Source organism: Rhinatrema bivittatum, chromosome 7 (genome assembly GCF_901001135.1).
Source record: "Rhinatrema bivittatum chromosome 7, aRhiBiv1.1, whole genome shotgun sequence".
NCBI classification, from domain to species: domain Eukaryota; kingdom Metazoa; phylum Chordata; class Amphibia; order Gymnophiona; family Rhinatrematidae; genus Rhinatrema; species Rhinatrema bivittatum.
Window position 1 is genome coordinate 112,710,096 of NC_042621.1, and position 576,716 is coordinate 113,286,811.

General features: G+C 45.0%; 2 protein-coding genes and 2 long non-coding RNA genes across 6 annotated transcripts; 2 read left to right on the top strand and 2 right to left on the bottom strand.

Moving 5' to 3' along the window:
- Positions 1–118,469: 118,469 nt before the first annotated feature.
- On the bottom strand, positions 118,470–174,325 carry SLC29A3 (solute carrier family 29 member 3). Its single transcript, XM_029608945.1, has 6 exons — positions 174,134–174,325; positions 161,043–161,323; positions 143,017–143,099; positions 133,167–133,393; positions 124,092–124,254; positions 118,470–119,815 (listed from the first exon to the last, which is right to left on the bottom strand). Coding segments are annotated over exons 1-6 (1,422 nt in total). The 5' UTR covers positions 174,135–174,325; the 3' UTR covers positions 118,470–119,148.
- A 98-nt stretch (positions 174,326–174,423) lies between these two features.
- On the top strand, positions 174,424–216,707 carry LOC115095388. The gene is made up of 3 exons (XR_003857758.1): positions 174,424–174,533; positions 199,050–199,189; positions 216,575–216,707. It is a non-coding gene; the product is annotated as an uncharacterized LOC115095388 (long non-coding RNA).
- On the bottom strand, positions 216,130–474,346 carry UNC5B (unc-5 netrin receptor B). 3 transcript variants are annotated; one of them, XM_029608947.1, is made up of 17 exons: positions 474,176–474,346; positions 284,315–284,536; positions 275,037–275,180; positions 271,723–271,826; positions 268,895–269,075; positions 259,500–259,667; positions 257,614–257,775; positions 252,263–252,295; positions 249,436–249,630; positions 246,387–246,764; positions 245,705–245,792; positions 243,561–243,729; positions 241,872–242,105; positions 238,927–239,076; positions 238,272–238,436; positions 229,376–229,554; positions 216,130–218,055 (listed from the first exon to the last, which is right to left on the bottom strand). In XM_029608947.1, exons 1-17 carry the CDS (start codon positions 474,276–474,278, stop codon positions 217,890–217,892), a joined length of 2,841 nt encoding a protein of 946 aa, XP_029464807.1. In that variant the 5' UTR covers positions 474,279–474,346; the 3' UTR covers positions 216,130–217,889. The 3 variants fall into 3 exon arrangements, with proteins under 3 accessions (XP_029464807.1, XP_029464806.1, XP_029464808.1); XM_029608946.1 differs by having other exon boundaries at positions 257,614–257,778; XM_029608948.1 differs by lacking the exon at positions 252,263–252,295 and having other exon boundaries at positions 257,614–257,778.
- Positions 317,703–339,873, top strand: LOC115095386. Its single transcript, XR_003857757.1, has 3 exons — positions 317,703–317,926; positions 338,294–338,364; positions 338,862–339,873. It is a non-coding gene; the product is annotated as an uncharacterized LOC115095386 (long non-coding RNA).
- Positions 474,347–576,716: the final 102,370 nt, after the last annotated feature.

The following is a 576,716-nucleotide window of genomic DNA, read 5'->3' on the forward strand; positions in this document are numbered from 1 at the left end:
GACTTCGTTTTGCTGTTCCTGTCTGGGTGATCTCGATACCCGCTCCTCGGGGGCCTTGTCGTACTCGGGGCTATCCGATCCTCGGAGAGCCATATCTCACAACCTCTCTTCTCTTCCAGTGAGTCCTTAAACTGTTCCTTGGACGGCCTTCTCTTCTCCGTTCCGGGTCTTCTCAGTGCCTATGCTTCAACCTGCTACTTCAGTGCCATGTGATACAGAGCCTGCTCTTCACCTTCCTCTACCTTCATTATGTGGATTCTCGGGTTATCCCGCTCTGCGGACCACTAACGGATCTATACCATCTTGTACAACCATTACCACCGGCATCAGGCCTACCCTGTGCTGTGGACCACTACCGGAGATCACCTGCACAAGCTCCATCAAGAGAAGGTATTTCCCAGTTTATCCCGCGCTGCAGACTACTACCGGAAAGACCAGCTTGCAGGCACTATACCTTGGACTGAGTCTATTAACCCGTTCCTCGGGTTATCATTGCAGTATAATAAAGTTATTTCCTCTGTTGTCCATCACTACTGAGACTCATGGTGAGTCCCCACAGGGATCCTCTCTGTGGGTGGAGTCAGCTTTTGCCATGACCCAAGGGCCCACTATCTAGTTCTAGACACACATAACGTAACAAATACAGTGATGAGTGTACTCTGGGCTGGTGTAATAATCCTATCTGAATATATAATTGGACATCATAATTAAAAAAATTAAAATTTGTTTTATATATATATATATATATATATATATAAAATTTAAACTTAAAAATGTATAAACTGCCTTTCCTGATGAGACGAAAATAGTATACCTGGCTATCCTAAATTTAGATGGTTATGTCTAACCGGATAACTTTAGGACAGCCCTATGGGCCAAACAGAGTTAGCCGCATTGGTTAAGCGGCTAACTCTGAATATCAGAATTGATTGCATAACTTATCCAGCTAATTCTGGGCCGCCCCGAAACACCTCCTGCCTGCCCCTGGAACACCCCCTTTGTTGTGGAGTGCTAGGAGAGCGGTCCGCTTACCAGGAGATGTGTGTTCTTGGGCCACGGCTCAACCCAGAGGAACTCCGAAGAGGTGCCGCGGTAGGCGAGGCATACCCAAGCATGGGCTGGACAGGAGCGAGGATGGACTGAAGACAGATGAATGGAGATACTGACCCTCCTCCGGACCTGCACACTTCGGAAGTCAAACAACGCAATGGTGGTCTTATTAACAGTCCTCCGACTGTTCCAAGCCCTTTCGGACCTGCAGCAGAGTACGGCAAGAAGCGGCAGGCCGGATGGAGTCCAGGGCAGCGAAGACCTGAACATGAAGATTCAGACAAAACTCAGGAATGAGGTACTTGTGTTGCACAGACGAGACTCAGGAACAATGTACTTGGACGTAGACTTGGGTATATGGAGATTGGCACAAGGAACTGAAGAATCAGGAACAAGGTACTGTGGACTCAGGGAAGATTCAAGGTATTCAGAAGACACCAGCAAGATTCAAGGTATTCAGAAGACTCAGGCAAGATACAAGGTATTGCACCACAAAGCGCCCTACACAGCCCGCCCATGGGGCTGGTCGCGGACCACGACATGGCACACCAGGAAGAGAGGCACGAAGAACCAGGGGTTCAGGACAACTGGACAGGATCACAGACATCAGGATCAGGAGAAACAACATCTGGACTGGAACACGGATACTGGATCAGGAGACAGACCTTAGACTTGGAACACGAACAACAGGCGGACATCTGGACTGGAACATAGATTACAGGAACAGCAGGCGGGCATCTGGAACATGGACATCAGGACAAGACGAGGAGCTCCAACGAAGAACAGGAAACACAGGATCTTGAAGAAGTGCTGGAACAAGGACGACTCCTGGAGCGAAGGACAGCAGGTTCCCAGGAGTGACCAACTCCTTGCGAAGGCCAAGCTGGAATGGATGCTGAGCCCTTTTGTAAGGTTAAAGAGGACAATGCCCAGGGAGGGGTCAGCAGAGGGCCACACCTGGCTGGCCCTTGAAAAGGAGGAGAGAGGCGCGTGCCCGCGCCTTAGGAAACTGGAGAGGAAGAGAAGCAGGATCCGCAGGTGGCGTCCTCAGCTATGTGGAAGGCCTGAAGAAGCCAGGCAGGCAGCAGAGCAGAAGCGGCTTCCAGCCGCAGGAAGAGAGAACTCCAGGCTGGTTGCAGGCTGTAGGAGCGGCTCCATGCTGCGAAGACCGAAGCAGGAAGAGCAGGGAGCTGCAGGCACCAGCAGAGACGGCCTCCCTGCTGGGCGAGGGCCCGGGCTAAAGCAGGCACCAGCAGGGACGGCCTCCCTGCCGGCTGAAGACCCCGGCAACAACGAGGATGACTCGTCGTGATACCGAGGACCCCAGGAGCGGCTGAAGAGTGTCGGGGAGGACAGGAGCAGCAGTGGTGGACCCGGCCACGAGGGAGAGCTCATGGCGGGTCGGCCCTGCTGCGCATGGCAAGAAGAAACGTGGCCACTGTGCCATGGAGGATGGCGTGGGCGGCGGACTGCCACGCCGAACAGCTGGGGATCCGCGGGGCGAGTCAGCAGCCCGACTGGCCGCGAAGGTAAGGAGCCTGCCCACACTCCTCGCGGGCAGGACCGCAACACCCTTATCTGGCTAAATATAGCTGAGTAAGTCATTTAGATGGCTAAATGTTACGTTATCCATCTAAATGGCTTTTGAATATCGATCTCTTTAAGCTTAATCATAATGAAAGCAGAATCTACTTCAGTTAAAACATTTCACCCAAACAATTCGCAAAAACCATAGATGCTCATCAGAAACAAAGCACATTATTTAAAACTATGAAGATCACTCATTAACTCAGGATTGTCTCCACCGTATAAACCCCCCAGGGCTAAAAACTAAGCATACTGGCTAAATTGCCAGGTTTTAACCTCTTTCTAAAAATGAGATAATTTGCCTCGTGTCTAACTTTTCCTGGAATTTTATATAGGATAGGAACACCTACAGAAAAAGCTCTAGCCCTTGTTTTCACGTGTTTCAGTGTCATATATATTTATTTATTTATTTCCATTTCTTAGGCGCTCATTTCCAAGAGAAGCTATGAGCAACTTTCAGATGGAGTACTTAGTAAAGGTAAAGATTGCAAGCTGTGCAAATCCCACTTAACCAAATATGTGGAGACCTGCCCTATCCCCCATTCCTGATCTAAAACTCTGAATGGAAAATATTTTCACTCATACCATCATTGGAATATCTTCATGAATGTTTTCTCACCTTTGTGGATGTTGGCTTCATTCAGGCCATAGCTACTGGCATGTGTTAATTGAAATAATATCAGTTCTTGTATCACAAGCAACTGCTTTAATTGGAATATGCTTATGTTGCTCTCCCCCAAGCTATGCCAATGTTGTGCTAACCTCTAGCCCCAAGGACTGGTATGCACTGCTGTTGGACAAATTCACAGCAATGTTTCCAAGTAGAGAGAAGAGTAAAAGGTTGACTTTTTCTTTGTTATGGGATTCAAATTTTCAAGTCAGATAAAGGTTGGCATCCTACTCAACATTAGAAAATTAAATACTCAAGAAGTGTTATTCTTGCTTTGACTTGCAATGTGCTATTATCATATATTGCATGAAATACATTATATTATACACATGCAAATACTTTATTTTCATAAGTTGTTCATAAGTCAGGAACAATGTGATAATAGGATATAACTCACTTGCAATCCTGAACAATGTACCTTTCTAACACTTTCGCTGTCCTAATCAAAACTTAAAATTTTTGTTAGGATAATAAGAATTCAGTTAAGAACATAAAAGCATAAGATTTGCCATACTGGGTCAGACCATCAAGCCCAGTATTCTGTTTCCAGCTGTAGCCAATCCAAGTTATAAGTGCCTGGCAGGATCCTAAAAGGTAAATATATTCCATGATACTTATCCCTGTTGTAAGTTTGACATGTTGTGGACCCTTGGTTGCTATATTGATGACTCCTCCCACGGGGAGGGGCCCCATGGGGAATTATAACAATAGGCTGACTTTTCAGTAATGACCACAGAGAGAATAGAAGCTTTATTATACAGCAGTTGCCAAGTCCCGAGGAGCGGGGTGCGTTCCTCAGCTAGTGGAGTAGGTCTCTTATGATGAAGTTCAGTCCAGGCACTGAGCTGTATCAAGTGCAGAGAAGGTCTCACCAGAAGTTGGAAGTGAAGGGTCCGGTAGTGGTCCGCGGAGTGGGGTAGGCCGAGAACCCAGTCACAGATGACGTAGTCAGCGATGGCAGATCCGGTAATGGTCCGCGGAGCGGAGTTCGCCGAGAATCTATTCTGTGGTGAGACAAGGCAGCAAGACTAAAGAGAAAAGGTACTCATGAAGGCTGGTAGCTATAGGAGAGGTGGCCTCTGCAGATCGGAGGTAGAGATGATGCAAGGCCCGGAACGCCGGAGCCCAGAAATCCTCTGTAGATGCAGGTTAACCCAGAAGGAAGGCAGGTGAGTGCAAGGCCCCGGGGAGCGGGTACCTAGAATCCTGATGAGCTGGGAAACCTGGAGAGTAGATAGGAGCGAGGCAAGACCCCTTGAGCATCCTTGCTGGAACAGCATAACCCCAGAGGGTAGGTAGGAGCGAATAAGACCCCCGAGGAGCGGGTACCTAGAACACCCAGGTGTAGCCAATGTAACCCCGGAGGGTTTGTAGGAGCGAGAACTCAGAGTGAGTGTCTCTGAAGGAAGTCGAAATTAGCTGGAGTGGAATCCTTGCTAACTCGTAGCTGGATTGGAGATCGGAGGCTAAGTACCCGGAGGTAGTGATGTCATGTGGTGGGGATGCCCCCAAGGTTCCCGCCATGACGTATTCAAAAGAGAGGGTGGCGCGCGCACGCATGCCCTAAGTGACCTCAGTGTAAGAATGGCGAACGCAATCGCCCATGCCGGTCCGGAGACGCCAGAGAGGTCGGTGGAGAGAAGCGGAGGCAGCCATCTTGCCCAGAGGATAGGAAAGAGAAAGAAAAGAGGTGAGACAGAGAAGGCATAGCCATCTGTGACCGACAGGCACAACAGTACCCCCCTTCATAGGATCCCCTCCAGGCCTCCTTCCAGGGGGTTTGAGTTTCTGAGGATGTGTCTGGTGGAACCGACAAATCATGTCTTTGTCGATGATGTTGGCAAGTGGTTCCCATGAATTCTGCTCAGGACTGTATCACTACCAGGAGATAAGATACTCCCAAGTCTTGCCTCTCTTGTGAACATCTAAGATGTCATCAACCTTGTATTCAATGTCCTCCTCAGCATCCGGAGTCACAGGTTCGGGAGGCTTGTTGGAGAACTCAGAGAGAGCAAGCAGTTTTAGCAGAGCCACATGAAAGGTGTTGTATATCTTCATGGATGGAGGTAGTTTTAGGCTGTACGTCAAATTTCCCAGTCTTCGGAGGATGGCAAAGGGTCCGATGTAGTGTGGTGCAAAGCATGCCGAAGGTAGCTTAAGGCAAATAAATCTTGTACTCAGCCAGACCTTGTCTCCTGGTTAAAACTGAGGTGCCCTTCTATGATGGGCATCGTAAGTTCTCTTGGCTCTTTGGCCTGCCTTGAGTAGCAGTTCCTTAGTTTGTCTCCAGAGCTGTTGTAATTCTGCTGCTGTGGATTGAGCTGCAGGTGAAGCCACAGTCAGTGGTAATGGTAGAGGAGGTAGTGGTTGCTGACCGTATACGACTTGAAAAGGGGAGGACCCTGTAGCAGTGGCCGGGTGTGAGTTTAAGGCAAACTCTGCCCAAGGTAGTAACTCTGCCCAGTCGCTTTGTCTTGTCTTCACATAAGATCGCAAAAAGTGTTTAAGTGTCCTGTTCATCCTTTCAGTCTGCCCATTGGATTGTGGATGGTAGGCAGACGTTAGGTCCAGTAAAATGTCAAACCTTTTGCAAAGCGCTCTCCAGAATTTAGCAGTAAATTGTACACCCCTGTCGGATAAGATGTGCTTGGGCATCCCATGGAGGCGAAAAATGTGTTTGACAAATAGCTTTGCTAGTTCAGCAGCAGATGGTAAACCTGGCAGTGCCACGAAATGTGCTATTTTTGAAAAGCGATCGACAGTCACCCAAATTGTATTGTTTCCTCCGGAGGATGGTAGATCCACTACGAAGTCGGTCGCAATGTGTGTCCAGGGCTCCTCAGGAACCAGCAGAGGTTGTAGGAGACCCCAGGGGCATCCAGCAGGGGGTTTCTGTCTTGCACAGGTCGCACAGGAAGATACATAGGCTTGTACATCTTCCTTCATTGTAGGCCACCAATAGAAGCTTTGGAGCATGGCTAGTGTATGGCTTTGCCCAGGATGGCCGGCCAGACGAGAATCATGTGCCCATTTTAATAACTTTTTCTTCATACTCCTAGCCAAAACTGTTTTACCAGCAGGAACAGTGTGCGTAGTTGCCAAAGCCAGTTTCTCGGGGCTGATAATGTGGTGAGGTTCATCAGGTACGTCCTCTAGAGAAAATGAGCATGAAAGGGCATCTGCATGGACATTTTTTTCTGCTGGACAGTATTTGAGCAGGAAATCAAATCTGTTGAAGAACAGTGACCACTGGACCTGTCAGTTGTTAAGTTGTGCACGTCGAAGATATTCCAAGTTTTTATGATCAGTATATACTAGGATTTGATGTTGAGCGCCCTCTAGCCATGGGTGCCACTCTTCAAAGGCCAATTTAATAGCGAGTAAATCTTTGTCTCTGATTCCATAGTTTTTTTCAGCAGGTGAAAAGTGTCTTGAGAAGAATGAGCAAAGATGGAGAATATTGGAGTCGTTGTATTGGCTTAACACTGCCCCTATGCCTACGTCCGAGGCGTCGACCTCGATGATGAATGGGCGATGGGGGTCTTGATGGTGAAGGCAAGGTTTTTTTTGGAAGGCTTCTTTGAGGGTTTGAAAAGCCGCCACAACCTCAGGAGACCATTTGGAAGGATTAGCCGCCTTTTTAGTGATGGACGTGAGTGGAACCGTCAAAGTGGAGTAATTCTTGATAAATAAACAGTAGTAGTTCGTGAAGCCAAGGAAGTGGCGTAATGCCTTCAACCCTGTGGGTTGAGGCCACTCTTGGATGCTTTTCATCTTTTGGGGATCCATTTGAAAGTCCTTCTTAGAGACGATGTAGCCCAGGAAGGGTACGAATTCTTGATGAAAAGCGCATTTCTCAAGCTTAGTGTACAAATGGTTCTCTCGTAACCTCCACAGTACTTTCTTCACATCCTCCTGGTGTGTATGTAGATCCTGTGAGAAGATCAGGATGTCATCTAAATACACCATTACACACTGGTACAGGAGATTCCGCAGAATGTCATTCATCATATTCTGAAACACTGCTGGTGCATTGCACAAGCCGAAAGGCATGACTAGGTATTCGAAGTGACCGTCACGGGTGTTAAAGGCTATTTTCCACTCGTCCCCATGATGGATTCAGACTAAGTTGTAGGCCCTTTGAGGTCCAATTTGGAGAAGGTTTTAGCCCCCTGAAGTCTGTTGAATAGTTCTAATATTAGAGGCAGAGGATAACGATCCTTGATGGTGATCTTGTTGATGCCTCTGTAATCAATACAAGGGAGCCATCCTTTTTTCCCACGAAGAAAAACCCCATGCCAGCCAGGGATTTAGAGGGTCTGATGAACCCTTTTTCCAGGTTCTCTTGGATGTAGGCTGACATAGCCTTAGTCTCTGCTACTGAGAGGGGGTACACCCTTCCCTTGGGAGGCTCTGTATTGGGCTTCAGATTGATAGCACAATCAAAAATACGATGCGGAGGTAATTCGTCTGCTGCTTGTTTGGAGAAAACATCCTGGAAAAATGAGTATTGTGGTTGTAGACCGGGTAACGATGGTATGGTGGGCATACATGGCACAGGGGTTATTTTAGACAGGCATCGACCATGGCAGTCAGGACCCCATTGTGACAATTCCAAAGTAGCCAGTTAAATTGAGGCATGTGATCCTGTAACCAGGGTAGGACGAGCACCACTGGATGGATGGCTTTCTCAAGAACAAGAAAAGAGATGGTCTCTCAGTGTAAAGCCCCAGTGCGAAAGCAAATGGGCTGAGTGGTGAGATAGACTTCTCCCGGAAGTGGTTCTCCGTGTATAGAAGATAGCAGCAAGGGCATAGCCATGGGTGTCTTAGGAATTCGTAGATGTTCCACCAGTTGCTTTAAAATAAAGTTCCCTCCGGCTCCAGAGTCTATGAGGGCAAGTGTCTGAAACTCCAGGCTTCTGCAGATAAGCGAGACAGGAAGTGATAATGGAAGAGTAGGTGTAGTTAGACTTAGGAAAAGTCATCCAGTGGATCCTAAGTCTGCATGTTTCTTGGATAGATAGGACAAGTCTGGACAGCATGGCCAGAGTGACCGCAGTACATGCATAGACCCATGCGTTTATGGTAACGTCTCTCCTTAGAGGTTAAATGGCTGCGGCCTAACAACATTGGCTCGTCCTCCTCACTAGGAGGCAATTGTGGGGTAGGAGCTGTGTGCAAAGGCTTAGGACAGGTACCTCCCGAGACGTGCTTCTTGGAACTCTTAGCCTCCTGGGTACGATCTTGAATGCGGCGATCAATCCTGGCTAAATCGATGAGAGATTCCAGGGTATCAGGCAGTTTACGAGTCACTAATTCATCCTTTAGTCAAGAGTTGAGACCCTCTAAGAACATAGCATGCAAGTACCCCAGGTCCCAATGGAGTTCGGATGCTAAAGTCTTAAATTCAATTACATAGTCCGGTAGAGACTTGTTCCCTTGCCGAAGATGCAGCAGATTAGATCCTGCAATGGACTGACAAGCGGGATCATCAAATACTGACTTGAAAAGGGTTAGGAAGCTGGTCAAATCATTCAAGATAGGGTCACCACGTTCCCAGAGCGGTGAAGCCCAGGCCAGGGCTCTTCCTTCGAGTAACGAAAGGATGTAGGTGGTCTTGGCGATAGCAGTAGGGAAGTAGTTGGGTTGCAAAGAAAAATGCATACTACATTGGTTAATGAAGCCCCAACACATCCGTGTATCCCCAGAAAACCGTGTAGGAGTTGACAGAGGTATGGTAGTCTTGACAGTAAGTACCTGAGATAAGGAGCCTTCAGCTGGAACCGTCGAGTATTCAGTCGGGCGTTCAACTGGTTGAAGGCAATGGTTAATGATTCCAGAGTCTTTTGTTGCTCGGTGATCCGTTGGGCCAGGCCAGGAATGGCCTGTAAGGCTGAGAGCTGAGCCGGGTCCATGGAGTTAGCAATCTGTTGTAAGTTTGACATGTTGTGGATCCTTGGTTGCTATATTGATGACTCCTCCCACAGGGAGGGGCCCAGTGAGGAAAATATAGCAATAGGCTGACGCTTCAGTAATGACCACAGAGAGAATAGAAGCTTTATTATACAGCAGTTGCCAAGTCCCGAGAAGCAGGGTGCGTTCCTCAGTCAGTGGAGTAGGTCTCTGATGAAGAAGTTCAGTCCAGGCACTGAGTTGTATCAAGTGCAGAGAAGGTCTCACCAGAAGCTGGAAGTAAAGGGTCCGGTAGTGGTCTGCGGAGTGGGGTAGGCCGAGAACCCAGTCACAGATGACTTAGTCAGCGATGGTAGATCTGGTAGTGGTCCACAGAGTGAAGTACACTGAGAATCTATTCTGTGGTGAGACAAGGCAGAGAGACTGAAGAGAGAAGGAACTCACGAAGGCTAGTAGCTGTAAGAGAGGTGGCCTCAGGAGATTGGAGGTAGAGATGATGCAAGGCCCGGAACGCCGGAGCCCAGATATCCTCTGTAGATGCAAGTTAACCCAGGAGGAAGGCAGGCGAGTGCAAGGCCCTGGGGAGCGGGTACATAGGATCCTGATGAGCTGGGAAACCTGGAGAGTAGATAGGAGCGAAGCAAGACCCCCGAGAAGCGGGTGCCTTGAGCGTCCTTGCTGGAACAGCGTAACCCCGGAGGGTAGGTAGGAGCGAATAAGGCCCCAAGGAGCGGATACCTAGAATGCCCGAGTGTAGCCAGCGTAACCCCGGAGAGTTTGTAGGAGCCAGAACTCAGAATGGGTCTCTCTGAATGAAGTCGAAATTAGCTGGAGCGGAATCCTTGCTAACTCGTAGCTGGATTGGAGATTGGAGGCTAAATACCTGGAGGTAGTGACGTCATGTGGTGGGGAAGCCCCCGAGGTTCCCCACCACATGACATATTCAAAAGAGAGGGTGGCACACGCACGCGTGCCCTAAGTGACCTCGGTGTAAGAATGGCGAACGCAATCGCCCATGTCGGTCCGGGGACGCCAGAGAGGTCGGCGGAGAGAGGCGGAGGCAGCCATCTTGCCCAGAGGAGAGGAAAGAGAAAGAAAAGAGGTAAGACAGAGAGGGCGCAGCCGTCTGCGACCGACAGGCGCAACAATCCCAGGGATAAGCAGCGGATTTTCCCACGTACACCTTAATAATGGTTGAGACTTTTCCTCCATGAAATTGTCCATACCTTTTTAGAGACTTTTCCTCCATGAACTTGCCATACCTTTTTAAACCCAGCTTCACTAAAACTTTCACCACATCTTCTGGCAATGAATTCCAGAAGTTAATTATATGTTGAGTAAAAATATATTTTCTCTTATTTGTTTTAAATGCAGTACTTAGTAACTTCATTACATGTCACCTAGTACTTTTTGAAAGAGTAAACAACTGATTTGCATTTACCCATTCCATTCCACTAATTATTTTATAGATCTCTATCATATCTCCCCTCAGCCATCTCTTCTCCAAGCTGAAGAGCCCTATCCTCTTTAGGCTTTCCTCATAGAAGAATTATTCCATTCCTTTTATTATTTTGGTCACCCTTCACTGTACCTTTTCTAATTGTGCTATATGTTTTTTGAAATAAGGTGACCAGAATTGCATTCAATATTCAAGATATGGTCACATCATGGAGTGATACAGAGGCATTATGATATTTACTGTTTCATTCCCCATTCCTTTCCTAATAATTTCTAGCATTCTATTTTGTTTTCTTGGCTGCTGCCAGACACTGAGCAGGGAATTTCCACATATTATCCACGATGATGCCTAGAACCTTGTATAGCTATAATTTAGATTGCCCTTCCCTAAGTTTATCATTTTGGTCTTGTAAATATTAAATGTCATCTGCCATTTGCATGCCTAGTCTCCCAGGCTTGCAAGGTTCTCTTGCAATTTCTCACAATCCTCTTCTAATTTAACAGCTAATAATTTTGTGTCATCAGGGCCAGATTTAAGATTTTGTCACCCATAGGCAGGGTGCCATGACAAAGCTCCTTTGAAACTGCACTGGCACATGACCCTAAATCAAGCAGAGACAGATTCATCTATGGTCCTAATATTTGGCTCCTTCAAAATTTGGCGCCGTAGGCAGTTTCATGTGTTAAATCCAGGTATCTGCAAATTTGATTACCTCACTCATTGTTCCCAATTCTAGATCATTTATAAATATGTTAAAAAGCAATAGAGATGTGCAGTCATTTGCAACAAAATAGGAAATAAAGACGAAATTGGCTGACTCCTGTCACATGGTAGAAGCATTCAAAATGGCGCCGGCGGCCTTTTGCCCTTACCATGTGACAGGGGCTACTGGTGCTATTGGTTGACCCCTGTCACATGGTAAGGGCAAAAGGCCGCCGGCGCCATTTTGAATACTGGCAGGTGAGACTCCCGGGAGCTGGAGATCGCTCTGAGCTCCCGGGCCCCTGCTGGACCACCAGGGACATTGAGTGAGTCTTGGGGGGGAATCGGGAGGTTGGGGGCTTTACATTTAATTACATTTGAAGGATTGGGGCTTTCCTTTTTTTGTTGTTTATTTTAAACGAAATTGGCAATGAAAAAGAAATTTCTGATTTAGGGGTGGACCAAAATGGCCCACTCCCAAACCGAAAAATGAACCAGCACTAAATTATTTTTATGCACATCACTAAAAAGCAGTGGTCCCAGAACAGACCCCTGAGGTACTCCACTATTCACTTTTCTCCATTGAGAAAAATTGACCATTTAGCCCTATTCTATGTTTTATATCTCTTAACTAATTCACAATAGGGCATTGCCTCTTATCCCATGACTTTTTAGTTTCCTAAGAAGCTTCTCATGAGTGACTTTGTCAAACACTTTCTGGAAATCCAGATACACACTGGGCCAGATTTTATAACATGCGCGCGGGCGAATATTTGTTCACGCAACCCGCCGTGAACAAATGTATGCCCGATTTTATAACATGTGCGTGCAAGGGGGTGCACAATTGTGCAACTTGCACGCGCCGAGCCGAGCCGAGCAGCCTTCCTCCGTTCCCTCCGAGGCCACTCCGAAATCGGAGGGAACTTTCCTTCCACCCTCCCCCCCGCACCTTCCCCTCCCTTCCCCTATCTAACCCACCCCCCAGCCCTAACTAACCCCCCCTGACCTTCGTTGGAGAAGATACGCCTGCCTCTGGGCAGGCGTAACTAGCGCACACTGGCTCTCCATTCCCCGGCCCGGTGGCTGTTCCGGAGGCCTCGGTCCCGTCCCCGGAACGCCCAGTTTTTCAAGCCCCGGGACTTGTGCGTGCCGCCGAGCCTATGCAAGATAGGCTCGGCGCATGCAAGGGGAGGCAGGGGTAGGTTTTCCGGGGTTGTGCGCGTTTCTTACACGCTGAACCTTTTGAAAATCTACCCCACTATGAACTGGTTCACCTTTATCCACATGTTTGTTTATACCTTCAAAAACATGTAGCAGATGGTGGGCAAGACTTCCCTTGGCTATATCCCCACCTTTATCCCATTTAGTTATGACTATCTATATGTTCAGTAATTTTGTTCTTTATGATAGTTACTACCAGTCCACTCCAAAACTGGAGCGGACTGGAAGGGAACTGAGGAAGGCCACAGGCGTCGGCACGCGCAGAATGCATAAGTGTGCACCCCCTTGCACGCACCGATCCCTGATTTTATAACATGTACATGCTTCTTTGAAAATCTACCCCTTAACCTTCTTTCCATCTTTTGAAATGCATGGAATACATCTGGTCTGGGCTTCCAAAATAGTATTTTTAAATAAAGACCATGCCTGCTGTAATCTTTTATCTTGGCAGCTGCTTTTAGTTTTTTTCCTATTTTCCTCATTTTATCATAGTCTTCCTTTTGGAAGTTAAATGCTATCACAGTAGATTTCTTTAGTGTCCTCCCTTTAGGTATTAAGCAAAATTTGATTAGTTATGATCACTTGCCAAGTGACCCCAAAACTGTTACCTTTCACATCAAATCCTGTGTTCCATTAAGTATTAGGTTTAACATATCTCCTTCCTTGTTGGTTTTTGTACCAGCTGCTCCATGAAGCATTCATTTATTTCATCTAGCAACTTCATTTCCTTAATCCTTAGCATATTCTAACTAGACATTTTCTCAGTCTATGCTGGGATAATTGAAGATACCCATTATCACTGTGTTGCTAATTTTGTAAACTTGCCTAATTTTTCTTAGCATTTCATTGTCTGTTCATTCTGGCCATATGGATGGTAGTACATCCCCAATGCTATTTTATACCCCCTTTTCATATGGAATTTCTATCCATAAGGATACTGCAGTACATTTTGTTACATTTTAAGGTTTAGAAGTAAACAAAAAATTCCACCTGTACAAGTCTGGAGGTCTTCTCATTGTTTTAAAGACTAAAATAAGAACTCCTTCTCGCCACTATTTTAAAGATGAAAGAAGCATTTTTTTCTGCAGGCCATTATACATTTCCTGGAAGTGAAATATTACCATACTGAGGTTAACAGAAGTCTTGTATGATGAGCTGGCATTTTGGTAAGGGAAATTCACATAAGGCTAAGAAGCAATAATTACCTCCATACAGGGCATTTACTGTCAATTAATGCCCTGTCTGGAGGAGCTGAAGACACAAGACTTCACCTTGGTTCTTTAACACACAGGAGGCATTGATAGTAAATGCCCTTTCACAAGATTAATATCCTGTGTCCCAGCCAATCAAATTACTTGTAATCTTCCTGTAAATCCCAATCCTGAATTGAAACTCTTACTTGCACAATAGTAGACGATCAATTTAAGACTCAGGATTTCCAGTATATAAAACTGGTATAAGAGTTTTCACTAGTTATTGAGCCAGAGGGGAAATTTACAATTGACTGCAATTGACTGTCTTTCCTACTAGTATCTAATGATGGGGCACTATTTTGCCCTTACTAGTTTAGTGTCCTGCAGATTAGGAGGGAAAACAAAGATGAAGGTCTTTGGGTTATGAAGAATAAACAAAAGATTTTAAAAGAAAATTTTGTTTTCTAAAAATGTATTTGTACACTAAACACTAATAAACATATAACCAAATGGCAAATGTTATAACCCCCCACCCCCTTTTTTTTAGCAACTTAATAAGAACGCAAGACTTGCCATTCTGGGTAAGACCAGAGATCCATCAAGCCCAGTATCCTGTTTCTAACCGTGGTCAATCTAGGGCACAAGTACCTGCAGGATCCCAGGAGGTAGACAGATTCCAAGCTGCATAAACAGTAGATTTCTGAAACTCCACCTTAATAATGGTTTATGGACTTTTCCTCCAGGAACTTGTCCAAACATTTTTTAAATGCAGCTACACTAATAGCTTTCACCAAATCCTTTGGCAACAATTTGCAGAGCGTAATTTTGCATTGAGCAAAAAAATATTTTCTCAGTTTTAAATGTATCATCTAGTAACTTCATTGTGAGTCCCCTAGTCTTTGTACCTTTTCAAGAATAAACAACCAATTAATGTTTACTCATTCCACTCTGCTTATTATTTTATAATCATATCTCCCCTCAGCCGTCTCTTCTCCAAGCTGAAAAGACCTTACATTTTTAGTCTTTCCGCATACGGGAATCGTTCCATCCCCTTTATCATTTTGGTTGCCCTTCTCTGTACCTTTTCTGATTCTGCTGTATCTTTTTTGAGATGTGGTGAACAGAACTGCATACAATACTCAAAATAAGGTCGCACCATGGAGCAATACAGAGGCATTATGTTATTCTCTGTTTTATTCTCCATTCCTTTCCTAATAATTCCTAGCATTCTATTTGATTTCTTGGCTGCTGCTGCACACTGAGCAGAAGATGTCAACATATCTATGATCATGCCTAGATCCTTCTCCTGAATGGAGACTCCTAATATGAAACCCTGCATTATGTAATTTTTGATGGTCAAGCAGGGCATGGTTCACAATGTTGACGAAGGCTGCTGTTAAATCAATTAGTACCAGTATATAAGATTCACCATTGTCAAACCCTTATAGTACAGGGTCCATTAAAGAAATGAGTAAGGTTTATGTTGATCAATTTTTTTCTGAACCCGAATTGGTTTGGATATAGAATATTATTGTCTTCTAGGTGTTTTTCCAATTGAGATAACACTGCTTTTTCTAGGACCTTTGTGACAAAAGGCAAGTTGTATATGGGTCAATAGTTGTCCCAATCGTCAATTCTGCCAGATTTATTTTTTAGGATTGGTTTGATCACTGCTTATTTTATCCTAGCAGGGATCATTCCTTCCGATTATTGGGGTAATTACGTTGTGTACTATTTTCAGGGAACTTGCAGGGATTGGGTCCAGCGGGTGTACAGCCAGCTTAATTCTTGTAATGATTTGGTTAATTTTGAGTTTAGTAACTATGTTGAATGTGTTCCATTTTGCATGCTCATGTTTTTCTTCAGCTTCTTTTGTTGGTAAGTGGAGAATTGTATTTTTAACTTATTGATTTTATCTAACAAAGATGTGGCATATTTGTTGCAGGAATTCTTTGAAAATAAGTAGTTTCCCCTATGAGGAAAGGCTGAAGAGGTTAAGGCTGCTCAGCTTGGAGAAGAGACGGCTGAGGGGGGACATGATAGAGGTCTTTAAAATCATGAGAGGTCTTTAATGAGTAAATGTGAATCGGTTATTTACATTTTTGGATAATAGAAGGACTAGGGGGTATTCCATGAAGTTAGCATGTAGCACATTTAAAACCAATCGGAGAAAATTGTTTTTCACTCAATGCACAATTAAGCTCTGGAATTTGTTGCTAGAGGATGTGGTTAGTACAGATAATGTAGTTGGGTTTAAAAAAGGTTTGGGTAAGTTCTTGGAGAAGTCCATTCACTGCTATTAATCAAGTTGACTTAGGGAGTGGCCTTCGCTATTACTGGTATGAGTAGCATGGGATATTCTTGGTGTTTGGGTACTTGCCAGGTTCTTGTGGCCTGGTTTGGCATCTGTTCGAAACAGAATTCTGGGCTTGATGGACCTTTGGTCTGACCCAGCACGGTAATTTCTTATGTTCTTATGGAAGAAGATGAGTCCTTAATTAAATTTTTGACTGTTTTCCATTTCACTGGCCTGAACTTTAAAACCTGGACAATGTTTGCTAATCAGAAGCACTGTTTAACTCTTGGTTGTATTTCTAATTAAAATCAGGGTATTAAAAAACCCCTGCAGAGTAGCAATAACTCTCCAAGCTGCTTCTCACTCTCTCAATTCTTAACCGTCATTCCACTGTTACCTTCTACATTCTCACAATAAACTACGACACCTGATGACATCACTACACCTGTCCCTCTAACACTATAACTGTACCATGCAACCAAACCTGTGCCCAGCATGAGACTCCCTCTAGGCACTTGGTTTCCATGGCAACCTTCCAACCAAGCAGCTGCTGGAGGTAAAACCTAGAATGGAATCCTTGCATTCCATTGAGCCCTTTTAACTGTGTATTTTTTCTCCCTGGTCTGAAATACTGCGTCCTTTGTGGGGGTTTTTGGGTTTTTTTCAGGAATAATGGGGTGTGTCCAAGGCACCCCAACACTTATTTTACTCCTCTTTTTATTTTTTGTTTTATCTTTGTCTAAGCCACAGTGTAAGCAGCACGTGGTTCACCTACAGGTTCTCCTAGGGTCATTAAAAGTGCAGCAGAAGCTTTCCCAAGGCTTCTGGCCAGTTATCATGATCCCAAAATACTTTCTTTTATTTTTTCCATTTAATTTTGCTTCCCGGGAGCAATGATGCCATGACACGGTCTACCACTTGTGAAGGCCATTCCAGATACCAGAACCCATTAGCGGGTGTATCTGGACATCATCTGGGGTATCAGAACTTTAAAGGGCAAGGTCAGATAAGACCATACTTTTCTATATTAGTTACTCCTTTAAATTATAATGCATCATAAAGGGTAACTTGATAAGTCTATGATGAGATCAGACAGCTGATAAGCATCTAGGCCACAGACTGACTTGGCAAGCACTGCAGGATACTTATTCAGCCTTTATATGCTGCTATTCTTTTCAATTCTAGGAAAGAGGTTTTAAAAATGCTATTTACAATTTTAAAATGTTTTCATAGGTGCTCAAATAGCAGTATGACAGAACAGGGGAAAAGTCTGTCCGATCAGAAGTCCAGGTTTAGAGTAGATGCAATTGTAAGCCAGGAATTTCTATTGAATCAGTTCTAGTATGCTAATAAAATGAGACTGCATTTATGCAGATGCTTGGCTGCTAATGGGCTGGTCAGGTTGCACTACAAAATAATAATTACTTGTTGTTTTATATGACAGCCTAACTTGCTGCCTCATTTCACATAGCTCTAGAGCACATAGAAATTTGTAACTGCAAATTATTAATATAAAATTAAGGTGCAGGAAATGTTTCCCATCGGGTCTTTAATCATTCAGCCCTCCTTGAAATCATCTCTGCTCTTGCTTTACCTTTGACCTCTCCATCTCCCTACAGGATTTAGTCAGACAGCTTTATCAACTCAGCTTAGAAAGAACTGCCTACTGCAAATGAAAATGGCAATTCAAGCCTTTTCAGGAAGAATGTTCGTATATCAGCATCAAAGGCATTTGACTTAGCCCTTCTGTTAGGGTGCTTATCCTATAACATTATAATATTCACCCAGTTGGTTCTAAACACAAATTGTTCATGTATAAAGTACAATGGGGCTTTTATTGTGTCCTTCACGGTCCCCATCGCTGCCTCACCTTCTCCTCTCTGAGCCTCTCTAAAGCACCAGCCGGAGCTCTGGGAAGACTAGAATGGACACCTGCGAGAACCAGGAAGACATGTTCTCTCTCTATATCTCTCTTGTGGTATATGCGCTACTGCTGTTACCGGAACTTGAGCCAGGAGACCTGGGTAATGTAGGAGATGGAGCAGAAATTCCCTGGAGTCTTCCCTAAGATCTGGAGCCACTGTTATTGACCCTGTTTGTGAGGTGTGCTAGCTTTGTAGAAGGAACTTCAAGGAGGTGTTTATTAGCTGAGTGGAAAGCTCTTGAAACTCTGTATATCAGCAAAATGCTATTGATCCAAGTCAGAACATCACTGTTTAAAAGTTTGTGTATAAGGGAAGGAGTCTTATATTGAATACACCATTGTATTGGCAACCAGTGCAGAGAAGATAACATGAGAGTTATGTGATTGTGCATTTTATGTTCACTCATACTTTGCACATAGTTCCTTTATGTGTTGATTAATATTGTTTGTTTTGTGTATATATCAGATTATCATACTCACTTATTTTCTGTACTTTGTTGATTTATTTACATAGTACAATGTCTGACTAATGCTTACCCTCTAAAAAAGCCATTTTGATTGTACAGTTCTGTTGTGTAATGTAAATACTTTTTAAGCTCCTTAGTACAACCCAAGATATAGTTTATTTGTGACATACCATTATTTTGATTGTATCACTGTTATTGTAAGAAAAAAAACTTGCAAGAAACAAATATATTGCTATTATAAAAATCTTTTTCTAAGAGAGAGAAGAGGTGGCATCAGCTATCTTTCTGTGAAGAAATATTAGAATAAGTCCATGGTATTGCTGTTTATGATGAGTATATGCATCTGTATATAACTTATCTGTGCAAGAAAAGTAATTTGCAATGACTTAGGACTGAGCTTGATTCCCATTTGCTGTGCTTCCTAGCACTCCAGCAACAGGGCATTCAGGATCTGGATTCAGAACCTGGAGTGCATTAGCTGGAATAAATATAGTTAACAGCTATATAATGTAAAACACAGCATGTTAGCATAATCTCTACAGTTTTCTCAGGTGAGTACTGTAGCACACTCCCAGATTTATCCAGATACCTGAATGACCTGTTAAGATTTGCGGCTCGCAGCACTCACCCCCGATGCCAATCAGTCTCAGAGCAGCTGGAAGTCGTTGGATTTAACCTCTCACTCTGCCTTGTCTCTCCTGTCAGCCCCAACAAGGCCTGGCCTCAGCGCAGCAGGAATGCTGCTGGACCCAGCATCCCACACCACCCTGTCCCCCTGACCCATCCTTCACACAGGCGCATATGTGTGCATATGCACACAGTTGCAGGAACCCCTGAGCGATACCTCCAGATGATGTCAGCTGATTATTTTAAACCAAGGCCCCGCAGCAGTTCCTTGCCTCAGCAACAGGTCTCATGAGTTGCAGTGTGTGTTGCCAGCGTTCTCGAGTTCCTGCATTTTCAGCTTGCCTTGCCTTGATTTGTCTCCTCCTTCTTCCTTCATCCAGCCCATATGATCCAGCTTTTGTCTCGTTCATCTCGTCCAGTGTCTTCAGTGTATCTTCATCCTCCCTTGGCTTGACTTTCCAGATCTTGCCCTTATGCCTGGACCTGACCTTCTACCTGGATCTGACCATGTCTGTTTACAGCCTGCCCCTTGGCCTATCTCCTATTCCTCACCTTGGTGTGCTATTGGACTCTTGCTCTTGTCTCTGCCCTAGGAACCCACCTAACATCTGCTGGCCACCAGATCCCAAGGGCTGAACCTGTGGGGGAGGCGGCTGGTATAGATGAAGCTCCAGTCTGTCCTGCTCCAGAGCTCATTGCCAACTAACATATTCAGAATTTTCATATAAACAATTCAAACAACTTGCACCTTTAGGGACACCATTTCCTTTTCATAAGGTGGCATAAATGGAAGATGTAGGCAATCAATACATCATATTAGGCAGCCTAGCTATGTTATAAAATTAAACTATGTCCTGTCTTGCTGTTTTCTCACTAGGATGAAAGCTATAATTCCTAGTAAGCCTAATTAGGGCATGTAATCCTTGACTGAAGCATCTGGAAAAGAGGGTGACTGCTTTCCACCTATTACAGCCACAGCAAACTGAAAAAAAGCCCAGAGGCTAGAAAATGTAGCAAGCTGCAAAGTTGCATGAGACCTCTATGTTGGAAGGTCCAAGTATTACCCGATTTCCTCATGTGAATGCTGTAGGGCATGTTACTGATATTCAGAGAAAATTTTTCAAACCAAATTTTGAAACCTCCTCCCTAACCGGGTTCAAAGATATTGCTGGGGTAGATGGACAAAGTTTGATCTATCATACTAAAAACACTAGAGTTGACGGAGTGTTCGGTTGAATTCTTACCAGACCAGCTTTTCTCAATAAGTGGGGTAAGGCGGTGAGAGTTGAAACTTGGCAAAATGAATCGGATTAGTGTGTCTTATTTTGTAGATAAAAGTAACTTTCCCCCATTACCAGCTTAAAAAAATAACTTCAGGTGGAAAAATTAGCATGAGAGAGCCCTGCCTTTAATAAAGCTATTCTATGAAATGTTTGTATTACTGTAGCCAGCTTTCTGTCATTCAGAAAATGATCCAAGCTGTGTGGAGCAAGCACACCATCCTGTCCATGTATTGCCTTCTGACTGCAGGTCCCTTTGCTGTGATATAGCAGTTGTCTTGCAGCTGTTTTCACTCTGCAGGCTCCTGGAGGCTGTGCAGTTGAATAAGAAGGGAACTGGATATTTGCCAGAGAAGTCAGTACCAAGAAGCCTTACTCTAGGATTGTTAGATCTCATGGTACTAAATCAAAATATATGTTTCCACTCTCTATATACTAATAAGGAATTCACCCTTTTCTGCAGACTTGGGCCCTTCCCATTACCCTGCTTACATGGTTCACGTCTCTTTTGCAAGATAAAGTGCAGGTTTGCCAGAAAATCAGCATGTGTATAAAAACTTATGTAACCCAGGTTTATTTTAAAGACTAATTTCAGGGACCCCACAGTTCCGAGGATGCTATCAAAGTCCCGGATCTCACTTTCACGTTGCCATTTTAAGCTTCTTGTAGCTTCTGGGATGCCGGGGTTTGCTGGTGGGGAGGAGGATTAGACCTCCAGGCCCCTTGTGTTTGTATTTATTTATAAACCGCTTAAGCCTAGGGCCCTAAGTGGTATATAGGAGTGCATATATAAAATCAAATCCAAATAAACATAACATAAAATCACAAAATAACATTTGACATGCTCTAAACGAAAAACAGCTCTTCATATTGCTGTATCGAAAAGTACAAAGCTCCGTCCCCAGAACAAAAGCTGAAAAAAGAATGGCTTCAACATACTTTAAATGATTTTGAACAGTCAGTCAGCTGCAATTCAGCCAGCAAAGAGTTCAGTAGTGTAGGTGCCATAACCAAGAATGCTCGCTCTCTAGCATCAACCAGATGGGTGTGCCAAACTGAAGGAACATTCAACATACCACATTGTGAAGATTTTAATAATCTTATTGGATTATAGATTCACATTAATACATTAATCCAAGGATGGGTACCTAATGCCAATAATCTGTGAACCAGAAATGCTGTGTTTCATACTTAATCCTCTATTGCACAGGGAGCCAGTGGAGGTCAGTAAGAACAGGGGATATATGATCCCTCATGCTGCGGCCAGAAGTCTATCAAGCTGCAGCATTCTGCAACAATTATAGGGCTCTGATTGTAGATATAGGCAAACCCAAGTAAAGCAGTAAAGTTACAGTAACTCAATACAAGAAATATGATTGCTTGGACCACTGTGCGAAAGTCGGAGGTTTGTAAAATCTGTTTCTGATGCAGGCGAAGTTTTAAAATGACCTGTTTTTACTAAAGGTAACCCTTAGTGATGGGTTTAGTCCCAAGGGCCCACAAACAAATTTATTTCTCTTCCGGGGCTGCTCTGGCTAGCATATTTCATTCCACACTTGACTCTCAATCCCTGGGGGGATTGAGAGTCAGGCTCTTGCTTGTGGCCCAGACAATGTTAAAAGGCCCTCACTGTGTCTATTTGTGCTTCCGAAGAGGTGAGAAGTTACATTAACTCAGTCAGGACCAGGTCTAGATGTTAAATACAAGTTTACTGATTAATACTCATGAATTAAAGTCCATCCATCCATAATATTGAAGTTACATCAGTATGTGTGGTTCTGGGTAGGTAGGTGTCTTTTTTCAGGCATCTGAGTAGCCCCATGGTGCATTTTAAGGTACACAGTGTATCCAGTGGCTGTGGGGAATCCTAGTGGAGGGGGTCCCCAACTTTTGCTGCAAAAATCCTACCTTTGCTCATCTTTTTCTCAGATACCCAGCCTATCCTGGTCCCTTGGTGTATGAAAACCTGATTGGGGTCTCCTGTTCTATGTTCTTCCTTAGTGGTTCTTTCATCCTTAATTCATGGCTATTTCTTGGAGACTTCTCTTGGGGAAAAGTCTATGGGATCAGGCTATATCTCAGCTCTGAAATCACAATGGGGAAGGGGGATCAAAGAAACCTCCCCACTCTTCTTAAATCCAAAAAATACTTTAAATGTTAAACTGGATACATCTTCTGCCCTCACTGTCTCTCGCAGCAGGATCTATCACTGGTGCTTGCCCACCTAGGGTTTAGAGCAGGTTCCCAGATCTTTGGTCCCCTGTAGAGAGCCCTTTTGCTCCAAAAGGGTTTCAGGAGTAAAATTCTACCTCTCTTCAACTTAGTAGGAGAAGGACACCAGTAATGGCGTAAAAGAAGATTTACTTTAACATAAAAACAAAATCCAGGCCAACATTTAAAAAATCATAAATAGCAGAAGAAAAATAATGATTACAAAAGTTATAGTCTCTTTGTCCATAGTGCAAACTCTCCTAGCTCTCTGTTCTCTCCCTGAATCAGTGTTCAGTACGCCTTCCCCTTAGAGAGTAGGAAAAGTTTCTTCTTTCACTATCAAAAGCTAGATGGAAAAAACTTGCAAATTTGGAAAAAAATTCCAGTTGCTTTAAAAACTGTGAGATCCCTTCCCCATGGCCTCATAGTAAACAAGACCTGGTGTGGTTTGGTAGCCCGCAGGACCTCTTTCCCACATATTTTTTATATTCACAAGTAATTTTTACTCAGACTGAGCAGAGGAATGCCTGGGGGCAGAGTTGGGCAGGAGTTTGGACTTATGCGCATACTTTTGGATTTGAAAAAGCATGCATGTAAATTTTCAGAGAACTTTTATGTGCATCAAATGGCAGGTGTAACTTGTGTGGCTGCTTTTGGTGGAATAATTTTCACAGCAAACTTCTGCTCGTTAAGTCCCCACTTTGAAAACTGCTGTAACTTGGGTGTATATTTGCAGCATAAGTTATGTAGGATGTTTGAAAATTACCCTCCCTACAACTGTACTTCATGGATTTAAACAATCAACATGTATAGATCCAACAACCTAGTCAAACCAACATTTCACAACAATATCATAATCCCCATCCTAAAATCTGAGGTACAAAATAATAAAATGAACAGAACTACACATCTTGACGTCCTTTGCAACCTTTTTCCAAAATCTTAAATAGTGAGGTGCTGATCGGATCTGAAAAGGAAGATCATGCTAAGGTGTCAGGCCTGCAACAGAAAAATATCTCTTGCAAGTCTCTGCCAAATGGAAATCTTTAACAGAGAGCTTAGAAAGTAAAGCTTTCAGCTGGGTTCATACTCTGCCAAGTATGGATTTCAAGTATTAGGGAGCATCACTACTTATAATTTTAAAAGTGTGCATAAGGATTTAAAACTTTATTCTCTGTGATATAGGGCAGCGAATGGAGGTCTCTGAGAGCTGGCATTATTCTATCATGGTAACTGCAACCTATAGCAATACACTCTGCTGCATTTTGTATCTGTTGCAGTACACAGGTTAGACCCTTAAGAAGACGTAGATTGACCATATTACATGAGTCAATTACTAAGAGAACTAAAGCCTGCATCACAGCCCTAAGTTCAGAAGTCTGCAAAAGTGTTTTAGGCAGCCCATCAATTTCAGTTTCTAGAATGATCTCTGCACCACCGTCCTAGCATGGGCTTTCATTGTCAGCTTGGAGTCAAAGACGACTCCAAGATTTCAGACCTTCTTAGGACTTACTGAATGATTGTCACAATGAACTCCCAGGCATCAGGGAGGTTCCTTCAGTAGCATCTGATCAGGGTAGGCAAAGTCTACTCTCACTCATTTCTCAGCTCCCACACCATTTAATTTTTATTAATTTCTGCAGGCAAAAGCTGTGTTATGAATTTTTTAAAGCCTTACACTTAAACAACTGTGCTTTCTGGGCATCCAGTGGGATAGCTAGCTTTAATTTTTAACAAATTCCTATCATGCATTGAGTGAGAGAGAGGGGAGAGAGAGAGAGAGAAAGCAAGAGAGAGAGCACCTCTAGGGTGGCACACATATTTGTCATCTATTTATACCACTGTAGGAGGGTCAACTAGTAACTCGAGGTGAGGTTTTGGTGGTGGTCTAGGATTTGGGGGCAGTTTTAGATGCACAGTCAGAGGTACGAACAGCACAGTACACATCAGTGAAGATTTCATGTGATTTGGAATGAGGAAAGGTACACAAAGATGAGATTTGTACAATGTACTCTCACCATAGCTTGATAGGACGAGAGTACAATGATAGTACATTGTACAAATCTGATGATGTCAGAGGTTTTATTGTATCTCTCTGTTCAAGGACTGGAGCCTGCCCACCTCTACCACTAATGGCTGAAGTGAAAGGCTGTAATACCGTTGGAGTGGGAGAAGGCTACCCGGTGCTCACCACTGCCACCAGCACCCAAAAATAGCACGGGCAGCAAGCTGAAGGCGCTTCTCCCCCTCTTGATGGGAAATGAAGACCACCAGGTGGGTGCCGGTGCCAGCCTCTGGTCCCTCCCTCAACCTGTGCACTGTCTGGCGCCAGACCACCTCCACTGCCAATGGCCGAAGTGAGAGGCTGCAATGCCACCGGAGAGGGAGAAGACTGCCTGGCTCTCACCACTGCCACCAGCACACAAAAACAGCATGTGGAGCGAGCTGAAGGTACTCCTCCCCCCTCACTGGGAAATGACCACCAGGTGGGTGCAGGTGCCAGCCCTCCAGTCCCTCCCTTGGCCCACCTACTGTCTGGTGCCGCCCACCTCCACTGCCGATGGCTGAAGTGAGAGGCTGCAATGCCAAAGGCATGTGCACCATTGGCGCAAGCATGAAGTAGTACAAGAAAAGAGCCTGCCCCTTTGTGCGCACCTGAAGTGACGCCCATAGCAAGCAAATCTAAAGTCAATCATAACTAAACACCTCCTAAAATGGATCTGGTCCACTTCATTAAAACATTCACTGGACAAGGAACCATAGAATTTATCAGAAAACTTCAAAAAAACCAGAAAAAAGAAAAACCTGATCTATCCCAAAATGAGTACCAATTCTCATCCTGTGACCTCTTCCAGCCTAATATTCCCTCTCCTTTTACTAAATATACAGTGACTATCTAAAAAAAATCCCACTGATAAATTACACATTAGAAGAACTAAATCCTTCTATATTTTGCATTACAGAAACATGGCTGAAAGACAGTGATAATGTCCTTCTAAACCAAATTGATAACCCAACCTGTGATATCTTTCACTTCCCCAGACAGAAATGGAAAGGTGAGGGCCTCTTAATAATTTGTAAAAAGGAACTTAAACTTAAACCATACAAAGTAGAAATAAACCCACCCTTGCTGATTGCGCTGCACTGGCTTCTTATACAATCCAGAATTCACTATAAAGTTTTAACTCTGATTTTGAATATCATCAACAACATTAGCCCAAGTTTATTAGGAGTGACAATTCAAAACTACACCCCACAGAGAGACCTAGGATCACAAAACAAAGGACTGCTTACGGTACCCTAAACTCGGAAAACATACCTAATGCAAATAAGAGACTGAATGTTTTCCATAGTAGGCTCCAAGTTGTGGAACTCCCATCTAGAGTCAATACATCAAATAACAGATAGAAAGAGTTTGAAGCATAAACTGAAGATATGGCTCTTCAGAAAAGCATATGACTTAATGTAAAAGACCAATAATCTGATAACAACCACATCAGCACCAGAGATAATGTTAATAGAACAGGCATTAAGCAATTAATGATGTGATGAAAATTAATATTAATAGAACAAGAAATAAGTAATGAATGATGAAACGCACATTGATGTTGTTGGCGCTAGCAATAATAATAACTGATGTGATGTACATCATTAGTAGGATTAGTACCTGTATTCCCATTAGGTCAACCATGAAAATGCATGAATATGAACTAGAATATACAGTAGATTGTGTAATTTCCTAAAATACTTATGATTATGAATGAGAACATGTATACAATGCGGTGTCGAACTAGATGGTGAATGCTACCACTCAGTATGAGATCGCTGACCATGAATATGTATGAGGATCTTGTAAACCATTGTGATCTACATTTGGAATGATGGTATAGAAAATGACTAAATAAATAAACAATATGGTTCATTTAACTTATAATATTCTTTACTGATTTTTGGTTTGAACACTATTTTAGATTTTAATAAGAATAAAATATACATAATAGTTGTTGCAAAATTTTCTCCCTGCACTAGATAAAATATAATGAGGAAAAATACTGAAGTCTAAAAAAATATCCTTAGATATGCAGGGTACTACTATGTCAAAGTTGAAGAATTAATTATATTTGGTAGAAAATAGAGAGAATGATGCATGATCCTTTCTTGTGGTAACAAAAATGTGCTGTGCTTGTAGGTAATTGCAGTCAAGACCTGGGCCATGCTGACCTGTTAACTACTCATGATCTAAGACACCTATGATAACTAAAGATTTGCTGTTGAAGCAGAGTATAGAAGGGAAACTGGGTTTGGTCAATTTGCAATAATTTGCTGAACCATGATTTTGTAGAAAAACTGTATATAAACCTGAAGATTTTGGGAACATATGCTGAGAGAAGGAAGCATAAGGTAAAATTCATCGTTTTGTGGCTGACACTAAGTTCTGCAACACAGAGACCGTTATCGCAAAAAGAATAAGGACAGGATGGAAGAGATCCAAAGAAAGGCAACCAAAATGGTATGGGGTCTACAATGTAAGATTTATGAGATGAGACTCAAAGGCCTAAATATGTATATTCTGGAAGAGAGGAGAAACAGGGGAGATATGGTACAGTCTTTTACCATGCTGGGTCAGACCAAGAGTCCATCAAGCCCAGCATCCTGTTTCCAAGAGTGGCCAATCCAGGCCTTAAGAACCTGGCAAGTACCCAAAAACTAAGTCTATTCCATGTTACCATTGCTAGTAATAGCAGTGGCTATTTTCTAAGTCATCTTAATTAATAGCAGGTAATGGACTTCTCCAAGAACTTATCCAAACCTTTTTTGAACCCTGCTACACTAACTGCACTAACCACATCCTCTGGCAACACATTCCAGAGCTTTATTGTGCATTGAGTGAAAAAGAATTTTCTCTGATTAGTCTTAAATGTGCTACTTGCTAACTTCATGGAATGCCCCCTAGTCCTTCTATTACTCGAAAGTGTAAATAACCGAGTCACATCTACTTGATCAAGACCTCTCATGATCTTAAAGACCTCTATCATATCCCCCCTCAGCCGTCTCTTCTCCAAGCTGAACAGCCCTAACCTCTTCAGCCTTTCCTCATAGGGAAGCTGTTCCTAAAATGATGCACAAGAATCAAACCTTTTATGATGGAAAGGAAACTTTAGGACTCAGTAAGAATATCAAGAAATATTTCTACCCAGAAATGATAGTGGATGCATGGAATGCCCTTCCGGAAGAGGTGGTGAAGATAAGAATGGTAATGGAATTCAAAAGGGCATGGAATAAACAAAGAGGCTATATACAGGTTAGAGGAGGGAAATTAAGCAACCTCTGTTAACGTTAGGTATAACATTCATTAAAAGAAGTGCCCCATTTGCTCATAAATTATAGCCCAAAACAGTCAAGGTCTGAAAATTCTACAATGCCACTATACACTTCAAACAATGAATGATATAACTATAAGGGGTTTCAGCAAGCTGGTAACACCATCTGGTTGCTCAAATAGCTGACAACGGTCTTTTATTAATGCCAGGTGACAATCTTTTTTATGTTTTGCTATGCTATTGCACAAAATCCCATTTTTGACTGAGAAACAGTCAACTGTCTTCATAAAACAGTCCCCCCTCAAGTTCAATTCAGTGCTTCCAACAACAAAGTTCTGACACCAACTGCATCAAGGAAAAATGCTCCTGTAACTTAACTGTAGCTTGTAGTCAGCATCAAGTGTCCATTTCTTTTCTTAAGAAACCGTAAGTTTTGCGTCTCCTAATAACACCAAAAAAAAATTCAACATAATGACAACAGTGTCTGCAATCAATGCCTTGACAGAGACAGCTGATGAGTGTTGGAATGTAGGTGATCACAGAGTGTAATGACATCACAGGTGTACCGTGAAAATCACAAAAAACTGCAAATAAAACAAGACAAAATCGATGCATACACTTTATACAACAGTCTATTTTTATTTAAAAAAGGTAGGGGAAGGTGGGGAAGGTGGGGAGAGGCCAAAGGAAAGTTCCCTCCGATTTCGGAGCGGCCTCGGAGGGAACGGGCAACGCGCGCCGACCCCGGATTTTATAAGATACACGCCCTTGGTCTGACCCAGTAGGGCATGTTCTTATGTTAAGGTAAAATCCAGCGTACCTTTGTTTGCGCCCGGTGTGCGAACAAAAGTACGCGCGGGCGTACATTTATAAAATCTACCCCTAAGTCTATTTCATGTTACTGTTGCTAGTAATAGCCGTGGCTATTTTCTAAGTCAACTTAATTAATAGCAGGTAATGGACTTCTCCTCCAAGAACTTATCCAATCCTTTTTTAAACACAGCTATACTAACTGAAATAACCACGTCCTCTGGCAACAAATTCCAGAGTTTAATTGTGCATTGAGTGAAAAAGAACTTTCTTCGATTAGTTTTAAATGTGCCACATGCTAACTTCATGGAGTGCCCCCTAGTCTTTCTATTATCTGAAAGACTAAATAACTGATTCACATTTACCCGTTCTAGACCTCTCATGATTTTAAACACCTCTATCATATCCCCCCTCAGCCATCTCTTCTCCAAGCTGAAAAGTCCTAACCTCTTTAGTCTTTCCTCATAGGTCGCCCTTCTCTGTACCTTCTCCATCGCAATTATATCTTTTTTAAGATGCGGCAATCAGAATTGTACACAGTATTCAAGGTGGGGTCTCACCATGGAGCGATACAGAGGCATTATGACATTTTCTGTTTTATTCACCATTTCCTTCCTAATAATTTCCAACATTCTGCTTGCTTTTTTGACTGCCTCAGCACACTGAACTGATGATTTCAATGTGTTATCCACTATGAGGCCTAGATCTCTTTCTTGGGTAGTAGCACCTAATATGGAACCTAACATTGTGTAACTATAGCATGGGTTATTTTTCCCTATATGCATCACCTTGCACTTATCCACATTAAATTTCATCTGCCATTTCGATGCCCGATTTTCCAGTCTCACAAGGTCTTCCTGCAATTTATCACAATTTGCTTGTGATTTAACTACTCTGAACAATTTTGTATCATCTGCAAATTTGATTACCTCACTTGTTGTATTTCTTTCCAGATCATTTATAAATATATTGAAAAGTAAGGGTCCCAATACAGATCCCTGAGGCACTCCACTGCCCACTCCCTTCCACTGAGAAAATTGTCCATTTAATCCTACTCTCTGTTTCCTGTCTTTTAGCCAGTTTGCAATCCACGAAAGGACATCACCACCTATCCCATGACTTTTTACTTTTCCTAGAAGCCTCTCATGAGGAACTTTATCAAACGCCTTCTGAAAATCCAAGTACACTACATCTATCCACATACACTACATCTATCCACATGTTTATTAACTCCTTCAAAAAAGTGAAGCAGATATGTGAGGCAAGACTTGCCTTGGGTAAAGCCATGCTGACTTTGTTCGATTAAACCATGTCTTTCTATATGTTCTGTGATTTTGATGCTTAGAACACTTTCCACTATTTTTCATGGTACTGAAGTCAGGCTAACCGGTCTGTAGTTTCCCAGATCGCCCCTGGAGCCTTTTTTAAATATTGGGGTTACATTTGCTATCCTCCAGTCTTCAGGTACAATGGATGATTTTAATGATAGGTTACAAATTTTTACTAATAGGTCTGAAATTTCATTTTTGAGTTCCTTCAGAACCCTGCGCTGTATACCATCCGGTCCAGGTGATTTACTACTTTTCAGTTTATCAATCAGGCCTACCACATCTTCTAGGTTCATCGTGATTTGCTTCAGTCCATCTGAATCATTACCCATGAAAACCTTCTCCGGAATGGGTATCTCCCCAACATACTCTTTAGTAAACACCGAAGCAAAGAAAGCATTTAATCTTTCCGCGATGACCTTATCTTCTCTAAGTGCCCCTTTAACCCCTCGATCATCTAACGGTCCACCTGACTCCCTCACAGGCTTTCTGTGGATATATTTAAAAAGCTTTACTGTGAGTTTTTGCCTCTACGGCCAACTTCTTATCAAATTCTCTCTTAGCCTGTCTTATCAATGTCTTACATTTAACTTGCTAACGCTTATGCATTATCCTATTTTCTTCTGTTGGATCCTTCTTCCAATTTTTGAATGAAGATCTTTTGACTAAAATAGCTGCTTTCACCTTCCCTTTTAACCATGCCGGTAATCATTTTGCCTTCTTTCCGCTTTTTTAATGTGTGGAATACATCTGGATTGTGCTTCTAGGATGGTATTTTTTAACAAAGACCACGCCTCTTGCACACTTTTTACCTTTGTAACTGCTCCTTTCAGTTTTTTTCTTACAATTTTTCTCATTTTATCAAAGTTTCCCTTTTGAAAGTTTAGCACAAGAGCCGTGGATTTGCTTACTGTCCCCCTTCAGGTCATTAATTCAAATTTGATCATATTATGATCACAGTTATTTGATCACTGTTACCTCTCTCACCAAATCCTGTCCTCCACTGAGAATTAGTTCTAAAATTGCTCCCTCACTTGTCAGTTCCTGGACCAATTGCTCCATAAAAATATAATTTATTCCATCCAGGGACTTTATATCTCTAGCATGTACCGATGATACATTTACTCAGTCAATATTGGGGTAATTGAAGTCTCCCATTTTTACCGCACTACCAATTTGGTTAGCTTCCCTAATTTTTCTTAGCATTTCACTATCAGTCTCACCATCTTGACCAGATGGACAGTAGTATACTCCTATCACTATAGTCTTCCCCGACACACAAGGGATTTCTACCCATAAAGATTCAATTGTGCATTTAGTCTCATGGTGTTTATCCTGTTGGACTCTATGCCATCCCGACATAAAGCGCCCCACCGCCTCCCGGGTGCTCCCCTCTGTCATTGCGATATAGTTTGTATCCCGGTATAGCACTGTCCCATTGGTTGTCCTCCTTCCACCATGTCTCTGAGATGCCAATTAAGTCTATGTCATCATTCACTGCTATACATTCTAATTCTCCCATCTTACTTCTTAGACTTCTGGCATTAGCATACAAACATTTCAAAGTTTGTTTTTTGTTTGTATTTTCATTCTGCTTTTTAATTGATAGGGATAAGTTATAATTTTTTAGCTCAGCTGAGTTTTTATTTATTTATTTTATTTATTTAAAAGTTTTTCTATACCGTCATTAAGTTATTTACCATCATAATGGTTTACAAAAAGGCACATATAGTAATAAATAGTTTAAACTTTACAAAAGGTGCCATTAATAACTAGTACAAATAATTCATTATAGACTATTTGATTTCTAAATTAAATTGTCCTTTTATACATGTCTCTTGGGTGATTACATGCGGTTCATTCTCAGTATTTAATTGTTATTTACGTATTCATTGGGATAAAGATAATTTCCAGGTAGTCACTTGGAGATTATGTGCTGGGTGCTCTGTGCCGTCTTATCCTTACATACTTTCACCGTTCTCTTTGTAAAAAGCCTGTTTGAAAAGCCAAGTTTTGAGATTTGTTTTAAACATTTTGAAATTTCTCTGTAGTCTTACTTCTGGGGGCATAGTGTTCCATAATATGGGACCAGCCAGTGATAGTGCACGCTCTCTGACCTGGGTTAGTCTAGCTGTTTTTACTGATGGAATGGTTAAGAGAGCTTTGTTTGCTGATCTTAAATTTTTATGTGGTACGTGTACTCGAAGTGCTGTGTTCAGGCACTTGGACTACTTTTCTTATTATTGGAACCTCACTGTCGGGATGCCCTAATTCTAATGCATCATTAGTATCCTTTGAAGATACCTCTCTCCGAACCATGCGCTGCAGGTGTATCTAGGAGTTGGAGGTTGCAGTGCAGGTCAGTCAGCTACAGTATTTACCCCTAGGATCAATCAGACGGGCTTCCCTGGTAGTTTGGGACAAGTATTTGATTGAGTGAGCCTAGGCACATTGTGGAGATCCTCGGGGTTAGAAGTCCCTAGGGAGGAGATCTCTGATTAGCAATAGAAAGGAGATCGTGCAGAGAGTGTGCATGCTTGAAACTAACTGAATGGAGAGTGATTGCAGGCGTGAAGTGCTTGTTGTATATATAACTGTGTTCATTAGCTTTAAATCTTGGGCAATGCCTATATTGTAAACCTGTGAACTCAAGGGAAAAAGAAAAGGCCTAGGTGTAAAATGAAGGGGAAGGGGAAAGGTTTCAAGAAGGGATTCAGGGAACAGTCAGGCAGGCATGAGACTTAGGAAATCTTACTGCAGGGCAACATTTGAATGTGCCTACAAAGAAGATGTACTGAGTGCAGGAAGCTTTAAGAGCTAGACAGTGCAAAAAAAAAAATGGACTTTTTCAGGGTCTGCGATGTCAGAGAGTTTGAATCTCTGCATAAGTGCAAGTTATTTCCTCCTGCTTAATGAGCAAAGCAGTAAGGCTCTGCAGCGACACTAAACTCCTGCACTACTACAGTTAGAAAGCACCACCTACGGGCCAGCACCAGCTAGCACAGCTTTTCTGTTCCCCTCCAGCCCAAGGTGTAATAGCATTTGTCTTGCAGTAAACTTAGCTGGCTCAGGCAGAAACAGATAACAACAACAACAACAACAACAAAAAAATCAGGCAGCACAGGAAACAGAGAAAGTCAAGCAACTTTATTGTTATGATTACACATTTTCATGCAATAGAGCTTCTAGAATCTGAATCTGAAAGAGAGAGCAGAGGTCAGGGGATGCAGACAGCACTGAGAGAGAAAAAGAGAAAACAGAGCTCAGGGATGCAGACAGCAGAGAGTGCAGAGTTCAGGGGATGGAGGCAGCGGGGAGAGAGAGAGAGAGAGAGAGGAATGTAACCCCCTCTTTGCCACACAGAGTTGCCAGGGTAAAACTCACTGTTCCAGACCTCACAATTTCCTCTCCCATTCACGCACTGACAGCCGCTGGGATGCCAGGGTGCCCCCAGCAGTGAGGAGGACAACTCTCCGGGGCCCTAGACTCTTGGGGTTCGGTACCCTGGTAGGGTCTCTTAGAAATAGTCCCTCCCTTTCTCTCTCTCGTAATAGTATTCACTTCTGAAGATCCCATTAGTGATGTCCTCCAGTGGCAGTAAAGAGCAGGCAAGAGACTTGGGGTGGTGTTCAACACAAATTTACTGTAACTTAAAAAATAGAATACAAGACAAAATAGCAAAAATAATGAGGATGCATAACAAAATAAAAACTTTAAGTGCAACAAGACCCTTCTTGTCTTCAACCTCTGAGTCAATGTCCAAGGTCCCTTCCCAGAAAGAACTTCTCCAAAAATCAGTTCTTATTCTTGGGACACTTCTGACTCCACTTTCACTGGGTTTAGGGCAAAGCAGTATCCGGGCACCTGCAGACTCCACCTTAACAGGGCAAAGAGCACACTCCCTTCAGGCAGGGGTTAAAGTCCTCCCACAATGGGAGCAGGAGAAAACAGAACCCACTTTCTTAAAACAAAAAAAAAAAAATCCTCTCTTTTGAGCTCTTCTTCCCAAAGCAGAACCCTCCAGGTCTGTGAAGGCTCTGGCAGGGCTACTGCCCTCGATTTTCCCAATGGTGCAGGCTTGGGGGATCCACCAGGAAAACTCTCCTTTTCCCAAAAAGAAATCTACATCCAACCATGCTGCTCATGCTCAGACAAAGGGATTTTTATAGCCTGAGCATGGCCAATCCTAGCACTCTCGGCAAAAAAAAAAAAAGAAAATCTTAAGGATGGCCTCCAAAGATGGTAAGATCCCCAGTGCTAACCAGAGGAAATTCAGTAAGGGAAAATGAAGTATCCCTGAGAGCCCAGGGGACATTTACCTATGTTAATGGTTGTTTACCTTGGTACAGTGGCGCTTGGAAATTGTCCACCTTATATGCAGGTAAAAGAAAGTGCATTGTACCACAATGAGGATAACTTTCAAACAACTCCACACAGCTGCATATATGCCGCTCAGAGATCTATGATAGTATTTTATAACCCACACATAACAGACACACACATATTATAAAGTATGCATAATGTATCCCTCAACTCGCCTATGTGTGCTTATCCATGAATATATACAATGCAGTGAAAGTGAGTATTTCAATGCATTGTATATTCATACTTTTCCTTCCAATTTTAAAAATATATGCGCTTATACTTTTACGCATAAAAATAAAGTAGTAGGACTTAACTTTTGTAAAACTCAGTTTAGGCAAGTAAGTCGGTATATTTTAAAACATGCGCGAGAAAATGAAATTACCAGTTTTCTAATTCCTCCACCAGTTCACCCAATCCTTCTCTAGGTCGAGACCCTCCTGGTTCTTCAGCCTGAACTGCCTCCACTTCAGCCAGACCTCCCACCCAGACGCCATAAACACGCCTGATATCACCTACATTGGAAAATTAGCAGGTTATGTGAGCAAGTTGCTAAATGTACACACGCAAGTTCCTTTTAAAATAGTAACTTGTGCACGCAACTGTTAGCCCTATTCCAGATCGGTCCTAAACTGTCCCCTTTTTATCACACATATATGTGCATGTAATACCTAAAGTACGCACATACTTTTGAGGTTTATATATAATATGGATTATGTGAGTGCAGCCTACTTATGTGTGTATATGCTAATTTTTAAACATAACTCGTTGAAAAATCAACCATTGTGCGTACTTATACCCACAATGAGCACAGGTATTCCTGAGGGCAGGGTTAGGGCAGGGAATGAAACAATACATCTAGATATGCCTTTTCAAAACTAAGCATGTGGTGTTTGAGAGAAAATATATTTGTAGAAAAAGGAAGTGCAAATCTCTGTCAGTCCTTTTCCCTAGGTCATTTTCAAAAGGAAAGTTCACATGTATATTCCCTTTGAGGATTTCACCAAGACACTTTGAAAATTGCCCCTGTTGACAGCATAGCTCATGGCGAGTAGGAGCAGAGGGAGAGAAAGAAAGAGAAGAGCTCAGGGGGTGCAGGCAGCAGAGAAAGGGAACAGAACTACTATTCTAACCATTTTATTTTATTTTATTTATTTGGATTTGATACCCGCTTTTGTGAATATGAAATTCATCCAAAGCAATTTGTAGGCATTAAAAATAGCAGATATAAGCAAGATCATTTGAAGCTTTATAAATAGAGGGGCTGATGCGGTAAAGTGCACCCAGCCTAGCACACAGGTTTACACATGGTTGGATGCACATTTTAGACGTGCTAGACTAGCACCCGATGAAATAAGGGGATTAGCACATCCAAAACATGCACCCAAACAAATACATATCCCATTGCGCCCATCACATGTAAATTCCATGTAGATAAGGCTATTAGCTATTAGGGATGTGCATTCTTCCTGGTTCGGGGAGTCCGAAACCCGAAGGAATTTTTCCCAAAATTTCGAGAAAAATTCATTTTCGGGTTTAGTGAGCACTAATGGGGTTAGTGCACACTAACTTCCCGTTAGTATGTGCTAACGAAAAAATGTTAGCACGCACTAACAGGAGTTAGTGCGCATTAAATCGAAATTCGGGTCTCCCCGAATTTTAAGGGTCCGAACTGTGGGAAATACAAACATCCCTATTAGCTATTACCTCCAATGCAGGAAAGCGCTGGGCGCCCAACACAAACTTTTAACAGGGCAAATTTAACTCCAGCCCTGGAGGTGGAGTAAAGTCAATTTGCAATTCAAGGACGCGTGAGAAATAAAAAAGATGGTCCTCTGTGTTATGATGAGTGTGTCCTCCTACTTAGTATCATGACACTTTAATTTACTGCTTGCAGTGGAGAAACAATATACATTGGATTGATTTAAAAAAAAAAAATTCTTATGGCCACACAATTTAGACATCCATAGCAAGGAGCGCTTAATATAAGACACTTCAGCAACCTCAGCAAAATAACAAAAAAATTGGCCTGAATAGGTGACATAAAAATAAATGCTTGTATTGAGCATCCATTGCAATTGTGGGCACCCGATGCAATTGAGGTCTAGGGACACACAATTCTCCTCTAGCATGCCCTTTTTTACACAGCCCCTCATTTAAATACAGCATCGGGTGCCCAGGGAATGTGGCGCCCATGTTCAGTGCACATCTTATGCATCGGCACCAGAGAGTGTGTACTAATTTAAGATAACAGCAAAAGTCACATTTCAACTTAGTAAATAAAAGTACACTATATGCAACGTCTCCTTGACCGCTTACCTTCCTGGGTCCAGGACAGATCTGGCGGTCCCCCATGGGGCAGACTCCGTCGGTCCTCATGTTCTTGGCACCTGGTGCCTCTGGCTGGGGAAGAAGGTGTTAATGGGTGGAATTTCTCTCCCTTCACCCCAGGAAAACAAATGGGATTGTGAACAAGGCTGGCATTATGTACAAATATATACAGATTTATTAGACTATATGTTAGATTTCATGGATCCAATGATAGAGTAACAGTCTTACCTCAATGTGACGACTGAGAGGTTGCAGCCGAGAAGCCCAGATAGGAGCACAAGTGGGTCCAAGTCCGAACACGACTCGAAGCAGGAAGCAGACCAAGCAGTATCCCATCCAAGCAGTGTCAAAGGTAGGCTGCAGGCAAGGCAGAGTCCAAATCCAAGCAGGGTCAAAGGCACACAGAGTGAACACAAACGTAGCAGCACCAGCGCAAACAAGCCTGTAGCCAAGGCAAGACTTGTGCTGGAACACTAGATTTAGTCACAATTTCCCGCTCTAGCACGGGGCTCCCAGGAGGCACGTCGGCATGCCACGGGGGGAGGGGCCAAGATGTCACACGTACTGTGCCGCACGATACCACAGAGACACCATCAACGAGGGCCTGTGCTGCCTCGGGGAGTTGTCGGTGGGGAGCAGGTATGGGCCTCCATTGTAACACTATATAGGTATATACATTTCTACATGACTATATACATTGCTAATAGGATGTCAAACTGCATACTTATCTACTGGTGGTTAATAGTCTCAGGCCACACAACTATATTCATTTCTATAAGGTACCAAGAACATTTAACATTTGGCAATTTGAGGTTGTTGGCCTCCACAGTATACCACCGTATAGAAGAGAAGGGACCTCTTGAGTTCCCACTTAATCAAGTGTTATTATTATTCTTCCCCTTGTTATTATTATCCTTCCCCTTTTTGCCTCCAAGTCTCACCCATGTGAAAAGATGCAACTGGGCTGGTGGGCAATGTTGGCCTGGAAGGTCCATTATATCTAAACCACTGCTATCTTCTCGGTGCCACTTATGCTCCACTACAAGTTCCTTGCCAATGCTGGGGTCCATGCCCTCCTGGGGACTTGACTCCACCTCCTGGTCTGTCACTGGGGTCCACATCCTCCCGGGGGATCCAACTGCCTCTGGGAATGCTACTGGGGTCCACACCCTCCAGGGGAACCCAACTGTGCCTCTGGACCTGCCGCTGGGGACCACTTGATCTGTCACTGGGGTCCATACCCTCCTGGGGATCTGCTCGATCTGCCACTGGGGTTCTGTTGCTCAAGGGGACACAGGGTCACCTCCCAATCCTCCACAGGGGTCCCCATCCTCCTGGGGGACTACTCTGTCTGCTGCTGGGGTCACATTCTCCTGGAGGATTGCTCAATCTGCCACTGGGTTCCCCTTGCACAAGGGTACCCAGGATCATCTTCCAATCTGCCACTGGGGTCTCCTTCCTCCTGGGAGACTGCTTGATCTGCCACTGGTTTCCCCTTACTCAAGGGGGACCCAGAATCATATCCCTTGGTAGCAGAGTTTTTTCTTGGCTTAGGTTTACAGCTTCACTAGACTCATGGCTTGGCTAGCATTCAGTGATTCAGGCCTTTCACACTCTCAGCTTTCAGTGATTTTAGCTCTGCTAAGCTCATGAATAGTCATTTGCCATTACCCAGCCTAGATGGGTCACCTTCTCTCAGTCAAAAGGTCAAAACCCAGGCAGGATCATGGAAAAAGAACATGTGCACACCCTTCAATCTTGCCTGGCTTTTTGTTCTCTTCTATTGTCTGAGAACTGGGTACCCAAGGGTCTGATACCCCTTGTTAGTCAGGGTGAGAATATGTTTGTTTCCTAAGAGTGTTTTCCAGTACATTTTTATCATAAATCCCTCTCTCATTCAGAATTCTCCAATGTAGAACTTTTCGAATCATAGTTCTGTAATTTAGGATTTTGCTATCCTTTGATTTAAAGTGATATTTCACTGCAAGTTACCAAAAGTAGTCCAGGGGGCTGTGACATACAAATCCCCTACCTGAGTCTCTGACTCATCTTTTCAATGGTCATTTAAGCACCTTCACAGTAAGGGGTCTGGCAACCTTTTCAATCTCATTATGGGTTTCCTGGGCTGGCGGCTCATGTTACATAGCTGCATTGTCCTCTTTTTTCTTTGCTTTTCACTTAAATGATAGCATGTTCTTTAACCTCTGTCTCCCTTGGGAGATGAGTTTCTTATAGGATTAATACATAATATTAACCAACAATTGATTAGCCTCTACTTCAATAGTATACATACTGGTATTTTATACCAAATAATACTGTAGCATAATGCTTGTTTGTATCAGAACATTTAAGGTGCTTGACATGATGCCAGGTGGTGCCCCATAAGTTTATTCTAGTGTATGGAATTAAAGACCTGACAGAAGAGCAAGGCTTTTATTTGCTTCCTGAAATATGATGTTACGCCCATCGGTCGCAGACAGCTGCAACCGCTGTTGCTCACCTCATGCCTCTCTGCACTAACTTTAATGGTAGTCTCGCAGCCTCCGCCAGCTATCGCTGGCCTGCCTGCCCCTGTTCCCAGGCCTCCCTGCCCCTGTTCCCAGGCCTCCCTGGATGGCGTGGATGCTGCCGACCGCCATCTTGCCCTCAGAGTTCCTTAGGCGCACGTGTGCGCACTCTTGGTTCAGTCTTATACACGTCAAGGTGGGAACCTCGGGGGCAACCCCCCAGATGATGTCATTCATCATGGAGGCTTAAGCCAGCTGGCACTGTCTGCCTACATTCCCTCATTGCTAATCCGCTTTGCTCACTATGGACTTCCCGTTCCAGCTCCTGCTTCCTCAGCGTGAGACGTCCCAGGTACCAGCACCTCGGGGGCCCTTTCCTCTTCTCTGGCTATCTGCTCCTTGGAGGGCCTTGTGCCTAGGACTGCTGCCTGCTCCATCTCTCGGGGCTTCCTCTGGAACTTTCGCTACTTCTACAGTGAGTACTCCACTTCGTGGACCACTTCCGTTACATCTCTACTGAGGAACCCTCATCAGTTTACCCTGCTCTGCGGACCATTGCCGTATCATCTCTACTGTGGAACCCTCATCGGTGTACCCCATTCTGTGGACCTTTGCCGTATCATCTCTACTGAGGAACCCTCGCCAGTGTAACCCACTCTGCGGATCATTGCCGTATCATCTCTACAGAGGACTCCTCTTTGGGCATTCCCCACTTCACAGCCCTTGTGGCACCTCTGTGTCTGTGTAACTTTCATGATATACTCCCTGCTCCGTGGGCAGCATCGCTCTACTGCTCTATAGAGACCCAAGGACTTTTGAACTATATCTGATGTCAGCTCCCAGCGCTGACGCTTCCGTAGCTCTACCCCCTGGGGCCATCCTCTCTAGCTCCTCCTGTCCTTTCAGCTTGCTTTCTCTCTGCTCTCTCTCCAGTACCTGCTGTTCCACGCACCCCGCAGCTGAGACCTCGCCTCCCGATGGTGAGGCTCATGGGGCTCCTCCCCATGGACTGTACCATCTCTCACCTCAACCCAGGGCCCACATACCCACAAACCCACAAACCCTAACCATATGAGTTATCATATATTTCTTGGAGCTCTTCTGGGAGGGAAATTCATAGGGCTAGTGCTGCTTTTCAGAAGGATCTGTTGCATGCATTTGTTCTTTTGATTTTGTTTGTTAATGAAATTGAAATCAAAGATCTGATTGAGTATCTTAGTGGTATAGAGGACATGTATACAGATAGCCTTTGTTCAAGTAGTTAATTTCTTCACCTTTTAAAGCATTGTACATCATTGTGAAAGTTTTACATTTTATTCTGCATGGTACTGGTAACCAGTGTAATGTTTGTGGGATGGTTGTGATGTGGTCATGCTTTTTGTATCCTTCAATCAGTCATATTGTGGAATTTTGAATATTCTGAAGTTTGTGGAGGGCCTTTTCTATTAGACCCCTGTTCAAGGCATTGCAGTAGTCCAGCCATGTGGTTACCTTTGGCATGAACCACTGTGAGTAGGTTTGTCTTTTCAATGAGCTTGTGCTGGCTTTGCAAGTTTCGTATTGAATGTTACTGTTCCAAAGGAGACTCTAGCAGAACTATACATGGATTTCCCTTTAAATGGGCCAGACATAAGATAAAATACTTAGGGGTTTATTTGGGTAAGCAAAGGGAAGACTTATTCAACCTTAATTACCCCTCACTGTTAAACAGTATATTAAGAGACTTGGAGAAATGGAATGGTTATAATTTCTCCTGGTTGGAAATGACAACCACAGTGAAAATGAAGATACTGCCTCGGTTATGCTGTTTGCTCCAAACATTACCAGTTTGGGTCTCAAATAATATGTTGAAACTATGGCAAAGAAGAATTGTTTACTTCATTGGGCACCATAGGCCCCCTAGGGTATCCCGTGGAGTGATGTATCAGCCAAAGATATGAGATGGTCTGGGAGTCCCGAATATTGTATGGTACTATGCAGCTTCCCAACTGTGTGCAATAGTGGACTTCCCAACTGTGTGCAATAGAAGAGGGAGAGGTGAAAGTGGGTGAGTTTAAAACAATCACTATGCTTTTAAATGCAACAGTGTGGCAACCTAAGAACACAGGGAGGTCTATCATGGTTGTCACTCCCACAACTGCTGAGGCTGTGGACTTAGTGGCATAATAAGATAGCGGGACCAAAAAATGTTTTTATAGCTCACTGCTCTTTCATAATATAGAATTTCCAGTGGGCTTAGCTCTGGGGGCCTTTCAGAACTGGAGGAAACAAGGAATGACCAGCATGGAAGATGGGGGGGGGGGGGCAGTTAGTAAATGTAAGCTATCTGTACTGGCCTTTTATTTATATATATATATATATACAAATGTTACATTTCTTGAGACTAATAGCAATAAGGCAAGCCCTCCTGAAAGGCAAAACATACTTTGAAGTATTATGTAACAATGCCGATAAGGCAAAAGAGACCATTTCAAAGTTATATGCTTTATTTAATCAAGGCCTACAAGCTCCCCAACACAGACATGGACATGGGAGAATGACTTGGGAACTCCTTTCTCAGAATCTGAGTGGGACCTCTGTTTTTTACTTACAGGAAAGACTTTTATTTCTGCTATTCTTATAGAGAACGGACATAAAATATTGTTACACTGGTATCTCACTCCTGAGTGACTACATAAAGCCCTTCCGCATTTAGATAATAAGTGTTGGAAAGGTTGTGGAACAGTTGGATATGTTTTCCACATTTGGTGGGGCTGTGACATTATAACTTGTTTCTGGGAGGGGATGATTTTTTTTTTTTCTTTAATTCAAACAACAACGGGTATGACTAATGTTAATTCTCTTAAACATGCTTTACTGGCAGCCCCACAGGCAGATCATCACAGATATTTGTAGCTGCCCGCAGTGAGACAGATCTCTATTGGAAGAAATGTGATGCTCCTCTCTTATCAGATGTTCTCAAACACTTAGACCGAGTTTATCATTTAAGTAAGGTTACCACCGCCTTCAAGAGACATTCTCTTCACAAATTTTATTTGATATGGTCTCCCCGTGTAACCTGGTGCACATCGAGGACTCATGATGTTTCTTAAATGGATTTGATTATTGTTTCCTTCATGCCCAAGCTGCCTAAAAAACTGCTTTTCCCAGCTTTAACGTTAACTCTATGCATAATGATGATCTAATTGTTTACTTATGCTTTAGCTAATATAATTGTGAATTTATTTCTGCTGTTCTTGTGCCCTCTGAGGGGTGGGGAGGAGGATGGCAGAGGGGAGATGATAAAATGTATAAAAATCAGCATTGTGTTTCGGTTGATCCCTGGTTCTTTGATTGCGTATGCCTTGTTGTTAACCCAAACTTTAAATTGCAAAAACAAAACGGTGGGTAATGTGCAAATAAATAACTCAGGGGCTCGGGCAGCAGTGAGGACGGATAGCTCAGGAGGTAATAGTAGTAAGATAGCAGAGTTCAAAGTGCACTGGTAGTAGTTAGAGAGGGGAGCTCGCAGGGTGCAGGAAACTGTAAGAGAGGGACCAGGTTCTTATGGCCTGGATTGGCCACTGTTGGAAACAGGATGCTGGGCTTGATGGACCCTTGGTCTGACCCAGTATGGCATTTTCTTATGTTCTTATGTTTCTTAGGGAAGAATTCAGGGGCACAGCTTAACAGAGAGCAAAACTCAGGCAGCAAAGTGTGGTACACTAGGCAGAATTTTTTTTTTCAGGCTGAAATTGTAAAGTGCTGCTGCTTAGTAGAATCTATGTTGGATGGGTACATTTAATGATTTTTATAGATGCTTCTCTCTATAGTCTGTTTATGGAGGTTGCCCTAATAGTGGGATTGGAAAACTGTAACAATTTTCTCACCTAGATTTTACCTGGGCCAGTTTTTTCATAAGCCCCTGCAGAGCCGTGGAACGGGTGCTCTGGAGCCTGTGACACTATCCAGTCAGGAATTCTAATTGGGGATGGGGGAAAAGCTGCCTGAGAAGTAGTCCAATGGCACACACATCTCCTCCTCTTGTTCCTTATTTTCCCGTTCCTGATGGTATAAGACACAAGTGATTTTATCTGGCAAGGCTGCAGACTGCTGGCTCACTCCCTGCCAGGCGTTTACCATTGCGGCACACCTGCAGTGGCGGCAAGCCCTCTCTTTCCCTGGGATAGGTGCGAGCTGGCAGCAGAAGCAGTGGGATTATCACTGCTGCACTCCGTAATGAGAGGTTCATGCACAGGATGTGTCCACTAGGAGTCGGGCCAAGAGGCTGGTCGCAGGCAGCAGGCTGTGTCATCTGCCACAGCAGCCAACCTCCTCCGGATGCCCCTCTTCTCATCTCCTCCCCAGCTGCCCTTTCCCCACTGCCTGCCATGGATTTCCCCTCTCCCTCGCTTGTTTGTGCCCTGTCATTCCCCGATCTCCACAGTGGTTCTTGTTACTTACAGATTGACTTTGCTTGCTCGCCAAGTCTGTCTAACTTGTGCCTGTTTTGGCTTTGTTGGTTGGTGGAATGGAAGTGAACTATCAGAATATAGCAAATGTTAGGTACCTAAAAACAGACTAGCCTCGTTTTCTGCACTGGTCTTCACCAGCTGTGCCAAATTCCTCCTTCTCATTTGGGGAAATGAGGTGCTAGAGGTTAAAGCAATTTTTATATTTTAGAAATAAAATATGATTTCTCAGCCAGAGGGTGGGGGATACATAAGAAATTATATATACAGTATGTATATATATATATATATATATATATGTATAGGCTGTAAGTCAGACAATTTAGACTTACAATAATGGCAGGGAATCTAGAAATCATTCCCTGGAACTGTTTAAAGTGGTCAGTATTTTGTTGGGAAAGTCCATACCGCCACTGCTGGCTGTAAGGAGGTCCCAGATAGTAAAAACTGAATTTTTACTTTCATGAGCAGGTTAGAAATCAGCAGTTGAAGCAAGAAATCAAATCTGCTGGTGTGGATGGAAAGGTCCTGTTTTCAGTGATTGAAGGCGAGTGGAGGAAGGGGGTGTGAGGCTTGTAAAGAGCCTTCAGTCTTGGTTTTGGATACTTTTAGAACTAGTTCTGTATTGGAGCTGAACGTTGTCTTGAATAAAAGCAGAGCAACCTTTGCTATATTGATCCATGCTCCTCTAAGATTGTTAAATCCTTCCCTGATGATATTGTGTCACCGTAAGGGGAAACTGTTACAGTCTCCCTGGCTGAAGGACAGCTACCAGACTAGCTGTAAAGAAATATCATGACTCCACTTTATAAAAGGCCTCTTTGGATCCCTCTCTCTACAGTGGTTATCACCTGATTTCTAATATCCCTTTCCTTGCAAAGATGATTGAAAAATCTGTTACCCCTCAATTCTTGAAAACTTGCAGGATCTTGATTCCTACCAATTGATGATATCTTGAGTTTTTAACAAATTGTTTATGGACTTTTCCTCAAGGAACTGACCAAGCCTCTTTTAAACTCCACATCCTCCAGCAACAAATTCCACAGCTTGATTGTGTGTTGAGTGAAAAAAATACTTTCTACAAGTTGTTTTTTAATCTGCTTATTGTTAGTTTCATGGTGAGTCACCTTATTTTAGTATTATTTGAAAGAATAAATAACTGTCTGTTATCTACATGTTGCTGGAGTTAGCAATCTGTTATCTTCAGTGTGAACAGACTGCTTGGGAGACAGCAGTCTGTAGGTATTTGTGGGTGGATCCTTGGACCAGTGGCAGATGACCATGCCCTCGAGGGAAGATCCCGACAGGAACCACCAGTCAGGCTTAGAGTATGGATGCAGACACACACTAGTTCTTTTATTAAACAGTATACTGATCCACCAGAGGTGGCAGTAGTGAGCTGGAATGCCCAGCTGGGCTGCAGTCCCTCAGTTACTGGAACAGCGATCCCTGGAGGCTGAGCTGGAGAGAAACTGAAATATAGTGAGTAGGCAGGGTATGTAAGTTCATATACTGAACCAGATGGTAACACTCACACACTGTCTCACAGAAGCCCAGGAGCTGGAAGGTATAGGCCCTCGAGGAGCGAGTACCTGTTCCAGGGAAAACTCTGAGAGAGCGATGGTAACTCCCTGAAGTAGTTTGGCAGTGAAGACTTCCAGGCAGAAGGGAATTCAGCAACAAGTCCGAGAACATAGGCACTCGAAGAGCGAGTACCGGTTCCAGGCTGACCTGAAAAACAAGAAGAGAGAGAGGCCCCCGAGGAGTGGGTACCCCTGGTAAGTCCGAGGAGGCAGAGTAGCTTAGATAGAACGAATCCTTATCCTTGCTAACTCGATGTGTTAGCAAATACTGAGACCTTAAATATCCTGTTGCGATCCCGGGGCGCCCCCGGGACCGACACTCACCCCGCGGCGGTAGCGTCGCTGGCTCCGGCCTCCCAGGCCTGCAGGGACCGCGGGCGCTGCGCCCCCGGCCTGTCCCGACCTCACTCGGGCCTGCAGGGCCCTCTGGCATCGCGTCCCGGCCTCTCCCGAGCCGTCGGCGTTCCTCGGCGGCTGGCCCCGCCCCCTAGACGCACGCGCGCGTCTCTCAGCTGGCCTTAAAGGGCCAGCACAGGAAATTGGCAGGGGAAGCTCCCGGGTGACGTCAGACGCTGCAGGGTATAAAAACCCTGCAGTACAGCCAAGCCATTGCCTTGCAACGAGGTTCCCAGGTTCGTCCTGCTCCCAGTTGCTGTGTTCCTGCTCGTCACCTTGATCCTCTGGTTTTCGACTTCGGATTGGCTTGTGGTTCTTCTTGGCTTCTGACCCTGGTTCGGCTTCGGTGTCTTCTGGCTCTCGACTCGGCTTGGCTTACGATACTTCTCTGGATCTCGACTTGGACTGGCTGACAACGACTTCTCTGGCTCTAGACGCGGACCGGCTGACAGCGATTCTCCGACACCTGACCCGGGCTTGGTGAGCTACTTCTCCATCGATAGGGATCTCCTAAGTCCCAGCGGCCGGGTTCCTACGGGCTCCTCCCGGGGGGACACCGGCTTCCAGGGTGAACCGCCTAAGTCCCAGCGGCCGGACTCCTACGAGCTCCTCTCGGGGAGTACCGGCTTCCAGGGCGAAGCACCTCTCCCCACCGGGTCAGCTTCATCTCCTGGTCCTTGGTCGCATAGGGCCCTTCGTGTCTTTCTCCCGGTTGTCCGCGAGCCTGCTTTCGCCGCCTCCCGTTTGGAACCGGTGCCCCTACCTCTCTAAGGTATTCCTTCTCCTGGTTCCGATCGGCCCAAGGGTCCACGAAGCTAACAGATTGCAAGGCCATGGACCCGGCGGACCTTGCTGGACTCAAAGCCATCCCGGGCATAGCCCAGAAGCTACAGCAGCAACAGAACTGCCTCGAAACCTTGATGTCAACAGTTCAACGCCTGGCGGATCGCGTGGAGGGGGCCTCCGCAGCAGCTCCTGTGGCATCTTCCTCTCAGGCTAGTATGGGTTCCATCACTCCTGTACAGATGCCCGCACCAGCCCGGTACTCAGGGGATCCTAAGACATGCAGAGGATTCCTCAATCAATGTTATATTCGTTTTGACCTGCTGCCCGCACAATTTCCCACGGATCGAGTCAAGACGACGTACATCATTTCCCTCCTGGATGGGAAACCATTGGTCTGGGCTTCTTCCCTTTGGGAACGCCAGGACTTCAGACTGAACAACCTAGTGCAGTTCGTCAAGTCGTTTCGAAGAGTCTTCGATGAACCATCCCGTGCCTCCACAGCCGCCTCCGAATTGCTCCAGCTGAGACAGGGGAATCGGCCTCTGGAAGAATACGCGATGGAATTCCAGACCCTCGCCTCTGAGCTGGCTTGGGGCGAAGACAGCTTGCATGGCATTTTCCTGGAGGGACTTTCACCACGGCTCCAGGACGAACTGGCAGCCCGGGACCTGCCTGACGATCTTCAAGATTTGATTGAGCTGGCCGGGCGAGTGGATCGACGCATCCAGCGCCGCTTCCGGGACCGAAGACCCACGTCGGGACAGACTGGTCGCAGGGTCACTCCGCCTCGTACCCGACCTTCCCAGCCTGCTGCCGCGACCACCTCGGCAGAGGAGCCTATGCAATTGGGGAGAGGGCCCCTATCTTCTGAAGAGCGGAGGCGCCGTCGCGCCCAAAGACTGTGTCTTTACTGTGGGAGCAACGGACATTTCCTAGCCCGCTGTACCGAGCGCCCGGAAAACGCCCGAACCTAGAGTCTAGCGGGGAGTTAACTCTAGGCAATGTTTCACCCAACTCCCCATGTACCGTACCGGTACGCCTTTGTCTGCCTGAGGGTGGATTCGACACCTTAGCCCTGCTAGACTCTGGGTCCGGGGGGAATTTTATCCTCCAAGAACTGGTGCAACAGCTCCAGCTCAAGGTCCTGCCTCAGGAACCAACCGTGCGAGTCTCCTCTATCCAGGGGGTCCCCCTCCCGGGTGTCATCGCTACTCGCACTACCCCGCTGAAGCTTCAAGTCGGAGCCCTGCATAGGGAGGAGATGTCCTTCCTCATTCTTGAAAAATCTATTCACCCCGTGGTCCTGGGCCTGCCCTGGCTCAGGGAACATTCGCCTACGATCGATTGGGCCACGCTTCAGATTACATCTTGGGGTTCAGCGTGTTTCCATCGCTGCCTCCCCGCTCGTCCTTTGCAGACACTACCTCTCCTCACGACCCCCTTGACGGTTCCGCCTCAGTATCACGACTTCCGCGACGTCTTTTCCAAAGAAAAAGCCGAATTACTCCCGGAACACCGACCCTTTGATTGCGCTATCACTCTGCTACCAGGGACTACGCCACCCCGTGGGAGGGTCTATCCACTGTCCCTGCCAGAGACTCAGGCTATGTCGGCCTACATAAAGGAGAACCTAGAACGGGGTTTCATCAGACCATCCAACTCCCCCGCCGGGGCCGGGTTCTTTTTTGTAGGGAAGAAGGACGGGTCCCTTCGCCCCTGTATCGATTACCGGGGACTAAACCTAATCACCCGTCGGGATCGTTATCCATTGCCTTTGATTCCGGAACTCTTAGACCGCCTTCAAGGGGCTCGCTTTTTCACCAAGCTTGACCTCCGAGGGGCGTATAACCTAGTGCGGATCCGCCCGGGGGACGAATGGAAGACCGCCTTTAACACCAGAGACGGTCACTACGAATATCTCGTCATGCCATTCGGTCTCTGCAACGCCCCAGCTGTGTTTCAAAACCTGATGAACGAGGTTCTTCGCGAGCTGCTGCACACCACGGTTATCGTGTATTTGGATGATGTCCTAATTTACTCCCAGGATCTTGCCTCTCATCGCCAACATGTTCGCCAAGTACTCCAGAAACTAAGAGAGAACCGGCTATACGCCAAATTGGAAAAATGCCAATTCGAACAAGACTCGCTGCCTTTCCTGGGATACATTGTTTCTTCAACGGGCTTCCAGATGGACCCGGATAAGGTCGCAGCCATTGAGAAATGGCCTCAGCCCCATGGGGTGAAAGCGCTCCAGCGCTTTTTAGGCTTCGCCAACTTCTATCGCCACTTCATTCCACACTACTCCAGCCTAGTGGCGCCTCTAACGGCCCTCACCCGTAAAGGAGCTGATGCCCACAAATGGACCCCCAACGCAACACAAGCCTTCCAGGAACTTAAAAAGGCCTTTCTACGGGAGACCTGCCTCCGACACCCTGATCCCTTGCGCCAATTTGTGGTAGAAGTGGACGCCTCCGACGTGGCGGTAGGGGCTGTGTTGGCTCAACTCGCCAAGAATGGGAAAACCTGGCCCTGCTCCTATTTCTCTCGTAAGTTCTCTCCCGCCGAAAGAAACTATGGTATCGGCGACAAGGAGCTACTCGCAGTCAAGCTAGCCTTTGAGGAGTGGCGCCAGTGGCTGGAGGGGGCCCAACACCCCATCATAGTCTACACCGACCATAAAAATTTGGAATACCTGTGCCGTGCCCAAAGACTCAACCCTCGGCAGGCACGCTGGTCCCTCTTTTTCAGCCGCTTCAACTTTACTCTCCATTACCGACCGGCGGCCAAGAACGTAAGGGCAGATGCTCTCTCTCGTGCTACTGAGACGGAGGACACCCCAGAACCACTTCGCTACATTCTGGATCCAGCTAAGGTGTGTCTAGCCGCCTCTGACGTCAGACCCGCGGGCAAGACAGTAGTCCCGGCCCGCTCCAGGAGGAGGGTCTTAGCATGGGCACACGATTCCCTCACGGCCGGGCACCCAGGGATTGCCCGAACTTTGGAGCTCTTGACGGAGTTCTATTGGTGGCCACGGATGAAGGAGGATGTCCGGCTTTATGTGCAGTCGTGTCCTACTTGTGCCCAGCAAAAACCATTACCAGGTCGACCATGGGGACTCCTGCAGCCGCTTCCCATTCCTACGGAACCGTGGACGCACATTTCCACGGATTTCATTGTGGAGTTGCCGCCCTCTGAGGGGAAGACCGTCATTTGGGTCACCATTGACCGATTCTCAAAGATGGCCCACTTTGTGCCATTGGCCAAACTGCCTTCGGCTCCTGAACTGGCCACATTGTTTGTCCACCATATCTTTCGGCTACATGGCTTGCCCTTGCACCTTACCTCAGACCGAGGTCCCCAGTTCACAGCAAAGTACTGGAGGGCTCTTTGCAGGAAGTTCGGGGTACAGCTGGACCTAACTACAGCGTTTCATCCGCAGAGTAACGGCCAGGTCGAACGGACAAATCGTACTCTCAAGGCCTTTCTCCGAGCCTTCGTGGGGGACCTCCAAGACAACTGGGTCTCGCTTCTTCCCTGGCCGAGTTTTCTTATAACCGACACAAACACTCGGCCACCTTACAGTCCCCCTTCCAACTGGTTTACGGGAAAGTACCCAGACCTCCTTTGCCCTTACCTGCGACGGTCTCTTCCCCGGCAGCACAGCTGACAGCGGAGCAGATCCATCAGCTCTGGCTCTCCACCCAGGAGAGACTTCATAAGACCACGGCCCGGTTCAAAAAGTATGCAGACCGGTCTCGACGCCCCGCACCTGTCTTCTTACCCGGGACAAAGGTCTGGCTGAGCACCAGACACATTCAGCTGCGGACTCCCTCCATGAGACTGGCGCCTCGCTACATCGGCCCCTTCCCGGTAGCTGAACGCATAGGAGCAGTGTCCTATCGGTTACGCCTCCCATCCACGCTGAAGATTCATGATGTTTTCCACGTCTCTCTCCTCAAACCAGTGGTTCACTCCCACTTGCGACCTCAGCCTCCGGAGCCCACTCCTGTTGCGACTGACCCTGGAGCCACGTACACGGTTAAGGAGGTCCTGGATGTTCGGTTCCGTCGTCGACACTGGGAGTATCTCCTTTCCTGGGAGGGGTACGGTCCTGAAGAGAACTCTTGGGAGCCCTCTTCGCACATTCTCGACAAAGACCTTCTCCTCCAGTTTCATAGGGCGCACCCGGACAAGCCGCATCCTCCTGGGGGGGGCCGTAGGAGGAGGGGTACTGTTGCGATCCCGGGGCGCCCCCGGGACCGACACTCACCCCGCGGCGGTAGCGTCGCTGGCTCCGGCCTCCCAGGCCTGCAGGGACCGCGGGCGCTGCGCCCCCGGCCTGTCCCGACCTCACTCGGGCCTGCAGGGCCCTCTGGCATCGCGTCCCGGCCTCTCCCGAGCCGTCGGCGTTCCTCGGCGGCTGGCCCCGCCCCCTAGACGCACGCGCGCGTCTCTCAGCTGGCCTTAAAGGGCCAGCACAGGAAATTGGCAGGGGAAGCTCCCGGGTGACGTCAGACGCTGCAGGGTATAAAAACCCTGCAGTACAGCCAAGCCATTGCCTTGCAACGAGGTTCCCAGGTTCGTCCTGCTCCCAGTTGCTGTGTTCCTGCTCGTCACCTTGATCCTCTGGTTTTCGACTTCGGATTGGCTTGTGGTTCTTCTTGGCTTCTGACCCTGGTTCGGCTTCGGTGTCTTCTGGCTCTCGACTCGGCTTGGCTTACGATACTTCTCTGGATCTCGACTTGGACTGGCTGACAACGACTTCTCTGGCTCTAGACGCGGACCGGCTGACAGCGATTCTCCGACACCTGACCCGGGCTTGGTGAGCTACTTCTCCATCGATAGGGATCTCCTAAGTCCCAGCGGCCGGGTTCCTACGGGCTCCTCCCGGGGGGACACCGGCTTCCAGGGTGAACCGCCTAAGTCCCAGCGGCCGGACTCCTACGAGCTCCTCTCGGGGGAGTACCGGCTTCCAGGGCGAAGCACCTCTCCCACCGGGTCAGCTTCATCTCCTGGTCCTTGGTCGCATAGGGCCCTTCGTGTCTTTCTCCCGGTTGTCCGCGAGCCTGCTTTCGCCGCCTCCCGTTTGGAACCGGTGCCCCTACCTCTCTAAGGTATTCCTTCTCCTGGTTCCGATCGGCCCAAGGGTCCACGAAGCTAACATATCCGTCGTGGGTGACGTCATCTTCGGGGGACGCCCCCCGAGGTTTGCGCCCTTGCTGGTACTTCTGTCAGGGCCGTGCCATGCGCGCGCCCCTAGGCCTCTCAGGAACATGGCGGTTTGCAGTGTGGAGCCGATCCGGGGATGCCGGAGGACCTTGGCAAGAGGACGCCGCGGCAGTCAATCTTCCCGCGGACAAAGAGGAAGGCGCCAACGAGGTATGGAGGGCGGAGAGAGGGCGTCGGGCACCGATGGACACAACACTGTCTCCTCTTTGTCCATTCCACCACATTTTTTAACATCTTTACAGTATGAGTCCCCTAGAGAGGATTATTTGATTATTAGGACTTTAAGGGCACCTATATCTTGATGATATACAGGTCCATTGGGTAGGGATCCACAAACCGAGTGAGTCACTTAAATAGATACTTGCAAATATTGCAAATCGGCTATAAGCTAATAAACTCACTGACACTGAATAGCCAGAAGACTGAGATTTTGAAAGCAATATTGAAATCATAGCTTCAAGGTTGTCCCCATAAGTGAGGGAGTATCTTTTCTTTCTTTGGTCATATTTAGAAGTGAATGACTTGGGGGTTGGTTTGGATGCCTCTTTTAGCTAAGAGACTCATAGCTCTGCTATCGTGCATAAGACTTATCCAAAGTTTTTACAATTCATATTCAAATGTTTGTGTCCATCATTGGACTCCCAGTCATTAGGACAGTGAATGTGATGTACCTTTTTGTATTATCACAAATTGATTATTTCAGGGCCTCACATGTGAGCCTTCTGACAAATACCATACGCCAGCTCCAGATGAGTCACAATTCTGTGGCTAGAGCTATAGTGGATTCCACAAGAAGAGGTAATGCAACCTCTTTGCTTCATGGTTTACACTGACAGCCTATTTCTGCTAGGGCCAAGTTCAAGCTCATTGTGCTATTTTGTGTTTTAAGAGTAAGGGTCCCAACCCATTTAGCAAGTAGATCTGAATGATATAGGCCCGGTTGTGAGTTGAAGTCAAACCAGAGAGCTTTGTTGAGGGTTTCTACTGTGTGTGAGGTGCACTGAGCCTGATTTAGAGTTAGGACCTTCTCTGTAGCTGCACTCCTGTTAAGTAATAGCCTGCCTTTGGATATCAGGGTGGAGAAAAGCTACCTCATATTTCAGAAGATGAAAATGTGGATCTGTCTACCTGATTAAGTAGGCTGACTTGGGTTTGGCTGAGGCTTTGGAGTCCATAGCCATATTGATGTGGGGGTTTGATAGAGGATATAGTATACGTTCACCTTTCTGATTTTGACAACCCAATGCCTTTTTATTTATTTCCTTTGGGTTTATGAGTTGGGGCAGGTTGCTTGGGTTCTAGTTTATAGATTGGGGCAGGTTGATAGGGTTCTGCTGTGTTAGGTCAGTGTTGGCAATGATGTTCTGAGAGTTTGTTGAAGAAGGGATTTTATCTATGTATTTATTTATTTATTTATTTTTGGGTTTTATATACCGGAAGTTCCTGTATACAATACATATCACTCCGGTTCACATTTAACACATTTATTTACCTGTTGGGTTCAATTTGGTAGAATTTTATTTTATTTGTGTTCCATTTTCATGGGGTTTTTTTCTTTTTCTTTATTTGCAGCTCAGTGCATGTTTGTACACCACTTCAGGGAAGCTTCAGGGAAGCTTCAGGGAAGTGGTGTACAGGGGTTCTTTTCCTGGGTGATAATTCCTAATATGAAACCTAGCCGTGTATAGATATGGTTAGGATTATTTTTTCCTCTGTGCATCATTTTGCATTTGTCCACATTATATTTCATCTTTTCATCTTCAGTTTAGATGCCAAGGTCCTCAGTCTCAAAGATCCAGACCTGGAACTGAATCTGATTGGCAGAGATTTGACCATCCCTATTTTTAATCAAACGAATATGTTGCAATATGTTATGTTAAAATTGTGTCCATTAGCCCACGTTTCTAGTGCAACAGAAATAGCTGTAGTTGCTGGCAACCTCAGGCAAAAACTGCAAAGAAATAGCCTGCCTTGTGCCCCCACCTGCTGAGAGTTATTTGGTCATGGCTAGTTTGATTGCCCAGACCTTTTGAGTGTTTGAATGCAGAGAGTGAGCTGCTGCCATACACAGCAGTAGCAAAAATGTGCAAGTCAAGTAACAGTATTCAAAGCTGATGCATGGACTTAAAAATAGAGAATAAGAAAAAATTAGTGGTTCCCATATTTAGGCCTCTTTCTAACAGGTCTGGATTTCAGGATGGCCACAAGGAATGTGTATAAGGTCTACTTGCACACATTTGCTCTATGAAGCGGGTTAATTTGCACATTTTAGTTATCTTGGTGGGGCTCAGTGCTGAAGACCCAAAATCTATAGGACATTAATCAAAAGTTGTTAAAAGGAAAAGTTGTCTCTCCCCATCTAGTGATATTAACTGCTCAAGGTTTCCTGTCCAGTGGAGTTTGGGGATGAAGGAAACTGAACTCTAAGATGACCCCTCTCCCTGAAGGGAGAAGTGTTGAAAAAATTGTAGAACATTTCCCATCAATTTTTATTTTTAAGATTGCTGAAATTTCTGTGAAAGACACCCTGGAACTGCTGTGGAATATAATAATGATCATTAAACATGAAAAACATTCAGCCAGAAATCTGGAATTTAAAGTAAACACTTATGCTTCTGCTAATCACTCTTTGGAAAGAGAAAGATAGATGCAATATATTACAATTTTTTGGAGAATCTATACTGCATTAGGGCAGTTTTGCTCTCAGAAGAAATTCTAAATTATGGAGGATACTTTAAAATACAAAACCTTGAGAGTAGTTAAATTTCCAAAGGTTTCAATGATATCCTTTATTGAGTTATTTAGTAAATATTTGTTGGAGTATTTGAAGATTCCTAGCAAAAGTCTCCTTCCTCTGATCAGAGCTTATTTTCTTCCATATAAAAAAAGAAGTAGTTGATTCTAGTCCTGTTGCTGAAGTTTCTAATGGAGATATGTTACATAAATTAGAAGGTATAGTACATTATTTTGTGGGACATAAGAATATAAGATTTGCCATACTGAGTCAGACCAAGGGTCCATCAAGTCCAGTATCCTGTCTCCAACAGTGGCCAATCCAAGTCACAAGTACCTGGCAAGTACCCAAATATTAAATAAATAGGTCCCAAGCTACTAATCCTTATTGATTAATAGCAGTTTATGGACTTCTGCTCTAGGAACTTATCCAAACCTTTTTTAAAGCCAGCTATACTAACTGCCATAACCACAACCTCTGGCAATGAATTCCAGAGCTTGGCAATGAACAAAAGTCAACAATGTTGGTTTCCTTTACCATTAAATTCAATGGGATTGGGGTTTTAAAATGTTTGCTTCAGATCAGAAATAGAATGCTCTATGTTAGGAAGCCCAGGTTTGGTTATACCCAGGTGAGTCACATTCTACCCAGGAATGAATAAAGAACATTTTGGTGTACAAACAAAAGACTATGGAGCTCATTTGCTGTTGAAAACATCCTGGTAAGCATCAGATTAAACATAGCAATGAGGTTTATATATTTTGAGACCCGGAACAGATTACTACCTTTATCCAGATGAACACCACATTGAGTGAAATTTTACTTTCAAAAATAAATAAAAATAAAATAGAGATGTATTCCTCTGGTCCTACAGATTGAACTTTTTGTTTCTCTTTTTTCCTTTTTCCTGGGGCCTCTGTAATATACTGATGCTCCTCTCGCTGTAGCTACCCAGTTTCTGCCTGTAATTTTCTTTTCGGTTTCAACATCTGAATGTTGCCATTTCTTTGCTTAAGACTCCAGAACAACTGTATATAGAGCTCATTTTATTCTTTATTAACATCTTTATGTTTTCTACATAATTCTTATTTCTTAGAGATGTGAATCGGAACCGGAATCGGTTCCAATTCCGGTTCTGATTCACATCGTTAATTTTTTTTTGTGCGGCCCGATCGCGGTTTTGTTTATTGGCTGCGCCCGAGCCGATAAACAAAAAAACCCACCCGACCCTTTAAAACTGTTCCCTTAGCTTTCCCCACCCTCCCGAACCCCCCCCCATGTGACAGGGGCCGGCCAATGGCACGGATACGCTGTCACATGGTAAGGGCAAAGGGCCATTGGCGCCATTTTGATTAGTGGCAGCCGACGGCCCGAGAGCGGGAGATGGCTCCCTGGACCCCCACTGGACCACCAGGTACTTGTAAAAAGTTTTGGGGGGGGGTTCGGGAGGGTGGGGGAAGCTAAGGGAACAGTTTTAAAGGGTCAGGGTGGGTTTAGGGATTGTTTTGGTGTGCCGTTTTTCCCACCCTCCCCCAAAACGATAAGAGAACCCTAGGAACAAAATCGTGGGGTTCTCTTATCGGGTGCCCCCGATTTCTGACGATTTTGAAAATATCGTCCAATATTTTCAATCGTCCGAAGCCCGATTCACATTCCTATTATTTCTCATCCCTACATATTTTGGCTGGTAACATGAATAGCTGGTGAAAATGTAATAATCGAAAACATGTGCTGTTTTAGAAAATCTACATTCACTGCTAAAACCCCTATGTCGTTATGGATGGGAAGCTCCATTATTCACATTCTGAAGTAAGTTTCACTTAATAATTACCATTTTATTTTTCAAGCAAAGTATGTACTTGCAGTATATGTCACTAATATGTAAAGCATTTATCTGAAGATAAATGGTTAATTTTAAATATAATTTCAGGTCTCTGAGTGAGTGGTACAAAATAAAAACATTTTCTCCTAGTGCTGTGATACATTTTAATGCCTACTAATAAAGTAATCCCTTCCCATTCCACCCCCTGGTTATAGAGAACTAAGTTCTTTTCAGCATCTGGTTGCCACCTAAATGGCAGATGTGAAAATTATGAATACATTTCATAATTACCTACGTAGAAAAGATAAAAATGATTTAACTGGAAGCATACGCCCGATGCAAAACAGAACATGTGTCTCTAAATCTTTTGCCTAACATTTAAAACACAAATCAGTGTAAAAATGCCCTTTCCTAACTGAATCAGCTAGACAAAGGTGATACACATATACAAGCTAGGTCCACAGATCAAGCACAGTTTTGCTTGAAATGGAGGCTAAGGGGGTAATTTTCTAAAGTTAGCGCACGCTATAAGGGACGTTTCGCATGCGAAAAGTCCCTTTTCGCGTGCGATAGCTAAAAAGGGGCGGAGTCGGGGCATCGTCTGCCCCAGAAGAGGAGGAGTTGGGGCGGACGCCGCGAAGACAGTGTGGACGGCGAAAAGGTAAGGAGCCATTTTGCTTCCAATTTCGCGCCCAATAGCACCACCTTTTACAACGGCGCTATTGGGTGCGAAAGCTGCAGCGATCGCACTGCGGAGGTGCGATCGCTGCTGGCTATCGCAGGCCCTCTCCCCGCTTCACCCCCCCCCCGCCCCCGTACCGCGCGATTCACGCCACCGCAGTACATTAGAAAATCTAGGCCTAAGTTGGTAGATTATTCTGAAAAATGTTGGGTCCAAAAAGTGAAAATGTAAAAGGCGACATTATAATATGCTACCATTTAATTCAATTTGTATAATTGAATTAAATAAATACCATTTAATTCAATTTGTATAATTGGTTTATTCTCCTGACAATGTTATTTAATGTTGTTTAAATGTTAATTGTTTCATGTAATGCCATTTGGTAAGTTATTGTTCTATGTAAACCGGTTTGATTTGCATCTAATGTAGGAAGATCGGTATATAAAAACAAAAAATAAATAAATAAATATGCAAGGGTTCCATATGTTACTGCCCTCCAGAAGTCACATTTTTACCACAGGTAATTATAGTCTTCCCCTGTAAGTTCTATCTGGCTCATTACATTTTGAATGAACTAACCCAGGGGCATTACGGCTCCTCATGTCATTTGTTAACACCAAAATATAAAAGTTTTCCTCATATGTATGACAAATTCCATCTCTATTTATTAAACCCTGAATGACCTGGACAAAAAAAACCCAATTGACTTTAATGTACCCAATTAGCAGTGCATAGATTTTTTTACATTTTTTTTTTTATATTCCGCTTTTCAGCACTTCAAAGTGGATTCCATTTAGGTACTGTGAGTATTTCCCTATCCCCAGAGGGCTTACAATCTATGGGTAGATTTTGAAAGGTGCATGCGCGCATCCATGTGCCTGCCGATTTTATAACATGTGTGCACCGGCGCGTGCAGGGGGGGGGGAGGCAATTTTATAAGACTACACATGGCGACACAATCTGGGCCTCCCTGAGTTTCCTACCCCCTCCCACCCCCCAAACCCTTTCTCCTACCTTTCCTTTTGTTTTGTTGCTTACTACTCCATTGGAGCAGAAGTAACTTGCACGTGCTGGCTCCGCCCCTGGTCCGCCCCCTTTTTCAGGCCCTGGCACTTATTCGCGTACCAGGGTTTACACACGTGGCATGGCCTGGCCTTATGTGCACCGGGTGAATTTTGAAACAGGCCCAGCCATGTGCATAAACCCCAGGAGTTACGCGCGCAGGGGTTTTAAAATCTACCCGTAAGTTTGTACCTGAGGCAACAGAGACTAAAGTGACTTGCCCAAGGTCACAAGGAGCAACAGTGGGACTTGAACTCTGCTTTCCCTGGTTCGTAGCCCACTGCTCTAACCACTAGGCTATTCCTCCACAGAATTACATTTTTAATGAGTAGGAAGATGAGAGAATACATTTATACATTGGTTATTTATATTTTATTGTTTGATATTTAATGATGTATGCATATTATCTTTAAAACCCTTGTTTCTGTAAAGCCTGTTGCTGTCAAATATTTTACTGTTTTTTTTTTGGTTTTTTTTTTAAACTGTTACATGTAAAGCCTGTTGCTAATTTATTGTTTCACTGTAAACCGAGGTGATGTATGTCTATACGTACCGCGGTATAAAAGAATCTATAAATAAATAAATAAATAAAAAAAAAAAGTAGCCTTGGTTAATTAAATGTTTGCAAGTAGGTTGTTCAAAATACCTGATGGAGCTACTCTCATGGTATGAATCCAAAAGATCTTCGAGATTATCTCAGCTAGGCTTATTAATAACTCCTCCACTTCCTTTTGCCGGGCTGAATGCTACCCATCATTCCACATGTAGCTGTATCACACCAATTCCCTGGAACAATTATCTTATGAAATATGGGTGCAGCCTAATTATCTTAGTTTGCAGAAGAGAATGAGGTCATGGTTGTATGAGTTAGCTTTTGGTTCCAGATGAGAAAGTAGAGTTATTGGGGAGGCTTGAATATGGAAAGGCAGGTGATTGGTGACAAGGAACTTAAGGGTTGGCATTGACATTGGCATTCACTTAATAGGACTGGATTTCAGGAAGGATTTGAAATGTAGGTCCAAGTAAGGACTTAAATGATACTGTTTATATTCAATGATAATAACTTTTAAACAGGCACGGAGGTGCACATGTGCACGTGTTCGTCCGCCTGCACCCAGGTTGCGGCAATTTTATAACATACACGCGTATATGCATGCATGTCATAAAATAGCCTGACCGCGCGCACGAGTGTGCAATTTTAAGTGGATGCGCGCCTATGCACGCAAACGCTGCTTCTACCGCGTAAGTGGGAGAATTTTAAAAGACACGTGCGCAGACGCCATTACCAGTTTTACCAGTTCATCCAGGTAAGGAACAGGACTTCCAAACCCCACTAGTTTAATAGCCTTTTCCCCTGTTAGCCTTGACCCTTAAAACCTTATCTTTACCTTAATTTTATAACTTGCACATCATCAATAGTAGAAGTAAAGTTATGAGGCAGGGGACCCCAGTGCGCCTATGCACATATTTACACCTTAATTTCAAGTTAAAAATCCAGGAATGCCCATGCCCCACCCTGACAATGCACACACCCCACCCCTTTTTTAAACTTTTCATTTGTGCACGTAGTGGCAAGTACATGCGTATCCAGATAGCTTTTAAAATCCACTCTGCCCATGCCGACCCAACTTATGGGGCAGATTTTAATACCTACACGCGGGCGTATATTTGTGCGTGCAACACGGCGCGCACAAATCTATGCCTGATTTTATAACAAGCGCGCAGCCGCGCGAGCGATCCCCCAGCCAAGAGGCCCTATGGAGACCTCTGGCCACGCCCCTGCCCCAGACCGCCCACTCCCCGCCCCTTTTTTTAAGCCCTGGGACATACGTGCGTCCCGGGGCTTGCTCGCGTCGCCGGGCCTATGCAAAATAGGCTCGGCGCGTGAAAGGCTTTTAAAATCTGCCCCTATGCGCGTATCTCCTGGGTTAGGCATATAACAGGCTTCTAAAATTCACCTTTACGGTTGTACTTTTATTTAAGTTAGTGTGTTCTGTAACCCGCTTTGAGGCAATAAAGGAATCAAATATAAATAAATAAATAAATAAATAAATAAATAAATTATTATAAGTGAATTTTAAACTTAAGAAAAAAATGTTACGTTGTTGAATATAAGACCCCTCCACCCCCTCTTGTGACTCCACTATGATTAGTTATGCAGCAACCCACTGACTGGGTGCTCCACGTGCATGGAAGCTAGAAAAGAAGTCATGGGCTAAGAGATATCAGAGCTGTTTTACATCAGGAAGCTGTGTCCCAGGCAACAGGCCCAGCAGCATTAGAACCTGTTTTGAATAGAGATCTCAGATTAAAACCTATTAGACATCTTGCTTAAGCCCATCAGAATTTTTTTTTTATACAGTGACAACCTCCTATTACTGACAATCTTAATGCAGTGGAAGCAACAGAATCTGGAAATACAACTTCAACTTTCAGCCATGTCACTTAACCTATAGGACCACCCAGACAACATAATTGTGGCCCCAGAATTTGAGGGAAAAGTTGGTTTCAGAATAGCAGATTCAGGTTGGTTATGTCTGCAATAACCAGTATTTACTTTTAAATATACAATATTATTCTACTTAAGCTTTAAGGACATAAATAGCACTTTTATTAAAAGCAACAATGTTTTATTATTCTCTGCAGGGGCATTATGGGAATCCTTTGTTACACTAAAAGGAGCTATTTAGCATTAAACACTGGTAAATATTTACATTTTTAAAAAGAATGTTCAACTATATTTTTGTTTCTTCTTTGTAATAATTCTTTTTTTTTTTCAGTTTCTTGCTAGAATACTGAAATTCTGGTGAGTATTCACAGATTTAATCAGATATTCCCAACACATAAAGTATTTTTAACACCTAAAATGCTAGTGAATAAATAGCAATCAGATTCCAATTTACCTTAAAATGTTTCAAAATATATTAGAAATTCGACAAAAGTGGAGGTATACCACCATAAAGATTAAAGAAAAGCAGGAAAAGTGATGGAAATAAGGATGCCATAAAGTGAGATGTTAGAAAACTTGTAACAACCATTTAATGATTATATAAAGAAATCCAAAAGCTTATAAAAACTAAGAAAATAAAGCAACTGGTTCAAAGATAGAACTGAAATCCTGACATGGCAAAAATATGCCTGCTTCAGGGGGAAATGTTAAAATGATATGAATACAATGAGCTGTCCTTGATTCCAAAAAATTCTGCATCCTGCTCGATGTGAAAATCTGAATGCTGTCCAGAGATATTAAAAAGAATGTACTTGAATGGTATTGTAATTACTTGTATGGTAGCAGATCAACATAACCTGACACTTAAATATTTAAGAGCCACACAACCTAAAATGCATGTTTCCTACAGAATGCATCATATAATCAATCAATAAATACAAAAACACAAAATGCTTTTCAATGACTAGTAATCATAGTTATAGGACATGAAGGATGCATATTTCAGTAACTGATGCCTGTGCTTACAAATGAAGATAATTTTAATATAATCTGTGACCAAAAAGGGTGTAGTATACCACAAAATTGCATATAGTAAAAAACTGTATACAACATAGTAAAAAATGTGTACAAACATTTCATTCAAACAAATTCCAGCAATAAATAAAAATATAGGAATTGCACATCTGTGTTATAGCACAAATAAAATGGCATTAAAAAAGATACCAAACATAAAGTTATCATACATAGGTGGCTAGAATTATAGAATATTGAACTTCATAAAGATAAGGTGACCAATATTCAAAGATATTTAGCCAGGTAACTTGTGAGTTATCCAGTTAAATGCCAACTTTTCAATATCCCTAACACCTATCTTCCTAAATATGTCATTACCCAGTTATAATTATTCCAAATAAGTTAGGATGCTTTACAGGGTAGAGATGAGTTAGCCTGGAAATTAATCCAGCAACTCTGATATTAGGAGTTAGCCAAATACATTTTTTGACTAATTCTAGCCAGCTTGAAGAAAACGTCTAACATTATCTGGGAACACATTCCTGGATGACTTCAGGCTTAACTGGCTACAATCCAAAGAATACAGCTAGTTAAGTAGTAACAGATAAAAACGCAACAGCCATGGCCACCCCCACCCAGCCCCGAGTGGATTCCAAAATCAGGCTAGCAGGCCTGTGCCCCTCACCGCCAAATTCCCCGAAATGTAGAAAACAGGGTTTGGGCTAAAAGGCCTAAGGACGCAAGCCAGCAATTCCCACAAATCCCTCCCAAGCCAACCTCATTGGTACCTCATTGTCTGACGCCCCAAAATTGCAAAGGCTGCTGGGGTCACGTTACAAGCTATCACTCCTGGAGGCAGAAGTCATTGCTTCAACAACAATGCTGGCTCAATTTTAGGATCCATTCAGGGGGAGGGGACCATAGTTGCTGGGCTGGACTTTTTTTTTAATGTTCCCCTACTTAACTGGCTATATTCTTTTGAATATAGCCAGTTAAGTAGGGGAACTTAAAAGATACACTCGTAGCCGCGCGTATCTATTAAAATCCAGCATACTCTTGTTTGCGCCGGGTGAGCGAACAAAAGTACGCGCTCGCTTATTTTTTTAAAAGCTGCCCCATAGTGGGAATAATTTGCAGGATATAAAAATAAATGTTCTTCGCTGGTAAAGTAACCCTTTTGTTCTGGAGAAGTTAATGTCTGATATACATTGTAATTGAAAAGTTTGATCTGGTTCCAGTTGAAGATATCAGGAAGTGTTGCTAAGTTGTCGATTAATTTCTCCCATGAAAAATGATTTACTCACGATGACTTTGGCTCCTACCTTATCAATTGGTTGTAAAAGATCACATAGCTATATTTTCTTCTTTACTGAGACAGAAAACAACATTGTGCTTTATCTCAAGGATTTCAATCTCTTTTATAGCAACTTGGTGGAATGTATTTATCACTGCTTTTGAAGGTGTAGTGAAGGCCGAGGAGATGTGGACCCTTTGCCTGAGGAGGAGTTGGTACTACCTAGGAAACGAACTCCCACAGGTTCCCCCGTTGGGAGGCGAGGCTGAACTGAGGCAAGGGCCGACTGGATCTTCACCACTGGAAGCCCGCAGTCCCCCCGGGTGGAGCTCGTAGGGACCCGGGTCGCTTGGACTTAGGTGGGCCCTGGAGAAGATGGAAGATTCGTCGAAGTTCGGTCCAGGATCAGAAGCCAGGGGATCACCAACCGCCAGTCCGAGGTCAGAAGCCAGAGAGACGTCAATTGCTGGTCCGGTGTCAGCAGCCAGAGAACAGTCCAGGAGTTGTAGAGGGGACGACGGGACAGGACTGGGAAGGATGGGAACAAGACTCAGAAGGACGGGACTTGGAAGGGCAGGAACAAGACTAAAGGAGCAGGAACAAGAGCACCAGAGGCACAGGCAGGCTTACCAAAGCAAGCAGACTCATTGCCAAGCCGTTGGCCCTTTAAATCCTCCTGAAAAGGCACGTGCCAGCGCCTACAGGAGGGCCCAGAGAGGGGCAGGAACCTGGACAGCGGCTTCCCTGCCGCGTGGAGAGAGAGAGGAGCAGTCAGGCAGCGAGGACGGCCTCCAGGCCGCCAGATGGTGTCTGCCGCTGCAGCGGCTTCCCAGCAGCAGCTAGGCTGCGAAGAATGGTGAAGCCATGGCCTCCGGGCAGCAGGAAGATGGCGACGGCGGCGTGGACCGCGGGCGGCCTAGGCTGTGGGACGGGCTCCTACGGCATCGGGCCAGTCACGGAGGTAAGCAGGGTCCGGCCGTCGGTAGTTGCGGCCAGAGGACACAACAGAAGGTCCAGGAGCTATCTATTGAAATTCCAGGCTATTGAGATTTCTTTAATAATGGAAGTTGTAAGGGACTAGATTTATGTTCTGAAAAAAAGTATATTATTCTAGTGTAGGGCTGCACTGGGGTCCCTAGGAAGGTGTGCCTTTGTAGAAAAGCTATGCATTTAGTGAAGGAGAGAGGAACACATACCATCAATGCCACTGCACCCTAATGTGAGGCTACTACAATGGTTGCTTCCCTAGAGAAGTTCTGGATTTTTTAGTTGAAATTCTAAGGGAGAGAGAAGTGTTTTTTAGTTCCATTTTTACAAAAGATATCCTTGGCCCAATTCAGTGAGACAGGGATTTGTGGAGTTTTCAGAGACTTTCTGTTTGATTTTACCTTTTGGATCTTTAGTTAAAAGGAAATTTTCACCCTTCCTTTCCCCTTTTTCGGGCAGATACAGTAAAAAACGCGGGAGAGGGAGCAAGCGTGTGCACAGGACACTCTCCTGTGCGCGCGATAAAGTAAGTTAATTTATTTAAATTAGGCCCGGCAGTAAAAAGAGGCGCTAGGGACACTAGCGCATCCCTAGCGCCTCTTTTTGGACAGGAGCGGCGGCTGTCAGCGGGTTTGACAGCCGACGCTCAATTTTGCCGGCATCGGTTGTCGAGCCCGCTGACAGCCACGGGTTCGGAAACCGGACGCCGGCAAAATTGAGCATCCGGTTTTCGGCCCGACAGCCACGGGCCGAATTCAAATTTTTATTTTTTATTTTTTATTTTTTTACTTTTTTTACTCTTTGGGACCTCCGACTTAATATCGCTATGATATTAAGTCGGAGGGTGCACAGAAAAGCAGTTTTTACTGCTTTTCTGTGCACTTTCCCGGTGCTGGAAGAAATTAGCGCCGACCTTTGGGTCGGCGCTAATTTCTTTCTGAATCGCATGTGCATACCTAATAGGGCCATCAACATGCATTTGCATGCTGAGGGCGCTATTAGGTGCCGCGGGTTGGACGCGCATTTTCCTCCCCTTACTGTATAAGGGATAAGGGAAAACGCAGGTCCAAGAACAGGCTAACAGTGTGCTCCGTCGGAGTGCACTGTACTGTATCGGCCTGTGTGTTTGGGAATTATTTCCTATCTGGCTCTCTCAGCCCGGGAGAGTCAATGCCTACACAGCAAAAACCCTTGGGGAAGATGAGGACACTCATCCAGTATCCAGAGAAAGTAGAAGAGAAGAGAAGTATCACCTCCAAGGTGCTTATTCACACTATATACCCCCATCCAGTATACACTAGAGAATCAAGGAGGGACCTAATTGGCACAGAAGAGAAAAACAGAGGAGTGGAAATAAAGAAAAGGATCCAATCAGAGCCTTGGCATTACTCAGCCACCTTTATCAAGGAATTTTAAATTGTAGGGAGTGTTCATTGTACAAAATACCTAATAGTTGCTAAATGCTAGCTGGAATAGCTGGTGGAGGCCCTGAATTTTAGAAGGGAATAAAGGGGATCCCATTAAAAGAAAGGAGAGACCACACAGTTGAATATTCAAATCTTTATTTCTGAATTGTGGATTTATCAAAGGAAAAATGTATTTCTGAGTCAGATCCCTATTATTTCACAAGAGCTTTAGTAAAGACTTTATGTTGGAACACCAGTCAAGTGTCCCCCTAGTTCTTACGGGCCAATACAGTAAAAATGCGGGACAGCAGGCAAATGCCCGCTCTCCCGCATTTTTGCCGGCGTCCGGTTTCCGAGCCATGGGCTCGGAAACCGGACGCCGGCAAAATTGAGCATCCGGTTTTTGACCCGACAGCCGCTGGCCTATTTAAAAAAATTTTTTTTATATTTTTTACTTTTTTAAACTTTCGGGACCTCCGACTTAATATCGCCATGCTATTAAGTCAGAGGGTGCACAGAAAAGCAGTTGTTACTGCTTTTCTGTGCACTTTCCTGGTACCCAGAGAAATTAGCGCCTACCTTTGGGTAGGCGCTAATTTCTGAAAGCAAAATGTGCGGCTTGGCTGCACATTTTGCTTTCTGAATTGCGCGGGAATACCTAATAGGGCCCTCAACATGCATTTGCATGTTGAGGGCCCTATTAGTTTCGGGGGGGTTGGACGCGCGTTTTGGACGCGCTATTACCCCTTACTGAATAAGGGGTAAAGCTAGCGCGTCCAAAACACGCGTCCAAATGTGGAGCACACTGTACTGTATCGGCCCATTAGTGATTAACACATTTATTTATTTTATTTATTTATTTATTTAAGAGTTTTTTATACCGAGGTATAGCTAGCAGCTTTCACTCCGGTTTACAGGTACAACAACCTATTACATTTAATAGTAAAAACTGAAAAAACTGAAACCAGAAAACTACTTATTACAAGCAACAGGGTATGTCCGTGATTAAACCATGTATTTTCTAGCTTAAAACGTTCAGTGTCATAGTCTTAGGAGTGAGATTGCATATCCGAAAAAGGTTATACATGAGATGTGTTATATGATATTAACCTATACCATCTTTGAATGTTTGACTGAATATCCATGTTTTGAGCTCTTTGCTTTGTGAGCTCAAGTGTTCTGGTAGTGAGTTCCATAATTTCGGACCAGCGATGGATATAGCTCTGTTCCTTGTGGTGGATAGCTTGGCTAATGGGAGTGATGGTATTTCTAGTTGTAATTTATTTGCTGTTCTGGTCGTACGTTGCGATCTATGTATATGTATGACATTGTCAAGGGCCGTGTTATCTGCTTTGTATATTGCATTGTGTAAGATTGTTAGTATTTAATGCCTTGGTCCTGGGAGGATAGTCCATCCACCGGCCCCTCTCCCTGCACACACCCACGATGAAGAATCCACTGTATGGAATTTGAAGAGAGTAGATTGTGGCTGTGTATGTGGCTTAAATCCAAAGTCTATTGTAAGTGACTCTGTGAATATTATCGTATTCCCCAAATTCGGGGTTTCACTTAAATTCATAATGAATTTGAAAAAATAAATTCTAGATTGAAAGACATCTACTTAACAGATGGTACAAAAGATAAACCTTTTTGAAGCAATCTAATCTGTGCAGATGTTAAAGGAAAAGCAGAGATGTTTATTATCAGGAGACATGCCTGTTCAGCAGTATGTATTTTCTTTTTCTCAAAAAATATAGCAGTAGCATAAAAATTATAGGAGGCATGTTATAGTTCAGTGCTATTCAGTTCTGCTTTCAATAGTATAGATTCAACACTGCAGCAATTCTGTAATTCTGTAAAACTGCCCCAGTGGGAGGACTTGAGCTAATGGAACGTCATTATGGGAGAACTAATCAATCCACGTCGGCATGACTTAGTCAGGTTTGAGTTGGGCAGGATGTGGTCAGGCTCCTTTTGTGGTCAGGCTTGGTCAGGCTCCTGTTGTGGCCTTTTCTCATCTTCCTAGCAGGCAGAAAGCAGAGAAAGATAAGATGCCAAAATTCTTTCGAGTCCATGGGATAACAATATTGGGGAAATTTGGGACTTTATTTATTTATGTATTTATTTATTTATTTATTTATTTATTTATTTATTTAAAAGCATTTATATCTCACCCCTCTAAAGTTCAGGGCAGGTGACAAGGTACATATATAATAAGGTTAGAACTAAAATTACATACTAGAATAAAATAAAATAACATGACAAAATAACATAAAGTAACTTTAACATAACATTGTGAAATTAAATAAAGGTTGGATTAAAATTATAAAGAGGCATAAAATTGTTAGGACATACATAACTCAGGGAAGGCTTGGAGAAATAAATAATGTTTGAGAGCTTTCCTGAATATTTTTATGTCTGCGATTAATCGAAAGTCAGGTGGTATTGTGTTCCAGAGAATGGGTCCTGCTATGGAAAAGGCACGTTCCCTGGTGGAGACTAGTCTTGTTGTTTTTGGAGATGGAACTTGTAAGAGAAGCTTATTTTTAGAATGAAGATTCTTACATGGGGTGTAAATGTGTAGAGAGGCAGAGAGCCAGGATGTGTTATTGCTGTAAATAAGGGTGTGTAAGATGGTTAAAGTTTTGTATTGGACACGCCGCTTGATTGGGAGCCAAAGTAATTTATGGATGACAGGAGTAATATGGTTGTAAATGTTAGTGTTGAGAAGAAGCCGAGCTGCTGAGTTTTGTAACAGGATCCTTGTGGTACTCCTGTATTCAATGCATATTGGGTGGAGTGAGTTTGATTGATAAAAATTTATTGATATCTGTTTGTTAAGTATGAATGAAACCAATTATATACTGTACCAGAGATTCCAGTATGTGAGAGATGGGTTAGTAAGATTTGATGGTTAATGGTATCAAAGGGGCCGATGCAATATTATTCGCGGAAAGCGGCCGCTCACTTTTCAGTGCCCGCTTTCTTAATACATGCATGGCGCCCACAAGGGGGGCACCATGAAATATGCAAATTAGGGGGTTACGCTAGCAAGGAGGCGCTAGGGTCGCTAGCTCGACCTTAGCGCCTCCTTGCTAACTTGACCCCGCAGTTACTGGCAGTCTACCGGTTATGAACACCGATGCCGAGCATATCGGCGTTGGTCTTCAAAGTGGCCAGCAGAGATTTTTTACTTTTTTTTTCTGCTTTTCGGTACGTTTTTCAGTGCGCTCAGCTATTAACGCCTGTTTCAGGCAGGCATTAATAGCTGAGCGATAAATGTGTGTCTGAGACGCACATTTATTTTTTTGCATTTGGAGTGAATGAGTAATAACATGCATTTGCATGTGATGAGCGCTAACTCATTCACTCCGCATCGGACGCACGTTAAATAGGCGCTAATCCCCCTGTTGCATTAGGGGGTGGATTAGCGCCTATTTAACCCGGTTCCAACAGCGGGTTAAACACTGCGCTTGGCTGAGCACACTGTATTGCATCGGCCCCAAAGGCTGCAGATAAATCTAGAAAGACAGCGATGTAAGATGTTCCAGAATCAAAGCCACAGTGAATAATATCAGTGCTGGAGATTGGTAACATTCTGGTACTGAAATTTGGTCTGAATCCAAATTGATATTGATCTAGGATGGAGTGTTCATCGAGAAAAGATGTGAGTTGTTTTAGTATGACTGATTCAATAACTTTGTCGAGAAACGGAAGTGATGAAATGGGACGAAAGTCAGAAATATCTGGATTATTACTGTGTTGTTTTGGGACTGGAGTAACTGCAGCGATTTTTAGATTATCTGGAAGGTAGCCAGCGATGAGTGAGGAGTTGACGATTTTTGCTATAGGAAGCACAATGTTTTCTTTAGTTATTTTGAATAAATTGAAAAGGCAAGGTGGACAGGGATGAGACGAAGATTTCATTTTGGAAATGATTTGTAGAATTTCGGTACTTGCAATATTGTCGAAGGATTCCCAGGACTGGGTTACTGCAGGGGATATAATTATTGGTTGCATAGTTGGAAAGCTGAAAATTATAGTACGATTTTTTTTTTTATCAAAGCAATTGACAAATGAATTACATAATTCTGTTTGGGAGTCAGCATTAGGATAATGAGTGAAGTTGTTGGATTTGGTGACTGATTTTACAATAGTAAATTAAGTTTTAGAGTTATTATTTGATACTTCTATAACATAATATAAAGTACTTTGTTTTGGCATTGTTTACTGCTAATCGGTATAAGACAAGTTCTATATTGCATAAAGAGAGATTGTAAGAACTGTTTTCTTTTTTCCATTTTGTTTCTAGTGAATGTAGTTTGCGTTTGTGAATTAAGAGAGAGTAAGAAAACCAAGGCGCAGATTTGTTCCTTATTGTCTTAATTGTACATAGAGGTGCAATTTTATCTAGAGTATTTTCCAAGGCAGTGTTCCAATTTTTGACCATATCATTTGGGATCATCTGTGGTGTTATCATTGAGCGATAGTATAAAGTTTTCAACAAATAAGTAATATCCTTATTAAAGCGGATGATGTTTTGGTGTGTTTGGTTAATCAATTGAATTTGATGGTTGTGCATATGATATGATGATCAGACCAGGGAATTGGGGTTATCATGGTTGTGTTATTATCATGAGTAAAAATGGTGGGGTTTAGAAATATCAGGTCAAGTGTATGACCTGCTCTATGAGTTGGAACAGATATAATTTGTAGCCAGTCTAAGGCGGTCATGGTATTTAAAAAGTGTTTGGTTGTAGTAGATAGGGGGATAGAGTCAACGTGCAAGTTGAAATCACCTAGGATGATTGTTTTTTCAGGATGTGGCAATAAGGTTGCAAAATATTCTAGTAGAGGACCAGAATTATTTGATAGTGAGCCTGGAGGACAGTATGTCAAACAAAGGTCAAAATCTTGATATTCTAGTAATATGATTTCAATTTGAAATCATGGTTTCAGAAGATCAGGAAGAGATGTAGAGAAAGTAATGGAAGTTGTATGGAATACGACGAGTCCCCCACCACACCTATCATTGCATGGAAAGTGTTGGAAGGTGTTGTTATTAGGACAGCATAAGTTTAGAAGAGATTCATCTCCTGGAGTAGTCCAGGATTCAGTTATGCACATATAGTCAATAGATGAGTCAATTAGAGTATCATGGATAAAGGTGGCTTTTTCCTTTATTGACCTGATGTTTAGCAATGAGATGTTGAGAATGGGAGGAGTGTCAGCTATTTCTTTTTTAGTATTTTGGTTTAGAGGAATATAAATGAGCACGGATTTGGATCTGGGTGTGATGTGTCTGGGGCCCAGTGAGCCATCAATGCACTCATTCGCGCACAAAGGAGTGCACAAAGGAGCCTTTGGTGTCCCAGGCCTGATTTAATAGGGCTGTCGCCCCTCTATGAGGTCAGCAGGGGGTGGGGACTTGACCGCGGAAGTGGCAGCCCGATGGTAAGGGCCTGATGGAGAGGGCAGTTCCCGGCAGGGAGTGACAATTGAGGCTTAGGTGCAGTTCATAGCAGCGGCAGCAGAAGATGCAGGGGCTGGTTTCCCTACCAGCGTCCCTGCTTATTTATAAGCGTTTGTTATCCCCTTTGTCTGTTCTGTCAGACTGTTGCAAAGGCGTCATGGGCCCAAAGGCTTCCTCACCATACACTGTACCTCGAGTGAGAAGAGAAGGACTTCTGCCCTCAGCAGACTCATATCATTCCAAAGCTCTCAAATATAGGTAGTCCTTGCATAATCTGGCTTCCTGCTTTCTCCATGGGTCCTTTATCATAAGGCAAATTAAAAAAAATGAAAAATATTCAGGATTCAGTATCAAAAAAGTATGATGCATGTCTAGCACCACAAGACGGACAACATCAACAGCTTCACAGCTCTGTTATCAATGGGCAGTTCAGAGATGGGCAGTTATCAATGGGCAGTTCAGAGACAAGGAGATTTGGCATCTGACACCAATATCTCATATCATCTTTTGATTATTTTAATTTAAAATTTTTTTTTATTCCATGCACATTCAAATATTTTAAAATTAAATTTTACATATAGTAAGTCTGGTGTGTTATTACAGCCATGGTTCCCAACATTTTTTCTGTCTGGTAGACATAGAAAGGGTAATTTTCAAAGGCATTTCCATTGGTAAAAAAAATGTTTTACCTATAGAAATGTATGCATACCTCCTGTTCATGTGTAAGTTTACCTGGACAGAGAGGTGATTGTTTCTGGAGGTGGAGTTGGGGGCGGGGTTTGGACATGCACCTCCTTTTGGATTTTCAAAAGCATATGCATAAGTTTTCCCAGCAGGTATAATTATGAGTCAGTAAATTTGGTGGGATAATTTTCAAAGCAAATCTGCTTTGAAAATTGGTGTAACTTGAGCACACGTTTGCCACCTAATTTAAGAAAGCTGTTATAAAATTACTCCCACTGGAGGGGCAATAACTAAAAGCACCTACATAAGTGCAAACCCGACAGGTAATCAAATGAAAACTACACCTGCTTTCTCTGCAGGTAATTATTCAGAATAGAAGAGCATGCCTAGTGTTGTATAATCAAAATCTGCGTATGTTGTCCCATGCTCTTCCCTTCCCCTCCCTCCACCGAATCCAGATAAAGTACGCATGCTGTTGCAAAACTTGCTTAATTTTACCCGCATACAGGGTAGGCATCAGCCTGTCCATGCGGCTGAAACACTGTTGAACCTGCTGAAACGTATTGGATTATTGCCTTCCTGGGATATCAAGTCCTGATAAAACCCTGAGAACCACTCAAAAATGTATTTAAAATCAGGGGACTGACCATGAAATCAAATCCTTTCAATCCACAATTTTTTTTTTTTACAGTTCTGTTCTGCGAGCATTGAAAAACTTGGATTTTTCTCTTGGCATTACGGGCACCAGGACTGACAAGGTGCTTTCAGTTGGGAAATTCAACAAACCAAATGGTTCTTGGTTTTTGTTTGCATTTTCCAGCGCATGTTTATGTCCAACTCCAAAGGTAAAAAAAAATCAGTTTTCCATGTTATAATTTTGAGTCATTTATATCGATTTTCCCTCATGTCTATCAAAGGCAGAGTGTGAGAATGACTGAGCAATATCTTATGGGCTGGGGCAGGAACCACACTGACTCCAGCTTGTTCTCACGCAATTTCAACTTTTATTAACATAAACAGAAAATAATAGCAACAATAACTAGCTACCTTTGCAGTAATCTTACCACGCAATTTCTGAGATAGGGTCAGGAGCTCCTACTCCTGGGGACATGGGGCCTCCTAATCCCAGCTGGGGTCACACTCTTATTCCTCCAGGCCAGTGACTATAATCTCATATACTTTTCTTAGCTCCATATGCTGTCACAATAGCACATGCTGAATCTGAATTACAGCCGCCAGCTCCTGCATCAGCTGCTCACTGGCTGCTCGGGCATCCTCCATTTCTACCAGAGAGCTCCGGACTTGGGTGGTCAGCATGGATATCTGGTCCTTGATCTCCGCATGGTCCTCTCTGGTCTGCTGGCAGCTATGTAATTCTAATGCCATCACTTCCAGATCCATCCTGAGGACCTCCTCTTGCTTCTCTGCTTTCAGCTCCATCTGCAAACCCAGCGCTTGAGTTTGTAATTCTTGTACTGAGTGGGTGGCTCGCGGGAATGCCTGCTACTATCTGGAGATAATACCCTTATTCAATAAACATACACATGGTTAATGCGACTCCAACATTGCTCTAAGCTTCAACGGCAAGAGGAAATGTGGAAAAAAGGATTTGCATTCACAAAAAAGTGAGGGAGTAGCTTGCTTATTGCGGCGGTTACTACCCCAAACCAAATAAGCCTGATACTTCACTTTCAATGCATATCCAGCATAGCTCTCTGCTTCAACGGCGGGGGAGAAAGTCTGATACTTCACGTATATCCAGCATAGCTCTCTGCTTCAACGGCAGGGGAGAAAGTCTGATACTTCATGCATATCCAGCATAGCTCTCTGCTTCAACAGCAGGGGGAATGAAGTAAAGTGGATCTATATTTGTTTATTTTTATTTTATTTAAATGTTTTTATATACCAATAGCCATTTGCACATCATATACAGACAACATCATATACAGACAACAACCAACAAGGACTGAATTACATAGTCTGGGTAAACAAATAAGCATGGGTGTAGCTTTCTTATTGCGGCAGTTACTACCCCTAACTAATTAAGCTAGATATTTCACTTAGATGCAGTTCCAACACTGCTCTCTACATTAATGGTGGGGGTGGAAGGGAAATAGAACCAAAAGGTTACTAAGAGCCAAGAGTAACAGATAAGTATGAGAAAAAAGGAAAAAAAAAGTGCAAAACTTGCTGGGCAGACTGGATGGGCCGTTTGGTCTTCTTCTGCCGTCATTTCTATGTTTCTATGTTTCATTTCTATGAGTAACTCTTCTGTAATTCAATGGCTTGGATCCTCTGCAGTACCTCTTGCTGGGGTCTCCATCATGGCATCTCTCTCTGCGCTCTCCCCTTTCTTGGGGGTCTCTGCGGTATCCTTTTCTGGGCTCTCTTGTAAGTCAGTCACATTCTGCAGACTATCATTCTTCTGGCACTCCTTACCAGTATAGGGTCCCATCTCAGCTCTTGGATGAGAAAGACTTGGAGCATTCTGAATGTACTGTTGCTTCTCCTTCAGATCGTATTGCTCTACTGTTGCACCAGAAACCTTCCTCATGTTGTGGTGGCAGGCCAAGGAGCCTCATGGCTGGCCACACTCACCCTCCATGCCAGTCCAGGCCTCCCACACAGCTCCCCCGAGCCGCTGCCTTCACTTCCCTCCAGAGCGGCGGGATCCTGCAGTTGGCCTCTGCTGCTGCTAGGCACACGTGCAGCTCTCAATTAGATTTAAAGGGGCCATGGCGGGAAAACCTCCTGTGGTCCCAGATGTTGTCACCGACCTCGGACCCTATTTAAGGCAGCTCCTGCTGCCCCATCCTTGCCTCAGCAACAGGTCCCTGCTCCATGCGTTCCTGGTCCTGTTCCTGCTCCGTGTGTTCCCATTCCTGCTCTGTGTATTCCTGCTCCTGCTCCATGTGCTCCTGTCCCTGTTCCGGCTCCTTGTCCCCTCTGCTTGCTCTTCTGGTTCTTGACTCGGCTCGGCCCTGGACTCCGCGTTGTCTGCTGCCTGCCCTGATCACTTGCCTGCTCACCATTTCTTCTGCTAGCCGCCTGCCCTGACCTCTGGCTCGTCCCTAGATTCTCCTGCTCACTGCCAGCCCCGACCTCTGGTATGCCCGACCTCGCTTCCGCCTTCTGTCTTCAGGATCGTCTTCATCCAGAGACCCACTCCTAAGTCCTGCTGGCCCCGGCACCCAAGGGGAACAAGGGGAATGTGCGGGGAACAAGGGCTGGTAATGGTCTGGTTGGGTCTCCACCACCTGCGCCTGCCTCTCGATGACGAGGACCTATAGGAGCCCCCCTTCTATAGGTGGCACCAACCTCATCTCGGTCCAGGGGTCCACCTCTCCGCATAAGACCTCATAGCTTTTTCTAACTTTTATGTGCCTTTGTCATCTGCAGCACTTTCCATGTTACTCAAGTCATGCTTCTACTCAGCTGAACTCTGGTGCTTAGTGCAGAGCCAAAGCTTGCTGCCAGGGGCCACACCCTGTATGCACTTACACACTCTGGTAGCTTTAATCTCTATAGGGACCATGCCCTTTTTCTGCACAGCTTCATTGTACCACTATTTTTCTCTCTCTTTTTTCTTCTGTATAATGGAAAAAAGAAAAAACTCCTGCCTTTCTGGCACTGACTTCACTGTGTATAAGCCCTAACTCCAGACGGAGCTTGCCTCCTTTGTCTGCTGAAAATCTAAACCTGACTTCTTTCCAGGCCCCACAGACCACGCTCTGTTTAAAAGGCAGTTTCCCTTTTTTTTCCCTTGTGTGTTCTTCTTTGAGCCAGCAAGCTTTAAAGTTCCAGTGCTCTGCAGCTCTAGCAGAACTTTTCTTCTGCCTGGCCCCCTTCCTTAGGCAGGGTTACTCAAACTTTTATTTCCTCTGCTTTCCTTCTGTGTGTTCCCTGCGCCCCACGATTTTCAACTGCTTACTTTTATGCTCTTGTGCGCAGTTCTAAGAGCACTGCTTTACCTCCAAACTTCTTGGCAGGCCAAACCCAACAAACTTTCTTTTACAGTCTTCCCTGGAGACTTGGTTATTTTCTCTGTACCTTATGTAGAGAAACCCCCCCCCCCCCCCCCTTATCTACACCATATGTGAGGATGACTGAGCAATAACTTGTGGGCTGGAGCAGAAACCACATTGACTCCAGCCTGTTCTCATGCAATTTCAACTTTTATTAACATAAACAGAAAACAATAGCAACAATAACTGCCTACCTTTGCAGTAATCTTACTATACAACTTCTGAGAGAGGGTTCAGAAGCTCCTACTCCTGGAGAGGTGGGGGCTGCTTAATCCCAGCTGGGCTTACACTCTTATTCCCCTCCCAGCAGGGTCTCACCCACAGAGCTCTCTCTCTCTCTCTCTCACTCTCTCTCTCTCTTCTCTCTCTCTGTAGGTTTTAAGGTTGACCAGGCTAAATGTCTGGTTCTGCACAAGCTAAAGAGGGGGAAATAGGGTCACTCCATTACATACAGCCAGGGTGGAATCTGGAATTCTGAGTGATTCATTGGGCCTACTTCCATTAAAGGTTATTCCTCTAGACACAGAATAGGCAAAAGATAGATAAAACGCACTGAGTGCAAGAGCTCTCCCCTTGCTCCCCAAAGGTCTCTCATCTAGAAGCCATCACTATTGTTTTATTCTCACTTAAAGGAAGGACCAATGGAAATATTCACCATGGAAATATGTCAGAATTGTGTCTTTATCTCACTGTCTCACACAGCTCCGGCTTCAATGGCATATTGGGGCCTAATCGTTCATGCTGTGTATTGCTACCATTGTGCATGCCTCCCTAGAGAGAGCAGCCTGCTTCAAAGTGACATTAGTAATGATGATACCATTAACAGAGCCTTGTCAAAGGCCTAGCCACATAATTAGTCTCTTCTGCCCTTCAGGTTCCTCTGGAATCAATATTCAATAACAGCTGTCACATCTGGAATGTCCTCCTTAGAAGGATTTCAGCTAGAACTAAAATCACATTCACAAAATCATGCAGTACCAGTTAGGCACTTGATCACATTCCTATTCATCCAGTCATACTTGAGAAGACATGATTTGTTCATACAAGAAGCCAAACCATAAATCTCAAGAACTTTGCTGCTGTTTGATTTTTCTGTATCAGAAAAGAGTAAAGGGATAAAGAGCAAAGCTCAACATTTAATTATATTGATTATTCACTTTTTAACTTCTAATGTTTCAATGTTTTATAAGCAAACTAGCACATGCTCTGAAAGATGTCTAGCTAGTTAAGAGTTATTTTACACATCAAACTGCTATAAATATAGTGGAAATAGCACCTGCGATAAAAAGAAAGGAGACGTGGTTAGGCTAATTACCCTGCTTCTGCAATTTATTGCTTCTTGCGTTGATTAATACACTATGGGGGGAGGGTAGGGGAGAGGGAGAGAGAGAGAGCACCTCTGTATAGAGTCAGCCTGCATTGTACAAATCAACTCCTCTTGTTATACTTTTCATCCAATATAAAGACTACAAATGTTTAGTGATGTTAATATTACTATGAATACCTCAGAATATTTCTGTTACAACACCCCCCCCCCAAACCCCAACCCACCATCCGATGCTCACCTCGATTTAAAGTGCCCCTCTACAGTGGTACATTTAGAAAGAGCATCAGACTGACTCTATACAGAGGTGCTCTCTCTGAAAAATAGGTGTAGTTATTTCCGGTGCTAAGAATTTGCATTGCATTATTGTGAGGCCCTCTCGTGAAATGATAAATGACCCTGTGTGGTAACAAGCTCTGCTACTTCACAAACATCCCTTCCAAACTTTTTTTTTTTACAGTGCAAGGCATTTATATATTTATTTATTTATTTAGTAGACTTTTGAAATCAAGTGATCTAATTGGTTGCTCATTAGTCCTGACTGTGTAATGGGCTGCTTTGGTATGATATAAAATGCATCTCTTTAACCTTTACTGATTTCCACCTTTGAAATAAAGCATTTAGAAGATGAGGTGTTGGACCACAGATGGTAAATTGGAAAAGAAAACTTGTTCAGGATCCAAAACCATCTGAAAATAGTCGCAAACGTCTTCAGAACATATTTTATGGCAGCGCTTCCCAAGCTGTGTGCCTTCAGATCTGATCAGCTGCGCCACAGATAAGATACCACTGCTCAATGTTCTGAGCTCTGCTTTTAGCACCTCACAGCAACAAGTGACACCAGCGGTTGCTCTTAAACGGGTAGAAGCTCCTTTCTGAGAACATCTGTAATCATGCATGCCTCTTCCCAGCTTCAGCATGAACCCTGGAACCCTGAAGTGTGATAATTAATGGGCAGCATGCAGAGCACAGACAACTGGGCCTGCTTTGTGCAGCACACATACTGTATGTGACATCTCTTTGTTTGAGTCCTACCAGCCTCTGTCTTATCTCGAGGCTGAGTGAGACAGGGAGAGTGTGCATTGAGCAATAGATGTGACTTTGAACACTGAAAGAAGCAACAGTGAAGGAGCTCTGACAGCCAAGGTAACTAACCTGGCCAGCTGCCCACACCATAAAGCAGTGGTTCTCAACCTTTTTTTCTATCAGGACACACCCAAGAGATATGAACTGAACACATGACCATCATGGGAGTAAATATGAGCATATGCTCTGCATCCACAGGAGTCCCCTGCTTCCTAATAATGGGTGCAGAGCAGAACTAAGATATTTCCCTGTACAACTCACCATACAAAAAAGATATTCTGATTCTAGTGTCAGATCAATAACAGCATCACAAACGCCCTCCTTGTAAACTAATACAAACAAACTCCACTCTGTATATGTCTATCAAACCTGCCATAACTCAGCAATAGCCCTACCCAAGAAAAGGCAGCAGGTCTGAGAAAATACAACAAATAAGGTTGATACAAACCTCTAGTAAAGTACCTCATCTCAGTCACATACACACACAACACAGACAGACCTACCTTCACTAAATATAGACTAAAAGACCACAAATAACAAATGTGGAAACAAAACCTAGAATGGAAACCCCAAGACCTCCTTCTGCTTGCAGTGCAAAACTGGAGACTAGAAACAAAAATATTTCGTCCTACACTAAGCAAAGTTCAAAGAGAGAGGAAATGCATATTCTCAAAACTGACATAGTATGGCCCTTGTACCCACTCACTCCCCTCCATGCCCCATCACCCTTCACTTCTCCCAACTACTCAATCAACCTTCACATGCTCATATCCCTGTCCAGCATTCCCAACACCCCCACCCCCATATCCTCTTCCCCATGTTCCTTCTCTCCCCTGTTGAATTCTTTCTGCCCTCCCCTCTCCCCTTCCCTACCCAGAATACCTCTGACCACTTATTTCCTACCCCTTCCTGCTCAGCATCCCCCACTCCCCTCTCCCCCAACCTAGCAGCCCCACACCTCCATCTCTCTTCCCTGCCCAGCAGCTCCCAACCCCTCCCCTCCTCTTCTCCCACCCAGCAACCCCAACCTCCTTTCCCCCATCCCTGACTTCCTATCTCCCCATGTCTTCCTGCCCAGCAGACTCTTGAACTCCTATCTTCCCATGGCTTCCTGCCCAATACATTTCCCCATCCTCCTAGCTCCCAGACAGCAGAAAATACTTCATTGCAATCCAGAGTCTCTCTCCCTGTTTATCAGCAGCAGATGGGGGCAAGAAGCATTGAGGAGAGGAAGATGAGGAGGCAGCAGCAGCGGATCTTCAGAGCATTCACTTCGCTCCCTTATGCTACTGATTTCACATCCAGGCCCCATGGGGTGAAGAGAGCATCAGCAGTCTCATTGCCAGGCAGAGGAAGATAAAGTTGGTGTCCTACCGGGCCCATATTTATTTATTTTATTTATTTATTTATTTATTTATTTAGAGTTTTTATATACCGGCAATCTTGAAAACATATCTTGCTGGTTTACATAGAATGGGGGTGCAATAAAATACATAGAACTTAAGAACATAGAACTAGAACTGTGGTGACAGAAGGTACAGTTACATTTAACAAAGGTGGCCAAACTTGGAGTAGGAAAAATAGAAAAGAGGATAGAAATGGTTAAACAATATACAATTTAAATGTAGTATACAAAATAAATGTTATAAACAAACGGCAAGGTGATTTAGGAGTTATTGGATGAACAGGAGATGGTGATATTGGATGAACAGGAGATGGTGATATTGCACTCTGATCTGAGTGAAGGAGGAAGGAATAACCTCCCACTGGCCAGGAAGAGAAGGAAGCAAGAGCAGCTTCTACTCATCTACATAAATAAAAATGTAAATGTTCGTTTGTTCAAAATCTTAAATCGCCGAAAGTTCTTCACCGATTGCTTTGAAATTTTGACACAATGTTGCTTTCGAATACGCACGTGTTTTTATATACCTATATTATATAGATGTCACACCTATGACAGGTAAAACATGCTTTTTTGGAAAAACAGCACCATCTGTTGGACGTACAAGCAACACACGCTATCTACAATATAAATGGGCTCTGACCCATGGTCCGCAAATGTGCAGTAGAGAGCAGCTCTACCACGCATGTGCGGACTGTTGAGCTCTGCGCTACTTGCTGGGTGTCACAGAGGGGAGGAGGAAAGGGCAGACGAGTCGCCGCTCCAAGAAATGGCTCAGCCCATTCCTCCCCCGCTGGGGAAGGGGGGAGGGAGTAGGGACTGCCGGACAGTTACACACAGGAGGAGGAAAGGGTAGAAGAGTCACCGAGCCAGTCCGTCCACTGCTGGGCAAGGTGGGGAGGGAGTTGGGATGGCCGGAGCAGAGCAAATGCAGTAGAAAGCGGCTGTGAAGAGATCACAAGCAGCTGCAGCCAAAGCAGCCAAAGCAAAGAGCTGATCAGAGAACAGCTCACCCTCCTCCCCCGCCCCCTGACTCCCGCAGATAAGGAGAAGCCAAGTAAATATCCCGCAACTGTGGGGGGGGGGGGGGGGAGGGGGAAGGCTTTCAGCCTGCCCGTGGGTCTCAGCTGCCACAGGAAGAGTTTACATGGGCATTGCTCCACCCCCACTCCCAGCAAAGCACCGTGACGAAAATGAAAGCCAGAGCCCTGCTCCCTCCTCCCTCTCAAGCCCCCGATCGGATTTCTTAAAGGCACAGGTCTGCCAGAAAGCGCAAAGTAAGCTAGGCAACGTGTCCCAAATCTGTTGCAGTGCCTGCCGCTTGCCCTTTGCGAGGGGGGGGATGGAGTGTTTCCTCTCTCTCCCAGACACAACTGGCATGGGAACTTTGCAAGCTCTTGCGAGTGCAGAGCAAAGACTTAGGTGGGGAGGGGACAAAAATCCCGCCCGTTTTAACTTTGTGAGAGAGAAGTGTGGTAATGGGCGCTGAAGGTGAGTGTGAGTGCCAGAGAGAGAGGGAGACTACATGAGGGATTGTGTATGTGTGTGAGAGGGATTGGGCATGTGTGTGTGAGGGACAGAGGGAGAGTAAATGTGCAAGAGAGAGAGAGAGAGAGGAAGCCTATGTAGGGGGCTGTATGAGAGAGAAATTCTCTACCCCCCCCAGCTCTCCACTTATAGGTTACAGTGGAAGGGGTTCAGTGTAGAGGGGAATGGGAGAGCAAAGGAGTTGGGGCCTGTAAGGATAGAGTGAAAGGGGTCTGAGCCTATCCCTCTGCCACCGGGGAAGGGGGGAGGGAGTTGGGATGGCAGGACCATTACGCCTCACGAGATCCCCCTCGGCCACCGCTGCAGCTCCTACCACCGCCACCGCCTCTGGCCCTTCGTGGTGCTGGGGGGGGGGGGGGGAGCGGAGCAGAGCAAAGACGTAGGAGGAGAGGGGCAAAAATCTCGCCCGTTTTAAAGGGGCTTAATGGCTTGGACTAAATATTTTACGATTCCATTTCAATGTTTCTGATTGCATTATTAAATTGAATTTTTATAGATTTCGATTTATTTTCATTTTGATTTAATTATTTCGTGTGACATTGCATTGGAATTGAGCTGTGTTGTTTACCATACCATTCATTTAGTGAGTATAGTTTATGTTTTTTCTTTTTTCATTCTTTTTCATTTCTAGAATTATGCGGTTTACATCTAGACACGGATTGCTTCTCACATGGACAATTATATGTTGCGTGTTCTAGAGTCGGCAAACCAGACAATCTCTATATCTGCACAGACAATGGAACAACAAAAAATATTGTATACCCACAAGCATTGTGAAATTAACCATATTCGAAACGTGCACTTTCTCTTTTCTTTCTTTTCATTTAACCAGACTGAGCCACAGCAACGCGTGGCCGGGTACAGCTAGTACCCAATAAAAGAGAAGTCAGTCAACTCCTGCCCAAGCTGCTGAGGAAAGTTCAGTCTTCTGCTGGCTCTGCAACACACCTCCCAGGACTTCATGACACACTGGTGTGGCCCGACACACCTGTTAAGAACCACTGCCATAAAGACATCATCCTTATCCTGTTCTTGTATATAGATAGAACTGGTCCATCATGATGAGTTCATGTGTGTGCCTCTGCTCGCCTGCCTCCTTTTGTTTTAAAATTTGGAAGAGAGACTGATAGTGCTTCCCTAGCTCTTCTTTTAGCCATATGAGCCTTCTCCATGTCTGCACTGCCTATCCCATGGAGTCTGGCATGTTATACACTACAGCAGTTTTATTAATGTAGGTGTGCCTTGGGCTTGAAAAGGTTGGGAATACTGCTTTATTGTACTGCATTCTCACTTCTCAGGACTTTCAGGCATTCAAGTTTTTGGGCTCACAGTAGCAATAAACTTGACTGCACAGAAAATAAATTACCAATTTGTTAGTGTTTTATCAATTGAGCCTGAAAATAAATATTTAACCCCTGCTCTACTCTCTTCTCAGACACGAGTGCACAGCTGGGAGCTGAGGGGCCATCATACCTCCCAAGGGACTTCCAGGTTCTTTCAACAGGTAGGAAGACTCGCTTCAAGTCCCCTAGATCTCTGGACCTTCCTTTTACCTCCAGTTGAAAAAACATCACAAATACAAGTGTATGGTATATGGAGGTAGTGAACTTAGAACCATCCTTGCTAATCAGGAAATCCAAAAAAGAACTTGGTGCAAAGCCCTGTTGACCAGACTACAGGTAAAAGGACTCGTGCACTTTGCAACTACCCCATAGTTTTGAAAATTGCTCCCACAAAGCAACCATCACATCAGCCTTTTAGAGAGCCACTGTTATTAATCTGAATATAACATAAGAACACAAGAATTGCCATGCTAGGTCAGACCAAGGTCCATCGAGCCCAGCATCCTGTCTCTGACAGTGGGCAATCCAGGTACCCAACAGATCCCATGCAGTAGATCTAATTCCTTCCTGTTACTCATTCCTAGGGCTAGCAAAAGCTTTCTTTAGTCTATCTGCCTATTAACTGAGATGCTATTAATGAGATATTCTTCTCCTGAGAAAGGTGATCTCCTCTACATTCTTGTGATGTGACAGTCATGGCATGAGGCCAATGAATGAACCTGAAAAAAAGGCCGGTGAGGCTAATCATCAAAGGGATTCTCAGGAAAGCATTCCAGTAAAGGAGACTGACCATCTGTACAGACTGAAGAACTGTGGGTTGCAGAAGACAGTTACGACAAATCATTTGTACTTTCTAAAATACTTTCCATTTTCAAGACTCAAGGACTGTAATATACAATTTTGTATAATAGTGAATCATGAATGATGTACTATACTTTGCATCTTAGTTTGGTATGAGTATTTATCCTGCTTTTTTTTTTTTTTTAACTGTTGTGTCTATGAGTCTGTACCGTATTTGCATTTCAAAGCAAAATGAACAAAAAATGAAAGGTAAAATGTTTTGTCTTATTTGTCTTTCTAATCATTTGGCACAACAGAGATGTCAATGCAATGTAAAACCGTGATGGGCTGATGGTCCCCTGGCTTGATAATAAACATCTCCACTTTCCCTTAACATATATTGCCTATAAAAAGCCATTTATTCTAAAATGGAAGATAATTTTCCTGTCACTATCTGCTATTCCATTGGCATTACTTTAATTAGAACCACCTGGTAGTTAAGATCACAAAAGACATAGTCCCACTTACATGCAAATCCGATGTCTTCATGTACAAATGTTAATAGTCCTAAAATTGCATTTCTGGATCCACCAGCATATTGTTATCGTTGATGTATGCACAAAATATGCTAACCTGGGGTCTGCCTCATGTAATAACTTACCTTCCTTTAAAAGCAGGACTAGAACCACCTGCTGTTATACTGTGACAGCACTAAAATGCTAGCTGCAATCAGTTTATTGCTCACAACCAAGGTGCAGATGTGACATTATTTTCCCTTTTAGCACAGGCTATCTCTGTAAATCTTCTCCAGACTTTCATTGCTGTTAGTGGTGTGTTTGAGCTGTTGACAAGACACTTAATATGTCCCAGATCTCATGTGGATAATAGTCTATTTACAAAGCTGCCAGTTGACCCAGTTCAAGACAAGAGACTTTTGGCCAGTCCTGGGTTTCAAACTTACAGCCTAATGAATTATGGTACTTGTAGTCCCTGCTTCTGCCTTGAAATCAGCACTGCACATGCCAGAGTGCAATAGGATGGGATTGTTAAAAATCCAGGATTGGTCTGAAATCTCCTTGAACTGGGTCACTTGGCATTTCCGTAGCAACACTTGATTGATTTTTACAGAAGAGCTATATTTGTTAGCCTAGCATCCTACAAGGAAACTGACCTTATGAAATCATTATGTCTGTAGTCCCCCCCCCAGGTCCCCGATAACGTTTCAATCAATTTATCCAATTTCCTTCAAATTCAGTTCTTTGCAGTTCAACACTAATAATAGTGAATCTTTATCTAAATATCAGTGTCCTCATATGAATTTTTTTTTACTCTAAATTTAGTTCGCTCACCAGCTTCATTGAAGTTTTTATTTGCCATTGAAACGCTCATCTGAAGAAGCTAAGTTGAAATGTTCTCCTGAAGAAGTTCAGTCAGATACCCAAAGTTCACTGTTAATGCTTTATGAAATATTCTCCCTGAGAAAGTCTTTATTCGGCGAAACAATTGAATTTTCTCAGAACAAATATTGGGGCTGTGTTCGTGGAATTACTTTCTCAGCAAGTGATTATGGACATTTTTATTTAATTTTAAAATTCTTTTGGCAAGATTGGCCTTTGGGAGATTTTCATACAGATTATATGTTTGTGCAGAACTGACAGCTTGACTCACCTGCTGTGTGCAGTTACCACTTACGGTATATGAACTTGTCTTTTTCAATCCTCTTCTTTGCACACCTTCTTTAATACTGTCTTTATTTGAATTGATTTCATTTTTTTAGCTTGAATTATTTTGGAGAGGATACTACTAATTTTTATTGTTCTTGTTTTTGTATTACCCCATTTATTTATTTTCTGCTACCTTTATTTCTTTACCAGAAGTGAAAAGAAAGCCAGAAATCTACTGTGGTCTATGGTAGTAGTCCCAAACATATTCTTAGGGACTGTGAGGGAGTATACAGAACACTCCCTCAGACCACCTTAAGGGTCTGGGCACAAGAGTCTCCTTAAGACTGAGACCCATAGGGAAGCCTGGGTGAAGGGAGGAGCTCTGAGCAAGAGAGAGAGTCCCACCATATGAGAAGACTGGCTATGTTTAAGGTTTGAGAGTGACAATTGTTAAGACCTGCTAGCTTTAAGTTTGGAATTTGCCTGAATTGAAGGTAATTGAAATCTCCCATTATTACTGCACTACCAATTTGGTTAGCTTCCCTAATTGCTCTTAGCATTTCACTGTCTGTCTCACCATCTTGGCCAGGTGGACAGTAGTATACTCCTATCACTATACTTTTCCCCAACACACAAGGGATTTCTACCCATAAAGATTCAGTTGTGCATTTAGTCTCATGCAGGATGTTTATCCTGTTGGACTCTATGCCATCCCGGACATAAAGCACCACCCCGCCTCCCAGATGCTCCTCTCTGTCATTGCGATATAATTTGTACCCCGGTATAGCACTGTCCCATTGGTTATCCTCTTTCCACCATGTCTCTGAGATGCCAATTAAGTCTATGTCATCATTCACTGCTATACATTCTAATTCTCCCATCTTACTTCTTAGACTTCTGGCATTAGCATACAAACATTTCAAAGTGTGTTTTTTGTTTGTATTTTCATTCTGCTTTCTAATTGATAGGGATAAACTGTAATCTTTTAGCTCAGCTGAGTTTTTAATTACAGGCACTTGGATTACTTTTCTTATTAATGGAATCACGCTGTTGGGATGCCCTAATTCTAATGCATCATTAGTATCCTTTGAAGATACCGCCCTTCGACCCATGCGCTGCTGAGCGACTGTCGGCTTTCCTCTTTGTTCTAGTTTAAAAACTGTTCTATCTCCTTTTTCAAGGTTAGGTGGAGTCAATCCCTTCGGGAAAAATGCCCCCTTCCCCTAAAGGTTCCCCATTTCCTTACAAAACTGAATCCCTCTTCCTTGCACCATCGTCTCATCCACGCATTGAGACTCCGGAGCTCTGCCTGCCTCTGGGAACCTGCGCGTGGAACAGGGAGCTTTTAAGAGAAAGCTACCCTGGAGGTTCTGGATTTCAGCTTTCTATCTAAGAGCCTAAATTTGGCTTCCAGAACCTCCCTCCCACATTTTCTTATGTCGTTGGTGCCCACATGTACCATGACAGGCGGCTCCTCCCCAGCACGGTCTAAAATCCTATCTAGGAGACGCGTGAGGTCCACCACCTTCGCACCGTGTAGGCATGTTACCAGGCGATCCTCACACTCACCAGCCACCCAGCTGTCTACATTCCTAATAATTGAATCACCAACTATGACGGTTGACCTAACCCTTCCCTCCTGGGCAGTAGCCCTGGGAGACACATCTGCAGTGTGAGAGGACAATGCACCACCTGGAGAGCAGGTCCTTGCTACAGGATCCTTTCCTGCCACACTAGGTTGATGCTCTCCGATCATGAGACCTTCTTCCTCCAAGGCAGCACCAGGGCTGCCAGTCTGAAGTTGGGACTTGGCTAATATGTCCCTGAAGGTCTCATCTATATACCTCTCTGTCTGCCACAGACATATAAATAAGAGGTCAGCTTGGATGAGGCTAAGTAAGAAAGCATGCCTCATTAGCAGCAATCCAATAATTCTGTAAACCTTTCTGAATGGTTTGATCAATTGTAGACTTAAATTTCAAGGTAGGATCCCCTGGTAATTTCCATAGCATGATTCATTAGACTGAGAGCTGCTTTATTAGTCCTGTGCTATAATCATTATAGTTTTGGATAACAACTGATCCACATTTAACTACAGCATTAATTAATAATAATAGACTTATCATCCCTTACGGAAGTAATAGCTATTCTCTCTCCTTCAGTCATACTGTAATATAAATGGGTCTGTCTGTTTTCTGTTGCCAAACACATATCTTACTTAACCATTTAAAAAAAGTGTGGATGGTTGCATTATTTACAGCTAGAATAAAGGTGTTCTGAAGTTTCAGAGTAACTCAATCCTCAGGAAATTCTGTCTTAGAAGTCTCCTAGCAGTTAAAGAAGTGTCTAATTTAAGCATCCTTTTAAACTTAATAAGCTTAACCTCACATTGAAATTTGTAAAAAATGTATACAAGTCTTGTACCACTACCTGGGAGACCAGTTGTTTCATTGGTTGATTTGCTCTCTCAATCCCTTATCATAATTTGTGGATCTTTTTTGTTTATAAACATAAGAACATAAGAAATGCCATGCTGCGTCAGATCAAGGTCCATCGACCCCAGCAGGTTGTTTCTCTGACAGTAGCTAATCCAGGTCACAAGTACATGGCAGATCCCTTAAAGTAGATCTGTTTTCTCTTATTTACTCCCAGGGATAGCATTAGTTTTCCTTAATCTACTTGACTAACAATGTGTTTTGGACTTTTCCTCCAGGAATTTGTCCAAACCTCTTGTCAAGACTGCTATACTAGACACCTTGACCATGTCCTCTGGTAAATGATTCCACAGCTTGATAAGTGTGCTGAGAGAAAAATTACTTTCTACAGGGTGGCCCATGAAAAAGTAGCCCGCCTCCAATACCAGTCCTTTATTTACCCATTCCACCCCACTCATGATTTTATAAACTTTTATCATGTCCCCACTCAGCTATCTCTTTTCCAAACTGAAGAGCCCTACTGTGGACAAGTGCAAGGTGTTGCATATAGGGAAAAATAACCCTTGCTGTCGTTTCACGATATTAGGTTCCATATTAGGAGCTGCCACCCAGGAAAAAGATCTAGGCATCATAGTGGATAATACTTTAAAATCGTCACCTCAGTGTGCTGCAGCAGTCAAAAAAGCAAACAGAATGTTAGGAATTATTGGGAATGTTTAACAAAACGGAAAATGTGTGAAGCTTGCTGGGCAGACTGGATGGGCCGTTTGGTCTTCTTCTGCCGTCATTTCTATGTTTCTATGTTTCTATAATGCCTCTGTATTGCTCCATGGTGAGACTGCAACTTGAATACTGTGTGCAATTCTGGTCACCGCATCTCAAAAAAGATATAGTTGCAATGGAGAAGGTCCAGAGAAGGACGGCCAAAATGATAAAGGGGATGGAACAGCTCCCCTATGAGGAAAGGCCGAAGAGGTTAGGGCTGTTCAGCTTGGAGAAGAGACAGTTGAGGGGGGATATGATAGAGGTCTTTAAGATCATGAGAAGTCTTGAACAAGTAGATGTGAATCGGTTATTTACACTTTCAATAATAGAAGGACTAGGGGGCATTCCATGAAGTTAGCAAGTAGCACATTTAAGAGTAATCGAAGAAAATTATTTTTCACTCAATGCACAATTAAGGTCTGGAATTTGTTGCTAGAGGATGTGGTTAGAGCAGTTAGTGTAGCTGGGTTCAAAAAAGGTTTGGATAAGTTCTTGGAGGAAAAGTCCATTAACTGCTATTAATCAAGTTAACTTAGGGAATAGCCACTGCTATTAATTGCATCAGTAGCATGGGATCTTCTTAGTGTTTGGATACTTGCCAGGTTCTTGTGGCCTGGTTTGGCCTCTGTTGGAAACAGGATGCTGGGCTTGATGGACCCTTGGTCTGACACAGCATGGCAATTTCTTATGTTCTTAACCTGCTCAGCCTCTCACCATAGGAGAGAATAGAGATGCTCCATTCTCTTTATCATTTTTTTTCACTCTCCTCTACACCTTTTCTTGTTCTGCTATGTCTTTCTTGAAAAGGGGTGACCAGACCTGCACTCAGTCCTTAAGGTGCAGTCACACCATGGCTTGATATAGGGGCAATCTGATATTTTTTTCAGATCATTTCTAACCTTCTATTTGCTTTTTGGACTACCACTGCTCACTGAGCTGAGGATTTGAATGTCAGCAAGGATTCCAAGGTCCTTTTCCTGAGTAGTGGCTCCCAAGACAGAGCCCAGCATTGTGTACCTATAGTTGGAATCAGCTTTCCCTATGTGCACCACTTTGCATATTTCCACATTAATTGGAAGTACAGGAATTACCTCACCTCCTTAAGGATATAACAGATTTTCTTAAACAAGTACATAAGGTGAACAGCATTGATGAGGGAGATATGTTGTTTACCCTTGATGCAGGAAGCTTATGTACCAGTATTCCATAAAGTAAAGGCCAAATAGAGCAAAGTCAATGGAAGCATCCACTGGGAGCCCACATCCTTTTTACTCCTTGAGCTGGCCCACAGCAGGAGCTGTTTTAAAGCATGAAGGGGCGCGACCGGGCACAGTCATAAGGCCAAATATAGCTCCTTCCTATGCTGCTGTATTTTAAAAGATATACTTATAAGGAATTATTTCTGCAGAAACCGTTTTTCTGACAGATGGATTTAAAGCTCATGAATGTCTTATTAAGAATGGAGTTTTCCCCAAACAGTCTAACTAGTTCCCTCGGTGTTGAAGGGCTAGTCAAAAGCAGCCGTTTTTTGAATCATATATGTGAAGTCAGTACACAGAGATCCTTTTGTGAAAAATAAATGGGGTGATGAATTTTCAGATACATTTTTTCAAATCTTTATTTCTACACATTGATTATATAGATATTAGCAGCTTTTTTGGGTTTTGATTAACTCTATTTGAATTGTCATGATTTAACAGCATGATTTGCTGGGGCTAGGTGCAAAGGTTTTTCTGATCATTTATGATCACATCATTAGAACACTAAAAAAAACCTTATGTCTAAGTTATTTTGAGAAGTTTCTTGATTTTTACATCTTATTTTTACATTTTGTGGTCATTTCTTATATTTTAGACTCTCATGTATTTTTCATATGCTTCCTTCTATACAAACATTTTCATGTATTTCTATGAGAATGAACATAATGTCAATAACTTGAATTTTAGCAAATATAATCACATATTGGTGGTATTATACTGATGATTTCTGACTTTCAAATTGTGGAGATCAGTTTGTGATTACATTTGTGGGCTATTTGAACCATTTTGCTGCAACTATTTTACCCTCAACTGGGGAAGATAATGGATTAATTTTGGGATGTTCTGATGATTAGGGACAGAAGAGGTAGCTGATCTAAATACTAAAGCCACAAATAAAACCACATTATGACTTGCTTCTTGCATTGCCCTTTTCCATTAAAGAAGGGTCTTTGTTACTCAGAAGTGATAACATAGGGATTCGGATCCAAGATGGCGGAGAGGTAAGACGTGTGTGAGCGTCTCTCTCCAAAATTTCCTTACCGTTGTTTGATGCCGCATTCGGGCCGCAAGAAGAGAGCGAGGGAGCGGCTAGCTCTAGAGCCCCCCTCGACTCATGCGGTCCTAGGACCTATGGACGCCCACATTCGTCGGGGAGTTGAAACCCCCGGCATGAGCTCGTTGGCTGAGTCTCGGAGGGAAGAAGTGTCCGAGGGCAGCCCAGAGCAATTTTATCCATCTTCGCCGGAGGATAGACGCCCACCCGGGAACCCTGCTGAAAGACACGCCGGTCTGCGTCGAGAGGAACCAGAGGTACAGGGTATAGGTGCCTCAGGGGAATCCTCTCTGGAGCCCACGCTGACGGAGGTCAGTCTTTCTACGTTAATACATCCGGGTCCTGGGACGGGAGGAATGCCAGAAGTTGAACCGCAGCAAGCAGAGAGTGGAGAGACGCCAGGGCGACCATCACGAGAATTAAGAGGAGGAATATCAACATTGAACGAAGGGGAAAGTGCTGAAAATGCAGCCCAAGTATGTCAGCTGGTAAGACCACAAAATTTTACGCTACAAACGATATGGGAAGCGATAAAAGACACTAATAATAACATTCAGAGACAGATTCTTTCAACAGTTAAAGCAGTTGAAAATTTAGAAACCAGAATGCTAATTGTTGAAAAAGACCTTGGGGAAAATATGAAAAAGGAGCAATCAATGGAAGTAAGAACGGACAGTTTAAATAATCTTCAAAGTAACTTAATTAAAGAAAATCAGTTTCTACAACAAAAAGTGGAAAACTTGGATAACCAGATACGTGCTAGACATTTGAGATGTATTAATTTTCCTAAATTACCATATATGAATGCTAAAGATCTTTGGAGGAAATATATGTTGGAAAATTTAAAGATTACTGAGGAGACTTTGCCAATAATATCTAAGGCTTTTTATATACCCTCAAAAAGAATTACTGAAAGTAACTTGGACAATTTCCAGATATTAGCCCCAAGGGAAACAACACCAACACCAACTATGAATATTTCAGAGCTGCTGGAGCAGTCGGAAGAAAGCACAGCGATTCCATCTACACTTATAGTGGTCTTCTTATTACAATCAGACAGAGAATGGGTGTTTAAAAAGTACTTTTCTCATCGTCATGAAAATTTTTTGGGCATTAAAGTTCAGATATTCCCTGACCTCGCGAGAACGACGCAGAAGCGTCGTCAACAATTTCTTTTGTTAAAATCACAAGTGTTAGAATTGGGAGGGATGTTTATGCTTAAGTTTCCATGTAAGTGCTTGGTTAAACTCCAAGGGAATTCGTTTCTGTTTTTTCTCCCCTCGCAACTAACATCTTTTATTTCTAGTAGAAGGGACCCCTTGGTGTCCTCCTCCCCTGTGAGTTGATGTATACTTCTAAAGGCAAACTTAAAAGGTCTATAAAATAAAATGTGACTCCCCTATAGTTGATTTTTTGTTTAAATATATTTCCTTAAGGTTGTGAAATCTTGGATCCAATTTTGTGGGCTAAAAGTTTTATACTTCACTGTTTTCAAAATAAATAGGTTACAATGTATATTACTTTATTGTTAAATAGATATATATTCTTTGATTATTGTAATTTACGAATCGATTAACTATGTCTGAACTTTAATGAGTGAAGTATATATATTTCAAACTCAAGTAATGCTTGAATTAAATTTGTAAAACTGAATAAAGAATAGAAATGATAACATAGTACAAAATTTCATCTTTGTGAGACTTTCCTCACTCCTAATGATGTCAAATCTTCACCAAGGTGTACTGTGCTGTTCGTACATCTCACCCTACATGAGAAACTGGCCCCTAAACCGCCTATTAGATGGCCCTCCTATCTCTTTCTCTCTCCCCCTCCTCCTCCCAAGCCCAGAAATGGCTGAAATGCAATTCTAAAAATCTATCGTGAATTGGAGTTATTGCCATATCTCACAGCTTATCTCCAGGAAAAAAGGTGTAGTTATTTCCAATGTTAAAACCATGCAATATTGCCCCTCATTCTCCTCAATCCCGCCCAAACTCTTCCCTGATCCCACCCCTACAAAAATTTGCATTCGCACTGAGCGGTATTGTTATTATTATTGTTTTGTGCCCCCTTCCTCCCCTGGAACAAGGGACATCGAGAGCTGTGTGTTCCAGTGTGGATCCCTTCAATTGTGGGATTCATGAGAGTGAGAGAGATCCAGAGAGACATTGGAGAATGGTGAGTAAGACCACGTTGAGATCTTTTAAACCTCAGTTGGGGTCTTCACCCTTGGGGGGGAGAGAAAATTGGAACTCTTTGTGTACAGACTGTTTTGCCATTTTTACCAGATCTAGAGGGGGTTTTCCTGCCCATACAAAGATAACCTCATTGTATCCATGCCCTGGAGGATGCGTGGTAGCAAGAGACCCTTGCACAAATAGAGGAAAGACACCGAACCACAAAGATACAATCTGTGGTGCTGTGGCCTGTTTTGCACTGTGCCATTACTTCATCTAATCCACCTTTAGCAAAATATTTCATTTGGACACTCAGAGTCTCCGTTGGGTTATTGTCACTGACATCATTCACAGCGGTAAGAGTTATACCTCTCGCAGGGAAGAGAGTCACCAAGGCACCCCCGAAGGACTCAGGCCCTGGGGAAAAAGCACTTGTGTGAGAGCTAGCGTATGGATCCAACCCTAAGAAATACAAATTATGTTATGGCTCCTGCGGTATATGGTTTCCACACTAAGCAGGGGTGGAAGTTCTTTTTAATCAAGCCAGTGTTCCCTAATACAACTGGGACAATTTCTGCATTTTTCTGCCACATTTTCTTGATCTCCACTTGCATTCCTTAGTACTTGATAGTCTTCTTTCATTTGCTAGTGACATTTCTAGTAACATTCCTGTTCCTCTGTTTTTCTCCTGTACCACAATATATGACTGAGAGGCATCTTCATTCTCTGCAATGCTTTCATGTCATGATCCCAGTGTTTTTCAGGTACAGTGATGTTATAGTGTTTACGCAGTTACCTCTGGATGAACCATACTAACTTATAATGCTTTTCTAGATACAGGCCTTTTAATATCAGCATATCACACCTGGACATGAGATGGCAACCCGACTCTGATTGTCTGCATTTCTCTGTTTTTATTGCTTTTTTCTATGCTTGCTGTAAACCATTTAGCACATAGCTCAGTGCCCTGTGCATTTTTGTGGGAGTATACAATACACTTCAAGGCAGTTTGTGATCCATGAATATGGGATGCTACCAAACACTTTCTTTCAGTGAATTCATGCTATATTAAGATTTTGACGTTTCATATCGCTATCCAGGATGGCCTTATCAGCATTACGTGGTCTTTGGTTCCATATGATTACTGCATTTCTGTTCTACTGACAAGATGATGTTTTTCTAATTGAAGTCTGGTATCAATATGATTGCATAGTCAGTTTGAATCTGTTCCAGTGAACAGCCTGGAGGCAGGTTTACAACTGGTTGTTAGTGTTTTGGGGACATTATATGGGTCTCCCTTTGTGAAGAGAAATATTCGTCCTGTTAATTAAGTTGGTGTTAGCACTGGCTTTTGTTTCAGTTGCTATTTCTTTTCCAGAGCTGGGTGGAGAGGAGAAACATCTGAGCCAAAAGCTCGGGTCATCAGGGCCAGGACTTTTCCAAGTTCTAGGGCTCACCTCTGGTTTTGGAATTCACTTGGACTTTATTAAATCTGAACTCTATTTTGAGCTTAAAGATCTGTAAAACTGCAGGAGTGCGTCCATACTTTTTCCCCTCACTTGTTCTGCAACAACTAAACTCAGCTACTGTTCTGAACTGCCCTCTGGTGTCCAGTTTGATATTTTCATGACAGGGACCAGCAGTGTGACTGCACTGTTGTTGAACCTGGAGATATTTGAATTTCATGAAAATTTATCATCTGTGATAAACTCCCAGATTTGATAAGCAATAACAAAGGTGCCCCCAGTAGGTACTTTAATCATCTTAAAGGGGAAGGCTGTAGGTAAAATACCTACTTTTAGGAAATGTGGCAAAAAAAACATTCTGAAATGTAAGTCAAATAGTCAAGGATATAAGGAAATAACTGATATAGATCAGCAAACATTAAAAAAAAAACCCCTTAGATGGGCTCCACATTGTTAGCAAGAATAATACTGCATCTAGTATGATCAGAAAAAATATCAGTAAAAAGTGGTAGATTTTGAGCTCTGACTGTCTACTGAGAAAATGGTACGAAAATCCTCCTCTATTTTCACATATGAGATCAAAAATGTAAAAGATATTTATATTTCTGCTGATCCTGTTCACAAACATGCAAAAGAAAAGGCATTTTTACCTTTGAAACCAGAAAGCTACATACATGGAAACTGTTCAAATTGCAAAAGCATGCTACAATGTGATTTCTTCTGCCACTCAAGGGCTGGTGAGAAGCTCAAAATCAAGCATATTATTCAACACTAAATGCATGATTTATATACTGAAACACCCCACTAGTTTATTCTATGTGAGCAAAACAGTAAAAAAAAATTTAAAAAAAAAAAAATCTGGGAGCACAAGAACCGCATTAGAACCACTAACAGACCCTGCTTGTGGGTTGCTTTTATGAGTACAATACTAGTACATTTTGTCCCATGACTCCCTAGAGGATGTGATCATGAAAAGATCCTACTGCAAAACCACACTTTTCAGATTATTTCTTGGATTGCATGATTCAATGTGGACTGCTTGGATGTGAATTAGTATAAGAGGTAGGGTGCCCTGATGCCTGGATCTGGAAGGATTAGAAGGGCCAACTTTTCCACAGAGTGTAACTGGACACCTCACCAAACATGAGGACTGGGTAGAGATGTGCATCGGGTGCCCGATCCTTTCCGCTTTCGGGTTCACGTGGCCGCGGGAAAAATCTCATATTCCCGCGGATCAGCATTTTTTTTTTTTTTTGTGAAAAATTGTTTTTCAGCTTAGTGCGCGCTAACAAAAACTAACAAAAATGTAACAAAAACTAACGGAAACTAACGGTTTTTTGTTAGTACTCACTAACGGAAGTTAGTGCGCACTGACTCTCGTTAGTGCGCACTAAACTGAAAAACGATTTTTTAATAAAAATTCAGGGACAATGCAATCGTTTTCCCGATCCATGACGATTTAGGAAATATCATATGAATTTCCTAATCATCAAAATACAGTTGCACATCCCTAGGACTGGGGTGCAGGGTTGTGGTTGTTACCTTCTGAAGCTGAGGATTGGGGGAGGTAGTTGTTGATCCACAGACCTCTTGGGCTCCAAGTGGCCCCTGCATTTATTTTGTTTTATGAAATAATCTTATTTCAACCATCTCATAAACATATCGACACAGCTTTCTTCATGCACAGTTTTACTCGCTAATACATATATACAAACCCCCACCAGCACGCGGCCTTCTTCACACCCATATGCATTCCCAAACACTGTCTTTCTACCTTCCAAATCTCCCCTCCACAGAGCTCAAAGTTGGGTTATAGATATCAGGGAGACAGGGTAGAAAGGAGGGGGGGGGGGGGGACACACAACAGGGTTGATAGGGCAGCAAGGGGAAGAAGCAAAAGTTTTATAATGTGTGCAAAACCCCTCACCCAAATGACAAAACATACACTAAACAGGATAGACCACTGCTACAGTCACATGTTGGATATTATAGCTAGAATTAAAAAAAAAAAAAAAAACCCAACATATAATCATTAAAAGCTTTCCAGTCACTCAATCAGATAAATAATTTGAAAATAAAAGACACTTTTACATTTAGATTTTTTCCCTATATCATATTCTCTCCTCTCCCTTCTTTTGGCATCTCTTGATTCTTTCCCCTGTTTCTCTTTTCATTTTTACTTTTCCCTTCTAGGAATCTCCTCTTTTCTCCAGCTTTCCCCCCTACAGACATTGTTTTCCTTCCAAGTCACTTCTCCCCATCTCTCATCTTTCATCACTTTATTCACTCTCCCCATTCTATTATATCTCTCTTTTTTTTAACCTTTCAGTCCTGTATCCCGCAGGGGCTAGATCTCGGTGTCAGGCCCACCTTGGTGTTAGGCCTTATTGCTGGGCCTGGCCCAGGGCTAGGCCTCAGCACCGGATTTCACTGGAAAGACCGACCCAAGTCGAGGCCTCAGCACACAGCCGTGGGCAGTTTTTTGGCCCAGAAAAGAACAACCCAGGCTGCAAAGAGGTATTTTTTTTGGGGGGGGGGGGGGGTGGAGAGGTAATAGGTTTTTTTTTTGTTTGTTTTGAGGGGGGGGTTCTTGTTTAATGATTGTTTTTTTGAGTTTGGTAAAGGAAACAAATTAAAAAAAACATTAAACAGAGCAAATAAAAATGTAAAAATACACCAAACCGAAAATGTTAGGGCTGCACCTCCCTATTGAAAAGCATTTCTAAAGCCATAGAGGTAGATCTTAAATAAGTACGTGTGCGCGTACTTTTGTTTGCGCAACCGGCGCGAACATAAGTACGCCGGATTTTATAAGACACGCGCGTAGCCACGCGTATCTTATAAAATCCGAGGTCGGCGCGTGCAAGCCTGCACAAAATCGGCAGCCTGCGCGCGCTGAGCCGCGCAGGCTGCCTCCGTTCCCTCCGAGGCCGCTCTGAAATTCCCACCTTCCCCTCCCTTTCCCAATCTACCCCAGCCCTACCCAAATCCCCTCCCTACCTTTGTTGTGCAAGTTACGCCTGCTTGAAGCAGGCTTAACTTGCGCGCGCCACCTCAGCATCCCCTGGCACAGGCTGCAGTGCCGGGGGACTCGGGACCGCCCTCCCGGCCCGCCCCGAACCATCGCCACGCCCCTGGGCCCACCCCTGACCGCCCCCTGACCTCAGACACGCCCCTGGACATGCCCCCCGCCCCTTTTACGAAGCCCCGGGACTTACGCGCATCCCAGGGCTTTGCGCGTGCCGGCGGCCTATGCAAAATAGGCGCGCCGGCACGTGAGTGCCCTGCACGCGTAAATCCGGCAGGATTTACGCGCGCAGGGCTTGACTTCAATGACACAAGACTATGGGATGTTTCAGCATTTCTTAGTACCCAATCTCAGCCTTAACATTGGGAGGATCATTTTCAAGCGTCATTTGCCCAGGTAAATATGCAATAAACATTAACCACCTTGCAAGCAGGTGAAAGTGCGTGCGCCATTTGTTAGAGTGGCAATGCAACAATGGGCATAGTTTTACCATTTTGAAAGCTATGCATAGTTTTCATTCGTAAAATATACTTTCAGATGTATGCAGGTGCTCTTTCCTGGAACGGTATTCAACGGGAAAGTGTGCTCGTGCTTTCCCTTTGAAGAACTGCTGTAAAGCCCACGGGTAACACTACACACAATGTTTGCACCAAAAAGCGGTTTGGAAAATCACCTCGATAAGACAAAAAGAAAAAGTTTAGCAGTGTGAAGAGATTCGTGATGAATAAAAGACTGCATTTGTGAAGGGCAGAAGGAAGGCTTTCAAAATTTGCACATTAAATATATCGTAAACGGTGCTGTTTAGAATGGCTCCATAGAAATCAATGGAGGTGGAAAATCGATTCTCTTTAAGCAAAAGTAATTTAAATAATTTGAACAGGTTGATATGGGATTATTACTTTTTAATGAGAAAGTGACAAGAAACAGAAAACTTCATTTGATAACTATTTTGTTGCTGAGTACTTCTCTAAGACAATTCAGTTCTTGAAATTTCCAGCAAAGCCAGCTAATGGGTAACAGTGTGGAAAAAAAATAAAGGGCCATATTTAGATATATTTAGCCAGATAACTCACAAGTTAGCCAGCTAAATGCTGACTTTTGTATACTTCCCTCTTTTACCTGGCGAAATTTTAGCTGGCTATCTCATCATCAGGGTAAAATCTAGCCAGAAAACTTAGGGGCACTCCAGGCTCATTTCTGGGAGGAGTTAGATTAGGCTGGGCTAATTTATCCAGCTAACTCTAGTCATGCTGTAGAGCAAGACAGCCCAGCAGGGGCAAAGGTAAAAAAATAAAATAAAAAGTCACGCAGCGATGCACTGCTCTCCTTCCCAAAGCCCTTCCCTTTCAAAAAACGTCAACCCCTGGGTTCCAACCCCAGAAGACATCCAACTCCCCTCCCCTGCTCCCCCTTTCCAAAGACCCACAGGTGGGGATGTCTGTTGGGGATACTGCGTGCACAAAAAAATGATAAAAAAAAAATAAAACACAATCTCTTCTGGTTTTTTTCTATCATTTAGTTTAAAAAACAAAATGAAACAACATAGACTGTCATTTCACACAAATGCACAGCCCTACAGCTTAATTGTGCTTTGACTGAAAAAACTTTTTAAAATCAATTTTAAATAGTCTAGCAGTTAGTTTCATGAAGTGTCTCCTAGGCCTAAGAGAGGAGCATTAGCCTAGTGGTTAAAGCAACCAACTACAAACCAGGAAGGCAACGTTCATACCCTACTGATGCTCCTTGTGACTTCATGTCCAAAATTAGATTATAAACTCTCTCGGGATAGGAAAATGCCTACAGTACCTAAATGCAATCTGCTTTGAAGTGTTGCCGAAGATGGAATATAAGTAAAAATTAAATTAAACCATTTCCTATTAACTTGTTGAATATGATCTCATATTCTAAACTTAACACAGGGGTAGCCAACTCTGATCCTCAAGAGACAGAAATAGGCCTGGCTTTCAGGATATCCACAATGAATATGCATGAAATAAATTTGCATGCACTGCCTCTGTTTGTGGCTCTTAAGGAGCAGAGTTGGCCATCCCTGCTCTAACATATCGCTTCTCTAAGCTGACAAACCCTAACCTGTTCAACCTTTCTTCATAAAGGGGTAGATTTTAAAAGAAGCGCGATCAGCCTACTTTTGTTTGCGCTCCAGGCGCAAACAAAAGTACGCTGGATTTTAGTAGATACGCGCGTAGTCGCGCGTATCTACTAAAATCCTGGATCGGCGCGCGCAAGGCTATCGATTTTGTATAGCCTGCGCGCGCCGAGCCGCGCAGCCTACCCCCGTTCCCTCCTAGGCCGCTCCGAAATCGGAGCGGCCTAGAAGGGAACTTTCCTTTGCCCTCCCCTCACCTTCCCCTCCCTTCCCCTACCTAACCCACCCGCCCGGCCCTGTCTAAACCCCCATCCTACCTTTGTCGGGGGATTTACGCCTCCCGGAGGGAGGCGTAAATCCCCGCGCGCGAGCGGGACTCCTGCGCGCCGGGCCGCGACCTGGGGGCGGGTACGGAGGGCGCGGCCACGCCCCCGGACCGCCCCGGGCCGTAGCCACGCCCCCGTACCCGCCCCCAAAACGCTGCCGACACGCCCCCGCAACGCCGCGCGCTCCGGCCCCGCCCCCGACACGCCTCCCGACACGCCCACTCCGAAAACCCCGGGACTTACGCGAGTCCCGGGGTTCTGCGCGCGCCGGGAGGCCTATGTAAAATAGGCTTCCCGGCGCGCAGGGCCCTGCTCGCGTAAATCCGCCCGGTTTTGGGCGGATTTACGCGAGCAGGGCTCTGAAAATCTACCCCAAAGGTTCTTTCTACCTTTTCCAGTACTACTATATCTTGAGATGGGGCAACCAGAACAACATACACTAATCAAGATGGAAGTTGCACCATGGATTTATATAAAGGTATTATAAGCCTTCAATTATTCTCTGCTCCTTTCAGAATAATTCCTAACATTCAGTTTCCTTATTTAGCTACTGCTGCACACTGCACTGAAGGTTTGTTCACAATGACTTCATGGTCCTTTTCATGAATGCAACTCCTAAATATAGAACCCAGCATTGTGTACATATAGTTAGCATAATTTTTCCCCATCTGCCTCAGTTTGCACTGCTCTACATTAAAGTTCAGCTGCCATTGAGATGCTCAGTTTCCCAGTCTCACAAAGCCCTCCTGCAATTCCTCGCCGTCTGCTTGTTTGAAATTACTTTGAATAATTTCATGTCATTGGCAAATTTGATCACCTCACGCATTGCTCCCTTTTACAGATCATTAATGAATAAGTTAAACACGGCTCCCAACAGAGATTCCAGGGGCAGTCTGCTATTTACTGCTCATTTGGTTCTACTCTGCTTCCTACCCTTTGGCCAGATACCGTCCACAATCTGACAGTGCCTGCTATCCCATGGCTTTTTCATTTCCTTAGGAGTCGCTCATGTGGGACTGTATTTTCATTGCTATGGTTAGAATTTCTAAATTTAACCAGAAGTGAATATACCATACTTACAGGTGTTTTCAAGCTCAGACTTCACAAACTTTAAAATGGGACAGGGTACAGGTCACAGGGGATTGTGGTTCTATCCAGAAAAGAATTAAGATTTAAATTTGACAGCTCAAGTGTAGCACGATCTGGGGTGATAAAGAGAACAGAGGATTGCCTAGCACTTAGTTCCAACCAGATGAAATGATCAAGTAGTTCCATGGATGTTATTTCAAAGACAGAACAGTTGCTTTTTCTTTCAGGTCAAAAAAGGCATTTTCATTACAATGAAAACAAATGCAAAAAAAAAAAGAAGAAACAAACAGGCCGATACCTGCCCTTGGACGCGCGTTTTCCCTTACCCCTTATTCAGTAAGGGGAGGAAAATGCGTGTCCAACCCGCGGCACCTAATAGCGCCCTCAACATGCAAATGCATGTTAATGGCCCTATTAGTCATTCCCACGCGATACAGAAAGTAAAATGTGCAGCCAAGCCGCACATTTTACTTTAAGAAATTAGCGCCTACCCAAAGGTAGGGGCTAGTTTCTGCCGGCACCAGGAAAGTGCACAGAAAAGCAGTAAAAACTGCTTTTCTGTGCACCCTCCGACTTAATATCATGGCGATATTGTCGGAGGTCCCGAAGGGTAAAAAAAATTGAAAAATAAATTTAAAATGGCTGTCGGGCCGAAAACAGGATGCTCAATTTTGCCGGCGTCCTGTTTCTGAGCCCGTGGCTGTCAACGGGCTTGAGAACCGACGCCGGCAAAATTGAGCGTCGGCTGTCAAACCCGCTGACAGCCGCCGCTCCGGGCTAAAAGGAGGCGCTAGGGATGCGCTAGTGTCCCTAGCGCCTCCTTTTGCCCGTTTCTACCGCACCACCTAATTTGCATACTGAATCACACGCGCCGGGAGAGCGGGGGTTCGTCCGCTCTCCCGCGGACTTTACTGAATCGGCCTGAAAGTAAACAATCATATTCTCATCACCTCATGCTTACACCACCATAATCTGCTTCTAACAACTCTTTTACTCTCTCTCTCCATTGCAGTGTATGTAAACTTCAGCTACACAACTTATCTCATTCCAGCACTATGACAACTGGATCATCTACTTCCACATAAAGTTCAAACTCCTTGTACTCCTGTGGTAGCCCCTATGCTACAGAATGTACAGGAGCTGACATTTACAAAGGATGCATGGCAAAGTGGGGATTTTCCACCTTACGGGAAATCTAAAAATGTCAACAAGCCTAAATCATCTGCAGGATGTGAAGAGTGCAAAAGGTTATCCTGGAGCTGCTAGGTCCATCTTATGGAGAGAGTGTGTTACATGCCCTTCTTGACGGGCAGTGGAGATACATCCCCTATGGGCTCAGCTCTGGAAAGTTAATGAAACCTCTGACTCTACTGGGTCTGGGGACTGCTCCAGATTTGAAGGTAGGAGCTGTGATCTTCTCCCAGGGTTGCAGAAGGGAATAGCAGGAGTGCAGCAGAGATTTTCTCCAAAAACCTCAGGAGACCTGAAGGAAAACATTCAAGAGTTGCAATACAGCTTGGAAGATTTGAGAAAATCTGTGCTTAACTGCTGGCAGGCGTCTGTCTGGACTAGGAGGCGAACTGTGCCAGTAGGGTCCTGTTGCAGGGCTCGGTGGATTCCTGTCTGCTGTACCAGAGGGAATCTCTCCTCAAGCTGAACAGGACTGAATGAGTAACTGTTTTACTTAATGATGGAAAGAAAGTGAGGACCAGGCTAGACTTGGGAAGAGACTGAGTAAAGAAAAGAAACAAAGTAGTGAAAACAATTTATTTCCCAGTTAGAAGTAATGAGGAGCCTTTAGCCAATTCTTCAGGGTGGATTCACTGACTGGGAATGGTGAAATAGGTATTGTATTGCCTAAATGTCAGGAAGAAAATGTCGAGTGCTACTTTGCTTGCTACTTACGTCATTGAGTCTCATAAAAATGCTATGTTGATGTTTTTTAAATTTAAAAGAAGGTTTTCTCTTGGCAACAAGACTGCAGTTTTTCCTAATGTTTCTAAAGCCACACAGACTAGGCGTCAACAGTTTTTGGATAAGAGTCAGCAAGTTATACCATTAGGAGCTAGTTTCCTTCTTGAGTCCCATATAAAAGTAATGTCAGTTTGGGGAATTTTTAATATATTTATGATCCCAAGCAGTTAAAGTTTATCCAGATTTCTAGTTGTTAGGATGATTTAAATATTAGGGCCCGGATTTTCAAAAGCCTACGCACGTAGGTGGGTTAATGCGTGCCGGCCTATTTTAAATAGGCCCGGCCATGCGAGTAAGTCCCAGGGCTTCGCAAAAGGGGTGGGGAGGGGGCGGGGTGGGGCAGTCCAGGGGCAGGGCGGGGTCAGAGGCTCCCGGCACAGTGGCCATTTGCCGCTGTGCCAGGGGATCGCGTGCTGGTAGGCTGCCAATGCGCGCCTGCCCCGAGGCAGGCACAAAAGGTAAGACAAAGGGTCGGGGGGGGGGGGGGGGGAGGGTCTAGGTTAGGGCTAGAGGGTGGGTAGGTTAGGGGAAGGGGAAGGGAGGTTAGTGAAGGGGGTTGGAAAGTTCCCTCCCAGGCTGCTCCAAAATCGTTCCTGGGAGGGAACGGAAGCTCGCAGGCATTGGTGCGCACAAGTTGCACTAATGTGCACCCCCCTTGTGCCCGCCGACCCCCGATTTTATAACATGCGCGCATCTGCGTGTGCATGTTATAAAATCGGGCGTCCATCTGTGCGCGCCGGGTAGCACACGCACATGGATATGAATATGTTAATAGCTAGGTATAATTTATTATTATTGTACTTTGTGCCCCAACGGGTCTATATATGGATGGCTTAGCTTAGTTTTCTTGAATACTTTTTTTTTTTTTATATATTTGTTTTGAATATTTCTCTAACTGAACAATTCTAATATCAAATGTTTGCTTGATTTATTACAAAAAGAAGAGTATGTTCTGGAACGGTGTCACACTCATTGCTGCAATGTGTGTCGGTACCTCTTGCTTCTGGTTGTGTAAAAGAAGCTGAGCTGACCCCGAGGAAAGCTTTCTGAGCCAAAACTTTCCTGCAGTGTACGGACAAGCTTTTGGTATTGCTGGAACATTGGCTAGCAGCACACAGTAATGTATGTGATCTTTTTGGATTTTTCATTAGCTTTCCAAAGATAAGTTAAGTTGCTGCACACAAGTTCGTTACATTCTACAAGTGTGATTTGGGTAGTGACTTTGAATGATGAGCTACTTCACTTCCAGACCTTCCTTTCTGTTTTCTTGGATCACTAAAAAAAAAAAAAAAAGATGAAGAAAAACTGGAGCAATTGTGTATAACATTGTGCATGACAATAATAATCAGGAACTTTTCCTAACACAGCAAATGTTTGGAAGATCTCTCTTGTGCTAATGATCACAAACTGCTCTGGTAAATGATCTTTTTAAAAAAAAGAATATGATCCAAAGTCATCTTACAAATCTTACTATAATGTATGCCTGCTTCAGCACTTTTTGCAATCTTGACTACAAAGACATTATTGAAATATTTGCAAACCAAAAGGCACATACGTATTCTTTTAAAATTTTGGAGAAAAGAAGAGAACCCTAACTCTGAAAGAAAAGAGCTACTATTATTACTACTAAACATTTCTATAGCAAGTTAAGGATATTACAAGCAAATTGCATAAAGCAGAACACATCACAAAATGCAACAATTTGGGCCGGATTTTAAAAGGGTTACGTGCATAAGTTATGCACGTAACCCTCTTAAAAGGCCTCTTTTGCATAGGCTCGGCGGCGCGCGTAAGTCCCGGGGCTTTGCAAGGGGGCGTGACGCCGGCACGGGGTCGTGGTCGAGGCCTCTGGACCAGCCCCCGGGTCGGGTGATGGCACACCAGCAGCCCGCTGCTGCGCGCAGATTTACGCCTGCCTCTGGCAGGCGTAAATCTGCCAACAATGGTGGGGGGGGGGGGGTTTTAGATAGGGCTGGGGAGGTGGGTTAGGTAGGGGAAGGTGAGGGGAGGCGGAGGGAACAGGCAGTGCGCGCCGGGCTCGGCACGCGCAGGTTGCACAAATGTGCACCCCCTTGCATGCGCCGACCCTGGATTTTATAAGATACGCGCGGATCTTATAACATCCAGCGTATTTTTGTTCGCACGTGGTGTGCAAACAAAAGTACGCGCGCATGCTGTTTTTGAAAATGTACCCCTTTATGTATTAATTAATAATCTTTAATCATTCATGATGTAAAGCATTGCTTTAAAATATGCTGGGGAATCTGGGCATTTGGCCATATCAGATTTAAATTATATAATGATGCATGTATTGCTAGATTATTATTGAATAACCAATGACCTATATATATAGGTCAGTGGAATCCACAATTGTTGCCCCACTAGCATTGAGTTCGGCATTGCACGCTAAGGGAAGCAAAGCATCAGCAGCAGTTTGAAAGAGTTGGCTGGTAGCCCCCTTTCCTCAGACTTGGAAACAGATTATGACTGTTCAAAGATTGCCCCACTTTTTCACCCTTTATTTCTTTGCAAGACAATTTGGATTTTGTAATGGGGGATGCCTGGGCTAGATTAGGAATCACTCAGCATAGGCACAGGAGAGGGAGATCTGTCTTATCAGCAATTGCAAGAGCAATATCATTTGAGTAGTATAAGGAAGGACTTCTTTAGTTATTTGCAGCTGAGACATTCATTCATTAGACTTGTCCCATGTTAGTTTAGAAGACTAAGGAATTTTTCTTGGAAGAGATCATGGAGAAAGCTATTAAATCTGAGTTGTATAGAACTCTCCAAAAAGTGTCTTTGCCTGACACCTGTGCTGATTTAATTTCTTGGCATAGGGGTTTGAGAATAGCTCTTACAGCAAATGAACTGCAGGGATTTTTTTTTTTTTTTGGGAGAAGTGAGCAACTGACAGGTAATTTGTGTCTGAGAGATGTATTTTAACTGTCTTCATAGAGTTTACATATCCAAGCAAAATTAACAGACTTATTTGTGTATAAAGTTCTCTCTCATGTTTTTTGGTCTTACTTTTTGATAGCGGATTTTGGCCAAATCACCAGCTTTCTTGGTTGAATTCTGGGACAAATTTTCTCACCTATTATGGAAGTTGTATTATTTGATGTCTGTTCCTTGAAAATAAGGGACAAAGGGAAGAAACAGTTTGTCCAAAAAGCTTTGCTGTTGGGAAAGAAGACTATTCTATCAGCTTGGAAGGAGATTTCCCAGCCATCCTTTTGGCATTGGCATAATTTGCTTTTTAATACTATGCAGATAGAAAACATGGCTAGCAAAATGGTTTTCTATGGAGATCCTTTATGGGTACCTGGAATAGATACATTGGGGTGGGATCAATCTGGAAAATACACAAGCAAGCCCGCACATAAAAGTTTTCCCAGCACCCCCTAAGTAGTTAAAACAGTCATGAGGGAACATAGGTACATGCAAAAAATGGTTTTATGTTTGCCTGTAGAGGGTGGGAATCAAAGAGATGGCTAGGCATTGAGCACAGCTGCAACTGGGCTTCTGTAACAGCAAACAGATGTGTGGCAGGAAGACAAGGAGACTACCACAGACAGCTCCCGACAGCAGGGAAGAAAATTAAACTCTTTCCATGCACAATTTCACTTTTCCCTCAGATGGTCAGCTGCTTCCCTTGTAGAGCCCATGGATGGCAGGGAAAGCCAGCCAGTTAACCTCACCTTTACATTGGAGAAGTGACATTTGCACATCACATGCAGCACCAGTGATCATAGAAGATGCTCTGGCCATGGCACCTGAAGAAGCCCAACCAGCTATTCCAACTGTCCTATCCTTGGAAGATTTTTGGCAATCAACTAGCAATAGAAATTATGTCCAGGCAGGAGCTGCATGACAAGTCTGTGGCTGACCGATGGTGTGGGGTTCAGAGGGAACTGTGAGAGATGTGGCAGGAAACAGTAACAGCTATAGAGAGATTCAGGCAACACCTGTCCTCACTGCTGACCAACCTTATCAGTGCAATAATGGCATTAACAAATGTCATTTAAAGTACCAACCGAGCACAGTATTCAAATTGACTATCCACTCCAGCGCTCTTCTCTCCTGTTTCCTGGTAAGCACTTCCTGATACCTTCTGGAGTATCTTTTCTTCCTACTTCTCTGTCATCACTCATATGTTCTTGTATTCAACAGGTTCTTCACTTCAGCACTGCTTGTCCTCTGCTCCAGCTGGGCTGTCAACACTTTTTTCCAGTAGCAAAGTGGATTGACATTGTTTTGATGTGATAGGAGTGTGCAGGGGAAAAAAAAAAGTTTTCAATTTGATTTGGGGAGATTTTCCCCACAAAGTTTGGGTCATGGAATGTTTGATTTGTTTCATTTGTGTGAAAAAAAATGAATCAAACAAAAAAAAAGACAAAACAAAAATGGAGCTTCCCAAGATCTCCTGACCTATCCAGAAAAATGCCAGGGCCAGAATCCCCTTCAACCATCTACTTGGTCCAGTGGGGATCTGCTGGCGAGGCCTAGCCCAGGCCGAAGCCTCAGCCTTGCCTAGGCAGAAGGTACTGAGACCATGACCTTGGCTTAGGCTGGAGCCCAATGCCATGGCCCAGCCCAGAGGCTGGAGCCTCGTCCCAGACCCAGGCTTGATGCAGAGTCCTGATGCCTGGGCCCGAGCCCAGGATCTATGCTGCAGCCTGGCTTGGAGGCTGGGTCCCGACGCCGGAGCCTCGATTCAAACCCAGGCCCAAGGTTGGCTCTTGATGCCTGGAGCCCGAGCTTGGACTGGAGGCTGGATCCTGCTGTTTGGGCTTCGGCCTGGGGTCAGGCCGCAGCACAGAGCAGCTCCAATATACTCCTTTCTTCTTCAATTGATGCAGTCTGTTGGGGTCACACCAGAGTTAACCAACGCTGATGCATTCACCCTAGCAGATGGCACCATTCTGATGTACAGCACTGCTGTACATCAGAATGGTGCCATCTGCTAGGGTGAATGAGCCAGATTTAACGCCAACGTGACCCCCGCCGAGTTTCAGAGGAAGAAGAAAAGAAAAAGACATCTAAGTTGCTCCGAGTCCTGGGCCTGTTCCACCCTCCTCTTTTGACCATGGCTGAAGATAAAGAGAGGAGGTGGGACACAGTTGTACACATTATAGATACCAGGGCCACCAAGTCTTTGTCGTCACTCTTGTGGAGGACAAAAGAGACATTGAACGGATCATGGAGAAGGAGAAGATGATGTTGGTTAGATAGGTAGGAACAGGATTGGGGTTATGCTGGAGGTACAAGAGGTAGCCCTATAAACCTTTGCATAAGATCAAATAAATCCACTGTTGCTCAATGGAATGAAAAATATGCAAAGCAACTAAATGAAGAACCAGTCTATCGAATGACTTTTTTTTTTTTTTTACTCCTGAAGTTAAATGCAATGAAACAGTATTTACTCTCAGCATGTTGGAAAAATCCCTTTATTCCACCCAGGTCCAACAGGAGGAAAAATGTTAGTGGAATTCAGAACTTACATGAGATACAGTCAGCTATGACCTTCCAACCAATCTTATTGCCCCTTGCAGTACTCTCCACTTCTGCAACTGGAGGCACGAGTGGATGCGGGTCCAGGTCAGGCTCAAACTCCTCTTGAATACTAAACCTCATCGCTATGTTGTGGAGCATACAACATATAATAACGTTGGATGCCACTTTTTCTGGCATGTACTCTCCTGAATTACAATCCTGCAGCTCAATATACCTGCAGGATTGTAGAGAATGGTAAAGCTGGATATCTAACCCGTAATGTGCAATAGTTGTGAGGGTGACAAGTTAGTAGAGCTGAGTATTGTAAGATGGCATTTAAATCTAATAAATCTCTAAAGCTTTATGTCAGATGTATGGAATAATAGACTATGTGGTATGTAAACTAGGAGGAAAATGGCTATTAATGCTGGTTACTGTATAGAGATCTTATGTGTAATATACAGCTAAGCTTTGCAAGAGAGACCAGACCACATACTATAGAAATTTCTAACAATCATTTATTTAAAATCCACAAAAACTATTTACATATTAGGGCCTTCAAAGCCCCCCCCCCCCAAAAAAAAAAAAAAAAAAAAACATATCTGAGCCCCTACCCTGAGAGAATGCTCTTCTCTTTACTGGCATTTGAGTTCTGTGTACAGAGTATGCACACATGATAGAATGCAGAAGCTGCCGACATTACATGGGTTCTAGGCATGGCCGATCATGAAAGATCCTAGGCCAGTGGAAGCACATGGCAAGCAAAGCACAAACAAAAATGGATATCATGAGATATTTGGTCTACCACTGGTTTCCAAATGGTTGCCTAAGAAGGACAATGGAAACCAGTAACCTTTTATTTTGGCTGTTAGACATCATCCTTGGTACATCAAGGCTATTTAGCACCATGGTGCAAATACAAAGCGCAACATTAAACGGCTACCTCTCTAGACAGCTAAAACAGGTGCAGCCTTGGCACACAGCAGGCAAATGCAATGGAATGCAAGACTTACTTTTCAAATACATAAGGAGCACATCTGAAAAGGATTTCAGTAGAAAGCAAAGTAACATAAGTGGGATGGTATATAATTCCTATAGTTTGAGGCCGACTTTTAAAGGGGCTCTCTGGCATTGCCCTATAAAAGGCACACAGTCCTACAGGAGGAACTTATGCAGTGATTATCAAAGACGATCAAGGCTTTACACTTTACAAGTATGATCTTGTAATCTTGCCCTGTATAAACATTCCACATGTAGCATATATAGGAAATACAGAAATGTCTTAATGAGTGGTCTACTCTCCCAAACTTAAAAACAATATTTGACAAGGAAAAGTATAAAATAAAAAAAAAACTTCTGGGTTAGAACCTACTAGTGTTGCTTCCAGCTTTGTTCGTGGAAGCATTATATAGTGCAAGCTTTGTACACACCTCCTCCAGGACCTATCTTGGCATCACTTCCCCTACCAATCCCCTAATTATATGGCATTAAAATCTTAGTAACAATGGAAAAAAAAGGCTGTATGGCATCTTTAGCATATGCTCCCCCCCCCCCCCCCCCCATTATTTCTAGCATAGCAACCTATAGAGTTGGGACCAAGATCAGCAGAGGATGTTTATGATCCAATAGTAAGTCCCCTGGCTATCATAAAGCCATGTAAGCATCCTAATAGAGAATGTATTTATATATAAATTGGCAGAATTAAGCCATTATTATAAAGCTTTCACAATGGCCTGCCTTTTGTCTGTCTGGAAGTTCACAATGTGTCAGGCAGCTATTAAAAGTTAGTTATATAACCATAGGACAGTCACAAGGAAACAAATTCTAGCATGTTTAGCAGAGAATCCTGTAGGTAGAAAGGCTGTCCAAAACAGGCAGGTAGCATGAGCTAAAAAAAAAACCATGAAGCACGCTGCTGTAAGAGACACATAAAGCTCTGAAACTCTTCATATACTGAGAGGAAGAACACAGATAGCTAAGATTTCTGTCTTGCTTGCGACAACGCACCCAGAAAAGTCAAACAGCTAAGCAAACCTCACAATCTGTTGTAACATCAGCTCTCTTTTTTTCAGTTCTTACTTACCACTGTGGATTAAATTGGATATCAGCTGCATGGTTAGACAGGTACATGATGGGAAAGGACTCCAAGCCAAATATTATCCTTCAAAGCCAGATTTCTTGGATCTTATTAGAACTGCAAGTTACCCATTAGCAGAAGGGAAAATAAAGGCAGCAGCAGGAAGGCCTGACAGCCTGTAATGAAAAACTAATGGCTGGGTACCACCTTTGGCATTGTGTGGTGTCATGGAATATCCTTCATGCTGTCTAAACAGCGGCTGAAAGGGGACATGATAATTTATAAAATCATGATTGGGGTGGAACAGGTAAATAAAGGACAGTTATTAACCTTTTCAAATACTAAAACAAAAACGTTCACGCCATGAAACTACCAAGCAGCAGATTTAAAACAAAATCAGAGAAAAGTACTTTTTCAGCTAGCGTTTAAACAGCATCAGGACTCCATGACTAAGTAAAGCCAAGGGCCAAAGCAGTGCTGCGTCAGGTGAAGAGATTTCTTTGATTTTCTTCAGAGTATGATTTTTTCAGCATGTTTAATGCTTACGAGCTAAACGTTTGGCTTTTATTTCTAAGTGGCCATCCCCCGCCTAGAAGCAGCCAGCTTGCCTGCTGAAATAAGAGCTCTGGGGTATTGGCTAAAACAATTAAGATATTTAGTTAAATTTTTACTGGCTGCTCATTGCCTAGGGGAAAATGCTAACTGAATTTGATTTAAATAAAAGTTTCTGTAATTATTTTCATCATGATTTTTGGTGTGTTTTTAAATGGTCCAGTCATGATTACTTTTTGATCCACTTGTTCCTTATGAATGGTTTACAGGAGGAGTGCTTCTATCAACTGGCCATGTTTTACATTACTTTTCATTTTGATTTGTTAGTACAGATCTTTACTGTAATGTTTTAACTTTTTCATAATGAATAGTAAATAACCCTTATTTATTACGCACCTGAAGAAAAGTCGACACATCAGAATTTTGTTAGAAAAATAAAACCTGTTTTATTAAATTTCTTTTAAACCATTTAAAACTGGGGGTGGGTCTGGGAAGAACTAAAGATGGTATAAAACAAACAAACAAAAAGAACCCCAGGAACCTGAGTTAGTGGGCAAGTTGTTGAGGGCTAGCTGCAGGGCTATCATCTCAAGAGCAACTCAGCTACTCCTGGGTTGTTAGCCAGACAACTGACCTCAGCAGCAACTCCTCTGAGGTAAGCCCAGACGCCAACCACATTTCAACACATCCACTACAAGCTGTGCTAAAAGCCCCATGAGAAGTGAGCTCTGATAGAGAAGCTGGGGATAGAGCTGGAGTATGTGTGTGTGTGTGTACTACAATGTGGCACACCATTTCAAGGTTTCCTCCTCACCCAGAGGTCCTCACCAGGACCTCCCTTCTCAGAACAAGGAGATAAAAGGGGGGAGGGGGTGGCACTACCAGGTGTGAGGGAGGTGTGGTGGGTGTATTCCAACTCTGGGAGAGGTGGTGGCAGTGCAGCTGCTGGGCCCAGCCCTGGGACTGAAGGAGCTGCTGTTGTGGGTGGTTCCTTATTCTCCGAGGAGCTGGTGCTATCTGTGAAAAGTAATTAAGACCTTTGGGCGGCGCTAATTTCTTAGAGTAAAATGTGCGGCTTGGCTGCACATTTTACTTACTGGATCGCTCAGGAATACCTAATAGGGCCATCAACATGCATTTGCATGTTGAGGGCGCTATTAGGTGCCGCGGGTGGGCCGCGTGTTTTCCTCCCCTTACTGAATAAGGGGTAAGGGAAAACACGCATCCAGAGCAGGGTGACAGTGCGCTCCGATGGAGCACACTTTACTGGATCGACCTGTGAATCAGATAACTGAACTGTGAAGATGTAATACAGCAAATCGACCAACTAAAGAGGAGCAATCACCAGAAGTAGATTATATACACCCCAGAGTTCTGAAAAGAAAAATGAAATTTTTATAATGCACCATTGGGGCTGACTAGCATACAAGTTGCCCCCCCAGTAACCACCTTTCCACTGCCTACTCAGTTGCTCCCCAGTCTATTTCCTTAAAGGCTCTTACCTCTTGGGCATAGGAGGCTCTGGGATTAAAGTGGCAGATGAGGGCCAGCCAAGTGCACGCCATTCTCCCCTGCCGCCAGAATCTGGGATGAGCTGGCTCTTATTCACCACTATTAAGTCTGCCAGTATCCAGACATCCACAGGTATACTTAGAGATCCGAGGAGTCATTTTGGCAGAAATGATATGTGCAAAACGTATGCACAGACTCTTTATACATGGAATAAGTATGCATGTATTATTACACATACATAAATAAATTAGAGGGTACAGATTACATGTATTTTTCTGAACTGTGCCAGTTTAAAATGTGGGTGTAACTGTGTACTCTCTTATTTTCTCTAAGCATACTAAGGATTTTTTTTTTTTTAATTGTTAAGGGCTCACATGGGGTAAATCATTACAAACACAATACCATTTAGCACAGATGTTGCTATGTACCAGGACGTGCATGATATCCTTATAAAATATTTCAAAGTTAAAAAAAAAAAAAAATTAAAGGAACATTTTCTGAAAAACAATTCTTGTTAAATAAAAAAAGAATGGTAATTTTCCACCCTAGATACATTTTGTACAATGTGTTGTAACTGATGATCATGATAATGTTTCATCTCTTTGTTTCACTACAAGATGTTTTTGAGTAGGGGATGGTCATTTTCTGCTTTTTTTTTTTTTGTGAATACCTGCTCATGACCTTTACTAGGTTCCTTATCCCATGTACTGGCCCATATTTTGCTTCAATATTAATTTAAAAAAACCCAACAACTAACTTCTAACATATCTGCATTTTGACCCCATTTTCTAAAACATTTATAGCCTAAATATGGCACTTAACTCCTGCTCAGACTCTCAATCTCCTACATTTCTTTTTAATTGGCTTAATATTGTTAAACCAACCTGCGGCACTCCCATTCTCACCACAACTGTTCTTTTAACCCCCTTCCCCTTTATGACATACATGAAATCCAGGTAGAGGTTAATCTTGGTGCATAAAATAGTAACAAGTGATTTGAAAGCAGACAGTTTCACATTATTAGTGACTGGCAATTAGATTGCATTTTGGGATGGGATTGTAAACTATGATTTGTCTGGTCTATGATCCACGCTGAAATGCAATCTCCAACCTTATGGAGTAGACCAACCTGCATGGGATCATTTCTGTCCTCAGGTCAGTTATCATCAATTTATTTTTAAACTGCTGTTTTTCCTAACTGCTGCAAACCCCCCCCCAAGTGTTACATTGAGTACAAGGCTGAAAGGGGAAAGGTAAATTAAACATTTCCCAAGAATAGATCTATAAATATAAAATCTTTGCACAAGTTAAGCAAATAACTAGGTTCAAGGTGATACAATACGGGCTGCTGCATTTCTTGCTCTGGTTCAGCTCCTCTTCAATTTCTTGTGACAAGAAAGCCATGTTTCAAGCCTCTGAAGGTTTGGCTGATGAGATTTGGCAAATTGATGGCTCAGTCCAGCACTGGACCAACATAAAAGCATAAGATGGGCCCAATGGTCCATCCAGCCCAGCATCCCCTCTTTAACATCGGCCAATCTGGGTGACTTGGAAGTACTTGGCAGATGTTAATGGGGAGATCCATTTCCTGTTGCTCACCAACATAATTATGCAAAAGATGTTTAAATCGCACCTGACAAAGCAGCTTACAAAGTTTTGACATACATAATCGTCTCTGGATATGTTACTACAATAAAAGATAAACCTGTAAAAAAAAATTTAGTTCTCTCTCAGTCATCAAGAAGGGATCTAGAGCCCTGCCCATCAAGCTTTTAAAATAGCTTCTGCAACCATGTTACGAGTGGGATACAATGCGAGTTGCCGTACTTTCTCACAGCCCATTTTTCCACTTCACTTGGTTTCCACTCATGGCTTCACTAGGCCACTTAACAGATAAATAAAACAAAACTCCCACAATACAGACAATATTTTCACTTTCCATTCCTCCTCAGATTACTTGTTGCAAAAATCATTTCTGCAGCAAGTAGACAGCAATAATGTTTGGTAAATTTTATTTATTTTTTTTTTTTTAAAGTGTGAAACTTCAGATCTGGAAAACAAGTGGAAAGCTTAAAGACCAACTGGAGAGAATATTTAAAAATATATATAAATGACAAATCAGAAGAAAGAGTACTAGTAGCAGCTGACACAGAGGGCCTGATTTTCAAAAGCATTTACGTGTGAAACTGGGGTTTACACGTGTAAATGCTCTTTACTCATGTAAGTGGGATTTTGAAAATTGCTACAACATATGCCATTGAGTTGTCCATAGGATTTAGCCATGTAAGTATACTTTCCTCACATAAATGGCTTTCGAAAATTGCTACAATAGTAGTTACATTTACACGTGTAACTCCTTTGAAAATTACCTCCAGAGTAAGTATGAATGTATTTTGACATACTGAAAGCATAAGTGGGAACCATGACCCTATATGTTACCAAAAACAGCTTTAAATTTTATAATACTGTCCCCTCTGCAAGTTTGGGTATTATAAGCCTGATATTGTCCATCCCTACTTTCATGATGCAATATAAACAGTACAATACACATCGACCATGCATTTGTAAACCAGTTTATAGACATATAGCGAGAGGGCCAGCCCCATGGCTCAGTCGCAGGGCTTGTATTTGCATGTCCTGTCCATTAGGGTTTGGGCTCTGGGAGGAGAAAGTACTGCTAGCAGCTGGGATTCATCTTATATATGATTGGCACTGAAGGGCTCAGTCATCTAAAGACTTCCCTGCCAGCCTGTGGCTATCAAAAGCAAACCCAGATCTCCAGTGAGATGTATGGAAACAGCTGGAGGACCTGCTGCCCAATCAAAGTATTTACTTCCTGGGAGATCTTGATCCCTTTTGCTAGCCACAGCCTGGAAGGGAAATCTTAAGATGACAGAACCCTACAGTGCTGATCCTGTAGAAGGTGACCCTTTGCTGATAATTATCTTCTTGCGCTATTTCATTAATGAATCACCTTTGATGTAGGCTTCCATGGCGAGATTTCACTTTTCCAAACTTCCATTTCTGTGTTTCAAAAATGCACCTCCTTTTAAAATCTTAAATATCAACTGACTCTCTGCCAGCATCATCATCTTATACAATTGCAACAATTACAAGGCAGGTTTGGCCTTTGCATGCTTTCCCTCCCCCCCCCACCCCCCTTTTAGAGAAGATCTTTCCATAGTTCATTTTCTGACAGTATTATGAAAACAAAAAATTCATTGTATTTTATCCTGCATCCTTGTCAGCCCAACTACTGCACATAAATTGTTTACCTTTCTGTCAGAACAGCAAAATAAAAGGGTCCTCACTCGTTTCCTACCTTATGCCTCCCCTGCCACAAAGACAGGATTCTCGTAAAATGCTTTCCAGCGAGACTAAAAGTCAGGCGCTCCATGGACTACAGTGTACACTGATACATTCAGAAGTAAATTTTCAAAATCATTTATGCATATAACAGGTAAGTTTTTGCAGGTAAATAGCTTGTTCTAGAATTGTGCACATAAAAGTATGCGTGTAACCTGATTTCATGATTATCACACAAAAAATAGGTGCTCTGGGGATGGTGCATAATTTAAACACATTCTAGATTTTAAACAGTATGGGTGGTAATTTTCAAAAGGATTTAGGCATGTAAAAGTAGCATATTCCACAGCACATTTTCTAAAGCCTACTTCTGTACGAAAAACCTTTTGGAAATTCAATAGCATATACAGGTATCATAGAAATTTTCAAGCACCTACTTGTGTGTGTGTGTGAAAACCCAATTTTAAGCATGTAAATCCTTTTGAAAGTTACCCTGTGGGGGGTAAATTCACCTGTGCAAGTTATGGCCAGCAAGGAGCAGCTGTAGCTTTGTGAGGGTTTGGGTGTGTTCTTGGGAATAATATGCGCACAAGTTCACTTTGAAAACTGTTGCATGTCGTGTGTATATCTGCCACCTGTGTTACCCGTGATGCCACAAAATTACTCTTGGGGCAGAGCAGTTCCTATGCCCTCCTTAGCACTACTGATTCAGTTCACCACTGTCCTGCAGGGTTCTCAGTAAGTGCTTGGCATACTACAGATTTATCCCCAAGGAGTGTCCAGTTATATCTAGCTTAACTGTTCGAGTTCATTTTACATAAACTGCATTGCCTTGGATATCAGCAGTCATTTCTTATACAGACAAAAAGGTCCTCTGCAGGACAAAATTCTTGGAAGAGAGAAGAATCACATGAATATGTGTGTCAAGTGGTCAAAACCTAGGAGTTTGCTTTGACATAGAAATTAATGAATTTCAAATCTTAACACAGCAGAATGACAGTGCAGACCAGAACTGGCCAACTGTAGTCCACAAGAGCCAAACACAGGTCTAGCTTTCAGGAACATAAGAATTAACATAAGAATTGCCATACTGGGTCAGACCAAGGGTCCATCAAGCCCAGTATCTTGTTTCCAACTGTGGCCAATCCAAGTCCAAGTACCTGGCAAGTACCCAAACATTAAAACAATAGTAGCCTGATATTTATTTAATATATTGTCTTAAATACTTGCAAACTGGCTAAAAGACAGGAAACAGAGAGTAGGATTAAATGGGCAATTTTCTCAGTGGAAGGGAGTGGACAGTGGAGTGCCTCAGGGATCTGTATTGGGACCCTTACTGTTCAATATATTTATAAATGATCTGGAAAGAAATACGAGTGAGATAATCAAATTTGCAGATGACACAAAATTGTTCAGAGTAGTTAAATCACAAGCAGATTGTGATAAATTGCAGGAAGACCTTGTGAGACTGGAAAATTGGGCATCCAAATGGCAGATGAAGTTTAATGTGGATAAGTGCAAGGTGATGCATATAGGGAAAAATAACCCATGCTATAATTACATGATGTTGGGTTCCATATTAGGTGCTACAACCCAAGAAAGAGATCTAGGTGTCATAGTGGATAACACATTGAAATCGTCGGTACAGTGTGCTGCGGCAGTCAAAAAAGCAAACAGAATGTTGGGAATTATTAGAAAAGGAATGATGAATAAAACGGAAAATGTCATAATGCCTCTGTATTGCTCCATGGTGAGACCGCACCTTGAATACTGTGTACAATTCTGGTCGCCGCATCTCAAAAAAGATATAATTGCGATGGAGAAGGTACAGAGAAGGGCTACCAAAATGATAAGGGGAATGGAACAACTCCCCTATGAGGAAAGACTAAAGAGGTTAGGACTTTTCAGCTTGGAGAAGAGACGACTGAGGCGGGATATGATAGAGGTGTTTAAAATCATGAGAGGTCTAGAACGGGTAGATGTGAATCGGTTATTTACTCTTTTGGATAGTAGAAAGACTAGGGGACACTCCATGAAGTTAGCATGGGGCACATTTAAAACTAATCGGAGAAAGTTCTTTTTTACTCAACGCACAATTAAACTCTGGAATTTGTTGCCAGAGAATGTGGTTCGTGCAGTTAGTATAGCTGTGTTTAAAAAAGGATTGGATAAGTTCTTGGAGGAGAAGTCCATTACCTGCTATTAAGTTCACTTAGAGAATAGCCACTGCCATTAGCAATGGTTACATGGAATAGACTTAGTTTTTGGGTACTTGCCAGGTTCTTATGGCCTGGATTGGCCACCGTTGGAAACAGGATGCTGGGCTTGATGGACCCTTGGTCTGACCCAGTATGGCATTTTCTTATGTTCTTATTATTTTATTCATATTTCACTGAAATTTAGCTTAAAATGTTTTGTTTCCACTATGCCAACTTTAAATTGTCTGTATTCTTATGTTTTTAAGCTTAAATATTCTTAGTTTTTTCTTTATTTATTACATTTTAATGAAATTAGTTTGTTTAGCATTTGTTTTACAATTTTATATAACTTTTGTAACTTATTTTGAATTTTGTATTTATTTATTGTACACCATCTAGATTGTTTCCAGATTGACTGGTTATAAAAAATAAAAAAATATTGCTTATTAATTAATAGCAGTTTATGCATTTTTCCTCTAGGAATTTATCCAAACCTGCTTTAAACCCAGTTACACAAACTGCTGTAACCACATCCTCTGGCAATGAGTTCCAGAGCTTAACTATGCACTGAGTGGAAAATAATTTTCTTCAATTTGTTTTAAATTAGCTACTTGCTAACTTCATGGTGCGCCCCCTAGTCCTTCTATTATCTGAGAGATTAAATAACCAATTTACATTAACTTGTTCAAGTCCTTTCATAATTTTGTAGACCTCGATCATATTCCCCCCCCCCCCCCCCTCAAATTTCTCTTCTCCAAACTAAACAGCCCTAACTTCTTTAGCCTTTCCTCATAGGGCAGCCATTCCATGCCCCTTATTCTGCACTTTTTCCAGTGCAGAGATATCATTTTTGAGATGCGGTGGCCAGAATTGCACACAGTATTCAAGGTGCGGTTTCACCATGGAGCGATACAGAGGCATTATGACATTTTCCGTTCTATTCACCATTCCCTTTCTAATAATTCCCAACATTCTGTTTGCTTTTTTGACTGCTGCAGCACACTGAACCGACGATTTCAATGTGTTATCCACTATGATGCCTAGATCTCTTTCTTGGGTGGTAGCTCCTAAAATGGAACCTAACATTGTGTAACTATAGCATGGGTTATTTTTCCTTATATGCATCACCTTACACTTGTCCACGTTAAATTTCATCTGCCATTTGGAAGCCCGATCTTCCAGTCTCACAAGGTCCTCCTGCAATTCATCACAATCCGCTTGAGATTTAACTACTCTGCACAATGAATATGCATGAACTAAATCTGCACATAACAGGGAGAAGGTATGTAAATCTCATGCACATTTGTCATATATATCCTGAAAACCAGGCCTTTTTATGGCTCTTCAGGACAAGAGTTGGCCAATCCTGCTGTAGACCCTAAAAAGAGAATTAAATAAGAAGTTCCATCCAGAACTAAAAGTGCTGCACGTGTCTGGTAGCGCTTTAAAAATTAGTAGCCGCCTACTATCTTGGAGACGGAAGCATGTGCATTTGTGGTCTGTATATGAGTGAATATGGAAAAAAAAACCTCACAGACACCCTGTCAGGATCTTCATATGTCCCCCCTAACAAAATGGTGTGGATAGGACACCAAACAAGTTATTAGGTGACACAGGCAGTGATCTCCTAAGCCTTCTTTTCCTTCGGAAAGTAGGATAAAAATCCTAGCTTGGTCCAGCTGTGCAGAAGGACCCTACCAGAAGTAAAAATTGCATGGTTCTGTGTATGTAAAAGTGTGCCCCTGTGCTCATCCAGGGAAAGAAGAAATCCATCCACCCTTGCTCTGAGGCTGTGGAATGGCCAAGTGATCATTACATGCTGCTCTCCATCCCCGTCGCTTTCTATATCAAATGCACAATAAGTACAGAGAAGGCTGATCCCAGAGCTAAGCCCAAGCTCAGGAAGAAAGACATCATCACCCCTGCTGCCTCTGCCAGCTCCCTAGGCACCACTTTTGGTCCGTACATCATGGATAGGGAACCAAGGTAACCGTTACTTAACCCCAGAAGTGAAATAAAGACTATCGGATAGGCATCGCTCAGGAAAAGCACTTTGTCTGAATGTGTCCGAGGCTGATAATTGCAGAATATAAACAAGGGGATGAAGAGAGTTCTCAGCAGGACCAGAGACGGCAGCATTTTACTGTTCGGGCCAGGAATCTGGATCCAAGCAGTGATCTGCCTGCCACACCAGTCAGCAAAATTATACAGGAGGAAGCTTGTGAGGGGGATGAAATATTTATTGCTCCACACGTCCCCAGAAGCTTTGCTGACAGACTCTATGCTGGAGGAAATGGCAGGGAAGATGATGATCGAGATGAAGAAAATGTAGAAGACGCAGAACCCCAAGACACCGTTCTTCTTCAGGATGGGACGTAGCGGTGGGATGCTGTGGTTGTCTGGGCTGACTTTTAAAGAATTTTGAGACCCAGCCCCTTCTTCTTCCAAAGAATCACTTGGTAAGGAGGTGGGTAGGTGGGCTCTCTCCTCTGCGCTTTGCATGTAGTATCTGAAAGGAGAACGGATGTATTTTGTATTTAGCAATTTTCAGGCAAATGGAATACCATGGTACTTTACACTATTAACATTTCAGCCAACTGCCTGTGGTACAGCTGACTTGGCAGCATATTCTTATTGTATTTCATAAGCCATTTTGGGCAGTCTAATAGAAGAGCAATCTAAAATCTATAAATTAAATTAACAGTTTAATGTACTCAAAGTTGAGCAAATGAAGTGGCTTGCACAAGGTCACAGAGTCAGGGGCAAAGCAGAATTATGAATTTAGCAATTTCTGATTCCTTGTCCTTTCCTCTTAATTACTGGATCCTAATTCCTCCATAGTAAAAAGTTCTGTAATTCTATTCTGCTTAACTAATCTACCCAGTCTGTTTTTCTATGAAGATTAACAAACATAGGTAAACCTGAATCTCAACATAAATGTATTAAAGTTTAATCAGTAGCAATTCCCTTCTGGGAGAATAAGGGAGTGATATGTACAATGAATATGTATACGCACATGAGGAGAGAGAGAGAGAGAAAACAGAAATTTAACGATAAAGACCGGAAAGTTCTCAACTCTGGCCCTTGAGGGCTACAAAAGAGGTCTGTTCAGGGTAACCAAGCTACGCCAAGCAGCCCTTGCCTTAAGTTATCTATATGCAAATATACCTGCTGAATATTCTTTATGGATACCCTGATAACCAGACCTGCCTGTGGCCCTTGCTAGGAACCTAATATAAACAAAATCAATCACATGAGGTGATTTAAAACGCCACTGGTAATTGAAGTCCCATTAGTTGAAAGGCCAGGGCACAGATTCATTAATGGTGCTAAAACATTAAATGAAAATATTTGCAGAAATATTGCAATCATTTTAATTTTTTTTTAAATTTTCTCCAATATATTATCTGATATGGTAAAAAGCAAATGGGGAAAAAAACGTTTTCTGGGAGTTATGAATTATGTTAATCTGCTATTTATTTTTTTAATAATGACTAGGAGGTTGGGGGGAGAAATAAGTTGTTTTACTAGTTCACAGGGCACGTATCATATAAAACAGAGTTGAGAGAGAAAGGAACGGAAACTGTGGCTGTTCTTAAACGCATCTTTAAATCGCTATGCTTGTGTTTCCTAGGGATCGTGTCTCTGCTGATTCAGAGCTAGCCCATTCATTACACACAGCACTTCTACTTTTGTGGTTCTTCTGCTATCAAGCCCTGCTCTCCCCCGAAACCCAGCAGCAGCTGGTGAGATCTGCAGTTTCGTCCTGTGGTTTCCTTCATGTGACAGCTCAGCTAAGGATGAGAGAGAATCCAAAAAGCTCAGCAGGCCACTGTTAGGTTGCAGTAAGGGAGTCCCAGATCATCATCGTGATTTGTGAAGCACATAGCAAATGTATACAGCACCATACAGAGACACATAATAGACAGTCCTGGATCCCTAGAGCTTACAAACTATTCAGGACACAGTGATAAGACATGCAGACTAGAGGCTTTGAGTTAAAACAGTGAATTCATGATGCCATAATGAAAGAATATCTTACCTGACTTGTTCTGCACCACTCTCTCTTTGATAAGTCAAGACCGTAAAATTAATTCTTATTTGTTTTTAACCCAGCAGTTTCTTCCTGCTCCTTTGGACTTGCAACTCCACCTGAACCAGTACTGGGAGATCCTGGCTCAGTGACATTCATTTGTGACTCTACAGGAATTTGTTTGCCATTTTATAATCCAATTTGTTTTAGTTCAGTTATTGCAGCAACAGTCTTTGGCCTGGGATCATGTCCCAGGGGGTCCTTCTGGATCCCTGAAATCATATGCCCTGAATCCAGCCACTAGGGGCCAACCATGAGTGATGAAGACACCCCCCGTTCTCTCCCCCAGCCTAGGGATCAGAACAGGGGCCCTACTGCCACTAACCACTGAACTGGCCCAGTCACTGACAAATACGTTTACTCAAGCATAAAGGCATTAAAGGTTTTGCTTTTTCTTTCTTTTTATTTTTTTTTAGTAGTGCAGAGAAAGCTGAATTCTCTGCAGGCTGAGCTACCTTTTATTGGCTCAACATAAGAATTATTTAATGATAAAGTACATGCGCGAGACATTTGTAATATTTGTCAGTACTGCTTACTTCTCCTAGCTACCTTGGAGGTCAACGCCTGGAGTCACCACAACCCACCCCAGGCCTGAACTACTTCCACCCCGTGCTCCCACAGGAGCCAGCCAGGTACTGGGGAAGTCGCAGCTTATGTGCATAAACTTGCCCAGCTGCCTCAGTTGGTGGACTCGAAGTCATCACAACCGACCTCGGGCCTGTGTTACTCCCACCCCCGTGCTCCTCAAGCAGCCGGCAGGGTACAGGGGAGGTTGCAGTCCTCTCTATATCCTATGGCAGAAGTGGTCAACCTCAAAAGCTACAAACAGGCCTGGTTTTCAGGGTATCCACCATTAACATGCACGAGATTGATGTGTGCGCACCGCCTCCATTGTACACAGATCTCATATCCTAAAAAACAGGCCTGTTTGCGTGTCTCGAGGAACGGAGTTAGCCACCCCGTCCTACGGCTTCACCTCATTTTCTCTTCCTGATGCTAATTCTCAATCTTATTCACTGCTGCCAACCGCTACTAACAGCAAATCCACCTTCCTCATTTCCTATATTCTTTACCTCAGTGCCACTGTTTCAAGCTGCACTATCCACTGCTCTTGAGCTTCAAAGTTTTCTTCCTCTCATCCAGAAGACTTCGGTCTCCACGACAGCATCTCAGCCTTGTCGCTGTTGTCGCACCTCTACCTCTCTTCTACGTATTCTCCTGCTCGGTTTCCTCCTCTCAGCCTGAGATATCAATTCCAATCCCGACCCTCCAAGGCAACTTTCACCACATCTGTGCATATCAAATCATTACCCCTCCAATTTTATTACTATTCCCCCCTTCCAGTTTGCTATTGCATTTGCCAAGCAAGACTGAACCATCCATCTGACAAACTCTTGCATCCAACCCTCACCATCTCTTTGCCACACTCAATTTCCTCTTCAAACTTCCTTTGCCTCCCTCCTCTTCACTCTCTGCCTGATACTTCCATGACAAGATTCACAACGTTAATATTTCATTCTCAGCTAGGCCACCATTACTTTCCTTTACCCTTCTGATTTTCAGTACCAAAGAAGTAAAGATGTTATCAAAATGAATGAACTTGATCCCCATAAAGTTTGCAAGAACATGGTCAAAACAAGACAGACTGAATGAACTCGGACGTAGATCTACTTTTCGAAACATGGAACGGTGTCTAGGTTTCTTCGAAGATTGCTATTCACAGTGGTCAAGAAGATAGTGAGTGCTGATTTTAATTGCAAAATAATTCAATTGATAAATAACTTTCGATATGGATGTTATATCAGCTTGACCTATGATTAAGCATAAAGCAAATGAAGGCTTCAGTGCTGGGAGTGCCTACTATGATGATCATATTCACTATTAAGTTTTGAAAAGTAGATTTTTTGTGAGGGAGATTGGTTCCTCTATTTTTGACACATTTCGCTTTACAGTTTCCTTACTGTGATGATCCATTATTTGTTTTGGCAAACAGTGCTTTTTTTTTTTTTTTTTTTTTTTTTTTTTTTTTTTTAAATACTGGACCATGATGGAGTAAAAAATCTACAAGTTCTGGGAGAATCATGTAAGAACTAATCTTGGGCTACGAGCATTTTCTATTCTCAATAAACAAAAAAATTGTGGGCACAAACTGTCCTTGGTACAACTATCTCCATCAGGTTTGCACCCCTCTGCTTCTTGTTTCCATAGATAATCATGGAACTGACACAGACAGACACACAGACACACACACAGACAGACACACACACAGACAGACCTTGCTTTTGGCTCGGCTTCAAATTTTGTATGAAAGCTGATAAAAGATGATTGGGAGGGCCTCAGAAAAGTGGCCTTCCATGGGATAAGAAACTTCCAGGAATTAGGGATTCAGTGCCCACTGTCAGAAGATCACAGGGGGAATCTCTGTAACTCAAGATACAGACTATAATAATTAGTTTTCACAAATGCCTCAGAACCATTCCTCTGCCTGCCAAACTGTATCATTGACCTCTTATTACATTCCTAATCCTAGGAATTCAACATCTACAATCATAGTTCAGAAAAGGATCTCTAATCTGTCTAAGTGCTCGGATTTATTCAGGGCTTCTTTAAAATTGGAAACATAACCTGTAGCGACTGGCAATCAATCCATGCTAGAAGAAATGCAACCCAACAATTTTCAGGGGATATTTACCTGGCATACTCTAACTTGGGAAGGATCAGGTAAAGGATGATGCAGACCACGGTGAAGAAGTCAGCCGTCAGGAAATAGGCGAGGGCACTATCGGTTACTTCCGCTGCCGCCGACAGATCTATCATCAGTGCCAGTGCACTGATCGTGCCCCCCATGGCCTGACCTGCACAAAGACAAAACCAGGAGATCATTTTTTTTCTTCTTTAACTTTTTATTGATTTTTAAATAACTTCGTACAAACGTTCTGATACATGATAATAATAATTACAGTCAGGTTAAGTAAAGCTTGGATTGAATAACAATTAGTGTAGGGGAGAGGACTACATGCGAGTACATTAAAATATAATAGAATACCATGCACATACAAAAAGAGTAGCCCAATAAAATTTACTTTGTAAAAGTTACTTCTGAATCATTTAAAGCCATTTAAAGTCTTTTTATACTTCTGGAACCCTCCCCTCCCACCCTCCCCTAACTTATGGCAGAAAATATCAACTACAAATGTCAGGACTGCATGCAGAGGATACAATTATAATTAAGTAAATAACTAAAAACAAATAATTGACATAGTAGTATCACATGGTAATTACACACGAGTAACCCACAGGGAACCGTATTGGTAGGCCATGCCAACAGGAATTATTGATTGATTTATTTAGGATTTTTATATACCGACCTTCTTAATACAAGTATCAAATCAGGTCGGTTTCCAAAGAACAAAACTGTCGCGGTTAAGGCGTTACAATAAACAGAGTTTCGGAACATAGGAACATCAATAAATATTACATAGGCAACAGTAACTCGACAAAGTAACGTGGATAAATATGGGTACTAGCTAAATAGGGGTAGTGTAACTTGGGATATACAGTTAATATATATATATAGTTAATTGATTAGTTGATTGTGCTAATAGGTACCTGGGAGGTTTATCTTGCTGTTCTATTTGACTCCACTTTACTTAGCAGCATTTGGTACCCAGGGGCATAGCGTGGAAAGTTGTTGCTGGAATTCGATATTGTTTTTTTTGACATATGGGGACCAGGTTTGCATGATCCTGTCACGTTTACTTGGAGGAAGCCACCTTGGCAGTCAAGTACTCTTGAGTTAGAAAGCTCGTCATTTTGTTAGACCAGTGTTTGAAGGAAGGGGAGTCCTGGGAGAGCCAAACTAGTAATATGGATTGCTTAGCTATTAAGCTAGCTTTATTTAAAAAGGCTTTCTGATATTTGTCCAGGCCGATGTGCCCCGGATGGCGTAACCCAAATAGCCATAGTTTTGAGTCATTTGGGATCTCAGTATTAAATAAAGATGAGCAAAGCTTTTGAATGCGTGTCCAAAATGCTTTAAGCAGGACCAAAAGCCATGCATGAAAATCACTGGTTGCGTTTTTACACTTGAGGCATTGAGGAGAGAGGCTCAGGTTAGCTTGAAAAGCCTCAAGCTTGGAATAATATAATTGCCATATGAATTTGTATTGCACCTCTTGTAGTATAATGTTTTCTGACAAATTTTGGATGTGGTCAAAGCAATATCTTATTTTCTCAGGATAATTAGACCATCGTTTTTTCAGTTCACTGTAATCGATTTCTTTTCCATAAGTGGCCAATAGTTTGGAAAACCTATTACAGGAGAACTTTGCCGAACACCACTCTAGGAAAAGCTCTTCTAAGTTTGCCTTCCCTGTCACTGGTAAGTAATGCCTCAGCGGTAAGTACACATAGAAATCAGAGTGTGGGAATGAATATGTATTTTGTAAATCTTGAAAACTATGTACCATGTTTGAATTATATTCAAATAAATGGCAAACGTGTGTTAAACCTTTCTTCATCCAATCTTTAAAAATCTTAATTTTCCATCCCCGGAAGAAATGGAGGATTTCCACAGATACTGATAAGGGGAGAGCATGACGTTTTTATGTTTAGTACTTTAGGGAGGTGTAGCCAAGCCTGTCTACAAGAAGCAAGTATTGTGAAGTTTTTATATGGGAGAGGAATTTGGTGGAAATCAATTTGTAATAAAGAAGATGGCGAGTAACCAGCCAACCATTGTTCTAGGTGCATTGTTGGCGAGAAGTGGGAGCTCCTCAAAAACCAGTCTCTCATATGCCGCATCATATACACTAAGTTGTATTTCTGTAGGTCAGGGCAAGTCAGTCCACCATTCGGGATTGACTCACAGAAGTATGTTAGGGCTAGTCTTGTTTTTTCCCTTCCATAAAAATTTCCTAATTGCCCTATTTCTAGCACATCTGCGCTTTTCAACCAAAGAGGGAGCATTTGCAAAAGGTAAAGCCAATGGGGAAGTTCCATCATTTTAATGAGATTAATCCTTCCAGTTAACGAGAGAGGTAGATGAGACCATTGTTCTAAGTGGCTTTGCATTTTCTGTAACATCGGATGCACATTCAGGTGGTATAGCTGATCTAACTCGTTGGGGATCTGCACCCCCAAATATTTGAGGTTATTAGGGGCCCGTCTGTTAATCTTAAGTCCAGAGAAAAGTGCCAAAAGAGGTCTTGATAGGCTAGTACTTTAGGCAACGATTTTCTTGGGCTAGTTAAAAATATTAATACATCATCTGCAAATGCTGCTATACGGAATGATGTACCTCCCACTTCGAGTTCTGATATGTCTTTATTCTTTGCAATAATTCTGAGAAAGGGGTCTATTGAGAGTATGTAAAATAAGGGGGAAGTGGGCAGCCTTGGCACACACCTCTTTGTGGTGCAAACACATTAGATTTACCCCCATTGGCTAATATATGAGATGATGGGTTTGTGTATAGCAGAGAGATATAGGTAACAATATCTCCTTTTAGGCCAAACCGTTGCAGTACCGGGAAAAGATATTGCCAAGAAACACGATCAAACGCTTTTTCTGAATCAAAGCTAGCAGTGAGAGATGAAAGAGAATGGTGTTTGCAGTATGACATTGCAGAAATCAATTTAATAATGTGGGTACTCGCCAACAACCCCTTGACAAAACCCAGTTGGTCCATTGATATAGTAATAGGGAACACAGAACTCAGCCTATTTGCCAACACTGTGGCCAGTAATTTAAGGTCACAATTTAATAAGGATATAGGATAGATATGCTGGGTCTTTTCCAGGTTTGGCCAAAAGTTATGTAAGCTTTATTGAAATCCCTTGGGAAAGTACCTTGATTTAGTGCATCTCTATAAAAGGAGCCTAGTGGAGTAGTTATTTGGTCTCGTAAAATTTTATAATAATCGTTAAGAGAACCCAGCAGGTCCAGGGGACTTGCCTGGCTTACTTGATTTAATAGCATTTAGAATCTCTATGGAAGTGATCGGCAAATTTAGATATTCTACTTTGAGGCTGCAAGTTGTGGGATTGGTATATTTTAGAAAAAGGTACTCTCTTCTGCTTGACCTCCCCATCTGTCATCTGTGCACAATTTCTCATAGAAGGAACGTAATTCTTCACAGATGTCAGTCCTGCGAACTACCCATTCATCCCGTGTCATTTTCAGTTATTCAATATAGGTTTTCCCCTAGCGTACTCTGACTGCATTAGCCAAGAATTTACCTGTTTTATTTCCATATTTGAAAAATGAGTGTTCTGCATGTTGTAAAGTCTTTAAAGCACGCTGATGAAGATAAGCATGTAGGGAACTGAGTAATGCATGGTAATCTGAATTGTGTTTTGTTGATGACATGAAATCATAGTAGCCTTAGCTATTTTCAGCTTATCTTCCAGTTCTAAAATCTTCGCATTTAGGCGTTTATTCCTTTTTCTAAGATAGGAGATTATTTCTCCTCTGAGCACAGCTTTGCTAGTTTCACAGCATGCTGGGAATTCCAGCATGCTGCGAATTGGCATTATTGTATTGTGCCCACTTGAACTTTAGAAACTGTTGAAACTCTGTGCCATCCTTAAGGTATGATGGGAATTTCCACCATCTTCGTGGGTTCCTGGTCATTAATACGGAGATCAATCCAAATGAGAATGTGATCTGAGATACTAGCAGTGCCAATGGTAGCTGATTTGGTATGGGGAAAAATAGTTTGTGAACCTAGAATATAGTCAATTCATAAGTGTATTATGGACTTTTGAGACAAAAGTATAGTCTCGCTCCTCAGTATGCAAAGACCTCCATAGGTCAAGAAGCTGTAGAGTTTGACATAAAAAACATATGCCTTTAACTTTGATTAACCGAGCTATGGCTTATGAGCTCTTTCTATTTTGAATACTCCTGTCAGTTCCGACAACTTCAGGGTCTCTGCTAACCATTTCTCTAAGAAGCCTTCCAAATTCTTATCTTCCACAGATTGAGGAATACCAATGATTCGAATACTGCTGCACTTCGATCTGTTTTTTAAGTCGTCAATTTTGTCTTCTTGATCATTTGAGATTGTTTTGAGCCCAGCGAGTTTCCATGTGAGCGTTAGATTTTCATCTTCTAAGCAGGCTATGTGGTCTTCCACATTTTCCATTTGGGGGTGCAGTTCAGTGATGGCATTTTTGAGATCTAGAAATTGTGAGGATAGTTCATTGAATCGAACATCAAGGGCTCTAACCACAGCGTTAGTTATCCGTGTTGTGAGGTCCCCACTCATCTGTGCGTTATGGGGGGGGGGGGGGGGGGGTTTGCGGCTGCCCAGCACTTGTAGCCATCTTGTCTGGATTGTCCTTGATCTTTTCTCTCTCTCTCTTCTTCCCCCTTTCAAGAGCATACTAATAGTCGATTTTTGCATAAATTTGTCTATAGACATATGGTCTACCCGTTGATTCAAAAAAATGTAGAATCTTGAGTCGGGATGCTGGATATTTTCCTTTATTTTGGGAGGCTGGAGCCAGGAGCCTGAGCTAAGACGTCTGCTCGGCTTCACATCACGTGACCCCCATGAGATCATTTTAAAGAGCCTTCTTCCCATCTTCCCTGTGTTCCACTACATTAACAAAAAGGTCAAGTTATGTAGTGGGATTGTTACTCCCATGCAGAGAAGCCATCAGGCGTGAGAAGATGAGAAGAGCCCGCCAATATTCTTGCACTAGAGTCTTGCTACATAAGCATTGTCTGCCCCTTGGACCATCTGTGATAAAAGTTAAGAGCTTGCATTCAGTTTTCCCTCCGACTGCTCAAGTACCTCATAGATTCATGGTTTGGATGGGCTCAACAGTTGGTCTCAATATCACACAATGTAGAAGGAAACATTGCTACCTATTTTTCTCACCACTTGTCTATGATACAATATCTGGATTTGAAAAGAACTTTAATTATAAGCCAAATTCCCCTTCCCTCCTAAAAAAAAAAAAACAAAACCCCTTCAGATCATGGTAATGCCAGTTGTCAGGTTTGTTTTGTTTTTAAGATATTGAGCAACTGGATGCAATCAGCACAGAACAACATTTTTTTTTCCAAGTTATGCACAAAGATGGCAGTTTAGAAGGCCTATTTAGTATGTAGCTACTAAATGACTCTGCACTGTTTCAAGCAGCTGTCAACCACAACCCCACTGGTCCCAGCTCTCAGCATCGCACATTAGCTTCCTCTTTCTCTCTGGCACTGTCCTACCTTCTGCATGGCTGATCTCCGTGCCTATCGCTCTGCCTGGTGCCTCTCTCTTCAGAGTCTCACTCCAGGTACTACCAACTGTCTGTCACCCTTCGAGGGTTACTTCCCGGTCCCTGGGGATATCTCCACTAATGTGCACAGAGCTTCCCGCTGTGCCTGTACCTTGCCTCCTGACAGTGCGGACCTGTGGGGCTCCTCCCCACAGGCTGTTACAACTTGCACGTTGGGCCAAGGGTCCACATACCCACACAAACCATATCAGCAAAGCTATGAATTTACTATGAAGCTCCTCCCATCATGAGGGAACACTGAAAATAAACCTTCCCTCTTAACAGAAAGCAGTTATGCTATTCGTGCCAGATATAAATGAGATTCTCTTCTAAAGAATGTTGCATGAACTCCTAATGTCACATTCCACCGAAAGCCTATTCTGCGATATCTGCCTCCCGAGACTTTACAGATGTGGCTTGTTACATAAATTCACTTCCGTTCACAAGCCAGTCTTATTTATGTATTCCAACTTCTACACCACTACATCAATAATATTCAAAGTGGATCACATATTTTACATATATAATATCATAAACAAGAAATTTAAATACCATTCAATAAAACAAAACTCCTCGTGTGGATCAATGTTGTTCATCAAACTGGAAATGACTGGGTGAATACTACCACTCATTTTTTTCCCCAAACTTTACATATACTGTCACATTTCTCACTGTGGTAGGTAAAGAATTGCATAATTTAGGAGCAGCTACTTAAAAAAAAATAAATTCTTATTTCTTGCAAATAAAATTCAGTAAATGAAGGGATAACTAAACATTTTTGCGATGCCGACTTAAGTCTTAAAATGTATAAACCAACTAAAAACATGTATAGAATGATTCCTAGTTTAATGGTTATTATAAAAAGTAGTAGCTTTTTAGGGCTAGATCTTATAGATAAATCTTCACTTTTATTTAAGTACAGTTTTATCTGTTCTCAACCCAGTCAGAAAGAAATCTCATTTGCAGGACAACCAGTTGCCTTGGGGCACATGGATAATAAGATGGACATAATAAATGCTTTGAGTATATATATATTCTAAATTATGAGATGTGGTCAAACCACCTATCAAGTGAGACCAGTAATTTATAGCACAGTGACAGTATTCACTGCATATTCTGCATAAAATTAATTTAACTATTTCAGATTACCATTCTGTGCCACTCTTATCCTCACAGGAACAGCAAATGAACTTCACTGCACAAAAGGGAATGAAAAGCAGAAACAAAAAACAAAATCTTGCTTGCTCCAGGGACACATTTTTCAAAAACCAACACGCAACGCACTGTCTTACCATGATAAATGTAGTGTGGGGAAGTACATGAAACAAAAGAAAAACAGTGACATATCAAATGCTGCAGGGGACTCATCATTCACTACAGAGTCCTCGCATCTTATTAACTATGCAAATCTGTGATCGGAGGTGGAAGGTCTTTGCTATTTTCTGAGACATCAACAGGAGGAGCTAAGAGTCGCGCGCCTCTTCCGATTCCCAAGATGATCTTTGTGAGGAGTAATGCAAGCTTCACCTTGTACAAAATGTTGCTGTCTGGTTCTGCATACTCCACCTCTACGAAAATAAGCTCCTACCATTATAAGACATTTTGAACCTATTACTTTGTCAGAAAAAGCAGAGCCGAAGCCAGGCAATTTGGCACCTATAGCCAAGTGAAAAAACTGTGCCCTCACCCATTACACAACACATGACACCATGAGTTGGGAGACTCTGTTCAATGTTTGTACAGCAATGACCATGGCCAGTGCAAGGGTATTATATGCTCTAGGAAAACATTGCAGCCTTATACCCTCCACCCCATCACCAACTCCTCACTCACAATTAAAAAATGCATTTATATCAGATTTTATATGAAAAAACTTTCAAAGCACAGTCTTCTGAGGTAAAAATCTCTTACATTATGTATATTATATTTACATGGACTGCTGAGGTGCCAACCAGAAAACCCTACAAAAAAAGCAAGAGACACTTGGAACATTTATGGTATTAGGCCTACTGTAATGCATCTTGGGCACGACCTTCAGAGAGCCACGAGAAAAATGAATTTCTATATTAAAACAGCACTAACTGCCAGCACTCAAACAGCAACAACCCTACCTATGAAACTTAATACTATAAATATTTCACCAGGCCTAAAATAGTAATAAACCCCCTATTAGGAAAACAGAGCAAGCCAAGCTGCTATAGATCCCTACATAGAAACTACACACTAACAGAATAACTCACTTCAGTCACGCATGCAAAACACCGATAGATCCTCAAATACAGAATAAAGAGACGATACAGTATACATAGAAACGTACAGACAAAAACTGAACTGGAAATTGTAACAGCCAAATTCTGTATGCACTGCAACAACGTAAAACACAGAAACATTACCATTCCTCAAAACAAAATTAGTAAAACCATACCAATAAAAAGGATTCAAAACAATTAGGGCCAGATTTTCAAAGCCCTACGCGGGACGAGGTTACGTGCACCGGGCCTATTTTAAAAAGGCCTGGCAATGCGCGTAAAAGCCCCGGGACGCGTCTAAGTCCAGGGGCAGGGCAGAGCTAGGGGTCCCAGGCACAGTGGTCATTTGCTGCTGTGCCGAGGGATCACGTGCCAGCGGGGTGCTGGTGGGCGCAATCTGAGCCTGCCCCAAGGCAGGCGCAAATGGTAAGTTAAAGAAATGGGGGGAGGGGGTAGAAAGGATAGAGTAGGGGGAAGGGAACGGGTGAAGGCTGAGGGCATCGGCGCGCGTAAGATGCACTAGTGTGCACCCCCTTGTGCGCGCCAACCCCCGATTTTATAACATGCGCACCAGGTAGCACGCGCATATGGACGCCCACACATAGCTTTTAAAATTTACCCCTTTAATGAATAGAATAACATTCAATAATTAAAAACGTATATAAAAATCTTCCAAACATCAATAAAATATTTTAACACAGACATCAAATAACACCCAACAATTAAAATAAGATTTTAAAAAATTCCCTGTTATCCAATCCTTGGAAATTTTGATTTCCAGATGCCCTGAAATTGTCATGGATTATCAGTTAGACTCTAGGTAATAGCTTCTGTCATTAGTTAGCTTAAAGTCCAGCCAAACGTATATACAGTTTTTTTGGTTTTGTTTTTTTTTACTCCCCTCACAAGGTTCCAGTACACACTTCCATGTGACTCCCACCAGGCAGCTGATATGCATGAATCTACACCATTTACTATTTTTTTCTTCCACAGTCTTCCCATATATATGGCTAAGTGCATCAAATGCAGTTACTTTGACTGTTATTTGCAATGCTGTTCTACCCATCAACAAATGATTTTGTGCATACAGGATGGGGCACTTTTATAGTATAGATAATCACTGAAACATCAGGTCAACACCAAGCAAAGGTTCTGTTTAGCTGCTCCTCTTCTTCTTCTGACAGCTTACCCTGGGTGAAAAACTAGACAATTTACACATGATCCTAAGTCCTGACTTACCTGATATGAAGGCCTGGGAATGCTTCATGGGGAAGCTACCTGTGAGGCCGAAGACACTGCTAGTGAATATGTTGGATGCTCCACTGACGATAGCCACACTAACCATGGTCACAGCAAAAAACTCATGTGTCCACAAGGAAGTATCCACTTTTGTCAGCACAGTGGTCACCAAGAAGATAGCCAGCATGACAGCCAGTGAAGATAGCACACGCACACTGGAGGATACTCTTGGAGGAAAAAAAGCAGACATTGAAGGTAACAGAAAAATCAAATTTAGGCATCCCACCAACTCCCACCTGCAAGCTGTGCTATAAAAGGCACCTAACCTTCCCACTTCAACTTATCCAGTTATCTCTATCATGTGCCAAGAAAAATACGCACCCAACTACAAGCCCAACCAGCACAGACTGAGGACTTTGCATAGACCTCTCCATCCACCAAGAGAAACCTAAAATTGGGATGGTCGTATTCCTTGGCAAGATGATCCCCCTAGGACAAGAACACTGCTCCCAAACACCCACTCCCATCCATAACCAGATTAACCTTCTACATGACCCAGTCACAGATGATCAAAATGACATCAAGTGCCTCACAGATACTCATTCATAAGACACCGATATTGGAGAAATGCCTTACCTGATAATTTTGTTTTCCTTAGTGTAGACAGATGGACTCAGAACCAATGGGTATAATGTACTCCTGATAGCAGTTGGAGACTGATCAGATTTCAATCTGACATCAGCCCTAGTACATATACCCCTGCAGGAAGTGCAGCTCTTCAGTATTCTCCTTGAAAAGCATTGTGGATATATGTATGACTGAATAATTTGAATAACTTGATTAACTTTATAACTTGGTTAACTTGATTAATTTGAACTGGTTGAATTGGCTATAGCTGGAGACCGCCAGTGCCCTCAACCGAGAAATGTCAACACCCGGTAGGGTGGGTGACCTAGATGAAGGAAAGCATGGCTTACCCGTGAATCCCTCGCTCCCGGGGATGTGCCCCGAGAATTTCATGAGTAACGGGCAGCCGTGGGTGGGATGCTGAGTCCATCTGTCTACACTAAGGAGAACGAAATTATCAGGAAAGTAATTTCTCCATTTCCTAGCATGTAGCAGATGGACTCAGAACCAATGGGATGTATAAAAGCTACTCCCGAATCAGGTGGGAGGCTGCCAGTGACCCACTTAGTACTGCCCTTGCAAATGCTGTGTCCTCCCGAGCCTGAACATCCAGGCGGTAAAACCTGGAGAAGGTGTGGATGGAGGACCATGTCACCGCCCTGCAGATCTCGGCGGGTGACAGCATCTTGGTTTCCACCCAGGACACTGCCTGGGCTCTAGTAGAATGGGCCTTGACTTGCAAAGGTGGTGGCTTGCCTGCTTCTACATAGGCCGCCTTGATGACCTCTTTGATCCAGCGGGCTATGGTTGCTCAGGAGGCCGCTTCCCCTTGCTTCTTCCCACTGTGAAGGACGAACAGATGGTCCGTCTTTCGTACGGATTCCGACCTTTCCAGGTACTAGACTAGGAGTCTGCCGACGTTGAGATGGCATAGACTTCGAGCCTCTTCCGAATTCTTATGCTCATCTGGCGATGGTAGCGAGATGGTTTGGTTGAGATGGAAGTGAGACACCACTTTGAGGAAGAACGACGGAACTGTGCGTAACTGGATGGTTCCCGGGGTGAGTCTGAGGAACGACTCTCAGCAGGACAGTGCTTGTAGCTTGGATATACGACAGGCTGAACAGACTGCCAGCAGGAAGGCTGTCTTCAATGTTAATAGTCGGAGAGACAGGCCACGGAGAGGTCTGAAGGAGGTTCCTGCTAGGAAATCTAGGACCAGGTTGCGGTTCCAAAGAGGCACTGGCCACTTCAGGGTGGTCGGATGTGCTTGACTCCTTTCAGGAAGCGGGAGACATCCGGGTGAGAGGCTATGCTGCCGCTCTTTGTTCCGTAGCATGACAATGCGGCCACCTGTACCTTGATGGAGTTGAGGGACAATCCCTTCTATAGGCCGTTCTGCAGGAATTCCAAAATTGCAGGAACTTTGACTGAGCGTGGTATGATGTCGTGGTCCTCGCACCAGGCTTCAAATATTCTCCAAATCCTTATATATGTTAGGGATGTGGAGAACTTGCGTGCTCGGAGTAGGGTGTCAATTACTGCCCCCGAGTATCCGCTCCTCCTTAGGTGAGTCCTCTCAATGGCCAGACTGTAAGAGAGAATCCAGCAGGATCCTCGTGGAGGATCGGCCCCTGTTGGAGCAGGTCTCTGTGTGGAGGTAGCGGCAGGGGGTTCCCTGTCAGCAGTTTTCGCATGTCTGCATACCACGGTCTTCTTGGCCAGTCCGGGGTCACTAGAAGCACTGGTCCCATGTGGTGTTCTATCTTGTGGATGATTGCGTGGGAAGGCGTATAACAGTCTCCTGTGGCCAGGTCTGTACCAGGGTATCGATTCCCTGGGACTAGGGTTCCCACCTGCGGCTGAAGTAACCGGGTACTTGGGCATTGGACCGGTTTTCCAGAAGGTCCATGGTTGGTGTTCCCCAACGGTTTACTATCAATTGGAATGCTGTGGTCGACAGCTTCCATTCTCCTGGATCTAGATTTTCTCTGCTGAGGTAGTCCGCCTCAACGCGGTCTTTCCCGGCAATGTGGACAGCCGAGACCGCTTGAAGATTCAATTCCGCCCATGACATTAGAAGGTCTATTTCCAGAGACACCTGTTGGCTTCTGGATCCTCCCTGATGGTTGATGTAGGCCACTGTTGTAGCGTTGTCTGACATTACTCTGACCGCTTTGTCTCGGAGTCTGTGACCGAACCGTAGGCAGGCTAGTCTGACTGCCCGGGCTTCTAGGCGATTGATGTTCCATTGCCCTTGGGCGGTTAGCTCCTGGCACTGCGCTCCCCATCCTCGTAGGCTGGCATCCGTGGTGAGTAGGATCCAGGTTGGTGAGGATAGTCTTGCTCCCTGGCTCAGATGGGCTTCTTGTAGCCACCATCGTAGTTGGGCTCGAACTCTATCCGGGAGCTGAAGCCATATGGTGTAGCTCTGGGACAGTGGATTCCATCATGATAGTAGTGAGCGTTGTAGGGGGTCTCATGTGAGCTCGTGCCCATAGGACTACTTCCAGTGTGGATGCCATGAGGCCGAGAACTTGTAGGTAATCCCATGCTGTGGGGCGAAGTTCGCTCAACAGGGTTCGTAACTGGGTCATCAGTTTTGATCTCCTTGTCGGTGTCAGGATGGCCTTGTCTTGTTTGGTGTCGAACCGGACTCCCAAGTATTCTAGAGATTGGGAAGGCTGCAGGCAGCTCTTGTTTGTGTTGACCACCCACCCGAGGCTCTCCACAGTAGAGTTTTGGTTGCTTGGTGGCTTTCTTCTGGGGATTTCGCTCTGATCAGCCAATCGTCTAGATAAGGGTGCACGCGGATTCTTTCCTTCCTCAGTGTTGCTGCCGCCACCACTATGATCTTGGTGAACATCCGGGGTGCAGTGGTTAACCGGAAAGGTAGTGCCCGGAACTGGTAGTGATGGTCCAGGATCGAGAAGCGTTGAAATCGCTGATGCTCTTGATGAATCGGAATGTGTAGGTAGGCTTCGGACAGATCCAGGGAGGAAAGAAACTCTCCCAGTTGTATTGCCCTTATTACCGAGTGTAGGGTTTCCATGCGGAAGCGAGGAATCTTCAGGTGACTGTTGACCGCCTTGAGGTCCAGGATGGGTCTGAACGTTCCTTCTTTCTTGGGGACGATAAAATAGATGGAATAATGGCCAGTATTTATTTGTTGTGGAGGCACCGGTGTTATAGCCTCTAAGGCTCGTAATCTGGTCAGTGTAGCTTCCACTGCCATTCTTTTGGAAGGGTCGTGGCAGGGAGATTCCACAAACTTGTCTTGAGGGAGGTGGTGGAAATCCAGGTAATATCCCTCTCGAATGATGGATAGGACCCACTTGTCCGAAGTTCTCTCGACCCATCTTTGGTAGAATAGGGCAAGTCTGCCACCTATGGCTTCTTCCTTTGGATGGGTCAGCTGATTTTCATTGTGGGGTTCGGCTGGGGCCTGGGCCCGAGCTGGCTCCCCTTTTATTGTGCTTGTTCCGAAAGGATGGGCTCCAGCCTGCGGGGCGGGCTGCTTGATATGAGCTTCTATATGGGTTGAAGCTCTGTGATCCTCTGCCCCTGGAGGTTCGGGGGAAGGATCACTGGTTTCTCTTATTCCTGTCCTCCGGTAGCCACGGCAGTTGGGACTCACCCCATTTGTTGGCTAGTTTCTCTAGTTCGCTTCCAAACAGGAGTGTTCCCTTTAAGGGCATCCTTGTGAGTCTCAGAGGATGCGGCGGCTGACCAGTTTCAGAGCCAGATTTGTCTTCTGACTGCCACGGTGGATGAGATTCCTCTACCTGCTGTGCGTACCAGATCCGAAGCGGCGTCCGCAAGGAATGATACCGCTGGTTCCAGGCCTCCCCAGGAGTGTTGTTCCTGGTCTGTGCTAAGCAGGCGTGTGTCACCATAGCACAGCAGGCCGCGATCTGTAAAGACATAGCGGAGGCGTCAAAGGACTGTTTGATGATAGATTCCAGACGTCTGTCTTGAGCATCCTTGAGTGCTACTCCTCCCTCCATCGGGATAGTAGTGCGCTTTGAGACCGCGCAGACCATGGCATCCACTTTCGGACAAGCCAGGAGATCTTTCGCGGCTGGGTCCAGAGGGTACATGGCTGCCAGAGCCCGGCCCCCTTTGAATGTAGTTTCTGGGGCGTCCCATTCCAGGTCAATTAGTTGCTGGACAGCTTGTAATAGTGGGAAATGGCAGGCGGTCTGACGGAGTCCCTCTAATAGTGGGTTCGTCTTAGGTTCCCCTGAGGCACTTGTGCCTAGGATGGCAAACTCTTTTAAGCTGTGTGTGACCAGGTCTGGAAGCTTGTCCTTGGTGAAGAAGCGTCTCATGGTTTGATGGGGTTCTGTCCCCGGAGGAAGTTCCCCTTCCTCCAGGAGTTCTGACTCATCTGATATGTCCGTGTCCCCGAAGGTGGGGCTTCTGGGCGGTGGGATCACTTCCCTGGGCATAGAGGGTCCCAGCACATTGAGGTCCTCTGGTGGAGCCTGTGACCGCCTTATAGGAGGCCCTGGTTGCATATGGCGAAGGTATGCAGACCTTTGAAGAATTCCACCCAGGAGATAGATGCTGGATCTAGACTAGGGGGCACAGTGTCCCTGGGGAGCCCCATTTGAGGGGGGTCCCGCTGTGTAATGCTAGGTACTGCATACTGCTCGAGAGGCTGGGGTCCGGAACCGGCTGGGGAGGGCCATGAGTTGGGTCCCCTAGGGCCTCTTTGCACTGTATACACAGGGCTGTGGCCTCCTCATGCTGCACAGCTCTAATGTGGCATGCTGGGCAAAGGCCCTGAGCTTTGAGTTTATTTTCGAGTGGTGCCATGACTTGTGCGCGTACAATACAGTTGTGCACTACGCTGTACGTCGAAGTTGCGCACGTGGGTTTGGTGCACGCAGGGAGATGTGCGCGCTGTTGTGCACACAGGTTGAAATTATGCGCCCGGCCCAGTAAGTGCGTGGCTATACGCACTTACTGGGCCGGGCGCACGAGGTATTTGTGCGCACGGTTCAAAGTGGCGGACAGGGCGGCGAACAGAGCCAAAATGGTGACGGCGACTACTGTTGACAATATGGCGACCACCTCGGAGGGTCTCCACGTGGGAGGGCCCTCGGATCTGACTGGGGTCTAGCCCTGCTAGGGCAGATCAACCCGGTGGCACTGGTCCCGGCTGGCGACCTGTGCGACTCCTCGAGCTTCGGAGACCAGAGACTTTTAAATAAATAGATTTCTACCTTACCTTGTCTCGGCGCTTCCCGGTTTCATTCCGGGTGGTCTCTGGCTGCGGGGGGAGAGGAAAAAATACCTTCATTGCTGCACTCGAGGTTGCACCCGCTGCCTCTCAGCCTCACCCGATGTTGGGGGCTAGGTCCCCGCCGAGGGTCGGCCGCCGGACCGAGGCTCACCTCTGAGGGATCACGGAAATCACCTCGGGAATCTCGACTGGGGGAGGGACCCAACGGTGTCACCGCAGGAGAGCGAGGCTCGTCTGTAGAGGTAAGACTTCTTATTTTGGTTTCTTTTTGGTAAAATTACTCTAACGCTGTGCAAGCGTGCATAGAGTCCCTAACTGCTATGGAGACGGAAAATACAGAAGAGCTGCACTTCCTGCAGGGGTATATGTAATAGGGCTGACGTCAGATTGAAATCTGATCCATCTCCAACTGCTATCAGGAGTACACTATACCCATTGGTCCTGAGTCCATCTGCTACACGCTAGGAAATCCCTGATTTAACCAAATCTGTCCTTAAGACTATACATTTGCTCATGTTCCATGCCAAGCCAAAAAAGGCAAAGGATAGTAGCTATTATCTCCAGAAAATCTCTGAACCTAGCACTTCCTCTATGCGAAGACTAGTAGGAATCAAAACCATCCTTCTTCAGGTGGACACCCATGCCAAATGGGGATTCTTCCTTATATACTACTCACCATCAAACAATGACGTCCTATAATCTCCTACAACTAATTTCAGCAGTTATTCCAGAAAAGCCTGGGGGATCTTGGTCCTGGGTAACTTCAATATCCATGCTGATGAGCCACACCTGGACCTCCCAAAGGAATTCCTGACTGACAAAATGCTGACCTAATTTTATTTAAATGGATTTCTACTAGTGTGGGGAATTTCTGGATTTCAGGCTTGAAATCTGTAGTTAGGTTATGCTAACTGCAGTCATAAAGTTTGAGACTGTGCTTTTTAGCCCTGGCTAGTAACAGCTGAAAGGAGAAGTACTGAAAATGATGTAGCTACAGCATGATAGAAATATTTAAATCCTATCATCTTTAGTAGCAAAAGCTTAACCATATATGTAGGCAGTTAACATTTTGGAGTAAACAAATCTAACAGTAATTTCTTAGGAAAAATGTAAGCTTATGCATCAGTATTATTCCTTCCTCTCCCAGTTCTACAACCTTGTTTTATTGTAACTTTTGCTTCCGTTGCACTTGTTAAAAGAACAGTTTTTGCACCCCCTGTTATATGTAAACCGGCATGATATGATCTTATCATGAATGCCGGTATAGAAAAACCTTAAATAAATAAAATAAATAAATAAATAAAAATAGTTACACGGAATTATGTATAAGATTCGTGGGAATTAATGAATTTTGATGGATATTCAGGTAGAGCATGATATACACATCATTAATTTGTTCAGTGCTTGTTCCCACTGTCCTAAGATCAAAAAATTATCAAAAATATTACTGCACATTCAGAGCTCTCATATCTTTTGTTAGCTGCTGGTAGCATACATTGTCTGTACAAAGCATGATCAGACAATAAAATAAGTAAGCTAATTGCCTTCTGTTTTCTTAGAGATAAAAACAAAACAAAACAAAAAAAAACACGATAATGCACTAAAGCATTGATTCTCAACCTTTTCTCGGCCAGGACACACCTGACAGATGGTTCTCACATGCGTCACACACTGAATACGTAACCGTAACGAGGCTATATGTAAACATACATTCTGCATCCATTGGAACCCCCTTGACCCCCAACAATGGATGCAGAGCAGAACTAGGGCATTACCCATAGAACTCACCATGCAAAAAAAATGTTCTGATGACATCTCAGTAAAAGCAAAACAAACTCCCTTCCTTATGAAAAGGCAATAAATTTACCACTAATGCATATCCTATTGAGAAAACACAACAAATAGGATTGATACAAATGCCTACATGCTAGTAAAATACCTCACCTCAGTCACACACCCAGAACTGACCTTCACAATGTACAGAAAAACCACAAATTATAAATATGGAGACAAACTGGAATGGAAAACCAAAAAAAGCCACTCTGCATGCAGTGCAAACCTGGAGAACTGGAAAGAGAAATATAGCACCTAACACAGTCCCAGGATCTGCAATAATGTACACAAACTAATCCACAGAAAGTTACACCTGCATTATGGATCACAAAACAACCCTATCTATGAAAAGGCAACACTACAAATATTAAATCAGGTCCTAAATACTAATACACCTCCTATTAGGAAAACAGAACAAGCCAAGCTGCTATAGATCCCCACACAGAAATAACTGTAAAACTATATTAATAAGATGTTTCAAAACAGCTGAACAGAATTAAAACTCATAAAAATTAAAAATTGTCCAAATATCAATAAAATATTTCAAAACAACAGATCACATAATACTCAATAATTAAAAAGGCAGTCAATCAAGAAAAATAAACTTAAAATGCCACCTTTACTTACCATCTCCAGCAACTCTCCTACTCCTTTCCCTTAAAAGTAAATACCAGGAACAGCAGCAGCTGCTGAAGCTCTGTCCTTACGGTCCTCTTCTTTAGGGCCCACAAGTCACCCACACACACCAATTAAACACTACGACCAGTCTCTGTCTCTCACACACACCCCAGTCACCTCCCTGCCCAGGCTCTGTCTCACACACACACCCCAGTCACCTCCCTGAGCTGTCTCTGTCTCTCACACACACCCCAGTCACCTCCCTGCCCAGTCTCTGTCTCTCACACACACTTTGCTTAGAGCCCCAATGCTGTGTTCCCCTTCAATTTCACAATGGCAGATTTCCCAGTGCTGCCACTGCCTTCTCAGCCACACTGAAGCAGCAAACATTTATTTTAGAAAAATATGCCCCGGCACTCAAGCCTTTCTTCTGACTGTTGGGATATCCCTAGGCTCCCGTGGCCCCCCATCTTCCTGCTTTTACGGCCACTGGGAGCTCCAATTGCCCCATCTATAATCAGCATGGCCGAGTGCCACTTTTACTTCAAACGCGGTTCTGTCGCACTCACTGTTGCATCGGGGGTGGAGTGGGGAGAATCCCCGGAGCGACCGGCCTCTTCTTGCTTGCGACTCACTGCCGCTTTGGGGAATCCCTACTTTATCGCGTTTCCTGGCCTCTTTTCTTTGTGGCTCGCTGCTGTGTTTAATTTCAGCACTTCCAGCCCGTGGCGGCCACAGGGTCAGGCTTCTTCGCCGCCACGGGCCTGGACCCTGTCACTTCTCCCAGCCCCCCTCAAGCCACTCCATCCCCGGACTATGAGATGTCCCCTTCTTCCTGCCTCACCAGCCAATCAGAGGCTTCCTCCTCCCACTGGCAGGAAGGAGGCTTCCGATTGGCCCGCGGGGGCAGGACGAACTTGATACATCTAACGTGGATAAGTTCCCTTGTGGTCAGTGTGCTGCCTGCCCTCTCGCTTGCGTTTAAGTGAACAGAAGGTGACAACCTCTACATGGTACAAAGTTTCGATTCATTGAAACATACAATTTGACCAGGGATGCCTAAACCTTTGCATATAATTGTTTTATTGTGGGAGGCAATGACAGGTCAACTAGTATGGGAAGCTGGATGACCAATCTAAAATAAAAAAAAAATAATAAAAATTTGCCCAGCTCTAGAAAACACACCCAGATCAGGCCCCACAATCCAAATACATTTCCAGTGCTAAGGTTTTTGGTCACAAGAAAACCAATACATTGTGCTACAAACAGGCAGATTAATTCTTCCATAAGGATAAAGTAGTGGTTTGACCAGGCTTAAGGGGGCTCAGATCCAGTTCATTTCTATGAATGTGGCATACTCAGTGTTGGCATCCAATATTTTGTGGTGCTGCACTACATATTTAAAGAATGCCAATTCTTTTATTTCTTAAATTTTGTTTTGCCACAAGCAGGGACAATTATTTTAAAGAAGAGAAGGCAGCCAAGGTACAGTATAAAAAAAAAAAAAGTTATGACACTTACTTGTTGACAAGCAGGAAGTTTGCTAGCAGGCATACTACAGCAGGAACAGTGGAGGCGATGGAAAGGTAACTTTCAAAATAGTTCTGTGGAAAAGCGAGACACACACAAATTAGGGCTGTGACTTTAGAAGAAATCCCCACTAAGAGTAATGAGAAAGCTAGATCAAGAGCAGAGAAACAGGAATGTAACAAATGTATAGTAGCAGAGAGAGCTACTACGCCTTAAGGTTAAATTTGATTTTAGTTAAATGGAAATTATGCATCTTCATTATGCACCTTTGCGCTTCCAGATCAATTAAAACCAACCTCTACTGGGGCTACAGCATCATAAGTCTGGAGGGCAGCCACTCAGGGGGCCACTCCCACCTCCTGTCTAGCCTAACCATTAGATCAACAGGGTTCTCTGCAGAAAAAGGCACAAGTACACCCTAAGCCAGCCAGTAAGTGCTGCTGTTGCACAATGGTTGGGAGCTGAACTATAATTGGAAAGCAATGTATTAGTTTGCTACAAATAAAAAAAAATATCCGTTTTCCCAAAAGAAAGCAAAAACTCAAAAACCAAATCTTAGCTTCAATTTGCATAAAATTAAGGCTACTGGGGCTTTTATTATGCTCTACCCGAAACCTATTCCAGCAAGTTTGCTGAAATGAAGCTCTGCTGCATCTCGAATGATATTTGAGAGCTCCTAACATTGCCCATGGGGCTATAGTGTGCATTGATAGCCATTAGTTTGGCGTTTGTACATACTGTGAATTTAGATAAATATTTGCGATATCTGTTTAGAATGATTAACAAATTTATTTTTGGATTGTGGAAATTAAACCCCAGGTAGGCCCTGCTGCAAAGAAGAGTGTCATTACCAATTTTTTTTTTAAGTGTACAGCAGGTCTTAAGACAATGACTTAAGTATTAATAATCTGGATATGAGCTGTCTCAAGAACTCTTATTTTAAAATCAGGTATGCCCTTCAAGTTTTAATTTTTAAAAATTCAGAGCCTCTGATAAGGGCACAAATTGCTCATGAATCTATAGGCATCTCTCAGACTGAGATATGTCAGCTCTCTGTCTTGGAAGGTTTGTTATTTAGATTTGCTCAGCTACATAAGCTTGCTATTTTATTAGTTTATCGGGCACCTTGTGATAATTGTGAAAGCTCCTGGAGGGACAAACAATTAATTGTGAGTATTTATTTAGAAATGGATCATTTAATTTTATTGGGCAATTTTAATGTTCCATTGGGCTCTGCATTTTGTGGCCCAACTCCTGCTTTTTTCGTCACAGGTTTTTAACTAGGCGATATCTTCACCTACACAAGAAAAGGGCATATTTTAGATTTGTTCTCTCAGACCTGGAGCAACACAATTATCATATTGAATATTTTTATTGTGCCTGCAGCATGGTCTGTCTTATCTAGTCTTGTTTTTCATCTGGGGTTTGTTTGGTGAACTTCTGAGATCTATTTAGAAATTAGGAACAGGAAGGGTTTTGTTTGTTTTTTTTTAAAGAAAAAGAAGTTTTTTAAAGAAGGTTTTCCATAATATTTAGAAACCCCTACTATGGATAAATTAGTGGAAAGCTGGAACTGAATTTAGTGTCATGTTGTGGATCAAGGTAGCTTCATTTCATGACCGATTCACTTTGTTAGGTAAGTCTTCTGTCCTTGATTTACTGTGCAATGACGACTGATGAAAAGGCAGTGGTTCTCAATCAAGGTCCGACAAAAGCAGTGCCATGACAATTTTGGTGCAAAAGCAACGGATCATAATCATCTTCGTTGACTCCCAGTAGAAAGCAGATAAAACGCTTGCTTAAACAGGCACCTGAATACCTCTCTCAGCTTCTCTCCCCTTACACCCTCAAGGGAACTCTGGTCCACCAAAAACGGCTTTTCTTTCCTCTCCTCCCCTGACCGCTGCAAGGTTGTCCTGCAGAAGACGCCATGCTTTCAACTGTACACACCAAAAATGTGGAATACACCCACTAAGCCTGTGCCTGAAGCCATATGCTACCTTAAGTTCAGGGAAAAAGCTAAAGGCATGGTGTTTCAGCCAGGTAATGCTGTGACTGCAGTTTTCTTCAACCTTTGATTCCATCTCCCATTCTCTCCTGGAGCATTTACGGGAAATGGGAGTTTGGGGTAAAGTACACGCATTGTTTAAATCATTCCTTGACCACAGACAACAGGTCCATTTCAATGACTCCTCTGACTGGGTAACCACTGAAGCGGGAGCTCCACGAGGATCAGTTTTATCCACCGCCCTATTTAATTTATTTATTTAGTCCGTTTTTTATACCGATGTTTTGTGTTAACCTTCACAATGGTTTACATCTTCATTACAAAATCCAAAAGACATAATTTAAGTAAAAAGTACAAAAAAAACATTAAAACTATCAATAAACATACTTGATAAAATCAGGTAACAAAATTCTTAAAATTACTTAAGAAATAAAATGAACTAAAATCGAATAAAAGACAAACGAAGTGGTAATTACTGGCTGGTATCTGTTCCATATGCTTGATTAAAAAGCCACATTTTCAGAGCCTTTTTAAACAATTTTAGGTTTTTTGGAGTCTTAACTCGACGGGTAGAGTGTTCCATAGTTTCGGGCCAGCTAATGAGACAGCTCTTTCTCTGACTAATGTAAGTTTAGCACTTGTCACAGAGGGAATAGAGAGTAACCCTTTATTGGCAGAACATAGGTTACGTTGCGGAGTATGAATACGTGACACTATGTATGTAAATGTTTATTTCAGACCACTGTGTACCCTGTTGGAGCAACACATTCCCACTCTCCGTGTTTACGCTGATGATATTCAGCTATACTTCCCAATAAGTGGGATGATTAAACCTGATTTTGGAAGAAATTTCATGCTGTTTGGTAGTAGTTCATCACTGAGCGTGTAATCATTTACGGGTGGATTTTAAATGCCCTGTACGCGTAAATCCGGCTGGATTTACGCGCGCCTATTTTGCATAGGCCGCCGGCGCGCACAGAGCCCCGGGACGCGCGTAAGTCCCGGGGCTTTCTAAAAGGGGCGGGGAGGGGGCGTGTCGGGGCGTTCCTGAAACGATGCGGCATTTCGGGGGCGTGCCGCAGCATTTCGGGGGCGGGCCCGGGGGCGTGGCGCCGGCCCAGGGGCGTGGTCGAGGCCTCCGGACCAGCCCCCGGGTTGGGTGACGGCGCGCCAGCAGCCTGCTGGCGCGCGCAGATTTACATCTGCTTTTAGCAAGCGTAAATCTGCCAACAAAGTTAAGGGGGGGTTTAGATAGGGCCGGGGGGGTGGGCGAGGGAACAGGCAGCGCGCGCAGGTTGCACAAATGTGCACCCCCTTGCGCGCGCCGACCCCGGATTTTATAAGATACGCGCAGCTACGTGCGTATCTTATAAAATCCAGCGTACTTTTTAAAAAATCTACCCCTTATTGTTGAATCTAGTAAAAAGTGAGGCTATTTTTCAACAGCTCAGTGAGGCTATTTTTAATAAGAACATCTGTAATATCTCTTTCCCTGCTGATATCAAATTCACAGATTCAGTAAAGAACCAGGGTTTCCTTCTTTTCAGCCCCAAAAACCAACATATTATATGTTCGGGCTATAAGTTGCATTTACTCTGGCACCTAAAACTTATTCTGAATACTGATTATTTTCGAACAATCGTTCAGGCCTTTGTAGATTATTGTAACTCCCTGCATGTAGGTCTCCCTGGGGCTCATCTTAAAGCACGGCAGGTTTTGCATAAAACTCAGCACAGTGCCTCATTTCGGGGTGTCAGCGATGACACCACGTGACCCTATTTTTGCGTGAGCTTCACTGGCACCCCCCATTCCTCAGAGAGTGCCATTTAAGGTGTTAGTTTCAGTATTCAAGGCAGTAAAGGGGGGATGTCCTTCTGGTATTTCTGAGCTGTTGCATCATTATATACTCGTGATCTCCCTCTCGACCTCTGCATTCTTCAAGTAAAAGGCTCTTAGCTGGTCCCTCTGCCCAGATGATTAAACTGACTGACCAGGCAGTGTGCTTTCTTCATTATTGACCCCACCCTTTGGAATAAACTGCTGAAATCAGAGGTCCTTGACCATTTAAAGAGACTTTTGGTATTTCGGGATACATATACATGTTTCTGGATAAGCTTATTTAAGGGCAGATAATTAGGCATTGTATACAGGGAAATCAGATTAGTCTTAAATGTGCTACTTGCTAACTTCATGGAATGCCCCCTAGTCCTTCTATTATTCAAAAGTGTAAATAACCGAGTCACATCTACTCGTTCAAGACCTCTCATAATCTTAAAGACCTCTATCATATCCCTCCTCAGCCATCTCTTCTCCAAGCTGAACAGCCCTAACCTCTTCAGCCTTTCCTCATAGGGAAGCTGTTCCATCCCCTTTATCATTTTGGTTGCCCTTCTCTGTACCTTCTCCATCGCAACTATATCTTTTTTGAGATGCGGCGACCAGAATTGTACACAGTATTCAAGGTGCGGTCTCACCATGGAGCGATACAGAGGCATTATGACATTTTCCGTTCTATTAACCATTCCCTTCCTAATAATTCCTAACATTCTATTTGCTTTTTTGACTGCTGCAGCACACTGAGCCGACGATTTTAAAGTATTATCCACTATGATGCCTAGATCTTTTTCCTGGGTGGTAGCTCCTAATATGGAACCTAGCATCATGTATAGCAAGGGTTATTTTTCCCTATATGCAACACCTTGCACTTGTCCACATTAAATTTCATCTGCCATTTGGATGCCCAATCTTCCAGTCTTGCAAGGTCCTCCTGTAATGTATCACAGTCTGCTTGTGATTTAACTACTCTGAATAATTTTGTATCATCCGCCAATTTGATAACCTCACCTTCTTAGTGTTTGGGTAATTGCCAGGTTCTTGTGGCCTGGTTTTGGCCTCTGTTGGAAACAGGATGCTGGGCTTGATGGACCCTTGGTCTGACCCAGCATGGCAATTTCTTATGTTCATAAGTGGACCACAGGCAGCCTCCCACCCGGTTCCGGGGTAGCTTTTATACATCCCATTGGTCCTGAGTCCATCTGCTACACGCTAGGAAATGGAGAAATTACTTACCTGATAATTTCATTTTCCTTAGTGTAGACAGATGGACTCAGCATCCCACCCTTGGCTGCCGTTACGCATGGTCTTTCAAATAATTCAAGGGTAAGCCATGTTTTCATTTACCTAGGGCATCCACCCTGCCAGGTGTCGACGCTTTCCGGTTGAGTACACTGGCGGTCTCCAGCTATAGTCAATCATCCAGTTCAAGTTAATCAAGTTTGAATGTTTAACCAAGTTATGAAGTTATTCAAGTTAAACAAATTAAGTTAATCAGTCAGTCATACATATATCCACAATGCTTTTCGAGGAGAATACTGAATAGCTGCACTTCCTGCAGGGGTATATGTACTAGGGGCTGACGTCAGATTGAAATCTGACCCGTCTCCAACTGCTAACAGGAGTACGCTTTACCCATTGGTCCTGAGTCCATCTGTCTACACTAAGGAAAACGAAATTATCAGGTAAGTAATTTCTCAAATACATGGGTCACCGCTTGTCTCCTGCTCAATGCATTTCAATTTGCTGTGCGTTTTTTTTCCCCCCACATATACAAGGTTGCTTTCTTCATGACGTTGACAGCACCACTTAAAAAATGAGAAGAGCCTAGCATATCTAACGTGATTTTGAGCAGGAAAATGCTAAAATTAGATTTGTCATTCAAGTCACTATCAGCTAAATTGCTTGCTGCAAAGATAAAAGTTACTTATTGTTGAGAATAAATGTGAAGATATGCCCAGAGGTGCCTCTTGCTGCTGCCCGTAGTATATACCAGTGGTTCTCAGTTTTTTTTCTGTCGGGACACACCTGACAGATGGTGCTCACATTCGGTGACATACTGACCATCATGGGGCTCAATGTAAACATATACTCTCCATCCATAGGAACTCCCTGCCCCCCAACAGTAGGTGCAGACCAGAACTAGGATATTTCCCCATACAACTTGCCATACAAAAAAGATATACCGATTCTGGTGTCATCTCAGTAATAGCAACACAAACCCCCTCTACTGCCAGGCACCTTGTAAAATACAAAACCATGAGAAAAACCACTCAGCAAATGTGTAGCAAATTTGCCAACCATAGCAGCACTAACTCTGAGAACTCAAACAGCAATAGCCCTACCTATGAAAAGGCAACAGTGCACCATCACTGCATGACCTATTGAGAAAACACAACAAATAAGATTGATAGAAATGCCTACATGCTAGTAAAATACCTCACCTTGGTCACACACAGAGAACAGGCTTTCACCAAGTACAGAATAAAAAAACCCCCAAAATTACAAAGGTGGAGACAACAAATGGAATGGAAACCCCCAAAAGCTAGTCTGTGCATTCAGTACAGAACTAGAAACAGAAATACGTTTCATCCTACACTAATCAAAGTACAAAGAAAGTGTTGGGAATGTACATGTGTCTTCTCACATATGGCTCTTGCACTTTGTCACTCCCCCTCCATACCCCCATCATCCCTAACTTCTCTCAATTACTCTTTCAATCAACACCTCAAATTCACATCCCTGTCCAGCATTTCCAACCCTCCCAACCCCCTGCTTGACTCTCTGCCCTTTTACCCCCAACCCCTTCCTTCCCATCCTTTTTCTGATCAGCAACCCACACACCCCCTCTCTCGTCTACCTCTTCCTGCCCAACATCCACAATCTTCTTCTTTCCCCCGAGAAGCATCAGTAGCATTCACTTCCCAGGGGTGGCAATGTCTAGCTCTGATCTTGGGTGAAGGAGGAAACCGGCTCCCACTGAGCCAGAAAGAGCAGAAGGAAGCGAGAGGAGCCTCCTGTCAGGCCCAATAAAGGAGAGTTCAACCTACTCTCACCTGGGCTGATGAGGAGAGAACAGCCTCCTGCCGGACAAGTGACACACGAGTGTGTCGCCCCCCCCCCGCCCCCCGACCCGCGTGTTGAGAACCACTGGTATATATTGCCCTATGGGACGTGATGGGGAAACATCAGTAAAGCAACAAGGGATGGGTTGTTAAGGTAGGTGACCAGCCAAAATTGTATCAGTCTTGCTCCTCTGAAAACTATAATAAGCTATAGAGCTTCAGCTTTAGTCATGTGGAGGAATGGTCCCATCATCATGCGTTCTCTTGAGTTCTAAGCTTTGTAAATCCCAGAAGCCACCTTGTCGAGGGTTATGTGGAAGCATCTCCATCTCAATCAGAAGAATTTTATAAGCTGAAGCCCAAACTATGTATTCTCAACCTACTCATGATATACTCAAGGATTATAGGAATAAATGCTTTAAAATGCTGTTGAGAAATAAGATATCGCTTTCTTCCCTGGACAGTGTGTCTTACTGACTGCCCTTGGGTGGAGGAGCATACAAAATACTATTGTTCTCAAAAGGTTGACCGGACTGGGAAACAAACTTACTCAAGTTTAAATGTATTCAAGATTGCCTTTAGAAAATACATGGCACATTATATGCAGCCAACCAGCCAGGTCCTTTGGCCTCTCTCACCCTAGGTTCCATTGAAAATGAATAACCTCAAAATTGCATGTCCACTGAAAAAAAACAATCATTACAAGCAATCGCGCCGTATTCCTGCTCAGTCAGGAACAAAGTTACTACTATTCATGATCTAGATGTTGACAGTGCTCTGGATTTATTTATTTTTTAGATGGAGTCTCAGGTGCCAGTGTTGCTGTTTTGTAATAGTGCTATGGACACTGTCTATCTTTTTTTAATTTGAGCTCTGAGTAGAGAAGGGAGGTGGAGTCTTGTTGATTTGGAGAGATTCCAGATTCAGAGAGTGCTTTTGTGCTTTAATTTAGGGAATAGAAATTCATCATCATTTATTTATTTATTTTAGATTTTTATATACCGGTGTTCCTGTATGAAATACAAATCACATCGGTTTACATTGAAACTGAACATAAATTTTGCCAATAGGCATTACATAGAACAAGGTTGTGGAACTTTGAAAAGGGTAAACTAGATCAAAATGAACATTGTAATGTAAACAAATTAGCTAACAAAACTCATAGAGCAGTATAAATAAGAACAAAAAACAAAAAGATAAAAGCAAAACAGTAGATGTCATGTAAGATCTGCAGCAAGAGAATGGATATAGAGTCAGGTAGATCCTGGAGAATGATATGATGAGGAACTCTTGCTGGTTGAAGGGGAAAAAAAAAGTACTTATGGTCCTGTAAAGGCTTGTTTAAAGAGCCAGGTTTTCAGTTTCTTTTTGAATGTGGAGTGGCAAAACTCTAGACGGATATCTGGCGGGAGCGCGTTCCATTGAATGGGGCCAGCAGTAGATATGGTACGTTTCTGGAGCGAGGATTTTGTTGAGGGAACATGTAGAGTGCCTTTGTAAGCTCCTCTGATGGGTCTAGCTGAAGAGTGATGACGTAGTTGGGAGCTTAACTGAAGTGGGGATATATTATGAATTGATTTGTGAATTACTGTGAGCACTTTATAAAGAATCCTTTGCTTAATTGACTATTGATGTCTTGTAGTCTTTTGGGTGTATTTTGGCACCCTCATTTTCAAGCTGAGGGCCTTATTTAATAAGCCTTTTCCCCATAGACGCAAAATGGGAGAAAACCTTTAGTAAATAACTCCTTTAGATTCCAAAATATCCACTTCATCCTACTAACTTGGGTGTAAGTTCTTGATAAAAAGATGAAGGGTAAGTTGTGCAGCCTGGTCCAAAGAGCACTGCTAATCATTTACAGGCAGCCAGCTGCTTCTCCATTTACGTAGACGTCATCCTGTCTTCCATGTGCGAGTGAGCCATCAATGAAGCAAAAAAAATAATAGTGCAATTTTAGCACATCCCTGTGCTCTTCCTGACCCATGGAGTGATTGGACTGTCTTAAGGATCCAAATGAATGAATTTCCACATCCTTCCTTCATCTTCACCCAGCAGCTCCTGCATTATCATCTTCCCTTGGGCCTCAACATGCAACCAGAACTAGCAAAAGAGATAATGGTCCATTCACCCAATTTGAGGCAGTAAAGCTGTGGCAAATAGTTATTTTGGAAGGTCAAGCAAACTAAAAAACATTAAAAAAAAAAAAATCATTAAGTCCTTTTTTTCCCAACATGCAAACTTGCTCTGACATCTGACCCTCCAACAGGGGGGTGGGGGTGGGGGCGAGGGGAAAACGACCTTCATGACCAGGCCTGGATTCACACACAGGCTTTCAAAGCCTAGCCTGTCCGTGGAGTAGCACATGGACTGCCTCCCGCAGTCCTGGCCCTCCATAGAAACATAGAAATGACGGCAGAAGAAGACCAAACGGCCCATCCAGTCTGCCCAGCAAGCTTCACACGTTTTTTTCTCATACTTATCTGTTTCTCTTAGCTCTTCGGTTCTATTTCCCTTTCACCCCCACCATTAATGTAGAGAGCAGTGATGGAGCTGCATCCAAGTGAAATATCAAGCTTGATTAGTTAGGGGTAGTAGGGGAAGTAACCGCCGCAATAAGCAAGCTACACCCATGCTTATTTGTTTTACCCAGACTATGTTATTCAGCTCTTTATTGGTTGTTTTTCTTCTCCCCTGCCGTTGAAGCAGGGAGCTATGCTGGATATGCGTGTAGTATAAGTTTTTCTTCTCCCCTGCCGTTGAAGCAGAGAGCTATGCTGGATATGCGTGAAGTATCAGTTTTTCTTCTCCCCTGCCGTTGAAGCAGAGAGCTATGCTGGATATGCGTGAAGTATCAGTTTTTCTTCTCCCCTGCCGTTGAAGCAGAGAGCTATGCTGGAAATGCATTGAAAGTGAAGTATCAGGCTTATTTGGTTTGGGGTAGTAACCGCCGTAACAAGCCAGCTACTCCCCGCTTTGTGAGTGCGAATCCTTTTTTCCACATTTCCTCTTGCTGTTGTAGCTTAGAGCGATGTTGGAGTCGCAGTAACCATGTGTATGTTTATTGAATAAGGGTATTATCTCCAGGCAGTAGCCGTCATTCTGGCGAGCCACCCACTCTTTATTGACGGCCTCTTGATTTTATGGATCCACAGTGTTTATCCCACGCCCCTTTGAAGTCCTTCACAGTTCTGGTCTTCACTCCAAAGGCACCACTGCCCCCCCCCCCCCCCCCCTTTGACTTCAGCTCCAGTGACCTGATCCTCACAGTGCACTGAGAGCGGAGAGTAAGCCTGTGCTTGAAGGGCTCCTCTTATATCTGGTGGGGCCTAAATCAAGGTTGAGGGAGGGAACTGCATCAGCATCGAATTATTTGGGCAGATGCTGCACCTAAATGATATGTCCCTGGCTGTAACCTCAGCTTGAGGAAAGCCAGAAAATAACTGCCCCTAATTCAGTCTCTGTGCTGCTTCGTTTTCATACTCTTCGCAACACTTTGCTCTGGCTGCATAGTAATCAATGGAGAGAATCCCAGCACCTGCACATACTGAGCTGGTTTTTGTTGAAATGTTTTGTTATTTACCTTCAGTATCCTATGTGTAGTAATGAGTATGTTTTGTGGTGTGTGCGCGCTGGCCATAATATTCCTTTAGATATGATCTGTATCTGATCCCATTCTCTAAACCAGTGGTTCCCAAATCTTTTCTGGGGAGAGAGGGCACTCCTCCAGTTAGTTGGATTTTCAAGATATTTGCAATTAATATGCATGACAAATTTTGCATACAAATCTATTTTGTGCATATTCATTGCAGATATCCTGAAATACAGTCTGGCTTGGTGTATCTCGAGGACTGACTTGTTTATGAATATTTGATATTCACCTTTCCCAAAGCTGCTGTCAAGGTGGATACAATACATTTTAAATGAACAAAGGCAATAGAACAGCTTACAGCCAAATCAGAATTTGCAAATAATGAAACCTTGGGATCCAGTATAGGAAATCCCATTTGTGAAAGTTTCAAAACCAATCAGAAAAAGGTTGAGAACCACTATCAGGACACACCTGATGCTCACATGTGCGACACACTGAGCACATGACCATCATGGGAGGACATATAAGCATATGCTCTGCATCCCCAGAGATCCTTCTCTTCCTAACCATGCAAATGCCGTGTCCTCCCAAGCCTGAACGTCCAGACGATAGAATCTGGAGAAAGTATGGATGGAGGACCATGTAGCCGCCCTGCAGATCTCGGCAGGTGACAGCATTCTAGTTTCTGCCCAGGATACTGCCTGGGCTCTGGTAGAATGGGCCTTGACCTTTAGAGGTGGTGGCTTGCCAGCTTCTACATAGGCCGCCTTGATGACTTCCTTGATCCAGCGGGCGATGGTTGCCCGCGAGGCCACTTCCCCTTGTCTCTTTCCGCTGTGAAGGATGAAAAGGTGGTCCGTTCTTCGTACGGGTTCCGACATTTCCAGGTACCTGGATAGGAGTCTGCCGATGTTGAGGTGACGTAGACTACGGGCTTCTTCCGAATTCTTCAAGCCATCCATCGTTGGTAGCGAGATGGTCTGGTTGAGGTGGAAGTGTGAGACCACTTTGGGGAGGAAGGAGGGAACCGTGCATAGTTGGATGGACCCCAGGGTGAGCCTGAGGAACGGCTCACGGCAGGACAGTGCTTGTAGTTCCGAGATGCGGTGGGCTGAACACACTGCCAGCAAGAACACCGTCTTTAGGGTTAACAGGCGGAGGGACAGGCCTTGGAGGGGTCTGAAGGCGGTTCCCGCTAGGAAGTCCAAAACGAGATTGAGATTCCACAGAGGTACCGGCCACTTTAGTGGTGGGCGAATGTGTTTGACTCCTTTCAGGAAGCGTGACACGTCCGGGTGAGAAGCTATGCTGTCGCCCTCACTCTTGGAGCCGCAGCATGACAATGCGGCCACTTGTACCTTGATGGAGTTGAGGGACAGACCCTTCTATAGTCCATTCTGTAAGATTTCCAGGATCACGGGAACTTTGAATGAGCGTGGCTTGATGTTGTGGCCTTCGCACCAGGCTTCAAATACTCTCCAGATCCTTATGTTCGTTAACGATGTGGAGAACTTGCGTGCTTGGAGGAGGGTGTCGATTACCGCCCCCGAGTATCCATTCTCTCTCAGGCGGGCCCTCTCAATGGCCACACCGTAAGAGAGAATTGAGCTGGGTCCTCGTGGAGGATCTGACCTTGTTGTAGCAGGTCCCTGTATGGGGGCAGGGGTTGAGGGTTCCCTGCCAGCAGTCTTCTCATGCCTGCGTACCAGGGTCTTCTTGGCCAATCCGGAGCCACCAGAAAACTAGTCCCTTGTGTAGTTGTATCTTGTGAATGATCACGCCCAACAGGGGCCACAGCGGGAAGGCGTAAAGTAGAGTCCCCAGTGGCCAGGTCTGTACCAGGGCATCGATCCCTTGGGACTGCAGTTCCTGCCTGCGGCTGAAGTATCTGGATACTTGGACGTTGGATCTGCTTGCCAGAAGGTCCATGTCCGGTGTCCCCCATCGATTCACTATCAATTGGAAGGCTGCAGACGACAGCCTCCATTCTCCTGGGTCTAGGCTTTCCCTGCTGAGGAAGTCTGCCGTTATGTTGTCCTTCCCGGCGATGTGGACGGCGGAGATCTCCTGGAGGTTTGCTTCCGCCCACGCCATCAGGGGGTCTATTTCTAGGGACACCTGTTGGCTCCTGGTTCCCCCCTGCCGGTTGATGTAGGCCACTGTCGTGGCGTTGTCCAACATTACTCTGATCGCTTTGTTTCGGAGTCTGTGAGCGAACCGCAGACAGGCTAGTCTGACTGCCCGCGCTTCTAGGCGGTTGATGTTCCATCCTGCCTCTTCTGCGTTCCACTGCCCTTGGGCGGTTAACTCCTCGCAGTGTGCTCCCCATCCTCGTAGCATCTGTGGTAAGTAGGGTCCAGGTTGGGGAGGATAGCTGTCATGGATCTGGCAATGAACCCTTGGTCCGAGGTAGAGTCAGCGCTACTTAGGAGAGTAAACTCTCTAGGTCCCTACCGTCAGAAGGTGAGGCCTGGTGATGTAGACGTGGAAATGAAGACTTCACCCTGGAAGCTCGTGATTCCCCCAGGAGGAGCCCGTAGGAACCCGGCCGCTGGGACTTAGGAGACTCCCTGGAGACTGAAGAAGATCTGGATGCAGGTGCCTCCTGCAGGTCGTGTAGTCCAGATGGCTGGCGCCTCCAGCAGGTCGAAGTAGATTCAAGTGTAGCTCTTCGGAGAAGGGTCCAAAGCCGGTCCAGGGGTCGGAGCCAGAAGACTGGTCGGAAGCCGGTCCAGGGGTTGGAGCCAGAAGACTGGTCGGAAGCCGGTCCAGGGGTCGGAGCCAGAAGAAATCCGTCCAACGAGGGGAAACCAGGAACAAGGACCAAGACGAACAGGAACCAGACGAGCAGGCTACGGACCGAGAACTCAAGGCACAGGACCAAGAGTCAAGATACCAAGGCAAGGTCTGAGGAGCAGATCTTGCCTTAAATACAGGGCACCAAGAAACAGTCCCGAAGAGGAGCCATGACCATTTCCTGTCATGGCTCCTTTAAATCACATCAGCAGCCCGGCGGGGGCAGAGTCAGCTGAACGGCGGCCATCTTGGATTCGGCATGCCACGAAGAAATCTCAGTGATGGCTGCCGGCTCCTGTAGCCATCCCAGGAAGGGCCTGACGCCGCGGGTGAGTGGCCGGTCCCGGACCGCCGCAGCCGGCGGCTGTAACAATAGCCTTGATCCCCGGCTCATGTGGCTGGCCTGCATCCACCACCGTAGTTGGGTCCGAACTCTGCCCAGGAGTGATATATGTACGGTGTAGTTCTGGGACTGTGGGCTCCACCGTGATAGGAGTGAGCGCTGTAGGGGCCTCATGTGGGCTCGCGCCCATGGCACAACTTCCAGGGTGGATGCCATCAGCCCAAGGAATTGCAGGTAATCCCATACTGTGGGATGAAGATCGTTCAGCAAGGTTTGCAGCCGGTTCCACAATTTTGATCTCCTTGTGGGGGTCAGGCTGGCCTTGTCCTCTTTGGTGTCGAATCGGACTCCTAGGTATTCCAGCGACTGAGAGGGCTGTAGGGAGCTTTTGTTTGTGTTGACCACCCATCCTAGGCTCTCCAGTAGAGTTATGACTCTGCTGGTTGCTTGGCGGCTTTTCTCCGGTGACTTTGCCCTGATCAGCCAATCGTCCAGGTAAGGGAGAACAAGGATTCCTTCCTTCCTCAGTGTTGCCGCCACCACTACTATTACCTTGGTGAACGTCCGGGGTGCTGTGGCTAACCCAAAGGGTAGGTCCCGGAACTGGTAGTGATGGTTCAGGACTTTGAAGCTTAGGTAACGCTGGTGATCCTGATGAATTGGGATGTGTAGGTAGGCCTCCAAAAGATACAGGGATGTGAGAAACTCTCCCGGTTGTATCGCCCTTATTACGGATCGTAGGGTTTCCATGCGGAAGCGGGGAATCCTGAGGTGGCGGTTGACCGACTTTAGGTCCAGGATGGGCCTGAATGTTCCCTCTTTCTTGGGGACGATAAAATAAATGGAATAATGCCCAGTATTTATTTCTTGCGGAGGCACTGGGGTTATGGCCTCGAGGGCCAGTAGCCTGGACAGTGTAGCTTCCACTACCGCCCTCTTGGAGAAGTCATGGCAGGGGGACTCCACGAACTTGTCCGGAGGGATTCGTAGAAAATCCAGGTAGTACCCCTCCCGAATGATGGCTAGGACACACTTGTCCGAAATTCTCTCGACCCATCTGCGGTAGAATAGGGCTAGTCTTCCCCCTGTGGCTTCCTCCCTTGGATGGGTCGGCTGAATCTCATTGTGGGGTGCGGCTGAGGCCTGTACCCGAGCTGGTTCCCCTCTTGTTGTGCTTGGTCCGAAAGGACTGGTTCCTGCCTGTAGGGCGGGGGGAGCTTGATAGTTGCTCCTGTAAGGATTGAAGCGCTGTGAACTTCTGCCCCTGGAGGACCTGGGGAAGGGTCGCTGGTTTCTCTTTGTCTTATCCTCCGGTAGGCACGGCAATGGGGATTCGCCCCATTTGTCGGCCAGTTTCTCTAGTTCGCTGCCGAACAGGAGGGATCCTTTGAAGGGCATCCTCGTAAGGCGCATTTTGGAAGATGAGTTGGCTGACCAGCTTCGGAACCAAAGTTGCCTCCTGGCCGCCACCGCAGAGGACACTCCTCTGGCAGGGTGCACACTAGGTCGGAGGCAGCGTCCGCGAGGAATGATACTGCTGGTTCCATGTCTTCTCCCGGGGTGTTGTTCCTGGTTTGTGATAAGCAGGCACGTGTCACCACGGTGCAGCAGGCCGCAATTTGTAGAGACATAGCAGCTATGTCAAATGACTGTTTGAGGATGGACTCCAGCCGCCGGTCATGTGCATCCTTGAGCGCAGCTCCTCCCTCCACTGGGATGGTAGTGCGCTTGGAGACCGCGCAGACCATGGCATCAACTCTTGGGCATGCAAGAAGATCTTTGGTTGCCGGATCCAGGGGGTATAGGGCTGCCAAAGCTCATCCCCCCTTGAAAGTGGACTCTGGAGCATTCCATTCCAGGTCAATCAGCTGCTGTGCTGCTTGTAACAGAGGGAAATGGCGCGAAATCTGTCGAAGACCCTCCAGCAGGGGGGTTTGGTTAAGGTTCCCCCGAAGTACCTGGGCCCGGGATAGCGAGCTCCATCAGGCATTGGTTGACCAGGTCCGGGAGGTCGTCCTTTGTGAAGAAGCGTCTCATGGTTCGGTGAGGCTCTGTCCCCAGGGGGGAGCTTCCCCTCTTCTAAGGGCTTGGTTTCCTCCTCAGAGATGTCAGAGTCCCCATAGGTGGGGCTTCTGGGTAGTGGAAGCCTGTGCCTAGGTCTTGAAGGGCCTGGGGCATGAGGGTCCTCCTGTGGAGCATGTGGCTAGTCAGCCTGAGGTTCAGTTTGCATTTGAACAAAGGTATGAATCCCCTTGAAGAACTCCACCCATGAGATCGACACTGGGTCAAAGCTGAGGGGCGCTGGTTCCTTGGGGGTCCCAGTCTGTGGGGAGGTCTCCCTGGCTAGGTCCGGGGTACTCCCTGAGGAGCTAGAACTCGGCCCTGGGTGGGACTGGCCCTGGACTGGGTCTCCCAGGGCCTCTTCGCACTGCGTGCACAGGGCTTCGGCCTCCTTGCTTTGTGCGGCTCTGATGTGGGATGCTGGGCAGAGGCCTTGAGCCTTTATCCCTGTTTCTGGAGGTGCCATGGCTGTCGGCGCTTAAACTCTTATGCGCTCCGGTGTGCTTAAGATGAGCATGTAGTTGTGCGCGCAGCTGTGCGTTCAGCCGTAGATATGCGCCCGGCTCCGTGCGCGCAACGTTTTATGTGCGTGTAAGTTTATGCGCACAAGTGCTTTGTGCACCTAGCTCGAATTGTGTGCTCTCGAACGGCATGACAAATCGGGCCAACATGGCGACCTCCTCAGAGGGTCTCCACGTGGGTAGACCCTCGGTAATAGCCGGGGCCTGGCCCTGCTAGGGCGGATCAACCCGGTGGCACTGGTCCCGGCCGGTGACCTGTGCTCCTCCTCGATCCTCGGAGACCGGATTCAAGCAGAAGATTTCTACCTCACCTTGTCTTCGGCGCTTCCCGGTTTTGTCCCGGGCGGTCTCCGGCTGTGGGGGGAGAGGGCAAATACCTTCACCGCCGCGCTCAAGGGTGCACCTGCTGCCTCTCAGCCACGCCCGAGGATCGGGGGCTAGATCCTCGCCGCGATTCGGCCGCCGGACCGAGGCTTACCTCTGAGGGACCACGGAAATCACCTCGGGAATCTCAACTGGGAGAGGGACCCGAGGGTATCGCCGCAGGAGCGCGGGGCTCGTCTTCAGGTAGGTTTCTTCTTTAAACTTGGATTTTCTTCTTTGAATTTGGTTCTAACGCTGTGAGAGCGTGCAGATAGTCCCTAACTGCTATGGAGACGGAAAATACTGAAGAGCTGCACTTCCTGCAGGGGTATATGTACTAGGGGCTGACGTCAGATTGAAATCTGATCAGTCTCCAACTGCTAACAGGAGTACACTATCCCCATTGGTCCTGAGTCCATCTGCTACACGCTAGGAACATATATTTTTTGATAACCTTGAAAGACTAAACATAGTTCTATTTTATTAATGATCAGATTACAGGGGAATCTTCAGACAGCAATAAAGCCTTATCTCATAATACAATCTATTTGATTGATAAAGTACAAGACAATATTAATAGCATGGCTGATAACTGAAGCTGTACTCAGGTGCAATCATACAGAATAGACTCCTTTTTATTTCACATTAATCCATTGGTCTACTAATAGAATTTTGATCAGCCTGCCAGGATTCATGATTCCTGCCAGGCGCCCCAGAGCATGTCATTTTATTAGAAATCGTATTGCATGATGCAGCACAGAAGCAATGGAGCAGCGCTAGTTACGAAACAAAGAAAACAAGGGTGGAAGAGCAAAGAAACAGCAAAAGCATGTGGTGCTCGGAAACATAAAATCTGTAAAATCTTTAAATAGCACGAAACCCTTCCCAGGATCAAATTTGACATCACATGCCACCAGTGGCAGCTTATTCATATTCTTTGAAAATCTTGGAAATTATATTCCGTCAATGAAGTTCAAACCCGCTAACCCAAAATACCCATGTCATAGGAACAAAGGCATTTCCAGAAAAGCCTACATCAGTGTGTAAAAGCCACCGCAGAAACTGTTTGCCCATCAGTAAAGGGCTCACTGGTGGTTCCTTGCTGGAGCCTTCCCTGTACAGATATTCATCCAGCAATTGTACAACACTGCAATGAGTTGACTTAGAAATTCAGGGCTCGATTAAATCTAGCTGTGACTAGTCCCAGTCTCCAGCATTGTACATCCACTCTTCTACGATACTGGTGGAAAAGCATTAAAACGAAGAAGCTGAAATGCAACTCTGCAAAGCCAGGCGGACTGTGGCTTTAATAGTCCCTGTATCTAATGTCCTTAAAACTGTATTTTTAGCTAAAAACCTTACATGTTATTATTTTTAGGGCAGCACCTTGTTATACAATTCACTCTGAAGCAGCTTTAAATGAAGTCTTTGCACTCACACTGAGGTCAGAGGATGCTGGGTCCTGTGGGGGTAACTGTTGACTTGAGCAGTTCCTGAGCTTGTACATCCAGTAATGTTTTGCTGTGGCAAACGTGTTCCAAGGCAGCATGGCGCCGACACCCAAGAGGAAGATGATGAGGTATGTGCTATTAAAACGATCCGCTGGCTTGGGGAGAAAGAAATGGCTTTGTGGGTGCTCCTGTTCGTCTCTCAGAGAGTCACTGGATTTGTAGACAGAGTTTGTGCTGCCCTGAAGGAAGTCTTCTGACTCAACGGCCACTGTAGGGCAAAACAGATGCACAATATAATGTATTTATTTATTTAATTCTTTTTAATATACCGATGCTCAAGACCAAGTCTTATCGAACCGGTTTACAATAAACTAGGGGTGAAACCAGTTAACAGAGAAAGCGAAAGTTACATTAAAACAGGGAATGCAGAACCAGGCCGTTTGAAGAAGGGAAAGATTAAACAATTTCTAACTGGAGAGTAAAGCAGATAAGCCGGGAGCAATTGCTTACAGACAGGTCAATACAGTAAAGTGCGGCCGCAGTTACCCTGCTCCTAACCCGCTTTCTACCCACTTTTCGGCCGCGTTAGCCCTTCCTGCGATACACAATCCCCTTTAACCTACTCTTACCGCATCCTTAAATCACTGGGTAACCCCTTCCGCCCGCGGCATGTATATTACATGTAAACGATCGAATTAGCTATTCCCTCCCATACAGTAACGCGCGCCCCGGCTATCGCTTTTTTACCCTGCCGTTTTGCCGCGCGTTTAACCTGCTAACTTACCGCCTACCCTTACCCCTGCGTTAGAGGCAGGGGTAAGGGTAAGCGGCAAACTTTCCCCCAGCCCCCGCTCACCTGCCCTGGCCGCGTCCATGGGTGCTGGTCTCCGGGGCAGCCCCAGTCCTCTCCCCTCCTCCCGAAGCAACAAAAGCGGAAAAAAGCGAAAAAAAAAAAAAAAAGCGAAAAAAAAAAAGTTGCTCGAGATTGCCAGTCCTCTCTCCCCTCCTCCCGAAGCAAGGCGCGAAAAGCAGCCTTGCTTTGAGAGGAGGGGAGAGAGGACTGGCAGTGAAAAGCAACTTACTTTTTTTGCAGCCCCCCTCCGGAGACGGACATCGACGACGAGGGACCGCAGCTCCCCTGCCTCCAGCTGCCCGCGAAGATAGACGCATCGCACGGGCGAAAGCGGCCCCTGTGCGTGCAATTGGGCCGCTCAAGATGTGACGTCACGACGTTTGGCGTCACGGCATGTGACGTCACGTCTTGAGCGGCCAATTGCACGCACAGGGGCCGCTTTCACCCGTGCGATGCGTCTATCTTCGCGGGCAGCTGGAGGTAGGGGAGGGGAGCCGCAGTCTCTCGTCGCCAATGTCAGTCTCCGGAGGGGGGCTGCAAAAAAAGTAAGTCGCTTTGTTGCTTTCCACTGCCAGTCCCCTCTCCCCTCCTCCCGAAAAGCAAGGCTGCTTTTCGCGCCTTGCTTCGGGAGGAGGGGAGAGAGGACTGGCAATTCCAAGCGTAGGATTGCCCGTCCTCTCTCCCCTCTCTCTTGCTACTTTTTTTTTTTCTTTCGTTTTTTCCACTTTCGTTGCTTGCTTCGGGAGGAGAGAAGAGGACTGGCAATCCCGAGCGTAGGAGAACCGTCCACTTCCTGGTACCTGTCATTTCAAATGTTATTTGAAATGACATTTGAAATAACAGATACCAGCGTGTCCGTGAAGCGTTAGGCCAGCGCACCCAGGATACTGTGTAGGCGCTCTATCCAGTAAAATGGGTTGCGCGGGCCTAACGCTTCACGGATGCTTCTTAGACGCAGCTTGCATTTGCAAGCTATTTACATACAGTATCGAGCGGTAGGTGAGCTGGACTGTGCGTGCAGCAACCGCGGGTGCGCCCGGCACTAACGCAGCTCTCCCTACAGCTCCTTACTGTATCGGCCAGATAGTAAATATATAAAGTTAACATAGCTATTTACACAGTTAGTATTTGGATTTGAAACATTATTTGAGTGAGCAGTTCTAGCATAACAGTTCCATTATAATGAAAGATCTAGAAGAGAGTTAAGGGTGGTTGGAGCTTGATCTTGGTGAATTTGTAAAAACAGCAGCTAACAAGCATAATGAACAGCCAGCAAACAGAAACAGTGCTCTTCCACTCGTGATCCACCAGACAGATCAGAATGACCACCATTTCTAGAAATGAACTGATACCAAGACATGCCTATTCAAGGTAACGATTGCAAGAGACACAATTAGATACAAGGCAAAATGCACCACAATGATCCCTGTGCAGGAACTTCAGCGTAAAACGGTGAGAACACAAACAGAAAAGAGGACATCTACAGCACACATATGCAAGGGCAAAAGAATCTGAGTGAGAAGGCGTCTGTCTCAGCCAGGTGTGATGGGAGAGGGCCCTGGACATCCATTCTGTATGTGAAACAAGAGAAGGTGGATCTTAGTGAGGTCTTTACCTTCATTGTACTATGGCTGCTTGGGCAGATGTAGGTTAAGAAATAGTGTCCATCCCATAAAACAAGCTGCATTTATAAATGGGAATTTAGCATGCAAAGATTTTTTTTTTTCCATCAAATGCCAATCCATTTTAGGCCAAAATATAGCAAAAAATACTAAGCAAACTGCTTCTGGAGCCCAAATATACTCATTAACCCCTGCATTCTCAAACTCAGCCCCTAGTACAGTATGGCCTAAAAGGGACTCCAGAATATATATTGATTGTGTTGGACCTGCTTATCAGTACAGATTGGAGGGAAGGCTTCTACTCTTACCCAAAAAGGTACATATTGCTGCATGTCACTGGTGTACATTAAAAAGAACAAACCTAAATCCCAAAGCTAATTTATTTACGTTATAATTTATATTTTTATATTGCTATATCCAAATAATCTCAAAAGGATTTATATATACAATAAATCTCATGCTACAATCAAATCATTAGCACCAAAACTCCCTCAACCCATTAAAATCCAAACCTTTAACATACAATCATACAACCCCTCATGCTAATCCCTCCACAATAATCAATAAAGCAAAAACAAAAACAAAAACACACAACCCAAAATCCCTAAAAACATAAGAAAAGAGCGTCCATCAAGCCCGGCATTCTGTCTCCCACAGTGGCTAATCCAGGCCAAAAGTAACTGGCAAATCCTGTTACTCACTCCTAGGGATATGAGATGACTCACCAGGAGCCTTAATAGTCCCTGCACTGAAAGGCGGGTCATTAAAACCCCCCATACAGCAACAGTATGGGATGTTTATCAAAATGAAAGAAAGCTGCCACCATGGACATTTCTCAGGTCTCCTACTGACCAGCTTCTGGGAGATTCTAAGCAAGGAAGAGTCAGGACAGGGTGGAACCCAGACTGCAAGCCTGGTTAGGCTACTGACAAACATACAAGGGGAGGGTTTACAATAACTGGGAGATGGATACCAAGGCAGATGTCTCAGTACACCAGCCCACCGGAATGGAGAAGCAAAGTGAAGCACAGATTACCCCAAGGACATTTCTGATCTAGAACTGAGTTACAATTTGAAAGTAATCTGTCCCTCTGCAGGAGGTGGGGCAGTGAGATACAAACAAGCCAGCTGAAGCTTTCCTGCTCCCCGCCATCCTGTAAGGTGGATTGGGAAAACTTTTTAAAAACGTTTTATTGATTTGATTTATATTCTGCTTTTTTTTTTTTTTTGGCACTTCACAGCAGATTGCAGTCAGGTACTGTAGCTATTTCCCTATTACCGGAGGGCATACAATCTGTTTTGTACCTGAGGCAATGGAGGGTAAAGTGATTTGCCCAAGATCACAAGGAGTGGCAATGGGATTTGAATCATGGATTCCGTGGTTGTTAGCCCACGGGTCTAACCACTAGGTCCTAAGAAGCTGTGTTTCTTTTGTATTCAAATACTAGTCTTGAGCAATTGGAAAACTGGACTATGGAAGTTTAAATGACTGCATTGCTACAAGCCCTGCTTTGATTCCTAGCAAACTGAAGCTGTTGCAAGTTAAATTAGAGCTGTGGGTGTTTTCCTCTTTAAGGAAATACAGAACTGTTCTTGAGCAATTAGAAAGCTAGGTTATGGAATTTGAAACGAAGTCCTCCCTGGATGCCTAACAAACTAACTGCCTAATTCACTAAGGCTTTTCTCCCATTCTGTGTCTATGGGAAAATATCTTGATGAATCAGACCCTCAAGTGGTTGCAAGTTAATCAGAGCTGTGCTTTTACTTTAAAGCTACAATTAAAGAGTTGTGCAATTGAATGCTGACTGCATTACGACAAGGCCTCCTTAAACTCCCAATGGACTGAAGCAATCGCAGGCTATTCGGAGCTGAGTGTTTCTGTGGTGAAGATGCCAAGCTGCTACTGAGAAATTGTATTGGGGAAACTGGACCATTAAACCCAAAACGATTACATTATTATATGTTTTCCTTTTTTTGCTTCAAGTATCTGAGGCTATTTTAAGTTAGCTAAGGCACTGTTTTGGAACCTGGGTTACTACTAAGTAGTTGCAAAGTTTGGTTACTGACACCAGTGATGCATGCAGTCTGTTACTAACCCTTCTTAGATGCTGGTAATAGGCAACTCTCACAGGCTAACTGGAAGGAAGGTTATGCTTGGAGATGAGCACAGAGTGAAGTACTGTAATTACACTGCACTACCGGGCAGAGCCATGAGTGGAATTCATCCCGCTTGCAACCAAAGAAGAAACAGGCCCAGAGGGCCGGGAGAGCTATTTGTGTGTGCGTGCCAGAGAGAGAGAGAGAGATTGGGAGCCTGTGTATGTGTGTATGCCTGTGAGAGAGGAGACTGGGAGCCTGCATGAGAGAGAGAGAGAGAGACTGAGACTGCTTGTGCCTGTGAGAGACTGGGAGTCTGCTTGTGTGTATGCCTGTGAGACAACCTGTGAAAGCAGTGTCACATATGGGCTCTCACAGGCACACATACTCATATGACTGTTGGAGAAACAGCCTGTATATGTGAGATAGAGGAAGTGTGTTAGAGCATAGGCATGTATATGAGAGCAGAAGTATGTGAGAGAATGTGCTGTGTGTGAAAGAGAAGATAAAGTATGTACGGCCCTCCCTCCCCTAGTCCATGACAATCTCAGGGTGACTGGAAATCAAACGATCCCAGATATGGAGGACAGGATTTTTTATAATCCTTTTTAATTCTTGGGTGGTGTTTTATGTTTCTGCCTTTTTGAAATACTTTATTGATGTTTAGGAAATTTAAACATTTTTTTTAATTATTGGTGGTCAGCTGTTTTAACATTTATTTTTATTAGTATGATTTTAATATTATGAACGTTTTATATCTTGATTTTATTGCTTGATGTTTTGTAAGGAATGTTTCTGTTTTTCCATTATTGCACTGCATAATACAATTGGACTTATGGTTTCCAATTCAGTTTGTGTTGGCAACATTTCTATTTATACTTTAAGGCCCTTCGATTTTGTTTTGGTGAGGATATGTCTTATGTAACTAATTCTTAATGTGAAAATGATGGTACTTATCACTGGCTTTTACAGCATTGGCTCATCCCTTCTTTATTTCTATTTTAACAAAAGTTTGCCCTTTATTAATTTCACCTGCATGCAGAAAGCAGTTCTGAATGTTATTGCTGAAAATATTTTTCATACACATTTTATTTTCACTGCTGTTTGTAGATATTAGGTGATTATTTTAAGCAAGGGATGGACTTAGCCAATGTTCCCTTTAAGGACTGGGTTGCTGTGAACATAAAATTCATAGGCTTTTTACATCAAAGAAAGTAGTGCTCACAGAATAATGCAACCAAAAACGTTTTACATATAGAAAACCAAACCTTAAAAGGGAACACTGGGCATTGGGGAGAAGGAGATTGGATCTTGAGGGGAGCTGGACTTAGAGAAAGTGTGCTGTTTGGGTTGACCCTTGGGGAAGGAAGGTAGTGCTGCTCGATTCAGTTAAGAGTATATTTACTGGCATTTTCATAATCATGTGACTAGCAGGTATAAATATATGTGGCATTGTAAAATTTGGTTCCGTACGCCACAAGGATCAAACAAACATGAAAGTGTGCCCGGATATAAAAGGATTGAGAAGCTCTGCTCTAGGAGAGAAGGTTGAGGGAGCAAGATTGGTGTAGACCGTGGAGGGACAGTCGGGAGAGGGGAATGAGAGTGAATGTCCTGTCATCGCAGGCCACGGATCACCTTCATCAATTTTTTCGCCCTCCTCTACACCTTTTTTAATTCCATTACATTTTTCACATGGGGTGACCAGAAATGCACACAATACTCAAGGGGCAGTCACACCATGGTTTGATGCAGAAGCAATATATTTTCCACTTTATTCTCCATTCCTTTTCAGATCATTCCTAGCATTCCATTTGTGTGAGGACCCTAGCTGTAGTGCAGCTCTCTTGTCTGCAGGGGCCCTCACTGGGTTATGTTCATGCTGTCTCAGTCCTCCAAGCATCTTTGGCTTGAAGGACCTGCTGGCAGCCATGTTTGCAGTATGATGCAGCAATTCTACTCCCTTATAAGCCGGCCTTCTGGTAAGCTCACTGCAGCAGCTTGGAGGCTCATATTCCTTGTTGTGGCCATTCTGTCTCTTACATCAAACCTTAGCCTTCGCTATTGTTGGTTTCCTGTCCCCTGGGTAGCCCCAGTTTGTGTCTACTTCTGTTTGTTAGTCTTGTCCGTGTGTTCTATTTTATGGTGCACTCTCCTGTCCTGTGTTTGTGAGCACCTTTCTGTTCTCCCCTTGTTTCTGCAGGCCTGTCCTGATCTAGGGGGGGTGCCCTCCTGTTCCCAGGGGTACTGCCATTTGAAGTCCTGCCAGCCACCAGCACCCAACGGCTCAACCTGAAGGGGAGGGTGGATGGTACAAGTAAAGATTCTCTTCCTAGCCAGCCCTGTTCCTACTCCAGAGGTCAACCTATACCCAGCACCCATGCCCTGAATTTGCTTTTTTGACTGCCACCGCACACTGAGCGTAGGATTTCAATGCGTTGTTCACCAGGATTCCAAGGTCATTTTCCTGGTAGTGATTCCCAATACAGATCTAGCATCATGTACTCATAGTCTATAGATTTTATTTTGTTCTTTTCCTCCATTAAATTTCAGCTGCCATTTGGTTGCCCAGTCTCCTAGTCTCACAATGTCCTTCTGCAGTTCTTCGTAATCCACTGCTGTTGTAATATTCTCTTTGCCTTTCTTAGCAAAAAATAATCTATCGTACTAAAACAATTCTTAATTCTTCGACAATAACTTTGGAAGTTTCACAGCACTGAAAACCTTTACTGTTATCCAGTGCAGATGTGGTACACCATGGCTTTGAGTCTGGTACATCATACATGCTAATTCTGTCAGACTTAACTGCCACTTTTGATACACTCAACCACCACATTCTCTTATAAAGATTATAAGTCATTGGCATTTCTGGCTCAGTCCTTCCATGGTTCACATCTTATCATACGCAACAAGTATGCATAGCTTCCTCGATGTCATCTTGGTATCCTGTCTTTACCGGCGTCCCACAAGGATCTGCACTTTCTACAGCAATACTATCTCACTCCTCTCTGTCGCTGGGACTATCCTACATGGTGATGATATGCAACTTCTCACTTTACCTCACTATCAGGCCGATACAGTACAAGACCTGCATTTGGATGCACGTTTTCGACACGCTAGCTTTACCCCTTATTCAGTAAGGGGTAAAGCTAGCGCGTCAAACGCACTTTCAAATGCAGATCTTGTACTGTATCGGCCTGATAGTGAGGTAAAGTGAGAAGTTGCATATCACCATCATATAGGATAGACCCAGCGGCTTGACTGCACATTTTGCTACGCGTTAGCTTTACCCCTTATTCAGTAAGGGGTAACAGCGCATCGAAAACGCGCATCCAACCCCCCCCCCCGAGACTAATCGTGCCCGCAACATGCAAATTCATGTTGATGGCCATATTAGTCATTCCCGCGTGATTCAGAAAGCAAAATGTGCAGCCAAGCCGCACATTTTACTTTCAGAAATTAGTGCCTACCCAAAGGTAGGCGTTAATTTCTGCCGGCACCGGGAAAGTGCACAGAAAAGCAGTAAAAAACTGCTTTTCTGTGCACCCTCCGACTTAATATCATGGCGATATTAAGTCGGAGGTCCCAAAAGTTAAAAAAAAAGTTAAAAAAAAAAATTTAAAAATGGGCCCGCGGCTTGAAAACTGGACAATTTTTCCGGCGTCTGGTTTTCGAACCCGTGGCTGTCAGTGGGCTCGAGAACTGACGCCGGCAAAATTGAGCGGCGGCTATCAAACCCGCTGACAGCCACCACTCCTGTCCAAAAAGCGGCACTAGCCTGCTCTGCTGCAGACTTTACTGTATCGGTCTGTATGTTTATCAACCATTAGAACCTGGCTCTCCTTGAATAAACTATCTAAAAAAAAAAAAAAACGCCAAAATAATTCTAGGCCGATGTCCATCATTCCAAATTCCAGCCACATTCACGTCTGATAAGCATCTATGTCTCAACAAATATGCAACTTAGATATTTTTTATTCCTTCCTGGCTATGCAGCTGCAAATTAAAACCGTTTGTTCTTTTGCCGAACTGAGGCTCCTATGCCATCTTAGGCCTCTCAGACTAACTTTCCAACGGTTTTACAAACAAACACTCATTTTCGCAGGACTAGACAACTACAATTCTTTGGGCCACAGCCATCCCCACAACACAATTAAGCTTCTGTAGTTAGTTCAAAATGCTGCTGCCCATATGCTCACAGGAACTAGGATTTGTGACCATATATTTCACCAGTTTTATTTATTTTATTTATTTATTTATTTATTTAGCATTTGTTTATATACCGAGGTACAGCTGACAATGCCTTCACTCCGGTTTACATTACAACGAACCAGTTACATTTAAATTCATAACAGTTCTACAATCGCTCTATTGACTACCTATCCAGTGGCGAATACAATACATACAAATTGGCTATAAATGCACAGTTATTTCAAAATGTCAGTTCTCCATGGATTAGTCTGACTCTTAAGTTCTCCACCCCTTCATGGACTCGCAGACCACCAAATCAGCATTTACTAAATGTTCTATCCTCTTAACAAGCCAGACTAGTAGCAACAGTGGAAAGAGCATTTTCTATAGCTTGACCAGTACTTTAAGATTCTCTCCTCCTTTCTTTACATTCCTTATGTAACCTATGCATTTAAGAAGGCTTTTCCTACTGCCCCCACAAGCAGCAGCCTCGGAGTAAACTATGCTGTCCCTTAGGTAACTCCTCCAATCTTGGTTCTCACAATCCACTCATTTCAGGTTACTTACCATACTGACACAATACAAGCACATTACAACAATATCCTCTCTGTGATTCCTCTTCAATTCATTCATTAATCCTCACATCAATATCTATATTAGATGTCATACTAATCCTTGCTTGTTGATGTAACCTGCTTTTATTTATAAGTACTTTCTCTGTCACAGTTGTTTTATATCTTGCTTATTTCCAGTTTATATTATTGTTTTATGCAATTAAGTTAAATGTGTTCTCCGCTCCGAACTTTGAAGGGTGGCAGGTAATAAATGCTTTTAAATAAATAAAAACCCCATTTTTTTATCTTCTTGAAGATGAATTAACCAAACTGTAATAGTTTGAACTGGGCCTACTTTAATTGAATAGATAATATTGTGTTATCAACTGAAAATCCTCTAAATAAATATCTGATTCAACAATGCTGTCCACTTACTGGCTAGGTCACGCTGCATCTTAGTTATTTTCCTAGCTAGCTCTCAATTTCCCGACTAATAAACTCACAGGTCATGTCTATGGTATAGTTAGATATTAACGTTTGAATAAAATCTAAGATCTTATGTAGATTTTTTTAAATGATCTAAAGAGAAACTGTGTTCTGGACAAATAGTATCTATTGCCAGTGGAGCACTAGTATATATATACCAAGTGTTTATGTTGTTGAAAATGGCAGTGTCCTGTCTCCATCTGCTGCGCCGAGCCTTTTTTTTTTTTTTTTTTTTTTTTTAAATCGGCTGCACCGACCCTTTAAAATTAGTTTTTTTAGTTATCACCCCCCCCCCCCCCCCCCCCCCCCCCCCCCCCCGGGCACCACGGCCCGAAGAAAAAGAACGCGTTTAAACATGCTGATGCTCCTCCTCCTTCCTGCCTGTGCGACCCCGGAAGTAAATGTTGCCGGAGCCGCGTGGGCAGGAAGGAGAAGCATCAGCGCGTGCAGAAGAGAAGCAGCGCTTGCACTTACGGGCCGCCGTGAATCCCAAGTCGCAGCGGCCCGAGAAGAGGAAGATCAGGGTCGCTGCAGAGCCCATCCTGCAGCGATCCGTGAAGAGGAGGCCCAGAGGTGAGAGAGAGGCTGAGGGTCTGTAAAGGGGGTGTGTGTGTATGAGATGAGTTGAGAAATTGTGTGTGAGAGTGAGGACCTGAATGTTTGCAGACAGCATGTGAGAGCCTCTGTGTGTGTGAGAGAGACAGCATGTGACACTGAGAGCCTGTGCTTGAGCAAGACAGCATGTGGGCGTGAGAGAGAGCCTGTGTGTGTGAGAGTCAGATAGCATGTGACAGTGAGAGCCTGTGCTTATGAATGATTGTATGAGAGAGAGCATGTGACAGTGAGAGCCTGTGCTTGAGCAGAACAGCATGTGGGAGTGAGAGAGCCTGGATGTGTGAGAGTCAGACAGCATGTGCCAGTGAGAGCCTGTGTGTGTGTGTGAGAGAGAGAGAAATGCATGTGAGAATGAGAACCTGACTGTGTGTTTGAGGGAAGAAGATGGAGAGAAAAGAAACAGAAAAAAAGACAATATAAAAGGAAGGTGGAAAAAAAAGCCTGTGACCAACCAAATAGAAAACTAAGATCAGACAGCAAAGGTAAAAAAATAAATAAATTACTTTTTAGTGATTGGCACATGTAATCTTTGGGAATGTGCAAGAATAGCAATTTCTCTATGCGGATCTCACAATGTACGAGATCAGCATGGAGAAAGTGGAAGCCCACGGGGCCTGCACAGAGGAGGCAGCAGAATGGGTTTCAGTGTCAGTAGCAGCAATTGGCACCTCCCCAATAGCCATGTGGCAGCAGTGACAGTGGCAGCAGAGGAATGAGAGAGGTTCCGAGGTTGCTGGCAAAAGAGAGGGGGGTCTGCCTTTAGTGTGTGCATGTGTATGAATGGGACTCTGCCTGGGGGTGTATGTGTGTGAATGCATGGGAGCCTGCCTGGGGGTCTGTGTGTGTGAAAATGAATGGGAGCCTGCCTGGGGTTCAGTGTGTGTGTGTGTGTGTAAGAATGACTGGGAGCCTGCCTGGGTGTGTGTGTTTGTATGTATGTGAGGGAGCCAGTGAGTGTGAGAGCATGAGTGTGTATGAGAAATTCCAGGGAAGTAAGAGTTGGGGGGGGGGGGGGGGGGGAAGAGTGTTTTAATTGAAGATTTAGCCAATGAAATTCAGCAACAAAAAAGTCACTAAGCAGGTAAGGTAAAGAATTATTTGTTTTTGCTTTATTAATAAATACAGTACATATATTAAAATTATAACTTTATTAATTAAAGCTACAAATATCACAAAATTATGGATTTTTCTAGAAGTGACACACCACCTGAGTTATGCTCGTTTTTTTTAATGAATTTTGACACACTGAGCTCAAAAGGTTGGCCATCACTGCTCTATATTGATCCATGGTGTGAATATAGCAGAACTTGAAAAGGTGTAGAGGAGGCCCACAAAATGATAAAGGGGATGGAACATCTCCCTTAAGAATAAAGGCTAAGAGGTTAGGGTTCTTAAGCTTCAAGAGAAGGTAATGGAGGAAATATGAAAGATGTTTACAAAATCATGAGTGGAACTGAAAAAGCAAACAAGGCAGTTTTTTTTACCCTTTCCAATAAACAAAGACTATGATACACTCCATGAAACTGATGGGTAGAATATTAAAAATAGATCAGAAAAAGGTTTGCTTTTTTCACTCAGTACACAATCGAGGAGCAGCAGCTGCAATTCTAAAGGGGACACAATGGGACTGGGGGTGAAATCCATGTGGGAATTTGATCTACTTTGGGAAGATGTGCATAAAATCACTGCTGGGCAGAGTGAATGGGCCTTTTTGATCTTTAGCCATGGTAATCTACATTACTATGTTAACTATAAACTGTAGAAATTGTTGCTGGAGGACATGGTCAAGCAATCTAGCATAGTTTGATGTAAAAGGAGTTTGGACAAGTTCTTGAAGAAAAGTGCCTGAACTATTAGCCAGGGAGATTTAGGAAACCCACTGCTTATCGCTGGAAGTGAGCAACAAGAGATGGATCTGTTCTTTGGGATCTGCTGGGCACTTCTTAGTGACCCTGACTAGCTACTACGGGATGCTGGGCTCGATAGACCTATGGTATTACCCAGCATGGCAAGCCTCGCATGTTTATGAAGCATTATCATATCAGAGTCAGAAATTCCCGAGAACTGTCTAGAAATATGTGGGCTTTTTTTTTTGTGGGGGGGGGGGGGGGGGGGGGAAAGACATGATCCGAACATTGTTTTGCCACCCTGAAGTTGGAATAAATGATTAGAGAGATTAAGGAAGAAGCTTGGTTGTGACAGATAGACACACATACAGTCTCTATATAGCACTGCATACAACCGGTATGCAACTATACTAATGCTTAACCATATACCCATCTCATTTCAGGTCCTGCCTACCATTCCATGTACTCCCAGTCACTCAGCTCATTACATTTACGTGCCTCGCCATTCTCACTAAATGCCCCTCCACCCTGCAGATGTGAGTTTATGCCGTGCTTTAAACTTGCAAACAATAGATATCGCCCCACTCCTTCCCCGTGGCTTCAATGCCCGCAAAATTGGAACCAGGCTGCGTTACTAATGTCTTATCACGGCGTTCTCACGCGAATTAATCCTTTGTTTCCATTAAAATCAACAACGAAAAAGCGATTAACGAGAGGCTCCTCCAGATCAATGAGCAGTTAAGGGTCAAAGCGAGAGAGCTCGTGGGGGAGGGGGGGGGGGGGTAAAAACGGAGCGGACTTTTCAGCACTTACTTTTGCGGGCCGGGCCAGAGAGCGTGGAACGAGAACAGCGATGCTGAACGCAGCAGAGGGGCACGACGCGGAAGGGAGAAGAAGAAGGAAGCCGCCGCCGCCGCAGACCTACCGGCTCTACAGCAGGCCGCGGAGGGGGCGGGCCTGGAGCTAGTGCCGGCCCCCGGAAACGCTGAAACCACTGGGCGGGGGCACGTGCAGGGGAAAGTAGAATTCAGGACTAGAACTAGAGGCTCTAGGTAGGTTACGCGCCCCGGCGAGGCGGGGCTTCCTTCTGCGTAGTTTTATGCAGCTCCTCCCCAGGGGTGGGGCTTACCGATGCACTTCAGAGTTTATTGTAGCCGCTCTCAACGAGGGAGTCTCGTGCTTACTTGTGGCATCGGGCTGGTCGTGTGAAAGTGTAAGCTTTCTCTTGTTTCTTCCCCCCTAGGGCATCAGCTTGAAAATGGTCCTGTGTATGCATGGAGTTGTAATACTGATTTCCCTAAGAAAAGTAGACTGTGTAACTTGTGAGCTATGCTCATCCTGACGAGGTACAGCAGGGATTTTCTCTCTTTTTCGCCATGTAACAGTTTTCTTTTTAATTAATATTCTCTGTCAGGAAGTGAAATAACTTCCAACCTTTGTCTCTTGCTGATTCACCTTGCGTGATAAAAGAAAACAATTTTGTTCTGTTGTTGTTTTACGTTTTGCTAGAAAAATGCCCCTCCGCCGCCTGCTGTAGAGCCTTTTTTAAGCCCAGTTATACTAATAGTTTTCATCACATCCTCTGACAATGAATTCCAGAGTTTAATTATGCTTTGAGTAAAAAAAATATATATTTTTTTTCTACTGGTTGTCTTAAATGTATTACCTAGTAACTTTTGTTGAAGGTCCCCTAGTCTTTGTACTTTTTGAAAGAAAAAGCAGAATACAAAAAAATATAAATAATCAACTGGTTATGCATTTACCTGTTCCACTCCACTCATTATTTTATAGGCCTCTAATCATATCTCCCCCTCAGCCGTCTCTTCTCCAAACTGAAGAGTATAACTTCTTTGGCCTTTCCTCATAGGGGAATCATTCCATCTCCTTTATCATTTTGGTCGTTCTTCTCTGTACTTTTTCTAATTTTGCTCTTATCTTTTTTGACATGCAATGCCGAGAATTATTATTCCTTTCCACCTTGCTATCCCCCCACTTCCTTGCTCCTTCCAATTCTGCTCATCCCTTTCTCTCTTTCTTGCCCCTTCCTGTGCTTTTCATTCTCCTCCTCTCCTTCTCCCATCCTGTTCTCCCCTCTCCTCACTTTTTCTCCAGTCTTACCCCCTCCACTACTATTACTACTGCTATTTACAATTTTTAAAGTGCTATTAGACACACACACATACCTGGGAGGAATGTTTGATTTCCCATCACACTGAGATTGTTGTGGATTAGCAGGGGGGGTGGGGTCTGCACATAGACTTTCTCTTACACATGTAGCCGGTCCCCCATTTCAGTGCTTTATCCTAGACTAGGTGTGCTACGGGTCCATGTTCGGGTCCATGTTCAGGTCCGGCGGGGAAGAAGGACTTCTTTTCAGGGGCCCCTGGCGTTGTCTATCACTTCACACTCTATATCACACAGTTCCAGAGAAAGATAAGAGCAAAGAAGCCAAAATTACCTCCACAGGAAGAAACCAGGAATCACAACAGGGCCTGTCCATTTCCTAGGAAATCCACACTTAGGTAGAACTCAGTGAAAAGAAACACTGGAGTCTGTAGTTGGTGTTCAAAAAAAAGATAGTTTTAAGAGGATTCAGATCAAGATGGCAAAAATAAGAATCAACATACATCCGGTGATCAATAAAAGGCAAGTGATTTCTCTGTCCATCCTTATTCTGTTCACTTCCCTTCTTGTTTTTGCACCTTCATCCTGACTGGAAAATATCCTCACCAGTGAGGGTGGAATAACTAGAGTGTAGTTCCAGCTCAGGCATGAATTGGTCTGGAAAAATATCCCCAAGCAAAATAGCCAAAAGAGGTTCCAACAAGTCAAAATCTTCAACTGTGAGTCAACTATCAAAAACACAAGTCTCTTGATATAGGAGCTCAAATTCTACATCCTTCTCCTCACCCAATCTAACTGGTCAAATGGGTCAAAAGATCTCTGATATATATCTCTCAGGCACTGGTCAGTTAAAATCCCCAAATTCTCTCAAAACTTTTCTTCAAAAGATCTTCATTCAAAAATTGGAAGAAGGATCCAACAGAAGAAAATAGAATAAAGCATAAACATTGGCAAGTTAAATGTAAGACATTGATAAGACAGGCTAAGAGAGAATTTGAAAAGAAGTTGGCTGTAGAGGCAAAAACTCACAGTAAAAACTTTTTAAAATATATCCGAAGCAGAAAGCCTGTGAGGGAGTCAATTGGACCGTTAGATGCTCGAGGGGTTAAAGGGGCACTTAGAGAAGATAAGGCCATTGCGGAAAGATTAAATGATTTCTTTGCTTCGGTGTTTACTGAAGAGGATGTTGGGGAGTTACCCGTAATGGAGAAGGTTTTCATGGGTAATGATTCAGATGGACTGAATCAAATCACGGTGAACCTAGAAGATGTGGTAGGCCTGATTGACAAACTGAAGAGTAGTAAATCACCCGGACCAGATGGTATACACCCCAGAGTTCTGAAGGAACTAAAAAATGAAATTTCAGACCTATTAGTAAAAATTTGTAACTTAGCATTAAAATCATCCAGTGTACCTGAAGACTGGAGGATAGCAAATGTAACCCCAATATTTAAAAAGGGCTCCAGGGGCGATCCAGGAAACTACAGACCGGTTAGCCTGACTTCAGTGCCAGGAAAAATAGTGGAAAGTGTTCTAAACATCAAAATCACAGAACATATAGAAAGACATGGTTTAATGGAACAAAGTTAGCATGGCTTTACCTAGGGCAAGTCTTGCCTCACAAATCTGCTTCACTTTTTTGAAGGAGTTAATAAACATGTGGATAAAGGTGAACCGGTAGATATAGTATACTTAGATTTTCAGAAGGCGTTTGACAAAGTTCCTCATGAGAGGCTTGTAGGAAAAGTAAAAAGTCATGGGATAGGTGGCGATGTCCTTTCGTGGATTGAAAACTGGCTAAAAGACAGGAAATAGAGAGTAGGATTAAATGGACAATTTTCTTAGTGGAAGGGAGTGGACAGTGGAGTGCCTCAGGGATCTGTATTGGGACCCTTACTTTTCAATATATTTATAAATGATCTGGAAAGAAATACGACGAGTGAGATAATCAAATTTGCAGATGACACAAAATTGTTCAGAGTAGTTAAATCACAAGCAGATTGTGATAAATTGCAGGAAGACCTTGTGAGACTGGAAAATTGGGCATCCAAATGGCAGATGAAATTTAATGTGGATAAGTGCAAGGTGATGCATATAGGGAAAAATAACCCATGCTATAATTACACAATGTTGGGTTCCATATTAGGTGCTACAACCCAAGAAAGAGATCTAGGTGTCATAGTGGATAACACATTGAAATCGTCGGTTCAGTGTGCTGCGGCAGTCAAAAAAGCAAACAGAATGTGGGGAATTATTAGAAAGGGAATGGTGAATAAAACGGAAAATGTCATAATGCCTCTGTATCGCTCCATGGTGAGACCGCACCTTGAATACTGTGTACAATTATGGTCGCCGCATCTCAAAAAAGATATAATTGCGATGGAGAAGGTACAGAGAAGGGCTACCAAAATGATAAGGGGAATGGAACAACTCCCCTATGAGGAAAGACTAAAGAGGTTAGGACTTTTCAGCTTGGAGAAGAGACGACTGAGGGGGGATATGATAGAGGTGTTTAAAATCATGAGAGGTCTAGAACGGGCAGATGTGAATTGGTTATTTACTCTTTCAGATAGTAGAAAGACTAGGGGGCACTCCATGAAGTTAGCATGGGGCACATTTAAAACTAATCGGAGAAAGTTCTTTTTTACTCAACGCACAATTAAACTCTGGAATTTGTTGCCAGAGGATGTGGTTAGTGCAGTTAGTATAGCTGTGTTTAAAAAAGGATTGGATAAGTTCTTGGAGGAGAAGTCCATTACCTGCTATTAAGTTCACCTAGGGGTAGATTTTTAAAAACAGAGCGATCGCGTACTTTTGTTTGCGCAGCAGGCGCAAACAAAAGTACACTGGATTTTATAAGATACGCGCATAGCCGCGCGTATCCTCTAAAATCCTGGATCAGCGCGCGCAAGGATGCCGATTTTGGGCAGCCTAAAATCGGCATCCTTGCGCGCGCCGAGCCGCGCAGCCTGCCTCCGTTCCCTCCGAGGCCGCTCCGATTTCGGAGCGGCCTCGGAGGGAACTCTCTTTCGCCCTCCCCTCACCTTTCCTTCCCTTCCTCTACCTAACCCACCCCCCCCCCCCGGCCCTATCTAAACCCCCCCTTACCTTTGTCCGTAGATTTACGCCTGCAAGAAGCAGACGTAAATCTACACGCGCCAGCGGGCTGCTGTCGCGCCGTCCTCCGACCCGGGGGCTGGTCCGAAGGCCTGGACCGCGCCCCGCCCCCGAAACGCCGCGTCATCGGGTCCCGCCCCCCGACACGCCCCCTTCGACAAACCCCGGGACCTACGCGCGTCCCGGGGCTCTGCGCGCGCCGGCGGCCTATGGAAAATAGGCGCGCAAGGCCCTGCTCGCGTAAATCCGGGCAGATTTACTCGAGCAGGGCTTTTAAAATCCGCCCGCTAGAGAATAGCCACTGCCATTAGCAATGGTAACATGGAATAGACTTAGTTTTTGGGTACTTGCCAGGTTCTTGTGGCCTGGATTGGCCACTGTTGGAAGCAGGATGCTGGGCTTGATGGACCCTTGGTCTGACTCAGTATGGCATTTTCTTATGTTCTTACACTCGTTCTTCACAGCACTTTCCCAATGAAATCCTTTACATAATTCCAGAATCCCTGTAACTAAAGGCATTCCATGAACATATGACAAAAGTCCCTCTTCACATGTTGGTTATGTGTGCATATTTTGAGATGCTGTTCTTCATGTTATGTTCCCCATCTTAATAAAAAGAATTAAAAAATATATATATAGATATAGATATATATATATATTTTGATTAATAGCAGTTTATGGACTTCTCTAGAAACGTATGCAAATCTTTGGTAAACCCTCTTACACTAAAGACTTATGCTCTGGGAATGAATTCCAGAGGTTAATTGAGTGAAAAATACATTTCTCTGATTTTGTTTTGCTTACCGGTGCCTGTGCAGCCATGTGGTCAGCATGGCTCACTTGCCTTCCATCGTTGTTTCCATGAACAATCGCCCTCCATTGTCTGGCAGTTCTTAATGGGGCTTGCACACACACGAGAAAAGTCAACAAGACAAAGAAGTGCAAGGTTTCCATGGTGTAAATGGCAGCGAAGCCTTCACGAACCGTCAGCCATCGCTAGCCCTTCTACAATAACGCCAGGGAAAGGGGTGACACAAATATCAAACTCATTATGGACGCACAAGTATTGGACGCACGTTACTGCATGGGGGCGTAATAGCTAATGAAGTCATTTAAATGGTATTTAAATACAATTGGCGCTATTTGGTATGCACTGGTTTGCAGGCGCGTTATGAATGCACTAATACCTTTATTGCATAGGGCGCCCATTTCATGCGTCCAAAATGCACATCCAAGCGCGGGTTAACCGGTGCGCTAGCTTGAGCACATGATATTAATTCGGCCTGAATGTAATTATTACTGATGTATGCAAGAGACTTTATTATGGGATTCACTATTGAACAACGCTTAGGCCTAGGATGTAATCTCCCCCGGATGGTTTAACATACTTCTCTCCCTCATAACTATATTCGCACATACTCTCCCTCATTCACACACACGTTTGATTATTCTTTCCCCATCCATGAATCCGCCAGGAGGGCCATGGGACAATGCAGCAACCAGGGCCGGTGCAAGGGTTTTAGGCGCCCTAGGCGAAACGTCAGCTATGCCGCCCCCCCCCCCGCCTCCACACACAATTAACTTACATTGTGCATTAATGAAAATAACGAAGTCTGTATTTATAACAGAACACTTATTTGACATTTTTATGCCATGTAAACCATTGAGATGATTTGTCTTATCGACGGTATAGAAACTCTTTTATAAATAAATAAATAAAAAATATATAAAATAAACATAAACCAAAGCTATACTTGTTGCTCAAACAAAAAAAGCAGACACATCACATAATATTAAATAATTAAAATGGCAGTCAATCAAGAAAAATGAACTAAAAAGCCATCTTTACTTACCCCCTCCAGCAGCTCTCTTACTCTTCTTCCATGCAGGCTGTAGTACACACCAGAAGCAGCAGTAGTGGCTAAGCTCTATACCAGGGGTCAGGAACCTTTTTGGCTGAGAGAGCCATAAACGCCACATATTTTAAAATGTAATTCCATGAGAGCCATACAATATGTTTAAAACTAAATACAAGTAAATGTGTGCATTTTATGTAAGATCACACTTTTAAAGTACAATAAGTCTCTGAAAATATTACACCAGGCCTTAAGACACCAATACATCTCCTATTAGGAAACGGACCAAGTCAGGCTGCTATAGAGTCCTACACAGAAACAACACGCCAGCAGAAAACCTCACCTGAATCACGTGCTGTCCCTCACCTAACATAGAATAAAGAGACCAAAACGCATAACAAGAAGCATGCAGAAAAAACTGAATTGGAAACTGCAACAAGCCAGAGTCTCTGTATGCAGTGTAACAAAGGAAAAAAGAAACATCACCCATCCTTATAAAACAAATCAAGAAATATAAAATCATCAGCAGTAAAACTGTACTAACAAAAAGAACATATTTCGAAACATCTGATGAGTGGAATATCCAATAATTAAAAACTCATATAAAACATTTCCAGATACCAACAAAATATTTAAAAATAGCAGACACAAAGACCCAGTAATGAAAAATAATAAGGATACAAAACTTTTTTTGCTCTGCATACCTGGGAACATTTGATATCCAGGTGTCCTGAGATTGTTCTGAATTAGCAGGAGGTGGGGTGGTTTGCTTGGAACTTTCTCCTCTCTGTCACATACCAGCGCTCTCTCTCACACTAGCTCTCAATGACACACCTATACACACATGCTCTCAGTCACTCACATATACACATGCTTTTTCTCTCACTTATATAGGCTCTTAATTACACATTTACACACATGCTGTCTATCTTTTCACGCTTACACACACACACAGGCTTTCAATCACATAAATACATGCTGTCTTTTTCTCTCACACACAGACTCTCATTCACATGCTTACAAACATGTCCTCTCTTTCTCTCATTTACACACAGGCTCTCAATCACATACTCACATGCTCCGTCACCTAAATCAGCTCTCAATCAGACACAGACACACATGATCTCTCTCTCTCATTTAAACACAGGCTGTCAATCACATACTCACATGCTCCATCACCTAAACCAGCTGTCAATCAGACACAGACACACATGATCTCTCTCTTACTTATACACACAGGCTCTTAATCATACATACACATGATTTCTCTCACACACAAAGGATCTCAATCATACACACATACTCTTTCACACAAACTTACACATACAGGTTCCCAATGGTAAACTTACATTCATGCTCTCTCTCTCACAGGCAGGCTCTCAATCACAGACATACTCTCTTTCACATACACAGGCTCTCAATCATTCACATACATGCAATCTCTCACTCACACACACAGGATCTCAAACACACATGCTTGCTCGCTCATTCACTATCTCTCTCCCCCACCCCGGGAACTCGCGGCAGCAGCAGCCTCCTCCCAACGCTCACCTCTTCATTTTCAGCCCTCGCGGAGGCGGAGTCCCATCGGCCGCGGTTGAAACTCCATTTTCCTCCGAGCCGCGCTGCAGTCTTCTTCCCGTCGGACATTAGCGTGGCCTCGTCTTCCCGCGCAGGCACCCGATGCTCACCACTTCCTCTTCCGGGCCGCGGGAAGAAGAGAGCACGCCGGTGCCGCTGACTCCAGCTGTCCTGCCGCGTTCCGCCCGGGCTGACAGCAAAGGACTCACATGCTTGAAAGCGCGGCTCTCTCAATTTTACCGGGGCAGTGCCGCCCCCGGGAAGCTGGCGCCCTAGGCGACCGCCTAGTTCGCCTAGTTCGCCTAGGCCCTGGCAGCAACCTCCTCTTTTGGACCTGTGCAGCTGACAGGAGACATCCTCCTGCTTCCAGTCATGCAGGCTGATGCAATCCAGGCTTCTTCTGTGTCAGGATTGACAGGGTTTTGAACCTGGGCCTCTGGGAGTTGCAGGCTGAAAAGTTGCAGAGACCTGCTGCCTTTCCAGAAAGTCACAGAACATTTATCCCATAGACTCCAGAGCTAGGCATGCCTGTGCAAGCTCTGGGTGAGCCCTTAATTGAGACCCACTCAGAAGACACACAAGACTGCTCATCTGGCCTCTGATTCCTGACAGTGTTCCTGTTTTGCGATCCAATTCATGTTCCAGTGTTCTGTGCTACCCCTCTCTCCTGGCTCCTGTCCACTTCTGAATGCCACCATTGTACCTCAGGCCTAGCCTCTCCAGGTACACATCTCCTGTCCAGGATGGCTCCTGATAGCCGAGCCTGATTGCTTGAACCAGCCTAAGCCTGAGGCTAGGCCGAAGCGGGGCCTCTTGGTTTTTTGTTTTTGTTTTTGACAATATGAAACTATATGAAAGCGCATTGAGATTTAAAGACCCAGCATCATACTTTTTGCAAACAGTTGTCTCGTCTAGCCAGTCATTACCGGAACCACATATACTACCTTAAATAAAAAAGACTGATGTTTCAAGGAAGGAATATTGTGAATTCTTTTCTGGTGTCATGGGAAGGTGCAAGAACAAAGTGTGCGTGAAACACAGCAACAGTGTAACTGCCTGATTAGGCCTCCAATTCATGACCAGCTCCTATGAACGAATGAGGAACACATCCATGGTTATGCATGACTTCATGCTTGCAAACGCTGTTACAGAATGGGCTCTTATCCACAGTATTTCTATGCATTCAAGTCTATGACTCTGAATGATACATGGCACAAATAAAGAAAGAAACTACTGAAATCTGTGAAGGGAATTGCCATCTTCCTAGGAGGTATCACAGTTCCTATTTAGTGAAGGAGTTAAGGGTTGCTTCGGTAGCTTATGAGCGTACCATTTGTGTGCATAAACTTCCAAAATGAATGAAATGAAGAAAAATAATGTGCTGAAGAAAAAGGAGGCAACGAATGGACAAACCCAACCAAAAAATATTTTGCACACATCTCTAAAGGGAAGTTGAGAGCTATGTAGCTTTCTCTTGAAATACATTAAGAGCATTTGCTTATTTTAAATGGAGAAAAGTTGAAGTGGTTTTGGAAGACCAATGCTGCCATCTAGTGAAAAAGGTGTGGTATTGTACTGCATGTCTGCAAATGCATTTATTTTGCTGCAATCAGGAAAGTTAAAATATTCTTTTATAGCTAAGATATATCTTTAGTAAAAACTGCTCTAGAACAGGGATGAGTAAACTTCTTTTACTGAAGACTACATTAGGGGCTCTTGCCTAGGCCGGGGAGTAGGGGGGAGGTCCCTTGGAGAAAAGAGGCGCTAATCCCCTTATGCAATAAGGGGATTAGCGCCTCCACAACGCATGTCCAACGCAGAGCGAAACTAATAGCGCTCATCCCATGCAAATCCATGAGAAGGGGCTATTAGCCATTCACCCCTAATGCAAAAAAGAAATGTGCGTCTAAAACGCACATTTTTGCGATCAGAAATGAATGCCTGCCTGGAGCAGGTGTTAATTGCTGAGCGCTCCCAAAAGCAGTTTTTCTGCTTTTCTGTACATCCTTCTACTTAATATTGTTGCATTATTAAGTAGGAGGAACAAATCTTTAAAAAACGAAACAAAAAATGTTTTAAAAAAGTGCCGGCAGTCGGGTGCACTATCCCCACAGGGCTTACAATCTAATTTTGTACCTGAGGCAACCTTAAAATTAGGGGATGCATGAATAGGTCAGGCCGGTGCGTGGCAAGTGGATTTTAAAAGCTGCAGGATATGCACGTACAAGTTACTGCAAGCACAAATGAAAAGTTTCCAAAAAGGGGTAGGGCATGGGTGTTCTTGGATTTTAACATGAAATTAGTAGAGATGTGATTCGGCCGAACCTTTTGGTTCAGCCTTCGTTATCGGCCCGCCGCGGGAAATTTTGTTTTCTGCGGTTTGGACCGATTTTTTTTCGGCTGTCCCGAACCGAAAAAAAAAACAAAACACCCCAACCCTTCAGAATTAATTAATTACAACCCCCCACCCTCCCGACCCCCCCCCCCCCCCCCAAACTTGCCGAAAGTCCCTGGTGGTCCAGCGGGGGTCCCGGGAGCTATCTCCTGCTCTCAGGCCGTCGGCTGCCAGTAATCAAAATGGCGCCGATGGCCCTTTGCCCTTACCATGTGACAGGGGCTATTGGTGCCATTGTTCAGCTCCTGTCGCATGGTAGGAGCAATGGATGGCCCGCCCCATTTTTTAAGATGGCACCAGCCATCCATTGCTCCTACCATGTGACAGAGGCCGGCCAATGGCACCAATAGCCCCTGTCACATGGTAAGGGCAAAGGGCCATCGGCGCCATTTTCATTAGTGGCAGCCGACGGCTCGAGATGGGGAGATCACTCCTGGGACCCCATTGGACCACCAGGACTTTTGGTAAGTTTTATTTTTTTTTGGGGGGGGGGGGGGGGGGGTTGGGCAAGTCTTGGGAGGTCGGGAGTGTGGGAGGTTGCAATTAATTAAATTTGAAGGGTTCGGGTGGGTTTGGGGTTTTTTTGTTTGTTTTTTTTTTAATGTGCCCCCGCCAAAAACGATAAGAAAACCACACAAATTTTGTGGGTTTTCCTATCGTTTCGGCATCCCCCCTGAAACGCGGCAAATAGGAAATATCATCTATATTTCCTATTTCGTGGCAAACGAATGCACATCCCTAGAAATTAGCCTGTACATTCTTAAGCACACTAGCATGCACCAGGGTCCCCTGCCACGTAATTTTACTTTGCTATGGATGACGTGTAAGTAATTAAAAAAATATCTAGACAGATCAGCGGGGTTTTAAAGGTTAGGGCTAATAGGGGGGGAGGAAGGCTATTAAACTGGGGGGGGGGGTGGAAGTCCTATCCCTTAACTGGGAACCAACTGGGAAAACTGGCAATGGCATTGGTGCACATACCTTTTCAAATCCCCCCACTTACACGGTAGAAGCGGCATTTGCGCACACAGAGGTAGATTTTAAAAACATACGCGCGCGCGTACTTTTGTTCGCGCACCTTCCCTTCCCTTCCCCTACCTAACCCACCCCCTCGGCCCTATCTAGACTCCCCCTACCTTTATCGGAGAAGTTTCTACTGCCTCCGGGCAGTAGTAACTTATGCGCACTGGCGCGGCAGGCCCCGACACAGGCCGCTGTGTTGGGGTACTCAGCCACGCCCCTGGACCGCCCCCGGACACGCCCCCAATCCCTAACCGCGCCCCCTGGCCATGCCCCGACCGCCCCTTTTTGCAAGCCCCGGGACTTACGCACGTCCCGGGGCTTGGGCGTGCCGCCGAGCCTATGCAAAGTAGGCTCGGCGCGCGCAGGGTGGGGTTTGGGGGAGGTTTTCGGGGGGCACGCGCGTACCCCTTTGAAAATCTACCCCACAGGCGCGTGCCCACTTAAAATTGCACCCACATGTGTATGCAGTCAGGCCATTTTATGACATGCACACATATACGCATGATTGCTACAAAACAGCTGCATCCCTGTGAGTGGGCCAGCGAGCATGTGCACGTGCGCCCACGCGACACTTTGAAAGTTACCGTCCCTGTTGTCATTATGCGATCCTTGTTTTAAATCTTATTGTGTAGTTTGTTTTAATTGATTGTGTATGTGTATACTTGCTTCTATGCTTGTATCATTGTAACCCCCTCCAAACTTTAGAGGGCACGAGCTAAAAATAATTTTAAATAAATAAAATAAATGTTCTCTACAAAGCAAGCGGATCCATTTCATGGACACAGATAGCAATGAAGCACTAAATAAAGGAAACTGTTTTTGGAGCTCCATAAAAACAAATAAATATGACAGTGACATACAAAGTCATCTGTAAAAACTCCCTAAGAATGTGTCATGAGGCCAGATATTCAGAATTAGCTGTTGGAATCCATTATTTCACCACTGATATGCAAAATAAAAGTCAAAATGCATGAAACTGCTAATATCTACCATGTAATTTTAAGTGATGAATGTAAAGAGCTGTCAAAATACAAACTCATCAGATACCTACCCAAGGGCTTGATAAAGGAAAGGGCGGTTGGATTTGTCACTGCTGACAAGGCTGCAAGCTGAATCTCTGAAGAGATTATAAAAGTATTTGAAGTGCTTGAATTAGATCCTGAATTGTGTGTTGGCTTCCGCTTTGATGGAGCATCCATGATGTCTGCAATCAAAAGGGGCATTCATGCAATTTTTAAAGCATATATTGTGGCCATCTGTTTATATGCACTGTAACTCTCCTCCCATCAGTCTGATTCTCTGCACAGCATCTAAAGCATGTCTCTGCGTTAACACCTTTCGTGAAGTTCTTATGTGGTTTTAGGACAGGAACAAAATACAAGCATGTTTGTCTATTTGGAAATACAGAAATGACATTCTGAGCAACATGCCTCGACCTTGGATGATTGACAACATGGAGCTCAAAATCTGGCTTAAGTGAGAAAAGCTCTGGTACTTTGGGATGTTACAGTTTGAAGAGTTTGCTGAATGTTCAGAATGTGTTGGACAGATCAAACTAGATTCCCAATCTCTTTTACATCCGATGGAGACAAAGACATTCTAATTTTGTTATGTTGGGGAAATTCATTTGAAATTAATTTGCTCCAGAAGGATTACAGAGCACCATTTTGTCTCTTAAAATTACATTAGTCTGATAGAATTTGTTTTTATATGTATTTTATTTGTGTATGCTTGTTGTTTGATTTTGTATTAATGTATTTTATTATGACTATTTCATGTTCTCTGCATTGAGCTATGTTTGCAGTTTGCAGGTTATAAACATTGCCAAATAAACAGAATATTGAAATCAAAGTTTTGGTTCAATTTATGGAGAACTCGGTGAATGACTGGTCAAGTTCTGAGCTCATTTAAAAGTATGGTATTGAAAACGGGGATATATCTTCCTATCAAAAGGGGAAGGTAGCCGAAAGGATTGATGATCTATTGTGCAGCACCCAGAGGAACAGAAAAATCCTTACCACACCCAATGACTGAGGGAAATTTGAAAAGTTTTCCTGAGATGCAGTCTCTCGCTGGCTGCACCAAATATATATATATATATATATATATATATATATATATATATTTTTTTTTTTTTTGGCCCTGAAAACCCACCAGATCTATCCAGAGGTAAGTGTTGTGTTCCGCGGCCGTGGCAGACTACGACCGTGGCCCCCTACCTTGCCCGCAGTGTTCCTCCATCATGGGAGCCCTGGGGGAGGGCTCTGACCTGGGCCGTCGCGTCAGCGAGGCCCTCAGTGCTGCTCGCTGCAGGGGGAGCGGCGTCTCTCCTCTGCGGGGGAAATCAAAGATGGCTGTCGCCAACCTTAGGTGCGAGGCCGTGCCTCCTTTACTAATTTAAAGGGACCTGATCCCTTTAACCAGCTTCACCTGTTCTTGATCAGCCTGAGCAGGGGAAGAATAAAGGGAGGCTTCCTCTGCTCATTCAGTGACTTGGCAACGTCCTCCAGCGCTGTCTAGTCTGCTTGCTTCGGTGAGTTCCTTGAGCTTTGGATCTTGTTCCTGTTTCGTCTTGGTGTTCCCGGTTCCTGACTTTGGATTGGCTTACAGTGATTCTCTGGTGTACGACTTCGGATTGGCAAGCGGTGATTCTCTGGTGTGTGACTTCGGACTGGCAAGTGGTGATTCTCTGGTGTGTGACTTCGGACTGGCAAGTGGTGATCCCTCGGTGTGTGACCTCGGACTGGTGAGTGACGATCCTTTGGCACTCGACCTAGGACTTCTTCCAGACTACCGTCTCCAAGGGCCCGCCTAAGTCCCAGCAGTCCGGATCCCTACGGGCTCCTCCCAGGGGGACCACGGGCTTCCAGGGCGAAGCTCCAGTCAGCCCTTGCACCGATACCTTGACCTCTCACAGGTCCGCCTAAGTCCCAGCGGTCTGGGTCCCTACGGGCTCCTCCTGGGGGATCGCAGACTTCTGGTGGTGAAGACACAGCTCCTCTTCTCGTCTCTTCATCCGCCTCCGCAGTCGCCTCAGTCTCCAGTGCCGAGGGTCAGCTGGTCCCGTCTTCTGCTCCACCTCGCCACCCGACGAGAGAACCTATGGATCTTCCGAAAGGTATACCATCCTCCTGTCGGCCAAGGGTTCACAAGCCTGAGCATAACAGTAAGGAGGGGAAACAAGAGCCGAGTACATTTTGGTTGGAAGAAATGACAATTTGTTATTGCAACACTTCAAATATATGTTTTCATTTTAAAGTGAAACAATGTTAATAAAGCAAACTCTAGCAATTAACAGAAATTATGTCATAACGTTTGATAATACATATGTCAGCATAATAAACAGAATAAACAAAAATCAAACAATGCAAGACTTAGCAGTTATATTGCTGATATTATACCAAACAGTAAACATGTTACACTAAATAAAACCCCTCAGGTACAAACTTGACTCTAACTCCTCTGGAGATAGGGAAATAACTGCACTATCTGAATGTAATCTGCTTTGAGGTGCTGAAAGGCAGAGTATAAATAAAATAAATGAATGTTGCTTTCTTTCTTTAGTTCAAGACTTTCAAAGAGCACTAAATTGCATGTGATAGGAAAAGGGGTGTGTTTTATGGTAATAGCTATTTATCACAATGTGTGTTATCTTAGTGCCAGAGAGAGAGTATGCTACTATAGAAGGCTCATCTAGTAACTCAAGGTGAGGTTTAGGTAGTATAGGGCTTAGGGGCCACTTTTACATGCAGAGTGAGACGTACAAACAGAACAGTGCATTCTTGTGAAGATTTGATGTCTTTCGGAGGTAGGAAACTCACACAACGATGCTATTTGTACAATGTTCTTTCAACCTAGCTTGAAGGACTCTTTACTCTCTACCCCCTCCCCCTCATCTCAGGCCCTTCCCCAGTCTAAAAATGCCCAAAACGGAATTTGTGAAGAAATCGCTAATTGCTTTATGGGCATATCGCATGACATGGCACAGCTTAACGCAATTGAAAAAGGTATAGTTATTTTCGGCGTTAAAACTGTACAATATCCTGTGTTATGGCTTCGTGAAGCCAGCCCACTTTTACAGAATTCCCGCCCCCAACTCCTTCCCAATCCCTCTCCTTTTAAAAATTTGCATCGCACCATGCATTATGATGCTTTTTGCATGCGTTGTGTTTTTGCATGCTTTAAAGCATTTTTCGCATGCGAAAATGCCATAACGCAGTTTGATAAATGACCCTGTCAGTCTTTCTTCACAGAAACATAAAACAGGTAGGTATTTTGTTTCTTTTCTTATTTGGTTGCAAAATTTAAGTTCCTTAGTGACATTCCAGTGTTATGAAGATTGATCCTTTCTGTTTTTTTCCCAGGATGTTTTTCTTGCAAGCTCACTCAGGTAAGTATAAATTTGACAAATATGTCAATTCATCTAGTCTGTGTCACTAGTCGGTATTGACTGTGTTTCTGCAGAACTTAGGGAGTCATTTTCCAAAGGTATCGCATGTGAAAAGTCCCTTTTCGCGTGCAATACCTAGATTGGGGCGGGTTCTGGGCGGCGTCTGCACCAGAAGGGGAGGAGTCGGGGCGGCATCGGGGCAGATGCAGCGAAGACATCGTCGATGGCGAAAAGATAAGGAGCCTTATCGCCATCAGTAATGTGGCCAATAGCAACACCTTTCACGGTGGCGCTATTGATTTGCAAAATCCGGCAGCAATAGCACCGCGGTGGTGCAGTCGCTTTCGCAGGCCCGCTTCGCCCCCCCCACCCCCGCCCCCATCACCGCTAGATTTTCTAAGTTCTACGAACTTAGAAAATCCAGGCCTTAGTCTATAGTATCGGCACAAGTAGTCTGTTTCTCTAGTCTGTCCAGACCAAAAATAAAAACAGGTATGCTCACACTTATCTCTGACCTATTTCTCTCTGCAGTTCCTTTGCCTCCTCTGAATGCAGCAACCTCTGGAAGGCAGACTTTTGTCCCACCAAAATCTTCTGTCATCTTCTCTTTATGGTACCTACTCCCTAACTATAAAGAAACAAAAGAGGGCAAAACCCTGCTATGCTATCTGCTCCACAAGAAAGCTTTGTATGAATGTTGCTAAAATAAATCTGGAATATTGTTGAATTATGAGTTCAACTAGCTAGGTGTAGAATAAACAATAAAAGCAGTTTAATATCATTCTTCTTTTCTCTAGTTTCTTCCCAGTTAAACTGCACAGGCACTTTTGAAGATTTTCTCAAAACAAAAAAGGATATTAGTACAACTTATACAGGTACTCTCTCATTCTATATCCCTCTGCTTCTCCGCAGCATTCTGTAATAAAAGGCCATTTTCTGTTCATTCCAAATGGCATGAACCAAAAATAACCTTGCCTAAAATATCCCCCAAAATTCTTAGGTATTTTCAGTTTCAAAATTCATAAAATAAAAAGTGGCTTCCCCAGGCTTCCACTTCCTCTTTCTGAGGCTCCTATGACCCCCTCGGCTCCCATGAGTAAGCTGAAGCCTAGGCCTACCCAGTTAAGCAGAGCCAAGCCCAGTAGAGGCCTCCCCATGACCCTCTGATTTCCTTCTCCCCTGCAAATGAGCTGTAGACTTTCCTGGTCCCCCATGTACTCCTTCTATGGGGATCTTCCAGGAAGAAAGGGGCAGGAACAATCTCCAGTTGTTTCTAGCCTACTAAAGGCCCTATAAAAATGGTGCTCGCCAGCCTGGAGACTAGTTCCAAGTTGATGTCAACAAAATGATGCTGGTCTCAGGGTCAGCTGATGCTATTTTCTTGTACGACCATACAAGAAAATTATGCTGGCTGGCTAAGACTGGTGCTATTTTGACATTACTTTGGCACCAGTCTCAGGGCCAGCTGAGAGATGCAGCAATTGGGGATCACTCCTGCCCCTTTCTTCTGGTAAGACCCCCATGAATGAGGTAAAGAGGCAGTGGGAAAGTCCCTGGACTTGGCTCATTTTGGGGGGGTAGAAAGTGGTATCAAAGGGGACTCAAGGAGGTCCTAGCTGTGCTTGGCTCAGGCCAACTGGGTAGACCTGGACCCCAGATTGTTAGCAGAGGTTGCGGGTTCGGTATACTCAGATACAGTCTAAGTCATTTATTTATTTATTTACAGATCTCAGACAAATCGTGCTAAGTGGTTTACAACAAAAGTGAAAATACAAGCAAATAATAAAACAATATCATACATTAATCATAATAAACACAGGACTTTAGGTGAAAGTCAGTTGAAAGTAATGGGCTTTCAATTGTTTCTGAAAGCCTTATAGTTTGTGATACTCTTAATCATAACCATAGGTAGGGTGATAACCAGTACAGCTTAGACTTCTAAGCCTAGTGTCTGCCCATGTTAATCTTGGGCCTCCCCCAAAAGATAATCAGTTCTGGTTTTTGCAATTATTGCAAAATTCAGTGGCATGGTTAATTTCAGGGCATGTGTGAGACGCCTACCTGTACAGTAATACATTAAATTTTGATTTGTAGATTTTGATAAACTTCGGTCCCCCTGACGCAGCTGGAGGCGAAACACGGCCATGTCGGGGCTCTGTCGCTCTTACAACACTGTAAATTTTATATCAAATTTCTTGCACATTCCCAGGGTGCAAATAAAAAATAAATAATTGGTTGCTATATTATTGTCCAGTATATTGTATGCCGCACATTTTTTTGTTGTGATTTTGCTGTATGTGTGTGCTGTTAACTCCGCCTCTTCTCTGAGCAATATTTACGACATCTAATGTGGGAAGGTTAAGACTCTATTAACAGCTAAAGAGCAGTAAGTAGGTTTCATATAATGTAGCAATATTTTTCTGCCATAGCAGTTCTGCATTATCTCCCGCATAATGGTTTTTGACAAAGAATAATGTTTGATTCATGCTGGTTGAAGCCTATTTAAAGTGCCGCCTTAATGGTTTATAAAAGATCCCTTAATCTGGATTTCTTTCTAATTGGGAATGGATAGGATTATTGTATCCAGCTGTTGGAGTAAAATCTATTTGACAAAGCATGTCTCAAAGTACTGAGTTTCTTCTTTATCAAAATCTTACTCTGTGTAGTTCTAACTATATTTAGTCTAGTTATAACATTTTAGATCAAGTCATCTGCTTCATGAAAAATGTATCCAATAATGCTGTGGTTTCAAACTTGCTGAAGGATATCCTTTTAAACTAGAGGGATCACTCAAATTAAACTACAGCCCAGAGGCTTACCTGACTTATACATTTGTGATCTGCAATTCTTTCCCCTTATAGCAGAGGTACTTGTAGGGTGTTTTACCTATTTTTCTAAAAATAGAAAAAGCACTGCACCCAATCTGATGTATACCATCAGTAAGAGGAAAAGTGAACCCTTCTTGTTGAAGGATTCATTCATGTGGGGAAGAGGAGCAGTCTGATTAGTGTTGAGGTCTGCTGTTTAAACCAAATTGGGTTTTGAATTCAGATTGGAAACAAATCCAGTTATCTTGCAAGGGGAGAATTAGTTGAGAAGTATGCCTGAACAGAAACCCAACATGGAGAAGGAAATCCCCAGAAGCCTCTGCGTGTCTTTGGCCTGCCTGGGCTGAGTGGACTCTGAGTGACTTACAGAATGTCCCTGGATATCTATAGAAGCAGGCAAGCTGGCACCAGACAGGTGATGTCTATTCACAGAGTCACAAAAGAAGAAACCACAGGGGAGCTTCAGGCACTATTCTCAGGAGTTTGTAATCCACACTGTTACAGACGTGTTGATTGCCTTTACCAGTAAGAGTTTAACAGAACAAAGAAAGTCATGGGAAATGGGCTACACATCCTGGGAAGCCAATCAGGGTAGTTAGCGATGATTTAATCATACAGTTGGCATTACAACTTATGTAAATGATCCTTTGGGCAGTCATGCAAGTCTCTAGAACCTTCTATCCTTTTCCTGTATTCGAATGTTATCTATAAAACAAGGGCCACTTCCTGTATCCAAGGAAATGCTGGTCAGTTTGTAAGTCTAAGGGCACCCAGTACCCAGCATCTCCCGAGAACACTTATATTGATTAATAAAAATACATTATACTTTTACTGAGTCTAAGTGTTCTTGTGTCCCTGGCCATAAGCATAGAGTGAGCTTTACATAGTAGAGCTAAAAACCCAACACAAACTGTTGAGAAGGTTCTGTGTGAAGCTTTGTAATTTGCAATAGATAAGAGAATTTTATTGTTGTCAACTGTTGTAACAATGACTTGGGGTCAGTAAATAGATTCTACCATATTTATAGCACGGGATGGAACCATCTATGCTGCTTAGGGATGAAGGTGATAATCCTTCCAATTTGCAAAGTTGTGCCTGCTATAATCTTTAACTAGGGTTAACTAGTTGAATCAGACAACATTGGAGAGCACTTATTCAGCCAATGGCCAGATATGTGTAAGGAATCTCTTGACCCTGGGAGGACATACAGTAGATAGGAGAATGGAGTAAGTGGGTTGAATGACTTGTTAAGGTCTTTCCCATAGGAGTGGCCTCAATGGTTCAGTGTTCTGTTTTAAGTAGTGGTCCATGAGAAGATTCTGGGGAAGTAGGCAGAGAAGTGATGGAGAGGTAGGAAGTCAGCATCTTGTCTCCCTGATCACAGTGTTTGCATATGGTGCTTCACTGATTGCCCCTACAGTGGTACACTTGGCAGTCGATTATAACAGTTCCTGTTGTAACATCTGGCCTAGAGAGTTTCCTTAAGTCCTGGGTTTGTCTCCAAGAGGACAAAACCTCCGGTCAATGTTCCAGTTTGAATTGAGGCTTCTGGCTATGAAGAAAAAGCAGCTAAATACTGTGCTCTCTGAAGAGGAGGAAGGAAAAAGTGATCCTTGTAGGGCTTTAGCAGAGAAGTCAGAGGAGAGAATGCTGTCCTGGTGCAGCATGGAGAGGAGACCAAGCACTGGATACAAGGCACATGAGAGTGTCTCTAGTAAAGGGAAACCTGAAAATTCATACTAGGGGAACCTAAATTCCAGAAGGGAAGAGAGGATATCCCGGGAAGGCATGCAGAGAAGGATCAGAAGCCCCATTTTCTTCTGTGAATATTTATTATGGATGCAACACCAAACAAATGTACCAGATGCCACATAATTTATGTTGAAGGTTTTCAGTAAAGAAGTTCATTTTGGAAAACCATAACTGTGTTAGGACTCTTTATTGAAGGGAAAGCACAAACTCATGTGCCTAAGGCTCTGAAGCAGAAGTTTCTTCCCTACACCCCCGATTAGAAGAAACTGTGAGGTGTAATGAGTTGTGTGGGACTTCATACACCCCAGAAGTGGACTTCTGTAAGAGGAGTACCCAGAAGGGGGCTACATATTATACAGGATATAATTTTTGTTGTTGAAGTGGAGCTAGACTTTTATTCTATTCCTCATCTTTTTTATTTTGAAACTAAAAATGGCAACCTTGAGCTTTTGTAATTATTCTGCTGCAAAGATTGACCTGTCTTCTATTGCTGTTAACCAAATACCACAAAATAATGCAAGACTCTGGGAAACAGCCATCTCTGTTGTGGAAGGCAAGTTACTAGCTACTGTTAAGCTGCACTATTTCCCCACTGGAGGTCCTAATTTTTATAGATTTTTGGATAGAGCGCAAATTCATGTCAGCATGTCAGGCCTTAAACTAGCTTGGGACAAACATGGCTATATACCTGGTGCCTAATGTAGGCCTCTGGTGGCCGATTTTTCAATTTTTTAAAAGTGTTTTTAGTTACTTTCTCAATATCTTAAAAGTGCCTGACACTGCAAGAAATACAATTGCCCCAGCATTTTGCCATGGTAGGCCAAGAAAGCAGTAAGGAAGACAACTCATCTGAGCATGTTGGGTTGCATCATTATCATCATCGCCATGCAGCCTTTGAATGTGCTGGAAGCCAGAGGTGCACTTGTGCACAGCAGGAAGGGAAGAAATCTGCTAAGCTTTTTGGAAGAGGTGAGAGTGTTGGATCTTTGGAGATGACTCACCACTGGAATGGCAATCTAATTGTTGGAATCAAGGATGGGAAGGCTGTCCTGTGAGTGTTGGTAGTACAGGTTGTGCAGACTAATGATGGCCCTAGAGCTGAGCTGGTATGATTACATCTGTGGCACTATATGATTCTTGCTATATTGTTTGTGAGTTTAGCCTCAATCCCCAAATTAACATCACAGTACTTTTTTTTTTTTTTTTTTTAAATGCACATCTCTCTTAGCCTTCACACTCTCCTCCTCCTAAGACAATCACATCCCCTACGAATCTGTTTTCTTATTGATACTTAAGTTTACTAAGGAATTTCCTTAAAGAGTTTTTGGTCAGAATGCACAGCCCTTTCTTACCCAAGCATGAGATGAATAAATGTAAAATGCATCCATAGGTTAGAGAGAATTTTGTATAATTTTTTTAAAAGATAATTTAATTATGGATATATATTTCCAAAACTGAAACTTCAGTGGGAACTATGTTGATTTTACTTCTAAGAAACAGCAGAACTAGGGGGTCACAAAATGAAACTCCAGGGGAAAGACTCGGATCCAACGTCAGGAAATACTTTTTTGCACAGAGAGGGTGGTAGATGCCTAGAATACCCTTGGGGAGGAGGTGGTGAGAATGAAAACAATAAACAGATTTAAGATGCCATGGGATAAACACTGTGGATTCATGTGGAACCGTAAAGGCTGGAGGTTGGAATTGAAGAAAAAGGTGCATGGGAATAACCTGCATGGAGCAGCAGTTAGTACCTTAGGAAACTTGCTGGGCAGACTGGTCTTTTTCTGCTATTGTTACTATGCTATTATGTTAAGATTAACACCTTTCCTTATCAACATTGATGTCTTGGATCAGATAGATGGTTTTCATTACTCCTACAAAGCGGTCTATAAAATCTTGTATAATTCAACATAAGAGTTGCATACATACAAAGAAAATAGAGGCACCAATTGTGAAACATTGAATGTAGTTTTATCATGATTTAAATTAGTTGTGGATTTTTCTGTGATTCATCTTATCCAAGCACACGAAGGGGGAAATGTGTCCCTAATTTTACAGAGATGTAAGCAATTTTACATCTTCCATTGGCAGACTATACATCTATGGGGGTTTAAGTCAGGTGATTGAATGGGAGGCTTTTGTGTAATGTTTACAAGATGAACAATAAAGTTTAGTGAACAGGAACTGGGTGGGTCGTACTCCTTTAACGTATTCATACAATAGAGGGAATGTGATTCCTATTCCGATGTCATTGAACACCACCGTGACTGATGATAGTGCACGGTGCTGTTGAATTGATTTATCAGGTATGATAGCAGTTGAAGATATCTGGGAATCATACCACAAAAGTTTTATTGTAAAAATGTTTTGTAGATTGTTTGTAAGCCAGTATTGCAATTTATTTTAATATTAAGTGAGAATGTTTGTTTATTTATAGCGGATGTTCAAAGTAAAATGATTTAGGGCCAGATTTTAATACCTACACTTGGGCATAGATTTGTGTGCGCAACCCTACGCACAAATCTACGCCCAATTTTATAACATGTGTGCGCAGCTGTGCACATGTTATAAAATCTGGGATCAGCGCGTGCAAGGGGGTGAACACTTGTGCACCTTGCACGCGCCGAGCCCTAGAGGAGCCCCAATGGCTTTCCCTGTTCCCTCCGAGGCCGCTCCAAAATTGGAGCGGCCTCAGAGGGAACTTTCGTTCCGCCACCCCACCTTCCCCTCCCTTCCCCTCCCTTCCTCTACCTAAACCCTCCCCCCAACCCTACCTAAACCCCCCCCCCCAAACCTTTATTTTGGCAGTTGCGCCTGCCTCTGGGCAGGCGTAGGATGTGCGCACCGGCTGAGTGCTGGTGCACGATCCTCTGGCCTAGTGGCCCTACGGAGGCCTCTGGCCACGCCCCTGCCCCGGACCGCCCCGCCCTTTTTTCCAAGCCCCGGGACAAACATGTGTCCTGGGGCTTGTGCGAGTCACCGGGCCTATGCAAAATAGGCTCGGCAAGCGTAACCCCCCTACACGTGTACATCTAGCTGGGTTTATGCGTGTAGGGCTTTTAAAATCTGCCCCTAAGTGTTCAGTGATATTGATCTGTGAGAGAAATCATTTAAGAAAACCTAATTTGATGTAAACATGTAAGGACAAGCCATCATATGAATATGACCTTTCAGAAAAAGATCCCTTGAAGAAGCCTACGTATAGGTGAAACAAGGGCCTTTGTCAAGTCCATGGGTTTACAATGGCATTGCTTTAAACAGCTACATATCTGGCGTCTGTGGGTTTGCGATGGTGTTGCTTTAAACAGCTACATCTGGACAAGTGTGGAAGAACCATATCGGGATAAGTGGTTATTTTTGAGTAGTGATGGTGTTGTATCAAGCAGTTACATTTGGATAAGTGTTGATGTCTTCTCAAGTATTTTACTCCTATGGAATTTGGAAGGATTTTTAGATGTTGGATAAGACTTTTTGTAAGTTATGATTGTGAATAAACACACATGTGATCATGTTTATTCCTTTATTTAAAAGAAAATAAAAAATGTTTTTGATATTGTATAGGATACTATAAATAAGGCAGTACAAAATCAAATGTTCCAATGAGATTATAGCGAGAGAGAGAGACTATCTATAAGGCCCTTGTATTAGTTAGCTATTTATATCTCTATAGGAGGCCCACCTAGTAACTTGAGGTGAGGTTTAGGTAGTAGTGTAGGGGTTAGGGGCCACTTTGACATGCAGAGTGAGACGAACGAACAGAACAGTACACTCATGTGAAGATTTGATGTCCTTCAGAGTGAGGAAACTCACATAACGAAGAGATTTGTACAATGTTCTCTCAACCTATCTTGATCCTTAATGCATGTGAAAACACCATAAGGCAAGTTGGAAAATAACCCCCTAATTTTGTACCTAGAGGCAACGGAAGGTTATTGGCCTGTCCTTTCCTCGTTTTGAGGCATTGAGCTCTATTGAATATTAATCTGCAGGTGTTTATGATACCAGCATATATAAATATGTACATTTTTCACCTACCTTTTTGGAGTTTATTAATATTCCCGTTCTTTGCCAGTGCAATTCTGGCTGCTTACATGAAGTGTAGAGCCAGTTGTGTTTGTATGCATGTATGTACATGTGTTTCTAAGCCTTGTCTGAGTCCCAGTAGGAATGTTCTTGGATCCAGCATCCATTCATGATTTGTGATTGTACTTATCTAGTCTCTAGTTGATGAACAGAATTGTTAAATAATCATACATTCCCACCACATTTAGATGAAAGTTCCGTTGTGGTTGTGTCTCCAGCATTGTGCCGATTTGGTCTTCACTTTAGTCAGATGTGTTCTGAGGAGAATTTTGTATTGGAATTCTTTACAGTTAACCACAATTAAACATTTATAGCTCTGAACATGTTTGCTATTGCTGTGGGTCCAGTGGCTTTAGTAGCTACTCATTCCATAATTCCATTATTTAGTTTTTCTAACAAGATTTTGTGTAGTCTGTAGATGAATGCATGGAAAAACATTTCATTTTGTTTCATCATTTTATTTTTTTCCATTGTTCATTTTGTTTTACACGTTATGTTTATTTCTTTTCTTCAAAGTCTATGAGGGAAGCCATGCATAATAATTTGGACTCTAACATTGAGGTTTTTCATTCAACAGTGGCATAAACATCCCTCCACAAGGCACCATCAGAGGGGGCAAAGCAGTACAAACTGTGGCATTAACACCCCAAGGCACCCTGAGAGGGACAAAGCAGCACCATCAATGGCAGGAACACCCAAATTTGTTTTCAATTGAATGTACGTCCCTAAACGTTTGAATATTAGGCCCTTTACTGGAGCATTACTGTACAATATGCTTTTTTGAATATGTGTGGTAACCTGAGTTGTTTTATGTAGGTTGTCTTCACTATAAAGTATGGAAGTTGGAAATATTGATAGAATGACATCTTAAGGCATGTTTTACAAAATGTTGCTTTATTATAAATCACTTTGATTATAAGCAAGAAAGGTGATCAATCAAATCCAAATAAACTAAAGTAAATGATCCGTGGACATGAATGGCTTATCCGCATTGAACAGGTGACGCAGGAGTGCGATCTTTACCCCTTCGAGCTTTCTGACCCACTTTACATATTCTGGGGCAATAAATTGATCACAATGAGCAGTTTTGCTGCATGGGGACAGAGTGCCTTCAATATTTCTTTTGCATTGCTTTCCAGGTGAGCATGAGTAGTTTGAATAGCAGGCAGTCACTTTGGTAGCAGAATTTGTGGTAGTTTTGCCTTCTCAAGGTTTACCAGTGTTGGGATCTAGATTTTTTCAAGGGTGTCTCTATTTGCAACCAGTAAGCAAATGGTGGTGTCTTGTAGCAATATATAATGATTTGTTACAGCTGCCATGTGCTGCAGTTCAATACTAGGGCAAGCTAGGCCTTCTTTCTCTAATGTACTTGTAATGTGCTCCATTTTATTTCGGCTTTTTTCCATTCCATACATAGGAGTTGAGTGTCTTGATTAGTTTGGTAAAGAAGAGCTGGATGGTAATTTTATTGGTGAAATGCTGAATATCTGGGTAGGGTATTCAGTTGAATAGTTACTGTGTGTCCCAGCTCGCTTATTGAGATTGGGCCCCATCTCTCAAATTTAGCTTCATTTTCTGCAACATGGTTTTATAATTTAGGTCATACAGTTCTGTTAACGTATAAAAAGCCAGGTATTTAATCTCTTGGGTTACCACTTTGCATGGGCATGTACCCAGTCTGGGTTTCATCCTGTTACCAGTGCTTTTGTCTTTTTTATGCTGATCTTAGAGCCTGATGTTTCTGATAAGCACTTGATTTCATTTAGTACATGGGGCACAGAGCTCTCCAAGTATTGTACATCGAACATTGCGACAGCTATTTTCAAACAAGAGTACCTTTTTACCTGCAGATTGCACTGATTTTTCAAAGGCAAAACTTTGCCTTTAAATATTGCCTAAGAACAAGTCCACGCACCACAAACCTACTGTTTCTGCAGAAGCACTTTTAATTTTTTTTTCTATGTAAATTTACACATGTATGTTGTGGAAATGCAAACGTGCACATAAGTACACCCCCGCCAGGAACACCTCCCCTCCCAGCGAGTAAAGTTACATGCATGGTGGCACTACACACATAACGCTATCCATAGTTAGGGTATTTACTCCTGGAAATAGCTTTTGAAAATGATCCTCAGTATCCTAGGCATGCACAGGGATATTGTGCAAGTCTGCTTCCCCATTATCATCTTACATGCAAAGGATCCAACTGTGAATGCAATGGAGGGCACCCCTGCCGTGTTCCTCTGTGCAGGTTAAAATTATCCATGTGCATCATTAATTTGGACTTGAACTTGAGGGATATAGATTTTAAATAGGTAATCTCTTCCTTTCCAACTCGTATAGCCCAGACATTGCGTCAATAATCATTGGCGAGTCCAAATACAGGATTTCTCTCAGAGCATTGCTATGGAGGCCCCAGATCCAGCCTCTGTGTGTTGCCATTGTGTATTGTACTGTAACAAAGTAACAAAAATAGATGTTGCAACAGCTGATGACTGTGCTTTTTTTTTTTTATAAAGAAATGAATTGTTGCTGAATTCTCTGGGGCAGATTTTCAAAGGGGTACGTGCGTAAGATACGTGTGCACCCCCCGAAAACGTGCCCCAAGCTCCCCCTGTGCATGCTGAGCCTATGTTGCATAGGCTGCCGGCGCATGCAAAGCCCCGGGACGTGCGTAAGTCCCGGGGCTTTCCTGGGGGGGCGAGTCGCGGCGGCGCGTCATCGGGGGAGTTCCGGGGGAGGGGCCGCGGGCATGGTTCCGGCCCAGGGGCATGGCCGTGGCCTCCAGACCAGCCCCCGGACTGGAACATGGCGCGCCGGCAGCCGGCCCGGTGCGCACAAGTTACACCTGCCTCGGGCAGGCGTAACTTTTCCAACAAAGGTAGGGGGGATTGAGATAGGGCTGGGGGTGGGTTAGGGAGGGGAAGGAAGGGGAAAGTGCAGGGGGGTGGAAGGAAAGTTTCCTCCGAGGCCGCTCCGATTTCGGAGCGGCCTCGGAGGGAACAGAGGCAGGCTGCGCGACTTGGCGCGCACAGGCTGCCGATTTTGCTCAGACCTGCGCACACTGACCCCGGATTTTAAAAGATATCTATTACAATCCGGCGTACTTCTGTTTGCGCGGGCGCAGTTTTATAAAATCTACCCCTCTGTGAATAAGAAAAAAAGGGGCTTGTGCTGTGTTGCTAGGCAACAAAAGAGCACACAGGAAGTAAAATAGTTAGTGTGGCAGTTAAGGGTCCAGGCAGAGACAGAGAGAATGTTATTTCTTTGGAAAACATATTTTTATTGCTTAAAGAGTTTTCCCTGAGTTAGCTTAAAATTATACATAAATATATATATGGATAAAGAAATTATTGTGTTCTCAATAATAATAATAATAATAAAAAGTTGGTTCCAGAAAGGTACGGGTATCATAAGATATAGCATTAGATAATTTATTTGGCAGATTCAGGAAGTTAATTTTCTCCCTTTTTCAGATTTTGAGTTAAAGTGACTGAGAGAAACAATGTTAAAGGGAGATTAGTTTCAATAACTTGTAGAACAAACTATGGGGGTTATTTTCTAAAGAGTTATTGCATGCGAAAAGGCCCTTTTCGCATGCAATAGCATGCAAATTCGATTTGGGGCAGAGAGGGGCAGAGTCGGTGGTGTCTTCGCTGCCAGCGATAATGTTACTAACATTATCGTTGGCAGTAGCATGTTGAATAACTATACATATATATATATATATATACCTTTTATGGTCTTGCTATTCGGTGTGAAAGCTGGCAGCCGGTGCACCGCAGTGGTGCGAAGGCTGCGGGCTTTCGCAGGCCTGCCCCTTGCCTGCTGTTTTCGCAGGATTCATCATTCTGCAAAAGAATGGTGAATCCAGGCCTATTTGTGTGTATATATATATACATTTATTTATTTGGAGCTTTTTATATTATACTGACAGAGTTTTGGTTACTTTCCTGTTTAAGTGACCGAGAAATTGGGATCAAGTGTTTAAATCTGACTGAATCAGGCTCAGGTCAGGGAAGATGGAAGGAAGCATCTTCCCTTGAAAAATATAAGTCCTAGGACTGTCAGTGTAGAAGATCCCATTTCTGTAAGCAGGCAGAACTCTCAGTAGCCTTTGGAATTCTCAGAAGCAAGTCTGTCAGTGACAGAAGCAGCAGCAGTGAGAGAACTATATCAGAGAAAGGGAGAAGCAGAGGCATGAGAAATAATAAAGAAGGGGATCTAAAATAAAAAGTGAGAATAGTTTTAAAAAAATTATAATAATTGAAACCCAAGTCTCTAATATAATAAAAGTAAAAGGGGTTGATATTAATTTTTAGACTCAGATAGGGATACTTTAATTTTAATTAACGCCTTGTAAGTTTCACAAAGCAATTTAGGATCCTGAAAATGTTAGCAAGATACTGATTTGACTAGTTTGCAGAAGATGGGCGTGAGATTGTAGTCAGTTTCTTCTTCCTTTATGATATTTAAGTTAGGTTAGTAGGAAAAAAACCAGAATACAGAAGAATACTGGAAAAGGGCATGGAAGACAACTCTGATTGCCACCCAATGCAAGAAAGATTTTTTTTTTCAAGATAAAGATAAGAAGACATGTACTAACTTAATCTCAGGCCTGAGTGAAACTGAACACTAGTGTATAAATCTTAAATACTGTAAGGGGTAATCCAAGGGAAAGATACTTATTTGATGCATATATATATATATATATATATAAATTCTGGTGATTAGAAAATAAAACATTCCTCTTGTTGAAAAAGCTCTGTAAAACTAAAAGGGTAGATTTTAAAAGCTGCGTGTGCACATCCATGGGTGTGCACTTCCTAGCGTGCACACATGGATGTGCTGATTTTATAACATGCACGCACCAGGGAACTAAAAAACGAATGGAATTTTTCCAAAATTTCAGAAAAATTCATTGTTCATATTAGTGCGTGTTTAACCATAGTTAAAAGTTAGTGCGCGCTAACTATGGTTAGCATACACTAATGGGATTTAGTGCATGCTAACTCCCGTTAGTGCTCACTAACACGAAAATCAGGACTCACAAAAAAAATGAACGAAATTTCCCGCAGGGGCCCAAAAACGAAGCCCAAACCAAAAGAACTAAACAATGCACATCTCTACTTGGCAGTGCCCAGTGCTTGCTAGTGAGTCACCAGGTCTGCCCCACTGGACATTTTGCCCTTGAGTAAAAAAAGTCAATACAAGTAAAAACCAAAATTCAAGCTTGCTTTTAATTTTTTTTTATTAGACTAGGAAATATAATTTATTGCATAAAAATTAATTTGTTACAATAGGAATGCTAAACTTTATTTACAAGTTTGTACTTTACAGAATTAATGGGTTCATTTATGGGAATGTAGGGAGTGGGTGGAAAGGGAGTATGTGTCATTTGCTGCCATGGTGACAGTCCCCCCACTGCACATGTGAATAGAAGAGAAAAAGGCGGAGCAACAGAAGATACAGCCTAGCTGGGAAGGAGCAACACTGGGTAAAATGGAGACGGGGGGGGGGTGGAAGGACAAAGTTGGCTCCATGAAATGAGAAATGAGACTTATTCCCTAATCAGAAAAAGATCACAACAATGAATCCAACTTTTTACAAAAGGACTGCATGGCGGTTGCCCTCAAACCTGTTCTTGCTCTTGGTGAGCTCCCTGTCTGTATTATTTAACAGAGTTGAAAAGCCATCTTCACACCACTTTGGCACATCCACATTACACGACGAAAAACTGAAGCTGGTTCAGCAAAGTCCTGTGTTGGGCAGGAAAGGGTTTTCTGCTCTGAAGGAGCTTTGCCCCAACTAACTTTTAAATCTGTTTAGCTTAGATACTTTTGCAATTAATTTCAGTCAGAGATACCACACTGACCATGACACAGAAATGGCTCTTAATCACAGCTCTAATTGCCCAGTATTGTACACACAGAAATTTATCTGAACATTTTCAACTGGTCTAACATCCACACCCTAGTTTTAGTACTGTAACGTGGACCGTGCCTGGGCAGCAAGTATAGATCAGAGAGGCAGGGCAGCTCTTTCCTCAGTCAGTAGTAGCACATGGTCATCTTTGGTGGAAGAGGACCTCCCCTTGTGCACAGGTGGCACTACCAAGAAAGGCTTACGGTTCGACTGCCCATTTTAGAAGTAAATTTGTTGTTTTACTGCCAAACAAAAATACTCTTTGGCCTGGGGTAGGGAGATGCAGCAAGGAGATTGTGTGGGCAGTTTGGCGAATAAGTACTGTGTGCAAGGGCAATCGCATCTCACGGGCTCTTTTCAAGCAAGAGGCGGTAGAAGTGCAAGATGTTCCCCTGGGCTGCACTGTTAGAAACCCCGGAAATATGTCCGGGACTCTTCTTTCCTAATCCCATGTCTGCGTATTTCAGGGGGGTGGATCCCAGGTCCACTTTCTCATTGGCACTGAAATCAGGTATCCCTCTGGTTCTTTTGGTGTACTGGGTTCCCACTATCACTGAGAGAGCTCCACAACAGAATGTAGCTTGTTTTGGGAACAGGCAGACTGGTGAGAAACGGGCAAACTCCTAACACGTCTACAGACAAACCTTGAAAGCAGGCAGAGAAAATGAAACAGGTCCATGAGCCATCACATGCAGCATAAACATGGAAATTGTATCATGAGCAACAGTCAGCAGAAATCGACAGCACAGCAAGAGAAGACTGACTTTAACATGTTCCAAAGCAGATGCAGTTTGGTTATGGACCACCAGGAAAATGATCGTTGAGTTGACATAATCATACATGTTCCACCTACACAGCATTGTCATGGTAATACCACTGGCACATCCCATATCCAAATTCATGACCACAGGACTACAACACTATAATGCAGCACTGCAGTGTTCCCCAATCCCAATAGCATTACCATAGGAATTTTATTTAATTACCAGCATACACATGTGAATTCTATTTTAAAACAGTGATAGAAGTTAATTGGCTGTTCTTCACAAGAGAGGTATTACCAAAACAACCAATGCCATTCCTGTTTTACAGACTTATTTTCTGATAAAGGTTGAGGCCTCCAAAACTACTTATGATTTGCTTTTGTTGCTATAAAAATATCTCTTTGTAAATATGCTGTTATTCTGACCTTGGATCCCTGCAGAACTCTGCCAAAACCTCTTTAGACCCATCAGCTCCTTCCTCATCTGAGCCTCATCCAAATTGCTCCCTGTCCACCAGCAAATCTCAGTTCTGGCACACATCACACCCAACCAGTCCAGCCCTGAGCTTCCACAGCTCCGTCAAGGCATGCCACTTTTCTCTTGCACTACACCTCTGTGCTTACAGTTATGTCACTGCGCTTAAATTCTGACTCACTGCGCTTCCTGCTGCCCTAGTACCGGATCTCTCACACAACTGCCAAAGCATTTCGGTTCTGGCCCACAAAATTCCTCTCTAGTCCTCTCTCGACAATGGGCTTCAAACCAATAGTGCCTCATGGGTGATAATGTTTTTGTGGCTTTTGCCTTTTCCCCCTCCATCTTTGAAACCCCCTCCCTGTAGGGCATGTCTGAATGAGCATCTCTTCTGAGAAGTACCCTCACTGCCACTTTATTGCAGGCAGGGGGGGCTACCATGGGAGTGGTGACTGTCTGCCTATCTCCAAGCCCATCTGACCCTGATGAAAAGGGTCTTGAACCTTCATCAATTCCCTGCCCCCTATGCTACAGCTGAGCCACAGAATCAGGCCTCGTCATTGATAATATTGATCACATTTGACATCTTCTACCCTTTGGCTAAGTAATCTAACATGTCTTTCATGCCCATTTTTTTTCAGATTTAGTACAAAAAATATTTCAAGAATTTCTGTGGATCCAGTTTCAATATGGCTGCCACTGCATGCATCAGATGTGCTCAATTCATTGTCATATATTGCCTTTTACAATATGGACTATATGTTCCTATTGCTTAAGCAGAAAGGATAAGAAGAAAGGTGACCAGATACTGCAGGTGTACTGGGCAGAATTAGAGAAAGATGACGGCAGCGCTAGCTAGGATATGAAAAATTGCTAAAATTAAAATGAAAGAAACACAAAGTTCTTCTTTAGGGACTGAGGCTAGACATTGTAGCAGCTTTTCTGGATATGTCTCTAGGAAGGACTACTGATCTAACTGTATTTATAATACACATGCTATTTTAGCAGTGGGAGTAGTCACACCATGTTTCTCCATTCTGACCTGTAACACTGCTTGCTTTCCCAGCTGTGGACCACACACAGCTCAGCAAGTACACCTCAGTCATGATTTGTAGGCCATCCCACTCTTATATTGGTCTAAATGAGTAAAGACGTTTAACACGTATGACAGGCTCTGGGAGGTTTTTTTTTGGTTTGGCTACATGTCCTCATAGGACTAGGCTGTAATTGTTATACTTAACTTCACTTGTAGCCTTAGACATGGTGGAAACTGAGGCACTCTACAGTCCTACCAACTGCATGCCAAAGGAAGTGAGGGGATGGGCCCAGCCATGGGAGAACATAGACTTCATGGTCTGGAGAGGCACAACAGCTGCTAGAGCATAAAATAATCAGACCCTATGCCCACACCAAATGCCCAGCCTTAATCCTATGATCTGTGGGGATGAAAAGTGTGCTGAACCACTACTGCTCGATCTGAAGCATTGATTTGAAAGAAGGCGAACGATGAGGTCCCACCTCTCAAACCTGGCTTGCTGGAAGCTTGTATGTGGAAGTGCCAGCTCCCAGAGTATTTCTGGATAAGTCCATCAGCAGACTCCTTCCTGAGCTTTAAACCTGAAAGCAGCAGCAGCAGTAACCAGATATTTTTTTTGGTAGCAAAATAAAATCAGTCTCCATTTTTTTGTTCTGATTTTTGTTTTATTTCTGATAACCAAGTGTTTACATTTTAATGTCTGAAAGCTCTTCCTAAATACCTCCCCACTCCCTGAGCCCCCAATCCCAAAACCTCAAAAGTGAAATCAAAGTCCTGCCAAGCTGCTCCTCATCAGAACACCTTTCAGATATCGCATCGATGCACGAGAAGCAGAAACAGCAGGGAGTAGAATTGGGGAAGGGGATTTTTTTTTATAAAATGGGGATGTGAACATTTTATCTAAAAAGGTAAAGAAATAAACAGAGCAGTCTGAAAAGGCAACTGTGAAACAATCAAGAGGAAAGAACAGCCAAATACAGGCAAGTTCACAGTTGAGACAGCGCTGCTTACTAAAGCCAAAACGATAAGACACCTCGAGTCAGACATACAAAACATGATGGGAGAAACAGCATAGCAAATCTAGCTCCACATGCAGAGATAAAACCCCTTCTTAGGAGGTATGGGTACATCCCTGGAAATTACTGGTTTTAAAGGTTAGGAAAGTTGTCCCACTGACAGCGGTGAGGCCTGGAAGATTTCTGTTCTTTCATGGGGCGAGAAATGTTCCAGATGAGGATGGACCCAAAGTCCTATGGCTTTACCATGAGATTATGGATGCTTGCCCCTTTCTTACAGTTTCTGTGGGGTATACGGTTTGGCGATACCCTGCTGCTTGGAAAAGTCCACACCTGTTGACCTAAATATTGTTTGTCATCTTTTGCTGACTTTCATAATGGTACAATAGCCTCAGTTATTTGTAAAGGCATTTAACGTGAGCAAGCATGAAACTTACAAGGATTTTTATTTTACTGTGCACTACATGACATATTTAATGCCTACACTGTGCTTAAAGGAGCAATGCTACTTATATCCTAAGAATATCAATGAGCCTGTTTGGGCTCCGTTCCTGATGGCCTCTTAAGGTTTTCTATGCAAAAATCTTGCATTTTCTATACTTTAGCATCTGAAATAAAAGATAGCTACCCGTCATCAAAAAGGAAAAACCACTTGAGGGTGCACCTCAGCATATCACATATATGAGGGTGGTGTTTGCATAGGTTTATAATGGCAATCATAGGAGCACCTTCAACAACTTAGAACCTGTAGTTGCACATGGCCAAGCCGGTGGAGCTTTCAAAAGGCCTGTATCCAATTTTTTTTCTGCTCAAGAATGAACTAAAAATCAGAAAGAAAAAGGAGAATGAATACTCTTATTGGTTCTAATGGATTCCTGCATTTTCCGGTTCCACAGCTGGTTTAATCCAGGATGTCCTCCCTCACCCACAGTGTTACAAGAAACAAATTACAGCTTTAGTTATAAAGCAGGGGTCTGCTTCCTGTCTATGGCAAACTGGATATCCTGAAATTTGAGTCCTGTTCTAAAATTGTGTCCACCAATTGGTCTATCACCAGAGGCCCTGACGAACTGCAAGAAAATGCTATATAATAAATGCTGGTTATTTGCTTAGGCCCCACTCTTGCTAAATAGATCTGGGATTTACAGCTTTAGGGCTGGAATAGCCACCTTCTCCCTCCTCATGGTTAAGCATCTCAAATCTCCCAAAATATCTATTCCACTTCAGAGATGATAGTCACACCAGAATTTCTCTATTAGAACACATGTACTATCAACCCGTGGCAGAATTTTGATATGGATAATAAAGCTTTCCTAGAAAATAAGTATTTAGCAAGCTGATGAAAAATGGTAAAAGATAACTACATAGAAGTTGCACAGTTACATTATTTGTAATAATACCATGGTTGTAAGTTTTCATATTCCCTTCAAAATCCCCATAGTCGAAATGTATGGACTTCCTTTTCTCTCAGAGCCTGTTTGTAACACTAATTCAATCACAGCTAGATTGTTTTCTAAGGACAGTGTGAGAGTGCACGCTTCACAAAGGGATGTTAACCCAGGTCCATGTCATCATGAGATATTAATTCAACTCTGATTTTCCTAATTCCCATCCCAAATGCAGTCTGTTGTTTGTTGTCTTGCAGAATGCTCTGGAATGGGAGTTAATCCAGATCAGGTTTTTAACATTTAATGTGGGTACAGTGATAGGCTGGCAACAATGAGCCCTTGCTTGTGTATTGTACAAGCAACCTTGCCCAGAAGGCTTAAAAAGACACCCTCTGTTCCACTGTGTGTCTAATGGGGAGGGTACAGAGCAAGTTTAGAAACTGCAATTTTGGATATTGTCCCCACTACATACAGGGAATGCCTCTTTTTAAATTGTTGTCTTCAATTAACCCGTGTACTTGCTTCAAATGCATTGGAAACACAAATCAAATGCAGTTAAATAAGGACTGTACTGTATCAAACTGTTTCCCTAATCAAAAATAATATATCCACTCCAGTACTGATGTAATGGACAGCATTGTCACTGTAAGACTCCTTTTATGCTTAGGTGCCATATATTGTTTCAGAACCACTGTCAGAGCTCAGGATCAGAGTGGGCAAACTAGAGGGCGGGGGCAGATTGTGACTTCAAATAGACAATAGAAATGGACAGACAGGATCTTGAGTTATGTTTTAGGACTTAACAACAGTTTGTTATTCACTGGGCGTCTCAGCTTACACAAAATCCAGAAAGTTTAAGTAAGTAAAGCTGCTCATGTGCCTGCACAACAATGCTCAGCATTTCTAAAGCAAGCAGTAAGGGGCAGGGTATGAAGAATTTTGTTTATAATACTTTCAATAAGAGAGTGCTAATGAGTTCCTTAGAGAAAGGTTACAAATACAATAATATATGCATCGTTCTTGCACTTGGAACATCTCTTAATAAAAACTAACACTGGCTTAAATACGTATTAGATAAAGCTAATTAAACAGCCCCATGCATACACTTTTTTTTTTTTATTTAAAGATTTTGTATTCTTTGCAGGTTGTGATTTTTTTTTTACTGGATCAGCATAACATCTTCCAAAGGATCTAGTTATCTTTAGAATCAGTATAGCTCCTAAAATGCTTTGCCAACAAAAGGCAGCACACAGAGAATGACAGTAACGGCAAGAATCACAGCAATGTAAATTGAATGAATATTTTAAAAAGATGAGAGTTCCTGCTGTTAGAAGGGACATGGTTTGCCCCAATTCAAGTTCTGCACATGTTTTCCTCATGCCTTCCAGAACAGGGACCCTCACCTGGGTATACACATAAGGCATTGTTTTACAGATTTCAGGTTCGGCCGTGTTTCAACACGAGCATTATTTGTATTGCTTATAGTTGTAGAAATCCTTGGGTTTTCAGATGTTAAGGACTGTATTCAGCCTTATTTCTAGGGACTTCTTACTTTCATTTACTTGAACACTGGCATCCCTATCCAGATATAAAATGATTTCCAGTTTATTACAATCATATCATCACCCAATGTCCCACACTCAACACCATGAACAGGAGCAGCTACCTACAACTGCTTTTAAATAAACACTATCTAGAGAATGCTCACCTCAGCTACTGAAGAAAATATTTCCTGTGATGCCACGAAGGCATCCTTCTAAATCCAGCTCATATGGGCTTTGATAATGTCTCTAACACACACATTCATTCTCTCTCACATGCACATGTAGATTCAGGATTTTATATACTTTGAATCGTACTGAAGTCACTAATTTCCTTCACATCAGGAAATAACAGTGAATATCAAACAGCAGCACCAAAGCAATGGTGCTTAATCTTAATGCACCCAAGTAATAAACCAGTTCTGTTACAGATGTTTAAAGAACATCTGGCATTACTGCAAGCATGAAGAAAGGCAAGGAAAGCTCAGCCAAGTATCTTGCCTTAGTGTTTTATGTCCCTCACACTTTGACATGAATGCTTTCTCTTTCCTAGCAAACTGCAGATCTACAATTCAAAATACTTGGGAAGAAAAAATGAAGCAGGCCAACTGCAAGTCAATGAAAATTTTGAAGGAATAAAGTAGACAAACTGCCTTATTTTGTTACAATTGAGAGTATCTCTGCCATCAATCAATTAACTCACATTAAGCCATACCTGTCCTTCCTTACTATTGCTCCTATTTAAGAAACTTCTGTAAAGGAATAGGGAAACCTGGGCCATTTTGCCAATCTCCATCTCAAAATCAAAAGCTTTTCACATAACCTACATGTTTGCTTAACAAGGGCTTTCTAGGTTAGCGACCAGAATACTGACTGTTACTGGTACACAGCACACCAGATAATATTTCACTGTGTAGGGTAGCCTGGGGAGGACTTGGTTGCATGGGGGAGATGAATTGTGCCATCGGGCTTGTTCGCTTCCATGAATCTGAAATCATTTTGCAAACTTTCCACAATAATTCATACCCTCACCCTGTTAACTGACTCGGGTAGGGATCTACAAAAAATCTTAAATATTGAATTTCACTGCTCGCCTGGAATATGTGCCTTACTCATAAAACCAAGAGAAAAAAAAAAAGGTTATGCTTACTAGGCTTTGAAGGATATAGGTTCACAGAGAAATCTTAGCTGGACTGGTGTATCAGTCTGCAAAGCTAGTATTAGCTCCTGAGAATAATTTGACGAGAACCTGGGAGGAATGAACTCAAATGCACGGCCTATGAGGAACATTAGCTCAAGTGCATTGGTGTCCACCATTCCTATAATAAGCCACTTTCATATCAGCTTGTCTACAATGGAAACTTTTCTGATTATTTAAAGAACCTTCAGAATATTTTCCTCTCATTAAAATCCCACAACCCTGAGAAACCATGGTACTTTGTTCATTAATGCACTTTCATTAAAACCACATTCATTCTGACTTTTATTACAAGAGAAAATGGATACCACTACAATGATTAAAGATGGAAAAAAAAAAGAAAAGGTCCATAATACTACCCATTGGCTGGCTCAGTAATTAGTTAGGTTATAAATGATCACCTAACCCTGAAGCTTTTTCCTCCACCTAATACACCAGATGGTAATGAAATTCAGGTACTCACTGTCTCTCTTTGCTTATCTTTTTAGACAGGAATCAAAAATCTCTGGATTCATTTCAACTCTCCCTCCAAACCACGATCCATTCATCACAACATGTAACTCCAGAATCAGTGGGTGAGAACTCCCAAAGCCAATTCACATCCCAGATCTCTATGTGGGATGCTCGAGGGGCATGACCCACATCATGGTTTGTATTCCTCAAATAGCTGAACTGCCACTTGGGAGGAGTCCATGACTGGTATCCACCCCCAGTCCACCATGACCTGCTACTCCGTCAATTACTCCAGCAAAAGTTCCCAAAAAAAAAAAAAAAGATTTGTGAAATCAGGACAGAATTACAAAAACTGAAGTCAATGGCTGATCACTAGTCAGTCAGTTTGAAGACCATAACTGATAGATCAAAATGCGGGTCCCCTTGTATTTTTTCATGTTGCTCCTCTAATGGCCCTGCACTCTGATCTCACTGGAGGCGAGATGGGAATTCAGTCAACATTCTCATTCAGAGTGAAGCACGCCTAGATAGTTTCATCAGTGTTCTCAAGTATTGGTATCACATTTTTGCTTTTGATTGAGAGGGCTGTTTAGTCACCATGGGTATTCAATCTGACTTTCTCAAAGCAAACCACAAATGAACCCCACACCACACATACACTAACATCACCATCTCTATCTTCCAGTGCTCTAATTTTGACCAGAACACACCATTCCCTAAGATGGAAACAGAATTCAGAATCCCAGCATCCTCAGGGTTGTGAATTCCTACTGAGGATTCCATCAGTTTTTAATGTATGTGGTAGGGAGACTGTAACGAAAGAAAGTCCTGATGGGCCAAGGAATTTTAACTAGTAACTGCTGTGAAAGCTGGAAAAAATTTGTTTGCAATGCAGGCACTAATTTGCCACTTAGATCCATTTCCCTTGAGAATTGATAAAATGTTGAGCCAGAGATTACCTTTGTCTCTGGCATATGTGATAAATACTTTTTTTTTTTTATCATGGGTAAGTACAGAAATCAATAAAAACAGCTGTAATAGACAGATATTAAAGAAGGGAGGCTTGGATCTTCCTTTTTTCAGGAAAATATTAGAGAAGGTAATCTAACAAAAGGTTTTTTATTTTTTTAGGAAAAATTGGAGGTCTTTCACGCCCACTGATTGGGGCTTTGTCCTGACTATAACAGCTGTTTTGGTTTTGGTTAATGATGTGAGAATGCAGGCAGAGAGGGACAAGGACTCTCTAAAAGTCCTTTTGGACCTGTCTACTTCATTTTACATCTTGGACCGTGAGCTGCTTCTAAGTCATCTGTAACAATTTGGGATTGGTGGTACATTATTTGACTGTTTGCAGTCATTTTTCATAAACTGATGCCAAAGTGTTGGCTAGGCTGTCTATTATTTGGCTCCCTTTTTATTAGAGATGTGCTTCGGGTAAAAATTTTGTGTCAGGCTTCGTTTTGGGCCCCTCCCCCCATGGGAATTTTGTTTTTCTTGCGGTTCGGGGTTTGTTTTTTTTTCGGGGGCCCCGATTTTCGGGTTAGTGCGCACTATCAGGAGTTAGTGCGCACTAACACACACTAACTCGAAAATGATTTTTTTTCCGAAATTTCGGAAAACATTCAATCGTTTTTCGGTTCTCCTGAACCATTCCAAATTAGGCAATTTCGTTGACATTGCCTAATTCAGGAAAAATGATTGCACATCCCTACTTTTTATTGAGATGTGGAGTAAGGATTGGTCATGTCTCCCTGGTTTTATTCAATATTTATTTAGTTCTTCTAGCCAACATTATTCAGAACTGTGGTCCAGATTGTCAGTTATATGTGGACAATATCCAGATAATTGCTCACATAGATATCTATCAAATTCTTGCAGCTTCAAATATGAATGCCTGCATAGAGGCTGTTTCCATTTGATTAGAACAGAAGCTCAAACTAAATCCAAGCCACTCCTAAATTAGTAGGCACCATAGACCATTGATTACTACCCTCCAACTTCTTTTGGGGAAAAGTGTGAATACTAAAAAATTGGTAGTGAGCGTTGGAGTGAGACTAGATGTTCAACTATCTATGAGAGCACAAATAGCATCTGTGATGCATTGCACTTTTTATGTTCTTGCAACAAATTTGCAAGTTGCAACTTTAACTTAGAAAAAGATTTGTCTATCTTAATGCTTTGATTACTAATTGGCTAGATTATTGTAATGCATTGTACCAGAGGCTTCCTGTAATTAATTTGAAATGCCTACAATGTTTATGAAATAGAGCAGAAAGGCTTCTTGTAGGCAGTAAACAACATATTTCTCCAATCTTATGGAATCTACATTGGCTCGCTTCTAAGAAGAGCTGAAAATTAAAGTGTTATTGCTGGTCCATAGGTGTTTACATCTAGGGATTCCAAAATAGTTATATGATCTCTTGACATGGTATGAAACTATTAGGACACTGCGTTTCTCACAGCAAATTTTGTTAATAGATTTATCTTTGCAAGAAGCTCATTTAACAAGTACTAGTTAAAGGCTTGATTTTTTTTTTACTCAAGAATTTACATAAAGTTTAGTTGCCTTTTAGATTGAGTTGGAAGAATCTTTTAGATTGAGTTGGTGGATTTGTTGAGTTGTAGTGATGGATTCTATATTTTAGTTATTAGGTTGGATAATTGTTGATCTACTTGTGTTGATTTATTTGTACTATTTAATGTTTGTATTTTATGGTATGTGCTTTCTTATGTGATTATTTTTATTGTGGTAAACTGCGGGTAATCAAATGTCACTGATTAAATAAATACATTTTAGCAGGTTCATATAAAAAATTTGCATGAACCTGCTATAGACCTCTGCTGTTTGTGAATGTTAACATGAGCAGTTTTTGGTCACATCCTCCTGTTTCTGTCTCCCACACTATTTATATTCTCCTAATAGATTTATGAATACAAGAATCTGGGAATTCAAACACAGATATTCACAAACAGTACAAATTATGGCACAATCTTTTCTTTCTGAATTAGGTTTTTATCTATGAATTATTCATAGGCATACATTTTCTAAATTCCAGGAAATTCCATCCTATGATATTGATTAAAAAAACCCAAAAAACAACTTATTCACCTGCCCCTACATCCCTACTGTGAGACTGTACTGAATTCATTTCAAGAAAAGAATGATTAATGTGACCATCTCATGTAGAACCTAAATTCTCCATAGCTAGAGACATACATTGCTATCTACAAAAAAACTTTCCCATCAAAACCACTCATAAGTGACTAATGCCAGAAAAAAACTTGCTATGCACATAGAAAAAAATAACTGTAGCGCTCCTTTCCTAAATATTTCCAGAAAGAACAGATACCATGCAATCTAATGCCTATGAAGGCATCCAGATGTTCCCCACCCCTCTGCCCGCCAATGAAGACAGCAGAATTGTCTTATATTGGTTAAGGTTTCTTTTTCTGGGAGGTGTGGAAAAAGCCTTATTGCTGAACTAAATAGCATATTTTGAGCTATTTGAAAACTGATAGCCCACAGTCATAAGTGGCAGAGCTGGAAATCATGTTGGGAAGCCATTAAGAGTTCAGTAACCCATCAGCATGCAACCATTGCCCAGCAAGCTGGTCAGATCCTGGCTGGTATACTATAGTTACTGTTAAAAAAAAAAATACCATCTGCTACTTTTACCTTTCCTTCATTTATTAACAATACACGTTTATGAAACATTGTGGACAAAGTTAAATATTAAATATTTTAGGGTCTTCGTGTTTATTTATTTAAATCTCTTATATACTGCCATCTCCATTTGAAAGTCTGGCATGGTCCAGTGTTCAACCAATTTTATATGTATGGCCTATCCCACATTTGTTATCATGGGACTCACATTATGTGTCCTTTTTTTTTTTTTTTTTTTTTAGTAATTTTCCTTGTTGCATATAAAATAACCATGCAACATGTCCACTCAAAATGAAGATACCATAGTATAAGCTGACAGCACAATTGAGGCTGATCATTATTGGTCAGAAGACTCAAAAAATATTAACTTTGATCACAGTGTTTCATAAAAGTTTATTGTCAATACATGAAGGAAAAGTAAAAGCAGCAGAAGGTATTTTTGTAACAATATTCAAAATACCTTGCACAATGGATCTGTTTTTTTTATTTAGTAGTATCCTATCGCTACATTGCAGCAGGTCACAGCTTTCCTACTGTGGTGTTTTGAGAGGCACACTAAAATTATGTGTTGCTAGATCTGCACAGAGTCTGCAGAGGTTCCCCAAGTAGTGCTTTAAACTATCTTCTCCTTCTTCCTTTACAGTTGCAAGACTTGTGTCAAACAATCTAGTAGCATGCTGATGCTTACCTGAGATGAGCACAGAAGGGGCCAGTCATGGAGTTCATTTACCGAGAGATCCACAATATTCAAGCAACCAGTGAAACTCTTCTGGGCTACCTGGCTTCGAGTGATAACAATGACATTGCCCTTTTGCCCCATTCCCTTTGGAGACTGCCATGAAGTTCAAGTGCCCAAGAAGTGAGATGAGGTTATCCACCCCAGAAGTGGCTGCATCTATACTTCCGATGTGTTAGAAATGTTGAGATTCTTTTTTGGAGTAATAGTTACCCTACAAAGTGAGCTTGTCATTCACCTGTCATGCACATTTTCTCCCCATCCTTGCCCATATAGCCTGCTGATTAAAACCTGACAAAAAAAAACTACTTCCTGCCAAAAAAAACTGGCCCTTCCTACCTGATTACCTCAGCAGCATCCAAGTGAAAGTTTTCCCTGAGTGTGATAGGGGTGCTTTAAAATGAGTCTGTTAAAAATATATATAAAAAAATAGAAAGCAGAGACATTTAGAATGTCCTTTCAGCTAACGACATATGGTGCACACATTTAGCCATCAGAATTAAAACAAGAGGCCCCAGGCTTGTAAACAATTTACATAGATTTTCCTTTAAATTATTATTCTTGAGTATAAAGGAGTTTTGACACAAAGCGCACTTTTCCTGCACACAGGTGTGTACGTACGCAGTTGCATCCACAAACATAAAAAAAAACAAACAAACCCCAAGGACTCATCCAAAGATCTGGATAATAAATTAACTTGCGTTTCCTAAGAAACCATTTTGCCTTAGTAAGCTGCTCCAAAAGCATGGACAGAATAGAAGCTGTCTGTTTGACTTGTTCTTGACCTTTGCAGGTTTGGTGCCGTTAGAGGAGATGAAGGAGGAAAGGAAAGAAAGAGAAAACAAACCTCTACAATGTTCTAATTGCTTAGTGCAGTGGGAAGGAGCAAATCAGATCTGCCAACAGCTGTTGCCATGGCTACCAAAAGAAGCCTTCTCCTTGAGCCCAGCTGGAGGATGCGGAGGGCATCGGGGAATCCATCAGATACTTGGATGGCTTGTAAACTGGGCGTTTCTAAGGCTGGTCGTGGCTATAAAATAGGGGGGCACAAACCCCATCCCTTTTCAGGAACAGTTACAGCTCTATGAGTCATTTGCTGAAGAGAAGAACTCCTCCCTTTCCTGTTCCAATACCCGAGGGTATTACTGGTGCCCTACCCCCCCAACCCTTTCCACTGTCCTCATAGGCATCAACTGAAGTCCATTAGCTTCCTTTCAATCCATCAGCAGTCCCCTTCTGTTGCCATGACAACCATCATCTCACTCTTCCCCATCTCTTCCAAGGCACTAGCCAGTGTGTTGAGGTCACCATCATCTTGATGCAGAGCTTCCCACAAGTCCAAAATCACCCCAGTTGGACTGGCTTTGGTGGCAAAATAATTCAGGTACCTGTGATATATCCAGAGAAAGAAAAAGAGAGACAGACATGCACACATATGATTAATGGTGAATTCCACAATACCTCCCCTTCCAAAATCATTGAGCACTGCAAACAGGATTAAAAGTGATCCCAGCTGTACCTTGGCCTTGCTGGGACTGAAAACAATGTGAAACTGAAGCTCTCAGTATTCAGAGACAGAAAAATAAAGGGAAGAAAGATAAAACAAATTCATGAAAGAGGGCTGGGGGAGCATTTGCCTTATGTTCCTCTTAAAGACTACTCGTGGGCCAGTTAAAGGTACTGAGGGCCGGTTTGGCGGCTCAATGGCAGTGCTTTGCACAGCCACGTGGAGAAATCTGGATTTGATTCCTACCTCAAGTCTTCCATTTCCCAGGTCTGCCTGACCTGGGAAAACTATGACAGTGGCCTTCACAGCCACTGCGGAGGAGGGAGTCATAGTCATTTTGCAACACTGACACCTAATGCCAGGATTTAGGATCCATAATGGCAGTTGTCCAGAAGGCGCACTGGTGCATGGCCCCCTAGCTGAGGACGGTTGCTGCAATGAATGGCCTAGAGTAAGCTGGGAGGGGGAATAAATTAGAGGAAAAAATGTCTAGGTAGTTGGAAATGAAGGCACATACTGACAGTTCACAGTCCTTGTTTAGACTGAGATGGAAATAAAAAGGAGTGGGGAGAAACTGCAGGGGAAAAAAAAAAAGAGGTATTCAAATTCTAGCTAGGAGTTTAATAAAGGGCCATTATTGGCCTAGTTGTAAGCTACCATTAAGCTATTTCTTTCAGATTCCGAGAAGAAATATTGGCAAGAAAGTTACTGGTCATGGATTAGTGATGACATGAGAGTGTCAAGCACCTCCATAAACAAAAGCAAATTTAAAAAACTTAATAAATACACTGACATTTTGCTTCTCCCAAAATGGATAATGTTAGCAAACCCAGACTTCTATAACCAGCATATTTCCTGTGTTGCCCATGGTGCAGGGCCGGTGGAAGCACTAGGCAAGCTAGGCCTGGGCCTGGGGTGCTGACCATTAGGGGGCGCGAGCCATATGGAGCTTCTGCCGCTCATGGCCCAAAAAACCGAGAGGAAGGAGTCAGGGCTGTGACTGGGGGGCAAGGGGTGTGTCGGCACTACCGGGGGGGGGGGGTTGCAGCACAAGGCAGAGGTGCCTAGGGTGCCTAATCCCCTTGCACCGGCCCTGCCAAGGTGATGATGTCATCAACCTGATGACACTTTCAATGTCATGATGCCAGTGCCGCCGAAAGCAGAGCCGTTAGCTGAAGCAATTTGTCTACAAACCTGGTAAAAATAAGGGACTTGGAGAAATGAACATTTTTGACTATTTTTAGGGTCCAAGGCCAGAGAACAGCTCTTGGTGGCCCTAGATGATGCCAGTAACTTGATATCATGCCATTGATCAGTTACAAAAAAAATTTCCAAAAACAGTAGCAGCATAGAGAAAAAAATAATAAAGCTGTTGTCAAATATCAAGAAATCAAAGTTGTAATGGACCTTGGCCCATAAAATACAATAAGGAGAATTCAGTAAAGAGTTTGGCATTAAAGGAGGCAGGGAGAGGGATACAAGCAAAGAGCAAGAGCCAATCCAATGTAGAAAGAAATGAAATAAGGGTTTTGAAATCAGAGTCACAGGGAGGACCATATGTAGAATACAGACTGTTATTAATAGAACAGATGGAAACCCAAGACCTCTGTGTTCTTCCTGTTCTTCTATTATATTGGGTTCATTTAATTTTCTTGGTATGCCTGGCTTTCTTTTCCTACATTACTAAAGGATCTCTGAGGTAGTGGTAAGGATTAGATGGAAAGACTAGATTTCTGTAATGGTGCTTGTGCCATCATTTTTCTATGTAGTAAGTGGATCTCTCTGGATCTCTATCATTAGTCTAAGTCACCCAAGTTTAATTTTCTTTTATTTTTATTACTTATATGCAACAGCTTCTTTCTTTTCTTCCATGTGTTTCTTGGTGGATAGGCTTTATTAGGCGTCCATATAAACCCTGCTCTCTAGAACTGTGGTCCTCAACCTTTTTTCGGTCAGGGCACACCTGACAGAAGGTTCTCACATGCGTAACACACTGCTCATTACAATCTACGGCAGAAATTAAAAAAAAAAAAAAATGGCCCCATATTACTTTTATTGTTAAGAATAACACAAGGGAAAAATAAGAGTGCTCTCTCTGAGCATAAATTATATAAATAGTAAACCTTCCATACCAGAACAGCACCAACTTCCAGTACTCAAACAGTAACCACCTTACCTAAGAAAAGTAGGGAGACCAAAATGGTATGAATTTGTGGAAAAGACCTTGGCCGGTCTTAGCTACTTATCTATTTGATCCTGCTACATTGAGGGTTGTGAAATTGTTTCACCATGAGGTAACATCCTTTTTGGTGAATACTGTTAACCTCTCTCTTATGAAGGGATAACTGCTACTGGTTCTAAAGAAAGCTGTGATAACACCAGTTCTTAAGAGGGGTAGCTTGGACCTCCAGAATACTACTGACCAGTCTCAAACCTGTAAGATTCGTGGACCCTTGTGCTGTAGTAAGGTTGCCTCAACCTACAGGGAAGGTCCCATAGATCGTCACCGACAGCTGACGAAGCTACGGATCAGGAGCTTCACCTACACCAACCCCTTTCCTCCTAGGTTGAGCCCTTGGGTTCCAGGGCCCAGCAGGTCATAGGTGGGAGACTAAGTGGATAGCATGGGTGTAAGTCCAGTATCAGGCTAGGGTCAGAGGCAGGCAGCAAACTAGAAGGGTCAATGTCCAGGCAAGAGTCAGTGGCGGGAGACAGGCAAGAATGGCCAGAGGCAAGCTTCAGGCAAAAATGGTCAAAGTCCGGGCTAGGGTCAGATCCAGAAGTCAGTCCACAAGCCAGCAGAGGAGACAAGGAGCAGGAATGACATGGAAGGGCAGGAAAGAAGGCAAGGCTTGATAAGACAAGGCAGGCTGGACGAGAGAGATGAGGCAGGCACAGGATCAGGAATGCAGGAAGAAGCAGCAACTTACACTACATATAGGGGTAGATTTTATAATGTGCGTGCACACATGGATGTGCCGTATTTATAATCCATGCGCTTATGTGCAGGTGGCGTGTGCAAGGGGGGGACTTTCGCAATTTTCACTCGGTGACAAATTTGGGCCTTTCCCAGTTCTCTCCCAGTCTGCTGCAATTAAGAAGGGAGGGTAAGTAAGTAAGGGTGTACCGAGATCCCTTCCTTCCTCAGTGTTGCCGCCATGACCACCATAATTTTGGAGAATGTTCTGGGGACGGTTGCTAGGCCGAAGGGTAGTGCTTTGAACTGGTAATAGTAACCCAGTATTGCAAAGCATAGGAAAAGCTGGTGATCTTGATAGACTGGAATGTGAAGGTAGGCTTTGGAGAGGCACAGGGAGATTAGGAACTCTCCTGGTTGAACTGACATTATTACGGAGCGAAGAGTCTCCATGCGGAAGTGTAGTATCCGCAGATGATGGTTGACATTCTTGAGATCCAAGATGGGTCGGAATGATCCTTCTTTCTTGGGAATGATAAAATAGATGGAATAACGCCCCGCATTTTGTTGGGGCGCAGGAACTGGGGTTATTGCCTTCAGACTGAATAGTCTTGTTAGAGTGGCTTCCACTGCCAGTGTGGAAGTGGCAGGGTGACATCATAAATTTGTCCTAAAAGATGCTGCGGAACTCTAGAGAGTAACCTTCTCAAATGTTTACTAATGAGGATGTTGAGGAGATACCAGTTCCGGAGATGGTTTTCAAGGGCGATGAGTCAGACGAACTGAACCAAATCACTGTGAACCTGGAAGATGTAGTAGGCCAGATTGACAAACTAAAGAGTAGCAAATCACCTGGACCGGATGGTATGCATCCTAGGGTACTGAAGGAACTAAAAAAATGAAATTTCTGATCTATTAGTTAAAATTTGTAACCTGTCATTAAATCATCTATTGTACCTGAAGACTGTAACCCCAATATTTAAAAAGGGCTCCAGGGGCGATCCTGGAAACTATAGACCAGTGAGCCTGACTTCAGTGCCAGGAAAAATAGTGGAAACTATTCTAAAGATCAAAATCGTAGAGCATATAGAAAGACATGGTTTAATTTAACACAGTCAACATGGATTTACTCATGGGAAATCTTGCCTAACAAATCTGCTTCATTTTTTTGAAGGGGTTAATAAACATGTGGATAAAGGTGAACCAGTAGATGTAGTGTATTTTGATTTTCAGAAAGCGTTTGACAAAGTCCCTCATGAGAGGCTTCTAAGAAAACTAAAAAGTCATGGGATAGGAGGCGATGTCCTTTGGTGGATTACAAACTGGCTAAAAGACAGGAAACAGTGAGTAGGATTAAATGGACAATTTTCTCAGTGGAAGGGAGTGGGCAGTGGAGTGCCTCAGGGATCTGTATTGAGACCCGTACTTTTCAATATATTTATAAATGATCTGGAAAGAAATACGACAAGTGAGGTAATCAGATTTGAAGATGACACAAAATTGTTCAGAGTAGTTAAATCACAAGCAGATTGTGATAAATTGCAGGAAGACCTTGTGAGACTGGAAATTTGGGCATCAAAATGGCAGATGAAATTTAATGTGGATAAGTGCAAGGTGATGCATATAGGGAAAAATAACCCATGCTATGGTTACAAAATGTTAGGTTCCTTATTAGGAGCTACTACCCAAGAAAGAGATCTAGGCATCATAGTGGATAACACATTGAAATCATCGGTGATATGGTTATGAGGTGTTGGAGTTGATTCTTGGGTACTGCAGTGATGGCCACTCCCACAGGGAGAAGCCCCGTGAGGAACCGCAGTACTAGGCTAGACTCTATACACGCAGACACAGAGAAGTTGTATTTATTGTACAGCTCGATGGTACTGCCCGAGGAGCGGCCAGCAGTAAAGATAACCCAGTGAAGTAGTCCAAGGGTCCTCAGCAGAGGAGATCAGTCTCACACTTGAGTAGGTGATAGGCAGCGCGGTGTAGCAGGGATAGGTCCCGGATGTAGACACAGCGCTGGAGCTGAAGGTGAGACAGACTGAGAGGGTTAGTACTCACTGAAGCAGAAAGCTGTATAGTTGAAGGTCCTGGCAGGCAGAAGTTGATCAGTGGCAGGCACCAGATTAGGGAAAGCAGGCCCTCGAGGTGCGAGTACCCCGTATCCCAAGATAGGTACCTGAAATAGAGCAGAAGGGCCCCCTGAGGAGCGGGTATCCAGGTTAGTGAAAAATTACCCTGAAGGGCAGAGAGAGCTTTCTGCGGCAGCTGGGAAGCGGCAGAGCAGCTTAGACCGGAGGGAATCCAATCCTTGCTAACTCAGTTTGTTAGCAAACAAGGGCAGGCTAAATACCAGGATGTGCTGACATCACTCGGAGGGGACGCCCCCGAGGTTCCTGCCATGACGTGGATAAAGACGTGGGTGGCATGCGTGCGCGCACCCTAGGAGGCCCTCAGGAAAATCATGGCGAACACCGTCGCCGTTGCCGATCCGGGGACACCGGAGAGAGCGGCATGAAGACATGGCAGCAGCCATCTTCCCAAGGCTTGAGGAAAGAGAAGGAAGAAAGGTAAGGCACAGAGGTCGAAGCCGTCTGAGACCGATGGATGCAACAATTGGTTCAGTGTGCTGTGGCAATCAAAAAAGCAAACAATATGTTGGGAATTATTAGAAAGGGAATGGTGAATAAAACGGAAAATGTCATAATGTCTCTGTATCACTCCATGGTGAGACCATACCTTGAATACTGTGTACAATTCTGGTCGCAGCATCTCAAAAAAGATATAATTGCGATGGAGAAGGTACAGAGAAGGGCGACCAAAATGATAAAGGGAATGGAACAGCTCCCCTATGAGGAAAGACTAAAGAGGTTAGGACTTTTCAGCTTGGAGAAGAGACAGCTGAGGGGGAATATGATAGAGGTGTTTAAAATCATGAGAGGTCTAGAACGGGTTAATGTGAATCAGTTATTTACTCTTTTGGTCGAGAAGGGAAGATGGCGCCGATGCCCCCGTGTGTAAGATGGCGCCTCCGAGGGTCTCCACATATGTGGACCCCTGCACCAGATCGAGGCCTAGCCCAACCAAGGCTACTCAACCCAATCAGTGCTTCCTTTTTACCTCGCTGGAAGAAAAGGAATCGGTATGGCAATCCGAGCCCTGGAGATCAGAGACCTGAATTTAAAGTTTTCTGCTTACCTGGTCTTGGCGCTTACCGATCGCGTGTCGGGACGGTCTCCAGCCGTGGGGGGAGAGGGCTTTACCTTCACCGTCACGCTCAGTTGTGCACCCGCTGCCTTTCAGCCACTCTGGGGGCTAAGTCCACGCCGGGAACCAGCTACCGGACCAAGGCACACCTCTGAGGGATATCGGAAATCACCTCAGGAATTCTCAACTGGGGGAGGGACCCTTAGGTATCACCGCATGAGAGCGGGGCTTGATCTTCTTTAAGGTAAAAATTGTTCTTCTTTTGCTGTAATTCTTAACACTATTCTAGTGTGTGGTATAGTATCCGCATTTGCTAGGAGACGGAGAGATACTGAAGAGCTGAGGTCACTGCAGGGTTATATCTAGGGTGACGTCAGCTTTGAAATCTGACTCTGTCTACCATCTGCTAGCAGAAGCGCACATAACCAACTGGTCCTGAGTCCATCTGGCTATACTCTAGGAAATGTATGCTTAATTGAGGTTTTTTCAAATTGTTTAATGGTCTTTGATGGTTGTTATGTTACAGTGATCTTACTATTGTATATGGTGGATAATGGATCGGTACGCTCCATCCGGCCTATGTTGCATAGGCAAGAAATCAAATATAAATAAATAAATAAACAGTATAACTAACTTGGGTCCTGATTGCTAAATTTATTTCCCATATATACAGAATGGGGAAAAAAGCCTTAGTAAATCAGTCCCTTCATTACTGTATTAAAGGTTAAGGGACATTCATAATACAGTCAAATATATGACTAAATTCCTAGTTGAAGGATTTAATCACAGATCCCAGTGGTTACTTTTTGCAAGAATTTTTAGAAAATGTAGTTCATAATAGGTGGGCAACTCTTATAAGTGAAACAATAATAATAAAAGTGCATCAAAAGTGCAAAAACATTAAAGTTCCCAGGATAAAGTCACCCACAAACCAAATAATCGCAGACCACTTCAGGAGTCTGTGGAAGACCCGACACAGTCCTTATTTCACGTGCTCATTTGCAAAGCAGCATTCAATTTTTTGATTGCTCAAAGGGCTACTGAAAAACTACCTTTTTTTTTTTACATTAGGCTGAGGACTTGATTTTTTACTTTATCCCCTGATGCAGACGAGCACTTGAAATACCGAGCCCGTGTTGGGCCTTCCACGAACTCCTGAGCCGGTCTGCTATCATTTGAATCAGAGGGCAATTTTTAAAGCTCACGGCCAGCCTGCAGGCCCGCGAGTACTTTGCACCTGTGAGCCTGCAAAAGAATTTTCAAAGGGAAAACCACCCCATGGAGATTTTCCCTTTGAAAATTCTGGGCCGGTGGCACGGTGGGCACATCCCTACCTGCGGGCTCTGTGAGTCGGTGCCTTAAACCATGTGCAAGGATTTCAAACTGAAATGAATGCTGATTGTCTGCCCTGGCCCAGCACGGCACTTTTTCCAGCAGAGGAAGAGGAGGGCAATTTTACCTGCGTAACTGCCCTCTTCCTGGTTTGCACTTTTGATGCACTGTTATTATTGTGTTTCGTATTTCTTTTTTTTTTTTTCAAATTGTATTTATATAAGCATGTGACATACAGCAAACATTATATATATATATATATATATATATATATATATATATCACAATGCATTTTTTTTTCAACGAAATTTCAGGCTGACCACGAGAGAGACTGCTGGGATCTATGATTAAAACCTTTGGCCAGGAATTTATTCATGCCCCCGAGTGTATTATGAGTGCCCCTTAATCTTTAATACAATAATTAATTTAGCTGCACACTAGAGTGTCAGCCATGGGTAAAGTGGTAAGTTGCGACTGTAATCTAGTCAAATTGAGGTACTGGAAGTTGCTCCCAGAGAGGAACTAGATGAATGGCAAGGGAAGAGATCTGTGTCCCACTGTCTCCGCCACTGAGATCATTGGTTTCTCTTCAGCTTTGTAACTTGCTCTCTTCTCTCCCCCATGGATGGGGGAGAGAAGAGAGCAAGTTACAATAGGCATATAATAGAATGTATCAGACACCTGGTTCTGTTACCGTTAAGGCCTGGGTGAACCCTTAGTCAGAGCAGTATAGATTAGTGTATTGGGGAGGTTACCATTCAAAGGCAGCCTCCCCCTTTGAGGGTGATGGAATGGCAGACCCCTGAAAGGTTTGTTTTTAAGCAACTGCAAAATTAACTTCAGTTAGAGAGAGAGCGATATCCCTAGCTGGTTCCAAGCTTTGGAACACGATGCCACAAGAATTAAGATTGGAGACAAACCTTAAAAACTTTAGAAAATCATTGAAAACATGGCTTTTTAATCAAGCTTTTAAAGAGAGCGTAGACCAGTGAATGTGAAAGATACAGATGCCTTCTGATGCTCTAGTACCCGATTTACATTCATAAGTGTGTTGGTGATTGCGATTATTGTTCTGAGTTTTAAATAATTTTTAATTAGTTTTAGATAATTTTAGTTCATTTGTAATTGAAGATAGATAACACTAATATGGATGATGTTTTTATAATGATTACCTTGCACTGTAAAGATTGTTTTAATGCACTTTTATGTATGAATGTTGTAGAAACTGTAAACCGATGTGAAGGTCCTGGTTCCAAACACCAGTATAGAAAAATCTATAAATACATCAATAAAATAAAGCAGCTCTCTCCGGAGAGTCTGTGGAAAATCCCTTATGGTTTACTTGGAGTTAGGAGGTAATGAGTTTTTTCTATGCTGGGTTTTTCAGGCCCAATCAAAGGAGGCTGCCACATCCTGCCTGGGGATCCTGATCGGGGTCGGGAGGGTATTCCTTACAATCCGCTCACTGGCTGGTTGGGATTTCCCTCTGGGTTGTTTTTTAGGTTTTGAGAGACCCTGGGTACCACCTGGGCTCCGGGCATGGTGAACCCTGTGTCTGGGGCTAGAACGGTGCACTCATCCGAGTGCACCGTGTAGCCCACGTTTGACTGCGCTATTATTACCCCTTATACTGTAAGGGGTAATAGTGCGTGGAAAACGCACGGCCAACCCCCCCCCGCCGAAACTAATAGCACTCATCACCTGCAAATGCATGTGATGAGTGCTATTAGTTATCCCTGCGGGATACTGAAAGCAAAATGTGCGGCCAGGTAAATTAAGTGTCGGTTGTCGGACCCGCTGACAGCCGCTGCTTCCACTAATAAGGAGGCGCTAGGGATGTGCTAGTGTCCCTAGCGCCTCCTTATTAGCGCGGGTCTTCATTTAAATAAAGGATCGCGTGCCCAGGAGAGGTGCCTGGACGCGAGTCGGGAGAGCGGGCGCTCGCCTCGGAGCAGCGGCTCTCCGGCGGAGTTTTTTTTTTTTTTGAATGGGCCTGCAGGTTAGGGAAGACCTGCCCTTCCATACACTCAAGAAGGACGGAGGAGGTGGTGACCCTGCTGCAAGGCAGCCCAGGGTTAAGCTTTGTTGAAGGGGAAAGGACTTGAGTTTGAGATCCAGGGGGAAAGATTTCGGTTGCCCCTTCCTTCCTGCACTGGAGCGGGGCAAGCTGCCTGTTTCCAGGGGATCCCTCTCATCTGGGATCCAAGAGAAAGAGAAAAGAAAATCAGATAAGCCAGAGAAATACTAGAATATCGTCTAACTGTGAGTAAGAGCAAAGTAAAGATCACTGAGGACACCCATCCGGCATCTTCACCCCCTGGGGGGAGAGAGAGAGAGAGACATTTTACTCTCTGTGCAAAAGACTGTAATTTCTATTTTTTGCAAGTTTGGAAGGGGCTTTCTGCCCAGCTAAAGGATACCCTGCCCACTTGGGAACTCCACTTCTCCCAATCCTGGAGGGTGGATGTTTCTAGGCACTAGTCTAGAGAGTCACGCCAGGATAGAGGGAAAAGACTGTAAAGAGCAAAGGCAGATATTTGTGGTGCAGAGGATTTTTTTAACATTGTCACTTTACAACTTTATTGCCCATTCAGTAAATACTTTTATTTGGACACTAACCCAGTGATTGCAGCTGTGGTCATTTGGGCTCAGTACTGCACACACATTGGGAAGGAGAGACACCACCCCCAGGGGTAAAGAGAAATGAGCATCCAAGTCACCCTTACTACGCTGGGCCCTGGAAGAGACATCCTTCCCCTCTGTAGAGAAAGGATCCAGGCCCTGAGGGGAAAAGGCCCATGAGAGACCTAGCCTGAGATTCCAGCCCCGAAGAGCAATACATTCTTTTATGGCCCCACCGGGGTGCAGTCTTTTTCAGGCTAATTGCCAAAGGTTAAGTCATTTTGCAGAGACGTTTTACGGATAATGACCGAAACGTAACTTTGGAGTCCTTAGTGGGAATGAATTTCTGTTACAGGTATGGGAGAGACACAGAGAGAACATCACAGGCCTAGCACGTTGGATCTCTGACTTCTTCTGCCTTCACATTCCCTCAGTTTTAGCCACTGAATTTCTGTTTCTGGTGCTTCACTTCAAGGCTGGGTCTATGCCGTGGAGGGCAGAGCCATGAAATGAGGCAGGTGCTGGGGGGCAAGCACCAGGGGGACAGGTGACTGCAAAGTCAAGAGAAAAATGCCCACGAGGCAAGGGAAAGAAAAGGCAACATCTTATAAAAACTGAAGTCTGAAAGATTACAGCATGCACAGTATCCTGCTGTAGGACACTCAGCTTAAGTCACCGATCGCTACCAAACGTGACAAGAAAGAAGGGAGAACAGGAGAAAGGGAATAAAAACGGGTAAAGCAAAAAAAATAAATAAAAAAATCAATGCAATAAAAGGGAGGCACGGCCTAGTGGCTCAAGCACTGAACTGTGAGTCATGAAAAGCCCTGGAAGATGATTTGAGGCTCCCTTCTGTCAATGGGCAGGCCACCTGATCTCCAAGTACCCCCAAACCGGAAACTCCTGCCGTTCACCTTGGTCTGCTTTTCGCATTGAACATGCCTGGTGATGTTTGTTTGTAAATATGCGCTGGTGTATAAATCTATCCAGGAGGAGGAGGAGGGGATTTATACCAGAAAAGAAAACAGATGTAGAGCAGAGGGAGGGCCTGAAAAGGGGAAAGGGGAGACTAGCACAGCCAGGGAGGAGAGGAGCCAGGAGCCAGTGAATCCCTTACCGGTCCACACTGAGTTTCTGGGCGAGCAGCCTCCAGTCGTTCCCTCTGGAGTTGGGGGCGTCGAGGCTGTTGCAGATCTTCTGCCGGATGGAGAAAGGGATCTTGAAGGCATAGGGGCCCAGTTGTGTCGTCACTGCGCCTCCGGGATGTGAACAGAATGGATCAAAAGGTTTGACATTCTGTTACAAACAAAATAAGGAGAATTAAAAAAAAAAATGGTCCAATCAATGCTTCGAGCTAAAGCAACACTGAAACAAAAATCAAAGAGTAAGTTGTAGTAAGTAAATATTTTAACATGGTTAGCCAAATCGCTGCTATGTTGAAATGCATAGCCATGGACGTACAGTGCTATAATAAGGCTGACTAAATTCATTTCCCTTCATATTTAGGTGTCAGGTGCCCAGTGGTGCTCCAGGGTTGCCATAGCCCCCAGATCAACCCGAATAGGTTGATTCAGCCCTGGTTTTCTGCCACCACATGCATGGAATTGTGGTTCTGATTTCCGTAGGACCCGAAGATTATAAATTGCTTTCTGAGGACTTTGCTTCGTTACGAGGACCCTTGTTTGTGTCGGTGCTACTGGTTTGTGTATCAAGACAGGTTTACCTGTGGATTTTTTTTTCTTTCTTAGCCAAGTATCCCTGACCTGGGTCTTGTGTCCATCTTTTGCCAGTAGGGGCCAGCAGGAGCTAGCCTAGTGGCACAGTGCTGTGCACTGCCACGTGGAAAGCCAGGGCTCAGTCCTCAACTGGGCTTGGGTCCCAAGGTGGGTCAAGGTTTGCGAATGATGCTGAGGCAGAATTCACAGTCTCTGGGGGGGAAAGCATTTCAGCTAGTGGCCAGACTTATGACTTGCATTAGCCGAGTTGTGGAGAGAATCGTACGTGGTTCATGACCTCAGGGTCAGGAGTGTTGCTGACCTAGCCGAGTTGGAAAAGGCATATAAAAATGGGAAGAAAATATGCCAGGAAGTTGTAAGTGAAGCCCCAAGTTTCAATTAAGCAGTAAAGCCCAAAGGGGCAGGGAGAAACTGCCAGGTCACAAATAAATCATGGAAGCCTGCTGTAACTCCTCTGAAGAGGCAACTACCTTGGGTTCCTGATAGATGCTCTGAACTAAGCAAGTTTGCTTTCCAGAAATGGTATTCTCTGTGGGTAATTACAAAATAGTAATAGTAGTTACAAAATAGAAATAGTAATTACATGTGGGTTATGTCATCCAGCGGCACTGAACGGGCCTCTCTCTCTCCTATGTAATAGAGCTTTTTTTTCTCTACTGACCATTCCCACTCATCTGCTGCTTCATGAGCCCCATCAGTCAATTTTAGAGTAAATTCTAGCTAGGTAGTCGCCGTGCCAGAGAGGCGGTTGAGTATTTAGGTTGAGTATTTAGTGCAGCTAATTCATCCTATCTACAGAAAACACCATTTAAGATAACCAAATTTTCTTTTTCTGTCGGTAAGCAGGACTGAATTAGCCATTACATGTGGGGAGTCCCAAGCTGAGGGTTGCAGCAGAGCATTTACTGAGTTAAGCAGCCCAGACCCCACCATAGAGAGTAGACTACTGTGAACAAACTAAGCAAAACTGCTTGTCCAAATTTACTGTCACTCTTTGAAAGATTTTCCAGACAGTAATGGGACGCAAAAGTGTGTACTGTTGACCAAATTGCAGATTTGCAGATATCTTCAAGTGGTATGGCTCGCAGATGAGCCACTGATGCAACCATCGCCCTAACACGATAAGCCTTGGTGATGTCTTTAATTTGTAGACCTGCTAATATATAGCGGTGAAAAATGCAGTCTGCCATCCAGGTAAATAATGTACATTTGGCCATTGCTATGCTCAGTTAGGATCGTAAAAGATGAATAGTTATATAGCCTGACGATGGGGCTGAGTTCTTCTTTTGTAATAAGCCAAGGCCCTTTTACAGTCTATGAAGGGCCTTCTCTCCCTCATGTGCATGTGGCCTTGGGAAGATAGGTAACATGATGGCTTGATTAATATGAAAAGCTGATAATACCTTTGGTAGAAACTTTAGGTGGGTGTGAAGTACTACTCAATTGTGGAAGAAGTGTGTATAAGGTGGATAATAAACTAAAGCCTAAGGCTCGCTGACTCCTCCAGCTGATGTTACTGCTACCAGGAATATTACTTTCCATGTTAGACATTTGAGAGAAGCTCACTTCCGTGGTTCAAGTGGTAGCTTAATCAGTTGTGTCAGAACCACATTTAGGTCCCATGGAACAAGTAGTCTCACAACTAGAGGTTTAGTATGCCATAAGCCTTTCGTGAACTTAGAAACTAAGGGATGAGGGGAGATAGGCTGCTATGGAGTAAGCTGCTACAGCATGGAGATATACTCTTAATACCAGTAGCAGATAAAGAAAGCAAATAGCTCAGGTTTTGCACTGGCATAATATGGAGAAACTTTTCCATTTAAAACCATAGGCTCTTCTAGTTGATGGTTTTCTGGCAGACAGTATTATGTCTTCAACCCATTTGGATAAGGATAATGCAGCGATGATTGAGCTCTCAAACTCCAAGCCATCAAGTTGAAAGAGGGAAGGTTCAGATGAAACAGATATCCCTCTTCTTGAGTTAACAAGGGTGGATCTGGTCCAAGAGGGATCAGAGCACTGCTGGACAGCTGTAATAGATATGCAAACCAAACTTGTCTGGGCCATGCTGGCGTTGTGAGAATCAGAGAGGCCAGGTCTTTAAGACTTTTTGCACCATCATAAAAGGACTTGAACAGGTTAATGTAAATCAGTTATTTACTCTCTCAGATAATAGAAGAACTAGGGGGCATTCCATGAAGTTAACAAGTAGCTCATTTAAAACAAATCAGAGAAAATTATTTTTTACTCAATGCATAGTTAAGCTCTGGAATTCATTGCCAGAGGTTGTGGTTAGTGTAACTGGGTTTAAAAAAGGTTTGGATAAGTTCCTAGAAGAGAAGTCCATAAACTGCTATTAATGAAAAAGGAATAGTAGCTTGGGATCTATTTAATATTTGGGTATTTGCCAGGTACTTGTGACTTAGATTGGCCACTGTTGGACACAGGATGCTGGGCTTGATGGACCCTTGATCTGATTCAGTATGGCATATCTTATGTTTTTATGAGGAAAGCTCTCTCTCTCGTAGAGAATATATCTACATTCTAATGAATTTGATTTTCTGGGAGGGAATTAGAGTTAATGTATCAAAATTCACTAGAATCCTAGTGATTGTAGTGTTTGTACTGACCTTTGCAGGGGGTTAGCACACTTTCCTCGGAGATTGCCATCACAAGCTAATTGTCCAGGTAAGGGAAGACTCGAATGTGCTGAAGCTGCAAATACTCTTAGCTACTACAGCCAGACACTTGGTGAAGGCCCTCGGACTGCTGAGAAACCAGTGGGGAGCACTCTGTACCTATAGTGGGAAAACTCCACTGTAAATCGCAGTTAATGCGAGTGAGAGGAATGGATGGGAACATGAGCATAAGCATCCTTTAGATCCAAAGTGCACATCTACTCCCCCTTCTAGAAGAAGGAGAGAACTGTGTGGAGGGAATTCATTTTGAATTTCTCCCAGAGTATATGCTTTTCAGGCTTCTTAAATCCAGGATAGGTTTCAGTCCTCCAGATTTATTGGGGATAAGGAAGTAGCAGTAGTAGAACCCCTGGCCATGGTTATGGGGAGGAACAGGCTCTATCTCCCGCTGTTTGAGGAGTGACCCCGATTCCAACTCTGTTCCAAACAGAGTTGTGTCAAGTGAGATGGATCCAGATTGAACGGTGAGTGATGAGGAAGTGTGGGAATCCAGGAGAAATAAAAGCAGTATGCATACTCCACAGTTTTGAGAACCCAGCAATCTTTGGTGATCTTGCGCCCCTCTTCTAGGTATTGTTGGATTCTTCCCCCTACCAGAGAGGATTGTTGCTGGGTTGGAAAAGTGGTCAAAAACATGGCCCAGGCTCGACTAGTTGCATTATCTTTAGTTAGTGGCACTCATGCTATTGAGAGTGAATCAGAAGTTGTTGTTGATGCGTCATAATTGTTCCATCAGTTTCCTTCTCCTCGGGGGAGGGAGGAAGACTTTGTTCTGTTTGGTGTCGAAACAGGCCCCCAGGTACTCTAGTGATTTAGAGGGCTGCAGACTCTCTTGCCCGTGTTCACGACCCGAGTTTCTGCAGTAGGCTCTTGACTCTTCTGGTCACCTGCTGGCTCTCTTCCGAAGACTTTGCTCTGATTAGCCAATCATCCAGGTAAGGGTGTACCAAGATCCCTTCTTTCCTCAGTGTTGCCGCCACGACCACCATGATTTTGGTGAAGGTTCTGGGGGCGGTTGCTAGGCTGAAGGGTAGTGCTCAGAACTGGTAATGGTGACCCAGTATCGCAAAGTCCAGGAAGCATTGGTGATCCTGATGGACTAGGATGTGAAGATAGGCTTCGGAAAGGTCCAGGGAGGTTAGAAACTCTTCCTTCTTGGGAACGATAAAATAGATGGAATAGTGGCCCGTATTTTGTTGGGGCGTGGGAACCACTTGTTAGAGTGGTTTCTACTGCCAGCCTCTTGGAATGGGAGTGGCAGGGTGACATCATAAATTTGTCTTGAGAGATGCTGCAGAACTCCAGAGAGTAACCTTCTCGAATGATGTTTAGAACCCATTTGTCTGACATTATCTCGACCCATCTTTGGTAGAAGAGGGCCTCTTCCCGTGGATGGGTCGGCCCATTCTTATTGTGGAGCACGGCTGGAGCCTGCCCCCGGGCCTGCTCCCCTCTTGGTCTGTCTATTCCGAAAGGGCTGGGACCTTCTGGAGGGATGAGGTGCCTGGAACTGCGAGGTCCTGTAGTGGCTAAAGTGCCGTGATCCTCTGCCCTTGGTTCTTCTGGGGGAGGGACGCTGATAATCTTTTACTCTTATCTTCCAGTAGCCAAGGCACTGGGGATTCGCCCCATTTGCTGACTAACTTCTCCAATTCGCTTCCGAACAAGAGAGACCCTTTAAAAGGCATTGTTTTGAGATTCGCTTTAGATGCCATGTCCACAGACCAATTCCGTAGCCATAGTTGTCTTCTGGCTGCCACTACCGAAGCAACGCCCCTGGGTGATGTGCGCACCAGGTCTGAGCTTGCGTCTGTGAGGAAGGCTGCTGCAGGTTCTATTGTCTCATTGGTATACGTTCCGGAGTTATTTGCCTCTCTCAAGAAGCCACCAGTGCGCAGCAGCAAGCAATCTGCAGTGTCATTGCTGTTGCGTCGAAGGCCTGCTCAAGGATGGATTCCAGTCGCCTGTCCTGAGTGTCCTTCATTGCAGCCCCTCCCTCAACGGGAATCGTTGTTCACTTTGAGACAGCACAGACCATAGCGTCCACTTTCGGGACATGCAGGCGTTCCTTGGTTGCTGGTTCTAGAGGGTATAGGGCTTCCAAGGCCAGACCCTCTTTGAAGCTGGCCTCCGGGGCATCCCATTCCAGGTCAATCAGTTCCTGGATGGCTTCCATCATTGGAAAGTAGCATGAGACCTTACGAAGGGACACCAAGATGGGGTTTTTCTTTGGTTCCGCCATAGGGTCCGTACCAGGAATACCCAGCGTCTTCAAAGTCTGGGAAACAAGGGCTAGTAATTCGTCTTTGTGGAAGAAGCGAAGCATGGTTCGGTATGGTTCCATTCCCGGAGGGATTTCTCCTTCTTCCAGGAAGTCACTCTCATCATCTGAGGTGTCTGGGTCCCTGTTAGGGAAGTTCTTAGTTACGCGAGGCATGTCTTGAGGCATTCGAGCAGGGCCAGGAGGATCTTGTGCTTCCAGCAGGGGTTGAGCCTGGGGCGCAGCTGGGGCTGATTGCGCCTGAACGAAGGCTTGCAGCCCTTGGAAAAATTCCAACCAGGAGAAGGTCCCTGGGTCCATGTTAATCCCAGGGGGAGTCGGAGTAAAAGGAGTAGTGGCCCCAGAGGTGCCCTCCTGTGGGGAAGCCATATCGGAGATACATAGGTCCGGGGAGCTATTGTTAGTAGTTCCGGAACCATCTCCCGACAGTAAGGGACCAGGCTTTGCTTCCCCCTGGGCTTCTTCACAATGTTGACACAGGCAGGATTCCAATTCAGGCTGTACTGCTCTTATGTGGCAGGCTGTGCAAAGAGAGTGCCTTCTGGCCTTCTTGGGCACCGGTGCCATTGCGCGCGTGCAGTTGTAAACGCGGCTGTGCGTGTAGTTATGTGCACAGGGTGCACTCAGTTGTATGCGCCGGGGGTGTGCTCAGTTGTGCACACGGGGTGCGCTCAGTTGTGCGTGCATCTCAGTTGTGCGCACTGGTATGCCCGCTGCTGGCGCGCAGCTATGTGCGTGTCTGTATTGGACGCGCGCAAGTTAGGCTCATCGACCAACCGGCCTGCCCCACGCATACCACCAGCAAGAAGGGAAGATGGCATCGACGATCCCCGCACGTAAGATGGCGCCCCCCGAGGGTCTCCATGGGTGTGGACCCTTGCACCGGATTGGGGCCTAGCCTTACCAAGACTGCTCAACCTGATCGATGCTCCCTTCTAAGCTCGCCAGGACAGATTCGGTACGGCAATCCGAACTGTGGAGACCAGAGACCTGAATTTAAAGATTTTTTCTTACCTGGTCTCGGCGCTTACCGACCGTGTGCCAGACGGTCTCCAGCTGCGGGGGGGGGGGAGGGAATTACCTTCACCGCCGCGCTCGTTTCTGCACCCGCTGCCTTTCAGCCACACTGTGGGGCTAAGTCCACACCGGGAACCAGCTACCGGACCAAGACAAACCTCTGAGGGATATCAGAGATCAACCTCAGGAATTCTCGACTGGGGGAGGGACCCTTAGGTATCACCGCAGGAGAAGGGGACTCGATCTTCCTTAAGGTAAATTTTGTTTCTTCTTTGCTGTAATTCTTAACACTATTCTAGTGAGTGGGATAGTGTCCACATCTGCTAGGAGATGGAGAGATACTGGGGTTACTGCAGGGGTATATATAGAGTGACGTCAGCTTTGAAATCTGACTTCGTCTCCCATCTGCTAGCAGAAGAGCACAATACTCATTGGTCCTCAATCCATCTGGCTACACGCTAGGAAATGACCAATTCACATTTCTTTATTTATAACTATTTAATTTCTCGCCCAATCACTTAGGCGCCCTGGGCAAAGTACAACACACTATACAATAACCCTTAAACATGAAAGCCAATAAGAAATAAAGTATAACCAATTTGCATTTCCCTTACCGGACTCCCCAATACAAATGTATAACAACATAAAATAACTAATTCAAATTTACAATAATAAAACAAAATACTACATAAAAAACCTTTAATAATTGTTTCAAATATTACTTTTTACTTTAACCTGACTCAAATCTTTTCACTATTATTTTTTGGCTCTTTGTTGGAATTATCTGCACCAAGATCCAAAGCATCTGCCTTCTTACAATAAGGGAAAAGAGGTTTTTCTTTTTCTTTCCCATTTTTTTGATGTTTCATTTTGTTAGATTTTTGGTTTGGGGTGTAACCTGCAGTCCTGCACTCTCTTTCTTAATCGCTTTTTCCTGGTGCATTCGCACATAACTTTTTATTTCCTAGTATTTTCTTTTCTGGCTAAAAAAAAGAAACATAGATGAAGTTGAAACTACAGTGCTGTATTTATTGGTAACACTCGTGAACTGGGAATCCTAATAATCCTGATGTGGAGGGCAGTGAGAGTGTGAGTGTGTGAATGTGTGTGTTTGCAACTGCCATGTCCAGAGTTTGGATTAAGCAGCTTCCTCTCATTCCCCCCTTCATCCCTTTGGACAAACAGTATCAAGTTCTCTCCCTGGCGTTAGTCCTGCTCATGAGGCACATTCTCCAGTGAGTTTAATACATTCACACAGCTTAACTTTCCCAGCTGGCGGCTGTAATGAGCAGAGTATTTTAAACATGAATAAATAATTTACCTCCTTTCTCACCTTTCCAAAGATGCTGTAATAGTTTCTGTCTATCTGCTAAGTACCATAATTAATGTGGTAGATATGATGTTCTTATGATTAATCAAAATATTTGCATGTGAGCAATTTGCAGAAAGGCAGGCAAGGCAGGGAAAAACCTTGAAAAGTCATAAAAGGGCAGGTGCAAAGAGCTTGACAGATGCAGTAACGTTGCGCCTTTCAGAGTGCGAACAGCAATCAGATTATCTTCCAGCTCAGCTCTGGGCTGCGGCAAATGTCCTGCCTGTAAATGTATATCCAGAAGGAAGGGGTGTGCTGAAAACATGGAGAGACCTGCAGTTCCAGTGCTTCACAGCCATGAAGGAATGCACAGCGATCACTGATACACTCCCGCATCACCCTGTGGCGATGTTTCTCTGTCGGTGGCAGTGGAGGGATGGGGGGTATCCCTGTATGAGCTCCACGTCTTCAGGCATCAGCAATTAACCAGTTCTTTGCCCAGGGCTAGGCAGTAAGCTGTTATGTTTTTGCAAACACTTAAGAGCAAGCACATTCAGCTCCCACTTCCTAAAGCCAATGTCCCCTCCTATGCTGCCCTCTTCCCCCCACCCAAGCTGTTTTCCCAATGGTCTCTGTGAGTAAATCAGCACTCCCTGCTGGCTAGGGGCTAGAAGTGCATCTCTCTCTCCAAACAACCATGCAGGGATCTCTTTTGCCAGCAGGTGTTACCCCTGAAGGGAGCATTTTAAGGCTCCTGCTAAATCGTCATTCCAGATGTTGTTTATTTTGGAGCTTATCTGAGTTTTATACCGACAGCTATGAGGCTATGGGAAGTTTACCTGTCAGGTATAGCTAATTAAACTTACAGTAAATGCTGAACCGACTTAAACTGCTGCTACACAATGGGAGTGTTACGAGTATTCCTACACTCATGCGGTGGACAGCAATTCTAATATCCCCTGCCTTACCTCTTCGAGCGTAGTATGCAGCTGGAAGATCTGCCCCTCTCCTTCCACCTGTCGCACACAGATTTTGCAGGTCAGCTCTGCTGATGCTAGGCTGTGTCTCTCCAGGGTGAATGTGCAGTGCAGCGCCCTCTGGCTGCCACTCCAAATATGGTAAAAGGGAATTTCCTGCAAAGGCAAACAACCTGGACTTAGAAACTCTGACATGAAATGGGGTTAGTGCTCAGGGAAGGCACAAAAAAAAAGCCAAAAGTAGGAGAGGCTGCCTCAGACTTGAGGATAAATCTTTCCTAGAAGGTTTTCAGGGGCAAAGCTACAAGAGCGTGCATAGTCTGGACACTGGCCCCCAGACCGCCTGCAGTCCAAATCCCCCATCACTCCAGCTCTTCCACTATAGTCCTCAGTAACCTTTTGCACAGAGCCAGACTCCAGTCCACCGCGGTTTAAGGCAATTCATTTTACAGCTTAAAACCTTACTGGATATGAGAGTTAAGTCAGGAACTCTATACTTTGCGTAACTGGAACAGACCTTGAAGTCAATATTAGTTCCTTTGAGAGGTTTGACAGCACACTAGACCACGTCCCCCATTGTTCCTGGTGAAGGTTTCTGGAATTTCCTTCAGGACCTCACTGCGCAGAAGGTCCCGAGGATACCCACCTGGTATTTGGCCAGCAGCTTGCTCCTCCAGAGCGAATGGGGAATGTCATGGATGGAGAGCCGCAGATTGTGGTAGCTATCCTTAAACAGCAGCGGCTTGGGCTCCTCTAGCAGATACCCTCCCAGAGTCTTCTCCAGCTCCACCGCTTCCTGCAGAAATAGAAAGGGATGAACCATGAGGTGACAGATCTCACCTAGGGGGCAGACACCATGGTAGTAGGGGCAGTGGGGGCGATCTCATCCCTTTATCCTACTTATCTCTCAGAGAATCCCATACGAGATCTCACCCAGGTAATGTCTTCTTGCACCATTTTTTTTGCAGGAACAATTTCATATCACCTCAGTTACCTAAGCTTTCTGTACTATCCTTTAGGATTTCCCAAACCTGTCCTGCTGAGTCCATTGCCAGTTGGGTTTTCAGGATATCCACAATGAATATGCAGGAGCCAAATTTGCATGCACTAGGTCTTCAGTATATGCAGATTTTTCTCAAGCATATTCATTGTGAATATCCTGGAAACCCAACTGGCTGTGGAGTCCTCAGAATAGGTTTGGGAAACCCTGTTGGTAAAGAGGACGCCTGAAATTATTCCAAGCTAAGGCTGTCTGAATAAACTGATACACTTGAACTCAAATGGCTGCACAAGTCAGTGACCTGGTCTGATAAGACAGTGCCTTTCCCTTCGACGTCACTAGCTCAGATCAGGCTGGGTCACTCGTGTGCTCTTGGTGGGAGTCAATCTCTGGTCACTTCCCGGTGAGCAGATTACCTATACCCCTCCTATCACCACCATCAGGCTCATTAACAGCATTAGACCCTCATCCTTGGTGCTGCTGGCTTCTCTAAAACAGGACTGGGGCATTTTGGCAGAGCAGCACACGGTGGGAAAACATTGTATTGCCGCTGCCCCTGCTGTACCTCTTCTAGGCATTAATGGTGTGTCAGCTGCCATCGATCCCAGCACCTTCCACCACTATTACAAGTTTTAAATAAAAAAATATATACTTGACTTTAATATAAGCAATTACTCTTCGTGCCTCCGTTTCAAGGAATCCTTCAGGTATTTTCACCCTAGCACTGTTTAATAATATAATTGTGTCATTAGAACACTTTGCTGACTGAAAAGAAAAACATTTACTTCAAACAAGTAGAAAAATCCAACTCTCTCTTTTTAAGCATGCCAAGAAAGCTCCCTCTGAGCATTAATTAATTAAATGTTATGAGGACCATGAGGTCTCCACCACTTTAATCAGATCCAGCTGAATAATTTAACAGACATAAGAAGTTGTTTTATATCTTTAATTGCTCTCATGCTTGTTCCTTGGATGGGAAATCTAACTCCTGGCATCCTTGGGATTATTTTTAGCAAATATATTTCCTATGCTTACCTCGCCCCATTTTTACAACTCTTCTGAAGGCAAGACCAGTTTATGTCTAGTGCTGACATTCAGGGAGGAAGGAGGGAGGGGTGGCTGCGAGACTGTAGCCCTCTGTCCCTAGGACGGAGGCAGAGGACTGCAGTAGATCCTGCATCTAAGAGGAACGGAAGGAAAAACCTTCGACCAGCTTTTTTTCTTTTGACTCAGAAGGTTTCCACCCTTTCCTTTGAGCTAACAGCTCAGTCAAAACTGGATACTACTCATCTACAGTGCCACAAGCCTTCATGTGCAGCTATCTCGGGGTTTTCTTCCATGTTTTGAACTCCTTTCCTATCTAGCCCAGCCATTGCCATGGCCATGGACTACAGATTGTGACGTCTTCTGGAAACCCCAGTTCATGGCACGCCGAGCCTGGCCACTAGGTGTCACTGTGGTGTAACGGCAGAGACTCCCTCCTCCAGGTCCATGAATGCTGCCTCTGACTGGCTTGAGTGGGGCGACGTGGGGCTTGGGAATCAAGCTCGGGTCTCATACACTGCATTTCCACCAAGCTCCCTTGCTTTGTAGCCGTTCTGTTCAAGGAAGAGCCTATGTATAAATCAGAGACGAAGTACTCTTGGGAGGAGGGGACAATTTTCAAAACAGCTCGTGGTCATTCTACGAATGCCCAAAGGGAAAGCCCACATGTACTTTTCTGTGAATCCCATCCACGGTCCGCCACCTTTTGTGCCTGCTTTTTACGCAGGCTAAATTTGGCTGGGAAACAGCATGCGTAAGGGCACCGTCTCCTAACTCTGCTCAGAACACGCCCCCAGGAACACTTCCCTTTAATCCCTCTAAAAGTAGGCCTCCTATGGAATCCCATGACAATGCGTTTTATTTATTATTTAACAATGCATGTTCCACCTCATTCAGCCACTTGCCATTCTGGGTGCATGGCAATATGAGCCTACACAATAAAAATCTGAACATTCCAACAAACAAAAACCTGCAAGACAAAATAAAATCAAGACAAGTCAATACGTCTAACCTCTTCCCCTTTCTTAGTTGTAAACTTCAAGAAATAGTCTTCATGAATATCTCATGTATATAACATTAGATGACACAAATTCATGGATCATATTAAGAAATTTAAAATGTGTTGTAATCCGCCTTGAGCCCTACTTTTGGGAAAAGGCAGAATATCAAATATTCATAAATAAATAATAAATAAAAAGCCTGCCTCAATAAGCACCCTCAGTGTACAAATTACAGCTTGGCCAATTGTCTGCAGTCAGCAGGACAGTCTCATAATTGTATTAATCTTTTTTTTCTACTCTATCCCGCAAAATAAAAATGCATCCAATGCAATGTAATTTCAGGAGGGTTGACATGTCCCTTATTCCCACCACATATAATGCACAGGTCATTAGTAAGTGTTTAATGAGTCCCAGACTTCTGCTGTGAGACTGCTGGATAAGGGGGTGGGTGTGTGTGTCAATTTTCAGACAGTCCTTTCTACCCAGATATATCACTTTTGAAAACTTTCTTCTTAAAGATAACCCCTAAATATCGCCCAGTGTTACCTTTAGTGCATCAGGCGTGTCTTCCAAGCAGTAGATTTTGAGATTATATTCCAGTGAGGTGCAGAGTGTGGGAGCAAAAATGGCCAGTTGGAGCCGCTTTATGGCTGATCTGGAATAGGACTCTCCCACGAAGGCATAGGTACCCAACTGGTCCAGCAAGACGTGGCACGACTGGGCCTCCAGCTGGCAGTAACAGGGTGTGTTCAGAGTCTCTTCATCCAACGTCACAACTTCCTGAGGAGAAAACCAACAAGGATCACAACCCAATCCATTCTGATTGTCTGCTTCTCTTTCAAGTGTTCATTCCCTGCCCTTTGCCCTGATGGCCAACACTCTCACACATGATGAGAACGATTATATACCTATGGCAGAACCAATGGGAACTTCAAAACACAAGCACAGTACTGTTTTTATTATTCAGTGCCACCAGATTTGGGAGTGGAAAGGACAAATAAGCTTACGTGTTCAAACTCATACTTCCATTTGGAGGCAGAGCTGGAAGATTTGGGGATCCTAGTGCCACGCTCTTAGCATATAATCTGTTTGTCTTTCCTCCACTTGGCTGAGTCCTGACCTCCCCCAGTAAACATTCCTATACCATAGAAGCTAGCATCTTTTTCTACAAGAGCGTGTGCCCCTCCCTGCCCAGGCGCTGACTCTCGTTCACTATGGCCTGCGTCCATTCACAAGAGAGGTTACACTGCACCAGCCCTGCGTTCCATCACATCAAATGCTTCTCTAAGGGGCTGATGCAATTCAGTGCGCTCAGCCGAGTGCACCGTTTAACCCACAGTTGGACGCAGGTTGTGTAGGCGCAACCAAATCCCCTTATGCAATAAGGAGATTAGCACCTCCACAATGTGCGTCCAACACACTGGGAAATTAATATCTCTCATCACATGCAAATGCATGTGAAGGAGGCTATTAGTTGTTCACTCCCAATGCAAAAAAAATGTGCATCCAATATGCACATTTTTGCGCTCAGCTATTAACGCCTGCCCAGAGCAGGCGTTAATTTCTGAGCACCCGAAAAAATTGTACAGAAAATACTGCTTTTCTGTACTTCTTCTGACTTAATACCGTGGCGATATTAAGTCGGAGGAACAAAAGAGAGATAGAAAAAAAAAAATCTCAGTGAGCCGTGTCTGACCCTGAGCTCCCTCCCCCTGAGGGAGCTTAGGGCAGGTCAGAACCAGTGAATAAATAAATATTAGTGTTGAGCCCTTAACATTAATTTATTCACTCCCTCACTTATTGCCCATTGGTCAGTGAAAGGACCAATCAATCCCCTTTCAGGACCAATCGGCAACTGGGGGAGTGAGCTTGGGGCGCGTCAGACATGGGGGCTGGCAGCCAGGTTCGGAAATGGATGTTGAATTTATCAGCGGACAGCCGTCGGAGAGTGGACCTCTCTCAGGCGCGCGCCGTCAAGGAGGCGCCAGGGGTGCGTGATCGCCCCCAGCTCAAACCCTAATTTAAAATATTGTATTGCGCCCCCAAGAGAGGTGCTTTCAGCGCACTTTTTTTTTTTTTTTTTTTGCATCGGCCCTTTAATGGGTCCTGATGAGAAAAGTGGCCCTGAGCTGAGCAAATTCTGCGTCTGTGTACAGTTCTTGCCACTAAGGGAAGGGAAGCACTCCAGGATGCAACACACAGTCACCACTCAAGCGAAGCTAAGTTCCAGCTTACCTCCCAGTTTCCTTGATGGGATTGCGTCTTTAGTTGAAAAATCCAGTCTGAGGAGCCCACGTCTGCACAGTGGGGGATGCTTAGAATAACTGGGCGGCACAGAAGCAGACCTGTGGGCCCGCACGTAACTATGGGACTCAGCACCGTCTGTGTCCCATCTGAAGGCAACCTGGACAACAACACCAAAAAGGAGGCTGGCATGTAAACACATTTCATCTGCCACCACATGGCCTGTCCTAACTGCTTTTCCATTTGGCCCTCATCAGGGAGCTATCATGATTTGTGCCCAGCTTCACTTCTCGCGTGCTTGTTTCCACATCTCCCGTGTGTTATAAACAAGGCATTGGTTACCTCTGCTTGGGATATACTCCTTCAGCCCTCCCAAATTAAGAGGTGGGCAAACGTTTACAGTTTATTAAACTTTATGAATCGCCAAGTTTGTACGCGACGCTAGGCGGCTTACAATAAAAAAACATACACAATTACAACAGTACAAGGACAAAATAATTAGCATTCCAAGTCTGTTCTGGTCTATTTGTAACCTGTTTCCAAAAACCCACTCTCATTCAGCTGATCAAATAAAACATGAGAGATATTTCCAAATGTGGTTAAGTGGAATTATTATTTTTTACTTCTGAAAATGTAAGTAGCTGGAAGAGCAAGATCAACAGCTTCACGAGGGTTACTGTACCAGCAAGATAAGTCTGCTTTTCTTCAACAGCCCTTTACTGGAATTGGGCTGGGCTAGCAGCTATGATCTTTTCCAAAGAGAGGGAAGAATAGGAGCAGGGGAAGACCCCCCTGGTCAGCACAATAGGCCTGAGTTCTCTTTCTCCCCCTCACAGCCCCCCACCACCAAGAATCATATAAATATGGCCGCCACGTGCAGAACACGGAGCATGACAGCCTCTCAAACGCAAAAGCGAAAACTGAGTTACAAAAAATGTACTGGGTAATGAGGTATTTTATACTGCAAATTCTAAGGCAGACATCACCCTACTGTCCCTTTCAAGCAACCGCACTAACAAGTTTTGTTTTGTTTGTTTATTTATTTGTTTTACAGAAGTTCAGTTAAAACAAACTTTTCCGTTCTGATGCCATTCAATTTCTGGGCTAGGATTAGGGGCCGATGCAATATTTGTGTGCAGAAAACCGGGCGCTCAGCGTGGAGCGCCCATTTTCCTAATGCGCACCGAGCCAACTCTCCTGGGCGCACGATCCAATATTTAAATTAGGCAGCGCACTAAAAAGGAGGCGCTAGGGAAAATTGTGCGTCCCTAGCGCCTTCTCGGCAGCGGGCGCCCAGGAGAGGTGGCTGTCAATGCGGGTTGGGAAATCGGACGCTCAATCTACGAGTGTCCGTTTTTCTCCCGCTACCGGCAGAGACTCGCACAAGATACACGGCATGGAATGGGCATCTTCTGTGTGTCTACTGGGTGTCCAAAATTTACTTTTTTTTTTTTTAACCTAAATCTGCTGTCTTTGGCTCCTCCTACTTGGTATCACGATGATACTATTAGGAGGAATCACAGAAAGCAGGATTTTTCTTTTCTTTTTTTTTTCAATGCACTCTTGAGCGTGGCATAAAATTTGCCATGGCGCCCTGGGCGCATTGGCCATACGGGACATTTTTTTGCGTTGCGGGGATCTGGACGTGCGTTTTGTACGCGCTAATCCCCTACTGCCTCGGGGGTTATGGACGCGAGTCCAAAATAACGCGTCCAGTCGTCTACTAAGCCGTGCGCTGGCCGCTGCGCGTGGTATTGCATCGGCCCCATAGTGCTTACGGCGTATGAAAGATATTCCCACCCTTGTGAGTCTTAGTAAACTGGGTGCGCTTCTGTGCGGACCCATGGGTGGATTCCCACATTGGGAAACTGGGGTAATAACAAAGGGTGCACACAGGTTTTACTTTATGTAAAAACATGAGAGGGAATATAGAAGGGCAGAAAAAAAAAAGGGGAAGGTGACCTTGAGATAGGGGGGCATAGAGGAAGCAATACAACCATGAAACAGCTCGGGTAATATTTGTAAGAACTCAGCTCCTGGCGCTGATTTAATGTAACAGACGTGTACGCTGCACTGGTCTTTTTCTATTATCTAAGCGCGAGCATAAATGAAGGGAGACATCCAATATCACTCACACTGTGTTTTCTCGCTTGTTAAGGATCAGGTACATCTCATAGTACTTCCCTTGAGGGATTGCTCCGTGAGGGACCAGCAGGCTCACTCCTAGAGAGAGAACAAATCACTCCAATTAGAAATTCGCAGTTCACGGGGAGGGGGGAAACTAAACGACTCAGTGAACTCGCAGTGCGCTGCGTATCCTGTCCTCTTCAGATCACTGGCTGAAATGCATCCCGGATGCGTGGTCTGCAGGAAGTGCGCTGGCGGTCTCCATCCAGTTTCCACAGGACAGGGGCCCATGTCACCGAAATCCATCCTCACGACGACACCCTGATTGCTGGGGGGGGAGGGGAGGGGGGGGCGGGAGACTTGAATGCACCGGAGAGGAGCTGCTCATTTCTACAAGCGTTTTCTCCAGAGCAGCCCTGATCCTTTAGGCTGATTTGCAGAAGCTCCTGTTCCTCCTCTGTTCCTTCTCCCTGTGCTGCCTCTGTTCTGAAGGGTCTCCTCCTCCTGTGCAGTTATAATCCTCGCCCTCCCCTCCCTCCTCCACTGTTCACTGGCATTAATTTCACTTCACCGTTAAAAAAACAAGGCAACAGCAATATTATTCACGGTTTACCAGGTGGCAAAAAGGCGCCCAGTTAGCGCAATATATATTACATTTTTGGGTAAATAGCAATTGAGAGCCTCCCCTACCTGTGTTAGGGATAGTGAGCCTTCCTCCCAAACAACCAATTGTCCCAGTTACGCTGTTGCCAGGATCCCGAGGCAGGGTGAGGAGGTGCTGGGAGCTGAGGGCCTGGTTCCTTAAGTTCATAATGTTATTGTCCCCTAGGTAGGTGCCTGCAGGGATGGCCCCCAGCAGATTGGTGGCATCATGCAGCCCAGGAGAAGAGGATCCTGTGGATGAGTTAAAGACTTTGATCTTCAGGTTTGGAAGGGGGTCCAGAAGTGGGGAGTTGGTCATGGGGATCTTGTCAGCAGAGTCCTGCAGTGCATACATGTGCCCCCGATAGACATTGGCGTTAGCAGTGAGGTCTGGCTGCATTGATGGATGCAGCAGCTGAGAATTGTCTACAAGAAAGAAAAAAATGTTACATAAAAAACTATAAGGAGTAACAGGGTTCTCTCTGGAGCACATTAGTTGATATCTAGGACCTAATCTACCCCTTTAGCTTCTATTCAGTGGCAGCATCTCACATGAAGGCTAATTTGTATCTCATTACACAAAAACAGATTGCTTCCTGATCAAGAAATCTAATATACAAATTTCATTCAGAAATATCTGTCTGGGATATACAGAGGGCAATTTTGAGCAGCTCGCAGTGCAGGCAATGTTTGTTTATTAGAAATGTGCATATATTTTAAAACAAAAAGTAATGCAAACCAAATCGGGCATTTTTTGTTTCAGTTCGTTTTACCTTGAAATGAATGCACAATGCCATCAAAAATCCCCAAAACTTTGGGGTTTCATTCATTTCAGAAAATACTGTGCACTATTTGCAAATAGTGCCCACTATTTTCCAAAATGTATAAAAAGAAAAAAAAAGCCTACAAAATGAAAAAAAGGAAATAAAAAATGATCCAAAAAAAGAATAAAACAAACTGAAATGAAAAAAAAATTTCCCATCTATCCCTAATTTTTATGCAAGCACTTTTACCTCTTGCGTACAATAGACAAATTTCAAAGGAAAACTACCTTGATTCTCTTTGGATATTACCTACAAGATATGTGTGTTAAAAGCAACCACATATATTTGCACCTGCTATTTGTATGGGCTGCTGATTAGGGATATAATAGCATGCGCACATTTGACAATCAAATATATGCAAAGCTGTTTCACCCCTTCAACTTAAACACAACCACAGGAATGCTGTTTGTGTATGGCTGTGAGCCCTGTCAAATGGGCCGATACAGTACAGTGTGTTCCGGCGGAGCGCACTGTTAACCCGCATTTGAACGCGTGTTTTCGACGCGCTAGCTTTACCCCTTATTCAGTAAGAGGTAATAGTGCATCAAAAACTCACATACAACCCCCCCCTGAAATAGTGCCCGCAACATGCAAATGCATGTTGATGGCCCTATTAGTCATTCCCGCGCAATTCAGTAAGTAAAATGTGCAGCCAAGCCGCACATTTTACTTTCAGAAATTAGCCAAAGGTAGGCGTTAATTTCTCTCGGCACCGGGAAAGTGCACAAAAAAGCAGTAAAAACTGCTTTTCTGTACACCCTCCGACTTAATATCATGGCGATATTAAGTCGGAGGTCCCAAAAGTTACACATAGTTAAAAATTAAAAAAAATTTTTTTTTTAAATGGGCCCGCGGCTTGAAAACCGGACGCTCAATTTTGCTGGCGTCCGGTTTCCGAACCCATGGCTGTCAGCGGGTTTGAGAACCAAAGCTGGCAAAGTTGAGCGTCGGCTGTCAAAACTCGCTGACGGTCACTGCGCCTGTCCAAAAAGAGGCGCTAGGGATGCGCTAGTTTCCCTAGTGCCTCTTTTTACCACGGGCCCGAATTTAAATAAATTAATTTACTGAATTGCACGCACAGGAGAGCGGGCACTTGCCGGCTCTCCTGCGATTTTTACTATATCGGCCTGAAAGCTGGCACACGGAGAAGGAGGAGGAGGGGGAAAACCTTCAGCTAGGACAATTTACCCAGGTAAATTATTTGAAAATTGTCCTCAATAAGCATAGCAAGGGCAATTTTCAATCTGTCTGCAGAAGGCTTGGGGGTAGCCTGCACGGAGTGGCAGCTGCTACTGTCATAATAAAAAATTAAAATTTACAAAAAAAATTGCTGGGCAGACTGGATGGACCTTTTTCATCTTTATCTGCTGCCAATCGCTTTGTTACTATGTCAAGAAATTGCCTGTGGACCTTGTACCAAATTTTCAAAAGGAAAATTATGATGACTGCAAAATATCTGGCGACTTTTTGCACCTTCTTTGTGTGTATGAGCAAAGTTTCTATGGAAAGTAACATGCACAATTGTGAAAATACAATTTAGGCACCGCTGCTGTGCTTTAAGAGCTTCAGAGTAGCAGGGTCCAGCTAGTTTCTGTTCCTTAGATAGGTCTACAGCTAGAAATTAGTACTAGAATTATAAAAAGGGCAGTGACTTGGAACCTTCATAGATAGCTCTTCCGATACACCTTAGTCCTGATCTGCAGCGCCCTCTGTGATTCTAATTCTGAGGCTCCACACGTAGCTCTGACAAGGCATCTCAGTCCTGACCTGTAGTCCCCTGCTATATACCAGTCATGATACCCCAGAAGTCTGCTAAGTCACCCTAATGCTGATCTGCAGCACCCACTGCTACTTCAGCACCGAGACCCCCTACACATACACACACATAGTCTGTCAGTGCACCTTGATCCAGATCTGTAGCAATCCTCGCTATACCAGTCATGAGACCTCTGCTAACAAACCTGTGTCCTAATCTGTAGTACATCTCCTCTCCTGGTACTGGATGCCAAATAGTTGTATTAACAGAACTCAGGTCAGAACTTCATTGTGCTAGCTTTGAGCCTGGCCCAACCACAGCACCTGAAGAACTTCCCTGGTTGCTTTTAAAGGACAACGCAGCTCTCCTGTAAAAACACTTCCAGAGATCGCTGGTGGCCTGGAATCTCAACTGCTTTTTCGTCTCTTGGAGGGTTCAAAGGCTTTAGCTAAAATACCTGCAAAACCACGGGGTGAGAGCGAGACAGGGCGAGAATGTTGATCGGCTTTACCCTTACCATGTCTGGAGGTCTTGAAATTGACAGGGTGAAAGCCCCCAGTTAGGGCAGCTGAGGAGTCAGTGATGTCCGTGTCAAACTCCCGACAGTTGCGACGGTACAACACCACACCAATGGCCATGAGAAGAATGATAAAAATAAACACTGCAACCACCAGGCCAGCATAGAAAGCCACATCCTTGGTGGACTCCAAGACTGAGCGAGAGAGAGAGAGACAAAGCAAGGACTGTGTCATGAGCTGGCAGCAAGAAATGAAACCACATGTATTGCATTTTAATAGTTTGTTTCTTTTAGTTGCAACATGTACAGTATATTTATTTTATTTTATTTATTTGTTTCATATTCTGCCTTTCAGTCACTTCAAAGCGGAATACACTCAGGTACTGTAGATATTTATTGCTATCCATGTTGAACAATGATACTGGAAATTGCGGAATATAAGAAGAAATTAATTATGTAAAAAGACCTGGAAGGCCAGCAGCAGAACCGTGTGCCACAGGGCATCAGGCAAGACCAGCGTTGCCAACTAGCTACAGATTTTCAGGACAGGTTGATCCGGTCCTGGTTTTACTCTCCTGCATGCAGGAAGTTATAGTCTTCCTTTCCTTACTGAATGCAACAAGGAAATCAGAATAACTCCCAGCATGCAATGGGGAAACATGGGGTAAAACCTGGACTGGATCAACCTGTCCTGAAAATCTGGAGCCAATCGGCAACTCTGGGCAAGACACCCCTCAGTGTTATCAAGAGATCCCACAGATACATGGCCCAGGCTCATGTCACAGCTCCGTGGGCACTCCCTTTGTTTGGGCACCAAGGCATGGAGCATAGACATAAACACGAACTACCCTGGTAATTCTAGGTGTCTGACACTTTATGACCCATAAGTTCAAATGGCTTTCCAATGCTAGTAAAAGTACTGGAATTATTTTGGGGCTTTCTCATATTTCCTCATGTAGTAGGGTTACCTCTGATAGCTGAGAGGAGCTGCCTCCACCGTTCCTGCACGTCACTGGCCATAAGATGCCACATATGAAGCGGTACTTGGGCATGGTGACACGTTGCCCTGAGGCTGTGAGGGCAGCAGCTTAACAGCCTCGCCAAGCCTCATACTTCCCAAGAAGAGCATAAGCTAACAATCTGAGCCTGCGTGCTCACTCGGTAGTGCAGAGCCACTGAACTGGGCCCTGCATCACACGTTTGCATCTTCAATTACTGCAAAGAGGACTATGGTCGCTACGGGGCCTTGGTCTGTATTTTATATTATCCTCTACGCCCCCATCTGTTTCTTTTATGGCAATTTCCCACCTAATCCAACATTTCAATTTAAATCTAATAAATCCCAAGCCATTCACTGCAGACTCTAAGCTACCCGTCTTATTCTGAGAAAATCCCAACTCCACAGCTTCTGGGACTCTCCAATCCACCTTTCCAGACCAAAACTGAAATACTTTACAGTGTTCCCCGTCCAGATCTATTTGAGCTAAGAATAATGCAGGAGTGTTACCTTTTCTACTGCATATCCTTGCATCCCTCACTGTCTAATCTTGCGTTCATAACTAGCAGCGTTTCCTGAAATCAAGAACTTCTAAGACCATTATGTTAACAGCTGCTAAACATGTGCGCAAATCCTCTCCCAAAAGGGCAAATCCTTTCTGTGCATGAAATTGTGATGTCTCCATCCTAAAATTTCCTCCTGTTCGCTTTTTGCTGCCTTGTTCTTGGTCTCCAGCTTTCTCCCCTCCCCCCCCCCTCACATATTCTCATTTATATCCAGTTTCCTCTTGCCCTTTTCCTTGGCTTTAATGTATTTCCCTTTTTTATTAGCCCTCCGTCTCTGGTCTCTCCTTTCCTGTCTCCCTTCTCCCTCTCCCCTTTGATATTGTCCCAAGCTTCCTGCCTCCCCATCTCTCCTCTTAATCATTCCCTCTTCCCTTTCATGCTTCTCATTCCCTTTTCCTCCTTTTCTCCCTTCTCTCAATTTCTTCCTTTATTTTCTCAAAGCTCTCGGCTCCAGATTATTATCTCTTCCCTGCTCTAAACCCAGTTACCATATGTCTGTGAAGAAAGTGAAGGTGAAGTGAGTGAAATGATGGCAGTAAGATATGGTAAAGGCCAAAAGGTTACCTAAACAAGGAGCAGAGAGAGAAGTAAAGTGTCTGTGTGAAGAGTCCTCCCTGTGAGACATATTTGGTAACGTGCCAGACACAGAAAATTTGTTGGAAATTATGCTGCATCATGGAATTTGGAACTGCCAAATTGGAACTTGCTTTGCACATTTGCTGTTTCGGGCACCAGTGATTATTGCTGTTGATTTATTGGTGCACCCCCCTTGACAAGGGGGTGCACCATGTCAAGGTCTCAAAGTAAGTGGCAGACCAGACACCAATCTTTAAATCATGCCCTGAATTTGTAGTCCAATGCTTTAAACATTTGACTGCTCCCCTCCCAAATATTCTAGTACTAAAGGTTACTTGTCATGGAATTATCACATAGAGTATGCACCCTGGCATTACTCCAAAAGTGCACAGCAACTGGCTTGGTATTGAATGCACAACATATAAAGTCAGAATTGCTTACCTGGTATTTGTAACCCGCTCATCACCACCACCCCTTCCCCCCCACACACATTCATTCCTTCTAACTCATCTTGATCTGTCTCTGAGGTGAGAAGAGACAGCGCTCAGGCAGAGGGAATTCCCCGAATCTATCCTAAAACCCTAGGAGGGCACCGCTGTGCAACCCAAAGACAACCACAATGCTGAACAAACAAAAAAAAAAAAAACGTAAATGAGTGGAAAAATAAATATATGGAATGAGAACTTACGATGGCTTTTTGGTTCACTTATAACCCTTTTATCTGTCAGGAAAAAATGACATAAAAAGAAAACACAAAAAGATGAAACCGATGAGGATGAAAATGAAAGGAAACAAAAGAGAGAGCAACAACACCCATGAAAGCAAAACAAACAAGCAACGAAAAGTTAAATGGAAATGTAAAATGGGTTTTGGGGGTTCACCTATGCAGGGGCAGCAGTGGGGTACTAGCCGATGACCCACCATGAAGAGTATGGTGGGAGATGTCATATGCAGGCCCCAGTTCTTGCAGAAGCAAAGGAGACCTAAATGTCGTCAACCATGATGGGAACATGGGGTTTTTGGGGTAAGTCACAAACCTAATGAATATCTCACCACACTGCACGTAGAACTCACCAAGCAAACGGTAGCAATGTCTGTTTAGAAAATTAGGGAAACCAAGAAACACATTGCACATTGCATTACACAAAGCAAGCTAGCCCCCCCCCCCTCCCCCTGAAAAGCCATGAGGAAAGGTGGGGGAGGGTTGCACAGTTTTGCTTGTTGACTTTCCTGGACCTGTAGATCCGGTAGATTGTACACAACAGTGCATCGTACAATGAATTTAGAAGTGACTGAACTGGCATTTCTGGTTCTGTCTCTTGGTTCCTCTGTTTCTGGTAACGTGAGCGAGCCACTAAAGGTGCTAGATTCATGTTGAGATTCCCATGTAGATGCGAATTATGGTATATGGAACATAAATATGTGTTTTATGCAATATCTTCTCTACAGGCTTTCCTAGAATCCCATCCCCCAAACGCAGAATTGGGTTAAGAGAAAACAGAGTGTGCTGATATCTCTGATTGCTATAGAGGGTGGGGTGGTGTAATCTATCCCCCCCTTTACTTTGTTATATCGCTCATGTTTAATCTGTACCTCCTGGAATTACCTTAAAGAAAAAAACGGATATATTTGTTATATGATAAGATATGATTTTATTATATGGTGAATTAACAATATTTCTTATCTCGTATACAATTATAAAATTTTGTTTTGTTGTAATTTCTATAATGCATAAATAAAAAATTTAAAAAAAAAAAAGAAGTGACTGAACTGGCATTTCTGGTTCTGTCTCTTGGTTCCTCTGTTTCTGGTAACGTGAGCGAGCCACTTTTCACGGATTTTTTTTTTTAAGGCCTGAATTCTGGACTCCCAAAGTGTTGGATACTTAATGCTATCATCAAGAAATCCACTCCTATCCAGAGGGCTGGCGAGGGGAGGGGAGGGGAGGGGGTGGGGGTTTATATAATTAAAAAGAAGTTCATATAGTAAACAATTTCACGGATGATCTTTCCACCCGCTGCCCTCCCACTCATGGCTTCCTTGTTATCCTCCCACCACACACTGGTGCCTTCTTTATTTTCACCTCCTCTCCCACACACACATCCCCCCGCCCCAAATGCAATCTTCTATTCCATTCCCTTATGGCACAATCTTTTATTTATTTATTTATTTATTTATTTAAATTCTTTTCTATACCGTCGCTAAGTTATATACCATCGCAACGGCTTACATGTAGGCACATAAATTAATGTAGGTGGATGCGTACTATAGGATATTCTAACAGGTGCCACAAAAGGTTCAGTTACAATAAATCGTTAGACAATCAATTGTTTAGTGAAGTAGGTCATGACCAAGGGTACCTGTAAGGTACTGTTCACGGGTAAAAATGCCCTGCGTGCGTAAATCCAGCCTGATTTACGCGCGCAGGGCCCTCGCACGCCGGTGCGCCTATTTTGCATAGGCCGCCGGCGCACGCAGAGCCCCGGGATGCGCGTAAGTCCCGGGGCTTCGTAAAAGGGGCGGGGAGGGGGCGTTCCCGAAATGACGCGGCATTTCGGGGGCATGACGCGGCGTTTCGGGGGTGGGCCCGGGGGCGTGGTCGAGGCCTCCGGACCAGCCCCTGGGTCAGGTGATGGCACGCCAGCAGCCCGCTGGCGCGCGCAGATTTACGTCTGCTTTTAGCAGGCGTAAATCGTGCAACAGAGATAAGGGGGGGGGGGGTTAGATAGGGCCGGGGCGGTGGGTTAGGTAGGGGAAGGGAGGGGAAGGTGGAGGGAGGGCGAAGGAAAGTTCCCTCCGAGGCCGCTCCGAAATCGGAGCGGCCTCGGAGGGAACAGGCAGCGCGCGCTGGGCTCGGTGCACGCAGATTGCACAAATGTGCACCCCCTTGCGCGCGCCGACCCCGGATTTTATAAGATACGCGTGGCTACAAACAAAAGTACGTGATCGCACAAATTTTTAAAACCTACCCCAGTGTTTTCAATTACGTTTATTGTGATATAGAGTTCATAGACTGTTATAATGCACATTCTTAGAATAGTGCTGTGTGCTGATGTTCTTCTGCCTATTCCTGTATATTTTCTATTCTCCGGTCTCTTTATAAAATGCTTGTTTAAAAAGCCAGGTTTTAAAACTTTTCTGAAAGGTTTTGAGATCTCTTTGCAATCTGATCTCTGGGGGCATGTGTGGGGCCTGCTAAAGATAAGGCCCTTTCTCTCACTTGAGTTAGTCTCGCTGTTTTTACTGAGGGAATGGTTAAGAGTGCTTTATTTGCCGATCGAAGGTTTCTGCATGAAAAAAGCAGGAGTTGTGAACAGTCCAAGATGGCGCCACTGGGGTTTGCCCCAGCTCAGAAACCTGGACCCAGTCTCACTGTAGCACTGATGGCTCTGCATTTTTGTTGGAGAAAATGGGATAATGCACTATAGCATATTCAGCTGTGAATCTAAAAAGCCCAACATCACGTACGTGCCCTATTTAGGAAACTTGCGTCTCCCATCATTTAGTATGCCCAAGGCTTTCCAAAATAACTAATCTAGGATTCAGCTCTGATATTTTATAATCTCAAAGCTTCTGCAATGGGAATTGAAAATCTAAAGGCCAGATTTACATTTTTGGCAAAAGCAGTGCAGAAAAATGCAAAATGCTTGGGCCAGTTGTCTTGCACAGTGTTAAAATAGCACAGCTTTTGCCAATAATTTAATTTCTTGAAACTTCTGAGAGGGAAAAAAAATACACAGGAAAAAAAAACCAATTATGTAACCAGAGGTTTGTGCAGAAAGCATTGTGGGACTTTTGCCCACAAATGCTAAATTTAAGAATAAGCCAAAAGCTCTGCAAGATTGATTCCACAGTTTCTTCTGTGCTGTTTTCCTCCTTCTAGAAGTTTCTGTAAATTAAATCAAGAAGAAGGAGTGGGGGGGTGGGGGGAGGAGATGGGGTAGGCGCAGGCAATCAAGGTGAATGTCTTGCAAACCTTTAGCGCTGTTGTTTTTACTGAAACATAAATCTGGCCCTTATAAGTCTTCTCGTTTCTTCTAGCCCCCTTGTTACAGCCTCCGCCATGATGCACAGATCCTTAGGTCTAAGAGGATTTTCACAAAATATTCTCCCCATTTGCATCCAAAGCCTCCCTCTGTCTTTGCCAATCCACAGCATAGGAGGGTGACGGGAGTCATTCTCTCACAACAGCCTCTGATTATTCCCCTTCTCTGTGCCCAGTACATCAACTGTAAACAGCCCTCAGCAGCCTGGCACAGCAGACTGGTGCACAGCATATCCTGCTTTTGCCCAGAAGTCAAAATTGACCTCTGCTGTCATGGCTCCTTAAATTTTCCCGGTGCCTAGGCCTCTGACAGCGCCCAGAGGCGGATGACAGATGAAAGGCTCCTTTCGAAGGACTCCCGATGCCAGTCTGCTCTCGCTTTCCCCTCCACCCTCCCTGTGTTCCAACTCCCAAGGCAGATGACCCAGCGAGTTTATTCAAACTGACATGAATGCAGTCCAAATGTTATCAAATGAAACATGATATATTTATATGGAAAATCAGTGCATGGAATGATGGTTAATTTTATGCAAACTAGAGGACATGGCAAAGCTCTGTTAGAAGGAGGAGGGGGAGAATCACTAATTAAATACCAACACTTAGCATTTAGAGCTACGAGTATACAGTATGTGACATTTTTAGTTAACATACACTCCGCAAGAAATGCCTGGGCTATAGCTGAGAGCTATAAAATACCCACAATGTCCATAATTGCCTTATGTCTCACTGTTTCTATGAAAGTATCTTAGTTAATTTGCATACTTAATTTCATGTTGTAGGCGGCCTGGCCCCACGGCAAGGCTCTAATTCCCTCAAACAGGGATAGGCCATCCCGGACCAGGAGTGCCACCAAACACGTGGTTTTCAGGATGTCCACAATGAATATGCACGAGGTATATTTGCATGTGCTGCTTCCATTGTATACAGATGAATCTCCTGAAAACCAGGCCAGTCTGTGGCACTCCAGGACCGGAGCTGCCTACCTTGTCCCTAAACATATTTAGGGGGTGCTCTGTACCCACAGCAAGTTTTCATGCAGAAGTACATGGGGGAGGGGGGAGTGTCACTTGCACCTGCTTTTTTTGTGGGGAAAGAGTACAAACGAAGATTCAAAAATGCCATCTACTTGCGGGCACTTTTTCCTTCCCTGATGTAAAGTCTGCGTGCAGCGGAACAATGCTTCTGCTTTTTGCTGCGCCGAGGAAGGGTTGTTTGGAAACGGTTGATTAATGTGGCTAAATGGCTTTTTACCTGCAGAAGAAATCACTTGGAAAATTGTCCTTTTCAAGATTAGTAAAGACAATAAGTGGGTGCATGAAATTCAGATAAATAATTGCCAGCTGCCAGCTATATGAATTATTATTATTTTTTTTTTTTTAAGATCTGCTGTTAATCCAGAGCGTCCCAAATGTGTCCTGGGGACCCCATAGCCCAGTCAGGCTTTCAGGATATCCAATGAATATGCATGAGATAAATTTGCATCTACTAAGTCTCCATGACATGCAAATGCATCTCGTGCATATTCCTTGTGGATATCCTGAAAACCCGAATGGCTGTGGGGTCTCCAGGATGGGTTTGGGAAGCCCTGTCTTAATCTGCTACCTGCAGCATTGGTCTGGCCAAGGAGTATGGAACTTATTTTGAGTCTTCCCTCTGCTTAATGCAACCCCCCAAATATGACTCTGAACAAGGCAATGCCCCCGATGCTGAAGAGCTTTTGGTTTCAGCAGGAGGGCAATCGTCTAGCGTTACCCACCCGAGGGCTGAAAAACAGGTTGCCCCGGGCTCCCTGGGCTAGCCTTCATCTTCCTGCTGGCTCAGTTTGTGCTACTGGTCCCTCACTAAAAAGATGAGATGCTCCCCCATCCAGTGCCCAAAATCAGTGCAGGGAATGCTGGGTTATTTTATGCAAATTAAATGAACTAAAGATAGCCCTGTTATAAGGGGTGGGGCAAAGAGCTAATGAGAGGGCCGGAGCCCTGCCGCTGACTCACTTTGCATGCAGAGCCCGTCCGTGCAGTTCTTGGAGTCTAGCAGCACCCCGCTGCAATCCTTGCCCCCGTTCTTCGGCATGGGCATGTTGCATTCCCGGCTCCGCCAGTGGGTACAGTCTGTGCTGCATGCAGACCATTTGCTCCACTCCGTCCAGCCTCCATCTACTGTACCGCAGCGACACATGGAAAGAAAGAGAAGAAACACACACACACACACACGGAGAAAGTGATTGATGGAAAAACAGAGAATGCTTTGCGATGGAAAATCCCTCTTCTGATCTCAGGTGCTCTTTCACAGCCGTTTTGCCGACTAGAGCTCCTTCCTTTCCATTCTGGGTCACAAGAGATTGTGTACCCCTGTCCTAGTCTACTCAGCTCTCTCTCTCACCTTTGTAGCTAGATTCATGCTTTATTAATTAGAAAACAGAAAGAACACACACTGCTACCAACCTGTTCCTACAAATCTTACTCCTCTTCACCAGGAGCGCCCTGAGCCTTTACTGGCTTTTAAACTCCCATTCTGGGCTTTGTCATCTTGCTTGCTCAATGGTAAATGCAGGACTACAAGTCTCGAGAGTGCTTGGAGGGTTTGAGTTACAAAACCAGGACTGGCTCAAAGGCTCAAGATGGAAGTCAGCTGTTTGAAGATATGGCAGAGGACATGTGAAGGAACCCAAGATAAAATAAATAAATAAATAATAATCTCCGCCTGAGCTTCTCCAAATGTACCATCAAGTGGGGGACCTCCAAATGAAAATTACCCCGAGGGCTGTGTGTATTCACGCGCCAACAACCAGACTCGAAACGAAACTGGAACTTTTAAAAGCAGACCAGTCTCTAGACTGCATTCTGGGTCTCCTTTCCCTTTGGCAAAAGCTAAGATGGAGACTCTGTGAAGATGAGAGGAAGGTACCAAGCGGCTGTAGGACTTCCTAGACATGAGCTTCGCAACCCGGACTCAGAATCAGCAGGACTTCTTTTGCTCAGTGCCCACGAAGACTTCAGGGGGTGCAGTGAGCAACGAACGGACCAGTCCCTTAGCGCACCCACCTAGGAACGGGTATTCAAATCCTGCCAATATTTACCTCCAATAATATGGTGCAAGACATGGATTCCTCCCTCCCCCCCCCCACCAAAAAAATATACAGTCAGCAATCCCTTCCTGGGATATGACGGTACTACTCTTCAGAATTTGACTAATGTAGCACCTTTCATCCAAGTTCGATCTCCTTACAGTGTACACTCCTGCAGGGGACAAGTTTTGCAAAGTTGCATTGTGGCAAGGTGCACAGATACTTTTGGACCAACACACCTTTAGCAAACATTTTGCCCATACTATTTCTGTGGATGGGGGGGCGGGGGGAGTGGCATGGGAAGAGAAGGAGGGGAACTATGCGCGTGCACTGCAATATTCAATATATATATATTCTCTGCAAAGTTTTCCCACCTCTGGGAACACCTGCATTTAGAGCAGCTGAATATAGCTAGGCGGCTGTAAACCATGTAACCTTTAAAGGAAGCCATGCATTCAGCCCGCACAGTCCAACCTTAGACAGCATGCAGCAGCCAGAGCACTGACAGTGCCCCATGGCCAGAGCAGGGGCTTCCAGGGCACACAACCAACAGATTTGTCTGCCTGAAGTGCTGCAGGGTAGTTCCAAAGCACACGGAGATCTCGTTTGAACGAAGGGAGCTCTACGAATACAAATTACTCTTATGGTTATTTTCCAGAGTTGCCTCTCCTAGTGCTGCCTGTGAAGAAGGAACCCTGAAGCTTAAGATCCTTTTTTCTGAGGCCAGCAGTCGACCGCGTGCTCTGGAGAGTTGTTGCTTAAAATGGCATCCTTGCCCACCTCTCTGCCAGTCTGGTGCCACAGCACGCTTACCTGGGCACATGGTGGTGCAGGCAAGCTTTTGGAATGGCTGCCCATCGCAGAAAGCGCCGCCGTTGAGGGGAGCCGGGTTGGTGCAGGTCCTGGTCCGCTTCTGCCAGCCACGGCCACAGCGGTTGTTGCAAGGGGACCATTCGGCCCAGGTAGACCAGCCGCCATTCACTGTGAGCAAGATAATAAATATGCAAATATCAAGCTCCAGCATTTTGCAGATGCTAAATTCACAGCTGCATGTTTGTTGATGCAGTCCTCTGTGCATTGCATGCTTTTAAAAACTATTTAAGTAGGAAAAGCAAGATGCATTCAGTAAGAGTGTGTGTGTGTGTGTATATATATATATATATATATATAGATATAGATATATAGATATAGATATACACACACACACATACATATATGTCTAAGATATATAGATAAATAAATACCATTATTGTAATGGGGTTTACATCTCACACACAACAGATGATGAAAAGGGAATGCAACCACAACAGAAATAATCAAACGGTAGGCCCAAGGGAAAAATAGCTTTATAATCTTAGCTTCAGAATTGCAGAAAGAAAAACTCTCATGGCAGAGACAAGGAGGTCCTTGTGGGGTGGGGTAGAGTGCACTGTGGTGTGGGACGGTCAGAATCCGAGCCACACCTACTCTAGTAGCCTAAATAGGGCAGTGCTACTTACAGGACGGGGATCTCCGGGCTATCAAGTCTTAAGGACTGAATACAACTGAAGAAAGCAGCAAGTAGGAAGGACTGAAGAGATTTATGCCTGTCCACAAGACTATTCTATTGTTAATTCATTTAATTAACTGTGTTAAATACTTATGGAAACAGCTAAGAAGGGAGGTGGAGACAGCACCACAGGAAAAGGAACCAGAAAGGCTTCCTGAGAAGGTTGGAAGAGCATCTCACAGTCACATAGTCACAGATCTACAGTGACAAATATATCTGTTTAGCACCTAAAGGCCTCATTCCTGCCTCAGATCTTCTTCCTTCCTTAGTTTGCCAGGGCTGGTGATGCCACAAGCAGTGTTCCCAATCCCCGAAGGGAAGGGAATCGTAATCATTGCAAAAACGGCGACAGCTAGCGCCCGACTCAGGGTCCATGAGTGCAGAACTCTGGAAGGAGCCCTGGTGCATGCTCTCTGACTGAGGACTGTCACTCCAATGACTGAATTAAAGTAAGGTGGGAAAACATCCTGGATAAGTGTGAATGAAGCCTCATGGTGCAGAACTTGGCAGAGGAAATGAACTATCCACCAATACTTCACATACACAGATAGTAGTGCTTAGAAAGGCAAGTGGGGCTTACGGCCCATCTGCTAGTGATTGCAAATGGAGCACAATGGTTTTATCCACTGATGAGGCTCTTGCTCCACGTGCATCAAGGAGTCACACCTTTCCCCTGAGGGGCAGACCAAAGGATGGCAATGGAAGTTGCTCCAGAAACAGTTAAGGCTCACCACACAGAATGGGGGAAATGTGGAAAAGAGGATTTGCATTCAGACAACAACTAACAAGGACTGAACTTCACAGTCTGGGTAAACAAATAAGCATGGGGGTAGCTTACTTATTACGGCGGTTACTACTCTAAACCAATTAAGCCTGATACATCACTTTGAATGCATATACAGCGGTGCTCTCTGCTTCAATGGCAGGGGGAAATGTGGAAAAGAGGATTTGCATTCAGACAACATCCAACAAGGCATTGATCTGTGCAGTCTGGGTAAACAAGCATCGGGGTAACTTGCTTGATGTGGCGGTTACTACCCTTAACCATTAAGCCTTATGCTCACCTTTGATGCAACTCCAACATTACTCTGTGCATCAATGACAGGGGATGGCAGGAAATTCAAATCAAACAGTTACCAACAAGGGCCCTGAACTTGGTGGTCGGTGAAACAGGTAAGTATGGGAAAATAAGTGTGGGAGCTTGCTGGGCAGACTGGATGGGCCAATTGGTCTTTTTCTGCTATCATGTCTATGTTTCTATGTATATAGAGCCCAGGCCACAGCTGACATAAACTAGAGCAGCTGGAGCTACCGGGCATATCGGCTCATTGATGAGAACCTAAGAGAAGCCTTGCCTTGGAGGATACAAATATAAGTGAAATCCCACATGATGTCAAGTTTCTGTCTTTTATGAGCTAGAGGCCAGAGGATGACTTGACCCAACATAAAAGTCCCAAGCTGTGTGATATTGGTTGTACCCAATCGGTTCAGGTTTACTAGCAGTATTTATCCATTCTGCCCAAAAATCCTTCCAAAACCACTCCTCCTCCCCACTCCTCAGCATTCTCTCTTCACATTGTATGGCTGCTAAATGATAAGAGACAGCACTATTCTGTTTTGTCACATTGTGAAACCATAGTCTGCCTGATGTTATAGGCATCTAGAAGAAACTTATTCTGATAGATGCCAATCTTGTTCTAAGCTAAAAACTGCAATTGTCTATTTCCTTACTAAACCAGTAGGTGTACATTCCAACAACAAAGATTGCACTGTTATTTTGTGGTTATTTAAGATATGCATCCACCAAGTCTATAGAAGTTCATTAATCAAAGAAGACCGACACACAAAGGTCAATTTTCAATAAGTTATTGAGCAGCAAACATACCTGGGTAATTTTATCCAGTTATCTTTAACTAAAATTTCAGCCACACCTAACTGGCTAGGTTTGCTGCTGAAAATTGACCTAAATCGAGCCAGGCAAAATTTCTCCGGCTATATTTAGACCTGCCATTTGAGCAACTGGAGTTGTATTGGATAAATATAGCCAGCTGGTACAGAAAATCAAAGCACTGAAAATCATAAAGCCACACCCAATTACAATGCGCTTCAGATCTGACAGCCAATGGTCAAACACAGTGACAGCGCAGACTGCCATTTTAACAGCAAAAATGTTGGTAGTGCTGTGCTTAAAAAATGAGGGGATAGGTGTTAAACTTGTTTATGATGCGTTTGTGATAGCCAACTGAGCTGGGATCCAGAAAGTCTAATGCAATAAATATATATCACGAAACCTTTCAGCACTGGTGATTAATATGGACCTTGATGTCCATGTTCTCTACTTGAAATTAGAGGCAGAAGTTACAGAGATACGCTATGATCTTGTGCAGGCTTCACAGCGACAGAACAAAGCAACGATGAGCAAATGGCAAGCAACAATTCTTAAAAGAGTTTTTGGTTTGCCTGTGGCACTGGAGGGGCAGTTTATCGGTTCAACTACAGACAAAAAAAAAATATATATATATATATTTTTTTTAATTTTGACTTTCCACCTTTGCTCAGGGTTGATAAAATTTATAGGATTTTGAATAAAATGAAAAGGTTTTGCGACCCACTTCTACAACCTCATGGGAGACTGCTAATGCCTCCAGTCTTATCACTTGATAAAATAATAAAAATATTTCTGTTTAGGTCTCTTTCTATCCCCTCCTACTCTCATTTCTTTTTGCACAGAATTGGAAAAGAACATCAGAAGGCCCAGCCACCCCCCCAGGCTTCAATCCCCCCAGCTCATATGTGCACTCTTCTCCCTTCTCCACAACTCTACCCCAATTCTTCCTTACCTATCAGCCTAAATCCCCAGCTCTCCCTCCCTTTCTTCCTCTACCCCAGGTTCTGGAACATCCCCACCTCTCTCTCTCTTCCCCCCTTCTTCCCACCCTAGGCTCTCAACACCTCCCCAGCTCTCTCACCTTCTCTGTGCCCCACCAGACTCAACACCCAGTTCTCTCCCTCCCTCCCTCCCCTCCAGCTCCCTCACCCTTCCATTGGCTCAGTCTTCTGCCATTAATGTTGAGGAGGCTGCTGCTTTAAGCCTGCGGGCCCCAGTGTTCACCCCTGTCCCAGGTCACAAAAGAGGGGAGACTCCAGGCAGTTAAAATTAACCCCCAAACCTCCAAAGCAGGCCAGACTCCTGAGCAGCTGCTCCCCCGAGGGAGAAAGAAATAGCTTCCTGTGTCTCAGGCATCAAGGCCCATAGTGGCGAGTATGAGTCAAGCCATGGTGCTGGGGAGGGGGGGGGGGGGGAAGGGGGTGGGAGGGAGGCCAAATAAGTAACTGAACAATGGCAGCAGACAGTAGGAAAGCTGCTACCAGCCCCATAACTGAAGGAGGGACCACTCGCAGCACAGAGGGTGGGCAGCTGCAGCAGAGGAAGGAAAAACAGCGGCAAGAAGGAGACCGCCTACTTCCTGTTCCAGCCGGCACAGACTTAAGATGATGTCTCCTCCTCCTCCTTATGCCCGTGCTGGCTGGTGCTGCAATCTCCTGCGCTGCGCTTGGAGTAGAAAAATCCGCGCAAGCGGGCAACTCTGCAAATTCTGCATTGCGAAAGTGCTCAGAGCTACCCCAGGAGTATTGCTCGCTTGCTTCCCCTACAAACTGAGAATGGGAATTGTTCTTTTGTAAATTACCATTGTTTGGATAATGTATTTTGACCGTGATTATATTTTGATTAAAAGGCAGTACTTGTCAACATTTTGGAAATTAATGAAAAAGATGGTTATTAATAATAATAATAATAATAATAATAATAATAAAAACCCTGAATCTTCATACTGGTGTCCTTTCTCATTAATTTCATATTTTGACAGCAGAGTAATAATACAGTTTTGACCACAGATTTATGAGAAAGCTGAATAAAAACATCCCATCCTACTGCTTAGCGAATCAAATATACTGATTGTATCACATGACCATCATAAATTAGGATGCTGGACTGCATTCACTTAGCATATGACTTATGTCCAATTAAAGCGTCTTGAATTATAATCACAGGTTATGTTCAGTTTATTGTTTTTTTTTTCTCACTCTAAGGTTCTTAGATTTCCTTTGTGAGAAAGCTGCCACATAGCAGCTAACAGGCGGGCTGTCAGTCACAGCTGCAGCAGCCCAGGCTTCTGGCACTCTATGTATCTATCTCTTTCCTCTTTGCCTCTACCACTGCAAGAAAGATGAGGCCAATAAGTGATACTGGAAACCGGGGCCACTTTGGGCTGCATGATGCATTAGCTTTCTATAAATTAATTTTTTGCTGTAATGCTTATCGCTGGGCAACACCTAGCTGCTTAGTAATAAACCTACAAAAAGAGGCTTGCAAAGCTCAATGGCGGTGGCAAAGGGTACTTCGTCATGTTATAAAGGTTTGCATGCTTTGTAACAGGCCAAAAAATAGTAACACCTCCAAAGCAGCAGAAGTTTGCTGGAGTCTGAGGCATGCTCAGCACTTTTAGTCTGTGTGCTCAGTTCCCCGGGAGTCACTTTCAGTTACCTGCACCTCATCAAATAGGCAAGTCTCCAGCACACGTGTTCAGAAACTCTCAAGCAGGCCTCCTAGTGTCCTTGCAGGCTAATGTCCATGAACGTACAGAGTGCTGTGTGTGTGTGTACAATTGGCCTGAGCTGGGTTGGCAACCTTGGGACACACTGATCTGAATGAAGCCACCGCTCAGTCCAAGCGTCTCCCATGATGTCCTAAGTGTGTGAGTCATTCAATTACTTTTGAAAAAGAGATGCTGTGTTTAAGTTTATTACAATGAGATGTGTAATAAATACACCAGACAAGGTGTCGGAAAGGCAACAGCTCTGCTTTGCTCCAGTCACCTTTCTCTTAGGGCATTAGAGGATGTAGATTAATCAGAGCTGTTTCCAATAACACATTAACAAAGTCCTTCTTTATCGCCTGGAGGAGAAGGTATCTGATTTATGGACTCTGGAGTGCTCTTCTCCAAGTGTATTATTTGTGTGCTGTTGACTTAGAGGAGTGGTGCGTGTCAGAAGCCAGGAGGAGGAGCAGCAGCAGCAGACTGACACTGGCAGAGAGACAGAGCAGGCATGGGACAGCACAGATCTCTCACTGGCTCTGATTCACTGACTCTCACTGCATCTGTAATGTGCTAGGCTCAAGAATTCTCAGCTCTTCAGCTTTAAGTGGGTCATTATTGGCCCCAAAGCAGGAATCAGGTGTTTGTTTGTTTTTTTTGTCCCTACAAACTCCATCACTCCAGTGCATTTTAATATGAAACTAAGACATTGCCCCTTCTATGTCCCCAAATTTACCACTTAAAGCTTCCAACTGCTGGTAGGTTAACTTAAATTTTGTACCATTCTACAACAGTTCAGTGGCCTTACGGAAAATCTCCAGTGCCAGACTGCTGGTCACAAGGAACCATGGGTCTGCACATGGCCTATGGAGAAGTGTTCCAAAGGATGCAGTGTCCATCTACGGCAGTCGTCTCTTCACCAATTTGGGGGCTGGACTTTGAACATTCCCTTTCTTGGCCGGCACACTGCAAGAAATAACTTGGCATGCCTCTCACTGCCATATCATAGCAGGTCAAACAGCATTTTTCGCAATTTCCCAGGATCTTTCTGGCAATTCTGTACAATTTCTACTGTGGGGGACAGAATGCCCATTCACATGGAGACCATGTCTTAATTTCAAGCAGTTATTCCATTAGTATGTGTGGGGAGTGTTCCCTCTTGCCCTGTGAGGTGTATGTGGGGATGGGGGTGTGTGTGTGTCATGGAGTTTGTATGGCAAGGGTAGGTGCATGGGGGTGGGTATCAGTGAGGGTTTGTCTGTCAGGGATGAAAGTGGTGTAGGAGAGGATGAGGGGGTCTGAAAAGGTGGGGATGGGGGATGTGTGGGTGTAATGAGGAGGTGGTGGTGAAAGCATATGCGAGTGATGGGTGGGTGGGTGTTTGATTGGAGAGGCAGTGCCTTTGGCATACGTGTATGGGGGTGGGGAGGGTGTGAGATAGGAATGAAGTAGGAGGTGTGGGAGGTTTGTTGTGTGGTGGTGGTGGTGGTGGTGGATTGTGTGTATATGTGGAGCGGTGGTGTGGGGAATAAGTGCACATGTGCATGGGTGGGTGTGTGTATGCGCGCACTCAATCCCCCCCCTCCCCCTACATTCTCCTCTGCTCCCTTCCTTCGCACTCTCCATTTTCCTCTCTCTTCACACGTCTTAACCATCTCCTCCACTCCTCTGTGAGTGGGGGTGTGAGGGATAGAGGGATAGTGGTGGAAGTGCAGATGGTAGTGGATGCTGGAGTCGGGCTGTTTATGCACACTCTTTTCCACTCGCACTCTCAACCTCCCCTTATGTGTGTGTGGGGGGAGGGGCATGGCTGGTATAGAAAATGTGTGAGTGTGTGTCTGGGGAGAGTGGATGTGCGGGTGGTAGAGGAGATGATGGGGCTGGGATTGGGGCATGCATACACATTCTTTCCCCTTCACTCTCTCTACTCCTTTATTCTTGATCATATCACTCCATGTCACCCCCAAGCTTCCTTACCTCTCTCTCACCCTTTCCTTGTGCTTTTTTTCTCCTCATGTGCCAACTCTCTGCTCTGTAGGCTGGTACCGCTCTTATCGCCCTCTCATAAGCATCTTATGCACACGTACCACGATTTTTAAAAATGCATGAATGTTATAAAACACAGTTTTATGAGAAAAACACAAAGCCGTAGCTTTTCAGGATATGTAGTCTGCTTTCCGTGATCGCTCACATGTTCACCGCATCTGTACCCCCCTCCCCCCCCCCCCACCCCCACCAAAGCCTACTATCACAGATTTGCAGCCGTCCCCTGATATTACAAGGTGCATTTTTTTTCCCATAGGGATCAGTGGGAAATCTGCACCATGTGCCCACTGTGGTTACCTAACTTCCCAACAGCAGAAATGTAATCATCTCACTCCATTGTTTCATGTAACTATGTGTGTTGTGTCGTAAGCCACCTAGATCATGCGGCAGATAAATACTTTAAATGCATGAACATTTAGGGGAGGGGAGGGGGCAATCTGTACAGTTCAGTAACGCTGCTCCTCAGGATGGACTGTGATGTTCCCAGGCTGTAGAAGTGCCTCTTGAGCTAACGTGATGTGTGGTTACGTGGGACAAAGGCTTCTGTACTGCAGAGGGACAAAAGGAACAACTGCTTGCTGGTATCAGTAAGACGGAGGAAGTTCTATTAAAAGAAGCAACCTCCATATGGACGAGAACTAGGAGTTTGTTCTTGATAACAAAACAGCCTGATAGACTGTTCTTTCCTCAAGGGTATATGCTGATTATTTGTTTGTGAATTATATTTATTTGTAAGTATCTATGCTCAAAGTTTTTTACTCACATCATCATATTGTATTAAAAGCAAGGAATAACAACAAAATTAATTCCACACCTCCCCCAACCAACCAACTTAGGAACAACAATTACATCAGTAAAATACAGAACATAATGTACAATCAAACTAACTAAAAATCAGACCAGAACTCCGCACAAAAGAACCTTTTAAGAAACAATACTACTACCAAAAACATTTTGGAAAGATTCACTTGTGTAAACAATGATTATGATTCCTAGGGGTTATTTTTTCTGATTTTGTTCTTTCAAATTAGAATAAAGCTTGACAATTTTCAAATGGCCGAACTACCTGGGATCTGCAACCTTTATGGAATGGAGGCAATCGGGATATTGCTACTCTAATAAGCATCAGAAATTTGCCCCAGCATCACCCCGATAAAGAATTTATGTTGGTAAACCAAAAGGAAGGCGGTGCTTAGAAACGGGGGCATCTCCATAGTAAAAGTTGAATAGCTTTTGTGATGCCGCTGATTACTCTCTTGCTGCTAGCCCAGAACCGATGTGATGTTCCCAGCAGCGACAGTAAAAAAGCCTTCTGCAAGAAAAGCAAGCTCTTGATCCGCTTAGATGTAACCCTTTAGCGTTAAGCCGAGCTGTCTGTTAAGCTGCCTTGACATCTAAGCCTACAGTTTCCTTTTAATGATCCATGACTGCTGGAAATGCACAACGGCTTCACCCGTTTGTCTATTGTGTCTCTCTTGGAAAGGCAACAGCTGTATTATAAAAGGGTAAGACGGCGTCTTACTGCAGGGCCAGTGCAAGTTTCCTTGCTGCCTTAGCTAAGTGAGACAATTTGCCCTCCCCCCCCCCCCCCCCCCATGGCTCCACTCCTTCCCCTTGCACCTCCCCTACTCGCTCATCTCCTTACTGTCCTGAGCTGCACAGGGGAGAAGGGAGGCCCAGACGCTACCACAAAGCACCAGCAGCTTTAGCCCATCAGACGCGTTCACAAAAGTTGCTGCGGCCCCCTCGTCCTCCCATGTAGGCTTCCCGTTTGAAAAAGAAGAGGCCCATCCCATCCGTTTGGGGACAGCAAGGTGTTGGAGAAAGAAGCAGCACAGGCAGGCAGCCAGCAAAGCTACTGAATGGAAGGAGGAGATGGGGCACAGAGGAAGAGGGACGGAGCTGGCTTTCGGAGTCTTTTCTTTCGAGCCACCCTGGATAGTGTTATGAGCCGCGCAGTGGCTTGCGCCCGGCTCTGTTTATAAGATCATTCCTGCAAGTAAAAGGGTAGTTACCATAGACGATGACGGTGGCCGTGGTGCTCCTGCGTTTGGCGACGATGTTCTTGGATACGCAGGTATAATTGGCAGTGTCAGAGAGACGAGCCTGCTTGATTATTAGGTTATGGTCAATGGTGATAAGGAAGTTAGTGTCCTGGACTGGGTCAAGAATGTCCTCATTCTTCAGCCACTCCACCTGGGAAGAAGTAGGGAAAGAAACGGGTCACACACACACATGATGTGAAGCAAAAAGGAGACAGAGAGGGAGGAGCGTGAAGAAAGCTGACAGAATTGAGTGAAGAGAAGCAGAGAGGTAGGAAAAAAAGATGAAGAAAAGGCAGAGAAGAACAGTAGCTGAAGAACAGAGGTGGGAAGAAAGTGAAGAACATAAGGGAAACAGAAGGCTAAAAGAGAAAAGACAGGAATCAGATAATAAGAGAGAGTTAGAAGAATGAAAAAGAAATACCTCAGAGAAAAGGAGAGTCAGCAAAAACAAAACCAGAACGGCAATTAAACATAGAAACAGCAAAATTGGGACTTGGGGATGTTCATTGCTAATCAGCGCCTGACTATTCACAAAACGTGCTATTGCGTAGATGAAATATTTCTTCCACCCAAAAAGACCCGCAGACAGTTTATTAAAAAACAGAAAATACGGAATCCGGTGCTAATAAAGGCTTAAGTCACGGGACTCAGCTCATGCCTAGGAGCCCATTCAGGCACTTGCCTGCCTCTTAGAATCCTCTCACCCCTCCCCACCAGAGCAGAAGCTTCAGGCAAGACCAGAACCAACAGCATCCCGGAGGACTTCATCCCAAAAGCTTCCCGTCTCCCCCCTCGCTCTCGTGGCTGGTGAATGACACCCCTGCGTGCATGCTGGATTTTTCTCTTCCCCGTTGCACGCTCCAAAGGGTTAAGGGCTGAGCCTCCCGGCACACAGAGAACTGAACAGGTGTTGAGGTTAAGTGCATTATTAGATGTCAGGATAACGGATCCAGGGCCCAAAATAAACACTTCTGCTGAATAATGAAAGCTGGCTGCTTTAATGTGCGCTCATTTATCACGGCATTAATGCATCCACCAGGATGGGGGCTAATTTATCTCCCTTCTTCTCTCTCTGTAATTTAACTGGCCATCAGTGAAGGTGTTGGCTACCGCAGGGACACTAAAACCTCCACAAAGCATGCCGGGACGGCAGCCTTCGCAGAGCCGGCCGAGCGAAAACGGCGCCTCTGGGAAGGCAGGCTCGAATCTAACTGTGACCAAAGTCACTTACAAATGCTTCCAGGAGACCGCACCAGCGTTTTAGGAAATATTACACAGTCGCATTTTCCTCCACCCGATGACTTAGGGATTCCTCTTTTTCTATACAGTGCGAATGCGGAGAGCGAGATGGCACAGGGGCAGCTTTACCTTTAAACATATACAATGTTACCTGCCCCCCATTTGCGTTTTTGGAGACATCACATTCTAATACTGAATGCTTACAGGAAGGACAGACCCTGGGATACCTTAGCTGAGAGGAAGAATTTTTCATCAGTGGTGAGGAGAGGCCAGGGATGTTCAAATTCAGTCCTGGGGGGGGAGGGGGGAGGGGTCTGGATGCACACAAGTCTGGTTTTCAGAATATCCCCAATTAATATTCATATATGCAAATATTTGGTGTGAGAAAGTCAATTGGTTTCGTTATTTTGGTTATGCAGCGTCAGACTGGAGGTTTGCAGCTCCAGAAGAGCGACCTGCACCCCTCTGGGTTAGAGACACCTGCGCCTGGGCTGTTACTGATACAGGATCCTGGCATGAGGCGGGGGATTACAGATGACTCTCCTGAGGTCCCTGTCAGCTCTATCTTTTTATCAATCCATGAATAATTAGCAGGTTTTATTTGGATAAAAGCTAAAATAGGAATTAATTATTGACATTAATTGGTGTACTGTAACTTATGGTTTTTGTTTTTTTTTCCTTTTCCAACCGGCCTCTCCTTCCCAGCAGAGTAACACCAGCCAGGCAAGGAAACAGTGATTCTTATGAAACAAAAAAGTATTACATAAAATGTATAAATGACAAGGTAGTATCATTGAAAAGGCAGAACTTAAAAACGTTTACACACACGTTGTGCCAAAATCCACAATTACACATAGTGGGGAGAAGCAGCTGGCAAAAATGCACGCGACAGGAGCGTGTGTGCCAAGGGTATAAAAGCTGCGCATTAGGGTGCACAGAAATGGATACAAAAATCTTATGGAGCAATGAAGAGTATGAGGCATATGGATGTCGAGATCCCTGAGGATGAAACCGAAGGTAACCCAACAAGGACCGATAGAAAGTGCTTATTATTGACATTAATTTGTGTGACAGAAGCTTCTTTCCTTCTGCGGCCAGCTTCCTCCACCTCCCTGGTAGGGTAATACCGACTTACAGTGACTCCATGCCAGGGTGAAATTTCATTTGTACAGAGCCGGTGCTGGGATCTCAACGGGCAGAGGAGGGAGGAAGCTCACCAGGGGAGCCTCATGTAGCGGCCATTCACACTGCACCAAAGTTACAGCCAAGACGGCACAAATTCATTTCTCTCTGCTGACGTCCGTTTTCACACTGAAATAACGTGAGAGGACTTAAATGGTTGGCACTGACCAACGAGCCGGGAAGTGGGAGGCTAAAAGGTGGTAAAAGAGCACTGATAACACCGGGGCACTGATAACACCGCACAGGTACTGATTAGCCCAAAAAAAAAAAAGGGCACACCTTGCAAGGCTCGCACTGAAAAATCTTAAGCTTTCCACGCCCCCTCAGCCTAGCTGGTATCCTGCAAAGAGGGGTAAGGATGGCAAAGGCACACTTACCTCGGCAGGCGGCACACCCTCAGGGGGTCGGCACTGCAGTAAGACTTCATGCTCCAGCGGCACCTCCTTCCCCAGTGGCTCCTGGTCAAAGTTTTTCCTCAGGTCTGAACGAGAAGCACACAATATATTATATTCAGGCACCGTGCTGGACAGGTGGTAGGAAACAGAGGGGGATTCTCAGAGGAGATGGTGTCATCAGACAGTACCCCCCCCCCCCCCCCCCCGACGATGCCAGCTTCTGCTGTCTGCATTCTGTACCAAGGCTTTCATCACCAGGGGACTCGGGGCATCTTTGCACCAATAGTATTTTGTAAGCCAGCATCACTGGATGCCATTTCTAGGCTGACAATAATTAAAGCCCAAACCAAAATTGTAGTAACACTCATTTCTACAATATAGGGGAATCTCTGTTGAACTGCTTGCCTGGCTGCCCTCAGACTTACAAAGTGGACTTAAAGGAGTCCTTGAACAGGAACAGCCAATGCAATTAGCTCACCTCTTAGTAATTAAAAGGGGGTAGGGGGTGAACAGCGAGCACTGCGTCTCCTGCTGCTAACCGGATACATTTGGCAGCAGGAGGATACTGGCTCTAGGGTAGCGCAGCTCAAGAGTTACAGATATCTTTACTTAGGGTTGCCAACTAGCTTCATTTTCTCTGATACACTTATCTAGTTTTTTGAGTTTATCCCCTTGCATGCAGAGAGATGTAGTCCTGCTTTCACAGTAACATACATTAGTGTCATAATATACATCAGCAGATAAGGACCACTTGACCTATCTATTCTGCCCAATGGCCTCTGTCTACAATGCCATAACCTACAGCACTAAGGAGGTCTCCCACTATCGGCCATACAAGCTTGACTGTTTACAGGTGATTACTGCTTATCCTTTCAAACTGTCCTGCTGCCCATGCAGATGACCTGCCTCCAATAATACCTGCGAGCAGGTCAAAGCATGACCAGCGCACCAAGACTGGTTGACCTTGCCACCTCTTCCTGGGAGCAAAACCCAGCCGTACTGCTACTCCACACAATTCCACATTGTTGTTTTGTTTCCTCTTTTGGCCTTCTACCATTCTGGGCAGATGGATATATTCCCGTCTATACCTAAATATAGTTTCTCCTCATTCCTCTACCCTCTCTCGGTCCCAAGCATGCTTGAATCTGTCATGGTTTTTGTTACTACCGCCTCCACTGGTAGGTTATTCCAAGCATCTATGATACATTTCCTCTGAGCCTCGCTCTCACTCCAGCTTCATATCATGATGCCTTTGTCTTGGAATTTCTTTTCCAAAAAAAAATACCACCTGCTTGTACGGGAGCTTGCTAAATATTTGAACATCTCTCTATCATAGTCCTCCTTTCCTCCGGAGACACCTTTATGTACACTAATGAAAATCACATGCTGAAATGCATAGTCAAGAGCTTTTTCTATTGCTGGTTCCGCTATTGTGGAACTCTGTTCAACTGCACTGACAGATGAGGCTGACTATTTAAAGTTTAAGAAAGCAGTTAAAGCCTATGGTTAATAGAAGCAAATAGAATATTTTAGGATACATGTTTTACAGTAAGAATTTGTTGTAGTATGTCTGATTGCATATGTTTTATGAATGTAAATTTGTGATCTGCTCTGATTGATCATTCATTGTATGTAGCAGAATATGCATTTTATAAATAAATGTGTTTCACATTTTAGTGGACTGCCTCATTCAACAGCTGTCAGCAGAGGTCAATGTTCTGATATGCTTATCTAGTCTTTTGAGTTTATCCTGTTGCATGCAGAGAGATGTAGTCCAGATTTCACAGTAACATACAATAGTGACATCATATATGTCAGCAGATAAAGACCATTTGACCCATCCATTCTGCCGGATGGCCTCTGTCATGGTTTTGGTTACGGGATATTCACCACTAGATGGCGCTATATACAGCACAAAAATACCAACTTTATAGTTCTAAGAGACCTGAACAAGCTAGTCACTGCAAACAAGAACCAAAAAAAACATAAAATCTAAACTGATTCATCTGATATTAGGCCACAGATGTAATGACATGACATGGAGCCAGTTGATAATCCTACCCAACACCAGACCTTCTGAACCAGGGTAGAGCAGAGCAAAACACTTGCTGCCACAATTCTATATGGGTCAGTCTCTCTACCATGATTCAAGCCTGGTTTCTCCACAGAGCCATGAAGCCAGTCAAGGGGATTGTAAAACCCCAGAATGCAATGGGCAGGCACATGACAATATTTTACAAGCCTGGCTTAAGTAGGAGGAAAGATAGTCAGGGTCCTCCTACCCTCCCTCCCACCATGCTGTCATGGCAGAGGACTCAAAACAGACAACAAAATCAGTAATTACTGGTAAGGAGGGGAAAATATCTTTATTTTTGCTCATATTTAGTCATGGAGCCTTTGCCTGGGTAAACTGGGAGAAAAACAAGAAGTTCCACCCGGCATGAAAGGAGCTTCCTTTCCGGGAAACATGTGGATGTGTATCTGTGATTCACGGATCTGAAAAAAAAAATGGAAAATCACCACTATCATAGTCCTCCTGCCTTACTGTGGATGGATAAGGACACCAAGTGCAAAGATGATTACAAGGCCATGCACAGACACCCACACTGGGGCCCTCACATGCCTTTCTTTCCTTCAGAAAGGATGCTAACAAAAATCCTTTTTAAATGTCCGATTTGCAAAGCATTTCCTCTGAGGGGAGCAGCCATCACAAGCAGAACTAACAAATTTAAGAAACCTCTTTCTAATTATCAATTGCCACAACAGCTGGAGAGCAGGGGAGCCACATGCACTGCTAAAGAGAGCAGAGCCTTAAAGTCATGACCTTCAGCCAATAGGTAACAGCAATGAAGCCTCCTGCATGCCAGAAATCTGCGGTCATTACCTCCAACAAATCACAGTCAAATATAAATTTAAATATCACTGTACACTCGTCCAAATAATCAACGATATTTATGATTACCAAACATTTTTTTCCTCCAGATCTGCTGGCTTAGGCACCGGGGCTGCAGACGAGTCAAAGCCCAGGAGTTTGGTTCAAGTTGTAATTGGAAAATGGATGGGGGAGGACCGGGGCTGACTTGATAAACCCACAGTCCCCCTCCCCCACCTCCATCCCGGTTCTGTACAACACGATGCCTATGCCATGTGACCAGCACAGGTCTCAACTGGTCTTGCACGGAGGTGAAAAGGGCCTGGAAGAACTCATCGGCGCCGCTCAGTGGCGGAACAACAAAGGCGTTTTTAACGGCCTCACTGCACCCCGCCAGGCAGCAGCAGCAGCAGCAGAGACTTACACGCTATCCGGACGTAGGCCCTCCTGCTCTTGGTGGTCCCCACTGAGCTCCAGGCCACGCACTGGCACCAGTAATCTTCCAAACCAAACAACTCCTCCACCTGCTGCCGTGACACTTCGATTTGCACTTCCCGCACCACCAGGCCTGCCAGGAGGAGAAAGAGTTGTGAGGGAACGTGAGAAAAAAAATATATTCATCCCTGCACGCGGATCTCTGCCTCGACAGACCACGAGCATGTGTGTGTGTGTGTGTGTGTGTGTGTGTGTGTGTGTAAGCAGTAACATGAACGGGACAGGCAATACCTAAGTTTGTGCTCACCGGTCACTAGTCATAATGAGCTGTTTTGCTAATATGCAAGATTAACCAATTCTGCCATAATTTGGGGAACTTGGATTATACTTCTTGTTAAAGTGTATAATCCATTGGATTGTATAATCCAATCTTCTCACTTGGCTGACTCTTAAATCCGTTACATGCAAATGCCCTGCCAGTCCTACAATATACTGCTAGTTACCCTCAAAAGGAGAAAACATCTTGTAAATAAAAAGTTGTTTCTTGTACCAGGTTCATGTTCCCAGCTGCTTGTTAACTGCCTGGTTGTGCCGTGGCAGCACTGCAAGGGCACCAGAACTCATGCCCAGGCCAAGCAGGAAGCTGGAGCACCCCTGTGGTAGAGCAGAAGAGTTCTCGTGGCAGATGCCAAATCCTTACTCCTGGAGACTACAACTCCATGGGACCTGTGCACAAGAACTTTCACAGAAAAAGATATTATCGTGCAGCTCAGTTAAATTTTCATGTGCATTTAAGCACAAAAGTTAACCAAGGGTACAGTAAAACTTCAAAAGCATGGCCATGGGAATGATGTGGACATTAGCAAAAAAAAAATAATAATAAATTAAGCATTCAAGTTAGCTGAGGTACGAAATGTCCCCTGCTAACTGGCTCTTTCACGTTGGTCCATTTGCAAGAGGAATATAAAGACCTTCCAGGAATGGTACAAATTGAACTTCTGGCCCTAGTCAGATGTTAAATTATTTGAGCTTTACCAAAATAGCAGCCATGGGGATGACAACGTACTATTTCTTGTGAGCCTGGTACAATCCACTTTATATATATGAGGTTCCCTCATTTACATGTGAGGTTGCGCTAATTTTAATCACTTCTCCCCACCCCACTGCACATTAATAGGTGAATTTTCAAAGGAGTTTCTAAATGCAACATACTGTCATGGCAATTTTCAAAAGCCATTAGAGATGTGAATCGGAACCAGAATCGGTTCGGATTTCAGTTCCGATTCACATCTCTAAAAGCCATTTACATGCATAAAGTACACCTACACGTTTATAACCTATGTACAATTCAGTGGCCTACATTGTAGCAATTTTCAAAAGCAAACGTGCATTTAGATGCATAAAACCCAATTTTAAATGTGTAAATGCTTTAAAATCAAGTCCTATGTTTTCGTGCATAGTCCCCAATATCACCAAGTTTTCAGAAACCCAATGAAACCCCGCCCCACCCCCCCCACCCCAAGTAGTAAATTTTCCAAATCTTTTCATGTTTAATTTGGGCAGACATTAGGGCAGCAGTTAGAGGGAGCACAGATCCAAGACAATGGATTGACTCCCCTACCCCGCCACCCCCTGTATGATCTTAAACCTAACCGGACATTGTAAGTGTGTGCCGTGTACACAGAGGGTGGTTTATACATTATGAGTATATTTCCACATATTTACCTCACACGCGTGCACCCACTTCCGACATTGCTCCTACATACAAGTCCTGTACACAGCCCTGTGCTTCAGGGGCACGGGCATTCGGGACAGGGACGGGGGCTGGGAGTGGAATAATGCTGCCAGTGCCCTGATACTCGAGCAAAGCATTGTATCAGGAAATTGGCACTTGATACATTTTCTAAATATCAGGCAATATTTAATTTTAAAAAAAGCCATGGATACAAAAAGCTTTAATTCAGGTGCCTAGTTTGGACTAATGGTGCTAGCCTTCTGAGTCCTCTTCCTTTCATCTGTTACCCAGTCCCACTCTGGATGTCTGCTGGTTGTTTTACAGATTACTGAATACATGTACATGCCTTCAAAAGTTCCCTGTCACAAAGCTGCCCTGTCTGTGTCCCCGGCTTGTTTAATATCAATTGCCTTCCTCATCAGAGCTTGGAAGGATGTTATAAATCAGGACGGAATATCCATCAGCGATGCATCGAGCATCCTGTCACTCTGTCTTCATTAATTATTCAGATCATATGCTAATCCTAAAGGAATAATTGACTGCTCCTGTGGCATTTACTAGATAGCTTCCCCGAGAGAGAACAACATGCATTGCCAGACATAACTGCTTAACAGAAAGAAAGAAAATGCCAGCCCCCCCTACACACACACATACACAGACACACTCAGACACACACACACACACACACACAGACACAGACCAGTTACCATACTGTGAGGAGAGGCAGCTGCCCTGTGAGAGGGCCCAGAAGGACAAGCTACAATGAAACACATCAGGTGGGAAGCGTGATCTACAGCTGCCAGACGGCCATTCTCAACCCTCCCTCCCCGCAACAGAGAATCCAAGCGACTGCTTTACCCAGTGGGACACTCCATAGATAGAGCCAGGCTCTTCTAATTCACAGTGCCACTTCTATCCACCCCCCCCCCTCACCCCCTCACCCCGCCCCAATACCAATGCCCAACAATGCAAAGGATTGTAGGACTCCAGGAAGCCTTTCAACATGACAAAAGCATCCCGACACATCAACATCTGACACCCCCCCCATGAGCGGCACTACAGACTCCAGCCACCTGCCAGCTCACCTTCTCCAGATTTGGTACGGTGAAGAATGACAGGGGCAGTCTGGGACTTGACCACCACATTCCTGAGCACAGTGCACAGTTCAGACGGTGCAATATTCCCATCTCTTATGTGAACCAGCAAGGGGCTTTCCAGTATAGCCATGGGAGGAGGGACATTAGCTCAGAACTGTTAGATAAAATACCATGCAATCTGATATTTTTCCCCCGCAATTTTATAAAAAGGGTTCTTTTTTATTGCAAATTAAGATTGTGAGCCTAGAAACCTAAACCGGGAAAATCTCTATTCTCTGCAGGGGTTCATCTTCGTGATCCAAGCTTTGGATTTTTGTATTTTAAATAAAGCTTGTAATGTGCATGTGTAATGGTGGCTTCGCACCCTTACCGAACATTTTTCCTGTTCCCATCTGTTGGGAGATTTTTGCATTTTTACATCCTCCCCAGGTGTCGGCCATTCCCCTGTTTTGGAATTGGACAGGTTCCCCTTTATAAACTGGGTTGAGCGTGCTCACATCGTCTTTGGCTGTAGTTTTGGTTTGGAGGGGATTGGAGGTGTTTTGTGCTGGTGATCCTAGTAGGCCCCATGGCCTAAAAAAAAAAAAAAAGGGATAACAGGGAGAAATCCAATCTTCTGTGCCCTCACCGGCCAGGAAGGATTTTTCCCTGCATGGAGAACAACAGAGAGGAAATTTTGGTCTTACAGAGAGTGGGTTTGTTTTTCCCGACCTGCCCAACCTAGAGAGCAGCCCCCTTCTTGGAAGGCGTGGGATTGAGTCTGTCTGTCTGTTTACCAGTCCAGTGGGCTGGCAGTGCTCTGAGGAGAAGAGAATTGCTATCAGGAGAGAGCTTGTTTTGCGGGTGCAGTTGTTTAGGCCTTCACCTTCCTACTTCTTTTTTGAGGCACTGTTCTTCCCCTTTCAACCAATGGGGGAAAGGACATGGATTCAAGTTTGGAGATGCACAGGGAGATTGTAATACAGGGGATTATTTTATTTTTTATGAGGATGATGATTTTTGTAATACAGGGGATAATTTTATTTTTTATGAGGATGATGATTTTTGTAATACAGGGGATTATTTTATTTTTTATGAGGATGATGATTTTTTTTTTTTGCCATCATGGCATGGGTTTTATTCTTTAAGTTGCAGTAAACATTTTTGTTTGCACACCACTCCGTCTATTGCCTGATTTCTGACCCCTCGTTTTTGAGAACCTGACTAGAGAGAGAGCATCCAACTTGAGTACTATTGGGCTGTGAAAGAATGTGAAAAGGGGTTCCAACCCAGAGGAGCCTATGGCCTCCTCCCCATCTCGTTGGTCCCCGGCTTCCCAGGTGCTTAACTACTGCAGTAAAGTTGTAAGAAGAGCGAAAGGTCCGGGACAGTGAGTGTGCCCTGCAACTGTGTGACCCCTGGATTAGGGACCTCAAATCAAGAGGAGGGGTTACACAAGTTACTTTGTGAAATTATGATTTCTACTAAAGGTTTGTGACAACTTCATCCAAAGTAACTTCAATACTTCAGAACTGTGAACAAAGACAGAAGAAATGAGTTCCAAGTAGTATGCAAAGGTTTAATGCAGTTTTAGAATTCTGAAGCAAAAAGAAATTAAGTTGTGGGAGAGCACTGCAAGAGAGGAAGAAAAGCATGGGAAGCGCAAGACACTAGGATATATTAGGGAAGGAATAATATGAATAATCTGGTCAAGATGGAGAAAGCAGGACAGCAGAGTAGAATTCAATGGCTATTTGAGGAAAGAAGGGAAATTTTAAGTGGTAGCAGAGAGAACAGATAAACAGGCATTTGAATTGAATGCACCAGGTTAAAGGAAGCAAATGCAGAGTCTCAATAATAACAATGATCATAATATTTTTATACCACTACTGGATATACGCAGCATTGCACAATGGTACAGTGTGCCCATGTCCAGGGAGCTTACAATCTAAGAAGGCACCTGAGGCAATGGGAAATAAAGTGACTGCCCAAGGTCACAATGAATGTCAGTGGGAAGTCTGACTGTGCTGGTTCAAGCAGAGGAGTTAGGCACAGGGAGTGGTATAGAACGAAAGAGAATCCAAGGAGTACAGTAATAAATGGAGAAATTACTTACTGATAATTTTGTTTTCCTTAGTGTAGACAGATGGACTTAGGACCAATGGGTTATGCTCCCTTGCCAGCAGATGGAGACAGAGTCAGATTTCAAAGTTGATGTCACCCTAGATACAGCCCTGCAGTGACCTCTTCAAAAGCCACAGTGGACACACTATTGAAAAAACTTGATTAAAAACTTAATTAAAAACAGATAACCATAACTGTACTCAACCAAACAAACACTAAACCCCAGTAAGATTATAGATGCCCTGATCTAGGGACTGGATGGCGGCTTACCCATAATCTCTTCGAATCAATATTCACTTCACAGGTGAATCCTTGGCACCATTATTGGGCAGCCATGGGCAGGATGCTGAGTCTATCTGTCTACACTAAGGAAAATGAAATTATCAGGTAAGTAATTTCTCCTACTTGGTGTCAAATTGGACTACCAGATATTTCAAGGACTGGGAGGGTTTGAGACTACTTTTGTCCATGTTTACGACCCAACCGAGTTCCTGAAGCAAGGAGGTCACCCTGTTGGTCACCCGGAGACTCTCTTCCACGGACTTTGCCAGATCAACCAGTCATCCAAGTACGGGTGCACCAGGATTCCCTCTTTTCTTAATGCTACCGCTATGACCACCATAATCTTGGAAAACATTCTGGGGGCAGTGGCCAGGCCAAAGGGAAGCGCCCAAAACTGATAATGGTGACCCAGTACTGCAAAGCGTAGGAAATGTTGATGTTCTTGATGGATTGGAATATGTAGGTAGGACTCGGATAGGTCCAGAGAGGTTAAGAACTCTCCCGATTGTATAGCCATTATCACGAAGCATAGGGTTTCCATGTGGAAATGATTCACTCGCAGATGTCGGTTGACACTCTTGAGGTTCAGGATTGGGTGAAAGGAACCTTCCCTCTTGGGTACGATGAAATAGATAGAATAGTGCCTCACATATTCCTGGGGCGCAGGTACTGGGATTATAGCCCTCATTATGAGGACCTTTAACGGGGTAGTCTCCACTGCCTGCTTCTTGTGCTGGGGGTGGCAGGGAGATATCATGAATATGTCCCGAGGAGTGCTATGAAATTCCAGCGCATTTCCTTCTCGTATGACCCACAGTACCCATTTGTCCAAACTGTTCTCGGCCCCTTGTTGGTAAAAGAGGGACAGTCGACCCCTAACTCCTCGTTCTGAAGGTGGGTCGGCAAATTTTCATTGGGGGGTTCAGGACAAACCTGAACCCGAGCCTGCCCCTCTCTTGGGCTGTCGGCTCCGAAAGGACTGAGACTTTCCAAAGGCCTGAGACCTCTGAAATGTCTTGTTTCTGTAGGGCAAAAGTGCTGGGAGCCCTTGGATCGACCTCTCATAGGCAAGGGGCACTGTAACTGCTTTCTCTTATCTTCTGGTAGCCGGGGAGCTGGAGATGTGCCCCATTTACTGGCCAGCTTTTCCAATTCACTTCTGAAGAGAAGTGATCCTTTAAAGGGATCTTTGTAAGATTTGCCTTGGAGGTTGCATCTGTTGACCAATTCCGCAGCCTTAACTGTCTTCTTGCCACCACCACTGAGGCCACTCCTCTGGCCGAGGTACTGACTAGGTCTAAGCCCATGTCTGCTAAAAAGGCAGCGGGGGGTTCCATAACTGTTCTGGAATTCGCCCCCGAGTCATCCACCTCCCAAGAGAGGAGCAGGCACAAATGAGCAACCAGGGCACAACAAGAAGCAATCTGTAAGGTCATTGCTATTGCATCAAAGGCCTGCTTAAGGATGGACTCCATCCATCTATTGTGCGCATCCTTAAAGGCCGCTCCTCCCTCCACTGGAATAGTTGTTCGCTTAGAGATGGCACAGACCAGTGTATCCACTTTAGAGAAACGCAAACGTTCTCTCGCTGTTGGATCCAATGGGAAGAGAGCTTCTAACACTCGTCCACCTTTAAAACTTGCTTCTGGGGCGTCCCATTCCAGGTCAAATCATTTCCTGGATGGCTTCCATTACTGGAAAGTAGCAAGAGGCCTTCTGTAGAGAAATCAGAATGGGATTCTTCTTTGGTTCCATCATAGAGTCCGCCACAGGAACTCCCAGCATCTTCAGGGTCTGGGAAACCAGGGCCGGCAATTTGCCTTTATGGAAAAACCATAACTTTGTCGATACAGTTCTAAACCAGGGGGAATTTCCCCATCTTCCAAGGAATCTGTATCCTCCTCTTTGTCAGTGCCATCCGGGTCCCTGCCAGGACACCCTTTGTGAGGCGAGGCATGCCTCAAGGTCTCCCGATAGGACTGGGAGAAGGAGGACTTACTGGCTGAGCTTCTGTCCGGACAGGGGCAAGGGAGGTAGCAGACTACACCTGTACGAAGGTTTGAAAGCCTTGAAAAAATTCCACCCAAGGGAAGGCAGCTGGATCAATGCATAGCCCAGGAGGTACTCAGGTCTGGGGTATTTCCAGTTAAGGCTGTGGCTGACCCATCCTCTGAATGGAAGGAGCCGGGCTTAGCAAAGTCCGGGAAGGCCAACTATCCCTGGGCTTCCTCACAGTGCTGACATAAGCAAGAATCCAGGTCAGACTGTGCAGACCTAATATGACAAGCAGCGCAGCGAGAAAGGCACTTATGTTTCTTTTCTGCCGGAGCCATTGGCAACGGTAACTGCGTGCTCAGTCAACTTGCACTTAAAGTTTTATGCGCACAGATTTTGAGATGCACACACAGCCGTACGTCCAGCTTTACTTGTAAAAAGGAAAGCGAGTGGCAACACACCCTAAACACACTACCCAAATCAACACGGGTACACTTTCTATTTTAATTTTAGATTCCCTTTTTAATCCCACTTCAAAAATAAACGGTCATAACATAACACATCCAATTATGAGTTGTTATAACTCCTTTTGTTACCGTAATGTCTCGGCACATGTATAGTGATAGAATTTATAATCTGTTTCCAATATTAATATTTGTGCCTTATTGTAAATCGTTATGATGGTACCTAACTTAATGACGGCATAAAAAAGTTTTTAAATAAATAAATAAAAAATAAATTCTGCGCCTAGTAAGTTGTGCACGTATGTACGCACATGACGTTATGCGCACAGTACGTGCGCAGAACCAACATGCACTGTGCATACCGACACTCTATGGTAGACAAATCAACATGCACAAAGACACGAACAAAATGGCACCGCCGCGGCCTACCACACAGTGTGCCAACCAAGCCTAAAGCGGGGTCTAGCCTACTGGGAGACCACTCAACCCGCTCGGAAGGATCGGGAATGACGTTGGTACAATGCGCCAAGCAAGGAGACCGGAGGAAGCCTTACCAAAAGCCCTCCAAAATGTCTATGAATCGGGAGGTAAATCCTTTTCTCTTTTTTTTTTTTACTCAGCGCTTACTGGCTGAGTACAGAGATGGTCTCTCGGCTTCCTGCACTAGCTGCCTTTCAGCTGCTTAAGTAGCAAAGTCCATGCCAGGAACTGGCTACTAGATCAAGGCACACCTGTGAGGGATCTCGGAAATCACCTCAGGAATTCTCAACCGGGGGATGGAGCTTTACATAACACTGCAGGAGAGCGGGGTTCAATCTTTTCTCCAATTTAAAAGTAGAATTTTTTTATTCCAAAAGGTACAGTGATCCCTATAGGGAAAGCACATCCTCTGTCTGCTGGAGACAGAGAGATACTGAAGGGCTGAGGTCACTGCAGAGGTGTATCTAGGGTGACATCAGCTTTGAAATCTGACTCCGTCTCCATCTGCTGACAGGGAGCATAACCCATTGGTCCTGAGTCCATCTGGCTAGATGCTAGGAAATTAAGGTTACAGAGAAATGGAAATGAGACTTGTAAAGAATACAGTGGGGTAGTTCAGGTGACCGAGACATGGAACCTTACTACATTCCATGGTGTGGCACGAAAGAATTCCAAAGTATCTTGTAGAAGGAGGCAACAACTGTTGCACCACAGTAGATATGTGAAAGATAATGAAGGATTAAAAAGTATTCAGATACTTGTTGGAGTCAGGTGGGGAAATATGAAATCCATAAGAATACAGGTGGGAAGGAAGAGCATAAAAGAAGACCAAGGAAGAGGATGAGACGTAACGGTACCTGCGTTGTTACACTGAGATAAAATACTGATAGGTCGTCATAAATATGTGTTATGACTTAAAATCAGGAACAGTGATCCCTAATATGACTATGTTACAGACATTTCCGGTTGAACACTGAATATTAATATACTCCTCTCAGGTGCTAGAGTCACTCAACCTTTGACTTCCTGCCTCACTATGCCCTAAGATGCATCATGTCTTCATGCATATCATTGTTGTAAATTCCAGAGTCCACCCATGCTGAGACCTTACCTGTCACCTCATCCAAGCTTTCCTTAGTGATGTGGTCATTCTGGTTGACCCACTCGCCATTACATTTGAAGTAGATCTGGATCGCTGGGTTCGCTTTGCAGATCAGTTCCACCGGCTTATTCTTCACGATATATGCATCTTCTGGCTCCAAGAGGAAGTGGGGGAGAGACTCCGCGGGGGCAGATGGGAAGGAATCTGGAAGTACATCAGTATATTCACTCCCTGCAGAGGAACAAGAAAGAAGAGATATTAAAATAATAGCAACAGTTATAAAAGTGAACAGACTACAGCCAAATTTTGATCAGTCATAAGAATTTAAGAATCAGAGCAGAAGTCCATCTTGCCGAGCATCTTTGATATTGGCAAGCAGCAGTTGCTTAGAAGAAGACTATTTTGTCCATTTCCTTGCACCAGATACAACCCAGCAAATGAAAATGTTTTAGAATAACTCAAAATATTCAGTGCAAATCTGTTCAAATGTGTTCCGCCACCTGTGCACATGCTACAACGCAGTGCCTCATCTTATATGGGGATCTTCTTTCCTTCATTTACGACTCCTGGGTTGCAAGATGGTGCAACAGCTCTTGGTATTAACCCTCTGTCCAGCCCAGATTTTGAAGTTGGGGGGCGGGGTGTTTACAAAATGGGGAGCTGTCTGGCTTACAAAGTTGTACAAACAAGGCTCGGGTTTTTTTGTTCTTTTTTAGGGGGGGATGCGGGGCAATTGCCTGGGGCACCAGGGCTACAAACTGAGTGATGTCACTGAGGCACTTCTTAGTTTCTACCCTGGGCCATACTGTATCTAACACCAGCCCTGCCTATAGAAAGATGGACGGGAAATGGAGACACAGAGAAGTGGAAGCAAAATGGAGAGGAAGGAGAGAAAGGGTAAGCAAGAAAAACCATGGGAAGCAGAAATGGAGAAAGAAAAAAAGTCAAAAGAAAAGCAAAACACTCTGTCCTGTGAGTGAGAGAGCAAAGCGTGGCAGGGAGATTTGGCAAGGCCCGAGATGGGCTCCTCAGTGAGGAAATCACACTTCAAAACCTACAGTGCTCTAAACAATAACATTGTTATATTTAAACATTTTATTCACAGTAAACAAAAGACTATGGAAACCTGACAACAAAAGGAAAAACCGCTGAAGGACACGTTTGCTCTCTGACCCTATTTAGAACCTTTCTATATCTTAACTATCGCAGGAAGCCCAGAACATTGAGACTGCAACGCAGAGAATGTTTCTTAATAACAAAATTATTTTTATTTTTACAAAACACCCAGCATTCTTTTTTTTTTTTTTTTTTTTTTCCCAGAGTGTTTCTTCTAATCTCAGCTGTGGGTCTGCTCTTGAAATCATAAGAAAGATGCTCTTCACAACACCAGTGGCATTCAAGAGATACTGTTGTAGGGAACAGTGCTATAGTGGGGCGATTATGAAAGCAGGGCTGGAAAACTCCCAGGAGCCAGGCCGCCTGGTGCCTAAAATTCAGGAAAGCAAAATTTAATTTTGAATGTTATTTTAGCTAGTTATTAGAATTTTGATAAATTTTAACTGATTATTTATAATATGATGATGGATTTTAGAAGTTAGTTTTACAATGTTTATTTGGTTTGAATGTGAATATGTAAACCGATATGAAGTCTAACGAATATTGGTATATAAAAAGTGTACAAGTAAATAAATAAATAAAAATAAGGGAGAAGAAGTAAAAATATCAAAATTAAAAAAAAAACCTTTAAAAAAAAGGGAGCAAAATAACACAAAAAGCCAAATAAAATAACAAAGCAAACTAGCACAAATGAGAGGAAAAAGGAAAGAAAACGAATTTCCCCTGAGTGGTGCCTAAGGTTTTGGAAACCTATTTCCTACCTGCACTGGAACAAAGCCCATGGGTGCATTTCACCTGTTGACACTTGCACCTGCTATTTGCGTGGGAATTTTTTCATGGGAACGCGCAGGCATAGAGCGGAAAATACAAATTCTACCCGAGTTATTTTCCTCCGCCCCCTGGGAACGCCTTCTATCAATGCGGCCAAAAGTCCACATGCTATGATTCAATACGTGCACTTTCAGCTGCACTGGGAGAGGGCAATTTTTAGACACCTCACAGTGATTTCCCCATTAAAATAAACATCTCTTTATTTCCTTTTTCTTTCCATTGCATTTCATAGAAACATGATGGCAGAAAAAGACCATATGGCCCATCCACGCTGCCCATCCATCCAATTACCTTAGCATTATAATTCCATTCACTCCCTTAGAACTCCCCTGTAACTATCCCATGCTTTCTCACGATCAAATACTGTTTTTGTCTCTACCATCTGTTAGGATTTCACCTGTTATACAGCCTTATCCTTCCTTCATGACACCGCCCCATCCGCAGAGGCCCTCAATATGCCTTATCCCTAGTCTTGCCAAGTTCCTCCTCACTTCCCTTGCTACTTCCAAATCCCAGCTCTATGAAAGCCTGCCTTGCCAGAAGCTACTTGTCTTCTCATGGTGTCACTTCTGGCTTGGTGACCAGACCCTTGTTCTTGTCTTGTGGCCTATGTGCCATCTGCCTTGCCTTGCGGCCCTTGGGCCTACTCTCCCTTGTTCTCAGCCTTGAGGCCTTTGGCCTATTCTGTCTTGTATCCTGCTTTGGGGCCTTTGCGCCTATTCCATCTGTTCCAAGCCTTGCTACCGTCAGACTTCTGTGTTCTTTATTTGGTGTTTCCCTTGTCTGCCTTGTCTAAGTCCTTCCCTAGTCTATCTTGTTAGTCTTGTCCTGTCTGTTTAAGTATCCTGTCCAGTCCTGCCTATACCAGAGTCTTATCCTGTCTATTCCAGTATCAGGTCTTGTTTGTACCAGTGTCCTGTCCTTGCCTTGTCTCACCCTTGTCTTGTCTAGTTCTAGGTCCTGCTTAATTTCCAGCCTTGCCCAAGCCTTATCTTCAGCCTGCCTTGTCCAAGCTTTGCCGGAGTGGACTCATCACTATGATGTACTGCCGCTGCAGACAGCTACTGGTCTCCAGAATCCAAGGGCTCAAGCTGCCAGGGAGGGGTCTAGCTAGACGGAAGACTGGCCCTTGTCTTGCTTCGAGTCCTGCCTTGCAGTCCCTTGCCACTGCCCAGGTGGGTTTCCCGGACTCTGAGGCCAATAACACCACCTGCACTGTGAGGCCGTTCCATGCATCCACCACCATCTCTGTAAAGAAACTTTTCCTAAGATTATTTTGGAGTCTACCCCCTTTCAAACGTGTTGCATCACCCCTCATTGAAAGAGGCTCACTTCCTGTGCATGGAAACCTTTAAGATATCTGAATGTCTCTGTCTTATCTCCCCTACTCACCTTTCTTCTAGGGTATATAAGGTTTAGATTTTTAAGTCTATCCCCATATGCTTTAGAATGAAGTTCCCTGACTCCATCCTGTTTAAATTCTTCTGAAGGTGCAGACTCCAGAATTGTACACAGTATTCCACGGAGGTCTCACCAGGGACCTACACAGTGGCAATATCACCTCCATTTCTCACCCTATGCAACCATGCATCTTTCTGGCTTTTACATTCACTTCAGTGATGAAAGATCTCAGTTGCATAGTGCACAGTGTCTATGCATGATTTCTTTACTCCATCCTGCACTGCACAATTTAGGAGAAGAATCGGTACAGGCAAATACAAAAGATGGAAGAAACTGTGGAAGGGAGGGGGGAGACAGGAAGAATGTGCTACAGGTAAAAAAAAAATAAGGCTGATCTGGAAGGCCACTTTGTGTTTGGGAGCAGAGAAGGAAGAAAGTAGACCTCTGACATGCAGCGGGTCAGAGCTGAGGGGCACAGACACGCCTGTGTAGGGATTTGTGGGCTGCAGCAGCAGAGAGGACTTGAGCAGGCAGGAGGGGTGGAGAGGCCAGCAGTGTTGGACTGCAGAGAAATAGAGAGTGTGTGTGTGTGTGTGTGGGGGGGGGGGGGGGGGGTTGCGCATGGTGGCCCATGGAGACATTATTTACCACCCTCTGCAGATTGCTACCCAAGGTATTTATTATTTAATACATTTATAGTCCGCCACATCCAATAACAATTGATCTGTGCAGATTACAAAACTGACAAACACAATCACATCAAATCAGTACATAAACACAACATAACAAATGATAGAAGCAGAATAAAATCACATCTTACACATAGAATTAAGATATGTTTTCTGAACACATTTGGGGTCCACATTCAGTAGGATGTTTAGTAGACAAGTTATCCGGCTACAATTAGTCAGAAAACTTGTCCCGTATATTCAGCGGGATATACTTGCTTAATATATCCAGTTAAGTTATGGTCCAGTCAAAAAAAAATCATTGTGGCCTTTCCCCCGCCTCCATCCTAGTCAAGTTGCAAAGGGCCCTCTGGGGCCGACCTTTCCACCCCCCAAAAGAGCCCATTTAAAGTAAAATAAAAAATATTGGCGCTGGGAGAACCCCCTCCCTCTCCCCCAGCCCCTGCTCCAACTTCCCCTTAAACTTGAAAACTAACTTTTGCGGCCCTAAGAATCCCTCCCCAGCACCCACCCCAGCTCTTTCCCTTCTCCCCGCCCTGTCCCATTATTTAAAGTTGATGTCCAGGATCGCAGTAGCCTTCCACCACAATCCAGACCCAGCACTTCTGGGGACTCTTCTGCTGTTGTTAGGCAACTACGATAGCTCAATATGCTGTTTAAACCATTTATTTATTTATTATTTTAACACGTTTTATATACCATATATTCGCCATCATAATGGTTTACAGGAACATAAGAACATGCCATACTGGGTCAGACCAAGGGTCCATCAAGCCCAGCATACTGTTTCCAACAGTGGCCAATCCAGGCCATAAGAACCTGGCAAGTACCCAAAACCTAAGTCTATTCCATGTTACCGTTGCTAGTAATAGCGGTGGTTATTATCTAAGTCAACTTAATTAATAGCAGGTAATGGACTTCTCCTCCAAGAACTTATCCAATCCTTTTTTAAACACAGCTATATTAACTGCACTAACCACATCTTCTGGCAACAAATTCCAGAGTTTAATTGTGCGTTGAGTGAAAAAGAACTTTCTCCGATTAGTTTTAAATGTGCCCCATGCTAACTTCATGGAGTGCCCCCTAGTCTTTCTATTATCCGAAAGAGTAAATAACCGATTCATATTTACCCGTTCTAGACCTCTCATGATTTTAAACACCTCTATCATATCCCCCCTCAGCCGTCTCTTCTCCAAGGACAAAAATATTAGTAGAGTAACATAAGAGTTTTAACATAGAATTTCCTAGATCATGTTGGGTAACATTGGGGGAGGTAATAGTGGGTAAGTTTATATAGAGAAAAAAGTTCTTAAAATACTATTGTATATTTCGTGGTTATGTTGATCTTTCATGGGTTGATAGGGTGGTGTCTCTGTTTTCAAGAGGTGTGAATCGTGTGATCGATCGTCTTAATGATCGATTTTGGCTGGGGCGGAGGGAAATCGGATCGTCGTGTTTTGTTTTGCTTTGAAATCGTTAAAAATCGTAAATCGGGGGAGGGCGGGAAAACCGGCACACCAAAAAAACCCTAACACCCACCCCGAACCTTTAAAACAAACCCCCACCCTCCCAAACCCCCCCAAAATGTTTTAAATGACCTGGGGTCCAGAGGGAGGGTCCCGGCGCGATCCCGGCGCGATGTCCCGCTCCCTGGCCACACCAAAAAAACCCTAACACCCACCCCGAACCTTTAAAACAAACCCCCACCCTCCCGAACCCCCCCCCCCAAATGTTTTAAATGACCTGGGGTCCAGTGGGAGGGTCCCGGCGCGATCCCGGCGCAATGTCCCGCTCTCTGCCCACGGCTGCTGTGAAGAGAAATGGCACCGGTGGCCCTTTGCCTTTATCATGTGACAGGGCAAAGGTAGCGCCGGCGCCATTTTGATTCCTAGCTCCCGACGTCACGCGTCCAGGAGATCGCTCCCGGACCCCCGCTGGACCCCCAGGGACTTTTGGCCAGCTTGGGGGGGGGGGCCTCCTGACCCCCACAAGACTTGCCAAAAGTCCAGCGGGGGTCCGGGAGCGACCTCCTGCACGCGGGCCGTATTGCCAATCTTCAAAATGGCGCTGGCGCTACCTTTGCCCTCACTGGGCGTAGTGAGGGCAAAGGTAGCGCCGGCACCATTTTGAAGATTGGTAATACGGCCCGCGTGCAGGAGGTCGCTCCCGGACCCCCGCTGGACTTTTGGCAAGTCTTGTGGGGGTCAGGAGGTCCCCCCCAAGCTGGCCAAAAGTCCCTGGGGGTCCAGCGGGGGTCCGGGAGCGATCTCCTGGACGCGTGACGTCGGGAGCTAGGAATCAAAATGGCGCAGGCGCTACCTTTGCCCTGTCACATGATAAGGGCAAAGGGCCACCGGCGCCATTTCTCTTCACAGCAGCCGTGGGCAGAGAGCGGGACATCGCGCCGGGATCGCGCCGGGACCCTCCCACGGGACCCCAGGTCATTTAAAACATTTTGGGGGGGTTCGGGAGGGTGGGGGTTTGTCTTAAAGGTTCGGGGTGGGTGTTAGGGTTTTTTTGGTGTGCCGGTTTTCCCGCCCCCTATTTAACAATACAATACAAATGCCCCTGACGATAAATCGTGGGCATTTGTATTGTATCGTGCACTCTAACGATTTTGGACGATTTTAAAATTATCTGACGATAATTTTAATCGTTCAAAAACTATTCACATCCCTACTGTTTTCTTGGAGTTGTCTGGATGGAAGTCTGTTGGTGTTGGTAGTTAAGTTCATCTGAGAAGGCTCTGGTAAAAAGCCAGGTTTTTAAGTCTTTTTTTGAATGTTTTGGTGTCAAATTGAGTTCTTAGAATGTGGGTTAAAGAGTTCCATATAGATGGGCTGGCGATGGAAATAGCTCTCTCTCGGGTTGATACTAGATGCATGAATCTTGCGTGAGGAATTTTAAGGAGGCCTTTATTCATTGAGCGAAGATTTCTTTTTGGAGCATGTGGTTCAATGTGTTCAGTTAGCCAGTAGTTATGTTGTCCTGTGATTATTTTGTGGAGGATTGATAAAACTTTGTGAGTTATCCGTCTAAATGGCTTTTGAATATCTATCCCCGTATAATCATCATACAATTTCAATACAGATGGCAATTTGTTCCAGAGCACTGGCCCAACTTGAGAAAAAGCTCTCAATCTGGTCTGCTGTGTTTTACAACCTTGGGTACCTAAAGCAAACATTGTCCTGCAGATCATAATGACCTTGTCGGAACATAAGGCTCAGTATGGTCTGTTAATGGAAAATCATCAAAATGCAAGGCTCTAAAAACTAGAGTAAACAATTTAAATTTGATTTGTTCTTCAACTGGAAGCCAAAGCAAATACTTCAGTACAGGTGTGATATGATCTTGATATTTGGCTCCATTTAGAATCCTAGCAGCCCTGTTCTGAACAATTGCAGGTCATGAAGTAACTTTTTTTGAAAGACCCACAAATAAAGAATTACAATAGACTACCTCAGAAAGCAGTAAAGACTGGACCACTGAATGGAAATCTGATGGAGTCAGCAAATGCTTCAATGGACGAATCATCTGTTATTTTGCAAATGTAACTCTCACTACCGACTTATCATGTGACTTCATTATCAGGCCAGAACCTAGCTGTACCCCCAAATTTCTAGCCTCTGCTACTATGTGATTTACCACATTTCCGAATTTAATAGGATCACTTCAATACACTCATGGTCCAATTGTAACATCACAGTTTCTTTAATATTCAGAAGCTGTTTGTGTTGACTCAGCCAAGACTGTATTGCAAACGTACAATCCACAAACGTTTGTTCAGGTAGTTTGCCATCCATGGCAAGTCATCAGCATACATGTAATAATGTACATCCAAGGCACAAAAAAGGGTACCAATTGGCTGTAAATACACATTAAAAAGTACAGAAGACAAAGAGGAACCTTGTGGAACCCCTGAGAATGCCGCCCGCCAGGAAAATGAGTTGTGACCCATAACTATCTGCTGTGTTCGACCCGATAAAAAAGAAGAAAACCAGGCCAATACAGTTGAGACAACAGAGTGCAGACGGTTCAGCAGTACAGAATGATATACCGAGTCAAACACTGCAGCTACATCAAGTTGAACTAGCAGCATAGAACGGCCCTTGTCCAATTCATGGAGCGAATGATTATCCATAGATGGCCAACTGGTTCCAGATTTTCAGGACAGGTTGATCTAGTCCTGGTTTTAGTACCCTGCATGCAGATACTTATAGTCTTGCTTTCCTTAGGGAATGCAATAGAGAAATCAGAATAAGACCCAGCATGCAATAGGGTAAAACCAGGACTGGATCAACCTGTCCTGAAAATCTGGAGCCAGTTGGCAACCCTAATCTGGCATTGCTGTCCAACAGGCTGTGCCAGTCCTGAGTGCTGGCAAAACTGAGTGTGAATCCTGTACTAGCACAGCAATGGCTGATACAGATCAAGAGTGAGATGTCTGAGCAAGCTGAAATAAGAAGGTGACACAGGGAAGGAGAGAGGAGTATGTCAGAGCTGTGTGTTAGGTTTTGTCCTGAAATTTCAGGGGTCTGGCGTAGGCTAGGACTGAGGAGCACTGGTATCAGCTGTGTTCAGGGACTTGAGACTTGAAGAGCAGGGTTTGATCCAGGACAGAACTGAGAAGGAGCATTAGCAGGGTCTCTCACAGGTGGTCTCCAGATGGGGTTTTGTTTTGGGCATTTGGGGACAGTAACCCATGACAGGTCCTCAGTATCAAACCCTGCAGGGCCATGTGTTGGGAGCCGCAGGACAGGCTTGAGGTGCATATTCAGAGCCCTGAGGAGGAATCTGTTCAGTGTTCAGCTCTGGCCTGTGTACGCTCTCATTTCCAAGAACGGCTGCAGCCCAGCAATGGCACTAGAAATAGATGGGGAAAATAAGAACAAACAAAACATAATACAAGGGTGTTTAGAATTACATGCTAGGAAATAAAGCAAAGAAAGAGGAAATGTCGGTCCCAGGAGCTGTCAGAGAGGAGACCGGGAGAGAGGAGGCAGCAGGACTCGCTGGCTCGTTTAAAAGCCATTTAGAAAAATTGACTTTTCACTTCCACTTTAACACAGCACTAAGGGAAAGCAGTTGGACATTTGTCATAATCCATTAACTGCTCTTTTGGAAACAATGAATTAAACTGCAGGCTGATTTCTCTGCCTATCTCAGCCACTCTCACTCTCCGTCACCTTCACCCCCCACCCTCCTCCTAGTCTGCTGCCAGCCATCCCCCCCCCCCCCCCCCCCCCCCCCTCCCTGATTTCATTTGCAAGGTTGTAATTTTCCCAGCATCCCCACCAACTGGGCAGGCATGGTAATTAGCCCATCCAATACCCTTCCTACGGTGATGATAAGAGGCAGAGGATGCTGCCCTGCTCTTAGGTGTCCTGTAGTCAGCTTCAGCAGGCAGCAAGCTCAGACAGACAGTTTTGCTAGTACTCAGCCTGAACAGAGGCGTGAATTGACTCCAGGTTCCAAAGTCAGGGAGCATTAGAAGTTTGAACTGTTGCAGTTGCTACTGAGAGCATAATTTGTCACAGCTCGGCAGTCCTTTGTAGGCAAGAAGATCAGGTGTGCCCTAAATAAGCTCAAAGTGTACGCTGGCATGGCTTCATCTGGAAAGAGTCTCCAATCTAGAAGGATTTCTGTTCAAAGCATGCTCCTTTCTCATCAGCAGTTGGGTAATACTATGGATTGTACGTAAGGCCTGGTAGCGTGGATAGACCCCCCCAGAGTTAGGAAATCTCAGCATCCTCATGACACCAAGCTTGCATCTCATGTTTGCCACTCACCGTCTTTTCATGTTTCACAGGCAAATTCTGTACAGAGCGTGTACCTCTTGAATACATTGGAGGAGCTCAAACTGGATTTGGAATTCTACGGGAACAAATCCTAACATATCCCTTGTATAGCAAACTGTTCTTTGCCATGATAAAAGTTCACAATCACATTTTCCAGGGTATTCACGAGGCACAAGATCTGTACAGAATTTGCCTGTGAAACATGAAAACACAGTAATTAATAATACAGCAAGATTTACCTTGAAGTCAAATACTAGAAGTACCCGTCTTTTAGAAAGGATGAGCCGTCAAGGTCAGGCAGGATACAGAAATACAAGAAGTTCACTATGGAGCTGCCATACTCTACCATGTCTTTAACCAGTGCAGTGTTCCCTTCTCCAGAGAGATAACCGTGTTAGTCTGGTGCAGCAAGAATGACACGAGGCGAGTGGCACCTAATAGACTAATCAATTATTGAGGCACGAGCACTTTCCCTCTTGTCAGCAGTGTTCACTTTGCATGGCCAAGACACAACTTCCCCACCAAAATCAGTTCCCCTCTTTTTTCTGTTTCTGAATCATTGCAATCTATTCAAAATTTGGCTGCATGACATCTTCCTTCAATGTTGCTGGGCTAATGTAAGCCTTCTTCTCTATTCACTCTATTGGCTCCCCATCCCGCTTCTGCACACAGTCCAAGCTGCTGTCGCTCGCCTATAAATGCATTCACTGCTGCTCCTCATTACCTATCATCTCTTCTCTCTCCCTACATCCTTCTTCGTAGACTCCATCATCGGGGGAAAGTTGCTCTCGTCTGTGCGGTTCTCCTCCCCTGCCAACTCCTGACTCTGCACATTTCACCTTGCTGCACTGGAATAGGCTGGAATAGGCTGCGTGAGCCGGTGCGTCATGCTGCCTCTCTAGATGTATTCAAGTCCAATCTTCAAAACTTGCCTTTTTGGGGGCTGCTTTCAAATCCTAACCACTTGTCTACAGTACATACACTTCCCATAGGCTCATTTGTCCTGTCTGTTTGCCTTGATTAGACTGTTAGTGCCATGGAACAGGGTCTGTTTCTTATGGGTATCTGTACAGTGCTGTGATGTCTAGCAGTGCTTTGGAAATGATAAACAGTAGTAGTATTTCACTGCTGACAGTTCCTCACCCTTTATTCACAGAAGACCTCCAAAAATATTGTTTCTTTAACTACACAAAGCATCTTTATAAAAGGAAGACTTTTTTTGTGTTCCAGTTAAGACCAATGCTCTACGTGCCATCAATCAGACTGAGTATTATTACCATTTTTAGCTCTTCGGCTGCCAGGAGCAGCTTATCCTGATGTTTTCTAACATCTGCTCCATATAAGATATTATACACTCGTTCCTCAGAACCCCCCCAGGTCTTTGTAAAGCTTCCTTCCTGCAAGTCGTCACCTCCAGAGAAGGTGCAGTGCTGCTCTTCCTCTCTGCTATAAATGCATTTATGTATTTATTCCATGCCTAGCTCAAGGCGAGTTACAATATAAAGCACTTTCATCAGCAAAATAAAACATACGAAGGGAGGAGAGAACCAAACGGGTTTCCAGATCTCCTGTTTAACTTATCTCCCGAGAGCAAGAGAAAAGAGAATATGTGTGGGTGACAGAGCGAGAGACAGAAGTTGGAGGAAGAAAATGAAAGAGAGCAAAAAAAAAAAAAAAATCTGTGAAAAACACTGTGAAAACCCAAGAGACAAAAACATGTTTTCTCTCCTTAGACCGTGTTCTTCCTCACCTTCCTGCCTATGAATTTTATGCGACATGAATTTTATGCGACATTCCCACACCATGAACACACTCTTGAGAGCCGGAATACATGGAGATGATTTCACTTTCCGCCAACCTGTAAAAACGCAGCCAGCTCTTGTCGTAAAGTCAGTTTTTTGTTCTAAGACCATTGCCATTCTTTGGATTATATGCTATTTAAGGAAGATACTGGTTGTAATATAGGCTGCTTTTTAAGTTAATGCTGCTAATAATTCTATTGTATTCCTTTCCGTGTGTTTTATATTGTTATATTGATTTGTCATATTTTGAGCATCTCTGTTGTTAGCCACCAGTACTATTATAGTGATCTGGCAAGCAAAAAAAATCTAAATGAAAAACAATAAATAAATAAGAAAACACACATACACACACAGCTTGTAACAAGACCCAGCCACAGTGTGATTTGTGTCTATCTGACACACATAGCAGAGAATTACTAAAAAAAATTCACCTTTTATTTTATCCTGTACATAGAAACAGAGAATATTAGAGTAGATAGGGACCATCAGGCCCTATTCATGCCCAATTTCATTCCCGGTGCAATGCTCAGCTGATCTCTGGCTTTCTCTTCATTTCTTCAGAAGGGGTGGGGGGGGGGGGGGGGCGGGGAGAGAGAGCTTCTGTGATTATCCCAGGCTCTCCCGAATTCTGTGACTATTTTTGTCTCTACCACCTCCAGTGGGAGGCTGTTGCATGCATCTACCACCCTTTCAGTGAAGAAATATTTTCTGGTTTACCCCCTGAATCTACCCCGTGGCACCTCTTATTGTGACCTCTTGTTCCAGAGTATTCTTCCCTCTACAAAAGATTTTTTTCTTGCAACTTATTTATCTCTCTCAGGTACTTCAATGTCTCAAATCATATCCCTCATTTCTCCTCTAGGCAGTGGCACTCAAACCAGTCTTTGGTACACAGTCAGCCAATCTGATTTTCAGGATATCTACAATATGCATGGGATATATATGCATGCATTGCCTTCATTGTGTGTAGATCTATCTCATGCATATCCTGAAAATTCGACTGGCTAGGTATGCCCCGAGGGCTGGGCTGAGAGCTACTGCTCTAGGGTCCACGTTTATGTCACTAAGTTTTTTCCCTCCATAGAAGCAGAAAGGGAATAAGCCTTAGAGCAGGGCTTCCCAAACCTGTCCTGGGGACCACTCAGCCAGTGAGGTTTTCAGAATGTCCAAAATGATTTTGCAGGACATAAATTTGCATGCAATGGAAAGATGATATATGAAAATTTCTGTGCACAGTCATTGTGGATTATTATGAAAACCCCACTGGTTGTGTGGTCCCCCAGGATCAGTTTGGGAAGCTCTGCCTTAAGGAATCAAGCCCTAAGTCTCTTCACATCTCTGTTGGCTTTTAGTGTAGACCCCTGTACCATTTTTGGCAAAACTCTCTTTGGACTGCCTCCAGAACTGGACACTTGATCACCTCCCTTTCTCTATTAGTTATGCCTCTCCCTATTCACTGCAGCTTCCCCAACCTATCTTACAGGTCGATACTGTAACGTGCGGTTGAAGATTTCCCGTCTATAACGTGCTGGGAGCGCACAATTCGGACGCGTAAGGCGATTCAGCGATACAGTCTCCATGAGAAAAATGTGCATATTCTGGATCTCTAATGTATTCAAATTGATCTTCTGCATATTCATTGTGGATATCCTGAAAACATGACTGGCTATGTGGTCACTAGGATAGTTTGGGAAGCCTTGCCAAAACGTTTAGCATTCCTCTGGTTCTGGTCACTACATTATCAGTGTTTTGCTACCTTGAGATCATCAGATGAGCACCCGGAAGTCTCTCTCCTAGAGGCAGATCAGCTTCTCATCCCCCAGTATACTGCTCCCTTCAATTTCTCTACCTCCAAAATGTGATTCTGCACATTTTTGCACTGAATCTTAAATGTTTCACTGCTCTTTGATCTTTCTTAGATCACATCTCATGCTGTCTACTCCTTCAGGGGTGTCCGCTCTGATGCACATCTTAGTGTCATTTGGAAAAAAAGAAAACATTTTCTTCTAACAATGCCCCTCCGCAGTATTACTGACAAAGATATTGAACAGAACAGGCCACAAGACTGATCCACTAATCACCCTTCCCTGCTCAGAGTGACTTCCATTTACCATTACCCTCTTTCATCTATCACTCAACCAGTTTTTAGTTCAAATCCCCACCCCCCCCCCAACTACCAAGACTGCTCAGTTTATTTATAACCCTCCTAGGTAGGTCAGTATCTAAAGTTTTGCTGAAATCCAAGTACATCACATACAGCATACGCCCTTAAACTAATACTCTAGTCACCTAATTAAAAAAAAAAAAAGGATCAGATTTTGTTTGACAAGATTTTCCTCTGGTAGAACTCCTGTTACACTGGATCCTGAAACCTGCGGGATTCTAGACTCTTCTCTATCCTTTCCTTCAGGAGAATGACATTCATTTTTTCCACCATTCAGATAAGACTAATTGGCCTGTAGTAGTAGTTTCCAACCTCCTCTATTATCACTTTTATGAAAAGGGACAAAATCCATCCTTCTCAATTTCTGTGAAACCATTTCTGTCTTCATAGATCTGTTGGCCAGATATAAATTAGTATACAGATGCAGATCAAATGCAGAGCATTAATAAAATTAGTAATATAAAACTGATCCCTGAGAAAGTGAAGCACAATCAATACAGCAGTCGGTGTGCATGAGCAGACTAGATAGCCCATGAGGTCTTTCTCTGCCGTCATGTTTCTCTGTTCCTAAGTTACTGTTATCTCTATCAAAAGGCCAAACTAATATTTTCCAGTATGGGGCAAATGTGAGCCAACACCAACTGCTCTCACATAAAATGTCAGCAAGTGTCATCCTCTAGTATTCCAAAGCACGAACTCAGTAAAGAAATACAATTCACCCTCACAGCTAGCTTAATTTTTAATTTACACAAAATAGTAGAAAGATGGAACAGAATAAAAACTCCACATTTAGTTTTGTCTACAGGACTAACATTTGGCTTATTAGTCTCTGGAATAGAAGTCCATAACTCCCAGCAGGTGGGATTTTACTGCAATGTCGATCATCAGTGCATTTGCAAAATGAAGTGGGTAAGCTAGAGTTAGCATGGCAGGCTCATCAAGATGGAGCTCAATGATCAACAGCTTGAAAAAAGGCTGCAGACAGGAGATTTATAGGCCAAGATAAAGGCCATTCAAAGATCTGTCCAGGTGCCTAGGGCTGAGACAGTATGGATGTGCTGCGGAACAGGACTGAGGCAGATTGGGATGGCACAACACAAATAGTGGGTTCTCTCTTGTATCCAAGTCAGAATGCAGATGAAAATCAGTACGGGGCTCAAATACATAAATAACAGGAAGTGCTCAGTGACAAGCGTCGGGGGGGTCAATAAGAGCTGTAGAAAGGTTCAGTTCTGGTACAGTAGGGCTTAAGAGTCATTGAGAGGCCTGTTAGCATTTCAGGCAGGCCATGATCATGGTAAGAACCAGAATTCACTCATAAATATTACAAAAACATGCCCTTTCCCCTCCCCCAAAGGAATCTTAGCTATAGGATGTGCTTTACTGAATTCTATAGTCACAAAGCTCTCAGTAAGTATCGATCCCTCCCAGCGCCCTGCTCTCCTGGCTGCCTGTGAGTAGAGGAGCTTGTGCTCTTAGGCTGAGATGCAGGCCATTTTTATGACTTTTCTTTATAGCTTCTATGCAAAGACAATTCATCAAGTAGCTTTGTGTGCAAAGGACACAAGGCATTAGAAATCCATTAGACGCTAAAAGTGCACCTGGCATCTAATTTCCCTCCTCTTCTCCTGGACAATCTGCGGACTCTGCCTGAGCCTGACTGAATGGAATTTGGGTGGATTACAAGTACTTAAAGATATTTTATCCCCTACTCAGCGCTTTTAACTTCAGAAACCTGAAGCAGTACGATCCTCCTTGGAAGGCTGAGTAAGGAAAGGAGCAAAATAGGGGGGGGGGAGGGCTGCACAACCTGATTTTTTTTTTTTTTTAACTATGTTCAAAACATGCAACATCTCCAGCTACCTGCAAGTTTTAAAGAATGAAGAACTGCAGTAGAAAAAAAAAGCAGTCACTGCTTGTCATTTGTCAACCAGGGACTCCCAGCTAAAGATGTTATACATGATCTTGACTCCTGCTGAAAAATTCAGTACCACCCGAGCAGCTGAATGAAGCTGATCTTTTATTGCATTTGGTATGCAGGGCTGGCTCCAGGGCCACCTGCATGTGCCCACCATGAAAAGTATGTTCTTGAGACTCCCAGCAAAAAAACCGTCTTCCTTCAGTGACAGCAGCTCCAGAAAAGCATCCCCCATATCTCCCCCTCCCCCACCCTCACCACTCAGCAATAGCCTCCACTTTACTCCTATAATCCAGCAGCCTCTCATTCTCACCAAGCAGCAGCCCCCCCTCTCCTTAATACACCCTCTGTCCAGCACCAGCCCCTCTCTCTCCCTCCCCCCTACCCAGCAACATCACCTCTCTCTATCCCCCACCCGCTGCCCAGTATTACCCTCTTGCACCCCCCAGTATCCTCCTTTCCTCTCTCATCTCTAGTTTACCCTCTTGTCCAGCAACAACACTGCCTTCTTCCCCTGCCCAGCATCTCCCTTTCCTCCCCTAAACTGCCCGGTAACTTCCCTCCTCCCTCCCCCTTTCTGTCAAGCATTCCCGCCCCCCCCCCCCCCTTCTCTTCACAGCAGGCCATTTGTTTACCCAAAGCTTCCTTTGGAGTCAGCAGCAACAGCGGCTCCTGCATGCGAGTCCCCTGTTGTGCAGCAGGCACTTCAGTGCCTGGGGAACAGGAGCTTCGGGTCATCATCGGCCGATGGTCACTCGTGCCATGATGATGATGATGATGGACCATAACTTAAGGAAGGGCATGGGTAGGGCCCCCCTGTATGGCCACAAAGCTCGCACACCCCAAAATCCCAACCCTGTTTGTATGGTGTTCTGCTCACAGTTGTACGATATGCTGAAAAACAAAGAACCAAACACGTACCCATAACCCTGAAAGAGTGCGGATTTTCCAGAGCTTTGTGTACCTCCCTATGCCCCTTTTCTGTTATAGCAGCAGTGCCTGGCAGCCCCACTAGGAGCACTTCTAAAGTAGTTCCACTTTAAGACAAAGAAGCTTCAGCTGATTTAACTGAGAAAATGATCTACTGGTGCTTCGTCCCCTTCTCTTTCCTTCACTGTGTTCTCACATCCCTGACAACTTAAAGGGGTTATTTTATTCATTATTTATTTATTTGATGTATATTCCGCTTTTTCAGGCACTTCAAAGCGGATTACATTCAGGTACTGTAGGTATTTCCCTATCCCCAGAGGGCTCACAATCTAAGTTTGTACCTGAGGCAAGGGAGGGGAAAGTGACTTGCCCAAGATCACAAGGAGCAGCATTAGGTACCCTACTGAAGCCTCCAGGCAGGGTTGCCAGTTGGCTCCATTCATTCGGACAGGCTGAACCAGGCCTGGGTTTTTACCCCAAGTTTAAACATCACCATACACGCAATGGAGTAAAACCAGAAGAGGATTAGCCTATATGGAAAAAAATTAAGCATCAACTCCACCTCCGGCACATTATCCGAACCCTTTGTGAGATAAGAAGTTGGTATACGGTTCTACAAGACACCTATGTCAGTGCACGCCAAAAAGGGGTCCTTGGTGCCAATAACACGGATACAATAATATTTACTAAACTGACTGCTGCCTGCTGTGTGAGGCCAAGAACCATTTCCAACTCTGGAGGAAGACTGCTTGCACACGGATGCCAAAAAAATATGCAGAAGACATTCACAGAATCTGCCCCTACACTGTGGACCAACTTGCCACCCACATTAGATGAGCCCAAGATCTCTTCTCCTTCAAGAGATTAGTCAAGACATGGCCCTTTGAACCAACATTTGGCAATACCCAATAATAGATCCACCACTGATGACAGAGCCATCAATCACGCCTTACATACCCATCAACTGCATCACTCTACTTATACCTGGTGTTCACTACACCCACCAACACCTTATATATAACTCCGATGCCAAACTATACTGCTCTATTTAAATGTTTTCCCTTAGTTTGACTCCGCAGTTCCTTCTTATACCTATTATGTAAATATTGCAACCTCTCAACCTGTCTTGTAACCATAGTAACCGCTATTTACCAATTTGTTACTCACACTGTTACTGTGCATCTGCACCGTATTTACTCTATGCTCTGTACTAGTTGTATTATCTGCAACGTGCATCAAACTCTCTAGCTGGAAAGACCGTGTCATAAATAAACAAACAATGAAGATGATGATGATGATGAAGTCTGTTTGCTGACACTTTCTTTTCTTCTTACAGGTGCACAATTTAGCCGAACGTTGTGCCAAGGACTTATACATGCAGATTTCATAATTGCTGGGTCAAAGTCAGCCTTAGTTTAACCGGACGCCAGTACTGGCTGAGAACAGACTTTTCTTTCTGGACATTTGCTTAAGCATCCCCAGGGCCAGCATTCCCTGAACGTCCCTGGGCTGCTCCTGGAAACACTTGTAATAAAATGACAATGGCCAGGCTCTTGCCTCACACACCTGCCTGGGGAGTTGGCACTCGCTTGGAGAAAATTGGTGATATTAAATTAGGACAGGGAAAGTGTGTGTGTGGGGGGGGGGGGGGGGGGGGAAGGGCTCAAACCAGTTAAATTATCTTGGACTGCAAGGTCTGCCTGACAAGAAAATGATCCCAGCGGGTCCATCCTCCTTACGGCAAATGTTTGCTCTGTTGCTTTAAGGAACACGCGTGCACCTGCTCCCATGGCTGGCCCTGGAGACGCGCTGCAAGCGCGGCGCCGTTTGCTTTGCCGGCAGCCAGAGGTGATCTCTCTCGCCCTTCCTCCGACCGAGGCAAACGTAGAGGGCAGGAGCTGCCAGCTTACCGAGCGCCTCTTCCGCCCCCCCCTCCCAACCCCCACTGCACCTGCGCTTCCGGAGCTGCGCACTGCGCCACCTGGCGCCCGGGCCCTCATTTCTCAATGACGGTCAGGGCGAAAGGAAACGTCTTTATTAATGTCAGCCCGCCACAGCTCCCAGCTGCCCTCCCTGCCTCCAGCAGGGACGGATGAGAGCTATTAACCTCCGCACTCGGCCCGCAGTGGCCGCAAATCTAATAAAGCTGCTTGTGCCAGCTCCGCTTGGAGACGAGCTGCCACCTCTTCTTCGTCTCATTACGGCCCAAATAAATGGCTGTGTTCCCCTGGACAGGCAGATGGGCCTCCCCCTCCCCCTCCGTGCTTTGCTTCCTTTTTTTTTTTTTTTCACTTACTGAGTTCTCTGGCTGTTTTGTCCTGTGTAATGAGTTCTGGGAGTTAATGCCTCTTCGGTACGTGCTTTATGTTTCCCTTCATTCATCTCCGCAGTTCCCATCACCTGCGTGTTTTTTTGTTTTTTTTTTTTACTCACCTCGTGGTTACTTCCTACTCCCACAATCTCTATGCCGCCCTCACTTCCCAGGTGACTGTGTCCCCCCACCAATTTATTGCCCGACACTGCTCCAGTCTGGGCCTCCAATGAGAAATCGAAACGGGAGAAGCGGATGAGGGGAAGGCAGAATTCTACTGTGAGGGCCATGTTCCAGTCAGAGGGTGACTGAGGAGTGGTAATGCCGGTTTCCCACTTCACCATATCATAAGTGGTCTATAAAATCAGGAGAGGATTAGAACCGGTAAATGTGAATCGGTCATTTTCTCTTTCAGATAATATAAGGACTAGGGGAGGGCATTCCAAGTAGTACATTTAAAACAAATTGGCAAAAATTATTTTTCACTCTGAGCCTGCAATGGGGCAAAAACCAGGAGTAGATCAGGCTGAGAGCTCAGTGAAGCGACATCCTTAAGTCCCATGCCAGGGCCACCCCCACTGTGTTTACTGCAGTCCTGTCACAGAGCATCCAGAAACCAGGCACCCCCATAAGAAAAACAGACAGTTCCTGAGAGCCCTGCTATCACCATGTTACATATTCCTCATTGCTGCCAATGTCTGGGGGCCACTGGGAACAACATATCCTGGTGTCAGAAGGGAAAACTCCGATAACGAACTGATTCTGCTGAACTGTTCAAACACTCCTACATGTGCTCTTTCCTTTAGTGGTTCCTGATTAAAAAAAAAAAAATATATATATATATATATATATATGATACAATAAGAAGTAAAAAGCAGTTTGTTTGTTTTTTTAATTAGCAGCAATCACTAGAATAGTGAGCGCAAGTGCATGGGCCTGATATCACAGTACTGGGGAGCTCACAGAACACGCCAGCTTTGCACCACTGGAGGCTTTATTTAATGTTTCCTCAAATGAGAGAGAGAAAAAAAAAATTATACAGCCCTTGATTTCTTAGCGTCCAGTCAGATGAATTCAGAACAAGTGGGTTATACACCTCTACCAGAGATGGAGCAAACTGAAGTCCCGGTATATACACCCCTACAGTGACATCAGCCTGCCAGTATTCTCCGTCTCCAGCAGATGCTGGACATGAATCTCCCTACTGGTGATTGCTTCTTTTTGTAAAGGAGAAGTAAGGATATTACATTGCCCCGCTCTCCTGCAGTGAAAACTAAAGGTCCCTCCCCCAGTTGAGAATTCCTGAGGTGATTTCCGTGGTCCTTCAGATGAGTGCCTTGGTCCGGCAGCTGTTTGGTTTTTTTTCAGCAGGCATGGACTTGGCTGCTTAAGCAGCAGAAAGGCAGCGGGTGCAGGAAGACGAGTGCGGCAGTGACGGCATATGCCCTCTCCCCTCGCAACCGGAAACCGTCTGTACTTGGCCAGGTAAGGCTGAGCTCAGGTAAGTTTTTTTTTTTAAAAAAGACAAAGAAATAAAATTAAATTAAAAGGAGGCTTTTGTAGTGTAAGACTTCCTCCTTTTCCCTGGTCTCCTTGCTCAGCACTCTGTTCCATTTGTCCCGCTCCGTGGGATGTCGAGGGACATGGGCAGCCTGGCAGGTTGAGCAGCCTCTGTAGGCTAGGCCCTGCTCTGAGGCTTTTTCGCTGCTTGCCACGTGGCAGCCTGCAAGGGCATTTTGTGCGCTTTTCTTAGGCTGTCCTCTACAGAATTGTCAGTTCGATGTGTGCGTCTAGCTATGCATCCAGGTTGTACGTCCAGTTTTTGGACGCTTAGTTGGGCCTTGTATTCCATGCCTCTAAGTTAAATGGCGCCTTAAGTAGCCGCACGCTTACCTGTGTGCACAGGTTACACTGCGTGCTTAAATTGTTTTTACGGCACTTAAGTTTTGGAATGCCTACATTGGGATGCCTAGATGTGAAATGCCTAAGTGTTGGATGCCTAATTTTTGGATGCCTAGTATTGTTGGACATACAAAAAAAAAAATAGCTAGACACATGCCTCCGGCCACCACTTAAAGCGCACTCTTGGCCATAAAGGCACCTATGCCTAAGAAGCCTAAGTGCCTTTCTCTTTGCACTGCCTTTCATTTTCAGGCATCTCAACCAGGGGTGCCTGCTAACTTGAGACAGCGCGGTTTGGAGGCTCAGGGAGAATTGCCGCCTTCTGATTTTACTAAGCCTGGTTCTTCCCAGCTGGAAATAGATCTGGGTACAGATGGCTCAGGTAGGGCGCCTGATTTTGGAACTCCCCTAACTGGTTCCTCAGCAGAGGACGGTAGCTGAGTATGTACACCTCAAGTATCTCCTGGATTGGATGCTTCTACCTTTTTGTGGGTAGACTTTTTCCAGGGATTGCAATCCTTTTTCCAGGCACAATCTTCAGCCCTCTCTAATACTCCCAAAGCAGAGTCATGGGTAGGAACCTTACAAGGACCTACTGTTAAGAACCAGAGTACTGCTACTGCAGAAGCGGGATTTTACGATGGAGGTCCGGATGACATGGATGATGACACCGATCCTGACTCCCTTGAGGATGGTGAAATTCCTCCAGGATTAAAACCATATGCTACGGTTCTTTCATAAAGATGAACTGCCAGCTTTGATTTCCCAGACCTTGACAAAGCTCGGAGTTCCTGGAGCAGATGCTATGAATGAGCCAAAGAAAGATCCCATTTTGGTTTCCTTGCGTAAGGCGTCTTGTTTTTTTCCCCATGATGGAAGTCATTAAAGAATTAATTGATCTTGAGTGGGGCACCCCAGGGGTTAATTTCAAAGGGGATCGAGTTTTGGAAGGCCTGTACTCTTTGGATCCTGTGGCAGTTTTCCAAAGTTAGATGCATTTGCTTGTTAATCCAATCTGCCTACAATGATTATGGCCAACAGTGTGCTTTAAGTGGTGGCCGGAGGCATGTGTCTAGCTATTTTTTTTTTTGTATGTCCAAAAGTGGACCACTATTCCCATGGAAGGCAGAGCGGCCTTGAAGGATGCTCAGGATAGAAGGATTGAGACTATCCTTAAGCAAGCATTTGATGCAGTGGCAATGACCTTGCAGATCGCTTCTTGTTGTTCCCTGATGGCTCGATCATGTTTACTTCTTTCCCAGGAGGTCGATGACTCTGGGTGAACTCCAGGCAGTTATGGAGCCAGCTGCTGTTTGTTTTGGCAGCTATGGGCTGTGATTTGGTCCACTCTTGTAGCAGCCAGACGTCAGTTATGGCTGAGAAATTGGTCGGCTGATGTGACCTCCAAGGCTTACCTTACCAAGTTGCCCTTTAAAGGCTCGCTATTACTATATATACTGGGATGTCAGTTTGCTCTGTCTCCATCTGCTGGTAGAGGTGCATAACCCACTTGTTCAGGATTCATCTGACTGTCCTAAAGAAAAGGAAATTATCAGGTAAGTAGTAATTTCTCATTGCTGAGCAACTTACTGCATTTCCAAATTAAGTTGGAAAGAAGGCCAAAGAGGGTTATGACCTCTCCCCTCAGAGCAGTCTCCCACTCTGAAACATTTCAATTCAGAAGCCACACCGAAAATTATAGTCACTTACAAAACACCAAAGAGCCCGGGGTGTTAATCTTCACATATTTAAAATAACTTGCAAGGAACAGTTTTGTAGGTTGGGATTTCCTGCACGAGTGACTGTCATAGAGCTGCATCCACAGCGATATCACAGAAAATTTCACTTGTTATAAAGATTTAAAGCTTTTTTGCTTTTGGAACTCTGAAAAGGAGGGCCAATTTATAAAATAAATGCTCTTTCCAAATCATAACCAGTATATGGGAAATGTTTATAGTAATACTCAGGCCGATACAGAAAACTTCGTGGGAGAGCCGGCAAGCACCTGGTCTCTCGGCGCGCGCCCAGGCCACTCTCCTGGGCGCGCGATTCAGGAAGCCCAGGTATGCAAATTAGGGCCTGTGGTAAAAAGGAGACACTAGGGACACTAGCGAGTCGCTAGCACCTCCTTTTGGACAGAAGCGGCAGCTGTCAGCGGGTTTGACAGCTGACGCTTAATTTTACCGGTGTCGGTTGTCGAACCCGCTGACAGGCACGGGTTCGGAAAACGGACGCCGGCAAAATTGAGCGTCCGTTTTCCATCCCACGGGCAGATTTTTTATTTTTTTTTAGATTTATTTTTTTTTTTTTATCTTTGGGGCCTCCGACTTAATATCGCTATGATATTAAGTCGGAGGGTTATTAATTCGCAGTTTTTTCTGCTTTTCTGTACACTTTCCCGGTGCCGGCCGAAATTAACTCCTGCCTTTGGCAGGTGTTAATTTCTGAGAGTAAAATGTACGGCTTGGCTGCACATTTTGCTTTCTGTATCGCGTGGGACTAACCAATAGGCTCATCAACATGCATTTGCATGTTGCGGGCGCTATTAGTTTCGGGGGGGGGGGGGGGGGTTGGACGCGCGTTTTCCACGCGCTATTACCCCTTACTGTATAAGGGGTAAAAAATAGCACATGGAAAACGCGCGTCCAAAGGGGGGCTAATTGTGCGCTCGGCCTGAGCGCACTTTACTGCGGTCAGCCCGACTGTAATTTAACAAAAATATATGGTGGCTCTTTTTAATGCACCAGCACCTCCTCTGCCAAAATCAAACGGGCAACCTTGAGAGTGAGGCTGGGAAGGAGACCAAGGGAAGGCTGAGATGGGCAAGACGAGCTGCTTCTAGTAAGGCTGAACTAGAAGGGGGGGGAGGGGGGAGGGAGATCGGGCAGCATACCATGCTGGGTGCATTTATCATAAGCCATCAAAACAAGTCTTTCATGCCCGTCCTGATGCTTTCCTGATCCTTGCCAGCCAGGGCCCACCCACTGCATGGGAACTCGCACTCATTCTCCGCACCGGGCCGCCAGTCCCCAGCGGGGAGGGAAGGAAAAGTCCATTTATTATCAGCAGACCTTTCCCTTTATGCAAAGCTCATTGTAGGCAGATTGGATTAATGAGCTTGGATTCCCTGCTAAATAAAAGCTGAGGGGGTTGGAGGAAGCCAAATAAAACAAAAGACAAAGTATTTATACACTTATTTTCTTCTTTTTAATTCGATTGCTGAAGGAAGCCAAGAGATATGGCCAAAGCTTTAACATTCAAGGGATCCCTCTCTAAACCTTCCCCGCCTCAGGACACTCTGGGGGGAGGTAAGGATCCTCGAGTCTGCTCCGGCTGAACCCGCGATTTAATTTAAGAGCCAGAGCGCAGCTCCCAGTGCTGCTGTCATTCACCTTTTTAGTTCACATGATGGCCTCACTGTGCTTAAACACAGAGCGTCTGGAAATCCCTATTGAGCTGGTTAGGACCATGACTGATTGTACTTCTAAGCCTGGAAATCTTCCTCCTTGCCTCTTGGGTTTGTGGCTGGCAGGGAGTGCAACAAAGCAAGTTGTAAACTAAAGTTTAAAGTCTGACTTGAAATTTCAGCAATTCACTACCACCCTGCACTCCCTCTGAGACCCTTACACACGCTATTACAGGATCTTGTGCAATACCAAGGACACATGCCACAGGTAACAAATGCGGTCCTATAATCGGGCCTGGATTTAGGAATAAGCAAAAGCCCAGGGTGCCAAATTTTGAAAGCACCAAATATCTAGACTGAGGAAAAGCCTGCTTCTGCTTGTTCGAGGGTCATGTGCTGGCACAGATACAGAGAGGTGCAGTTGTAGCACTCTGCCTATAAATCCGGCCCGGCCTTTATCTGTAAGTACTTCGGGATAGGGCACATCATCTCAAGCCATTCATGCTTAAGTATGTCAGCTGGTCCCTTTTATGCTTCAGCGAGATAGTTGCTAGATCACCAACAGTGACCAGAGACTTTGAGCTGGTGACAGGTGCTGGTGACAGCATGCACTACAGGGGACACTGAAAGAGAGCATGTGTGTAAGTTCACTGACCCTGCAGTGGTCCTGCTACTTCCTTCACTCACAATGCTGGCTTCCAAACCTCAGCACAGGCATGGCAAGTAAAGGAGGCAGCAGATTCACATGATCTCCGTCCTACATTTTGCTATTTGTGTTTTCTGGCCAGTTCAGTGAGGGAGATTGTGGCTAGCGGGGTACCAAGGTAGGGAGAGTTAGACAAGTGCGGAGAGCCCTGAAGGAAGGAGATGAAGAAGTGGGGCTGAGAAGAAATAACGACAGGGAAGGAGGGGTGGGACCGAAGGGAACATGAAGGACTGTGATTTGCTGGGAAGGGGAGATGGAAGGTTGTGAATCGGAGGCAGGAAAATAGAGAGGTGCAGTTGGCAGGCTGAGATGGAGAACTCTGGAGTATTGGGGATGAGCGATGGAGAGGGATGGGAAAGGCAAGCAAAAAGGTTGAGAGTGAGAAAGTGAGGAGGAAGATGGTGAGACAAGGACAGGAGAGGTGGAAGAGTGCCAGATAAAGATGAAAGCCTAGTAAGCTAGGGAGAAGTGATGCTGGGAGAGCAGAAAGACAAAGGTGGAGAAGAACAAAATGAGAAGGGAGATAAGAATATTGGCAACAGAGGTGGAAGGGGAGGGAGAGGCAGAGAAAAGGAGTCACGTAAGGAAAGCCTCAATGGAAAGAAAACCAAGGAAAAGGATTCAAAAGACAGACATGAAGAAAGATTGTAAAACTTCTGATGACAACAAAAATCTTAGCAAAGATTCAAATAACTGTACTTCCAGCAGTTATCTGAATATGTGACACTTTCCAGTATTAAACTAATGCATATTTTTTCTACACAATTTTGAATTGTTTAAAATATATGCAATAAATGAAAGGTGGCCGGGTACCCTATTTTAGGATTGCCAACTGGTATCAGATTTTCAGGTCAGGTTGATCCAGTCCTGGTTTTACTCCCCTGCATGCAGGTACTTATAGTCTTGCTTTTCTTAGGGAATGCAATAGGGAAATCAGAATAAGTCCCAGCATGCAATGGGGTAAACCAGGACTGCCAGTTGGCAACCCTGCCCTTTTTGAGCTGGTGACTGGAAAGTGCTGCTGCTTATAATTTAGGTTATGGAACTATATGAATCATTTTGAGTTTTAATTGTGTAAAGATGGTTTTAAGTTTGTGTTGTTTGAATATTACCTTGAGCTGATGATTGCAGAAGAGGCAATCATCAGTCAATCTTGAGGGTAATTTTCCATCTGTCCACCTAGGTCACGGGTGGCCATCCTGTGTCTCACAAGCTGCATGCCTACTGTGGCTCTTTGCAACACTCTTCCTTCTATGAAGCGTGCAAGCCAGTCCTTCCTAAATTGCCCACAGCCATGCAAACCACACCTAAGACCATGTAGGACCCAGTAAAAAAGTGGGAAGAGCGGTGGAAGCTGTGCCACGGTTACCCCTGCTCCTACCTGCCTGTGCCAGCACCGGATGTTAAATACTTGCAGGCCAGCAATTCCTGCATGCTGATCTCTCAACTCATGAGATCAGCAATGTGAGTTCTGAACATGCTAGCAGGGCCAGCACAGAAGAAGAGGAAGGGAAGCATGGCTCAGCCACCAAGCCGAAGCAGAATGTCAGCCTCCAGGAAGGGAAAGAGGGAGAATCGTTAAGTTCTGGGAGGGGTGGTGGGCTGCCACTGTCACCACCTCCTTGGCTCCTGGTAGCCACCACCAGCATTAACTTTGTTATCATCCCCTGCCTTCCTCCACCTCAGCTAGGCAGGGACGGCATGCTGGGGATGGAAGGTTGGGAATGAGGATTAAAAGGCAGGGGAGATGATACTGGGAATGGGGTGGGGAAGAGGATCCTGGGGCAGGGAAAAGGGTTTGGGGAGGTAGAAGGAGACTGTGCCATGTTTCCTGCCTCTCGCTGGATCCTGGGATAAAAGTAAACACTGGGCTCCCAACCATGCGCAGGCTCTTAAAGGGGCACACCTCCAACGTGTAAGTATAAAAACAAGATGATTTTTTTGTGTGCTTTGTTTGGGGGTCAATGGCCAGCATGGGATAAAGTGAGGTCGAGGTGCAGGCATCATCAGCCCCAAAGGATGAGAGCTGCTAATTACTGGCAAAGTGAGGGCAAAGTAAGAAAGAGACTAGGTGGGGAGAGGGAGAGAGAGAGAGAAAGACAGGTGGAGATAAAGTGAGAGACTGGTGGGGATGAGGAGGAAGCTGAGAGAGTTGGCCCTTTATTTGGTTTTTCGTAGGGGGAAGAAGGAGAAAAGGGGACTCACCCCCCCCCCCCCTCCATCCATGAGACTTTCTGCTACCCTGCATTCTGGTTTTGTGGCTCTTGGTGTATGAAAGGTTGGCCACCCCTGGCTTAGGGGGCAAAGTTAGCAGGTACAGTCCTTGTGCCCAGTTCTCAAAAGGAAAGCACATGGGCACTTCCTCTTCCAAAAGTGCCATGGGTGGAGCATGCCCGTGAAACTAGACCCCTGGTTTCTACTTGGGTACGGTTTTTACAGAAAAACCAGCGTGTGTTATTTTCTGACCCTGCCCAAACACACCAGCCTGTGGAACATCCCTAGAAGTACCTGCATTGTGGAAGAGCCGATTGGACAGCCAATGTACCCAACCGGCTAGTTACCTGGAAAAATGGCTTGGAAAATTGTCCTCCCTGCGTACCGTGACAAAGGGCAGCGAGCTTTTCAGATTTCCACATTGGCTTTCGCTTCACTTCCACCGTTAGCTAAGATGCTGCCAATGGAACCCGAGGGCTCCGAAGGTGAGAGAGATCACTGCAGGAAGCTAACAACCCTTGTCCTCCGTCGTCCGCGAAAGCCTCAGGAGACCCCAGGAACAACGCACACGCGCAGCAGGAGAGGTTGCTCTTCTCTTAAAGGCAGTCATCAGCCCCTCAAGACCCAGTACAGGGCACTGAGCAATGTTCTCAGCATTTCCTGGTCCTCCCTGGGGGATTGCTGGTTCGGATCTATTTTGGCACAAATGAATCACTCTTCTTCTTTGAACCAATAAAACAAATGAATAACCATACTGACCACAAACCACAGCAACCAGGTGCTGCATCCATTTGTGCTTCTACAAAAGAAATTACCTTAAAGAAAATGCGATCGCATCAGCCCCTACGAGCTCCCCTAAGGGATATTGATGAAGACTGAGCAAAGAGCTGCTTCTTCCAATTTTCCTTGACAGGCGGGGAAGCAATTCAACCAGCTGCCAGGTTACAGAGGTAAAACGACATTTAAGAAAACGGCAACCCAAGCTAACTGTTGGGGATTTCTTATTACTATTGTTATGATATTTAGACAGCGCTGTTGGCTGAAGTGCTTGTTTGCAAAAGAATCCGGTACAATAGGTGGTACAATAACGAGGCAATTAGCAGGCGCTCAGAGAACGGACAGCAGAAAAAAAAAAAAAAATCAGACCACAAAGAAAAAAAGGAAGCAGATAAGAGTAAGAAAAGAAGGGGTCAAGGACCTGACGTTACCAGAGGAAAATGTAGCAGCTTTGAGCAAGGAAGAAGCGGATCAAATGGTGAGTGGGAAGGCGTTCCAAAGTTGGCAGGGGGCAGCCATAGAGGAGGCAGAGAAATGAGCAATAGAGAAGCATGAATAGAGAGCAAGCGACAGCGGAGAGGAACCAGCGGAGCAGGGAGGGTTCTACTGATGGATCAGGGCAACAAAGAAAATAAAAAGAACGGGTGAAAAAAAAAACAAAAAACAGAAGAAGCAAAAGCCGGAGCAGAGCCAGCGGAGACCATGGAAAAGCAGGCAGAGCCCAAGGACATCTTGTAAAAGGTGGACTGCTGTATTCTGACCCGGGGGGGGGGGGGGGGGGGTAGAGGGCCCTGGCTGGCGCGTTTCCTTCTGCACTCTGTGGAAAGTAAGCCGATCCATAGGTGCAGACCTTGCGTTGATATCTCTGTTGGGTGGCCCCCAATGATCGCGCCTCCAGGGAAACCGGCGTTAGTCCTCCGGCCTAGAAAAGGAGTTGCTGGGAAAAGATGCTTCTAGCAACTTGATGGCTACTTAGCCATGCTGGCAGGCCTGGCAAACTCCATGAACCCTTTGATGTGAAGTATTGGATAGTTGGAAGTAAGCGGGAGTACTGATTGGATTGGATGTCCTTGGAACCGGACTTGGTTGTGAGTACCTGTTTGCTGACTGACCTGAGGACACCTGGAGCTGATATTGAACTTGATCGTTGTGACTGCTACAGAAGAGCTGAAGTGAACTTGCAGGTGTCGGTTATTATCCCTGTGTTTGAATAAAGTTAAGTTGCAGAGTCTAAAGAGACTGGGGTTTCAGTGTACACAGGCTGGGTATCTGACAGGACTGTAAAAATCAAGGCAAGCTGAGCGGAGATGCTCTAGCAAACAGAGAAAGATAGGGACAGGTGACAGTATCAAGATTAAGGAAGAGAAGAAACAGCGCAGGGAGGGAAGAGTATTCAAAGATTATGATCATGGTGAGGAAGATAGTAGAAAAACAGAATGAACAACTTGGATGTGTAAAATTGTAGCTGAGAAAATAAAGAATCTCTTTATCCAGACAAAGTGTATTGGCACACAGCTCCCCCCTGTTACTAAAACGAGGAAAGGTAATATTGATGCAGAGTTCAGGGCCCTTTGGGAGCATACACAGAGCCAGAAGGAAGTAAATTAAGGGAGTGTGACTGCAGAAATAGATAGTTACAACACATCTCTAACTCAGGTGTTAGATCAAGTGCCCCCCTCCCTCCCGTAAAGTTACAATTCACTATTCTGCTTCGCGTGCCTGCTGGTTCATGGCACCGTGCCTAGAGGTCAAGCAAAAATTTCACCAAAAAGGAGAGGAATTGGTGGAAGTTACAGAATAATGCAGTTAATTCTACTTTGAGGTTGTATAAGACTGTGATTGGGGTGGCAAAAAGAAAAAAAAAATTACAGATAGGTTGACAGCCTCATTAAATCGACCGCAGGAATTGCTCTCTAATGTTAAACAAGTGTTGCAGAAGCCTGCACAGAGAGTGAGTGATTGTATTCCTGAAGCCAAGGTATTGCGGGGTTTTTTTTTGCTTGCAAAACACCAGTCCTTTGTAGTAATTTCACTAAAGGTGCTCATTCTGGATCTTGCCTGTTGTCAGAGATGCCTGGTCTCCCAGGTGATCGCATACCTGTACGATGGTTAGCCTTTCAAAATGTTATAGCTGAAGATATACTGGAGAGTTTTATCTGCTCTGAAGCCTGGTGGCTGTTCTTTAGATCCTTGTCCATCATAGCTTATAAGTAGCCTTAAAGAGACATCTCTACACCATATTATATATGTTGTTGGTGCCTCTTTTAGTGAAGGAGTTATACTAGGATCATAAAAAAAATGCTCTGGTTCAGCCTGTTTTAAAGAATATTCCTTGATATCTCTTCAACCTTTGATTCTCTTTCTCATGGCATACTTCTGTCCAGACTTTCAGTGATAGGGATTGGATGTAACAAGACTATTTATCTCTATTTTATCTGAATGTACTCAGCAGGTTAAGCTAGGAGAGAAGAAGATAACCATGGGAGTACCATAGGAGTCGGCACTCTCTGCCACTTGGTCAACTTATATCTAGCTCCTCTTGGCACGATTACTACAGATTGTGGGACATTATACAAATTCTATGCTGATGATACGTCAGTACGAGGCACTGTAGCATTGATTTCTTCTTATTTGCAAAGCTGCAGAAGACTGAATAACCATAACTAGGTTAATACTAAACCTTACCAAAACCAAAGTATTATGATCAATCAACAGTCCTAGAACAGTTCCAAAATCTGCAACTGAAGGCTGTTCCTTCCCTTTGCTCATTTAGGCCAGAGATTTGGGTATATACTGGATTCTAGCTTGACTTTTCAACTTCAGATTAGGATGGTTATCAACACAGGATTTTAAAAATTTTGATTGGCAAGGTACCTTACATATATATTTTATGTCAGGAAGATTAGATTATTGTAATGTAATCTATTTCGGATTACTGAAAAAGTACTTTATAGTTTCTAATCTGTTCAAAATGCTGTTGCCTGTGTAATCACGGGTTGTAAAAGAAGCAACCATATTTCACCCAGATTCATGGATTTACAAACAGCTGTAAAGGGTAAAATGTAAGTTTTTCACTTTAATTTTTAAAGCCCTTTAGGAAGAAGGACCTGAAGATCTCAAGGAGCTGTTGGTTTCTTATTGCCGACTTGGGCCTTACACTCAGCAGATCGGAAACTCATGATATTCTCCTTTAAAGAGTTTGGCCTGCAATTGACCTGAAATAAGCCTTTTCCATCGCTGGACTACAATTTTGGAACAGTTTACCGTTAGATCACAGGCAGGAAAATGAACTCTTTTTTTTTATTTTAAAGAAACTGAAGCTTTTCTTTTTAAGGAAGCTTAGGGCATTAGCAATTGAGCGATTTCTCTGCAGAACTTGTTAGATTTGAGGTGTGGATCACTTTTAAGGGAATTGTTTGGTTTTATGCGGTATGTTTACCTTGATGTCTCTGTGACCTTATAGAATTTTATTTGAAAGAAAAGGGAAGAGAAATATTTTAAATATTTACAGTTTCTTTTATACCACCTCTATGAATATACATTCTATCCAGTTAAGTGGCAATAGTGTAGAAAAATTGTCATGCAGGCCTGGCAGCCTGATACCAAGATCCCCATTCAATGTCTAAAAAAAATGGGCCTTGCTGGGTTGAAACCCCCACCCATCCACCCTCACCCCCATTCCCAAACTCCTCCGAGTGCAATTTAAAAATAAAACTGGTATGGGTCTGTTCATCTGCCTCTCCAATTAGCCAAAACTCAGAAAGCAATTCCCCCTCTTCTCCCTCCCCCCCCCACGCTTCCCACCCACTCGGTAGCTTTGCAAACCCCTTTCTGGTGCTGGGATCATGGTACGCGCACGTTGCAACCCCGGTGGCTTCCAGCTTTTCTTAACAATCCAGAGAAGGGCTACCTAAACGGTGCAGGGACTCTACCAAAAGTCCCTCGAAATGAGAATTAAGGACCGAAATATGTTTTACCCTAAAAAAAAAAAAAAAAAAAAAAAAAAGGGACAAGGAGAGGGGATAAGGCAGAAAGAAAAGAGGGGTAAAAGATTCACATGTAGCAGAGTATTAAAACTTTCCATGTGACAGTACTTCATGGAGAAGGGAAGAGAAAGCAGGATAGGAGGAAAGCTGCAGACTTTTTTCCCAAAGTATTAGACTGATAAACACTGATTATGGCACTGGGAAAGGAACAAAGGACAGTGATGGGAAGAGAGAAATGTCTGAAAAGGACTGTGATACGAAAGAGCAAGAGGCGAAACAAGAGCAGAGCTAAATAGACAAGATCAATATTGTTTCATTAATTTAGCGGGGCTGGTAATTGAGCCTAGCACTACCGAACAGAGATACAGGCTTTGGAGGAATGACCAGAGGATAACCCTCTGCACAAAGTAACAGCCAATCCGTGAGCAACTACTGTGTAGAAAGCTTTCTGATTGGTCACCCAGGCAGCCATTGTTTTGTGAATGGTCATTTTTGCCACTACAGAAATCTGTCATGCATTAAGATCGTGAGGTGGGCATGTTGCACACATGGATGTCTGTGGGGATGTTGCTGGAAGCAGGAGAAGATGCTTCTGGCTATAACCAAATTATTTGTACATAATTACTACTAGCAGCTGGTATTAGCAGTCCCTCTAGTAAAATCATAGCAAATACCACTTTGACTGCCAGTGTGTGATACTGTACTGGCCCTTTGTGCTTGGAATGCTGCACAGAATGTTAAATTTGTTCATTCTTGTACTTCTGTTTTAAGCCACTCCCGACATGGGAAGCTAAGAGCTGCACCAAGCTGACTCATGGGAGTGCCTGGATACTTGACACACATCTGAGAATAAATGCAATTCAGCCGCTACTAAAATGCCCCACACAGCATCAGTTTTTACTCTTGAGTTCGTGGAAGCCTACAAGGTAGACTAATAAACAGGAATATTCACAATCTCACTAGCCACTATCACTCAGAAGATATTTTCAAGCTGGAATCCATTGTTTTCTGAGACTTGACCCAACGCTATGCCATGTCCCTTTTTGGCATGACTGATTAACCAAACCCCTACACCTAGTCACCCGTCCTCTCAACCATCGAGAGGTTTCACTCTCTAATTCCTCTGCCAAACCCACTCTCTCTTGTCATATAGAGCCTGGAACTAAAATCCTTGCAAGAAGGTTTAGAAACACAGTATTAATGAGAACCAGAAACAAAGGGACTCAGGTAGAGCAAAAAATGCATGGACATTTGTTTGAGTGGAGAAATATTCAAATCTGAGGTTTGCTGAAGTAACTTTCAACCAAATTACTGATAGGAAAATTGGCCATCCTGCTCTACAGCTTCCTGCTGCTCTGACCTTTTACAAAATGTGAAAGCACTTTGCATTTAATGGTCCCTCATATGGAAATTATCACATTGCCTTCCTTAAAGCAGCAGTGCTCATTTAGCTGGCAGCTAAAGCAAACAAAATCATTAGCATCCATCTCGTTTATTCTTATTTATTTTTTCATTTCATTCCTGCAGAGATACTGGGGTTTTACATATTTTTGATAGCCTCTCCTACCACCCCCCTCTCCCCCAGGATGAATTTATATGAACCAGAACACTGCTCATCTGTTGCTTCTCCGGGCCCCATGTGGACATTAGATTCAGAACGGCGGCAGCAGGTAATTAGGATGAGCTTTCAGTCACTTCAGACCGATACCTCCCTTGAGAGTAAAACAAAAAACTAAAAAAAAAAAAAGGTGTGTTTTATTATTGCGTTTTAACTACAAACGTGATTATCTAAAAGCGTTGGGGGGGGAGGGGTGTTGCCATTGCTGGCGGTTTAAAGCAAAAGTTTCTGCAAACCCAAGTTTCACCTATAGATGGTGCTAGCATTACCTCTATTAATACTTTTGCAGTATTAGGCTTACAAACAATTGTTAATAATCACCAGTTTCGCTCCAAGTCTGTTCTTTATAAGGGGGGGGGGGGGGGGGGAAGCTATAAACCAAGGGAGTTTTGTACTAGAATGACAAAAAAAAAAAAGAAAGATGTAAAGAAAACCGGAGGCTAATGATTAAGAAAAGGTATGTAAGAAGAAGAACGGGGAAACTAAAGCAGAAGGAAAGGTAGACTGAAGGATTCAAAAAAAGACAGGAAGGAGAAAAAATAATAAAGAAGAAAAAAAATCACGAAGGACAAAAGGGACAACGTGGAGAGCCTTGCCCAGGCCTGTTTACTCACTCTTCGGCGGATCTCATATTGTTATTTATGACCCGCTAAGCATTCCTATAAAGGTCTTAAATTCTTATCACATTGAAATAAGTAAAGTACGTGTTCTGTTGCAAGCCAAGCCAGATACTAAGAAAGTGTCGAGTTAGGGCAGAAAGCCCCTTTTCTTCCATCGCACCCAGCGTAAATCATCGAACTCATAATAATTTACGACTCCCGGAGGACTTCTGTACTCATCCTACTTTGCGCTGGGTTTGCCAAATGAGCCCTAGCAGAAAACCTCTTTCAAAGAGCAACTTTTCCTGAGAGGGGGAGGAGGAAAGCAATCCTACCACTCTGGCAGGGTTTTGTTGTGAGGCGCTGCAGATCCTTGCTCTGCAAGATCTCCCTGCAACCCAGGAACTAACAGGAGAGAGCGCTTGAACTCGGAGAAGGCAGTGATATGGAGAGTATGTCTCATCCATTTCCTTAGAAGATTATTATTTATTTCGACCACAATTTTGCTTCAGGTATTTGGGTTGGTTTTTTTTTTATTATAGGTAATATGCCTCAGTCTGAACTACCTAGTTCCCCTCCCACCAGAAGTGCCCAGAAACAATTAGGTAAAGTGGTTCCTGTCTTCAGGTTAAATTTCCACTAATACCCCACCTTGAGACTTATCCCTGCCCCATCCCAAATACTTATTTGTCTTGACTAGATTATAAACTTTATGGAGCAGGGACTCTCTCTTATGTGTATCTGTATAGCGCTGCGCACATCTTGTAGCACTCTATAAATGTTTAGTAGTTGTAGTAATAGTAGAATATGGATTCCTTCCCTTTCTTGTTCACCTTGCCTGTCCTCTAACCTACTGTTGGGTCTCTAAGCTGCTTAAAGTTGCATACAGTTCCCTCTGAGAGATGGGACAAATGTTTCCGCAAACATTTAACCTAAGTGCAGCATCAAGTTATTTCCCCTTGCCTCCTTCTGAAGGTGTGTAGGTCAGAGTACAATGAGGATCCACACTCAGATGCCATGAAAATGGTATGGAGGATGGGACAGGTTGGTACTTGGAAGAAAATGGTAGGAACAAGTTCTTTAAAATCAGGGATTTTGCACCTAATTAAACAAGAGTTTATTATGTATGTTTCGTTCCTCGCCCCGAACCATGGAGGATGCGGTAAAAAGTATTTTAAAATAAATAAATAAGAGCAATAGCTATAGATTAACAATCATATTAAGTATGTAGGCATTTGGGGATCACGTAAGGGAAATAAATATGCTTCCCTTTTAAAATATTTTATTCCTTTTTTGGGGAAGATTGGAGAAATTACTTACCTGATAATTTTGTTTTCCTTAGTGTAGACAAATGGACTCAGGACCAATGGGTATAGTGTACTCCTGATAGCAGTTGGAGATGGATCAGATTTCAATCTGATGTCAGCCCTAGTACATATACCCCTGCAGGAAGTGCAGCTCTTCAGTATTCTCCCCGAAAAGCATTGTGGATATATGCATGACTGAATAATTTGAGTAACTTGATTAACTTTATAACTTTTGTTAACTTAATTAATTTGAACTGGTTGAATTGGTTATAGCTGGAGACCACCAGTGCCCTCAACCGAGAAACGTCGACAACCGGTAGGATGGGTGTCCTAGCTGAAGGAAAGCATGACTTACTCGTGAATCACTCGCTCCTGGGGATGTCACCCGAGAATTCCTTGAGTAACGGCGCCGTGGGTGGGATGCTGAGTCTATCTGTCTACACTAAGGAAAACAAAAATTATCAGGTAAGTAATTTCTCCATTTCCTAGCGTGTAGCAGATGGACTCAGGACCAATGGGATGTATAAAAGCTATTCCCGAACCAGGTGGGAGGCTGCCCGTGACCCACTTAGTACTGCCCTTGCAAATGCTGTGTCCTCCATAGCCTGAACATCCAGGCGGTAAAACCCGGAGAAGGTGTGGATGGAGGACCATGTCGCCGCCCTGCAGATCTCGGCGGGTGACAGCATCTTGGTTTCCGCCCAGGACACTGCCTGGGCTCTAGTAGAATGGGCCTTGACTTGTAAAGGCGGTGGCTTGCCTGCTTCTACGTAGGCCACCTTGATGACTTCTTTGATCTAGCGGGCTATGTTTGCTCGCGAGGCCACTTCCCCTTGCTTCTTCCCGCTGTGAAGGATGAATAGATGGTCCGTCTTTCATACGGATTCCGATCTTTCCAGGTATCGGACTAGGAGCCTGCCGACATAGAGATGGCGTAGACTTCGAGCCTCTTCCGAATTCTTATGCTCATCTGGCGATGGTAGCGAGATGGTTTGGTTGAGATGGAAGTGAGACATCACTTTGGAGAGGAACGACGGAAGTGTGCATAACTGGATGGTTCCCAGGGTGAGTCTGAAGAATGGCTCCCGGCAGGACAGTGCTTGTAGCTCGGATATACGATGGGCCAAACAGACTCCCAGCAGGAAGGCTGTCTTAAATGTTAATAGTCGGAGAGACAGGCCCCAGAGAGGTCTGAAGGAGGTTACTGCTAGGAAATCTAGGACCAGGTTGAGGTTCTAAAGAGGCACCGGCCACTTTAGGGGTGGTTGGATCTGCTTGACGCCTTTCAGAAAGCGGGAGACATCCGGGTGAGAGGCTATGCTGCCGCTCTCGCTCTTGGTTCCGTAGAATGACAATGCGGCCACATGTACCTTGATGGAGTTGACAGACAATCCCTTCTGTAGGCCATTCTGCAGGAATTCCAAAATCACAGGAATTTTGACTGAGTGTGGTATGATGTCGCGGTCCTAGCACCAGGCTTCGATTACTCTCCAAATCCTTATGTATGTTAGGGATGTGAAAAACTTGCGTGCTCGGAGTAGGGTGTCAATTACTGCCCCCGAGTATACGCTCTTCCTTAGGCGAGCCCTCTCAATGGCCAGACCGTGAGAATCGAGCTGGATCCTCGTGGAGGATCGGTCCCTGTTGGAGGAGGTCTCTGTGTGGAGGTGGCAGAAGGGGGCTCCCTGTCAGCAGTCTTCACATGTCTGCGTACCACGATCTTCTTGGCCAGTCCATGGCCACTAGAAGTACTGGTCCCCTGTGGTGTTCTATCTTGTGGATGATTGCGCCCAATAGGGGCCACGGCGGGAAGGCGTATAACAGAGTCTCCTGTGGCCAGGTCTGTACCAGGGTATCGATTCCCTGGGACTGGGGTTCCCACCTGCGGCTGAAGAAACTGGGCACTTGGGCATTGGACCGGTTTGCCAGGAGGTCCGTGGTTGGTGTTCACCAACAGTTTACTATCAATTGGAATGCTGTGGTCGACAGCCACCATTCTCCTGGGTCTAGGCTTTCTCTGCTGAGGTAATCCGCAGCGACGTTGTCATTCCCGGCGATGTGGACAGCCGAGATCTCTTGAAGATTCGCTTCTGCCCATGACATTAGGAGGTCTATTTCCAGAGACACCTGTTGGCTTCTGGTTCTTCCCTGATGGTTGATGTAGGCCACTGTTGTGGCGTTGTCCGACATTACTCTGACCGCTTTGTCTCGGAGTCTGTGACCAAACCGTAGGCAAGCTAGTCTGACTGCCTGGGCTTCTAGGCGATTGATGTTCCATCCCGACTCTTCTTTGTTCCATTGCCCTTGGGCGGTTAGCTCTTGGCAGTGTGCTCCCCATCCTCGTAGGCTGGCATCCGTGGTGAGCAGGATCCAGGTTGGTGAGGATAGTCTTGTTCCTTGGCTCAGATGGCCTTCTTGTAGCTACCATCGAAGTTGGGCCCGAACTCTGTCCGGGAGCTGAAGACATATGGTGTAGTTCTGGGACAGTGGATTCCATCGTGATAGTAGTGAGCGTTGTAGGGGTCTCATGTGAGCTCGTGCCCATGGCACTACTTCCAGTGTGGATGCCATGAGGCCGAGGACTTGTAGGTAATCCCATGCTGTGGGGCGAAGTTCGCTCACAGGGTTTGTAACTGGGTCATCAGTTTTGATCTCCTTGTCGGTGTCAGGATGACCTTGTCTTGGCTGGTCAGTGCAGCTTCCACTGCCATCCTCTTGGAAGGGTCATGGCAGGGGGATTCCACAAACTTGTCCGGAAGGAGATGGTGGAAATCCAGGTAATATTCCTCTCAAATGATGGATAGGACCCACTTGTCCGAAGTTATCTCGACCCATCTTTGGTAGAATAGGGCAAGACTGCCCCCTATGGCTTCTTCCTTTGGAAGTGTCGGCTGATTTTCATTGTGGGGTGCGGCTGGGGCCTGGGCCCGAGCTGGCTCCCCTTTTGTTGTGCTTGTTCCGAAAGGACTGGCTTCAGCCTGCGGGGCGGGCCGCTTGATATGTGCTTCTATATGGGTTGAAGCTCTGTGATCCTCTGCCCCTGGAGGTTCGGGGGAAGGATCACTGGTTTCTCTTATTCCTGTCCTCCGGTAGCTGCGGTAGTGGGGACTCGCCCCATTTGTTGGCTAGTTTCTCTAGTTCGCTTCCGAACAGGAGTGTTCCCTTGAAAGGCATCCTTGTGAGTCTCGTTTTGGAGGATGCGTCGGCCAACCAGTTTCGGAGCCAGAGTTGTCTTCTGGCTGCCATGGCGGATGACACTCCTCTAGCTGCGGTGCGCATCAGATCAGAAGCAGCATCCGTGAGGAATGATACTGCTGGCTCCAGGGCCTCCCTAGGAGTGTTGTTCCTGGTCTGTGATAAGCAGGCATGTATCACCACGGCACAGCAGGCCGCGATCTGTAAAGACATAGCGGAGATGTCAAAGGACTGTTTGAGGATAGATTCCAGACGTCTGTCTTGAGCATCCTTGAGTGCTGCTCCTCCCTCCACCGGGATAGTAGTGCGCTTCGAGACCATGGCATCCACTTTCGGACATGTCAGGAGATCTTTGACAGCTGGGTCCAGAGGGTACATGGCTGCCAGAGCCCGCCCCCCTTTGAATATAGTTTCCGGGGCATCCCATTCTAGGTCAATTAGTTGCTGGATGGCTTGTAATAGTGGGAAATGGCAGGAGGTCTGACAGAGTCCCTCTAGTAGGGGGTTTGGCTTAGGTTCCCCCGAGGCACTTGTGCCCAGGATAACAAGCTCTTTTAAGCTGTGTGTGACCAGGTCTGGAAGCTTGTCCTTGGTAAAGAAGCGTCTCATGGTTCGGTGGGGCTCTGTCCCTGGAGGGAGTTCCCCTTCCTCCAGGGGTTCTGAATCCTCATCCGAGTTGTCCGTGTCCCCAAAGCTGGGGCTTCTGGGCGGTGGGATCACTTCCCTGGGCATAGAGGGTCCCGGGATGTATCCTCTGGTGGTACCTGTGACCGCATTGTAGGAGGCCCCGGTTGCATGTGGATGAAGGTATGCAGACCTTTGAAGAATTCCACCCAGGAGATAGATGCTGGGTCTAGACTAAGGAGTGCCGTGTCCCTGGGGAGCCCCGTTTGAGGGAGGGTCCCACTGTGCAATGCTAGGTCCAGCATATTGCTCGAGAGGCTGGAACCCGGTACCGGCTAGGGAGGGCCATGAGTTGGATCCCCTAGGGCCTCTTCGCACTGTATACACAGGGCCGTCACCTTCTCATGCTGCACAGCTCTAATGTGGCATGCTGGGCAAAGGCCCTGAGCCTTGAGTTTCTTTTCCAGTGGTGCCATGGCTTGTGCGCGTAAAATACAGTTTTGGTGCGAGCTGAGGGAGATGTGCGTGCTGTTGTGCGCACAGATCGAGTTGTGCGCTCGGCACTGTAAGCGTGTGGCTACGCGCGTCATTTGTGCGCGTGACGTATGCACAAGGTATTTGTGCGCATGGCTCGCCTCTGTGCGAGCGGATCAGGGCGGCGAACAGATCAAAATGGTGACGGCGACCACGCGGACAATATGGCGACCACCTCGGAGGGTCTCCACGTGGGAGGACCCTCGGATCAAACCGGGGTCTAGCCCTGCTAAGGCAGATCAACCCGGTGGCACTGGTCCCAGCTGGTGACCTGTGCGACTCCTCGAGCTTCAGGGACCGGATGCTTTTAAATAGATTTCTACCTTGTCTCAGCGCTTCCCGGTCTCATTCCGGGCGGTGTCCGGCTGCGGGGGGGGGGGGGGGGAGGGAAAATACCTTCACTGCCGTGCTCTAGGTTGCACCCGCTGCCTCTCAGCCTCACCCAATGTCGGGGGCTAGGTCCCTGCCGTGGGTCGGCCGCCGGACCGAGGCTCACCTCTGAGGGATCGCGGAAATCACCTCGGGAATTCTCAACTGGGGGAGGGACCCAATGGGTGTCACCGCAGGAGAGCGGGGCTCGTCTGTAGAGGTAAGATTTCTTCTTAATTTGGTTTTCTTTGGTAAAATTACTCTAACGCTGTGCTAGCGTGCACAGAGTCCCTAACTGCTATGGAGACGGAAAATACCGAAAAGCTGCACTTCCTGCAGGGGTATATGTACTAGGGCTGACGTCAGATTGAAATCTGATCCGTCTCCAACTGCTATCAGGAGTACACTATACCCATTGGTCCTGAGTCCATCTGCTACATGCTAGGAAATGCTATATTCAAGATCAGGCAGTCTAATTTCAAATTTGATCACATTACTCCCTCCCCCAAACAGTTACATCCCTAGCCTCTGGGATAGCCCTAGGGAATACATATTTGATTTAAGATTTATTTTGACAGTCAGTGCCACCTTTAAGCGGGAAACCAATGCAGACATCTATCCTCCGATGACTTCATGAAAAAAGCAAACCACGGGCAACCTAATTAGCATCAAAGGATGTGGGGTGACCTGCAAAATGAAGACTCCCCAAAAAAAATACAAGTTAGTAGTTCAAACAAACAAAAAAACTGGGAGTCCTTTCAGCGATGGGGAAGTCAGCACCAATGGTGCATCTGTTAGAGGCCTGTATAGCTCCAAAGTAATGTGACCCATCCCGCACTGGCCTTCTGACCACAAACCAAGCTTATGCGCCTTCAAACGTTTTATCGCCTTCCTATCTCTATGCCCCCTCCAGGCTACACCTCTGTGGTCCAGAAGTAGCTAAGCACATCCTCTTGAGTCCTGTGACTACCCCTCTGCATCATCTTTGCTATACTCTTCCTCAATGAAGGGAGGAAGGAGCAGCTGCTTGGAGTGGGAGTGTGTGCTCACTTGCTCTGTCTCCAGGGGGCTCATTTCTCCAGCCACTGGGGTAGACAAAGGGTCTCCTTTTGCCTGGAGCTTGTGCCTCCTCCCACTTGCATTGGTCCTTTTTTTTTTTTTTTGACAAACTAGAAAGCACAAAGGAGAACAGATGGAGAGATGGATACAGAGGGTGAGATACTGGGAAGAGAGGGTGATGGAGCGTGAGAGATATTTAGACAGGAATGGACAGTGAAGGTAGCGAAGTGGGGGAGATCTGAAGACGTGCACAAAGGGAGGTGGTCAAGGCTGGAAAGGAGGGCAGTGGAGGTGGGGTGAGCAAGAGTGGACATGGAGGTGGGGCACCCATACAAAGCAGAAGATGGAGGATTGTTGGAGCCATAAAGGCAGAGTTGGGGGACTTGGAGAAAGACTAGAGAGGAGATAACGGAGAGTGAAAAGACCAAAATGGACAAGATTTAGGGCTCAGAGAGTTGAAATACCAGAAGAGGAGGTAGAGGACTCAAATTGGGCAGGGGAGAAAATCAGGGGAGGGAGGTGAAGGGCTAAGATGGGAGAATGAGATTGTGGAGTTAAGATGATTGGGGAAAGCTAGAGAAGGGAATATGGAAGACTAGAAGGGAACAATGGACTTGAGAAAGGGGGAGGTGAGAGGAGAAGATATGGAGAAAAAGTACAAAGATGGTGATAAAGGGGTAAGAAGAAATGGAGATAGATATCATGAAAGAGAGACCGATTTTAGAAAGACAGATGGAGAGGAAGGAAGGGGAAGCAAAGAAATGGAAAAATGGATGAGAGAACTGGAAAAGAATCACAAATAGATATCAAGATGAAAACCGTACCAGAGGATAAAAACTCAGATAATAAAGGTAGAAAAATATTTTGCTTTCAATTTAATTATTAGATAAACATGCAGAGATCTATATTCAGCAGCGTTTAACCTGCTAACTCAAGTTATCTGACTAAATACTGACTTTTGAATATTTTGGGCACTTATCTGGCTAAACTTTACCTAGATATCTCATTTTTGGGAGGAGTACCATTAGCTGGCAAAGTTATTCAGCTAACTCTGGTCACACCAAAGACCTTTCCTAAAGTTAGCTGGATAAAGTCATCTGGCTATATTCAGTAGTGTGGCTGCACCACTGAATATCCGGCCAGTGACTTACAGTTTATATAGTGCATGTACAATTTTTATAACATTATACCTATAATAATTGACAAGGAGCACAGCTCTTAGCTCTGTTTCTTGTACTTTGGGTACATTTTAGTTGTAAGTACAATCTTATTTTTCTGCTTTATATTTTGAGGAGTAAGAGTGCTTGTACTCCCTGGTAGACAGCGCTGCAAAAGAAGGCTGAGTCCTGTAGATCCTGGTCACTTTTGGCTACCAAACTTAGGCCCTGATTCATCAAGGTCTTTTCCCATAGACACAGAATGGGAGAAAAGCTTTAGTGAATCAAGCCCTTAGTGTTGCAAATGTGTGCAAATTAGTAGGCAAATATGTTTACTTTAGATTCCTTTTCAAGTTAATGCCAAGGATTGCATTTTAAGCTGCCTGGCTAACCTTCAGCTTCTAGGTACCAAGGTAGACCTTGGCCCAACAATAACATTTAACAGGGACTTCCTTTGACAGTTCTTGCACCAAGCTCCCCGAAATTCCGGTGCTGCGGGAGGGGCAGAGGGGTGGGACCGCTGAAAAAAAGACACCGTTTCGTGCATTTTCCAACAAACAGAACTGAAGAAGCAGCAAAAGGGCAGCAGGATACTGGGTGCCATGGGGGAAGTATTGGGGGCAGACTCAGTCCACCCTGCCATGTGCTTACTAATGGTGCTCTCAGAACCGCAGGAAAGCTAACACACGGAAAACAGATGGTACAATCATTCATGTAGTAGCTTTGTCCATTAAGACAGCAGGGAGGCTGCGCTTTAACGAAATGTAAGTAGTAGTCATCCACAGAGCGACCAGAATAGGGACAATGAGCCTTGTGATCAACATCAAGTAGAGAAACCAGGAACTATCCACCGCACTGGCTGGATGACAGACTTTTGTAGGAAATACAGGCCTGGGCTGAGCCCAACCGGCCTTTGCACCATCTTTAATTGAGTCAGCCCAAGTTTGCATTTTTGACTTGAGAAAGACATGGGACTGAGGAAAGGGACAGGAACTGATCTTGTGAACAATGGCAGATAAGTATGTAAAGGGGTAAGTGTGTATTTCAGAGAGGGTTGATGAGCATGGGAGTGGGATCAAGTGATGTATAAGCAGGGAGAGGACATGAGACAGTGGAATTAATTGGTGGGACACCATGAGGGCAAGGAATTACATATCCAATTTCATGAGTCCCAACTAACCCTCTCTCTCAGCTCCCTGTCGAGGACTGGATTTTTGCACAGGCCTACTTGGTCTGTGCCTTAGGCAGAAAAACTCTGGGGACAGCAAAGTCTGGAGCGTCACAAAATCTTGCAAAGATTCTGGGCCACGGCACCCCCATTGCCTGCTCCATCAGGCAGTACTGTTATGTGTCCCATTGAAGGAAACAACATTTCTATAGCCCAGCAGTCTGTGGAGGGACTAGGGACATTCTTGACAGTATTAATCCTTTCTTCAGGAGAGGGTCTGCCAAATTCATTGAAAAGAGGAAACAAACTAGACCTTAGGTAGAGAGCATAATAAAAGTGGTATGCTTTGGGTTGGCCATATTTGAAGCCAGGTCCATGCACAAGGCATTAGAATGCATCTACTTATCAATTTCTCTCTCATTTGTGAATGTAGCACTAGCAAATCAAAGTCTGGGTGATGGATTTAATATTGTAAGGAGCCACAAGGATTCTTACTGAAAGGAGTGAACCAATTTCCCGTGGAGGTACAGAGAGATTAGTAAGTCAAAGGTTTGGGATTTGCTCCCCCATATGGGAGAAGCAGATGGTGTGTTCAAAGCTGGCCACCATCTCAGCGCGTGGAGTTTTGACTTGGGTTGCCGGAGTTAACTTTTTTTAAAGGCAGCCTTGTCTGATGCTGTAGCACGTTGTTTTCCTGGGCCAGGCCTCTGGGGGTCTCTCTCTAAACAGAGACTGGGACAAGGAAGGAGACAGAGTGCCTTTCCCCCCCTAGCTTTGTCCATGTTTTAGAGGAAGTGCTTTCCATCCTTCCTGTGTGTATTTGAGTTGTCCTTTGAGTAAGAAGTTTTTCCTTTTTGTGTTACTGAGCACCCTAGGGCCCAGGGGCTGAGCCGCTGCTGCTGCTGCTATGAGGAGATGGTGCCTTTCCTCTAGATAGGACAGAAGAAGAAGTAGTGTCATCAAAGAGGGGATGGACTCTGAGACATTTCCATGAGAAGGATTTTGAGAAATGGTGTTAAAAGTTTTACGGAAACACAGAGAGAATCATCTGAGGAGAGAGGGGTGAGAAGGTGCCTATTAGGTGCCACAAAGTGGAGACCTGAGATTAGTGAAGAAGACAAGACGGGTATGAGAATGGGGGCTGTTTGATAAGCTGGAAGCACACTGGAATAAATGTTTCCTTCCCATTCCCATGGGAGAAGCTAGAGAGTAAATGGCAAAGTGAAAAGAAGAAGTCAAATTACTGGCTGAAATAACTGGAGAACTGGTTATTGACAAAGCAAGGTCACAAATTTATTACATTTCATTTTGTGATAATCAATTGGGCTATAATTTTCAATCTGAGCTGTAAAGAACACGCAATTCACTTTTACAAACTATCAGTAAAATTGAGTTGGAACCTACACTGTCTCCAGCATGATTATTGCTGCTCCCTATGTTGGAAGATCATCAGTGCTGTTTACAAAGAACAACCAAGAAGTCTGGGAGGAACAAATGCAATAGGGCCTTGAAGCTGAGCTTCCCCAAACATGGGATCCTGGTCTCTCAGAAATGGATTTCTGTGGTGAGAACTGTACATTTAAAGTCTACACTTTAAGGTGTGAGTCTTTGGTACAAAATCAGGGATTTGCATACACTGATTCCATTGTATGCACATCTATCTCATGCATATTCATTATGGATATCCTGAAAACAAGGCCTGTTTGTGGCTCTCGCGTACATGAGTTGGCCACCCCAGGTATAAAAAAATCTGTTATTACTATCAGGAATTTCACTGAATGACTGAAAACCCACTTCCAGAGCATTATATGTATCATAGGCAGGTAGCACATGCATTGCCTGTTTCAAAATCATGAGGATTGTGCATTTCAGTAGGGATGGGCTCATTGTAAGCAAACTCCACTGTGCAATACTTCAAAGCGAGTGACTTCACAAAACCTCTGCATTGTGTAAGATTTCAAAAGTACACACAGGAAGTCATATTTATTCACCCTGTTAATTAAAAATGTTGCTGCCAAGTCGTCACTTGTGAAAGCCTTTAAAGCTGCTTCCTTGCGATTCCTGTGAACCCCTGCGAGCAACCTCAGCACAAAAAAAAACTCTCACAAGGAAGGGAGAGCCGATTGGCTCATGCAGCGAATGTGATGTCATCTGGGATATCATAGCCAACACGGATCAGATCCAGTGAGAGGGAGGTCATGTGTGACTCTTTCAAGAGTTTCGCTGCAACTCATTGGCTCTCCTTGCAGCATCACATCACTAGGAATGTCATAGACAGCATCACGCCCACTGCATCGGATTGACCCCATAACAGTCATGCATGTGACATCGCAGACACACTATGGACCTAACCGTGGTTATCTTGTCTTCTGATACACTAATGCCAGCACAGCTTGCCCTAGAAGGGAATGGGAAATTGCAGGAAAGCTGCTAAGAATTTCCAAAACAATCATAAAACTGGAACTTAAATATCTCAATTCACCTAGACTGAGCTTCATTGTTCCCTCTAAGAGAAGCCACCTACCTGGGCAATGTTCGTCCTTTCCCAGGTGGGAGCACCGGGATCTGATGCATGGCCCCTTCGTGGCACAAGTGGCTCCTGCAATGCACTGGGACTCTTTCCACACACTTGCATGGATAAGCAGCTTAATTTAATTTAATTTGATGACTTGTATTCCACCATTCTTAAACAAAATGAATAATTCATGGTGGTTTAACATAATCATAAAGAAAACACATAGAAATTCCATAATAATGGCAGTTAATAAACAATATTAAAAAATACCATAAGGGTCCAGATAATAAAAAATCATATAAAGCATATGGATCCCTGCAATGGCAAATTAATGCTTAGAGGCAATACATTGTGTTCCAGCATTCACTCCTGAGCCACACAGATGGACAAATATTATGGAGATTATATATCCCACTGCATTTTTTCACCTTACTGTAAAAAAATAAATATATGTGGGGCAGCTCCAGGGCTAGTTGGCTCTGTCCAATGGGAATTTAATGCTCTGCGTGATGCCGTCAATGCCGGTGGAAGGGTGTTCAGCCTCCCTAGACAGTGATGTCGTCATGATATCTTTCTCTCTCTCAAATAGCACACGACAAGGAAATACATATCCAAAACCGGAAGATGTTCTCCAGCTACGTGTCTCACCCACGCCACTTCTCAACTTGCCATCCGTTCAAAATTGCCGCCCTTACCGACTACTCTACTGCCCCGCCCACTTCCAGTGGCCCCCAGGTCCACCACCTACTCTGCCGACCCTGGGGCTTACATTACCTGGTCCACCGCTGATGTCAGATTAACAGGGCTATAGTTGTCTGCTTTCTCCCTGCTCTCACTCTTGTGGAGTGGTACTACATCTGCACTTCTCCAATCTCAAACGGGTGTACAATGCTATAATCATCCCTGGGAACTCTCCGGGGTTTGAGACTCTGGGATTCTAAATCAATTGCTAGGACTCCCAAGTGCTGCAGCTGAAGTGTCCCTCACGGCCCCAGAAGAGGATGTTATGGTACGAAGGCCCGTGCGGGTGGGAAGGAGGAGGAGCAAATCGCTGTGTTTGCTAGCGTGGCCAGAAGCAGTTGTCATCATCATCCATTCCTGGGTCTGCCAGAATGGCCCAATAAGGGAGTCCTAGCAGCATCAGCCCATGCGGCCCAAAGAAATAGGAATCCCGATCAGCTGCAAGGAGTTGAGGGTGGAGGAGGAAATGAATGAATGTAAGTGTGTTATGTGTGAGAGGAGAATATTTCTGTGCACACCCTGACCCCCCTTGCTAATCCAAGACAGCCTCGGGATGATCAGCAATCAGAAGTTGCCAGGTGTGCCTATACTTTCACATTATACCCCCATGGAACTACTGAAGACAGGTTACTAGAAAGGAAAGTGGCCGAATTGCAGCATGGCTGGTTTTTTCCTTTCATTGTCAAAAGCAGAGGAACACTGGCAGGCAGCAGCACATTTGATGGGATAAACAGCATGTCACACTATCCAATCTGTTCTGGCGGATCCCCAGACTACCACCAACATCTGCTCCCCAGGGACTGATCTGCAGATGTTTGCAGCCAATTCACTAAATGCATCAAGATGGACGACCTCAAAAGTAATGACTGCTTAATGATTCTTTCAATGATAATTACATTTTGGTACTGCAAAATGGAAAAAAAAAAAAAACCTGCAGGATGAGAGACAGACGGGATTGGGGGGGAGAGAGAGAGATAGAGTAAGAGAGAAAATGAAAGCTAGAAAGGGGAAGATACACAAGATTTGAGTAGAAGCAAACCAGTAGTGCCATGTAAATGCTTCACATTTCACTTTTCCCAAAGACAGCTCCATGCAGAACTAACAGAGTCGATTTTTCTGGCGTGCCCTCATCCACAAGTATTTGTGGATCCAAAACAAATATACCCCTATCAGGATTCCCTGGCATGTCCTGAAACTGTGGTGTCAATAAGACACTAAACAGAAGCGCCATTAGAGACACACACACACACACACACACACACAGAACTCAAAGTCTTCTTCCCTTTGGAAAGTAGGCTATAAACAGGCTCTGAATTTCTCCCATGGCCACTGCTTCTTGCAGGCATTCAGCTAATTAACCAAGCCGAGCTCCCACACACTCAGCACCTATAAACACATCAGACGTGACTGAACACCTCTTGCAAATGTCTCATGCACACAGTACAGGCCTCGTTTCCATTCCCCCCCCCCCCCACAATATAAGCCACATACAAATTCCATTTGCTTTTGCAAACTGATTCTCAGAAGGAGTGCATTTCAAACTCAGGCTTAGGAAAGTTAAATGAGAACTATTATACATAAACATACACACACACACACACACACACACACTCTTCATCCTGAGATGCATCCTCTTCTTGCACATGCACACTTTCTATATCAGGCACCTCCATCATTAGCATATACACCCTGTTATATGCTTTCGCAATGTCTATACACCACCCCGTCTATATACACACCATGAAGTTATATGCACACACATCTATTTAGATAAGAGAACCTTCAATTTGTAGCAGTACCACCCAGTGTCATGTTCCTATACATCAAGCTATTCTAAAGATAAGCCGTTTGTACTCAGTCTTCTTGTCTTGTCTGTAAGTAAATCCGTAGCAAACAGAATGCCGTCGAAAAAAACCCCATTTCATTGAAATGGCACTAATAAAAACTGGAGAAAGAGATCACCAGGGGGGAAGACAAGGGGGTTCAAAAGTAGGGCATTGTTTTCAGATCTAGCTGAGCATGTGATACTGTAAATCAGACAATGCATCAGGATAGTAAGTTTCATTGAAAGGACAATATCCTGGTTTAAAGCATGCCTATCAGACAGAGGACAAATGCTCAGGGTAGACAGGACAAGGTCAGATCCTGGACATATTCTATAACCATGGGGATCTATACCTGGCACTCTGCTGGTCACCCCACCTTTTTTTTTTTTATTAAATAAATATCTCATCTGTATATGAAATAAATGTATGGAGAGGGAATAGGACTATACTCAAAGCTGCCCTGATTTGGTGAGTAAACTGTGAGTAAACTGCAATCTGCATTTAATATAAGACTGATTGAATGCTAGTAGGCTGTACCTTAATGCCAAAGAAATAAAAAAAAAGCCATGTTCTTTGATAATTTAAGTACACCGAGTCCCTACGTAATCTCTTGGCCCTGTGCACAAGTTCCTTCATTCCTGTTTTAGGTGTCCTGTGAAGGACAAGGAGCTAAGTAGAACCAGTTCTGGAAATGCCATCAGGAAGAGCAACTTGGAGTGAACTAAGACTTTTAACTGCCAACCAGTTTTTCGGCAGCACTTTCAATGTCCATCAGCTCCACCAGTTGGAGCATCAGGGCAGCACAAGGCCAACTATGTCCCCAAAGCATCACTACTCTCCAAGTACCCTGACAATTTGTTTCTAAAATGCAACAAATCTTAGATTATAATCCAGCTCCACCTGGAAACACCTGCACTCTGCATGGATTTAACTGTAGGGTTGCAGGTCCCTCAGGAAACCTTGGAGCCCTGTCCCACTTCTAGTGGGGGACTTGTATGTCCAACTTTCCCTAAATAATGTCAGACTATAACTGCAGTGAGAGGAACGTTTTAAAACCCGGAGTGGCTCAGCAGCTCCTTGAGGGCTCGGAGCCATTTGGTAGCCCTGTCCTTGCTTGCTCCCTTGACCTGCCCTGTGAGGCCTGCCAGCCACTCGGCCTTTCCCGCTCCCATCTCATCAGGAGACGTGAGCTGACCCTGCCAATGTCGAGATGTTCTATTCGGTTTCTGAAGGCACTTGGGAGCACCTGCAGGTCTACTGACTGGGCAGAAGCCTTCCTCCCACATCAGGGGGTACTCTCTGCCATCTGTGGCTCCCAGGGGAAGGGCAGAAGGAACCGCCAGGCTCATGTAGCAATGACGGTCATTTCTGTGGTATCCTCTGACGTGTCCATTCACATTACCATTTTAAGTTACATTCCTTCCTTGCAGCACAATTAAAACATAAACCAAAACCAAACCGACCAAATGGTGGGTTTTCTTATAGGACAAACACTTTCCAAATCTCTCTCTATATGGGGAGTTTCTCTCTTATTAGAAAGGAAACAAAATCCTATTTGCTTTTACTTCATCACGCCTCAAAGTTTTGGTTATCCAGTGGATAATCAGCAGCAGCAGCATTAAATCCTCGCTCCAGGATGAGTGTCTTCCATGATGGTTGTCTGGGACCAAAGATGGCCAATGAAGCTGATCCAGGATAGACAGACTGCCATAACTTGGGCACGTGTTTGCAGGTGGGATGGGTGGCCCTGGATTGTTGGTGCTCCCATCGTGTTGCTATAATAGGGTTTTGAAGGTTAGGACATTGTCCTCTTTATTTCTCCAAATCCTCCTACAAAGAGTTTTTGAGGATGGGCATGAATGTTGAACCTAATACTTGACTGCTTGCATATGTGCAAAAGGTTAGTCGCCCTCTGACTTCACAAGCTTATGTTTTGGTTTTTTTTTAATTGAAATGTGAGCAATGGCAGAAACATGCCAATCAAGCACATTGCTGAACTCATCAAGGACTGGCTAAACCAATCCCGATGTTAAATTCCCATCCCACACATGGATTTCTAGTCTTGTTTTTCTTAGGAAAACTAGAACAGCAAGCTCCAACATGCAATGGCCAAACTCTTGCTCAGTTTCTCCCAAGCCACCTGGTAACCCCTGCTTATGATGGATATGTTATCGTCTGCTTCCACTTCCGTGCCATTCTCTGCAAGAGTGGGGGGGGGGGGGGGGGGGGTTGTAACGTCATGGCCAAGACAGCAAGCTGGAGGATAGGACATGTAAACAGACTGCAGCCAACTAGATTGCCCAAGAAAAAGAGCTTCCCATGTTTAAACATAAAAATTAAACAATCCCCTACCCCACCTCCAGTTTCTTTGAATTTTGGATAAACTAAAGTGCACAGTATTAGAGGAACCTGACCACAGCTAAGTGTTTGGAATAAGAAAACTAATGGTTCACCAAGTTTCCCAGTGCTGCTGCTTTTACACTGTCAGTGCCGGATCTAGTCCACAGAGGATCGACCAGATGTGTGTTCGGTGGACGCAGGCTAGGAATACTCAAAATACTTTGGTTCCCTTCCCTGCCTTTCCAATTCCAAGTGTCTGTCCCCCCTCCACCACTGGCTCTGTATCCGTTCCCAATGAATTGGATGATAACCCAGCGCTGAGAACAAGGCATCAGCCCATCACTTCCAGCCTTGGTCTGGGTGTGCAAGAAAACCACTTGGATTTTTGTAGTTTTAATCAGGCGCCTTTCCAAATCCCAGCTCACGGCAAGTTCAATCCGCTACAGGGAGATGTTTTCCCGCCCCCGAAAGGGTTTACAATCTAACAGGCCCATGTACTATAAGGTATGAACAGCAGAGCACACAAACTTTACCTTCAATTGAGTGCATTTCTTTTTTTTTTTTTTTTTGTGCACAAACTTTTTACTGCCGGTGCAAGCAAGGAGTTTTGCTCCTATAAAATGTGCTGTGTAAAACTGTGCACTTTGGCTAGTGCCCCTCACATGTAAAAACCCGAAACCGATGAAGTCCTTCACTTTTAGCCTCCCATGCAGAGAGGTGCGTAGACTGAATGGAGGAGGGAAGCAAAGTTTCCAGGCCCCTAATGTTTAGTTTATGGGCAGAAGCTGGAGTTCAGTTGCTGGTCAGGGTCTAGGGGGAGAGCACGTGCTTTGTGCTCATGTGTTTTCTGCACACAAAACGATGAGGTGGGGGGGTGAGGCAGCAGCTCTTCCTCTGCCACCCTTTCTTTCTTTTCCTGCAGCGCCAGAGGCCGGATCTTGCTTGTGTGCTCATAAAAACGCCTCCCTCCCCCCCCATCACCTTTCCGATTTAAAATGTGCACTTGTCCTATCCAAAAGGCTGAGCACACATTGTATAACGCGGGTGTGCACCCTTCTTTTAACTCCTGATTCATTCGCATGCCATTTGTTTACTGCATCTGGAATTCCTTTTTTTTTTTTTCTCTCCCCCAGGTGGGTTAAAAAAAACCCATGTGCTGAATTTCATCGCATCAGGCCCTAAATTTGTACCTGAGGTAACGGAGGGAAAAATGACTTTTCTCTGGGGGCAGAAACAGGACGTGAACGCTGCCTTCTCCGGGTCATAGCCGCGCTAACCACCAGGGAAAGCGATTGTTCTCACATGCCTGTTACCATTTTTTGATCCCTAGTATATTAAACGTAAGCCACCTCCTTCAGGAAAAAAAAATTGCCTGTTTCTGGCTTTGGCCACATAATCCCAGGCACAGAAGTGGGATCCTTATGCACAAGCCAAGATTAAGCATGAAAACCCTTTAAAGAACCCGGGAAAAAAAAGATCACAATTATTATTTATCGTGTATATGATGTAGAAGAATTCTGATCATTTTATGTTCCTACAAAGGCTTATTTGCACAGACTACACTCTCTCTGTCTATCTACCCAAGAGTGTGTGTGTGTGTGTACATAGCCTCTTGCAGTTATTCTTATTCTGGCCATCAAAGCCAAACTCGTTCAATACAACTGGCCACTGACTTTCTGTTTGCCCTCCTGGAGGTGGATCAGAGCCTTCCATTCCCAAAGTCCTTGGCATTTTCTGGGTGCCAGACTGGGGATGGGGACTGAGTCTGATTTGTAGCAGAAGGGTTTGCCCACCCATAGGACCACGGGAAACATTATTTTTCCCCTTTATACGTTATATTTTCAGTGCTTGAGTTCCTCCCCCCTTGCCCCACCTTTGATGGTTCTTATTCTCTTTTAAGGTTTTTCTCCCCCCTTCAGTCTTTTCCTCCTCGCCGGCCTCTTCCCTCTTCTCTTGCCAGCTTGGCAGCAGAGGACTGCCTCAGGCGGCGGCTGAGACACCCGTTGTGTGGCTTGCCCACAAGGCCTGCCCCAGGGTCACGGGGTCCAGCTCCGTGCAGCCCCCCCCCCCCCCCCCCCCCCCCCCACTCAGGATGGAGCCTGAGCTGCCAGCAGGGAGTCCTCCTGGGCCTGAGACAGTGCCAGGCACCAAATGCTTGGTGCCTGGGCAGCCTCACGCCTGGTATGTTTTTCCAGCCTGGCCTGGGAATATCTTTATTTAAAATAAAAAAAAAAAAAACAACTTGCCTTGAAGTAGATGAGGATCTTTATGTAAGAGAAAAACTGCTTCTTCCCATCTCCGTTCACTGAAGTTATATTTCTTTCCACTGATAAGCGCATTTCAATTGCTCGTGAGCTGGCCTCAGCGAGATCTTGCACCGTGCAGGGGCCATCCTCAAGCAAGAGGCAGACCAAGAGGTGCTGCACAGTTTGCCCTCTTGTCACAATCGTAGTGTGACAGGTCACTGCCACTGCTACCAATATTATCCCTATTTTTTTTTTACAGCTAGCCATGGGATCTTTGCTCTGGAAATGAATACGGTGGCTTGGAGATGTCTGAGACCCGTTTTGCAGTAAGGCCAGGGCCACCTTGCTGTAGTAACTGGAAGTTGGCTGTTTTATCCCACGCTCAGTAAACAAGAGGCTGAGGCTGCTGATTTTTGGCGAGGACTTCTTGGGGAACATTTTGGAGACATTTACTTATTGGAACAGGGGGATTTTTTTTTGTTTTTTTCATCCTACTCCTTTCCCTTATGCTGGTTGCTGGAGAGACTTTTCCCACTGTTCACGGGGAAGGAAGTTGGGAAACTGTTTTGGGCAGGGAAAGAAGAGTGACTAGAGGAGGTACTATGGACAAGGAAACCATTGATTTTTTTGTTTTGATTTTGAACAAGGGGATCACAGCTTATGCTGTTGTGATTTTTATTTTGCTCCTCGTGATTTTTGCCATCGTAGCTTGGATCATTCTTTTTCATGTAAATTTCAGCTGAATACCGTCCTTGCACTCCGTGCTTTATTCAAGCAGTGCATGTCCTCCCAAGACAACTCTTCTACTGTGTGAGTATCCAGCAACCAGTTCAAGTGCGAGACAGACAGTTGGGATATGTGAGTGTATGACTAAGACTGCGCTACCTACAACTGTACCAGGGGGCGAGGAGGTTGAATCTCACACCCCCCAGATAATCCCCAAGTGTGAGAGGAAGAGCGGTCCGGGATATTGAAGAGCTGCCCTGGAACTGTGTGACCACCCCCCCCCCCCCCCTCAGCCAGTGCATCCCAAGATTGGGGGTGAGGGGGATTTGCAGTAGGCCTCGGTAGAGAATCCCCGTTTTGCCATGTCAGTTCCTGACCTGCCGGAACAGAGGCAATTAAGGGTATTCCTGCTGGTCCATTGCTTCTCCATCCCTGCAGGAATCTGCCCAGTCGCTCTGATACCTATTCTAATCCCAGAAGCAACATCTCCTGGAGGGCAGTCGTGGGTGTGTGGTGTTAATTACTTCTGTTGTCATGAGGAAGTTCCTGTATAACTTCAGGCTATTTTTTTTTTTCTGCAGTGTTGCTGTACAGAGGGTGTCTGGTGTCCTCTGTTTGCAGCCCCCCCCCGACTCCAGATGTCTGACAGCGCTATTCCAGCAAGGATATTACAAACTGTTGACATTAGTTGGTTTAAGACCGCCTGTGATATTTTAAACTGCTGACCTTTTCTAAGACATGGTCCCAGTACATTTGCACACAGAACATGCGGAGGACCAAACAAGCTGGCAGTCTGAATGTGGCTCTGAGAGTCAGCTTCTTGCTGAGGTCTTGTACCACTGCTCCAGAGGTGGCTTCGTCTGAAGCTCCCAAGACCCGATTCCAGACAACTGATATTAATCTGCCAAGTCAAGGCTGTGAATCTCGGCTCCAATCCTCAAAGGCTCCCAAATGTATCTTGTTTGTTTGCTTGTATTTTCAAAGAGCGCAACTACTAAGCAGGCGATGTATTTGCTGGCATGGGGTGGAGGGGGTCCTAAGAAATGAGTAATGCGCATATTATTGTGACTCTGAAACCCAAACCTGTGTGGGGGCCAAAAGGCCTGGAGTTGGGTGCATCTGAGCTGTGGGGGAGGGGGGCAGTCTACAGGTTGTTTCAGCCCGGCACGGGGACATTTGGGAGAAGCCCGTGCACGCAGATTTCAACGTTCTCTGCAAATACAGCTTGAGCAGGGCATTCCCGAAGGAGACGTCTGGGCTTAGCAGGTGGATGGCTACATCACCGGAACGCGGCTCCCTGGTCAGAAAGGATTAAGGAAGAAGGAATTAAAGCCTTCCTATTCCCTAAAGCCCCCCCCCCAAAAAAAAAAACTAAATAAAATTACACTCATTGGAATGGTTGTATATAAAAAGAAGGTAAGGAGAGCTTATAAAAAGGAGACTGAGAGCTTGGGGGAGGATCTTAATTGGTACTATCATCTTTATAATAAGTTTTTATTAATAATATAAGACAGTATTCAATAACCGTTTAGCACTGCTAAGTGCGTTCCTCACAATAACAACAAGAATCTCTGTCATCAACTATTATATCTTTATTAAGGGCTCAAACAGAAACTATGCAAGGCAAACGAGAGCTAACATTATCCATATGCTTTTTGGTGGTGGTACTGTTGTGAAAGCACCAAGTAAACCCATAGGCTGAATATGCAAGATCTCTTATCTTGAAAAGGAATGTCATCTCATTTAACCTGTCAAGCTCTTTCAAATCAAATCCAATTTCTTTTTTTTTTGTCTCAGCCTTGCCCGTGACGTTCTCCTGTATGTTCCAGTTCTTTTCAGATCCTGTCATTATTTGTAAACTCTGACCTGAGAAATTTAAGGAGAGAGGCCTTAAGGCCCTTCTGGAGAATAACGGAAAGATAAAATACTTATTTTCCAAACAGAAATTGTTTCCCTTTTACACTTAAAAAGCTGGCAACTGGGGACCACCAGGCGAGAGGCTCAGCGGCAGCTTCGTGCAGTGCCATGCACAGCACCCGGGTTCAACTCCCAGGCTGAGTCTTCTGCTCCCCGGGTTGGCTGGGAACAAGGAGGGTGCTGCGGAGGCGGCGTTCACAGTCCCAGTCACCGTGCAACGGTGCCACCTAATGTCCCGATTTTATGCCCGTAAATTGCAGGGTTCTGGAAGGATGGCCCCGGCCCATGACTCCAGCCAAGGTTGGTAACTGCAATGCCAGGACTAAAGGACATTGGGAGGGGATATAAATTAGGGAGACGGAAATTCCCAGGACGGTGGCAGCTGATGGCTCCTGTGGCGGGATTCCCAGCCTCAGTTCTGACTGAGGAGGAGGAGGAGGCAAGAAACAAAAGCTGGCAACTCTTAGCAGGAAAACTCCGCACAGAACTTCCAGGATTCTTCCACTGTTTAACATGTACCTTCCCAAATCTTTCTGTAGCTCCATCAGCGGACAAGGCACTTTAACAACAGTTACCATGGGTAGAAAATCCCTGGAACTGAAGATAGAACAACTTAAGCACCTCATTTAAGAAAGTTTTTTTTTTTTTTTCCTCCCATTTCATACCTATTAGGGAATAAGAAGCTCTTGCTAAAATCAGTTCCCCAGACTGAGCACATGGAGGGCAAGTGATGGAGGAGCAGCTCAAGCTGTGGTGAGCAGGGACTGAAACTCTGAGCCCTTATCCTGTACTGCCGGCCCCATACCCTGTCTAAATATTAGACTTTAATAAGGCTTTAGGACACACTTTTAAGTTCCTTTGTTATGGCTCATCATCGAAGACTGGTTGATGTGCCACCTTTACCATTGAAGGTGACACAAGAGGGAAATGATATGATGGTTCAGAACTTTGGCTCATTTAGCCATTCCCAGAATCCTCAGCAGGCTGCTTCAGACTGACACTTTCTCACAGAAACCAAAACTTATATTATGGTCCTTGTATTATGATTTAAATATTGCCATTGATGCCCTCCTGGCCTTTAATTATAGGCTTTGCAGAGCCTACAGGTTTCCCAGATCTTCCACATTCTTGAGTCTAAAGTGGTCAGAAGTTCACTGTACCTCAGCAGTGTCAGTCTGAAGCAGCCTGCTGAGGATTCTGGGAATGGCTAAATGAGCCAAAGTTCTGAACCATCATATCAACCCCCACCGTATCTGCCCCTTTCCTCACTGCCTCTGATTCCTGGCCAGTTCCTCAGTTCCTGGAAGCCACAGCTCAAACAGCAAGAGCCTGAGCCGGAACAACAGCGCAGGGGCCCCTCCAAGGCTGCAGGCTGACTCCCCCCACCAAGGCCTGCTCCACTGGGCCTTGAAGCACCTAACAAATAAAACCCATAGCACCCGTGATGTTTTATAAGAGGTTATCTTTCAGGCCCCACTGCGAGCAGAAATTAAAAAGGGTGTGGGGCCAGTGATGGTGAAGCCTGTCCCCTGGTGCCATGAACAGGTCTGGTTTTCAGGATACCCCTCCCATGCAAACGAACCTGGTTCTTGCACCAAATGCCCACAACTGTATCGCATGAATATTTGTTGAAATTCAGATAAAATGTAGGCCGTGCATTACAAAAAGTTGCCGGAAGAACAAATGGCTGCCAGCGTGGTTTAACAGTGACGTGAAAGAGGCAGGTAAAACCAAACTGGCATCGTTCAAAAAAAAAAAAAGAGAGAGAGCAGACACTGAGGAGGAAAGCAGGCACCAGTATAAGTAAGTACTGGCAAGTTAAATCAATGGTGAGAAAGACCAAGAAAGAATCTGAGAAGAAGCTTGCCATAGAGGCAAAAACTAATAAGTACATTTGAAGCAAAAAGCCTGTTGGGGGAGTCATTTGGGACACTAGGTGGTCAAGGGGTGCTCAGGGAGGACAAGGAAAGGGCAGAAAATGAATGCATTTTTTTGCCTGGGTCTTTACTGAGAAGGATGTCTGGGACACACCCACCTGTACCAAAAACATTCATGGATGGTGATGAGTCTGAGCAACTACTGCAAATCTCTGTGTTAATGAAAGATGACAAACTCACCAGTAACAAATCAGCCCCATTTTCCGAAAGAACTCGAAATATGAAATTGAAACCCTGTTACTAGTAATCTGTAACCTATCATTTAAAACAGCCTCGTTCCTGCAGAATGGAACTTAGGAATTGCCAAACTGGGTCAGACCAAGGGTCCATCAAGCCCAGCATCCTGTCTCCAACAGTGGCCAATCCAAGTCACAAGTACCCAAACATTAAATAATCCCATGCTACTAATGCCAATAACAAGTGGTGGCTATTCCCTATTGACTAATAGCCAATGTAACACCAATTTTTAAAAAGAGTTCCAGTGAACCGGGAAACTATAGACTGGTGAGTGATATTGGTGCCAGGCAAAATGATAGAAGCCATTCTTAAAATCAAAATTACTGGCCCTATAGATAGACATGGCTTAATGGGGAACATTTGATCTGGTTTTAGTAAAGGGAAGTCATGCCTTACAAATCTATTACAAAAACAAGGGGACACTCCTTTGAAACTAACAACCAGCAGATTTAAAGCAAACCGTATAAAGGACTTTTTCACTCAACACACTATCAAGCTGTGGAATTTGTTGCTAGAGGACGTGGTTAAGACAACTAACACAGCGGGGTTTAAAAGAGGTTTGGACAAGTTCCTGGAGGAAATTGCCATAAAACATTATTAACCAGCAAGGCCAGGGAACGTTCTTGCCATCCCTGGGAGTGAGTCAGGTCTGCTTTTTGGGATCTGCTCGGTTACTTGTGACCCGGACTGGTCCCACTGTCAAGAGACGGGATGGTGGGCTTGATGGACCTTGGCCTGACCCAGCATGGCATTTCTTGTGCTCTTATGTCCTGAAAACCAGGCCTGTTTGTGGCACGTGAGGGGATGGGCATTTGCCATACCTGGTGCAGACAGCTCTGCAGAGAGGGGTTCAAGTGTCAAGATCCACTTGAAAGCAGAGCCTGGCTTTAAAGACCTCTGCAGCTGCCCGGCAGTGCAGGCACAGACAGCTCCAGTACTGCTGTGTCACTCAGACAGATGTGCTGAAGACAGGGAGCCTAGGCCGGGTAGCATCAGAATCTCCTCGATGCACCCTGAGCAGCTGTCCTCGGCAATCTGAAAGCAGGATTCTCGCAAGGGAAGCGGGGGTTCAGAGGCTAAACAGCTCTCAGCTCTTCAGCCGTGCAGCGGAGAGCTTACAAACTTGGCACAGGCTCTGCTAGAACAGTTAAAGGGCTGCAACTGCTTTGCATATCAAATACAAGCGAGGGATAAAACAGACTAACCCGGGAGGCCATTTTAATCCGTTAAAATGTTGTGTGATTTTTTTTTTTTTTTTTTGCACTGCGGTGCTCTAAAGCCATAACTGCGAAGTGTTGGCTGCTATTTCTCTTCTGTTGTAAAAGCAGGAAAGGAGGAGGTGAGCGAGGCACAGCCCTGCTCCAGTTTGGATTGAGCTACAGGGCTCTCTCTCTCTCTCCCCTAGGAACCCTGCTCCCTCCTCTAGTGCATCCCTCTAATATTTATCATCCCCATTTGCTGGAACCACACCTGTATGCAGAAGATGAAGTACTGCAACAATATGCACCTTTTACCTCTGCACCAAGAGTTATTCTCCCAGAAGCAGCTACAAGAGCCCTGCCTAGCCAGCCTGCTTTTGCCACCTTCACTATATGCATGAGAAGAGGGGGGGGGGGGGGGGTGGCAGGAATGTCCAAGGCCTTGTAGACGTCCAGAGTTTGCTCTAGATTAGATCCAGGATTCTTCTCAAACTCTCCTTCCTTAGGGGGGGGGGTGTAGTGCACCCCGACCACTGATCACCCGCTGGCCAAGACAGGCTTTGGCTACAGTGAAGCTGAAGCTTCTCGGCCGTCTTCACCACCTTGCAGACAACAACCGTCCCTCCTGTTACAATACGATGCACTACGAAGGACAATTCCTACCATGTTCCCTAAATCTCTTGCTGATATTTTTTTCACACCGGCAGTCGATAAACATAAGTGGGACCAGAGGACATCCTCTTGTATGGAGGAGCGTGAACACAGGCTTTCCATGTCAGAGGCCTTCAGTTTCATAGTGAAAGACTATGCGGGAGATGACTCTTATCAGCATAAGAGGGTGCCTTTGTGTAGGTGCTGTCAGTGCATCATGAGGATTAGAGGACAGCACTGTGCGCCTGTAGACTCCTGTTTCATTTTCCTAATACACCATTTGCTGTATGACCTTGTGCAAGTTACTTAACCCCTCTCTCCTCCAAAGAAAGCTCCCGTGGGCAGGTGAATCATCTTATACCCTCCCATCTACACAATGACTATCGACTGGGCAGTTTCTGCCTGCTCCTTTGGGCTTGCAGCTCATTCAGAACCAGGGTTGGGATCTGGCACCGTGAGCCTTCATTCACGCCTGCCCGGGGATTTTTACCCTGCTTTATATTTCCATATTTCTACCACCCCCCTCCATCTCTAGTCTGGTCATTGCAGCGACGGTCCTCTAGGCCAGGGACCATGCACTAAGTGCTCCTTCCAGAACCTTGTAACCATGGGCCCTGAATCCAGCCAAGGGCCGTAGCTCCCTTCCCCACCCTACACTCCAGGGGCTGCGAACACTGCCTTCGCAGCATCCCCAAACGCCTATCTGAGCTGAGGCGCAGAAGATCAGATGGGGAATTCGAATCGGGGACCTTCCACCAGCCTGTGAGTATCGCAATTTCTACATTCAGGCCCACTTCCTGCACCTCAGTAAAGTGTGCACATTCATGCCCACAGCTGCAGCATAACCTCCTTTGCAGACAGTATGCAGCAAAACCCCACCAGATCTCACAGCCTTTGACAAACCCTGATATGATTTCCCCTGCTTCCTTATCGCCCGTAACTATTCCACAACACAGACCAACAGTGGCGGAAGGCTCAGCCTTTCCCTCTCCAGATAGTGCTGCACTAAGAAATTCACCCTAGAGGCGGGTTTGCTTGGCCCGTGCCTGAGAAAAAAAAATGTCAGTGAGGTGCAAATGGCTGCCTGTAAAAGGTGGAAGGGTTCTGGGGGAAGTGCCACCTGTTTGTGCTCACAGGGCCCAGCGTCTGCTGATGACACGGCCCTGCAAAAAAGGCTGATGCAAGCTGGAAACAGCGCGTGAAATAAGAGACACAGAGGATACGGCTGAGCCCTACTTGTCGCCGGCCTCCCCAGAGGAGGCCCGTTACCTTCTCCACACAGTTTTGCAGGCTGCTGATGTAATCCAGGTGGCTTGTTAACTCAGGGAAGATAGATTACTGTACCGAGGAGTGGGAGCCAGATAGGCCAGTGTACAGGCCCGTGCAGGTGGAAAAGAGGAGGGGGAGCCGAGAATCCAGGAAGGGCAGGAGGAAAGGATATAAAGAAAAGAGGGAGCCTGGTAAGGAGGAGATAAGGAAGACTGGCAAGGGAGGGGGAGGGGGGGAGAGGGAACCTGGCAGGGGAAAGGTGGTGATGCCGCAGCACGAGCTCATGGGCCAACAGCATTTGCCATAGCAGAAAAGAAACCCCCATCAGTCCTAGAGTAAACCCCTGCAGGATGCTGGGCATCCCGAGTACAGGATGGCGAGGGAATGTCGCCTCAGGAACAAATGGCCTTCTGGGAAAGAGAAACGCCGCCCAGCAGCCACAGCCTCAGCCTGCGTAATCTGGGAGATGGATGCTGTCCAGCATTCTCCGACCACAAGAATTCAGAAAATTATGTTTGTCTCTCTCTGCTGCTCGCTATTTGCCAGAGGAAGAGCGAGCTTCTGAGAGGCACAGAGAAAGCGGGGAGAGGAAAATGAGAAACAAAGGCAGGAATGTAACGCCAGAGAAACAGACAAACTGGATTTACAGAGAAAAATGAGGTTTGGGCCGGAGAGAAGGGGGCGCTGGGAAATAAAACAAACAAAAAAAACCCAAAACCCTTAGTTGGTTGCAGGATGGCAAAGATGTAGAGCTCAGTGCTTCACACGAGGGCCCGTAAGAGGCCAGGACACCTGGGGGGACTTTAGGAAGAGTGCTCGTTAAGCGTAACGTATCCAGGCCCTTAGTGAGGTCCGAGGAAGTGCCGACATCGGAGACTCTCGGCAATGTATTTATTTATTTATAACGTATTTTTTGCCTCCCCAATTTATAAAAAAAAAATCCTTCCAAGTCAGGGGAAAGGCGGTGACGAGCTCTGGCGCCACGCACCATCTTCCACCAGTCGACGGCTCCAGTGCCTTTCCCTGCTGCCCGCGCTCCAGCGCAGCGGGTCACATCAGAACAGCTTAACAGCCCTTCAGGCGGGTACAGGCAATCGTGGTGTGCGTCATCCTTCCCTCCCCTACCCCCCCCCCCCCCCCCGACTGCCACTATCTCGTGACAGGGGTGGTTAAACTAAAACCCCAGTAATGCTTTATTTAGTATACGCTTCCACATGAAAAAAAAAAAAAAAAATCGGCAAGCTGTGGAAATGCCCCTGGCTCCGCATCAAGAAGTTCTGATATGGTAATACGAATGCTTTCTCACGCCACTTTCGGGTGCCATCAGCGCTCTTACCCTGTTAGAAGAGGTACGACAAGAGTGCTTGTAACTAAAAGTACAGCTCCACACCCATATCCGACAGAGCAAGGAGTGAATGACGCCTGGGCCATTGACCCTCAAGCACGTCTCTGGACCCTGTGTCCTTTCCCCCTGTGAGTCTAGGGCGTCTTCTTCACCGGTACAAATAACAACTTACAGCCAAGACCTGTCCAAGAGCCATGGGCTAGGATCTCCCCTCCCCCCGTTTCAGGGTGCAGATTCGGGCTGTCTGTGTCATCAGGTGCCAACGTCAGTGTATCCTCCTCATTTCTGCCCAGCGCCTCCACATGGAGCAAGAGTTTGGAAACACGAGGACCAAGCAGCTGTTCTCTGTGTGCCCCCTATTCCTGTTCACCCAGTACAACAGCGGCTTCCTTCCCCACCCTCCCCCTGTGCTACACCTACGCCTGGTTCAGTGGCTCCCCTGTGATCAGACAAGCCAGGGGCCGAGGGCCGTGGCAGGGAAGAGATCTACGGGCACTAGCAGGAACCGAGACCGTCTCCCTCTCCCTCCCTCCCTCCTTAGTACCCAAATGCTGTAATTACATGATGGGGAGAAGCAGCGGTGGCAGCAGCATTCTTTCCAGGCTCTCGTAATGAGAGTGCTCCGAGCCAACACATAATTGCAAAGTCTAAAATAAACAGGGACTCTTCTCCAAGCAAAATTAAAAGGCTTCAAACATCAGCCTCCTCCAGCGCACACCTTATTAAAGGGGAGACTTGCAGACACCAAGGAGGAAAAAGGATTAAATGAAAGAACAGGGGAGGGAAAAAAAAAAAAATCAAATAACAGGCTTGCCATGAACAAGGGAGGGGCCGGTACCAAGGGGCACAGGGACAACAGTACTTTTCTTTCACATCTGCGTTCTTTCCTTTTGGACCTCCCGTGCATGCCGGGTAGAACAAGAAGAGTGAAGAGGCCACACACACCACAGGTCCCCGAGGCGAGGCCCTCTTCCCATTGCACCCAGACCCTGCTCCTGCTGTGCCCCACCAGGGGAAAGGAGGAGGCTGCAATTCCACTTTTCCAGCCTGCGTCCCTCCACGTGTCCCCACAGCTTGTGGAGGAGGCAGAGGATGGGGGATAGACCCTGCCAGCAGCACACCAGGGCCACTATGGGCAGGCAGAGGGATGGCTCTTATTATTTAAAGGCTGCCCCTAATGGGAATCACCCCGGTGGCCCTCGGAAAGTTGACGTTTACCGAAGAGGGAAGTCCTTGCTGCCTTCATTTATCTACTCACCCGGGGCAGCACTGGCAAGGCCAATCCCCATAAGCGTGCCCATCGCCGAACCTCAAGCATTGCTTGACTACCATGTTGGGGTTTAACAGGCTATTTCCATTTCTATGTCCATTCCCTCCGATGGCTTGCAGAGTCAGCCTGCAGATATTTTTTTTTTCAAGGAACAGGACTAAAGATCAGCTGACTTTTTCAAGAGTTTTGGAAGTAGGTGTGGGTGAATGGCGACGCTGAAATCCTGCATTCAAGATGTATATAGCACTGTTTACTGTGAGCAAAAAAAACAAAAAACTTGTTGCCAAAGGCAACTCATTTTTTTCTCGATAAAACAGGAAGTACTCTTACAATATCCTTTTTTTTTTTTTTTCATTTTGTTTATATCTTTCCAAATACATGAAATACCTACTGAAACAAAAATACTGAGAATAGCTACAACAGCAAAAGATAAGAATGAAAAATAACTAAACATCTACAACAAGGAAAATAAATGTTATAAATGTCAAATATCACGTCAAGCCCGCGAAGAAAGAATCTCATTTTATGACTGGGAATCTAAACTTCTAGTTTAGTCATTACCAAAGGCATGAAGCATCAAGTAGCAGAGAATTCCTTTCCCCATGAGGCAATAATACTGTTTAGTTCTACATTAGCCGAGACTTATTTTGTCCAACCCTAAAGCACACCAAGAACTATTCTTGTAAAAGACATAGCAAAGATCCAGAGGGAAAATTGGACCACAAATCTAAGACCAGATAAAGAAAACTGAAACCATTTGGTTGGGGGTTTTTTTTCCCCATTTCAATCCCTGGTCTCTCAGCTCACCTTCATCAATAAGCATCATGGGTGTCAATAATTAACAGCATCGAGTCCTAAGAGAGCCGATAAAGTACGGGGCTCTGAAATGCAGCCGGCTGTATCCCCAGGATGAGCAAAAGCAATGAAAAAAATGGCAAACCAGGACGGCTTTTACAATATTCAGTTACCATGTGGATGCAGTGCTATTTCAGTGCTCGGTAGAGGTTTTGCCTTTCCTCTAGAAACTGGAACTGCAAATCCATAGTTATAATGGGGTAAAACCATTAGTCTGTCCCTTACAGCCTGCAGCCTGTTTGCAACCCTAGATGGGATGCAAATCATCATCGGCCTCACTCCCCATACACTCACTTTCTCCGTTTCTGATTTTTTATTTTTTTGCATAAGAATTGTGTTATCTCACATGCCTAAACAAGAAATGTCAAAAGGTTGCGGGAAAATAATGTCAATATCCTTAGTGTTTCAAAAAAGTAATCCCTCTAATGCACACTATCATTTAGAAAAGCACTGAAGTTACTAATTACCGTAACAAGCTACTTTAACATCTCAGGCTTTAATCTGGAACATTTTCCATCCGAAATGTATAAACGTGCATCATGCATCAAAGTGATCCATGGTACAGTGCACATCCTGTGGTTTGGTCTGGCTCACAATTTGGTCACACCTGTCCTACGTGGAATCGACATAGAGGGCGCACAGGGAGAAATACAAATATGGAAAAATAAAATGGGCAAATACAAAATGCAACGGCAGAGTAGCAAGGATCTGGGGGAGTTAATAGCAGACTACACAGGTATTAGGAGTCAGCAATGTACCAGGATGTCTTAAAAATAAGACCCACATGTAAGTCATCTGAAATAATTCTCTGACTCTGCTCAACGTGGACAAGGCCCACTGTCTAGGCAGAACATCAAGAAAACTGTGACTAAATAAAGTCCAAAGGAGAGTAACAACAATCATTAGAGTTCTACATACCACGATCTCCAAGGATTAGGCTGAAGAAGATGGATGTATTTCACCTGGAAAAGGTAAGCCTGAATGGTGACATTATTGTAGTCTTCCAGGATATAAAAGGGGATTAGATTGAGGATGCTGACTTGGCTGTTTTCCATCTGCACTTAGGCGGGGACAAGAAGCAATGGGCTAAATTACAAAGTGAATTTTTTTTTATGCTAGACACAAAAAAAGCTTTTGTTTAGTTTGGTGAAGCACCGGGACAAGTTGCTTAGTGAAGGGATGGAATCTATGCATTGCAATTCTAAGAACAAGTTGAACAAATGTTTGTCTAGCATCCTAGAGGGTGAGTGGATCTTTCCTGAAGGCAGGGTCCTCGAGGTCCCTTGCAGTCCTACCTATGGTTCTTCGGCACATACAGAAACTGAACTTCAGCCATGTTATGATTTTAGCTGCTACACAGTCTTATCGTACTCTGACCATAATGCCCCCCTGCCAACAGAGGTCTCCTCAGAGCTCCGATCCAGACTACACACACCAGCTCCTCACTGCTCAGCTTGTGTGGCAGCCTCCTCACCACCAGGAGTCCTCAGTATGCCTGCTGTCCATTGCCGAGCTCCTCCTCCTTGCCTGCACCACACCCAAGCCTCAGCCCTACATAGCCCTGTCTGTCCCATGCGATGCCTTTGCATTCAGTCTGTCTTGGCTTCTTGCCCTGACCTCTGTTGCCGTGGGGCCTCCTGACCTTTGCCTTGCGGCTCTGGGCCTTCTGACCTTTGCCTTGGCCTGCTTTGACTTGTGGCCTCTGAGCCTTCTGATCCTTGTCTTGCCCTGTGCCGTTTGAGCATTCTTGCCTCTTGCCCTGCCTTCTGGCCTATATAGGCCTTGTCTTGCTCTGTGGCCTATCTTGGTCTCTCCCTTGTCTTGCCTCTTATGGTCTTTCCTGCCTCACGCTGGCTTCAGGCCTTTATGTTCCATGCTGTGTGTGGTATTTGTCTTGTCCTGTTCTGTCTTAGTCAATCTCATTTCCAGTCCTTCCTTGCACTCAAACCTGTTCCATTCCTTACCTACACTCAAACCTCTGTTCCAGCCTTTGCCTGCCTCAGCCTGTGTCTTGCCCCAGTCCTTGTCTTGCATCTGTCCTCATATCCATCCCTAGCCTGTATCCAGTATTGCCTCTTCCAGTCCTACACTCTAGTCCAGCCTTGCCTGTTCCAGCCCTGCAGTCCAGTCCAGCCTTGCCTGCTCCAGCCCTGCAGTTTCAGGCCAGCCTTGCCAGTACCAGTTCCTGCCCTCACCATGATATACCTGGTGCCGTAGCTAAGCCCTACTGGCCCCCAGATCCCAAAGGCTCAACCCACGGGGGGGGGGGGGGGGCTGGCTAGGTGGTGGACCGGTCCTCGCCTTGTCCTGGCGTCTCGTGGCACTGCCAGGATGGTATTCCCACAGTCTGGGCCAGCTGGTCCTAACAGGACACATATCCTAGGCAGACACAGTCGTGTACGCAGTGTGTGCAGCTGCCACGTTAATGAATGGTATTTACTGATTAGATGGCATCCGGCAAGGTTCTTCCTTTTCTGCTGCTCTTCCTCCCTGCCTTTCGTGCCTCTGCCAAGTGCGTGAGTCACTCTTTCAACTCTGGCTTTTATTTATTTAACAAGATGTATCTTCCGCTGATATCGGAACAACCGTACTTTCCACGCTGACATCTTCGGTATGGCCATGTCACCGTCACCATCATCCTGTCTAAAAACACAGGCGAGATGAGGCTGGAGCGAGATTTGTATATGTTCAGTTTTATCTCTGTGTATGGGGAGTGACTGCTGAGCCAGGGTGCTGGAGAGGCCGCTCAATACCAGGAACCGACAGGGAGCCTAAACAACTTCTATAGCCTGCTGGACTTGTTCACCTCTCCCCAACACAATCTCCCGGGATCCCTGAGCTTCCCACATGCCAAGAGACCTGAATACTATCTATCACCATGAGGGAAGAAAGGGTTTTTTTTTTTTAATTTATTAAGACTGCCTTTTGGATGCACTGAATGACTTACCAACATGCACGCAGATACTGCTGGAAATGTGAAATGTGGAGCATGGGGACCACACGTTCACAGCACCCAGAAACATATGGAATAAGCACAGACTTCCAGACGTAGGTGAAACGTGTGTCGTATCCTGCACAGGACATAATACCACAAAACCTGGCCTATCACAATTTCGAGGCAGCTTTGCAAAGGATGCATCAGGCGTGTACTTAAGTCTGTTCTCCCTGTCCCTTGGTAGCAGACGGCTTTGGTTTTGGGTGTCACAGCTCAAGACACTGCCATGGGGAAGGGGTATAAAGTTACTGCAATAATGAATCGGGCAAGAGCAGGGGGGGCTGGTGGTAAAGGAGGTCTCCGATGCCTGCTGCATACCTGCTCTGAGCCAGCAGCGGCTTGCAGCCGTATAATGCTTCCCCCCCTATCAGGCTGTACCCACTGCCACCTGGATTGGAAAGCACTTCCAAAGGCGAGGCGTGGGTGCTCCAAAGAAGGACGCTTCTTCCTTAATCTAATGAAAGCTGGATAAACTGAAGCCCGGGGAGGGAAAGCGGGTCGGCCTGGAGTCACGCAGTCAGAGAAGGCACAGCGGGGATGAAAACTCTAAACGTTTCTGCTGCTCTCTGTTCCACAAGGACCTCTTTTATGTGGCAGAGCCGGATAAAGGCTTATTAAGCATCCGGTTAATAAAAATACCGATTCAGTTCACCAACGCTCTAGTTATACATACAACATCAACTCGTGACAGGGCAACTCCAGTACGATAACTGCACAAAGCTCTGGCGAGTACTCTGTCCGCATGTAAGTGCTCTCCTGAGAAGTGTAGAGTGGTATCTATCGACACATATAGGAACTAGGCAGGGGAAAAAAAAAAATAAGACATCCCAAATGCTCCATAAAAAGAAATCGTTTCTTTTAGCCATGCTAGCCCCTCTTCGCCGACAGGAAACGACATCATTTCCTGCCATTGCCTTTGGGCCACCTGAAGAGACTCCCTAAGTGCACCTGTTGACAGCTGGTTCCCCCTATATGGGGGAGGGGAGGGGTGGAGAGAACAAACAAAAGCGAGAACCGGAGAAAAGGAAATTCACACCCTGGTACCCAAGCACGCCTGCCTCCAGCTCCATTCAGCAGTAATCTTCACCTTCCATTCATTGTGCCCGCCTGCCACTCTCTGTCTCTTTCCTCTAATTTTCTTTTGGTTGTGTGTTTTGTTTTTGGCTTCGATTTGTCTGAAACGCTTCCCCCCCCCCCCCCCTCCACCGGTGGAAGAGCGTGAGATTTCGGTGGGCTTCCTCTGGGGGTTTCCTCGAATTGTTCCGGGGATTTCAATGTCGGGAGGGAGGCAGGCAGCTTTGCTGCCGATGCACCGTGAGAGTGGAAGCGCGGCTGGTGTCTGCGGTTTCCCTGCAATTATTAATATTACGGCAGCAGTGACTGGTGCACACAGGCTCACAAAACAGGAACACGCCTTGGGCGCTCTTTCTGCCAGCAGGATTATGGCACCATCCAGGCTATAAAGAGACAATGTCCTTTCCCTCTGTTCCCCCCTCCCTTTTTGTGCGAGGGAAACATACACTGGGAAAGTTTAACTGGTAACTTGCCAAGCAATTAAATCCGGCCTGCACATCCATGACAATGCAGGCAATGAAAAGTTACAGGAAGAATTCCACTTCTTTAAAAAAAACCAAAAAACTGCTTTTTTGGAAGGCTGCAATACTTTTTGTTGAACCAACGTAGGAATTATCTGACTTAGGAACTTTGCTAGTCGCAAAAAAAAAAAAAAAAAAAATCATTTTACTATTATTAGTAGTATTTAGGTCCATTAAATTGCACCAAAACATGCAAATAATCTAATTGTCTCCAGGACCGATGCTCTACATTATGAAGTAAAATTTAAGACCGGCACGTGGGCGCGTGTTTGCTGGCGCACGCACAAGGACGCGCTGATTTTATAACATACGTGCGTCTATGCTAGCGCATCACTGTGAAATCGGCTATCCGCGCGTACACACACGCGTACGATTTCATATTGCCGCACGCGTGTGCGCGCGAATGCCGTTTCGAGCGCATAAGTGGGGGGAATTTTAGTAGGTGCACGTGGCGACGCAATAGGCCTTCTTCCCAGTTCGACCCAGTAAAGGAGAGGACTTCGTAAACCCCCTAAGCTAACTTGCCTCCCTTTTACTCTATGAGCCACAAGCCTTAAAACCCCGCTGACTAGCCTCGCTCCTTTTTGTTACACAACTTACACACCATCCCTTAGCTGAAGTAAAGTTACGCAGTAAGGGACCCCAGCGCGCGCTCGTGCGCTTAACTACTTGCGCGCTTATTTCATGGTTGAGTCCCAGCCTGCCCACGCCCCACCCAGATCACTCCCAAGCCCCTTTTTCGGAAAACTTTTTTATGGGCATACCAGGAGATACTCGCATACCCCCGCGGTTTTTAAAACCTGCGCGGCAGACCGAGCCATGCATGTATCTCCCGGCTTTTTGGCACGTGTAGGGCTTTTAAAATCGACCACTATTTAAAAAAAAAAAAAAAAGAAAAGAAGAAGATTTGCCTTCCAGCTGGGAAGAAACTGAACACAAGTAAAACAGAGATACTCTATCTCTCAACCATTCCAGATTCAATTCACCAACCATCTTCAACTTTTAGATTCGAGAATCAACCTATTATAATAAAACAATATGCAAAAAACTTGGGAGTAATCATCAACTCCAGACTTGCAATGGAATATCTGAAATAGTGAAAAAATCTTTTTTCAAAATCCACATGTTAAAAAAACTCAAACCATTACTACTTCCAAATGATTTTCGTTTAATTACTCAAGCATTAATCCTATCTGCATTGGACTATTGTAATTCTCTGTATCTCGGCCTACAACAATCAACGATTTATCCACTACAACTGGTACAAAACGCAACTACCCGAATGCTCTGTAATATATCACGTAGAGATCATATCACTCTCACTTTACAATATCTACACTGGCTTCCCATTTCATTCCGTATAACTTACAAAATACTGTCTATAATACATAATCTGTTATACAATGTTAACTCTACCTGGTTATGTTCATTACTAAGAATCTACAAGCCTACCAGACAGCTCCGTTCTCTCAATAAGTACATTCTAGAAATTCCATCCATAAAATCAGTCAGTTTATCCTTAACACGTAAACGAGCTTTCTCAATAGCCAGACCTACTTTATGGAACTCCCTTCCAGACAATATCCGTTTGACATCAAACCGTAGAGAATTTAAAAAACTGCTAAAAACTTACCTATTCACGCATGCATATAACTTACAATAATTTTTCTACATAATGTACTATATTTCCATCAACAAACATTGCAATGTATTTAATTCTTGTATGTTTTTGTGTATGGTGTATTGTTTTTAATTATGTATGTTTTATTTTGTAAACCGCCTAGACGGATAGACTTCTATCCCACTGTGCAGTATATTTATTTATTTATTTATTTATTTATTTATTTAAAAACTTTTCTATACCGTCATTAAGTTAGGTACCATCATAACGGTTTACAATAAGGCACAAATATTAATATTGGAACAGATTACAAATTCTATCACTATACATATGCCAAGACTATACGGTAACAAAAGTTGTTATAAAAAACTCATAATTGGATGTGTTATGTTATGTCCGTTTATTTTTTTAAGCGGGATTAAAAATAGAGAATCTATGTCATCTTATTCTAGAAATGTAAGATTAAAATAGAATATGTACCCATGTTGATTTGGGTAGTGTGTTTAGGGTGTGTTGCCAATCGCTTTTCTTTTTTCCCTGTGTTCTACTCTCCTTTCTCTTTGTTGTATGCCTGTTAAATAACCAAGTTTAAATAAAACGTTTAAATAAATAAAATAAAACAAATAAATAAATAGACAAACCGTGATCCAGCTGTGCCGAACACATATTCTGCCTTCTGGAACCTGGTCCCTAATCATTTTATAGCCAATGAAAAAATAAATTTCAGATCTCCATCACAAAAAATAAAAAAAAAATACCCTACCAAAAGAATAGAAAGCATCAAAAAATATTTGGATTGCAACTCCCCCACTCACCACCACCCCTGAATCACGATGAGAAAATTTGCCCATCTCAGCTTTACAAAGCAATGGGTGATGTTTGAAATGGTCAGCCGGTCAGGGTGAGCAATTTGCATGGAACTATTCCCGAGTGAGTCAAAAATGAAACTCACAGTCTGAGTTCCAGCAAGTGGCTCTTCTGTATGTTTTGGTCAACTAATGGGCTCCATTTTGTTTTCTTTCAAGGGACACCTGAATGTTATCTACTGACCGTATTCCTTTTGTAGTTGACGTCTCTTGCCCCCCTTCCCACCAAAACAAAACAAAAAAACAGAATAAGTTACTAAACACATCCTGAGCTTCAGAGTTCATTCTCTCTCTGCACTGACTGAGTTAAAATGAGGAGCAGGGGATCCAGATTTTAAGCACTAAACCAAGCAGATACATGTGACTGCAAGCCATGGAACAGTCACACCAGGAATATCTGAAGATACTCCTGGTGTGACTGGCATTTCTCTTCAGAGAGAGAGAGGCAACCTTAGCTTCTAAGGATCTCTTTACAAACTTGCATGCTGCATTTCCCTGAGAGCAACCTTGCTGGCCAGAGTAGAGGGAATTACATCATGAAGGCCAGAACTCACCTGGACTGGCCAAAGTGCCACATACCATGCCAAATGCAGGTTAGGACCAATCACCACATGCATGACGTTCTTGCCAACACAGATCTCCCATAGAAGCCAGGGAACACTTTATAAAGGGATTTAAGAAGGACATTTTTCTGAACTTTTCCCATTTGTTCAAGAGAGAATTCCAATAACTTTAATTCAGGGTACAACTTCCTGGGGCAGCCCGCACCAAGCACAACTGCACTCCAGGGATGCGAGTCAATCCTAAATTCATTCTAATGATCTCGTTCTGAACAGGTTTCTTACTTTCCTACCCAAAGCAGTTCACGTTAGTTAGGCCAGCTGGCTCTTGCACTGGACTTTGCTGTGGGCTTGCATAAAAGTTCTATATCTTGATTTCTTTCCTGGGGCAGGAGTTTGCTTTTTTTCAGCATTTGAAAATAATTTGGAAAAAAGCATCAGGCCCTGCGATGTACCATGACGTGATTGTCCATCAACTATCTGCCGATGCAGACTGCAGTCTGCAGTCGCCAGCCAATTCCAAAGCAACCTGCCTGGTGACATCAGAATTAGAGAGGGGCCATCCTAAACCCTGCCGATAAACGAGGGATCTGCCCAGGAGTGGGGAGTAGAGGATCATGAGTACAGGTCATTTTAAAATCTATGGGATTATCATAGGTTTTGCCATCCCCACCCCCCACTTTCTCCCAGATTCCCAGAGATCGGATTATTGTGATAATAGATCCTGACCCTCAGGAATATACCACGAATGGAGTGGGGGTCTAGGATCACAAACAAGATTTTTTTTCTAGCCTCACCAAAACATTCATTTAAGGCAGCTGAGCAAACAGAACTAACAATTTTAGAGACCAAATGTACTGTAGGGTGTTTCTCAGCGACAGAAAAGAGGAAACACCATTTAGTACATCAGGCTTTTTGGAAAAAAAGTTCTTGGCACATCTGATCTTCTAAGTTAATATTTAAAAAGAAATAATTTTAGTTAGGCAAATAGAAAGTGAAGGCCTTATCTGTGCCAAAAAAAAATCACCTAAATGGACAAGTGCGCTCCAAAAGCATCTGGCAAGTTCTGATGGACTTCAGGGTGTGTGAAATGTACACTGCTCATCTTTTAAATGATAAGGATGAAGGCAGCTGCCTCCGAACACAGTATCTTTCCCTGAGATGTGCCAATATGACTACCTGCATGCACGTGAGCTCCCCAGGTTGGGCAATAGCAGGGGAGAGGCAGGCACAGCTGTAGGGAAGCACCAAAGTGCATTGGGTTCGGACTCAATACCTCAGCTGAACTCCGACAGCTGACGGTTAATGGATTAACCAGTCAAGACTTTACTTACTAGTTAACCGTCTCATATTTTACAATTCCTATATCCAAGCAGATGAAAATCCTTTTTGGATTACCAAAATCCATTCAAGGACAGACTAAAATCCTTTTGGATTACCTGTGTCATCGCTTATTTAAACACTGCGTTCAATAAACAGTGTTATTGCTGGATTAATAGTTCCAATCCTTTCCAATGGCTGAAGTCTGATAACCACAGAGTAAAATCTTCAGATGCAACAGTCCATATACGCTAAAGAACATGGAAATAGTGATGGGGGAAATGTGCTTATACTTCCCCCATGGATTCTCACAGAAAGGGTGGTTTGTGAGCGGGGCAGGCTGACGTGACAACTTGTCCACTGAACAGGACATTAACTCATTAACCCACTGCACACAAAGCAAGGAAAGAGGTGTCAGGAATACGCCAGCAAAGCCACAGAAATCATGCGCAATGACACACAAACATCAGACGCGTGCGTTGCTTTGTTTTGCATCATTTCCAAAACGAAATGACAGAAAAACCAGGGAATTTTTATTTTGTTTTGTTTTAGCATGTGTTAAATATTTTATCACATGCTAAAATCATTTAGTGCACGTTAAAACACAATAAAACAAACAAACAAAAAAAAAACACAATAAGCAAAACAATATAAAAAACAAAAGCTTTTTCCCTGCACACCTTCCGTGTCAACAGCTTCAACAATTATATAATCTCCTTTAATCCTGTAACGCCGCTCAACACAAACCTTGCCGGCGCTGCTTAGAATATCCCTCCTTCTCCCCTCCCTGAGCACAAGTCAGCATAAGTACAAACTCAGGGCCTGATTCATCAAGATAGTTTCCCATAGACACAGAATGGGAGAAAAGCCTTAGTGTATCAAGCAGTTAGAATGTGAGCCCTCTGGGGACAGGGGAAATACCTATAGTACCTGAATGCACCTGAAAGCTGGAATATAAATAACGAAATCAATAATGAATAGCATGATCCATCAGTGACCCAGTCCAAATCTAGATCAGGGCTTCCCAGACTTGTCCTGGTGACTAGCTGGGTTTTCAGGACATCCACAATGAATATGCATGAAATAAATCTGCATACATTGAAGCCCTGCTCCCTAGGTTATACGTTTTCCTTTTCTCTTCATTCATTCCATCAGGGACAATCTCAGCCAGTCCTGATTTTTTTTTTTTTTTCTTGTTTCAACTCCTGCTTCCATAATGTAATAAGGTAAAACCAGAATTGGCTCAGCCTCTTCCTTATGACAAGGTAAACTGGGACTGGCTCAAAATATCACTGGATTAGAGTTAGTTGAGCTAGGCTAGTCCCAAACTCAACATGGCAGAAGGGTTCAAGCTTTAATTTAGAATGTTTGATTCCACTGAATTTCCTGAATCTATTAAAAAAAAAAAAAAAAAAAAAAAATCAACCTGCCAGCAGTCTGGCCATCTCCTTATCGGAATGGATAAAAATGCTCATCTTTGAAAGTGTGACCCCGCTTTGGGGTGGCAGGTTACTACCAACGAGGCCGAAAAAGAATTTATAGTTCTTGGGGCTGTCTCTCTCACAAGTCTCTTTCCACAGGGCCCGGGTTCTTTACTGGTGGGTGGAGGGGGGCGAGGAATATCTCATCCAAGATCCCGAGTGGATGCATTAACTCTTTATCTGGGACAGGTATAAAGTAGGGACCACTGTGAGGATGCAGGTGCCAATAACAAGAGGAGGCTCTGACTGAGTGTCCAAACTTTGCTGAAGATGTTCCTAGATAAGTGAATGGCACGGGGATATGATAGAGGTGTTTAAAATCATGAGAGGTCTAGAACGGGTAAATGTGAATCAGTTATTTACTCTTTCGGATAGTAGAAAGACTAGGGGACACTCCATGAAGTTAGCATGGGGCACATTTAAAACTAATCGGAGAAAGTTCTTTTTTACTCAACGCACAATTAGACTCTGGAATTTGTTGCCAGATGATGTGGTTAGTGCAGTTAGTATAGCTGTGTTTAAAAAAAGGATTGGATAAGTTCTTGGAGGAGAAGTCCATTACCTGCTATTAAGTTCACTTAGAGAATAGCCACTGCCATTAGTAATGGTAACATGGAATAGACTTAGTTTTTGGGTACTTGCCAGGTTCTTATGGCCTGGATTGGCCACTGTTGGAAACAGGATGCTGGGCTTGATGGACCCTTGGTCTGACCCAGTATGGCATGTTCTTATGTTCAGTTATGATCAGCACAGATGGCCTTTCTAATTCACAATCTTTCCTCTATCTGTGCAAGGGTCTCTTTCTACCAGGACAAGGGAAACACTCACCCTCCAGGGCATGGACAGATGAGATTCCCATGTGGGCAGGGGTACTCTTGTTTTGGGCAAAACATTCCCTCCACACTGGTCAGAAAAAAGGATAACACAGACTCTGCACAGAGTCCCAATTTCCTCTTTCCCCAGGGGCAGAGACTCCACAAGGGGGGGGGGGGGGGGGGTCCTCAGAATTAGTTCAATTCTGATCTTACTCACAGTTCTCCAGATGTCTATTCTCTTGAATCCTTCAGTGGGAAAGGATCCACTCAGAAACGCACAGCTCTCCAATGTTCCTCCTTCAGGCTAGGAAGAGGGCAGCAAAATCCTTCCAAGCAAAAAGTCTTTTCTCAAACTGAGTCCAAAAACCACCAGAAGGTCCTTGCAGCGGCGGGTCAGCACCATAACTCTGTCCTCCAGGAGCTGGTAAAGGGGCAGGTCTTCCCTATCCTGGGCACCCTGGGGGAAGGTTTCCCCGTGACCTCTCTCCAGGCAACACAAGGCTTCAAAATTCCAGAGCAGGCAAAAGATTCTGCACCTGCTTTAAATTCCAAAACTTAAAGACTGCACTGCCCCAAGCTCTCAGAGGCCGATGCAACAAAGTGCGCCCAGCCTGGCACACAGGTTAACGTGTGGTTGGGCGCGCATTTTGGATGCAAGAAGGGGATCAGCGCCTCCAAAACGTGTGTCCAAACCAAAGGCGTGGCTAATAGCCCTAATCACATGTAAACGCCATTAAATGAGGCTATTCTGTATTACCATGCGATGCAAAGAAATGGCCATTCGCCCAAGGCACACTTTTCAACCCATCAAATCTTACGCCTGCCCCGGAGCAGGCGAAGAAATCTTTGCCGCACGACAAAGGGTCTACTTAAAAACAAAAATACTGCTTTACCGTGGTTCCTCCTACGTAGGATTGTCATGATACAAGAAGGAGGAAGCACAGAAAGTAGCATCCTGAAAAAAAATGGCTTGAGGGGGAAAAAAAAAGTCTGGGTGTACAATACACACACACACACACACACACACACACAATATACACACTCCAGTCTGTGTATACTGTGCCGTTAAATTCGCTGCTGTGGGATAAAATGGACGCTTGTAAACTGAGCGTCCATTTTGGTAACCCGTACACAGCCATGTCTCCTGGGCGTCCGATGCCAAGGACGCACAATTTATCTTTAGCGCATCCATTTTAATGCGGCAGCTCGTTTACATACTGATTCAGGGCCCCCGGGAGAGGTAGATTATGCGCGCATTAAAACGGGCGACCAGTTTGGATGCAAGTTTTTTTTTTTACGCGCACTTTACTGCATTGGCCTGTCTGAGAGAGAGCTGCTTTTATATCCCCAAAGATATGACCCTCCCAGTTCCCTCAAAGGGAGGGGCTGTACTGAATGGTGCCGCCTCTTAAATTATTGGCCTGAATTATTTCTAGCTAAAGGAATTAAACTAAGGAAATATTAGCAATGAACCTTAGGGGGGGGGGTCATTACAAAAGTAACCAAGCAGAAAGTCCATCCTAGACCTTGGGCAGGATTCTCCCCTTTCTGCCTCTCTGATTCTTCAGTTCTGACCCTCAGAAGGTCTCTGCAGTGATCGACCCTCTCACCACCACGGTCAGGCCCTTCTTAAGCACCAGCTCTACCAAACTGGCTGGTTTTTCAAAACAATTCAGCTAGCATGAATAAACTGAATAAAGCCTCATTAGGAGTCCTGTTTTTCAAATCTCATGTGTATTTAAGTTAATTCCTGAAGAAATATTAGCAGCCAGAATTCTTGAATACGTTTGCTTCCACTTTGTGAATCTAAGCAAACTGAGGTTTTATTGTACTGACACTTCTCAGAAGCCCACCCAGACAGTGCACTGATAAACCAAGGGTATGAATAGAGCGTGAACAAAAGAGAAAATTTTAGGGAAGGAGACCTGTGCAACTATAATGAAATGATTTGCCTTTTATTCCCCATCACCTAAAATATGAAACATTACTGAAAAATATAATGGGACAAAGAGAGAAAGGAGACTTAGGAATTAGACCAAGAGATGACACAATAGAGCTATAGAGTAGGCAGGTTGATATTTTGAAGACTCTAGTTGATAGCGCAGCTTTAAGAAGGCGTGAACTTTACCCTTTCCTGCTAAGGCAGATGATGGATGGCAAAAATGAAAATCTGTTCCCAAATTTCCCTCCTTTATAGATAACATTTTTACTTTATTTTGCTGCTTACCCCTAAAAATTCCCTGCCTTTGTGACATTTCAAAGGGAGACCAAAACATCTCCTTCAAGATCAGGGATGGGGAAAAAATGTAGAAACGTTAGGGATCAGCTAAAATTTTAGAAGACAGGAAAAATGTTTTCTTGTTTTGCTTTTTTTTTTTTTTTTGTTTACTCTTTTTTTGCTGCTGCTTTTACTTATTTGGGTTGTTGCTCATTGTTCATTGTTTTTAAGAGGGTGTTGCTTTACGTTTCGTTTCGTTTTCCTTCCCTTTCCTAGCAGCTTCCTCCTCCAGCTTTTTTCTTTCCCTCTCCCTTTTTCTTTTCTTCTCTCGGCCTCAGCTCTTCCTTTCCCCCTCCCCCAATCTGCACAGCAACATGCCTTAAGTTCTCTCTCTGAGACCTGGCACGTCTTTCGCTGCCAGCCAGGTACCGCCGTGCTGGCCCAAGGCATCTCTTCCTCCACCTGGCAGCCGGGGAGGGGACCACTGCAGCAAGCCTTCTTCCCTGTTGCCACTCCGACTCTAGGAATTAAATTTTACGCACCCAGGTGACTAGAATTGTTTTTCAGACCTGCTCATGCCCGCTGAAAAGAGGACCCGCAAGTGACCCAGTTCCTGAAGGAAGACTCTGGGTCAGTCTTGGTGCGGGTTTCATGTGGAAGCTGCGGGACTACAAATACCCCGCAATGCACTGTCTGCAAATTCAACAGCCAGGAATGGCAAAAAAGGTTTCCCGGACCACTTGGCACGAAGGGATACTAAAATTAAAAGAAAGAATCCAAGGAATTCCTATGCCATTTCCTAAGGAAAAAGGTGCTCTCTCTTGGACCAATATGACTGCTAATACTCTGCCACTTTGTGCAGATTACCATCGTGCCTTCTGTTGGCGATAGTAACTGCCGCTCCGTGAAGGTTATCCCGGTGCAGTGATTTTTTTCTGGAAAAAAAAAGGTGCCAGTGCTCACATGCAGGGGGTCTTCTTGGGGGTGAGATGAGAAGGGGGCAACCAGCGAGGGCAATTGGCCGCAAAGCTTTACACCTGACCCTAGAACACGAAACCACCTCCTATTGGGAAAACAGAACAAGCCAGACGGCTACAGATCTCCACACAGGAACTGCACACTAGCAGAACACCTCACCTTGGTCACACAGAACATGGACAGACTCTGACCAAATACAGATTAACCGACCACAAATTAGAAGCAGAAATGTGCAGACACAAAGTAAACTGGAAAACCCAAGAAGCGGACTCTGCAAGCCGTGCAACACCACAGAAATAAAAAAAAACAAAACAGAAATGCATTTCCTCCTGTACCATGAAAAATACAAAGATATCAGAGATGCTGCACATTCCCATTCCCAAAGCTGACATATTGGAATCACTAAACCAAAGAGAAAAGGTGTTGGGGTTTTTTTCTACCTTTGTTGTCTGAACATTTTGGACCCTAATAAACCAACAGAGGCTCAGCAGCTCCAATATAAGACTTACCCCCACACATACACACACGCACACGGAAACACACAAGAACAATGACGGGGGCTTGCTACCCAAACATACTTCCCATCCCTCTCATACTATTTTGTTCCCCTAGGGACCCAGTATTAGTTCCCTTCTCTCCTCCACTTCCTTGCCCTGGCAGCAGTCTCTTCTCCAAGTTCCTCCTCCACTCAGAAGAGAGGGGGAGGGGATGTGGCACCGAATGCATGTTTTGTTTTGTTTTTTTTGGAGGGGGTAGGGGGGGGGAATCACAGGACAGTTCAAGCAGGGGGAGGAAAAGATACCAGCACTCAGTCCCGGCACATACCCCCGAAAAACAGCCCTCCCCCCCATGCCGCTTCTTGCAGGTTACCCCCATGCTGAGATGTTACACCTAAAGTTACCCCAGGTTACCTCTTTTGTTCATTTCCGTCCTCTAGCCATTAGCGAGCCTCTATGGTTATTCCATGCAAGATAATGCATTCATGCAAACATCAATAACATGCTAAGAAAGCCTGGGGAAGGCCAGGCCTGGCGGGTCAGTGTCAGTGCTGCGCCGATTCCCCAGTCCTGGCATCTGTTTGCTGGGTGATCGGAGGCTGGAGAGGGCGCGGAGGCAGCATTCAGTCCTTGGGTGGGTGAGAGGGGGGTGATATGGAATTCTTGGTTATCACGCAATGGTGACAGCTACTGGGTCAGGCTCAGGGTGAGTGCGCACGGGGTTCAGGAAAGGAGTCTGAGTAGGCAGACCCTGGTCAAGGGTCACAGCTGTGATGGCTGGGCTAGATGGGACTGGGAGAAGGGGGGAGGCTATAGAAAGGGAGAAAAAAACCCTGTTAGCTGCGACCCGCGGGACCGCTGGTACCGTGCATTCAAACTTCGGACCAAAGTTGGTAGAAGAAGAGGCAGATGCAGGTAAGAAGTGCTGCTCTCTTTCTGCTGGTAGATGAAAGGGGGAGGGGGGGGGAGATTGCTCCAAGGTGAGGAGGGAGGGAGAGGTGAAGCAGGAGTAATCTTAGGAAATATTTCTTTACAGAGAGGGTGGTGGAATTCAGTATCTGAATTCAAGAAAGCATTGAATACATACAGGGGATCTCCAAGGAAGTGATGAGAATTATAATGCTAAATTAATTGAACATGTGGGCAGACTGGATGGGCCATACGGTCTTTTTCTGCCTTCGTGTTTCTATGTTTCTAAGAGAAGAGCCTAGAATCTGTCAAGTAGCTAGCAACACCTCTACATGGGGCCGAAGACCCACTACAGGCTGGTTCGGATGGAGCTGGGAGCCAGAACAAAAGCAAGAGCGGTGGTGAAGCCTTTACCTCTGTCAGATGAGCGGTTCTGGTCGCCGTGCCCTCCGGAGAGCACAGCAGAATGAGACACCAGCTCCCTGCCGCACCGCTCATGTCGCGCCTCAGTAATGACGCTAATAAATGTCGGCCCTGCTACAATGCCCCATTCTCCTCACTTTCGCAGCCCTCAGCTTGCCGACGGAATGCATCGGGGTTTTTTTTTTTAATCCCGTGCAACAGGGGAAAAAACCCCCCAAAAACAAATAAACCCAGAATAACAGCAGCATGGAGGGACTTTAAGCGGCGTGTCAGCCACATTAAAGCAGTAGTACTAGAAAAAAAAAATAAAGGGGAGACTTTAGAAAGTGCGCTGTGCATGTGAAAATGAGAGTATGGCACCGAGATTTCACCGTCTAAAAACCGCCCTTCTCTGGCCGGCAAAAGGTAGGCGCGCGCTTCCACACGGGGGGGGGGGAGGCGCTGCATGCTCTCTCACCCTACTCGGCTGCCCCTCACTAAACAGCAGGTGGCAAGGATGCAAATTACCTCCGCCGAAAGCTCTCCCGTACTTCTGAATATTTGCCCCTGAACAACCTACACAAAATGATTGCTCCGCCCCCCCCCCCCCCCATGTTAAACTAATTTTGTATCCCGTTCCGGCGGCCAACCTGGCGCGGAATTTCTTCACAAGTTTTCCCTACTGCCTGGTGCGGGCCGGAGAGTGGGGGAGCTGCGGGGCCATTCATGGCCCGGGGGGGGGGGAGGACGAAGTCTATCTTCCATGCCAGCGGCCGGATTTAGGGCCCCATGATGGCAGGGGTCTGGAAGGACCGCCACAGCAGCGCCTGAAGTGAGTGAGCTGGAAAGGGGATGGAAAATAGGAGGACAAATCCCTGCGTGGTTGCGAATGAAGGCTCATGGTGGGGCCAGGTCAAAAAAAAACAAAACAGAAAATTCTTCTCCTACTTAGCCTTTTTTTTTTTTTTTTACTACGCAGCATTTTAGGTAGGTCTCTATTCTTCTTACATTATTTTATGGCCTAGTTTTATTTGTTTTAAAGATTGAATATATTACTTTATAATAGATTGCTTGATTTTGTAACCATTTTATCTGTTTTCATTTGATTATTTACTGTTGATTTTATGTATGCTTTATTGTAAATCGCCTTGTGCTATGGCAGAAGGCAATTAATAAATCCGGAATAAAGTAAAGTAGCCCTCTGTTAAGTGTAGGATTTTGTTTTTGGTGGGGGCAGGGAGGATTCCTGATGGAGGTAGAAACACTTCAGGGCACCTACTGGTGTCTACTACCGGGAACCGGATGCTCGGGCACAAACAGGATATGCCAGGCCAGATTGGTTGTTCCAAAAAAAGAAAAAAATCTTTACTGTAAATAAACCTCTTCTAGTGTGACAAATCTCACATTCAGTAAATTTGGCAGGTGATGAGTCGGTATGCTCCATTCATGAGATTCACAAACATCCAATGTAGCTCCACAATTTAACCTCTCACCAGGAGCAATGTTAGGACCTGACTCTCCTGATAACAGCATCTGACTATTTTACCCAAGTCCTGGTGTTGCTGCCGTAGCCAGCAGTGCCCTCTTGCTCTTTTCCCCAGGGCTCCTTCTGTGTGGCTAGGTCTCTTAATAGATAAACCCACCAGACCCTGAAACCTGACCACCCCTGGCTTCGTTCTTATTCTCAAGCCGCTAGCGGCAGGCAAGGCTCCTGCCCACTGTTGGCACCGGATGAGTACCCAGCCTAGAGAGCGTGACATAGGTCACTCGCTATCCTTCGCCTCTTGGTACACAGTAGGGCTTTGCCTTGGGATCCCAGAAAAACTCTGGAGATCCAGTGGTGAACCCCTCCCTTACAATAAAAACGCTCCCCTGCTCCTCGCGCCTCCTTCTCCCTGCAGGCTCTCTTCTCTCAAACTCCTGTTCAGAACACTCTAGGGGTCTCTCTAATTCTTCTCAGTCATGCGTCTTGCTGTCTGAGCTCAAAACCTCTTTGGTTTTGTGCTCCTTTTCTGTCTGTCTTGACTAGATTCCTGTAAACTCCAAGGAGCAGGGACTGTCCATAGGGAGTGTAAATCTGTAACTGCGTGCTACCTTTTTATACGCAGGCTTTACCCTGAATTTTCAAAGAAAACAGACCTGCATACGTTTGTTTTGAATATCAGCAGATAACTGTGCGAGTTCATTAGTGTGCGTACCAGACCGAAAGGCATAACTCATGCAGGTCAACCCCGCGTGCATGCTTTTCAAAGTCACGAAGCTGTGCCCTCAGGCCTGTTGTCAAAGCCGCCTATACTGGATTGTACATGTGCAAATGGCTGTTTAACAAATCATCCCGGAGCTGAGTGCATGAAAAAATGCACACGCAATCTGCTTACAAACGTGCTTGCATGCAGATGGGAGAGGCCTTCCAGGGGCGTGGGGATGGAACTCACGCACGCATATTTTTATTTTTAAAAGCGAGTAAGTTTACTTGCTGAAGCAGCGCCCTCCGAAGATAGGGGCCGATTCTATACAGTGCGCTGCGCTGTTTAACTTGCACTTGGACTCAGGTTGTGTAGGGACAACCTAATCCCCTTACGCAATAAGGGAACCAGCGCCTCCACAACGCTAAATTCAACGTCTGTTTTCTAAACTGGCGGATGGCCGCGGACAGTCGGCCTCTCCTGGCAGCACGCAGTCAAGGAGGTGCTAGGGGCGCACAATCAACCCTAGTGCCTCCTCGACAGTGCAACCTCTATCTAATTAAAATATTGCATGGCGCCCCCAGTAGAGGTGCCTGAGGGCGCATTAGGAAAGCGGGCGCTGAACACTCAGTGCCCTCTTTCAGCGCTTTTTTTTTTTTTTGCATCGGCCCCAGAATGTGTAACTTTGTGCGAGTTATTCAGCATGCCAACCATTTTGCATCGTACCTGCAAATTCCCAGACTTCCCTGCAATAGGATCCTGACCTCTTATATGTACAGAACTTCAGAAACCCACATGCACGCACCTCTGAGGTGGAAAATCTGACAAAGAGTAGGTCACTGCACTAACCAAACCGGTACACGGGGGTATCACACTTCAGAGCTGCGACTGCAGTTTACTGCTTTCTCGTACTTAATTCAGACATCTCTTCCCTCCTCCATCTGTGAGGTGAGCAAAATGAAAGCGGTACTGGGAAGCAAAGCATGTCTAGCACCGGCCCCCTGCACCCAGGAACCAAGGAACACCACGGCTCAAGAATGAGCCAGAAACAGCTAAAGCAGCCCACCAGGTAGGAAGAAAGGATTTAATAAAAATGATTTAAAAAAAAGCACAATCCAGAAATCTACCGTTCATATAAAGAAACAAATTGGAGACTGAAAGAAAAAAGATATTATGCCAGTTCTGTAGAAGGAAGTACTGTCCCTTTAAAGCAGCAGCACTAGCAAATTCATTATAACTAATTCAGTTTGGCATTATGATAATCAAAATCATTTCTGGTCCTCTTTCTCATTCAGGCCTGATAAGATAATTGTGTTTAAAGTTTCTGAAAGCTTTTTTTTTTTTTTTTTTTTTACCCACTTAGGCAGCTATGAATCTAAAGAGAGAGGGCGCTGCCCACCCCTCATCAAAACCCCAGGCAGGCATCCCTCCGCCATGCGCCAGAGGACCGAGTACTGGCACATGGACAGCTGGAAAGCGGGAACAGGGACAATTTCAAAATTCTTGGGGGGTGGCCATAATAAAATAGGTACATATTTTATTTAATTAAAAAAAAAAAAGTGAAAAAGGCAAGACCTCAAATCCATTAAGGGCAAGCAAAGGAAGCAGCCTGAAACATAAGACCTAAAGCAAAAATATCACAGGCAGGAAGCACGCAAGGTGAAGGTTTGAGGACCCTTTTTTTTTTTTTGTCTGCCTGCATCTAAAATGTTACTATGACTACGACCACGTCTCACAAGGCTGACCGAAGGCCCAATACTTTCACTTGTGTTTCAGTACAGGGGGAGGGGAGCAGCTTAGGATGCTGGCGTTCAAATACCTGAAAGGTATATAAAATGCACAGGAAGCAAAGCTTTTCCAGCTGGAAAACTAGCTCTAGACCAAGAGGGTCAAGTAAGATGAGGAAATATGTCTTCTCGGAAAGGGCGCTGAATGCATGGGCTGACCTCCCAGGGAAGGCAAAACAGGACCCGAATTCAAGATGACATAAGACTACCGAGGTCCACGGTCAATGTGTTTGTCCGGCTAAGTTCGGGATTTAGCCAGAACAAAACGCTGAGCGCCTCTGAGTTATCTGGGTAAGTGGTTAGATGGATAAAACGTACTCCGATAAATCAGAGGCAGTGGTGGCCTGTGGCTGTAGCCTGTCACTAGGGGGAACGAAAGAAAACAGGACGGGGCTAAGTTTTTTTTATCCACATAATTTAACTGGATAATTCCAAAATGCAGCGCTAGCCAGGAAAACCTACCCAACTAACTTGGGATTTAAGCGGGTATATTCCGAGGCGCAGCTTTGCTGCTGACTGTCCGATTTAAGTTAACTGGTGAGTATCGCCGGTTAATGTATCCGGACAGCCCGTGTCTGAATATGGATCTCAGAAGAGCCATAATTGTGAAGACATGAGGGGAATGCCAGAGGCTGTGGCATTGCAGCAAAATGTAAAATGGGCAGGCAAGATAAGCTTTCCAGTCTTTATCTGCCATCAGATTCCCTGTTTTTGTGTAGTAAAGCAAGTGAACCATTTATTTTTCATTCTTGCATTTGTTGTATATTTTGATTTGGAGATCTTCCTTCATTTGAAATGAAACAAGAAATTTCATTGGCATTTTGTTCGCTTTTCGTTTTCCTTCGTTCCCCCTACTAACAGGCTACAGCCACTGGCCCCGACCCTATCCCTACCCAATTGTCCACAACACCTGCCAATTGTTTTTAACTTTATTTATGAAAACTTTTAAAAACAAAGTAAAGAAACTTTGTAGATCGGAAATACAATGAGAATCTGAAGAAAATACAAATGGTCAGGAAAAACAAATCAAACATCACATTTCGCATTACCTTATTACATCAAATAATTAAGAGGGGCAGAAATAAATAGTGGAGAATTCGGTAGGCAGCATCCTACATGATAACTGCAAAAAAAGTGATGAGCCCTGAATACATTAATAGATCACCACCTGAGGCTACACAGGAGCTGGAGAAGATGACACAATTCTAGCGAATCCATTAATAATCTAAGTTGTTCAGGAACAAAAATGACATAACGTTGATTATTTAAATTAACAATGCATTTATATGGGTATTTTAATAAAATGGACCCACCCAAAGCTAAACCTCAGGTCTAAGCACTAGAAATCCCTTTCCTCTCTCCTGAGTTGATCTAGACTAGTGGATCCCAACCCTTTCCTGAGAAACCACCCCCCCAGCCAGTCAGGTTTTCAGGATATCCACAATGAATATGCATGAGAGAGAATTTGCATGTTTGCAGGACAGGGTTGGGAACCAGTGATCTAGAAAGATCAGAAAAATCCTAATCTTCACATCTAGAAAAGGAGTGCTCATGTTTTGAAAATACTCAGATCATGCTCTTTAGAGTGATACCAGCCATGTAGAACGTTCTGTAACTTCAGGAGTCGAAACCTCAAGAAATGCTATTAAATTAGGCACATTTAAAGGAGACTAAGTGGGCTGAACTTGATACAGAGAAGCTCAACAGCTAAGTAAGAAAAACAAATTATTAACTGAAGGAAAATTGTTTGAGGACATTTGCGGAATTTCAGAAAAATATTTCCTTAAAGTAGAAAGAGGTAGTTCTCCCAAAACTTTAGGAAAATTAAGCAATCTCAAATTTAAATGTCTAGCCTGATTCTCCAAAAACTCAGTCCTCCATGATAGAAACTCTTGTTCCCTTATCATAGATACATTTAGCTTTTGGATGTTATCCACTTCCTTTTCCACTTGAGAAAGTCTAGTGTCATGTTCTTCCAAGAGCCCCTGATGCCGAAGCACAAGAGGTTCCAACTGACCTGAGATATATGGTCTATCTTTATCCCACAAAGTTTAAAGAGAAATCCCGAAACTTGCGGCCAGCTCCCAAATAGACTCAAGGGTCATCACAACTGGTTTAACAGGGATGGAAAAGGACATCTCACAGGAGAGCTCAGGGCTTACCAAAACAGCTGCAGGAGAAAGCAGTCCAGCGGTTCCACCTCCTACAACCTCTGCTGCCGGAAACGCCATCACTGAGGCTGGAGTGCCGCTATTTCCCGGCGCATCCACCATCCCCCACAATACTGACAATTGCATGGACACCGAAACACCACAGGCCCCCCTCCCCCCCCTCCACCTCTGTTGTGCTGATGACATCATCCTCCAGTGCCACACCGGTCCAGACCCGACTGACGGATCACGTCCAGCTCTTGGCGGTAGCATTTGATCGCAGGGGCTGAGGGAGACCTCGTCTCCCGGCGAGGTCGGTGCCCCACCACCACCAACATCTGCAACGGGCCGCATATCCCCTGCAAACACAGGCTCAACGGCATGGATGCTGCTATTGCTTGCTGGCCAAGAAGGTGCACCGGTTCAGAGGGGAAAACCCTCCTCTTCCTTCCTTGCCCTTGGGAGCCATAATTAGAAAGAACCAAGATTGAAGGAAAGCAGGTAGGCATAGCAAGCGCTCACATCTCGCACACCGCCATCTTACTCCCGCACTGCCAAATTTGTAGAAATTGAGTGCCTGCATTCCCCTGCCGTTATCCCAGATGCCTCTTATGCATCCATGGGGATCACTGAAATCCAAATGGGCTTGTATGGCGGTACGACAAAATGGTGCCAGTCTCAGAGCCGACTGATGCCGTTTTGAAATAGGGAAACTTGCAGGACAGGAACCACAAGGATTGTTTCTGCAATATTTATCCAAGCGAAGAGATAAAAGTCCTCTGGAGAAAAGGGGTTCATGCAGGTCACTGAGAGAGGGCTTGAATTTTTTTTAATTTGGCAGTGCTGGGGATTTGCCACGGGGGTAAGCAAGGGGCCCTAGACCCCCATGTTCTGTTTCTTTTTTGAGTGTGTGTGTATGCTTTGTGTGTGGGGGTTGGCTCATTTCATTTCAAACAAATGAAACTAAATAAGCTAGAAATGAAACAAAAAAAGTAACTGAAAAAGAAAAAAAAAACCAAAATGAAAAAAAAAGTGAAAAATAAAAACAATGCAAGCACAGCACCCTTGTTTAGATTCTGTCTTGTAAATCACTGTGCGCTGTTAATGGATGAGTTTGACAAGTGTAAATAAATGAATCAACCTAATAGTAGCGAATAATTCCCGAGGAAAACAGTTTGGTTTAACGAGGAAGAAATACAGTGATCTGAACTCACTGACACATTATAAAAATCTGGGAGGTCCCGCTGACTTTCCCGCCTGAAGTGACCTGGGTAAATTCCCGCTCCCCGTGCTTCGGAATAGGGACCTCACATTGTGCAGTCCCTGGCTGTGCAACAACAATAATGAGTTTTGGGGTTTTTTTGGTTTGTTGTTTTTTTTTGAAAGGGTTGCAGCCATCAGTTGCATCTTTTTTTTCTTTTCGAGTTGCTCTAGCAATTTCAAGGTAAAAACAGGTTTTAAAAGCTTCTGACTTATGTAGCTAAATTAGAGCTCCGCAGTGGTCATTCATCACCGGATTCCTTCCTCTTGATAAGTTTCATAATTAAATTACAGCAGGAAAGAGCTTCAGTGACGAGAACTACCAAAAACAGGAAGCGTGACCACGGAACTGGATTTAATACTCGCGATGTTTGCTCCCTGCTTGAATGTTGATCCTGTTATTTACGTGTTTGTGCAGGCGGGTTCTTTAGTTTAACTGTGTTATGGTAGCTGGAGGACGTAAAAGATGTATTTGATTTAATCAGTTTTATTTTATGTTCATGTGTTTCTCAGTGTGTGTTGTAACCCACCGTGAGCAAGTGATCACTGGGCCTGAGATAAAATGTAATACAATTAATCATTTGAATCCAGCTGCTGGGAATGAGAAGGTGGCAGGACTTCATCCTCTCCAACCTCAGGTCCGTGGTTGGCAGTGCCATGTCGAAGGATCCAGGCCCCGTCCCCTATCCACCACTCACTGTGTTACCTTCGGAAAGTCAGCTCATCTCTTTGGGCTAAAAACCCGGATTATCAACTCTTTGGGGGCAGGAACATTGCAGTGGTGCGAAATATCTTGTATGTCTCTGTGCACGCTCATGGACCTATTGTAACGCACTACCTACAGTGTTACAGTGTTTCCGTCGCAGTTAATGGGGCCACACTGCTACCCCTGGCGTACTACTGACTCCGTGCCAGCCAAGTTAATGACTACCAGAGTCATTTCCCGGCTCTGTTGTACCAACTGTGTTCAAGAAGCCTTCAGCATTAGCCATCATAAAACAGCCCAAAATGGCAGCCTTTCTAGGTAAAATGTAATCATTTTGTTGAAAGCTGTCTCTTGCTCTGTGCTTTTTTTTTTTTCATTATTGGTTTTAGTTGCATAGCTTGTAATGTATCATGTCTGTAAGACATTGCCTTTTACTTGTTTTAAAAAAAAAAATAAAAATAATTTTGGACTTTAAAAAAGAAGGGAACCTGGACTATGACAAGAAATAAAGCTAAGAAACTCAGACTGACAGCCAAAGAAATAATTACATTTGAACTCTGTCTATGGGAATACCTCAGTCTGCCATCTACCAGGACATCTCTCATATCTACCGTAACTGGAACCGGTTAGCACTAGAAAGCTTCTCAGATCCCCCAGCTCACCGCTCATCAATACAAATCCCTACATCAATAGTTTTAGTTCCACTTTAGAAACTTTGCCTTGTTATAGAATTGATTTGGTTGTAGTCACCTAGATCAAATATGTGCTGAAATTGCCTGTGGGTCACCTGCTAATGTGGTAACGATTGCAAACTTGCAGATAAATCTTATGGCACTAGATATCGGGGATGTCTCTAATCTGACACAGCAACCCAGAGGAATACCTGGCTTGAATACCAGCGCCCTGCTTTCTGGCTCACAAGTACTCGTGCCCCCCTTCCACGCAGACTAGCACTCCATCGTCCTGCCACCCTGAGCCTGCTGAAGCAGCAAGCTCCCTGACTCGGTCGCCTGGAGAAAAAAAAAAAAGCACGAAGGGCCCATCCGTGTGCCAAGGCGCAGACATTTCTGTGCTGGAGATGTTTGCAGACCGAAGCCAAGGTGCCCCATGCAACTGAGAGCAAGCAGGCCTGCAAGCCAGTGCTGCCCCATTACCGCTTGTTGCATCAGTGGCAGGAAGAAGTCCCTGTGGGAAGTAACTTGTTCTCCAAAAAAAAAAACCTTCTTAGGTGTCAGCGGCATGTCACCCCACCGTGCGAGCAGTCACTTATAGTTCACAGTTTTGTTACAATACAAACACATATGTATGTGTGTGTCTATATATAAGCTTAATTTGGGGAGGTAAAATGAATTTTTAATATTTAGATAAGTTTTGTATTATCTCTAAGAACATCTGCTAAAAAAACAAACAAGAAAAGGGAGAATTAGGAAGTTAAACCAGCAGGCAGCTTTATTGCATATCTGCACTCCAGTCCTTTTTTTTTCTGGTCCTTGTCATGAGATTACCAGAATGCATCCTGATGGGAGGAAGAACCTCAGAACTGGATTATAACATTTCACGTCAATATAAACAGGTTTACCACCCCCACAACCAAACAGGCCGATCCAGTCCAGGTTTTGCCCCACTTTACTTCTGCTGTTCCCATTGATCTCCGTAAGAAAATCAGAGCTTCAAATCCCAGCATGCAGTAGGACACCAACCAGGATCGGATCAGCCTGTTTGGCTGACCTGCGATGAGGTCATATCCCCCACCTATTACTCCTCCCAATCCCCCCCCCCCCTGCAAAGATGGGAGAAATCCCAGAATGTAATGAAACAGAGTTTAAGAAAATAAAGACTAGATGAGCCTGTCTGGGAATCATAGCTAATGCAAAAGGAGGGTGAATAGAAAGTACAAAACATCTGCAAATAAGGGGTGCCAGCTGGATGTAGATTTTCAGGCCAGGCTGATCCAATGCTGGTTTCATTTACCCTGCTGCATGCAGGGACTTGAAATTGTGGTATCCCTGCTGATGCCCCTAAGATAATCAAGGCTATAAGTCCCATGCAGGCAGTGCTGTAAAGCCAAGACTGGCCCAGCTTGTCTTGGAAATCGGGAGCCGGTCGGCAACCCTGCAGCCGCCAAATCAGTTTACTTTCACAGTTTTGAATAATACATCTGTAGCCCTGTGATGGCCAGCATCTTCAGTTCCCTCTGTCTTTCTGCAGCATTCAGATTTCTTACACATTCACATTACTGGACATTTCCCACCAGTGAAATCCAGCCTCAAAGCTTCAAGTCATCATACTTGAAACTAACAATCTAGGCATTCTGCAAGGATGATCAATGAATGCCCTTGGGGAGAAGGCATTTCAAAAACAAGATTTTAAAGCAAGCTGTGATGATGTGTGTGTGTGACAGAAATTTTTTAATTAATTATCTATTTATCCTCCACTGCATGGGTTCTTCCCATCCTGCTTTCATCAGGAAGCCATTGTTAGTCTCCTCCTTATATGTCATCGAGGAGCTGTCATACATAGGAGTCTCTTATCGCCTCCTCATCTGGCCACCTCACCCAGGTCAACTGAACAGGTTGATTCAGCCCTAGTTTTGCATGGATTTGTAGTTCTGAGGTTCCCATTGATTTCCTTTAGAACCACAAATTTTGTGCAAGCAGTGGGGGCAAAACCTGGACAGGATCAGCCCTGTTGGACTGAGCTGTAATGAGGTGGCAGCGCTATAAGAGTGTCATCAAGCTCAACCTCTCTCTTTACTCCTCCTCTTCCAACTCTCACCTGAGAGATAGTTAAGTCTCATTATTGCTTTCCACTCAGCTCTCTGCCAGCCAGCAGCACATGTGGCCTCTCTGCTGTGAAAGAGCCAAGGGCTACAGTAAAGCACCCATGGGACACAAAACTCTAGGTGTCAGTGAAAGAAAAGGACTTGATATGACTCTTCTGCCCTCCCCACCCCGAAGGAGTTAGGTGACCGCTACCTCAGCAACAGCCCTGGGTTCAACCAGTCTGAGGTTTCTGTGGATGCAGAGTTCCAGCCGCGAGGCCAGCTCACCTCCTTTTCTAGTCTGCAGTCTTTCCCTGCCTGATTTATTTCGTCATTGTCATCATGCAACATGGTGCCCACTGATAATTATTTCACAGTGTGCAGGGTGACGGTTTACTGGGTCCAAGGGTTGCACAACTACGACCGCAACAAAATTTCCTGACATCGGACTTGGGATGATAAACAAAGCAGCCTCTCTAAGTAGGGGGAAATCATGCGCAAGCCAAAAAAGAGGAGCCTGAATACGAAAGTTGCTCAGTCAAAACAAAAAAAAAAACCCAGAAGATCATCCGAGGAAGAAAGCGAAAATCATGCTTGTTTGTGGATTTTTCAGTACGTTTCAATCTGACCCTGTTGAAAATGACATCACCCGTGTTGGATTAAGGTCATTTTCAATAGGGCCAGGACCCAGCCCATGCTCCACCTTCCATTAAAAACCCACTTAAAACTCTCTTCTCACGCTCCCCCACATGGACCTCATCTCTTCCCCCTCCTAATCCCACCATGATCTTCATGCCACATCTCTTCCCTCCACCAACCTCATCTCCCCTCCCTCATTATCTCTCCCCCCCCCCCCCCCCCCCCAAGTCGCTGACCTCATCTCTTCACCTCCTCCTCACAGCAGACTTCACCTCTCCGGAAGAGCAGAGCTGGTGCTGGGGCCAGGCTTGGTGATGGTGGCAGCAGCAGAAAATTAGCACAGAGACTAAGCTAGCGCGTGCTCACGACGAGCCCTGCTGCCTCGCAGCTCCCAATCAGGAGTCGGAGCCTGAGAGCCCGGGTTGACTGAGTCCCCCACATTCAGTGCCTCCTGCTGCTGCTGCCCGGCCTGGCCTCAACATCCTTCTCGTGGAAAGAGAGCAGATTCTGCAGGGCAGAAACACAGGGGGAGAGGGTGGAGGGCACAGCGCATCTATTTATTGCTTTTATTGATGTCCAGTTTTATTATCGTTTTAGGGCCATGTTCATTAAGGCTTTTCTTCCATTTTGTGTCTATAGGAAAAAACCTCTAATCAAGTTTAGTGTGTTTTGTTATATTTGTTTATATCTCAGTGTTTGATTTTTATTATCATTATCTTCCCTTGAACAATTTATATTGAATATTGAGAAATCGTAATATTTTAAATAAATTAATAAACAACTCCTAATAAATAAATAAATGAATTAATTGAAGTGGTGGAGCCATAACTTTCTGGTGCCCTATTCTGGGTCTCAAAGGTTTGTGTGTCGCATCTTTTTTTTTTTTTTTTTTGGAGGGGGCCCTGCAATAATTCCAATTTATCCTCCACCATGGTGTGTTTCATTGCACCGCGCTGTCACAATCCCAGACCCTTCCATACTTGAGGTGACACCAAGCTGCTGCAGACAGAAGCAGCTGGGCCAACGAGGGATCTGCGAAACTGAGCTGAGCAGCAACTCCTTGACCCAGCCTTGGCGAGCAGATCAGGTCCTGGTTTTCATAAAACCCTACATTTCACAGCATTCTTTGACTTATAGCCCTGATCATAAAAAGTCCCAGGGCTGGAGTCTAAGAAAACCAGGACCAAAGCATCCCATCAAATTACTCCTCAGGATCCAAAATAAGGCTGTGGAAAAGTACTTGATCTTGACGGAAGTAAGAGGTCGCCCTTCCCTACTTCATCCTAAGTGCTCACGCCCCTCCCTTCTCACTATATCATATAGGGTCAAACATTCCCCCCCCCCCCCCAGTTTTATTCTCTAAACATAAAAAGCATGACCTTAGTGAACTAAAGCCAAAGCAAATTCAAGCACAGCTAGCTAAATTAAATGTTAAGTGCCAGAAACAAAAGCTGTAGTGCCACATATGCAAATTGTGCTTAGAAAGGAAGCTCACTGTGATTTGACCTGTCAAGTGCATTAGTCCGAAAAGCCTTTCTTAACATAACTTTAAGAGAGCTACTTTAACGGGAATGCACTTTTAGACTTGGCCAAAGAAGGATTAATCAGGTTTTCCCCTCCTATAGAGCGCTGGCCAGCTGCAGGAAGATTTCTAGCCACTCCTCAGGACAGCCAGGAAAGTGCAGAGGGAGGGGAGGATAAAAGCAAGCATTGAAAGGGCAGCGTCATGACCATTAAGTGAGCTCGTCCTGCACTGCTGGCCCCTCCATGGATGGCTGGCGGTGCCACAGCTCCCTTCCAGCAGAGATGACCATGGCCAAGGCCACATTAGCTATAGGGTGACTATGGATGTACTGTAAAGCAGCCTGTTAGCAGTCTTGGAGGAGCAGTGTTAAGAGTCAGACATTCAGTCGCCCGCAGGAGTGATGCTGCGCTGCTTGTTCAAGGTCTTGTCACCTGAATGTCTCCAAAGCAGTGAGTGAGGTGAACAGTTTTAATGGCTGGAATTTGTGAGTTATAAGTTAAAGAAATAAATAACGTAGATTATAAAATACAAAACTGAGCTTTTCCCGGGCCCTGAAGGGGGCTGTTTTTCCATAAGAGGATCACTGTATTCTTACAGCTGCAAAGGTCCTGGGACATTAGCAAGGTTAACATCCATCCTTTCCTGGGCTAATGTAAGACATCCATCAGGCCCCCAGTAAGAGGGAGCATAGGTAGAAGATTCTGAAGAGCAATATACAGAGAACATGGAAGCTCCCTAGGACTTCAGACTTTGCTTTTTGTACCCTTCTTTTAATCCAGCCCTGATACTATAGGTTCAGATTAGTATTGCCCAATTGTAAACATGTCTGTTTTCTAGGGTAGATCTGGGAGAGATTTTCGAGCTGTGTGTCATCGATGAAACACTCCTTGCTGGTCATAAAGTAAAATTAGATCATGCAAAAAATACCATGAGCTGTCATTCCACTGTGACGGTACTGTTAAAGGTGAATTTTAAAAGCTTGGCGCGTGTCAAAACCAGGAAATAGGCGAATATGTCAGGCCGGTGCACACCAAGCGAATTTTGAAAGCTGCCCGAGTACGGGCGTCTACCGCCGCACGCCCAAATGAAAAGTTCCCAAAAAAGGGGCGGGGTGTGGGTGTGATCTGGGCGGGGAATTGTTGTTCCTGGATTTTAACTTCATATTAGTGCATAAATACTTACGCACGCGTTAGCACGCACCGGGGTCCCCTACTGCGTAACTCTACTTCTGCTATGGCTGGACGCAATAATATAATAGTATAATGTAATCAAATAAAGATAAATAGATTGGTGGGGTTTTAAGGGTCAGAGCTAACGGGAGAAGAGAGGCTATAAACTAGGGGGGATTTGGAAGTCCTAGCCCTGAACTGGGAACGAGCTGGGAAAATGGCCAATGGTGTCAGCGCACACGGCTCTTAAAATGCCCCCACTTACGTGGTAGAAGCGGCATTTGCACGCACAGGCGCGTGCCCACTTAACACTGCGCACACATTCTGCATGCGGTCAGGCCGTTTTATGATGTGCCTGCATATATGCGCATGCGTTGTGAAATGGCCTCGTACCTGGGCGCGGGCCGATGAACGCACACACACACACATGGGGGCCCGTGCGCCAGTTTAAAAGTTAACGTCCCTGCCAGGGAGATGGCGCACGTCAGCGTCTGATGAGGAACTGGCAGCTCACGGGCACACAAAAGTTGTGTTTCACTACTCCAAAAGCCTGGCTACGATGAATGGTCACAGAGCCTGTGGGATGGAGAGATTAAAAACAGCAAAGAGTATGAGCCTGCGCCCTTAGAAAGATAGCACAGAACTTATCCCCAAAGGGGTTCCATTCAAAGCAATAGCACCTGCAGCAGGCATCCAAGGAGTCAACAGAAATATTCGTGAAACAAAGTAGGCCCACATGTCTAAGAAAGAAACCATACTGAATGCTATCCTCCCAATAGAAAAAGGTGTTACGGTTTACTCGTGATGGGTAAAGGTTTCCATAAGTAACATCTGGCTTCACCAGTCTACCCCCCCTCAACTCAGTTACATGAATAGATCCTTTCGGGGGGGGGGGGGGGCACTACAGTGAAATATATATGTAACAGGGTGTCAGGCTCCACCCCAGTAAACAGTCTGCCCTTCACCTGCATGGCACCTGTGGCTTCAGATGGTCCGAGTGCCTTCAGATTGGCAGAGGTCTCACTAGCTCTTGCCGCCTGTGTTACGTCAGTGAGTTGGGGAGGGGTATTGTGAGGACGTATAAAACCCCAGCACCCATGGGTGCTGGGGCATGGGTGGCAGAGGATTCCAAGAACTGGTCTTCTGCCTGACTGCGGGTAGGAGGGCTGTGGGGAAGGAGATGTTGCTGTTCCTGGTCGATCGAAGGACTATCCTGGGAGTACAAAGTTTGGAAGGAAGAACGGATTACTGAAGAGAGCCAGAATCTGAGGAGACCCAAGGGAGAAGGGCACCTGCCAGAGGACTGGGGATGACAGTACCAGAAAGGTGTCAGAGGAGAGGCAAATCCACAGGGTCAAAGACCGATTCAGCAGAAATCAGCCAGAGAGAGAAAGAGAAGTTTCCTGCAACCAAAAAGTACTGGGAAGGCCCAGGGTGGAAGGGTACCTGGCCTAAGAGATTACCTTTGTAGGAAGGGGTTTGGAAAAGAGGCTGTGTCTGTGATATTTTGGTCTTTTGCTGCTGTTGGTGAACTATTCTGAGATTTTGATTTTTTATTTGTGTGTGTGACTGGACTGGCGTGCAGAAGAATCCCCCCCCCCATGCCGGATGGGGGCTATGTGAGGCCCGTGTGCCCCCCCCCCGTGCCCAAGAGCTGACTGGGGCCGAGGCTTCCTAAACATGTTAAATGAGCGAGCAGGAGAGACACTGCACACGCTGCACTAACATGACAAATTCTGCAAGTGCAGCCAGAGTCAGTCCGAGGAATGATGAAAGGCAGTCGCCGCATCTTCCTGCTGGTCCCGATTCCGTCTGACATGCTGGAGTACACTTTACATGCCTGACGTGCTGACAAGAGGCTCCATATTGTGCTACTATTTTTGTACTTTCCTGCCTGAGGTTATTCTGAGTTTCTCCTGCTCACTCTTTCAGTTTGAGGAGTTTGGGCACGCAGGGCTCATCCACGCTGGGGGCTGGCGTCACCACCGGCGTTACGGTTACAATCGTAGCACGCACGCCGAGGCAGCGCGTGCTCCCCCCCCCCGGGAGGCTTCTGCCCACTCGCTGACAGGTGTGAGGGATCTGGGGTTCTGATGCCTGCAGGCAGGGAAGAACGGGGGGTGCGATAACTCTGCGCCTGGCTGACTGACAGTAGACAAGCAATGCCTGCAAAACAAGGAAGCCTGTCTTGTCTCAGTTGTTCCTGGCAGGAGAGCGCAGCCAGGACCGAGCCTGGGAGAGGCAGGAGCACCAGGCGCTTGCCTGCTCAGGACATGGCATTTTATTAGAAGAGGCGCTGTAGATTTGTTTATAAGGCACTGTCAAGCCTTTGGTAGCAAGCACCCTTATTATTATTTTTTTTTTTTGCCTCCTTCACTACCCCTCCCCATTCTCCTTTCTTATCATTTCTCCTCTGTCATCTCTTGGTTTTCTCCCTCCCTGTCTCACGCTTCATTCCTTTGTATTCTGGTGAAGCCTTTCCGGAAGTTAACAGATATTAAACTCCACAATGACAATATAATTGAGGTGTATGTTGAGGGGAGCTGTTAAGCTTCTTGTGAAAGCTCAGGTTAGCAGCACTACTCTCCTGCGCACTGTGATATTGCATTGCAAGCACTCCATTCTCTTCTCACTAGGCTCTCCCCTCCCCCCCCCCCATGCTTGCCCATCCTATTCCCCCCCCCCCCATTGCACTCTTCCCATGCTTCTTCCCCCACATCTGTCCCACCCGATTCCCTGCTCGACCCTCCACCTATCCTGTTTCCCCTGCATTGCCATCTCATTCCCTTCCCCCTCTCTCACCTGGTCTCTGAGCTATTCCATCCCGTTGCCTCATACGCACCCATCCACCCATTCCCTGCCCCCTTCTCCATCCTCGTGATATCCTACCTATTCCACCTTATTGCCCCCCCCCCTCCCCTCTCTGCCCAGCCAGCCCATTTCTTACCCTCTTCTTTTTCTGTGGCCTGCGGTTTCATTTCTCCCTCTATGCCTGCCCATCCTATGCTACCCTTTCCCCCTGCTGTGCCGAGCCATCTCATTCCCATCCCCATCCCACCCCCTTCTGCATCCTCTCCATCTCATTTGCCTTTTAGCAGTCTTCCCACTCACTTTGCTTCCTGCTTCCTTTCCCACCTCCCTTCTCTGAGCCCTCCTCTCCTGTCTGTCCCTTACACCCAATCTCTCCTGCCCCTCTGAAGACAGGAACATGTCTCACATGTGTAATAACTCCAGCATCCATTTTCATAGTGACATAATAGATGATGGCAGAAAAATGACCATCTGGCCCATCCAGCCTGCCCAGTAATTGTCCATACTATGGACACATCCCTACAGCTACAGAGAGTATCCTCCTGCACAAGTCTTTGACTTCCTCCTCTATATTCCACCATTTTCATTAGCACCCTCCCCTCCTCGGCTACTTTTTTTTTTTTTTTTTTATAAAGTTAACAGATCTGCAGCATGGGCGGCCCCATGCAACATCACTAATGGTCTGGGGAGCAGGAGGCCCGAGCGGGACTTGAACCCAGATCTTCTGCACGGCACTGCTAGTGAGCTGGCAATATTTGGATGTGGTCTTGAACCCGTAATTGCCAGCAGGAGGGCACCAGGTGGGTGACATTTTGAAAGGAGATAGGTTCCACAATATAAAGAAGGTAAAAATGTGAAATGTAATATTAACAAATAGTCTGGCAATGAGAACCGATTTGTTGCTTGCTGCACGCTGTGCTCACAGGCTTGCATGATGCAGAGATTAGATAGCACAAGGGCCAGGCTGCCTTTATTGAACTTGTCATGTTTGTGACTCTGTCCTATCCTGAACCACCTCCAAAGAAAAGATGAGCACCAAACAGGGGCTATCAAAATATGCCATCAGAAGCAGAAAGAAGTCAAACAATCTGGAGAAAACATTAATTTCTTTTGTACCCATACAACATGCGTATGTAAAAATACAGTCAGTGAATATAAGCTAATACGTACTGTACCTAAATGTAATGCACTTTGAAGCGCCTGAAAGACTGAATATAAATCTAAGAAAAGAACATAAGAATTGCATACTGGATCAAACCAAAGGTCCATCAAGCCCAGTATCCTGTTTCCAACAGTGGCCAATCCAGGTCACAAGTTCCTGGCAAGGTCTCAGACAGTAAATATATCCCATGCTGCTATCGCACAGTGTTAAGTAGTCACTATTCCCTAATCCTACTTGCTTAATAACAGTTTATGGACCTCTCTTCCAGGAACTTATCCCCCCTTTTTTTAAACCCAGTTACACTAACTGCCTTATCCATATCCTCCGGCAATGAATTCCAAAGCTTAATTGTGCATTGAATGAAAAATAATGTTCTCCAATTTGTTTAGAATGTGCTACTTACTAACTTCATGGAGTGTACCCTAGTCTTTGTATTTCTTGAAAGCATAAATAATTGATTTACAATTGTCTATTCCATCTACTCATTATTATGAGAGGTCTAGAATGGGTAAATGTAAATCAGTTATTTACTCTTTCGGATAATAGAAGGACTAGGGGTACTCCATGAAGTTCACATGTAGCACATTTAAAACTGATCGGAGAAAATTACTTTTCCCTCAAGCACAATTAAACTCTGGAATTTGTTGCCAGAGGATGTGGTTAGTGCAGTTAGTGTATATGGGTTTAAAAAAGGTTTGGATAAGTTGTTGGAGGAGAAGTCCATTACCTGCTATTAATCAAGTTGACTTAGAAAATAGCCACTGCTATTACTAGCATCAGTAGCATGGGATATACTTAGTTTTTGGGTACTTGCCAGGTACTTGTAGCCTGGATTGGCCACTGTTGGAAATAGGATGCTGGGCTTGATGGACCCTTGGTCTGACCCAATATGGCAATTTCTTATGTTCTCTATCATATCCCCTCTCAGCCTTCTCTTCTTCAAGCTGAACAGCCCTAACCTCTTCAGCCTTTCCTCATAGGGGATCCATTCTAGCCTCTTTTATCATTTTGTTTGCCCTTCTCTGTACTTGTTTCAATGCAACTGAAGATACATACATACTTACAATAACGCACTAGACAAGGCTCCTGATTTTCTCACCTCTGAAGGATCTATTTTGTGCATCTCTTGGCCCTGGATGTATTGTCTGACATGCAATGGGTGCACACAGCCAGAATTTCAGTTTTTGAGGTACTGGCATTAGTTGGTTTTGTTCCAGACCATCTACATTTAACTTAATTTGAAGTTTTCAGTCTTTAAAAAAAAAAAAAAAAATTCCCCAGCTTTTACTGTAATTCATCTAACTGATTCCTTCTCTACTTCCCTGTCTTTTAATCACGCTGTATTTTGTTTTCTTTTTTTATTTTGTTCTCCCTTTTCTTGTTGGTCCTCTCTTAAACATAATCACTTTTTTTTTAATTTCTTCTTTCTGCTCTCTTACAGTCTTTAATCATACAGCCTCCAAGCATCCTACGTTTTGCTAGCTGTCTCCTACACACTCCCCCCCTGTCTACTCTTCATTCCTATCCTCAATCCTCTATCACTAGGAGCCACACGTGCAGCACAAGGGTTTAAGTGGTGCAGGTAGGTAGGCCCCCACAGAAGGACATGGCAGACATCCTGTAGAATATACAATATTGATTCAGAATAAGACAGCTCAGCCATGGTATACATGAAAGCATAGATACAACTCAAACTGCACAGATACCATACATATTTCATATAGATCCTGTAGGGCAGACAGTGAGTCAAATTAAGTAATTCATCTATATGAGAATTCCCAGAAATCTATTTTCAGATGGACTAAAAACTATAAGACTTATGTACTGACGTGTATTTTTGCACTGAGTATTGTGTTTTTTATGCAGAAGTTTTCAGTGCATGCAAATAAACCTGGCAAGAAAAGAGAGCTGGACTTCTTCTACAGAAACAGCGGTAAAAAAAAAAAAAAAAAAAAAAAAAAGGCAATTTTTTGTGAAATTGACTTTACAAAGACAATTTTGTGCATACCTTTGCCTTGTACTAATAGTTAATGAACTGCTCTGTGTATAATTTTTGATTGCAGCAACTCATTAACTATAAATTAAAATAAAATCCTGAGTGTACGTGCAATAATTTATTTGCAAAGCCAATAATTTCCGCAAAATCTGCTTCACATGCTAAAGGGAGAAAGTAGCATGCGCCAATAACGTGCACTATTTTTCTGTTATTTCACACAAAGCAGTCTTTGCAAAATTGTTCTCGCTTTAATATATCATCCTCGGTGAAATTTGTACTTGTCCGCTGACCTCCAATGGCCCTCTGCCAATACACCCATGACCAGACAAGGAGAACTGCAGGTGCGACTGGCCCCCAGAACCAGAAAGGGCAGAGACTGGGATGACCAGACAAAACCGGACTAAGAGAGTCTGCTTAAGAGTGATATATGCAAACACGGGCGAGTGATATAAGTTACAGGGGAAGCACATTTCCCAAAGCTGACATGAAAAAATATCAAAGGCTTCCCACGAAAGACTGAGCAGGAAAATATCTGTATAATCCATGGGGAAATGAGAAACAGCAGCTATAGCAGCAGGCCAGAAATGTAATATGACTAGAGACAATACATTACCAGAAACTGAGAACGGTCTTTGTTATTTCTTTTCTGCACTTGTAACCCTTTCCATTTACCACTTTGTGTGTTACTTTGGCAGCGCATGGACAGACTGTCATGTCAGTAAAGCTTCTTAAATCTTGAAGCGTGTGGCAAGAAAGACCAGCCTGCATGGGTGCACGTGGATATGAGGGAGACCAAAAGGCCATGCACGTGCATGCACACGCGAGGCAGTGCAAGTTTGTGTGCAGCAGGAGAAAAACCCCAGGGGCTGAGACAGGTGGTGCCTGGCAGTGGCCCCTGGCCAAGGGGACTGTGTTTTGTCTCCTGTCACTTGGGCAGCTCCCAAGCAGAAAGGCTGAGACAGGGAAGGGGGAAGGGCAGAGAGGGAAGAGGAGAGTCTGAAGAAAACTGGAGTGGGGGGAGAGAGTCTGGAGGTAGGGGGAGAGTTGAAAGGAAGGAGAGGGAAAAAGAACTTGTTGGATTTTTGGACAGCTACTGATAAAAACTGGTGACCAAATTGTGGAGGGTTTTTTTTTGCTTGTTTTTTTGATGGTTGCTGTTGCGCTTCTAGTTTTTTACCTAGTACCTCTGAGACTTGGTGGTTCTAAGGCCGCCTACATATGAAAACTGGAAGCCAAATCACTTTCTACAGGTACCAGAATCCATGTGACCACTGTTCTGCTCATGTGCAAGTGTTTGCAAGTGAGCGAGCCCAGGTGTACTGCCACATGTGTGTGTGTCTGTATATACGTACCCGAGCCCACGTGCTATAACCGACTCAAGTGCAAGAAGCCTATAACATACCAGGAAAGAGCTTTGCACTGTGGATTTTCCTATTCCGTCGAGAGCCATTACAATAACTGTATGTCCATTTAGCCTGATGTATAAATTACTAATGCAAATTAATGGATAACTGAGGCCCTTTAGTTCGAAAGATTTTAATTATTAAACAACAGGAAAAAGCAGAGAAAAAGGAAAAGAGAAAAGAAGAAAAGAAGAAGGCAGATTAATCTGGCAACTGGTGGGGCTTTTGATGATACTCACTTACCCACTTTACATACCTTGCATCTCATAGCAAAACCATGACTGAGGGTCTGATTCAGCAAGGGGTTACCCAGAGGCAGAGAGTGGGAGAGAGTTAGGTGGGTTATAGCTTCTGTATTTGTAATAAGATGCAAATTCTAACTTTTAGGGGCCACAACCCTCTCTGAAGCTGCCTATCTCCATCTTCCAGAGGCTGTTTTTTCATTAATGCCCTCTGCCCTTCCAAGGTTTGAAAAGAGAGGAGGGAGGGATTTGTTCAATTCTTTATCCCCTGGAATCAGTGGTGGGATGTTTTTCTTGTGTGGCTGTGGTGAGGGGGAGAGATGTCCCTCATCACTCAAAGCCCTATAGATCCCAGTCTGAAGACAGGAAAGCTTACAGACCTTATGCACCACATACAGTGCAAAACCTAGAGTGGTCAGGAGCTAGAAAATGCAGTTAGAGCTTCTTTGCAGATATATTTTATGTGGCCCCCTTCTTGGCCACTAGATCGAGGTCTGTGGCTGATCACTGAGAATCTTCCAGCACTGGAGGGTTCACTAAAAGTTCAGAAGCGTGCTGAAGTGTTTCTCCTATGAGCTGCTGTTGGGAATCTTCTGGCAAGGGAGGTTCCCAATTCTGACCAGTTCCTGAAATGCATGGAAAAGTTTCTACGAAGGACCCGCCCGGTAGCTTAGTGACAATCCTGTGCACTGCCATAGGGGGAGGTCCTTAGTTCTAGGCCTGAGTCAGATTTTCCATGCCCTAGCTCGGTGGGGACTGGAGAATGCTGCACAGGCCGCTTTCCCCAGACCTCCGGGAGAAGATACTCATGCTCATAGGTCAAGGAAGACACCTCGTAACTGGATTCAGGGCCCCATAACTGCAGGGTTCCAGCGGGAGCTCTGCTACGTGCAGGGCCAGCGCTAGCTTTTTTGCTGCCCTATGCAAACAATTACTATGCTGCCACCCTTCCACCCCTCCCCTGATGCATTCAGTCTCTCTCCTGGGCCCATCCAAAAAAAAAAAAAAAGCCCATCTCCCTCCAACAATCTATATTTTTCAAAAACTGACACCCGCCCCACAGAGCCCATGGTCAAGGGAAGGGTATTAGGTCCCCTCGGCAAACCTTATAGCCTTGCACACATGCTCCCCCCACCCCCCCAGACTCCCACAGCCTCTATAGACACATACAATTAAAATTATGCATTTATAACACATTTTACATGGAAAAAAAGCATTCAAAAGTAGAATCATCTGAGGCAAAATATCACTTATAATATGCATATTATATTTACATGCACTGCTGTGGTTCCAACCAGAAAACTCTGCAGAAAAAGACACTTGGAACTCATATGGAATCAGACTTTTTGTAATGTGTGTTGGGTGTGGGCCTGACCCTCAGAAAGCCATGAAAAAAATGAAATTACCATTACAATATAGTAAACTTCCTATGTCAAAACAACCCTGACTGCCAGCACTCAATCAGTATCAACCTTATCTATGAAAAAGGCAACACTGCACATATTACACCAGGTCCTAGAACACCAATACACCTCCTATTAGGAAAACAAAACATATCAGGCTGCTATAGATCCTTACACAGAAACTACATGCCAGCAAAATACCTCACCTCAGTCACATGTGCAGAACCCTGACCTAATACAGAATAAAGAGACCAGAAAGTATAAATAGAAACGTGTGGAGAAGAACTGAACTGGAACCCACAACAAGTCAGCCTCTATATGCAGAACAACAATGGAAAAACAGAAACATTACCATTCTTCATAGAACATTATGTGGCACCCCTTGGGTCAGCCACTAGATGGTCCTAAGTCCCTGCTTAAAAACTACATCCCTGTGAGCCTTCCATTCTCTTCAGCCCCTCCCAACCTGAGGGACTGGGATTGGTTGCCTCAGCCTATGTACTGCAGCTAGTTTAGTAGTCAATGTGGTCTTTTGAGTTAGCCTCAGAGCAGCAAGGATGCAGTTCTTATACCCCCTTGATGAGGCCTTCCTGCCTCATCGGGAAATTTAGTTTGGAGGAGATTTCTCACTGTGCACTACCTGCTAGAGGATCTCCCTCATATTTTTTGCAGAGAGATCGATTTTTGCTGGATTCCCTCTAGGAACTCCCGAAAGGGGCTGAAGACCTGTGAGCCTCACTCTGTTTCCTAAGTGAGCCAGCACCGGCAGAGCCAGTGCAAGAGTAGTACGCCCTAGTAGGGATGTGAATTGTTTTTTGACAATTTAAAAAATCGTCCGATATTTTTTAAATCGTCAAAAATCGTTAGAGTGCGCGATACAATAGAAATTCCCCCGATTTATCCTGAAAAATCGTAAATCGGGGATTTGGGGGGAGGGCGGGAAAACCGGCACACCAAAACAACCCCTAAACCAACCCTGACCGTTTAAAACTAAACCCTTACCTTCCCCCACCCTCCCGAACCCCCCCAAAACTTTTGATGAATACCTGGTGGTCCGGCCATCCAGTGCTCCTGCCATGTGACAGGGGCCGGCCAATGGCACGGATACCCTGTCACATGGTAAGGGCAAAGAGCCATCGGCGCCATTTTTATTAGTGGCAGTCGATGGCCTGAGCGCGGGAGATCGCTCCCCGCGCCCCCACTGGACCACCAGGTAATTTTAATACGTTTTTTGGGGGGGTCAGGAAGGTGGGGGAAGCTAAGGAGTCGGTTTTTAAGAGTCTGGGTGGGTTTTTTGTTTATCGGATCGAGCGCAGCCGATAAACAAATACCCAATCAGGCCGGACGATAAAAATTTTAAGATTTGAATCGGAACCGGAACCGGAACCGATCAGATTCCGGTTCCGATTCACATATCTACGCCCTAGGCATCGCCCCGCACTGCCCCCGCCGGTCTCAGCCCCGACTCCTACCTCGTTCACACTGCTGACTGTGTGCTTCTCAGGGCTATGAGCAGCACACGCTGCTCACAGCCCGACGAATCTTTGCCGCGAGCAGGATAAGCTCCACTCACGGCACCACATGGCTGCTCTTCGGCGCCCCCTAAGGGTCGGTGCCATAGGCGACAGCCCAGTTCGCCTAATGGACGCACCGGCCCTGAGCACCGGTGACGGTATCTACTGTGTGAGAATTTTGATGGCCAAGATGTATCCTGATTTTTCAGAAGGGACAGCTGCTTAAACCTTGCACCCACCCTTTGGAGAAGTCTTCCCTGGACACAAAGCACAAGGACTGAAGACCTGTGAGCCCTAATCTACTCCCTAGATGGGACAAGCACCAGTGACAGTATAGCAGCAGTCACTGAGAGATATTTGTGGCAAGTAAATATTTGGATATTGTTTGTGGGGAGGTTTTTTTGACCCACCCCCTCCCCATCAGGGTTCCAGGGCTGGGACAGCCTGGTTCCCAACTCCTAAGACATTTCTTGCATGAGAAGTCACTGACACCAAGACCTAAGGATCAAGCTCTTCGGAGACCTCCCCGAGGATTTCCTCCCCATGGGACCAGGACAGGCTGGGTGACCGTGAATAAACTGGACTCTGGTAGGTCTTTTCGTGCTTGAGGGGACCCCTCCAGTAGGATTCCCATTTGGCTCGCTGGGAGAGTTTTGTGCACTTTAAAATCACCATGTGAAGCTTTACCCAGATACCTAAGATAAAAGACACCTACCCAGAAGAAAATGATCTCTGTGCATCAGTCAGCTGTAGTTTCACCTTTATGGATAAATGGACTTGAATTTAATTATTAGAGAATCAGTAAACATTTAATTTAACACCCAATGCTTTGTCCTGCCTGGTTTGTCCCAGCATCTCACACCTCACAGGGAGAAACACACCATCGCCTGGGCTATAAGCAAGAGCTTCCCCTCAGAAAAAGGATCCACTCTTGGGACACAGAGTAATGTGATGGGAGAAGCGCTAGCCCCGAAGAATAAATAGGTTTGTGCCCTTGGGACTTCAACCTCCCCAACATCAATCATAATAGTAAAATCATATTCATAAAAAGAATACATCTTTCAAACCAGTTAACGAATAGAATATTCAAAATTTCCCAAACACCAATAAAATATTTCAAAACAGCAGACACATCAAACGCCATGCAATAATTAAAACAAATATGGGGAAATAAATCCCTCTCTCCATACTTAAAGAGTACTTTTTATTTCCAGATGCCCTGAGATTGTCGTGGATTAATGGGGAAGAGGAGGGACACTCCATGAAGTAAGCAAGTAGCACATTTAAAACTAATCGGAGAAAATTCTTTTTCACTCAACGCACAATTCATCTCTGGAATTTGTTGCCAGAGGATGTGGTTAGTGCAGATAGTGTAGCTGGGTTTAAAAAAGGTTTGGATAAGTTCTTGGAGGAGAAGTCCAATAACTGCTATTAATCAAGTTGTCTTATAGAATAGCCACTGCTATTACTGGCATCAGTAGCATGGGATCTACTTAGTGTTTGGGTACTTGCTAGGTACTTGTAGCCTGGATTGGCCACTGTTGGAAACAGGCTTGATGGACCCTTGGGCTCACACAGTATGGCAATTTCTTATGTTCTTATATTCTTAGGGGAAGACTGACACATACACACACACACATACACCCATAATTCAAGCAAGCTCCCATTCACACAGACACACACACATCCCAGGCAGGATCCATTTCACATACATGTGCATGCATGCACACACATACGCATACACCTATCCCAGGCAGGATCCTATTCACACACTCACACACAACCTAGATAGGCTCCCATTCTCATACACACACACACACACACACACACACAAACAACCTAGGTAGGTTCTCATTCACTCAAACACAACCCAGGCAGGTTCCCATATACACACACACACACACACACATCCCAGACAGGCCCCCATTCATACAAACACACACACGCATCACACACAGAGACAGGCTTCCCTCCTTTCTCACACACAAGACACACACAGGCAGGCTTCCTTCCTCTCTTTCTCACACACACAGGCAGGCTTCCTTCCTCTCTCCTCACATACACACACACACACACATCCCAGACAGGCCCCCATTCATACAAACACACACACGCATGCACACACAGAGACAGGCTTCCCTCCTTTCTCATACACAAGATACATACAGGCAGGCTTCCTTCCTCTCTCCTCACATACACACACACACACACACACACACACACACACATGCAGGTAGGCTGTTCCATGGCCGTCACCAGCCCATGGCCCCTCCTCATTTTTGGCCACTGGCAAATTGGGCTTCGCTGGCATCCCCATGGTTTCTCCTCAGTTTTGGCCATTGGCGGGTTAGGCTTCACCGGCGGCCCCGCGACCTCTCCTGCTGCAAATGCAAATGTACAGTATGCACACCCATTCACGCTGGGCCTGGGGACATGGCCCCTGGCAGTTCTTGCAATGATCAGACTAGGTACCCTGGTTTGGGATTGTGGGAAGGGGTTGTGAATGAAGGCTCATGGTTGCCAGGATCTCAGATCTTGTTTGAATGAGCTGAAGGACTTCAGGAGCAGGAGGAAATTGCTGCTGGGGTCAAAAAAGAAACCTGTATCCCTAAAAATGGCTGTTCCCCAGCCCTGCCAGGATCGTGGTCTCCCACAACCAGAGATGCAGGAACAAGGAGTCCAATAATACCCTGAGAGATAAGGGGGGGGGGGGTGTCAAATGCGGTTTTCAGCGCCCCCTTCTCTAGAATTAATTCCAGTGGTCCTGCCAAGAACAGAAGGTAAGAGCCAAGGAATTCTTGATGTCTCCTGGCTTCCCATAGTCAACAACAAAAAAGGCATGCTCTATAAAAAAAACAAAACAAAAACCCAAGGGCAATTTTTTTTTTTTTCATTCTGCTGTTTCTAAATGAACCTGGAAAATGCCAGTTCCTCACCCACTGTGGAATGGCGCCACATCTTCAGCTCAGCACAGGCTCAAACAGAACGATACCGCCGCAGGCTTCAATTAATTTAGCACGCACAAAATGAGAAAAAAAAAAAAAAAGGCAGAGGTTTCACAATAAAAAAATATACGAGCTGGGGGAAAAAGTAAAAGCTTAACAAACACCATAAACCAGGAGTATTATTATTTTCGTGCAAAAGAATCTCCTTCTTAAAGTTTATACAGCATTATTACAGGTCTCCTTGGAGTGATATAATCTCAATTTCTAGTGGTATAGTGTCTCATAAATCTGTGTACTGCATACAATAGGATGGGGAAGCTGAGTAAGCAACCTTTTTATATCGCTATTTACTCTATCATCCAAGGCCTTTGTCTTTCCACTATTCATCTGTCTCCTGGCTGGCTCTCTGACCTCAAATCCATACTCCCTGTATGCTAGGATTCTAAACCTTGTACCTGTAGACGGGTTTAGTTCATAGGGGCAAGAGAAATTAGAGAGAGGAAGTGTTTAACCAAAACATTGTTGAGTGAGTAGGATGTTGGGAAGGGGAAAAGGCGGTACGGCACTTTCATAATCACGTAGGTCCTTCCCGTTTGTCTTGTCTTCTTCTCCTAAAACACCCTCCTCCCATGCAACAATAGCTTAATATTGTGGACAGCTCTCTGGAGCAACTGTCAAGGTAGCCAATAACTTTCAGACTTCCTGGACCGTGTGGCAGTAACTAGTTGAACTCTCATTTCCTGCCAACCTGAAATAAAAGTCTGAGCTCAGAATCAAAACGAGGCTCCCAATTTGTAGCATGCGTGCCTAATAGTTAAACAAGCATTTCCCAAACTGACATCCGTGGACCGCTGTTTGGCCTAGGGTGTGTCCAGCAGGGGTCTTGCAGAGGCGCCACCAGTCCTGCAAGCCTTGTGAGCTGAAAAACGTAAGTAGGCTCTGGTTTGGCAAACCATCTTTGATAAAGAATGTAGTAAGAATTGTACTGTGAGAGCTAGGAGGACACTTCCACTATTAATTCCATCACAGATACATTTATTTGGATTGTTTGAATATTCCCTTGATGAAGGCGTAGTTGGCTGAAACATCGGCCAGGGTTGGGATGGAATTATATTCTTGGGGATTATATATCTTTATGTGAGCACATGTATATTGGACACTTTATTTGGGAGCTCCTATTTTTATTTGCTTTATAAAAATATTTAAAGTGAGAAGATTTCTATATCCTCAAGTGTGCCCCTGTGCTTGCAGGCATTATACTTGCTTACTCCTAATCTGTCTGATATCCCATTAGAATGGACTTTCAAAGTCTTTAGCACTTTTTGTACACTTTTATAGATGTTTGGTCATTCTCATTATTGGACAATGTTTTTCTGAGAGTGAGATTTCCCTTGTGGGTTTGAATTTTTGCAAACCAGAAACCAAGTCAAGAATGATAGGGGCGGGGGAATAAATATGTTTAAATCTCGTATGGAGAGCTTTTTCAGGGGCCCTATGCAGACTGAGCAAAGTATATGAAGAGAAGCAGCCGGAGTGGGGAGCTTGGGTGGCCCAACAGTTCTGTGGTGAGCAGGAACCACTGCTGAGAGAAGCAGCTGGAATGGAAACGGTCCCAGTCTGAGGAGGAAAAACTGCCAAAGACCAACACGTGGAACTTAAAGTTGGTGGCCTGGCATTTCCCACACTGAAGTCTGCCACCACTGAGCAGGAGGGGGGCCCTGCAGCTAAAGTCATAGACTGAAGGTCCAGTTTGGCGGCGTTGGCAAAAGATAGCAAGACTGAACTGCAGTCACTGCTGAGTTTCAGTTATTGAGAGTTTCTGAGCCAACAAGCACTTCCCACACATCTTAGGCACCATCCAGAAGGAGCCCTGTGCAGGACTGCCAAAGGCGCCAACCTCCTGCCGAGACTCATCAGGAAGGCTAGGGGGGAACCAAGGGGGTGAGAGAGGGCAATTTAAGGGGAAAGTGGAGGGCAAAGGGGAAGGTGAAAGGGGATGGAAAGGTGAGCTGAAGCGCTGGTGTCTTAGTCTGTTTTCCTCTTGTTGCCCACAGGAACTATCAGGAGCACCAGGGATGCCCCTCACAGAGCCACTCGCTCTCTGAAGTATTCCTCCTACAGTTTTTGGAATATTATAGGAATATTTTCCCAATGGATGCTGTAGTAGCAAAATTCACGAAACTCAAGAATGCAGGGAATAGGAACAGGTAACTTTAAGCAGGTTGGGAGGGGGAGAGACAGAAGTAGGAGAGCTGGAAGACTGACGGGAGTGAAAGGCAAAGAAAGATGGAAAGGTGTGAGTGAGTGAGAGGGGGAGACAGAGGGGATATTTGAAAACTAAGAGGAGATGAAAGAGCACAATTCCTGCCAACCTGCACATCCCAAAATATTAAAGTGTTCCAGAAAAGTTTATACAATATCAAAGGAGGTCTTTGAAAGAAAGCTTGGGAACTACTAAGACCAGTAGTTCTCAACTCAGTCCTCAAGATCCAGCCAGCCAAAATGTTTTTCAGAATATCCACAATGAATATACATGAGATTTGCATGCAAATCTATCTCATTCATATTCATTGTGGATATCCTGAAAACCTGACTGGCTGGGTGTGTCCTGAGGACTAGATGGAGAACCACCATACTAGAGCATTAATATAGCACTAGTCAGTAGTCATTTTAAGCCTTAGTTTTCTACAGTGCATTTCCTCAACAAGCTAAGAGGCCTATTTACTAAAGGGTTTCTTTCATTTTGTCTTTATGGGGAAAATGTTTAATAAATAAATAGGGGCCCTAAGTGTAAAGACTTTGCTCAGCATGTGCTAAGAGCAGGCGTGCACCTATTCCCTGTATGCTCGCAACACCTGTACACTACCATATAGTGCACAGCCATATCCATCCATACAATCAAGGGCTTTCCCGTTTTAGAAGTCTCTTTACCCCATCTTAGCCCAATCATCATAGTGACAATCCTCAGGGAATAATTATACATAGTAACATAGTAATGATGGCAGAAAAAGACCAAATGGTCCATCCAGTCTGCCCAGCAAGCTTCCCATGGCAGCATCTGCTGCACCATGCAGGTCACGCCCATGTTTCTCTTAAAGACAGCAACTGCCACTGCATGCAGTTATCTCCAAGCCTTATTGATAACCCATAAAGAAATTACTGCTAGCAACATTTTTACTGGGTGATGAGCCTTCCTGAAAATTCAGACAGTGCTGCTTGACATGCTTTGCTTATTATGTACTTGGCCACAGAAGCAGTCCTGTGCTTTTTCCCTTATGTCTGGGTATCACTACCCCAGACCGTAAAAGTCAGGGCCCGTGTTGGTTATGGTTTGAATCCAATTCCACTCCGCCCACCGTCAAAGCGGAGAGCGATATACAGTTGTGTCAAAAGCATCAAGGCTTATTGGTTAAGGATAGTAATCCTATGCCTTTTGTTAAGGGTAGTAACTGCTGCTTTGTGCAGGTTACCCCTTTGTTTATCACATCTCCAGACCATAAAAGTCGGAGCCCCTCATTGGTTGTTGTCTAAATCCAATTCCCCTTTTCCCCCTATCATTGAAGTGGAGAGCAATGTTGCAGTCACATCAAAAACATCAACGTTTATTGGTTAAAGGTAGTAAGCGCCTCACCAGCAAGTTACCCCCAGACAAGCTCCTAACAGAACCGGATATGCATGAATCAGGATTCTGGTATTAGGTGTTATTCTTGTGCTATGGCTATGATTCCCTCCTCCTAGGGGCTGACAATATTGCCTCTGTAGAATCTCCAGCCTGGGTTGGCCAGAGGAGTGGAAGGCAGGCTTCGAAATTCAATGCAGGCCTTTTGCTAGTAGTGCTCATGAAGCCATTGAGCCAGCCCCAAATACAGTCCTCCTTGTGTAATTAATTCTACCTTACATTTCATGCACACTTACCAACTCAAATGAGCACACCACTATAGCCACCTATGCAGACAGCTTTGTATGCACTAACATGCAGAGAATTAAACCAACAGATTCCCTTATATACACTCATCCAACAATGGATGCAGTCACCCATGTATGGATCTATACTCTCTAATGAACTCAACCACACACATACACACCTGACTTTTCAGAGGTATAAAGCCACATCAAAAGAAAATCAGATTTAGGGTGATTCCTACAATTGAAAACGCTGCAGAAATTGTAATATTGTACATCGAGGGTAGAGGAAGGATACGGAGTATGAAGTAAGGAAATTGGACATGCAGGGTCGCCAGTGGCAATAAAAAGTGTGGCATGACGCAGTTTTTGGCCAAAGAGGTTCATTCCCAGGGCACTTGCAATTTTCCAGGCATTCTGTATGTCTGGGACATCCAGAGCCCCGAGCATGTCCTCCACTAACTCCAACGCTCCTTCTCTCTCCTCCCCGTTATCTCTCAGCACTCAAGGCTGAGTTTATCTAGCTTCAATTCCCACCTCAGCTAGGAGTGCAGAAACTTCCAGACGCTGCAGATAATACTGCAGCTGCGAGGGCACACCTCGACCCAAAGGAAACCAGTGAAATCTTTTGGTTTCCTCTGGGAGAGAAGTAAGGAAGCACTTCCAGTATTAACCAGTGAGGACGTGTCTATAAGTCCATCCAGAAGCAAGACAAACTGCTTGGGGCAGAGAGAGGGGGGTTAGCAGAGTGTGGCTGCAATTCTCGACACCCAGGGAAAGGGAAAGATGTGTATCACTTTTTAAAACTTGCATTCTCCTGGTTTCTGAATTTCTGCAAAGGTGTGTGGCCTTGTGGAAGTCCTATGCCATCAGAGAAAGAGAAAGGAAGCTACCAATCTATGCCACCGGACCCCTATTTGGAACTGCTGCAATGGTTGCCTCCCATACCTATATTAGGAGGAGTTGGGGATGTTTGTGTTGAAGGTCTTAAGAGAGAAGAATGTTTTTGTCAGTCAACCTTTCTTTCCTGAGCAACCTTAGGCCCAGTTCAGTGGAATAATGATGTTTGGAGTTTGGAGAAACTTTCTAATTGATTTTTTTTTTTTTTGGAGGAAAAGAGAATTCATTTGAAAGGAAGTGTTTCCACCCCTTTCTTTTCCCATTTTTGTTAAGAAAACAGAAATCTTTCCACATGGTTCCTCTTGGGGAAAAAAAGAGAAACAGGGCCTCTGTTATCAAACTGTTCAGTTGAGGAGATGATACGCGTCCCGAGGAGAAAAGGGAGCAAGGAGAAGAAGTGGAGTAAATCCACTGCACCTGTAAAAGAGGCCCCTTATCCGGTACAAGCAGAGAAATAACGGAGAAGAGCAGAAGCAGGAAAAAGGATCGGAGCAGAGCATCAGAAAAATGCAGGGACCTCTAAACTGAAAGGAGGATCTGTGCACAGTGTCCTGGGAGTCCCTCATTTCAAGAGAGGAAAACCAGCAGGGAGCCCAGTAACAGAGAGGAGGGATCACACAGTTGACGTCTGAATTATTTATGTTTCCGTGCAGTTACGAAGGAGAAAGTCTCTTATTATGTGTCACATTATCTGTACTGAACTAGTGCTTTAGCCTTTAGTAGAGCTATGCACTGATAAAACTGTTTAGTTTTAGTTACATTTTGCTTTACCTGCTTTTTCATACATGTTTCCCTTCACAACTTTTTCTTTTTCATTTTTTCATTTAGTGCAGACTTCCGATTTAGTGTGCACTATTTTGATTTAGTGTTCACTGACTGAGTTAGTGCATACTAATGTGACTTTGCAATAGTGTGCACTAACTCAAACAGAGTGCGCTAACTCAAAATATTTTGCACTAAATGAAAACAAAACAAAACAAAAACAAAATGGTTGGTGAAAATTTTTATTGTTTCAGTTTTGAAACAATATGAGACCACAAAGACAATGTCATTGACATTGACTATGTCGTTTAAAACCGACAGCACATCTTTAGGCTTTAGTAAAGACCATCCATGTGTTCTTCTGGGTTTTATACACAGAACATCCAGGGCCTTGGAGGGCAACTTCCTCACTTCTGGAAAATCCAGTACACGGGGGCTGAAGGAAAATGGACATTTTGGACTAAGACTTAGCCCAGATATTGAGGGTGAGCCCCTGATTTATACTGAATCACCCACATTATAGACAGTTTCCTGATTCCTCCATCTAGCCGCCCCCCCCCCCCTGGATAATAAATGTTCCTCCAGTGGATATGGAACATTTCCTGGCCCAGATAAACAAAAGGCTGAGCCACTCCTTGATTTTGTGTCCCTTGCATCTATGAACTCGTGTTTCCAATTTCCCCTCACTCCCTCCCCGCCAAAATAAAAAAAAGCGCCAGAGCTACAAACCCAGAGATGCAATGGGGCACTGACCTAGGTCAGGTGACCACTCTAAATGGGTTCCCAGGGCTGCCTAACTCCAGCTTTGCTGCTGTTCAGCCGTAAGCATAATCTGTGTGGCAGTTAACGGCAACAGAACCCAGCTTCCAGCAAGCAGAGGCAGACCTTCTGCAACAATACATGAACACTGCTAAGAGGCAGGCAGCGATTATGGCAAAGCCTCCTGGGGCTATGCAGCCTGCGTATGACTCCTGAAAGTGCCTTCTATACCTGCAAACTATTAGCGAAAGAGTACAGGAAGCTAAAAGCCTGCACAATGGAAAAGGTTTGAGCGGCTGGCTTGCAACATCTGTAATAGAATCAGTAAAATCTTTAAAAGGGACCTATTTTAGCATAAATCACGCAATTTTTAATTCGTTTCCATTCATCTGCTTTCCACAGCGCCATTTCCACAGCTACACCATGAGGCATCAACCATGCTGCAAAATTCAGAGGGATGACGAGTATCCTGCCCAAGAAGAAATCTCCATGGGAGGCAGCCCCCGCCAACCAGCTCCTGCTTTCTTCAATTCCATTACTAATTTTGCCTCAGCTGGCTCCCCTGGAAGGTCACGCCATGTATCCGTCACCTCTTTCCCTCAAGAATGTATTTTCTGATGTTGCGTCAGAGTGATCTAGGTGCCTAAACTTAAAGCAGCACTTTGGCCTACCAAGCTCAAAGTCTGCTGGGCTGAAAGGATCCCCCATATCAGTACAATATTCTGCACCCTTGCAAGGAAAAGAAAACAAAAAAAAGGCAGTTTTCTAATCTGTCAGCTTTTGTTTCTGAACTATTTTCTGGGTATTGTACATTCTGTAGTTCTTTTCTCCTGCTGAGCATGGGATTCCCAGATAAGCTCAATAGGGACTAGAGAACTTTGGGGGAAAAAAACCCCAAAGAGTGTGAGTGATGTAAAAATCCCAAAATATCAAAAGGGAAAGAAACCACACTTCTTCCTTAGAAGAGAAGCATTCTAGGAATGCTCAACCGAGCCCCTGGAAGTTTTCATGCCACTGCAAAGCTGTTGAGCTAAGCCCTCACAGAGGCACGGGGGATTGTTGCCCTTTTTTGGGATAAGCAGTTCAGGAGAGCGCCTGATCTTATGAATCTTTGGTAGCTATTAGTGCCCGAGGGTTGGCCTGGTGGCTCGGTGTAAGGCACTACTGCAGTTCAGGAGGCCTGGGGTCAAGGTTTGGCCAGGCTTCTGCTCCCCAGGCAGGCCAGGCGAAGGGATGGTGCTCTATTCATTTATTCTGTGATTTTTCCACTTTGTCATAACACGATATTCAAATTGGATCCCAATCGGAAAGGTTCTGGCAATTGTTTACATTTAAATGCTGTGGAGGCAGACAGAGTCCCAGGCCCTTGAGGCAGGGAGTCTCAGCCATCGCTCCATGGTAACACCTAGTGGGCAGAGATAGGGTTCACATGAGCTGGTTTCTGGAGGGATTTGATTCATTTATTCATTTATTTTTAACTTTTCTATACCGACGTTCCTGTAAAAGATACAAATCACATCGGATCTGTGGCTTGTGGATCCTTGCCACGGACTGTCACTGCAATGGCTAAGCTGGATTGGGAAAGGGGAAATAAAAGTAGTTGGTGGTGGGGGAGGGGAACCCCGGGTATTTGCAGATGAAGCCCCCCCCCCCCCCCCCATGGTGCAGTAACTCAGTAAGGACCAGTCCTGATTCAGTTGGAAGCCCAGAGGAGCAGGACACTGATGGGTCAAAACAACCCTTTATGCCGAAAAGAAGCCAACACTGCAATTCAACGGATTAAAAAGGCTGTTTCCCCCCATTAACTTAGTACCATACCAATTTATGCATTGGCGAGCTTGAAAGGCTGTACTGTATTAAAGCTTCAGCAGCCAATAGCAAAATGTGGCACCCACCCCCCATCTCTGTCCCCTCTGCCTCTTGACCCCTACAAAGATTAGAGCCACCATACAAGGAGTGCCGGGCGGAGGAAGATCTAATCGGCCCATCAAGCTGATTGAGAGCAGGCCTTTCCTCTTGAGCGGCAGGGCCCTGGTTCTAAGCACCGGAAAAGGCCAGGCAGTCCCTTCCCCCTCCACACCTTTCTACCGTCCCCTCTTTTCCTGATTTTGCGAAAAAGAAATCTTGGGGATTGACAAGTGATTTAGGCTGGTGGCTTCAATTCTAAAGGCCACAGATTAATCTCTGGGAACCCCCTACTGGGTTATTCAGGCTTTAAAGACTCCCAGCTCAGGCTTTTCTCCCAGCACACAGAGAAAAACTAAATTGAACATTCTTTTGTAGAACAAAAAAAAAAAACAAAAAACCCTGCAGCAGGCGGCCAGTTCCCATAATGTTACCTCTTCCTCCCCCAACCTCGTCTGCATGGTGGGCAGCAATAGGGCTAGACGGGTGGATGTTTTGCCACTTTCCTATTAAAAAGATTCACTGCAAGCTATTCATACAATCAGCCGCCAAGAGAAGCAATTCATCTCACAGTTTATTAGAAATAGGTGTGGAGGGGTCTGCAGGGCACCAGGGCACCCCGCCTCGCTCCCACACCCCATATTTTGGATTAACAAAGGCCACCTGACTGAGTCTCCTTTCATGCAGGGATTCACCCTGATGGGTTTTCCCCCCAACAAATGCAAGAGTAGTACTGTGGACATCCACCGCATCATACAAAACACATTTCATGGGCATAAGCCAAAGCCACAACACCTTGCAGTTCTGCAGCCAGTCCAAGAGCTAATTCTATAAATCTGTTCATTTTGTTTTCCGCTTGCATGAAAAGAACTCCCATTCTCACCATCTTGTAGGGTTTGCTGATCAACTCCTCTAAAACATCTGCATTCATTTGCAGTTTATGCTACCCCTTTTGGCCCTCTTGCAACTTAATCTTCCTGGGTCTTCTTATGAGGACGCAAGTTTATTCCATTTCTCCCAGCTCCGCAAACATCACCCACACATGCGCATTAATTACCAGGACACGTTCACAAGATTTTATCTGGGTAAAGGAGAGGGCTGTAAAAACTGCCCTTCCCCTCTGCAGGTAAAAGCACCGGGTACCGAAAAAGGATGGGCCCAGCCCAGGGGCGGGGGGAGAGCACCGGTGAACAATGTGTGGTGTTTACATTCTCAAATCCCTGCCCATCATTCAGGATGCTGACTTTGCACCTGCTAAAAAGAGGAGGAGGAGGCAGCAAAGTCTGCGAGTACGAAGGCGCCCAAAGTGCAGGCCAGCCTGATTTTCCAAGGGAAAACCTCTACAGGCAGTTTTCCTTTGAAAATGTACTACTCACAGTCCCATGGGTACCTACAATTAGGGCTGTGCAAAGTCCGAACCCAAAGATTAGTTTTTGGCCTGCCGCAGGAAATACGATATTTCCCGTGGTTCGGGTCTTTGAAATTCGCGCTAACTCCCCGTTAGTGCATGCTAACATTTTAACGTTAGCATGCACTAACCCGAAACCAAATTTTTCCTGAAATTTCAGGAAAGATTCATTCGGGTTTCGGGGTCCCCAAACCAGGACGAATGCACATTCCTACTTAGAATGTACATATAATATATATACATATATATATATATATATATATGTGTGTGTAAACACATTAGCTAACAACCGCAAAACATCTGTGGGCCAACAATGAGAACAATCTCTGTCCCTGCTCAACCCCCAGTATTCTCATCTCCCTCTTCACCCACTCGACTCAAGGCTCTCGTCCCTCTCCCCAGCCCTGCCTGTACACTCATTCCCTTTTGCCCCTTCTACCCGCTCATGTCTGGGAGTTCTTCAGCCTGTCTCCAGTCCCATGGCCCCAGGAGTCGCCAGGCCTTGCCTCCTGTCTTGTGAACCCAGAATCCACTCTTCCTCCCTCCTGCTCGAGGTGTTTTTCTGCCTCTCTCTGCCCCGTGGCTTCGCAAAGAGAACTTGTCAAGAGGAGGTACACCTAAGTTCATTGCTACACATGTAGCAAGAGTGGCCAGCAGTAGGGGCAAAGCTGAGTGCAAGCATGCGCTCCCCGCCGGCTACTGAGCAATGTGTGTTAAACTCAGATGTCTGCACAGAGCTGTCCCGAGGTACACACATACCCCAGAAGATACATATACGCCTACACTCCTCAGTGGGATATGATTGCTGACAGACACCTTCTGGAGGGCTAAACGTATTAGAGAGAGAGAGAAAGACAGAGAGCAAGTAACCTATATCTGACTACCAACTCTCCGAATATCCATTTCAGTGAATGGTGTCCTGAGTTTAGATATCTCTAGCAACTGACTCACAGTTTCTAAATTGGAGCTTCCAGAATCTTCTAACACATTTAAGCAGCTTGAAATTATAAGTCTGAAAATTCCATCCAAGACAGTAAGAGAGACAGATCCTCGTTCCAGATACTTATGTAATGTTTAAAAGGTTTCATTAAAATATGTATTTTCTATTCTTCAAACCTACTTGTTTCCTCTCTCTAACTCTTCTCTCTAATTTATTTATTATACTTATTATTATTAATTGAAATATCCAATATATACAGACAGCAACTGACCTAGAGTATATATGGGGAGGGGTGTGTGTGTGTGTGTGTGTGTGTGTGAGAGTGTGCATGTGTACATGCAAAGAGGAATCAAGAAAGGTGAATTTAAATGGTGTTGCTGCTATATTTAAATGCACCTTGTTCATTGACTCCTCATCATTAGATATATAGAGAGATGTATATCCAAAACGGTTTACTTCTTCTACAAAAGAGAATATTGGGATTGCGTTTCACACTCCTAGTAAATAATGTCAGAGATACTCATGCTATCTTATGTCCAGGGTCGGTGCAAGAGCATTTGGTGCCCTAGGTGAATCTTTGGTCATGCACCCCTGGCTCTAGCAGAGTTCTCCCTCCTGCTGATGGCAGTGGCTCCAGAACAGGTCTCCTTTTTTTTATGGGTGGTATTGGCGCTGGCACAGCGACCCTCTGGACCTTCTGCTAGCAGAAGTTTGCTGCCCCCAAACTTTGGTGCTCTTCTAGGCGACTGCCTAGTTTCCTAATGGAAACATCGGCCCTGCTTATGTCCATTTTGATTTGTATTTTTGTTTTGGCATTAGAAGTGAGGGGCGAAGGGGAGTTCATGAGAAATAAATGAATTAGAGGGTTACAATTTTAAAGCTAACTGCATACTGATATTCATTTTTTAACTAACCTTGGTTTTTAAAAAAAAATCAAAATTCTGATTTCAGGTTCTGAATCAACAGCATTCCAAAATCCCTGATATGCAATTTTGTACAATTTGTTTGGCAAACATTTTACTACATTTTGAGGGCTAATTCTCTCCTTTGAATTTAAAAGCTTTTGATATTTGGACTCTTCCTATTAGTCTGAATACATGAATTATTGTGAAAAGCTTCTGTTTCATACGTGGTTGAAAAAATTTGAAGTTGAAAAAAATCCTGAGTGCCAAGTCACTTGGGCACCTAATGTATGGGATATGGTGCCCAAGAAAAGAGGCGAGGAGGGCTTGGGCTATGGAGAGCTGAAAGCCAGTAGGGCATGCCTTTTTGTTTTGGTTTTTTTTTATAAGTGAGCATAGCAGCCTTTTTGGGAATTGAAAAAAGGGACCCATAATGATGAAATATCCTTCAAAATCGGCCACATTGTTTTACAAGCAAACGTGATGCTGCGAGCTCTGTCAGATAAGTATTGCAGTTTTAATTGCACAAAAAAACATAAAAATGGGTAATGATCTTTGTGAAAGAGGTTTGATGATTATGACGCGGCATATCTGAGTGAAGACGGTGAGCACTTGGGATCGCCATTTATGAAATATGGCTCAGCATAAAATATATTAAGTTCAGGCATGGTTTTGAAAATATAATTTTGGCAGAACCCCGATGTATTTAAGCGGAGTGTTGGTGTATTATAGAAGATCACTATCTGACATACTTATGGGATAACCACAGAAGATCCTGAGTTGCAAAGAAGTGAAGGGAAAGCCAAAGATCAACTGGAAACAGGAAGAAACCTGAGACCTTATGGTCCTGGGTCTGCCGTCACATTGTCTGCTTCTGGTACTGCTCGGAATAGTAACTGGAATGGGAGGGTGCAGTAGGGAACACTCGTTGCGACATGCAAACTATAACCTGCTAAATAATGAATCTGATTGACCGTCCACAACACGCAATCCGCTTTGGAGGGGCAACCCAGCTACAAAAGGGCAGAATTAGAATACAGACAAATTAAAGAATGAAAATGAACAGGTGTTCTTCTTTCTGCGCTGCAAGGCAGTGATTGGGATAAGGCAGATAACTGTATAATGGCATCCGTTATATAAAGAGCGCATCTTACAGAATGAATGCGGCAGGTTGCCAGTGGAAATCCTACAATCTGATTCAGCCACCCGATTTCTTCAGTCGGGGAGCAAGTGATCATTGAGCTTCACATGGATTTCCAGCACTCTGTCCCTGTGAACCTCGGAGGAGCCTGCCTGAAGCTGAAATTGCACTCAAACATCTCCAGCCTTTAATCTTTTTTTTCTTTTTTTTCTCACTGGTTCACGTTTCTTCAGCTTGGTTCAGCCTCTTTGCGGGCCGCTATCAGGATCCTGAAATGCTAGACTTAAGTCCCTGCCTAGAATACACAGAGGAATCAAAGAGAAGGGATGGGATGCAGAACTTATTGATATCAGTGGATTTGACTAGAAATGGGGTTATTTGTGAGCAGCAGTGCTCCACTGAGAGACACTGGCATCCCGCTATCTGTGCTTTCACTTCATTTGCACAGCTCACATTTTGGTTTCATATAAGCACACTGCTTTATACAGTCAAATACAGAAAATGGGTAGGCTCGTCCAGTATCAAACGTTACCCCAAAGCAGTAGATTTTCTGTTATGCAGTCGGTCATAACTTAATTTTACTATCTATAATGTGCTATTAGTCTAAGAGAAAGGGAAATAAAGTAGATAAAACATAACCTTAGTGGTGGAAAAATATTTTGAGAACATGAGTATCAGCCAAAAATATTAGGATCCAGGGCCAAAAAACTGAAACCATTTTTTTTTTTTGCTTGTGGTTTTTATTTTGCTTCTTTTCATCAGATTTGTTTGCTTATTTTTGAAAGTTTTTTTTCTTTTGAATTATTTTTTTCTTAAAATTGTTTTTGCTTGGCGATATTTTTTTGTTTTTTGTCTTTTTTAATCCCTTTATCTCCTCTCCTGCCTCTCTCCTCTACTCCTGCTAGCCTCTTTTGGGTCACCTCCTCCTCTCCATCTTCTCTTCTGGGCAGAAAGAAGCAGCCTAGGCTACAGTGGCACTAAATAGGCCCAAGTTTCCTGCTGCAACAGCGTGGACCCCAGTGACAGACCAGGAGGTGGAGTCAGGTCCCCAAGAGGGCACGGACCCCCAGCATTGGCACGGACCTTGCAGCGGAGCAGAAGCGACACCAAGGAGATGGCAGCGGTTTAGATACAATGATCCTCCCCCCCAGGACAATACTGCCCACCAGCCCAGTTGCATATTTTCACAATGGTGAGACTTGGGGGAGAAAAAAGGAGAGAATAATAATAATACTCGATTAAGCAGGAACAAAAGAGGTCCCTTCTATTCTATATGGTGTTATACTGTAGGGGGTCAAAAACACCAAATTGCCAAATATTAAATGTTCTTGCTAGCTTGTAGAAATGTATATAGTTGTGTGGCCTGAGACTATTAACCACCAGTAGATGTGCTGTTTGACATCCTATTAGTGATGTACAGTCATGTAGAAATGTATATACCTATATAATCTAATAAACCTGCATATATTGGTACATACTGCCTGCCTTGTTCACAGTCTCATTTGTTTTTCTGGAGTGAAGGGAGGGAAATCCCACCCACTAACACCTTCTTCCCCAGGTGGAGGCACCAGATGCCAAGGACATGAGGACCCATGGAGTCTGTCCTGGGGGGGCTCCCGCCAGGTCAGTAAGTGGTCAAGGAGGCGTTGCAGCATTGGCAGTGGTAGATCCTCCAGCCACAGTAGCAACATTGGCTGCAGCAATTCATCCCAGACTTGGGTTGGCTGTGGTGGGTTTGAGGGACTGCAGACAACAGGGGCTATTAAAACGGTGCACAGGTGATCTAGAGACTATTTTATTTCCACCCCTATACTATGCACAGAAAGTAATACAAGGAAGCCTAATGACAAAGTTTGAAGGTGGCAGACCCTTACCCTCCTACCAAAAGAACTTACAACTAATCTCAGCTTTCATTTAGCCAGACCTGTTTCACTCTGAGAGTATGAAATGACTCTCTGATCATTCCACCCCAGAGGATCATGTTCAGATGACTAACAATAAAGACCATCTTTGCTTCAGCTGTCTAAACAATGCACACCAAGACCTGAGTAATCAGTAGACTGACTGAAAATATTTCCCCCCTTCCCCAAGACAGAGGAGCACGCTGAGATAACCGACCCTGACTAGCAGGCTTGGATGCAGATATATGAAAAGCAGAGGCACCCACTATCTACTACTCCCAAAACCTCACTAAAGGCCTCTAGTGGGAGTCCCAAAAATCAGTGAACAGCAACATTTATCCACCCAGGAGCTGCTCACGAATTCTTACAAACCTAAAGGCTGCACTATAACTTCACATCATCTCCAAATCTCAGTATTTAAAAGTAGCCATACACAGTAACATAGCAGGTGATGCCGGATAAGGACCAATTGGCCTATCTGGTCTGCCCAGTTGTTTTCCTGTTTGGGAGGAGGAGCATAAAAATTCCCATACGTAAACCAACACCAGCTGCCCCCTCCCCCCCCCATGCCATGTTTTTCTAACCAGCCTCTCAACCCTGCTCCTAGTTCCTACTGCTGCTGCCTCTCTCTGTTACAAGCCTTTCTAAATTGCGCTGCAGTCTGGCCTCTGTCTTGTGCACTCTTTTGCCACGACAGGCCTTATCGTCTTCCTTTTAGTTCTTACAAGTCCCAGTACTGAATCTAATACCCGGGTCCCCTTCCATGTCTTACTACCAAGCTTTGTAACAATCCAAACCACAATCAAAACATCTGGTCACCTCTCTTCTTTGGTTTGCTGTGTGATTAATTTGGGGATAGCTTACCTCATTGTGTTGGTAGGGAAGGAAAGGTTTGTGCCTCTTCCATTACTTGTTGAAATGCTGCTCTAATTAGGAATTGAAACCATGGCTGAGGACTATAGTATCCTTCTTGGATGGATATAATCTATTCCGCTTGTTCAGATCCTCATCCTTCTTCCCTGCACCGGTCTTTTAGCCATCAATTACAGTTCCTTCTGAAGACAGTCCCTTCTACTCCCCTGTGGTATGGAGCTAGCACTTCTGAGGTCGCAGATCCATCCTCCTGGCCACCACCCCTTCCCAACCCCTTGTACTGCTTTGAATTTTTACGGGCTCGTGGTTTGCCAGGTCCTTTAAAGTGTACCTAGGTGTACGATGACGCCCTGCTCTCCACCTTTGCACTTTTCTCTAGCCAACATCGGAAATGTCCGCCCATCCCTGCAAGCTCAGGCACCTGGAACGCAAACCACTTTTCAAACTTGATCCCCCTCAGGATGGAGTCCCCTTTCAGAATTTACCTGTTTGCTCTTTGAGTGCCTCTTCCATTTCTTGTAAGGTCCTTACTACAACAGACTCTCCCATCAAACTGAATCCCCGCTCCAGGTGTCCCCAGAGGTTGCTTCTACAATCCATGGTCCAAGTTGTCTGCGAGCCTGCAATAAGGTGACCTCTCCTCCTATCTGGTGGTTTCTGCTCACTACTAGTGCAACTCCTACGCTCAGCCTTAAGCCTGCTAATTTCCCTCTATAAACCCGAGAGCTGAGCACAAATGGAGCAACCTCAAAGTCTCTAAAGGTTTGTCCCTCATCCTTCACTTACTTGGATGTCAGTGGATACCAGAAATACCAGGGACTGTTTTTTTCTAAACGAGTAGATAACACCTTAGGTTTCTGCCATCAATCAAGGATCAGTCACGATACTAAAAGAGGAAACAGGGCGGACAGGTGGGATAGAGGAAGAGTATACTGAGGATGTACTGTCATTTCTTTTGTATGGATTCGTGTGCATTAATATGTTTGTGGATACTAAATTTTTAGCGAGCACTAAATCAAATTATGCACTAAATGGGTTTTAGCGTGTACTAAAAAATGTAGTGTGCAGTAAAACACAACAACATAAGATGAAATTTAAAATAAAAAAAAACATTTTTTGGGCTGCAACATCCCTACTGTAGTTTCAGCTGCAGGTCCCCTCTAAGAGATAGAAAAATATATTGTTTTATATACTCAGAAAAGACTGAATTTACAAAGCAAGCAAATGACTCTAATCCTAGTTGATTTCTCTTCAGAACGCAGCAGAAATAGTAGTTCTAACCTCCTCCAAGAAAGCAAGAGAAAATTAAGCACAAATTCCACTTTATGGGCTGTTTCTTAGTGCTAAATTTTTAAAACTCTCGATGCACTAAATTAATGCATTTGGAGTTAAAAAATGCGCACAAACTGGAAAATGTGTGCAAAGGCTTAGGGCACATCAAAACATGATTTATCCACATAACTCGTATTTTAGGGGCAGAAAACATGGATTATGCACAGAAATGTTGTTTTCCACGTGTAAAATATGATTCGTGCGCACATAAAATACCAGTGCACCTCTCTCCATTAGGAGGGTAATAGCTCATTCCACCATTAGCATGGAATTTCCATGCGAAGGCGCCAACTTAAAGCACATTTTTGGGGCGTAAAACTCCCGCACAAAAAATGTGTGCACCAGTGAGGGTTAAACTGTGAAATCTGCTGGGCGCACCATGTTGCCTTGGCCTATCCTTAATTGGTGGAGAATCTGGAAGTGCGGTGGGAAGACAGGAATGCAAATAATACCAAACTCTAAACAGATTCAAATATCCAATGATTCTGTACTATTATATATCCAGCCTACCAAGCCAAGACAAGAGCTCCAGTTCTCCTGCAGAGCAAGTCAGCTAAAGTTTTTTTCTCGTCGACACAAAATGTGGAAAACCCTTTACCGCATCTGGCCCCAAGTTTCTTTTTTCCAGAGCCGTAAATCCACAGCTATAACCGATATAATTGGTTTTATGTTTCGGAAACTCGGGAAATCTGAGGTCCAGCTGGGCTACCGTTTGCCACTCTCCCCCCTCCTCATTTGTTATTTTCCTTGTGCTACTTCGTCGTGAGTCAATCTGGGACCTACTCCTGGGCCCTGAATCTCCGGCCTTAGTGCCTAAGAGACAGAGAAAGCTCTCACGAGTTAGGGGATGGGTTCCCCCACACCAGCATCATCGGCACAGAAATCTCTTCTGAGGGGGAGGGGAGGGACCAGCAACTTAACGCCACCCCCCCCCCCCCCAACAAGCGAGTAATATTAAAGTGAGAAAAGGCCAGCACTGTTGTGGTAAAGTTTTGCCCAGGCGGCACCCACCAGTAGGGCCTAATGCAGACTTCAGAAAAAAAAAAAAGCTCCTTTATTCTTCTATGGCAAGGCCACTGCTGATGCACAGCCAGCCACAACATTAGCGAGACCTTTATTTCAAATCTTTAGTTATTAGACAAAAAGGCAATTAAAAAAGACTTTTCTAAACAGGCTAAATCCTACCCACCCACACACAAACTTGCAAGCCTAGCAAAAAAAAAAAAAAAAGAGAGAGGAAAAGATGGCCACTGAGCAGCACTGTGTGTGAATAAGACTTTCACTTGGCTCCATCTCTCCCTCCCCATTCCCAAATCTTCCCATTTGCAAAGCATGATGGGTGTCGAGGATTCTCATTTTTCTTCTAGGGTGAAAGAAAGATCAAGGCTTGCGCTAACTTGGATGAGGATCAAAGGGGACAAGCTAAGCTACTTTTGTCATGGTTTTGTTTTATTTATTTTTTTGCCCTGGAGCGGGGAACAGAGAAAAAGAGAGAGAGAGGGCTGAAAAGAGGGGCTGCTCGCTGGTCTCCATCACCTACTCATTTTAGATGCGGTTGGCATTTCAAAGAGAGAGAAAAAAATTACAGTCTGAAATAAAAGTTGAGCTGCGGAGAAGAAGCAAGTCAGAGCTTTCTTAAGGAACAATGAAAAGCGAAGGAATGGCCTGGTGCCCTGAGAGCTCCTCTAGACCCTCTTTCCTATTTCCAGGGGCACCAAGGTGCTTCCCTGTGCTTTTCCATCTTTTCAATATTGGGTCCCTGGACTTGCACACTTGAGAGCTTGGCCACACACCCGGTAGCTCTTCAGTGAATTTGGTCCGCTGTTGATGCCAACTCTGAGTCTTTATCTGTGAAGAGCGGCAGGACTGCAGTGCACATGGTAGCAGAACATATACGCCTGCCGCAGCACGGACGAGTGTTGTTTACAGGTCTTGCATGTTTGGGTCTGCGCAGATTGAGCATGTGATTGTGCAGAGAAGTGTGTGTATGTTTATGTATGGAGGTGTAAGTTGCATGAAGAGTAAATTAATTGTTGGTGCCGTCATGCATAGAGTGCACCCGAGACCGTCTTATTACCGACTAACAATGAAGGACCCTCCTTCATCCACTTAGGACTCAGACAAGTAACGTAAGTAAGATCACTGGGCATCATATACGCAGTGCCCATAATTACCAGTTATCTAGCACTGTCTCCATCTCACTAAATATAACTTTCAGACTCCTTCACCTTTCCAGAATTGCAGACTTCACATAATTATACAATGAGCTCGCTGAAGGTCCATGGGGAGGCTGAAAAAACTCCCCAAATACCTCACACAAAGTAACAGTGGAGTGTTATTTTTTTAGTGCGTTGATTGTAATCTGCACTGTAATAGAAGAGAATTGCAGAATGTAAGACTCACTAAATCAATCAGGTGAGTCACCCTCTTCAAGCAAGGTTCAGATGTCATTGCAAAGGACCCTGCTCCTTCCTCTAAGCTGAGGTGCTCTTTGAACGTACAAGGGGAAAGAACTGGTAGTTCAGGAAACGTTCGCCAGCTCAGGAAATTCAGCCAGTGATCCCAAGAGTCTGTAGACCTATTCAGTTTTTCCGAGTCCCACTAGAAAGGCCCAAATTATACCCCTTCTCCATACATGGTATTACCTAGTTGTGCCTATGACACACTCCTGTTCGCACAGTGAGATGCCCTGATCCCCGCTCATCATATCGGATGCCAGGAACAACTCTGTGGCACCCACAGCTTCTGCATTCTAATAACCCCCCACCCAAAGTCACGGGCCTGGTCCGTGCATCAGTCCAGCTCAATCCAGAAGGGCCTGCTCTGCGATCTGAACTTTGCTTTCATTATTCTCGTGTTATTTTGTTTTAGCTTTGTCCCTAATTTCTGCATCAGACTGTTCCAAATCAGTCTCAAGATATCTGTAATAAACTTAATGAGGTGATCCTGAGCTGGCTTTCTCTGTCCTTGGTTAGTCTCCCTCCTCCCACTTTCTAACCGGGCTGGAAGTCAAGGAGTATGGTGGCAATTATCTTACAAGGGCTGTAAACTGAACAGGCACCAAAAATCAGGTCCACATGAACAATCAGCTCCCTCCCCCTTTCCACCTTCTTATAATACTGCTCCAAACTCTCAGTAATGAGAATGAAGTAATCTGATTTTATTTACATATTATTTATTTATTTACATTTTTTGGCCCAAAAAACTAGCTCCTAGCAGATTAAAAAAATAAAATACATGAGATAAACAAACTAATAATAATTAAAAATTATAATTCATTAACTATTTTCATCCGAACTTTACTGTAAAACAAAAGGCAATCATATAAATGCTAAGGGAGATGCTACTTGGAAGCATTCACCATAAGGCTATCAACAGATGTCGCCATCAGGGCTAAGAGCTGACGCCTACATGCCTCACTAACCTTCATCTGGGCATCCAAAAGCTCTATTGGACATGCTCAGCCCTGGACTGACCAGTCACTTCTTGGATCATGTAATGGCTTCAATTGGTATCTGCAGATCTTTTGATATCTCCATGCACAAGATTTCTTAAAGAAATGTTCTGTGAACTAGGAATAACGGTGTGGCCAACAACAGTGTGAGTTGAAGATAAAGGGTTAACATCTTTGGATCCTTGATATAGGGTTCGGTTGGCAGTGGCCTCACACACCTGAGCCAGGCAACAATTTAGTATTCCCCCCATCATCAGGACGTTTGATGCTGACACTGCATCACAGAACTAGAGAAAAATGTGGAAGTGCTAGAGAAATACTAACGCAAGGCAGAACTAATACAGCAATATCAATACTTAGGCTGTGCTGAAATGATCACTCATATCCTAAGATCTCTGGTGCTTTATACATGGATGCACTTTATTAGGAGCAGCGAGAAGAAGATTCTGTATTGTTGATAGCAATGTCCTTTCGATGAGACGCTAACTGCACACCCTTTCTCAGTGCACATTAAGATTTTTATGGGACTTTTACTTTGCTTAGCCAAGTATTTCACATAGCACACATAAAGAGCTTGAGTCATTCATTTAGCGGCCATAAAGAAGACCGTGATGAATAACTACTCAGGAGGGTCGTCCTAACAGTGAAAATGCGGTCATGAATTTGAAATGGTTGGTCAAAGGATGTCAAATAGTGGTGAACAGGCCAATAACAAACCTATAATGAGATATTTGAGGTTGACTGAGCTCTGAGGTGCAGACTGAATTATTAGCCGTATTACAATATGCACAAGCCTCATTATTCCTTTTTTGGGTATACAGAGTTACACTGGTGATGGCAGTTTCTTGTAAAAAAAAAGCCGAGGAAGCACACAGGCCACAGTGGCAGCCCAAGGTAAGGGAAAGATACCAAGAAGCCTTGCCCACACTTCAATCACAAGCCTGTCTCCTCTGCATACTTTCTCCAGCACTTTTTCAATCTGGCTCCATAGGACATAATGGGGGGAAAAGGTTGCAAATAGAGACATTAAAAATATCTGTCGGATAGGAAGGGATTATAAAGCTGAGCAGGAGATGTGGAGGGGCACACTGGATGGGCTATATGGTCTTTATCTGACATCATGTTCTATGTTTCCATCTTAAAATCACTTTTACAGTGCTGAACAAACTGGCAATGACCTATTAAGCTTAAGCTACAAAGCATGAACAAAACAGGCAAAACAGGTCAATATCTGTTAAGATGTACAATATCGCTTTTCCCCATCTCAGCAATTGTTCTCCTTCACTGAATGACCGTCATGTTGCCCATCGATATACTGCATTGCTAGTATCCTGGCCCAATCCACCTTTAACTTAAACAAACCATTCACTAGTCATTTCTACTATCAGTGCTGGATTTAGACACAAGCTTCCTAAACTACAGTTTAGGGCTTCAGATTAAGGGGCCTCTAAATATATACTAAAATATATATCTATATATATCTATATATTGTATATACTGTAAAAGGTTTACGGTATTTTTGGTAATGCTATGAGGTCTCTTAAATTTGACTTAGCTTAAGACCTCGACATTTCTACAGTGCATTCATAACCTCATACTTCTTCATAACCTGCAACATTTCAACATGAGACAAGGCTTCTTATGTCTCACTCAAGGGCTCCATCTCTGTACTTCGCACTCTGTAGGACGCCACACAAAGTACCTTCTATTTCATGCTTTTATACCACCTTCCACCCCTAGAAAGGGGACCTGAAGTGGTCTACAATTTTCTTTTTTAACAATACAATCAATATAATATCAATAATCATAGCAAAACTCCAAAATACATTAAAAAACGGATAATAAAAGAAATACAAAATCTTTTGTGCAGGTGACTAGATCCCCCACTCTCACAAGGGGAGCAGAAAACAGTAGCCTATATCTAAAAATATAACCCTCACTCACATATAAATATCAACATATATAAATTCCCTATTAAGAACTGACCCCTCCCCAATCAGTAGTAGAAAAAGGCTGCCGTACAGACTACAATACTAACTATCCCAAACTTGTACTCTAGTCCAAAGTCAACACGATAACATAATTGAAATTAACATATACCACCAAAACATCCTCAAATAATCCCCCCCCTCCCCCCCACACACAAACAGTACTAGGGTAACCCAAAGCTGGTCACAGAGCTATAAACCACCGTCTGGAACAAAATCCTAACACCCAATCCTACCAGTCAGCAGACAGGTAGTAATAGAAGGGACAGAGCCTTCATAAATGCCACTTCTGTCAGGACCATGCAAGATTGCCCAAGACAATTATCCTTTCTATTAGGAAATGGACTGATAAGATAGGAAGCCCTGCTCACTTCTAGATGCCTTGCATCTGTACGGGCATACATGGCATGGAGATAAGTTAATAAATCATGCCACGTACAGATGTGCGATGTGCGCATCGGGAGACAGAAGCAGGAGTGAAACCGCACACACTCTTCCAGCCCCCTCCTAACATGCTGCTGGTTCTTGCCACAAAGAGGCAAACTCTTCCCATTTAGCTCTCCCGTCACCCTTCCTCATGACCTCCCGTTCATCAGTAAACCTGCTCTTCGCTGTGCGCTTCTTCTCCACTGCCAACTCATGACTTTGCGCTTTCCTCCTTGCTGCACGTAGTGAGATGTGATGCCAGCAGAAGGGCTGTCACATACCCCCTTGCCGGTGAAAACAGGGACCCTCCGGAATTGTAAATGCAAATTCCACAGATGTAATGGGGAGCAGTGGGTGGGCTGGGGGGCAGGGTTGGAGGAGGCTTAGGGTGGATGCTGGATCAGATACCAGTGAGCGGGTCATTGGGGTGGAAGGGGGATGGCAGGGGAAGCGGTTGTGGGGAAACGGGTGGATGGATGGCCGGCTCCAGGTGCAGGCATAACTTCCTAGGTACAAGGCACTCATCCCTATGCTTACATTTGGGTGTCTGACTGTCAAGATGCATTGAAAAGGACAGCTAGCAGAGCTGCCAGAACCTCCCTAATGCCATTGGATGTATTCCCATCCAGCCCCATTGCTTTATCTACTTTTAATTTCTCGCTCCTCAAACACAGTCTCTTCTGAGGATCAGTTGAGCTTTACTTCACTTTTCTGTGTTCCTGCTCCAAGTCCTTCTTCAGTGAACACTGAACAGAAATATTTGTTAAGCAATTCCGCCTTTCCCTCCTCATATTACCTCCCATCCACCTCTTACAATCCCACGTTTGCCCTTTCTCCTGTCGGTAATAATAAAAAGGGGATCACACCAAAAATTGGCAAGGCCCAAAAGAAGTCCTCTCTTAATTTAACAAAATATCACCAAACAGAGGGACTCTACATAGAGCCAAGTACAAAATAATATCAAGAAAGGCGAAATAAGGTGACCCTACAAGAGAGTGCTATCTGAAAAAAACCATTATTAATTTTAAAAGAACACCTTCGGTGCAGGGATATTACTAAAGGATAAAAAAAAAAAAAAATGACGATGCTGAACATGAAATAATACAAAGAAAAAATTAAAAATAAAAACGGTATCTGTGCCAATAAGGCCATCACCTATATATGGTGCAGCCTAATGAGCAATACCGGACATCCATGTACCCAAGAGAATATAGAGTCCTCTGTTTGTTGATATTTTGGTAATAATAAAAAGCCTTGTGCCCCACATGTACTGGATTAGCTGGTTTATCTTCCTTTTGTGGTTGGGCTCTGCTAAGTACTTCCCCAACTTCCCCTTTCTCACCTTTTTCCCCCTTAACTTTTCAGCCACTTCTTTAGAAAACCCACAGTGATCTTTTTTTTTTTTTTTTTTTTTACTTCCTACTTTTATTTATTGTCCTGACCAAAAAGGTTTCTCGCCCTTGATTTTTCGCCAGCTGCTTGCTTTTCCACTTCCACAAGCGTATCCCATCCAGTTAATGACTTCTGGAGGTGCTTCCGAGGCAGTAGAAATGGGCGCGAGTTGATCACCTGTTTTCCCTAACGCGCGCCCACATCCCTGGGCGCCCAGTGCAGTAGGTTAAGTGAGCCGCCGCGCTAAAAAGGCCAGGCCTAGGGAAAGCTGTGCATCCTTAGCACGTCCTCGGCGTCGGGCGCCCAGGAAACGTGGCTGCGTGCCGATTAGGAAAACGGATACTAAATAGGAGGCACCACAGAAAGCAGGATTTCTTTTTTTTTTTTTGGGGGGGGGGTGTTTGTGAGCCCTTGACACGTGGTGAGGCAAAACGCCATGGAGCTGGCGTTAAATTCGCCGTGTATGTGAACTTGCCTATGTCGCCATATTTGATTTTATTTGACTGTATCCCCCGACCATTGGTTAAACGAATGGAACTCCGCTGGTTTTTACGGAAAGCTTTTGCTCAATTGGAAGGAAACCGAGGCTCTCTCCTTCTGGTTGTGGCGGATACATTTCCATCGTCTGATGCAAATGGAGAATATGGGCTTCCCGTAATGACCCACTACGACGTCGTCGCTTTCTAAAGCTTTGGAATGGATATGTACAGGCGTTGCCACATCGAGCCAGAAGCCTGGTTCTGAACTGTTGAATGGATTGATGGACGAACTGGTCACCCACTTGTGTACATTCTTACGGTGATAGCTATGGACAAGCACTTACGTAAATAATTGGGGGGGGGGAGGTTGGGTAGGGGTGAAGTGACATAGTAATCCTGTAAAATGTCGATTAAGGGATTGGGGGTATAGAAGAAACATGTATCTCCAATTCCATGTGTACTGTTATAACCTTTTACAACAATAAAAATTGTTTATACAAAAAAAAAAAAAAAATTTGCCGTGTTACCAAGGCAGGGTGCATTGGGCGAGCGGTAATTTATTGCATGGCGGGGTAATAATTTACAAGGGATGAGTGCTATTAGCTATGCGCAGGCTTGGACACGCTGATCCCCTTAGTGCATCGGGGGTTATGGAGGCGCTTCCAACCACTCGTTGAGCTCTGTGCTAGGCTGGGTGCACTTTATTACGTCGGCCTCAAAGTTTGCTTTCCCTGCAGTCCAGGAGCCTTGCCCTTTTAATAAACCACCACTTCCTGGCTTCTAATATTGAAGCACACCATCCAGCACTCACTGGTGATTCTCCAGTTTGATATCAGAAACGTTCAGCAGCTTTGTAAGCATGGGGGGTCCAGCGTCAGCCCCTCATGCGTCGGTTCTGGTTCCAGCTTGCCGCAACTGTCCTTCCTGCAGAAAATCCAGGGCCTCCCTGCATCCAGATGAATGCCAGTGCAGCTGAGATGTCCTAATCAGCATCCAGCAGACCGAAATGATCTGCCTCCCCTTTCATAGCAAATTTGTGAATATTCTCAAATTACATCTCTAGCCATCTTTTCTGTCCGCAGAGGTCTGTATCGGGTGGGGGGGGGGGGGTGCATGGCAACATTTCTTCTTTCATTTTCATTTTGTTGGTTTTTTTTTTTAATGTATTTCCATTTTCTTTAGTTTTATTTTTTAAAAGTTTTTGTTTTGAAATCTAAGTATCCTTTTTAGTGCCCACTAATTCCAGAAAGTGCCCACTAAACTCCAATAATGTTCCCGAACTCAAAATAACCCCCTCTAACTTGAAACAGTTATTTGATTTAGTGTGCACTGTATAACTTAGCAGGCACTACAAACAAAGCAAGAAAAAAAATGAAATGTCGTGGGGTTTTTTTTTTATTATTAAAAACGACATGAAATGATATAAACAGTGTCGTTGATATTGTGTATGACTTTGCAAACGAAAACTCATCCCTAGTCTGTATATCACACTAACACAAATGGATATTCCATTCCCTCTTGCCACATTAAATCACACTGCCTCCTCCTTACCTTGTTAAGTACTGCAGGCCTGTTGCTTTAATACTATATTTTTTTTATACATAACACTACTGCTCCTCCCTTTCATCCTGCCCTGTCCTTCCTGAATAGGTTATAGAGTCAAAAAACTATATTCCGGTCATGGTTTGCTGCGTACCACGTCTCCGCAACAGCCACTACATCCAAGTAGGTCTTTGCCCATGATTGCCTGTGCCTCCGGGACTTTATTTCCCATACTATGGGCGCGGGTATACAGAGCTTTCCAGATGTTGCCCTTATTTCCCATTTCTGTATAAGTGTTTAATGCTTTACTTACCTTAGGACTTTGTCCACCCATCTTGGATGATCCTGGTTTAAAGTCCTCCTGAATAGGTTTTGCCGCCATTCATCTCCGGAATGCGAGCTTCCCTACCTGGGCCTTGACCAGGAAGACTGAGGAGAATCCTACCTGTGTACCTGTCTGTTTCGCCCTCTTTCTTAAGAGCCCTGAAATCAGCGCCATTCAAGTAAGGGAGTGAATGTGCGTGTCCACGGGATTTCCAGAATTGCATACACTGTTCCCATTCTCTACTCCCTCGGCTGCTCACACAAATACTCGGGTTATGTTCTCTTTGAAAATTAGCAGCAAATACATGGGGTAAAAAGGACCCATGCACTTTGCAGCTACGTGGGCTATTTGAAAATACCCCCAAAAAGTATAATTAGGGTTGCCAACTAGCTCCAGGTTTTCAGGACAAACTGATCCTGTCCCGAATTTACCCTGCTGTATGCAGGGAGTTGTAGTCTTGCTTTTCTAAAGAAATGCAATAGGGAAGCCAGAACTACAAATCCCTACATGCAATGGGGTAAAAACAGGACTGGATCATCTTGTTCTGAAAATCTGAAGCCAGCTGGCAACCCTAAGAATAATGTCTAGAAGTTCTTTTACAGAATCTTTTTTTTTATTTAGGGGGAGGAGTGTTATAATGATCATGATGATTGAATTTAATTATCAAACTCTGGGAGGGGGAGAGTGTTATGGTCCCCCACTGGAGACTTTTAACAATACCTCTGATGGGGGCCAGACTAACTGCCTAACTCCTGGAAATGTAGTGGCTAGACCTTTTGAGTCCTTAGCACCTCTGCACTGTCTCATGCACACCAGGGCCCTAATTCAGACCCGCAGCCGGATTGCATTTCCAACAGAACTGAGCTAGTGTGTTTAGCAGCCCTTCGGCGTTTGGTTTAAATGTGAACTCCCCTTCTTTTAAAGTTCACATAATGCTGCGTGTGCATACCACCATCCATGCCATCTTTGTGGGAGTACCCGATCTAGTCCTTATGCTGGAACCTTCGTAATGTTTGGCCAATATGTTTCTAAGCTCCACTCTGAACATATGATTGAAATATGGTTGGAATGGGAGGGAGGAGACGTTACTAGTTGTATTTTGAAATTAAAGACAAATATTGGATTCAGACTGGAGAGCAGATGCATGGTTTTCATATCTTCTAAATTTGGAACATTGATTTGCTGTTGGCTGTATTTTTTTTTAGACATTTCTATGCATGTCTAAGAAAATCTTTAATAGGAGGGGAAAAAAAAAAAAGGTTACTCAGGAAGCGATAGCAGGGCCTTAAACGAGAATCTTTTTAAGTGAAATATCAGCAATGCAGATGACCGTGTAATACATTTAAACAAAAGCGTGAGACAAAAATTCTCCTCTAACTGTGACATCTCTCCTTCCCCTCTTCAGATGAAGCAAGAAAAAAATGAAATGGACATGGAAGAAACTGACTGCAAACAGACAGACAACCCTTCCTCACCACTACTGCAGATTTAGTGGCTGTGGGCGGCTGGCAGAGCTGACAGTAGCAGAAGGAGCTCCTCTGCGACATTCTGCTTAGGTGAGGGCGATGCCCTTCACTGGCCACCTTCAGGGACAAGTTGGAGACATTTTTATTTGCCTTATTTGTTGTCTCGTCTATCCTCAGCCCCAGTTTGCTGCTGCTTTGTCTTAAAAGTATATTTTATGTGTCTTATTACTATTGAGACCATTCCTAGAGTACTGGCAGGGTAAGAAAAATCTTTCAAGAAAATAAATTTAAACATATTTTTAAATATGAGAAAAACCATGTTAAAAACCAGATGGAGATGAGGAAAGCGGAAAGGCAGAAGAAGGATATGGCAAGATCATAAAACAGGAAGACTATGGAGAAGAGACAGCTGAGGGGGGATATGATAGAGGTGTTTAAAATCATGAGAGGTCTAGAAAGGGTAGATGACATGAATCGGTTATTTACTCTTTCGGATAATAGAAGGACTAGGGGGCATTCCATGAAGTTAGCAAGTAGCACATTTAAGACTAATCGGAGAAAGTTCTTTTTCACTCAATGCACAATTAAACTCTGGAATTTGTTTCCAGAGGATGTGGTTAGTGCAGTTAGTGTAGCTGGGTTTTAAAAAGGATTGGATAAGTTCTTGGAGGAGAAGTCCATTACCTGCTATTAATCAAGTTGACTTAGAAAATAGCCACTATTACTAGCATCAGTAGCGTGGGATAGACTTAGTTTTTGGGTACTTGCCAGGTTCTTATGGCTTGGATTGGCCACTGTTGGAAACAGGATGCTGGGCTTGATGGACCCTTGGTCTGACCCAGTATGGCAGGTTCTTATGTTCTGTACCTGCTCAAGATATCAGCAGCAACCATCTCTATCCTCCTTCCAGCTCCCACTGCTTTATATTTAGGCTAATAGAGCCACACACACACACACAGTCGTGTTTGAATGAGCTATCCAAGAGTATCCTAACCCTTTGCCTATGTGATCCAGGCCTTTTTTCATGCCTATGTTCCTCAGAAGCAATTTTGTACATTCTCAGTCACTGCTCCCTTTTTTTTTTTTTTTGTTTATTTCCACTTTTCTTGACTGGTCAGCCACTTCATCCAGGTACCATAGGTGCTTCCCTGACACCAGAGGGTTTACTAATTTAAGCATTTTTCCCATAGATGCAGAATAAGAGAAAACGTTTAGTAAACAGGCCCCTAAGTTTAAATTTAAGGCAATGGAGGGAGAAGTGACTTGTCCAAGGTCACAAACTGCCTTTGTAATCCTAGGCTACTTCTCGCTGTACTGGAGAAGACTGCAGACAGGATACGTATGGTAATTATGGTCACGCACTTTTACCAGCAAGCATAGAACCGTATGGGGTTAATGGAGGTTACAGTTCAATGCTTCCTTGCCTGGAGAGGGGTTTGTGTTCAGGGAAGGATGCTGAGTTTGGATGAGCGGCTCCAGTCCAGTCTGGTCTGTGAGCACCTGCTGGCTACTAGAGGGACTCATGTGGGATTGGCTGGCGGCTGTAAACACAAGCAATGGTGAGTCTAGTGTGAATGTGCATTCACTACTGGATTAGCGGTGTGTGAAAGCAGAGTAAGAGGTGTGACTGTTGAAAAGACAACGAAATGGCTGCACTGGGGAGAAGTAAAGGCAGGGTCCAGCAAAGCCAAAATCAGACCCTTCCTCCTCTGGAAGCAGAGAGAGTAAGCGGCAGGTGGAGAAAGGCGAGAGATTATGGGTGAAAAGATTTGGAGAGAGGTGTGGTAACCGGCGCGCTTCACGTGGGACCCAGACACAGCAAGCACCGAAGGTTCCTTTGCAGAATACGTTTTGAACCCGCCAACAGGGCAGTTAGTTAATTGGTTATCAGATTCCTAGCCCGCTTTTCCTTTCCAGCTCAAGCCATGCCACAATGGAAATAACATAAAACTGTAAAATACCATCATAACAATCTGAGCACGAGGGATGCCCAGGGTTCAAGCCCCGCTGATACCCCTTGTGACCTGGAACAAGCCACTTCACTCTCCACTGCCCCAGGTGCAATCTAAGGAGCCTGCAGGTCTTCTCCCATTCTTTGTCCTCGGGAAAACTGCTTGGTAAACAGGGACCTTAGACTGTAAACCCTCTGGGGAACCTGCTGTACCTAAGACGTAAGTCCCACATGAGTTACCAATGAAAAGGGCATGAGCTAAGCACTCCCCTGCCCCCAAAATAAAAAGTGAATCCCTATGACTCCGACCATAACAAACGGCTGCATAGCCCTACTCGTAAATAAAAAAACCTCTTCACCAATCTAAAACTAATAAAAGAAAACTAGGTAGGGAGTTGAGGTGGGTTGCATCATACAGAAACACCAGGTAGCGGCTCTCGGGTAGGGCTTCGTGCTACACTCCAGTATATGCTCTCTGAGAGAACCACCCGGAACATCTTCAGCCGAGCCGGTCTCAGAACACCCAAAGACAAAGCACCAGACGACCTCGGGATACAATTTGGGCACGGGACTTTGCAGCCGCTATAGTCCGGCTCGGCTGCAGGAGAGATCCAAGCAGCCAGTGCGGCCACGAGCACCCTGGCGCCGGTATGAGAAGAATCGTTCACAGCGACGCTGCGAGATCTCTAAAGATCAGTGAGATGGCAACCAGTGCATCCAATGGGGGTCAATGCAGCACCAGCACTGACCTCACAAAGTTAACCAGTCACATTGCAGCTCCCATCTATCAGCATCCAAGGATGCACTGGAAACTTTCATGAGGAAAACTGCCTGTCAGCTGTGTACGGACACACTGAGCCACTCCCCCCTCCCCCACGCCCAAAATAAATCACCTCTTCGCAGCGCAAACCTCTCCCCGCCCCAGTAAAGGGAGGATGGACACTGAGTGATGAGTTTGTTTCCTGCCACTTGCAAGGACTGTACAGCAAAGGTGAAGTGTACTCATAAAAATAATATTAACTGCTCCATCGGCTCAGTGACTGTGTGAAATCAAAAGCAGAGCTCCCTAACGGGGCAGGATGTGAGCAAACTCCTCACCAAGGTCACTCCACAAAGGCCCAGCAGGCTTCCTATCTTACAGAGCACCTGCCAGCATGTTACAGCGATAGTGCAGGGCACGGAGGAACCTATTGCCATCTCACAATAACAGCTCAGGACTCAGGACCGCGCCTGTCGTCCCAAATTACAGCACCAGTGCAGAAAACACAAGAGCAGCCACTGACGTGTTAAAGCGACATGGGCACCTGCCGCCACGTCAGTGGAAAAATGTCTGAAAAGTTAAGCACCCAACCAAAGTTTCTGGGAGTTGGGGAAAATATGATTTTTTTTATGTTTGTAATTTACTGGTGGTTTTACTTGTATGTTTATTTTGTTGTTGCGTGTGGAAGGGGTGGGGTTAGCTTATTTTACTCTTTTTTTTGTGAGTAGCTTCTTTAGGATAGGGACTGACATATCCTCAGAATACTGGACATCCGCTTATTAAAAAGGAACTGTACCAAATATTACATTTAAAAAGCTAAGTTTCCTTCCCCTCCCTTCCTGCCTGACAAGTCAGCTCAGTGACAGTGATGGCAGGCTGCAGACACAGTATGCCCCACTCCCAGCCTCTGCAGCTGCTCGTCCACCCCATCTTATACGTCCTGATTACAAGGAAGAAGACCATGGGGACAAGGAGCACACGCTCAGCGCACCCCCAGCCTGCTGGTTTGCCCATGCTGTGGCCCAGGAAACTGAAAGGAGACCTGAAGGAGAGAAAGGGGGAGATAGAGAAGAACCAGGGAAGATGGAAGAGGAAAGAGATGGAGAAGAATGTAATGGAAAGGAGGAGAGAGATAGAGAAGGATCCAAGGTCAGGGGGAAGAAAACGAGGAAGCTGTGGAGGATACACATGGCGGGAGATGAAAAGGAACTTATAGAGGGGATGGAGATAAATATATGGGGGATGGGAGAAGGCAAGGTACCAGAGCTGAGAAAGAGGAGGGACGATGGAGAAGCATCTGCGGGTGGAGGCGTCAGAGCGGAAAGGGAGGGAGGGGACCCTGGGGAGTGAGTGTGGGTGTGGGGGGGGGGGGAGATGAAAAGAAACCTAGAAGATCAGAAGGGAGGGGAATAGTGAGGGAGAAAATACAGAAGGGAAGGTGAAAGTGAGGGAAGGAGTAGGGGAATGAAGATAAACCCCTACTGTATCCTCTCTTTTTCAAATCCTAGATCTACCCATTTGTGCCATGTATGAAATTCAGTAAAATCTGATTTTACCCTTATTTAGAAAACAGGACGATTGTGTCTTGTTCTTCCTTAAACAGGACATAGAATTTCTAAAACAAAATAAAACAAAAAAACAAACAAAACCAGAATAGTCCTGTACTAGCCATCCTGCCTTCTTTCCTCCTTCCCTCCCCCAGCCTTTCTTCCCCCACTCCCCCAGCTCTTGCTCTCCCTCCTTCCCCTCAATCTCCCCCAAAACCTCCACCACCATCTCCACAAAACCAGTAAGAACTCTACATCTGGAAGGGAGGTAGGGGGGGGGGGGTGCCAGAAGGATCCACGCCCCCACGTGGCCCTACAGGGGCCATATCCCTTTATCTGCACAGCCCGACAGGGGCCATACTAGACTGGCGCTGGAAGGGAAATTGGAGTCACCTGGGATTTTTCCACCCTGGTAACAGTGCAGTACACAGAAGCATCTGATGCCATATTACAGCAACAGCTCGGCACATGGAAGCACCTGTCACCACCTCGCTGTGAAAGAGGAATACGGCACTGCAGCAGGCTGCTAAAAGCTGCCACGGATTGGCATCCACCTGACATGGGTTTTGCCAAAGCTGCACCACTGATGGGAACAAAGATTCAGAGAGAGATGCAAAGTTCTCAGAATTTAGGGGACAGCCAAAAAAAAAAAAATGATTCCCCACAGCCTTACAAACGAGTCATAGGGAGTGATAACATCAGAGGAGGGCCCTAATGACTTTCTAGCTTTTTCTCTTTTCAAGGGATTTAGGAAGGGAATTGAGGAGTTACCCGGCCACATCGCACAGGTTGAAACGTGTCCCCATCAGAACAGCTAAAACTATGCAGGGACTTTCATCACAGGCCTAATTTTAGCAAGATTAAAAAGAGGCATATTCCCTGGGGGTGGATTTAGGGCGCTGCCTACTTGCACACCTTGTAGGTCCTCTTCAAAGGGGGAAACACCCGCCTCATTTCTCTTTTGACAATTTAGCTACAAAGTTGGACTTTACAGCAACGTGGGCTATGGATTATTGCATCCATGCTGCACCAGTGCAATTGCTTTATCCTCAGAGCAAGCTCCCGCTTTCTACGTTGTGAATTTGCTGCACCAGGTTGCACGACCTAATATACATATGCAGGACACACTAACACTGTAATGTACACAGCACTCTGTAAGCTTCAACGCAGGGCTAGAACCAAGGGCTTGATGCAAGGCACACGGCACCAGCAGTTTCCTATCCCAAGGAGCTTATAAGGTAAGGGCATTAAGCAGTGAACGGACAGTGGGCAGTGCTGGCAGTCGGCTGCTGGAAGAAGTGCTACAATATATACCTGGCAAGGAGAGGACTGCCAGGGCAGCCTCTCAGTCCTCACCGGGGAGAACATTACTTCCAAGGAGTAGAGAGAGAAAAACCTCAAAAAAAACAAAAAAAAACAAAAAACAAAGAGGCAAGTGTTCGAGTTCCAAAAAGAGCATTTATTTAGTTAGTTAGTTAGTTAGTTAGTTAATTAGTTAGTTACTCTTATATATTATGGAGTTATAAAAATAGAAGTAAAAATCCAAAGTTAGATGCATGTAAACTTTTGACTTAACACTTCAAAGGACACTGGACCTTGCCGAGGAGGGTTACACCTGAGAAGATACCTATTTAGTCCAAAGGAGCCATGTGCCTTGCACTGGCAACACTGCAAAAGTGCTAACTTTGGATTGCGAAAGCGCTTATTTATTGAGCTACCTTTAGCGTTCATGCATGAGATTTCCCCCAAATGTCCCACCTCTACCTCACAGAGGTACAGAAAATACCAGCCCCAGCCTCCCTAGCAGACCTGAGAGGGGGGGGGAGGGGGGAGAGAGAGAGAGTCCCTCTCCCAGCCCAGGCCAGCCCCCCTTCTCTGGTACGGCTGCAGTGCACGGCCGAGTAGGGATGTGCAGAGCAAAGGTTTATGTCCATATGTCCAAAGGGGGTCCCATTTGCGGTCAATATGGACATAAAAAAAATTAAATGAGTTGGGTATATGTCCATATGTGCAAAAAAAAAAAATTTAAACCCCCTCACCCTCCTTAATCCCCCCCCCCCAGATTTACCACAACTCCCTGGTGATCGAGCGAGGAGTGAGGACGTCATTTCTGCAATCCTTGGCGAGAAGCATGTGACGTCGGCGGCACGTCGAGTGACGCCGGCGTCACGTGATTCCCGGCGAGTTCGCGCCGGAAGGCTCGTTCGGCCCAAAAAGAACTTTGGCCAGCTTGGGGGGGTCCCCCCAAGCTGGCCAAAAGTTCTTTTTGGGCCGAACGAGCCTTCCGGCGCGAACTCGCCGGGAATCACGTGGCGCCGACGTCACGTGATTCCCGGCGAGTTCGCGCCGGAAGGCTCGTTCGGCCCAAAAGGAACTTTTGGCCAGCTTGGGGGGGTCAGGAGGTCCCCCCAAGCTGGCCAAAAGTTCTTTTTGGGCCGAACGAGCCTTCCGGCGCAAACTCGCCGGGAATCACGTGGCGCCGCGTCACTCGACGTGGCACGACGTCACATGCTTCTCGCCAAGGATTGCAGAAATGGCGTCCTCGCTCGATCACCAGGGAGTTGTGGTAAGTCTGGGGGGGGGGGATTAAGGAGGGTGAGGGGGTTTAAATTTTTATTTTGGCTCAACAATCGCGATTTCCAACATATCCAACATAGCTATGTTGGATATGTGGGAAATCCGATCGTATATGTCGAATCCTTTTTTTAAGTTAAAAAAAAATATGAGTAGCGTTTTACATATGCGGTCAATACGAATGCACATCCCTACGGCCGAGTCACCAGTCGGAGTGGCTGCTAAAAAGAAGCATTTTATGGCTCGCTCTGGAAGCCTTCTGAGGGATTTATGCTTCTCAGCTTGGACTGCTAGTGGCTGGATATTTACAACCTGAAAGGGTTGGAGCATGGAAGCAGACAGTCCAGGGCTAGCGCCCTTCTGTTCCTGTAGCTCCATCTTCAACCCTCTTTCCCTGGCTCCAGGAAGACATAACAAAATGATCTTTGTTTTTTGGTTGGGGGAAGGAGAGAGCTTGATCTTCATGTATACCTTTGGAAGGTAGGAAATATTCAGAAGAAAACGTCTTTGAGAAGCTGGGTAAGAGAGGACAGACAATGCTTTATCCTGGCTTAGCAGGAAAGATTCAGCAAGGAATAACGGTGGAGGCAGCGATAAGTGCCACTTGCCCTGACCAGAGAGGATGCACAGATGTTTGTCAGATTCACGGAACATAAGAACATAAGAAAACATAAGAAAATGCCATACTGGGTCAGACCAAGGGTCCATCAAGCCCAGCATCCTGTTTCCAACAGTGGCCAATCCAGGCCATAAGAACCTGGCAAGTACCCAAAAACTAAGTCTATTCCATGTAACCATTGCTAATGGCAGTGGCTATTCTCTAAGTGAACTTGGTATTGTGATTTTTTTTTTAAATTCTTTATAGCATTCAACAATGAAATACATTTTCCTGCAGCATGAAATTAGCCACAGATACCATGATATAGCATACACCATTGTGCCAAATGAAGGTTTTTGAGAGCTGGGATTGGAGCAATACAAACATTATGTAAAAATGTGGTACCTGAGCTATGGAAACCACCCTGGTCCCTTCTTCGGAGGTGACCTACAACATTATTCTTGAATAATTCTTACACTGGCTTAATGAACACAATCACGAGATGCAAAGGATCCAGCTTTCATCTGAACCAATAAGGCAGCAAGAAGTCTGCACAGTCATAACAGCATGTGCCTACTGATTATTCCTTCCCCTCAGCTGATCATTATTCCAAGTTCTCCTTTCTTTTTGAGCCGGCGCTACTTTATATCTTATCTGCTATTTGTACATATCCGTGGGATAAGTTGTGGGCAACGTTCAATGGAATACTCAAGATGTACCATCAAAGCACCAGTACGAGACTAAGATTTGTGGTCATATGAGATCCGATGCACCCGCACGTTTCTGTAAAACCTGAAAAAAAAAACACTTTTACCTTACCGGGCTAAACAAGAAAATGCAAAAGGGGAAGGAACCAAAAGAAAAATTTAAGAAAAAAAAAAAAGTGTAATATCTCCTGAAGATTCTTTTCAATGCAACAATTGTTATCCAATTGTTGCATTGTTGACTGTTCTACTTACAATGTTATTTGTTATCTGTCAAATTGTTTAAATGTAACGCCTTAACACACTATTTGTTATCTGACGACTTGTTTTCAATGTAACGCCTTAGCCGCGATTGTTCAGTTAATATGGAAACCGATATGATTTGATATTTTTTTTGTCAAGAATGTCGGTATATAAAAATTCCAAATAAATAAATAAATAAATCCACAAAGTGGTGGGGATAAGATGAATCTGGGGGCTCGCCAGAAACACTGGAAACGGGAGATGGGAGACTGGGAGCGGGACAAGATAGGAAGGCTCCTCTCTTCCATCCCCACCACAGACAATGCAAAGCAGGAAAGGTCATGCTGACTTCCACCTGGAAAAATTCAGTGTAATGTCAGTCACTACTGAGTGCTAACTTACAAATATAGAATACGATAGCAAATAAGGATTATAAAGCCCACCTAGTCTGCCCAGTTCCATTCCTGATGTAAGGCCATAGACCCTACCGGATCTCAGAATATCCCTTCACCCCTTCCCAGTTAGGGATCCCCCTGTGCTTATCCGCCTTCTTAAATTCCGTAACTGTTTTTGTCTTCCCCATATTCACTGGGGAGGCTAAGTCCATGCTTCCACCACCCTTTCTGCGAAGAAATATTTTCTGATGTTGCTCCTGAGTCTACCCAGGTGGAGCCTCAACTCTTGTTCTTAATTACATATTTGATGTAAAACCCAGAAATAGCAGTGGACTAGTATTTAAGTGAGCATTGGGTTATCAGCCAAATAATCTAAACAATTACAGGTGTTACCTTTTGTATTGGGCCAACAATGCATTTGTGAACAGCTAAAAGCCAAATGGTGGCCAAAACTGTTTTTTTTTCAGCGCTTTGCAAATGTCTTTAAGTTAGCCCAAGAAAAAGGCGCCGCCTACAGCCTGTTCACCGCCCTTTACTTCTACTCAAGTAAACGGACTTATTGGGGGTAACCGCACTGCTTCCACTGACTGGATGAGAAATGGAGAACTGAAATCGTGCACACTGCACTGAAAAGGCCATGGAGCAGGGCTGGGCAAACTTGTTAGCCCAAGAGCCTCCTCGGGAGCACATTCCAGGTGAAGGTCCCATGAGAGTCCAGGTGGCCCGAGGTGAAGGTCCCATGAGAGTCCAGGTGGCCCGAGGAAGGGGGGGGGGATGGGGAGTCATGGGCCGTATTTTGCCCACCGCTGCCACAAAGAATACCATTGTTGTACCATCTCGGTGTGATCTCCTTCAAATCTCTTTAGTGCCTGACTGCAGGCTTCTGCAGAGCACATTCTTATGGCTGCCAGCACAATTTGCACATCGGTGCCTTTTTCGATCTGCTGGCTGAAAAGCAGCTTTGACCCTCGACCCCCCCCCCCCTCCCATTTGCTAATCTGCAGAATTCTTCTGTATGAAAACCTCATCCAAAGAGTCGCTGAAGATCCCGTACCTTCCACATCATGTTTCCATTCACCCTTCTTGTTAAACCTAAAAGCCAAGTCATGTTTCGTCTTCCAGCTAATTTAGGTAAGCAATTTCCTGAATGCCTGAGCTGCTGTTTACTTATTATTATATTTTTTTTGGACAGAGAAAAGAACAGGCGGGGAGGGAGCGTGATGGAGGCGTCTGCTGCTGCTGCTGTCTCCTCTTTCTTCATCTTGCACTGGTGGTACCAGGGTGTCTGGTGATAATCAGGTAGCAGCTTGGAATCTCAGGCGCCAGACAGGGATCCTTATCTCTCCTGTCAGAAAGAATGTGAAGTCCCAGCCACAGGCACAACATTTAACAGAGAGAAACACACAATCAACAAAGCTGAAGGCAGAGAGGGAATTGGGGGGGGGGGGGGGGAGGGCAAGGGAGGACTTTTGTATAGCTGAGGGGGAGGGGGGGCGGCGGCTAAACATTTCAGCAGTATGGCATGATATAAGGAGATGGGTGACATTTCATGATACCCGATAGCCTTCTCTGGTACAGATACAAAAAGGGGTTGAATTAGCACAGGAGGCGGAGGCTCTAGAAAGTGTTTGTGTCCTGGGGCAATTCAGCAGGAGTGGGCCCCTCCCTTGATACTGAAAAATGTAGGGGGGGGGGGGTGGGAGTCCCCAAGATCTGTCTGCGGTTCTCCAGGAAGTGTTGCCAGCTGACAGGGAGGGTGTGGCTAGAGGCCTCAATCTGATCCCCCCACCCTTAGGACAGCGCTGAGCAGAGGTCTGAAATTTACCAGCAATAGCAAAACTCATCAAGGCTTCCCCCATAGATGGTGTCCATTTGCGCATCTTTCCTACACTTTCATAATTCAATTGTCTTAAAAATAGAAAACAAAGCTGAGGGCTGGATTATATATTTTTTAAGATAACTGAATATGCGGGGTTATGAATTCATGAGAAAGATGCGCAAACGGGAGGCAGTTCTGGTTGAAACCTCGCCTATTGGAGCTACCGCTGACAGGTTCCAAGCTTATGCTAATTGGACCCCCTTTTTGGGTTTCTTACTTTGTGCTTAGCATATGCGCAAGTATTCGTCTTTGGTACAGAAAATTTGCACATAGGTATAACAATCTCCCTAACGTGAATTTCCGTACAATAAGTACATCATTATATTTTACAGACAGCCTGTTTTATAGGAAACCGGGCAAGAAGTGGAGTCAGCTGGTGACCACAAGCGCTAACCAATGGCAAGGCAGCTTTAGAAGACTCAATGTCAACCAATGGCAAGGCAACTTTAGAAGGCTCAATGTCAACCAATGGCAGGGCAGCTTTAGAAATGCTCTGATCTACCTAGGACTTCAGCTGAACAGAACTAACCCATTTCCCTCTGGGAAAGAACATGGAAATGGGATTCTAAGAGTTGGGGGGTGTTGAGAGCGCATGAAAAGCGTGAGCCGGTGGGTGTTACTGAGTGCTCTACTATCTGTAACACAAATTTGAATGAAATTGGATCAGCAGTTCAAACATTCGGGCCGATTCAGTAAAGTCCGTGGGAGAGCGCTCACCTGTGCGCGCGATTCAGTATTTAAATGAGGCCTGGTGGTAGAAACAGGCTAAAGGAGCGGCGGCTGTCAGCGGGTTTGACAGCCGACGCTCAATTTTGCCGGCGTCGGTTCTCGAGCCCGCTGACAGCCACTGACTCGGAAACCGGACGCCGGCAAAATTGAGCGTCCGGTTTTCAACCCGACAGCCGAGGGCCGACTTCAAATTTTTTTTTTACTTTTTTTTTTTACCCTTGGGGACCTCCGACTTAATATCGCCATGATATTAAGTCGGAGGGTGCACAGAAAAGCAGTTTTTACTGCTTTTCTGTGCACTTTCCCGGTGCCCGAAGAAATTAGCGCCTACCTTTGGGTAGGCGCTAATTTCTGAAAGCAAAATGTGTGGCTTGGCTGCACATTTTGTTTTCTGAATCGCACGGGAATACCTAATAGGGCCATCAACATGCATTTGCATGTTGAGGGCACTATTAGGTTCGGCGGGTTGGACGCGCGTTTTCGGCCCCTTACTGAATAAGGCGTAAGGGAAAATGTGCGTCCAATGGCGGGTATCAGCCCGAAAAAGGGGCAGATACACAGACATCATGTTTTTATAAAGCTGATTAGCACACAAGTTTAAAAATTGTGAGGCGGCAGAAGAAGGGAACCATGTGGCAAAAAAGGTCAGGTATCACACCCTACAAATACTCAAACCGACTTAAAAATAATTGGACCTTATAGACAAGTCAGCCATGTTGGAAGGCACTAGATGGGGACCTGCTGTATCTACCGTCTCTGAATAAAATAAAGAGGCAGAATTCACTGCTAATCACCTGGCCCCAGCTCACATGGAACAAATGAGCTGCTCCTGGCTTCTCACCTCTCTTCCAGAGCATTTCAGAGAGAGGAACTACCAGAACAACCTGAAACAGGAATTGAAAAGCACTGCTCCTTCTTATCAGCAGACAAACTGACAGTCCACCCTAAAGATAACACAAACAGACAGCAGTCACTGGAACCAGAATACACGTTTTTCCCAAATTGTCCAATGCTCTAATCACCAGACCAGTTTATACGCTCTTCTATTACACTTACAGCTTTTAAAAAGCAAGTTAAAGGAAAAAGTTTGATAAACAAAAACAACAGAGATAAAAAAAAAAGATGTGAGAAAGCAAGGACTTCAAACCAAGCAATATGTTTTCAGAGAGCTATAACAGCAATAACCAACTAGGGCAGGGGGTGACCAACTCCAGTCCTCGAGAGCCACAAACAGGCCTGGTTTTCAAGATAACCACAAGGAATATGCAGGAGATAGATTTGCATGCACTGCCTCCATTATATGCAAATCTATCTCATGTATATTCATTTTGGATATTCTCAAAATCAGGCCTGTTTGTGATTCTCGGGGACTGGAATTGTCCATCCCTGAATTAGGGGGGCTCATAAAGTCACATGGCTCAGACTCATGTGGCTCTTGCATCACACAGCAAAGCTGAAACAGCTGGGGGTAGGATGCCACTAGAACTTAAATTGTAGGTTTGAAAGACAACAGCAACCATGCGTTGCTCTTCAAACCATTTTATTCCTAAAATGACCCACTGAATGTGAAAGGTAGAGTATGATTGGGATACAAGTGACACTCTTGCCAATAAAGATCAGTTTCGGAGCAGGGACACCATCAAATCAAAAGATTGGGCATAAATGCTGGCATTTCCCTACCACTGATTCCATTCAATGTCACGTAAAGGCTCTTATTTGCATCTTTCTAATAGCAACCAGACATGTAGTAAAAAACTGGTAAATAAAACTAAGCATTTAAGCAGGCATTTAAAAAATAAAACAATGCTAAATTACCCAATGTTGTTCTAGAATTCACAAAGTAATATGGTAAGATAATGACACTCTTCAAAGGGTCACTCCAGATGTTCATTTGGAAAGTGCTGTGCATTGTCATGCATAAGGCCCTTGGTTTGATCCCTTGGATGGGTTTTCTACTCTCCATATTGGTTGGGGCTGCAAACCTAATATTGATAAACTTATTACCCAAGGGTGATACCTATTAGCCAGGTTCATGGCCCATACTGTAGGGCTTAAGAAGTAGCCCCAATACATGATCTCTAGTTCAAGACTGTGACTGGAGTAAACATCAGTTGGGAAGGGGTATGAAATCCCTTAGTAGTTGTGCGTGAAGGCTCATGGTGTCAGGTGTCAGATCCCAGTACTGATTCCAAAGGAACAAAAGGAAACTACTGCATCAAAAAAAAAAATTTGAGGGAATTTTTATCCCAACTTTCCAAACGAGGCTCATTGCAGCTTACCACATTGTTCCAATTCAGGCTAAATCCTTGCTATAAGCACAAATAAGCAGTCAAAATTACAATATAAACAAGTTTGTTCATAGTAGTTTACTACACTTTATTTGTTATAAAATCTCAAATAAATCCTACATCTATGACTTTATTGTTCATTTGCTCTCATAATAGCATGGCTATAAAGTTATAAAACAGATAACAGTAGATGCTTGGTAACTGAAAAGGTAGTGCTGAGTACTCAAGTGATAGGAAGCTGAGGAAAAGTAATTTAATTAAAAAAAAAAAAGTACCCCTGTGCTTTTCTTACGTGAGCATAAGAATCCATATTGGCAGCCAGTATGCACGAGCAGGCTAAAAGTATAGAGTGAAAAGGGAAGCTGATGTTTTCTTTTCTGCTTTATTGACCCCACTTACAAAATGCTTGTGGAAAAAAAAAACTTGGATTCAGCAGACTGCAACCCGAGTGCTGAAATCCTACAGTGGCACTTAACCTTTTGTCACTCAGGAAAGCACTTCAGCATCAAGCTGAGCGGAGGAACAGCAGCCACGGTGCCTTGTGTGCGTGTGGTACCATGTGAGAGACTTGGCTTTGACTGCCGGAGCAGGTCTTCCAGTCCCCCAGACCGGCTGGGGATGATGTGGCAGGGCCCCCGGTTATCTTGCAATGTTGGCAGCTACCTGGCCAGATTTGGGGCCCACGGCTGCAAGTACTGGAAGCCCTGGTATACGGCCCCCTGGCCAAGGATTCTTGCTGCAATGACCAGGCAAATGTAAGTGGGGAGGGGGACAGGAAACAGGGAAAAGATGGCGTCAGTTCTCAGCATCGGTTTTCCATTGAGTTGGAAACCTGCAAGGAGGACAGGAAACTGCTGGTCCCCATAAAAGCAAAACTAAACAAAACATGGCAACAAGTCAACAAATGAGAGGACGGGCCAGTCCTGGCTTTGTACCATGGCATATGCTAACCTGTGGTTCTGATTTCACTAAGAAAAAGCACACAGGTGATGGGGGTGAATCTAGGCTTGGCCCAGCCTGCTCCTCATAACTTGGGGCTGTGTGATAACCCGATTGTACAATCTGGCCTCAAGAAGTAGCCAGCGTAGCAAGAACTTACGGGCCGATACAGTACGGTGCGCTCAGGCCGAGCACACAGTTAGCCCCTGTCTGGACGCGCGTTTTCGACGCGATATTTTTACCCCTTATACAGTAAGGGGTAACAGCGCGAGGAAAATGCGAGTCCAACCCCCCCAAAAACTAATAGCGCCCGAAACATGCAAATGCATGTTGATGAGCCTATTAGTTATTCCCGTGCCATACAGAAAGTAATATGTGCAGCCAAGCCACACATTTTACTCTCAGAAATTAACGCCTGCCCAAAGGCAGGCGTTAATTTTGGCCGGCACCGGGAAAGTGTACAGAAAAGCAGGAAAAAATGCTTTTCTGTACACCCTCTGACTTAATATCATAGCGATATTAAGTCGGAGGCCCCAAAAATAAAAAAAATTAAAAAATAGTAAAAAAAAAACCAAAACAAAAAACCAGCCTGCGGCTCGCGGGTTGGAAGACGGACACTCAATTTTGCCGGCGTCCGTTTTCCGAACTCGTGGCTGTCAGCGGGCTTGACAACCGATGCCGGTAAAATTAAGCATCAGCTGTCAAACCCGCTGACAGCCGCCGCCTCCTTATTACCACGGGCCCTCATTTAAATACAATATTGCGCACCCAGGTTAGTGGCCTAGGTACGCGTCTGGAGATTTAAAATAAAAATAAAACTGTGCAACACTTTGGATAAAAGCTCTTTACCAAAGCATGATCACATTATAATTATTAATAATTGAGGTCCCGCTTCTGTGTGGCTTGGCTGGTTAGCCGGATAAACCTATCCAGATAACTTAGCCTGTATATTCAGCAGTGCAAGCCATGCTGCCGTATATATCCAGCTATCCTAATGTTAGCCGGATAAGTTTAGGACAGGTCTGCAGCACAACCATAGGGGCTGATGCAATAAAGAGTGCCCAGCCTAGCACACAGGTTTACATGCACATTTTGGATGTGCTAGACTAGCAACCGATGCAATCAGGAGATTAGTGCATCCAAAACACACACCCCCAACAATTGCATAGCTGATAGCGCCTATCACATGGGTATTCCATGTAGATGAAGCTGTTAGCTAATATTATTCCCTGATGCGGAAAATCGATGGGCACCCAACACATACTTTTTAACATGGTAAATTTAACTCCAGCTCCAGAAGTGGTGTAAAGTCAATCCGCGAGTCAAGGACTCATGAAAAATTAGAAATTACGGTCCTCAGTGGTTCCTCCTATCTTTGTGACACTTAAATGTACTGCTTGTGGTACTGAAACATAAATGCATATTGACTTCATTTAAAAAATAAATACATTCTTTTGGTTGCACAATTTAAATGCCCAGAGCACGGGGCACTTAGCTATGGGCGTATTCAGCAACCGCAATAAATTCAGACAAAAGAAGTGGAATAAAAACGGATGCGCGCATTGAGCACCCGTTGCAATTGTGGGCGCCCGATGCATTTGAGCACTAGAGACGCACAGTTCTCCCCTAGCGCATCCATTTTTACACAGCCTTTCAGGAGATGTGGCTGCACGCGCGTTAGGAAAATGGGCGCTCAATATGTTTTCAACATGCGACTTATTGCATCGCTTCCAGACTTAGCTGGATAAGTTGACCAGCTAACTCAGCACCTCCCAAAAATGCCCTTGCCTCACCCGCCACTGATCCTGGGCAGATATTTAGTTGCTGCCACTTAGTTGGCTAAGTGGAAACATATCCAGCTAAGTGGTGCTGAATATCTGCCTCAATTGTTAATAGGGAAGAGTACAAAAACATTTTCGGTTCAGTTTGTTATTTCAGTTCGTTCGGCTTGGTGATTTATTTCGTTTGGTTTGGGTCCCAAATTTTCATTCATTTATTTTGTTCATAATTCCTCTATTAATGTTTACAGGGAAAGCAATGGATCCTATTTTGGGTTCAAACATTGGGGTTTTCTATCCAAGTTTAATGAAACTTGAAAGCAGACTTTATTGCAGAATTCTTTCAGTAGAAAGTTGAGGCACTACACACCTGTGGCGTAGCCACGGGTGGGCCTGGGTGGGCAGGTGCCCACCCAACTTAGACCCAGGCCCACCCAACTGGCACCGGAACTGCAAGGCTGTCGCGGGATCTCATCCCCGCGACAGCGAACAAGAGAACCCACGCCTCGCGCGCCATCACGGCACACATGGGGAAGCGCTGCTGCGGCAGTATAGCCAACCGGTCTTCCTGTTCGGGGGGGGGGGGGAGCGGAAGCGCCGCGCACAGCTTCCGCTTCCTCCCCCAATGCAGGAAGATCAGCTGCCTCTCCTGCTGCCACCCGTTCTCCTGCTATCTTCGGGCGTCGGGCCGAACTTCCTGTTTGGGGGTGGGGGAGCGGAAGCGCCGCGCACAGCTTCCGCTTTCTCCCCCAAAGCAGGAAGATCAGCTGCCTCTCCTGCTGCCACCGGACTCCTGCTATCTTCGGGCGTCGGGTCGATCTTCCTGCTTGGGGGGGGGGGGGGAGGGAGGAAGCGGACGTTGTGCGCTGCGCTTCCGCTCCCCCCCCCGACAGGAAGTTCGGCCCGACGCCCGAAGATAGCAGGAGGCCGGTGGCAGCAGGAGAGGCAGCTGATCTTCCTGCTCTGGGGGAGAAAGCGGAAGCTGTGCACGTGCTTGAATGTGTATGTGTGGATGAGAATGGGAGTGTGTGTGGGTGAAAACTGGAGCCTGGGTGTGTATGTGGGTGAGAATGGAAGCTTGAATATGTGGGTGAATGGGAGCTCGAATGTGTGTATGTGTGGTTGAGAATGGGAGCCTGGGTTTGTGGGTGGGTGAGAATGGGAGCTTGCATGTGTGTATATATGGGTGAGAATGAGAACCTGGGTTTGTGTGGGTGGGTGAGAATGGAAGCTTGAATATGTGGATAAGAATGGGTGCTTGAATGTGTGTATGTGTGGGTGAGAATAGGACCTTAAATGTGTATATGTATGGATGAGAATGGGAGCTTGAATATGTGTGGGTGAGACTGGGAGCATGGGTTTGTGGGTGAGAATGGGAGCATGGGTTTGTGGGTGAGAATGGGAGTCTGGGTTTATGTGTGTGGGTGAGAATGGGTGCCTGGATGTGCGTCTGTGTGTGCATAAGAATATAAGCCTGGGGAGGGGTGAGAAAGTGAGAACTTGTATGTGTGTCTGCAGAGAATGTGAGCTTGTGGGGTGGGGGGGGGGAGAGCATATGAGAGTGACAGCTTGAGTGTGTGAGAGGGAGTCTGTGAGAGAAAGCGTGTATGTGTGTGTGTGTGTGTGTGTGTGTGTGTGTGTGTGTGGAAGGGAAGAAGACAGTAATAGAAGAAAGACACTGAAAAGGAATTAGGAAATGAGCTATAAGGGAAAAAATGGGAAAAAGAGACCAGGACCAACTGATTAGAAAAATACAAAGATCAGACAACAAAGGTAAAAATATATATCTATATTTTGAGATGTTAGCAATTTAAATATAAGCAACACAACCGCTCTCTCAAAATTTATGGACAGGTAGGAGCCGTGTATAAAATCGTAATAATAAGAAGGCTAAAGTACCACAAATCACCGTGAATTATGTTTGTATCATTAAGTAAACCTCATACTTAGGCGTAGATGTGAATGCTATGCTGCATAATTTGGCATTATTTATCAGTAAAAAAACAACTAGTAGACCTGCATGCCTACAGCCCACCCATGTTAACCTTGTGCCCACCCAAAAAATCAATTCTGGCTACGCCACTGCTACACACGCCAGGTTTTGGCACAGCTGAGTGTTTTCACTGTCCTCCAGCTTTCCTTGTCCCTGCAAGTGTCTCTCAGGAGATGGGTTTGAGACAATTTCACCCTCCAGGGCTTGGAAAAGCAAAACTTCTCAGATGGACAACAAGTCCTCCCTCATCTCCTAAAACTCCTAGTTCTGCTTGCTTTGTTGCTGCAGTTGCACTGTGGCTCGGTGTTTGCTCAGCTTTGCAGCTTACGAGCACGTTCAGAATGGCAGTGTTTGCTAGCACAGCAGTCTGAGGCTAATAATCTCTCCAGGGAGTTGGGCCTCTCACACGGGCAGCTATGCTTGTGCTCCCTCAGAGGCAGATGCGTACATGTGCTTAAGGCCATTGCTTCTGGAGCTCTGACGGGATAACTGAATTATTATTATTACATTATTATGGTTGTGTGTGATCATTTTGTGATCATTCACAGTATGTGAAGATGCATAAGGAGTGGTATCACCAACAGGAAAGAGGAGGTCATAGTAACTTTGCATAGGTCGCTAGTGAGATCCCACCTAGAGTACTGTGTACAGTTCAGGAGGCAGTACATGTGGAAGGACATTGAGAGGATGAAGCAATTCAGAAAAGGAGCTACCAAAATGCTACAGGGCCTGCAACACAAATTCGGCACAGAGAAAAAGCTCAAGGAACTCAAAATATGCTTGTTGGAGGAGAGAAAAGATGTGACAGAAATATTCAAATCAAATACTAAGCAAGCGTCAATAAAACACAAGAAGGTTGCAGTTTCCATGAAAAACAAAGGATATCAGGAGGAGGTGATATGCAAAACTGTAGCGTACTGTAATCGTGCAAGGGACGGAGGCAGATTCCAGTAGTAAGATCTGGGTGGGGGAATAGTAAGGTAAAAGAAACAGGGGGGGGGGGGGGTGTCTGGTTATTGAACTAGGGGATATATGTACTAAAGGGGTTTTTCCATTGTTTGTCCATGGAAAAAACCATTTGGGACACAAGCCTCTAGATACAGGATCTTATATGGTCATTTACCTGGAATGGCAGTGGGTCAAAAAGAGGAGGTGATGAAGCCGACTAGCACAGAGTGGGTGTACACAACTGTGTCAAACTCCCAAACAGATAAGGCAAAGCCAATCAACATTTAGCAGAGGCAGGGATTTGGTACATTCTCCGGTATAATCAAGGGGTAAGTAACGAGTTTCCCAGCAGGGTCAGCAGGCTTACTTGGCTAGGGTTCTCAGTTCAGGACAAAAGAAGGTGCGGTCTCTTGCAGGCAATCAACCTCGTACACCCGAGAGACACCCTTAGCACAGCAGGTGGCGGTAAGGGCAAGAGTAAAATAGACAGTCAGCCTTTTAAGGCTGGCAGCTAAGAGATATCCTGAGCACCAGCAGCATGGGCAGAGGAAACTGGGAAGACTGGGCAGACCAAATAAAATAGTCCTAAGCTGCAAACTGAAAGCTTCCTAACTCCAAGGGTTTACAATTTAAGTGATGATGTTGAGTGATTACCTTTATTTCTATGAGGTCAATAAAAAAAAAAAAAAAAATCAGATAATTGTGCCTTTGTGGTCTGTCTGGGTGTCACTAGATGAGTCTTATACCTTTCAAGGGCTTTTCTTTCGATGGACCTATGTTTAATGTTGAAAGGTTAACAGTTCATTTTCTATGTTGTAATCTAGGGAAGGTTCTGGTTAGAAGGGTTCTTCCTATTAGCAATTAACTAAAGAGGAAAGATGAGCATTTACTTGAGAGACATTAGAGTCCAACTTGGCTAACATCCTCCACAAATCCGTGAGTGTGACATTAATGGGCTGTTGTACCATATCCATATTAGATGACAAAACAGATTCACTCACAGTTCCAAGATGTTGACCTGCAGGAATCCTGGCAGATTGAGTAATCTCTAATGGAGGCTCACACTCATTCCAGTGAGAATCCAACAACTCTGCTGGTTGGTGATCTTCATCAGACAGGCCTCCAAGGGGTTGTGGAGGAGAAGGGCCGGTGCCTGGACTCAAAGAGGCACTAAATGCGCCAACCACACAGTCACTATTTGGCATGTCGCTACCTCTGATCAGGTGAGCATCCATAGGGCCTCTAGGGGGTTTGTCTTGTGGGATTTTTTTCTGAAAAGGTTAATAGTTTATCTTATAGTTAGAATGGGGAAGGTTCCAGGGTACGGTGCAAGGGATGGCACCAGTATAGATTTGTGTTAATGGTGTGAGTGGCCTATGTGGTAGTAGCCATTGGCAGAGTGAGTATGATGCAGTATAAAAGGAGCGTTTGACTTTTGAAAGGGGCTGGTTATCTTAGGAAGGAATCCCAGGAGCAGGCCTCTGGAGGAACCAAGCCAGAGGAATGGTCGGAGATGCAGCAGAAACCTCCCTTTGAAGTATAAGAGCTTGCTGGAAGGAGAGACCTAGGAAAAGTGTGATGTACAGAGAAAGAAGGAGAGATGGATTACAAAAGCAATAGAAAGCTCCCATCAGCTTTCAAGAGAGAGAGAAGGGTTGTAGAAGTTGAGTTGCACTGTGGAGAAAGAGAAGTCATTTGAAGTTCGGAAGTTGTACAAATGACCTGTGGTGAGGTGGGTGGGTGAGTGGGTGAGGAGGCTGGCTAGATCTAGAGGAAGAGGTACTGGCTGTTTTTTCCTTCACAGAGCTCGGGTCTGGCACTGGCCCAATGGACCGAGGGAGCAGCGTTCCTGGAGCTGTTCCTGAAGAGTGATGCCTGGATTTTGAGCTACTTTGGAAGTGTGAATACAGTTTTGAATGACTTCTGTGAAAGGAGAGAACTAGATCTAGAACCCTCTCTAGGGTTCAAGAGGAGAGACACCTTGCAGGAAATTGGGGTGAGGATGGAGAGAGACTGCCCCGAGGAAAGATATGGGAAAATAAACTTTTGGGAGAGTAATCTGGAATCATCTAGGTTCTGGGGAATACAGAAGAGTAAAATTGTAACATCTAAGGAGAATAAGATTTGGGACTATGATTTTGGGATCTGACCTTTGGAACTGACACTTTTGTCTGAGAATGAACTGTGATTTCAAGAAAATGTTTTCCCTATTACTATTTTCCCTGTTTAAAACAAATGACTTACTTTTTTGTGGAACAAGAGCTGAATGGACATTGGATTTGTTTTGGGAGGTCCTCAGCCCAGTTTGCCTTTCAGGGAAACCTGTTCCCAGTCCATGTCCACAGACAATGTGTTCTCCACCTTGGATGAGCTCCCCAGGACTGGGAAGGTGACCCCCAGGGTTGGGGGTTACATGTTTATGGATTTTTTATTTCATCTAAAGTTTCTAAGACTCCTGAAATGTTTTCTAACGTAGTACTCTGGTTTTCATTCAATTTTACCTGAACACACTCCTTCCTACTGGATGGTCTTAGTCTGAAGAAATCATGGTGGGTGAGGTTACCCAAGTGATTTCCTCTCTGAACTCTACCTTCTGTGCACTAAACTCCTGCAGTATAGCACTTTTAAAAACTTTAAAAGACGTTATCCCTCCACCAGTTAAGAACTTAGTGAATCTTTCTTTTGCCAGTGGTATTATTCCTCGAGTCTTAAAGCAAGCATTGATTAGGCCCTTGTTGAAGAAAACCAGGGCTCAATCACGCTGATTAGGCCAATTTTAGGCCAATCTCATCTCTTTCCTTTCTATCAAAGGTTGTAAAACCAGTGGCTTTACATCAGCTTAGTGATTTTATTCAGAATAAACAAGCCTTAAACCGATACTTCAGTGGCTTCAGAAAGTCACCGAGTATGGGGAAGTTGTTGCTGTTTGCTCCTGATTTTACTAGAAGAGGACTTGATGCTGGCCAGGTTTATGATCTTGTCCATTTTTGGACATACCTGCTGCCTTCGATACCCTGGACCATCGCATCCTCATCTATCGACTAAGGGAGGGTGGTATTCCCAGCTTTGTGCTACAGGGGTTTTCTTCTGCTCTTTCCGAGTGATCCCAACAGGTGTGGATAGGTAAAAACAGCTCAGCATGGCAATCCCATCTCTGCCAGTGACCCCCCGGGGATCAACCATGTCTGATGTTTTATTTAACAGCTATTTGGCACCCATTTGCAAGTTATTGGCTGGTTATATGCTGAGGAAAGTCAGTTTTTTTATCGCATTTTGCTCCTCTTGGTCTGTAACAGCTGAAATGATTACTATCTGCTTGTCTATGGTTCGGTAGTGGTTGAAACACAACAAATTACTGCTTAACCTCTCTAAACTGAAATAGTAGTTTTATGGTACTTGAGGTTTCATCACATCTGGTACCTGTTGTGTGTTATATAAGAAATAAGAAATAACCCTGCATGCATGTTGAGAATACTGACATCCCTATTGTTTCACAAGCTAAAAAATTAGGTTTCGTTATTGATTCAGAATTGGCATTTAATAGTCAGATTAAGTCTGTTGTAATAAATGGGAGGGTTTTGAGTGGTTCAAAACCTCTTCTATATTCATCTGGCTTTAGGATTGTTGTGGAGGCCATGATCTTGCCATTAATTGATTACTGTAATTCAATTTATTTTGGATTACCTGCCTCTGCGTTAAAAGCATTGCAGATACTCCAGAATGCTGCAGCCAAATTGATTTCTGGGAAGAAAATGAGAGAACATATTACACCTGTTCTGTACCAACTACCTTGGCTGTCGCTCTTCTGGCGTGTGAAATTTAAGATTGCATTGTTAGTGCATAAGCTCTTACATTTCGATTCTCTTCCCTGAGCCAATTCAATGTTGCGAATTTGCAATCCAACACGTTCTCTTCGCTCATCGCAGCACGGCCTATTAAAGGTTCCATCAGTAAGGCAAGCACGTTTGATAGAGCCTAGAGAATGGGCTTTTCCTATTGCAGCATGGATGTTTTATAACTCACTGCCTGAAATCATCTGTCAATCTACCTGCACCAAGACTTCTAAAATCTTGCTACAGATTTTTTTTTCAGTAAGCTTATGACTGTTAAGTTTTACGTAATAATCTGTGCATGTTTTAGCTTATTTCATTTTGAGTATTTTATTTTTGTTTTAGTTGTATTCATTGTGCATTTAGTCTTGTTTCAGATGCATTCACTGTGTAATTTTTGTTTTAGATGTATTTGTTATTCTGTTTTGATTTGTGATGTTTTATTATGTGAATTATTTATGCATGTTTTTTTTTTATCTGTATGTTGCCTTGAGCTTCAGTATAGGCAATTAACAAATGTTAGCCAGATAAGTTATCAGGCATATTGAAAGTGATTAACATCCTGCTGATTATCCTGGAATAAACTTTGAAATCTAACAGGCTATTGGAGTCATTTTCTAAGCCCCAGGATATTACTAAACTGGTATTCAATACCAGTTTAGTAATATTGAAAGTATTTGCAGTATTGAAAGTGGTACTTTCCCTAACAGTAATAGGGCAGCTGGCTGGCACCGTTTTTATTTAGACAGCACAGGGTCCAGAGCCTAGGGGGCACTCCAGGCTCCATTAGCCTACCAGGGATTGCAGAGTATGACCAGGTGGGTCTGAGGGGTGGTCCTAAGGCCTGAGAGGGGAAGGCTGAGGCCTTGGGGGAGAAATCAGTTTTAATAAAGGGCTGAACGGAGGAGGGGCTGCCTCTAGAGATGGTAGGGGATGGGACAAGGGGATCTCACAAAACCACTAGAGTTTTTTTTTTAACTCTTTGGACCGGGGGGAGGGGAGCTATGGGCTGCCTGGGCCCTTTAAAACACTACCTGGGAGCATGTGAAATCATGCTAGCATCCTGATGCTCCCAGGGAAAGTCAGCTACAGCTTTCTTGAGAAGAATGCGGTTTGTGATTTTTCAGATAAGCCACGTTATTTTATTACCATGAAATTACCTAGTAATGAGCTGCTTTGTATGCATTTGCAACACAGCTCATTACCATTTTGGTGTCATTAAAGGCAAAATACTGCATGTTATCTCTGCGTTAATAAATTTACCCCATGTTTAAATATCAACAGTTAGGTTTCAAAGTTTCCTTGTTCTGGGTAACTTTACCATAACCAGCTATATTCAAATGATAACCCCAAATCCAAAAACTCCCTCACAGGCTTGCTGAATGGTGAAACAACCATGCGGCACTGCACCTAATACCCCTTCCCCTAAAATATACCACAATAATATACTTCCCCACCCCCCTCCCTCCCTCCTGTAAGGCCAACCTGCACCCTCCCGCCCTAACTGGAACCCCTCAACTCTGCTACCGGCTGCTCTGTACAAGCATCCAACATCTGGCACATGCACCCCAACAGCTGTTTCACTTGGCGAGGGTTGGGTTGGCAGGTTGGCTAGGCTTTTTTATTATTTCGTGTCACCATTTAACAGACTATATAATTTGAATATAGCCAGTTAAGATAAAAGATATCTGGGAACAGTGCTGTAAGGCATGTCTAGACTTCAACGAATAATTTATTTGGCTAACTCGACATATCGGAGTTATCCGGATAAGTTATTCAGTTGTCAGCTCCACCCCATAACACCCCTAAAATGCCTCCAAATTATCAAGATAAGTGTATCTGGATAAGTGGCAAAGATATTGAAACCTTGGGGGTCTATCCAGATAACTGTAAAGTAATCTGAATAAACTCCTTTGAACATTAACCTCGGTGAGTTTAAAGTGTTGATGGATTAATGAAAGAGAAAGAAGGAGTACTAAAAGTAGGGGAGATGTTAAGTAACTTGCTCAGGATCAAAGACAGAGAGCAATAGAGGCTAAATCTGGAGGTGAAGAAGGGACTCTGTTTTCCCAAATGTGAGCTCCAACCGTATGACTCTCCTGCAGTGTATTTGCATGATGGATGACTGATACACTGGATATAATACACCCCATGGAATATGAGGACCCGCTATTCTGCTTAGTCAACTGAAAATCCTTATCACACTCCCAAAGATGACCTACATCTAACATCAACAAAAGGCCTGGAACAGTGCTCTCCAACTATTTCTAAATAAAAATACAATAAATCTCTTGTTAACATTTTACACTAAGCAGCAGGAGCCTTGCGAGAGCAGTAAATCCCCTTAGAGTTGGTTTTGAGGCAGGAAAAGCTCCCTGGGCATTAGGAGCATTTCCGAAGACACCTGGCAACTACATTAATACTTTCTGTTGCATTTAAATCCATGCATAATTCCAGTCTGACTTGTGCAGTGAGGACAGTAAAGGCTCCAGGAGTTTCAACAGTCAGGTCAGGGGTTAGCAAGCAGAACACAAAAGAACATTTATGCTTTCATATTCTACATGCAAAAGGACTCAGCTCGCTCTGTTATTTTAGTAAGTGATTTGGCATCTCTTTCATATTGGGCCATGGCTATGCATTGCACAGGAATGTAAACTACAAGATTAACATTACATGAAAAAGCATAATCAGATAGCTACAGCCAACTAATGTGTGTAACAACAGTGCTAGCCTTAATACAGGATCTTCAAACAGGATCTGATTTTCACTATTCAGGCTTTGGTACTCTCCAGGCTCTATTATTCTAACAGTGTATATATATATATATATATATGGGTCTCTCTAAATATGCTGTTCACAGTTTCCAAGTCATTCAAAATAACGCAGTAAGAATGGTTTACAATCATTTACCATCAGTCCTTTGCTTGTTGATCTGTCCTGGTTGCCCATCTCACTGTGATTCATCTTAAAGTCCTTATTTTGGTTTATAAAGCCCTTCATAATCTGTCTCCCGCTCCTATGAGTGAGTTACCATGACATGTGCCTTGCAGAAATCTAAGATCCTTTAATGAAGCTCTTCTAGCTTTCCCTTCTCTAATTCAGATTAGTCTGTTGGACACAAGGAAAAAAGTGTTTTCCTATTTCGGCCCTAATGCTTGGAATCATCTGCTGGTGTTCCTTTATAACAGGCCGATACAGTACAGTGCGCTCCGGTGGAGCACACTGTTAACCGGCATTTGGACGCGCGTTTTCGATGCGCTAGCTTTATCCCTTATTCAGTAAGGGGTAATAGTGCGTCGAAAACGCACGTCCAACCCCCCCCCCCCCCCCCCCCCCGAGACTAATAGCGCCCGCAACATGCAAATGCATGTTGATGGCCCTATTAGTCATTCCCACGTGATACAGAAAGTAAAATGTGCAGCCAAGCCGCACATTTTACTTTAAGAAATAAGCGCCTACCCAAAGGTAGGCGTTAATTTCTGCCAGCGCTAGGGAAGTGCACAGAAAAGCAGTAAAAACTGCTTTTCTGTGCACCCTTCGACTTAATATCATGGCGATATTAAGTTGGAGGCCCCAAAAGTTAAAAAAAGTTAAAAATAAAAAAATTTGAAATGGGCCCGCGGCTTGCAGGTTGAAAACCGGATGCTCAATTTTGCCAGCGTCCGGTTTCCGAACCCGTGGCTGTCAGCGGGTTTGAGAACCGACGCCGGTAAAATTGAGCGTCGGCTGTCAAACTTGCCGACAGCCGCCATTTCCGTCAAAAAAGAGGTGCTAGGGATGTGCTATTGTCCCTAGCGCCTCTTTTTACCGCGGGCCCTAATTTAAATAAATTAAGTTACTGCATGATGTGCACGGGAGAGTGGCCTGTGCGCACGCTGGGAGAGCGGGCGCTTGCCCGCTCTCCCGCGTGGTTTACTGTATCAGCCCGTAAGTTAGATATCACATGAGATTTAGGAAAATGATTAAGGCTTAATGCTTTGATCTAGCTTTTGGGGTCAGATTTAATAGATAAAATTCTGTGTACTCTGTCCTTTTCCTTAGGTAATGAAGAAATGCTGTGGATAAGACTGTTTTTATTAATTTCATGAATTTTGTTCTGCAAGGGATTTTATAATTTAATGGATCGTGGTAAATTTATTTACACTGTTTTATGGTTTGTAAATGTACTTTTTATATATTTTTATGCTTTGTTTATTGTATTCCATTTTATGTTTTTCTGAATGTGCCTAGTTTCTTTTTATATTATCATATGTAAAAGCAGGCTATAAATTGAAATAAAGTGGATTAAATGAGCCTATTGTTTGTATATTGTCCTTTCTAGGAGCCCATTCATAGGGACCAGAAAGGTGTCAATGGCATGCTATGATGGCACCATGTGATATTTCTAATAGCAGTTAGTGGTATCAAGGTAGAATGGCTCTAGAAAGGAGAGTCGTAATAGCAGGCTGTTCGTAAGCAAGGGAAGACAACTCCAGTCCTCGAGTGCCACACACCAGTCGGGTTTTAAAGATATCTGCACTGAATATGCATAAGATGCATTTGCATACATTGTCTATATTGCATGCAAATACATTCATGCATATTCATTGTGGATATCCTGAAAACCCATCCGACTTGTGGCACTTGAGGGCCAGAGTGCCTACCCCTGACATTCAGTACACCATGTCAGCAATATTTGGAACCGAGCTCAATGTGCAAGATATATTTTCTTGTATTACAATAGCTGAAAACTAATGAAGTACTTTTTTTTTTAGAAATGGAATAAGTTGTAGCCTCACTGGACCAGAAATCCATCCTGAAACTTGGTGGCCAGTCAGCTATAAAATATTAATAAAATATTGCCCAAATACATTTTTTTTTATATGGTTGCCACTGGATACTTGGCAGAATCCTTGGAGCCTGGCAGCTATCCACTGATATATACTGGTTTCCTAAATTAGTTACAATAGAACTTGGTCACCTGTTTGTCCCCCTCAGAAGCATGACAAGATATAGGAAATTTTGGAAAGGGCTACAACATGTCATCTAGCCTGGGGATGGCATACAACTAAGACATGTGAAGAGCAGAAGCGGCACTTAAACCTCGCAAAAAAAAAAAATGTTAAAAAATTAATTATATAACTCCAGAGTTGTCCTGTATCCTGTGCTATTCCACCTTTCCCCAGACCCAGTCCATTATTTTTAGTTGCACTCCTTTAAAAATTGGCGGTAAAAGGATAATTTTCCAGAAGAAAAGTTAGGGACTGTCTCTCTTTGAAGCTGCTAACAGTGCCTTGGAGGCTGTATAAATGGTACAGATTACTTAAGTGAAAAAAAGCAACACATCATTATACAAACAGATAGAAGATATAATGCCAGACAGAGGCAAACAGAGATGGAGAGACGGACAGTAAAACTCTTCAACTGTGACCACAAAGTGGTCTTTTCTGGTACTGCCTCTAGTGATCATTAACCATGAGGTCTGATCTGCAGCGACTCGCTTACCGCGAGGAGGTAAAAAATAATAAAACCGTAGAGAACCTGTCGCATGGACGTGCAGAGAGACAGATAATGCAACAGGGCTTGGATTAACCCTCAGAGTGCTTTTAGGTGTATGGCCTCTATCTACTAAAGTGGCCTCCATATGGCTTTTATTTATTTATTTATTTATTTATTTATTTAACACTTTTTTATACCGACCTTCATAGTAATAACCATATCGGATCGGTTTACATAGAACAAGGGTATAACTGAAGCAATAAAGAATGTAATTAACAATAGAGGTGAATAAGGCAAAGTTACATTTAACAAGGAATAAAAACTTGGATGCTTAAATAGCTGGAAGAAAGGTAAAGGCAGGAGGTAAATATAACATAAACAATAAAGAATATGGGTTAGAGCTTAAGGTGCTTTAACCTGGAAGTGCCAGAGTTCATCGTTCGAGAGGATAGATGATTTTATGATACAGTCAGACTACTTTTATGATACAGTCAGACTACTGGAATGAGTTGGTAATAATAGGAAAACTGAAGCCCGTGTTAAAATGTGCAGTACTTGCTGCCCTATTTACTGCCAGGGGCTAAGAAGAAATGTGGGAGCTCATTTCCCCATCCCAGCCTATCATGTCCCAGCACAGTACACATTTTTTTTTTTTGGGAGGGGGGAGGGGGGGCAGGCAGGCTGTTTCAATCCTGATTTTACCCCATTGCCTGCGTGGACTTGTAATTCTGATTTCCCTGTCGATTTTGTTCATCAAGAAAAACAGAGCTATAATGAACGCCAGTGTTTCCCAACCACTGTGCCATGGCTCTCACTGGTGCGCCTTCAGAACTGATCAGGTGTGCCATGAAAACGTCACCACTGTCCAATGCTCAGGTGAGGTCCGGCACCTGGGGCTCTGCTCTGAGCCCCTCGCGGCAACAAGAGTCACCCGCAGTGGTTCTTAAACCTGCAGGAGCTCCTTTCTAAGAACCTGTGCCGTCATGCACGGCCTCCTCTGCCTAACTACGGCCTGAGCCAAGGAGTGTGGCAATTAACCGATAGCATGCAAGCCATGGATAGCTGGGCCCCGAGGGCACCCACATTACTCACACAATATCTCCTTCCCACGCCTGAACCTCTGTCATAACCCTAGACTGAATGAGACGGGGGAGGGTGTGCACTGAGCACTGCAGGTGACCCACCCTGAGCACCGGGGCAGTGAAGGAGCTCCTGCAGCTACACCTGGCAGTCACTGCCTGCACCGCAACAGCTTTGCCCTTCTCCTGCACTTGTACATACATAGAGGGACCAGCTCATGTGTGTCTCCTCACCCTCTTGACCTGTGTTTTAAAATTTGGAAGAGAGACTGTTGGGGCTTTCAGTGATTCCCTAGCTTTTCTTACGGCCATACCAGTCCTCCCCATGAATGCACAGCCTGCACCATGGCGGCTGTTGCGCCATTCAGCTTTTTTTTTTTTTGGTTAATATAGGGGTGCCTTGGGCTTGAAAAGGTTGGGAAACACTGATGTAGGCAGTGAAGCAAAACTGTTCTGAAAGAAGAAAAGCAGTGGCAAGCTTAACCTAGTCCGAGCAGACAGTTATGGTACAAACACACACGTGGTCTGTTACAACACAGTATAGTGATATACGATCCAACTCGCAAATGTCTTCATAGTTCTGCCTGGGGTGATTTTGAGACAGAAAGAAGATGCGTTGCTACAGCGAAGGAGTCTTGGCATACATGAGAGTTATAGCAGAGATCGGTTCTTCTTAAACTTTTTTTTTTTTTTTAGCTTACTTTCCAGTTTATCCTTTTCTTGCAGCACATCCTAAGAAACTTTGCAGTGCCACTGTATTTTCGGGGCAAATGATGGTAGAATAATACCCCAGACCTCTTTTTCACCTCAACCATCTTTCCTATCGCCACCCTTTCCGTGTGATCTTCTCTCACTCCTCTTTCGCCACGCCCCCATCATTAGTCACGTGCTCCGATCTTTCACGCGCCTGCTCCTCTCTCTCTTTCAACCCCTCCCCCCATGCGATCCTCTTCCCCGCTGCCTGCAGCCAGGCGGAGGAGGAGGAGCAAAGTGTTTTGCGCCGCATCTGCCTCGTCTGAGGTTTGAGCACGTGGCGCCGGCAGGTCCTGGGGAGAGGAGAGAAGCCAGCTGAGGGAGAGGAGGGGGAGGAAGGCACAGCACGTCGGTGATGTCTGTTGCAGCACACCGGGTATGGGTAATGATATAAGGAAGGCAGCCTCCTTCACATGCCGGTGTCGCCCCCTAGATGAACTCCTGTTGGAAGATGGAACCTGACCCATGAAGACCACTGTCTTTTTTGTGATTTTTTTCTAACACCTCAAGGGACACTTCCATCTGTTCTGCACTTAAATATCCCGACAGCTTTGACTCTTTGTGTGGCTAGCTACCTATTATCACTTGCACTAACCCTGCACGCTCTCCTCACCCTTTCTGCGCTCCCTTTCTGTGCTGTAGGGACATTCTCAAACTGCGCTGCCACGTACACGGCTGCTTCTGCTTTGCAGTTCCGATGAAATGTAGGGAACCAGATGCCACACGCAGAACAGCAACCCACCGCAGTAAAGGTGAATAGTGAGCACTGAGAAGAAAGGAGCAGAAAACAAGAACCTCATAAAATACAACCCCCACCCTAGAAAGGCCACGACTGTGTTTATAGCAAAAGGTCTTACAATGCAGAAGACACACATTAAACACTCAAGTCAGGTTCTTTATTCTGAGCCAGCCTCTGAGCACAGAAAATGCAACATTTTATTTTAACCAGTTGCAGCGTTTGTCAGTCACCTTGCATTGCTAACAGGGATGAAAGCGTCACCTACGACTGGCACAACTCATTTGGACTTTACCAAAGCTCTACCATCTGCAGCAAATCAACCAGGTAAAACCCTGCCACTAGTCCACGGTTACTAGCCAAAAGCTTTCCCACACAAACTGAGAAGAAGAGACAGAAAGAATGAACTGACAGCTGCATGCAGCGCAAGGCGAGGGTGCCTTGTTGGGCGTTGAGAAGGATTTAGCGGTACAGCCTCACAGGAAGAAGGAAAAAAAAAATGCAAATAAATATATAAATAAATCCAAAGCTCAAAGACATAACTGAAAAGATACAGAAGAGAACATGCACCTTACAGGCCGATACAGTGAGTCAATACTTGGTGGAAACGTTTTTGGCAGCAATTAATAGCTGTGAGTCTGTTGGGACAAGTCTCCTACAGCTCTGCACACCTAGATTTGTCATTAGATCATTCCTCTTTAGAAAACTGCTCAAGCTCTGTCAAGTTTCCTTGAGAAGCATTGATGGGCAGTAATCTTCAAGACATGCCGTAGATTTCCGATTGAATTGAGGCTGGTGCTCAGACTGGGCTATTCCAGGACATTTACCGGCCTGTCCCTTAGCCACTCTGTTCCTGGCCGTGGCTGTGAGCTTTGGGTCACTATCCTGCTGAAAAGTGAGCTTCTGCCCAAGTTTCAGGTTTTCCTCAAGGACTTTTCTGTACATTCATTGTTCCTTCTACCCTGTCAGGTGCCCCCAATCCTGCCAATGAGAAACATCCCCATAACACGCTGCTACCGCCACCATGCTTCAGAGTAGGAACAGTGTCCTCTGGTGATGTGCTGTGTTGGGTTTGCATCCAGGCCAAAAACTTCTATTTCGGTAGTTTTGTTAGACCATGGCTTAAGTATTCCTGAGCATATTTCAAATGGGATTTAAGATGGGCTTTCTTGAGTAATGGCTTCCTGCTTGCCACCTCACCATTTACAGGCCAGATTTGTGAAGTGCTTGGAATGTTGTTGTGATATGCACATTTTGACCAGACTTGGCCATGGAAGCCTGGAGCTCTTTCAAAGTTGCCAAAAGTCCTCTTGCTGCCTCCCTGATCTCCTTCCTCCTCGGTCATCCAGTCTGAAGGGGCAGCCTGATCTAAGCTGAGTCCTGGTGGTTTTTCCACCTCTTACTAATCATCTTGACCATTTTCCGAGGGATAGTCAAGGACTTTGCAGTTGATGTATACCTATCCTCAGATCTGTGCCTTTCCTTGGTCTTGTCCCAGAGTTCTTTTGACGCCTCCTTGGGGCTCATGGTTGGCTCTTTGCATTGCAATGTACTACCCAGCAGAGGGAACCAACAAGAACTGCTGAATTTATCCTGTCATCATGTGAATCAGTACAGTTTAACACAGGTGAGGGCCAACTCACTTGATGTGTGCTTTTGAACGCAATTGATTATACCAGAGCTTTAAGCATTCGAGATTGCTAAAGAAGTACAACCAAGCTACTCTAAGTTTTTATTTCAACTTCATTTTCTAAGGAATTCTAGAAATATATGTGATGGGGGCCCTAGAACAGAAATGGGCTCTTGGAGAATTTCTGGGGAGAATACATTTTACTTTTGGAAGTTGATTGATGTATCCATGTGGTAGTGGTTTATGAAGGGGATGATACCTCTTTTGAAGTGTTGTAAGGGAAAGCCTCAAATGGGGAGCGTGTTTGGGTACAATATTAGGGGGTGTTTAGAATGGGAATGTGAACTCTCCCCTTAGACCTGATTCAAGCAGTAGCGAAGCAAAGGTGAGGGAGCTTCTCTCTTCTTCTGTGCATCTACTGCTGGTATCCAGCAAAGCCATGGCTCCAGGAGATCCATACTGGACTCCTGGGCAGTGCTACCAAGCCATCATGGATTTTAAGTATGAGGAACTCCCTAGAGAAAATGTGAAAGGATTTTCTGAGTACTGTAAGCTATTTTTTTTTTCTGAAAAGAATGGACTAAGCCGGGCTAGTCCCTGAGCTAAATGGGAAGAGAAAGGAGTAAATGTACTGCTAAAGGAGATTCTTGAAGGAAGTGTGTGTTGTTGTTGTTGTTGTTGCTGCTAATCAATGCTGCAAACTCGTGATCCCCGATTAATTTACTGAATTTTAACATTGTTCATCTCTAACTGCTGGCAGCTCCAGACGTAAAAGGTACTTGTTTTGCTTGACGATATCTTTAGAGTGAGACCCTCCTTTCACCCAAGGCATGGGCTCGAGAGAGGCATCTGTCAGTCTACGGGAGAAATTATGGGGCAGCCAGAGTTGTCACAGAGGAGAAATAAGTGTTTGCCGGAGCCTCTTCCTGTCCAGCATAGCAAGCACTACCCTTGCCTCTGACCCAGGGTCGCTGCACCATTTTTGTTTATTGAACCCATACTGAAACCGGCACTCAGCTCACAAACAGGCGTCAGACCCAGTGTCATTTTATGTGCCCCGTCAGAAGCTTAGATGTTTTGGGGTAAGGTGTTGTGGATAACTGGTGCAGACTATTTTAATGCATTCTACTTCCAGGCTATAAGGCAATAAATGGTGAACATTTGGGAAGGGGGTGTAGACTTTATATAACTAGTCTAAATAATTGACTCAATGATACAAGATCTAATCCGCCACCCTGATATGAAAATCTTAGAAAATGAGCGACCCTTTCCTACCAAAAGCTGAGAGTTCTTGACTTATTTCATCTTATTTTCATGTCCAGATTCAGCAAGTGAAGTTTCACTAGTTAAGATTCTTTGAGTTAATGTGAATAAAGTTTAACAAACAGAACAAATATATATACAGTGATACCTTTTTATTTGACTAACTTAGTACATTTCTTAACTTGTTTTCAAGAGTCTGCAGGCCCTACCTCAGGTGGAAAACTGGAGGAATTAAGTGCCAGAAAATACAAGTGACTCCTAAAATATATGGCAATGACGGAGTTATTATGAAGGAAGTTGATGTGCTAGAATAATAAGAAGGTGACAGAGGCAGTAGACTTATTTATGGAGGTGAGTTAAAATTCAGTCTTTTCTTGTGTTAGTTCATTTTAACCTCAAACAGCTTATGATCCTGCATTGTTCTGAATTTACTTTTTTAGTATCCTGATCAAGGATATAGAGGGTTAGTAAATCCTATAATTACACACATGCACATTTAAAAAAATATGCATGTGTGTGTGTGTCAATTCTATACCTATGTAACTATAATTTATACCTTATATATAATTTTCCAGGTTTGTGCTGGTCACTCTGTCACTCATGCTTAAACAGGTATATTTCCACTGCTTTTTTGGGCCATTAAATTAATGATTTCATTTTCTTAACATGTGCTTTTATTATCTTACCTGAAATTGCCCCTTAGGAATCATGATTAAAGAAGAAATACTATTGAAATGTTTTTCACTTTCATTGCATTTCCTGCAGGTCTGCACATTTGTGCACATGTAAACCATGCTTCTGAATGCTATCTAGCATCCTGACAAGTGAAGGTACACTATTCTCTGGCCTCTGGGACATCCAGCCTTCCTTTGCTTTGCCTTGTGGCCCTTTCTGATCTTTTATCCTTGCCTTGCCCTGTGGCCTTCTCAGGCTTTCCGCTATGGCCTTGCCCTGTGGCCTTTTTTGGCCTTCTGTTCCTGCCTTGCTCTGTGGTTCTTCAGGCCTTTTGCTCTAGCCTTGCCTTGTGGCCTTCTCAAGCCAGCTTTCTAGCCTGTTGTCTTCAGGCTTTTGTGTTCCTTGTTCTGTTCTGTTAAGTCCTGTCCTTGTCTTGCCCTGTCCTGTTCTGTCTGATTCAGTCTGTTGCAGAGTTCCATTCTTACCTACACCCAGTCCAGACTCCAGTCCTGCACTGTCTTAGATTCCAGCCTCACCTTGCCTTGCCTCAGACTCCAAGTTCTTGCCTGCACTTCAACTTCAGTCAGTGTCACTAAGTCCTGCCGGCCACCAAAGCCCAAGGGTCCAACCTGCATGGGAGGTGGCTGGTATAGGCCAAAGATCCTCCAGCTCTCTCTGTGTCTGTCCTGAAATCCTGGATTGCCCCTGTTGGGGGTTCACCAGCCCTAGCCAGGCCCTCAGCCGTAACATCAGGTTCACCACTGAAGCTCAAATCCTGGCAGTCTCCAAATCTGCTTTCTTTCAGCTGCACCAACTCTGTTACCTTTGCCCCTAATTCAGTGGCCCAGCATCTGACACAATCATCCAGGCCTGTATGATCTCCCACTTGCACTATTGCAACTTGCTGTATACTAAAATTCTGAAAAAACTCAACCGACGCCTGTAACTTACACAGAATGTTGCTGTACAACTGATGATGAATGCAAATAAATGTGAAAGGATCACTCCTATTTCACAGTATCTGCATTGGCTTCTGATAATCTATAAATTCAAATTCAAAATCATGGTTCTTGCGTTTAAGGCCCAAAAACAACTGCATACCATCATATCTCAGTTGCTGACTCAAAATCCCACATGTGCCCTCCTGCTCCCCGTACTCATGGCCACAAACCGACCTATGAGTGTCCCAACCACCAGATAAAGAACCTTTTTTGGCTGTGCCTAAATCCTTTGGATTGCTTGGCCACCCACCATCAGACTAGCCCCAAATCTGCTAACCTTTAGAAAACTAAAGGTGGGCTTTTGGGCCAAAAATGCTAAGTTGACTTACTTCTCATGCCATGTTCCCCGGACATTAAAATACCACAAGAACTTCCACCCTGCAAGAGCCCACCGAACACATATACATCAGTCATCCTAAAACAAATGCTAAAACTGTAGTCTTATGCGTTCTTTACTGCTATGCCTCACATGTGCCTTATTTCTTTGGCTCTACCTCACGATGCCTTAAGTACCTCTCTAATGTTCGTCACCTAATTTCTTTATTCTGGTATATCTAATGACACATTCCTATGATGACTTCTATTAATTTAATTTATTGAGATACTTAGAATGAAAACTAACATGCTGTAACATGCTTAGGACAAGCATATAATACATGAATGATGATGATGATGGTGATGAGGTAAATTAGAAAAGCTGTTTCAGGGAAACATGTGAGAGCAATGCAGGGAAATACTACTAAGCTGTACCAGCAGAGCTGTGTGGGACTCCAGACGTTACTGTGGCCTGGAGCAAAGAAGCAATGCTCAGCACCTGTACACATCATGCCCAGCGCCAGCCAGCACAATCAGTTTCTGATACCAAACAAGCATCACTGGTTCTTCTGTCTTCCACAAATAAATACTGTAAGTGGGATTTAAGTGACCGTTAGGACTTGATAGGCTTTTGACAAGTAACAGGGTGCTTAAATGCGTGTCCAACCTGTTCCAATTTCACCCTTCACCCAGGCTACTGAATTTACAAGACATGTACATCTTCAGGGCACAGCAGTGGTTTTATTGTCCAGCCCTGTCTTTTTTGCTCTGCAGCCATACAGCTGACAGGAAAGGTGGATACCATAGGCAAAGTGCTCCTGGCTGTCCTCCAGTCCCGGCTGCTCTGAATTTCAAAGATCATAATCCTTTTTTTTTTGCACCTTAATAATAAATAATAGCAGAGGATTAAAGGAGAGGCTCATCTTTACCATGCAAAGGATGTCTGTACAGTACAGTCTAGACATTAAAGGGAAGCAGACGGTAGCAGTGCTGCAAGCGAGCGAGGGGAACTCCGGAGGCTCAAATTGTATTTGTAAGGTATGGCACTTCACCCCCCTGGGCCTCCCTTTGCACCATGGTAATTGGGTAACAATGATAATAACTGGCTTCTCCTCCCCTTCCTCCATGCACTCTGGACAGCAGTGGTCACCAAACTGGAAACCCTGCTTGGACAGAAGGCACTATAAATCTCTAAATGATTCCTGCTGCTGCTACCATCAGGGCGTGGAAAGCCAGCCAGTCACTTTAAACTCTCTTAAAAGCTGAGGGGGGGGGGGGGGAAGGTGGGATAGCACAAGCAACTGCAGAGTCTTTTCCATTCCCACAGCTGTGCTTTCAATTTTCACTCTAAGACAGAGAGACTGTGCTGTTTTTAAAAGTGTGTGAGCGAATGACAGATGGAAAGAGGAGGAGGAGGAGGAGGAGGAAAGCCTAGGAGAGGAGAAGGAGAGAGGAGAGCGCATCTGCAGGCCCTGGTGCGTTCCCCGCGGCCCCGGTCCCTTCCAGGCTTAACACAAATTCTGCTGTGAAGCTCCAGGGCAACCTCCATGGAAGCAGGTGAGGAGGGGGGAGGCGCACGGGTCGCCCTCCATTGCAGATTCTCTTAGAGCAAGAACAGGCAACAAGAATAAATATGGATCCCCAAATTGGATCTGGCAAGCGGCTGGGAGCTTAGGGAGAAAGTGGGGCGTTACGGCGTGATCCCTCCTTTGGCTCGTCTTTCCGGTTTCCGGCGTCCTGATTTAGGGGTGCCAGCACCGACCTGTGCTAAGGAGCCTACAATTGAGCCATCTTCCTGTCCAAACTCTAAGGAGTCGGGGAGCACCGAATACGAGTATCCATTCCAGAATGACTTTTTATTTTATCCTGGTTTCTCTGCTGAAAGGCCAGTTTGGATGTGAGGGATTCTCCCTCCCTTCCCGGAAGCGATAGGGAAGGCAGTTCTGAAATACCAAAGCACTGAACCTGCTAATCCACCCCCCCCCCCCCCCCCAGACCAGCGCTTCTGCTTCAGGAATTCATCCTCTCTCCCCTGTACGTTTGGTCTAATAAGCAGGGAGCCAGGCCCCATGGAGCTCTGAAACCTTTACTATGACGTTTTTAACAACCTGTGTGGATTGTTCCAAATGTTAATGTTTCTCCCCCATTTCCAAATGGGCGCTGTCCTTGATCTGAATCTAGTTGGCAGCTATTCCTGAGGAGGTGACCTGTTGCTGTGTCTTGCGGTTTGGTATTTATTTCATCCTTAAGCAGAGCTGCTTGCCTGCCAGCTCCTGGTCCTCCTGTTACCACCTTTTTTTTTTTTTTTCTCCTTCTTCAGACTCGAACTGCTTCACACTGCTTTCCTGTTTTGCATCTGTCTGTGCATTATGTAAAAAGGGGCAAGGGCTTCTCTTTACAGTGACCTCAGAAAGAAAAGGAAACAAACCCCCGAGGCAGATGGATCTAATAAGCATTAAACCTCCAAAAATCAGATTTTCCATGGTCTGTCAGAAATAACAATTCCTCGGCTTTAGGGCTCCATGGGTGAGAGGGAGGGACCGAGAAGGAGAGATTAGGATGGCCACTCAAAAGACAATGTTCTGGCCCCCTTCCCCGGTGGGACCAGACATTCAGACTACGTTAAAAGTTTCTGTGGAAACCATGTGGCTGGACCACCTGCACGCTCTGCGAATGCCTGGAAGAGGCTTGAGCTGCTGGCTACAGGATTTCCACCAGAAAGCCCAGTTTTTAAGGAAGGCATCCCACGTGGAATGAAAAGGCATGCCTCATGCCTCAAAATTCGCTTCGTTTTACACCTAAGATCGTTAGACAGACCTGAGCCACCATTAAATCAGGTCTCCAGGAAGCATTATATAACACGGGAACACCACTGCAAAGGGGTGCATGCATGCATGCCTGTATTGTAATTATATAATAAGGGGGTGGATATGAGCAATGTGACTAAAGGGAATCAGGTTTACCTCCGGTGAGGCTGGGGGTCAAATCCCAAAGTCCCCAATTAGAAAAATTACTGTGGCCCTGTAAAGCCCATAGTGTTGAACTTTTTCTTTCTCTCTATATGGTACACGTATCCATCTAGCTATATATTAGCATAAACAAATACTCATGATCAGTGAGAGTATAAACTTTATTTAATGTGATAAATATTAAATATATATCCCCTGAGGTCAGCAAATGAGAAACCTATTGGTTAAACCTCACATCTTGTACCAGACCACAGAATCAAGCAAACCCCAACTGACATCTCTATGCTGTTTCTGACCTGGAAGATCCAGGGGGATAATTTTTGTTTCATTGGACTGTACAGATGAACCTTTGGATAATAAGATCTCTGGCCCCATTTGCCTCACAAACCACTGCATAGAAATAACAGTCAGCAAACAGATCACAGGTGATTAGGGCTGCCAACTGGCTCCAGATTTTCAGAACAGGTTGATCCAGTCCTGATTTTACCCCACTGCATGCAGGGACTTGTAGATTTGATTTACCTCTTGAAAATCTGGAGCCAGTTTGCGACACCGCCCCCCCCCCCCCCCCCAACATGGGTGATGCTCTTAATTAGATTAACTTTGCACATTTATGACTCACTTTCCCTTCATCAGAGCAGTGCCAAATTGAGTGAAAGAACGTCTTCATGGGTCTGTCTTTATTCAGAAATCTTAATAGCTGATTTTTTGAGGAAACAGAAGCTATGTGGGCAGAATGAACATAGCTCCAGTCTAAACTTCGATCTCGCTCCCCTGTGGTGAGCGCCACACACAATATGGAGGTCACAATGTTTGCTTACGTTTGCACGCTTTCTACCACACACACGGAGGCCTGCACACTCCCAGCTGCCCTAATGTCATTCCGCCTGGCTTTTGTGCCTCCCGGCATCTTCTCTCCTCCTTTGCTCTAAGCCACAGGGGCACTCAACAAAGCCAAATTACAGGGGGTGGGGGGAGAGGGTCACTGAGTGAATTGCTCTTTTCTCAATGGGCAGGGTCAAGGAGAGCAGAGGCAGGGAAAGTATCTATGGAGCCATGCAAAGTAAGATCATTCCAGACCAAAAGTAATAATAACTTTTATACTCCCCGAGAGCGCAGAAGTACAAGAAATTTAGAGTATCGGGGCAAAATCAAAGGAGGCTTTGGAGTTGGATTTAAAGAGGGAACCAGCAGTTGCTATTTGAAGGCTTAGCTAGTACTGCTGCTGCTTTAACCCCTTGTGGTTGTACAGTCCTAGCTCCAGTTTTGGAAACTGATAACAACCCAAAACTTGAATGCCTAGGGATGGCAATTTCATTTGCTTGAGGGAAAGATCAAGGCAGATGACAGACCCAAATTATCTGCTACATGACCAATGGGATACAGCAGTTGGAAAGGCAGGACTGAGATTATGGAACGAAAAGTTTTGTGCAGGCCGAGCCACTGAAATGAACAACTAACGTCCTGCTCAGTGTAACCGTGCCTGAACCACTTGCACACACCAACTGGCAGATCCAAAGGGACTACTTTGGTGACGTTTGCGGGCTCCTTGGGGAGACCTGTATGAAGGAGGACCCTGGCTGCAGCAATGGAAAAAGCCATCACTTTTGCACGGTTCTGCAGCGAGTTTGTGATCAGAAATGTAAGAAGAGGTTTTCTGAAAACCAAAGTATAAAAATATAATATGATGTCAACTGCAACAGGACAGTGGGTACCACCTGTGGAAACTTAAGGGCAAGCCCTGAGCAAGGCGGGAGCTTGAACATGGAGCAGAGCTCCTCCAAAAGACGGTACTAATGATGAATGAGGAAAAATGAAAACGAGGAAGCGTAAAACCCATGCTATGTGTTCAGTGATCTGCACTTATATTGCTCATCATACTGGCTCTGTAACTGCTATAGCTGTTCTTACTGCGTTTAATTCAGGCTCAACCAGCCTTAAGGCACTTCCATGGTCCTGGGAAGCAACATTAGTTAGTTCCCCAGCTCCAAATGACAGAAGAACAAGACAGAAAATGGAATCAAAGTGACTTCAGAGTTTTACCCGACAATCTCAAATGACACATTGATATTTCTCCTCCCCAGGTAGCTTACATGGATTTACTTCAAAGCACCCACTTGGTGACAAGAAAGAATCGTTCAACCTGAGGATTATTACCTACTTCAATTGTGCAAATTGTTTGCCTCTCTCTGGATCACCACAAGCTAATAATTGAAACTTGCTCAATTAGTGCAGACCAAGTTGGATTGGACTCTATGAATAGTTATCTTCAACCAAACGATATGTATTTAGTATTTACCAAAGATAGTAAACTAATAGTGGAAAATCATTAGTCAGGAGGTTCTGCTGACCCCTTAAAGAAGCACCATTAGCGTTGACCAGTCACTTTTCTGGCGTTAATGTGTTATAGTCCATGGTGCGGTGCTGAAACATTGTCCTGGACTTGGAGTTTGGGGATCCAGCGTTTGAGATTCTTGGACTCAGATTTTGTATGAACAACTGTTATGCGCCTTTCTCATGCTTTGTGTGCACAGCTTTTATGTGCACAGATTATGTTTCTGCTCACAATGGGGCCGATGCAATACAGTGCCCTCAGCCGAGCGCACCATTTAACCCTTGGTTGGACATGGATTTTGGACACACGTCCACAACCCCTTACTCTATAAAACTATTAATGCGTTCAAAACGCGCATCCAACCCCCCCCACCCTACCCCCCAGTAAAACTAATAGCACTCATCACATGCAAATGCATGTTGATGAGGCTATTAGCTATTTCCCCCCCCCCCCCAATTAAAAAAAAATGTGTGCCTGACATGCAAATTTTTACCTTCAGAGCAGCCTAAAAAGTGTACAGATTCTGCTTTTCTGTACTTCCTCTGACTTACTATCATGGCGATACTAAGTCAAAGGAACCAAAAGGACCAGAATATTTAAAAAATAAAAATAAAAAGAAGTGAGCCGTAGGTCAGGCTAGGAAAAGGGAAGCTCAATTAAGGAACATCCATTTCCCTAAGCCGTGGATGTGCACAAGTTAGGAAAATGAATGCTTGGAAATCCAAGTGCCTGTTTTCCTAACCCGCTGACAGCCACCTCTCCTTAGCGCCTCCTTGGCAGCGCAACCCCTCATTTAAATATCAAATCGCGCACCTAGGAGAGGTGGCTGGGAGGGCGTTCGGAAAGCGGGAACTCAACACCGAGCACCATTTTCTCCGCAGATTTCTTGCATCGGCCCCAATCTACTTATAGTGTATGATTATGCGTTTAAATCGCATTTTTTGCGCATTATCCATGCTGGGCTCCTAAATTATTGTTTGTGCACATACAGCGTGTTTTATAAGTATAAACCATGTTTCGTGTGCACTAAACATGATTTATGCACGCTATTCATTTATTTTGTGCAGATATTTAGGATTTAACATGCATTTTTTTTTTTATTCTGGATGCATTTGCACACCATTAACTTACTGCATTGGGAGTTAACCTTTTTTAGTGCGTGCAAATGTGCAGCAAAATGAGCCCCCCCCCCTCCCCCGGGCTTATTACATCAGGTTTTTTTGTGATGGCAAAAAGTTCCAAGGTTGTTAGCCCAGCAAACTTCCTACAAAGGAGGATCACCAGGGGCTACATCATTATCAACATCACAGCTTTCTGGCTCCGTCATCTATTTGGGGCTGGAGGGAAGAGAGAGAGTGTGTGTGTGTGTGTGTGTGTGTGTGTGTGTGTGTGTGTGGGTGGGGACGACGACAGGGTAGGAAGAAAGCAACCAAGTGCTGCTGCTATTTGCAGAACAGAAGTGCATTAAATCCACATCGCCAAAGAGATGCTAATAAGCACACTTCTGTGCCAATTTCCACAAACTCTGTTACTGCTAAAAGGGGGAGGGGAGGGGAGAGAGAGATCAGGAGGGGAAGGAGGGGAAAGAAAAGGCAGCAGGGGTAGAAGGGAACAGTGGCATGATTTACACCGCCACACTGACAAATGTTTTCACTCGCAGAGGCAGGACTGTGGCAGAAAGGATGTGAGCAAATGAGAAACAGCAGGGACCTCTGGCTTTGTGGCGCTCACATCTGCTGTAATGAACTCCTTTGCAGGCTCGGATACCCTTCTGCTTCCTGTACGCGTCCCCCCAGGATTCCAGCGACTGTGGGCATCTCTTGGCGGTGCCCGCTCCCCGATAAGATGCTCGGGCAGCGGTGGGGCAGGCCCAGAGCTTCCAGGCTTCCCCCCAGCGTCGTGGCCAAAGCTTGGATTTACACTGCAGGGGAAGCACAAAACACGCTTTGGTGGGGGGGCCTCGTCATGAAACTGAAAATGTTCTGACCCGTTTACAGAATATATCCTTGACACTAAGCCTCTGAAGGGCTGCAAATGGCTCTCTTTCCCAGGACCCCCAACAACTCCCTAAGGCCACCACTGCTATGACATTTACGGATACAGTAATGTGGCTGCTGGGCTTGTCTAGGTGAATTAAAAAAACCATCAAAAAAAAAAAATACGTAGTAGGTGCCATCTTTCACTGGCCTAGCTTACATTTCTGGAAACAGTTAAAAGGCAGAAGCAGCCGGTCTCCCTCATTTTATTCAGCTGTCAGCTGAGACGTGTTAACAACCAAATTAGTATTAATAATAACGATGATAGTAATAACATTGATAATAACCGGAGCTGGAAAAATCCCACATGCCAGGTTACCTGGGCGCTTAAAGCTAATGGCCCAGGTGCTCAATGGAAGAAATACGTTGGTATCTTATCTGCCGCCGGCAGAGCCCGGGCAGGGGAGTGCTGTGGTGGGTTTGCGACCCGACACGCCTGGCGCCTTGTTCCCCTCGGCAGCCCGAAGGGAACAAGGCGCCCGGGGGAGGAGGGAGCCTGCTTAGAATCAGGGGAATGAGGAAGGGAGGGAGAAGAGGAGAGGAGGAGAGTGCCGGGAGAATGAAGGGGGGAGAGCAAAAGAAAGCAAAAAGTCAAAAATAAAGGAGAAGAAACAAAATTACAAGACTAACCTTAAAAAAAAGACAAGAAATAAAAATAAATATCTCCCTCCTTCTTCCCCCCCCCCCCCCCCCCCCAACGCAAAACAAATGGAAGAAACATCTCCACGGCTCCTAAAACTTTTGGGCTGCCACCTTAAGTTTTCTAAATATTTTTCCACCCCACAGATAATAATAAGAATACAGCACACTACTTCTGAGTATTTAATAAGCATCACACCTTAAAACCAGACACAGAGCCACTGCTGGTGTATAATCCATTTAAACGTTTAAGTGCTTTGGCACTGAATAGCAGCCTCTGAAGCAGTGAGACGTAAAAAGGATGCATTATTATTATTACTCAGCTGCTTCTGAGTGAATTGGTGCCTATGTTAAAGGACGTAAGGGAAAACAGAGCTGGCAGCGCAGCCTCAGATATGCTCTTCGCTCCCAGCCCAGTGCTTTAGTTCTTTCTGCCCTGTGGATGGAGTACTCTTTATTACCTTATGTATTTTGAGAAGGGGGGAAAGTCACTGAGCACCACTGGGCCCCCTTTCACAGTTCTGCATCCAAGGAAGAGTGGCCTAGCAGTTAAAAATCAGGGACTAGTAGGAACCAGGACACCAAAATCCAAATCCTGCTTCTCTCATGGGCACTCGTTGTGGTCTTGAATTAGCCAACGTCTCCCACTACCTCAGGAAGCCACTGGGATTATAAGCTCTTTGGGGCATGGACTTCAACCTAAAGGCAATTTGCAGTGCAGATCCCTAGTGTAGGTGCCATAGATCAACTCCCTTTGCTTGCCTGTCTTTGAATGTACAAGGCGGAGCATAAGACAGAGAAAGTTTTGCCCACTGAATTTTTTTTTACATCAAAGCAATATCCAGGCTCTGATTTACTTGTGCCTGGACTTAATTCACAATGAAAGAGGAGTAAGCACATTAGGAAGTCGTCCTAAGTATCGGGGCTGATACAGTAAAATCGCGGGAGAGCGGGCGAGCGCCCGCTCTCCTGTGCAAGCGATACAGTATTTTAATTTATTAAAATTAGGGCCGGCGGTAAAAAGAGGCGCTAGGGACACTAGTGCGTCCCTAGCGCCTCTTTTTGGACAGGAGCGGCGGCTGTCAGCGAGTTTTTGACCCGCGAGCCACCAGCCTATTTCAAAATTTTTTTTCTATTTTTTTTTAACTTTCGGGACCTCCGACTTAATATTGCCATGATATTAAGTCGGAGGGTGCACAGAAAAGCAGTTTTTACTGCTTTTCTGTGCACTTTCCCGGTGCCCGGAGAAATTAGCGCCTACCTTTGGGTAGGCGCTAATTTCTGAAAGTAAAATGTGCGGCTTGGCTGCACATTTTACTTTCTGTATCGCGCGGGAATGACTAATAGGGCCAACAACATTTGCATGTTGCGGTCGCTATTAGGTTCGGGGGGGGGGGGGGGTTGGACGTGCGTTTTGGACGCGCTATTACCCCTTACTGAATAAGGGGTAAAGCTAGCGCGTCCAAAACGCGCGTCCAGTTGCGGGTTAACAGTGCGCTCCGCCGGAGCACCCTGTACTGTATCGGCCTGCTAGTAAGGAAACCAGAACCCACAGGCTTACCCTGACGCATCCATGTGGAAGTGTCTTCTAGGGAATATGCAGTCCTCCTCTCCCTCCCATGTCTCCAAGCAGGACAGGCTTAACAGGGAGCAAGCCCTTGGAAGCAGGGTCTTAACAACTTTTTTTTGTGCCTGCTTCGTCTCTTCATGTGTATATTGCAAATCTTATGTGTATATGTCTTACTGTTCTGCACCCCCTCACACACACACGTAGAGCACCAGGAGCCCTAGATGGCGCCTTCAACTTGATAACTAATAATTTAATAAATCGCAGTCTGTCCTGGTACTGTGCAGAAGTGAAAAATGGCTCGCTCATTATGGGTATTAACAACTCTCCTCACTTCATGTCTTCCCAGTCGCCCTTATTGCAAGGATGGTTACCCTTTATCCCCTACCTTATTTACCTCCAGAGCCTTCCACATCAGCCTCATTAACAGCAGAATCAGTCCATTTCATCTTTCTGTCCGGGGGCAGCCATAGCCCCCCTCATTACTGGATCAGTTCTAGGTAAGCTTGACTTGCTGATCCGCTTCCTGTGGTGGCTAGGCCTGTGCGCCCGGATCAGGCTGGGGAGCAGAGCCCGCGGTGCAGACAGCCCGTGAGAGCCAGGGGCTGAATGCACCATGCCAATGCCATCTCTGCTATTTATGGACCCTCCGGGTCGTGCGTCACTTCATTATTGCTCGCAGCAGGTAGTGAAGCTCAGCCTTTGCCAATTATAAATTTTACTATGGAAAGCAGCACTAAGGCCGGCCCTTTATTTACAATATCATCCTTCCCTGGTTCTTGGCTCTGCTGCGTCCTCTTGTGGTCTTATTCCCGGGTCTTCTTTATTGTTTGTATTGCGATCCTTCGGTTTTCAAGCTTCTTGGAGATATAATGTCCACCCCTTTTGTGACTGCCCCACCCTCTGTTTCTCAGCCAGGTCTGCTCCTCCATTGTTTACCTTACAGTTCTGTTTCCTGGGTGTCAGGGTGCTGATAAAGGATCTCAGTACAACAGCATCCTGATTCACCGGAAAAAAAAATACAGCAAAAGCAGGAGTAAAGAAAGGTGTGCGCTGCTGTTTGGGCTGGAGTTCTATGGCTAGCACAGCTGCTTTGAAAACAAAGGAAAACACAATGACTCAATACAATTCTGCCTGTGTGTGCGGGCACTGGCAGGACTGGCACCAAGTCACTCCTGTGGACAGCAGAGAAACAGGCACTGAGGTTTTTCTGTGCAAAACGATCAACTCCCTCCTCTCTCTCTCTGCAGCTGTAATGTGGGACTTCCCGATGCCTGGGTACAAAAGGCATTATATATTATCAAAACCTTATGAAGACTGAACTCTTTAACACCAACGAATGACGGTGATTTATCAGCTTGGTAGTCACCTCCAGCCTCATATATATGTTTTCTGTGCATCTCTCTTTCTTCCCAATTCTATGGTAAGCTTCTTGGGCAAGGAACACCCGAGTGAGCCTGTATGACTTTTGTTACTCATTAATTGCATCCATTTACTGATATACCAGTGCCATGTTAACAGTGTGGAAAGAAATTTAGAAAACCTTGGTGCCTGCCAAAACATTTTTGGAGCCTGGGGGTTTTTTTTAATGGGGGGGGGGCTATTTTGCTTTATATTTTTTATCTATTTATCTCTTTTTTTTTCAAATTGTATTTCTTTTATTGTTACTTCTTGTTTTTCTTTGCTCTCCCCCTTTCCTCTCCAGGCACACTCATCCTCCCTCCAGGGAACCTTCCCCGCTCCTTCCTCCTTCCCCTGTTTCCAAGCACCCTCCGTCCCTCTGGGCTAGCTTCCTACAAAAGCGGTTGCATATGCACCCTAGGTGAGTCCCTGGTGACAGCCACCACCATGCTCTAGCACCCAGGCCCTGCTGACGGCAGCACTCCACCACCTAGGCCCAATTAGCATTTCTCCCATTCAGTACCAGGACTTCCATAAGAACATAAAAAAGTGCCCTGTTGATCAGACCAAAAGTCCATCAAGCCCAGTATCCATCTGTTTCCAAAAGTGACCAATCCAGGTTTCAAGCGCTTTGAGTGACCTGGTGCAGCCACTCAAGCAGAATGGAATGCATAACAGTTTCCAAAGCAGAGAGGGCACAATACCCTAAAAAGAAAAAGATCGATGGGGCTGACTGGATGGACCATTGGGGTCTTTTTCTGTCTTCCTTTACTGTGTTAGCTTATGTTACTATATTAGCTGGGCAATCTGAGACATTGAGAGAGAAAACAATTTACCCCAAAGCAATTCTACCAAGCAGTGCCTCATATTTTTATTCTGACAAAAATCAGGATCCTCAAGCAAAAAAAAAAAAAAGCTACAGTATAGCACCAGTGTTTAAAATATAGTCCAGACTAGGAATGAAAGCTGCCACCAATTTAAACTCAACAATTACCCAAGTGCCAAATCAGAAAGCAGTAAATGCCCGAGGTGCACACTGACGGGTGGCATGTTGATAGAGGAGCAGACAGTGAGGAAAGAAAAATAATTTAGATTTACAAAGAGGCTTTTGTTCAAGTAGGACTCTAAGGCAGTTGACAGTCTTGAGAAGTTCACAATCACAGATGCAGCCACCTCTGGGGGTAGGAGGTAGAGCAGCACATTTTCAGCATTTGGGATGGAACAAATGTTCCAAAATGGGTGAGATGAGAAGGGAGTGTGTTCTAGTATTACCAAACTACAGCCAGTACACACTACACAGAGATAAAATGACAATGTTGCAGAGTCAGTGAAAGAATGACTTGAACTCACATCCCAGGACGCTTCCCACCCTTAGTTTAAAGCAGTTACTTAAACTCTTTTTCATAGAAACCTGTTGGTGTTGGATTCTAACCCTTCCGTGTATACCCCCTTAATGGAAGCTGAGGTGCTCTGGGCTGCCCACCAAACTCAGGGCAGGAAGAAGGGTGCCCAGCTTACACATCACATCTACACTACTTACTGGCCCACACAAATGCATGTTTGACTTTGTAGCATGCTTTGAAGGGGGATGTAGTCCGTTCCTGTCAGCCAGATAGGGTTTACCACCTTACCACAGGGTCTCAACAGCACAGGCTGATTCAGTCCTGGTTTCCCTCCACTGCATGGATGGATTTCTTCTGAATTCCTCCTCACACACCCCCCCCCCCCCGCCCCCAATTGATTTCCCCTAAGAAAATGAGAGGTAAGAATTTATACCTGCAAGGGTGCAAAACCAGGGCTGGATCAAGTCTTCAGTTGACCTGGAGAAGGTGACAAACAGAGGGGAACTGCCTCCCAGCTGGAAGCAGTGGGAGGGGGAAAAGGATTTGACAGGCAATAAATGAAAAGACTGGGGATGCACAAGAAGCAAGTGCCACTCTCACACTGGCAGAGTCTGTGCAGCAGGGACTCGGGGCTCCTGAAACGGGGGGGGGGGGGGGGGCAGATCCCTTCTGCTCATTGAGAACATCCAGAAACATGAACAACCCATCTTCCTAAAACTGCCCGCTTTACAACTTTAGTTATACTCAGGGAGCTCAGTTTTCACTTTCTGCCCAGAAATTTGTCAGAGTTCATTTTCACAACAAAATACAAAAACAGGAGGTATCGGTGGAAGAAAAGAAGACTTCTCCGTTTTCAGGGCATCATAAAATTGTTGCTCTAGTTGTAAGGAAAAATAAAATAAAAACTGAAAACCGAGGTGCCTGGTTATACTTAAGCCTAAGCATGCCCTAGAAGAGATCTTCAGGGCAGCTCGCCTCTTGCACAAGCAACTCACACTTACCCACCAATGAAACGTTTGTCTGAGGTGCAAAATGCATCTGCCTCCCTCAGTCCCCATCCCCACTTTCCCCTATTCCGATCTCTAATTTCCAAAGTGTACACACGGAGCCCTCTGAATCTCACTGCATGCAGTGCGCAGCTGTAACACATCTGGAGCTCCTCTGGAATGTCTCCTAGTATATTGTGTGCCCCAGGCCCCTGGATGGAGGGGGGGTCTGTAACTGGTACTGGCAGTGCCTGTTCGCTCCAGTCTTACTGCAGCGTGTTGTCGTTTTATACTCAGCAGCTGAATTAACACAAGTAAACAACTCTTCTTTGTTTTGGCTCGTTATTATCGCTGGGGGGGGGGGAATGCTGACGACCATTTTTTTTTTTTATCATGAATAAACAGTGACATCTCTGGGAAACTGCATTAAAAGAAATACAGGACAATCCAAAGTGGAAATAAGAACCTGAAGATAAGGGGGGGGGGGGGGGAGGACACGAACTTCTGAAAACCGAGGGGGGCCCTTTTCAAGCAAGAGATAGCCAAATCTTTATTCAGGTGGAAAAGCCGTGGAAGGCCAGTGCTGGCTCACACAAAGCACTAAGCAAAGCCCCCAGGGCCCTATAAACAAATTCTGCAGCCCTCAAACTTCAGAGCAGCTAATTGTGCAGTCAGGAAAGCTCTTAAGACTTAAAATTATCAACAGTATCAGATGTTATCATCATCAACCTGCATATCTGCCAGAATAATATGCATGCGTATCTTTTCTTTGGGGGGAGGGGGGGAGCGGAGGGACATGGGAGTTTGGGCTTTCAGCTCGATCCGAATCAGCACCTATTGGACTGTGAGCCTTCAGTCACAACCCCCAGTGTCCTCCATTTCATCAAAATGTGCTGCCTTCCATTTAGCAAGCCCAGTGCAGAGCAGACACAGTTCTTGACCAAGGATCTGCTCACTAGGCATTGTGCTTTGATGGCTGGCCCCAGGTCATCAAGCCCACCTCCCAGCCTTTGGTTAAAAAAAACAAACAAACCCAAAAACAAGACATAATCTATGGAAAGATAACAGAGCAGCGTTTAGGCCAGCTTCCACCACCTATTCCAGAACTCCTGGTTTGTAGACTTTCTTGGGATCAGGGTTAGTGTGGGTGCCAAAAAAAAAAGAAAGAAAGAAAGGGCAGCAGTTTGAAAGATCGCCCTTTTTCTCCTTAGGGAGGGGAAAAAAATCTTCCACGGGCTAAATAAACAAATAAATAAATAAATAAATAAATAAATACTATCAACTGCGGATGGAAAACAGATACAAGAACCACTGCGGAACTGATTCTCAATTCTTAAACTTAGCAGGTGCAGGCAAAAGTCGGACAGTATTTCTTGCACAACTTTGTCCTTTTCTTTTTTTCCTGAAGTTGTAAGAAATGAAGGCCGACGGTATGCCCGATCTGCAGGTTTATATGTGAATTACTATTGCCCCCCTGCCCTCGCTGGAACAGGCATCAGGCCCAGCCCTACAATAATCTCCGGGAAGTAATTCTGACCCACATAATAAGCACAGGCAGCTCTCGAGCAATGCAACCATAAGGCTCAAAATCAGCCAGAAAAAAAACCCCAAAACAAACCCAGGTATTCTGCGAATAGAAATTTTTTTTTTTATTATTAAATCTATTATGTTTGCTACCGGCATCTGGACACAATGATTCTTAGCCCATGGCCAAATACGCAGGCTGACACGTTAAATTGTCTAAGTGCCTGACGATAAGCGGGTCATCGTTAAAGACGGCCGGGACCAGAGATGGAAATACACACTCGTTTGTTTGGGGGGGTTTAACCTCGTTATCAACAGGGCCTTGGCCATCAATCAGAGGAAATTTTTCAATCCTTTTTTTTTTTTTTTTTTTTAATCGGATCAAATATCCTGAATGTATGGATGCATTAGCAATTCTCCTCAGTAATTCCGTGATGGAATAATATCACAATATAAGGATTTTGAACTCTCCAGACCCACAACATGGCTATTTCAAGGCTCTCCGTCATCATCAGCCTGGTTCTGTCCTACCTAGGGTCGGTGATCCCTTCCCAAGGCCTTGGATGACAATTAAATTGCGTTCTCGAATGAGAATAGTTAAAAGGAAGAGAAGGGAAGTACAGGTTATGCACATTGGGATGAAACAGCAGAACTGCCTTAAAAAAAAAATAATCAGGCGTCGTAAGAGTTGCAAAGAAAAGCAGCCCTGCCCTGCAGTGCCCTACGGCGGAGCTCCTCCGCTTTTACCGAGCTCCAGCCCTATGTTTCCTTCCTGAATGCACCTCTGTTGTAAGTATGAGAAGGCTACAAAGGCCAAGCCCCGCAGTCGGAACGATCCCCCCCATAACGGACTGGATTCGGGGCCGTGCTCGGATGCCCTGTGGGTGCCCTTCGTCTCCTACGCTCTTTCCCCCATACGTAGGGTGGGCGTCACAAACCGCCCACCCAGATCCTGCTCTGCCGCCGAGCCGACTGCTCCCCGTCCCGGCTGCCAGCTGGACCCTCACCCATGCCAGCCTCCCAAAGCACTGCCCTACCAGGTGGTAGTGTCAGGGCAACAGCAGGGTGGGCTCCCCAGCTGCCCGCTGCGCCAAGCCCCAGGGTGGGACCTCACAACTTGAGGATTGTTGCAAGGTTCCCAGCAGAGATGGACTGCGGGGTCTGAACCCCTCGAAAGGCTGCGGGAGCCGACGGGCATGTGTTCCTGTTAGCAGGATCCTGACATCCTCCTTCGCAGCTCTTCCTGCGGGAACTTTGCAGGGATGTCAGTACCTTGGCCAGCTATCGGATAACTCCTGCCCGCCCGCCTGCTCGCCCGCCCGCCCTCCTGCCTGCCCGCCCGCCCTCCTGCCTGCCCGCCCGCCCTCCTGCCTGCCTGCTCGCCCGCCCGCCTGCAGCGTCGCCTCTTCCCCTTGGTGTTTCGGGTCTGGGTTTTTCTTTCCTCCCGCGGTGACAGCACGAGATGGGCAGCCTGGAGCAGATCCTGGCCCTGCACAGGAGCCTGAAATGCCAGGGAACAATTACCCCCCCCCCCCCCCCCACACACACACACACACACAACAGCATCCTGAAGCAGGGCGCAGCGAAAGCCGACGCTAAAGACCACCAGTGCCGAGCCCGAGCTTCCCATCCCCCCTCTCTCTCGCCCCCCCCCCCCGCCCCATTCCAGAAGAATGTGGGACAGAGAAAGGGGGCAATTAGTCCAATTACTGTCTCTGCCTCCATTCAGCCTGGCCAAATGGCCTGTAATTACCAGGCAAGCACGGGGGGGTGTGGGGTCTGCGGAGGGATGGGATGGGCAGCCAGACCCGGAGGAGGGGGGCAGATCAGGCCCGGCGCGATGCCACCGACCTCCGCGGAGCTCTGCCTTCCCAAGAAGCAGAGGGTCCCGTTTCTCCCCCGCCCCGAAGCCAGGGAAGGACCGGGGCTGAAAGAGACCCCCCTCCCCCCCCCCTACCAAGTCTCTGCGGGTTGCCCCCGGAGTTTTACCCCAGCATGGAAAGGTCGGCATTTCCTACATCTGCCCCATGTATTTCACCTTCTAAACAACCTTCCGCGGTCTTCCACCGGGGGGGGGGGGGGGGGGGTGAGTCACCACTAAAAACATTAGAAAAAAAAAACAAGAGCTAAGGAAATATTAGGAATTCGGGGAGGAGGAGAGTTAAGGATGAGACCAAAGTTTACATATAAAACTTTTTTTTTTTCCCAATAGTGAGAAATCATTAAGTTTAAACCTGTCCCCCTGCCCCCCCCCCCCCTCCCTCCTTAAATCCAAATGTAGCGCATCGGCGGACGTCCCACTCCATAGAATCTGCTGGATTAACACGATCCGTCGTTTTAAAAAGAATTTCAGTCTGCGAAGCGCTTATTTTCTCCCTCTCCACCCTTGTCATTAAAAGTTCACAGCGCATCCTCGCGTTGGTGAGCAAACTCGCCAAAAAAAAACCAAACCCAAACCCCAAACAAAACAAAACAAATTAAAAAAAAAAATGTACTCGAAGATGCATAAGTGCCGGTGCTGCACCCCCTGCTCCAGAACAACCCGCTCCCCGTAACCGCTGCCCCCCTAGGCAGGGGCTGCAGAAGAATCTTTTTTTCCGGACGTCGTCTCTTACCTGCTGCGCCGCAGATCCCGAAGTTGAAGGCGATCGGCAGGGCGAGGCGGAGGAGGAGGAGCGCACCCAGGGCTGCTGCTTCGCGGATCCGGGCTGCAGGCATCGCTCTCCCCGGCGCTCTCTCGCCCTTCTCCTTTCCCGGCCGGATCAATCAGCGATATCTGTCGTCGTCCCCCCCCCCCTCCCCTCCCCCACCCACCCCCCCAAAAACCTCCGAGCCCTCTCCCCAGCCCCGCGGGCTCCGATCGCCCCCCCGCCGGTGCCTTGGAAGCGTCTCTCTCCCCCCCCCCCCGCCCCCCTCTCTCTCCCCCTCTCTCTCCGGGATAGAAAGCGATGGGGCAGAGGCGAAGGGGGGCACCGCCGCTGCCCTCCAGGTCCCTGCGCTGCCAGCTCGCCGCCCGCCCCGCCGGCTGCCGCCCCGGTGATGGCGGGAGAGAGGCGGCGGCGGCGGCGGCTGGCGGGCGAGGATCCACTGCAGGCGGCGCCCCTCGCCCTGTCTTCTCCCTCTCCCCCTCTCTCTCTCTGTCTCTCTCTCTCTGTCTCTCCCTCTCTCTCTGCCTCTCTGCCCTTCAGCGGGGCTCCTGCATCTCGCCCCTGCCCCTGCCTGCTGCCTCAGTGCCGAGGTGTCCCGCGCGCGCAGGAGCCCAGCAGCAGCCCCGGGGAGGGGCCCCGGCCAGGGGGAGCGGCGACGGCCGGCGGGCGCGGCCGCGCGGGGGGGTGCCCGGCGCCGGGAGGGGGACCCGCCGAGTCAAAGGGGGCTCCCGGAGGGACGACAAGTCACCCAAGCGCAGGCAAAAAAAAAAAAAAAAAAGCGCTTGCTTCCCCAAACCACCCCGGTTTTCTTTCCCGAACTGAATTACAATTAAGATGAAATCAGCGACCAAGCAGCAATGGGTGGAAAGGAGGCTTTGCGTTCACGGAAAGGCACAAAACTGCTTGCTTGTGTGCTGGGGGTCTTATACGTACTGTACAGAAAAAGGTGAGCTGGAAGATGAAGCCTAGAAATCCATTTGGTGAAAAGCTCACCCTTTCACATTCCCAAAAGTATTTATTTTGGGCATTCTCGGGTTTTCACCTTGATTTTTCTTGTTTCCGTGTGTGTGTGTGTGTGGGGGGGGGGGGGGGGGGGGGCTATTGACTACATTTTATCCAATTCAGCCTAAATAGAAGGGCCGCTTGTGACACAATGTGGCAAGATGAATTAGCAAACAATTACAGGGAAGTGCTGCCTCTTTATTAGAGCGCTACCACCGCTAGAAGGCTGCAGAAATGGGGATGCTCTCAAGAAACTTTACCGGCGTGACATGTCAGACGTGCTCCAAAGTAATCCATATCGTGCTTAACATAAAATGAATAAGAGAGGGAAAAAAAAGTACATATTAGCGATAATACTAAAATGAAATTACAGGGTACACTGGCTTTCTTTTGTCAGTAAAAACAGGATTTTGTAAATATTGTTTATGGAAGGGAGAGAGTATTACTTAGTGATTATTACTAATGGACTGTCCAAGCAAAGAAGAATGAAAGTATTAGCCAAATATGATATTCTGCATAAAATCTGATTCCGTACTGGGTCCTTTTCCATAAGAAGATATATGTTTAAATGTGCTTGCCTCTCTCTCTCTCTCTCCTTCTCTCTCTCTCGCTCCATCCCCAGACCCAGGAACAGGACTATGTAACAGAGGAGACTGCATGCAGTCCCATTTTTTGCAGCTGGTTTTAACTACCCACTGACCTTATTGTGTCTTCTTTATCAGACGTCAGGTTAACATTTGTATCAGCGAAGCTATGGTTTTTACTCTTTCAAAAGACACCTCGGCCATGTGTGTATGGCAATAGGGAATACCCTAGCAGTGGATCCACACAAACGGTGAATTCACCACTATGTACAGCATTCAGTCAGGCTGTAGTGCACTCAGCGGTGACTTTTGTAAAACTAACCGCGCATTTAAGTGCTTTAGCGTGCACTCTCGTGAACTCCCATCCTTGCCATTATTTTGTGACCCTTCCGCAAGGCACATAACTTTGCTGGGCTCAATCGGTCAGCTCCGCGGGTAGGGTAAACGTCAAATGGTATCTTGTACAACGTTTTCTACACTTCCAGCTCTGGATAAATAATCAATGCTATTATTACACAGGTGACTTTATATAAAGTTTTAATGCTATTGCCTGTCCCAAGTGTCTGAAGGTTCTCTTACTTGGCAGCCGTTTACCCAAGATAAATCAAAACGACTTTTATCCCAATGCATTTAGGTATTAGTGCACCTCCACAACCCAGTTCAAATCCTAATTTCGATAGGTGACTGTTTGACTCAGACGTACTCAGATAATTGGAAAAAGCTTTGATCCCTTTCAAACTTAACCGAATTGTTTTTTTTTTTTTTTTAAGAAGTTTAGATTTACAAGTGACGACTCTGTTCCATGAAAATATTCACGCAGTTGTGATTGACAACCGCATGGGACGTTTGAATATGCCAATGAACATTCATGTCTGAAGCAAGCGAAAGACATCCCGCGAAGAGGACACGGGTCGGAGGAGCTGCCAGTGGCCCAGGGCCGCGGATGGCTCGGGATATAGCGGAAGCAGTTCACTGCCTGTCTCGGTGCAGGCCCGGATCCCCTGAACGCGCATGGCTCAAGAAGACAGGGATGTGTGAACCGCTCCCCCTCTCCTGTCTGATCCCGGCACACAATCTCCTCCTGCCTAGAGAGTGCACCAAGGCCACGGAAACAGGGGCTGCGCACCCACGTGCTCCTCGGGTACTGAAATGAGTCCGCCTGCCTGCAACTCGGACAACGAGAAAGGATCCCCCTGTACCTGCCTGGAAAAGCAGAGCACAAAGCGACTCTTCTTCACCTGCTGGCACGCCAGACTCTCTCCCACTCATACACTCTCTCTCTCTCCATCCCATGCTGTTGCATGTTACCTCTCGGTTTCAATGCTTCAGACAGTTCTTCTTAATTCCCTTATCTTTCTCTTGCACTTATTCCTTCTTCTTTTGATTGCTTTCCCCCCCCTCTCATCATTATCTTTCTTTATGCTTTCATTCTGTTTACTCGTTAAAAATAAACTCTATGGTTTATCCTTACATTAGCAAGGGGGAGGAAGGGGGGAATTCTACTTTTTCACACTTTCTAACTGTGATGGGGAGGGGAGGAGGAGGTGAGGAGGATTTGGGATTGATGAGCTGGAGGCTGATGTAAACTCTGGCAGCTGTAAATGACATATTTTAGTCCTTTGTCTCTGGGGGAAAAAAAAAAAAAAAAAGATCACTTTCCCTAAGCAGACAAAAGCAAATCACAAGACGGCGCAGACTGAGCACTGTAAATGTTTTCTCCTTCAGTGTGGGAGCTTTAATATAGATCTGAATAAGAGAGGAGGTCATTTGAAGAGGAGACACATACATTGCAGTTCACGTTTTCTTTTCTTTTTATCTCATTTTTAAGAAGCTGTATTTTTTTTTTTGGAGGGGGAGAGGGCTGAGAGGGAAGCACTCAGACCATTAAGGAGGAAGGATAGTTAGTTTCTGCTTAATGTTTTTGTGCCTGCCTCAGATGAAAGCAGAAGGGATGAACAGTATTGCAGTGAATTAAGTAAAATGACAGCACACTACCTAAGGGACAGGAGGACAAAAAAAACCCAAACAAACAAACATTGAGGCCCCCTGCTCCTTTCATACAACATTATCCTGGTTGCAATCAGGTTTATTCCCCTTTTGTGTGGGGATTTGTGGGGCAGATGGCAGGATCGCCCATTTCAGACATCTGCTTTATTACTGTTCTTTCTTAAACCTCCTTAGGAAACTTTATTGTAACTTTTTACGCTTTATACAGGGTGGCCCATGGAAAAGTTGCCTGCCTCCAATGCACTGGTATTGGAGGCGGGCTACGTTTCCATGGGCCACCCTGTATCTTTGCATTCCTGCTTGTGGAAAAGAAAAATGTACAGCTAATGCTGAGTTTTCTGAGGAGAAAATAAGGTAGTATCAGAACTCCTAGTACACTATTTTAAGGAATTGTGTGTTTTTATTTCACGTTCTCTGAGCAACCATAAGTTCTTCTTTGACTTATAAATATCTCAGTCTGTCACTTTTATTTCTGATTGCCATCTGGAACATTGCATCCAGTTCTGGAGGCCATACATCCAAAAGGATATAGAAAGGCGATGATTCAGACAAAGATGACGAAAATTGTGCAGGGTCTGAAGTGAAAGCCATGCCTGATAAGACTGAAGTGTTATGAAGGACGATATCCGGAAGTGGATCCTTAGGCCGACTGACCCGAGGGGGCAGTCGGGAGGCAGAACTCCCACTGGGCAAATGGAGCTTCACCTGGAAACCCGTGACTCCTCCAGAGGAGCTGTGGGAGCCCGGGTCGCTAGGACTTAGGAGTCTTCGCCCTGGAAGCCCGAGGTCCCCCCGGGAGGAGCCCGTAGGGACCCGGACCGCTGGGACTTAGGCGAGGACGGAGAAACCCAGGAGTGGAATATGAACCGGAGTCTAGGCAGGCTGAAGACAAGCAGGAACTGGAGTCACGGACCGGAGTCAAGGCAGGCTGAAGACAAGCAGGAAACGGAGTCACGGACCGGAGTCAAGGCAGGCTGAAGACAAGCAGGAATCGGAGTCACGGACCGGAGTCAAGGCAGGCTGAAGACAAGCAGGAAACGGAGTCACGGACCGGAGTCAAGGCAGGCTGAAGACAAGCAGGAAACGGAGTCACGGACCGGAGTCAAGGCAGGCTGAAGACAAGCAGGAAATGGAGTCACGGACCGGAGTCAAGGCAGGCTGAAGACAAGCAGGAATCGGAGTCACGGACCGGAGTCAAGGCAGGCTGAAGACAAGCAGGAAACGGAGTCACGGACCGGAGTCAAGGCAGGCTGAAGACAAGCAGGAAACGGAAGTCACGGACCGGAGTCAAGGCAGGCTGAAGACAAGCAGGAATCGGAGTCACGGACCAGAGTCAAGGCAGGCTGAAGACAAGCAGGAAACGGAAGTCACGGACCGGAGTCAAGGCAGGCTGAAGACAAGCAGGAAACGGAGTCACGGACCGGAGTCAAGGCAGGCTGAAGACAAGCAGGAAACGGAGTCACGTACCGGAGTCAAGGCAGGCTGAAGACAAGCAGGAATCGGAGTCACGGACCGGAGTCAAGGCAGGCTGAAGACAAGCAGGAAACGGAGTCACGGACCGGAGTCAAGGCAGGCTGAAGACAAGCAGGAAACGGAGTCACGGACCGGAGTCAAGGCAGGCTGAAGACAAGCAGGAATCGGAGTCACGGACCAGAGTCAAGGCAGGCTGAAGACAAGCAGGAAACGGAGTCACGGACCGGAGTCAAGGCAGGCTGAAGACAAGCAGGAAACGGAGTCACGGACCGGAGTCAAGGCAGGCTGAAGACAAGCAGGAAACGGAGTCACGGACCGGAGTCAAGGCAGGCTGAAGACAAGCAGGAATCGGAGTCACGGACCGGAGTCAAGGCAGGCTGAAGACAAGCAGGAAACGGAGTCACGGACCGGAGTCAAGGCAGGCTGAAGACAAGCAGGAAACGGAGTCACGGACCGGAGTCAAGGCAGGCTGAAGACAAGCAGGAATCGGAGTCACGGACCGGAGTCAAGGCAGGCTGAAGACAAGCAGGAAATGGAGTCACGAACCGGAGTCAAGGCAGGCTGAAGACAAGCAGGAAATGGAGTCACGAACCGGAGTCAAGGCAGGCTGAAGACAAGCAGGAAACGGAGTCACGGACCGGAGTCAAGGCAGGCTGAAGACAAGCAGGAAACGGAGTCACGGACCGGAGTCAAGGCAGGCTGAAGACAAGCAGGAAATGGAGTCACGGACCGGAGTCAAGGCGGGCTGAAGACAAGCAGGAAATGGAGTCACGGACCGGAGTCAAGGCAGGCTGAAGACAAGCAGGAAATGGAGTCACGGACCGGAGTCAAGGCAGGCTGAAGACAAGCAGGAATCCGGGAACCAGGCAGGAATCAAGCAGGCAGGCAGGCAGGCAATCAGCGGGGAACAGGAACGACGGCAACTAGCATTTCAAAAGAAGGAACCTCGTTGCAAGGCACTTTGGCAAGAGAAGAGCCCGGTTTAAATCCCCCGGTCGGCGTCTGACGTCACGGGGGGGCGTGTCAGCACATCCGGGTGCTGACAGTACAAAACGCTGCCCTTCGCGCGCGCGCGTTCCCTCGCCGAGGGGAGGAGTCTCCGGCGACGTCTCCCTCGTGGAGACGCCGCTGCCAGGCCGCGTGGAGGGCCCCGAACCCGGCGGTTCGCAGCGCGGGTGTGAGAGGTAAGCTCCCGGTCACTAGCCTAGTGACCGGGATCGTAACATGAAGGCCCAAAATATGTGTAGCCCAGAGAAGAGGAGAGGCAGGCGCTCTGATAGATAGACATTCAGGTCCCTCGGAGGCATACATCAGGCACAAGAAGCAAACGTTTTAGGAGGAAAGAATGCTCTACAACAGTGGTTCTCAACCTTTCTAATGCCGTGACCCCGCAATACAGTCCCTCATGTTGCGGTGACCCCAAACCAAAAAATAATTTTGGTGGCTACTTCAAAACTGTAATTTTGCTACAGTTATGATTCGGAATGTAAATACCTGATATGCATTATGTATTCTCATTGCTACAAATCAAACATAATTTAAACATAGTGATTAATCACAAAAACAATATTTAATTATATGTTGAGAAATATTTATTACTAATTCCAAATAAATAACATTTCACCATGGCATAGCATGGGTTTAAATATAACAACAGTAATATAACAGTAAACAACAGTGCAATATTTTGCAACAGTATGCTGCCAAATTCAGTGAGATGGTTGTGGTTGCTTCTTGCTTACCAATTCAGAAATGATTACACACAAAGCACCTTACACTTACACAGTATTGTGTGTATGGTGTGTGTACTGTTTTTACATTATTAACCTTTTTTACACCAGCAGGCTGTCTCGCAGACTCTCTTGGCTCTCCGCCTCTTGCCTCTCCGCCTCCTAGACTTCTGTCCTCCGGCGCTTGCTGCGTCCGCCCACTGATGACGTCAGCAAGCGCCGGACACATGTAATGCGCTGTTATGGACTGTGGAGCGTTTCCCCCGCTTCCCCTGCCCCTTAGGCCCCGGACGGATGATGCAATCACGTCTGCGCATGCGCGCAGGCATTCAGTTTGGAACGCGCATCCATAACGGCGTGCGTTCCAGCTGAATAGCGCTGCTGCAGACGGTAGCGCGACTTCTCAGCGGCTAAAGCCATCAGAAATATGTATTTTCCGATGGCTTTAGGCGACCCCTGTGTTTTGGTCGTTCGACCCCCGCCGGGGTCGCGACCCACAGGTTGAGAACCGCTGCTCTACAACAATAAGTCATTGACTGAGGCTGCAAGGGGGTGGACTACAGAGTAACATCAGGAAATATTTCTTCCCGGAAAGTGTGATGAATGCCTGGAATGGACTTCCAGTGGTGGTGGTGGAGACAAAAACAGTAATGGAATTCGACAAAGCTTGGGATAAGTACAGAGGATCCCTAGGGCCAGCTAAGTGAAGGGTGAGCTAGAAATCAACAGGTGTCTGTGGCATGTGGCATTGTACTGGGATGAATAGCAGAAAAGATGGGCCTAATGGTTGGAAGATTGCAGACAGTCCACCAGTCACTCTGTCAAGAGCAGAGGCAAGGAGAGAGGGTGATAGAGCAAATCAAAGAACAGTTAATGAAAGATACTGCAGGCCATGGGTTGCCAGATCCGTACTATCAAGCTACAACTCCTCAGAAACCAACTGGATTGTTACCAGTAGGTTGGTGTGGATGGGTACTGTCCAGGTAAGCCACAGGAGGGGAAACCAATGACTAGAGCTTATTATGAAATGTTATGAAAATGATGAAAAGAAGGGATTGCTGAAGGGCTCACAACCCCCATTACATACATGACTTGTAAAGGAAAGTGGTGAAGAGGCAGTGAAACACTTTTTGACATGTCACACAGGAAGTCATTATTCTTGTTTTCCTAAGTTTTTGATTTTTTTTTTTTTATCATAGGCAACCTTTATAATTACTAACATTATAAAATGACATTTGCGCTTCAACTTTGTGCTTGTTTTTCTAGACAGATAGACCCGATAGGTTAGATAAAGAGATGCTGCAGTACCAGAAAAGACAAGGCTGTAAGGTTATAGAAAACATTCTTAGAACAGACACAAGATTGCTAACACCACAAAATCCCAAGAAAACATTTATATGCGAGATGAGGATCAATTAACTTGGACAACGAGAGCAAATTACCATACGGCCATTCAGATTATAGAAGGCCAATTATAGAAATTACGGCAATTATGTAACCTAGTTTAGGGCTTGGAAATATACAACTGTAAATTCCTTATAATGCTTTGTTATCAGTAAAATCATTGAGAGGGAGTTTATGCTGGTGCCTTGCATGGCACTCTTCCTCTCCACAAGGTACCTTATAACATAGGGAAGCAAGACTAGCAGCTCGCACCCCATTAACCCCCACCCCCCCTTCCTGCACAAAACACATGAACATTGATATGGCTTTAAAACAAGGCCGCAGTTTATTATAAAACACAACCCGAGCCCACAATTTATTATACATAACACCAAAACATAATCCCCCAACCCCACCTCCATCTTGCCCCTCTTCACTTACCACCATGTCCCAATGGTAAGACTACGTCAACCCTCCCCCATCTCTTACCCCACCATGGTACCAGCGAGGGTAAGCGTGCGGCCTGAGCATCGGCGCCCCCCTTGCTCTTTAGGCCTTCCCGTGTAGCAGCCCCAAACCACACAAGCATTCCCCCCCCCCCCCCCCCCCAATGTACTTCACAATCCAATCCAATACATTACAACATAGGGCTCGGGTTTTTCGCCACCACTGCGACACGCAACATCACCAACACATTAAACCCTTTGCACAACATAGTTATAGGGAGGGAGGGAGGGAGGGAAAGCAGAAATCTGCCGCTTGCTTCGCTGCTGATACCTCACTGCCTCAATTCGCGCTGAAATTCTTGTTTAACTGCCTGGCAACCAATGGCAATGCAGCAATTTGAAATTGTTGCCATTGCCATCGGTTACCTCGTTCCCCCTGCCCAACCCCCTCCCAGCCTATGCTCCCTGCCGCTTCTGCCCATGTTAACTTCGGCGGCACAAGACAAGCTTGCTCTGCCTTCTCTTATTTAAGATATATATTATTTTATAACATTTAATACAAAGATTTTCTCTACAGCTGTTAGCTCTAAGAACATAAGAACATGCCATACTGGGTCAGACCAAGGATCCATCAAGCCCAGCATCTTGTTTCCAAAAATGGCCAATCCAGGCTATAAGTACTTGGCAAGTATCCAAAAACTAAGCCTATTCCATGCTACTGATGCTAGTAATAGCAGTGGCTATTTTCTAAGTCAACTTAATTAATAGCAGGTAATGGACTTCTCCTCCAAGAACTTATCCAAACCTTTTTAAAACCCAGTTACACTAACTGCACTAACCACATCCTCTGGCAACAAATTCCAGAGTTTAATTGTGCATTGAGTGAAAAAGAACTTTCTCCGATTGGCTTTAAAAGTGCTACATGCTAACTTCATGGAATGCCCCCTAGTCTTTCTATTATCCGAAATAAGCATCTATTTCCAGAGAACCACAGCACATTGGAGGCTAGATGTTCTGGCACCAGTCTTACTGGTTGTGGTAGCTGTTTAGATTATTTCAAAGATATGGGGGTGGGGGGTGGAGAGGATGGGTGCTGGATGAAATATGGCATTTTGTATGCTCATCTACCAAGATGGTGGAAAATCAACAAGGAAACAAAAAAGTGACCTGGAAAAGGAGTGATATTCTGCAAGCAGCCAGGCTTCTACACCTGGTAGCTGGGATATATCCTTGTAATGTGGACAGGAATAACTAGGGAGACTGGCTGGGCCAATTGGTCTTTTTATGTCATTATCTACTATGTAATACGCCATAAGCGTCAAAATGGAGTGATCCATCTGGGCCCCATCCGATTTTTTTTGTCCAGGCCATCCATCCTAGAAGTGCCATCCTTGACAGACTGACGTGCCAACCCAGTACTGCGCGGCTCTGTGCATGCTGCTCATGCTGGTCTTGAGAAATCAGTGCGCGCATGCAGAGAGTCTCACACCGTTTCAGTATGTCAGGGATGGTAGGGGAGACTGCATGGGATAATGGGCTGAGGGTGTGGGCTCTGAGGCCTTTGGCTTGGGGGAGGGTGTCAAGGCTGGAGACTGGCCGGGGAGGGAATCCAACATGAGACTGTCTGTGGGGAGGAGGTCTAAAAATGGCTGGGAAAGGGGGGGGGGGGGTGTTTCTAAGAATCAAGACTGGCTGGGTGAAGGGTAGGGTCTGAGACTGGCATTGGAGAGGGGGGGGGGTCTAAGAATGGAGATTGACTGGGGGGGAGGGTCAGACTGGCTGAAGAGGAGGGATCGAAGAATAGATGGGGGCAGAGGGTTTCTGAGACTGGATATTGGCTGGGGGAACGGGAGTGGGTCCAAGGCTGGAAACTGGCTGTGGAGGGGGGATCCAAGGCTGGGGACTGGCTGTGGAGGAGTAAGTTTTGAGGCTGGCTGGAGGCAGTTCAGGATGATTTGCTAGCTGACTGTGTGTTAGAAGTTCAGAGCTGGAGGCCACTGGCAAGCAGGACTTGAGGAATTAGCCTGCAAGCAGGCTGGCTGATGGGGAGGACGTGGTTGGGGGTCAGGCTAACTGGAAGGCAAGACTAGGTGGTTGGGAAGAATGACTGATCAGGGCAGGCTTTCAAGTGGGTGAATACAGGGGGAGGGAGCTGTGTTCGTAAGAGACAGAATAAAAGATCGGGGGGGTGTGTGTGTGTGTGTGGGGGGGGGGGGGGGGAGGATGTGACAAAGAGCAGGACCAGTGTAGGGATAAGGCCAACTCTCTCTTTCTCTCTTCCTCTTCCCCATCGCATAAGGATATAAGAAATGCCATGCTGGGTCACACCAGGGTTCACTGAGCACAACATCCTGTCGCTGACAGTGGTTAATCCAGGTCGAATTATTGGCAGATCTATAACAAAGATCTAATTCCTGTTGCTCACTCCCAGGGGCAGCAATCGCTTTCGTCTTCCTGGCTAATAATGTGTTATGGTCTTTGTAAACTAAAGAAAACAATGTTTATCCCTGGGAGTAAGTAGCACAAAATTGATCTACTTTATGGGATCTGCCTGGTACTGATTTTTTTTTTTTTTAAGGATTTTGTATTATTTCACAGTGTGCCTGATAGTGGAGGTACTTTGTGTTTCTGCTCCTACCATGTGACAGGGACTGACCAATGGCACCGGTAGCCCCTGTGACATCGAAAGGGCAAGGCTATCGGCGCCATTTTGAGTCATAGCAGGCTCGACAGCATGGAGGGAGAGCTCGCTCGCAGGACCCCGCTGGACCACCAGGGACTTTTAGTAAGTCTTGGGGAGGGATCGGGATGGTGGTGGTGGGGGGGTTTGTAAGAAAGTAAAATTTAAGGGTTGGGGTGGGTTTTTTTTGTTCAATAAATGTGCCCCTCCCCCTCCACTAACCCAAAAAATGAATTTTCCCCAAAGCTCGGGGAAAATCTGTTTCATGGTTCAGGCCCACCCCCGAACCACAACGAATTAGGCAATTTCATTGAAATTGCCTAATTCGTAATAAACGAATGCACATCACTAGTAGATACAGAATGTATATTTATTTATTTATTGACAGAACTGGAGGTACAACATTCATACTGGGTTTCTCTTGCACATGCAATGACAAGAATGAACCTCACTTTTAAGCCAGGCTGCAGAATGCTGGCTGTGCTTAATATTTGCATTTTACCAGACTGATTATTTTTTAAGCTTGTACAGTGTTATATAACCAAGCAATATGAGATGAACTTGGAAGTTTTTTTTTTTAATCAGGTGAATGGTGCCTAAACTGTTAAGACTGTTAGGTTGCATGTTCTTGGTCTCTTATTACATCACTTGGTACCTGATGATCTTCTCTCTCTCTCCATGCATAGTACAGAATAGTTGCTTAGTACTGAGATTTCTATTAGCAATGCTGCTTTTCTCATTTTCTTCTTTAGCGCTATATCTGTTTTTCTAGCATCAAGCATTTTAAGGGTCGGTCTGGGAATGAATATTTATACTCTAGAGATTTATGCGAAGAATGTATGTAAGATAGAATGACCTTAACTGTAAACTAAAGTAAGAAATTGGCAGTGGAATGCGGAATTGGGAGCAAAGCTGAGGGCGAAGTAGGGGGCGGAGCTTGGTTGCCCCCACCCCCCCAACAAAAAAGGTATTCCACTGCCCCTGTACTATGCTATATTTCTATGTATGAGGGAGACAAGATAGGCAGGAAAGGTCAATACAGGAAGAGTGCTTGCATTTCTGAAATATTTGCATCCTTTGGAAACAGAGAGCCTTTGAAAAACACTAGGTTTTTGGCTACTGCTCAAAAGTTGGAACTAAAGCAAGAATGCTCCATACTGGCATAAAGGAAGAATTGAGAGTTTGGAGAGTTTATTGCTTTTAATGCAGCTACGGCTCAAAACAAATTTATTATACATCACAAGTTGGAATATATTCAGAATAGTTCCTACTTCCTGGCATCTGATCTCGTGTTTTTGAATACTTCCCCCCCACCCCCGCGTAATCATTATGGCCCCCATGGAAGATCTTCAAAAAAAATATCTAGTCGGATGTCCTAAAAACTTTGAATCTGTACCACCAGCAAATAAACGGCTGACCATGAGGGATACAGGACAAGATGCCCAGCTCTCAGAGAATAGCTTAAGACTCTAAAGGGCCTTCTCCAAGTGCCAACAGAGGAAGAATAAGAGAGTCAAGTTCCTTATGTGCTTTGTTTTTGAACAGGAACTTGACATGGTTATGTGCTTGTCTTTCAGGAATAAACAAGCGCTTTTCTTGGGTCAGAGAATCTGGGTATTCCCAGACCTATCTAAACTGTCTCAGGAAAGAAGAAACCCCCCCCCCCCCCCCAATCGTCCATGCATCGAGAAACTAGGTAACCTGGAGCAGCTATGATTCTTTGATAGTTCTGTAAATGTTTGGTGCTGTTTCCGAAGGTGAAATATGCTTTCTTTGAACCCTCCCAATTACGATTTTTCCTAGACTCTAAAAAGATGTCCCGCGCTGGTTTGTATCCTGCCAATTAGATATGGCAGCTGTGCCTCAAGGTTAACTTATCTTCTTTGTTATTTCTTATTGCTTCCTGCTCCTGGGATTTTCATGCTTGGCTCTTTCCTATTTTTTTTTTTTTATATATACTACAGATGAAGTGATACGGATTGTTTTTCATTTATTATGAAGATGACTTTTGCAATTTGTGCTTTGATAATATTCGCTTTATTTCATACATCGATTATATTCTTGATGGCTAATTTGAAATTATTTAATAAAAGAAAAGAAAAACACCAGGCTTTGCAACATAGATATAATCTTCATACAGCAGAATCCTCACTTAATATTTTTACCCAGTGAGTTGGAAAACTAGTTTCAAACCAGTTGTAAACTAGAAACTGATCTCTTAAGAGTTCATCATGGAATGCATTGCAAACTCGTTTAAAACTAGCGTTAACTGCATTGTAAAAACATGAAGTGAGAGATGTAATATGTACTTTTTTTTTCAGCCATAAAGGGTATGTTCAAAGCCTACATGCTCGTTTATGACCCTCACTTAGATTGTTCAAAAATATCCGGAGTGAAATGGAACGAACGCCGGCATTTTATGGTTAAAGCGGGCTTACGATTAAAGTGACTCCCTGAGCCACAAAAGGTACGATAGCGCAGGTCTGTTTTGCACGCTTGGCTTTTAGCTGTGATTTAAATGAATTATTTTATTTATTATTTATTTACCAATGCAAAACACAGGTGCATTGTTAAACTATTCTGATCCGCTGCGGAAGCAATGAAAAGCACCTTTATGAATTCACCCTCAACCTTTCTTCTGCTCATTCCACATGTTGTGTAGGGCACACAAACAAACAAACAAACAAAAGATGCATTTCTTGTGTGTTAGAGGCAGACGTAGACGTCTGTTCTGACTTACCCACCTGCATTTACAGGGCTGTCAGGCCAGTCTAAGCGATCTAATCTAACTTGCTCCTTCCACAGAGCAGGTCAACTGCCAGAACAGGATGACCCGGGAGATATAATCTGTCTCTCCTCCAGCCGAATGAGAGAGATCAAAAAGAAAGTTGGGCCGTGCAGGAAGCTTTACTTTCTCCCTTTTTTTCCCTTTTTTTTGCTGTCCCACTCTGCTTTGCAAACCAGTTACTGTGAAGGAAGGTGCACAGCCCAGCGCCTTATCATTGATCTGTTGCCTCCCCTCCCCCTCCCTTTTATTGTTTTACTGTATAATAGTAATGATTGAGTTGGCGCCATGCAGGGGAGTTAGGGAAAAAAACCCCCAAAAAACAAACAAAGCACCCAACAATTCAGAGTGAGCTAAAACGGTGCACCTCCCATTGAAGTACACCTGGCCAGGCTGTTTTTAGAAAAAAAAAAAAAGTGCCCAATAATTGCTTGGTATTATGATGATTAGTTGTTGGTCTGCCAACAGTAACAGAAAACAATGACTGCAATTCAGAGAGGAGACGGCACCTTAGCTCTAAATACAGTGTGAGGCAAGCCAAGGGAGACAGAGCTCGCCACACTTTCTGAAACATGTTGAAATGGAAGGCTTTCACAGAAGAAGTAGCAATTATAACAGCAAACTTGCAGGAAATTCCACCCTCGGATTTCATGTCTTTGATTCCTGTGGCTGAGGGGATGTGGTTCTGCAGTCTAACCTCGTGTCCCTCCCTACACACAAACTATTTACTGGTTTAGGATTTAAGCCTTAAAGCCACAGCCTTTCGTAATGGATGGGTGGTTCTCAAACAAGGCAGCTCGCCATCGCTTTGCATAGAAACGTGACGGCAGAAAAAGAGCATAGGGCCCCGTCTCCACACAACTGGGCAGCCCCTCAGGCCCTGCTTTTAGTATGTGCGCTTTTAAATCAGGGAGATCCTGGACAAGGACGCGGGGGGGGTCTGGTGCCATTTCTCTTCAAATACGTTTTCCTTACCCCCCCCCCCCCCCCCCAAAAAAAAATGTATACAAAGAAAACCTATTGGCAGATATATTTCACGGAACTGCTCGGGCTCTCTATCAGTTTTCGCTTTAGGGTTTCCATTTGCAGGTTGCATGAATATAATTGCATTACCGGGCTTTAGAAATGTGGTTTTCATAAACGTTCGCCAAATAAGTGGTGTCTTCATCTAATTAGATGTGTGCAATGAAAAAATGCACAGGCTTTAGTGCCCACTAGAAGGGCCTGAAAAGCCCTTCCATAATCGGCCTTTCTTCTCTCCCCCTCCCCCCCATTGAACACGTTGAACGGATTCATCTAATTTTTTTTTCTTTCCATTCGGGGAAATAACTCCCCTGCATCAGGCCCGATGTTTATGAAACTGAAATATCTGCTATAAGCTGCTCTCGGACTCGTTACTTTGCGTATTATTTCACGTTAGATATTGGTTAGATATTAGATAGTGGTGTTTGCTGTTTGGTTCCCAGTGAAAACCACTCAGAGAAAGGGACTCGGGAGTGCTTTTTTTTTTCAAGTCCTTTCCCCGTCAGCTCTGCCGACTGGGTGTCTGTGCAGAAAGCGTCCGTAAGAGGGCGCTCCTGAGCTTTAACCACTCCAGTCAGCGGCGAGGCGACGTGCGGCGAGGCGAAAGGTAAAAACGATTGCGTGCCGTTCACGCCAGACACCCGGCTGGCTCTGGCCATTGTTACAAATGTATGTGGCTTTGCTTTTCATCGCTTTGTCTCCTGCTACAGACACTAGTTCTCCTTGTTACAGCCCTCAGGTGTCATTATAGCCTAAACAGGAAGATAAAATTGTGATAAAGCTTCTCAATAGGCACCAAACCCGCTGCACTTAAATCGGTGCTGTCAGCTTCTTGCAAATCCCAGCCCAGTGGCTATATGAAAGGCAGACATATGGGCTCCAACAATCGGGGAGTCTGTGTCGCACCCAGCCCTTCATCGGTGTAAGGCTTTTAAAAGGATGAAAGAGAGAACTGGATGTGCTCTTGAACAGACACTTCAGTTTAGCCACGAGCTAGCTCAGGGGGTGGGATGTTTTACTGCCCAATGTCAGTTTAACATGATCTGTTATGCAAACAGAAATCTACTTAACCAGAGAAAGCAAAACTTACTTTTCAAAAATGTTCTACACACTAAAACCTATATCACCTTCTGTTTCACTACCTTATGTTCTGGCTAAAGCTGCTACTTTTTAAAGTTCCCAAACGATAAACTTTCCAATTTCTTGGCTCTGTGGCTTGTTCTAGTCCCAGGTCTCCTTTCCTTTTTGTTTTTGTGGAAATAGATTTATTCACAGAATGGGTCATTTTATGGCCGCACTCCATATATTTTTGTGTGTGTGTCTTTCCCGAGTTCCCTCTCCTTCCTGCTGTATCCTTCCTTGCTTTTATATGCATCAGAAGGATGTCTGCATGTGCCTCTGGTGACAACCAACCCATTGCAGGGGGGGATATGATACAGACCTTCTGATAACCTAAAAGGATTTAATGATGCACAGACTTTGAACCTTTTCCATTGGAAAGGAAACAGTAGAACTAGGGGTCACGAAACGAAAATCCAGAGGGGAAGACTCAGAACCAACATCAGGAAATATTTTTTCACAGAGAGGGTGGGTGGTGGATGCCTGGAATGCCCTTCCGGAAGAGGTGGTGAGGGAGAAAACATAAAAGAATTCAAAAGGGCGTGGGATAAACACTGTGGGTCTCTAAAGGCTCGAGGATGATATTGAAGAAGAGGGTGCATGGGGGTGACCTGCACGGAGTGGCAGTTAGTACCCTTAACCAGAAGGCATAGGAGATTACTACTCTTAACCAATTAGCCTTGATGATTTTAACGCAACTGCAACATCGCTCTCCTCCCTGGGCCGATCTTTACCCGGAATCCGCCCCGGTTGCATATATTAAATCCCTTATGCAACCCTCCACCATCAGCTTGGAGAAGAGACGGCTGATGGGGGATATGATAGAGGTGTTTAAGATAGGAAAGGTCTTGAACGAGTAGATGTGACTCGGTTATTTACACTTTCAAATAATAGAAGGACTAGGGGGCATTCCATGAAGTTAGCAAGTAGCACATTTAAGACTAATCGGAGAAAATTCTTTTTCACTCAACGCACAATTAAGCTCTGGAATTTGTTGCCAGGGGATGTTGTTAGCGCAGTTAATGTAGCTGAGTTCAAAAAAGGTTTGGATAAGTTCTTGGAGGAGAAGTCCATTCATGGTTAGGGAATAGCCACTGCAATTAATTGCATCAGTAGCATGGGATCTTCTTAGTGTTTGGGTAATTGCCAGGTTCTTGTGGCCTGGTTTGGCCTCTGTTGGAAACAGGATGCTGGGCTTGATGGACCCTTGGTCTGACCCAGCATGGCAATTTCTTATGTTCTTAACTCTACTCACCCCTCCTCTACCATTGCCTTTTATCTGTCCTCCCAATCTTTTCCCTATTACTATCTATCCAAAACATGTCCATGATCTGCCACAGTGAAGGCCTCCACCCCTTCCGCTAGTAGGGCCATTTCAGGCCTTGCCATTTTCACATCTGCTTCTTACAAAAACCAATATTTAAGCCATCACCCAGGCCCCCCCTTCTTTGTTTATCAAGTTTTGCAATAAGCCCCATAGTCACCCCGGTTAGCAATGCTGTGGTAAAAAAAAAAAAAAAAGACCCAGCCTCCCCATGCTCACTGAGGTTTGCGTTTTAACCATGGCCCCTTGCTTTCCCCCCCCCCCCCCCCCATGCAGGTCATCCCAGCCTTCTGGGAAGCCCCGATGCTGTTGCACCACTGCTGCTTGTAGCTGCCGCTCGCTGCAGGTCTTCTCAGCCTTCTGGGAAGCTCAATGCAGTCCATCCACTGCTGTTCAGGGTTGGCATCGCCATGCCATGCAGACTCCTTCTTGGAGGCCTGAAGCAACCAAAGCAGTGTTGCTTAGGGTTGCAGCCGCTGCTCTGCGCAGGTTACCCCGATTCCTTCTTGACAAAATCGTGTCATTGCTGTTGTGAGCTGAGCTGCCACGCCATGCAGGTTAGCCCTGTGCTTCATTACCGTCCTCTTGTATCCAGGAGGTAGGTATAATGGCGGTGGGGCTAAGCAGGTGCAGCTTTGAAAACTTGTAAATGCTGATATTGCCTGAGGAATGTAGTACAAATCAGACCTGAACGATCTAATTTGTTTCTAGTACTGCGGCTTTAAAAGGGCTTTCCTTTTTAATATATTACACTAGAGATTTTGCCCAGGAAAAGCAAATTCTACTCTCCCTGTTCCCTTTTCTATTTCTCTTTTTTTTTGGTTTTGGTTCTTTTCTATCTTCTCTGCTCCCCTTATCTCTCTCTTTACATTTCCGGTTTTCTTTCCTCGTCATCGGCTGACACAGACGGCATTCCACGATGGCTCTCCTCGCCCTGCTGTCTGACGGTGGCTGCCGAAAGAACCCCTTCTCTATGTCATGTTAGTTAGACCTTGCTGGAACTTAAGAGTCTGAAAAAAATGTATTTTCACCAATATATTAGCAGCTATGATAGGAAAGGCTCAGAGCAGCTTTGCACAAACTGCCTGAAGGTATAATTGTTTCAGAACTGCCAGTGTCCTAGGATGTGTGTGTGTGTGTGTGTGTGTGTGTGCGTTTGTGTGTGATGGAGGTGGGGTGGAGGGAAGAGGGAGAGAGAGAGAAGGGGTTTCTTTTGGTGACCTCACCAGGTACTGAGAACCCAGTCCTGTGTGGAAAATGAGCCTTGTCACAGTCACGGTACCTGGGTGAAATGGCCAGATCCTGCCATCCTAAGATAACTGTTTGTAACAGCGTATGGCTTTACCGTCGAAATGCAGCATATGATGGCAGATAGGAACCCAAGGCCCAATTGGAGTTTGCTCAATTTATTTCCTAGTGTATGGCACTGCTTCCCAGTTAATCTCTGATTTCCCCTTCGCTTCTTTACAGCTAGGGACTCTTTGGGGCGGTTTTTAAAAGGCCTGCGCGCGTAAATCCTTCCGGATTTACGCGCGCAGGGCCCTTGCGCGCTGGCGAGCCTATTTTGCATAGGCCGCCAGCGCGCGTAAAGCCCCGGGACGCGCGTAAGTCCCGGGGCTTTCGAAAAGGGGCGGGAGGGGCGTGTCCGGGGTGTTCCCAAAACGACGTGGCGTTTCGGGGGCGTGCCGTGGCATTTCGGGGGCGGGCCCTGGGGGCATGGCACCGGCCCGGGGGCGTGGTCAAGGCCTCCAGACCAGCCCCCGGGACCGGAGGACGGAGCGGGGCTGCCGGCCGGCGCGCGCAAAGTTACGCCTGCTTTCAAAAGTACGCGATCGCGTATTTTTTAAAGATCTACCCCTTTGTGCATATCCCAGGCTTTCTACATCCTTGAATTCTGTGTTACTGTTTTTGTTCAATGCATCCACCACCCTTTCCAGAAAGAAATATTTTCTGATGTTACTTCCGATTCTACAAATAAACTTGCAAAAAAAAAAAAAAAAAAAAGTCCCACAAATTTACCAAATCCTAAAGGGAAGAAGAGCACACTTGTAGAAAGGAGGAAAAGTCCAAACTGCGGCAGTGTGAATATAACTCAACAATGCCGTCATAAAACCTCCCATTTATTTTATTACTCTGAAACCAATTATTTTTCTATCATTTTCGAAAATTTTTCTTTAAAATAATTTTTGAAGCATTTCAAAGTCCGTGATGTCCAATTTACAAAGCAAGAACATTTCTTCTCATTTTTCTGACTTAAATAGAGCTAGGAAAACAGAGATGCTGCCAGAGATGACCTTGAATCACTGCAATACTTTGTTCTTGATCATGTTCCCACCGGTCCACGTGATGGAGACCGTGATCGTATTTTTGTATGGCTTAGAACAAAGACTGATTTTCCGTTTGAACTCAGTTGAACCTGCTGGTCTGAATGCACAAAATGAGCGGGGGAACTCTTCTTTGAAATGCTCTGTTGAAAGTATCATTATTGAAGTAAAGAATGGGAGTTTATTGAGACAGATTAGGTGCCGCACTTGTCTGTTGGGCTGCCAGTTCTTACGTTAATTATTATGCCAGTGTAAAATCTGGTGTGGCGCGCATGCCTTATGCTACAAATGGAAGATAGACCAGAGCAGTCATAATGAAGGCTGCATTAATGATGGAAGAGTAGTAAGTCTGAAACTTTAAAGCAAAAAAAAACAAACAACTTTGGATGCAAGTGGTTTTGGTTTCTAATCCTGTGTTTCTTCATTTGTAGACGTCCCCTGATGCAGCTTGGATGCGAAACGTGGGCTATGTCTGTGTCACCTCTGTTAAGTTAGAAAAATTAGAAGAAATTTTCTTGCATTGCAAATTGGACATCATGGACTTTGAGATGTTTCTAAGATTTTTTAAAGAAAAAGTTAAAAAAATTATAGAAGGGGATCACGTGAGGGGATGAGCTAGGGCGGACGTGCTCCTAGTGAGCTCCGGGCACTGCTCCACTTAATCTACTGGCATCACGCTTTACCAGCTCATATCTCTCACACTTTCTGCTCGGGGACATTCGGCATATGTCGATAGTGCATTATATGCAGCGCTCTCCATGGCTGATGGCGACGAAAAGCACAAAAAAGGACAAAGAAAGGGAGAAAGGGAAGGTGGCAGAAACCAAAATGGCGGCGGTGAGCGGCGACTCGGAACCCTCCCTTCCCGAACAGATTACAGTGTCCATATTGCGGGATACAATTGCGACTACACTGGATGAGAAACTAGCCAGTGTCCTGTCCCAACTCGCTGAAGTAAAAGAAGTGGTGGCGGAGGTAAGCCCTAGAATTGAGCAGCTCGAGGGGAGGGTGTCCACCGCGGAGGATAAAATGGCGGCACTCACCGACAGATTCGTACGGCAAGAATCTACACTAAAAGACTGCTTGCTAAAAATTGACGATCTCGAAAACCGTTCACGACGGGCGAACCTTCGCTTCCTAGGGTTTTCTAAACAAATTACCGACAGAGAGCTAAGTTCCCTGCTAGAGACATGGCTGCCGGAGACCGTGGGCCTGGCGGAACTGCAGGGCCGCCTGTGTATTGAAAAGGCGCACCGAGTGGGGACTAGACAGGCAAAGGACACCCGACCTCGTATCGTTATAGCCAAGATCCTGAATGGAGCACATAAACAGGCTCTCTGGCTGGCATACAAAAAGAAAGGAGAAATTACCTACCAAGGCCAGAAAATTCGGATAACCCAGGACTATTCAGCAAGGGTCTCCCAGATGCGGAGAAAATTCTCTCTGCTGTGCTCATTATTGGTGGCCAATCAGATTAAATTCGACCTGCAATTCCCGGCCACACTGAAAATATGGGTCGATGGAACGGCGCATACCTTCCCCGTGTTTGAGGAGGCGCAGACGTTTGTGCATAGACGATGGGGACAGACACGCCGTGAAGAACCAGGTAGTTCTTGGGGGTCGGATCTGCCTAATTAGAGCCGGAACCCCAGTGGAGGTACAGCGGGTGCTATGGCTCATATAGCAGTACAGTCAGTATTTGTATGTTTAGTTCAATCAAGAGTTCTATGGAGCCACGGCTATAGTTAATTTGGTGACAGCCTACTGTTCAATGGATGGAAGAAGCTGTGACATCACCAGGGAACTGCTAATATGTTTACGGGCAATATGATGACTATGTTGGAGATGGTTCTTGCAACCGGAGATGGGCCTCGACTGTATGAGAGACTTATGCTGACAGACAATCCTCGCGATGCTGTTATGGCTTCAAGGAAGGACATACTGACACAAGAGGTGGAGCGGTGCCCTAACACCTCTGGACCTGATCCCGGTATCCCTCTCGGAGGAGGAGTGAGGGGGAGACTTTGCTAGGTTTGTGTAATGGGAGGCTGGGGGGGGGGAGGGGGAGGACTGGGGGGAAGGGAATTAGGGGAGGGGGAGGGAAATTAAAAGAGGAATGTGGGGGGGGGGGGTAGGAGGATGGTGGGACCTTGTTTTTTCAACTGGAAGGGTTTTTGAAGTCTCAGTGGTTTCTGGTGGGGGCATCACCCAGGAATTTCTTTTGCTTCCTCTGTGAAACAAATTCTGGTGACATTGGGCGAGGTTGCAGCTAGGAGGAGGCTAGGCTGGGAGCTTCTTCCTTTTAGATCACAAGTAATGGTACTGCTGATGATGTGTACAGTGGGCGATGACTAAGTTAATCTCTTGGAATGTAAATGGATTGGGTACCCTGGTGAAACGAAAAAAATTACTATCCCATTTGAAACATTTGAAGGCTGAGGTAGCGTGTATCCAAGAAACACACCTTACAGACCTGGAGAGTAAAAAGCTTAAGCGGGATTGGGTGGGCACCTGCATATATTCAGCAGCGGTGCATAGAAAAGGAGGGGTAGCAATACTGATCCATAAGGCTGCTAACCTGCAAATATTAAAAAAAAGTCACAGACCCTGAAGGCAGGTATATTATTTTAATAGGCGTCTGGAACATGAAACCATTTACCCTATGTAATGTCTATGCGCCAAACGCCTACAATCATGCTTTTTTCACCCAGATTAGTAACTTACTACACATATATACTCAAGGTTCCCTTTATGTTGTAGGGGATTTTAACTACGTTCACGACCCTTCGATTGATAAGCAACCCTCGCAGAGGCACCCTAATGGGAAGCAGAGAAAGGGTATAGCTTACCTGTGTCATCAGTTGGAGCTCCTCGATGTATGGCGTATTTTACACCCTAACGAAAAAGATTTTACACACATTGCGAGAGCACATAAGACGATGTCTCATATTGACTATATATTGACACCACAAGATCAATTACACAATATCGCAGAAGCGACTATCGAATCCCAGGCGGTATCAGACCACTCCCCAATATCTATTCAATTTACATCCCAGATCCATGTGACCAGCACTCGCTTATGGCGATTTCCGGGGTATCTTAAGGATGATGTCCAATTTAAGGTTTTTTTTGCAGAATGCATGGAAAGACTATGCCCAAAATAACCGTCAACATATGGATATGCCCCAATTGTTTTGGGATGCTGGCAAAGCGGTACTTAGGGGGGAAATCATTGCATATGTCTCCTTTCGTAATAAACAACTCAATAGGGATATTATACACTTGGAAGGACAGATGCGCAGGGCAGAAGAGTTGCTAATACAGGAGAACTTGGAGAGCACCAGGAAGGGATTCTTTAGTATCCTTGGCCGCCTGAATACACTTTTAGACTACAGAACACAGGCCTATTTACAAAAAGGACAGCAAAACCTGTTCAAATTTGGAAATAAGCCAAGTCGCTTACTGGCAAATTTAACAAAAACACAAAGGCGGAAATCATTCATACCCAATATGAAACGGGAAACTGGAGAGGTCACAGCTAAGGTACCTGAGATTAGTGAACTGTTTCGTCTTTTCTACAGTACGCTTTATAAGGAGGACTCGGGCGGGGATCCCGGAGATATGGAGGATTTCTTTCAGGACCTCAAGCTTCCGACTATTACATCCTCGCAGCTAGCTTTCTTAAATAGACCCATACAAACATTCGAGGTCATGCAGGTTATCACAGCAGCACATCTGGGAAAATTCCCAGGGCCTGATGGTTTTTCTTTTGATTTTTACAAAATACTCCTTCACTCAATAAGTGTTCCCCTGACTAACTACTTTACCACGGGGCTAACTAAGACAAGCTTCCCTGCATCATTTAATGAAGCTTATATTACAGTATTACCAAAACCGGGGAAGGATCCGCTATACCCTTCCTCATACCGCCCCATATCATTGCTTAATTGTGATTTAAAAATATTAACAAAAGTTTTAGCTGAACGGCTGAGTGTATTGCTGCCTAGGTTGATATCACCACATCAAGTGGGATTTGTGCGGGGACGGAAATCAAATACGAACCTTATCAAACTTCTTACAGCTATGACCATCTGCCAAAATCAAAATATTCCAGCCTTGGCTATAGCGCTTGACTCAGAGAAAGCCTTTGATAGGGTGGCTTGGCCTCATCTTTTCTTTGTTCTACAAAAATTCGGTATTAGAGGCGAATTCCTTCATTACATTTCCCTACTATATGATCACCCGGAGTCCAGGATTTTGGCAAACAATCATTTATCCGGCGTTGTCCCGATCCAGAGGGGAGTTCGTCAGGGATGCCCCTTATCCCCCCTACTGTACATTATCTCAGTAGATCTGCTACTCTGGAAGATAAATGAGTGTGGACAAGTGAAAGGGTTTGGGGGCCCCGCTCAAATATTTAAAATAGCTGCTTTTGCCGACGACCTACTGGTTTTCCTTACGCAACCCCAGCCCTCGCTTTCAGCAGTATTGGATAAACTACGCCAATTTAATCTCTTTGCAGGCCTTAAAATTAATTATGATAAATCTGAAGTCATTGACATAACGGGAGACCTGTGCGGTCAGTGGGCTGGGAATTTTCAGCTGAGGTGGGTCTCCGATACTATGTGTTATTTGGGCATTCAAATCCCGGTGCAAGTAGATAAATTGTATAAAGCTAACATTCAACCCCTCCTGGACTACACGTTGTCTTCCTTGAAGCGGTGGACCCCTTTACCCCTGTCGTTAATGGGCCGTGTACACCTCTTTAAGATGGTTCTCATACCCAGGTGGCTTTACACTCTGCAGATGGCTCCTCTCTGGATCACAAAAAAAGACCACAACACCCTCCATCAAGCTCTTCGCTCCTTCCTATGGAGTGGGAAACATGCCCGTGTACCTTTAGAGGTGTTGACAAGACCGATAGAGAGTGGAGGGTTGGGGTGCCCGGATTTGGCAGTGTATAATTTGGCCTGTTCTCTCCGATATATTAAAGACTGGCTTTTTGCTACCTCCACTTTTACCCCTTATGATTACCTATTGGAATGGTATGGGGTAAAGTCGCTCAACCCTTTACTGCAGCTGGACTCTGAGATGCTCCCTAATCACATTAAGACTCAGGTCCTGCTGCGTACATGTAGAAAAGCTTGGCTTATGTTTTGCAGGAAGGGTCGGGTGACCCACCGTCTCACACCCTTGATTGAGATTGCTAACTATGACCTATTTCCTCCGGGAAAGGGGAAAGGCATTTTTCATTGCTGGCACCAAAAGGGCCTCACCCTCATCTCCGATTTATATGATAAAGTCACGAGGGACTTATTTCCTTTTCATACTCCTCAACAACGGTTTATGATCCCGGACACAGACCAATTTGCCTACTTACAGGTCATGCACTTTATACAGACCAGACAGCCACATTTGAGGGAGACTCCAGAGGTTAGAAACATAAGGGATATTCTACAAGTGGAAAGAATCAGAAACCTACTGTCTCTTACTATTGCAAAGAAGTGAGGAATCTTGAGGATTCAAAACCTATTGAATTAGCATATGCTAAATGGTCATCCTGGGGTCTGTTCTCATTGTCACTGAAAGAATTTAGGAAATGTTTTCAGGAATTACCTGGAATATCTGAGAATGTTATATTGAGGGAGATTCAATACAAGTTTCTTTGGCAAAGCTATATCACACCCATAAGGGCGAAACAAATGTGTATTGTGCAGTCTGATCACTGCCTTAAATGTGCCACCGCAGTTAGCCATTTTTTTCATTGTTTTTGGGACTGTGCAGAAATCTCTCTCTTTTGGGCGCAAATCAGTTCTGCTTGTGTCATGTACTTACATAAAGTTTTACCGCTTAACCCCAACCTTTGGCTGTTTGGGGTAGCTGATCCAACCCATTATTTTTTAACCCGACACACATTGCCATGGATTTTGTGGTAGACCTTCCTGCTTCTAAAGGAAACACAGTCATCTGGGTGACCGTAGACCAGTTCTCCAAGATGGCCCATTTTGTTCCACTGCCCAAATTACCATCTGCACCTGAACTGGCCCAGCTGTTTGCCCTACATGTTTTCCGAATCCACGGTCTCCCACAAGACATTGTATCTGATCGTGGTCCCCAGTTCACCGCCCGCTACTGGAGAGCGCTGTGTAAGAAATTTAATGTGCAACTTATTTTTTCTACCGCTTTTCATCCCCAAACTAATGGGCAGACAGAACACATCAATCGTTCCTTGAAGACGTTCCTCCGCACATTCGCCAATGAGAGGCAAGATAACTGGACAAAATTGCTGCCGTGGGCCGAGTTTGCCTACAATTACCATACTCATTCGGTCACTGGGGTTTCACCTTTTCTAACAGTATTTGGTAAACAGCTGAAACCGCCCTTGCCTTTGCCTATGACTAGTGCCACTCCTGCGGCTCAACTCTCAGCTCTACAATTGCAAGCTCTGTGGGTCTCCATACAAAGGAAACTCTCCAAAGCAGCCAGTGCTACCAAGAAATGGGCAGATCGTCACCGCCAACCGGCACCAGACTTTCTCCCCGGCGACAGAGTCTGGCTCAGCGCCAAAAATATTCATCTTCGGATTCCGTCCAGGAGATTGGCTCCAAAATATTATGGTCCATTTCGTATAGCTGAGAGTGTGGGATTGGTGTCTTACCGTTTACGCCTGCCTTCTTCCATGCGAATTCACAATGTGTTTCATGTCGTCTTGCTAAAACCTCTCATTCTCTCCAAATACCATCACCAAGTCCCAGATCCCACGGACATGCCCGTTCAAGATGACCCTATCTATCAAGTCCGAGAGGTCCTTGATTTCCGTTTCCACCAGCGACAATGGGAGTATCTGCTGGCCTGGGAGGTGTGTGGTCCGGAAGAGAACACGTGGGAGCCAGCTCGGAACATATTGGATAAGTCTCTACTCCAGAAATTTCTTACGCCCCTGGTCCTTCTAGGAGGGGGCGGGCCGCTGGGACTTAGGTAAGATGAGGGAAGCAATCCGAAGTCGAGGCAGGCGGCAAGCACGGAAGACCGGAAACAGGCAGGAGTCAGGAAACAGAGAATCAATACCAAGAACTGAAGGAGGTCTGGAACTGGAACTGAAGTGGCCCTGGAACTGAAGAAGATCCGGAACTGGAACTGAAGAGGGACCTGGAACTGAAGAAGATCCGGAACTGGAACTGAAGCGGGTACTGGAATGAAGCACAAGCAGGACCGGGAACCAAACAAGGAAGCAGACCAAAGTCAGCAGAGCACAGCAACTAACCTCCAGCAATGAACCTCGTTGCAAGGCGTCTGACTGAAGCAGACGCCGGCTTTAAATACTTGCCGGCGTCTGACGTCACTTTAAGGGGCGGCCTGTGTTCCGGTGGGAAAAGCCCTTTAAATTGCGCGCGTGCCTAGGAAGGGAGGGGCTGGATTCTGAGGCTTGGCGGTGTCTCCCTCGTAGAGACTCTGCCGCGAGGCAGGCAGGGCAGGCTGAACCGAGCACAGACCCCGTCCCCGGCATGCCGACATGGAGCGCGGCGGCCTGAGCCGCGGACCCCAACATGGAAGCCCCGTGGAGAGAGGTAAGGACCCGGTCGCAAAACCTGCGACCGGGCCCGCAACAGCACATATCTCCTGGTACGTGCACAAAACTTGTTTTCAAAAAAAGGGGTGGGCGGGATTTGGGCATCCCTGGATTTTTTGAGTGAAACCAGCGCGTGCTGGGGTCCCCTACTGCGTAACCTTACTTCTGCTACAGATGGCGTGTAAGTCATTTAATAATAAAAACTAGGTTAGTCAGCGGGGTTTTAAGGGTCAGGGCTAACAGGGTAAAAGGAAGGCTATTTAACTAGGAGGGTTAGAAAGTCCTAGCCTTTACCTGGGTGAACTGGGAATGTGTCTGCACACGTATCTACTGAAATCCCCCCCACTTATGCAGTAAAGGCGGCATTTGTGTGCACATGTACACAGCTATATAAAATTGTGCGCACATGTATGTGCATATAGCCTATTTTAGAGCAAGTGCTCATATATGTGCATATATACACGCGTATGTTATAAAATGCCTGCGTCCATTGGTGCGAGCCGGCATGTGCGCATATATGTTTAAAAGTTACCGTCAACGTGTCATGCTAGTTTGCCAATCCAAAATATTTGTTTTCGGTGGATTACAATAAAGCATAAGTAGGTTACCCCACAATAAATTTATGGTCTGTGTATTCACTCCTATGACTTTTTTTTTTAGTGCTATGGTATATTGAACATTTTACATAATTTTGCTGGCCAGCTACTGATTTTGCTGGAGGCTCCTGGATCCTCAGGTGTTGAAAATGATGGATGTTGGCAGCTACAGGAGAATTAAGGTACTAAAATGCTACAGATTCCAGTAAAATTCGTAATGCAAGGGCTGGATATGCTACGGGCCAGCAAAATGTTAAACACAGAGGCTGAAAATGCTGGGGACGCCAGGAAAATGCATAATAGAGACACTAAAATATCAGTCTCGAGTAATGCAGAAGTCTGTGCATAGACCTCACTAGAAGACAGGAGGGGTAAGGATGTTAGGAGAAAAGGAACATAGAAGGTGTTACACATCCCGTTTGCGCCCGGCCTGCGCACGGGCCTACTCACCTTCATGGTTCCACGGCAGGTCCTGGGTCGGTCTCCCTAGCAGCAGCTGCAAGTGCTTCCAGGCCCCGGCATCCTGTGGCGGCAGTCGCCGGGCCTTCCACTGCGCACCAGGCCTCACGCAGGAGCTCGGAGTCCTTGGCTGTGTTGGCCATGCCCCTACGTGCATGCACGCGGACCACCCAGCCTCTTGTAGGGTCAAGGGCGGGTCCTAGCTCCGCGGCACGCCCTGATTGATTCCCTGTTATAAGGAAGTCCCTGCTTGTACTTCCTTGACTTGGCAATCGGGTCGGCTTATGCTAGATTGTCACTGCATTTGTTTCTTGCTCCAGTCTTGTTCCAAGTCTCGTTCCAGGATCCTTCTGTTCCTGTTCTGTTCCTGCTTCCTAGTACTCCAGCGTCCTTCTGTTCCTGTTCATCTGTCCGTCTACCCAGGTAGTACCTCCGAACTGTCTCACTGGTACTGACCTCGGCTTGTTCCTTGACCTGCCTGCCTGCTGCCTGCCTTCTGACTCCAGTCCGTTCTTTGACCTGCTTGCCTGCTGCCTGCCTCTGACTCCAGTCTGTTCCTCAACCTGCCTGCCTTCTGACCTCGGCCTGCCTGTGACCTCATCTGACCTCTGGAACCTGACCTCTGCTTTGCTGACTACTCCTTGGACCGTCTCCCGGACTTTGACCTCTGCCTGCTCGACCACGTTTCTAGATTCTGGCTCTGTTCCTAGCCTTGTCATCACCTACGCTCTTCTGGTCCTCCTTGTTACATCTGACCTCCAGTCTCGAACCTGACCACGCTCCCCTTCTGCCTGTGGGCATGCCGGACTTCCACTCTCCCAGGAGACCCTGCGAGGCCCACCTAAGTCCAAGCAGCTCGGGTTCCTACGGGCTCCTCCCAGGGGGACCTCGGGCTTCCAGTTGGTGAAGCTCTTCCTAGCCTCTGTCTCCTCCAGTGCTCCGCCCCCTGGGGGCAGTTGCTTCCTGGTCCTTACCAGAGAGCCATTCTCCACTGCCTCAGGACAAGGGTCTACCCCTGAGCGCAGCAGAAGGAGGGTGCTAGTTAGGGTGCAGGTGGTATCCCAGGGTACATCCCATCACTGTATAGGGCAGCTCAGGACCTTTATTCCTTTGATTTGTCAGGGATTTTTATTTATTTATACAATTTCTCTACCTCTTAATCAGCCAAAGTTATGAAAAATAAATCCATAATAAAGTCACATAAAACATAATTATAAACAGTTTAAATGATTCCCCTTACATGTCAGATCCCAGTTTCCTCTTATTTCTGATTATGGCATCAGTAAGACCTATAACGGCACTCAGGCAGAGGCGCCCAGACATGTTTTCCAAAACATTTTGCATCAGGATTAAAACAGAAAGGAGGAAAATGTGAACTATTATAATTGCATTTTTTAAAATATTTTATTTATCATTTTTTCATTTTACACTTGATAATCCTTCCATATGAAATTATATGACATTATAATCACTTTTACATTATTTGAAAATGCTCAAACTTTCACATATAATCCACAAAATTATAATCTCCACTGCCAAACTTTTATAGTAAGGATATTCAAATTTTAACATTAAAGAAAATATAGCCTTTAGGGGGCAAACATTATTATATAAACAGGAGTACTAACAAAGATCAAAAGGAATGGGCTTCGCATAGACCAACAGTGATAAATTCAAATAGACCTTATAGCTGTCCAGGTCATACTGAAACTATAAGAAATAAGGGGTGAGGCAAACTAAGATGGCGGCATAGCGGAGCAGAGAAACGCCAGCTACCTCTGCTTTCTCGAGAAAAGTTTTTTTCTGACTGATAATGCCTTCAAAGAGGAAGGGGAAGGTGAGGGTTTTTCCTCCAGAGCCCTTATCCGGCCCCAGCCAGCTTGACATCATTCGTTTCCTGTCCCAGACAGTGAGTTTGGAGGGAGTCGAGGAGTCCATTGCGAGCGCTGCGGCAGGAGAGCAGATTGTGTCGCTGGAAGAGACATCCCTCAGTCCGGACCTTCGTACACCCCCGGCGAAGCGCAACCCCGCCAGGGCTTCTGCTCAGTCGCAGTCGGATGAGGCGTCTGAAGCGCCAGAGTTGGAGGGGGCGAACCCTGAGGGAGCGAGAGAGGCCGGGTCAAGCGCGAGCGGGACCCAGAAAGAGCCGGAGAAAGGCCGGGAACATCGAGAGAGTCTTCGGTGGAGGAGAAGGAGGAGGCTCCTGGTGCCAGAGAGAACATCGTACTCCCAGAAGCTCCGGGTGAGTCGGCGTTGGGGTCATCAAGACCGGGTGCTGTGACACTCGAAGCTATTTGGGACCTTGTTGCAAGCCAGGGGCTTTCGTTAACTTGACTAGAGAAAAAAGTTGACTCCCTTAATTATAACATACAGGAGAAGATTTTGGGAATCCAAGAACAGGGAACTGCTTTGACAAACAAAATATCTGAGATTGAAAAAAAGGTTCAAACAAATGCTACAGTTAATTCAGCAATTATAAAAGAGCAACTAACATCTTCGAGACGTCTAGAATTATTAGAAAATGGACTGAGAAAATTGAATGTGAGAATGTTAAATTTTCCCAAAATTATGGGGGAAATGCCATATACTACTTTAAAAAATTTTTTAACAGCTAGCCTGGGTTTTTCTGAGCAAAATGTTTCCTCTGTTAATACATGTAGGTTTCTAACAAACAGGGCAGCTGTTAAAAATGAGAATGTGAATATTGAATTACCATCTAATTTGACTGGATTTCTAGAATCGTCCAATTTGGAAATAATTGAGAGGAAAGTTCTCTTGGTTTCATTTATCACAACTCAAGATGTTATGAATGTTATGCGTAATTATTTTAGGAAATTTCCTGTGAACTTTTGCGATCAGGAAATCAGGTTATATCCTGATATGGCTCCAATTATCCAATATCACAGGAAAGAATTCTTATCATTCAGACAAGACGCTATTTCTCTAGGTTTTTCTTTTTCATTGCGGTATCCCTGCAAATGTATTTTAAAGAAAGGGGAGGAAACCTTTGTGTTCTTTCAAATTGACCAGCTGCGGCAGTTTATTGAAGCCCGTAGGCCGGTAACATCTTCTCCCAATGCTTAGAGATAGAAGGTCTATTTGCATTTATTTTTAATGGCAATTGCATTGGGACACAAGAGAAAATCTTCAGAACATAAGAAAATGTATGAAATAAATAAAAATACCTGTGAGTATAATTTTTCCACTGTTATTTATTTATTTTCCTCACGGGGCAGGGAACAGTGAAAGCCATTCTGAAAATAAACGCCACGCAGTTCGTGTTTGTCCCAGTTACTGGCTTGAGTTCTTCAGAAGCTAGTTTTTCGGGGCGGCAGCCTTGGAAGAGTAATTTCTCCGGGCGGGACGGCTCTAGGGTGAACGGGTTTCAGAATATATCACCCTTACAGGCCGCGCTTCTGCTTTAGTGACCAGAGATTGTTGGCTGCCAGGCAGTTTATTGAAGAGGGGCTTCACGGTACGGCGTTTGACAACCACTGCAGCCTAATTAGGCATACACATGACCCCCGGGGAGTGAGGAGGCAATCAACCCCCCCCCTCCCATGAGACTCAAATTATTATCTGTGGGGATCCCATGGGAGAGAAGCAAAGTGGCAAAGTCAGGGAGAAGTAAATAACACCCATGGAGTTGGGGATGAGGGGATGCCAGATCCTTCCCAGGTTTGAGCGCTTTCTCTAGTGAAAGGGGATGGATGTCGAAGCGTGTGCCTATGGAGGCAGAAACCGAGTAGCAGTAGAGAGAAGCTGCTGGGAGCACAACACTGGGAGTTTCCTGGCAGTTGCCTCGGTGCCACCAGCTCGTGCAAGTCATTCTTCCTGTCCAAGCTGTGAAGCTCTCCTGATTGCCACCTCTGCAAGCAGCACCTACTCAGGTCACCACTGCCAAGGAAGAATGTCTAATGCCCTTCCTTCTCCTCCATAACACTGGAGAAAGTTTTAGAACTTTACTCTTACACAAAGCTGGGGAGGAATGGAGGGGGTTCGGCTGGTGGGGGCGGGGGGGGGGGGGGTGGGTTCAGAGTCAGAGAGCAGTCTGGCACTAAGGTGTTTCAAGAATGTGATCCTTTGAATGCAGTGTTACTAGTAGCTGTCTGTCTTCCGGTAGACTGCAGGATACATCGCACAGGCTCACTGATTGTCGGTTCATGCTGGAAGCTTGCCAGCGGGCATAGATTTGCCAGGAAGAATGGACATTTGTGCTTTCCCAAGGCTTGGCTTTGCTGCAGTTTACCTCCACAGCAGCAAAGATATCAGGGAAACTGTCAGACTCAGGCTTCATGTGGGGGGGGGGATTCCTTGTCCAGTTAGAGGAAGATGGCTTCCTCTTCTAGTAGACCATACACTGAGGAGGGGCTCCAAGCTGGCCTCAGTCTGTCCCACCCCACTATAGGAAGTGAGGGACAAGCTGACACCACTGATTGCACTGCTGCGGCTTACATTACATGAATGCTCCCTGCAGAAGAAAGTCCTCATTAAGATAAGCTCTATGTAGCCACAATCACTTATTGTGCAACCTGTATATATTATCTGACTTTGTACAGTGGCGCTTATCTGCAGATATACAAGGATACCACAAGGAATTTAATTGAGGCAAATATAAATTTAATATTGCATATCCTTGGAAACACAGATGCCAGACCTTCAATATAGGCAGGGCATTACTGCCCACAAGCACATTTGCCCTATAATTTTGAGCATGAGATTTTTCCAGCGACGTGACTAATTGTGCCTGTGCTGAAGGTTTCTTCTCTTTCTACTGTCCACTGATCCATCAGTTTGCATCTTCTAGTAACCCTGATTGCCTGTCAATCAGGATTACTAGAAGCGCTTTTATGAAAGAGCAGTCTGATGGGTTAAAAAGCTGGTGGTGAAACAAGCACTCTTGTCATTGCTCCACCACCACCACCACCACCACCCACTACCCTTCTCTTCTCCACTCTTCATCTTCTATCACCCCCATCCCAACCTGGACCCCTTCACCTCCCTTGCCATCCTCCTTCTCTACTCTATTACCTGTTTGCATCTCTGGTCTGGTCATTCATTCATTCTTGGTTTTGCAGTCTCTCTACCACTTATACCTTATATTATCTTGATTTTATTTTTTAAGTGTCCATGATTGGACACTTAAATTAAATACAACCCCCCAAGAAAGCAAATCAGCCCCCCTGATGCCACTTCCTCAGGTCCCAAAGGCCTCCTCAGGCCCTTCTAGTCCCCTCTCCTCACGGGTCACCTCAGACCCCTCAGCCTCGCTGTGAAGAAGTTGAAGCTGTGTACAGGGACTCCCTTGGCCCCCTACTTATCCCTTCTGTGGGGTCCTCATCCTTGAAAGTAGCAGGAGTGAACCCCAGTCATACTTATCTTGCTGGTTTCATCTTTAAAAATGGCTATGGCTGGCCCTGAGACTTGCACCAAGTTTGATGTCAACAAAATGGTGCCTGTCTCAGGGCCATCTGGTGCCATTTTGATGTACAGCTGTATGTTTGTAGCCTGAGACTTGAGGACATGGTGGGGGAAGGGCCCAGGAAAATACCCTTTTTTAAAAATGTTTACATTTTTTGGAAACAAAGAAAAAAAATCCCCCCATTTTGAGATTTTTTGGGGGCAAGTCAAATGAAAGAAACCAAAAATAGACTTTTTCCCATTCATTGAAAAACAAATGCACATGCCTATTATTTTCATGGTGTGTCTCCTAGTCTTAGTACTATTTGAAATGGTAAAGAACTATTCCCTATTTACCTGTTTCACCTCACTCATGTGTAACCTGGCTTTGCCTGTCAGTAAGTTTTCCTCTACTTTTCTAATGTAGTAGGGATTGGCATTTTTGGGATCCTCTCTTTATCTTTTTCTCACCTTTTTGTGGGAGGCTTTAGGGGGTCTATAAAATATACCCTGGAGTTTGTCATTTGGGTCATTGACTCTCCTCAAGAGGAGCGATCAGTAGGTGGTCTTTTCCATCCCCCAGGTGGACTGACCAGGAGGATAAGGGTTTTCTCTGCTTTATGGTAGAGGTGGCCCAAGAAGTACACATTGGAGATTTTGAGGATTTTGCTATTTTTGAATTTTGAGTGGAACCAGTTCCTATCTGAAGGGATTCCACCCAGCATCTGGAAAGGTTGGGCTCTGGTTCTTTTTCCTTTGCTAAGAAATGAAGAAAGGGATGAAGAGATTTTAGAGATTTTTGTATATTCCAGCATGAGTTTCAGGATCCATTTGATTTTAAGAAAACAAGAACATAAGATTTGCCATTCTGGGTCAGACCAAAGGTCCATCAAGCCCAGTATCCTGTTTCCAATAATGGCCAATCCAGGTCACAAATACCTGGCAGGATCCCAGGTGGGTAGATAGATTCCATGATACTTGTCCCAGGGATAAGCCGTGGATTTCTGCAACTCCCCCTTAATAATGGTTATGGGCTTTTCCTCCAAGAGCTTGTCCAAGCCCTTTTTTAAAGGCACTACACTTACAGCTTTCACCACATCTTCTGGCAACAAATTCCAGAACTTAATTATTCTTTGACTAAAGCAATATTTTCCCTTCATAGTTTTAAATATATCACCTAGTAACTTCATGTCCCTTAGTCTTTGTACTTTTTGAAAGAGTAAACAAATGATTCACGCTTACTTGTTCCACTCTACTCATTATTTTATATATCTGTATTATATCTCCCCTCAGCTGTCTCTTCTCCATGTTGCAGAGTCCTAACTTCTTTAGCCTTCCCTCGTAGGGGAATCATACCATCCCCTTTATCATTTTGATCACCTTTCTCTGTACATTTTCTAATTCTGCTATATCTTTTTTGAGATGTGGTAACCAAAATTGCACATAGTACTCAAGATAATGTTACACCATGGAGTGGTACAGAGGCATTATGGGGGGATATGATAGAGGTCTACAAAATCATGTAAGGACTTGAACAGGTTAATGTAAATAAGTTATTTACTCTCTCAGATAATAGAAGGATTAGGGGGCACTCCATGAAGTTAGCGAGTAGCTAATTAAAAAAAAAAACGGAGAAAATTCTTTTTCACTCAATGCATAGTTAAGCTCTGGAATTCATTGCCAGAGAATGTGGTTACAACAGTTAGTGTAACTGGGTTTTAAAAAGGTTTGGATAAGGTCCTAGAGGAGAAGTCCATAAACTGCTATAAATCAATAAGGAATAGTAGCTTGGGATCTGAGTAGCAAATCACCTGGACCAGATGGTATGCATCCCAGGGTTCTGAAGGAATTAAAAAATGACATTTCAGATCAATTTGTTAAAATTTGTAATCTATCATTAAAATCATCCATTGTACCTGAAGACTGGAGGGTGGACAATGTAACCCCAATATTTAAAAAGGGTTCCAGGAGTGATCTAGGAAACTATAGACCAGTGAGCCTGACTTCAGTGCCAGAAAATATACTGGAAACTATTCTAAAGATCAAAATCACAGAGCATATAGAAAGACATGGCTTAATGGGACACAGCCAGCATGGATTTACATAAGATTTTGCCTCACCAACCCACTACATTCTTTTGAAGGAGTTAACGAAAGTGGATAAAGGTGAACCAGTGGATAATTGTGTATTTGAATTTTCAGAAGGTTTATGACAATCCCCTATGAGAGGCTTCTAAGAAAACTAAAAAGTCAAGGGAGAGGAGGCAATGTCCTTTCATGGATTACAAACTGGTTAAAAGACAGGAAACAGAGAGTAAGATTAAATGGTCAATTTTCTCAGTGGAAAAGGGTAAACAGTGGAGTGCCTCAGGGATCTGTACTTGGACTGGTGCTTTTCAATATATTTATAAATGATCAGGAAAGGAAAACAATGAGTGAGGTTATTAAATTTGCAGATGATACAAAATTATTCAGAGTAGTTAAATCACAAGCAGATTGTGATAAATTGCAGAAGGACCTTGCGAGACTGAAAGATTGGATTTCAAAATGGCAGATTAAATTTAATGTGGACAAGTGCAAGGTGTTGCATATAGGGAAAAATAACACATGCTGTAGTTACCTGATGTTAGGTTCCATATTAGAAGCTACCACCCAGGAAAGAGATCTAGGCATCATAGTGAATAATACAATGAAATCATCAGTTCAGTGTGCTGCGGCAAGTAAAAGAACAAACAGAATGTTAGGAATTATTAGGAAGGGAATGGTTAATAAAACAGAAAATGTCATAATGCTTTTGTATCGCTCCATGGTGAGACCGCACCTTGAGTACTGTGTACAATTCTGGTCGCCACATCTCAAAAAAGATATAGTTGTGATGGAGAAGGTACAGAGAAGGGCGACCAAAATGATAAAGGGGATGGAACAGCTCCCCTATGAGGAAAGGCTAACGAGGTTAGGACTTTTCAGCTTGGAGAAGAGACGGCTGAGGGGGGATAAGATAGAGGTGTTTAAAATCATGAGAGGTCTAGAACGGGTAGATGTGAATCGATTATTTATTCTTTCAGATAATAGAAAGACTAGGGGGCACTCCATGAAGTTAGCATGTGGCACATTTAAAACTAATTGGAGAAAATTATTTTTCACTCAATGCACAATTAAGCTCTGGAATTTGTTGCCAGAGGATGTGGTTAGTGCAGTTAGGGGTAGATTTTAAATACTTGCGCGATCGCGTACTTTTGTTCGCGCACCAGGCGCGAACAAAAGTACGCTGGATTTTATAAGATACGCGCGTAGCCGCGCGTATCTTATAAAATCTGGGGTCGGCGCGCGCAAGGGGGTGCACATTTGTGCAACCTGCGCGTGCCGAGCTCAGCGCGCGCTGCCTGTTCCCTCCGAGGCCGCTCTGATTTCGTAGCGGCCTCGGAGGGAACTTTCCTTCGCCCTCCCCCCACCTTCCCCTCCCTTCCCCTACCTAACCCACCCCCCTGGCCCTATCTAAACCCCCCCCCCCACCTTTGTGTGCGTCGCCAGCAGCCCTGCTCCGTCCTCCGGTCCTGGGGGCTGGTCCGGAGGCCTCGACCACGCCCCCGGGCCGGTGCCATGCTCCCGGGCCTGCCCCCGAAATGCCGCGGCACGCCCCCGAAACGCCGCGTCGTTTCGGGAATGCCCCCAGACACGCCCCCTCCCGCCCCTTTTCGAAAGCCCCGGGACTTACGCGCGTCCTGGGGCTTTATGCGTGCCGGCAGCCTATGCAAAATAGGCGCGCCGGCACGCGAGGGCCCTGCGCGCATAAATCCGGAAGGATTTACGCGCGCAGGCCTTTTAAAATCCGCCCCTTAGTGTAGCTGGGTATAAAAAAGGTTTGGATAAGTTCTTGGAGGAGAAGTCCATTACCGGCTATTAATCAAGTTGTCTTAGAGAATAGCCACTGCTATTACTGGCATCAGTACCCAAACTTAGTGTTTGGGTACTTGTCAGGTACTCGTAGCCTGTTGGAAACAGGATGCTGGGCTTGATGGACCCTTGGTCTGACCCAATATGGCAGTATCTTATGTTCTTAGAGCTATCAGCTAACAGCTAATAACTGGTTGTTTTTTTCTAGTTGAATTACTTTGGTTTTGCAAATGAACCAAACAGAAAAAATAAATTAAATGAATTAAATGACCAAAACCTAGATGAACGTCTCACCTTCAAAAGAGAAACATGAACTGTAACAAACATTTTGGGGCTCCACATCACTGGACACATCCTCAGTGTGAAAGGATAATGCATGCCTTGGATGGCAGATCTTAGCTACAGGATCACTTTCTTCCACACCAAGGTGATGCTCTCCTTCCAGGCGATCGTACACCTTCAAAGCAGGACATGGGCTGCTGGACTGTAGGTGGGACTGCTCTACTGTGTCCCTGTTGATCTCCACTATTTACCTCTCTGTCTGCATGAGCAACTCCAGGTCTGCCACTCTACCCTCCAGAGATCAGTCTTGTTCTTTGAGAGTCAAGAGTTCTTTGTACTGGGTGCACACATACAACCTGTCACCTGCAGAGCCAGATACGTAGCTCTAGGCACAAAAGACTGGATAAACTCATCTAACTTCTGGACTGCTGTCTGTATCTTAATGTTGTTGATTTGATAGTTATTTGAAATTGTGTAAGTAACTGGTGGGGGGAGACAGTGCTTAATTCAAGTTTAAATACCCTAATATATTTAAGGGACTTATTTTAATCTGTTTGTCAATTACCTGCAATAGTACTACAGTTAATCAATTTTTTAGGTCAGGGTTAATTGCTCATTTGGGGATGTAAATCCCTAATTGACTTTTATTGGAAAAATATTCACTCCTAACCTTCTAACCTGGGTTACAATCTACTGTATACATGAAACCATTTGACTGGGGGTGGGGTGGAGGGGGATGGGGAGGGTGGGAGGAGAAATCAAACATTTCTGATTACTTCTCCAGTAAACAGGCCTCACATCTGCCCACAGCAAAAGAATTGATTTTTGCAAGTTCTTAACACACGCACAAAATAACTTCCATACTCTAATTAAATATTTAATAACATATTTTGTAGATTCACAGAATAACCTTAACCCTCAGTTTTCCTTAACACAGTTTTATAGACACATAAAATTACTTTATGCCTCTGTTTTCCTGCCCTGTTGAATTAGAGAATTAGAGAATTAGAAGGCAAATTAAGAATGGTTCTAATGGCTTTAGGTTTACGGCTTTATTGGATAATTGGCTATATAAATGCCAACATGTGAAGGCACTGAAGGATTTGGAAGAGAAAAGGGATGATATCTTAAACCCTCGTGAAGTGTTTTGGAAGATGGGCACTTTTAAGAGGCAGAAAGTATAAAAGGGGAAATATTAAAGGAAAATTGGCATTTATGATTGTACCAGGAACAGCGGGTAACTGACAACTGGGCAATAGAGGACTGTAAAGTACAGAGGAATGGCATCAGGAAAACCAGCAAACGCAAAACACATAAAAAGCTTCATAAACAGCAGGACCAATGGCAGTGCCAGGCCTGTCACAAAGGGTGGGCAGAAAGATGACTGCCCTGGGCACCAGAAAGGGTGGGTGATACATTGCCCGTCCGAGTCACTCTGCTAGCACATGAGCCCAAAAGGGAAGGGAGGCTCCGAAAGGAACCCTTGCCTGGGACGTCATTCTGTCCAGCAACTGTCCTGAGCACTGCTCTTTAGAGGGACAGTCCCTCGTTTTCACAAACAGTTCACCAAATCCAAGGCATTTCAGTAGAACTTTATGGGTCACTCTGCTTTCTCACTACACTTGTTCCAAAATATCCCTTAAAATAGCTTCTGAAAGTTGGCTGCTGCACCCACGAGACGTGCCAATACAGCTCGGCACAATTGGCAGTCTGTGCTCGCTGTAGGAGTGGCGCAGGACTGGGGAAGCTGGGGGGTTACTGCAGGGCACAGCCCATGTAAGCTTTTCAAAGCTCGGTGTGAACAGCGCATGTGTGTGTTCCATCACGGAGAAATGTCATAATGACACATTACCTATGCTCCTAATGTGCTGTGGGGCTCTCCCTCACCAAGTGTGCTAAACCAGCTGTCTTAAAAAAACAAATTCTACCCATCTTGTCATGTGCAATATTTCGAAAGTACATATGGCATGCAGTCAGGAACATCCTGTATCAATTAAAAAAAATTTGCTCTTTTTTTTTTTTTTACTTGCTATAAATCAAAATCCTTAAACTGCTCCCGTGAAATTTCTCAGTGAACAGCCGGGTTTGGAACAGCATCACACATTAAAACATGCACGCACACAATTTCCTATACAGCAGCATGAAAATCAGATCCCTTTCCAGATCTTCCAGGTGAGCTGGCTTCTCAATTTGCTTTTCTTTTCCCAAGGGGGACCAGCAAAATTGCAGGGGAATGGAACAGAGAATTTCAAGTGCAGCAGCTTTAAAAAGTGCTTTTCATTTCATACAAAAGAAATGTTACTTCTTGCTCAATGATATTCTACAACTTCACAAAGTAAACAATAGTAGGCATGTTTTTTGATTTGGATGGGGATATAGTAGATGTAGAAAAGCCACAGAGAGCAACTAGTTAGGAGAATGAAACCTTTGACGTAAAAGGAAAGAGCCTTGATTATCTGGAAGATGACGAGACCCAGCGATGATAGGGTCACGTTATATACAGAAAGGGCAGCACATGGTCAGGGGTGGGCAAATTACAGCCCGCGGGCCAAATCAGGCCCGCCATTGACTTTTATCTGGCCCGCTAAACTTTTAAAAAATTAACATTAGGTTTGGCACTCAGTGCGTCATCATCTGCAAAGGCTCATGCAGTCCCCTTTGAATGACCTGCAGAATCGCACGACGCTAGGCTGCTGGCCTTTGCCGATGACGTCGGCACCCAAAGCGGGGGGAGGAGGAGGTAAGAACGCGGTCAATCAACTTTTCTTTCCACGAGGGTGGGTGGGCAGCTGGCCGTGTGGCACCCTGAATAAAAGTCTACTCCTGGGGGAATTCTGTGCAGGATCCGGAGCAGGCCCCGGTGTGCCACGAGTGGAGCCCATCCTGCTTGCGGCGAAGATGGCGCAGGCCCCGCTTTTTTTGATGCAGACACATCTTTATTCAGGATGCTGTGCAGCGCAGAACATTCACCTGCCTGCCCACCTTTCCCCTGTTTAAAGGTTGCGATCCAATTGCAAGACTTACTCAGGGGAAAGGAGAGGAGGAGGAGAAGACTTGGTGCATCGGTGCTAGTGGTGTTTCCACCCCCACCCCCCAGCAAGGAGAAACCCGGTGTGTCGGCTTTGGCGGACTTTCCATCCCCACCAAGGCCACATTGTCAGCATGCTGGCAGGGTTTCCATTCCCCCCACCATCGAGGAGAGGCCTTGTGCTGCTGTGAGGAGGAATGAGTGATAGGGGATTAAGCGAAGGGACAGAGAGGGAAGGAAAGAAAGTGATGAGGGTGGTGAACGAGTGAAACAGAAGGGACATGGATGAGTGGGAAGGAGAGGGTGAATGACTGAGAGGGAGGTGGGGATTGTCAGGGAAGAGAGTGTCTGGGTGGGTGGGAGAGGGGGTAGTGGCTGAGTGGGAAGGGGGTGAGAATGAGAAACAGAAGAAGGTGATAGGAGTGAGGGGTTGAATGACACTGAGAGGGAAGGGGATTGAGTGGGAGGGTGAGTGACAGAGGTAAGTGTGAGTGAATGGAAGTAAGAATGAGTGACAGAGTGGAAAGGGGAGGGATGGGAGGGGAGGAAATGAAGAGAGTGAACGGGAGGGAGTGACTGAGGGGTGAGTGAAAATGAGGGGTGAGTGACTAAGAGGGAAAGGTAAGGAAGCAAGGGAAAAGGGTGCATGGAAGTGAGGGGATGAGTGACCGAGGGGAGATAAGGGGATTGAGTGGGAGGTGAGTGACAGAGGGGAGTGAATGGGAGTGAGTGACGGAGGGAAGGGGAGGATTGGGAGGGGAGAAGAAGGAAATGAAGGGAAATGAGGGGTGAGTGAGAGAGGGAAGAGTAATGAAGCAAGGGAAAAGGGTGAGTGGAAGTGAGGGGGTGAGTGACTGAGGGAAGGGAAGAGGGTGAGGGCATTGAGTGTCTGAGAGGGAAGGAGGGTGAATAACTGAAGGTGAGTGAGAGGGAAGGGAAAAGGAGGGAGGAAATAGAAGAGGGAAGTAAGAAGAAGAGAGGGTAGAAGGGGGCATGAGTGTGTGTGGTGAGACAGAAAGGAGGAAGTTTGTCTGTACCCTCCTCTCCTTCCCAGGTTTACAATCCCAGGGTGACTGGAAATGAAGTTTCCAGGTATGGATAGGGGGGAGGTTTTTTTTTTTTTTTTAAATCCTTATTAGTTTTAATTATTGGGTGTTTGATGTGACTGCTATTATGAAATATTTGATTTTAGGGGAAATGTTTAAAGTTTAAAGGGTTTTTTTTTTGTCTTTATTCTTCCTTATTAGAATAGATGATGTTCTGTTTGTCATCTGTTTTGAAATATGCTTTTTATTAGTATGTTTTCTCACTGTTACGATGGATTTATATTTCTTGATTTTGTTTCATGTGGAATGGCGATATTTCTGTTTTTCATTACTGCATTCCATATGAGTCTGGCTTTTAGTGGTTTCCAGTCAAGTTTTTTGTCTGCATTTTATGGCCTGCATTTGTGATTGAGGTGAGGTAGCCTGCAAGCTCGGAAAACACCTCTTACCTGTTGGGTTGAAGGTTTTTCTGATTTTGGTAGAGGCTGGGATCCATGGAGATCATTCACTAAAGGTTTTCTCCCATTTTGTGTCTATGGGAAAAATGCTTAGTAAATGACCCCCATGATTGAAGGGGATCCTTGGGTGCTAAAAATGATGGCGCTTCAGCCTGCTGGATACTGAAATGCCTGCAGCAAGTGGTGGGGATTTAATTGTTGAGTCAAGGACCTGTCGTGCCCCGCCCTCCCGCACCCTCCGGCTCTCATTTCTCTCGATAACTTGTAATGTGGCCCCCCAGCACAAAAATGTTTGCCCACCCCTGACGTAAGCAATATGTTGAGGCTGGAAACCTGACCAAATGGAGACATGTAATTTGATTTTAAGGGTTTGCTGTCCGACTATCAGAATGATCAGATTATGAAATCTTCTGCCCAAAGAGGTCACCCACACACACACACACCAGTGGATTTTTTCAAGAGAACATTAGGTTGTATTATAAGCATTCGGGGTGACAGCAGCTGCGACGAAGTGGCACACATTGGGGCAGGATCAGCTGCAACAGAGGACGGGAGAAAAGCTGAACCCAATGGGTGCAAGCTTAAAAACTGTAGAACTGTTCAGAACAAATGATATATCAAGTGAGAAATGTTTTCAATAAGTTAACATTTTTGCTCTCATGTAGGCAAGAGAGAGAGAGAAACATTCAAGGTAAAATAATCAAAACTACTCAGAATAATCTGATGCACTTCAGCCTGGCAGCTCTCTGACCTTCCTGCCGTGCCAATCAGTGAACTTACCTTAGCTGCGCTGCTCTCTGATTGGCGGTGGAGAGCATAGGTGTCGGAATGGGGCGGGCCACAGGGGCCGCGGTCCCCACCATTATCTGGCTCTTCCTGCAGAATCACTGCGGGCTACTCGGAGCCTAGCCGGGCAGGCAGTAGCCCTTCAGCTGCAGGAGGAGGAGGAGAGCAGCAATGCCTCAGCCACTTCCTCTGTCTCTGCAGTTTGGGGCCCAAATGTTGCCTTGAACCGCATGGGGGCTCTGTACAGCCGTGTGGTTCATAGAAGCAACTGGGCCAGGCGACACAGGAAGAAGAGGATGCAGCCCGAAGCATCACTTCCCTCCTCCTGCCACTGATCAGCATGGAAGGGAGGATCCTAGGGGGGGGAGAGAGAGAGAGAAGGAGGTAGGGCAAGGAGAGAGAGAAAGGGGGCCTGTGGGGTCAGGGGAGAGAGACAGAGAGATAGTAGGGTGCAGGGGACAGAGGGAGGGGGTGGGGAGGGGGCAGAACTTGGGGGGTCACCCCCTCCCCCCAATCAAAAAGGCATTCTGCTGCCCCTGGTGGAGAAAGAATGAGCGAGGGAGAATAAATGAGGGGAGAGTGAGCAGAATCTCACCTCTAGCCTCTCTTTTAACAAGGGAGGCATACAAAACCCCAGAAGGAAAGGCCTGCTAGCAGAGAGCAGATATTGGCCCATCAAAGCCTGTAATACTCTAGCCTCATTCTTTTCTGAGTGACAAAAGTCAATTTGGCACCTAGACGGCTGCTAAGGGAAAATTTAAACATATTAAGCAGTTGGTAAGAGAAATATATAACTTAAATTTAAGATGAATTGCCAGGGATTAGGGAGCATTTTGTAGAAATGATTGTCCCCAGTCTTGCCTTATAAAAGGCCTTGCATAAAGTTCTGACCCTATGCATAGACAGCTACCTGTGAAGACTGAGGAGATTAGGAAGAGCAGAGCAGTGCATGCCACTCACAACAGACATTGTGACAACGGCACAATGCACTTACAACCGGCATGGTTACAGTTAGGTCTGGAAAACATCCGGGGTGCCAGGTCACCCACCTGACACCGAGCAGAACTGGAGGGGTCCGGACCTGAGAGAGGAGTGGCAGTCTGTTGGGGGCGGGCAGGACTGGGAGAAGAAGTGGCAGTCAGTTCTGGGCGGAAGAGCAGAGGGCCCCAGGGCTGGCTTAACTATTAGACAGATTAGTCAACTGCCTCGGGCAGCAGCTTCTGGGAGGAAGCAAACAACAGCTGCAGTGAAAGCAAAACAGTAGGTCCTGACATCCACAAAACTCAAAGAATCATTAGTGCTTTAAACCACTTTCAGGCCGATGCAATACCGTGCGCTGAGGCTAGCTCACAGTTTGAGCGCATCCATAAACCCTTGCGCAATAAGGGGATTAGCGCTTCCAAAATGCACGTCGAAACCAGCGCGTAGCTAATAGTGCTCATCACATGTAAATGCTATGTTGATGAGTCTATTAGCTAGTCTATTACATAAAAACGAAGGGGCCGATGCAAAAAAAAAGTGTGCTGAAAGTGCCCACTTTCCTAGCGCGCCCCCAGGCGCCTCTCCTGGGGCGTGATGCAATATTTAAATTAGGGCTCGCGCAATCGCTCCTCGTGCCTCCTTGATAGCCTGCGCCTGAGTCTGAAAGGGGACTGGTCCTTTTCACTGACATGTCAGTGAAAAGGACCAATGGGCAATAAGTGAAGGAGTGAATAAATTAATAGTAAGAGTCCGTCACTTTAATATTGATTTATTCACTCCTTCTGATCTGCCCTAAGCTCCCTCGGAGGAGGAAACTTAGGGCAGGTCAAATAGGGTTCACTGTCAAGGAGGGAGATTTTTTTTTCCCTAACTCTCTTATTGTTCCTCCGACTTAATATCACCAGTATTTTCTGCTTTATTGTACAATTTTTTGGGGGTGCTCAGAAATTAACACCTGATCTGGGCAGGCGTTAATTTCTGAGCACAAAAATGTTCATTTTGGACGCACATTTCTTTTTTTTTGCATTGGGAGTGAATAGCTAATAGCCTCATTCACATGCGTTTACATGTGATGAGTGCTATTAATTTCCCGGTGCGTTGGACGTTGGTTGCGGAGGCGCTAATCCCCTTGGTTTGGTTGCGCCTTACACAACCCGTGTCCAACCGTGGGTTAAACAGAGCGCTCGGTTGAATGCACCGCATTGCATCGGCCTCTTAATGTGTGCCCGGCGCGCACATTTTTACCCTCAGAAATTAAAGCCAGCCCTAGAGTTAAGTCTTGAGGAGCCCCAAAAGTTTACAGAAGAGCAGAAAATACTGCTTTTCTGTGGATCCTCCGACTTAATATCATGGTGATATTAATATCATGGTGATATTAATATCACCATGATATTAATATCATGGTGATATATCATGGTGATATTAATATCACCATGATATATCACCATGATATTAATATCATGGTGATATATCATGGTGATATTAATATCACCATGATATTAATATCATGGTGATATATCATGGTGATATTAATATCATGGTGATATTAATATCATGGTGATAAGAAGTCGGAGGAACCACACAGCGCAGCAACGTGAAAAAAAAAAAGTCTTGCCGGCGGTCAGTTTAGGAAAACGGACGCTCAATCTACAAGGCATCCATTTTCCTAACCCGTGGCTGTACCCGGGTTAGGGACAAGGAGACTCGTAAAATTGAACATCCGTTTCCCTAACCCACACAGCCCCTTTTTTTTTGGGCGCCCAATGCCACGGACGCTCTAGGGATACACAATCTCTAGAGCGTCTTTCGTAGCGCAGTGGCTCATTTGCCCATTGCACTGAGCGCCCAGGAGAGGTGATAGTGCGCGTGTTGAAAAATAAGTGCCTCAGTCTGGACGCACGTTTTTAGCGCCTGGGTATTGCATCGGCCTTGCTGTCTCCATGTCCTTTTTTTTTTTTGTAATTACTCAGCCATGCCAAGTGTACGGCTTTCCTCCATGGCTTTATTTTTGTGTTTTAGGCTTTATGATTTTTTAAGAAGTTTATCTTGCTTTGTCTCTCCACCGGTGACGGGACCCCGAGTTGGTAGTTTTCAGTTCTGAGCTCTTGCTTAGGGGCTGGAAGGGAGGGACTGGAAAGGGAAGAGGGGCTTAGGGAGTGAGGTTAAATTCCCCCCCCCCCCCCAGAAAGGGAGAGTGAAGAAAAGTAATAGCTGCTAATTCATGAACTTCTCTTCCCTCTGCCAGCCCCAGTCACTGGAGATGGAAGTGTTAATAATTATGAGGTCAATATTCAAAAGCCATTTAGATGGACAGCCTAATAAGTATCCGTCTACATGGCATACCTGGCTATATTTAGCCTCTATCCCTGCTAAATTCTAGCTGGCTAACTAGCTACCTGACTCGAATTTAGCCGGATATAAAAGAGGAGTTTCAGGGGCGTTCCGGGGAGGGGCTGAGATATCTGGCTAACCTAGCTGAATATCGGTTATATCCGGCTAGGGTAGCTGGATAACTTTAGACCTGCTTTAGAGCCTAGTATGGCCAGATAAATTGCTACTTCTCCGGATATCTTTAAAAGATATCCGGGTAAGTAGCGCTGTATCAGTTCCAATAAAAGAGAAATACACAAAAAAATCAAAGGGCTCGCGGCACCCATCCTCTCATAAATTGGAATTGCTGGCCCAGCGCTCCTCAAATACATTTATGGGCCATCAGCGTCTCCCCCACCCTTTGCATACTTTTTGGTTCAGTAGTTTTTAAATGTCTATTGTGCCACCCCCACCCTGATTTTGTACCCCCCCCCAATGTAAAAGTATTTATTCGCTCCCCCTAAATGCCCATCCCACTCCTGGACCCTCATCCCATCCTACCTTCCTCCTGAGACAAAAATTCAGCTCCGCCGTGAGCGAGGGTCCCCCTCACCCGCTCCTGGTGGCTCCAGCGCTGCATCTGATAGGCAGCGCCAGAAGAGTAAACTACGCTCAGTTTACATTTCCAGTGCTTCCAGGTGTTGCATATGGGAGCGCTGGATGTCCTTTGAGGTTATCTTAACTCTCTATCAGTTTATTGGTGCCAGGGAGTCTCAGGAATGAAGGGGGAAACAAAGACGGTGATAGTGTCATTACAATCCTTGTACTTAAATTATAGGTAACATATATATATATATATATATATATTGATCCACAGTCATCCATCATTGGGGCCTATTCTGATCCTTAGCTCTCTTTGTGTCACAAAGCCTTCCGGGGGTCTAGCTAAGCTGCCTAAAATTATCTTCTCACAGGTGGGGGGACACGGATGGCCCATAAATGTATTTGAGGTGTGCTGGGCCAGCAGTTCTAATTTATGCGAGGACTAGCCGTTAAGCCCGTAACAACGGGCTACATTTAAAAAAAATTTTCGGTCCATTTCCTTCCCACTCATTCTCCTTCCCACTCCCCTCCCCATTCTCCCTCCCACCTCTATTCTCCCTCCCACTCCCTCTCACCTCCCCCCTCTAGTCTCCCTCCCACTCCCTCTCACCTCCCTCCTCTAGCCTCCCTCCCTCTCACCTTTCCCCCTCCCTCACTTTCTCCTCCCTCCCCTCCCTCTCTCCTCCCTCCCCCCTCACTCTCCTCCCTTCACCTCACTCTCTCCTCCCTCCCCCCCTCCCCTCAGTCACTCCCCCTTTCTCAATCCCCTTCCCTTTCAGCTCATCCACAACTCCTTCCCTCGGATGGCGCAGACGGAAGATCTCCGGGGGGAAGGGGGGTGTTCCTCCCTTCCTTGCGGCGCCGCCGCTACTGCTTCTTGCCGCCGCTACTGCTCCTCCCAGCACCATTTATTTTTTCAGGCACACTCCGCTCTGACCGACATGCTCGCCCGCGCATGCACGGTAGAGCTGCTCTCTAGTCTCTACTGCGCATTTGCGGCACATCGGTCAGGGCTCCTTTATCTAGTTAGATGGGTGCCACAAGCCCTTTGATTTTTTGTGTATTTCTCTTTTATTGGAACTGATACAGCGCTACTTAATCGGATATCTTTTAAAAATATCCGGATAAGTAGCAATGTTACATGTATCTGGCTAACTTTAAAATCTGTCCAGCTATATTCAAACATAGCCAGTTAGGTTTTAAAGTTAGCCAGATACCTAAAGCCAGATTACTTGACACTAGTATATTCTGCAGGAGGTTTATCCCTTTGAATATACCAGACAAGTTATCCGGCTAACTTTAGCTGGATAACTTGTCCACTAAACAGCCTACTGAATATTGGCATCTGTATGTAAACAGGTTAAAAGAAACTGAAATAAAAGCTACCTGGGCTGCTGCAGAAGCAGGGCTAGGCAGAGACAGCATGCTGTTCTTTTGTGTGGTTGCTGTAGCTCCCCTGTATATCAGCTGTCTGAGGCAAGAGAGAAGGGCTGCTGCTACCTGCTGGATTAGTTTCACTTTAGCAGCCCAGCAAAGATGCCGTCATCACCTGGCACCCTCTTAAAGGGCCCAGGTTATAGCAGCACCACAGGGGTAGGCACAAAAGTAAAATAAAAGAAATCAAAGTAAAACAAAACTAAGATAGATTAAAATAAAGGCAAGGGAGGAGACAAGCAGCACAGGGCACTTAACAAGCTCCCATAGCCCTGCAGGGACAGATGCACAGCTCCCTCCCTCCCTGGGCCTGAGAGAGGCACATCAGAGCACAAGACAGCAGGGACAGCAGCAAGGAGTGCTGGGATAGCCTCTACTGCTCAGCTGTATGGGAGAGGGTTCTGAAGAGAAAAATAGTTTAAAAATAAGTGTTTGGACTAGGGTGAGTATTGGGATGGCTAGTATTAACCCCCGTCACTTGTGCAAGGCTGGTTTGGTATGTTTATGAGGCCAGGGAAAGCCCCTGTGCTGGGACTCCTGTCTAAGGAGGAATCCAGGTTTTCCTGCAGGCATTCTGTATGTGTATTGTACAACTCAAAAGCATGGGGGCTAGCCTCGTGGTTTTTGTCAGTGATTTGCCTAGTGTAGGAGCACTAAAAAGTAAGGTGACCAGCCCCTGGAACATTGCTTTGGGATAGCGTAGCTATTTTAAAATATAAGGAAAACTAAATAGAAGTGGCTGACACCTTTGCCCTCTCACCAGGAAGGCTGAGAGCGGCAGTACCAGGGAAAGTAAAACATTTTAAAAGTGGCACTATTTTATAGTGACATCACTGAAGCAAATAGTTTCTCTGAGAGGTTTGCTGTATAGGTTCTAAATTTCTTTTTGTTATCATTTTGGTTTCTTCATAAAGTGTTTAGCAGTAGAAAGTGTTTGTGCTGCTTTTACTGAGGTGATAACAAATTGAAATTTTTATTTTTCTTGTATGATGAATTATAAGGGTCAGCGTCCTACGTCCATTGTTGGGGGACTTTATCTGGATGCAGACTGTGTTACAGAAGTGGAGGTGTAGGATTTATATTGAGATTTTGTCCCTTCTTGTATAGATTCTAGACTTCACTCTTATTGCTATATAGAAGGCTTGGTTGAATGAGGCTATCAAATAATTTTAACAATTGGTTTACTGGGAGATTAAACCTGGCTAGGTTTTTGGTTTTTTTTTTTTCAAATGTAGTAGCTGTGGAATAGAGGTGTAGCCTAATGGTTAAAGCAGCAAATCTATAAGCCAGAGAATCTAAAGATCAAATCCCACTGCTACTTCTTGTGTCCTAGGGTAAGTCACTTCACCCTCCATTGCCCCCCTCTTGGGATAGGGAAGTACCTGAATGTAATCCACCTTGAAGGTCCTGACAGGCAGAGCATAAATCAAATAAATAAATAGGATTGTGGAACTCTTTCTTATTGTAACTTTTCTAGCCAATGGCAGGGGGGGATTTGAAGTGTATAAACGTCACTTTGGTTTGCCCCCCCCCCTCCATATTTTATTTATTTATTTATTATTTTTATATACCGACATTCGATCTCAATCGAGATATCACACCGGTTTACATTCAGGTACTGTAGGTATTTTTCTGTCCCCAGAGAGCTTACGATCTAAGGGGTAGATTTTCAAATACTGCGAATAGGCGTACTTTTATTGGCGCATCAGGCGCAAGCAAAAGTACGCGGGATTTTAGTAGATACGCGCGTAGCCGCGCGTATCCGCTAAAATCCGGGATCGGCGCGCGCAAGGCTATGGATTCTGTATAGCCGGCACGCACCAAGCCGCGCAGCCTACCCCCGTTCCCTCCGAGGCCGCTCCGAAATCGGAGCGGCCTCGGAGGGAACTTTCTTTTGCCCTCCCCTCACCTTCCCCTCCCTTCCCTACCTAACCCACCCGTCCGGCCCTGTCTAAACCCCATCCTTACCTTTGTCGGGGGATTTACGCCTCCCAGAGGGAGACGTAAATCCCCGCGTGCCAGCGGGCCGCTAGCGCACCAGGACACGACCTGGGGGCGGGTACGGAGGGCGCGGCCACGCCCCCGGACCGCCCCGGGCCGTAACCATGCCCCCGGACCCGCCCCCAAAACGCTGCCAACACGCCCCGAAAACGGCGCGGCGCTCGGCCCCGCCCCCGACACGCCCCCCTCCGAAAACCCCGGGACTTACGCGAGTCCCGGGGCTCTGCGCGCGCCGGTAGGCCTTTGTAAAATAGGCTCACCGGCGCGCAGGGCCCTGCTCGCCTAAATCCGCCCGGATTTGGGCGGATTTAGGCGAGCAGGGCTCTTAAAATCCGCCCCTAAGGTTGTACCTGAGGCAATGGAGGGTAAAGTAACTATTTGGCTTGCCTCTCTGTCGCCACCCTAAATAATTTTGCCTAGAGATGCCACTGGTCTGGGAGGGAGTAAGGGTAAAGGGGGGTGGTGGTAAAGAGAACTGGCTGTGGAGTTAGAGAAAGATGGTTGGCAGTGAGATACCAGAAATGGAGGGCTGGGATGATATGAGGGGGGGGGGAATAAAATGCATTTTTAAATTCTAGCTGAGACGCTGACAGTGTTTTGTTAGCTTTTCGGCCTGTGTGATTTTTGTGTTTATGTGTGTGTGTGTGTGTGTGTATATTGTTTTCTTTGCGGTACTTCCCACTCCTGTCCTCCCGAAGTCCATAATCCAAACTTAGGCTGTCTGAATGTGCGTTATACAGGGATGGCGGAAGGCGTTAGGCAAACTAGGTGGCCACCTAGGGCACTGGAAGCGGGCAGGACGCCACAGTTGATGTGAAGGCATCGTGTGGCGCGATGCATACATTGGCGAGATCGCTGGAGAGAGAGAGAGATCACGTGGTAGGGTGACGTCACCGCCTAGGGCGGCTGAACATCTTGCACCGGCACTGGTGTTATAGATTTTCTTCTCAGGGATATCATGACCCGCGTGGTAAACTGCATAGGTTGGTAAAATTGCCTTCTGCTGCTACCTCCTTCCAGGTAGCAAAGGTAGAAAATAATTATTCTCAGTTTAGTGATTGGAATGTGTTATCTTCAGGAATGGGTACCTCCTCCATCTTTGTTTATTCCTCAGTACAGCAGGAAATGCATTTCTATTTTTCCTTCTTTGGTGTTACACAGCACACAGAGTCTGGCTTCTTAGGGATTCTAATTCAGGTTCTGTCCACATATTTGTATTTCTAATTTGTGACATTTATTCTGTATTTGGTGAGGGTCTTTTTGTGTTTTGCTTGTGTAACGAAGGTGAGGTATTCTGCCTATGTGTCATTTCTGTGCAGGGCAGAGCTGGTGTTAGACAGACTGGGGGCCAGGCTAGAAGCTAAGGTGTAAGCCCAGCCTGAAGCTCTGTCTCAGTGAACATCACTTACACTTGCCAAGGGGACCCTTTGTGGTGTTGAGGCCCTGGTGATTCCCCGCTTGCCCCTCTTAAAACAAGCCCTGATGAGGGATCTGTAGCAGTCCAGATTGTTCTGCTTTCCCAGTAGAAGGTGTATTGGTATTTTAGGGCCTGGTGTAATATTTGCCTTTTCATAGTTGGAGCTGGTGCTGCTTGAGCCCTGGGAATTAGTTCCATTTTGGTATGGCAGGTTTGCTATAGAGGTTCTGACTTGTACTTTATTTTACAGGGTTTTCTGTTACTTCATAAAGTGTCTGGTAATGGAGGTAATGGTCTGTGTCACTGTTACTGAGGTGACAACAGAATCTGATTTTTTTTTGTTTTGTATAGTGAGTAGTAAAGGGAAACATCCTAGTTCAGCCCACTCAGTCATTTCTGAATCTACCTTCAGACAACGTAGTATGGATTTCATTTAGTTTCTAAATTTGTGTATTTCTTGATTTTTTTTTTTTGCACTGTCCCTAAAAATCATAGCTGATTCATCAGACCCTGTGACATGATTTCTAAAACATTAATATTATGTATATTTATACAAAACATTAAAAGTATGATGTACAATTCTGTGTTCTTACAGGCTCATTCTGGGGGGTTGTACTGAGATGATTCTAATTGTTTAGCAACATTTCATGGGGGGTGGGGTGGGAAGAGGTCCTACATTCCTGAAAATTAATTTTTTTTTGGAGGGGGATAGGTTGGAGCTGAAGATCAGCCTTTGGTGCCTAATATCCTAGCATCACCTCTGGGCAGCTTGCCGGGGTTGGAAAGAGGAGTGGTGGCCACTTCCATAGGAGAAGAAGAGGCTGGGACTGGGCCACGAGAAGCCGTGTGGGCCACTAGGGTCAGAAAGAGGAAATATGGCTGCCAGTGGGAGGAGGAGGGGGGGGGGATCAATGGCTGGGTCTGGGTGCCACCAGGGCCAGGCGGAGCAGTGGTAGCAGGGGCTGGAGCCAGGAGCAGCTGTTGGGCTGCACTAGGAAATGGGAGGGAAAACCGTTGAGAGGGGAAGGGGGAGAACAAAAACTATCAAAAGAAAAATAAGCAAGATTAAAAGAAAACTATAAAGGATTTTGCCTTGTGCCTGTGTGTTCCAAACATTTTCCCACCCAGATTATAATGACAGATTTTATAACGAGTATGGTGCTATTAAGAAACCTGTTAAAGCGTACAGTCCATGAGGGTGGTTATAATGGAGATTGGTATGCCATCCTAGTATAAATGTCCCCTTTCTACACTTCACTACTGGCACAGTATGAGTCACATGACCTGTTGCATGCCATGTCAAAGGATCTTCTCTCATGTGTTTGCATTTTGTACAAGGTCTTGCTTCACTATGTGGTGCAAGAAGAACCATTGGATAGAAAATATGGTTCTCTTCCACAGGTTCATGGAAATAACTAAAGAAGGGTAAGTGAACTCTGAAAGGTATAGAAGGTATTCAAGCAGTTGCTTTGGCATGGGGCATGAAAACAAATTCCAGAAACCTTCACACCAAATAAAGGATTATTTGACCTCACAGTGGACTTTTAGAGCACAGCTAGGACTGAGACACCTCCTCAGACCAAATTAATTTATTAATGTCTGCCCTCATAGTAGCATGCTGTATAGCATAATGCTTAGAGACCAAAGTTGGAGAAGGTTTTGGTTGGTTTTGAAAGATAAAGTCTGGCAGGTGTGGCCCCTATGCCACAGAAAGTGCACAGAGGTCCGGTAATGGTAAAATGGAGGTCTCCTCTCTAAGGAAGTTTTGAGTGGGTTTGAACAGTGTGTCAGCATCTGTTGGAAGAGCATAGGGCAGGAGGTTAAGCTGGAGCCAGTATAGGAATATTCCAGAGCTCTGGGTCAGCTAAGTATCAGAAGGTGTAACCTCTCTTCTTGGCAGACAAGGGGGTCCATCCTCTGAGGGTCTCGGTCATGGAACAGACGTGATAAAAGACCCTGACTACATTGATTCTTGGTGGCTCCAGAGTTCAAGGGAAAAAGATTGGATGGAAGCTGAGATCGTCATCCAGGATTACAGAAAGGAGCGGAAAGGAGAGTGTAGGGATTTACAGAGAGCAGAGGAGAAGCAGAGAGTACAATACAGCCTGGAATTTGGAAGTTAAAAGATACAACCTGTGCTTAAGTGAAACAGGAGCCTTTCTGGACAAGGAAGCTAAACTGTGCTAGGGGAACTTGTTTTGGGGTTCAGAGGATCCTGATGCTGCACATGAAGGATTTTTCCTTGAGCTGAACAGGGCATTCTTATAAGTAACTATTTTGATAACTAAAGAGACTAATAAAGAGAAGAGCTTGTACAAGGACTAAGAAGAAGCAAAACAAAGTAACCAGAGGCCCTGAGTTGCTGTAAGAGAAACTGTTACTCAAGAAGAAGAGTTGAGATTTTTGGAGCTGTAATTTTGTTTAATTTCTGCATCTACCTGAACTGTCACTATGTCTGATTCAGAAGATTCTTCCGTAAACTATCTATTTTTTTGGAGCACAACTTGATTCTGGAGAGTGGTTTGTTTGTTCTTAGCCTGGTACTGGTCCTGCAGGTTATCCTGCCCTGAGCCCACGGCCCCAGAGATTATTTCCCCACCTCAGGATAGTAACTACCCTACTCCCATGAGGCTGGGAAGGTGGCCTCTGGCATACACGAGGCTACACAAGAATCTTAACCTGCAAGGACCTGCGATGGTCATCTTCATCAGAAAAAGGAAGCCAAATTAAACAATGATAGGTGATGAAAATATTCAAACCTTTATCTCTCCTGAATTTTGTCTTAGCCACCAAATCTGTCCGTAGATGTGCATACTGGAGACTTTTTCTCCAATGAAGCGAATAGTTATCTGTAGACAAATCCCTGTGGCAACCTTGGCCTATAGGCCGTGGGCTCAACTCCATCAGTGCAAAGGGAGAGGAAACTTCCAGAAGCCTGGCGACCTGTACAGCAGAGGTTCAGTGCAGCTCATTTCCAAATGGGGAGGAATGGAGGTTCTCTCAGCATAGATGATTCAGAGCATAGGGAACTTGTACTATGTTTGCTCCCTCTGCATTTTCCTATACTGGAGGCACTGAGCACTCCTCAAGGTTTCAATCAGTGCCTAATTTCTCTTGAATCCCTATTTGAGTCAAATATTGAAAGTCCTTCTAATGCAATGGCTTCTTGGACTGGGAAGATTCCTCACGTCTTTTCTGCAGGCTTGTGCTGAAGCATTTTTTCCCCGTCCTGACAGCATGAAGTATATCCAGGTGTGTTGTGACTGTCCAGGAGGGATATCGAGGCTTCTCTGCCAGAAGCAGTGCTTGAAGTTGCTGAACTGCTTTGAAGCTATTGATGTCATCCATGAAAATAACGGAAGAGAGTGGAAAAGAAATTCAAAGAAGTACAAGTGCTGACAAGCCACTAAAAATAATCTCTTAATGCGGTGAGCAAGCTTTGATAGAAACATGTCAAAAAGAGGGGCCTGGAACAGTGAATGTGAAAAACAAAACAAAACAAAAAAACCCCAAAAAACAAATGGCCTTGCTTAGAAAAAAAAAAAGAATAAAATAAAAAGTCCTTGAAAATATATAGAGAAAAGAAACAGTAGAAGAGAGAAACTGTTTACAAGTGCAGAGGCCTGGTGAGGAAGGCCTTCTCCTTAGGCAGATAAGGGGAGCAGAAGCAATTGGTTCTGATAGCTCTGATACCACCCAGTGGTTTGTGAATCCTGAGACAGTTCCAGACCTGGAGGAAGCTCCTCTGACTGAAGCTGATAGGACCACGTAATGCACTTCTTCACTGTGACTCTGCTAGGGCTGCTCACCTTTCCAGAAAAGCAGCTCACATTATTTTTCTCTGTCTCTCTATATAACCCACCTAGTTGTACGGCTCTCTCTTCTGCCTTATTTGTTCTGGCATATCTTATATCGGATGCAGTTATTCTTTTGAAAATAAAAAAGATGTCCCAATTTCTAAATCTAACCAGGTTTCCGTGCTATATTCAAGTTCTACACTGAAGTCCTGCACAGCAGCACCCTGGATTACTCTGGTGTATGATGAAATTGGCTAAACTGGAAAACCCTTCTGAAGCTTTAAATACTAATTTCTGCTAGGAATGACATACAAATGAAAACAGCAAACGAGAGAGAGAGAAGGGATCCTAAAGATTTTATTTGTTTTAAATGCCAGCTGAGTGCTCCGTGCAGAGCTGAAAATATGGTTGTGTGTTTGTTCTAATATGTTAAACACTGCTTTGGGCAAACGCTTATGTGTTAATGAGAGGGATTTGGCTTTAGGAGTCCCGCGGGTGCCATGCCCTGACTGCAATACTTTTTCTGTGTATTCTGTGCTTTGTCCATAAAAATTGCTAAAACAAAATTGCTAACTCTGCTGCCTGAAGTCTATGGCTTTGTACAAAGTAACCAATCGAACAGCAGCAGCAGCAACCTGCGCTCACCAATCGGGACGCAGCCTGCAGCCGTCCCATTCCATTTTCTTTGGCGTTGTGCCCTCCTGAAAGAGTCAGGAGCAGGAGATAGCATAGAAAATAATGTTTGCTTCACTTTTCAATTATATTTTCTTAAATTCAGCATTTTTTTCCCCAAAGTGCCCAGGACTGCTTTTGTAAAGCATTAGACATGCTTACAGTGTCTTGGTCGATTAAAAAATGTGGCCAGCCAGTGTGTCCTGCTGCTTTAGGTTTTCAGATTTCCAATTCTATAAGCGGCTCCCCAGAGATTTTCGTATAATACAGCAATGCTGGGAAAAGCACATAACCCAGTGTGCAGGACTGCAGCCCTGATGGAGTTTCTAGTTCCACCACACGGCACACAATTCTATGACAGGACAACATAGCCCAAATTCCAAGATGCTATAAATGTGAATAAAGTTAATTAGCGATGAGCAAATCTGCTTCGCAATCTATGAGAAAGTGACTCACTGCAGTCTGTTGCATCTCCAACACTGATGTTTTAAACTTCCAGGTCTCAGAGCTGCAGACAGACACCACTGGGAGTACAGCGAGAAGCTCTGCTCCACTGCCCGGACATCATTTCTTATTCGTTCCAGTTCTGAGACCCACTGCGGGGAGCACAGAGAGAGCAGTGATCTGCTGCTTGGGTACAGAGAAAAACCTTGCCCCTCTGAACAGGCATCATCTCCTACACATTCCAGCCCTTAGTCCACCACACATAGGCACAACAGGAAGTGTAGAGAGAGGCGCTGATCTTCTGATTTCTTTCTTTGTGTTTTCGTATATAATGCAGTTGTATTTTAGCTATTTTTGTTATGTTGTTAAACTGTTAGATCCTTTTTAGAGGAGAGCAACATATAAACTGAAAATGCAATGGAATGTATTAAATTGAAAATTGAAATGTAATTAGGTTTGAGTCTTCCCTGGACCAGCAGAGTTCACTTAGATCCAAATGATCAGAAACATAACCAACTCTTACATGATGTAACTGGATCAGAACCTGCACAAACTGGCTCATCAAAATTCAGTTGATTGCACTGTAGTACACGTTACAAAATCTGAGTTGGCTCACCCCGAGAAGGATGGCTCTGAGGTGGACATTCACTTGATGGCCGATTCCTAAGAGGCAGCAATCAAAAGTTTTGGGTTAGTTGGGAGAAATGCTTAGAATAGATCACAAGGAATCTTCCTGGCCAACCCCTCATCCCACCTGGTGAACTGGAAAATACCTGCAGCAGCTCCCATCAAAATCTGTCTCACTTAAAAACATTTTCAGACTAAACTGAGTCTGGTTAACCAAAGTTTGCTGTAAAAAAATAAATCTCAATTTCTATTTTCACTTCGTTATAGTTGACTTGAAAGTTCACTCTGGGGCGAGCCATGTCAGAGGTGGAAATTAAACTCCAAGTCCGTTCCAGAAACAAATGCTTTCCTCTCCATTTAGCATCCTATCGGAACCTCATCCTTTCAAAATGACTTCTGTTAGTGGATGCTCTTGTTTGGGTGAACTAAAATGTCTGATAGGATTTAGAGGTGGGTCTGTTTGTGCTTGTGGGTGAGGAGCAGGTTAATGTGGTCTTTCAGGCTGAATCTTGATCTCTTGCCTTGGTTGCTGTGATTTGTGGATGGCTAGGTCTTATGGCTTCATGTTAAGGGTAAGAGAGAAAGATTACATGACTGGAGATCAAGTAAGGTTTCAGTAGACAGAGGCAACTGGACAGATTGGGGAAGCTAATAACTGCTCTGTTATGTTGCAAGAGTTTGGGAGTCTCTGATTCTGCATCAAATAAAAAAATATTTAAAACATATTACTGGCCTTTTCTTAAAGGTTCCACTCCCATTAATCTAAACTCCCTTTGTCAGAGCAGGCTGGGGCAAGGTTAGGAGGGAAGGGGAAATGTAGCTTTTATGATGAGGTCTTCTGTGTAATGTTTATCTGGCTTCTTTATTTTGTTTTCCTTTGATACTCAACATTATTGTATTCATGGATTGTTGTTGTTGTAACTTCTGTGAAAACCCAATAAATAGATACAAAAAAAAAAATGTAATCATTCACTCAGCAGTCACAGCTTTTTCTCAGACTCCTAGCTGATTGCTTTTAAGATTTTCAACAACATAAGACTTCATGTGTTCAAAACACAGTGCCAAAATACAATAGTTAATTCAGCTTTGGATCAATAAAGTCATTTTTTTCATGTGTAATCAAATGTCATAAAAATGTGTAGGAGCTCATGTTTAGAAAAAATAGAAATATTAGTGGCCAAAAATTATAGAATTGTCTTCATGCCTTATGATGTCTAAAATGTAGTATTTAAATATTTACAGCACAAATAAGGGTGGAGAAGCGATGTGGTACACATAATATGGGCATCCAGGATCGCACTCATCAGTCCACTCCCATCCATACCAATAAGTCTCAATACAAAGTGGTGTTGGGTAAAACAAGGCCGCAGCTTTAATACCAATGACCCGAGCCCATATTATACACGTCCTTATACATATCCATAAACAAATGCATATCCATGTTCGGATTTCAGACTTTCCAACCCCTTCCCAACCTATCCGCCTCTTTCCGGCAGGATAGCCTTTACCAGCCACTCGGCTCGATGTTATCCGGCTCCACACACCCGGCCCCCAACTCCTGCCGCTAATCTGCAAGGAGCCAGCCCGTGTGGACCCCCTGCGCCATCCTGCAGGGAGTCTGGCCAAACGGCCCCCGCCTCTCTCCAGCAAGGGGCCACTCCCGACAACAGCCCCAGTTGTCAACCATCCTTTTCATATCTGAAATCCGTCATGCAAAACCATAACTATAAACACTGATGGCTCGGGCCAAGCGCCATCACATCCCCATCCCCAGCTGCGACAATTTTCAACAGTACAATGAATCAAACCCTATAACAATGCGGGTGGGTGGGAGGGTAACAGCTTCCCGCTAGACTTGTCTTTCTGCCGCGCGATCCCCCGACTGACTGTTCCCGCGCGCGCCGCCTCAGCTAACGATAATTTTTGAATCTCCCCAGCCAATCATAGCCCCCTCCTCGCCCCCTCCCATCCACCACTGGATCCCCACCAATCGCTTGCCGCCACGATCCTCTCTCTCCTAACCCCTCCGAATCCGCTCCCCCCTTTCCCTTCCCCCCCCCCCACCTTACTCCTACCTAATGAGTTGACCTGGGCCCACATTATGCTGTCCGCGTGGACACAAGGTCCACTTGGTCCCTCACAAGGGTGAAAGCACAATAAATTGAAGTGTAGCGCCAAGATGCATGCGGATCCTTAAACTTCAAAAGATGAATCAATCAATATAACAGATGCCAAGCGACGTCAGTCTTTAATAGGTAGAGGTATGTTGATGAAATACAAGTACATCCCCTGACACGGACTGTGTTGCGCCACTCCGGCTGCGTCAGGAGGGACAGAAGCCCAAAACTTGTAATTTAAAGGTGTGACATAAGAAATAATATAGCTTGGCATCTCCAGGCTGTATGTGAAGAAGTCCAGGTGGCTTAAAAGATCACTGTTCATCTCCAAAGTTTCATAAACATGAAATAAGGAAGTCAGAGGGTTAATACTGGGACCCGCGGAGTTGCAAAACAACAAAGTTTAGAGCGTCTTGTCTATTTAAATATTTAACAAATTTGGCTGCGTGCGTTCCCAATGAAGGCTGGATGCTTCCTCAGCAGTGAGTTACGATAAGGATCTCTATTTTGGGGTAATCAAAATTATTTTTCTGTTTAGTTGGAAATTAGGTGAATAGAATTTCATTCTAGGAAAAATATTTCCCAGTACAGACACTGAGAAATCATGGTTGTTGAGAGAAAATTGCAGATATTTACATATGGCAGTTTTCTTTGGAAATTTATAGAGAAAATAAGGAGAAACTGTAAACTTCAGCCTGCTTTCATATATCTATATTTATAGCTAGCTAGCTAGATATATATAGATATAGTATATATATATATATATATATATATATATATATACATATAAAACTATGCAGATAATATATGAATATACAGTGGCTTGCAAAAGTATTCAACTCCCTAAACAGCAGATTTGAGTGGATTACAAATGACACTTACACAGATTGTTCCAGACAGGATGTTTATTGCAAACCAATATCTCTTAAAGTAAATTTTCAAAGTCACAATTCATTATTTCTCGGCATTTTTTGTAAAATATAATTAAAAACTGAAAATTGCTGTTTGCATAAGTATTCATCCTCTTCAGACTAGTACTTGGTAGAACCACCTTTTGCTGAAATAACAGCTTTGATTGAGTCTGTTGGGGTAAATTTCCACAAGCTTTGCACCATCATTTGTAATCCACACAAATCTGCTGACTTCTTAGGGGGTCGAATAGTTTTGCAAGCCACTGTGTGTATGTAAGCTGCATTAGTTAATAGCATGAATGAGGACATTACCTTTTAGTATGCTTGCTTTAAACAAATGTGATAGCTGTGAGGGCATGCTAATTGGAATAAACGCTAATGATGTTGCCTAAAGCAGACTGTTTTGCAGGCTAGGGCATGCAGTTATAGTGCACTATCTACATTTAGGCAGTGATGTGCTACTCATTTCTTATTGCAGGGCTCTCTGCTATCGGTTTCATATCAAGGGGCTTCCTCGCTCCAGTTTTACTCCCCTAATGACACACTCTTTGGGGCTGATGCAATATAAAGCACGGAGAGCGGGCGCTAAAAAGTCAGCGCCCGCTTTCCTAACACACGCATGGAGCCCGCAAGGGGGGTACCATGCAATACCCAAATTAGGGGACCGTGCTAGGAAGGAGGCGCTAGGGTCGCTTGCGCGACCTTAGCGCCTCCTTGCTAACACGACCCCCGCCGCACCTGCCGGTTATGAAGACCGACGCCGGTAAACTCGGCATCGCTTTTCATAACCGGCCGTCTGCCAGTAATGAAAATGGCCACTGATAAACTCGGCATCCGAGTTTACCGGCGTCGGTTTTCATGACTTGGCAGGCGTTAATATCTGAGCGATAAATGTTCATCTGAGATGCACATTTATTTTATTGCACGCGGAGTGAATGAGTAATAGCGCTCATCACATGCATTTGCATGTGATGAGCGCTATTGCATTCACTCCGCGTCCGCGGGTTAAATAGGCGCTAATGCCCCTATTGCATTAAGGGGTGATTAGCGCCTATTTAACCCACGTCATAGAATAATCTATCAAGGGGATTCTTGAAAGCCCCCCAGGTTCCCTGTTCAATGAACTAATGCAGGGGGATTTATCTTTGTATTGTGGGAGCACAAGCCCAGAACAAAACTGACCATTTCAATGTGAACTGTGCCCATAGAACTTAAATAAATGATTCCTCGTTAGACTGTAATGTATCCACCAGTCAGTCAGTTGTGAGCTTCCGGAAGGTTCTCTGACCGTAGAGGTCAACTGGAACTCACAGTGTCAGCAGTGGCAGAAAAAGAAAACTCAGAAATATATGATGTTTTGTAAACTGTCTTTTCAAAAATCCCATGTTGTAAAAGTGTCAAGTTGCAGTAAAGGTATTGGTCTGGGAGATTTCATTTATTTCATTTCATTTATTAAAACTTTATAACTCGCTTGTAAAACAGGATTCTCTCCATGTTATGATACCATTTATTAGACTGAGGCATGAATTGTCCAGAGAGGATGTGGTAAATGAGCTATTGAGATCGTGCAGGCTCCTTCTTTGGATGTGTGATCCTGTGCTCCCGAAAGCTGAGGCCCAACATCTTTTATGGATAATTCTTACGTTGATCCAATAAAAGTTATCACGAACTGAAAGAAAGATCCCCTCTTTTCTTTTTTGTTTGGCCCAGCAGTTTCCTCCTGTTCCTTTTGAGCTTCCAACTCAATCCAAAGAGGATTCTTTTGGGCTACAACAACATGAAACTTCATCCACAACTACACTCTATTATCCCCCCAACTCAGCCCAGCAAACTGCAGTTCCCTGCGGAGCTGCTAACGTGGACCCCAAGTCTGTCCTCTAGGTGTCGCCGCTGAGTGATGGCTGAGAGTCCCTCCCACCCTCAATGGTACCCTTGCCTGGCGAGCAAGCTTTAACAAGACAACTTCCCCTACCTCCCATTAGCTGCCCTCATCTGTAGCTCAGGATTTCTGTCTGCACTTGTAACTAATTATCAGGCAGCAGAGCCTGCAAACACAGAAATTATTATCACATGAATAGAAATTTCACAGAACATTTTTGTAGAGAATCCTTTTATGGACTGTGACAAAAAAAACCCCCCAAAACAAACCCTCAAGAAGCTGCAAACTGAGTCTCTGCATATTTTAGTTTGGAACTGTTTTCCTATTTGCAAAATGTGTATTGAAACATCCATTAAAGCTGGCCGGGTAGCTCAGGGGCAATTCAGTTCCTGGGTCTGGTCTTGATCCCAGGCCGACTGGGGCTGGGGATGCTTCAGAGGTGCCTTCACAGCCTCTTGGGGGGAGGAAGTTGCAGTCCTTGTGAAATGGAGACATCCATGGCGGGATCTGGGACCCATTACTACTATAGGGGTTGTTACAAGATGCCCGAATGGGAGGTAGGCAGACCTGCACAATACTAAACACACACACACTGACACACACACACACACACACACTGTGATACAAGATACGAGATATACAGTCATGAAAATATAGCTTTATTTACAGCCCACATACTTCATTTCCCGTGACTATAATACATACCAGATCAGCATCCTGCCACTCATCAGGTCGGGGAACCCCGGTGCGACCGAAAAACAGGAGCACACAGCTTCACCGGGAAAGATCCTGCGCCACTCGTCAGTGCACAGGTGAGGCTCCAAGTTCCCACCGGAGGACCCTGAACTTTTATAGGGCTTTGTAAACAAGTGTGTGTGTAGATGAGCCAGCACCTAGACCTGGGAAGCTTTCTGTCGGGCTGCTGGCCAGGCATTCCTCCTCTTGTTGAATCAGGTCCCAGGCGCAGACAAGCCCCTCTCCCCCATAACCACTTGTGTAAGCCCTGCTGATAAACAGCTTTTTGCTTAAAAAAACAAGTCCCCAGCTTAAAAAGTGACAGGGCAGCATAATGTTTGTTCTGAGAGCAATTTTTTTTTAACCCATCGTATTACAGGGGTCCAGAAGGATCCCCGGTGTGTGGCTGCTCACTGGGCCCTGTCGCCACAATGACTGGGTTACGTGGGTTAGGGAGGGATACAAGATAAGAGGAAAACCGACAGGCAGTTGCAAATGAAGGCTCATGGTACCGTATCCTGGCCCTGTTTCTGAATGCTCCAAGAGCCCAAAGAAACAGGAAGTTTAGTTTTAGTGTTGCTCCCCCCCTCCCCTCCCCCCAATAAATCCTCTGCGTGAAAAGAGTATTGGTAAATTTTCCGTACTAATTCTTATTACTTTGTCTACAAATGTGTAAATAATGTGGCCCTTGATTCCCTCACCAAATCACCCCCCTCAAGAAAACTTCATTCTTCGCAACTGGCCCTCCCCTCCCCTCCCCTCCCCTGGCTTCTGCAAGATCACCTTGCACCAAACTCTGCCCATTCTGCTGCTTTGCCCCAAAGCTTTGGAATAAAATACCAGTCTCTCTCTCTCTCAGACTTCTTACCTTACCTTCAGAGTCATGGCCGAATTTAGTAGGCCGGAGAGGGGGTCCCCTTGCTAGGAAGAGCACAACGGGGGGGGGGGGGGGGAGGGGGGGCCGGTGGGAGGGGCCGCCTTGCTCGGAGACACGGCAGGTGGCACCCTGGATTGCTGGTTTGCTACTGATGTGATATGATGGGAGACTCGTGCATCTCAAGGTTATTAACTATACAATAAAACTGCGGCCTTTATTACCACACAAGAAGCATTTGTCTCGTATCGTTCTGTATTGTATCTCTGATTACTGATTGTGATAGCGAACGGAGCACCGCCCTGAGCATCAGCGGTTGTGACGTTAAAAAACCCCCCAAAGGTTTGGCTGTTCAAGCAAGACTTCCCTTAACCTTCCTTAAACTCACAGCAGTGAGAGTGACTGCGGCAATGCGGCCAGGCAGCAAAAAAAAAAAAGACTCCTTTTGTGACTCGCCTACTGGACTGGCCCTCTCAACTGTACCCCCCCCCCCCCTCTGCCCTTTCCCTCTTCTTCTCCCTCCACACCAGCAGATTCTTTTCTCCCTTCCTCGCACCCTTTCCAGTGTATCTTCCACCTCATCAAACCTTCCTGGAGCTTCCTTGTGCTTAGTAGGGAGCTTCAAGAGCTTTTCTATAACCTGATTGTAATCTGCCTTGAGACCACCTTGGTTAAGGCAGAATATCAAATGTTAATAAAAGTAAATAATAGACTTTATGTACTTTGACTTCTATATAAAAGGTGAATAGCATTTTGAAATTTGGACCATGAAAATGTTTTGACTTGGCCCCGTGGCAAAACATTACAGTAACTTGAATATAGCTGGTTAACTGGGTGTATAAAACCCCATTAGTGGATTAACTTGATGTCACTGTAGCAGGACTTCTGGCTGGGTCATCTCAGATTCTGAACCAGGAGCAAGTGTAAGGGTCAGGTTTGTTTGCCGTGCTCTCTTGCTTCAAACTCACCTCTTTAAGACCAGGTGTGGCTCTTGCAGGCCACAGTGTGTGTGTGTGGCCTTTAGAAAAGCACAGCCAAGAAGCCCAAAGAACTGTACAAGAGGGCTTCCAAAACCTGCTCCCAGCACCCCACAGCCAGCCAGTCAGCTTTTTAGGATACCTGCAATGAATATGTAGGAGACGTGTTTGCATATAAGTTGGGTTTCCATTGTTATGCAAACGTATCTTGTGCAGATTGATTGCGGGTATCCTGAAAGCTCGACTGGCTGTGGGGATCGGGTTTTCAGGACATCCACAACAAATATGCACAGGTTTGGGAAGCCTTGCAGTAAGGGATGCCCTCTACAGCATGTGCTGCACTCGAAATAATCCCAGTCTCTACCCCTTCCCTCTTTTTAAAGGCTTACATCTTTAGTGTAACAGCAGGCTATAGATTTATCTCCCTTGGCTTCCTGCTTAAACCGCTCTCTACAGCAAGGGTGGTCTGCAGAAATGACCTCCTAACAGTCCCTAGAGTCAGAAACCTACTATTAGCTGCCATTTATAGAGGAGACGAGCAGGAGAACCTCAGTCTGAGACGGAAAAGAAAGGAAAAAGTCCTGCGCATAGTAACCAGAAGGCAAAGTTCTCATTCTCCATGCAGTATGTCACCTCAATAATTTATGGTCCTCAGGGTACAATAACAATCAATAATTCATGGACAATAATGTTCTACAAGTTCAGACTGACAGTTTTGTTATTCCAGATGTAGGCAGTTTTTTTTCCTTGGGTTGTTTCTGATTTCAGGGCTGGAAGACGAGGATGGTTCCTTAGCACCATGGCCTCAGGCTGGAGGGAGCCATCCTGCAGCTTAAAGGGGACGTCACAGCTTGGCTGAGGACACTGATATTCAAACAGGGCTGTAACTAGGGGTGGAGAGAGGGACAGTTGCCTGGGGTGTAAAGACCTTCATGGGGGAAAGAAAGACTGACATGCAAGCCCTGGGCCAGCTGCAGACGAGAAGCCAGGAAGAGTGCAGCTCTCCCGCCATCCACGATGGGGGTGGGTGGGAGTGAGAGGAGGTGTAAGAAAGAGCAAAAAAGAACTGGGAATCAGAGTGGAGGGCATGGAGGGAGAAAGGAGAGGGGATCATGTGGGAGCGGGGGGGGGGGGGGGTCACATATTCACTTGGCTATACCTAGTTACTGCTCTGTGTTTAGATGTGAAGAAGAACCTGTTAGAAAGGCGGACTTTGGAAAGCTGGAGAGTATCCAAGTGTTTGGGTCAATGCTGTTATATCTGGAAATTGTTAGCTCATGTCTTTGAAGAGAAAGTTCACGTTTTGGCCAGTCAAACAGGAAAGTTGCTGAGGGAACACAGGATCCGTGCATGCCAAACAGCCTCATAGCTTTGAGGCACAGTAAATGCATTAATTCAATCGTTTTAGAATTGATATTTGGTAAAAGCAGATTGATAAGGAAAGCTACATACGAGATACAACGTATGCATCCTTTGTGGGCTGTACAGTTGTAAACCACAAAGACTTGACTTGTAATTGTATAAGAAATATGCTGTTTTATTCTCTCATCTAAGATGGCTGCTTTCGGGGCCTGTTGCAGATTCTAGGACGAGATTAAGCCAGACCTAGGGATGAGCTCTGTTACTTAGAGCACTCAACACACATCATCTAAGTTCCTGAGCCTCCTAAGTACAAGAAGAAGACATGTTTTACCCACATAAAAGGCCATCTAAAAATTGCCCTTCCTCAACGCAGCTGAAAGCATGCGCAGTCCTCAGCAGTGTATTGACTTTTGGCTACATTACAAGGAGGCGTTCCTGAGCCGGGGGGGGTGTTTAGAAGAGGGGAAGAAAATAATGTGCATAGACTGCATTTTCACAGTGGTGTTATTTGCCATGGAAAAAAAGAATCTCCATAGAAAACCCGGCCCAAGGACCCACGGGTGCTTTATATCCATGGCAAGTTTCAAAAGGAATTTGAGAATTGATGCAAAGCCCGTGAGGAAAAAGTACCCACACGCTTTTCCCCAATGTGGTCTGGGCAGACTTGAAGATATATTTTCTGTCTCCCTGTGCCTCACTGTTCTGAATTCTGGTGGCATAGTAATGATAATATTAGCCTTGATTCTGCAACATTTGGAGGGAAGATGTGCACCATCTCTCTTGTTGTACTACAGTGGCAAATCTCCATGGGAAGGGCTGAATATTAGGTATGTGCTTTTGTTTGAAATGACATTGTCCATATTGTTTTATGTTGTTTTTAAAAATGAAAGGAAACAGAAAAAAAGCATGCAATTTAGTGCTTGATTTTCTACCGTTTGTAGTGTGCATGTTTCTGCATGCCACGTTTGTTGGGAACCTGCAGAGAAGAGAAGATTGGGCTTTTGGCCATTCCAGTAGGACTTTCTGGATTTGGTTTGAAGTCTGGAAACCTGTTTTGACCTTGAGAAATATATTTGAACTTGAGGATTTCTGTCAACCTTTACGCAGTTGATGCTGGAGTTGCATCGTAACTACCCTACCCTTCAAGGAGAGGGATTGTTGAGTATGGATGGTGGTGCAGAAGGGAGAAGACCAACCAGGATGAACAAAATGGACAAGAAGACTGATTTTTCTGGCTCTTATATGGTCGATGCTGTTTCGTTTTTTGTTGAATACCGATTGGAGACAGACTGTTTTATTTTTCTACCCTTTATGGTTTTGCTTCCATTGTGGTGAATGGGGAGTGACTGATACTGGCATTTCTTTCTTTTCATTTTCTGGGGGTTCCTCCTGCACCTTCTAGGCACCACTCATCTGAATCTTGGGGTTGTGGGGACTGATTTTCCCTGACTGTGTCCAGACCCCAGGAAGAGAATGCCCCCCCCCCTGCCCCCTCGCTGGATGAACCGCAGTAAAGGTAGCTCTCCAAAGCAGCACACTGCCCAAATGGGGGACCTGCTGTTGCAGTTCCGACCGCCCCTCTCATGTTCGGGCTCAGGCCCGCTTACCGTCGCTTCAGCTCCCTTAGGAAACCGCTTGAATCCAGGCTCGATAGGGCCGCCGGCCGTGGACTCCCCACGAGGAAGACGCCATTACAGGCCTATCCCTGTCTGGCCCTGCATGCGCGCGAGAAGAGTCTTCTTAAGCGCACAGCACCCGGAAGCCCGGCTCTGCCTCGCTTACTGACGTCACGCTCTGCTCCAGATTTAACCGGCGTCCAGCCTTGCAACGAGGTTTCTTGCTGACTAGTTGCTTCCTGTTCCTGTTCTTACTTGCTGCTCTCGTTGTCTCCTGGTTCCTGATCCTGGTTTGCCTCACGGACTTCTCACCAGCCTGCCGCCTGCCTTGACCCCGGTTTGCCTCACGGACTTCTCGCCAGCCTGCCACCTGCATTGACCCCGGTTTGCCTCACGGACTTCTCGCCAGCCTGCCGCCTGCCTTGATCCTGGGTTGCCTCTTGGACCTCTCGCTAGCCAGCTGTCTGCCTTGGTCCCGGTCCGCCCCGGACTCCTGCGCTGGTCACTCTACTCTCCTGCTCCCGGGTAGGCCCGCAGCCTGGCCTCCTACCCACGGCCGGCTCAGACCCGCCTTCATCAGTGACCCACTGGCTACCCAGTCCCCTGTCTCTTCTCTGGCAGCCATTCCTGAACTCTCTGAACCCTCTGGACTATCTTTAACTGTGCTAGTCCCCAGAGCCCGGGTCCCTACGGGCTCCTCCCGTGGGGATTCCAGGCTCCGGGTGTTCCTGTCAAGCTCTGACTCCGCCTCCCGGCCTGCTCTGTGTGTACCTGCAGGTCGGCCCAAGGGTCCACCTCTTGCTTGCCCACTGCCCAGTCATAACAGTTTGCAAGGCAATGGACCCGGTGGAGGCTCCCACTCTACAGGCCATTCCCGGAATGGCGCAGCACCTCCAACAGCAGCAGCATTGCATTGACGCCCTTGCAGCCACTGTGGAACAGCTGGTCTCCCGCCTGGAGACACCCTCGCCAGATCCACGTCCAGCTCCGCCTCCCGCTCCAGTCTCCAGCTCCACACCCGTGACCCAGTTGCCTGCCCCGACCCGCTATGCTGGGGACACCAAAGCATGCCGAGGCTTCCTGAACCAATGCTACGTCCGGTTCACCCTGCTGCCGGCACAGTTTCCTTCGGACTCCGTCAAGGTGGCCTACATCTTTTCCTTACTGGATGGTAGGGCTTTGGACTGGGCCTCTCCCATGTGGGAGCGGCAGGACCCCCTCCTGCACAACCTCCAAGAATTTGTGCTTAACTTTTGCCAAGCTTTTGATGACCCTGCTCGTCAAACCACAGCTGCGTCTGAACTGTTGCACCTCAGGCAAGGGCTGCGTTCAGTGGCGGACTATACCATAGACTTCCGCACCCTTGCCATGGAGGTCGGTTGGCGGGATGACTGCCTTCGGGGGATATTCCTTGAAAGTCTGGCTAGCCGTATCAAGGATGAGGTGGCTGGTCGGGATCTCCTGGATGATCTCAATGATTTAATCGACGTCGCTGGAAGGGTAGACCACCGGCTCCAGCAACGAGACAAGGAGTCACGCTCTTCCCGAAGGTCTCCCCCGGCTTCCCAAGGACACGCTCGGCCTATGGCCCCCAAGGTGCCACCCGCTTCCGCCCCACCTGGGGAGCCAATGCAACTGGGCAGGTCTCCGTTGTCTGCAGAGGAGAAGCAGAGACGCCGGACTCAAGGCCTTTGTCTCTACTGCGGAGGAAAGGGCCACTTCCTTGCCAGATGCCCGGAGCGTCCGGGAAACGTCCGTGCCTAGATCATTCCAAGGAGCTACTCCTAGGCTATACGGGTTCAGCTCCTCAATGCACCATACCGGTGAAACTCAAATACCCCGGAGGGGAACTCCAGACTCGCGCCTTCATTGATTCTGGGGCAGAGGGTAACTTTATTATAGCGGACTTGGTAGACCAACTATCCTTACCCACACGACGCCAGGACCCTCCACTCCGCGTTTCTTCTATCTGAGGTACCTTGCTCCCTGGGCCCATCTCCTACTGTACAGATCCGCTGATCCTCCAGACCGGTCTGCTTCATACTGAAGAAATCTCGCTGCTGATTTTGGAACGGGCTGTACACCCTCTGATCCTGGGCCTACCGTGGCTGCGCCGCCACTCTCCGGTGATCCAATGGGACACACTCCAGTTGACCCAGTGGAGTCCCTTTTGCTTCACTCACTGTCTGCACATACCGTGTCCCCCGTCACCGATCCAGCTCTGCTCGTCCCTTCTGCTTCCAGAGCCATACCAAGCCTTTGCAGATGTATTTTCTAAGGAGATGGCTGAAATCCTACCGCAACACAGACCGTTTGATTGCCCTATTGACCTGCTTCCCGGTACCACACCACCTCGAGGCCGAGTATACCCGTTGTCCTTGCCAGAGACGACCACCATGTCCCAGTACATAGCCGAGAACCTCGCCAAAGGCTTCATTCACCCTTCGTGCTCCCCTGCCGGGGCCGGCTTCTTCTTTGTAGGAAAGAACGACGGTTCGCTCCGTCCTTGTATCGACTACCAGGGCCTAAATGCCATTACTAAGAGAGACCGCTACCCACTTCCATTGATCCCCGAGCTCTTGGATAGGCTCCAAGGGGCCCATCTCTTCACTAAGCTAGATCTTCGAGGGGCCTACAACCTTGTTCGCATACGCCCCGGGGACGAATGGAAGACTGCCTTCAACACCAGGGATGGGCACTACGAGTACCTGGTGATGCTCTTCGGACTTTGCAACGCCCCGGCAGTCTTCCAAAACCTCATGAACGAGGTTCTGCGTGAGATGTTACACTCACACGTCATCGTATACTTGGATGACGTCTTGATTTTCTCCAAGGATCTGGAATCCCATCGTCGACACATCAGACAAGTGCTACAAGCCCTCAGGGACAACCATCTTTATGCCAAACTCGAGAAGTGCGTCTTCGAGGCAGAATCCTTACCCTTCTTGGGGTACATCATCTCGTCCACAGGCTTCCGCATGGACCCGGAGAAAGTCTCCGCCATCTCGAACTGGCCCCGCCCGGGCGGCCTCAAGGCGCTGCAAAGGTTCTTGGGGTTTGCTAACTTTTACAGACATTTCATCCCTCGCTACTCCCACCGGGTCGCTCCCCTGACTGCGCTGACCCGTAAGGGAGCCAATGTCAAGACTTGGCCAGACACTGCCATCGAGGCATTTGCTGATCTGAAAAAGGCATTCCTGACTGACACCTGTCTCCGCCATCCGGACCCGACACGTCCCTTCATAGTGGAGGTCGATGCCTCCAGCATTGCCGTCGGGGCCATCCTCAGCCAGCATACCTCTTCAGGTCAACTCTTGCCCTGCTCCTATTACTCCAAGAAGTTCTCGCCCGCTGAAGCCAACTACTCCATTGGGGATAAAGAACTGCTGGCCATCAAGCTCGCCTTCGAGGAATGGAGACAGTGGCTCGAGAGGGCTAACCACCCGGTCACAGTATACACCGACCATAAGAACTTGGAGTTCCTGTCCCAAGCTCAACGCTTGAACACCCGTCAGGCTCGGTGGTCCCTGTTTTTTAGCCGCTTCGACTTCATGCTACACTACCATCCCGCGGCCAAGAACGTCCGGGCTGACGCCCTGTCCCGGTCCTCTCTGTCCGAGGAGGATCCGGAGCCTCCACAGTACATTCTGGATCCCGACAAGGTCCGACTCTCTGCCATGTCCGTCCTCACGCAAGACAGAACCGTGGTTCCCCGACGCCAGCGACTGACAGTGTTGCGTTGGGCCCACGATTCTTTTACCGGAGGTCATGCCGGTCAAGAGCAAACTCTGGAACTTCTTAACCGGTTCTACTGGTGGCCCAACGTGCGGCAGGACGTCCGCGCATACGTAAACTCTTGCCATACCTGCGCTCAACAGAAGCCCAGCCCAGGCCTTCCGTGTGGCCTCCTGCAACCTCTTCCGATCCCCACCGAACCATGGACCCATCTCGCTACGGACTTCATGATGGATCTGCCTCCATCGCATGGGAAGACCGTAATCTGGGTAACCGTGGATCGCTTCTCCAAGATGGCCCCCTTTGTGCCCTTACCCAAGTTGCCTTCTGCACCCGAACTGACACAACACATCTTCCGGATCCATGGGCTCCCCCTGGACATTGTCTCTGACCGGGGGCCCCAATTCACCGCTCGCTATTGGAGAGCTCTCTGCAAATGCTTTAAAGTCAAACTCAGCTTCTCCACCGCTTTTCATCCACAGAGCAATGGACAATCCGAAAGGATGAACCGCACCCTAAAAACCTTTCTGCGCGCATTCCTCAATGAGAAACAGGACAACTGGACCGAGCTCCTACCCTGGGCCGAGTTCGCATACAATAACCAGTGCCATGCTGCTACCGGAGTCTCGCCCTTCCAGCTGGTGTATGGGAAACAGCTCAAACCTCCGCTACCCATCACCACGCCCAGTGCTTCTCCAGCCGCGCAACTCACTGCTCAGCAACTATAGTCTCTTTGGCAGACCACCCAGACCAAGCTGGGTGCCTCTGCCGCCTCGGCCAGACAGACGGCCAACCGTCATCGGCGACCCGCCCCAGTGTACCAGCCCAGGGACCGGGTTTGGCTAAGTACAAGAAACATCCACATGAGACTGCCTTCTAAAAGATTCGCACCCAAGTTCTGTGGACCCTTCCGGGTAGCTGAGAGGGTGGGCCTCGTCTCCTACTGATTACGGTTACCGTCCTCCCTGTGGATCCACAATGTCTTCCACGTCTCTCTGCTAAAACCTTTTGTCCTCTCACGCTTCCACCGTCGACTCCCGGACACTCCCGCTACACCCGAGGCAGAGGATCCCAAGTTCCAGGTACGCGACGTGATTGACGTGCGCTTTTGCAATCGGAGATGGGAATACCTTCTGGCCTGGGAGGGTTGCGGCGATGAAGATAATACCTGGGAACCCGCTCGCAACATCCTGGACAAGTCCCTTCTTCGACAGTTTCACCTGGACCACCCGGACAAACCTGGTCCTATGAAGAGGGGCCGTAAAGGGGGGGGTACTGTTGCGGTTCCGACCGCCCCTCTCATGTTCGGGCTCAGGCCCGCTTACTGTCGCTTCAGCTCCCTTAGGAAACCGCTTGAATCCAGGCTCGATAGGGCCGCCGGCCGAGGACTCCCCACTAGAGATGTGCATCGTTTTTTGTGTTCGTGTCGTTCTTCGTTTTTCGGCCGCCATGGAAAATGTCGTTTTTTTTCAGTTCGGGTCTTTTTTTTCACGAAAAATCGATTTTTAGTTAGTGCGCGCTAACTCCCAGTTAGTGCGTGCTAACTCCCTGTTAGTGCGCGCTAACTCCTGTTAGCGCGCACTAACAAAAACCGTTAGATTTTGTTAGTTTTTGTTAGTTTTTGTTAGTGCGCACTAACAGGACTTAGCGCGCACTAACGGGGAGTTAGCGCACACTGACTCCCGTTAGTGCGCACTAATCGGAAAGACAAATTTTTGCGAAAAAACAGGAAAATCCTGATTTTTTTCGGGCTCCCTGAAACATGCCGAATTGGACAATTTCGTTGCAATTTTCCAATTCGGCAAAAACGAATGCACATCTCTACTCCCCACGAGGAAGACGCCATTACAGGCCTATCCCTGCCTGGCCCGCACGCGAGAAGAGTCTTCTTAAGCGCACAGCACCCGGAAGCCCGGCTCCGCCTCGCTTACTGACGTCACACTCTGCTCCAGATTTAACCGGTGTCCAGTCCCTCACTAGACGCCTTGCAACGAGGTTTCCTGCTGACTAGTTGCTTCCTGTTCCTGTTCTTACTTGCTGCTCTCGTTGTCTCCTGGTTCCTGATCCCGGTTTGCCTCATGGACTTCTCGCCAGCCTGCCGCCTGCCTTGACCCCGGTTTGCCTCACGGACGTCTCGCCAGCCTGCCGCCTGCCTTGACCTCGGTTTGCCTCACGAACTTCTCGCCAGCTTGCTGCCTGCCTTGATCCCGGTTTTCCTCATGGACTTCTCGCCAGCCTGCCGCCTGCCTTGATCCTGGGTTGCCTCTCGGTCCTCTCGCTAGCCAGCTGTCTGCCTTGGTCCCGGTCCGCCCCAGACTCCTGCGCTGGTCACTCTACTCTCCTGCTCCCGGGTAGGCCCGCAGCCTGGCCTCCTACCCACGGCCGGCTCAGACCCCGCCTTCATCAGTGACCCACCGGCCTCCCAGTCCCCTGTCTCTTCTCTGGCAGCCATTCCTGAACTCTCTGAACCCTCTGGACTATCTTGAACTGTGCTAGTCCCCAGAGCCTGGGTCCCTACGGGCTCCTCCCAGGGGGATTCCAGGCTCCGGGTGCTCCTGCCAAGCTCTGACTCCGCCTCCCGGCCTGCTCTGTGTGTACCTGCAGGTCGGCCCAAGGGTCCACTTCTTGCTTGCCCACTGCCCAGTCATAACACCTGCTACATTTTTATTTGGAGTGTGTTTTTAAATGCCTCTTTCAAACTGTGTTGGCCTCCCAGATACTGCTTACTGTGTATTTCAAAGTTGCTGGGGGTTGGTGGGGAGAGTTAAAAATGCGCTTCTGTGACCCCAGAGACACTTATGGCATCCATAAGGACAAAGCAGAGCATTGAGGCCAGCTTCCAACATTGAAACAAATGGGAGATAGTCCATTGAAGAGAGCATGTAGGCTTGCCAACTGGTTCCAGATTTTTAGGGCAGACTGATCCATTCCTGCTTTTACCCCACTGCCTGCAGGGTCTTGTAGTCTTTCTTAGGACCTCAATAAGGACACCAGAAGTACAAGTTCATGCAGACTGTGGAGTAAAGCCAGGACTGGATTAACCTGAAAATCTGCAACTCCAATAGGATGAGGAGATCAAAGGGAATAACCTGCCTAATTCCAGTGCAGTCACTGCACTACATATGATATTACAGAATAGAACTCCTTAAAATAACTATTAACTTGTATTTTTTTAAAATAATAAAGATAGCTGTTAAAGCACCCCCCTTTGATAGTTCTGAATTTTTTTTGTTCCCTAGGAGATAATAGTGGCTCAGGTTTCTGAAAGCTCCTCTTTGATGATCTTAGACTGACATTGGTGTCTGTGCAAATCTGATTGCTTCTGTGCTGACACTGGTCAGAAATCCATATACCGATGCTCTGATACATGTTATCTATTTAATTTTGACCATCATACACAACAGACAATTACCAAGTCCATAGACAAGCTGGGCTCAAAACTAGTTGTTAGACCAAAGGAGTCTGAGGCTGGACTGAAGAGAGTTATTAAGAAGAGAGGACAAAAAATGAAAGAAGACCTATGAACAAGACCCAAAGAGAAAGTAAATTAATCAATAAGCAGATAGCTGATTAACATGGCATAAAACTGAGAGCTGTTTCTTGTAAACATTTATATTGCCAGTTGTTGATATACTGGTGTCTAAGAGTGATCAGCCAGACAACACCAAAGAGCAGGAATCCCCCATGAAACCTAACAGTTTCTGCTCTTTGGGAAACTGAGGCTAGACGTGCTGTAGAAGTAGCACTCACGATCCTGGTAAAACAGAAGGCTTGGTCCCAAAGAACTACAATAGAACTAGCTCATGCACAAGCTGCACACTGCTCTCTCAAGCACGTAAGAATACATCAGAAATGAGAGGGCACATATCCAAACAACGCAGAAAAGGCTAGAAGCTTTTCATGACAACTCCATGATGAGAACTGGCTGTGAAACTGGGAAGTAAAAGAGGAGAGACTTTACAGGAAGACGATGAACCCTGAATTGATCAATAGCATAGCACAGTATAGTGGCTGGCTAAATATTGCTGGGTATTTCTGAGGATGTATGCAGGCACCGAAGGGAATGCATGTTTTCTCCTCGATCTCCCATTTTCCTTGCAGGATAGCATCATCCAACCTAAATAATATTTCTTAACTCTTGCACCTTGCACCTCCTCCTTACCACAGAACAAAAAGATATTATATAATGTGACTTTCAAGGTTATCCATCGCTGGTTAAAGAATGAGTGAGGGTGTGCAGTGTGCACTACCCCTTCTGAAATATTCATACTCTGCTATCAATGTTTTATCAATTTTCTATCATATATCACCCGGCCAGTGACTTCAATCTTTTTGGTAAGGGTCATGAAAAATAGATATGTTTACCACCCCTCCTATGATTTCTTCTCCCCCCCTCCCTGCAATATAATATTAATCATCCTGAACAAACACTTCTTTGCCTGCTTCGATAACTGGCAGCCCTTCTGTGCCAAAGGACAGAGGCATCATTGTCCTCTAACCAACATGTAGCTTGTACCGGGGTAGTAATCATCTTCCTTTTGTGTTGAGCCTTCTTGAGGAGAGGGTCTCATGAGACTGTACTAACTGGGATTTTGTGCACAGACTCAACACAAAAGACAAGATTAAGAAATAAGTTTTAAAAGGAGAAGAGCTCTTTACAGGGATTTATGATCACAATGGGGCAGATGCAGTCTGCTCCACATGGACACTGCAATATGCTTTTGTGTTTTTTGCTCAGGGACAATGCCAGGATTTTCTTTGTGGGAAAGAGGAAGGTAAGTCCATGTCCCTAGGGCTGGAAATCCAATGAGGTGTGTGTCTGGGGGCACCTACACTATGCAAGGCACCATGGGTTTAGGGGTGTGCATTCGTTTTCACCGTATTGGCGATCCGCAACGTATATTGCACTATTCGTAGTATTCGTGGGGAAGCGAAACGTATCGTGATTCCCCACAAATACACGAATCTTCACCGAATTATACAGCCACCTAAATAAAAATTTAAACAAACCCCCCACCCTCCTGAACCCCCCCAAGACTTACCAAAACTCCCTGGTGGTCCAGCGGGGGGGTCCAGGAGCCATCCCCTGCACTCACACCCTCGGTGCCGGTTTCATCATGGCGCCGATAGCCTTTGTCACAGGGGCTACCAGTGCCATTGGTCAGCCCCTGACACATGGCCATTGGCGCCATCTTGTGCTCCTACCATATGACAGGGAAAGGCGATCGGCGCCATTTTGAATACTGGCAGCAGATCGCCTTTGCCCTCACTATATCACAGGGGCCGACCGTCGGTACCTGTGACATAGTGAGGGCAAAGGCGATCGGTGCCATTTTGAGTACTGCTATCGGACGGCCGGCGTGCATGAGGTCGCTCCCGGACCCCCGCTGGACTTTTGGCAAGTCTTGTGGGGGTCAGGAGGCCCCCCAAGCTGGCCAAAAGTCCCTGGGGGTCCAACGGGGGTCCCGGAGCGACCTCCTGCACTCCGGCCATCCGATGCCAGTACTCAAAATGACGCCGATAGCCTTTGCCCATACTATGTCACAGGGGCTACCGGTGCCATTGGTCAGCCCCTGTCACATGGTAGGAGCACAAGATGGCGCCAATGACCATGTGACAGGGGCTGACCAATGGCACCGGTAGCCCCTGTGACAAAGGCTATCGGCGCCATGATGAAACCGGCACTGAGGGTGTGAGAGTGCAGGGGATGGTTCCCGGACTCCCCGCTGGACCACCAGGGAGTTTTGGTAAGTCTTGGGGGTGTCAGGAGGGTGGGAGGGGGGGTTGTAGTTAATTTTAATTTTAGCTGGGACACGAATAGAAATCGCCGTATTAACGCATCAAGGCGCCATATGGCCTAATGCAACATATCTGCTGCCCGACGAATCCAAATCACGAATGCAACATATGGCGTCCCTCTGCACATCCCTACATGGGTTACTGTCTCTGTCCTCCCCTCCTCAGCATCATCCTATTCCCCCCCTCTCCTTCTTGCTGACTGGAGGAAAGTAGCATTTCTTACCTGTGCTTGCCTGCCTCCTCTGCCGCCTTCAATCTGAAGTCTGAACAGCACAGAGCCCCATCGTCCGGCAGGACCTGTTCTGTCCCCAGCAGTGGATACATGTTTGTATCTGTATATACTGTAGTTTAACTGTGTTTAGTGCAGTCCTTCCTTCTGAGGATTCTTGATACTGAAACACTTTTTGTAACCCATGATAAAAGTCTACGAGCCTTGCCTTTAAGAGGAGCCTTTGCCCTTAAGAGAAGCTCCCTCCCCCTCCACTTTCTCTCACTATCGGAAGAGCTTGAATGCCCCTCAATCTAACTTGAGTCTTCCTAGGTGCCTTATAGGTTCAAGGGTCTGCCCTTCATGCTTCCCCTGTGTCACATGGTTCTTAGGCTCGCTGCCATTTGACCTTGCCCCCCTGCCCCCAGCTTGTGGAGACGTTTCCCTTAGCAGCTCTCGACGTGAGCTCAGTCTTGCCCATGCGGGTTTCAGAGTCAGCAGCGCTCTGTAAAACTCCCTGAAATGATCGAGTTTTTACCTTCTTTTTTACTGCCTTCTTCTGAAGACTAAATCAGCCTCATATCCCTCAAGCTCCCTTCCTCCACCATAAACTAACTCCTGCAACTCAAGGGACCTTCTTCTCCTTCCTGCTATCCTGTCTCCAGTTACCAAAGATCTTTGCTTTGGGGCTTACATTTGAGATGCAACAATTGTAAGTAGAATTTATCTGTACAATAATTACCGTATTTTTCGCTCCATAAGACGCACCTGACCATAAGACGCACCTAGGATTCAGAGGGGGAAAATTAAAAAAAAAAAAAATTGTGCTAAACCGGCTCTGCGTCTGGGCGTCTTATGGAGCAAATTAGGGGAGTACATAGTTTTTTTTTTTCTCCCCATTTTGTTTTCGGGTCTGGGGAGGGCCATTTCGGTCCACTCCCCAGATCAGAAAATTTTTCTTTCTGTGGGAACCCCCAAACCCCCCCCCCCATCCCAACCCTTTAAATTAACAACCTCCACCCCCCTGACCCCCCCAAGACCTGCCGAATTAATTTCCTGCAACCCCCCACCCTCCTGACCCCCCCAAGACCTGCCGAATTAATTTCCTGCAACCCCCCACCCTCCTGACCCCCCCAAGACCTGCCAAACGTCCCTGGTGGTCCAGCGGGGGTCCAGGAGCGGTCCGGGAACGATCTCCTGGGCGTGAGCCGTCGGCTGCCAGTAAACAAAATGGCGCCGACGGCCCTATGCCCTCACTATGTCACTGAGACCGACCGCTGCTATTGGTCGGTCTCAGTGACATAGTGAGGGCATAGGGCCGTCGGCGCCATTTTGTTTACTGGCAGCCGACGGCCCTATGCCCTCACTATGTCACTGAGACTGACCAATAGCAGCGATCGGTCTCAGTGACATAGTGAGGGCATAGGGCCGTCGGCTGCCAGTAAACAAAATGGTGCCGACGGCCCTATGCCCTCACTATGTCACTGAGACCGACCAATAGCAGCGGTCGGTCTCAGTGACATAGTGAGGGCATAGGGCCGTCGGCGCCATTTTGTTTACTGGCAGCCGACGGCCCACGCCCAGGAGATCATTCCCGGACCCCCGCTGGACCACCAGGGACGTTTGGCAGGTCTTGGGGGGGTCAGGAGGGTGGGGGGTTGCAGGAAATTAATTTGTCAGGTCTTGGGGGGGGGGGGTGTAGGAAATTAAGTCGGCAGGTCTTGGGGGAGTCGGGGGGGGGGGGGGGTGTTTGTTAGATTTTTGTTTGGTTTTTTTTTTATATTCGCTCCATAAGACGCACATACATTTTCCCCCCACCTTTGGGGGAAAAAAAGTGCGTCTTATGGAGCGAAAAATACGGTAATTTCAAACTTAGTCTTTGTCTTGAGGACTGATTGGAAAGAAAGTTTATCCGCCTGGATGGCAAACTCGGATGTCTGTCTGATCCAGATCACTGCCAGATGATGAGGCACTTCTGGTCACCGCATCTCAAAAAACATATAGTTGCATTGGAGAAAGTATAGAGAAAGGCGACCAAATTGATAAAGGGCATGGAACGACTCCCCTATGAGGAAAGGCTAAAGAGGTTAAGGCTGTTCAGCTTGGAGAAGAGATAGCTGAGGGGGGATGTGATAGAGGGCTACAAAATCATGAGAGGTCTAGAATCGGTTATTTACTCTTTCGGATAATACAAGGATTAGGGGGCACCACATGAAGTTAGCAAGTAGCACATTTAAAACAAATCAGAGAAAATTCTTTTTCACTCAGTGCACAATAAAGCTCTGGAATTCATTGCAAGAGGATGTTGTTAAGGCAGTTATTGTAGCTGAGTTTAGAAATTGTTTGGATAAATTCTTGGAGAAGAAATCCATAAACTGCTTTCAATCAATAAGGAATAGCCACTGCTTGTTACCAGCATTAATAGCTTGGGCTCTATTTAATGTTTGAGTACTGGCTAGGTACTTCTGACTTGGATTTGCCACTGTTGGAAACAGGATACTGGGCTTGATGGACCATGTGTTTGACCCAGTATGGCATACGTTACTTTCTTATGTTCACAATGTGTTCAGGCTTCATATCAGAGCTGGCAAGTCGGTGGCAGATGCAGGTAAGAAACACTGCTGTCTGTTGGTGGGAGGAATAGCGGGAGGGGAGAGGATCATACTGGGAAGAAGGGATTGGGAAAGAGAATTGTATTGGAGAGAGGGGGGTGAGGTGGATGTACCTAGGGACGCATGAGCTGTAAATCCGGCTCCATGCTCCTATCAGTCTTATTCCTGTTCTGCAGAAGAATGCAGACAGTACACATACAATAATAGCAATTATGGCCACAAACATTTACCAAAAGCATAGAACTGTATGGGGTTAATGGGGGTTACAGTTCAATTCTATGTTGCCTGGAGAGGAGTTTGCATTCAGGGAAGGAGGTTGAGTTTGGATGAGCAGCTTCAGTCCAATCATGTGAAAAAAATGCACACTTTAATTCAATTATAAATGACTTCCAATACTTCTGTAAATTACTTATTGAGATTTAAATTAAAAAAATAAATATGTAGCTATAAATAATATTAAAAAAATGTATAACATTCCTGCTATATACAGAGCTGCCAAGTTACCCTTTTCTAAGGAGGATATTTTAGGCCAGTCCTGGATTTCTGACAAGCCCATCTTGAGGCATGAAGGGGCCGGCAGTGCTGATTTCAGTGGGTAGAACCAGAGACTACAAATACCACACTGCACTGGGATCTAAGTTCAAAACCAGGACTGGCCAAAACGTCTCCCTCCTGGAACTGGGTAACTTGGCAACTCAGCTACTGATAGGATCACTGTAAGTTATGTATAAGGCTAACTAGGCCTTCACCATAGCAGATAATGTGAAAACTTCTTGTTCTGGGAGTTTCCATGGGAATGTGTGTTTGTCAGTGGACCAGCCTCCACAGAGTAGGTCCCTTTTCCAAAAACTAAAAGTGTTCAGTGAGCAATAGGGGGAGGTAGTCGTTGAAGGAGCGGTGTAAGGGAGAGGCAGCCTTGAGCTGTGGTTCTCCTTGTTCCAGAAAAGGAGAGGGCTTTTTCTCGCTGCTGGGAGAGTCTGTGGGTAGCTCTCTTGCCTATGGAATGCAAATACTGGAGTGGGTTACATTCGGTGCTCAAGAGAGTTACATACCTGGGAACTTTTGAGTTGTGGTTGTGGTCACCCTGAGATTGCTGTTGATTAGCAGATGGCGGTGGGGAAGGGAGGAATGGAATGATATGTATCAGCCTTCTCTCTTTCAATCCCCAACCCCACAGGTTGTCTCTTTTTTCTACCCCTCCCATCACCTGTCACCCCTCCTGAGATGACTCCAGCATATTTCCCCTTCATCTCTCTCTGACCCCAGCACTCTCTTTGCTCTCTCCCCTATAAGTCACAACTCCATGACTTATGCATCCTCCCTCTACCCTTAGCTATGTGAGTACCCAAGTCCTGGAATCACAGTTGCAGACTGAGTTTTGTGTGTATTGCAGCCAGTCTCCACTTTCTCCCTACATGCTGCTGTTAGGGTTTGAGGTGTTGGAGTGGATTCTTGGGTACTGCGCAAATGGCCACTCCTAATGGGAGAAGCCCATGAGGAACCGCAGTACTAGGCTAGACTCTATACACGCAGACACAGAGAAGTTGTATTTATTGTACAGCTCGATGGTACTGCCCGGGGTGCGGGCAGCAGCGAAGGTAACCCAGTGAAGTAGTCCAGGGGTCCTCAGCAGAGGAGACCAGTCTCACACTTGAGTAGGTGATAGGCAGCGTGGCGTAGCAGGAATAGGTCCCGGATGTGGACAACGAGTGCTGAAGCTGAAGATGAGACAGACTGAAAGGGTTAGTACTCACTGAAGCAGAAAGCTGTATTGTTGAAGGTCCTAGCAAGCAGAAGTAGTTCAGTGGCAGGCACCAGATTAGGGAGAGCAGGCCCTTGAGGAGCGAGTACCCGGTATCCCAAGATAGGTGCCTGAAATAGAGCAGAAGGGCACCCGAGGAGTGAGTACCCAGGTTAGCGATGAATTACCCCGAAGGATAGAGAGAGCTTTCTGCAGCAGTTGGGAAGGGGCAGAGCAGCTTAGACTGGAGGCAATCCAATCCTTGCTAACTCAGTTTGTTAGCAAACGAAGGGCAGGCTAAATACCAGGATGTGATGACGTTGCTCAAAGGGGACGCCATAACATGGATAAAGACATGGTTGGTGTGCACGCGCACACCCTAGGAGGCCCTCAGGAAAAATCATGGCGAACACCGTCGCTGTTGCCGATCCGGGGACACCGGAGAGAGCGGCATGAAGACGCAGAGGCAGCCATCTTCCCAAGGCTTGAGGAGAGAGAAGGAAGAAAGGTGAGGCACAGAGGTCTAAGCCATCTGAGACCGACGGACGCAACAGCTGCTTGCAGTGTCTGCCCCAGACTCCCCTACTTCTCCTGTTCTCTGCAGGCTTACTGAGGAAGGGGAGCAGCTGAGCTGTATACAGAGAGGCCCTAAGATTTCTAGTGTTTCCCCTGAGACCCTGCAACGGATGCAAATTCCCGGAGTCTCAAGGTGAAATCCTGAGAGTTCTCAGGTACAGAGAGCTGCTATTTCCAGGACTCAAGGATAGAGAGATTCATGCAGGAGACTGTGTTCACCAACCGGGAGCTGTGACAAATTCCAGGTAGGAGAAGTGGATTTCCAGTATTCTGGCCATGGTTTTGAGGGAGAAGGAGACCTGCCAAGAAGTGGAAGTCCCAATTTCCATGCATTTTTACTTTAGTGAATGTAATTTATCTTTTCTTGTCTACTGAACTATTGAAGAACTGTTTTTCCAGTGTTTTGCTTTTTACCAATCTATTAGAATTATTTGAAGGTATAAATAAACATGCGGATAAAGGGTGAGCAAGTTGACGTGGTGAATCTGGATTTTCAGCAGGCGTAAATCCCTCATGAAAGCCTCCTTAGCAAGCTGAAAAATCATGAGATAGGAGGCAGTGTCCTGCTCTGTATTAGGACCAGTGTTTAACAAATTCCTTAATGATCTGGAAAAGAGAGCAGCGAGTGAGGTGACCAGATTTACAGATGGCACAAGGTTATGTAAAGTGGTAATAACATAGGCAAACTAAGGAATTGCAGGGCCTTGTAAGACTGGGAAATTGGAATGCAAGTTCAAAGTAATGCATATATGGGAAAACAATCCTAACTATGCATACGTAATGCTGGGTTTCCACATTAGGAGCTGCCACTCTGAAAAAGGACCTTGGACCAGCCAAAATCCTCAGCTAAGTGTACAGTAGCAGTCAAAAATGCAAATAGAATGTCAGAAAGGAACTGAGAATAAAACTGAGGCTATCATAACGCTTCTTTAGAAATCTACGGCGTGACTATACCTTGAGAGCTGCGTTCAGTTCCAGTTGCCCCGTCTTAATGATATAGCGGAACTAGAAAAGGTACAGAGAAGGGCAACAAAAATGATAAAAGGAATGAAATGACTCCCTTATGAAGAAAAGGCTAAACAGGTTAGGGCTCTTCAACGTAGAGCAGAGAGAACTGGTAGGGTATGACAGAGGTTTATAAAATCTTGGATCATCTGGAACAAGTTAATGGGAAAGATTATTTACTCTTTCAAATAGTACTAGAACTAGGGGACACTCCACGAAATCAACTGGTAGCAAATTTCAAACAAATTTAAGGTTTTTTTTTCTTTCAGTCAAGGAAGGCTCAATCCTTGGAAGTAGTTACTGATGGATGTAGTATATAGCTGGATTTAAAAATGAAAAGTTGGACTCGTTTCTGGAGGACAGGTACAATAATAATAATGAGCCAGATAGACTAGGGGATTGTCAGCTCTTACTTCTGAGAGTGAGCCACAGCAATGGATCCCCTCATTTGGCTCTGCCGGGACTTCCAAGTGATCTGGATTGACCACTGTAAGAGATAGGATGCTGGGCTCAATGGACCATTGGTTAGACCACTCAGGGCCAATGCTAGCTCTTTCGCTGCCCTGTGCAAAAAATTACTACGCTGCCCCCTCCTAATTTTTTTTATGCTTAATTTTTATAGTTTTTCAATAACCAATACACAATAGAAACAAATCTCTGTCATATTCTCCCTGTCTTGCTGTCAGTCTCTGTCCTGAGTCCTCATTCCCTGCTGACAAAGCCCATCCCTCTCCAGTGATCTAAACTTAAAAAGTGATCTCCCCACCCCCCCATCTTCCCCCATCCATGGGTCTAAAATGTCCAAATGAGGCATCATCGATCACCAGATGATCTTGGCTTGCCTGCTGGTATGTAAAATGACACTGGCTGGTCCTGTGGCTGGCACAGTTATGTTGTACAGAAATTGCATCGCATGTTGGATGTGGGCTTGGCCTGCAGAAAGCCATGTGTAAACCGATTTGATTACAATAAAGTGAATCTTCCATACTAAAACAACCACCACGCAGAGAATAACAACCCTACATTTGAAAAGGAAATGATGCAAATATTACATCAGGCTCTAAAAGACCAATACACCTGCTATTAGAAAAATAAATAAGCCAGGCTGCAATAGCTTACAGAGAGACTGCATGCTAACAGAATACCTCATCTAGGTCATACATGCACAATACAGACAGACCCTTACCAAATACAGAATAAAGAAACCATAAAGGATAAATATAAATGTGCAGACAAAACCCACAAGTCAGACTCTGTATGCAGTGCAACAATAGAAAAACAGAAAACATTACAATTCCTCATAAAACATAAATCAAAACATAGTTCAAAACAGCTGATGAATAGTACATCAAATAAAAAAAAGCATATTCATTAAAAAGAAATATATATCCCCAATACCAATAAAATATTTCAAAACAGCAGATATATATCAAATAACACCCAACAATCAAAACTAATAATAGAAAATCCCCCCCCCCCCCCCCCCGCTTTTCATATCTGGAAGCTTTTGATTTCCTGTTACCCTGAAATTGTCATGGATTAGTGTGTGTGTGTGGGGGGGGGGGGAAGAGAAAGGGTTTGCACATATTTTCTCCTCTCTCACTGTCACATACATATACACATACACAAACACAGGGATGATGTCTTGCTCTCACCCAAACACACACAGACATGCTGTCGCGCTCTCTCACTCAAACATGCACACACACGCAGACATGCTGTCGCGCTCTCTCACTCAAACATGCACACACACGCAGACATGCTGTCGCGCTCTCTCACTCAAACATGCACACACACGCAGACATGCTATCTCGCTCTCTCACTCAAACATGCACACACATGCAGACATGCTGTCGCGCTCTCTCACTCAAACATGCACACACACGCAGACATGCTATCTCGCTCTCTCACTCAAACATGCACACACATGCAGACATGCTGTCTCTCCGAGGCCTCTCTCACTTTTTTGTTTCTTTGGCTGCCAGTAACTCATAGGGGCTTCTCTCATCTTTTCCTTTCTTCTGCCATGGCAGGAAGAGCTCCATCAGCAGCCCCACTGGGGCTTCAATCTCTTTCTGTTTGGTCAGGCCTGACCACAGGGAGGATCACAACGCAGAAGAGCAGTACCCAATGGGACTCGGTTGCAGGAGCCTGCTCCGCCACTCCTTCTTATGTGCCAGCCCTGCAACGTGTTTGAATTTGGCAGGGCTGGTACTTCCTGTATTCTGATCTCATGGATTGTAAGATCAGCATAGAGTGAGTACAAGCCCCGCAAATTCTGAATGCATTAGCATGGCTGGCACACCAGCAGAAGCATCTAAACGGGCTTCCTCTCACCTGGGTCCTGGTCGTGTGCCGCCACTTAAATAACTCTGCACAGCCACGTACGTACGTGTGTACCTTAGAGGAAACTTTGCCCAGGACCTAATGTGACACCTGAAGGTAGCATTTTGCCTTTTATAGGGAGTGTTCTACATAAGTATTGCATAAGATAGTGTCTCTATTTTAAATAACAAAATTATGATCAAGTAATATAACAGCCTAATTAACAGAACATCATCCAGAGTTTTACAATGATTATATTATTACTGTAGTCCACTTGGATATGTAGGGAAAAAGGTCAGGAAACAAGTTGTAGGTGATAAATGTGTCACATTAGTCTAATAAAATGGCATTGCCAACAACTTGACTTGTTGGTTGACCCTCATTTCTACTTATCTTCCTGACAAATGCCTGAATTTTATAGATGTGGTCCCTGTGCAACTGAATCGGGTGCACCATAATATTTTTAAGGCCCCTTGTTGGTGTGTAGGGGACAAGCAGTCCTATGCAAATCCGTGCTTGGAAGCCAGTGTACCCCTTCTTGGTTTAGAGGTCCCTAATACAGGGGTCATAGCAGAAGTCCTGGGGCCATTGTCTCCCGGCTGTCACTTTACTCTCACTTGCACCATCAAAAGCACCTCAGTAAGCCACCAAGGGAGCCAAGTTCAACCAATGGGGAGGAGGACAAGCATCCGGGGCCCGAAGCTCCTGGGGGTAAGTACCTGGTATAGTCACAACCAAACAGCCTCTCTCCAATATGTACTCACGTAGGCAGATGTCACAGGTCAGCAGACTGGCTCTTGAGGTGTAAAAGAGCAGGCAGAGGCTTGGAGTGGTGTTTAACAAAAAAATAGTTTTACTTTAACTTAAAAATAAAATCCAGCAAAAATGGGAAAATCATCAAAAGAAAACATAGGATGGCATCTCCAAGTACTACAGTCTCTAGCAAAGGGTCAGACTCTGAATCAGTCTCTTAGTGTCCAAGTCTCTCCCCAGTGAAGGAAAGAAAAACTCTTTTCAAAAGTAAGGCAGGGAGCTGGTGGTGGAAAAAAAACAAACCCCCCTCCTACAAAAGAGTCTTCTGCAAGAACTAAGGTCTTCTTAGAGGTGACTACAGTCCCCACTTTTGCTGGATGCAGGCAGTGTAGCACCCCAGGCAACTGCACACCCCACCTAGACTGGCGGCACGACAAACAGCACCCAACCCTGTGCCCTCAGGCAGGGGCTGCCCTCCTGAACTGGGAGCAGGTAAAAAAAAAACAACCCCCAAACAAACCAGATTTCAAAAGTCAAAAGCCTCCAAACTCTCCTGGGGTATCCCCTTGTGCAGACCGGGGGCCCACTGGGATCCACTCCAGGACAGCAGCTTCCACTTCCAACAACAACCCCCCCCCCCCCCCCCCCCCGAAAACATCCAACCACACCCTGCGCATGCTCAACTCAGCTTATAAAGGGGAGCTCAGCCAATCCCAAAACAAGGGGGAATGGCCAAACAACTGGGGCGGATCTAAACATGCAAAAAACTCTCCCAGCAGCTGGAAAAAGGGCAAAAAGCATCTAGTAAGGAGCGAAGCCTTCCTTGTGTAATAGCTTATGGGACTCCTTTATGTAGAAGTCCTTGCAGACTAGGTTGGGAGACCCCTCTGTGCATCCTAGAGGAGCTCCCAGCCAGTCTGGATTTCAGGATATCCACAATGAATATGCTATGATATTAGAAGCAAACCGACAGGCTGCCAATTCATTCTTAACTAGAAGCCCTAGCAGAAATGCAGATGCTCACGTAGCTGGCTCTTTGTGTCTGGCGTGCTAGGCAGAGGACCTAGGAGGCTGGATGTTTGTGGAGTGGCTACCACTGGTGGAGTTGGTGGCTTGGGATGCAGCGGGGCTTTGTGCTCAGGCATGGGAGGGAGGGGTGCTGGAGAGAGCTATGTGGGGAGGAATCTCGTATGCTCTGCTTGCACTCCAGGATGGCAGAATACAAAGAAGGAAGACAAAAAGAAAATTGTACTGGATGGGGAGAAATCTTGCAGCTGGGCGTACTGTGGCTGGCAGCTGGGATGTATCTTTAGCAGTGTGCTGTGGACAGCATTACTGGGCGGAGTGAAAGGACTTTTTTTTTTCCTTCCCTCATCTACTATGACCCCTCTTTTACAGGGCACTCCCTGAAGCAGGCAAGGGGCCACCTTCAGAAGCTGCAGAGTAGAGAGAGGCTGGGTGCATCCCCAGCATCAGGATTTCCCCACTGAGGGTGGTGGGAGGAGAGCACTGCTTCTAGACCCAAGGGGATCAATTCTGACTCTCAATAAGCAATCCACACACCAAAAGTATTTTTCTAAAACAAAATACAAGTTTTCAGTAGTGCAAAAGTTCAAGAAAAGCTTATAGAATTTCAACAGTTCAGACATATAAAAGCGTATTTCTCGTGCTGCTTGACTAAAATGGCCTAGGGTTGCCACATAGTTCCAAATTCACCTGACAGGTCTGGGTTAACCCCACTGCATGCAGTGACTTTTAATTTTGCTTTTCTTAGGGACTGCAATAGGAAAATGAAACTAAAAATCCCTGCGTGTATGGGGTAAACCCAGGACTAGATGAACCTGTCAGGCAAATCTGGAACCAGCTTGCAACCCTAAAATGGCTGGAAACTGTGACCTCCTCTTATTCCCAACAGATGCCTCTTTCTTCTTAGTTTTCTTCTCCCATTTGGAAAACGTCTGATCACAATACCTGACTGATGAAAATAAGGAAACATTCTAGTGGGCAATCCACCTTTTCCCTTTGACTCTGGGAAAGTAGATCTCCAACATACCATTGTCAGGGTTACTCCTGGGAACCACTCCAGCCAAATGAGAGAACAACTCCTTCTGTCTCAGTGGAGAGAAAAAGCACCCTGACCTTTCTCCTCCTAGAGCCCGGACAGCCACAGCTATAGCTGCCTCTCTTATGCTCCTCTAGAATCACTTTTTAGCCAAAAAAGAACCACCCCATAGGAGATGGACCATGATAATGATTCACTTCACAATTCTGCTCCCATGAACACTCCTATAGTTAAACGTTTTCACATTATATTCTATGGTGAAAGTCTAATGATTTTATATTACTGTGAGATTTGCATACAATGGAGGCAATAGATGCAAATCTATCTGATTTTGTATTCCTTGCGGATATCCTGAAAACCAGGCAGGGGTAGGTAAACTTTTATAAACAAGGGCCATATTACTGGCTCTCATTTATAACAGGGGCTGGGGAGCCGATTTCATCCTTGGAGCTCCTTCCCTCTCTTTCACTCACATGCTTTCACTCCCACATGCTCTCTCTCCCTTTCACTCAAGCACACTCTCTCCTTCTTTCTCTTTCTCACACATCTCTTTCTCCCTCTCTCTGTCACACACATGTTCTCCATCTCTCTCACATACCACTCTTTCCCCTCTTTTTCTCAGTTATAAGCTTTCTCTCTCCCTCACACACACTGTTCCTCTTTCTCTCTCCAATACATTCTCTCATCGTCCCTTTCTCACTCACACATATGCACTTTTGCCTCCCTCCTCACTCATGCATACATGTTCCCTCTCACACACACACACTCCCTCTCACTCATTCTTACTTATTTCTTCCGTTGTCACCAGCAGCTCCATTCCTCTTCAGCTGCCGGTGGCCACAGGGCCTCTCTTTCTCTTCAGCTAATGTAATTAACAGAGGTATAAAGCGGTTCCAATGGGTTTATGAGGATGACATCTGTTCCTGGAGTTGACAGGCCCGACACAACAGAGCACCACTGAAGGTGATGGGCCATTTCTGGCCCACAGGCCATAGTTTGCCTGCCTTTGGGCTAGAGGCTCCTCTAGGAATGCATTGGAGATTATTTCCCTAGAAAGTCAAGATCTAAGAATTGCAGATTCAATCTGCAAGAGGGAAACTGAAGCATGGACCTCACATCATTGTAGCTCCTGTATCAGCATGGAAAATTCCAGCAACTCAGGAAATTCCTAGGCTGTGCTTGCCTAATGGCCATAGAGGCCAATGCAGTAGTATCAGCAGAATCTCCTCCTTCCATGAAGCTTTTCTGATGTTCACATCTTCCTCAGAATAAAAGGAGCATTCTTTGAACACATTAACCACATGTATTGAATTCTATTTCTGAGATCATCTGGAGTTAAAAATAAGTGAGTTCCCCCACTGAAGGATCATGGACCTCATTCTTCACCTCTCCTGCACCTGTTTAAGAATAATTCAGTGTTACACATGCACCACTTGGCACATAATACTGAGAAACCTTAAACTAACAAAGGTTGTGCTTATTATACCACTTTTAGTGATTTAGAGATGGCTGGATCTGTAAAGAGTATTTTGCACAAAGGAAGACTTTATTTAGTGAACATCTACAGCCAAAACTGAGGCTGTCTCCTCAAACAGAACAAAGCCTGCAGTAGAGGAACCTGGGAAGAAAAGGCAGGGACATGAATACAAACACGTAAGCAAAGAAAGTCGTGCACATTTAATTCTGTCCTGCCAGCATCCGCAGAAGCCCACATATCTCAGGAAAACAACAACTAAACAGTGATTAGCAGACCTGAGCAAGAGATTGCTCTCCAGCTGAGAACTGCATTGATAAAAAAAAATAAATAAATGCAGCAATTACAAAGAAAAGGTGCGTCTGACACTGCACTAGAAAACCTGTGGAAAGCATTATAGATAGAAAAAAAAACAACCCACCTCAGCACATCTCTGTATATGTCTGAACACATGCAGTGCTAATTACAGTTGAGACCTAGGTGCATCAGACAGCATAAAGAAAAATCTATCTTAATATTAGAGAAAGCGAATCTGAAGCACTTACACTCTGCAGCAAAAATGTGCACAAGGAGTTGTGTGGCTGCACCCTTGGCGCCTCGCAGTGCAAAAAGTAAAGTTAAATCTGGACTGCAAAGTGTGCACAAAGACAGAATTAAGGTTACAAACAAAGACACACAATACACAAACAGAAAAGGGGAAGAATACATTGATTTATTCACATTTTATTTACCTGCTCAGTACTAAATGTCCCTGAGCGAGGTACAACATTCATAAACAACATCAAAATTGCAAAATAACAATAAAAGAAGATAAAAATTCAAGAAAACTCTTTCTAAAACAAGAAGTCTTTGCTTCTTTTTGGGACTTCACTCCCTATCTCATGGATATCTCCTTTTATGACCATAGTGATTTAGCAAAGCACAAATATTTTCCACCAGTTGTCCTCCAGGACCCCCAAATAATTTTTGGCAAATTGAACCCACCTAAGTTTTTAAACTATTTACTAAAATGAGTAAAAGAACCATGCTAGCATAATCTAACTGTAAACCACCGCAACACTGCTTAACTCTTTTTTTCAGCTATCAGGGTTTACAAGGATATCTTCTTTTTAGAGGCTGATTTGCCTGGAGTATTGGTGCAGCTCTTAACAAAAGCCAATCTCCACACAAGCTGAATTGTTTCCCTTGCTGAATTTATTTGGCAATATGGCAAGATGTTATGACGCTGACAGAACTCATTGGTGTGAACTCCTAGACAGTAAAACGGCTGTTAGTCCATTGTTTGATTCAGATTCAGTTTTAATATCTCAGCCATGATCTCAATTTCATAATAAATCGGCACAGCAATCCAAGTTTAGTAAGTTTATCAAAACTGTCCAAGAGTAAATTCACAGTTTTAACTCACTTCCCATCTCTCTTCCTAGTATTCGCTACAAATATACTCTTCAGCAGAGAACCCTCCATCTGTAAGTTCACATAATGCTGTGCATGATCCTCTCTGAGAGCAGTTGGGAGCTCTGTCAGAGAGCTGGGTTGCTCAAACCAGCTGCCGTTTCCTTCCTTTCAGCTCTTAATCACTGACTCACATTCTCTGCAGGAGCATGCCCAATTCCCTCAGACTGGACCACATTTGTGTCTCCCCTGGGGATGACTGGACTATACCAAAGGGGCTTTAGTAACAGTGGGATACATAAACACATGAATAATCCTTCAGTCTGCATGTACACAAACTTCCATCCAGCCATACCGAGCAGGTGTTCACATAGGTGAGCTGAACACTCGGCGGGCCATCACCCAGGATTTGTGCACATCTGCAGCTCACAACAGGTACTCAGCTTGGGCTGCAACCAGAGATGAGGGTTTCCCAGAAAACTTTGAACTGGAAAATTTCTCAGAAAAATTTCCCGTTCAGTCTTTTTCTAATTTCCATAATAGTTTTTCTTAGGAAATTTGACATTGCAAAACTTTTCTGAAGCCCAAAATAGATTTGTGATATAATTTTGCATGCCATTTGATCTATATAGTAAAATAAAAAACAACCCTTCATATTAATTTCCCATGTTGTATCTCGATCTTAGGTAGCATGGACTCACCAGAGGAAGGTCCTGTCAGACAAATCTGGTTGATTATTTTGATTGGGTGACTAGAGACTAGATCAGGGAAGAGTGCTTGATGTGATTTACTTGGATTTTAGTAAGCATTTGATACAGTCTCACATAGAAGACTCATGAACAAAATGAGAAGCTTGGGAGTGGGAGCCAAGGTAGTAGCATGGATTACGAACTGGTCGACTGACAGAAGACAGAGTGTATGGGTAAATGAAAAGTACTGTGAAGAAAGAACATTGATAAGTGGAGTGCCACAGGGATCAATTTTGGGATTGGTTCTGTTCAATATCTTTGTGCATGACCTGATGGAAGGGATAGAATGTAAAGTTTGTCTATTTGCAGACGATACTAAGATCTGCAATAGAATGGACACGTCTGAAGGAGTAGAGAGAATGAAAAGTGCTTTAAAAAAACTTGAAGCATGGTCGAAGATTTGGCTACTGGTATTCAATGCCAAGAAGTGCAGAGTCATGCATCTGGGGTGCAGCAATCCAAAAGAGCTTTATGTGATGGGCGGTGAAAAACTAATGCGCATGGACTGGGAGACGGACCTTGGTGTAATAGTGTCTGATGATCCGAAGATGGCGAAGCAATGTGACAAGGCGATAGCTAAAGCCAGAAGAATGTTGGGCTGCATAGAGAGAGGAATAACCAGTAAGAAAAAAGAGGTGATAATGCCCTTGAACAGGTCCTTGGCCTCATTTGGAGTATTGCATTCAATATGGGTGCCCGTATCTCTAAAGGGATAAAGTCAGGATAGAGGCTGTCCAAAGAAGAGCAGGGGTCAGCACTGGAAGACTTATGAGGAGAGGCTGAAGGATCTGAATAGGTACACCCTGGATGAAAGAAGCTGCAGGGGGGATATGATACAGACCTTCAGATACCTGAAATTTTTTAATGATGCACAAAGAAAATCAATAGAACTAGGGGTCATGAAATGAAACTCCAGGGAGGTTGATTCAGAACCAATGTTAGAAATATTTCTTCACGGAGAGGGTGGTGAATGCCTGGAATGCCCTTCCGGAAGAGGTGGTGTCGACGAAAACAGTCAAGGAATTCAAAGGGGCATGGGATAAACACTGTGGATCCCTAAAGTTTAGAGGTTAGAAATAAAGAAAAGAGTACAATGGGGTAACCGGAGTTAACTTGCTGGTGTGGCAGATGCTACCCTTAACAAATAACAGTATCAAGGTTTAATGCATCTCCATCATTGTTCTCTGCTTCAAAGGCAATGAGTGAAAACAGAGGAATTGGATTCAGATACAACTTACGAGGGCCCCAACTTTTAAGGTTTGGGGTACAAATAAACATGAGGGTAACTAGCTGTTGTGGCGCTTACTACCCTTAATCACTAACGGGCCGATACAGTAAAAGTCGCGGGAGAGCGCACAGTTCACTCTCCTATGCGCGCGATTTAGTATTCAAATGAGGGCCCGCAGTAAAAAGAGGTGCTAGAGACACTAGCGCATCCCTAGCACCTCTTTTTTGACAGGAGCGGCGGCTGTCAGCAAGTTTGACAGCTGACGCTCAATCTTGCCGGCATCAGTTCTCAAACCTGCTGATAGCCATGGGTTCGGAAACAGGACGCCGGCAAAATTGAGCTTCCAGTTTTCAACCCGCGAGCCGCGGGCTGATTTTACATTTTTTTTTTAAATTTTTAATTATTTTTTACTTTTGGGACCTCCGACTTAAATATCACCATGATATTAAGTCGGAGGGTGTACAGAAAAGCAGTTTTTAACTGATTTTCTGTACACTTTCCCGGTGCCAGCAGAAATTAATGCCTACCTTTGGGTAGGCGCTATTTTCTGAAAGTAAAATGTGCGGCTTTGCTGCACATTTTACTTACTGAATCGCGCGGGAATAACTAATAGGGCCATCAACATGCATTTGCATGTTGCGGGCGCTATTAGTTTCAGGGGGGTTGGCCGCGCGTTTTCGATGCGCTATTACCCCTTACTGAATAAGGGGTAAAGCTAGTGCGTCAAAAACGCGCACCCAAACGCAGGTTAACAGTGCGCTCCGCCGGAGTGCACTGTACTGAATTGGCCCATAAGCTTGATACTTTTGATACAACTCCAACATTGCTTTCTGGATTTCACAGCAACGCTTAAGGGAAATTAGATTCAAACAGCATCCGAGGGCCCTGACTTTTACGGTCTGGTAAACTGATAAGCATGAGGGTAACCTACACAGTGCAACAGATACTGGCATAAGCTTGCTGGGCAGACTGGGTGGATCATTTGGTCATTTTTTGCCATCATTTCTATGTTTCTATGTATGTTTTAAAGTTTCCATGTAACCAAGTAGTTGAACTAAATTATATAATAGGGTGCAATGGGGTCAAATCAATAAAGACACTTAGTTTAAATGTTATATTGAAACAAATTCTAAGCTTTATATGTGAAAGAAATTATTTTTGTTAGAATACTTGTAAAATATAAATATAATAAAAATAGCATGTTTAAATTTAATGAAAAAAAGAAAGGCTCTGAATGCATTATTCTCATTTCAATACATCCAAAGAACTACACATGATATGCCATCATTGTCCATTCACTTACTTCTGGACAAAAAAGGCCAAACATTTTTTTTATTAAAAAAAGAAGGACTATTGTATTAGCCAATAAGTCACAAATAAAGTCATATGATACACTCCTTGGAAAGTTCCTTCAAAAACTTACCAAAAAAATCAAGAAAATGTGTAAATATAAAAAAAAATCAAGTAAAAACGGCATGCTTATATGGCACTGACTTTCCAAGTTAGCAACAGGAAGACAGTGTACCAAAAGCGCTTAATCATAGCATGCCAGGAAAAAAACTTAATAATTCAAAAAACCTTCACAAAAATAATTGGGAAATATTTAGTAAATACCACGTGAAAACAACCAAAGTCCAATCCCACACGTCAGAAAATGAACAAACAGAAAAAATTGCAACCATCCTACACGAGCTGTGTTTCACCAGTATGGCTCAATCCAGGAGGCTCAGATCAACAGCAGTGTCACACTAGGATGTTATCCACGTGTGCATCATTATATATCTAAAAAAGAAGCAAAGAAACCCTTAAAAAATATATTAAGAATATGTATATCCAAACAACTTCCAAAAGCTTACTAGAATGCAAACATGTTTTGATTTCAGATGTCATTGTTGTGTCTGTCGGTTCCCGACGCCCTCTCTTCGCCCTCCTCACCTCTTTGACGCTTCCCTCTTCGCCCGCGGGAAGATTGGCTGCTGCGGCGTCTTCCTGCCGAGGTCCTCCGGCGTCCCCGGACCGGTTCCACGCTGCTGACCGCCATGTTTCCTGGAGGCCTAGGGGCGCGCGCGCGGCACAGCCCCGACTGAAGTACTGGCGATGGCGCGAACCTCAGGGGCATGCCCCTGAGATGACGTCACCCGCAAAGGATATATAAGGTCTTAGAATTTGCTAACAGATTGAATTAGCAAGGGGTTTCGCTACCTACGCTACTCTGCCTCCTCGGACTAACCAGGGGTACCCGCTCCTCGGGGGCTTCACTCAGTCTCTACTTTGTAGATTGCAGTCTGGAACCAGTACTTGCTCCACGAGGGCCCTTGTTCCCGGACTTCTTCGAATTCACTTCTGCCTGGAAGTCAGCACTGCCTACTACATCTGTGAGTTACCATCGCTCTCTCAGAGCTTTCCCTGGAACCAGGTACTCACTCCTCGAGGGCCTATACTTTCCAGCTCCTGGGCTTCTATGAGACATTGTATGAGTGTTACCATCTGGTTCGATACATGAACTCTACTTACTCTGCCTACTCACTATATTTCAGTTTCTCTACAGCTCAGCCTCCAGGGATCGCTGTTGTAGCTTCTCAGGGACTACAACCCAGCTGGGCATTCCAACTCACTACTGCCACCTCTGGTGGTTCAGTATACTGTCTAATAAAAGAACTAGTGTGTGTCTGTCTCCATACTCTGAGCCTGACCGGTGGTCCCTCTCGGGGTCTTCCCCGGGGGCGTGGTCATCTGCCACTGGTCCAAGGATCCACCCACAACTCTCCTAAATACTACAGAATGCTAACTCCTATCTGATTGCTCCTCCCATCAGATAGCGGTTTCAGAACAGATTGCTAACTTCCAAGCAGACTGTTAACTCCGGCCAGAACAGCCGTGGGTCATTTTAACAGCCAGAACAAAATGGAGGAAAGTATTTTGTCTCCGCTCTGCATTTCCCATGTGCAACTTAAACAGCTTAACATGGTCTTTACTCCCGGAGGAGGCTGCTTCTTCAACTCCAGTCTTTATTAACAGGCAAAGCAAATAAACAAAAGTCTTACTGTGTGTAGGGGCCGTCCATAAATGACATCACACTATCTGGGCATGAAATCAACCCCCACCCCCCTTCTTGTCACACTTCATCAGAAATCTCCAACCCCCCTTATCACAAAAATGTTAAGCCTCTCGCCCCCCAGACATCTTTTATGGGCGGCCCCATAAACTGGAGATACAATGACCAGTCAGTTTAGGGCATAGATATAAAGACAAGTAAAATGAGATTTAGTTTGCAGGGCTGGCCAGATTAGTTGCTGAATCACACAGGCCTGGCCAGAGGTGACTGGATACACATGAGAAAAAACTCCCAGGAACCCCTGCTTCCAAGTCCGAGGTTAACACATGAGCCAACTGCACTAAATACAGCAGGTTGACTTCCAGTTGGTGGTATAACAGAAAACAAAAAAACTATGCAGAGTAAAGCATGAACAACAGCATCATCAAAAGAAACAGGAAGCAGGTCAACAATAAACAAACAGAAAAACATCTGTGGAGATAGGACAGAAAGATTTAAGAAAAGAGATTCTACCAGTCATAATGTAATAGTGATAAACACATGAATGGAATACCCAATCATAAAAGCTGCAACAAAACATTCAGTAAAATTAAATCAATATATAATTTATCCATAACCAAAAATTATAACATCACAAAATAATTTTTCACAAAAAGAGCTTGCCATTCAACCTCACTGTTCAGTCCACTAGGAATAACTGCTAGTTAAAGATCCAATACTGCTCATGACGTGTCAGGGCTACAGAGATTTCATCACCTCAGCTCAGGGATCACTTCCAGCAATGCAGCCTCTCTTTGGAAATTTTGAATGTAGCTTAAGTGCTCACTGATTCAAATTCTGATCTTGCATTCATGAAGTGTGAATCATTAATGGACTTGTTTGGGGGAACTTTGGGAATACAGATATGATAAACTGGAAGACAAGAGCAGAATGTACCTAAGTCTTGAGGGAGTTGTTGATGATGTAAGAGCTGGTAAGCACAGGAGTCTGAACTGGATAAAAACTAGGGATTTTCTAACTTGTTAAACTATTTTGCTTTTGAGGAGAGGGAGATTGAGTTTAAAAGTACATTATTTTCTGTTTGGGAGTCTGATAGAACTTTGAAGTATATTATTTTCATGAAAAGGACTTTGGGGACATTGTGGACAACACATTGAAATCTTCAGTAGATGGCAGAAACCTGAAAAGTAAATAGGAACTATTCAGAAAGGAATAGAAAACAAAACTGGGAATGTAATAATGCCTCTGTATCTATTCATGGTGATGCCACACCTTGAGAATTGCATGCAATTCTGGTCACCACACCTCAAAAAATATAGCAGGAACTAGAAAAAGTAAAGAAATGATTATGGGGATGGATTGGCTTCCTTATAAAGAAAGGCTGAATAGGTTAGGGATCCTGAGGAAAAGACAGCTTAGAGGGGATATGTTAGAGGTTTACAAAATTATGTTTGGTATGGAACAGGTTAAAAGGCATTGGTTATTTACGCTATCAAACAGGACTAAGGGATATTCTCTTCCAGAGGTAGCAGACTTAAAACAAATTTAAGAAAGTACTTTTTCAGTCAGTACACAAGCTATGGAACTTGTTGCTAGATAATGTGGTTTAAGTCTATAACTGAGATTAAAAAGGATTGGTCAAGTCTCTGGAAAACTGGTCCATAAATAATTATTAAGCAGGTAGACTTTGGTTTGTCCTTCCCTTACATCTTGGGGAGAGGAACATGAAACACACTTTCATAGTGGGATTTACTAGTTATGTCTGGGTGATCAAGAAGCTGGGCTCAATGGACCATCGGTCTGACCCAGCAGGGCACTTTTTATGTTCTTACTGTATGTTGTTCTGACTGACTTTCTAGAAGCAAGAGATTTTGAGAAATAGAAACTTATTTAGCAACAAGTTACTTTTGTTAATATACTCCTCTTTATTTGTCTGGATCAAGCTGAAAGCCTTGCAGTTCTGTTCAGAAATAGCTGCTGTTGGTGAAATGTTTAGGATCCTTAGAGCAATCCTGATCACACCACATGTTGCAAAGGCGCATTCACTGTGTGAGAGGAAACAAGTTCTCTGCTGCCTGTCAAATGATTTCTTTGCTCTAGTTTTTCTTTTGGATGGTACTTGGGCCATGTTATCATCACTGTTATTTCATTAATGTCGGGGACATTCTTTACTTCCATAATTCTATCAAGAGCAATAAATTCATCTTTTGATTAATGTTGTCCTCTGTCTTAAGGATCCAAAATGTTTGCTGGGCGAGAGCAAAACACTGATCTCTTAGATAAATAGCTATTTTGCTTCCTTTTCAGACAGAGGTGAAAAAGGCAAAGTCTCAATTTGATTTTCATTCTGAACATCTCTGGAATATGTATTTATTTAAAATATTACTATGCTGCCCAATCACAATAGCTCTGAGTGGCTTACAAAAACACATTCATTAAATTAAACAATCACAATGCACAAGAAAGTAAAAGGTTTGGTGTAACTCCTTCAAGTTTCTTGATATTAGCCACTGAAATTGGTAGTAGCAAACTGAATGTTCCTTGAACTCGAACCCAGAACACACTGTATGCTGTCAGTAATCTGATTCTGAATGTTCACAGGAATATAATCAGAGATACCGTGTCATCGATTGAAGTACACTGCTAATTTGTTTGAGGTGCTCTGCAAACTACAATATATCAACATTTTGTAGCTGAGCCTCATGTAGTTTTCTCTGGTAATAAAAGTACATTTTCCTTCCCTTGTTTCTCTTTCTGTAGCTTCTTCAAAGTCTCATTAGCAATGCGATGATTGTGAAATACCTTCACAATTGGTTTGCAGTTTGCCAATATTGTTTTCAATGTCTTAACACTTAGAATGTCCTACTACTTCTACTACTACTACTACTACTAGTACTGTTACTTCTACTACTACTACTACTACTACTATTACTGCTACTACTAATTATAATTTCTAAAGTGCTATGAGACATCACTACATGGAACAGATACACATAAGAGACAGTCCCTGCTCCACTGAGCTAATAATCTAACCAAGACAAACATACATGACAAAGAAGAGGCTGTGGGAAGTGTATTTATTATAGAGAAGTGGTTAGGATTTGAAAGCAGCCTGAAAAAGGGGAGTTTTTAGATTGGTCTTGAATGTGGCTAGAGAGGGAGCATGATGTCTTCTGCCAGAAGATTCCACCTTTGTGCAAAACAACTCAATACTATTAAATGAGCATCCTTTGCCTTTAATATTTGTCATGCAGCTTTTGTGTTACATTGTTAGTTGCAAAGCATTGTGTCCTGGAGGGACTACACTTTCAATCTCTTCACTCAGTAATTTGGCTGTGCATTTGTTCACTTGTATGACAAGAGGATTTGGTAGTAATTGTTTGAATATTGGTCCAGGTGTTGCAAACATAATGTTCCATAACGGATTTCCTTGTCTATAAGCCCATCCATCTGACATCAGAATCAATGATTCTGCTTGGTCAATCCTTTGAATAACCACTCTCTGAACTCTATCAAACTCTCTATTTAAGGGAGAATGTGCTAAGTGATAATGTGATGGAAACCTATCTGATGGGTGACTTAGATTGTAATGTTCCTTCCACTATTGATTTTTAGTTATGAGAGAGGTAACCCACTTGCAAGTATGGCTCATGCTAACATCTCATCTCCTTTTTCTTGATCTTCATTTGGTATTTGGTCGACAAAGCTTGATAAATATCTTGACTGCATTGAACCAGCTACTCACAGGGGATTGAGGTAACAGTGATCTTGAAAGCAAGGGGACTTTCCTCTTTCCCCAGGGCTGGCTGCTCAATATTTTCGTTTTCCATCTTTTGTAGATCTGCCTTTTTTCTTTTGAGCTACCAATTTCCTGCACTGTAAAAGGGAAAACCACTTGTATTTTATCCTATTCTAGTCTGGCCTCATCCATCCGAAGAAGCGTTAGGGCCTCAGCTTGCTTCCCTGGCTGCTACTGAATTCTGGAACTGCGGAGCCAAAGGGAAGCCGAGTCTGTGCTTTGCTGCTGGCCAAAGAACCAGGCATGCTCTGCTGGGCTGAAATAGTTAACTCTGTATTATGTCATTTTTAAAAACATTTATTAAGTTCAAGCCACACTGGGTGCTTAGCGCAAGCAGAAAGGCAGGATAAAAATGCTTTAAATAAATAAATACATCCTCATCCAGAGTTGTAGTAACAGCTTTTAAACCATAATACTTTAAAACACAGAGCTTCAACTGGGTCATAGCATGACCTAAAGAGTGTTGCACTAATGACGACGCTGCTGCCATGCACTTATGGTAAAACAGCTAAAGAGTGGGTCCCTCCTATTATAATGCATATTCAGTTTAAGGTTAGGTCCTGGCTCTGAAAATGCTGAAGATCACAGTTTTAAAACAACATGGATGCTTGAGCTTAGGAGACTAACACATTTTAATAAAGACAGTGCCTATACCGCGTGCTGTTTATTAATTTGTTTGGAGTCGGGTGAGATTGTTCCACCACTTTCCACTTTATTGAATTATTCTTCTATAGATGACTTGCACTCTTTCAGGACAGTCTCTCAATTTGATGAAATGTTTTATTTATTCATTTATTGTGCATTCTTATGGCATTGTTTGCATGCTGCTGCCCACAATATCTACATTTACTGGATTTCTTCCCATCTTTATTGGCTTGATGTTTACTGTAACGATGCCACACCCTCGTTTGTTTGTGTTTTTTTTTTTTTTCCTGATTAGGGGTTATTAGAACCACTTCAAACCAAAACCACTAAAACTCAAACAGATCTTAAGCAAACATTTCCAACTTCCCCCTAACTCGGGGAAGAGAAATGAAGCACTGCTCTCAGTTTTTGCTGTGCTGAAAGCGAAACAGAAATTAATCAGACTGCCAGTTTTGGTTTTGCTTCCACTTGCAGGCCGAGGTGAAATTAGAGTTTTAGTTTTGGTTTTGAGTTGCCTTGCTACAGAGCCAGTTAGCTGAATTTTGAATTGATTTTTGGTTTGGATATTCATAAATGTATTTACCCTCAATGTATGTAATCCCTCACACACTTCCTAGGGATAAGCACCTGAAAAACATTTAGTACAGCTTTGAAATTGCCTACTTTGTGTAATGTTGAAAATGGCATCCGTTCATTGTTACTAATGAATTTTATGAAACAATGCATTTCACAAACAGAACCTTTTTCCAATGGAAAACTGAAGCAGGTGAACATTTTCCATCCTACATCTTTGACAGTTCTGGCACTTTCCAAATATGCATGCCTTGTTTTCATTTCTGCTCTGCCCAGTGGCGTAGCTATGGGTGGGCCTGGGTGAGCAGTAGCCCACTCACTTTCCATTCAGGCCCACCCAAAATAAGGGAGAAAAAAATTAATAAGACCGTGGAGGAGACTGTGCACACTGTGCCGGCGGGACCGAAGAAAAGAAGACCGGCGCTGCCAGCCACCACTGGAGACCAGGCCGGCGGGGGCCGAAGAATAGAAGAGTGGCGCAGCTAGCCACCGCCGGAAGTCCAGGCCGATGGGGGCCGAAGACGAGCTGTTCAGCTGAGTGCCTTTGTATATGTATGTGTGTATTTGAGATCAGAAGGGTGCTTCTGTGTGTGTATGTGGGGTGTATGTGAGAAAGGGA

Excerpts from the sequence above, each read along its gene's own strand:
- SLC29A3 (XM_029608945.1), bottom strand. Across the intron at positions 124,255-133,166 it reads TTCCCAGGCCTTCATATCAG|GTCAGGCCATGGGGGGCACG; the intron begins GTAAGTCAGGAC and ends GTCTTTGTGCAG. Across the intron at positions 119,816-124,091 it reads CCCAAGTTAGAGTATGCCAG|ATACTACATGCAAAGCGCAG; the intron begins GTAAATATCCCC and ends TTCTCCTTTCAG.
- UNC5B (XM_029608946.1), bottom strand. The coding sequence starts at position 474,278 with ATGCCTGCAGCCCGGATCCGCGAAGCAGCAGCCCTGGGTGCGCTCCTC. Across the intron at positions 249,631-252,262 it reads AAGTGAACCAAAAAGCCATC|TCTTGGAGTCCACCAAGGAT; the intron begins GTAAGTTCTCAT and ends TCTCTCGCTCAG. Across the intron at positions 242,106-243,560 it reads CCCATCAAGGAAACTGGGAG|GAAGTTGTGACGTTGGATGA; the intron begins GTAAGCTGGAAC and ends TTTTCTCCTCAG.